The 576,716-nt window shown below is 35.4% G+C and overlaps 1 non-coding gene across 1 annotated transcript; it reads right to left on the bottom strand.

The window, feature by feature from the left end:
* Positions 1-457,796: 457,796 nt before the first annotated feature.
* Positions 457,797-457,903, bottom strand: LOC132347163 (U6 spliceosomal RNA). The gene has a single exon (XR_009497119.1). It is a non-coding gene; the product is annotated as a U6 spliceosomal RNA (small nuclear RNA).
* Between the last annotated feature and the right edge of the window lie 118,813 nt (positions 457,904-576,716).

Here is a 576,716-nt window from a genome sequence, read left to right as displayed (position 1 = left end):
CTGAAGAAGTTAACAGAAATTGGCCCTGACAGAGCCCAGACATTTACTAGACAAAGGCTTTAAATCAACTATCATTAATATATATGCTCAAAGAGTTAAAAGAAGCCAGGAGAACAATGTAAGAAGAAACAGAGAATATCAATAAAGAGTTAAAATTTATAAAGGAACCCAAACAGAAATACTGGAACTTCAAAGAATAATACCTGAAATGAAAAACTCACTCCATTTTAATAGATTTGAGCAGGCTAAAGAAAGAACCAGTGAACTTGAGTATAGAACCTATATTCAATTGAAATTATCTAATCTGAGGAGCAGAAAGAGAAAAGAATAAAGAAAAATGAGACTTGTGGGACACCATAAGCATACCAAAATATGCATTACAGTTATCCCAAGAGTGGAGAGAGAAAAAGGGCAGAAAGGATATTTTAAGAAATAATGGCCACAAAACTACCCAAAATTGACCAAAAAATTATGAACATACAAATTTAAGATATTCAATGAATTCCAAGAAGGACAAACTTAAAGACACCTACACACAAACATGTTATAATCAAATTGTTAAAAGCTAAAGACAAAGAGTGAATCTTGAAAGTAGCAAAAGAGAGCCGACTAATTATGTAAAAGTGGTCCTCAATAAAATTAACAGAGGTAGTGTTATTAGAAACCATGGGGGCCAGAAGGGAGAGAAATAGCATTTTTAAAGTGCTAGATGAAAAAACTGTCCACCAAGGAGTCCATACCTGGCAAAACTCTGCTGGCTTCAAAAATGAAGGATAAATTAAGACATTTCCAGATAAACAAATGCTTAGGAAGTTTGTCCCTAATAGACCTACCCTATGAGAAATGCTGAAGGGAGTCTTTCAAGCTGAGACAAAATGTCACTAGACAGTAATTGGAAGCCATGGAGAAAAAAGTACTCCCATAAAAATAACTATATAGGTAAATGTAAAAAGCAGTGTTATTGTATTTTTGACTTCTAACTTCTCTTTTATTTCCTATATGATAAAAGACAAGTACATAAAATGATAATTATATATCTATGTTAATTAACATACAATGTATAAAGATATAATTTGTGAAAATAAGCAACATAAAGGGATGGGTGATGGTAAGAACAGAGTTTTGCATGTTATTGACATTTAGGTGATATGAATTCAAACTAGATTTTTATAATTTAAGATGTTAATTGTAATCCTTATGATCATGACTAAGAACATATCTAAAAAATATACATTACGGGAATAAGAGAATCAAAATGGAACACGAAAAAGAATTAAACACCAAAGAATACATTAAAGAATACAGAAATAAGGAACAAAAAATATATAACACAGAAAAAGGGCAGAAGTAAATCATTCTTTGTAGAAAAATAATTTAAAAGTAAAAGAATTGGGGGCTTCCCTGGTGGCGCAGTGGTTGAGAATCTGCCTGCCAATGCAGGGCACACGGGTTTGAACCCTGGTCTGGGAAGATCCCACATGCCGCAGAGAGACTAGGCCCGTGAGCCACAATTACTGAACCTGCACGTCTGGAGCCTGTGCTCCACAACAAGAGAGGCCGCGATAGTGAGAGGCCCACGCACTGCGATGAAGAATGGCCCCTACTTGCCACAACTAGAGAAAGCCCTCGCACAGGAACGAAGACCCAACACAGCCATAAATAAATAAATAAATAAATAAAAATTTAAAAAAAGTAAAAGAATTAAACTCTTCAAACAAAAGGCAAAGTTTGGCGAATGAATTTAAAGACGTGATCCAACTATATGCTGTCTTTGTAGAGACTCACTTTGGATCCAAGAACAGAAGTAGGTTGAAAGTGAAAGGATGGAATATTATATTCCATGCAAATAGCAACCAAAAGAGAGCTGGAATGATTATATTAATATCAGTCAAAATAGACTTTAAGTCAAAAACTGTTACTAGAAACAAAAGAGGACTTCTGGTTTCTGGTCCAGCATGTAACATGCTTGGAAGTTGTCCCTCTATCTCAGTAAGAAAGTAAAAAGCTGAATAAATTGAAAAATCAACAATTCTTGTAAGATCCATCAAAGAAGTGAGTTCACAGGGCAAACCAATGTCTCCAAATTTGGAGAGACAGACAAGTGAATAGAGATTTTCACAGCTTACTGGAGCAGAAACCCCTGAGCAGAAACTTCTGCAAGAACCAGTACTGGGTAGTAAAACCTGAACTATAATTGATGAATTGTAAGAGGCACAGAGTGGACAAGTCTGAGAGGTAAAAATTCCAAGGTTACCCAGTCATAGGGGGACTCTTAAACTTTTGTGAGTTTTAACTCCAGGAGCTCAACAACATTCTCACAAAAAATATTATAAAAAAGCCTCTTGTGCTTCCAGCAGGACAAGGGGAAATGAGCCATTTTGAAATGTGCAGAATATTCTATCATTAACCAGGACGGCCCTCAAGAGAAAATTTATCAGAAACTAAATTAGTTGGGATTTATCCAAGCTTAACTGACTGGAGGAAGGGAAATACCCAAGTCCAGCTCACTCTAGCCTTCCATGTGGGGGAAGGGAAATATCAAACTCCAGCCCTTTCTAGCCATTCTACGCTACCTACAGAAGTTAAAAACTGAGAAGTGCTTGTGAAGTCCACAGTACAATGGCATAGGCTCTCTAAAAGACTGAGACCTAGTCGTAGGGCTATAGAATACTTCTCCTCCCCCACACCTTACAATCACATAACTAACATTACTAAATGCCTATTTCCTGTGTTCATTTTACCTCATACATTATGTCTGGCTATCAAGAAAAAAATTGCAAAGCATATTAAAAGGTAAAAAAACACAGTTTGAAGAGACAGAGCAGCTTTCAGAACTAGACTCAAATGTGGTAGGGATGTTGGAGTTATCAGACTGGAAATTTAAAACAACTATCATTAATATGCTAAGAGCTCTGATAAATGATAAGGGAGAAAGGAGGGCATTATATATTGATGAAAGGGTCAGTTCATCAAGAATATACAACAATTATAACATATGAGTAACAAACAAAAGGCCCCAAATATATGAAGCAAACATTGACAACATTAAAGAGAAGAACAGACAACTCTAAAATAATAGTTGAAACTTCCATACTCCACTTTCAGTAATGGATAGAAAATCTAAAGAGTAGATCAGTAAGGAAATATAGAACTTGAACAACACTATAAACTGACTAGACCTAACAGACGTATAGAATACTTGACTCAAAAGAGCAGAATACACATTATTCTCAAGTACACAAGGAATATTCTCCAGTATAAACCATATATTATACAACAAAATGTCTCAGTATGTTTAAAAAGATTGAAATCATACAAAGTATCTTTTCTGACCAAAATGGAATGAAGCTAAAAATCAATAACAGAAATAAATTCACTAATATGTAGAAATTAAATGATACATTCTTAAACAACCAATAGGCTAAAGAAGAAATCACAGTGAAATTTGAAATCTAACTTTGAAATAAATGAAAATGAAAACACAGCATACTAAAATTATGGAATACAGTGAAGGCAGTACTCAAAGGGAAATTTATAGATTAAATGCCTACATTAAAAAATAAGAAAGTTCTCAAATTAATAGCCTCACTTTATATTTAAGGAACTAGAAAAAAGAATAGTAAACTAAACCCAAAGCTAGCAAAAGGAGAGACAAATTTAGAAATTAATGAAATAGAAAAAAATTAGATTTAATGAAATCAAAGTTTGGTTTTTTGAAAATATCAACAAAATTTAAAAATCTTTAGCTAAAATGACTAAAAATGAGAGAAGACACAAATAAGAAAACAGAAATAAAAGTGGGGAGATTACTATTGGAAGTAAAAATGATTACAAGAGAATGCTACAGGTGATTGCAGACCAGCAAATTAGATAATCTAGATGAAATGAACAAATTCCTGGGAGCACAAATTACCTAAAATAGCTCAAGAAGAAATAGAAAATCTCACCAGGTCTATTTCAAGTAAAGAGATTAAATTAGCAATCAAAATCTCGCAACAGAGGAAAATCCAAGACCAGATGGCTTCAGTGGCAAATTCTATTAAAGTTTTAAAGGGGAATTAACATCAATCTATCTAAAGCCCTTCCAAAAAATCAGAGAGGAGGAAACAATTTATAACTCATTCTATGAGGCCAGAATCACCTTAATAACAAAGCCAGATATAGACTCCTCCACAATAAAAGAAAACTAAAGACCAATACCTTTATAAATATAGTTTTATTTTAGAAATGCAAGGGTGGTTCAACATAAGCAAATCAATCAGTGTAATACCCTGCCTCCATTTTAGAATGAAGAAAAAACTCACATGATCATCTCTATTGGCTCAGAAAAAAGCATATGACAAAATCCAACATCCTTCCATAGTTAAAGCACTCATTACAAAGGACTTTTATGAAAAGTCTACAGCCAACATTATAGTCAATTGTGAAAGTCTAAAATTTTTAAGATCAGGAACATGGCAAGGATGCACATATTTCACCAATGCAATTCAATGTTGTATCAGAAATACTAGACAGAACAATTAGGTAAGAAAAATAAATAAAACACATCCAAATTGGAAAGGAAAAAGCAAAAATCTATTTGAAGATGACATGATTCTATATATACAAATCCATAAGAATCCACAAGAAAACTGCTAGAGCTAATGAACAAATTCAGCAAAGTTGCAGTGTACATGATCAAGACACAAAAAGCAGTTGTGTTTCTATATATCAACAAGGAACAATCCTAAAAAGAAACTAAGAAAATAATTTCATTTAAAATAGCATTGAAAAAAATACTTAGTAGTAAATTTAACCATGAAGATAAAGTGCATATATACTGAAAACTATAAAATATTGCTGAAAGAAATTAAAGAAAACCTAAACAAATGGGAAAGTAGCCCATGCTCATGGATTGGAAGATTTAATATTGCTATTTATCAGTACTACTGAAAGTGATCTACAGACTTAATGTAACCCCTATCAAAATTCCAATGGCCCTTTTTGCAGAAATTGAAAAGCCAATCTTCCAATTCATAAGGCATTGCAAGGGACCCTGAATAGCCAAGACCATATTGAAAAATGAGAATAAACTTACACTTATTTTTAAACGTACTAAAAAGCTACTGCAATCAAAACAGTGTAGTACTGGGGTAAGGTAGACATACAGACTAATAGATTGAAAATGAGAGTCCATAAATAAAATCATACATCTATGTTTAACTGATGCTCAACAAGAGTGCCAAGACAAATCAGGGAAAGAATAGTCTCCTTAGCAAATCGTGCTGGAACAACTGCATGCCCATCTGCAAAATAATAAAGTTTTACTCTTACCTCACAACATATACAAATATAAAATCTAAATGGATTATGGACATAAATTTAAGGGCTAAAATCACAATTGCTTAAAAGAAAACATGGGAATAAATCTTCATGGCCTTGGATTTGGCAATGGATTTTTAGATATAACATCAAAAATTCTAGTAACAAAATAAAAATTAGATAAATTAGATTTTATCAAAATTAATTTTTTTTGCATCAGGGACATCATCAAGAAAAAAAAAAAGAGTATATACAGAACGGGAGAAAATATTTGCAAAGCATGTATCTGATAATGGTGTACCACAGAGCATATATAAAAGACACTTACAATTCAACAACAAAAAGACAAGCAGCTCAATTTAAAAATGATCAAAGGACTTGAATAGACATTTCTCTAAAAAAAGATATACAAATGGCCAATAACTGCATGAAAATATGCTCAACATTATTAGTCACCAGGGAAAAGCAAATTAAAACTACACTGAGATACCACTTCACAGACACTAGGATTGCTATAATAATCATGATTTTTAAAAGATGGAAAATAACAAGTATTGGTGAAGATGTCGCAAAATTGAAACCCTTCTATTACACTGTTGGCAAGAATGTAAAATGGTGTAGCCACTGTGGAAATATATTAGCAGTTCCTCAAAAAGTTAAATACAGAATTATCATGAGATGCAGTCATTCTACTCCGAGGTATATACCCCTCAAAATAAAAACAGGTACTCAAATAAACGCTTGTACCTGATTGTTCAAAGAAGCACTGTTCACAATAATCAAAAGATTAAAACAATGAAATGTTCATCAAGGGATGACTGGATGAAGAAATTATGTTATATACACACAATGCAATATTATTCAATCATTAAAAAAAGGAATGATATGCTGGTACATGCTATATCTTGTATAAACTTCAAGAATACTATGCTAAGTGAAAGAAATCAGATACAAAAGATCACATATTGCATGATTCCATTTGTATGAAATAGTCAGAACAGCTAAATCCCGAGAGGCAGAAAACAGATTGGTGCTTACCAGGGACTATGGAAATGGGGGGATGGGGAATAGCTACTTAATGTTATGAGGTTTTATTTCTGGGTGATGAAAATATTTTGGAACTACAGGTGGTGGTTTCATAATGTTGTGATACACTAAATACCACTGAATTGTTCACTTTCAAAGGATTGATTTTATGTTACAGTTATTTCACCTCAATAAAAAAATTAAAAAGGGATGTGGTAGATGAATTTAGTGGAACAACATATACCTATATAATAAAAAATATCCAAATTGAAGAAAAGTGAAAAGAAAATACTGTTATCGTGTTAATAATATGAGTTAATATCCCCTGAGCTAAAATATTCACTGCATGTCAGACAATATTAACTTACACATATCTTAGTTAAATTCTGGAATACAAAAAATAATGGTTAAATCATAAAATAACTAAATGCCAGAAGCGAGGAAGCAATGTGAAGAGTTTTTAAGAGTTGGCAGGTAAAGATTGTGACAAAAATTTTAGGTTCATTTAAGTAATCACTTATACATGAGGGCAAACTAATTTTTTTCTTTCTTTTTTTCTTGCTTGTTTCCTTTTCTTCTTTCCTTCTTTCCCTTCTCCCCTGCGTCCTTCCTTCCCCCCTTCTTTCCTTCCTTCCTTCCTTCCTTCCTTCCTCTCATTCTTCCTTCCTCCCTCCCACCCTTCCTTCCTCCCCTTCTTCTTTCCCAGTTTCTTTTCTTTTTTTCTTTCCTCTTTCTTTCTTTCTTTCTTTCTTTCTTTCTTTCTTTCTTTCTTTCTTTCTTTCCTTCCTTCTTTCCTTCCTTCCTTCTTTCTTTCTCTCTTTCGCTCTTCTCTCTTTCTCTCTTTCTCCCTTTCTTTCTTTCTTTCTTTCTTTCTTTCTTTCTTTCTTTCTTTCTTTCTTCCTTTCTTTCTTTCTTCCTCAGCAAATATCCACCTGTCTTTCCTAAGAGGTGGTATGCAGAGGGGAACATCCTTTTTGCCACATGACTCTTTGGGCTACAATAGCTGGTTCCCCAAAAAACAACCCTTCTTCTCACTCCTCATTCTCCTCCTTGTTGTTATCAAGTACAATGACCACTCATCTCAGGGCCTTTCCATTACTTTTCTCTTGTCTGGAAAGTTCTCCCCTTGTATTTTTATATGCTCACTCCTCTGTATCCTTCATGTCTCTGCTTGTTTCCCCTCATCATAGAACTTTGGCCTTTCTATCTAAAATAATATTCTCTTCCTTTTTCTCCCACCTCTTGCCTGATCCATTTTACTTATAGCCATCTGACACATTGTAAACCTGTTTTTAATTGTCTCTTTCCCCTGGGTATACATTCCTTAAAAAGAAGGACTTTGGTTCACTGTTGTATCCTTGTGCCAACACATAATCAATGTTAAATATATACCTTTTTAAAATTTTTATTTTATTGAAGTATAGTTGATTTACAATGTGGTGGTTGATTTACAATGTGGTGTTAATTTCTACTGTAATGCAAAGTGATTCAGTTATACATATATATAGTTAAATATACTGTTGAACCAATAATATATTCAATATATTATTGAACCAATGAATTCACAGAACACAGGAGTAAACCAACAAGTATTTCTTCAGTAATTCTCATGATCCAGACACTCAACTACCCATAGTCAAAAGTGTTCTAGATAAAGGAACAGTCTAAACAAAGAAACGAAATTATAATGTGGTTTTGGAGCTGATGAGTCTAACCTGGCTAGAGAGAAACTTTCATTTTGATACATCTTGTGAAATGAGATTTTAATCTGTTATGATTTAGCAAATTGTAAAATGTTTAATGCCAGACTAAGAAATACATTGTATCATGTCAGCATGAGGGAGTAGGGAGAAAACTGACTGAATAACCTGGTTAGGAATATTAAGGGCTAGAATTCCCCAGAAACCTATGTTTAGCACCAAAGTTTAGCACCAGGATACACAGGACTGGTCAGTAATGAAGACTGCAGGTAATATGGATGGAACTCTAGATTGCTGGTCAGAAATGAGGCTGAGACAGTTGATGGATCATTTCAAGCACAGTTATAACTAGACCAATGACACTCTTGAGTTCACAGATTGTGGAAGGTGAATGAGGAGTTGCATCAGAGAACTGAGCTAGGAAACGTCAGGGTGGAGGAAACAGGGCAGTGAAATAAATAGGCAAGTGTGTATCCACAAGACCAAAGTAACCTGAGATGAAACCCTATTTACTACCACAGAAAGCCTGATACCATCAGTGCAATCACTTTAAGGCAATGAAAGGAAATGTGGCTTAAAGAAGAAATAGGGAAATAAAAACCGAAAAAGATAACAACTGTTAGATTGAAAAACAGCCTGATTAGGCAGGCATTTGAGGTGCCATTCCCTGCAGCCTTTTAGAGTCAGCTAGAGAATATTTGGTGCTGGAGTCTAGCTTAAATTCTGCTCAAGGAGAGTGTTGGGTTGGATGTGACAGTCACTCCTACTTGATTGTGTCTGGAAATTAAAGGATGAACTCTGTTTAGACCTTGCAAAACTATTAATTATTTTTTATTGTATCAATCCTAAATACCTATGAAAACCTGTTTTTTTGTTTTGTTTTGTTTTGTTTTTAAGTTCAGTAATACATCAGGAAAATTGAGACTGAGTAGGAAAAATAAAGACAAACCTAATGGTGGGATTTTTACACTTTCATTTTTAAAACTCTAGGTAAAATATTTACTGAGGATATTTGTCTTCCAGGGAAGGAATAGATATAAAATGTTCTTTGAAAGAGGGATGCCTGCAGTGTTCCTGACCCCAAAATACTACTCCAAATCTCACATTTACACCAGAAGACAATCATTCTAGGTTCAGACTGGCTAAGGAGGTTCTAGTTAAAATTCAGTGCAGTAGTATTTTGAATTCAGTTTTAGTGGGAAAATATTGAACCATGAATTAATTTCTTGTCTCCTTGGATATGTGGAATCTGGCAAAACCAATATTTCCACATTCCTATGATTATTATAGAACTAGACTATAAGAGAACAGTCAGAAAATGAAAAGAAATGGTTGGAAAAAATGGTTGAGAAAAAGAAATTTACACATACAAAGATGTCATGATGTGGTCATTCCCTATTATATTACTCTGCTTTGATTCTCTGTCTAGTACTAACTACTGGCTTATATTTTTCTTAAAGATATAGTTTTTTATTTGTTCCTTGTATACCCCACTAGGTATCTTCTTTTTTGTTGTTGAATATATAAATTTATATGATCTTGGAGGATTTATGAAGCATAATATTTGGAGATTAATATAATGGAAATTGAATATGCTTAACAATATGACTTCTCTTCAAGGTCTCTGACCATGGCTCTGGTTTACTGAAATCAAGTTTCTGAAGGAATCAGCAGCCCCATGGAGTATGATTCTCTCCCCCTCCACTTTTTATTACCTCGCCTCACCCCACTGCCCAATTTTGGTGACATCCCTTTTCCCCTCATATTGTAAGGGGAATTCATGCATTATTCATGCATGAATTCATGCATCCATGCTGTCTGTCCACCATCCAATCACCATTCTTTGTGTGTGCATGTGCATGTGTATGCGTGTGTGTGTGTATGTGTGTGTGTGCGATTACCTTACCTCAGGTCACATAATTAAATTAGTTATAGTCTTTGGTTCATGACGCATTCTCACCATGCACATTTATTTATGTTTTTAATTAATTGGTTGTTATAACTCACCACTCAAAACAAAAGCTTACAACTTTATAAAAATCTATAAATATATAGCCTTGTGATGCTCCTTCAGCAGCTTATCCCCCAGGCCCCTCCCTATCTGAGAGAACAATCACCCCAAAGCCTATGTTCATCTTTCTCTTATATTTCTTTGTATCTAATATCATTTTTATGTACATAATTTCTAATTGCATACCTATGTGTCCCTAAAATTATTTATTTTTTACTTTAGTTCTTTTAACCTTACCAAGAGGATATTAGACTATATGTAATCTTTTGAGATTTACCTTTTTGTATCACATTGTTGAGATTTATCCATATTGTCATGTGTGTCTATGATTTGTTGTGAAAGTTGTATAATATTCCACTGTGTCAGTATAATACAGTTCATTTATCTATTCTTCTGTTGACGGGTATTTGGGAGGTTTCTCTGTTTTTTAAAAAGTTTGCTATTATGAACATTCTTGTGCATGCCATCGATAACACCTGCATTTATTTATTCATACTATGCATATTTTAGGTGCCTATTAAAATGCAGACTGCATCCAGGGTTCCGGTGAAAGTAAACAGAGAGGGGAATAAAGGTAAGCTTCTGGACTGTCATGGAACCTATAATACAGAGAGGGTTCTCTCTGATTATAAATGTTAGGTGAGCAAATAAGTTTATTCCCTTTAGAAAATGTAATCAAAACATTCTTTCTTCCCGTCTTGCACTTTAAAATGAAAAAAGAGTTGAGAATGGCAACATTTAACTTAAAGAACTGAACTACAATGCGTTGTCATAGGCAATTATTTTCAATTTTCTTTTGGTCATAGAGATTTTTGTGGATGAGTTCTCCTTATTAATCTCACAACACATGCATAAGCAGCCAAACTATGACCTTGTAGTGCTCATTGGTGTCTAAAGTTTATATTTTTTAAATGTATCCCCTTCAAGCCTGAAAATGATAAAGATATAATGTCGATATTTTTTCCCTTTCAAGACATGTGGTAGATTTTTAAATTTTTATTACAAGCTGTCAGCAAATCAATGGACAGTTAGGCACTCTGATCAGAAGTGATAACTGGAAGGAGTGTAGCTGTCCCTGTGAGATTTCTTGTAAGTAATAGGAATAACTTGCTGAGAACATGTACATCCTCAAGGACACACTAGGTTAGCTGAATCTGGGACTTACATTTTTTCCAACATATAAGAAGAGAGTTTCTTTGTAAACTTATTCCAAATGTTACCATCCAAAATCTCATCCAGTATTTGTTCTTTCCTTTTCCTATCTGGAGAGAAAGAGAACTGAATGGCATGAGGGTATATGGGAAGCTGCAGTCAGCCTTTTGAGGTCACCATTAGGTGACCCACAGCTGGTCCAAGTGTAAACTAAAAAAATATTCACAACCTAAAAGTTGAGAGTTATGTTTTATTTGGAGGACATACTGAGGACTTCAAGCCGAGGAGGCAGCATCTCAAGTGACCCTGAGAAAACTGCTCTGAGGAGGCAAGGAGAGAGTTAGGATATATAGGAGTTTTGCAACAAAGGATGGGTAGTAGGAGAAAAAATTACTATCAATAAAAGAAAACTAGATATCTCAAGTGAAGGAATTTAGCACTTTTCTATGTATGGGAAGATGCAAGAGTCTGGGCCCACTGAAATCATTTCTTTGATATGCACCTCCGCTATCTGGGGCCAGTATGCTGTGTTTTCACATCCTGAGTTTCCTCAGGGCCCACCATTGGGAATGTCTGTAGTCTGATGGCTGCTAGATGGCAGGTATTCTTTGTTTCCTTCCTGAGTTCCCTCAGGGCTCACCAGCTCACCTTAGGAGGTGGTTGCAATTGCTGATGACTATGACATCCTTTGTTTACTGATATAGCAGGCAATATTTTATTTCTCACAAGGAATGACTGACCCTTGGTGAATGTGTGTCTAATTTCTGTGGGCAGAGCCAATCAGTTATTCTTTTCTGCTTTCATATTGTTTGTCACATTTCTCTTATATTACATCATATAAATCTGTATAAATAATATTATAGCTACTGCATATCTTGTGTTTTCGTGTGTTAACCGTCCTGGTTGCTCTCAGAGCTTCCCAATGACAGAGTTCACCTTTGATCATATTTTTATTTGGCTTACTGTTTAGTACTCTTCAAACACCACACTTACTTCATGTCTGCCACTGAGCTAGATTTTGGTAGATTAAGCTTGTAGGCTTGACTTTGATGTAATCAAGTTGCATTTCTTATGGTTTTTTTTTTTATCATGAATTCCTTCCTCTTATAGATGGGCTCTCACTGCTTCATCTGATTAGGACTTTTCTTGATGACAGCACTTCCCAGACCAACGTTAAGGGAAAACAATTCCTGGGAGGAATAAAAGCCTTCCCTTGCCTATATACGATTATTCAAGCCTTAATAAAGATGACCATTTCAAAGAATGAAGACTATAAATCTCCATTGACTGAAACCTTGCAAACCACTATTCTAGAGAACATGACTGGGGAAACTGAAAAAGAAAAGGGAAAAAAAGAAAAAAATCTACCTCTCATGTTTATAGAACACTTCCATGTTTACAAACCATTTGTTGAGCCCCATGTTGTATAGTTCTTTGAGGCAAGGCGATGAGAACCTTTCCATTCCAGAGAAGAAAAACTCAGTTTCACAGTTGGCAAGCAGCCAACTCTTGGTTAGAAAACATGTCTTCTCATTTGAATTCCAAGACAGCTTCTAGGACACAACTTTGTCCTAGTGTTGGTGTCAGTTATGTCAAACTATTCCCTCCCCCAAGAGAATTTGCTCATTAAGAGTGAATTCTGCATGCTGGGAAAAACAGAGAGAACTGTGTTCTGATTTATGCAGCCTCCTTGATATCTGGGAAGAGAGTTTGGATTTAAGAACTGTCAAAATACTGAGCAGATAAAACATGTCCTGAGATCCAGGAAAAGATTCTGGCCAGGAGATTTCAAGTTATTCTGTGGCTCCCAGCAATTTCTTATATACTAAAATACTACCAAGATCATAGTTGATTGCCAAGGTTATATTTTAAAACAGCTGAAGGTAGAATGAGCTAGAGAAAGTCAAGTCAGAGTTAGCCCAGGAAAGTTCAACAGTTGGCTTATTTTCTTCTGCAGGAGATATACTTGGAGCCCTATTCTGCCTGTGCTTTTTCAAATATCATTGCCAGGTAACAGCTGAAAGTGGTTAGGGAGACCATTAAAGCCAAATCCTTTGGTTCAAAAAGTGAGATGCTAGGGCCCAAAGAGAATAGCTTTATGTATAGGGTCACTTAGTATAGTTGACCAAAAGGCCTTTTGTGCAAACGTAACTATCACACACACGTACATGGAAAACAGCCCTTAGAGGTAGATCACACATGCAGTATCCAACTGTGTCAAAATGCTTTTAAGTGGACTTCCAAGAATGGATTCCCTCTCAAACTACATTGCCCTGGATCGTTCTAGATGTTCAACAGTTAGATCATTTTGATGCTTCCAAGTTCTGATTACATCTAACAAAAGAATATGTGTTACTTGAGATTGGAAAAGTCTTCAACCAAATTGGGAAGAATGATAAATGGGGGCTTTATGCAAAATGTTACCAAAAAACAGCCAACCGTGGGATAATAAAGGTACAAAGTCTCCCCGAAGTCTATGGGACATCTCTTGGGAAAGCACTGGAATTACTTTGGTACAGTCCCATTCTTACCTTTTAACATGAAGATCAGAGATGACATATTATAATAAAGTTATTTTAACTTTTATTATTGTTTACCTAATTTTCAACCTGCAGAAACTTTTTATCAACTAGCTTTTATGGAAGCTCAATGTGTACAACAGACAAAAGTGGAGCTCCTTTGGTTAAATCTAGGGGTAGGCAAGGACCAAGTCCCACACACTTGGTCTCTTATAGATTCATGATAGTGCTTCATAAGCCTTCAGAAATATATTTTCAAGGAACCCATTTGCAGCCATTCTTGCATTTAGAAAAAATTTAGAGGAAAAATACCTTAATTACTAAATTGTTTAAAAATTTGTTATATATCACATTGAATGCTTTATAGTTATCATAACAGGTTGATATAAATCCGACATGGAAGGATATTCATAATATATTATTAAACCACAACAACTAAATCAAGTCCAAAGCTTTGACACATGGTATGAATATACTGATCACATTAAAAAAATTTTACACACATGCACATATATAAGATTCAAAGAAAGAGAAATAAAAATCATAATGTATGTAGATTTGTTCTGGACATTAGGAGAGTAAATTTTAATATTGCCCATTCTTCTTTCAGAGAAAAGTAGAAAGAGGGATTGTTGCATAAGATTTGACTATGTTTCATAAAATATTTCATGTTAAATAAGCTGAGAATGGTTAAAGCTTCTTGGGTGGAGGTCTTATTTGGATGGTCCTCTGTTTGCTAAAACACTCGGTGAATGATATTTTTTATTCTCTCACCATGTACAAAAGCCGCTCTGGGCAGAGTTGATAATCATTTCTCACTGGAGGAAATGGCAGGTGAATTTTTAGAGTAAATATGTTTATTAATCAATTTTAAGAGGTTGCTTCCGCTGCAGTCCTCCTTCGTGAAATGAAATCTTCATTGAAATTCTTATTTCTACAACTGGCTTATGTCAGTAGAACTTAGATAAAGAAGTCAGGATAAAGTCTATAGTGAACAAACCTAGAAAAAGAACAATAACAAGTAAGGCTGCTACAGTATATAATTCCAAGTGGTGCAATTTATTTTCAACCTGCCATATGCAGAACATATAACTACAATTCTAAGGTTGAAAATTCATTGGAAGAAGGAAAATGGAACAAGAGGTAACTAGAAGAGGCCTTCCCTGGTGGTGCAGGGGTTGAGAATCTGCCTGCCAATGCAGGGCACACGGGTTCAAGCCCTGGTCTGGGAAGATCTCACATGCTGGGGAGCAACTAGGCCCGTGAGCCACAATTACTGAGCCTGCGCGTCTGGAGCCTGTGCTCCGCAACAAGAGAGGCCGCGATAATGAGAGGCCCACGCACCGTGATGAGTGGTCCCCACTTGCCACAACTAGAGAAAGCCCTCGCACAGAAACGAAGACCCAACACAGCCATAAATAAATAAATAAATACTTAAAAAAAAAAAAAACATATAGAATAGCTACCTAGCTGGCTAATAATCTCTTAAAAAAAAAAGAGAGAGATAACTAGAAGAAATGTAAAAACTTTATGATTTTCATATGTATTAGGGGGAATACTTACATGCATACCACCCTGAGCATATATTACCTTAATAATTAAAAATAAGGAGAATTAAAAACTACATGATAAATATAAGGGTAAAATAGTACTCAAAATTTTCTATAATTTTTCACTCTTATGCCCTTGATGGTATGACACTAATTATATTCTCACACGAGGTAAACTAATGAGCCTTGCTCTATTGCTCAGCATGGAGAAGGGCCCTGATTAATGTACAGTCTAACCCCCCCACCCTTCTTCATTCTGAGTACCTGCTGGGGCAAAGCATCAAACCAAGCAGATCTGTGTCACTACAAATTCATTTTACTTGAACTTTGATCTGTAACATATAACTCCCATCTTTGAAAAAATACAAATTCATATTCCCTCCAGCTGCTTCCACAATTCTCTACTCTCCTGTACAAAAATACTCCTTGAGAGAATTGAGAAAACTCACTCTATGCACTTCTTCTCTTGCCTTTCTTGATCTATTTATTCCTACCACTCCTCAGAAATTAATCCTGTCCAGGACACCAATCATTTGCACAATGCCAAGTCAAGCATTGTTTATACTTTATATCACTTAGCCTCCCAGCATTAGGTTCTGTTGATTATTCTCTTTTTGAAACACTTGGCTTGGATTCCAGAACACTGAAAATTTCTGGTTTGATGTAGATTCTGCTGGATTTTCTATGTAGATGATTGCATTGTCTGAAAATATTGACAATTTTATTTTTCCTTCCTAAACCTCATCCTTTATATTTTCTCTTGAATTATCATAATATAAAGGAAATATGAACCCTATGGTGATAACAAAGCATCCCAAGCTTTATTTCTGATACACAGCAAATGCTCTATTCTTCATTGAACAGGTTTTTGTTTTTGTTGCATGGCATTTTTCTAGTTAAGGGATTTTTATTTTATTCATGGTTTTTGAGAGTTTGAAATCACAAAGGAACGCTGAACTTCAGATAATACATTTTCTGCATTGGTTAAGACTATCATACTTTTTTTTCCCTGAAACAGCTTGTATGAAATTGAGATTATATGTATTGTTGAGCTTTTGCTAGAATCTACTTGTAAAATCACCTGGGACAAGAGAAAGGTAAATAATGTATTACAATATTATTTTCTTTATTGCTTATGGTTTTTTCTCTTGAGCCAAATCTCTGTTCTCTTTACAGCAACATTTCTTGATATAATCGTCCCACATTGACCCAAGTCAGAGACAAAGAATTTACACGTCACTGTATTTTTGGTTTGTTTTGTTTTTATTCCATTCATTTGGATTTTCACTGAGACTGTAGCTTTTTTTTTTTTTTTTTTTCTTGGCGAGCCACGCTACTTGTGGGATCTTAGTTTCCTGACCAGGGATCGAACCTGTGTCCCCCAGTGGGGATTCCTAATCACTGGACTGCCAAGGAATTCCTGAGGCTGTAGTTTTTTGAGAGTTCCAACTCAATGCAGGGTTCTCATTTCCACCACCCTTTTTGTATTGGCTGTAAGACTTGTCTCCTGTCCCCTGTGGCAACCATAGTAAGTCTACACTGCTATCAGTAGCCCCGTAGTTCTGGCTTAAGTTATGCTTACTACTCTAGATTTCAGTTCCAGCTTTGTTTTAGGCCTCCATGAATCCTTCTTGACTTCTTTTGCAAGCTCAGCTACACGTGTAAAATAATGTTGTTGCATTTGCATTTCTAACTGTTCAGGAGCTTTTTGTTTCCAAAATATCTCATCTGTCATATTGCAAAATGTAGAAGTCCCATTTACTATGACTTTTCTTAAAATAGTTCTTTTAATAATTTCAAGCTATTATAAAGCAATGAGCTGCTTCTAAGATCCCATTCATTTTTATTTAAAATTTTTCTTTAAACTATGGAATACATTATAAGAGTATGTATATGAAGTGTAGCAGTACATTTTAAAGAAAAATAAGGTTAACACTTGTGTACCCATATACCTGGATCAATAAACATACATAATCTGTACCTCAGAAGTCCCTCCATGCCTCTCAATCATCATAGCCTCTTCCAAACCCTTCCCTCTATCAGGTGCTTGTTCTTCTAACTCTTAAATTAATAATTCCCTGCCTTTCCTTTATAGTTTTATCACTTGTGTGTGTATCTCTAAACAATGTATTGTTTAGTTTTGCTAATGTGTTATCTAACTGTGCTAGTTCTTGATTTTTTTTTTTTAACATTACCAAGATGTTTAATCTCATGTTGTTATGCACAGCTGTGATTTATAGCTGGGGTACCATATATCATTTTTATCAGTTTTTATTAAAGGAAGTTATGATTATATGTATTTTTCAATTATAAAAATGATGATATAAACATATCTTCTAAACATATCTTCTCATATAAGATTTGTTCTAGACACTGAGATAACCTTTGAATGGAATAGCTGGCTCTTAGGGCTTGTACATACTCAGTTTTCCTAGAAAGCCCAAAATATTTCCAAAAGAGTTTTACCAATTTATACTCCTGTCAGCAGTGAATGAGAGTCCCTAATTTGCTAAGTATCCCAGCCAATGTTTAATTTTATCAGTCATTTAATTTTATGTCAATCTGGTAAGTATAAAAAGAGTGTATTATTTTGAGTATAATTTGCATTTCCCTACTTACTAGTGAGATTGAACATCCTTTCATTTGTTTATCCACCATTCATGTTTTTCTCCTGTAATTGAATGCTCACTTTTTTCCCCCTTTTTTCCCCTTGAGTCATTACACATTTTGTTGATGATGATAGAACTTCTATATATGGTACTTATTAGTTGTGGGTGCTGCAAATATCTTTTTTCCAGAAGGTAGACTGCCTTTTCACTTTCACTATGGCATCTTTTAATTAACAGAATTTCTTAATTTTAATATAAGTGAGTTTATTTTCCATTATATTCTACATTCTTTTGGAGTTTGGTCATTTCATCTTTAACAATAGATTAACACTACTCTGTAATATCACTGGTGGTACTAGGTATTACATTCAATACAGTTTTTCAATACTTCTGTTAATAAACATGTTTGTAACTTTTGATATCTTTCGTTATCTTTTTTCTTAAAAATGTTACTCCCTTTGCTTAAGTGACAATATCTTGGTTTTCCTCCTTCTGTAGACCTTTGTTTCATATTTTACAAAATGTCTTTTAAATGTTGTTTTTGTCCATAGTCTGTCTTCATTCCACTGTTCTTCTCACTCCTTAGAGTATTTCTGAGTAACTTCACTCACTTCCATTATTTCATTTACCACCTCCCAACCAAGTCACCTCCTTTGGGCTCTTGGGCTCATATATCCAATTTCAATCAGATATTTCCACTTGGATATCACAAAGTAAACTCAAATCCCAACCTAAATTCTTTCTTAAATTAGATCTCCTGTGGTTAATCTATGAGTTGGTGGTCCTACTATTCACATGGTCACTTAGGCTAAAGATTCAGATGCCATCTTTAATGTCCTTTCCTACACTGTCACATATTATTCACTGAACCTTATTTTCCTTTCTAAGTGTTTCTCAACTCTACCTCTTCCTTGTTATGCACATGACTAAACCTCATGTCTCACCTGGATCTCTAAAAGAAGTTATTGATTTTTCTTGACAGACTTAGTACTTCTAAAACTCATTTTCTACTTAACTACCAATGATCCACCTAAAAGAAAAAAAATTATTGAAGTTTTTAATGTCAGTAAACTATTTTTTCCCTACCTGTGTTAGCACAAATTAGTTAGAGATAAAAATGTTAGTTTTATTATAAAAAAGCTGACTATAGAATGTGGTTTCATACCCAGAGTAAAAGGGCATGTTAACACTCTCCTCTAAATTAGGCAAGTAACTCCTCCAAGTCAGAGACACAGTGGGATAAATTGGTCTCTTCCATAGTGTCAAATCTTTTCCTTCTAAGTTAATCACTCAACAGAGGAGCAGGCCAGAAAACACCTTCTCAGTAGACAAGCATTCCTAAGAGATTACCTAGAAGAGGCAGATCAGTTTCCCTTAGACTCATCTGTTAGATAATTCCATTTATACCCAGTGGGAAGTAGTGAGTAAGGGATAAGGAGAGAGGCAAAGGATGCTTATTTAATGGAAGTCCTAGACTACAGAAAGTTACTTATCCTTTAACAAAATCCCCCAAATATTTCAATGATGATCCATCACCTACAGGTTATTACCTGGGTTCCTCATCATGGCATATCAGATATCACCTTCTTCTTCTGCCCACATCCTCTGGCCTCCACCACCTCCACCATCAAGTCTTGCCATATTCTCCCTTGCACTTCAGTCTAGCAGCACTTACCTGCCCATAATTTTCAGCATTCTTTGTTCTTGACTTTTATTCTTCGGGTATCCTAACTCTCCTTCCTGAAGTGTCCCCAAATCATCCCACAGATATCAATTATATATCTAACTCCTAAACATATTCTTAAGTCTCTGTTTGTGCCTTTTTTTTTTTTTCCAGAAAGCATTTTGTCTTCTCCATTTCAACTACCTTAAATTACCCTTTCTTTTGGGTCTATAATATTATTTTCCATTTTCTAAGATTAAATTTCCTTTGTTGTGTTATAATGATATATTTATATGTATATCTTGCCCACTAGGCTGTAAACTCTTCAGGGTAGGTATCCCAAGACAAAAAGAACACTGCAGACATTCAAAATGTTTGATAAGCCAATCTCACTTTTGCTTAAATTTTTGACTTGCTTGTCTAATCTCAGTTATGTTTCCCCTTTGGATTTGACAATAGGTTTGGCTTCTTAGCTTTGATCCCCTTCATATTTTTTTTTAAATATGAGTTTATCCTTAATCTTTCTTGACCTCAGCTAACTCCCACCTGATCAACCATAGCGTTCAGGGCCCCATCTCAAATATACCTGCACCTAACCTGCACTGGATAGATGACATATGAAACCTTCCTTCTGTCTTTCCTGTTCTATTTCCTCCAGAGCTTTCAGCATAGAGATCTATATAGGATATAAAAAATGAAAACTACCTCTGATGTCTATGTTATGGGGAAAAAAGGCATATTTCTTTTAGCAAACATTTATAAAATGTTACATTAAATGTTCTTTTCTGTTTTTTACACTGTGATCAGGTGATATGCCAGCCTAGCAACAGAAAACTGAACACAAGGAGCAGAGTTTAGAATTATAATCAAATAAAAATTTTCAAAATTAATCTGGCACATACTCATATTACATATAACAGTTATTGTGCATATGGTAATATGCTACTAATAGTAAATAGTTCTCACAAATAACTGTCAGCCATATTACTTGCTTATAGTGAAACCAAGTATTAATATGTTTCTTTATTTATTCTCCAGTATCTAGAAGAAGCAATAAATGTTGGCAATTTTCCCTGATAGCATGCACAGTTTAATTTTCATCTCTTGCACACAAGTACACCAATTTTTACCAAAATCTATGATCTAATTATTTTTTTCTCTAAATCCTAGGATTCTATGGTTTCTTAGGCTAATGATGTACTTATTATATGATAATTCTGTAGTGGAATAGACAGCTCCTCACTTCCTATTCAGACCCTGCAGAAGAAGACTCTGTGGATGACTAATTCATCAGATGACCAAGTGGGAATCACCAGATGAGACTGAGGAAATATCTTTTCAGCCAAAAATGGTGCATAAGGTGATTATGTCAAATGAAGGTCATTGATTGTAAGTGACAAACACTAACTTCATTCAAGGCTTAGTGTCTTTGACCTTACTCAGGCTTAGGAATTAGTTGAGTATTGTAACCAAAGTAGTTTTAGATGAATAAATTAAGTAAAACCTTTATGGGCTGTCTGTTAATATTCTTCCTCAGTTACCTATGATATGTTAACCACAAATAGAGATTTCCATGGATCAAACTATTTCCTAAAATATATTTATGTGATCATATCTGTACTTAAACACCATAGTTAAGTTCCATTATCAACTATGCCTATAATGCTGAAAAGATCCATTTTCTTTCTAGAGGTTTATTGCTTCCACCTCCATTTCACAATCTTCTCTCAGTTCTACTGAAAAGAGGTGTCCAATTTTAACTGCAAACCTTCCTACCAACATTTCTGGCCAACAGAAAATGGCTATAAATAATTTTTTAAATATTTTGGTGTTTTCTACATCAATTTATTCCTGATGATAAGGAAAATAGAAGTATTCTGAAAACTGTCAGATAACATAGTGAAAAAAAAGTGAAAGAAGGCAGGAAGCACACCATTCCTGTTTTTGCAAGCATTTAAATATCTTTGCCTACATTATGCCAATTTATCTCTGGCCTTATAAGTCACTTATGTTGGCTAACCATAAATTATGATCTAGCAAACTGTTAAAAAACAACCAAATGCCTCAACACCTTATGTAATGTAGAATCTCCTATAAGTGCAGATATATCAATAAATTGAGCCTGACTAAAAATTATGCCCTTTCTTCCTTGATTAATCATCCACTAAATCAATTATCCACTATTTTTAAATCATACAATTAGTGAATTACTTTATATTTTTCTAGATAGAGCTTTGATTCTGCTTTTCACTCTGCACACAATTTTGAATGCAAATTTTTGTTTCCAAGTGAAAAGAGGGTCATGACTTCCTCAAGCAAGGCAATTCTTTTGGAAAGAATTTTAGAAGTCCTCTGGGTCCTCCAAGAAATCCTGATTACAATTATTAGGTTATAACTTTAAAAAAAATTCAGGATCTTGATTTTCATATAAGAGATCTGACAATGTTGTGCATTCAACTGGAGTTGTAATTCATTAACCCACAGAACAACTTTGTGACCTTGGTTTTCAGGAATGTCAGCTTTGTAGTTGTAAGAAATAAGAAATTATTTAAGTAATGTCACATACTTGCTCAGTTTCAGTTCCCGACTTGAGGGAAGGATTTGAGGTTAAAGTTAGATTTCTCTTGTCCAGTTATCCAATGCCATTTAGAATCAGCCATTCCATCTTGAATTTCTATTTTTCTTTTTCTCCTCATTGTCCTTAAATTGGCAGTATGGGAGCACCCACCTTATCTCCTCAGTCTTAACCTCCAGTGATGACCTCATCTTAGGTTCACACAAGTAAGAGTCACTGATCATGGACTATCACTTTCTTATCCTTGCTATATAAATAAGATTCTTATTGCATTTCACCTATCTTTAAACTCCAACCTAAGAGAATATATTATATTGTCTCTGAGAATCTATTGAATGTATGACTTGTTTAGTAATAATTGTTAAATCAGCTAGAATTCTTAGGTTAAAAACAATAGAAACAAGCTCTTACCAGGTTAAAAGTAAAAAATGGGAATAGATATTATTCAAAAGATATTGTGGTATTTCCAATAAATGAAAGGAAGGTTAAATATGAAAAGATTGGTTAGAATTTAGACCAGGAAATTTCTGAGGATATCAAATTCAGGAGCTCATATATTGTTGTTCTAATGTAGTTCAGCTCCATTGGCTGTCTATTCCAATAATGACACAAAGAAGTAGGTCCTTTGATCAGTTCTTAATAGGTGAATTTGTATATAAATGAAGGACAGAAAAAATAGTTTCTACAGTGGAAGAGAAAATAATTTGAGTAAAGTTTAAATTTCAGCTTCTGGACATAATGACCCAGAACAAAGTGAGTAAGGTAAATTAATATATTTTTTATACTTGTTCAGTTTTAATTAATAGAACACTACACAAGTGGAAATGTCTATCAAGTAATTTAGAAAATTGGATATCAGAGTATATCTGAAAAGCAGGTGAATATTTAGAAATTATTTCATAGATAAGATATGTAAAGCATTGAGGTGTATGAGAACTCTTCAAAAAAGATATGTAGGGGGAAGGCCAAGAAAAGAATTAAGTAGATATCCATATTTAGTGAAGTAGAAGGAAGAGTGAGATAAAGAGTCAAATTTAGAAACATAAAAGCCATAGAAGACATAGTAATCATAGAAGGAGGAGAAGAACAGAATTGTAAAAGAAAAAACACACACAAAGAAAAGGTATTTTAAAGGTGAATATTCTATCCTATAGCCAATATCATACACTATAGTTAAAATTAAAATAATTATTATTAAAGTTAAATGAGGAAAATGCCATTTGCTATCATCATTTTTGTTATTAGACATTATTGCTCTAAAAGTGTGGCAGATGATGAAAAATAGCCACGAATTTATGTCATCCCTGTATGCAGGTCTCCTTGCAATGTGATTTTGTAGTTCCCTTCATTAAGATGTGGAGTGTAGAATTTATTTCTCCACCACTTGAACTTGGGCTTGGATATGTGCTTTTCTTTGGCAAAAACATTTTCAGAAGTATCATCAAATTGTTAACTTTTTGTAGATTCTTGGCATATTGTGCTCTATGGTATCAGCCAATGAAGATGAAGACTTTCCAGAGGGATCTATCATCTATTGGTACTAAAACTTCACTTGGATTAGACCCCATGTCTAGAATAAATAGGTAAGGAAGGTAAACGTTCAAAGGCAGAAAGCTTCCACATTAATCATGGAGAATGTGGACTAAAAATGTTCTAAGGCAAGAGAAAATGCAGGTTTCACCAAACTGTTCCAGTTGGAGCTGATAATATGAGTCCTTCCTCACCGCGGCCTATGAGCTGGCCCAACTGTTCCTCAGACATGATATCATGCCATCTCCCTTTAACCCTTGCTCATCATACTCCAGTTGAAATGGCCATTTAAAAATATATATGTTTAATATACCAAGCTCATTCCCAGCTTAGAGGTATTTTATCTGCTTGGTATTCTTTTTTCCATGTTCTTCATATGCCTCATCACTCTGGCGTCAGCTCAAATGGTACCTCTTTAAAGATGCTTTCCATTACCACTCTAATGTTTCTCTCTACAGACCCTAGACCAAACTATCATATTATATTATTTTATTTTCTTCATGTTCTTTTCTCTGTATTAATTACTCATTAATTTTATGTCTTCACTCCCATGACATAAATTCCACATGAGCAGCAAACATGTATATTTCATTCAATATGCCCAATACCCAAAGTTTTGTCTGACCACGAATAAAGTAACTCCCTAATATCCTAGATATAGTAAGGATTATTATGAATTCAAACACTAGCAATCAGATTCCGGAATTCTGGTGTAGCAATCTGGTAAAAAGTTCAATAGTGCTACAATGATGTCAAAAACTGCAAGTCAAAGACAGGTGAAATGATCTTCATTCCAGACTCACTTTCTTAAACAGAAAGCCCAGTAGCATTGCCCCAAATCACTTTTATACACTCTCTTACACAAATGATAGCTACTCTTTTGATTATCATCAAGAAAGGGGAAGATCCCATGTGGAAAAGAAAGCATGTGACATGGACAATGATTACAGCTGAAGCAGGTAAATGTGGATGGATTTGAAGAAGGTCATTTTGGTCAAATTTGATCTAAAGAATAAAAGTTTTGTCTGTGCAAGTATTCTGAAACTGTCCTCTACTCCTGTTTGTATAGCCTCTGGAAATACATCACCTCTCCAAGAGCTGTTTCTTTCTTGGTGATGTCAGTATCTCATGCCTGTGTGAAAAGTAAATGAATTGGCAGGATTAAATTGAGGTGTCACAAATTAGAAGGTGTGAGCAGCATCTGTGTGTAGAGGTGTTAAGGGGGAGTAGAGGAGAAAGTATGGGGTGCAAGTGAAACTGGGCCAGCACCTTTGGCTGCTTTGAAGTGTTTTTCTCTGACAGAAGTGTGAATCAGCAGGTGTACCACACACCTGCTTGACATTTGTGCCTGCAAAATTGTGAGTGTAAGGTGCTCAAAAGAAAATTGGCTACTGCTTTTATATGAAAAAAATATACTTTTGAGCTAAATTTGTCCCTCAGAGGTAGGGACTTAAGGAGAAAATGTCCACTTAGTCTCTTTACTATGCAGAAATAATTGATTTGAGTTAGTGCTTTGTGGGGGTGGGAGTGGAGGGTTTTTAAGATGGGTGGTCTTGACCTTAAGTAACATCATCCAGAACTTTGAGACACATCTGTAATGGGTCATTTTCCTTACAAAGAAATCCTGATTCTCATACATCATTGCTAGGTGTATAAATGGATAGCATTCGGAGTGCCATTTGGCAATAGTTATCAAATTGAAAGAGTCTCATCTCTTGACCAAGAATTCATCTGCTGGGGATTCGATCTGTGAATTACATTGACCTAAACACATGTATAGGCATAGCTATTACCACATTATTTTGTATGCGCAAAGAAAATGACAGTCAGACATTTTAAAAGTAATTCATGATACTTTTGTAAAATGTGAATATTTTGCAGCAATTGAGAATATTTTGCAGCATGTGCTAATGGGAAAAGATACTGGAGATGTTTGAAGGGAGAAAAGAAAGTTGATATGATCTGAATATAATAACCCAAATTTGTTATACAAACATGGATAGAACTTTAAAATTTTAAACTAGCTAACATGCATATAATTTGTTAAGAGAATTAACAATAGGTCAAAATGAACAGATCCCTGTTGTTACTTACATTCATGGTAGAGTTCTCTGTAACATAACAGTGAAGTAGAAATCTTATTTCATTTATATAAATTATTTGTGCAGCCCTCCACAAATCCTATAAGAATAAGGTTCAAGATTTCCCTTTTGAATGTCTTTGCTCTTCTCTATTCCTCCCCAACTTGAAGTCCTAAGAATACTTGAGCTGATTTAGTCTACACGGGTCAGACCGTGAAAACATGAGTTCATTTAGTTCGCTATTATCACACTTAAAGGCTGGACAAGCAGAATTCAACAAGCAAAGCTTGCCTATGGCATCTATGAGCACAAGCTTGTGTGGATACCTGCAGCAGCCCCAGGGGTCTTCACGAAATCCAATCCCTCTTCCTCAACAGTGATAAGCCGGACTTCCCCAAGTTGCGGTTGCTCTTTTCTTTTAAATTCACTACAAGTTCCTCAGGAATAAGCCAAACTCAGAGGGCTATGCTGACAAAGGATTTGGAGTTTGTCATCTCATGGACATAGAAAACCAGTCTTGTTTCATGACTACTAAGGTGATGGGGCATAAGAAGTCTTACTATACCCCACTTCCTTGGACAATGAGATGATTCACTGTGCATTTACCTATTGTTTGTGATTATAAGGTGATTATCTGTTTACACCGGTGTATTTCTCTTGCCAAATAAGAATAAAAATACCAAATTTAAATTTGGGCACGTGCTTCTTCTGGTAAGGCATCCTGCTATATGTGTAAAGGAAAGATTTATAAATATATGTATATATATATGTAAATATGTGCACTTGCTTTTGCAAAGAAAGTTATAAGGAGTATATGCAAGAAACAGTTTATAGTGGTTCTGTTGAGAGGTGGGAATGAGGAGGTTGAAGTACTTTTACTTTCCAGTTTTAGCTCTTGTACTGTTTTACTTTTTATTGCAATTATGTAATTTATATCATCATAATTAAATATACAGGATTTTATTTGTTTGCTTTCTTATTTTAACTAAAAAGAGGACAAAAAGAAAGAACTTCACTTGCAGAAATTCCCAGTCATTTGTACCTAATTCTTGGCAGGGTTGCTTCCTTTTTGAAAATCAGCTTGTTCAGAGATCTAAGGAGTTTCCCTTGGATTTGATTTTGTGTCAAAACCAGTCATAGTGAACCTTGCATTTATATGGCACTCTTAGTCACGTGAAATATGTTCAAAGATAGAGCACATGGGTACACACACACACACACACCCCTAAACAGTAGCATGCCATTCATTATTGGAAAGATAAGGAAATGGATGTAGAGAATTTAACACTATTGTCGGTAGGGTTTGAACATCCTTTTATCATGAAGATGAAGTGGTATGTGAATTGATCAAGTAATGAGAATAATAATTTAACAAATACACTATTACTGTCACCAAGGGCCATATAATCCAGGTGGTGTTGGCGAGACTCAAAATATTTGGAGAGCTGTCTGTATGGGGAATCACATTCAAAGACTGAGACAGTTTTTCAATGTGCTAAACTGAATTGAAACTCCAACTTTTTTTTTTTTTTCATGCATATACTTCTCATTAAAGCTCCATCTTTGGGCGTGGATTTGTTATTTGGCCGTAGTTGTCATTCTAGCCATGTCCATTGTATAAACTGGCCAATGACACTAAAACAAAAAATAATTTGAATATAAAATGCATGTGTTCATGAATGACCTATGTTCTTTGATAAACCTTCCACAATGATTCCGAAGTTCATGTGAGGGATTAAATGTTTCCAGCTTTAGGCTTCAGGTGTGATATGCTTCCAGGAGAATTCCAAGCTAATCTGGAATGCTTCTATTTAAGGAAGACTAGCTGAGTATCTCTTTCTTTAACACATATCGATGTGGGATTTTGGTGGGGGAGAGTCCTTTACTTTGATGCATAAATCAGGAAACTGCAAGAAATTTGCACTGCTAGAAACTTTCCAACCTGAAGTCAGAATCTTCATATCATTAAATTGATCCACTGATACTTGTTTTGATTAAAGCACCAGCTAACTCATAACAGCATCTGTACTCAGTGATATAACTCAAACAAGCATAATGAATGCCTATCTTTTAATTTTTTATGAAAAAGCTACATAATATATAATTAAGATTTTTTTTTTTTTACATATTCTACTGATGAACCATCTGCAGGTATGACATTTAGCATCTGTACTTAAAAGTAGCCACCTGTTACAGTCTGGTAATCCTGACTGTGAATCATTTCAGATAAATGGAATTTGGTACCATTTGGATTAAGGGCTCCTCATGAATCCATCATCTACTTGACATTTATTATTTTATTTCAGCCTACCTTTCATTTTTTTTTTTTTTTAAGTTGCATCCATTGAAAATTCTAACCACATTTGTTTTTAAGCAAGGAAACTCTTGGTAAATGTAAACCGAGAGAAAGAGCTTTTTGAGGCCCCAGATTTGCTCTTTCCTTCCCATTCCTTATTTGACAAAGCCAGATCATACCTACCTCCAGGTACTCATAGCTCTTCAACTCTTTTTTCTAGCATTAATTTCAAGACCACCACTCGGATTCTTCCTTCATATTTTGGTACAAATAACTATGACACTCAAGGTGATTTGCATCAGATTGGTAAAAATATCAAAGTTTTATACTAAATGGAAAAATCACTAATGTTAGAGGATTTTGAGAATGAACTGAGATTATACTTGTGGGAGTAGCTGAGTTCTCTTGGGGCTATAAATATCATTCCAGAAATTATAAACTGCAGGACATAGGCAGCCAGTTATTCTCCCTCTACCTACACGTAAACTCACTTCTCAATGAACAGGGCCAGAGATGAGTCTTGCAGAGTCTAACCACTCCACAAATACTGTGGTGTGGGAATAAAGTAATAACAATAAAAACAATTAAATTATTCTATTTTATAATAATAATTAACTTTTATATTAATATATTTTATTATATATTAACATATTAATTATATATTTTAATTAATTTATATTTATATAATTATAAATTTATATTTTAGCAATATTTAATAATGTAAATTTATATATAATTCATATTTGTATAATTATATTTGTATATAATTATTAATAATTATATTAATAAAATATTGCAAACTAAAGGTTGGCACTTGCCATCTGCCTTTACAAGGATTAAATCACAAGCTGCTGTGACCTCTGATCTTCAACACTCCCTGAAAGGAGTTCAGGGTGGAGATCAGGAATGTGGCACTCTGTGCTCTGGGAAAAACTGGCTGAACAGTCCTTCAGATAGTTAGATATTTACAAGAGAAAATTTTATAAGCCCAATTCTTGCCTCTCCTCATATCTAGAAAAGCACTAAAATCTTTCATGGTGATGTCTCCTCCTCATGACTAGCAGTAACCTTCATGAGACTAGCCCCAACCTTCTGCAAAAGTGTGTGCTTGATTGCATTTACATCCCATTCACCAAAATCACATATATACTGACCTTCCCCCCTGCCTCTTCAGAGCAGTTTCTCAGAGCTATCTGAAATGCTGTCTGCTGGACTAAAGTCCTCATTTTGCCCCAGATAGAACTGAACTCACAACTCTCAGGTTGTACCTCTTTTTTCAGTCAACAATATAATTATTATATTATATTATATAATTATTATTATTATTATCTGATAGTGTTGTTTATTTGCTGTCTACAAAGAAACTAGTTCAGCACATGACACATGGTAGCCTCTCAAACATTTTAAGTACAGGTTAAAATGTAAAACAAATTCAATTAACATATAAGTTGCATATTACACATGAGAAATAAAACAGCACAGAAGCTTATGTGCTAGACTCCTCCGTCATGGTATTTGCTGGTCAGCATGGCAAGAGTAAATCTCCCTATTGTCTGAACTTCAATAGAGCACTTTGACCACATTTTCAATTATGGCACATATTATCACTTTCCTTGTTATTTAAATGTTTTCTGTGCTGGTGTCTTACAACTAGAGAGGAAGTTTTGGGAATTCAGGGGCCTTGTGAGGAATGCATGTTTACACAAGTGTTGAAACATCTTACTTGAGAGTTAAGTTTCTAAAGTTGTCATATTAGGAGACAATAACATAGAGATATAATTAACCCTGAAAGAATTGCTTTGATTGAATACCAACTAAGGAAGCTGGCTTAGGTTTAGGGGCTATGACTTATGTGAAAATTGTAAAATGATATTCAGCAGGGTGAGTCGCTAACACTATAAAAGGCCCATGGGTACAGAGGACAGCTTAGGAAGAGCAGATTCATGTCTTCATCTCCATTATACTCTAAGCCAAATGATATGAATTGAATGTTGAATACAAAAATGTGTGAATTTACCTCTGTTTAAATCTTTGTCTCTCTCTTTCTGATTGTTATGTAAAATTTAAATGACAATGATGCAAATCCATCTATATTTATACGTGTGTACATGTGTACCTTTATCCTATTGATTCAATTATTTGTAGTAGTTTTAAGTAATTTTTCCATCATTTCAGACTATGTAGCCTAATGCATGGCACCTGGTAGATGCCCAAACTATATTTATTAAGTCATTAAATAATTTTTCAAATTATTTCTCTCACCTAAAATAAAACTTATTGAAAAATTGTACTTGTCTTCATAGTCATAGAAGCCATTCAGTGACCTAATCCATTAGGGAATATTAGTGTCTGAATGGCTCTGACAAAGTATGTATAGCAAAGCCTAAATAGTTATATATACATATAAATGGTTATATGATTATGTGATTTTACATACATTATTTAATTCAGTTTTGATTATGCATGCACACACATATATGCATATGCTTTTTGTAATGGGGTTCTCGAGATCACCCACTCATCCAGTGATTTTCTGCAAGGACTCACAGGACTCTCCCTGTAGTTGAACTCATAGATAAGATTTATTACATGAGTGAGGGAAACACAATAGGTCAATGAAGGAAAAAAACACAAGTGGAATCTGTAGAAATCTATGAACAGGGCTCTGATTTTGTCTCCCTTCAGTGATGGAATATATTACGTATGCTCTTTCTCCAGCAGAGAAAACACAAGATGTGTGTAATGTTTCTTCCCAGGAAACCTCATTAGAGACTCAGTACCCAAGGTTTTTATCAAGGACTGGTCACGTAGGCTTCTCTCCCCAACATGTACCAAAATTTCAGAATCATAGAAGTAAAACAGATATTAGCATAAACCATTTTGTTTGTACAAACAATCTAGGTACATTGAGCTACTCCTACTCTTATCAACAAGTGTGTGGTTTAAGTGCCAAGTTCCCAGATGCTAACAAGGACCAGTGTTGGCTCTTTTAATGATAACAGCCTCATGTCTACTATATTGACTCTTCTGAACTGTACACCCCCTTGTCCCTTGGCCAACATGTCTTTACAGTAAAATTATTATCAATAGAATCTCATGCACCAAGGTGAGACCACCATTCAGTAGTAACCTCAGTTATGCCCTTTGGAGTCCAGGATTTAGCCAGTTAAAACAAATTCCATTAACTGTAAAGAACTATCTTGAAAGCTAGGTGAATTTCTCCTTAAGTTTCTGCATTAAGCTTTTTACCTGGCTTGAGGCATCAACTCAGGCACAGCCCAACTCTGACCAGTAAGCGGACCTGAAGCATTCCACAAGAAGTGGAATTCCAGAGGGCACACATGACACCCCTAGAAAAAGTTGTTTACATCAAGCAGGACATACATAAGTCAGTCAGTAGAGAATAACTGGGCTTTCTATGTAACTTCCCACCCACCATGGAGCTTCCTGCTCTCATATTCCCAGTTCAGCATGAATAATTCTGTTTAATCCTTGGTTTCAGAACAACCACCTGAAGGCAGTTGGTTCAAAACTGTTCTGTTTGTCTATGACATCAGTTCAACTCCATCACAAGTGTGGATGAGATCTGGAGCAGTTCTACCTGGTGTTCTGGGTGGAAAGTACAGGAGTGGAGGCCACAGCCTCTGCTTTGTGATTAGAGATGTCAAGCATGAGAAGTTAAATTCTGCAGTCGGGTTAAATTCAAAGCACTCAAAACAACTTGGAAAAGTTTATAAAAACAGCACAGGGGGCTTCCCTGGTGGCGCAGTGGTTGAGAATCTGCCTGCTAATGCAGGGGACACAGGTTCGAGCCCTGGTCTGGGAAGATCCCACATGCCGCGGAGCAACTAGGCCCGTGAGCCACAACTACTGAGCCTGCGCGTCTGGAGCCTGTGCTCCGCAACAAAAGAGGCCACGATAGTGAGAGGCCCATGCACCGAGATGAAGAGTGGCCCCCGCTTGCCGCAACTAGAGAAAGCCCTCGCACAGAAACGAAGACCCAACACAGCCAAAAATAAAAATAAATAAATAAATTAATTAAAAACAAAAAACAAAAAACAGCACAGGGAGTTTTCTTTTATGAGGAGAGGGGAGTCTTTCAGTAGTTTTATCTTAGTCCTGAATAGATCTAATTATTGACATAAAATAACTTTTCTTCTTGGTTAAAGACATTGTATTAGGGGTTTTTTGTTGTTGTTGTTGTTATTGCTGCTGTAACAAATTACCATTAACTGAGTAGCTTGGACAATACAAATTTAATAACTTAAAGTTCTGGATCTGTGAGTTCTGACATAGGTCTCACTGGGCTAAAATCAAGGTGTTTGCAGGTCTGTATTCCTTTCTAGAGGTTCATGGGGAGATTCCATTTCCTTGCTTTTTTCAGCTTCTGGAGCCTGCCCACATTCTTTGGCTCATGGGACCTTCCTGTATTTTCAAAGCCAGAAACCTTGCATTTCTCTGACACTTCTCCTGCTATAACACCTCTCTCTGATTGATTATAGCAGGGAAAGGTCCTCTGCTTTGAAGTACTTGTGTGATTAGACTGAGCTCGTTTGCATAATCTAAGATCACATTTGTAAATTCCTTGTTGCCATGTAAGGTGACATATTCATCCACAGGCTCTGGAACAAGGATGTGAGCATCTTTGGAGGGCCATTATTCTGCCTACGAGGCCCTGCTTAAATAATATATTGATTTCAAAGCACTGTCCCAGATTCTCCAGTTCTTGCAGAGTCTCATCCTCAAATTTTACTTGAAGTTCCTAGAAGCCAATGCATACATGATCCTGAACACTTCTACTAGTGCCACAGGTCTGCTAGTCATGCCTCTTCTGCCAAACAGGAAGAACAATCTTCTCCATCTGCATATGAACAAATTTCTGTTAAGCTCATCAGAGCAAGTTTTCTGAAATGTTCAGATATGTCTGAATCCTAGTAGGGGAACAACTCTGCTCATGTTGAATCATCATGACAGAAGGTAATGATCACTGACTATTTTTTGTTTGTAGTGTATTTTTGGCTGTGTTGAGTTTTCTTTGTGGCACCCAGGCTTTCTCTAGTTGTGGGGAGCAGGGGCTACTCTTCCTTGTGGTGCTCGGGCTTCTCATTGTGGTGGCTTCTCTTGTGGAGCACGGGCTCTAGGTGCGTGGGCTTCAGTAGTTGTGGCCCACAGGCTTAGTTGTTCCACAGCATGTGAGATCTTCCCGGACAAGGGATCGAACCCGTGTCCCCTGCATTGGCAGGCAGACTCTTAACCACTGTGCCACCAGGGAAGTCTCATTACTGACTATTAAGTTGGCTACTAGGAAAGTGTTTACAGTTACCTGTTGTAGAAGCACATAAAGTAAGAAAGTAATTCATCTTGAAGTCAGAGAAAACATAGTAGGACTTTGAGCACAAATGCTAAAGTGTTGAAGCTTTATGGATCCAACATTTCTTCAGCAAGAACTATTTACAAATCTTACAAGTTTTTCATTAGAGCCAACCATATATGCCAGTGGAGGTAGTGACCTGCTCTGTAGTATCTCTGAAAGGGTACTTGAAAGGCCTATCAGACTTACACCAAACTATTTTTTTTTTCCTTTGTGTTTCACACCTGAGCCAGCCTGGAGCCTGTTGGAGAACTGACTGCTGGGAGGACCTCTATCTTTGGATGGCAGAATCAGAGCAGAAGCCAGTACCTGTCTCCACCCCCTATCTCATCTGGAGAAACCCAGACTTCTGTCCTGAGAGGGTAGATGGGGAATGAAGGCAAGGGAACGCTATGATCAGGAATATATATCTTTTAAAAGCCCCCAGTTCCTTGTGATATGCACCCCTGGTTAAGAACAAGTGAATTAGATACTAAGTTTCATTCAGAAATCAATGTCATGAGGAATTAGAATTCATCATTTGATGAGGGTAAAAAACATCACCCTTGGTGTATAACATGGGCTCTGTCAAGAGAGGCAAGCTCTGGGTGAGCACTAAGGAAGTAGAATCTGTGTAGGTCAGGAACTCTTTAACCACAGAGGACATGATACTAAAAACAATCTTGTCCTGTGGTCCCATGGACCAGGCAATAGACTGGAAGCAGGAACCTTGCTGTCCAACCTCTTGTGTCCTTGGCCAAGTTACATTACCTACCCAGGCTTCATTAGTAAAACAAGATATTGGAGCCACATGGTCACTGTGGTGGTCAATTTTATGTGTCAACATGACCGGACCACAGAGAGTCCAGATATTTGATTGAACAATATGTCTGTGTATGTCTGTGAGAGTGTTTCTGGATGAGATTAATATTTATATCGACAGGCTGAGTAAAATAAATTGTCCTCCCCAATGTAAGTGAGCTTCATCTAATCCACTGAAGGTCTGAATAAATAAGAGGCTGAGTAAGAAAAAAATTCTCTCTGCCTGATTGTCTTTGGACTAAGACATTGGTCTTCTACTGCTTTTGGATTTGGACTTGAACTAGAACTCACACCATTGGCTCTTCTTGTTTAGAGGGCTTTGGGCTCAGATTGGAACTACCCCCTCCACTGGCTCTCCTAGGTCTCCAGCCCGCAAATTGCAGATCTTGGGCTTTTCAGCCTCTATAATTGTGTGAGCCAGTTCTTTATGGTAAATCTCTCTCTCTCTCTCACTCTTTTTCTCTCTCCACACACCCCCCCTTTCTTTTATCCTATTTATTCCATTTCTCTGTGGAACACAGAATAATCTGATCATTAATTACTTTCCATCCCAAATATTCTGTTCTGCATATGAAGATTGGTCTGCTGGAGTATGAATTTGGTGCCCCTTTATGGGTACTAAAATATACCCTGTATTGTGGCATATTAGCCTAATTACCACACCATATTATAACTGCTTGTTAAAAGCTTGTTTCCCTCACTAAACTTTAGTTATTTGAAGGTTAGGAACCATGTTAATCATATTTATTGTTATATCTTTAGCATCTAGCACAAGCCAGAAAAACAGTAAACACTTATTGAGAACTTATTGAAAGAATGAATGTAACTGAAAGCTTAAAAAAGAACAACACATTTCTACTTCTAACTAAACAGGATGTCAAACATTCCTTACTGAAAAAACTTACTTAAAGTTTTACTTAAAGGGGACTTCTTGTCACCTCATTTGTACCTGACATTTCACCTTTCTAAGAAGAAGCCAGGGAACACAGAGGTAGGTTTTCAGGTTTCTGGGGGCCAAATTCATGTCAAAGCATTTTATAGTTGAGGAAACTTGGCAGAAGTGGATTTCAACAAAAAGTCATTTTTGCAAAAGCTATTATTTCTACATGGCAGGATATTTTCCATCTTTCTTTCCATTACTATCACTGGTTCATGGGGTCATTCTAGTTCCAACTCATGCATACAGACACACAGTAAACAGGAATTTTATAAATGTATCCTCCAGGGCACTCACTTTACAAATCTTTGATTTATTTGTGAAATATTAGAGCAAGTAAGACAAGCAAACTTTGCTGGGTTGCAAACTGATGCAGAATGCGTCATGATATGTATCATAAAATAGTAACAGAAGAAGAAATAGAGAATGTCTCCAAAGAAGAAGAGGTATTTAATGTTTTTTTAAATGATTTTCTACTAAGATATCATTACTAACATCCTTGACATGAAGCTATTGGAGATACAGGTACTAAGGGAAGGGTGTGGTATAAGATGAGCAAACATGCACTGCTAAAACTAGATAAGTCCCAGGCAAACCAGAACTAGTTGGTCACCGTAGGATGAGTCATTTCCAGAACATCTTGCCCAAAATTATATATGGAGATTGTGCTACCATATGATCCTGCAATTCCACTACTGGGCATATATCTGGGGAAAATCATAATTCTAAAAGATACATGCACCCTAATGCTCATTGCAGCACTATTCACAATAGCTAAGACATGGAAGCAACCTAAATGTCCATTGACAGATGAATGGTTAAAGAAGATGTGGTATATATACAGAATGGAATATTATTCAGCCATAAAAAAGAATGAAATAATGCCATTTGCAGCAACATGGGTGGACCTAGAGGTTATCATACTAAGTGAAGTAAATCAGGCAGAGAAAGACAAATGTCATATGATATCACTTATATGTGAAATCTAAAAAAAAATTATTGAAATGAACTTATTTACAAAACAGAAACAGATTCACAGACTTCGAAAACAAACTTATGAGTGCCAAAGGGGAAATGTTGTAGGGGAGGGATAAATTAGAGGAGTTTGGGATTAACATATACACACTATTATATATAAAATAGATAACCAACAAGGACCTACTGTATAGCACAGGGAACTATACTCAATATTTTTTAATAACTTATAAGGGAAAAGAATCTGAAAAAGAATATATATATTTTCAATTATATATGTATTATATATATATATTCAGTTATATATATATTATATATATATTCAGTTATATATATTATATATATAAATATTCAGTTATATATATATATATATGTAAAACTGAATCATTTGCTGTACACCTAAAACTAACACAACATTGTAAATCAACTATATGACAATAAAAAAATAAAATAAAATAAATATATATGGGGACTGTATTGAGGAAGAGGTCAGAACTGGCTAAGTCACTACAAATATAACTATCAAACAAGGGGTGAGGCACATGATAGGAGTTGAGTTTATCTACTAAAGCAAAACGTATCTGAGCATCAGGAAACCTAGAGGAAAGAGCAGTGGGAGTGCTCATGAATGCTGGGTGAGTTTTGTTTCTCAATTATACAAATAATATATGAGTAGATTCTCATTATACATAAGAGAACAAAGCATGAAGTTAAATGACCATTTCAGTCTTTCTCCTTCATCTGCAGCTAATTAATAGTTACAGTTTTCTGCATATCCTTCCTGACACTTCTCTATGCATTACATATATGTTATTTATGGAAAAATAGCTTTTTCACGTATCCTCTTCACACTACACATTTTATCTTGTGCCTTGATATTTTCACTTAAGAACTCATTGAAAAAAATTTCAGATATTAATCTGAGATGACCCTGTTGTTGGAATTATTAGAAACAAAATTTGAAGGCGGGTATTATAAATATGCTTCTTGAGATGAAGTACTCCTGTAATGAATAAAACTATAGGAAATTTTAGAAGAGAAATAGAAAATATTAAAAAGAAAATTGAAATTACTATAAATGAAAAATACAACATTTGAAATAAATATTTGTTAGATGGTCTTAGGAACAGAAAGCAGATTAGTAAGGGAAGGGGTAGTGAATTTGAAAATAAAAAAATAAAAAGTCATCAAATCTGAAGAAGAGAGAGAAAAGAGAGTTCACAAAAATTAAAAGGGAGAATATGTTTTATAATACATATATCTGACAAAGAATTGATATTCTGGGTATATACAAAACACGGCGTAATAAAAAGAAGACAGACCTTCAAGATGGCAGAGGAGTAGGATACGGAGATCACCTTCCTCCCCCAAAATACATCAGAAATACACCTACATGTGGAACAACTCCTACAGAACACCTAGTGAACACTGGCAGAAAACCTCAGACTTCCCAAAAGGCAAGAAACTCCCCAAGAACCTGAGTAGGGCAAAAGAAAAAATAAAAAACAGAGACAAAAAATAGGGATAGGACATGCACCTCTGGGAGGGATCTGTGAAGGAGGAAAAGTTTCCACACACTAGGAAGCCCCTTCAGTGGTGGAGACAGGGGATGGTGGTAGGGGGAAGTTTTGGAGCCACGGAGGAGAGCACAGCAAGGGGGATACAGAGGGCAAAGCAGAGAGACTCCCACAGAGAGGATCCATGCCAACCAGCACTCACCAGCCTGAGAGGCTTATCTGCTCACCCACCAGCCTGGATGGGTGGGGATTGGGAGTTCAGGCTCTGGCTTCTTCAGAGGTCAGATCCCAGGGAGAGGACTGGGGTTGGCTGCATGAACACAGCCTGAAGGGGGCCAAAACCAAAGCTGAACCACAGGAGCTATGCGAAAAAAGAAGAGAAAGGGAAATTTCTCCCAGCAGCCTCAAGAGCAGCAGATTAAATCTCCACAATCAACTTGATGTACTCTGCATTTCTGGATACCTGAATAGACAATGAATCATCCCAAAATTGAGGTGGTGGACTTTGGGAGCAACTGTAGACTTGAGGTTTGCTTTCTGCATCTAATCTGTTTCTGTTTTCATGTTTATCTTAGTTTAGTATTTAGAGTTTATTATCACTGGTAGATTTGTTTATTGAATTGGTTGCTCTTTTCCTTTTTTTTTGTATACAGATATATATATATATATATTTTTTTCCTTTTTCTCTTTTTGTGAGTGTGAATGTGTATGCTTCTTTGTATGATTTTGTCTGTATAGCTTTGTTTTTACCATTTGTCCTAAAGTTCTGTAGTTCCATTTTTTTTTTTAAAGTATAATTTTTAGTGCTTATTATCATTGATGAATTTGTTTATTGGTTTTGTTGCTCTCTTCTTTCTTTATTTTTTGACTCTTTAATTTATTTTTAATATTTTTTTAATTAAATAACTTCATTTTATTTTATCATTTTTTTCTTTCTTTCTTTCTTTTCTCCCTTTTGTTCTGAGCCATGTGGCTGACAGGGTGGTGGTGCTCTGGCCGGGTGTCAGGCCTTTGCCTCTGCTGTGGGAGAACTGAGTTCAGGACATTGGTCCACCAGAGACCTCCTGGCTCCACAGAATATCAAACAGCGAAAGCTCTCCCAGACACCTCCATCTCAACGCTAAGACCCAGCTCCACTCAACAACCAGAAAGCTACAGTTTTGGACACCCTATGCCAAACAACTAGTAAGACAGGAAAACAACCTCACCCATTAACAGAGAGGCTACCTAAAATCATAATAAGGACACAGACACCCAAAAAAAAACCATCGACATGGTCCTGCCCACCAGAAAGACAAGATCCAGTCTCTCTCATCCACCAGAACACAGGCACTAGTAACCTCCAACAGGAAGCCTACACAACCCACAGAACCAATGTTAGCCACTGGGGGCAGACACGAAAAAAAACGGGAACTACGAACCAACCGCCTGCAAAAAGGAGACCCCAAACACAGTAAGTTAAGCAAAATGAAAAGACAGAGAAACACACAGCAGAGGAAAGAGAAAGGTAAAAACCCACCAGACCAAACAAATGAAGAGGAAATAGCCAGTCTACCTGAAAAAGGATTCAGAGTAATGATAGTAAAGGTGATCCAAAATCTTGGAAAACGAATGGAGAAAATACAAGAAACTTTTAACAAGGACCTAGAAGAACCAAAGAGCAAACAAACAATGATGAACAACAGAATAAATGAAATTAAAATTTCTCTAGAAGGAATTAATAGCAGAATAACTGAGTCAGAAGGACAGATAAGGTACCTGGAAGACAAAAGAGTGGAAATAACTATCACAGAGCAGAATAAAGATAAAAGAATGAAAAGAATTGAGGAGAGTGTCAGAGACCTCTGGGACAACATTAAACACACCAACATTCAAAGTATAAGGGTCCCAGAAGAAGAAGAGAAAAAGAAAGGGACTGAGAAAATATTTGAAGAGATTATAGTTGAAAACTTCTTTAATATGGGAAAGGAAATAGTCAATCAAGTCCAGGAAGCACAGAGAGTCCCATACAGGATATATCTAAGGAGAAACACATCAAGACAAATATTAATCAAACTACCGAAAATTAAATATAAAGAAAAAATAGTAAAAGCAGCAAGGGAAAAACAACAAATAACATACAAGGGAATCCCCATGAGGTTAACAGCTATTGTTTAAGCAGAAACTCTGCAATCTAGAAGGGAGTGGCAGAACATATTTAAAGTGATGAAAGGGAAAAACGTACAACCAAGATTACTCTACCCAGCAAGGATCTCATTCAAATTTGTCAGAGAAATTAAAACCTTCAGAGACAAGCAAAAGCTAGGAGAATTCAGCACCACCAACCCAGCTTTACAACAAATGCTAAAGGAACTTCTCTAGGCAGGAAACACAGGAGAAGGAAAAGACCCACAGTAACAAACCAAATCAATTAAGACAATGGAAATAGGAACTCACATATCAATAACTACCTTAAATGTAAATGGATGAAATGTTCCAACCAAGAGACATAGACTGCCTGAATGGATACAAAAACAAGACCATATATATGCTGTCTATGAGAGACCCACTTCACACCTAGGGACACATAAAGACTGAAAGTCAGGGGATGGAAAAAAATATTCCAAGCAAATGGAAATCAAAAGAAAGCTGGAGTAGCAATTCTCATATCAGATAAATAGACTTTAAAATAATGACTATTACAAGAGACAAAGAAGGACACTACATAATGATCAAGGGATCAATCCAAGAAGAAGATATAACAATTGTAAATATTTATGAACGCAACATAGGAGCACCTCAATAAATAAGGCAAATGCTAACAGCCATAAAAGGGGAAATTGACACTAACACAATCATAGTAGGGGACTTAAACATCCCACATTCACCAATGGACAGAGCATCCAAAATGAAAATAAATACAGAAACACAAGCTTTAAATGATACATTAAACAAGATGGACCTAATTGATATTTATAGAACACTCCATCCAAAAACAACAGAATACACTTTCTTCTCAAGTGCTCATGGAACATTTTCCAGGATAGATCATACCTTGGGTCACAAATCAAACCTTGGTAAATTTAAGAAAATTGAAATCGTATCAAGTATCTTTTCCAACCACAATGCTATGAGCCTAGATATCAATTATGGGGGAAAAATTTTAAAAATACAAACACATGGAGGTTAAACAATACACTACTAAATAACCAAGAGATCACTGAAGTAATAAAGTGGAAATCAAAAAATTCCCAGAAACAAATGAAAATGAAAACACGATGACCCAAAACATACGGGATGTAGCAAAAGCAGTTCTAAGAGGGAAGATTATAGCAGTACAATTCTACGTCAAGAAACAAGAAACATCTCAAATAAACAACCTAACCTTAAACCTAAAGCAATTAGAGAAAGAAGAACAAAAAAAACCCAAAGTTAGCAGAATGAAGGAAATAACAAAGACCAGATCAGAAATAAATGAAAAAGAAATGAAGGAAACAATAACAAAGGTCAATAAAACTAAGAGCTGGTTCTTTGAGAAGATAAACAAAATTGATAAACCATTAGCCAGACTCATCAAGAAAAAAAGGGAGAAAACTCAAATCTATAGAATTAGAAATGAAAAAGGAGAAGTAACCACTGACACTGCAGAAATACAAAGGATCATGAGAGATTACTACAAGCAACTATATGTCTATAAAATGGACAACCTGGAAGAAATGGACAAATTCTAAGAAAAGCACAACCTTCCAAGACTGAACCAGGAAGAAATAGAAAATATAAACAGACCAATCACAAGCACGCAAATAGAGACTGTGATTAAAAATCTTCCAACAAACAACAGTCCAGGACCAGATGGCTTCACAGGCGAATTCTATCAGACATTTAACACCTATCCTTCTCAATCTCTTCCAAAATATAGCAGAGGGAAGAACACTCCCAAACTCATTCTATGAGGCCACTGTCACCCTGATACCAAAACCAGACTAAGATGTCACAAAGAAAGAAAAATACAGGCCAATATCACTGATGAACATAGCTGCAAAAATCCTCAACAAAATACTATCAAACAGAATCCAACAGCACAGTCAAAGGATCATACGCCATGATCAAGTGGGGTTTATCCCAGGAATGCAAGGATTCTTCAATATACGCAAGTCAATCAACGTGATATACCATATTAACAAATTGAAGGAGAAAAAACATATGATCATCTCAATAGATGCAGAGAAAGATTTCAACAAAATTCAACACCCATTTATGATAAAAGCCCTGCAGAAAGTAGGCATAGAGGGAACTTTCCTCAACATAATAAAGGCCATATATGACAAACCCACAGCCAACATCGTCCTCAATGGTGAAAAACTGAAACCATTTCCACTAAGATCAGGAACAAGACAAGGTTGCCCACTCTCACCACTATTATTCAACATAGTTTTGGAAGTGTTAGCCACAGCAATCAGAGAAGTAAAAGAAATAAAAGGAATCCAAATCAGAAAAGAAGAAGTAAAGCTGTCACTGTTTGCAGATGACATGATACTATACATAGAGAATCCTAAACATGATACCAGAAAACTCCTAGAGCTAATCAATGAATTTGGTAAAGTAGCAGAATACAAAATTACTGCACAGAAATCTCTTGCATTTCTATACACTAATGATGAAAAATCTGAAAGTGAAATTAAGAAAACACTCCCGTTTACCATTGCAACAAAAAGAATAAAATATCTAGGAATGAACCTACCTAAGGAGACAAAAGACCTGTATGCAGAAAATTATAAGACACTGATGAAAGAAATTAAAGATGATACAAATAGATGGCGAGATATACCATGTTCTTGGATTGGAAGAATCAACATTGTGAAAATGACTCTACTACCCAAAGCAATCTACAGATTCCATGCAATCCCTATCAAACTACCACTGGCATTTTTCACAGAACTAGAACAAAAATTTTCACAATTTGTATGGAAACACAAAAGACCCTGAATAGCCAAAGCAATCTTGAGACGGAAAAATGGAGCTGGAGGAATCAGGCTCCCTGATTTCAGACTATATTACAAAGCTACAGTGATCAAGACAGTTTGGTACTGGCACAAAAACAGAAATATAGATCAATGGAACAGGATAGAAAGCTCAGAGATAAACCCACACACATATGGTCACCTTATCTTTGGTAAAGGAGGCAAGCATACACAGTGGAGAAAAGACAGCCTCTTCAATAAGTGGTGCTGGGAAAATTGGACAGATACATGTAAAAGTATGAAATTAGAACACTCCCTGACACCATACACAAAAATAAACTCAAAATGGATTAAAGACCTAAGTGTAAGGCCAGACACCATCAAACTCTTAGAGGAAAACATATTCAGAACACTCTATGACATAAATCACAGCAAAATCCTTTTTGACCCACCTCCTAGAGAAATGGAAATAAAAACACAAATAAACAAATGAGACCTAATGAAACTTAAAAGCTCTTGCATGGCAAAGGAAAACATAAACAAGATGAAAAGACAACCCCCAGAATGGGAGAAAATAGTTGCAAACGAAGCAACTGAAAAAGGATTAATCTTCAAAATATACAAGCAGCTCATGCAGCTCAATATGACAAAAAACAAACAACCCAAAAGAAAAATGGGCAGAAGACCTAAATAGACATTTCTCCAAAGAAGATATACAGATTGCCAGAAAACACATGAATAAATGCTCAACATCATTAGAGAAATGTAAATCAAAACTACAATGAGATATCACCTCACACCAGTCAGAAAAGCCATTATCACAAAATCTACAAATAATAAATGCTGGCGAGGGTGTGGAGAAAAAGAAACCCTCTTGCACTGTAGGTGGGAATGTAAATAGATACAGCCATTATGGAGAACAGTACGGAGGTTCCTTAAAAAACTAATAATAGAACTACCATACAGCCCAGCAATCCCACTACTGGGCATATACCTTGAGAAAACCATAATTCAAAAAGAGTTATGCACCACAACGTTCTTTGCAGCTCTATTTACAATAACCAGAACACTGAAGCAACCTAAGTGTCCATCGACAGATGAATGGATAAAGAAGATGTGGCACATATATACAATGGAATGTTACTCAGCCATAAAAAGAAATGAAATTGAGTTACTTGTAGTGAGGTGGATGGACCTAGAGTCTGTCATACAGAGTGAAGTAAGTCAGAAAGAGAAAAACAATACCGTATGCTAACACATATATGAGGAATCTAAAAAAATGGTTCTGAAGAACCTAGGGGCAGGACAGGAATAAAGATGAAGACGTAGAGATTGGACTTGATGACACGGGGAGTGGGAAGCTGGCACAAAGTGAGAGAGTGGCATGGACATATATACACTACTTTATGTAAAATAGATAGCCAGTGGGAAGCAGTCACATAGCACAGGGAGATCAGCTCAGTGCTTTGTGACCAGCTAGAGGGGTGGGTATATGTATATGTATAGCTGATTCAATTTGTTATAAAGCAGAAACTTACACACCATTGTAAAGCAATTATACTCCAGTAAAAATATTAGGAAAATCAATAAATAAATAAAGTAAAAAGAAGACAAACAATTTTAATCGGAAAAATATTTGAATACACACTTCAAAATACAAGATACACACATGCCAATAAACATATGAATAGATATTTGACATCATTGGTCATCAAAGAGATATTATTTAAAACCATGATGAGACACTATTACCCACTTATTAGAACTGTTAAAATTAAAATAAAATGCTGAAAATTTTCAATTGTAGGACATCATTTGAAGTAAATGGAACTCCCACACACAGAGAGAAGAAAATAAAAATGCACTAATAATTTTGTAAACATTTGGTAGATTCTTATAAATTTAAACACATGCATACATATATAACCCCACACATACTTGTATAGAGTGATTTAACACCTAGGCATTTATTCAAGAGAAATGAAGGCATTTGTCCACACAGAAACTTTTACATAAATATTCATAGTGGCCTTATTCATATTAGTGATAAACAAGATAATCTGAATGTTTGCCAGTTGGTGAATGAATAAACACAATGTGATTTACCCTTACAGAGGAATACTATGTAGAAATAAAAAGTAATGAATTGATGATACATGCAGCAATATGAATGTATCTCAAAATCATTATCCTGAGAGAAAAAAAAGATACAAAAGCATATTTGCCAGTGGTTGCCAGGGACCAAGGGTTGAGGGAAGTGTGGCCTGCAAACGGGTATGAAGAATCTCTTGGGAATAATGGTGATGTTTTGTAATTTGATTGTGGTTGCAGTTTTAAGGTTGTATACAATTGTTAAAACACATCCAACAGTGCAGTTTAAATGAAAGAGCTTTGCCACTCCTTGATATGGTTGCTAAGAAAAATTAAAAACAAAGCAAAACTGGTCTATTTTCTCAAATATTTAATAAAGGAATATTATCAATTCTACACAAACTATCAGAAAATAAAAGAAATATAATCACTTATCAACAAAATTTATGAAGCCAGTATTACCCAATACTAAAACTTAGACAAAGACATTTCAAAAAAAGATTACTAAGAACAATATCCTTCCTGAACATAGATGCAAGAATCCTGTAAAAATGTTAGTAAATTGAATCCAGCAATATATAAAAAAGATAATAAAATTTAGTTTATCCCTGGAATCAAGGTTTATTTAACATTCAGTAATCAACAACATTATTCACTATATTAACATAAAAGTGTAAAAGTGATATGATTACCTCATTAGATGGAAAAAAGTATTTAACTAAATTCAGCCTCTATCCCGATAATTAAAAAAAAAGCTTCTCCATAAATTAGACACTGATGAGAACAGCTAAACTCACACTTAAGGGTTAATAAGTAAATGTTTTTTTGTTAAGGTCAAATTCAAGGCAAATTTGTTTCCAGTTTCCAGTCCTATTGACCATTATTCATGGGAGGCATAACAAGAGGCCAAAAAAAAAAAAAAAAAAAAAGAAAGAAAGAAAAACAAGCCAATTGGAAAGATGTCTTGGTTCACATTTGGCAAGATTATGTACATAGAAAATCCTAAGGAACCTATAAAAAGCTACTCGAATTAATAAGCAAATTAATGGCTCACAAAGTCATTATAAAATATAAACTGCATTTCTATATGGCAGTAACAAAAAACAAATGGAAATGAAATGTAAAAATTATCATATTCATTATGATTCAAAATATGAAATACCTAGGGACACATGTGCTTTGAAACTTTAAAAAGCCATTGATAGAAATTTTAAAATTTCATAAATGGAGAGCTATATCATGGTCACGGATCAGGATACATATTATTAAGATGGCAATTCTTCGTAGATTTAGTATGATCCCAATAAAAAGTCCAGGAGGCTTTTTTTGTTGAAATTAACAAATTAATTATAAATTGTACATGAAAATGAGAAAGGTCTACAAATATTCAAAACACTTTAAAAAACAAACAGCACTGCAGAACTTGCACTGACTAATTTCAAAATTTACTATAATGGTACAGTAGTTTAGACAGTGTGATATTAGCATAAGGATATAAATCAGTGGAACAGAATGAAGGTCAGAAATCAACTCAGGTTTGTACAGTCAATAATTATTGACAAAAGTTGAGAGGCCAATTGATAGCAAAAAAGTAATGTTTTTTACAGATAGTCTTAAAACCATTGGATATTTCCCTGGAAAAAATATTATCTCACAACATAAAAAAAATTAACTTGAAATCATATTTGGACTTAAATTCAAAAGCTAAAACTATGAATATCATATAATAAAACAATAAAAAATTTGTGCCCTAAGATAGAACACACAGTAATGAATCATAAAAGAAAATGTCATGTGTTGGACTTCATCCAAATTAATAACTTTCTCTTTTTGAAAGAAACCATTCATAAAATGTAAAAGCGAGTCACAGGATAGGAGAGAAAATATCAAATATGTGATTTTCATATATATAAGATATAAAAATATTATATGTGACATATACACATAACAAAGATGTAACGTTCAGAATATACAGAAAATATAAAGAACATTTATTAAGATATTTAACCTGATTTAAATATTTAAGAATAATAGGCAAAAGATTTTCACTGACACCTTGTAAAAGAAGATATACAAACATAGCCATCCTGTATCATGTATATCAAGTACATGAAAATGTGTGTAATATCATTATCAGAATTACAAATTAAATATGCCATAAGATACCACTGCACACACACTACAATAACTAAAAATAAGACTAGAGCAAATAAAACTCAAACATTGCCAGGGGGTATTTAAAAATGTACAAACACTTTGGAAAAATAAGTGAAAGTTTTTTTTATGGAGTTAAACACAAACTTACCATATGATCCAGAAATTCCACATCTGGCATATTCAAGAGAAAATAAAATATGTTTACACATAATGACTTGTACACAAATGTACATGGTGCCTTCATTCATAAAAGTTATTACCTGGAAGCAGCTTAAATGTCCATCAGTAGATGAATGGAGAAAAAAATTTGTGTATATCTATGCAATGGATTACCATTTAGTAATAAAAAGGAATAAAGTTAAGTATGGATGAATCTCAAAAACATGCTAAGTGACTAAAGGTAAGCACAAGAGTATACACTGTATGGTTCTGTTTCTATTTAATCCCAGAAAAGGTAAAACTTATTTATATGGTCAGGAAAACAAAACAGTAGTTGCCCAATATGTGGGTGGATGGCTGGTGGCATTTGACCTCAGAGGTTCATGACAGAATTTTTCTGTGACAAAAAAATATTCTATGACTTGATTATGGTGGTGTAGAGTTGTGTATGTTTGTCAAAACTCAAATGGATGCATCTTCTCAATAATCTTGATTAAATGATAAAATAAAGTGAGGAATTTGTAGCCAAGTGGTCAAACATATCATATACATACATAGATTTTCTCATATGTGTATATATATATATTATATATATATATATATATAATATATATATATACACATATGAGAAAATCTGCTTACTATAACTTCCACGTAGATATTCAAAGTGGATGTTAATTAAAATTCTGATAAGGCATATACTAAAAGAAATTAAAAAAAAAAAATGACAGCAAACCCAGATAACCAAATTTTATCCCAGTATCCAGAATTTACAAAAGTCATTTAATTAGGGCATCTTTCTTTCAGTAATATGTCATTTATAAACATCACTAAGAACTACAGATATGAGGAAATACTCTCTCTGGCAATTTTAGGAAAATATTCATAAATAATACACTATAGATTCTTTCTGAAACACAGAACATAAGCAAATATTGGAACAAAGACTTTATTATATAAATGAGAATAACTAATAGATTAATGGGAAATATGAATGCTTAGTTCAAAAGTATTCTGTTAGAATTAATAGTTCTTACACTTTTCTTGTTACATGGTAGTTACTCACTAATCACTGGTGGATGGATATAAAGAAGAAAGAACCTCAAATAATTTCTCTTTCTTTTTTACCTATCACAGAAAATCCATATCTTTCATTCACATATACAGTGTTCAGATATAATGCAGATATTTTTGAACAAGTACAACTTAAAAAACCCTGTCTTTAATCAATGCATCTTCAATTCAATCTATACTAATTTAGAAAGTAGTATAGATTACTACTTTCTAAATTTCCGTAACAGTCTTACATTTGAGTGGCTAATTTTAGCTTTGCTTTACACACACCTGGAAGCTCTGTAGAATGCAACATTCTTTCTCTTGCTCCCTAACCTGGAGAGATAGGTGAGAAACTCTTTGTGACCAGCTGTGTGAGAATATTAGTAGTGAACATGTGGTCCTCAATATGAACATATGTCAGCAAGAATTCTAATTAATTAGTTGAAAGGGTAGATCAGAGATGCAAGTTTACACAGCTGCTAATCATATTCTGTTACAATGCCATGAATCATAGATTTTTTGATACTTTGCATACTTCTCAAGTATATTGTGTTGTTTGCTTAAATAAATGCATTTTGTCTTTTTGCCCAATAACATCTGCAGATGCATTTTAAAGTATGTGCTAACACTAATTGCATGTGAACAAAGAGTGAATTTGATGTGTAGGTTCACCAAAGAAAATTGAGGAAACAGCAAGGAATTGGATTTCTAAGACTTTTTTCAAGCTGCATGGGCAAGTTGTATTCATTTAAAATCATAATACTTATTGCATAATTTTTATGTTAGAGGTAATGCAAATCCATTGCATAAAATAGATAATTTGCAAAATAGAAATCATATTTAAGAAAAAAGATATTCACAAAGTCATCACCTGGTTAGAATTACTGTTAATGCTATTTAACTTTCTAGATTATTAAAACCTTGACATCATAGGTTAAAGAGCCTTGCACTCCACTTATTTTCTTGGCTCCACATTTTGAGTTTTTGCCCATGTGGTTATATAGCCAGTGGATATGTGACTTTTAATGGTTGCATAATTATAGAATAATAATAATGTAATTATAATGTAAAAATTATATTACTACTTTGAATGATCACACCATAATTAATAGAACATTTCCTCTATAGCTGAGCAGGTATGATTTTTCTGATCAATTTTGCTCTTTTTGGAGATAATACAACCTAAACATACTATTCTATTTGGTGTTAAGGGAATAAAATTGGAAATATGGCAGTGATGTTTATTTAGGGCACTGTAATCATAGAAACTTTACACCAGTCATTTCATTTAGCCCTCAAACAATATGGGAAATAGGTAGCATTCATTTTATTACTATCAACATTTAGGAGAATGACAAAATCATTTCTCTTCATTTTTACACTTGTTAAATGGAAATTACCAAAGCTGAGAACATTAAGCAACTTGCTGAAGATAACTTGCTGAACAAGGAATAGATTCAAGATTTTAATGCAGATTATCCAACGCCAGGCTTGAACTCTTTACAACCAAAACGTATTGCCTTGGGAATATGGGGACTCTATGTGCCTACTCTGAAGTTGTTATCTTTGCTTGGGAAATGATCTACACACACAGACTGAGCAGTTAGGAACTATTTCAGGAAGAGTAAGTGGAAGAGCCAATACGAGTGGCCGTGAAGTTCAGTGCTATAGGAGCTTAAAGTAAAAGGGGTGGTAATCCATGTTCTTCTGAACTACTTGATTCAGTGTTTTCAAGTACATTTGTGCTGGAAAAAAAAAAAAAGGTAAAAAGGGTGGTTAGGTGACTGGAGTGATTATTCTTTCCTATAACCCCTTAACTTGCACTCCCCATTCCTCTAGTCAGTTTCTTTTTCATTACTTTTGCCCATCATTTGCCCTTTCTTATTCCTCTACCTAAAGGTCGTTTCTTATGTAAATCCCATGCTAGGTTTAGATAAAGTAACATCTTCTTGTTCCTGAGATCTCTACTGACAATTCCAGCCCTTTCAAGTATATTCTCCCAGCACCATTCTCTAAATTCCCCCAGCACCATTTATTCCTGCTTCTCAGTTGGACCTAGCTGATACTGCCTTAAAATGGTCATGAAGAACCTAGGGGCAGGATGGGAATAAAGACACAGTCCTACTAGAGAATGGACTTGAGGACACGGGGAGGGGGAAGGGTAAGCTGGGACAAAGTGAGAGAGTGGCATGGACATATATACACTACCAAATGTAAAACCTATAGCTAGTGGGAAGCAGCTGCATAGCACAGGGAGATCAGCTTGGTGGTTTGTGACCACCTAGAGGGGTGGGAGGGAGGAAGACGCAAGTGGGAAGAATATGGGGATATATGTGTATGTATAGCTGATTCACTTTGTTATAAAGCAGAAACTAACACACCATTGTAAAGCAATTATACACCAATAAAGATGTTAAATAAATAAATAAATAAAAAAGAAAGAAAAAATAAATAAATAAAATGCTTCTGTCTCTGTATTATTTATGCCCCTCTTTTCTGATCTTGATTTAAGCTCTTTGAAGCAGTTCTCACTTGCATATCATAAGCATCAATAATTCTTCAATAAAATTGATGAGGACACATTAGTATCCCAGAGCACACCTTGCCAAGTGCTAAATATGCAGCTGTCATTCAATTACTAGTTCTTGATTGATTAATCTCATGTATATCTTTACCTTGTGTCTCTGCTTTAATTAGATATGTATTTATTTTTGCTATTTGCAAACTCTGTAAGTATTTTTGGTTTTGTAATTCCACATCATCATTGGTGAATTGTAGCTCTCATTTCCTTCATGTCCTCCCTGATCCTCTCTGTCAAAAATCTCCTCTTTTAATCAATCCTATACCAAATCAGCTCCCCACTGAAGTCCAATTGGATTAAGCCTATAAAACTCCAGATGTTATACTTAAGACGAACCCCTTTAATTTTTGTGTATATGCCTGTGATGAATTAATTTACACATTTATTTGCATGATTTCAGTCCAAAATGTTTGTTTGTATCATTTTTTTAAGTAATTTTATTTTATTTATTTATTTATTTTTGGCTGCATTGGGTCTTCATTGCTGTGCACGGGCTTTCTCTAGTTGCGGCGAGTGGGGGCTATTCTTCGTTGCTGTGTGCGGGCTTCTCATTGTGGTGGCTTCTCTTGTTGCTGAGCACGGGCTCTAGGCACGTGGGCTTCAGTAGTTGTGGTGCATGGGCTCAGTAGTTGTGGCCTGCAGGCTCTGGAGTACAGGCTCAGTAGTTGTGGCACATGGGCTTAGTTGCTCCATGGCATGTGGGATCTTCCCAGACCAGGACTCGAACCCGTGTCCAATGCATTGGCAGGCAGATTCTTAACCACTAAGCCACCAGGGAAACCCAGTCCAAAATCTTTGATATGGCATTACATTCATTCATCTCTGACCTGAAATCAGCTTAATTCCTCCCCCGACACTTTTTTGCTCATGTCTTCTTATCTACACACCCCTTCCATTATATATCTGTTTTCCTGGTCAATTCAACTATCATGACATTTGTTTTCCCTGAAAGCTAACATTTTACTTCCCCCTCACCTAAAAATTATTTCATATAGCTGTTATTTAAATAAACTAAGTTTCTGGAGAAGAGTGACCTGATTTATCCTGTTTTGTATTATCGAAAGATACTTCATTCCAAAGTATTTGATTCATCTTTGTTGAATAAAGTATATCAGAAAATGGATCATACCATTTTTGCTGTTTTCCATGTCTTTTCTAACATATTAGAAGTTCTACAAAGGTGTGAGTTCCATAGCTTCTTTATCTATGCCTACACTGTGTCTCAGCCTTTTAAAAAATAAATATATTAATTGATGTATAGCATACATGCTGAAAAATTTAAAAATAAATCTTAAATATGCAGCTCCATGAATTATTGCAAATGGAGTACAGTTGTGTTTTCTATCCAAGAGAAGAAATGGGAAGTTATCATCATTTCAGAAGCTCACCTAAAAATCAAAACCAAAATCAAAACTTTGTTCTACCCCAAATTAGCAACCTTTGGGTAGTATCACTGTAGAGTAGATTTGTCTATTCATAGTCTTCATGTATATGAAATATTGCATGTTTTAGTTTCTGGTTTATTTTCCTCAGTATTATATTTGTGAGATTCAACCATGTTTTTCATGTAGCAGTTGTGAATTCATTTTCATTCCTATATATTATTTTATGAATATACCGCAATTTGCATAAACATTCATCTGTTGATAGTCATTTAGTTTTGTTCCAGTTTTGGCCACTGTGAAAAGTCATTGATAAGTATACTTGGATATGTGTTCTCATACATGTGTACATATTTTTTTTAAGTATATACCTAAACATGTAATTATTGGATTATTGAGTTATGTTGATGTTTAAATTTATAAAACTATGAGGTCTCCAAATTAGTTTTCCAAATTTATGCTTTCACCAATAGTATATGAGACTTCTAGTTGCTTTACATCCTTTTAGAGACTGGTATTGTCAGTCATCTTCATTTCTGGGGACTATGTAGTAATATCTCATTGTAATTTTTATTTACAATTCTCTCATGAATAAAGATTGAGTGTTTTGAGTTTTTTGTTTAGCTATTTTTCATTTGCTAATTGATTTCTAGAGATTCTAGATATATGTCAATTTTCACACATTTTCCAGATATCTTCCTTCAATCTGTCATTTGTTTTTTGTCAGTTAATGATACCTTTTGATATAGGAGATTTTCTAATTTTAAAATAGTTTAAAATATGAGTATTTCCATTTATAGTTAGTGATTTATGTGTCACACTGAAGGCAGTTTTACTTTTTCCAAGATCATGAATATTTTTTCTTATGTTTTCTTCTGGAAACTTCATTGTCTCTCGGTTCACATTTATATTCATAATTAACATGAATTTAATTTCTTTGTATAGTATGAAGTGTGGATAAATATCAATTAATGCAATACTATTTATTGAATAATGAGTATCAAAAATGAAACACAGAATATCACCATAGACCCTGAAGACAACAAAAAGATAATAAGAAAATACTATGAACAACTCAATTCAGATAAATTAGACAATTTTATTGATTTCTCAAAAAGAAAATTTATTTAGTAAAATATTTACTTGAAGAGTAACAATCTGAATTTTAAAACTTAGTTTAAAAATAAAACAATATGAATGGAGAGGGGCAAAAATGCCCATGAAATTTCTTGCTTTAAATAGACTAAATAAATGCATTTTATTCTTGACTGGCAATGAGAAAAATGTAGACTAAAGGAGGCTTTTAAGAATAGCAAATAGGTATTCCAAAATATTGGAAAAAATAAAAAAAATATGGTTTATAAAAAATAAAAAAAGATTAAGTAAATACTACAAAATAGCAATAAAATAAACTGACATGAATAAGACCAGATAGTTATATAAATATATATAAAATTATATATAAAAAGATAATAAATATAAATGCACTCAAAGATAAAATTAAAGTAAAATTTTAATTTGGCAAAATTTTGAGTAGGAAACAAAAAAATTCTGAATTTATGATTCAGAATTGTAAAATTCACTATTGTGGAGTCCCTGGCTGGGTCTAGTTTTAGTGGAGGCACTGATCATAACTTTTTAAAAATTAAACAATATAAATGAAATAGATCAGTTCCTCCAAAGGAAAAAACTGGCTCAGTCAACATGAAATAAATAAATATCCTTGTAACTACTAAAAAATTAGTCCATTAAAACAAAAACTCCTGAAAGAGATCTCCAGGCCCAGATGGTTTCAGAGAATTATACCAAATGTTTAAAGAAAAGTTACACCAATTCTAAAGAATTCCTTCCAGAAATTAGCAGAAGAGAGAACACTTCTCATACTACTCAAAGCATTTTATGAAGCCAGTATTACACTGATAGCAAAACCAGACAATGACAGAACAAAAAACAAAAGCCACTACAACAGAACAATATCAATTATAAATATAGACACCAAATCCTCAACAAAATGGAAGCAAATATTATCACCTATTTTCAAATATCATCATTAAAAATATTAGCAATATATTAAAAGAATTAAAAGCAATATATTAAAAGAATTATGCGCCATGATAAAATGGGGCTCATTTCAGAGATGCAAGGTTGGATCAGAAGTCAAAAATCAATCAGTGCAAAGTATCTTATTAACAGGATAAAGACAAAAAAAAAAAAAATCCCATGGTCTTTTCAATTGATGCAGAAAATATCATTTGGCAAAATTCAACACCCATTTATTCATGATAAAAACTGTCAGAAACTAGAAACAGAGGAGAACTTCCTCTACACAAAATCTACCACTATTATTATACTAAATGGTGAAAAACTGAATGCTGTAATCCTAAGGTCAGGAAGGTCAGGATATGTCTTCTCATCACTTCTAGTCAACATTGTACTGGGAGGCCTAGCCACCATAATAAGGCATTTGTAATTTTCAGCATACATGTCTTATTAGGTTTCTTAAATTTTTTTGAATGGTTATAAATATATTTTATTTTTAATTTTGGTTCCTAGTGTTCAGTGCTAGTATGTAGAAACACAATAGATTTTTGGATGATGATTTAGTATACACAAACTTGTTGAACATACTTATTTTTTCTAGGAGTTTTTAAGGATTCCTTGGGATTTTCTATGTAGACCATCATGCCATTGCAAATAAGGACTGTTTTATTTCTTTCTTTCTGATATGTATGCTTTAATTTCCTTTTCTTGTTTTATTATGTATTATAACTATTTATCCAGGAGAATGAAAGTTTATGCCCTACAGAGATATGCCCATGAATATTCATAGCAGCTTTATTTGTAATAGCCAAAATCTAGAAACAACTAAATGTCTACCAGCAATTTAATGTATAAACAATTGCAGTGCATTAATATATGCATAAATTTATAAACAAATGTGGAATGTTAAACTCATCAATAAAAAGAATTAACTACACTCAGTAGCAAGAATGAGTCTCAAAATAATTATGCTGAGTAAAGGCAGTCAGATGAAAAAGAAAACATACTATATGGTTCCATTTATATGAAACACTAGAGAATGCAAACTAATTTTTAGGAATGGAATGGTTGAGTCTTATGGTAGGTATGCATTTAACTTTCAGAGAATGTTCCACACTTTTGGTCTGCTTATACTATATTGTTTCTTTTACATTTGGTTATTTATTTTCTTCTGTTAAGTCTGGTTATTTTTATTAACTGCTGGAATTTTTTTTAAAAATTGTAAGTAAAATGCTATATGAGTTTATCCTCTGCTGAGAATTAAATGTTGCTTCTGGCAGACAGTTATTATAGGGCAGATTGTCTCTATCTTTCAAGACTTAAAATTATACAAAGATCTGCTCATTCTTGTCAGGATTGTTTATTTTGGTTTACCTTTTGTCCTGGAAGACAGCATGTTTGAATCTGACTGAAAACTTGACGTATTTTTCACGGTCCATCCTTAACTACAATTTAGTTTCTCTTTCCTGAGATTATTGAAAGTTACTTTAACATTTTAGTGTCTCAGTCCTCACTTTTATTTTTTATAATTGCCAATTACTCAGAACAAAAGAACCCCAAATTCCAAGGTTAACTCATTTGACTTCTCTATTCTTCTAGATCTTGATCCTACATTTTCCTACTACTTTCAAACATTTTTTTTTTTCCCTTAACTTTTCTGATTGTTCTTGGCATAAGAGTGTTTCTTGGTCCTCTACTGTTTGAAGTGGAACTTGCTTGATGGATTTTGTAGCCCCTTTGGAAATAGAATGTAAGAATATCTAGATTTTGCAGTCCCTTTGGAAATAGAATATAAGAATATCTATGACTAGATTAACATTACTCAGTGTTTACATTGCTCTCCCTCTGCTCTCATTGTTTTCCATTCGTCTTCACAACTAGATATTTCCCATTATCCCTTCATTTTGTTTCCTTTCTTTTTTTTTTTAAACATCTTTATTGGAGTATAATTGCTTTACAATGGTGTGTTAGTTTCTGCTTTATAACAAAGTGAATCAGCTATACATATACATATATCCCCATATCTCTTCCCTCTTGCATCTCCCTCCCTCCAACCCTCCTTATCCCACCCCTCTAGGTGGTCACAAAGCACCGAACTGATCCCCCTGTGCTATACGGCTGCTTCCCACTAGCTATAGGTTTTACATTTGGTAGTGTACATATGTCCATGCCACTCTCTCATTTTATCCTAGCTTACTCTTCCCCCTCCCCATGTCCTCAAGTCCATTCTCTTGTAGGACTGCGCCTTTATTCCCGCCCTGCCCCTAGGTTCTTCATGACCATTTCTTTTCTTTCTTTAGATTCCATACATATGTGTTAGCATATGGTATTTGTTTTCCTCCCTCTGACTTACTTCACTGTGTATGACAGACTCTAGGTCCATCCACCTCACTACAAGTAACTCAATTTCGTTTTTTTTATGGCTGAATAATACTCAATTGTATATATGTGCCACATCTTCTTTATCCATTCATCTGTTAGGTTGCTTCCATATCCTGGCTATTGTACATAGAGCTGCAATGAACATTGTGGTACATGACCACATGAATTACGTTTTTCTCAGGATATATGCCCAGTAGTGGGATTTCTGGGTCGTATGGTAGTTCTATTTTTAGTGTTTAAGGAGCCTCCATACTGTTCTCCACAGTGGCTGTATCAATTTACATTCCCACCGACATTGCAAGAGGGTTCTCTTTCTCCACACCCTCTCCAGCATTTATTGTTTGTAGATTTTTTGTTGATGGCCATTCTGACGGGTGTGAGATGATATCTCATTGTAGTTTTAATTTGCATTTCTCTAATGATTAATGATGATGAGCATTCTTTCATGTGTTTGTTGGCAATCTGTATATCTTCCTTGGAGAAATGGCTATTTAGGACTTCTGCCCATTTTTGGATTGGGTTGTTTGTTTTTGTCATATTGAGCTGCATAAGCTGATTGTAAATTTTGGAGATTAATCCTTTGTCAGTTGCTTCATTTACAAATATTTTCTCCCATTCTGAGGGTTGTCTTTTGGTCTTGTTTATGGTTTCCTTTGCTGTACAAAAGCTTTTAAGTTTCATTAGGTCCCATTTGCTTATTTTTGTTTTTATTTCCATTTCTCTAAGAGGTGGGTCAAAAAGGATCTTGCTGTGATTTATGTCATAGTGTGTTCTGCCTATGTTTTCCTCTAAGTTTTATAGTGCCTGGCCTTACATTTAGGTCTTTAATCCATTTTGAGTTTATTTTTGTGTATGGTGTTAGGGAATGTTCTAATTTCATTCTTTTACATGTAGCTGCCCAGTTTTCCAAGCACCACTTATTGAAGGGGCTGTCTTTTCTCCATTGTATATTCTTGCCTCCTTTATCAAAAATAAGGTGACCAGATGTGTGTGGGTTTATCTCCGGGCTTTCTATACTGTTCCATTGATGTATATTGCTGTTTTTGTGCCAGTACCAAAATGTCTTGGTTACTGTAGCTTTGTAGTATAGTCTGAAGTCTAGGAGCCTGATTCCTCCAGCTCCATTTTTCTTTCTCAAGATTGCTTTAGGTATTCGGGATCTTTTGTGTTTCCATACAAATTGTGAAGTTTTTTGTTCCAGTTCTGTGAAAAATGCCAGTGGTAGTTTGATAGGGATTGCATTGAATCTGTAGATTCTGTAGATTCTTTGAGTAGTATAGTCATTTTCACAATGTTGATTCTTCCAATCCAAGAACATGGTATATCTCTCCATATGTTTGTATCATCTTTAATTTATTTAGTCAGTGTCTTATAGTTTTCTGCATACAGGTTTTTTGTCTCCTTATGTAGGCTTATTCCTAAGTATTTTACTCTTTTTGTTGCAATGGTAAATGGAGTGTTTTCTTAATTTCTCTTTCAGATTTTTCAAACATTAGTGTATAGGAATGCAAGAGATTTCTGTGCATTCATTTTATATCCTGCTACTTTACCAAACTCATTGACTAGCTCTAGTAGTTTTCTAGTAGCATGTTTAGGATTCTCTATGTATAGCATCATGTCATCTGCAAACAGTGACAGCTTTACTTCTTCTTTTCTGATTTGGATTCCTTTTATTTCTTTTACTTCTCTGATTGCTGTGGCTAAAACTTCCAAAACTATGTTGAATAAACTGGTGAGAGTGGGCAACCTTTTCTTGTTCCTGATATTAGTGGAAATGGTTTCAGTTTTTCACCATTGAGAACAATGTTGGCTTTGTGTTTGTGATATATGGGCTTTATTATGTTGAGGTAAGTTCTCTCTATCCCTACTTTCTGGAGGATTTCTTTCATAAATGGGTGTAGAATTTTGACAAAATTTTTTTTTTCAGCATCTACTGAGATGATCATATGGTTTTTATCCTTCAATTTGTTAATATGGTATATCACATTGATTGATTTGCGTATATTGAATAATCCTTGCATTCCTGGAATAAACCCCACTTGATCATGGTGTATGATCCTTTTAATGTGCTGTTGGATTCTGTTTGCTAGTATTTTGTTGAGGATTTTTGCATCTATGTTCATCAGTGATACTAACCAGTAGTTTTCTATGATTGTGACATCTTTTTCTGTTTTTGGTATCAGGTTGATGGTGGCCTCATAGAATGAGTTGGGGAGTGTTCCTCCCTCTGCTATATTTTGGAGGAGTTTGAGAAGGATAGGTCTTAGTTCTTTTCTAAATGTTTGATGGAATTCACCTGTGAAGCCATCTGGTCCTGGGCTTTTGTTTGTTGGAAGATTTTTAAACACAGTTTCAATTTCAGTGCTTGTGATTGGTCTGTTCATATTTTCCTTTTCTTCCTTGTTCACTCTCAGAAGGTTGTGCTTTTCTAAGAGTTTGTCCATTTTTTCCAGGTTGTCCATTTTATTGGCATATAGTTGCTTGTAGTAATCACTGATGATCGTTTGTATTTCTGCAGTGTCAATTGTTACTTCTTTTTCATTTCCACTTCTATCGATTTGAGCCTTGTCCCTTTTTTTTAGATGAGTCTGGCTAATGGTCTATCAATTTTGTTTATCTTCTCAAAGAACCAGCTTTTAGTTTCATTGATCTTTGCTATTGTTTCCTTCATTTCTTTTCATTTATTTCTGATATGATTTTTATGATTTCTTTCCTTCTGCTAACTTTGGGGTTTTTTTCTTCTTCTTTCTCTAATTGCTTTAAGTGTAAGTTTAGGTTTTTTTTTTTTTTTTTTTTTGAGATGTTTCTTGTTTCTTGATGTAGGATTTTATTGCTATAAGCTTTCTTCTTAGAACTGCTTTTACTGCATCCCATAGGTTTTGGGTTGTCGGGTTTTCATTGTTATTTTTTTCTAGGTAGTTTTTGATGTTGACTTTGATTTCTTCAGTGATCTCTTGGTTATTTAGTAGTGTATTGTTTAGCCTCCATGTGTTTGTAATTTTTACAGATTTTTTCCTCTATTTGATATCTAGTCTCTTAGTGCTGTGGTTGGAAAAGATACTTGATACAATTTCAATTTTTTTTAAATTTACCAAGGCTTGATTTGTGACCCAAGATATCATCTATCCTGCAGAATGTTTCATGAGCACTTGAGAAGAAAGTGTATTCTGTTGTTTTTGGATGGAATGTCCTACAAATTTCAATCAATTACATCTTGTTTAATGTATCATTTAAAGCTTGTGTTTCCTTATTTATTTTCATTTTGGAAGCTCTGTCCATTGGTGAATGTGAGGTGTCTAAGTCCACTAGTATGATTGTGTTATTGTCAATTTCCTCTTTTATGGCTGTTAGCATTTGCCATATGTATTGAGGTGCTCCTATGTTGGGAGCATCAATATTTACAATTGTTACATCTTCTTGGATTGATCCCTTGATCATTAGGTAATGTCCTTCTTTGTCTCTTGTAACAATCTTTATTTTAAAGTCTATTTTATCTGATACAAGACTTGCTATGCCAGCTTTATTTTGATTTCCATTTGCATGGAATATCTTTTCCCATATCCTCACTTTCAGTCTGTATGTGTCCCTGGGTCTGAAGTGGGTCTCTTGTAGACAGCATATATAACAAGTGTGTCTTGTTTTTGAATCCATTCAGCCAGTCTATGTCTTTTGGTTGGAGCATTTAATCCATTTACATTTAAGGTAATTATCGATATGTATGTTCCTGTTACCATTTTCTTAATTGTATTGGGTTTGTTATTTTAGGTCTTTTCCTTCTCTTTTGTTCCCTGCCTAGAGAAGTTCCTTTAGCATTTGTTGTAAATCTGGTTTGATGGTGCTGAATTCTATTGGCTTTTGCTTGTCTTTAAAGGTCTTAATTTCTCCGTTAAATCTGAATGAGATCCTTGCTGGGTAGAACATCTTTGTTGTACATTTTTCCCTTTCAACACTTTAAATATGTCCTGCCACTCTCTTCTGGCTTGCAGAGTTTCTGCTGAAAGATCAGCTGTTAACCTTATGGGGATTACCTTGTATGTTATTTGTTGCTTTTCCCTTGCTGCTTTTAATATTTTTTCTTTGTATTTAATATTTGTTAGTTTGATTAATATTTGTCTTGACGTGTTTCTCTTTGGATTTATCCTGTATGGGACTCTCTGTGCTTCCTGGACTTGATTGACTCTTTCCTTTCCCATATTAGGGAAGTTTTCAGCTATAATCTCTTCAAATATTTTCTCAGTCGCTTTCTTTTTCTCTTCTTCTTGGACCCCTATAATTCGAATGTTGGTGCGTTTAATGACCCAGAGACCCAGAGGTCTCTGAGACTGTCATCAGTTCTTTTCATTCTTTTTCTTTATTCTGCTCTGCGGTAGTTATTTCCACTATTTTATCTTCCATGTCACTGATCTATTCTTCTGCCTTAGTTATTCTGCTATTGATTCCTTCTGGAGAATTTTTAATTTCATTCATTGTGTTGTCCATCATTGTTTGCTCCTTAGTTTTTCTAGGTCCTTGTTAAACATTTCTTGTATTTTCTCCATTCTATTTCCAAGATTTTGGATCATATTTACTATCATTACTCTGAATTCTTTTTCAGGTATACTGGCTATTTCCTCTTCATTTGTTTGGTCTGATGGGTTTTTACCTTGCTCCTTCATCTCCTGTGTGTTTCTCTGTCTTCTCATTTTGCTTAACTTAACTGTGTTTGTGGTCTCCTTTTCGCAGGCTGTACGTTCATAATTCCCGTTGTTTTTGGTGTCTGTTCCCAGTGGCTAAGGTTTGTTCTGTGGGTTGTGTATGCTTCCTGGTGGAGTGGACTGGTGCCCGTTTTCTGGTGGATGAGGCTGGATCTTGTCTTTCTGGTGGGCAGGACTGCATCCGGTGGTGTGTTTTGGGGTGTCTGTGACCTTATTATAATTTTAGACAGTGTCTCTGCTAATGGGTGGGTTTATGTTCCTGTCTTGCTTGTTGTTTGGCATAGAGTGTCCAACACTGTAGCTTACTGGTCGTTGAGTGTAGCTGGGCCATAGCGTTAAGATGGAGATCTGTGGGAGAGCTTTCTCCATTTGATATCACGTGAAACTGGGAGGTCTCTGGTAGACCAATGTCCTGAACTCGGGTCTCCCATGTCAGAGGAACAGGCTTGACACCCGGCCAGAGTGCCAAGACTCTGTCAGCTGCACAGCTCAGAAGAAAAGGGAGAAAAAAAGAAACAATTAAAATGGAATAAAATAAAGTTATTAAAATAAAAAATAAGAGATAATTTTAAAAATAAAAAGAATTAAAAAATAATAAAAACAGAAAAAAAAAAAAAAAAGAAGAGAGCAACCAAACCAAAAAAACAAATCCACCAATGATAACACGTGCTAAAAAGTATTCCAAAAAAAAAAAAAAAAAAGAAAAGAAAATAAACAGACAGAACCCCAGGACAAATGTAAAAGCAAAGCCATACAGACAAATCCACATAAAGAAGCATACAGATACTGACTCACAGAAAGAGAAAAAGGGAATATATATATATATATATATTTTTGCTTCCAAAGTCCACTGCCTCAATTTTGGGATGATTTGTTGTCTATTCAGGTATTCCACAGTTGCAGGTACATCAAGTTGATTGTAGAGATTTAATAACCTGCTTCTAATGTTGCTGGGAGAGATTTCCCTTTCTCTTCTTTGTTCTCACAGCTCCCGGGTGTCAGCTTTGGATTTGGCCCCACCTCTGTGTGCAGGTCACCTGAAGGCATCTGTTCCTACCCAGACAGGATGGGTTAAACTAGTAGCTGATTAGGGGGCTCTGGCTCACTCAGGTTGGGCGGAGGGAGGGGTATGGAATGTGGGGTGAGCCTGAAGTGGCAGAGGCCAGCGTGATGTTGCAACAGCTTGAGGAGCACCGTGTGTTCTCCCAGTGATCTGTGACCCTGGGACCCTGGCAATGGCTGGCTGCACAGACTTCCAGGAGAGGAGGTGTGGATAGTGACCTGTGCTTGCACACAGTCTTCTTTTTGGCTGCAGCAGCAGCCTTAGCATTTCATGCCCATCTCTGGTGTCCACACTGATAGCCACGGCTTGTGCCCGTCTCTGGAGCTCGTTTAGAAGGTGCTCTGAATCCCCTCTCCTTGCACACCCTGAAACAATGGTCTCTTCCCTCTTACGCAGGGCCAGAGTTTTTACTGGACTCCCTCCCAGCTACCTATGGTGCACTAACCCCCTTCAGGCTGTGTTCACATAGCCAACCCCAGTCCTCTCCCTGTGATCTGACCTCCGGAGCCTGAGCCTCAGCTCCCAGCCCCAACCCGACCTGACGGGTGAGCAGACAAGCCTCTCAAGCTGGTGAGTGCTGGTTGGCACTGATCCTCTGTACAGGAATCTCCCTACTTTGTCCTCCACACCGCTGTTGCTGCGCTCTCGTACGTGGCTCTGAGGCTTCCCCCCTGCCACCCCCTGTCTCCACCAGTGAAGGAGCTTCCTAGTGCATGGAAACTTTTCCTCCTTCACAGCTCCTTCCCAGGGGGGCAGGTCCCATCCCTATTCTTTTGTCTCTGTTTTTTCTTTTTTCTCTTGCCCTACCCCGCTATGTGGGGAGTTTCTTGCCTTTGGGAAGTCTGAGGTCTTCTGCCAGCGTTCAGTAGTTGATCTGTAGGAGTTGTTCCACATGTAGATGTATTTCTGACATATCTGTGGGGAGGAAGGTGATCTCCACGTCTTACTCCTCCGCCATCTTGCAGGTCTCTCCAGAATGATTTTTTTTTTTTATTGCATGAGGTCCACAAATCAATTTTAAAACATAATTCATGAGCTACTAACAGTGCACATCAACTGTCATTTTTATGTGTGGTTTCCTAAAACAGAAGTCCTATAGCTTTCACAAAACTCTCTTTGGGGACCATGGCCCTAAACATCTTAGGGATAAGATCAGATAGCATGCCTATTGAAGAAAATTACATGATAGACCTTCAAATAATTTATCAAGTAAGTACTGCTGGCGCCAGGTATAAGACCAGAGACATTTTTGGATAGTTTTTGTGTTTAGTTGGAACTATTAGAAAACATTTGCTGAGATGGAGTTGAGCGTGCAAGAGGTTTATTGGAGATTAATGCCTGGGATAGATAACAGAAGTGAGGAATCAGGATTGGGCAGAAGGGATGCAGGTCTGACAAAGTCTTGGCCAACTCAACCAGGACCTCCAGAAAAGAGATTGCCCATTAGAAAAATCTCAATGTAGATACAGAAAGAACCAAGATACATTACCCCACTATGTCACTCATTGTCTGAGAGTAGCCCCAGGAATACATGGCTATAATTCAAAAGCTTAGGTGGATCCTAAAGGCACTCTCAGCTAGAAGCTGTTGACTAACTACTGTTTTTACAGTTGAATAGTAAATTATTTCTTGAATGGAGAACCAAGTGTACACTTCCAGGACTGAAATTGTTGACACAGTCTGTGTATGTGCTGTCATGTTTGCTGTTAAGGAGCTTAGGATCATACTTATCATGCACATTCAATTATAATTAAGGCATCAAATCATAGGAGTAAAGTAAGTTTTCAACATGTGAAACAAAACCCTTGTTGCTCATTTGAACATAAAAATTGATTTCATGCAAACTTAGTTCAGATAAATAATACGAATGATGCAACCCAGACAAATGCTTCGACTTATGGATAGCCACAGTCTTCTGTAGGTTCTTTCTTTTACTACAGTACCTGAATAGATAGTCAATTATAAATTTTGGCTGCTTTTTATAATCAAGAAAAGGATTAAATATCCATGTTTTGAGCAAAAGTAGTATTTATAGATGGTAGATTTTTGTGTGAGCCCTGAGTCATGCTACTGACGTAAGTGAGCTCATGTTCGAATTAGAATGAAATATATGAAGATTAGCAGAAAATGGCTTAAGTACAAAAGAATGTAAAGGTTGGTGGAATTCAGGTGAAATTGTCACAAACGATGTGTTTTATTCATACTGGTTACTTTGTTCTCTGAGGGGAAATTGATCACACTGGCTCTCGCAATTGAGGACAAGTTTAGGTCAGTCAGAAGATTTATTACCTCTCTTCTTTAAGAATAAAAATGATAAATAAACACATATTAACCATATTGAAATTTCTGGTAGGTTATTTATTTTTTTGGAATCTTACCAGGGAGTGTATATCTAAAATAACTAATCATTCATGTGTTTTCCTTTCATTCTATCATAGCATCAGCTACATGTATTGGATGATCTACAAAGTGATATTAACAAAGCAGATGAGTTGAATATCTCTCTGCTCTTTCAGGAGGATACTAGTTAAGCACCCACACCTGTGCTTGATCTTCTTCTAACACATTAAAGTGAACCTGCCAACCTTAGGGTCTATGTATACTGAGCAGAGTGTACATGATACTTTACAGAAAATAATGCATTCCAGAGAATTTGGTTTCAGGTGGATTATTAAATATCCTAGATTGTCTGGTCAGTCCCAGTTTATTCCCTTTGTTCCCAAATTAAATGATTAATGGCTCATTTTTTCATTCTCAAAAGTGTCTTAGTCTGCATAATGCATTATACTGTCACTTTGATTTTAAGGGCAGCTATGCATTTCCTTTGCCTTTATTTGTAGGACTACTTGCTTTTCCATAGAGGAAGTATACTCCATGGCATGTTTAAAATCATCATATTAGATCTCAGAGGTCAGAAACTATATCTTGTTCATTTTCTGGTTTTTGTTGATGACTATAAGGCTTCACACCTGGTTGGTGCTCAATAAAGAGAAATGGATGGAAGATTATAGTAACAAAATTGAAAATAAACTTGAAGGAAAAATATGTTCCTATCAAAGCATTAAGAATATCAATAGGGTCTGGGGGAAGATGGCGGAAGAGTAAGACGCAGAGATCACCTTCCTTCCCACAGATACATTAGAAATACATCTACACAGGGAACTGCTCCTACAGAACACCCACTGAACGCTGGCAGAAGACGTCAGACCTCCCAAAAGGCAAGAAACTCCCCACGTACTTGGGTAGGGCAAAAGAAAAAAGAAATAACAGAGACAAAAGAATAGGGACGGGACCTGCACCAGCGGGAGGGAGCCATGAAGGAGGAAAAGTTTCCACACACTAGGAAGCCTCTTCGTGGGCGGAGACTGCGAGTGGCAGAGGGGGGAAGCTTCAGAGCCAAGGCAGAGAGCACAGCCACAGGGATGAGGAGGGCAAAGCGGAGAGATTCCCACACAGAGGCTCAGAGCCGAGCAGCACTCACCAGCCCGAGAGGCTTGTCTGCTCACCCGCCGGGGCGGGCGGGGGATAGGAGCTGAGGCTCGGGCTTTGGTCAGATTGCAGGGAGAGGACTGGGGTTGGCGGCATGAACACAGCCTGAGGGGTTAGCGCACCATAGTTAGCCAGGAGGGAGTCCGGGAAAAAGTCTGCAGCTGCCGAAGAGGCAAGAGACTTTTTCTTGCCTCTTTGTTTCGCGGCACGCAAGGAGAGAGGATTCAGAGCACCGCCTAAATGAACTCCAGAGATGGGCGCGAGCCGCGGCTATTAGCACGGACCCCAGAGACGGGCATGAGACGCTAAGGCTGCTGCTGCCGCCAGCAAAAACCCTGTGTGCGAGCACAGGTCACTCTCCACACCGCCCCTCCTGGGAGCCGGTGCAGCCCGCCACTGCCAGGGTCCCACGATCCAGGGACAACTTCCCTGGAATAACGCACGGCACGCCTCAGGCTGCTGCAACGTCATGCTGGCCTCTGCCGCTGCAGGCTCTCCCCGCATCCGTACCCCTCCCTCCCCCTGGCCTGAGTGAGCCAGAGCCCCCTAAACAGCTGCTCCTTTAACCCCAGTCTGTCTGGGCAGGGAACAGACGCCCTCAGGTGAACTACACGCAGAGACAGCTCCAAATCCAAAGCTGAATCCCGGAAGCTGTATGAACAAAGAAGAGAAAGGGAAATTTCTCCCAGCAGCCTCAGAAGCAGCGGATTAAAGCTCCACAAACAACTTGATGTACCTGCATCTGTTGAATACCTGAATAGACAACGAATCATCCCAAATTCAGGAGGTGGACTTTGGGAGCAGGATATATTATTTTTCCCCTTTTCCTTTTTTTGTGAGTTTATATGTGTATGCTTCTGGGTGAGATTTTGTCTGTATAGCTTTGCTTTATAAATAGCTTTATTTTATTTCATTTTATTTTATCCTCTTTCTTTCTTTCGTTCTATTTTTTCTCCCTTTTACTCTGAGCCATGTGGATGAAAGGCTCTTGGTGCTCCAGCCAGGCATCAGGGCCGTGCCTCTGAGGTGGGAGAGCCAACTTCAGGACACTGGTCCACAAGAGATCTCCCAGCTCCAGGTAATACCAAACGGTGAAAATCTCTCAGAGATCTCCATCTCAACATCAAGACCCAGCTTCACTCAACGACCAGCAAGCTACAGTGCTGGACACCCTATGCCAAACAACTAGCAAGACAGGAACACAGCCCCATCCATTAACAGACAGGCTGCCTAAAAGCATAATAAGGTCACAGACACCTCAAAACACACCACCAGACGTAGACATGCCCACCAGAAAGACAAGATCCAGCCTCATCCACCAGAAAGCAGGCACTAGTCCCCTCCACCAGGAAGCCTACACAACACACTGAACCAACCTTAGCCACTGGGGACAGACACCAAAAACAACGGGAACTACGAACCTGCAGCCTGTGAAAAGGAGACCCCAAACACCATAAGATAAGCAAAATGAGATGACAGAAAAACACACAGCAGATGAAGGAGCAGGGTCAAAACACACCAGACCTAACAAATGAAGAGGAAATAGGTAGTCTACCTGAAAAAGAATTCAGAATAATGATAGTAAGGATGATCCAAAATCTTGGAAATAGAATAGACAAAATGCAAGAAACATTTAACGAGGACGTAGAAGAACTAAAGAGGAACCAAGCAACAATGAAAAACACAATAAATGAAATTAAAAGTACTCTAGATGGGAACAATAGCCGAATAACTGAGGCAGAAGAACGGATAAGTGACCTGGAAGATAAAATGGTGGAAATAACTACTGCAGAGCAGAATAAAGAAAAAAGAATGAAAAGAACTGAGGACAGTCTCAGAGACCTCTGGGACAACATTAAACGCACCAACATTCGAATCATAGGGGTCCCAGAAGAAGAAGAGAAAAAGAAAGGGACTGAGAAAATATTTGAAGAGATTATAGTTGAAAACTTCCCTAATATGGGAAAGGAAATAGTTAATCAAGTCCTGTAAGCACAGAGAGTCCCATACAGGATAAACCCAAGGAGAAACACGCCATGACACGTATTAGTCAAACTATCAAAAATTAAATATAAAGAAAACATATTAAAAGCAGCAAGGGAAAAGCAACAAATGACACACAAGGGAATCCCCATAAGGTTAACAGCTGAACTTTCAGCAGAAACTCTGCAAGCCAGAAGGGAGTGGCAGGATATACTTAAAGTGATGAAGGAGAAAAACCTACAACCAAGATTAATCTACCCAGGAAGGATCTCATTCAGATGTGATGGAGAAATTAAAACCTTTACAGACAAGCAAAACCTGAGAGAGTTCAGCACCACCAAACCACCGTTACAACAAACGCTAAAGGAACTTCTCTAGGCAAGAAACACAAGAGAAGGAAAACACCTACAATAACAAACCCAAAACATTTAAGAAAATGGGAATAGGAACATACATATCGATAATTATCTTAAATGTAAATGGATTAAATGCTCCCACCAAAAGACACAGACTGGCTGAATGGATACAAAAACAAGACCCATATATATGATGTCTAAAAGAGACCCACTTCAGCCCTAGAGACACATAAAGACTGAAAGTGAGGGGATGGAAAAAGATATTCCATGCAAATAGAAATCAAAAGAAAGCTGGAGTAGCAATTCTCATATCAGACAAAATAGACTTTAAAATAAAGACTATTACAAGAGACAAAGAAGGCCACTATATAATGATCAAGGGATCGATCCAAGAGGAAGGTATAACAATTGTAAATATTTATGCACCCAACATAGGAGCACCTCAATACATAAGGCAAATACTAACAGCCATAAAAGGGGAAATCGACAGTAACACAATCATAGTAGGGGACTTTAACACCCCACTTTCACCAATGGACAGATCATCCAAAATGAAAATAAATAAGGAAACACAAGCTTTAAATGATACATTAAAGAAGATGGATTTAATTGATATTTATAGGACATTCCACCCAAAAACAACAGAATACACATTTTTCTCAAGTGCTCATGGAACATTCTCCAGGATAGATCATATCTTGGGTCACAAATCAAGCCTTGGTAAATTTAAGAAAATTGAAATTGTATCAAGTATCTTTTCCGACCACAACGCTATGAGACTAGAGATCAATTACAGGAAAATATCTGTAAAATATACAAACACATGGAGGCTACACAATACACTACTTAATAACGAAGTGATCATTGAAGAAATCAAAGGGGAAATCAAAAAATACCTAGAAACAAATGACAATGGAGACACGACGACCCAAAACCTATGGGATGCAGCAAAAGCAGGTCTAAGAGAGAAGTTTGTAGCAATACAAGCCTACATCAAGAAACAGGAAACATCTCGAATAAACAACCTAACCTTGCACCTAAAGCAATTAGAGAAAGAAGAACAAAAAAAAACTCAGAAGCTACCAGAAGGAAAGAAATCATAAAGATCAGATCAGAAATAAATGAAAAAGAAATGAAGGAGACAATAGCGAAGATCAATAAAACTAAAAGCTGGTTCTTTGAGAAGATAAACAAAATTGATAAACCATTAGCCAGAGTCATCAAGAGAAAAAGAGAGAAGACTCAATTCAATAGAATTACAAATGAAAAAGGAGAAGTAACCACTGACACTGCAGAAATACAAAGGATCATGAGAGATTACTACAAGCAAATCTATGCCAATAAAATGGACAACCTGGAAGAAATGGACAGATTCTTAGAAATGCACAACCTGCCGAGACTGAACCAGGAAGAAATATAAAATATGAACAGACCAATCACAAGCACTGAAATTGAAACTGTGATTAAAAATCTTCCAACAAACAAAAGCCTAGGACCAGATGGCTTCACAGGCGAATTCTATCAAACATTTAGAGAAGAGCTAACACCTATCCTTCTCAAACTCTTCCAAAATATTGCAGAGGGAGGAACACTCCCCAACTCATTCTACGAGGCCACCATCACCCTGATACCAAAACCAGACAAAGATGTCACAAAGAAAGAAAACTACAGGCCAATATCACTGATGAACATAGATGCAAAAATCCTCAACAAAATAATAGCAAACAGAATCCAACAGCACATTAAAAGGATTATACACCATGATCAAGTGGGGTTTATTCCAGGAATGCAAAGATTCTTCAATATACGCAAATCAATCAACATGATACCTCATATTAACAAATTGAAGGAGAAAAACCATATGATCATGTCTATAGATGCAGAGTAAGCTTTCGAAAAAATTCAACACCCATTTATGATAAAAGCCCTGCAGAAAGTAGGCATGAAGGGAACTTTCCTCAACATAATAAAGGCCATATATGACAAACCCACAGCCAACATTGTCCTCAATGGTGAAAAACTGAAACCATTTCCACTAAGATCAGGAACAAGACAAGGTTGCCCACTCTCACCACTATTATTCAACATAGTTTTGGAAGTGTTAGCCACAACAATCAGAGAAGAAAAAGGAATCCAAATCAGAAAAGAAGAAGTAAAGCTGTCACTGTTTGCAGATGACATGATACTATACATAGAGAATCCTAAAGATGCTACCAGAAAACTACTAGAGCTAATCAATGAATTTGGTAAAGTAGCAGGATGCAAAATCAATGCACAGAAATCTCTTGCATTTCTATACACTAATGACGAAAAAACTGAAAGTGAAATTAAGAAAACACTCCCGTTTACCATTGCAACAAAAAGAATAAAATATCTAAGAATAAAACTACCTAAGGAGACAAAAGACCTGTATGCAGAAAATTATAGGACACTGATGAAAGAAATTAAAGATGATACAAATAGATGGTGAGATATACCATGCTCTTGGATTGGAAGAATCAACATTGTGAAAATGACTCTACTACCCAAAGCAATCTACAGATTCAATGCAATCCCTATCAAACTACCACTGGCATTTTTCACAGAACTAGAACAAAAATTTTCACAATTTGTATGGAAACACAAAAGACCCCGAATAGCCAAAGCAATCTTGAGAAGGAAAAATGGAGCTGGAGGAATCAGGCTCCCTGATTTCAGACTATATTACAAAGCTACAGTAATCAAGACAGTTTGGTACTGGCACAAAAACAGAAATATAGATCAGTGGAACAGGATAGAAAGCCCAGAGATAAACCCACGCACATATGGTCACTTTATCTTTGATAAAGGAGGCAAGCATATACAGTGGAGAAAAGACAGCCTCTTCAATAAGTGGTGCTGGGAAAATTGGACAGGTACATGTAAAAGTATGAAATTAGAACACTCCCTGACACCATACACAAAAATAAACTCAAAATGGATTAAAGACATAAGTGTAAGGCCAGACAGTATCAAACTCTTAGAGGAAAACATAGGCAAAACACTCTATGACATAAATCACAGCAAGATCCTTTTTGACCCACTTCCCAGAGAAATGGAAATAAAAACACAAATAAACAAATGGGACCTAATGAAACTTAAAAGCTTTTGCACAGCAAAGGAAACCATAAACAAGATCAAGAGACAACCCTCAGAATGGGAGAAAATATTTGCAAATGAAGCAACTGACACAGGATTAATATCCAAGATTTACAAGCCGCTCATGCAGCTCAATAACAAAAAAAAAACAACCCAATCCAAAAATGGGCAGAAGACCTAAATAGACATTTCTCCAAAGAAGATATACAGATTGCCAACAGACAAATGAAGGAATGCTCAACATCATTAATCATGAGAGAAATGCAAATCAAAACTACAATGAGATATCATCTAACACCCGTCAGAATGGCCATCATCAAAAAATCTAGAAACAATAAATGCTGGAGAGGCTGTGGAGAAAAGGGAACACTCTTGCACTGTTGGTGGGAATGTAAATTGATACAGCCACTATGGAGAACAGAATGGAGGTTCCTTAAAAAACTAAAAATAGAACTACCATACAACCCAGCAATCCCACTACTGGGCATATACCCTGAGAAAACCATAATTCAAGAAGAGTCATGTACCAAAATGTTCATTGCAGCTCTATTTACAATAACCAGGACATGGAAGCAACCTAAGTGCCCATCATCAGATGAATGGATAAAGAAGATGTGGCACATATATACAATGGAATATTACTCAGCCATAAAAAGAAATGAAATGGAGGTATTTGTAGTGAGGTGGATGGAGTTAGAGTCTGTCATACAGAGTGAAGTAAGTCAGAAAGAGAAAAACAAATACAGTATGTTAACACATATATATGGAATCTAAGGGAAAATAAAGGTCATGAAGAACTTAGTGGCAAGACGGGAATAAAGACACAGACCTACTAGAGAATGGACTTGAGGATATGGGGAGGGGGAGGAGTAAGATGTGACAGGGTGAGAGAGTGGCATAGACATATATACACTACCAAAGGTAAAATAGCTAGCTAGTGGGAAACAACCACATAGCACAGGGAGATCAGCTCGGTGCTTTGTGTCCACCTAGAGGGGTGGGATAGGGAGGGTGGGAGGGAGGGAGATGCAAGAGGGAAGAGATATGGGAACATATGTATATGTATAACTGATTCATTTTGTTATAAAGCAGAAACTAACACACCATTGTAAAGCAATTATACTCCAATAAAGATGTTTAAAAAAAAAAAAAAAAGAAACTGGCATTGAGACCCAAATAAGATGTTTTTTTGGGGACCCTAGTCTGCCATCTTCTTGGTCTGCTGGATTTGCAAATAAAGTCGCTATTCCTTGCCTCAAAAAAAAAAAAATGAATATCAATAATAATGGGTCAAAGGGTAAATGGAATCTATTGAAACATGACATAGGTTGTCTGATAAGATTCTATGTTGGGTTATTGTTTGATCTTTTCCCTTGGTTCTGAGATTCCATCTCAATTCCAAATAAACACTCTTTTAAAAAGCCTTTTATCTCCTCCAAATGGCTAGATAAGCATCTAATCTCACTTTACTTGCTATAATATCTATTAATCATCACAATTAATGTTAATATGTTTGTTCATTTATTCTGTAAGCTCTCCTTGATAGTGTCTTATTATTTACTGAAGGATCAAGAAATATTATAATGTTTACTACTAGGATTTATAATTTTCAGTTTCAGATTTTGGGATTTATATGCTTGCAACTTCATGTAGGAAGTAGTGTACCTTTCCTCTTCAGATTTTCCAGCTCTGTATTTAAACGAATCTTAGGATGTAAAGATTTTAACCACTGAGAAGAACAAAAGGAATTAGCCTTCCAAAAAATTAATAAAGACGGTCTTGAATGTATCTACAACAGTCACCAATTCATTTGTACACCAAAGAAAGTGACAATAATATTCTAGTATCTGTGTTTAACATAGATGCAAAAAAAGATAAAAGATTGAAAATATAGCCAATCTTCATTGACTTGTTCCAAATTAATTTGTTCCCCATTTCAGAATCCCATAAGGCAGGCTATTACAATAGAGCACTTGTTTGTGTGGATATGAGCTATGGTGTCTCCTTTCTTCTAAGGAAAGACAGACAAGGCTTTCAAAGACCTCTGTGGATCATTGTGGTTTCTGTGGATTGCTTTGTCTACCTCTATGTAGTGGTGCCATGACCTCTGGAATAATTTGGATGTGGAGTGGAGATGTGTCCATTAGTTAAACATATTTCCTCAGATCTATTTTTAGTATTTTTATAAATGAGGTAACTGCCAGTTTGGATCTCCCAAAAGGTAGATGGCAAGACAATTAAAAGTTCAAGAGATGCGTTATGGAAAACACTTCTGAGTACAATGGAGAGAAGGAGCAGGAACAGGCATCAGAGCCTTTAGATCACAGTGCAGTCTGACCCTGGAAAAGAAGAGAGGAAAGGAAGGAAGATTGTGTATGGAGACAAAGACTTGGTCAGGCTGATGGGGAGCACCCGGAACAAAGTTTTCCATCATAGAAGACCTGTTCTGGGCAGGGATTGCCCACCTCTAGCTTTCCTACTGTGTGTGGTTATTAGTTGGGAGCAGTCATGGGTAGGGTACATTTATTGAAAATGCTCTGTTGGATCCTGAAAGTGTGGCAGCTACAGGATGTCAGGTAATAATTCTCCTCATATCAGATTGTCTCTTGATGGAAGATCTCAGTGATCCACAGTCATGGCTGTCACAGGTAAGTTTCAAAGCTTGTAATTTCTTTAACTCTAGTTCTTGGTTAAAATTCCAAGGAAATCCTGATCTGGATATCCTTATTTCCCTCTCTATCCATATACTCTCTTAGAAACAAGGGGAAAAGAACTGAAAGAAAATCTGTCCCCAGATTCAAAAATATTCTCAAGCTATTAAATTTTGAGAAATACTCTTTGTGAATTGTGAATGTTCCTTAAGGACCATACCTTCTCCACTGTGAACTTGAAAGCGCTTAGCCACCAATTACTGCCTCACTTCTTACTTAATCACAATTGTTTAATCAAATGCTGCTAAACTGTGACCCTAGTCTTACAGCCTCTATATCCTTCTGATATTTTCCCATAGCATCTGAGAATTCAAACAGGGAACAATTCTTAGGACAAACTGAACTTTGACTCTCCTCAATCTATTTTATAAAATCTTTAGTCTTCTTACTCTGCCAAATGCTCATCTCGGAACTGTACTCACATTACAACATGTGAACAAAGGCTCTGGCTTTCATTGATTTCTCTCCTCCCCTAATCCACTATTGTGCTAACTCTCTATGTCTTTGCTCATTCCTTCTTGTGTCCAGTTTCAAAATATTCCTTACTTCCCTGGTTGCATTGCTAGTGGATAAAATGTGCTGTCTTGAAAACTTCCTGGGATTTTATTGTTTAACAGTTTAGTCCCTATAGTGTGAAGGTTATAGTCTCACATTTTGGAATTCCCCTAAATTGCATAGATCATCAACTGGGACCTGGCTATGATTTGACATATAACCACACACACTAAGGCATCTTTTGTGACAACTCACTCCTCCAGGTTACTTAAAGCTAGTGGAACTGAGAACCACCTGTTGATTTCACAGCTAGGTGATTAATGGAGAAAGTGTTTGGCTGGTTTCTTCTAGAGGTGCTTTAAACACTTATAAACTTGTGGTTTCTATAAATTTAATTTTGTGTGAGAAAAATCAAGTACAAAAAATATAATGGCATAGTTTGGAGATGATGGAATAATTCAAAGAACATTCTCTTATGAAATAAATCTGTATGTTCCTGTTGTCCAATATTCATTTGAAGGAGAATATCTAAAATCCATAGCATTCTATGATACTTGTCATATATAAGTATGTGAGGAGGAAAATTAGACTTGATATTTTAGATAATTTTAACCACTGACTCAGAGCAGCTTGGAGGTAGGACCCCTGGGTTTTTGCATTAGCTTCATTAGTAGTGTTCTGGGCTTTCATATTTTATCACAGAACAGAGCTTGGACCAGTTACAGAATTTCATTTACCAAATGGAACACAAAGTACTGGGGGCAGGATTCCAGACCTTTGAAGGGTCTGGCAAGATCAATTCAGGGATGCAGCTGTTGCTGGGGTATTAGACAGGTTGTTGGATGAGGATTTAGAACACAGACCAAAATGAAATAGAAACCTGGTTATATGAGCTAGAAGCAGATGGAGAGAAATTCAGGTTCAACAACTGGTTTAGGAAATGCCAATGGAGGAGTCTTGAATTTTAACAAGAGCATTGCTTTTGGGGTGTTGTGAATGGAACAGAGGAGACTATATCGAAAAAAAGAAGAAAGAAAAAGAAAAAAAACAGAAGAAAGCCACAGTGACTTCATCCTTCTAGTTTATATAATACCTAACTTATATTGACAAGTTGTGTGTTAGGAGCTATGCTAAGAAATTTACATACTGATGTGAGGAGACATCTGTCACCCCATAGATTTGTCTGATCTCTCTGGCTAGGCAGGTGTCCCCTACCTCTCTCACTACTCCATGCAAGTCCCTCCTCAGTCTGGGTGCACAGTCAAAGAGGATGACCTCCTTCACAGAGGGGGACCTGTTCGAACGGTTAAGGTTATAGGAGTAATCATGCTCCCCTGAGCTTCCAGACAAGCTTTCAAACCCCATTTGTAAGAGAACATAGGAAAGTCTGTTTTTAAAATATACATTAAACTTTTTTAAACAACTTTACATACATTAGTGAGTTATGCTCTGGCATGTGGTGGTTCAAAACACAATATCTAGTGTTAGAATATCTGGGTTTAAATCCTGGTTCTCATTTCCTAGCCGTAGGTCTTGACCTAGTTAATTAACCTCTCATTGAATTGTTACAAAGATAAAATGAGTTAATATGTGTAAAGCGGCTAGAATAGTATGTACTGAGCTCTCAGTAAGTAGCAGTTATTATTGTATATGTGTGGCACTCAAGACAGAGCATTTAACTTAACCAAATTAATAAGTTTGAAATTTTCCTTACTCCCTACTTATTCTATGTCCTTTTAACCTGTGTCATGTTTCTTTTCAAGGCACTACGCAAGTCACAGGAATAGTCATAGTTAAAGACTGTTGGTCAGCACTGCAAGAGCTGTATGCTAACTCTATTCAGGGTTTGGAGTTTGGGTGTCTGAACTTTTTTTTTTTTTTCTCTTTTGAGTTTTTATTGAGATAGAATTGAGATACAGCAGTGTATAAGTTTAAGGTGTACAGCATAAAGATTTGATTTGCATACATTACAAAATGATTACCACAAGTTTAGTGAACATCTGTCATCTCATATAGATACAGCATTAAAGTAATAGAGGGCTTACCTGGTGGTGCAGTGGTTGAGAATCTGCCTGCCAATGCAGGGGACACGGGTTCGAGCCCTGGTCTGGGAAGATCCCACATGCCGCAGAGCAACTAGGCCCGTGAGCCACAATTACTAAACCTGCACGTCTGGAGCCTGTGCTCCGCAACAAGAGAGGCCACGATAATGAGAGGCCCGCGCACCGCGATGAAGAGTGGCCCCCACTTGCTGCAACTAGAGAAAGCCCTTGCACAGACACGAAGACCCAACACAGCCATAAATAAATAAATAAATAAATAAATAAATAAATAAACCCCAAAAAAAAGTTTAAAAAAAAGAGAAAGAAATAGAGAATATATACAATTCTTCCTTGTGATGGGGACTCTTAGGGTTTACTCTCTTAACAACTTTCATAGGTGATACACGGTGTCAACTTTAAAGAGGTGCTAAATAGGGTAGATGGACATGGTGCAGATGAGCTGCAAAAGTGTTAAATAGTGCCTGGCAGGCTCCATTTCACTTACGTTCTTGCTACCAGAGAAGCCCTGTCCGCCACCTGGCCCAGATCAATCCACTGTACTCTAGTGCTATTTGTTTTGTGAGAGTTGTGTATTAAATGTGTGTTGATGGCCATTAACAACTCTAGTTGTGATGATCCACCTTTTCTATAATTAGTCATTAATTTCCTTAAGTGGTTAGGCAAAGCACTCAGAAATACTTAGGGCAAAAAATTGCAACTTTAAATGCTTTCAGCAGTCAGGCAGATAACATAATTAGAAGTAGATAAAAGAAACAGAAGGCAGTAGATTGTGGTGGTCTCCAGAGCATACACCTTGGGTAAATGAACAAGCCACAGTTTGGCTCCAGATAACTTTTCCATTTGGAAATGAGAAGGTGGGATTCAGATATTCAAAATAATCTAGAAATCCTTACTTTTATCTGAAATTCCCTGATTTTATTAAATATTTCATCAAATTTAAAAATGCTCTGTAAGTCAATCAAAACATATCAAATTATTTGGGCTTCTAACTTTAAGTCTGGGGATCTTGTAGAAAATCTTAAAATGTAACATCTGTAATTACTAAATTTTCTTCCTCAGTTTTGATTGATTCTTTGAAAGAGACAGCTCTAATTTGACTCAATAATTGATAACCTAGTTGAATTTTTCAACAAATACATATTAAGTACCTAATTATGTATCAGTCACTCTTCAAGTTGCCACTTCAAGTTCACAACAGAGAACAGAACAAACTCCCTGCTTTCATGGAGGCAACATTCCATTAGGAGAAGACAGGAAAACAAGCAAATAAGTAATACAGTGATTTTTATTTCCTTGGAAAATAATGAAACAGAATCAGGAGATAGGAAATGCCAGAAATGGCTTTGATGGGCGCATTCTTATTTTATATACAATGGATACATAAGGCTTCAGGGATAAAATGAAATTTGAAGAGAGACCAGGAGAAAATAAGGAAGACATCAGTGGAGATTCTAGAGGAAGAGAACTCTAAACAAAGGGAGAGGTACAACAAAGGTTGAATTCTTATTCAAGGGGCAGCAAGACCAGTTTATTGGGTTCATGGTGTCCAATGATATAGAATGATAGTAATGGCTTGTGTTTTAATAGTGTCTTGTTTGTCCTTTGGCTCATAAAAGAAAGTAGGAAAGATTCTGAATTATTAATAGACTTTGACTCCACAGTGTCAAAATCCACACTGTGACCTTCATCAATCTTTTTACCGAGTTGTGTGAGATTTACACTATTTTTTTTTTAAAAGACAGTACATTATGGTTTATAGGTCACTTTCTTCCATTGAACCCTCCTTGAGTATAAAACATGATGGCATAGATCACCCACAAGTTGTACTTCAATAATACTATGTTTTCATGCTTCAAACCATTAACATACTCTAATAATATAATACTGATGATGATAACCATATTGTCTAAAAAAGAACATGCAGTTGACATATTTCCTATAAGCAAGGGTCTTCTGCAGTGTCAGTGGTTCATCAAGCCTCTCAAAGGCAATCTTTCCTACACCGACCTTGCACCATAAGTCATGAGGCAAAGGACCAGGCTGAGCAAGTCTACCCTCTGTCTGTGGATGTTCTTCTCATGTTCATCTAAGCATTGATCTTGTTGCACTTAACATTCCTCTAAGTCAAGATGAGCTAATCTTCCTTCCCCTAAGAAAATAATCCATTCTTTTTGTTATATGTAGCTTTTTACATACTTGAGAAGCACAAGTTGTTTATACATGGGTAACCAAGTCTGTGAATTTTAAGACCCTCAGAGTAGGATCTGATAATTCAAATCTGAAATTTATTATTACTTTTTTTAGTAAATGTAATTAATTGTTATCATTAAACATCCTTCTCCAGTTTTTTTTTTTTTTTTTTTTTTCCCTAACAGAGAGAAATGTTAACATCTTTATTGGAGTATAATTGCTTTACAATGGTGTGTTAGTTTCTGCTTTATAACAAGGTGAATCAGCTATACATATACATATATCCCCATATCTCCTCATTCATGAGTCTCGCTCCCACCCTCCCTATCCCACCCCTCTATGTGGTCACAAAGCACCGAGCTGATCTCCCTGTGATATGTGGCTACTTCCAACTACCTATCTATTTTACATTTGTTAGTGTATATATGCCCATGCCACTCAGTTCATCCTGGCTTATGCCTCCCCCTCTCCGTGTCCTCAAGTCCATTCTCTACATCTACATCTTTATTGCTGTCCTGCCCCTAGGTTCCTCAGAACCTTTGTTGTTGTTTTTTTCTTTAGATTCCATATATATGTGTTAACATATGGTATTGGTTTTTCTCTTTCTGACTTACTTCATTCTGTATGACAGACTCTATGTCCATCCACTTCCCTACACATAACTCAAATTCGTTTCTTTTTATGGCTGAGTAATATTACATTGTATATATGTGCCACATCTTCTTTATCCATTCATCTGTCGATGGACACTTAGGTTGTTTCCATGTCCTGGCTATTGTAAATAGAGCTGGAATGAACATTGTGGTACATGACTCTTTTTGAATTATGGTTTTCTCAGGGTATATGTCCAGTAGTGGGATTGCTGGGTCATATGGTAGTTCTATTTTTAATTTTTTAAGGAACTTCCATACTGTTCTCCATAGTGGCTGTATCAATTTACATTCCCACCAACAGTGCAAGAGTGTTCCCTTTTCTCCACACCCTCTCCAGCATTTATTATTTGTAGATTTTTTGATGATGGCTATTCTGACTGGTGTGAGGTGATACCTCATTGTAGTTTTGATTTACATTTCTCTAATGATTAGTGATGTTGAGCATTCATTCATGTGTTTTCTGGCAATCTGTATATCTTCTTTGGAGAAATGTCTATTTAGGTCTTCTGCCCATTTTTGGATTGAGTTGTGTGTTTATTTGATATTGAGCTGTATGAGATGCTTGTAAATTTTGGAGATTAATCCTTTGTCAGTTGCTTCATTTGCAAATATTTTCTCCCATTCTGAGGGTTGTCTCTTGGTCTTCTTTATGGTTTCCTTTGCTGTGCAAAAGGTTTTAAGTTTCACTAGGTCTCATTTGTTTATTTGTGTTTTTATTTCCATTTCTCTAGGAGCAGGGTCAAAAAGGATCCTGCTGTGATTTATGTCACAGAGCATTCTATCTATGTTTTCCTCTAAGAGTTTTATAGTGTCTGGCCTTACATTTAGGTCTTTAATCCATTTTGAGTTTATTTTTGTGTATGGTGTTAGGGAGTGTTCTAATTTCATTCTTTTCCATGTAGCTGTCCAGTTTTCCCAGCACCACTTATTGAAGAGGCTGTCTTTTCTCCATTGTATATCCTTGCCTCCTTTGTCATAGATTAGTTGACCATAGGTGCGTGGGTTTATCTCTGGGCTTTCTATCCTGTTCCATTGATCTATGTTTCTGTTTTTGTGCCAGTACTATATTGTCTTGATTACTGTAGCTTTGTAGTATAGTCTGAAGTCAGGGAGTCTGATTCCTCCAGCTCTGTTTTTTTCCCTCAAGACTGCTTTGGCTATTTGGGGTCTTTTGTGTCTCCATACAAATTGTAAGATCTTTTGTTCTAGTTCTGTAAAAAATGCTATTGATAATTTGATAGGGATTGCATTGAATCTGTAGATCGATTTGGGTAGTATAGTAATTTTCACAATATTGATTTTTCCAATCCAAGAACATGGTATATCTCTCTGTCTGCTTGTATCATCTTTAATTTCTTTCATCAGTGTCTTATAGTTTTCTGCATACAGGTCTTCTGTCTCCTTAAGTGGGTTTATTCCTAGGTATTTTATTCTTTTTGTTGCAGTGGTAAATGGAAGTGTTTCCTTAATTTCTCTTTCATATTTTTCATCATTAGTGTATAGGAATGCAAGAGATTTATGTGCATTCATTTTGTATCCTGCTACTTTACCAAATTCATTGATTACCTCTAGTAGTTTTCTGGTAGCACCTATAGGATTCTCTATGTATAGTATCATGTCATCTGCAAACAATGACAGCTTTACTTCTTCTTTTCTGATTTGGATTCCTTTTATTTCTTTTTCTTCTATGATTGCTCTGGCAAAAACTTCCAAAACTATTCAACTTTGAGACTTATTAGGGTTTAAATTGTTAAAACCATAAGGTCCCAAGATAGAAAGCAGACTTCAAGTATGTATAGTTCAAGCCTATATTGGATTCTTGTAAAGAAAAGGTTTATTTTTTAAACTGTATATTCGCTACAATGTGTGATGACTCTCTGACTTAAATGATGTATCAGCTGAAAATACAGTTACATAAAAGCTCAGTGAGTTGTATGGGATAGATAGTTGTGGATGGCTAGAAATTATGCTAAAACGCCCCAACAGCACCAGTTGCTCCTCCATAAACTCTTCAGAAATATATTTTGTAGGGAAAAGATAATCTAACCCTAGGGACAGGCAAAGGGAGATGAATCACAGTGTATTACCCCTGCTGGGCAAGGGTAATAATTTGATGAATTAGAGAAATGGCACTTTTTAGGCAATCCTTTCGGTGTTTGCACTCGTAAGGTCTTAACAAAATGATTTTCTTTTTGCTTCTATTATTATTTGATTCAAATTCTTTATTATATACTCAGGCTCAAGTGGCCTGGGGAATCATATGCCATAGGCATAAGTGAGAGTGAACGTTAGATGACGTTAGCTATAGTCAGCAGTAAGAGTACCTTGATAATTTGGAGACAACATTGTAGAAAAAACTGAGGTCATAACTTAAAAATCTTTTCATTCAGTCAATCTCTGATGTAGGTAACAGAAGTAGTTTGAGGAAAAAATTGCTTTTATAGAGCGAACAATACTTCAGTCACGTGGAGGAATCTCATGCCATGAAATTTATTGATATATTTTTTCATTAATCCAACAAGTTATTCAGTATTTTATAATTTAACTCATTCATTTATTATCCAAAATTCAGCGAGTGTCTATGGAATACATATTACTGCAATTTTGAGAGAAGGAGGCAAAACCATGTCAATGGGAAAGGAAATTCAACTTTGGTTAGAATGTAGGCAAAGTGTATGGAGTGTATATACACTGGTGGGAGGTGTGGAAGAAAATCTGCACTGGGCCCACTGGAAAGCTTAAGTCCTGGAAAAGAGAAAGGATTTAGTGAAGGGGGATGACATGTAGAATATTCTACAAATATTAAAATGTTAAAATTGTTGCCCAGAGATGTGAAATTACATGGCCTTGATCACACAGCTGGTAATGGCAGAGTTGGAAGACATATATCCATGATGAGGTTAGTGATTCTCTTCTGAGAGAGATTTTTGCCCTCAGGGGAAATTTGGAAACATCTGGAGATGGTTTTTGGTTGGTTGTCATAACTTTGGGATATGCATCTAGCTTCTAGTGGATAGAAGGCAGGAAAGATGTTAAACATAATAAACAGGATAGTCTCCCACAATGAACAATTATCTAGTTCTAATTATCAATAGTTCCAAAGTGGAGAAACCCTGGTGTAGAGAAAGAATATAGAAAGTGAGGGTGGAGACAGAATCAGAGCAAACAGAAAGAGTAGAGAGAATTGAAAGGAGGTTTGGACCACACAGTGACAATATGTTCTTTACTCACTACCCCTGATATAAAAGAGATCCTCCAAATACGCACATTTCATTCTGGGGCAGTATTTCCATGGAAAATGACCTTGTAAATAATGTTTTAATTCTAGTTTCCTAGTTCCATTCATGAAACCAAAAGCAAGTTATTTCTCCTCAAATTGAGTGTGTCCTTCCATTTAGAAGACAGGCTTGCCAGGATTGAGTAATATCAAAGTAAACTTCAGTGTTACCTCCTTTTCTCCTGGGAACAATGTCTAGCCCCGGGGAGATGGAGGTTAACAGCTATCCCATCAGCTGAGGCTGATGACAGGAGATTGGCATGATGGATGAGGGGAGCATCACTTCAGAAGCCTTGGTAATTCAGATAGCACCAGATCCACCTTGTCTGCACAGAAGAAGGACACCAGTTGTACCAGAAGTTTCCAGCATCAGCATGAACTGAATTGACCTTGTTATATTAGGTACCTCTGGAGGAGGAGTCACAGAGGCTGCTTTATGAAATAACTGGATACTCTTATCAAGACTTCCATGTAGGCATTCATGGGCATGACCTCCCACAAAAAAGTAAACCAATGATGCTTTCAAAACAGTACTAGAAGTTACACCGACTTATAATTCAAAGAGAATTTGCATATAAGTTTCAAAATGCCACCCTTTTACAAAGTTACCCCATCTTGTTTAGGCATGAGAGTCTTCTTATGAAGTGCCATTTCTTGGAGAGTTAAACCTACATAAAGAAATCTCTTAACAGGAATATCTACCAATACAACAATTTGTTATTCTTCACATTACAGGTCAAAATACCACCAAACCTGAGAGGCTGAAGGTGCTTGAAAATTCCTAAAAGACAGCAAGGTAGATGTAGTGAATATGGATATTTAAAAAAAAGACTAAAAAAAAAAAATTAAAAAATTAAAAAAAAAATTAAAAAATAAAAAAAAAAGACTATAACTTTAGTTTCAGGTAATTAAGCAAAAATGAGAAATTAACCCCATGTAAGGACAGGATTTAATCTTTTCTGAAAGTGGAGGAAAAGAGAGTCTTCTTTATCCTGGCTCTCTCCTCTCCCTTCCTTTGGCACCCAGGTTCTTCCCCACTGCCATGTGGCAGCCTTGGATAGGGAGAACTTTTACTGCTCTAAATTGTATTTACTTCTCTGAACTCCTGAGCCTTGATACTAGGTTCTCTGTGGGAGCTTGATAAATATTCATTGATGGGGATGGTAATGAATACTAGATTTTTTTGGCTCCCTGCTTTCTGACTTTAATCCAGCCATTTCCTTCTCTCTTCCCTGGGGGAACTGGCAATCTGTTTAAAGCATGTTTGCACTTTGGAATCAGGAGGAGAAGCCAGCATAATTATTAGCTCCCAGTGACTCCCAAACTGTCAGTTAAATCTCAGGTCTTGCCATTTTCTCTACTCTATACACAGACCTAAGGTTACATATAAGTGAATTAGGTGTCACCTTGAAAGATTTATTTCAGACATGAAAAGATGGTTAGAAATGTTTCTTTCTCTCTCAAAATACTGTGCTCCTAGACACACCAGTCTTCGGTTGCTAGGAATTTTTTTTTTTTTTATTATCCTCCCATTCTCGGGACTATAAACTGTCCCGCCTTTATTTATTTATTTATGGCTGTGTTGAGTCTTCGTTTCTGTGCGAGGGCTTTCTCTAGTTGTGGCAACAGGGGGCCACTCTTCATCGCGGTGCGCGGGCTTCTCACTATCGCGGCCTCTCTTGTTGCGGAGCACAGCTCTAGACGCGCAGGCTCAGTAATTGTGGCTCATGGGCCCAGTTGCTCCGCGGCATGTGGGATCTTCCCACACCAAGGCTCGAACCCGTGTCCCCTGCATTGTCAGGCAGATTCTCAACCACTGCGCCACCAGGGAAGCCCGCCCCGCCTTTAAAAAGCTAATTAAAAAGCAAATTCAAGAAGCCAATCTGAAAAGGTTACATAATGTATCATTCCAACTATAAAGCATTCAGGAAAGGGCAAAAATATGGAGACAGTGAAAAGATCAGTGGTTACTAGTGGTTGTATGTATGTCTGTGTGTGGAGGAGAGGGGTATGACTAGGCAGAGCACAGAAGATATTGAAGGTATTGAAAATACTCTGCATGATACCCTAATGATTGATACACCTCATTTTACATTTGTCCAAACCCATAGAATACACAGCACCAAGAGTGAATCCTAATGTGAACTATGGACTTTGGGTGATTATGTGTCAATATTCGCTCACCAATTGTAACAAATGTACCACTTTGGTGGGGGATGTTGATAATGCTATGTATGTGGGGGGGGGCAGGAGATATATGAGAACTCTTTTTATTTAATTAATGTATTTTTATAAACCTTCCCTTCAATTTGCTGTGAACCTAAAGCTGCTCTAAAAACATAAAGTCTTAAGTAAAAAAAGAAAAAAGCTAATTCATGTAACTTTGTGATAGGGAATCAGCATGGGAAAAGGACTTGGTTGTGGTCTTAGCTCTGCCAATAACTAGCTATGCAACTTCACAAAAGTCATTTAATCACTTTGGGACTTAGTTTACTTACCTGTAGGGTGATGGGGCTGGAAAAGTGTATGTCTAAGTTTTCTTTGATCTCAGGCTAATTGTCATGCACACAAAAAATGACTCCGATGTAGATAAAAAATGAACACGTGTTAAAGGTATTATTTAACTCATTACTTAAATGAGTGAGTAGGTAAGATGTTACAACCAATTTATAGAAGAATTAAAAAAAGAGAAATATTTATAGATCTGGAATAATGAAATAAATATAAAGATAGAGGTCAAACTAGGTGTTCCCACTTTAAGGATGTCAGTTGAACCTCTGCTGCAAAAATTAATGTCTGTGTGCAGAAGCTATTTTTCATCACTATAAGCTATCCACAACTCAGAAAGTTGGAAAATAGCTCCCATAAAATCAGAACCAGAAAACTAAAAAATGTGTTCTAGATAATGCATAGTTTTCCATCAAAGCACACATTTTTCCTTATATTACAAATCAAGTACCAAGTACAGTGCATGGTAAAAGTAGGTACTCAAGATTTGTTAGCCATTAATATTTCTTCCCAAATGATCATTTCTCCATGGCCTCACCATCCAGGTCCGTTGCCCAATGTTTGGGATACTTGGAAAGCAATTGGCTCTTTGTTCTCTAGCCTGATATCAACTGAATGATACCAAACATTTTATACATTAACTTTCTGTCAGATTGCATTTCTCTGATCCTGTGAGGACTAATCCTTTTGTGTATTTTTCCCCTCTCCTCCTTTGAAGTAGAATGTCAAGCTATTGAAAGACAACAAGGATACTTTATATAAGAGGACTTATCTTTATCTGGCATAAATGATAATCAGAATGTGGACCCACTCCTGTTTATGGCTAACTTTTCATGAGGGATATGCTCAGATACTGCAGGTTAAATTAATTATGTCTCTGTTCTTCAAAAACCTTTTTCTCCTGCTTGACAATTCACTTTGATGCACTTTTTTCTATGTTTACTATTTACTCAAATGAGTTTTCTTTTCTCTACCTCCCTTTCTTCCTTCCTGTTTAATTTCACTGATTCCAACAGAAAGTTAACCCTTGGAAACAGATTAAACTCTAAATCTGGGCTGTTCTTTTCATTATTTGTTAATACAAATTCTAAAGGAAACAGATATGAGTTTATGATAAAATTTTGCATGAGTTTGGCAAAATCAGGAGTGCATGTGGGGGTTGATAGTGCTCTGTTGGAAGGCATCTCCATAATTGGATGCTATCACTGCTTCCAATGATAATTTTCAAGAAATCAAAGATAAAATTGGCCTTTAGGTTGAAAGTGTTAACATTATATTTTAAACTCAGTGAATGAATGCTTCTAACAATTCTTGCTTGTATACATAGAAGGTCCTTATCAATATTTGCTTTCTAGACTCTAATTCATTTTAAGATCTTATTTTTCTATAGAAGTGAAAGTGAGGAATTTTCTTCTTCAAAGTTCATTTCTAATTTAGTTTTTCAGACGAGAGTTTGCTGGGATACTCATTCTTCATCATATGAGAGAACATTGGCAACCCAGTTGTGCTTCAAGCAGAATTTTACTGGACTGGAACCCAAAATCATTTAACCTGAATGGATAGCACATTGGCAAATCCTCACCTCTTGGGTGTATTTGTGTGTTTGGTCACAATATAACTTCAATAATTGGAGTTTCTTTCTGCAGTGAAGAGTCTATTAAATTATAGAAAATTGTCAAGGAAGGCTAATTTAGGTAAATTTGGACTCATGCAGACGTTGAATTCATTAGAACCTTAAATAACAAAATATTTTAAAAGAAAACAAATTTTATTGCATTAATATCAGCCATAACTCAGAATTTGGATGGTAATATATTTATTATAATCAATAGATTTTAAAAATGCCAGCTTATCAACAAGGTATTTTCAAGGTATCAAAAGTGTTTTAAAGCAGTCTATCCTCATAAGAAATTTGTACATTTTAAAGAAAATTATTTTGATATTACTAGTTGGTTAAGTATATCTGACTTTTTCATATTACATCAGGTCTCAGTGTAGGGCTGTACACATTGTGAATGTTTAACAACAGCAACCACAAAACCCATAATTTATTGATTAATTAATATGTGTCAAATATTTTTGTAAATGTTCTAAATTGAACCTTTACAAAAATATCTAAATCAATATATATGTTGATTTAATTGTCATAACACTCTATGCAGTAGATACTTTTATTATTCCTGTTTTACAGGTAAAGAAACTAAAGCACAGCGAAGGTTAAGTAATTTGAGCAAGGTCTAATGGTAAGCAAATATTTAAGCCATATTCAAATCCCAGCAGGCTGGCCCTATACCCACTTCTCTTGACCACTATGCAACTCTGCCTTTGAATAAGTAGTGATATATTTATTTGTTGATATCTTCAAAGGTAAACTTCAAGAGGAGAAATTTTGGTATTTGTGAGATATCTACTCACAAATAGACATCTATTTGTCCAAGGCACCCGGCTGGATGATCCATGTGACTCATCTTCACTCCATATCTGTGCCATAGATATTATTCTCCTTACTTTTCAGATGAAAAAAAATTATTTTGAAAAATCTTAATTAACAACATAGGTGGCCAAGCTGGGAAGCTGGGGAGTCAGTATTTACTCATGTCTGTGCATTCCCATGCCCTGGTTCTTTCTATTCCATTGCATTGTCTCTAAATGTTTCCTGAAATTTATTTGGCCAGAGGTCAGAAAAGAATAATTAAGCTTTCTTTTACCTGAAAATGCGGGGATAGAATACTTATTTAAAAAGAAAGCTTTTTTATCTAATAATCATGGTTATAAATAGCCTAGTTTTGATAAATTCATAGCAAATACAAGAGAAACAAAAATAATGGCAAAATGAGTTTGCTATCTGTTACTGAACTAAATATTATTTGGTTAAAAGAATACTGGGGCTTCCCTGGTGGCGCAGTGGTTGGGAGTCTGCCTGCTGATGCAGGGGACGCGGGTTCGAGCCCTGGTCTGGGAAGATCCCACATGCCGCGGAGCAACTCGGCCCGTGAGCCACAATAACTGAGCCTACGCGTCTGGAGCCTGTGCTCGGCAACGAGAGGCCGCGATAGTGAGAGGCCCGCACACCGCGATGAAGAGTGGCCCCCGCACCGCGATGAAGAGTGGCCCCCGCTTGCCACAACTAGAGAAAGCCCTCGCACAGAAACGAAGACCCAACAAAGCCATACATACATACATACATACATACATACATAAAAAGAATGTAAGCAGACAAGAATAGCATTAAAAAAATAGAAAATTAAAAAAAAAAAAAAGAATACTGAATGGTGTTCTAGGAAATTAAGTTTAAGTCCAAGTTGTAAAATTTACTTTCTATGTTTAAGCAAATTCTTCAGTTTTTTTGAACTTGTTTATCCATTAAAGAAAGAGGGTTGACCCATGGGGAGTTTTCATTGTTTTGTAGAATTCCCCCCCCCAACCATAAAATCATTTTATAAGGTTAAAGTTTATGCAGCTGACCTATATATAAACAAAAGTGAAAATGTATGAAATGGAAGAAATGGGCTTGACACTTGCCCAGCAGAAATTTAATTTTGCCTATTCTATGGCCTTTAAGTGACTACAAAAACACAGTTGAGAAAATAATATAAAATCAGTAACTAAATTGTGCAAGGTCTTTTCCACCTCTGGTATTCTACAACCAGTGACAGAACGCCTCCATATTTATTTTTATCATGACACACACAAGATGACAACCATATGTGCAATGTGGTCCAATGGATAGAGCCAGGTTGGCTCTTTGAAATAACTTTACTTTCACACCTTTCACCTCAACTCAATATTAGAAAGTAAGATGTAGAATTTCCTTTATATGGTAAACTTGAATCCACTTTAGTTTGCAAAATGTTACTCCATACATGAACTTATTCATTTAATAATAATTAGTAATAGATCACTTGAGATATACCTCAAAAAAAGACGTGCCTCAAGTGCCACAGACTTGCATTGAGAGACCATTGGTTTAAGAATTGACCTATGTCTTAAATGATGCTAATGGCTTGATGTTTTGTGAGGAAGATTAAGCATACGTAAATGATACTCTCTGCAAATAATGGAATTCTCAAACAAGTTTACAAATGCTCGAGAAAGAAGTTCTTCAAAGCCTAAGATAAGTTAACTGCATCATACAACTACATTAAGACATCTCTAAAAACAAGCTTAATGCAAGTGCATATGATGATGTTTTAGTCAAGATTTTGCCCTACTAACAATCTCAAAATAGTAGTGGCTTAAAACAGCAAAGATTGATTTCTTGCTTATGTAAACCATACTAAGGCTTCAGGCCATTTTCCAGGTTACCAGAGCTTCATATGAAGAATCAAGATTTTACTTCCTTATAAATATTTACTTCCTGGCTCATGGAAACAGGGAAAGAGAATGCTTATACCTGAACTTACACATTTCGCTTATTAAATTTTGTTTACCAAATTAAGTCATTTAGATAAGATCAACATCAAGAAGATGGGACATTGAAATTTCCATTTGTTCCTGTAAGGAAGACAACTGGAAATATTGGTGACCAAAAACAATACCTACCACAATTGTAAATCAGTAAAAATTTGAGCATATGTAAACTTCATGCTGCCTTGTTAGCCCAGCAAATTTCTACTTTGACCCATTTAATCCCTAGATATGTTACTCACCTTTCATTTGGATTCCATATATTTTAGGGACATTTGAATTTGCCACAACTGTTAGTGTCCGGCTATTAATAATCCTTTCCATTCTTACTGCCCTTAAATATTGTAAGAAAACTGATATGCTGTGTGATTCTGAGCATGAGCATCAGCTATCCATCCAATAGTCTCTTTTTTTTTTTTTTGTCTGTCAAAGAAGAGAACCAGAGGCTGAAGCACAACCCCTTAAGTTTGCCTGTTTATTTAGCTCCTGTATGTAGTGTCTCTCACCATTGTGCTTTATTCTTCCATTAATATGGTCTTCCTTTCCTTTATCTAATCAAATATTACAGCACATAACATTGTATAGCAGATAATTATTGAAGATTTAGGGGTAATGGGGGTGGGGGAATTGTGTAACAGTACACGATAAGGTAAACCCCCCAATTTAATAGTAGACCTCTCTCTTCATAAAAGTACTTCAGACATATTTACTCCCTAGGCCCAACCTCTCATAATATTATTAGATTCCCTCTATCCTCTTCCCTCAGGTGTTAAAGAGCTACATAACCTTGTTAACCTATTTAGTAGAACAGTTCTCTTTCTCTAGACAAGGCCATTATCTGCATACCTTGAAACTCATTGAGGTGCTTTACTAAATAAGAAATTAATCTATTCAAGTTCAGAATACTTAGACTTATAAAGAACCAATCAGCAAAGACATATAAATAAGAGATGTATTTTTCTTTAATACATTCTGGACTGTGGACGTGAAACTGCTAGGTGGCATTTCAGGGGGCTCCAAGGAACTCCAGTCCTTTATATCTCAGCACAGAAAGAATGTAGCAAGAGGCAAAGTAATAGATAAGAAGCGATTTATTAGAATAGGATGCTTGTGAGGCTTACAAGCAGGCAAGTGAGTGTTGTGCTGCCCCGAGTACTTAGTGGGTTACATTTTTATAATCAAAGGAAAAATGGGGAGGGGGAAAAGACCACCTTCTTCCTCATTCTGGAGTAGATGTCACACTTCCATCATCAGTTCCTCCTCCAGGTTGGGCAGGGGAGTTTTCTTGTCCCTACGTGGTAAAGCTGGGACCGTCATGGCACTGTGGAAAAATTATTTCAGGTCTCAGTACAATGAGGGTCTTTCACTTTGAAGTGTCATGTTTCCATAAATTATTGTTTTTTTATGCGTGCAGAGAACATGTCCTAGGGGGTCATTATCTTACTGAGCTCACTGGGCAGAATGTGGGTCTCATTCCACCATTGTTTTATTGTTTTGAGGCCTCCTCTTATGCTTCTGTTGCATGGTTTTGTTACTAAACAAGCCTGCTTGGTTTTGTGGTTAAGCAAACCTGCTTTCTTGAGTGATCACTAACTTCCTGTGGTCTCCCAAAGCCCCTTAAAGTTCCCTTTCTATCTACAATCCCCTAATGGGATTTCTGATCTAACTATTTGATAATCCTACTCTATCCCTATCATTTTATCCTACTCTATCCCTATCAGATGGAGCAACCTCCAGGGGTCATGGATATCAGATGGGGTTCTTCCTGTTACGTTTGTGACATATGTTGTATACAATGGGTTTTACAAGATCTCAAAATTATCCTAGGATTTTCACCTAATACTGGCCACAACCTTGTTCTTTTCTTACTGGGTAAATTTCAAAGGCCCAAAAGTTACATGTGAATCAAGAAAGCTCATGGAGTTCAGACAAACTTTGAACTCCAAGTGGCAGGGAACAGAATTGAAAATTTCACAAAAACACCTTTATTCTCAGGGTCAGCTCATCAGGGACCAGGCAGTATAGAACAGGTGAGAATGAATGCTAATCAACAAAGGAAATCATTTCAAACAACAACATCTATCACAAAAACCATGATTCACAATCAGGGCACTAGTAGGGTCGGCTTTTATTTTAACCAAAGCGTCCCTTTTGGTTTTCCTTGATGCACATATCCAGTTCAGAAGAATGTTCCACTACAGGCTTCTTTCTTATGTCTCACAAATAAATCAGCAAGATAAAAATAGCTGCTTCTCTCAAAGATAAATCAAAAAGAAAGTAAAGGTTTCAGCAGTCTTCCTCCACTCTTCTTTTCTGTTTTCTTGTAATAATATCTAGATAACTCTGAGGGCAAGAATTTTTCAAGGATATGTGCAGGCTGATTTTGAAAGAAAACATTTATAATGTTAACTATTATTTAAAATCTGGGATTGGTCAGTGTTTTATTGGAAATGTGACTCATTTTATCCTCCTTTTATAAAATTCACTTATTTTAGAAATATTTGAGGATATAATTGCACTATATCTCTTTTGCTAGACTAAAAACACTGCTTCAGTTAGAAGAAATTCTAAAACACCCAGGGTTATGAAAGTGAACCCCAAATAGCTTTTCTACTTGTGTCTGTAGATACAATAATCCCTGAAGTTTACGGGAACATTTTGTAAGGGAGAGCTGTAAATGAAAGCCCCCAAGTAGAGAAGATTCTAGGAAGTAAGTTCTATCTTTTATCTTTGTACATAACTTACACATATTTCATTTAATTTCAGGAATTTAGCTAGCAATTAGAGACAGCTTATTCTTCCAAAGCCCGCAAACCCTTTTTGATTTCCTCTTTCCCTGCTATTCAGAAAGACACTGGAAGAGCTTTATACACCTTGTATAGTGTAAGTTTCCTCTTCTGAGATTGTTTTAGAGCTTTGATATATGTAGCATTCACTTAATTAATGTGGTTGTTCTGGAATGATCTAAAGCATACTATTCCATATTCATTAAACTTCACATAACATTTCAGACACTAAGGGCTGAATTATCTTTATACTCATATTTAGTTACTTGTAATTCTAAATTTTGGCTAGAGTATACCTTTATATTTTAGAGCTACACATACCATTGTACAATTTACTTTAAAATGTCACTGTAACTTTCAACTTTGTCTTAGGATATGGAAGTTGGAAGGACCTTCACTCCCATCGTTAAAACAAAAACAAAAAGTTGGGTAATCTACAAAATCACAACCTTCTGGAACATATCAGAGAGCTGAATTTACAGAGAAATCAACTAACCCAAATATCCAAATGACACTCTTCCAAGAATAGTGTGAATATTAGTGCTTCCTTATGTGGACAAAGAATGCCACCTGGCATTTCAGTAAACAAAGGATGTCATGGTCATAAAGCCACCAGCCACTGTAGCAGCTCAGATGATAAACTCTGAGGGAAATTCAGGATGAAAAAAAAAAAAAAAGGGACACTGGTCCTAGATAGTTAAGGCACGTATCAAAAGAATGATTTCAATGAGCCCAGACTCTTGCATCTTCCCATATATAGAAAAGTGCTAAATTCATTACCTTGAGATGTCTGGGTTTTCCTTAATTAGCAGTAAGCTTTTGATGTCCAACTACCTGTTTTTGTTTTGTTTTGTTTTTTGTTTGTTTGTTTCTGAAAAAACTCCTATATATCCTGGCCCTCCCCTTACCTATTTGGAACAGCCCTTCAGAGCTATATGAGAGGCTGTATCCAGGCTTAAGTCCTCAGTAAGTCTGCCTAATAAAGCATAATTCTCAACTTTTAGGTGGTGCATTTTTTCAGTCGACAGTTTTCTAAGGAAGACACAAATCATCATACAAGTCATTAAGAATAATTTTTAATAAATGTAAACCAATAGCTGAAGGCTGACTGTGGGTTAGCATGAAAGTATAGAAATCCTGGAAACTCCAAGCTCAAGAGAAGTTCACTCCAACTCATATGCTCTTCTCCACTGACATCACTAGTTACTCATGAGAAATGTTGGGGGCAGGGCAAGAGACTACAAAGAGCATCTCTTATGGTGAAGACCTTAGGAAAGGGAACAGTGGCTGCTGTGGGGAAGGCTTGAAACCTTGCCTGGATACTTCTTCCCTGTATCTCTACAGAAGAAAAGTCTTAATCAGCTGGGAGAAGGACAGTGAAGTCTGTCACAGTCAGGGCACAGATAAATATCTATCAACACTGGTGAAAGGAAAACAGACAAACAAACAAAACTGCTTCTTTCCTTGGGGAAGGGGCAGATAAAACATCCTAGGGCCAGACGGCCAGATTGTTAAAGATCCCCTACCACTAGGGACAGGGCAGGATCACTGAGAAAGACCTACACATGCTACTTAGGGATATATCATCCACCTAAGACTGAGGCTGAACCAGAACAAGAGTGAAGACCCTCTCATTCAGGCCACCCTAAAAGCTAGCAAGTGTGAAAAGAACAAGTAAAAGCAATCCAAAATACTGTTTGGAAAGGACCAGGAGCTTAAAGTGATATCCTATTTGTGATAAAGGAGCAAAGAGAAAATTTAAATGGAGAATTGAAAAGACATTACAAATAATCCTCTAGCCCTTACCCTAAACAGAGGTAATGTTAGAAGAATTTGAAGAATGGTGATGCACTGAGTAAAACCATAATAACAAAAAAGCCCAAACTCAGCTCAACTCTTAACTAAATTTACTCAGTGCTCCATGCAGAGAATGTGAAGGAGAGGAAAGCCCATCTCCAAGAATAAATAAAATTTAACTCAGTCTCTACTGCCTTACAAAACTATATCTCTTTTAACCAAAAATTATGAAACATACAAATGAATAGGGAAAAATCAAAACACTGGCAAAGGACAAAATCAACAGAGTAAGATTCAAATATTACACTGATATTAAAACATTAAGATGGGAAATATAAATAATTATGATTAATATGTTAAAGGCACTAGTAGAAAAGTGTATAATATGAATGGACAGGTGGGGGATTTCAGAAGAAAGATAGAAACTATAATAAAAAATAATATATTAACGGTAGACATAAAAACACTGTAACTGAGATGAAGATACAAAGCAAGAGATCCAAAAATCTTACATAAGACTAAACAAAATAAATCTTCCCCTCATCCACCCAGACACATTCACACATACACACATAGTTATATATATCCTAAGAAAACTCTTGAAAACTAAAGATAAAAAATCTGGAAGGTAATCAGAGATAAAAGACACCTATATAGAGGAATGAAGATACGAATTACAAATAAAATTATTTGTAACATTTGTTAAAATTATTATGAAAATCAGAAGACAACAGAGTAATGTCTTTAAAGTCCAAAAAGGGTGAGGGAGGACCCTCTCCACCAGCAAATATACCTTTAACATATAAAAGATAAATACTATTTTTTCAGATAAACAAACAACAGAAAAAATTCATTGCCAGCATCCTTGCTCTCTAAGAAATGTTAAGAGGAAGTTCTCTAGGCAGAAAGACTATGACACCAAAGAGCAACTTTCATCTACACAAAGAAATGGAAGAGTGCTCTAAGTGACATAATTAAAGTAAATAAAATATTATTTTTTGTATTCTAATTGTTCAAAAGAATGATTGCTTAAAGTAAAAGATTATCAATAGCTAGTATGTTTATATAATATGTAAAAGGTAAAGTACATTGATATAATATTGGCAAAGAAGAGATGGAGGGGATTGGAGTCAAGTGTTAATAATGTCCTTATCCTATACATGAGGTGGTAATATTATTTGAAGGTGGACTGTGATTATTTAAGATGTATATTACAAACTCAATGGTAACCTATAAAAGTATTTTTAAAAGAGACATAAATAATAATTCAATATTGGAAATAAAATATATAAAACACTCAATCTGAAACTTCTGCTTTCAGGAAAATTGAGTGGATATATGTTTCCCATTTTCCTTAGTACAATTAAATCTATGGGCATTATATATAAACCCAACATAAGAAGACTCTGAAAAGTGAAAAGAAGGGAGACCTCCTAGGGAACTTGTAACCTGAGGAATGACATGGTGGTGAATTTCTTGATATTTCTTTTTGCCTCACTCATCCCAGACTTGGAGCAGAAGAAGCTAGCAACCCAGAAACACTAATGGGCAAAGGCCAAAAAGGAAAAAAAAAAAAGGAAAAAGAAAAGTCTGAACCCTCTAGTCGAGAACCAGGAAAATGGTAGCTCAGCAAGACAGAAAACACTTAGACCACATCTTCTCTACTCCAGCCAAGCATCACAGAAAAAAACTGTGCTCTTGTTACCTAACATAAGTTCCTGTGCCTGACATACAGTGAGGCCAAACAAACCAAAATGTCAGAGTTTGGAGCAGAGAAAGGTTTATTGCAGGGCCATGCAAGGAGACAGGTGCCTCATGCTCAAAAAACCCTGAACTCCTCCAAGGGTTTCAGCAAAGCACTTTTAAAGGCAAGGTGAAGAAGTTGCATGATGGTGTAGGAATCTTCTGTTCATGCAGCTGTCCACATAGGTCAGGCTATGATATCCCTATAAACCTCCAACAAGACAAATGTCACTTTTTGTTCTGCAAATTTTTATCTCCATATGAATGGACTTTCAAAGGTCAGAGCCTGAGAATAGGCTATCTGTATATTTCAGGCTATAGGCAACATTCTTTTACAAAATGTACAAGGCAGCATGACTAAGCACAGGAAACAGAGCCCAAAGTTTAAAGTAAAAGGAACAGATCTAATATGGAGTTAGATTTGTTCTTCCCTATTACAGTCTCACCTGCATCCATGACAACACAGATCACATGGGAAGCCCAAGTTTCTGCCCTTAGGAGACTCTAATAAAGTATACCAAAATCGCTCTGAGTGGGGTCAGAGTAGGAAGTCAGGACCTTCATTCCTGCTGGGCACTAACCACCTCACACACACTGAGGGTCAGTAGAAACCATATGGATGCTTAGACTTACACTCACATCAGTAACAAGGACCACATTCATTCCCAGTGGAGTGATGTCACAGGAGACCTAGTGGAGAGTGAGGACTTTCATCCTTGCCCAGCAATTATGAGGTCAACTTAACCACAGTGTCAGTGGAGACCACATGCAGCCAGAACTCTCACTCCCACTCAACAGTAATGAGGAATACCCTCCTCTTAAGTGTCCTCAGTATCCAACTGGAGAATCTGAGCTGCTATCTCCTCCTGTTAATAATGAGATGGCAATTTTCTTCATTGCCAGAGTGGTGTCAGAAAAAGTCAGCTAAAACAGAATGTAAAAAAGATCAAAAGTTTCATGACATAATGCAAAAATGATCAGGATTCAACTGAAAATCACTCCTCATTCTAAGAACCTGCTAGATCTCAAACTGGTTGGAAAAAAAATTAATAGATATAACACTGAAATGACAGAGGTCTTAGAATTATCTGAAAATATATTAAAGCACTATGGTAAAAATATCTCAATGAGAAATTACAAACATGCTTGCAGTAAATCAGAAAAAAAATGTCAGCCCAGAAATAGAAAATCAAAGAAATAGAAGATAAATAGAACTGAACAGATATTATAAAACTGAAAAATATAATAATCAAAATAGAAAATTCAGTAGATGAACACAACAGCAGAATAGAGAGGCAGAGAAAAATATATCAGTGAACTGGAGAAAAGAGTAATAGAAATTAAGAAATTAAAGAACAAAAGAAAGAGAGAAAATAGCATGAAAAATATTGATAGCACCTCAGGGACCTGTGGAACTATATTAAAAACTCTAACATGGATGTATCTTGGAATCAAAGAAGAAGATAGAGATTGGGGCTGAAAAGGTTCTTTAATAAATAATGTGAAACTCTCCAAATTTGACAACAGATATAAATGGACAAATTTCAGAAAATGAGCAAATGCAAACAGGATGTGCACAAAGAAATCCACACCAAAACACATTACAGTCAAAATTCGGAAAGCTAAAGAAAATAAAATTTTTCTAAAGCAATAAGAGAAAAATGACACCTTATCTACAAATAAAAAACATTTGTATGACAGTAGGTTTCTCATTAGAAACTATGGAAACCAGAAGGAAAGGCACAATATTTTTCAGGTGCTGAAAGAAAAGAATGGACACTCTGGAATCCTTTTTTTTTTTTTTTTTAACATCTTTATTGGAGTATAATTGGTTTACAGTGGTGTGTTAGTTTCTGTTTTATAACAAAGTGAATCAGTTATACATATACATATATCTCATATCACCTCCCTCTTGCGTTCCCTCCCATCTTCCCTATCCCACCCCTCTAGGTGGTCACAAAGCACCGAGCTGATCTCCCTGTGCTATGCGGCTGCTTCCCACTAGTTATCTATTTTACACTTGTTAGTATATATTAGTCCATGCCACTCTAGAAAATATCCATCAGGAATGAAGAAGAAATCAAGAAACTCTCAGATGAAGAACAATTAAGATTTGTCACCAACAGAATTACTTTAAAAGAATGGCTAAAGGCTATCTCTAAACAGAGAGGAAACAATAAAAAAAGGAGCCTTGGACATATCAAGAAGGAAGAAAGAACAAAAATATGGGTAAATATAGTAGATTTGACTTCTCTTGAGTTTTTAAAATTGTTTTTGATGCTTGATGCAAAAAAATTATAACATCATCTGATGTTGTTCTTAGTGTATGTTGAGAAAATATTTAAGAAACTATATTGTAAATGAGGAGAGTAAAGAAACATGAAGGAAGTAGGGTTTCTATACTTAAACTGGTAAGACGGTGACACCAGTAGACTGTGATATGGTATATATAAAATATAATACCTCTATTAAACACTGTAAGAGATAACCCTCAAAACAGTATAGGGAAATCTAAATGGAATCCAAAGAAATGTTTATGTAATTGAAAGGAAGGCATTAAAAAAGAAAACATTGAAAAAAAAAAAAGAGAGAGAACAAATAGAAAACAAAATTAAATGGAAGACTTGTGTCTCAATATATCAATAATCACATGAAATATAATCACTCTACTGAACAACACATTCTTTTCAAATGATAATAGAAAATATGCCAAGATAGATAATATTCAGGGCCATTAAAAACTTGAATAATTTTTTTAAAAAGTCATATAGAGTATGTTCCCATCAACAATGGAATCAAACTAGAAGCCGATAAAGATAACAGAAAAATTTGTAAATACTTGGAAACAAAACAAAAAAACACTTCTAAACAATCATGGCTCCAAAAGGAGCTCTAAATCAATATTCTAAAGTATATGGAACAGAAAAATGAAAATACAATGTGTCACAACCTGTGGTGCGCAGCTAAAGCAGAGCTGAAAAGAAAAGAAATAGTACTAGATGCATACCTTACAAAAGAGGAAAAGTTAGAATCAATAATCTAAGCTCCCATCTCAAGAACTTAGAAAAAGAAGGGAAAAAAGCAATCAGAAGAAAGAAAATAGTAAAAATTAGAAGGGGACCTTCAAGATGGTTGAGGAGTAAGATGTGGAGATCACCTTCCTCTCCACAAGTACATCAAAAATACATCTACATGTGGAACAATTACCGCTGAACACCTACTGAATGCTGGCAGAAGACCTCAGACCTCCCAAAAGGCAAAAAAATCCCCACATGCCTGGGTAGGGCAAAAGAAAAAAGAAAAGGCAGAGACAAAAGAATAGGGATGGGACCTGCACCTTTAGGAGGGAACTGTGAAGGAGGAAAAGTTTTCACACACTAGGAAGCTCCTTCATTGCTGGAGACAGAGTTTGGGCAGGGGGGAAGCTTTGGAGCCATGGAGGAGACCCCAGCAACAGGGGTGCAGAGGGCAAAGAAGAGAGATTCCTGCACAGAGGATCAGTGCTGACCAGCACTCACCAGCCTAAGAGGCTTGTCTGCTCATCCCCTGGGTGGGTGTGGGCTGGGAGGTGAGGCTCTTGTTTCAGAGTTCAGATCCCAGGGAGAGGACTGGAGTTGGCTGTGTGAAGACAGCCTGAAGGGATCTAGTGCCCCACAACTAGGTGGGAGGGAGTCAGGGAAAAAGTCTGGACCTGACAAAGAGGCAAGACACCATTGTTTCAGGGTGCATGAGGAGAGGGGATTCCTTCCTCGAGTGCCTACAGAAGGCAGAGCACCACCTAAGTGAGCTACAGAGACTGGCACTAGCCATGGCTATCAGCTTGGCCCCCAGATTTGGGCATGAAATGTAATACTGCTGCTACAGACACCAAGAATCCTGTGTGTAAACACAGGTTACTACCCACCCCCCGCCTCCCAGGAGCCTGTGCTGCATGCCACTGCCAGGGTTCCAAGATCCAGGGACAACTTCCCCAGGAGAACACATGGTGTGCCTCAGGCTGTTGCAGTGTCATACTGGACTTGGCTGCTGCAGGCTTGCCCCTCATTCCATTTATGACTACTGTACACCTCCCTCTCCCCAGCCTGATAAAGAAAGAGAGCCCTAATCAGCCACTGCTTTAACGCCACTCCTGTCTTGATGGGGAAGAGATGCCAGAGGGCGACCTACACTCAGGGGCAGGGCCAAAACCAAAGCTGAATACCAGGAGCTGTGCGAACAAACAATAGAAAGGGACATTTCATCGTGCAGCATCAGGAGGAGCGGATTAAATCCCCACAATTAACTTGATGAACCCTGCATCTGTGGAATACCTAAATAGACAACAAATGTTGTCAAAATTGAAGCGGTGGACTGTGGGAGCATATGTAGCCTTGAGGTTTGCTGTCTGGAACTGATTTGTTTCTGATATTTATGTTTATTTTATTTTAGTTTTTAGTGCTTGTTATCATTGATGGATTGCTTTATTGGTTTGATTGCTTTCTACTTTAATTTTTTTTTATTTTTAATATTTAAAAAATTTTATTATTTTTCTTTTTATTTACTTTATTTTATTTTTCTTGCTTTTTTTTCTTCCATTTCTTCTGAGCGTTGTGGCTGACAGGGTCTTGGTGCTCCAGCCAGGTGTCAGGCCTGAGCCTCTGAGGTGGGAGAGCTGAGTCCAGGACATTGGACCAACAGAGACTTCCCGGCCCCATGTAAATAAATCAGGGAGAGGTCTCCCAGAGATCTCTGTCTCAACACTAAGACCCAGCTCCACCCAACGTTGAGCAAATTCCAGTGCTGGACACCCCATGACAAACAATTAGCAAGACAGGAAAACAACCCCACCCATTAGCAGAGAGGCTGCCTAAAATCATACTAAGTTCATAGACACCCTAAAACACATGACTGGATGCAACACTGCCCACCAGAAATACAAGATCCAGCCCCACCCAACAGAACACAGGCACCAGTCTCTTCCACCAGGAGGCTTACACAAGCCACTGAACCAACCTCACCCACTGGGGGCAGACACCAAAAACAACAGGAACTACAAATCAGTAGCCTGCAAAAAGGAGACCACAAACACAATAAGTTAAACAAAATGAGAAGACAGAGAAATATGAAACAGATGAAGGAGCAAAGTAAAAACCTAACAGACCTAACAAATAAAGAGTAAATAGGCAGTTTACCTGAAAAAGGATTCAGAGTAATGATAGTAAATATGATCCAAAATCTTGGAAATAGAATGGAGAAAATACAAGAAACATTTAAGGACCTAGAAGAACTAAAGAGCAAACAAACAATTATGAAAAACACAATAAATGAAATTAAAAATTCTCTAGAATGAATCAATAGCAGAATATTGAGGCAAAAGAACAGATAAGTGACCTAGAATATAAAATAGTGGAAATAACTGTCACAGAGCAGAATAAAAAAAAATAATGAGAAGAATTGAGGACAGACTCACACACATCTGGGACAACATTAAACGCACCAACATTCGAATTATGGGGCCCCAGAAGAAGAAGAGAGAAAGAGAGAGACTGAGAAAATATTTGAAGAGATTGTAGTTGAAAACATCCTTAATATAGTAAAGGAAATAGACAATCAAGTCCAGGAAGTGCAGCGACTCCCATATAGGATAAATCCAAGGAGAAACATTCCAAGACACATATTAATAAAACTATCAAAAATTAAATACAAAAAATCTATTAACAGCAGCAAGGGAAAAACAGCTAATAACATACAAGGGAATCCCCATAAGGTTAACAACTGAACTTTCAGCAGAAATTCTACAAATCAGAAGGGAGTGCCAAGATATATTTAAAATGATGAAAAGGAAAAAACCTACAATCAAGATTACTCTACCCAGCAAAGATCTCATTCAGATTCAATGGAGAAATTAAAACCTTTACAGACAAGTAAAAGTTAAGAGTATTCAGCACCACAAAAACAAGCTTTACAAGGAATGATAAAGGAACTTCTCTAGGCAGGAAACAGGAGAGAAGGAAAAGACCTACAAAAACAAACCCCCCAAAATTAAGAAAATGGTAATAGGAACATACGCATTGACAACTACCTTAAATGTAAATGGATTAAATGTTCCAACCAAAAGACATATTGGTTGAATGGATACAAAAACAAGATCTGTACATACGCTATCTACAAGAAACCCACTTCAGACATAGGGACACATACAGACTGAAAGTGAAGAGATGGAAAAAGATATTCCATGCAAATGGTAATCAAAAGAAAGCTGGAGGAGCCATTCTCATTTCAGACAAAATAGACTTTAAAACAAAGACTATTACAAGAGACAAAGAAGGACACTACATAATGATCAAGGGATCAATCCAAGAAGAAGATATAACAATTGCAAATATTTATAAACCCAACTTAGGAGCACCTCAATACATAAGGCAAATTTAAACAGCCATAAAAGGAGAAATTGACAGTAACACAACCATAGTAGGGGACTTAAACACCCCACTTTCACCAATGGACGGAGCATCCAAAATGAAAATAAATACGAAAACACAAGCTTTAAATGATACATTAAACAAGATGGACTTAATTAATATTTATAGGACACTCCATCCAAAAACAACAGAATACACTTCTTCTCAAGAGCTCATGGAACATTTTCCAGGATAGATCATATCCTGGGTCACAAATCAAGCCTTGGTAAATTTAAGAAAATAGAAATCATATCAAGTATCTTTTCAGACAACAACACTATGAGACTAGATATAAATTACAGGGAAAAAAATGGTAAAAAATGCAAACACATGGAGGCGAAGCAGTATGCTACTAAATCACCAAGAGATCACTGAAGAAATCAAAGAGGAAATCAAAAAATAACTAGAAACAAATGCAAATGAAAACTATGGGTCCAGCAAAAGCAGTTTGGGATGCATCAAAAGCAGTTCAAAGAGGGAAGTTTATAGCAATGAACTCCTATCTAAGAAACAAGAAAAATCTCAAATAAACAAACTAAACTTACACCTAAAGCAATTAGAGAAAGAAGAACAAAAACACCTCAAAGTTAAAGAAGGAAAGAAATCATAAAGAGCAGATAAGAGATATATGAAAAAGAAATGAACGAAACAATAGCAGAGATCAATAAAACTAAAAGTTGGTTCTTTTAGAAGATAAAAATATTGTTAAACTATTAGCCAGAAGCATCAAGAAAAAAAGGTAAAAGACTCAAATCAACAGAATTAGAAATGAAAAAGGAGAAGTAACAACTGACACTGCAGAAGTACAAAGGATCATGACAGATTACTACAAACAACTATATGCCAATAAAATGGATAACCTGGAAGAAATTGACAAATGCTTAGAAAAGTACAACCTTCCAAGACTGAACCAGGAACAAATAGAAAATGTGAAGAGACCAATCACAAGCACTGAAATTGAAACTGTGATTAAAAACCTTCCAACAAAAAAAAGCCCAGGACCAGATGGCTTCACAGCTGAATTCTACCAAACATTTAAAGAAGAGCTAACATCTATCCTTCTCAAAAGCTTCCAAAATATAGCAGAGGGAGGAACACTCTCAAATTCATTCTACGAGGCCACCATCACCCTGATTCCAAAACCAGACAAAGATGTCACAAAAAAGAAAATTATAGGCCAATATCACTGATGAACATAGATGCAAAACTCCTCAACAAAATACTAGCAAACAGAATCCAACAACACATTAAAAGGATCATACACCATGATTAAGGGGGTTTATCACAGGAATGCAAGGATTCTTCACCATATGCAAATCAATCAACGTGATACACCATACTGCCAAATTGAAGGATGAAAACCATATGATAATCTCAATAGATGAGGAAAAAGTTTTTGACAAAATTCAACACCCATTTATGATAAAAATCCTCCAGAAAGTAGGCATAGAGGGAACCCACCTCAACATCATAAAGGCCATATATGACAAACCCACAGCCAATATTGTTCTCAATTGTGAAAAACTGAAACCATTTCCACAAAGATCAGGAACAGGACAAGTTTGTCCACTCTCACCACTATTATTCAACATAGTCTTGGAAGTTTTAGCCAGAGCAATCAGAGAAGAAAATAAATAAAATGTGTCCATATGAGAAAAGAAAAGTAAAACTGTCACTATTTGCAGATGACATGATACTCTACATAGAGAATCCTAAAGATGCTACCAGAAAACTACTAAAGCTAATCAGTAGATTTGGTAACGTAGCAGGATGCAAAATTAATGCACAGAAATCTCTTGCTTTCCTATACACTAATGATGAAAAATCTGGAAGAGAAATTAAGGAAACACTCACATTTACCATTGCTGCAAGAAGAATAAAATGCCTAGAAATAATCCTACCTAAGCAGACAAAAAGCCTGTATGCAGAAAACTATGAGACTGATGAAAGAAATTAAAGATGATACAAACAGATGGAGCGATATAACATATTGTTGGATTAGATGAATCAACATTGTGAAAACGACTATACTACCCAAAGCAATCTACAGATTCAATGCAATCCCAATCAAACTACCAATGGCATTTTTCACAGAACTAGAACAAAAAATTTCACAATTTGTATGGAAACACAAAGTACCCCGAATAGCCACAACAATCTTGAGTAAGGAAAACAGAACTGGAGGAATCAGGCTCCCTGACTTCAGACTATACTACAAACCTACAATAATCAAGACAGTATGGTACTGGCACAAAAACAGAAATATAGATCAAGGAAACAGGATAGAAAGCCCAGAGATAAACACACGCACATATGGTCACCTTACCTTTGATAAAGGAGGCGAGAATGTACAATGGAGAAAAGACAGCCTCTTCAATAAGTGGTGCTGGGAAAACTGGACAGCTACATGTAAAAGAATGAAATTAAAACACTCCCTAACTCCATACACAAAAATAACTTCAAAATGGATTAAAGACCTAAATGTAAAGCCAGACAGTATCAAACTCTTAGAGGAAAACATAGGCAGAACACTTTATGACATAAATCACAGAAAGATCCTTTTTGACCCACCTCCTAGAGAAGTGGAAATAAAAACAGAAATTAACAAATGGGACCAAATGAAACTTAAAAGCTTTTGCACAGCAAAGGAAACCATAAATAAGATGAAAAGACAACCCTCAGAATGGGAGAAAACATTTGCAAACAAAACAACAGAAAAAGGATTAATCTTCAAAATATACAAGCAGCTTATGCAGCTCAATATGAAAAAAAACAAACAACCCAAACGAAAAATGGGCAGAAGACCTAAATAGACGTTTCTCCAAAGAAGACATACAGATTGCCAACAAACACATGAAAGGATGTTCAACATCACTAATCATTAGAGAAATGTAAATCAAAACAACAATGAGGTATCACGTCACACCAGTCAGAGTGGCCATCATCAAAAAATCTACAAACAATAAATGCTGGAGAGGGTGTGGAGAAAAGGGAACCCTCTTTCACTCTTGGTGGGAATGTAAATTGATACAGCCACTATGGAGAACAGTATGGAGGTTCCTTAAAAAACTAAAAATAGAACTACCATATGACCCAGCAATCCCACTACTGGGCATATACCCTGAGAAAACCATAATTCAAGAAGAGTCATGTACCACAATGTTCATTCCAGCTCTATTTACAATAGCCAGGACATGGAAACAACCTAAGTGTCCATCGACAGATGAATGGATAAAGAAGATGTGGCACATATATACAATGGAACATTACTCAGCCATAAAAAGAAACGAATTTGAGTTATTTGTAGTGAGGTGGATGGACCTAGAGTCTGTCATACAGAGCAAAGTAAGTCAGAAAGAGAAAAACAAATACCCATATGCTAACAAATATTTATGGAATCTGAAAAAAATATATATATATATATGGTTCTGAAGAACCTAGGGCCAGGACAGGAATAAAGACACCGATGTAGAGAATGGACTTGAGGACACGGGGATGGGGAATGATCAGCTGGAACAAAGTGAGAGAGTGGCATGAACATATATACACTACCAAATGTAAAACCTATAGCTAGTGGGAAGCAGCTGCATAGCACAGGGAGATCAGCTCAGTGCTTTGTGACCACCTAGAGGGGTGGGATAGGGCCAGTGGGAGGAAGGGAAATGCAAGAGGGAAGAAGAGATATGGGGATATATGTATATGTATACCTGATTCACTTTGTTATAAAGCAGAAACACAGCATTGTAAAGCAATTGTACTCCAATAAAGATGTCAAAAAAAAAAAAAAAAAGAGTCATGTATCACAATGTTCATTGCTGCACTATATACAATAGCCAGGACATGGAAGCAACCTAAGTGTCCATCAACAGATGAATGGATTAAGAAGATGTGACACATATATACAATAGAATATTACTCATCCATAAAAAGAAATGAAATTGAATTATTTATAGAGAAGTAGATGGACCTAGAATCTCTCATAGACAGTGAAGAAAGTCAGCAAGAGAAAAACAAATACCATATGCTAACACATATATATGGAATCTTAAAAAAAAAAAAAAAAGGTTCTGATGAACCTAGGGGCAGGATAGGAATAAAGATGCAGATGTATACTGCAAATTATACTCACAAAATAATCAAATATTCTAGAGCTGAAAACTAATATAACCAAAATTTAAAATTAAAATAAATACATTGGACAGGGTTAGTGACTAAAAAATTACTAACTGTAGGATAGATTTGGGTAAAAAAATACCTGGAGAGTAGCAGAGTGAGACAGAAATAAAAAATAGAAGAGCAGAAGGAAAATTTTTGAGCCAAGAAATTTTTGAAGAATTAATGATTTACAATTGTGTTGCTCAGCTTGGGCTGCCGTAAGAAAATACTATTGATAGTATAGCTTAAAAAAACGGAAGTTTATTTCTCACAATTCCAAAGCTGGGACGTCCAAGCTTTAATGCACCAGCAAATTCGATTTCTGGTGAGAGCTCTCTTCCTGTCTTGTAGACAACTACTTTCTTGCTGTGTCCTTACATGGCAGAGAGAGATATAAAGAAAACATCTTTGGTGTCTTTTCATATAAAGATACTAATCTCATCATGAGTGCCTCACCCTCATGGCCTTGTCTAAGCCTAATTACCTCCCAAAGGCCTCATCTCCAAATATCATCACTTTGGGGGTTGGGATTTAACATAAGAATTTGGGGAGACATAATTCAGTTCAAAACAAAGATTTTCAAGAATTTATAAAAGACATCAACATCATGGATTCAGGAAGCCAAATTCCTAATCAAGAGAAATAAAAACAAATCCCCATCAAGATACATCATAGTTAATCAGTATAACATCAAAGTGAAAAATATCTTTAAAGCAGCCAGGGAGAAAAGAAAGACTACCTTACAAGGTCTAAAAATTGTACTGATAGCTATCTTCTCAATAAAAATAATAGAAACCAGATGACCAAGAATGATACTATCAATATATTAATATTCTTGTCAATCTAGAATTCTATATCTGACAAAACAGTTTTTTGGTAACAAGGACAAAGTAAAGATTTATTCAGACAAAAATACAATTTTCTACCAACGAGTAGAAAGTTTAAGATTATTGTTCAGACAGAAGGAAAGCAGTTCTAGGTGGAATATCTGAGAAGCATATACTAATGAAGAAAAAGAAAGTGGTGACCCTATGGATAAACCTCAACAAAATTTGAGTGTATAAGACAAAAGTATAATGTTCAGTTAAAAATGACAATGCAGATCTAAAATGGTAACGGTTCCATGTACTTCTAGTAATTATTAGTTGAAATGTTTCACAATTCTTGTAATATTTTTCAGATCATGAAAAATACGAAGATTAAATTGTGGGTATGATAAATTAAATGTGCACATCAAAATACTAAAATAGTAGAAATAAAGCATATAACCTTCAAACTAATGGAGAGAAATGTATGAAAACTTTTTAAAAAAGAAAAAAAAATGAAGAAAATTAAGATAAGAAAGGAGAGAAAATTTTTAAAAGGTGCAAATAGCACAAAAAAATGGTGATAAAGATAACCTAAATGTGATAGTTTAACTACAATAAATGTAAATGAGCCAAATGTTTCACTTAAAACAGAAAAATTGTCAGAATAGATAAATACTTTTAAATCTAGATACCTGTTGTAATGAAACATTGTGTCTTAATTATGCATAAACCTGAGAGAATGGAAAAATATATGCTATGGAAATTATAATCAAATTAAAGCTGGTATAACTATATTCATAATATATGAAAATTACAGAACTAGGAAAAGGAAACAAATCTATCATTATAGCAAGAGATTTAACACATTTCTATCACTGACAGACAAAATAAATGAAAAATCAGCAAACATATAGAAGAGATTAATGATAAATGTAAAAATAATGTTTAATCGGTTCTGCAATGGTGGATGAGGAGTAGGTGAACTTGCCCTCTGTATAAAACAAAAAAGTAAAAACAAAACAACTAAAATCAACCATTTTGGACATCTGGCAATTGAAAAAAAGCCATAGAATAAACTGAAAATTTTCTATCCTTGGAAAATTACTGAACCTAGGTAAAATAGCAGGGTCTGGGACATTTTAACTTAGGGCTAGTCCCACCCCTTCCAGTGTTACTGTTAGCAAAATCAGGCAGCACTTTGAACAACAGATATCTGACCACTTTTGGAGATCTGTTAAAAGCATCATCTCTAGGGCATAGTCAATATTTGTTCAAACTTGTAGCTCCCTGGTAAATTTCTATTCTCACACATAAGGTGGCAATTTGATTTGATTCCAAGCTCAGCTCATGAGGAGTTGAAGCCTACCCCTAGGGCATTTCCAAAACAATAGCAAACTGCTGGCAACATCTCAGTTGCCTGAGGTTGTGATTTCAGTTGAGGCAAACAGGAGCTCATCTGGGAATTGAAAAGGAAAGCCTAGAAAACATATGTGGTCATGTTGCCTGGCTTTTGCACATAGAATAAATTTTTTAATGGTTCTTTAAATCACTTTGGTATATTTGGCATATTTGTCAATTTTACTGAAGCATTTTCTTCTTTTTCCTTTACTCCTCAATATGGTGGGAGGAGGGGAGGAAAAGGAGAAGCAGAAGTCAGTGAAAACACTGACAAACAAACTTTGGTGTGAATCCATCTTTTTAAAAAAATTTTATTGGAGTATAGTTTATTTACAATGTTGTGTTAGTTTCAGGTGTACAGCAAAATGAATCAGTTATATATATACATATATCCACTCTTTTGTAGAATCTTTTCCCATATAGGCCATTACAGAGTCTTGAGTAGTGTTCCCTGTGCTATACAGGAGGTCCTTATTAGTTATCTATCTTATATATAGGACGTAGTGTGTATATGTCAATCCCAATCTTCCAATTTATCCCTCCCTCCCTTACACCTTGGTGACCATAAGTTTGTTCTCTACTTCTGTAACTCTATTTCTGTTTTGTAGATAAGTCTATTTGTATCCTTTTTTGTTTTTTAGATTCCACATGTAAACAATATCATATGATATTTCTCTTTCTCTGTCTGGCTTATTTCACTCAGTATGACAGTCTCTAGGTCCATCCATGTTGTTGCAAATGGCATTAATTCATTCTTTTTTAAGGCTGAGTACTATATCATTATATATATGTACCATATCTTCTTTATCCATTCCTCTGTTGCTGGAAATTTAGGTTGCTTCCATGTCTTAGCTATTGTAAATAGAGCTGCAATGAACATTGGGGTGCGTGTATCTTTTTGAATTATGGATTTTTATGGATATATGCTCAGAAGTGGGATTGCTGGATGATATGGTAGCTCTATTTTTAGTTTTTCAAGGAACCTCCATAGTGTTCTCCATAGTGGCTGTATCAATTTACCTTCCCACCAACAGTGCAAGAGGGTTCCCTTTTCTCCACACCCTCTCTGGCATTTATTTGTAGATCTTTTGATGATGGCCATTCTGACCAGTGTGAAGTGATACCTCATTGTAGTTTTGATTTTCATTTTTCTAATAATTAGTGATGTTGAGCATATTTTCATGTGTTTGTTGGTCATCTGTATGTCTTCTTTGGAGAAATGTCTATTTAGGTCTTCCACCCATTTTTTGATTGGGTTGTTTGTCTTTTTGATATTGAGCTTCATGATCTGTTTGTATATTTTGGAGATTAATCCCTTGTTGGTTGCTTTGTTTGCAAATATTTTCTCCCATTCTGATTGAAGAATATAAACCATATGATCATCTCAATAGATGCAGAAAAAGCTTTTGACAAAATTCAACACCGTTTTATGATAAAACTCTCGAGAAAGTGAGCACAGAATGAACCCACCTCCACATAGTAAAAGCCATATATGACAAACTCACAGCAAACATCATTCTCAATGATGAAAAACTAAAAGCATTTCCTCTAAGATCAGGAACAAGACAAGGATGTCCCCTTTCACCACTATTACTCAACATAGTTTTGGAATTCCTGACCATGGCAATCAGAGAAGAAAAAGAAATAAAAGGAATCCAAATTGGAAAAGAAGAAGTAAAACTGTCACTGTTTGCAAATGACATGATACTATACAAAGAAAACCCTAAAGTTAATACCAGAAAACTACTAGAATTCACCAATGAATTTGGTAAATTTGCAGTATTCAAAATTAATACACAGAAATCTCTTGCATATCTATACACTAACAATGAAAATCAGAAAGAGAAATCAAGAGAACAATCCCATTTACCATCTCATCAAAAAGAATAAAATAATAAAATATCCTAGGCAGAAATAAACCTACCTAAGGAGGCAAAAGACCTGTACTGAGAAAACTATAAGATACTGATGAAAAAAATCAATGATGACACAAACAGATGGAGAGATATACCATGTTCTTGGATTGGAAGAATCACTATTGTGAAAATGACTACACCACCCAAAGCAATCTACAGATTCATTGCAATCTCTATCAAATTACCAATGGCATTTTTCACAAAATTAGAACAAAAAAATTTACAATTTGTATGGAAACACAAAAGACCCTGAATAGCCAAAGCAATCTTGAGAAAGAAAAACAGAGCTGGAGGAATCAGGTGCCCTTACTTCAGACTATACTCCAAAGCTACAGTAATCAGAGAGTATGGTACTGGCACAAAAACAGAAATATAGATCAATGGAACAGGATAGAAAGTCCAGAGATAATCTCATACACCTATGATCACCTAATCTATAACAAAGGAGGGAAGAATATACAATGGAGAAAAGACAGTCACTTCAATAAGTGGTGCTAGGAAAATTGGACAGCTACATGGAAAAGAATGAAATTAGAACACTCCCTAACACCATGCACAAAAATAAAATGGATTAGAGACTAAATGTAAGGCCAGCCACTATAAAAATCTTAGAGGAAAACATAGGTTGAACACTCTTTGACATAAAATGCAGCAAGATCTTTTTCAATCCACCTCCTAGAGTAATGAAAATAAAAACAAAAATAAACAAATAGGGCCTAATTAAACTTAAAAGCTTTTGCACAGCAAAGGAAACCATAAACAAAATGAAAAGACAACCCTCAGAATGGGAGAAAATATTTGCAAATGAATCTATTTTTTAAATGAAAGAGAGAATACGGAGCCAGAGGAACAGAGAATAGAAGAGAGGAACAAGTCAGTGCAAAGGAAAATAATCCCAAAGTTAATAACAACAAAAATAATAGTGATATAAACAGTTACTCTGTTATATGTGTCACTAAATATCAGGCAGTCTACTAAGATTTGGTATGTATTACCATATTTTATTCTCTTAATGCTTACAGCAACCTGATTAGGTTATTTTACTATATTAATTCATAGATGAGAAAACACATGTTTAGAGATGTTAAAGTCCAACAGAAACTAGTTGAAGATTTCATTCTGAAACCTCTATTCTTCATTTCTGAATTGTTACCGAACTCAGGTCCAGCTGCTCACCGCTAGAAAATCAATATCTGAGAAGCAGTTGTTGGTGGAAAGGAAAGTTGCTTTTAATCAGAAAGCCAGCAATCTGGGGAGAAGGCGGACTCATGTTCTCCCAGAACCAACTCTGAAGATTCTGCTTGGCCATGAAAGTTGTAAAGGGAAAAGGGGAAGTAATCTCAGTTAATCATTGAGATAGGGGGTCAGAGTTGTAGCCATCCCCCACTGTGTGCAGGCTTGTCAACATCTTGTGATCTTTCTTTAGAGGCTATCTTGTTCACGCTGTTTGTTCACACAGTTTGTTTGCAGGATTACTGAAGGGGAAGCTAGAGAAGAGATCTGGTCATCTGTTAATTACTTACTCATTTCTACTCTTTGATCTATGGAAAGAACCAACAGGTTAGGCAAGGTAGTGTGTGACCAAAAGATTTGAAAAGTGTGCTTGCGCCAGAGATGAACAAAGCATGGGTGTGCCTAGTTTAAGTTTAGTTACAACATAGCTTTGCTAAAGTGACAAGGCAAAAGGAGTTTCCTGCTGAGGGCAGTTATAGTATCTGTAAAACAACTCAGAAATGTGCATCAGTCAGTGAGTCTGTGACTCAATTGTCCTAATCATTAACTACTTGAGCTTGTTCCTTTTTTTTTGACTTAGGGAAGTCTGGGAGATTTCAGCTTTTCTACAACAAAAAGGAAGGGGACATGGTGGAGCTTTTGTACTTGGGGGGTTCTGCAGGGTTCTGCTCAGTTCCAGCCTGACCAATAAAGAAGCATGTCAAAAGAGGACAGTTTCAGAAATGTTAATGAGAGTGAGGGTCAGAAAGTGCCATCAATTACCCCTATAACCCTATGGCCTCCTTGTCAGGACAGTTTAGTAAATGGTGAGGGCTGGAACACCAGAAAGTGAGAGTCTAACTTTGAATAGTGTAATCTAGTGTGTTGGTTTTCTATTCCTGTGTTTTAACCATGGGTGAGGTATGGTGAGACCAGACACAGATCAAGAGAGAGAAAACTGGAAAGTGATTTACAGTTTTATATTTTTTTAATTAATTTTTATTGGAGTATAGTTGCTTTACAATATTGTGTTAATTTCTACTGTACAGAAAAGTGAATCAGCTATACATATACATATATCTCCTATTTTTTGGATTTCCTTCCCATTTAGGTGACCACAGAGCATTGCGTAAAGTTCCCTGTGCTATACAGTATATTCTCGTCAGTTATTTATTTTATACATAGTATAAATAGTGTATATATGTCAATCCCAATCTCCCAATTCATCTCACCCAGCCTTTCCTCCCTTGGTGTCCATACACATTTGTTCTTTACATCTATGTCTCTATTTCTGTTTTGCCAATAAGATCATCTATACCATTTTTCTAGATTCCACATATATGCGTTATTAGACCATATTTGTTTTCTCTCTCTGACTTACTTCACTCTGTATGACAGTCTCTAGGTCCATCCGCATATCTACAAGTGACCCAATTTTGTTCCTTTCTATGGCTGAGTAATATTCCACTGTATATATGTAACACATTTTGTTTATCCATTCCTCTGTTGATGGACATTTATGTTGCTTCCATGTCCTGGCTATTGTAAAGAGTGCTGCAATGAACATTGGGGTGCATGTGGAATGTAAGGCCACACACTATAAAACTCTTAGCAGAAAACATAGGCAGAACACTCTCTGATGTAAATTGCAGCAAGATATTTTTTGACCCACCTCCTAGAGTAATGAAAGTAAAATCAAAGATAAACAAATGGGATCTAATTAAACTTAAAAGCTTTTGCACAGCAAAGGAAACTATAAACAAGATGAAAAGACAACCCTCAGAATGGGAGAAAATATTTGCAAATGAAGCAACTGACAAAGGATTAATCTCCAAAATATACAAACAACTCATGCAGCTCAATATCCAAAAAACAAACAACCCAATGAAAAAATGGGCAAAAGACCCAAATAGACATTTCTCCAAAGAAGACATACAGATGGCCAACAAAAACATGAAAAGACATTCAACATCACTAATTATTAGAGAAATGCAAATCAAAACTACAATGAGGTATCACCTCACACCAGTCAGAATGACCATCATCAGAAAATCTACAAACAACAAATGGTGGAGAGGGTGTGGAGAGAAGGGAACCTTCCTGCACTGTTGGTGGGAATGTAAATTGATACAGCCACTATGGAGAACAGTATGGAGGGTCCTTAAAAAACTAAAACTAGAACTACTGTATGACCCAGCAATCTTACTACCGGGCATATACCCAGAGAAAACCATAATCAAAAAGATACTCACAGTTGCCTGGGAAGAGCATAGCATACCACACAGTACCTCTCAGGGGAAGCACAGGGATTGGTGAGGTGGCAAAAGATACAGGGGAACTCTTGACAAGTACATTTGTTGTGGTTTCCTGGGGAAGAAATGGGTGAGGCAAGCAGGTTTAGGATAGGATCATTTGAATAATTACAGCAGGTAACACAGGATCTGCCCCTGGTTCTCTGGTACCTGACCCTGGGTATATTAGGGTGGATGTATGGTGGCCTGGAATGTGAGAGCCAGGTAAGGAAGGTGATTGAGGGAGTGTACTTTACTGCTTAAGAAGGGAAACTGACCTGTCTCTAGTAGAGTCCTCAGAACTGGGTTAAGACATTATTTAAAGATCTATATTGTGAGCTGTGTACCATATTAACATGATTCTAGCAGCTTAAAATGAAACTCATTTATATATCACAGTTCTGCAGATCAGAAGCCCAGTGGGTTCAGCTAATTCCTCTGCTTAGAAATCAAGGTGTTAGCCTGCATTTCTCACCAAAGACTCTGGGGAAAACCCTGTTTCCATGTTCACACAGGTTGTTGGCAAAATTCAGTTCTATGTGATTATAGAACTGAGGTCCCCATTTCCTTGCTGGCTGTTGGCCCAGGGAGGGTGGAGTGGGGGTCTTCAACCTCTAAGGATGTCTGCATTTCTTGGTTAGTAGATTCCTTCCTTCCCCCATCTTCAAAGGCAACAGTGGCACAAATACTTCTTATGCTTCAAAAGTCTTTGACTTCTTTTTCTGCCTCATCCCTCCACTTCCAGCCAGAGAAATTTCTATAATATTAATATCCAGGTCTGTGGCTAACATAAAGTCTGTCTGCCACACCTTCACTGATTCACTTCTTATCTAGCAAGTCAGGTGCATCACTCCAAAAAATATCAGAAGACACCTAGGATCAGTTAAGATTGACCAATGTGAGTATTCAGATTATAAACCCTTTTAGATATTTTTAGGTTGTTTAGCTGCTGGTTAAGAGAATAAATATTTGAGTATATAAATGCTTAAATAAGAGGTCTGTGTGTTTTCTGAATTTTCCTTCTGCATTATTTTAAATAACCCATTTTTTGGTTTGTTTTTGTAAAATTTTTGGCTGCAATCTGAGTAAAATTGAATTTGAAAGTAACATTACAAACACAAATGTAACAATTCATGATGAAGATTGTATATCACATGTGGGAAGCATTTGGAGAACTTAAAAACTGAACTGGCAAATTGAAAGCAATAATAGCTAACTGGATTTTACAATTTTCCTTGGTGAAATCCTGACTTGCTGCTACTGCTTGCCTCTATTTACTTGTGTCATTTTTTTTTTTTTTTTTAGACTATAAAGGAAGTTCATGGTTGAAGAAGACAGATAGGTCCTGATCATATTGGAACATGAAATACTCAAGGCTCAGAGATGAGCTTTTTTCTTGGGATGTGATGTAGTAGAAAAAGCCCTGGAGAAGGAGATTGGACATCTAATTCAAAACTCATTTCTGCCACCAATCATTCAGCATGCCAATCATTAGTTCTCTTGGCCTCAGTTTGTATATACTGCTACTTCTATTACTACCATTAAATAATATTTTTGAGTGCTCAAAAATGTTACAGAACATTGAAGTTAACACACATATTCCTTTATCTGTAATAACTCATTTAATACCACTCTATGAAGACAGGAATTATTATTATATTTTTCCTGGTTTAAAAAAATAAAAAAACTTGAGGAAACTAAGAATTAAGGAAGTTGAGTAACATCATCAAAGTCATGCAGCTGGAGTCAAGTCCAGGTCTGTTTGAATCCAAAGCAGTGAGTATTGTCTCTATTGTCACTTTATTATAATGTTGTTGATTAGGTTATTGTCTCTGTATATATCTGGCAAATGACAACAGAATGCAAGATAATTAATGGTTTATTATGTAGTTTCCTTGTCTCATAGCACATGGCAACACATATTTCCTGTTTCAGATCAGACTTCCAACCAAACACAATTTATCTAGCTTGATGTAGTTGTTCTCTTCATCTGAAAAAGAACATCTGGCTTTCTCTAATAGGACTCTTCACTCAATTCTTTTTTATGCTACATTTCCCACATATTTCATTTTCGTGGGCTCATATGACTTTTTTCCATTTCAATAGGCCATTTGTAAGTTCCCAAGTTTCTTAGTCCCCTTCAGTAACTCCTCAACTTCAGATTCTCTAAATGTAAAACTGCTTTCTTCAAGAAAGCTATACATGGTGTCGGAGCACATTTATTTATACAAAGATCATAAATTGAGGGGATGGAAAGGTTGAGCTCTAATTCACAAATGCTTTCTAAACTGAATTTTTTCTCATTCCAAATGAAGTCTTTGTACTATGATAATATTTTCCCCAAATAAAATAATCACCTAGTCAATCAGGTGATTGCATCAAGCAGCATCGTGTGATTTCCACTTCAAACATACTCTTCATGTCAAGCAGTCCCTGCAGAATAATAACAATTTGGCCTCCCCTAGCTGGACTCTTAAACAACCAAAGTGAGAGCATGCTTAATGATCATTCTTCTTTTATTGGCAGAAATTGTGGTCCTTAAAAGCTATTGCCAAGAGATTTGGAATTTTTATTGAGAATTCCAGGAAGCCAGAAATTTCTGGGTAATATGTTAAACACTGAGAAGAAATCTTCCCCTTTGGGACCACAGTCTGACTTCTAATTGCAAAAAAATGTTAATAAGTCATTAGAGTTCCATTTTCATATTTACATGATTTCTTTTTATATATATATTTTTTTAATTTTTAACATCTTTATGGGAGTGTAATTGCTTTACAATGGTGTGTTAGTTTCTGCTTTATTAAAAGGGGAATCAACTATACATATACATACATCCTCATATCTCTTCCCTCTTGCGTCTCCCTCCCTCCCACCCTCTCTATCTCAACCCTCTAGGTGGTCAAAAAGTGCCGCGCTGATCTCCCTGTGCTATGCGGCTGATTCCCACTAGCTATCGATTTTATATTTGGTAGTGTATAAATTTCCATGCCACTATCTCACTTTGACGCAGCTTACACTTCCCCCTCCCTGTGCCCTCAAGTCCATTCTCTAGTAGGTCAACGTCTTTATACCTGTCTTGCCCCTAGGTTCTTCATAATCATTTTTTTTTTTTTTTAGATTCTATATATATATATATGTGTTAGCATACGGTATTTGTTTTTCTCTTTCTGACTTACTTCACTCTGTATGACAGACTCTAGGTCCATCAACCTCATTACAAATAACCCAATTTCTTTTCTTTTTAAGGATGAGTAATGTTTCATTGTATATATGTGCCACATCTTCTTTATCCATTCATCTATCAATGGACACTTAGGTTGCTTCCATGTCCTGGCTATTGTAAACAGAGTTGCAATGAACATTGGGGTGCATGTATCTTTTTGAATTATGGTTTTCTCAGGGTATATGTCCAGTAGTGGGATGACAGGGCTGTACGGTATTTCTATTTTTAGTTTTTTAATGAACCTCCATACTGTTCTCCACAGTGGCTGTATCAATTTACATTCCCACCAAGAGTGAAAGAGGGTTCCCATTTCTCCACACCCTCTCCAGCATTTATTGTTTGTAGATTTTTTGATGATGGCCATTCTGACTGATGTGAGGAGATACCTCATTGTAGCTTTGATTTGCATTTCTCTAATGACTAATGATGATGAGCATTCTTTCATGTGTTTGTTGGCAATCTGTGTATCTTCTTTGGAGAAATGTCTATTTAGGTATTCTAGCCATTTTTGGATTGGGTTGTTTGTTTTTTGATACTGAGCTGCATGTGCTGCTTGTATATTTTTGAGATTAATCATTAGTCAGTTGCTTCATTTGCAAACGTTTTCTCCCATTCTGAGCGTTGTCTTTCATCTTGCTTATGGTTTCCTTTGTTGTGCAAAATCTTTTAAGTTTCATTAGGTCCCACTGTTTATTTTTGTTTTTATTTCCATTTCTCTAGTAGGTGGCTCAAAAAGGATTTTGCTGTGATTTTTGTCATGGAGTGTTCAGCCTACGTTTTGCTCTAAGAGTTTTATAGTGTCTAGCATTACATTTAGGTCTTTAATCCATTTTGAGTTTATTTTTGTGTATGGTGTTAGGGAGTGTTCTAATTTCATTCTTTTCCATGTAGCTGTCCAGTTTTCCCAGCACCACTTATTGAAGAGGCTGTCTTTTCTCCATTGTGTACTCCTGTCTCCTTTATCAAAGATAAGGACACCATATGTGCATGGGTTTATCTCTGGACTTTCTTTCTTGTTCCATTGATCTATATTTCTGTTTTTGTGCCAGTACCATACTGTCTTAATTACTGTAGCTTTGTAGTATCATCTGAAGTCCAGGAGCCTGATTCCTCCAGCTCCGCATTTCTTTCTCAAGATTCCTTTGGCTATTCGGGATCTTTTGTGTTTCCATACAAATTGTGAAATTTTTTGTTCTACTTCTGTGAAGAATGCCAGTGGTAGATTGATAGGGATTACATTGAATCTGTAGATTGCTTTGGATAGTATAGTCATTTTCACAATGCTGATTCTTCCAATCAAGGACATGGTTTATCTCTCCATCTGTTTGTATCATCTTTAATTACTTTCATCACTGTCTTATAGTTTTCTGCATACAGGTCTTTTGTCTCCTTAGGAAGGTTTATTCCTAGATATTTTATTCTTTTTGTTGCAATGGTAAATGGGAGTGTTTCCTTAATTTCTCTTTCAAATTTTTCATCATTATTGTATAAGAATGCAAGAGATTTCTGTGCATTAATTTTGTATCCTGCTACTTTACCAAATTCATTGATTAGCTCTAGTAGTTTTCTGGCAGCATTTGTAGGATTCTCTATGTATAGTATCATGTCATCTGCAAACAGTGACAGCTTTACTTTTTCTTTTCCGATTTGGATTCCTTTTATTTCTTTTTCTTCTCTGATTGCCATGAATAAAACTTCCAAAACTCTGTTGAATAATAGTGGTGAGAGTGGGCGACCTTGTCTTGTTCCTGATCTTAGTGGAAATGATTTCAGTTTTTCACCATTGAGAACCATGTTGGCTGTGGGTTTGTCATATACGGCCTCTGTTATGTTTAGGTAAGTTCCCTCTATGCCTACTTTCTGGAGGGCTTTTATCATAAATGGGTGTTGAATTTTGTCGAAAGCTTTTTCTGCATCTATTGAGATGATCATATGGTTTTTATTCTTCAGTTTGTTAATATGGCGTATCCCATTGATTGATTTGCATATACTGAAGAATCCTTGCATTCCTGGAATAAACCCCACTTGATCATGGTGTATGATCCTTTTAATGTGCTGTTGAATTTTGTTTGCTAGTATTTTGTTGAGGATTTTTGCATCTATGTTCATCAGTGATATTGGCCTCTAGTTTTCTTTCTTTGTGTCATCTTTGTCTGGTTTTGGTATCAGGGCGAAAGTGGCCTCGTAGAATGAGTTTTTGGGGTGTTCCTCTCTCTGCTATATTTTGGAAGAGTTTGAGAAGTATAGGGGTTAGCTCTTCTCTAAATGTTTGATAGAATTCACCTGTGAAGACATCTGGTCCTGGGCTTTTGTTTGTTGGAAGAGTTTTAATCACAGTTTCAGTTTCAGTGCTTGTGGTTGGTCTTTTTATATTTTGTATTTCTTCCTGGTTCAGTCTGAGAAGGTTGTGCTTGTCTAAGAATTTGTCCATTTCTTCCAGGTTGTCCATTTTATTGGCATATAGTTGCTTGTGGTAATCTCTCATGAGATTACTACTTTGTATTTCCTCTGTGTCAGTTGTTACTTCTCCTTTTTCATTTCTAATTCTATTGATTTGAGTCTTCTCCATTTTTTTCTTGATGAGTCTGGCTAATGGTTTATCAATTTTGTTTATCTTCTCAAAGAACCAGCTTTTAGTTTTATTGATCTTTGCTATTTCTTTACTTCATTTCTTTTTTCATTGATTTCTGATCTGATCTTTATGATTTCTTTCCTTCTGCTAACTTTGGGTTTTTTTTTTTTATTCTTCATTCTCTAATTGCTTCAGGTGTAAGGTTAGGTTGTTTATTTGAGATGTTTATTGTTTCTTGAGGTAGGTTTGTATTTCTATAAACTTCCCTCTTAGAACTGCTTTTGCTGCCTCCCATAGGTTTTGGGTCGTCATGTTTTCATTTTCATTTGTTTCTAGGTAGTTTTTGATTTTTCTCTTTTATTTCTTCAGTGATCTCTTGGTTATTAAGTAGTGTATGATTTAGCCTCCATGTGTTTGGTTTTTTTTACAGATTTATTCCTGTAATTGATGTCTAGTCGCATAGCATTGTGGTCAGAAAATATACTTGATACAGTTTCAATTTTCTTAAATTTACCAAGGCTTGATTTGTGACCCAGGATATGATCTATCCTGGAGAATGTTCCATGAGCACTTGAGAAGAAAGTGTATTCTGTTGTTTTTGGTTGGAATGTCCTATAAATATCAATTAAGTCCATGTTGTTTAATGTATCATTTAAAGCTTGGGTTTCCTTATTTATTTTCATTTTGGATGATCTGTCCATTGGTGAAAGTGGGTTGTTAAAGTCCCCTACTATGATTGTGTTACTGTTGATTTCCCATTTTATGGCTGTTAGCATTTGCCTTATGTTTTGAGTGCTCCTATGTTGAGTGCATAAATATTTACAATTGTTATAGCTTCTTCTTGAATTGGTCCCTTGATCATTATGTAGTGTCCTTCTTTGTGTCTTGTAATAGTCTTTGTTTTAAAGTCTGCTTTGTTTGATATGAGAATTGCTACTCCAGTTTTCTTTTGATTTCCATTTGCATGGAATATCTTTTTCCATCCCCTCACTTTCAGTGAGTATTTATCTCTGGGTCTGAAGTGGGTCTCTTATAGACAGCATATATATGGGTCTTGGTTTTGTATCCCTCAGCAAGTCTATGTCTTTTGGTTGGAGCATTTAATCCATTTACACTTATGGTAATTATTGCTATCTATGTTCCTGTTACCATTCTCTTAATTGTTTTGGGTTTGTTATTGTAGGTCTTTTCTTTCCCTTGTATTTCCTGCCTAGAGAAGTTCCTTTAGCATTTGTTGTAAAGCTGGTTGGTGGTGCTGAATTCTCTTAACTTTTGCTTGTCTTTAAAGTTTTAATTTCTCCATTGAATCTGAATGAGATCCTTGTTGGGTAGAATAATCTTGGTTGTAGGTTTTGCCATTTCATCACTTTAAATATGTCCTGCCACTCCCTTCTAGCTTGCAGTGTTTATGCTGAAAGTTTAGCTGTTAACCTTATGGGTGTTCCTTTGTATGTTATTTGTTGTTTTTCCCTTGCTGCTTTTATTATTTTTTCTTTGTATTTAGTTTTTGGTAGTTTGATTAATATGTGTCTTGGTGTGTTTCTCCTTGGATTTATCCTATATGGGACTCTCTGCGCTTCCTGGACATGAATAACTATTTCCTTTACCATATTAGGGAAGTTTTCAACTATAATCTCTTCAAATATTTTCTCAGTCCCTTTCTTTTTCTCTTCTTCCTCTGGGACCACTATAATTCGAATGTTGGCATGTTTAATGTTGTCCCAGAGGTATCTGTGACTGTCCTCAATTCTTTTCATTCTTTTTTCTTTATTCTGCTCTGCAGTAGTTTTTCCACTATTTTATTTTCCAGGTCAATTATCCTTTCTTCTGCCTCAGTTATTCTGCTATTGTTCCTTCTACAGTATTTTTAATTTCATTTATTGCATTGTTCATCATTGTTTGTTTGCTCTTTAGTTCTTCTAGGTCCTTATTAAACATTTCTTGTATTTTCTCCATTCTATTTCCAGGATTTTGGATCATCTTTACTATCATTACTCTGAATCCTTTTCCAGGTAGACTGCCTATTTCTTCTTCATTTGTTTGGTTGGTGGGTTTGTAACTTGCTCCTTCATCTGCTCTGTGTTTCTCTGTTTTTCATTTTGCTTAACTTATGGTGTTTGGGGTCTCCTTTTCACTGGCTGCAGGTTCGTAGTTCCCGTTGTTTTTGGTGTCTGGCCCCAGTGGCTAAGGTTGGTTCCGTGGGTTGTATAGGCTTCCTGGTGGAGGGGACTGGTGCCTGTGTTCGGGTGGGTGGGGCTGGATCTTGTCTTTCTGGTGTGCAGGACTGCATCTGGTGGTGTGTTTTGGGGTGTCTGTGAACTTATTATGATTTTAGGCAGCCTCTCTGCTAATGGGTGGGGTTGTGTTCCTATCTTGCTAGTTGTTTGGCATGGGGTGTCCACCATTGTAACTTGCTGGTCGTTGAGTGGAGCTTTGTCTTGACGTTCAGATGGAGATCTCTGGGAGAGCTTTCGCTGTTTGTTATTACATGAAGCCGAGAGGTCCCTTGTGGTTTAATGTCCTGAACTTGGCTCTCCCACCTCAGAATCTCAGGCCTGACACCTGGCCGGAGCACCAAGACCCTATCAGCCACATGGCTCAGAAGAAAAGGGAGAAAAAATAAATAAATAAAATAAAGTTATTAATATAAAAAATGAAAAAAAATTAATTATTAAAAATAAAAAAAACCTAAAAAGTAAGAAAAAAAAAAAAGGAAGAAAATAGAGAGCAACCAAACCAAACAACAAGTCCACCAATGATAACAAATGCTAAAAATAAACTATAAAAAACAAAAACAAATACAAAAACAGGCAGACTGAACCCTAGGACAAATGGTAAAATAAAGCTATACAGACATAATCACACACACAAGCATACACATACACCCTCACTAAAAGAGAAAAAGGAAAAAATATATATACACCTTTGCTCCCAAAGTCCACTGCCTCAATTTGGGATGATTCGTTGTCTATTCAGGTATTCCACAGATGCAGGGTACATCAAGTTGATTGTGGAGATTTAATCTGCTGCTCCTGAGGCTGCTGGGAGAGATTTCCCTTTCTCTTCTTTGTTCACACAGCTCCTGGGGTTCAGCTTTGGATTTGGCCCTCCCTTTGCGTGTAGGTCACCTGAGGGCATCTGTTGTTCACTCAGGCAGGATGGGGTTAAAGTAGCAGCTTATTCGGGGGCTCTGGCTCACTCAGGCCGGGGGGAGGGCGGGGTACGGAATGTGGTGCATGTCTGAGGCCACAGAGGCCAGCGTGACATTGCAACAGCCTGAGGCATGCCGTGTGTTCTCCCGGGGAAGTTGTCCCTAGATCATGGGACCCAGGCAGTGGCAGGCTGCACAGGTTCCCCGTAGGGGAGGTATGGATAGTGACACGTGATTGCACACAGGCTCTTGGTGGCTGCAGCAGCAGCCTTAGCATCTCATGCCCATCTCTGGGGTCCAGGCTGATAGCCGCAGCTCGCGCCCATCTCTGGAGCTCCTTTAGGCCACGTTCTTAATCCCCTCTCTTCAGGCACTGTGAAACAAAAAGGCCAGAGAAAGTTTCTTACCTCTTCGGCAGTTTCAGACTTTTCCCCAGACACTCTTAGCCAACTGTGGCACATTAGCTCCTTTCAGGCTGTGTTCACACAGCCAACCCCAGTCCTCTCCCTGAGATCAGACCTCCGAAGCCTGAGCCTCAGCTCCCAGTCTCCACCCGCCCCAGCCAGTGAGCAGGCAAGCCTCTCAGGCTGTTGAGTGCTGGTTGGCACCAACCCTCTTTGTGGGAATCTCTCTGCTTTGTCCTCTGAACCCCTGTTGCTGCACTCTCCTCCATGGTTCTGAAGCTTCCCCCAAACCACCTGCCGTCTCCACCAGTGACAGGGCTTCCTAGTGTGTGGAAACTTTTCCTCCTTCACAGCTCCCTCCCACTGGTGCAGGTCTCCCATCCCTATTCTTTTGTCTCTGCCTTTTCCTTTCTCTTTTGCCCTACCCAGGTACGTGTGGAGTTTCTTGCCTTTTAGGAGGTCTGAGGTCTTCTGCCAGCATTCAGTAGGTGTTCTGCAGGAGTTGTTCCACATGTAGATGTATTTCTGATGTATTTGTGGGAAGGAAGGTGATCTCCACGTCTTACTCTTCTGCCATCTTGAAGGTCTCTCCCTTGCCTGTTGATTCATAGACATGAGGAGCCGTTATGATCTCTTTTCTTGATGCAATATATGAAAATGAAGGAAATTCTAATATTGTTGAATGATCAGTGAGTTTCTTCCTCTTGTTTAAATATATTTAGGCAAATCACACAATATTCCTTGTTTTCTGGAGATAAATTCAGTTTCCTCAGAAAGTTTGTCTCTTGGGTCTCCCCAGGGAAGCTACCTGAGACCCTACAGAGCACGTTCCACATATTATGCATCAAAATCCATAAAGCCAGTAACGTATACAGCACAAATGTAAGGTGTGCTGGCATTTACATTACAAACAGTGTGAATCTTCTGTAAAGGAATGTTTGCTCAGAAATGAAGTCCTATGAACTTTAGAATAACCTTAAACAGTAATTGTCTCTGTATATCTTCTTGAGTTTCAAATTTAAAGACTGGGTTCCTTATCTTGGCATCCAGGACATTGCATAGTCTTGAAGCAAGGTAACTTGCTTCTGTTTCCCATTAGGGTGCAGACACATGAGTCCTACCCATGCCTCTAATTAGCCACAGCAATGCAACAAGATTTGGGGATCAGCTTTTATAGGGAGTTTTGCAGCCCACTTGGGCCTAGATTCTAAGGTTCCATCTCTTCATTAATCAATGTTTCTGACCTTCTGCCTTTATATTTTCCCAACTAGCCACTCCAAGAAATCTGTCTATTTTTATTGCATTGGCTTTCTGTGTATGAAAACATCAAGAAAAGCAATTACACTATTCATAAGCAGATTCATCATTTTAACTTTGCTCTATTTTAAAATATATCAGCTGTAGTTTTAGAAATCTTCAAAGGTATTTATAAAATTATTATTCTGTTGTTCCTCCTTCTTATGTCACATATTTGGGCTCAACCTTTTTTCAAAAGAGAGTGGAAAAACATGTATATATATATATGTAATGTATTTGAGTTCTTTGTATGTGAGAAGTGTATAGAGCATGCACTACTCTTAGACTGTATTAAGATATGTAACACTGTATATGTTTAGTAAGGGGTATCAAAAGGGCCTCTATCTATTAGAATAGTTCTTTTAATCAGGTACAGTTGTTGAAAGTCCCATCATCAGGAATGGGGTACTTTAAAGTGTATTTTCATGAGTCACCTACAAAAAACTCACAGTGTGAATTCCATAATGCCCTTAGGGCCTGCAAGTACAGTTTTGCCCCAGTTCCTCATTAGGTCTTTTGGAGAGGGGAGGGTATAGAAAATCCAGACCTTTATATTAAATAACACTAGGAATGCTAGCCATATGTATGTACATCTCTGTCCCCCTTCCTCTTACCACCCTCCTCCACTACCTTAGCTTGTTACGGAGACTGAAGCACGGCTAGCTAATACTTGATTTTTTTATAGTTGAGTAAATGTGAATAATTATTAATTGTCAACTTTTCGTGGCCACCCACCTGAAGGAAATTGCCATTCTTGCCTGTCAGCAGACATGACTCACTGTGGCAGTAAATCTTGAATGTGTCCTGAGGGAATCAGCGCCAACAGCGGGCACGGATGAGCAGTGGTGGTTGGGTAGGTCATGGATATTCCATAGAGTCAAAAATTTTCCTGTGAGTTTCTGATGATTCTCCACTTTCTTTCCAAATCCGTTGAAAATCACTATAGTTATTTCAAATGAAAGATTTTTAATGCTGTAAACAACTGGATGCTAAGAAGACGATGTCTTTTTTTTTTTTTTTTTTTCTTAGAATATTCCTCCTAATAGGAAGAATTCTGATTTCCAGGCTGGTGCATGTGTCTCTTTTTCAACTACTCTAGATAGGATTTTTCTTCCTCCTTTTCTCCCTCTTTCCTTCTTTCTTTCTTTCACCTCTCTTCCTTGGTTTTACAATACCACTGTGTTACTAGATAGCAAATTATATTTACTGTTCTTCCCTTCCATTAGCTTATGTTCCCCTTTAAGGCAGAGGTTATATCATTTTCATCTTTCAATCTCCAGCCTTTTTTTTAACATCTATATTGGAGTATAATTGCTTTACAATGTTGTGTTGGTTTCTGCTGTATAACGAAGTGATTCAGCTATATGTGTATATATATACCCATATCCCCTCCCTATTACGTCTCCCTCTCACCCTCCCTATCCAACCCCTCTAGGTGGTCACAAAGCACCAAGCTGATCTCCCTGTGCTATGCAGCTGCTTCCCCCTAGCTATATATTTTACATTTGGTAGTGTATATATGTTAGTGCTACTCTCTCACTTTGTCCCAGCTTACCCTTCCCCCTCCCCATGTCCTCAAGTCCATTCTCTATGTCTGCATCTTTATTCCTGTCCTGCCGCTAGGTTCATCAGAAGCTTTTTTTTTTTTTTTTTTAGATTCCATATATATGTGTTAGCATATGGTAGTTGTTTTTCCCTTTCTGACATACTTCACTCTGTATGACAGACCCTAGGTCCATCTGCCTCACTACAAATAACTCAAATTCGTTTCTTTTTATGGCTGAGTAATATTCCATTGTATATATGTGCCACATCTTCTTTATCCATTCATCTGTCAATGGACACTTTGGCTGCTTCCATGTCCTGGCTATTGTAAAGAGTGCAGCAATGAACATTGTGGTACATAACTATTTTTCAAATATGGTTTTCTCAGGGTATATGCCCAGTAGTGGGATTGTTGGGTCATATGGTAGTTCTATTTTTAGTCCTATAAGGAACCTGCATACTGTTCTCCATAGTGACTGTATCAACTTACATTCCCACCAACAGTGCAAGAGGGTTCCCTTTTCTCCACACCCTCTCCAGCATTTATTGTTTGTAGATTTTTTGATGATGACCATTCTGACTGGTGTGAGATGATATCTCATCGTAGTTTTGATTTGCATTTCTCTAATGATTAATGATGTTGAGCATTCTTTCATGTGTGTGTTGGCAATCTGTATGTCTTCTTTGGATAAATGTCTATTTAGGTCTTCTGCCCATTTTTGGATTGGGTTGTTTGTTTTTTTGATATTGAGCTGCCTAAGCTGCTTGTATATTTTGTAGATTAATCCTTTGTCAGTTCATTCATTAGCAAATATTTTCTCCCATTCTGAGGGTTGTCTTTTCATTTTGTTTATGGTTTCCTTTGCTGTGCAAAAGCTTTAAAGTTTCATTAGGTCCCATTTGTTAATTTTTGTTTTTATTTCCATTTCTCTGGGAAGTGGGTCACAAAGGATCTTGCTGTGATTTATGTCATAGAGTGTTCTGCCTATGTTTTCCTCTAAGAGTTTGATGGTGTCTGGCCTTACATTTAGGTCTTATATCCATTTGAAGTTTATTTTTGTGTATGGTGTTAGGAAGTATTATAATTTCATTATTTCCCATGTAGCTGTCCAGTTTTCCCAGCACCACTTATTGTAGAGTCTGTCTTTTCTCCATTGTATATTCTTGCCTCCTTTATCAAAGATAAGGTGACCATATGTGCATGGGTTTATCTCTGGGCTTTCTATCCTGCTTCATTGATCTATATTTCTGTTTTTGTGCCAGTACCATACTGTCTTGATTACTGTAGCTTTGTAGTATAGTCTGAAGTCAGGGAGCCTGATTCCTTCAGCTCTATTTTTCTTTCTCAAGATTGCTTTGGTTATTCGGGGTCTTTTGTGTTTCCATACAAATTGTGAAATTTTTTGTTCCAGTTCTGAGAAAAATGCCATTGGTAGTGTGATTGGGATTGCACTGAATCTGTAGATTGCTTCAGGTAGTAGAGTCATTTTCACAATGTTGATTCTTCCAGTCCAAGAACATGGTATATCTCTCCATCTGTTTGTATCATCTTTAATTTCTTTCATCAGTATCTTATAGTTTTCTGCCAACAGGTCTTTTTTCTGCTTAGGTAGGTTTATTCCTAGGTATTTTATTCTTTTAGTTGCAATGGTAAATGGGAGTGTTTCCTTCATTTTTCTTTCAGATTTTTCATCATTAGTTTATAGGAATGCAGGAGATTTCTGTGCCTTAATTTTGTATCCTGCTACTCTACCAAATTCATTGATTAGTCCAATATTTATTAAAGGTCAATTATATAATACATGATCCATAAATGTTGAGGCACGGAAAATATAGGGAACTTTGATGATGGAGACAGGAAAGGGAAAAGCTCAGTGAGGGCATTGTTGGCTGAGGTCAAGCTCCTGAAGAAAACCACAGAAGAGGTAGTGGGCAAAGTGGAAACTAGAAGAGAGCAGATGGTTAATGTAGCAAAGGAAAATTTTGGCCAACTTGGCAATTTTCCTAAGGGCTTGTTTACAAATAGGGATAGTTTTATGTGTTTGCAACCTGTGTAGTTGCCCAGGCCCATGTGCTTAAATGGTCCCTGCACTTGTCTTAATGTTTTGATGTTGGTGAGTTGAAATCCTTAGTAGATTTTGAAGGAGAGGTCCCTCATTTTAATTTTACACTAGGTCCTGCAAATCATGGAACACTCCGAATGAACTTTTTGGCCACTCCAATATATAGCGATTACCTCTTTTAGCTCCATACAGCTCTTCAGAGACTCACGTAATTGCTGCACCTCAAGGATTAAGATATTAACCATGACCTCAGTTAAAGTGATATAGAAAAGCATATGTCTCTAGTCCACCAGAGCTACCTACCAGCTTCTTCCATATATCTTGACAAAAATTGAAGCTGAAATTGGGGAGTGAGGGTGAGAATTGGTTTAAATGTTTACTCCAGGGTCTAAGAAAGCAGATTTATTTCTATGGCATTTGATATAAAACTCATTTTGGAAGACATTTTGTAAGGAATGAGTTAAACTTGTTTAAGGAAAAATTACACAGATAGTCAAGATGGGATTTTTAGATATCCTGCTCTGGAATTATCTGAATCGTTGCTTTTGGTCCTGCTGCAGTGATAGACAATCTGTTAAGCAGTTACAAACTACCAATGTTTAAATCCATTCCTGTCACTACCAGGTACCTGACTTTAGGTAGATTCTCTAATCTCTAAAGGATTAACGTCAATTTTCTTATGCATAAAATGGGGATAACAGATGCTGGACTCACAGGGTTGTTTTGCAGATTAAATGAGGATGAAACGAGTTAATACATAGAAAGTACTAATTGCAGTGCATTGTACATAGTAAACACTAAGTAAAATAATTGTTATTATTAATATGGCACAAGAGGTGGTTGAGTTCCTCAAAATTTTGGGGGAAAGGTTCAGAGTAAATTTTTAATAGGTAAGGAGGAGGAAGAGGAATCACAAGATAAACATCTTGTCACATAGAGGTGCAGTCTTAAGTACATTTCTAATATTATATATTTCATTAAGCATGTCTCTGATGCTCCAGCAATATGGCAAGGGTTTTGTGCTGCACGTGAACGGTGCTGGGAGACAGGTCACTGGAGCAATGTTATGATAAAACAATTTTTTTAAAAATTCATATTTCTTCTGATGTTTCCCCTTGACTCAGAGCTGGGAATAGGGTGAAATTTTAAAGGTTCACTGGGAACAAATGGAAGCTTAACTTCCATCTGTTGTTCCCCAGGGCATCTGGGAGGCTTTTCTCTGAAGGATGCATCATCTGAGCTCTCTCCATTCCTCCCTCTGTCTTCCACACACACTGGCTTGACACACTGGCACATACACACTTATGGTTAGACTTCAGCAAAATGGTGAATTTGGTGGAATTTGTCTTCTTCATTCTCCATCCCCCAGTTTTAATCCCTATTTCCTTCTCTGAAACTATTCTTTACTTTTTCACCCATTAATTGTTTTATTCAATAAATACGTGAAATACAGATTTGTGATGGGCACTCTGCTAATTTTTGAAGATACTGTAAGCAGGTCAGATGAGGTCTCTCCTCCTCCAGCTGGGGGAAATATACAGTAATAAGTCATTTTAAAAATACACCAGATTATTAATAATTCTGAAAGTTATATGAAGGAAATTAACAAGTTTATGACAAAGTAAAGAGTAAGGGGAAATCAAATTCAATGGGAACATTGAGGGTGCTTCTCTGAGGAGGTGGCATTTGAACTGATCTAAAGGATGAAATGAGCCCACTGTGCAAAGAACTGAAAAGAAACAAAAAGACGTGAATGCTCCTGGATTGTAGAGAGACAGAAGCAAAATAGAAATGAGGGGGAACAGGATAGTGATGAACACTCTGGGCCATGGTAAAAGTGTTGGATTTAAATTTAATAGAAAGTGGAAACCACTGAGGACCTTTGATCAGAGGAGAGAAATATACTGCTTAACATTTAAACAAAAATCACTCATTCTGCGAAATTGGCAAAAATGGTAGCAAAGAGATCAACAGTCATCCATGTAAGAGATAAGAATTTGCAAGGGTGGTGACAAGGGGATGAAGATAAAGATTCAAGAAAAATTTGGGAAGTGGAGCTCACCCAATTGGTGATAGAATGTTTGCGGGCATGAGGAAAATGAACAAAATCAAGGATAAGATCTCTATGTTTGACTTGAGCAAGTGAAAAGATGTTATCAATATACTATCAAAATCTGTTCTCAAAAAAGTATCAAAGTAAAATTGTTTTCCATTAATGAAATGTTTTTTGAGCTTCCTGCCACCATACCATCCGCAAATGCTAGACACACTTCTGTGAATATGACCAAGGGAACACAGTTCAAAGTGTTCTCTCAGGGAGCTTTGCATTTTAATAGGCAATGGGGACCTAAGACCTAAGCTAAAACAATAATATTCTACAAGCAGGACCTTTGACATTTGTGTACTTTTTCTGATTTATTTGCCCTGTATTCACATCACATGGGTTGCCATCTGTTCTATTCTCAGGTTCTATTCACCACTCCTTTTCCTGTCTCTGTTGATTAGTAGTGCTTAACAACTGACCCCAAACCCTAGAGCATGTCTGAAATACATGTCAGAGTATGAAGGATGGAATCCAGTTGGAAGGGGAGAGGGGCAGTGATATTGAATTTTCTCTTCCCAGAAGAAGGGTTTTGCTTGTTTTTGTTGGACAACATTTTTCACCAGCAGAGTCAAGATATAGCATGAAATTTCAAGATGCAGCTATGATCAAACCTTAATTTTGTAGAAAATTCAGAGAGTCCTATTGATTAAGCTGATTTTTGTCCCATGTTTTTCTGGTTTTCTATAGCTATTATTTTCTTTTGGAGTCATTTTAATAGATTTTAACCTCTTATTTCTCCTTAATTATGATGTTTTCTTATGTGCCATCCACAGTCACTTCACTTTTTACTCTAGATTTTCGCTAAGGACAATTCCATCTACTTTCTGGATTTTAACAATGAGCTATACACTGACCATTCACAAACCTCTATTTCAAAAGCTGACCTAGGCTACAAGTACAAGTCTAATAATTGGACCATTTATTTAGTGAAACCTCAAATAAAATACTTTTAAAATGAGCTTTATATAATTTTTCCTGCCCAATCTTTTGACTTGTTAGTAATTATCCAGAAACATTAAAGTCATCTTTAATTCCTCTTAGATCACTTTTAACCATTGTCATTTTAAAAAGTAAATATTCTTTTAAAGACTTTTGAAGCATATTTTAATTCATGACCTTACTCCATTAACATAAGATGCAATTATTTAAATAAATTATACTATCATTCAAAATGTTTACTGTTACTCTATTCAGGATACCAACCTACTCAAAGATTATCATCCTCCTAATATAAGACTTGGTCATCAAATTTGATATATGCCACTTACAAGACAAAGTTTTAAAAGTTATTCTGTGGCCATCCTCTCTTTACTCTCTGACATGAGACAGGGATACCCCAACTAGAGTATGTGCATATGGAGTAAGAAAGATATGGAGTTGAATCTTAGGTGAACTACTGTGGTCAAATATAGGAGCAAAAACCAAACCTTTGTTTTTGTAAGACACAGATTTTATTGTATTTGCTGCATAAGGCGTTCAATAGTTCCTTCTTAAAATCACATATTCCTTGGGAAAAATTAAAACAGTTCTTTCAGCTAGTTTGTCCATCAGTTAAAAGAAATTAGCCCCAACACTATATAATATTATTTGTGGTATTTAGGTATTTGTGATATTTGTAGGGAATGTTGCAAAGAAGTTAAGAAGAAAGGGAGAATTTAAAAAGCTGTGGGAATTTCATCAAAATATCTTTGTACCATGAGTTGCATGAAATGAAAGATGAAAATAATAACAATACCCTCCTAAAAGGTAATTGTGACAATTGAATAAAATTAATTATATATAGTGCTTGTCAGAATTCCTGACACCTGGTAAGTGTTTAGTACATTTTAGCTAAGGAAAGGAATCCTGAGCAATGGGAAGGTATGAAGTCAGTAACACATTTCTCATTCTTGCAATGGGAAAGGGAAGAGACTTATACCCACTCTCCATACCTTTGCCATGATAGCTCTAAAAATCATACATTTTTAAAATTAAAACATGAGCCATTAGAGTCTGAATCCTCATTGGAGTAAAAGTGTCTCATACTGCCTTGGAAGTATACCTGTATCTCTCTCATAGCCTCAGATGTTACCAGGGAGAACGAAGGCACTGGAGAGTCTCTGGATCATTCCTTTCTACTTTCACTGATGATTGATACATTTTACTAAAAATAAAATTTCTATTTAATTCACATATTTGAAACTTGCTTCAGTGAAAGCTCAGCCTCTCTAAGTCATTATAAATGTTAAAAGATTTCTTGCTATTCATTTAAGAGTAATATTTAGGTTAGTAATGAACATTATTGTTTTCATATTTTGGAACTTAGAATATCAGCGTATGAACTGATGGGCTTTTAGATAGTGGAAAATAGAGTTCCTTCTCACTTACTGCTACTGGCCACTCTGTTTTGAATTTTCTGGTCCAGTGCTTATTCTTCATTTGATTAATGGTATATTCTGGTGACAGTTCATAGAAAGGCAGCAGGGTCCATTAACATCTTGTCTTGCCACTGTGAGAGTGATTCTGCAACACCACAATTTCTCATGAAGTTTGGGTTTTTAATATGTATAGAGTGAGCCACTGTTTGATGGATCACAGCAATGGCTATTTCAATGAGAGAACAAGGCTATCCCAAAGCCAGACAGTCCCCTAAATGTGGCACTCCAGAATTCTGCTGTCAATACATTTTTACTTAAAATAAAAATCAACTGATAACCAGACCATGCTAGTGTGAAAAATGGAGTTATGCTCTCTGCTAAACTGTGTTGTTGGTGGAGATTCAACTTAAGAAAATTCCCCTTCTTTCTGCCCAATCCTAGTTGATGGAAAAAAGCAAATTTGTACTAAATATTAAATGACTGAGCCTAGTGAAATTTGTTCCTCTGTATCATTACACACACACACACAAAAACACACACACACTAAACTAGAATAGGTAGGAGTATCATAAAAAAAGGAATGTATCAGAGGGAGACCTTCAAGATGGTGAAAGAGTAAGATGTGAAGATCACTTCCTCCCCACAAATACATCAGAAATATATCTACATGTGGGACAACTCCTACAGAATACCTACTGAACGCTGGCAGAAACCTCAGACTTCCCAAAAGGCAAGAAACTCCCCACATACCTAGGTAGGGCAAAAGAAAAAAGAAAAAACAGGGACAAAAGAATAGGAATGGGACCTGCACCTCTGGGAGGGAGCTGAAAAGGAGGAAAAGTTTCCACACACAGGAAGTCCCTTCACTGGCAGAGATGGCAGGTGATGGGGGGAAGCTTCAGAGCCACAGAAGAGAGTGCAACAACATGGGTGCAGAGGGCAAAGCAGAGAGATTCCCACACAGAAGATCCGTGTCAACCAGCACTCACCAGCCTGAGAGTCTTGTCTGCTAACCATCTGGGGTGGGTGGGGCCTGGGAGCTGAGGCTCGGGCTTTGGAGGTAAGATCCCAGGGAAAGGACTGGGGTTGGCTGCGTGAACACAGCCTGAACGGGGCTAGTGCAACACATTTAGCTGGGAGGGAGTCCGGGAAAAAGTCTAGAACTGCCTAAGAGGCAAGAGACCATTGTTTCAGGGTGCACAAGGAGAGGGGATTCAGAGCACCACCTAAACGAGCTCCAGAGATAGGTGTAAGCCGCGGCTATCAGTGTGGACACCAGAGACCTGCATGAAATGCTAACACTGCTGATGCAACCACCAAGAAGCCTGTGTGCAAGCACAGGTCACTATCCACACCTCCCCTCCCAGGAGCCTGTGCAGCCTGCCACTGCCAGGGTCCCATGATCCAGGGACAACTCCTCAGGGAGGAAACACGGAGCACCTCAGGCTGTTGCAACATTACACCAGCCTCTGCCGCCACAGGCTTGCCCCACATTCCATACCCCTCCTACCCCAGGGCCTGGGTGAGCCAGAGTCCTCTAATCAGCAGCTACTTTAACCCCGTCCTGTCTGAGAGAAGAACAGATGCCCTCAGGTGACCTACAGGCAGAGACAGTGCCAAATCCAAAGCTGAACCCTGGGAGCTGTGCAAACAAAAAAGAGAAAGGGAAATTTCTCCCAGCAGCCTAAGGAGCAGCAGATTAAATCTCCACAATCAACTTGATGTACCCTGCATCCCTGGAATACCTGAATGGACAACGAATCATCACAAAATTGAGGCAGTGAACTTTGGGAGCAACTGTAGATTTGGGGTTTGCTTTCTGCATCTAATTTGTTTCTGGTTTTATGTTTATCTTAGTTTAGTATTTAGAGTTTATTATCATTGGTAGATTTGTTTATTGGTTTGGTTGCCCTCTACCTTTATATATATATATATATATATTTTTCCTTTTTCTTTTTCTCTTTTTGTGAGGGTGTAAGTGTACGTTTCTTTGTGTGATTTTGTCTGCATAACTTTGCTTTTACCATTTGTCCTAGGGTTGTGTCTGCCTGCTATTTTTTTTTTTTTTTTAGTTTAGTTTTTTGTGTTTGTTATCATTGGTGGATTTGTTGTTTGGTTTGGATGCACTCTTCTTCCTTTCTTTTTCTTTTTTTTTCTCTTTTTATTACTTTTTAGTTTTTTCTATTTTTAATAATAATTTTTTTATTTTAATAATTTTATTTAATTTTCTTCTCTTTCTTTCTTTCTTTCTTTCTTTCTTCCTTTCTTTCTTTCTTTTTATCTTTCTTCCTTTCTCTTTTTCTCCCTTTTCTTCAGAGCCGTGTGGCTGACAGGGTCTTGGTGCTCTGGCTGGGTGTCAGGCCTGAGACTCTGAGGTGGGAGACCCGAGTTCAAGACATTTCTCCACGAGACACCTCCGAGCTCCATGCAATATCAAATGGTGAAAGCACTCCCAGAGATCTGCATCTAAATGCTAATATGCAGCTCCACTCAATAACCAGCAACCTACAAGGCTGGACACCCTATGCCAAACCACTGGCAAGACAGGAACACAACCCTACCCATTAACAAAGAAGCTGCATAAAATCATAATAAGGTCACAGACACCCCAAAACACACCACCGGACACGGTCCTGCTCACCCAAAAGACAATATCCAGCCTCATCCACCAGAACACAGGCACCAGTTCCCTCCACCAGGAAGCCTATACAACCCACTGAACCAACCTTAGCCACTGGGGCCAGACACCAAAAACAATGGGAACTACGAACCTGCAGGATGCGAAAAGGAGACCTCAAACACAGTAAGTTAAGCAAAATGAGAAATAGAGAAACACAGAGCAGATGAAGGAGCTAGTTAAAAACCCACCAAACAAATAAATAAAGAGGAAATAGTCAGACTACTGGAAAAAGGATTCAGAGTAATGATAGTAAAGATGATCCAAAATCTTGGAAATAGAATGGAGAAAATACAAGAAATGTTTAACAAAGACTTAGAAGAACTAAAGCGCAAAAAAAAAAAAAAAAAAAAAAAAATGATGAACAACACAATAAATGAAATTAAAAATTCCCTAGAAGGAATCAAAAACAGAATAACTGAAGCAGAAAAACGGATAAGGGACCTGGAATATAAAATAATGTAAATAACTATTGCAGAGCAGAATAAAGAAAAAATAATTAAAAGAATTGGGGACAGTTTCAGAGACCACTGGGACAACTTTTAATGCAACTACATTCAAATTATAGAGGTCCCAGAAGAAGAAGAGAAAAAGAAAGGGGCTGAGAAAATATTTGAAGATATTATAGTTGAAAACTTCCCTAATATGGGAAAGGAAATAGTCAATCCACTCCAGGAAGTGCAGAGTCCCATACAGGATAAATCCAAGGAGAAACACACCAAGACACATATTAATCAAACTATCAAAAACTAAATACAAAGAAAAAATTTTAAAAGCAGCAAGGGAAAAGCAGCAAATGACATACAAGGGAATCCTCACAAGGTTAGCAGCTGATCTTTCAGCAGAAATTCTGCAAGTCAGAAGGGAGTGGCAGGACATATTTAAAGTGATGAAAGGGTAGAACCTACAACCAAGATACTCTATCCAGCAAAGATCTCATTCAGATTCAATGAGAAATTGAAAACCCTACAGGCAAGCAAAAGCTAAGAGAATTCAGCACCACCAAACCAGCTTTACAACAAATGCTAAAGGAACTTCACTAGGCAGGAAACACAAGAGAAGGAAAAGACCTACACTAACAAACTAAAACAATTAAGTAAATGGTAATAGGAACATAGGTATTGATAACTACATTAAATGTAAATGGATTAAATGCCCCAACCAAAAGACATAGACTGGCTGAATGGATACAAAAACAAGACCCGTATATATGCTGTCTACAACAGACCCACTTCAGACCCAGGGACACATACAGACTGAAAGTGAGTGGATGGAAAAAGATATTCCATGCAAATGGAAATCAAAAGAAAGCTAGAGTAGCAATTTGCATATCAGACAACATAGACTTTAATATAAAGGCTATTACAAGAGACAAAGAATGACACTACATAATGATCAAGAGACCAATCCAAGAATATATAACAATTGTAAATAGCTATGCACACAACATAGGAGAACCTCAATACATATGGCAAATGCTAACAGCCGTAAAAGGGGAAATCGACAGTAACACAATCATAGTAATGGACTTTAACACCCCACTTTCACCAATGGACAGATCATACAAAATGAAAATAAATAAGGAAACACAAGCTCTAAATGATACATTAAACAAGATTGATTTAATAGATATGTATAGGACATTCCATCTGAAAACAACAGAATATATTTTCTTCTCCAGTGCTCATGGAACATTCTCCATGATAGATCATATCTTGGGTCACAAATCAAGCCTTGGTAAATTTAAGAAAATTGAAATCACATCAAGTATCTTTTCCAACCACAATGCTATGAGACTAGATATGAATTACAGGAAAAAATCTGTAAAAATACAAACACATGGAGACTAAATAATACACTACTAAATAACAAAGAGATCACTGAAGAAATCAAGAAGAAATCAAAAAATAGCTAGAAAAAAATGACAATGAAAACACGATGACCCAAAACCTTGAGATGCTGCAAAAGAAGTTCTAAGAGGGAAGTTTATAGAAATACAAACCTACCTCAAGAAACAAGAAAAATCTCAAATAAACAACCTAACCTTACTCCTAAAGCAATTAGAGAAAGAAAAACAAAATACCGCCAAAGTTAGAAGAAGGAAAGAAATCATAAAGATCAGATCAGAAATAAATGAAAAAGAAATTATGGAAAGAAATAGCAAAGATCAATAATGCTAAAAGCTGGTTCATTGAAAAGATAAACAAAATTGATAAACCATTAGCTAGACTCATCACGAAAAAAAGGGAGAAGGCTCAAATCATTAGAATTAGAAATGAAAAAGGAGAAGTACCAACTGACACTGCAGAAATACAAAGGATCATGAGTTATTACTATAAGCAACCATATGCCAATAAAATGGACAACCTGGAAGAAATGGACAAATTCTTAGAACAGCACAACCTTCCGAGACTGAACCAGGAAGGAATAGAAAATATAGACAGGCAAATCACAAGCATTGAAATTTAGACTGTGATTAAAAATCTTCCAACAAACAGAAGCCCAGGACCAGATGGCTTCATGGGCGAATTCTATTAAACATTTAGAGAAGAGCTAACACTTACCCTTCTGAAACTCTTCAAAAATATAGCAGAGGGAGGAACACTCCGAAACTCTTTCTAAGAGACCACCATCACCCTGATACCAAAACCAGACAAAGATGGGACAAAAAAAGAAAACTACAGGCCAGTATCACTGATGAACATACATACAAAATCTTCAACAAAATACTAGCAAACAGAATCCAACAGCACATTAAAAGGATCACACACTATGATTAAGTGGGATTCATCCCAGTAATTGAAGGATTCTTCAACATACGCAAATCAATCAATGTGATAAACCATACTAACAAATTGAAGGAGAAAAACCATATGATCTTCTCAATAGATGCAGAAAAGGCTTTTGACAAAATTCAACACCAATTTGTGATAAAAATCTTCCAGAAAGTAGGCATAGAGGGAACTTACTTCAACATAATAAAGGCCATATATTACAAACCCATATTCAACATCATTCTCAATGGTGAAACACTGAAATCATTTCCTCTAAGATCAGGAACAAAACAAGGTTGTCCCCTCTCACCACTATTATTCAACATAGTTCTGGAAGTTTTAGCTACGTTAATCAGAAAAGAAAAAGAAATAAAAGGAATCCAAAACAGAAAAGTAGAAGTAAAGCTGTCACTGTCTGCAGATGACATGATACTATACATAGAGAATCCTAAAGACGCTACCAGTGAACATGTAAAACTAATCAATGAATTTGGTAAAATAGCAGGATACAAAATTAATGTACAGAAATCTGTTGCATTCCTATACTCTAATGATGAAAAATCTGAAAAAGAAATTAAAGAAACACTCCCATTTACCACTGCAAAAACAAAAACAAAAAACAAAAAAAAAGCCTAAACCTAGGTATAAACCTACCTAAGGAGACAAAAGTCCTATATGCAGAAACCTGTAAGACACTGATGAAAGTAATTAAAGATGATACAAACAGATGGAGAGATATACCATGTTCGTGGATTGGAAGAATCAATATTGTGAAAATTACTATACTACTCTAAGCAATCTACAGATTCAATGCAATCCCTATCAAACTACCAATGGCATTTTTCACATAAGTCAAACAAAAAAATTCACAATTTGTATGGAAACACAAAAGACCCCAAATAACGAAAGCAATCTTGAGAAAGAAAAACAGAGCTGGAGGAATCAGGCTTCCTGACTTCAGACTATACTAGAAAGTTACAGTAATCAACACAGTATGGTACTGGCACAAAAACAGAAATATCGATCAATGGAAGAGGATAGAAAGCCCAGAGATAAACCCACGCACATATGGTCACCTTATCTTTGGTAAAGGAGGCCAGAGTATACAATGGAGAGAAGACAGCCTCTTCAATAAGTAGTGCTGGGAAAACTGGACAGCTCCATGTAAAGGAATAGAAATTAGAACACTCTCTAACACCATACACAAAAATAAACTCTAAATGGATTAAAGACTAAATGTAAGGCCAGACACTATAAAATTCTTACAGGAAAATATAGGCAGAACACTCTATGACATAATTATCACAAGATCCTTTTTTTACCCGCCTAGATAAATGGAAATGAAAACAAAAATAAACAAATGGGACCTAGTGAAACTTAAAAGCTTTTGCACAGCAAAGGAAACCATAAACAAGATGAAATGAAAACCCTCAGAATAGGAGAAAATATTTGCAAATGAAGCAACTGACAAAGGATTATTCTCCAAAATTTGCAAGCAGCTCATGCAGCTCAAAATCAAAAAAAACAAACAACCCAATCCAAAAATGTGTAGAAGACCTATATAGACATTTCTCCAAATAAAATACACAGATTGCCAACAAGCATAGTGATGCTCAACATCACTAATCATTAGAGAAATACAAATCAAAACTACAATGAGGTATCACCTCACGTCAATCAGAATGGCCATCATCAAAAATCTACAAAGAATAAATGCTGGAGAGGGTGTGGAGAAAAAGGAACCCTCTTGCACTGTTGGTGGGAATATAAATTGATACAGCCACTATGGAGAACAGTATGGAGGTTCCTTAAAATCTAAAAATAGAATTACCATACGACCCAGCAATCCCACTATTGGGCATATACTCTGAGAAACCCATAATTCAAAAAGAGTCATGTACTACAATGTTCATGGCAGCTCTATTTACAGTAACCAAGACATGGATGCAACCTAAGTATCCATTGACAGAAGAATGGATAAAGAAGATGTGGTACATATATACAATGGAATATTACTCAACCATAAAATGAAATGAAATTGAGTTATTTGTAGTGAGGTGGGTGGACCTAGAGTCTGTCATACAGAGTGAAGTAAGTCAGAAAGAGAAAAACAAATATCATATGCTAACACATATATATGGATTCTAAAGAAAAAAAAAATGGTTCTGATAAACCTAGGGGCAGGACAGATATAAAGACACAGACATAGAGAATTGACTTGCAGCCACGGGGATGGGGAAGGGTAACCTGGGACAAAGTGAGAGAGTGGCATAGACATATAAACACTACCAAATGTAAAATAGATAGCTAGTGGGAAGCAGCCACATAGCACAGGGAGATCAGCTCGGTGCTTTGTGACCACCTAGAGGGGTGGGATAGGGAGGGTGGGAGACACAAGAGGGAAGAGATATGGGGATACATGTATATGTATAGCTGATTCACTTTGTTATAAAGCAGAAACTAACACACCATTGTAAAGTAACTATACTCTAATAAAAGTGTTAAAACAAAGCAAAGCAAACAAAAAAAAAACAGAAAAACAACCAAAAAAAGAATGCATCAGTCTCTAGCTGGGAGCTGGGAATGTTTATTTCTTGTTTTCTCACCTCAGTCGCAATGGGAATCAGTGTTTCTTACGTTTCTTTTCCAGAGATTAAAGCTTTTTTATAGAGAGAAGACAGGAGAGAAGGACGTGAATGATTTTCTTGCACCTCCCCAGGGGTTGATGTTCCACTTCCCTAGGTCTTAGGACTCCCTCCCGAAATTTTTGAGCCCTGTAATGCGTTGAATTGTGTCCTTTCAAAAGACATGTCGAAGTCCCATCCCCTGTACCTCAGAATGTGATCTCATTTGGAAATAAGATCATTGCAGATTTAATTAGTAAGGTAAGGTCATGCTGGAGTAGAGTGGGCACTTGATCCAATAGAACTAGTTTTGTTAAAGAAGAAAAGAGAGACAGAGTGAGCAGATGACCATGGGAAGACAGAGTCAGCGACTGATGTTATTCTTCCACAAACCACAGAATGTCTGAGGCTACCAGAGCTGGAAAAGGCAAGGAAGGATCACCCCTTAGAGGTTTCAGAGACAGCATCTTGAATTTGTAATTTTAGCCTCCAGAACTGTGAAAGAATAAGTTTCTATTTTTTTAAAGTCACCTAGCTTGTGGTACTTTGTTATGGAAGTCCTAGGAGAAGAACACAAGTTCCAATGTACAGATTTATCCAATTTCTTTAGCTACTCGAGGGCATCATACTCTCACCAGTGCACACTTTGTCTCCACCAATTTGCCAACCACTCCTAACTGAATTCTATCAGGTTACTATTCTTTCTGGTGTCTGCTTGTATGTACTTTAGATAAAACAATGCTCATGTCTCATTCCTTCCTGCAGGTGTCTGGCTCTCCTTAGATTTTGGACTCATTGTTTGCCCTGATACCTAAACTCTCTTATGGGTTCAAGAAATCTAATGACTTTGCAGTTTGTCTGGTGGTTTTTATTTTTGTCTGTTTTTTCAGTGTAAAAGCTTTACTCTTTTCAGATCTCTAAATCCTGAAACAGAAGCTAGAAGCAATGAATCTGATCTGTTTTCATTTTTGTTCAGTTCAACTTATTTCAATATATTTTCTCATTTTGTCTGCAATTTTTTTTGTCACATCGTTATTTAGATGTATATTTTAAAATTTCCATATATTTGGGGATTTTCAAAAATACAGATTTGTTTTATTGATATCTAGATTAATTCTGAAATACTCTATGATTTAATTTATTTAAATTTATTGAGATTTCTTTTACAATTTAGAATATGGTCTATCTTAGTGAGGGCTGTACGTGCACCCAAAGAAACTATTACGTTGTTGTTGACTGGAATGTTCTTAGATCTGTGAATTTACAGTTTTCATCAAATTTGGTGGTTTTCTTTTTTTTTTACTTTTTTTTTTTTAAACATCTTTATTGAAGTATAATTGCCTTACAATGGTGTGTTAGCTTCTGCTTTATAACAAAGTTAATCAGTTATACATATACAATATGTTCCCATATCTCTTCCCTCTTGCATCTCCCTCCCTCCCACCCTCCCCATCCCACCCCTCTAGGTGGTCACAAAGCATCGAGCTGATCTCCCTGTGCTATGCGGCTGCTTCCCACTAGCTATCTATTTTACATTTGGTAGTGTATATATGTCCATGACACTCTCTCACCCTGTCACATCTCACCCCACCCCCTCCCCATATCCTCAAGTCCATTCTCTAGTAGGTCTGTGTCTTTATTCCCGTCTTGCCACTAGGTTCTTCATGGCTTTTTTTCCCCTTAGATTCCATATATATGTGTTAGCATACTGTATTTGTTTTTCTCTTTCTGACTTACTTCACTCTGTATGACAGACTCTAACTCCATCCACCTCATTACAAATACCTCCATTTCATTTCTTTTTATGGCTGAGTAATATTCCATTGTATATATGTGCCACATCTTCTTTATCCATTCATCTGTCGATGGACATTTAGGTTGCTTCCATGTCCTGGCTACTGTAAATAGAGCTGCAATGAACATTTTGGTACATGACTCTTTTTGAACTATGGTTTTCTCAGGGTATATGCCCAGTAGTGGGATTGCTGGATCGTATGGTAGTTCTATTTGTAGTTTTTTAAGGAACCTCCATACTGTTCTCCATAGTGGCTGTATCAATTTACATTCCCACCAACAGTGCAAGAGAGTTCCCTTTCCTCCACACCCTCTCCAGCATTTATTGTTTCTAGATTTTTTGATGATGGCCATTCTGACCGGTGTGAGATGATATCTCATTGTAGTTTTGATTTGCATTTCTCTAATGATTAATGATGTTGAGCATTCTTTCATGTGTCTGTAGGCCATCTGTATATCTTCTTTGGAGAAATGTCTGTTTAGGTCTTCTACCCACTTTTGGATTGGTTTTTTTGTTTTTTTGGTATTGAGCTGCATGTGCTGCTTGTAAATTTTGGAGAATAATCCTTTGTCAGACAGTTGCTTCGTTTGCAAATATTTTCTCCCATTCTGAGGATTGTCTTTTCTTGTTGTTTATGGTTTCCTTTGCTGTGCAAAAGCTTTTAAGTTTCATTAGGTCCCATTTATTTATTTTTGTTTTTATTTCCATTTCTCTAGGAAGTGGGTCAAAAAGGATCTTGCTGTGATTTATGTCATAGAGTGTTCTGCCTATGTTTTCCTCTAAGAGTTTTATAGTGTCTGGCCTTACATTTAGGTCTTTAATCCATTTTGAGTTTATTTTTGTGCATGGTGTTAGGGAGGCATAGTTTTTAATTTTATTCATTGGTTTATCCAACAAATATTTAATAAAAATACATATAAACACATATACACATGCACATACACAGATATTCTGCATTCATTACATGTTCTAGGAAAATAATGATGGACAAGACTTACTCCTCAGGTGTTTATATCTCTAATAGTAAACAATAAAAAAAAAATCACAACACCATATCAGTGGTGCTGAACAAAAATAATTTTTTAATATGGGATAATAGAGAATGAGCACAAAATGCAATGTTTAACTAAGGCAGACACTATTAGTAAACATTTTCTAAGATAAACAAGCCATTGAAGTGACGCTTAAAGTAGACAAATGTGGAAGATACTCAATTCAGAAAGAACAGGACCAAAACACAAAGAATAGGAAGAAAATGATTAAGCTAGGGACATGGAAACATACTAATATGGCTAAAAATTAAGAAAATATAACAGGGAAGTGGTAAGGCTGCAAATGTATTCAGGGTTTAAGTTTGTATGTCATTCTTAAAGTTTCTTCTGAAGGTAATGGGTAACTCTTGAATACCATGGGATAGGAAGAACAATGTGGTTAGATTTGAATTTTAGTACAATAATTTCAGACCAATTGTGTAGGAAAAATAAGAAAGAAACCTTTGTGATATATTTTTACCCAGAAGGTCCATGTCTTTTAACCTCAATCAGGCCTAAATGATATTTAAGCCTTTTGCACAGCTGTCATGCTGGGACTTACTCTTTTACTTTTGTGGATTGGGTTTATTATTTTGTGGATCACATAATTTCCATGTGCTCAAGATTATATCCATTATTTTCTGGTATTTAGGGAGGCAGAAGAGAAGTCTAAATTATTCTGATTTTTGTTCCTGTACAAAAGGTAACTATTTTCCCCTTTTAACTCTGAATTCTTATTAGGTTTAATTTTTATGTCAATAGTACAGCGATTAATTTTATCACTATGTGTCTTTTTTCTTTATTCTATTACTCTATTAAAATTCTTGATCTATGAATTTAAACCTTTCTTTGACCAATAAATGGTTTCTTATAATTTAAATGTAGATATTGCTTCAAATTCTTTTATTTTCTTCTCAGTTTCTAAGACCAACTCTTCAAATGTTGTATCTTTGTTTTTCTGAATGAATTGTAGTCTTCATCAACATTTTTTGTATTGTGGTAAAAGGAAAAAGAACCCTCCATAACATAAAATAAACCCTCTTAAATTTTTAAGAGTACAGTACATTATTGTTAACTATATGTATGTTGTTTTACAACAGATCTATGAAATTTTCATCTTTCACGACTGAGACTCTATACTCATCAAATGGCAACTCCCCATTTTCCCCTCCCCCAACCCCTGATAACCACCATTTTATGTTCTGCTTCTATGAGTTTGACTACTTTAGATACCTCATATAATTGGAATTATGCATTATTTGTCCTTATATGACAGGTTTATTTCACTTAGCATAATGTCCTCAAGATTCATTCATGTTGTAGGGTATGACAGTATTTACTTCTTTTTCAAGATGAATAACATGTCTCTGTATGTATGTGCCACATTTTCTTTAACCATCCATCTGTTGTTGGACACTTAGGTTGTTTTCACCTCTTGACTATTGTGAATAATGCTACAATGAACATGACAGTACAAACATCTCTTCAAGATCCTATTTTCTAATCTTCTGGATATCCCAGAAGTGGGATTGCTGATTATATGGTAGTTCTATTTTTTAATTTTTTGAGGAAACTTCAAACTGTTTTCCTTAGTGGCAACACTATTTTATGTTTCCACCAATGGTAGTGCACAAGGGTTCCAATTTTTCTAAATTCTTGTCAAGACTTATTTTATGTGTTTTGATAAAGCTCATTCTAACAGATGTGTGGTTTAGAATGGCATTTACATGATGTCTTAGTCTGTTTGGAATGTTATCACAAAATACCACAGAATGAGTGGCTTATAAACAACAGAAATTTTTTTTCTCACAGTTGTAGATGCTGGAAGTTCAAAATTAGGGCATCAGCATGGTCTGGTTCTGGTGAAGGCCCTCTTTTGGGTGTAGACTACTGACTTTTTGCTGTGTCTCCATATTAGAAGAGGCAGCTAGCTCTCTGAGACCTCTTTTATAAGGGTACTAATTCCATTCTTGTGGGGTCCACTCTCATGACCTAGTCATCTACCAAAGGCCTCACCTCCTAATACGATCACATTGGGAGTTGAGATCTTAACAAAGGAATTTTAGGGGGACACCAATGTTCAGAACTTATTATATGATGATTAGCGATGTTGAACACATTTTCATATACTCATTGGCATTTGTATATGTGTCTATTCAAATTCTTTGTCAATTTTTAAAATCAATTTATTTATTTTGCTATTGAGTTGAACAATTTATTTACATAATTTGATATTAACCCTTTATCTAATATATGGTTTACAAATATTTTCTCCCATTCTTTAGATTGTCTTTTTGCTCTTTTGATTTTTTCCTTTGCTGCACAGAAGCTACTTAGTTTGCTGTAGTCTCACTTGTCTATTTTTGCTGTTGTTTCCTATGATTTTAGTGACATATCCAAGAAATCATTGTCAAGATTAACGTCATGAAGTTTTCCTCTATATTTTCTCCTAGGAGTTTTAAAGTTTCTTCTAGAAGTTTTAAAGTCTTTAATACATTTTAGGTTGATTTTTGTTTATGGCATTAAGTAAGAATTCAAGTTCATTCTTCTGCATATAGTTTTCCAGTTTTCCTAACACCATTGGTTAAGAAGATTATCCTTTTCCCAATTGCTTATTCTTGTCTCCCTTGCCAAAGACTACTTGACTGTATACTCATGGGTTTATTTCTGGGCTCTCTCCTGTTCCATTGGTCTTTATACCAGCATCATATTGTTTTGATCACTGTAGCTTAGTGATATGTTTTGAAGTCAGGAGTGTGGATTTATTCCTATGTCTCAAGATTGTTTTGGCTCTTCAAGACCTTTTGTTGTTTCCTATGAATTTTAGGATGTGTTTTCCTATTTCCACAAAAAATATCACTGAAATTTTGATAGGGATTGCCTTCAATCTGTAGATCTTTTGGAGTAGTATAGACATTTTAACAATATTAATCTTCTAATCAATGAACTAAGATGTCTTTCCATTTATTTGTGTCTTTAATTTTCTCATGTTTTGTAGTTTTTAGCCAAGTCTTTTACCTTCTTGGTTTATTCCTAAGTTTTTTCCTAAGTATTTTATTGCTTTTGATGCTATTATGAATGAGATTACAGTCTTCATTACTTTCAGATTGTTCATTGTTAATGTACAGAAACACAACTTATTTTAGATGCTGATTTGTATCCTGCAATTCTGCTGAATTTGTTTATTTGTTCTAATAAATTATTGTGTGTGTATATGTATAATCTTCAAGGATTTCTACATATAATATCATGTCATATGTAAATGGAAATCATTTTACTTCTTTCTTTTTGATTTAGATGACTTTTATTTCTTTCTCTTGATTAATTGCTCTAGCTCTGACTTCCAATACTATGTTGAATAGAAGTGTCTGGAGTGGGCATCCTTACCTTGTTACTGATATTAGAAGAAAAAAACTTTTAGTTTTTCACCACTGAGTACGTTAATTGTGTGCTTTCCATTTGACTTTTATAATGTTGAAATAATTTCTTTCTATTCCTGGTGTTTTTATCATGAACATGTATTAATTTTGTCAAATGCTTTTCTGCATCCATTTAGATGAGCATGTGATTTTTATCCTTTGTTTTGTTAATGTAGTTTATCACATTAATTTTAAAATGTTGTAACATCCTTGAATCCCAAGGATAAATCTCACTTGGTCATAGTGTATAATCCTACTTTTGCTGTTTAATTAAGTTTGCCATGTCTTCCAGGTAACTGACTCTTTTTATTGTTGTGCAATATACTACTTTGTCTCTTCTGACAGTTTTTGACTTAAAGTCTACCTTGTCTAACATAAACGACCACCCCTGCACTCTTTTGGTTACTATTAGCATGGAATATTTTATTTTCATTTGTTCACTTCAGCATATGTATGTTCTTTCATCTAAAGTGAGTCTCTTATAGAGAGTATATAGTATGATCTTGGTATTTTTTTTTCATCCATTCAGCCACTCTATATCTTTTTGTTAGGAAGTTTAATTCATTAAATTTAAAGTAATTACCAGTAAAGACAGCATTACTGCTGACTCTGTTAATGGCTTTCTGTCTGATCTTGTAGCTTTTTGACCCTCTCTTACTTTCTATCTTCCTTTGTGTTTTGCTGTTTTTGTAACTACATGTTTTTATTCCATATTCATTTTCTTTTCGGTATCTTCTGTAGGTATCTTGTGTGATTACCACGAGGCTTATGTAAAACATCTTATAATTATAACAATCTATTTTAAGCTGATAATAACTTCAATAGCATACAAAAACTCTATACTTTTAAGTTTCTTCCTATACACTTTATGTTTTTGATGTCACAAAATACATCTTTTTATATGGTTTATCCATTAATATATTTTATAGTTACATTAAAAGCCTTTTGTCTTTTAATATCATTACCAGAATTAAAGGATTTGTGCACTACCATTACAGTATATTACAGTATTCTGTATTTGTCTATATATTTTCCTTTCCCAGTTAGCTTTGTACTTTCACATATTTTCACAGGGCTATCTAGACTTCTTTTTTTTCAACTTGAAAAACTCCCTGTTTCATCTCTTGTGATGCAAGTCTATTGGTGATGAACTCTTTTAGTTTTTGTTAATTTATGAAAGGCTTTATTTCTCTTTCATTTTGAGGGATAATTTTGCTAGTTATATTACTCTTGGTTGGCAGCTTTTTTTTTTTTCCTTTTGGTGTTTTGTTTTAATTATCCCATTCCCTTCTGGCCTGTAAGGTTTCTTCTGAGAAATCCACTGATAGTCCATTGGGAGCTCTCTTATATGTGATTTTTCTTTTGCTTCTTTGAAAATTCCCTCTTCGTTTTTGACTTTTGACAATTTGATTGTAATGTGACTGTTTGGACTTCTTTGATTTTATATTAGTTAGGGTCCACCAGGCTCTTTGAATCTGAATGTACATTTCCTTCTTTCAGATTTGGAAAGTTTTTGGCAATTGCTTCTTCAAATAAGCTTTCTGCCTGTTTTTCTCTTCTTCTGAGATTATCATAATGTGCATAATATTGACCTATTTGATGGTGTCACTTAGGCTTCCTTAACTCTTTTTCTTTCTTTTTGCTGTTCTGACTGGATAATTTCAGGTGATCTGTTTTAAAATTTACTGATTCTGTCTTCTGCTTGATCTATTCTGTTGTTAAACTCCTCTAGTGAATTTATCAGTTCAGTTATTGTATTTTCTAGCACCAAAATTTCTGTTTCATTAATTTTTATGTTTTCTATTTCTTTTTTAATATTCCCATTTTGTTCACTGCTTTGCTGAGCATGTCAATCATCTTTGTGTTGGTTATTTTGAACCTTTTTTCTGGTAATTCATATACCTCCATTTCTTTAGGGCTGGTTTTAGAGAGTTATTCTGTTCCTTTGATTGGACCATGTTTCTATATTTCTTCATGTGTTTTGTAACTTTGTGTTAGAATCCACACATTTGAAAAAAATAGCTTCCACTCCCAGTCTTTATAGACTGGCCGCATTCAGGGAAAGACCTTCACCAATCAGCCCACCTAGAGATGCTGGGACCTCTCAAACATTTTCAGTGGATGAATCTTCTCTGGGCTTGTGTGGGTAAAATCACTATTAAAGAAGGTTGCCTGTTTCTTTGTTTAATGATCTCATAACCTCTTGCTTCCTCTAGTGTCAGTATGCAGTGCTGCAGGTTCTCTGGACTGCTGCAAACTGTCCAACTCCCTTTCCTCCTCAGCAGCCTCTCCAGTTTTACAATATGTGGGGCACTGTCAGTGCTCTAACTCAGGCAAGACAGAAAGACTGGTCCCTCAGGCAGGCCACCCGAAAAGCCTAAATATTGGACATGCACATCAGATCATTTTCTTTTCAGAGAGAATATATTAGTGTTTTTTCTCCCACTTGTTCCACACTGAGCTGGAGGAAGGGACTATTGCCTGCTGCTCCAAACCACCACCTTTGCTCTCAGTGGTCCCCATCCTAGTGACCTTTCCTCTCAGCATGAGATTCAGGCAGGGTAGAAAGCAATCCCTTGGGCAGCCCCTCAAAATGTATGAATCTTGGATGTATGTGTTAATCTTGTCTTTCCCTCCCCAGAAAGAAGCTGGAAACTGAGACATTTCTCCTGATCACAACACTGAGCTGGGGAAGGTAACTATAGTAGTGAGTGCCACAAATTTTCATACTTTTTAATGTGGCTGGTTTTGCACTCACCTTGGATATAAGATCCTCTTAACTGGTTTCTGGATTTCTCAGAAACAATATTAGTCCATGTATTGCTGTTTAGTTAATGTCTCTATGAGGGTTAAAAGGGTCTAGGACTTCCTATTCTGTCATCTTGCTGACATCCCATCAGGATTTTTTTATATGTTCTCAAATTTATCCCTAAATAAATTATTAAATGTCATTCATTTTTGTCTGCCTTTTATTATTTCTAATGTTATTTTTAATTTTGCTTTTGAAATATTATTTTTTAACATCTTTCTTATCTCATCCCACTTATTTTTTTCTTCTTGTTTACCAACCAGTTCCTTAAACACACACAAACATACTCACACATAGCTTTATTGAAGTAATATTGAAATACAATAAATTGCACACATTAAAATATACAATTTGATACATTTTGGCATACATATGCATTCACTAAGCAACACTGCAGTAAGAGAATGGAGATATTCATCAACCCCAAACTGTCCTGATGTCCCCTTCCTAATCTCATACTCTCCCAGAACTCCTTCCTTTCCTTCATTCATAGGCAATTATAAATCTAATTGTTCTCATTATAGACTAGCTTGCTTTTTCTAGAATTTTTTATATAAATGATTCATAAAACATGTATACTTTTCTGTTTTTTAAAGGGTTTCATTGGCTTATTTTTTTATTCAACATACTTATTCATTTGTGTTGTTGGATGGATTGATACCTCATTCTTTTTTATTATTATTATTGAGTAGTATCCTATTGTATGGATATACAATGATTAGTTTATCCAGTCACTCCTTAAAGTATATCTGGGTTGATTCCTGTATTTGGCTACTGTAAATAAAGCTGCTATAAATATTCATGTAGAATACTATGTAAACACATGCTTTATTTCTCTTGAGTAAATACCTAGGAGTGGACTAGCTGAGTTATAAGATTGGTGTTTTTTTAACATTTTCATAAACTGCCAATTGTTCTCCAACATGGTGGCATCATTTTGCATTCTTATCAGCAGTCTACGAAATTTTGAGTTGATCCACACACTTGACAATACTTGGAATAAGGGCTTCCCTGGTGGTGCAGTGGTTAAGAATCCACCTGCCAATGCAGGGGACACGGGTTCAAGCCCTGGTCTGGGAAGATCCCACATGCCGTGGAGTAACTAAGCCCATGAACCACAAGTACTGAGCCTGGGCTCTAGAGTGCCTGAGCCACAACTACTGAGACTGTGTGCAACATCTACTGAAGCCCATATGCCTAGAGCCCATGCTCCACAACAAGAGAAGCCACTGCAATGAGAAACCCATACACCACGATGAAGAGTAACCCCCCTTCACTACAACTAGAGAAAGCCCATGTGCAGCAACAGCCAAACACAGCCAAAAGTAAATAAATAAATAAGTAAATAAATTTATTTTAAAAACATGGATAAAAAAATACTTGGTATAAGTAAGTTTTCTATATTTTAAACATTCTAATAAATGTGTAGTGGTACTTCATTGTGATTTGTTTCCTTCCTTCTCTTGCTTGTTCTCTATTTTGCTTATTTCCTGTGTGATCTTTATTTATATTTCCTTTATTTTGATTTATTTGATTTTGGTTTTCTTTTACTTTAAGTCCCTTTATAGTTTAATAGTTTGTTTTCCTACTTTCTTAATGTGGAAGCTAAAGCTTTTGATTGAGATCATCTTCTTTTCTAATACAGAACTTAGTTCTATAAATTTCTCATTAAGTACTGTTCTAGCTGAATCTGTGACTTTTTAAATGTTGTACTTTCATTTTGTATCTCATTTCAAATACTTCTTAAATTTCACTTTTGATTTCATGTTTAACCAGTTGATTATTTAAAATTGTGTTACTTAGTTTCCAAATATTCAGGGATTCTCAGCATTTTTTTTATTGATTTTTACTTTGATTCCATTGTAATAAGGGAGCATACTTTGTATAGCTTGAATTCTTTAAATTTATTGAAAAAATTTTTACAACGCAAAATATGATCCATCTTTGTGAAGGCTCCATGTGCACTGGGAAAAGATGTATATTCTGCTGCTGTTCTTGTTTGGACTATTCTATAAATATGGATTGGTCAAAATTGGCTAATAGTGTTGTTCAAGTCTTCTATATCTTTATTTGGTTTTCTGTCTCTGCTTGTACTGTTTATTATGAGATAGAAATATTGAAATCCCTAAATATATTTGAGGATTTGTCTACTACATATTTTTCCCTGCAGTTCTATGCTTCAGGTACTTTAAAACTCTCCTATTCGGTGCATACACATGTTTGTTATACCATCTTTATAAATTACCTCTTTGTTATTATGAAATGATCCTCTTTATTCCTGATTAAAGACTTTGCTCTGAAGTCTCCTTAATCTAGTATGAATATATCTACTCCAGCTTTCTTTGTTTCCAGTGTTAGCATGGTACCTTTTTCAAACCTTTCACCTTTATTTGTGTCTATACTTAAATGACTTTTTCAGGCAGCATATATGGGTCTTGGGTTTTCTTTAATCCAACCTGATAATCTCATAGAGAATTTAATTAAGTACTGGCAAGTGCATGCATCTGAGGATAGGGGAAAGAACCACCCCAAAGTATTGGCTAGAACAGTGCCCAGAAATTAGAAAATGCCAAGAACAGCAGTTGTAATCACTACCCAGACTCAGACTATCATATTTCAGGGAGAATCATGTTGAGTAGAGAGGTCTTAACCTCACGAGCAGGAAAAAACATTAAACCTAGATTAATTAAGTTCTGGTTCCATCTAGCAAACCTAAAAGCAAGATCTGAAAGCATCAAATGGCTTCTACATAAATTTCTGTGTCAAAAAAATAAAGTTCTAAAGTATTTACAGGAATATAAAAATATCCAGCATCCAAAGAGATAAAATTAATTTCTGTCATAAAATCAGATATTACTAGAAATGCAAAGAATCAGGATAAGACAACTCGTAACAAGAAAAAAAATCAATAAATCAAAACTGACCCATAAATGATGTGATAGAATTAATAGAAAGAACATAAAAAGTTATGATTATATGTTCAGGAAGCTACAAGAGCTATGCAGATACATGTAACTCCCTCTTCATGTAGCTCTGTTGTTTCTGCTATTCTGTTCCGTGTACACTAGCCTCCATGGCTTCCCCAAACTTCAAGCTTCATCTCCTCAGCAGAGGGAGACAGTGGGCTCTGCATGTATTTCCAATAAAGCTGAGTCACTGTAGGGCTCAATTCATTTTTTCCTGTCTCAAGAGTCACTGTTCTTTATTGCTTGATGTCCAATATCTTTTTTTTTACTATTTGAAATGCATCCTCTTTATTTATTTATTTATTTATTTATTTATTTATTTATTTATGGCTGTGTTGGGTCTTCGTTTCTGTGCGAGGGCTTTCTCTAGTTGTGGCAAGCGGAGGCCACTCTTCATCTAGGTGCGTGGGCCTCTCACTGTCGCGGCCTCTCTTGTTGCGGAGCACAGGCTCCAGACGCGCAACCTCAGTAATTGTGGCTCATGGGCCTAGCCGCTCCGTGGCACGTGGGATCTTCCCAGACCAGGGCTCGAACCCGTGTGCCCTGCATTGGCAGGCAGATTCTCAACCACTGCACCACGAGGGAAGCCCTACAATATCTTGATTATCGTTATTTTATATATTTTGTTTAGTTTTATATTTAACTCTTTGTCTTATTTTTTAAAAATATCTTTTACTTCATAGAATCTATTTGAATTACGTGGAAACACAAAGTATGATTCCCAAAATATTCTTTTATTTGTATAGTAAATAATTTTAAATTATGCTTTTTCTTAGCATTTTAAATTGATGTTTTATCTTTCTTATTGATAAGTATTTTCATAAGCCATTTTTTTTTCTGATGTACTCTCCCTTTAAAAAAAGAATGCTGATAAAGATTGGTATCTGTACATATATGTATCTAGTTTATTTCCTCTTGATTTTATCATGGTATTCTTGATTGTTATTAGAATCATAATCTTGTGCATAGAACGACAGATTCTGACTATCTCAATCAGATGTTTCTCTGCACCATGTTTTCCTCTGTTAGGTGAGGCCCTTTACCAAGACAAACTGTATCTGTCTTGTATTTAAATCACCTTCGTGCCAGGGATATTCTATGAATAAACCCAGTCTATTTCTTAGTGCCATTGTTCACTGCTTCAAGTATACACCTGCACTTCCCTGATACGTTTAGATGTTATCAAGATAGAGTTACCAGGTAAAGTTCAATTAAGATTCTCTACATATCTCTATGAGTTTTTCTGTCCCACTTCTTTTAGGGGTTACTGCTGCCTCTCATGAGAGGCTATTTTGTGATGGCATGGGAGACTGTAGCTTTATATCTAGAAGAGATTTATGTTGTACTTTTCAGAGTCTTCAGAGCTGATAAAGGAATTTGTAAATTATCAGGATTTAAGTCTGAATTTTAAAGAGAGGGTTGGATATCTGAGTATGCATCCCCACATTTCCTAGCAAGTGTTTAAAGATTTAGATGGCTTATTATATCTGCAACTTCATGGGGAGATAGGTACAAATGTATCCTATTTTTTTTTTTTGGATTCTAGAACCTGGGTGTCCAGAAAAAAAAATAAATGTAGCATATTAAAAAAATCAAGTTTCAATAATAAAAAAGTTAGAGTTATTATGGAAAAATGATATTTTGAGAAAATACGGTAAGTAATTAAAAATATTAACCCCCAGGCAAATCAGACCTGAGAAGTCATTCTATTTTTATCCACACAAGACAAAAACTAACCTAGGCAGAAGCAGGATGATTGAAGAGATAAGTGAATGAAGAGCATGTTTGCTTGATCAAGAGGTGGTAGGTAAAGAATACTGAACAAAATATTACTCTTTGGTCAATGACGGTCTCAAAGGCATTATAGACAATGGATACTTTGCCCATTAATCTAAACAACCTCGCTTTATCAACTCCATAAAATACAGGGAGACAATAATTTTTTGTCCAAATAAGAAATCTCTTGACATTGAAATGTAGCACTACTACAAGTTACATCAGACATAAGTAAAAAACTAGCTATTTTGTGAACAAATTAGTGCATGGTCACTAGACTAAAATTCTACTTTGACTTGGATTTTTCCTACTCAGGGAAACAACATATCAAATAAATTGCAAACTCTTCTGCATGGTTTTCAGGGCTGTCCATAATCTGGGTCCATTTTACCTAAGTATTACTCCATTGCTGTCAGGCTTTCATGGGAAAGAAGAATTAACATGAGCTTTGCAGTGTGACTATCCTAGTAATGAATCTTGGCAATCTTCCACTTCAGCCAAGATCACAGTGACAGTGAGTGTCAGGTTATTATCTTTAATGAAAGGATAATGATAGATGACTTTCTAGGTTCCCATCAGCATATGATTTAGGATACTTTTCCTGTACCAAGCCAGAGGAATATAAAGGTGAAATCTTCTCATCCTGGTTTGAGACAATTGGTGTAATCTAGGCCTCATCTTGACAATGACTAAGAGAGAAACGTGTGGCTTATGGGAAATAGGGTTCAGCTCACTGCATTAGCAAGAGATCAGCAAAATGTCATGGGAACACCCATGGGCTCCAGTTGTTCTGGAAATGTGAGTTAGAGGTAGTGAAACTTAAATCTAAACACAGTCAATGGGTCTACAGTGTTTGTGTAATGGAGTAGATAAGAGCAGGCTATATGGGAAAGCTTTAGCAGGGACATTACAGGTGCTTTGGGATCACTCATTGGGGACAGGTTTACGATCATTGGGGCTGATTCTAATGATGAGCACACCTGAGGCTACTGACAACCACACTGTTCTCTTTGGCTTTGACTTTCAAACTAGAATAGATTTGGAACATGTAGGTTGCTTGAGGATAAGGGTGAATGTGTAGATTTGAGCAATTACTGAAGAGGAAACAAGACAGGAGTTAACAGCAACACAATTTTGAACAGATGGTAGATACTCAAAAGCTACTTACTGATGCATTAATACAATAATTTAGAAAGCTATTTGGACTTTTATTTGAGTACTTGCAAGTTCTATTGACAGTAAACATTTTAAACCTAGCTGCTGATTCATTGACCTATTATTATTGGCTCAGGTAGCACTTATTTGTGACAAAAGGCGTATAGATTTAGTCTCTCTTACCTTCTTGTCAGTTAACCTCAATGTTGGATCATCCTAACTCACAACTGGATTGTGAACATTGATTACTCTTACGTCCTGCACAGATCTGGGAAATTGGCTTGAATTTTTATTGACTGTGTGAAATAGGGGGTTAGGCTAATTAACATGACAAAAACTTGGACATTGTGGCTTCCTTTTTCTCTGTATTATAGATCACCTAAATTGATACTTCTGCAGTTTTCCAGTAGTGCAATTGTGTTTTATAGCATTCACTTACAGATCCATTAATATAAGAGGAAATGCATCTGCATTTATGAGGATGGATCTGTTATTCTCAATATATAGCCTGTAAACATTTTTAGTATAATTCTAATATTGACTGTGGTTTATAGTTTTGTTCTGTTTTTCTTTGTCCTCTATAATGAACATCTTCCAGACATTGCTTTAAATTTGAAGGATCCTGTCCATCATCACCTTAGGCTACCCAAACATTTACTCATACATCAGCTGGAAAGTTGTCATGATCATTTTGATTCAGGAAACTGAGGCAGAGTTGATAGAGTATTCATTGCACTAATAAAAATAGAATACTTAGACATTATTTTTTTGCAAAGTATTAGATAAGTAGAACACTGGACACCTGACAATAATGTCAGGGGAATTGGAGTTGGTGAAATTTGTTTTTATCTCTGGCCACTGGAAGGTGAATTTGTTTTTGAAATACTCTGTCTGGCACTAATGTTTTGCTTTATTATAGTCCAACATTTCCAGATAAGTTTCCAAATATTCCTTTTTGAATGCTCCTACTTGCCTGGTAGGTTCATGAATTACATCATGAACATTTCATTTATAGGCTAATCCTTATCTTTTTAATATTCTATTCTTTCCATGTGGAAACATTTCCAGTAATAATGACTATATATGTATATACATATGTATGTACTGTATATACATATAATTTATTTTATTGTCTACATTTCTATATAATACCTAGTTCAGTAGACAAACTGACATTGTAAGATTGGCAAGGCAATTAATATTTAATTTCTATTTTATCTCTGTTATATATAAATGAAGAATCAGAGATACTCAAAAAATTAATGATCTATTCATGTTCAAAGAGCTATTGTAAGATGGAGTCAGAACACAAACGCAGGGCATAAGAGGATCTTATAACTGCCCCCACTCATAATTCATTCATAAATGAATTGAAGAAATTTGAATATATGTTAGTGTGCTGTATTTGCAAGTTGATACCAAATAAGTTGAACATAACAAATAAAGAACAGTGCAATGGTCAGGACCATCCAGGTGGAGTAAGAAAGATCTACACATGAGTTCTTTGACAATTATAAGCTCAGTTATTAAGCCACTTTAAATATCACACATCTTTAAAATGAGCATGAATTCATTTGACCTCATAAAGTGATTATGAGAATTAAGGGAAATAGTACACATTAAGTGCTTAACATGAGAAGCTAACTTTAGTAAATAGTTAATAAAGTTTAGTTTTTATTAAAATTTGAATGTAATATAAATAGGTATGTTGTTATACATTGCTCTTGATTGTGGGTGCACTAAGATCTGCGTTTTTCCTTTTCTCTACTGAAATCTCCCTATCTTGGAGGGCTAACTTCCTTGTTCAGCAAACTTTCCAGCACTCTCTATTGATAGTCATTCTTTTGGTAGTTGCTATGAACTATGTGGTATCTTTTTGTATATTACTCTCTTGTTTCCTCTATTAAATTTTGCTCTCTGGGCCATGTCTAATTCTATTTCCTCCCATTGATTTTAGCGTAGGAGAGGAAGCTTGGCTCCCTGCTTCTATACTATCTTTTGAGAACAGTCTTATAGATGATGAACAAACAAGCAACCTTAGGCAACAAGCAGTACATGTTAAGCTATATGTGTGCGATGCCATGATCTCACTCTACATATCCCTGATTATACGCAGATGGTAAAAGTGCTAATTTGGCTCACTTTAAATCTTCAATGACTAAGCATTACTAGGAAAGCCTGGAAGTGACTGAATTTTTCTGCAATTTAATGGGTAAGAGTTTTGTCACTAGGCGAAATGGGAACTTCAGACAGATATATATTTTAGTAATGAAAAAATAAAGTTGTTTTTCCATACCCAGGATTTTTGGAATGTGTTCTCAACACACATAATGTGCATGTGTATTAAGTCATAACTCTGGTCATTATTTGTGCTATTTGCTAAATATCTGTGGCTCTCAGTTTTCTGGAAGCATGACAGGATTGTACTCCCTGGTGTCTTACGGCCGAGTGGGACTAAGAATTATAATTGGAAGTGACATGGGTCCCTTCTGAGCCAGAACCCTGAATTCCTTCTGTAAAAGTCACCTAAATCTCTTTTCTCCCTCTGGCATCACAGCCACCAACGTTGAGTGGTACCTTCCCCATTAGCCTGTTTTGGGTGTCCCAGTCCAGGATAATCTGGGCTACTCTGACTAACACAGAAACGTAGAGGATTTTAAATTAAATAGGATTTTAGAGCAAAGTGTTAATGTTGATAGTCAAGTGCATTCTACCTGCATCCCCTGACAATGGGCATAAAGACACAGAAAATGAATTCTTCCAAGATATGCATGGCTGACATATTCTTACCTGAGGAAAAGTGAAAGCAGAAGGAATATACCTGAATTAATGGGACTAAGATATACTACTGAGATGTGAAATTAATGATTTTTCTTCAAAAATTACAGGTGTTATCCCTGGTAAAGAAATAAGGAGACATACTGCCAGCATTTGAGGACCACCTTGTTCTGCTCTTCAAGTTTTTCCATCATTTTGTCTTTACCGCAAACTAACAAAGTATACCTTACTGTTGTCATATTACAAATCACAGCCCCCATCTCAAATTTTTTAAAAAATTTGCTCTTAATCAAATGGTTAGTAAAATGTTGAACCATAATTTCAACCCAGACCTGTCTGACTAAATTCAGTCAATACACTTTACATCAATCCATGTGGTTTCCCATAGAATGGAGATGCATCTGGAAAGAAGGTCTCCAAAATTAGATGATTCCTTAAAATATGAATCACGCTTTGGAGAAAAAGTGTTTCAAAAATTATTTATAGTCATCTCTAAGCAACAATCTCATCAGAAGACAAATTAACTTAATGGAAAAGGGGTGTGGTTAAAAAATCTAATACTGTGGTATATACATGAGTTCTACTCTAAGTCCTAGGGCTTATGATGTTTTCTTAAACATTAAAAAATGTTTTCTCAGATTTTTCATTTACTGAATCTAGTTTATTAAATTTTTCATTGTGCTGTGATAATATAATATAAGAGATGATATAAGGCTTTCTATTCTTAACTCAGGTGTTATATCAATCTGTTTCTGATTAGATAAATCATGGACATTTCTATTATTTTTGTTTACAGTTTCCAGCTAAGCTTATTCTATTGTTGGTGTGTGATTTTAATTTTGCTTATGGGTATATTTTATCTCTTTTAAAAGAATATGCATTCTTTAGAAACAGACCTTCTTTTATGTCTTCTTCTGAGCATCTAGTGCTCAGTAACTTCTTGACTTCCCAGGGCTTATAAATAAACTATGTTATAGTATTTGAGTAATTACATTTTATTTCTTGGAATTATCCAGATCAGTTAATCAAGTTTTCCATATTTATACTAATTCATGAAATCCAAAACTCCTAGGTGCTATAAATCATGATTTATGGAAAGTGAACTGACATTGGAAAAAAAATTAATGGGAAGTCAACGAAAGATTTTAAAAACTTAAATGGCTGATGCTTACATCTCAATATCCAGCCCTTAAAAATGAAAATGTCCACTTAGATGTTCCATAGCTCTCTCTGATTCAATTTTTTCAAACAGAACTTCATTATATTTCCATTTTCACTAAAGGCTACTCCTGTGTTCTGTGTATCTGAGAGTAAAATCGCCATATCCTAATTTAGTCCCTCTGCTTAATTTCCTTCTTATTCCTTCTTATCTAATCAATCACCAAGTTTTGTTTTTATTGTTTTTTTTTCCCTTATATTTGTTAAATTTACTCCTAACTTTTATTTCTTTAATTATATTCAGGGATAGTCCTTATGTCTTGCCATGGAGCTGCCTTCTAACTGGTCTTCCTATTTGTTTGTTTGTTTTTTAACTGCCTATAGTGCCAATTGAAATGCATTCATAAGCTGGATCCAAATGGATAGGATATTGAAACTCATGATTAATTTTGACTTTTGGTGTTTCTCTAAACCTAATGTGATAAACTGTCAGCTGTTTTGTAGATCATGGGTCTTTCTCTCCCTTGGAAGTAAAAGTAACCTAAATTTCCAAAGTCAAGTTCAGGTTTTTGGGAATTCACTTTTCCAACCCAATGAACTCCTTTTTTTAATTCACAAAACCCAAACAATGATAAGTTCAACTTCCCAGAACAGTTATAAATATCTCCTTGACTTGTTCCCAGAGGATTTTAATATGGACCGACAGAGGCTAAATTTATGTTATCTTGATATTATGTATTTTATATACATGATGTATATTTTATCCATGATCTCAAATTACCTTCAACTCAGTGTGCTCACCAGACAATAATAGGCAATAAGTATGAATTGATAGTATGGACTAGAAGAACAATCATGACTTCAGTGGCATTTCAAATGTTCTATTATGTAATTTCTTTTCCTGCAACAGTAAGCCTAGCAGTATTTCATTTAATGATCTACTTTCATTTCTCTCTGTGAAATTCCCACACTTTCATGAAGATTTAGCTATGTGTTTTAAAACTTTAACGTACTCCTTAAATGAATTTTGCTTCTTTTTGTTCCTTGACTACCTGGCATGGTTTACCAGATTGGTGTCCTTATCCTCCCACCCTCCTTTTTTCTCTTTCCTAGGTTTTTTATCTTATTTTAAAAGTCTAAGCCTGGTACCTACGTGTAAGTGTGTGCTGTATTAAATTTGATCCCATTCCACTTTGGAGAATGTCTGCTTCCTTGTTAATGTATGTCCAATAGGTTATTCATCACATAAAAATTCTGAGGGCCATCTTGCTCTCTCTGTGAGTCTACTAATTTTTAGTGTTAGAGCATTCCAGGTGCAGGAGATTTTTATTTTTCTCATGGTCCTGAAATTCATGTCTGTCCGGTTTTGTTTATTCATTTTTTTACTTACAAACCAAGAAGACAATTACATGGTTAGATTTCATATTTGGCACTGACACTTACTCAAAATATTGACAACTCAATTATTTAATTCATCTGTATTTCACTTTCTTTATCCGAAAAACAGAAGTAATATTATCTACTTACGTACTTTTGTGGGGGAGCAGATAATATAATCTCTTTTGTCTTCTAGGAGGCAAGAGAGGAGTACATGAAAGGAAGGATGAGGGAAGGAAAGGAGTACTTAAAAGCATATTCCAACAGAGGGCTGTCTTTCTCGTTTCCAGAATAAACTATCAGATTACAATGCTGGGTAAATTTTTAAGTGTTATGATTTCAACATCACATCCCTGTCTGTATATGTTTATATATTTATAAATTATATATGTATAAATATTTATAAATCATTCCCAAATAAATATTTTTATATATTAAATATAACTAGTTAAATGCCACCTTGACAGAAATGTGTTTTGTTTTTGCTAATAATAACCTTTTCCTATCTCATCTTAGATAACTACCTTTGACTTTAAGATTAAGTAAACTAACTCTTCATTATGTTCAGCTGATACTAAGACATTAGTATTTAATATACTTTATTATTTCAGAGTTATTTTCCCCCTTAACATGACATTCATGCAACAGTTTTTTGTAGTCTTAAAGAAGTAACCTTCCATTCTATCCATTACTGACACATTTGCAGTATCTGTTCTTTGTTCTTCAATTAGCTTTTGTGATGGAAAAATCATAACATTCAAGTAATTGACCCAATATTGAACCTAGTAACCCAGTGAACTTTGGTTTTAATAACATGACCTGTACCTGATTTTAAAAGAAACAAACAAAAAACCTCTCAATAAGGTGGGTATAGAGGAAACTACCTCAACATAAAAAAGGCAATATATGAAAAGCCCACAGGTATCATCATAATCAATGGTGAAAAGCTGAAAACTTTTCAATAGAAATCAGGAACAAGACCAGAATGCCCACGCTCACCATGATTATTCAACATAATATTGAAAGTCCTAGCCACAATTAGGCAAGTAAAAGAAATAAAAGGCATCCAAATTGGAAAGGAAGATGTAAAGCTGTCACTATCTGCAGATAACATGATATTATATGTAGAAAGTCTTAAAGACTCCATCAAAAAATGCTTAGACCTAATAAACAAATTCAGTAAAGTTGAAGGATACAAAATCAATACACAAAAATCTTTTGCATGCTATACACTAATAATAAGCTATCAGAAAGAGAAATTAATATTTATAATTGTATAAAAATAATTAGGAATAAGTTTAAACAAGGAGGTAAAAGACCTGTACACTGAAAACTACAAGGTATTGATGAAAAAAAATAGAAGACACAAATAAATGGAAAGATATTCTCTGCTCATGGATCAGAAGAATCAGTATTGTTAAAATGTCCATACTATCCAAAGCCATCTACAGATTCAATGCAATCCCTATAAAAATTTCAATGGCAGTTTTCAAAGAAATAGAGCAAATAATCCTAAAATTTGTATGAAACCACACAAAACAAAACAATTCAAACAAACCTAAACCAAATAGCCAAAGCAATCTTGAGAAAGAAGAACAGAACTAGAGGCATCATGCTCTCTGACTTCAAACTGTATTACAAAGCTACTGTAATTGAAAGAGTATGGTATTAGCATAAGAACAGATACTTGGATCAATGGAACAGAGTAGAGGACTCAGAAATCCATGCATATAGGGTCAATTAATTTACAACAAAACAGCCAAGGTACACAATGGGGAAAACAGTCTCTTCAACAAATGATGTTGGGAAAACTGGACAGCTACGTGCAAAATGATCAAACTGCACTACATTCTCACACCATGTAAAAAATAACCTCAAAATGAATTAAAAACTTGATTGTAAGATCTAAAACCATAAAACTCCTAGAAAAAAACAAAGATGGTAAGCCCCTTGACATAGGTCTTGGTAATGATTTTTATTAACCTGACACCAAAAGGAAAAGCAATAAAAGCAAAAACAAGTGAGACTACATCAAACTAGAAAGTTTCTGCACAGCAAAGGAAACCATCACCAGAATGAAAGGGTAACCAACTGGATGAGAGAATATATTTGCCAATCATATATCTGATAAGGAGCTAATATCTAAAATATATAAAGAACTCAAACAACTCAGTAGCATAAATCCAGCAATCCAATAAAAAATGGGCAGAAAATCTGAATAGACATTTTTCCAAAGAAGACATACAGATGTCCAACAGGTACATTAAAATATGCTCAACATTTTAATTATCATGGAAGTGCAAATCAAAGCCACATGTTAGTTTTGTGTAAGATAGCACCTCACACCTGTTAGAATGGTTATTATGAAAAAAAAGACAAGAAATAACAAATGTTGGCAAGGATGTAGAGGAAAGGGAACCCTTGTGTGCTGTTGGTGGGACTGTATATTGGTACTGCATAGCACAGGAAACTCTGCTTGATATTCTGTAATAACCTAAATGGAAAAATAATTTGAAAAAGAATGGAAAAATAAATAAACAGCAAGCCTGAAAATAAATAAACTCTGAAAAAAAATTTGGTGCAGCAACTATGGAAAATAGTTTGGAAGCTTCTCCAAAAACTAGAGATATAACTACCATGTTGTCCAGCAATTCCACTTTTGTGAATTCTGTGTGTTCAAAATTTAGAAAATGAAAACAATAACTTGGAAAGATATATGCACTTTCATGTTCATTAAAGCATTCTTTACAATAGCCAAGGTAAAGAAACAACCTAAGTGTCCATCAGTGGATGAATGAATGAAGAAATTGTGAGATATATACATATATATCATATATATTATGTATACATAATGGAATATTATTTGGCTATACATGGATGAACCTCAGGACATTATGCTAGGTAAAATAAGTCAGACAGAGAAAGTCAAATATCATATAATCTCTTTTATATGTGAAATCTAACAATAAAACAAAATAAAAAAATCAGAGAAAAACTTGGTGGTTTCCAGAGTTGAGAGAAATGGGTAAAGGGAGTCTAAAGATAAAAACAAAACAAAACAAAACAAAACAAAATTTTGCCTGTCAGATTCCCAAGTGTACTCTCAAAAAAATAAAAATAAAAAAATGTTGTTTTAATTTAAAAATTTTAAAAAAGAAAATCAGTTGATGAGACATAGGAAATTAAAAAAAGAGAGAGGTAAATATTTGGAAACCATGGTATGCTTAAAAAAACATAGTATCAGAGGGATGGTGGTGTCAAGATCACAAAAGCAATTTAGGAAATCACTCAGAACAACATTTAATATAAGCTAGGAAATTATTCTGAAATATGTATCAGGTGGCAACTATGTTGAGAACAAGCCTAAGCTTCACTGTGCAAAAACAATAATGTTTCATTTTTGTTTTTCTGTTTCTTTAATATATAATAAAAATTTAATCCATAAACACACTATGTGAATAGATTATGAATAATTTTATATAATTGTCTTTGTATAAGTGAAAAGGGAAGTGGCTCTTAGAATTACGTTCTAGTCCAAGTTTTATATCTAATTAGTTGAATCCTTGGAAAATGGTACAGTTGCAATTATTTTATATAGAAAGAAAACTACTACCTGTCTCACAGGATTGCAGGGTTATTAAAATGGTAGAAATGGAAATGCTATGTAAATTATTAAACTTAATTCTTCCCTATTAGAGAAACAGTATGAGTCTCTTTTGTTCCTAAGTTCAATTTTAATCATGTGGCTGAGTACAATTCTTAAAGGATTTAGATGCCAAACTTAGGGGAAAAACTACAAAACTTACTAAGCCTCTTTGATCAATCGTACATCCTGATTCCATGCATATACCAGGGAGTAAAGGAGTTGAATGTTGGATCTTTTGCCTGTTGAAGAGAGATCTGAATCAGGTTATAGTTCATAGTAGTCCAAAGGAAGACCTAGTATAGATCTGAATTAAAAGGTCATCTCTGCTATTTACAAGTCACATGAAAGTAACATAACATTTTACAATTTTTTTTCAGTTTCTTTATTAGAATATGGAGTAGTTTTGAGGAATAAATAGCAAAAAAATTATATAAAACACTTAAAGTATCTGAAATAAAGTATCTGAAATATAGTAGCTACCCATTAACTATTAGATGTCTCCACTGGTTTTTTTTGTTACTGATTTTTGAATAAATCAGTTCCTTCTTCTGCGTAATACTTCTTCTGGTAATAACCCTTTATATATTTAAAAACACCCAATTTTACCTTAAATCATTTCCAGGTTATTTGTCTCATTTTCTTCAACTGTGCTTTTTAACAGAAGACATTTATGCAATTTATATGATGATCTTCCCCAAATTTGTGTTTTTTGAGGCATTTGACTCTATTTAATTTTATTATGATGACTGAATGCAAGGAGAGTATTATTCGTCCCCAAACACATATACAATGCATTTCTCATACTTGTGCACTTACTGATCCTCTCTTCTTGAAATTTCATGCTTTACTTTGTCCCTTTCTGAAAGCTACAGAGTGTTCAGCTGTGTGTTTTCCTCAGCTGTTATTTTGAAATATGAATATCATCAACAAAACACTTATATGTTTCATAAAGGAGAAGATGAATATCATAGTTTTTTTACTCAAGCATTTTATTCCTTTATTCTCTTACCAGGGGGATATTTTCCATCCATTACTTTTTGTTACAATAAGAATTACTACATTCTGAATTGTACCTTACTCTACCTCTATTTTTAGCCCTTGTATTAAGAGAATCTCATTATTTAGTTGGATGCTATGGTCATTTTACATGAATTTGAGATCTATCACCATTCCAAATACACTACTCAAATCATATACCAATTTAGATACCAAATATGGAGTGTGTCATCTGTAAATTAGATAAACATGACATCTCTGTTGTTAACAACATGCTATAAAAGTAAATCAGGCAGAATAGTCTTTATGCACAGTCCTGAGGTAACCACTAGAAATCACCCAGCCAATTGACCCAAATCCCAGTCACATTCAGGCAAAATTGTTCAATTGATTTCTAATTCAATAAATTTCTGTTGCATCTCATCTTTATTTTCCCTTGCAGCTTCAAGCATCTCATAAGAAATGTTATCAAATGCGTTACTGATTCCTATGTCCACCACCTAGTTTTTCTAATATCTATTATATTTCCCAAGGAAATAAATGGGTTTGATGTGATAATACCTGTGCAAGTGAACCCAATCTTATGTTAATTGTCCTTGATTAGAGAAGTTTGCCCAGGATCAACGGTAAGTGAGCCAGGCCACAGTTTGTTTACTCCATTTTGAGTCTCCATTGTAAAAATCAATGTGATATTTGACAGTTTTACAGATGTTATCCTCCTATTCACAATAATGACTCAATGATCATCAAGGGCCATTCAGAGCTCTTGCTAAATAGTTCTTTCAGTCTAGTATCAAACTGGTCTGTTGGGGAACTTGAAATGATTTAAACAGCTAGCTGCTCACATAAAATATCTCGATCTGTCATGAACATCATCTTGGGAAACTGCCTCTGGTATTTGTGTTTGTGCTGCTATTTTAGTCCGGCATTTTATTTGGTCATTTTATTGACAGAGAAGAGAAAAGTTAAATATGAATTAAGATGTTCTGCTTTTCTATCTAATTCATCATTTAGCAGCTTCAAAACCTTTTTGGAAAAAGCTCAGATATAAACGAAAGAAGAAAATCATCACAGCTACATAATTGGCCCCAAAATGAGGAACTATCTTTTCCCTCTTCTTTTGTGCTGAAAATAACAATAAAATAGCATTTATGTATAATTTAGCAATTTTGCCTCCTCAGCTCATTTTGGAGCATTACCATTAATGTTATTATTATTTTTTATTGTACAATTCTTGGTTATATTTACCTTTGATTATCTTTCTACCTGTTTATATATCCTTTTGAAATATAAACACATGAGTGTGCAAAAGCTCCTTGAAGATTATACATCACATTAGGTCTGAAGAATAAATTCAAGTTTCATTTATACAAATTCATTGTTTGTTCCTGGAAAAGTTAGTGATTCTCTCAGGGCCTTAGTTTTACATTCTGTGAAATGACTATAATAAAAACACCTACCTCAACTTTTTATTTAAAGTGGCAGACAGGGCTTCCTTTCAAAGGCAGACAGAAACCATTAGGAATCCCCTTTCCCTAACTATTCTGAATAAAACATCATTTTTTGCATACGTGGCCAAACATGAAATCTAGAATGGCAAGTCTTCAACTACCTAAAATTAAGCTTCAAAACCATACAAGTGAGAGTTTTTTGGAGCCCTTAAAAATCACAATGTTACTGAAACTGGGTTTATAACTTAGAGAATTTGCTTTTGCATCAGTGAGGGAAGTGAAGGGAATAGAACAAATAATAATCCTTGCCTCATTCTTTATTAAACATGGAGAAATGATTGGGGAGAGTAGTTTATGAGCTTAAATATAACAGTTTTGCCTTATGTACTAGAAAGTATACATTTTTTCCTATATGCCACTTTGAAATTGACCCTTATCTTACACAATACACGTAAGTCAATTCAAAATGGATTAAAGAGTTAACTATAAGACCTGACATTATAAAAACCCTAAAGGAAAAATAAAGGAAAATGCTCCTTGATGTGAGTCTTGGTAATTTTTTATATGACTCCAAAAGCAAGGGAACAAAAGTAGAAATAAACAAATGGGACACATCAAATTAAAAAACTGCACAGCAAAGGAAAAAAAAATCAACAAAATGAAAAGTTAATCTACAGATGGGACATTCTAAATCATATATAGGATTAGGGGTTAATATCCAAAATATATAAGGAAGTCACATAACTCAGCAGCAAAAAAACCAGATAACCTGATTTTTAAAAATGAGCAAATTATAAAGCTATAGTAATCAAGATAGTGTAGTACTGATGAAGTATATACAAATAGGTCAATGGAGCAGAAAAGAGAACCCAGAAATAGACTGATGTAAATATAATCAACAGATCTTTGACAAGGAAAAAAGACAATACAGGAGAGCAAACTTAGTCTTTTCAGCAAAAGGTGCTGGAGCAAGTGGGCATCTACATGCAAAAAAATGAACCTAGACATAGACCTCACACCCTTGACAAAAGTTAACTCAAAATAGATCACCACCTAAGTGTGAAAAGCAAAACTATGAAATTCCTAGATGATAACATTGGAGAACATCCAGAAGAGCTTGGGTATAGTGATCACATTTTTAGTTTCAACATCAAAGGAACAATCTGTGAAAAAAATAGTTAATAATCTGGAATTCATGAAATGAGAGGACAAACCACCAACAGGAAGAAAATATTTGCAAAAGACACATCTGATAAAGGACTTTTGTCCAAAATATACAAACTGTCCTTAAAATTCACTAATAAGAAAATAGACAACCTAATTTAAAAATGGGCCAAAGACTTTGAGATAGCTCATCAAAGAAAACATACAGATAGAAAATAATCATGTGAAAAGATGTTCAAATTATATATCATCAGGGAAACGCAAATTAAAATATCAATGAGATACAACTATAAACCTATTAGAATGGCCAAATCCAGAACACTGACAACACCAAATGCTGGCAAGGATGTGGGACAACAGGAGCTCTCATTCATTTCTGGTGGAATTAAAAAGTGGTTCAATCACTTGGAAAGATAATTTGGCAGTTTTGAACAAAATTAAACATACTCTTAACATATCACCCTGTAATCACACTCCCTGGTAGGTATTTATTTATCCAAAGGAGTTGAAAATTTATGTCCACACAAAAACCTGCACACACATAAACATGTGTGTTGTAAACATAACAGCTTTATTCATCGTTGCCTAAACTTAATCAACTGAGATGTCTTTCAATAGATGAATAGATAAATAAAGTGTGGTACATCTAGACAATGGAATATTATTGAACACAAAAACAAAATGAGCTAATATCAGAACCCAGTGCACTCACCAACAGGCTGGCACCAGTCCCAGGACCTGCTGAGTTCCTGCCCCACTCAACTGTGGGCTGACACGAACTCCAGGATGCCCAGAGCCTTGTATCCAGAAACCGTGGGACCTGGCTGTTAGCACATCAGTGGGCTGGCAGTAACCCCAGGGCCCAGCCTCTCCCACTAGTGGGTTGGCACCAGCCCTGGGACCCTCTGGGCCCTGTCCTCTCCCACTAGCAGGCCAAAACCAGCCCTGGGACTACCATGGACCCACAGCTATCATTTCAAGGACTGGGCCCACTCACCTGTTGTCCAGCCCCAGGACCGGGACACCCCTGGTTGAACAGCCAGCCACAGCAGGACCTGGCCCCACCCACCAGTGGTTGGCAGCCTCTGCACAAAACAGGGTCTAGTAACCAAGTGGACTGGGGCCCAGCCATGCCTACCAGTGTGCCCACAGTCATAAACCCACCACAACAGAAGGACCCATGAAGCCCACAAAGAAGGCACTCCTAGAGCATATAACTCAGGTGACCAGAAGGAAGTGCACTCCTGGGCCTCATGCAATGTTTCCTATATAAGGCCACTTCTCCAAGATTGGGAAATGTAACCAACCTACCAAATACATGGAAATAAAAACAGCAAATTAGGTAAAATGAAGTGACAGAGAAATACTTTCCAAACAAAGGAACAAGATAAAACCCCAGAGGAAGAACTAAGTGAAGTGAAGATAAGCAACCTACCTAATAGAGTTTAAGGTAGTGATTGTAAAGATGCTCAAAGAATTTGGGATAAGGTTGGATGAACAGATTGAGAAGTTAGAAGTTATTAACAAAGAGTTAGAAAATATAAAGAAGAACCAATCAGAGACAAATAATACCATAACTGAAATAAAGCACACACCAGAAGAAATCAACAGGCTAGATGATGCAGAGGAGCAGATCAGCAAACTAGAAGAGAAAGTAGTGGAAATCACCCAAGCTGAACAGAAAAAAAAAAAAAAAAATTAAAAGATGAGGACATAGGAGGGAGATTAAGATGGCAGAATAGGAGGATGCTGAATACACCTCGCTCCATGAACACATCAAAAATACATCTACACGTGGAGCAACTCCTGCTGAAAACAACCTGAAGACTGACAGAAAGGCTGTAAAAAATGATCTACATGGAGTCAGGTAGGGAGCGAGGAGAAGCGATCAGGCCAGGACCCCTACCCTTAGCAGGGGACACAGAAAGAGGTGGGGACTATCATGGGCTTGGGGATCCTCCTTGGGGAGTAAGGGGTTTGAGCCACATATTGGGCACCCCAACCCCGGGTTCTGACATCAAGAAGATGAGTCCTCTTAGCTGGTTTGAAAACTAGTGGGACTTACCAGAGGGCTGTAACAAACTGAGACTACTTTTATGAAGAGCATGAGTACATGCTTGCTTACTCCAGGAAACAAGGCAGAGGAAGCAAACTGAAACTGAAAGGTGCCTGGGGCTCCAACCTGTTTTCCTCCACAGCCTTGGCATGCAAACCAGCCCACACCAGGTGCCTGTTCCAGCCCCTCTTGCTCCAGTGCTGCTCTCCACTAGAGCAAAGGCAACCATTGCCAAGGTGGTGGACAGTTAGAGCTGAGCCAGCAGGAACCCAACCCTGCCTCTGAACAGAGAAAAGGCAGCCATTACCAGCGAGCGTGTAGGGGGTCACATGTTGAAAACTGCCTGGGGCTCTAAACCATGGTTTCTCCTCATGTTGTCTCTTTTATCATGGAGTAAATCAGACCCAGAAGCTCCCAGCTACCTGCTTTCTATGTCCAGTGACTGCATACAGACTCCTTTTATTCACTGTCCAGGACTAGTTATGATTTATCATAAGACCACCTTATGAGCATCATGCTAAGGGTTACTGGAACAAAACCAAATTTTTTTTTTTTTTTTAACCAGTGAAAAAGAAGGAAATTTCTTTTGGGAAGAAAGTTAACAGTTTTTGTCATATGAAGTTTAATGTTTTTAAGTCAGTAATAGAAAAAAATAGCAAACATACTGAAAAGAGTGATTATTTAGGATATTTTTCTTCTTTCAGTTCATCTATAGAGTTATTTTTTAATTGGTTATCACTTTCTATATCTTTAAATTTCTATAAACTTATTTTTAAAGGCATTTGCTTCTAATTAGTAATATATTACAGTCTGATTTTTCTTCCATAATTATATTGTCAACATAAAACTGTTATTTCCAAATCACTTCATAGAAATTTTAGAAAAAAACCCCAATATCACAGAAAAGTGATGAATTCCTTAGAATGGCCTACATTGTAGAGATCATAATAAATAAAATATGTGTACACATTAATGAGACAATTTTCCACAAAGTAGAGTTCATCTGTATAATGATATTTTTTTTTTCCATCAAAACTAACATGTACAACTTACAGACTATTATGGTGATCTTATTATGCAAATCTCTCCTGGGAGATCCATTTAGAGATTGTCTTTAGATTCTATGTCACCTTTTGCTCCCCTGAATTATATTTTCCTTTCTTTTCTTTTTCTGGTAAGAGGAGAGGACATGAAATAGTTCTTGGTACCATTATTTAATTGATTCACATTGTTCAAAATAATTTCTATACCTAGTAGTTATTTATAGACTAATCTTATTACAAAGATTTAAGGGTAAAAAATAAGCTTCGATTTAAGAAAGTTTGTTTTCTAAACTACTCCAAAATTTAGCTTTATTAACGTAGTTCCAGTAAAAGTTTGAGCAATGGCATCATTACTGGAACAAATATATAGATTTATAGATTTTACAGTGAAAATATTTATTCAAATCTCTTTGTTTTGTTCTCACTGTTATTTTTAAGTCTGTCTAGTTTCTTTTATACATCTAACAATATATACATATTTTAAATGTCTCAAGTTATTTTGCATTGATATTTCAATAATTTGAATTCGAGGTTGATAAGTAATCCTCGAATATCTGTGGATCTTTTACATAACTATAACTTGCTTGACTATTGGAATCAATCGAGTATTGTCTTTCTGATGAGCCTGGCAATCCTAGGGTATGAAATATGTGACAGACAATTTCTCTGAATATCCTTGTTGGCTTCATAAAATAGGAATCTTGGAATGTGCTGAGCTTGTGAAACAGGTAACCAAAGTAGAAAATGGGTAAGATTTCTAACTTAAATTGGCCATTATATGAATTGAACAAAAGTAGTTTCCATTTCCTGAATAAGGAGTGATTTCTTCCTTTCTGTGGATTGGATGGCAATCGATACAACAGGAGGGAGAAAGAAACTAATAGCAACCCTTTGTCTTTGAAAAGCAGAACTTCCAAAATTGGTATGAGATATTGCAAGCTATGGAACCTGGGAAAGAAATGTTGCTTTTCTTGCATTATCAAAATTCTATCTCTACACAATTAAGGCTTGTATTCCCATGTTCTTAGGAGGTAACTTGTACATTGAGGTGAGGGCTACATTGTATAAACCAAAATGGAAAAAGCAGTTAAACAGAGAATTGGGGCATGGACAATTATATGGAATTCCTCTTTCCTACTTGATTTGTCTAATGTGTGTACTGTTGCAAAGTATGCAGATACATGCAGACCCACATACCCATATGCATACCCTTTCTTAAATTTGGTGTTCCCCACATGGTTTACCTGGTTTTAATTCCATCTCCTTCTGGCTATATCAATCATACCATTCCTTTAGCTGCTTTAATAACATCTTATCCTATGAACCCTGTATTTTTCTCTTTGTACTGCTACTCTCAATACCCATAATTAAAAGCTTAATTTCATCTTGTATTATACAGTTTCCTACCGTTTGTATAAAGATTATGCTCCTCTTCTGTATTATTCCATAAGCTTACTGTGTACAAGGAACACTTTTTTTTTTAAATTTATTTATTTATTTATTTATTTTTGGGTGTGTTGGGTCTTCGTTTCTGTGCGAGGGCTTTCTCTAGTTGCGGCAAGCGGGGGCCACTCTTCATCGCAGTGCGCGGGCCTCTCACTGTCGCGGCCTCTCTTGTTGCGGAGCACAGGCTCCAGACGCGCAGGCTCAGTAGTTGTGGCACACGGGCCCAGTTGCTCCGCGGCATGTGGGATTTTCCCAGACCAGGGCTCGAACCCATGTCCCCTGCATTGGCAGGCAGATTCTCAACCACTGCGCCACCAGGGAAGCCCAAGGAACACATTTTTTAATTTCTTAGAATTTTCCACATTGCTTGGCATACAGTGGGCACTCAAGAATAATTGTGAGTTGAATGAGTTAATGTATGTCCCTCAGTGCTGAGCACATTGAAAATGTGTAAATGATTATATCTTGACTGATCTATTGTCATCATAGACCAACCCATTTTCTCTAGGTTTATAAAAAATATATATTAAAAATATATATACAGTTATGCACACAGTGAAAGTGAAGGCACATTTTAAGAGTTTGGTTATACGATTGGTTTAAAGTTTTAAGTCATAGATACTCAATATTTCCCTTACAAGTCTTTAAACCAATCGAAAATACAAAGAAAAATTATTTTTATTATATCTCACTAAACAAAAAATTATTTCCATCTCTCCTTCTCTTTCTCTCTCTCCATATATATATGTATATGTAATATACATATACCACACACTCTCATACATGTGTCTTGGCATTTTAATCATTTTACATTTAAGATAACTAATACATTCCTAGAGAGAATGGGATTAAAATTATTGTTGGCAACTTTAAAACATTTAAAAATGCTTGTGATTACAGTTTACTTAATTCTGTGTTCATATTAAGCCTCAAACTCTGAATATGCATAAAATAGATTTTTTTCTTTATGAGCATTAAATGAGATCGTATGGTTGTAGCTCATCTGTGGATTTTATATATTCATTTATAGATTGCATGTTCAACATCCATTAACCCAGTGCTTCTTATGCATGGGTGGTATTCTAGACAATGGAAACAGAAAGGTAACACTGATCAAGGCAGACAAGGCCCCTCCTCCCGTAAAGCTTCATTATAATTGAAAGACAAAAAATAAACATACAAGTCAAACACATATCCAATAGTGTTAATGCTAAGAATAACATTCTCTGGGATGATGTTTAGACTGAGTGCTGCAGTGAGTCTGTATAAAGGTCCTAAGGCAGAAAACAGCCTGGGCTGTTGTCTGAGGAGGAAGCAAGCTATAGGTTGGCATTTGGGGAGTGAAGCAGAGAGTAGTTCTTGATACCATCAAAGATGTAGGCAGATCATCTCAGGCCCTATAAGACAAAACAGAGTTCGCATGTTATATAAAATTCTGACAGAAGCCATTGGGGTTTCCAATAGGGAAATGACATGATCTGATTTACATTTCAGCAAAGATTACTCAGGCAGGCTGCTATGTGGAAAATGTATTGCAGGGGGAGAAAAGTGGAATCAGGGCAATTAGTTAGGAAGCTCCTGAAGAATTTTAGTCAAGAGATGATCTGGAATAATATAACAAGTTGGAAGTGGAAATGGAGAGAAGCGGATAGATTCAGAATATATTTTAGGTACTAATTCTTTTTCTTAAATTAGTTACTTTATTTTATTATTTATTTTTGGCAGCATTGGGTCTTCGTTGCTGCACACGGGTTTTCTCTAGTTGCAGAGATCGGGGGATACTCTTCATTATGGTGTGTGGGCTTCTCATTGCAGTGGCTTCTCTTGTTGTGGAGCATGGGCTCTAGGCAAGCGGGCTTCGGTAGTTGTGGCAAGTGGGCTCAGTATTGTGGCTCACGGGCTCTAGAGCACAGGCCCAGTAGTTGTGGCGCACGGGCTTAGTTGCTCCGTGGCAAATGGGATCTTCCCAGACCAGGGCTCGAACCCGTGTCCCCTGCATTGGCAGGCAGATTCTTCACCACTGTGCCACCAGGGAAGTCTGGTATTAATTCTAAAGTGAGCAGGAGGGTTAAATGTGATAATTATAGTGTGAATATATAGTGTGTGTCATGTGCTTTGCTAATTATTCTTATAATCATTATATGCAAAAACACCAGAATGACTACAGCTTATCATATAGAGCTGTAGACAGATGGCCTGTATATTAAATTGTTTAAACCTTCTGTGATTCAGTTCTCATCTATGAAATGGGAAATAATAATATTACATAATACAAACAGATGATGGCAAGATTAATATATGCAAAGTGCTAACAACACTCCCCAGTTCTGGTAAAAATAATATCTATTTTTGAATGTCCGCTATGCAGCATCAATATAACTTAATGGAAAGATAGATGAGTTTGGAACTGAAGAGACCTATACTTGAACTCCTGCTCCACATGGCACCATTTCTTTTTGGCCTTGAATATGATGCTAAGTTTCTCTGAGACTCTTTCCTCACTTATAAAATGGAGACATTTAATCCCATATCACAAGAGTAATGTAAGGACTAAATGAGATATTTGTTAGTCATTTAACACTGTGATTAGCATTGTCAAGAAACTTAAATATTAGTTCCTATGGAAAGTTGATTGTTTCCAATTTTTCTTCCTTCCTTCTATAAAATTATTGTTGTTGACCTGGACTGTGTGACTTTCTTGGCAAAGATCATGTTGTCAACATGACTCAAGGACAGTCTTCATATGTGTAAGTTTTGGTTTACCCTCTTGTGTTCCTGTGATGTATTGTGAGAAGAATATGACCCAGTTAGCTACTGGTCCAAGGAAAATAAAGAAACAAATGGAGCAGATCTGAAGCAATCTGAAACCCAGAGCCAAGCTCAGTGAAGCCATAGCCTACCAAAAGACCTGTGAGCAAGAAAAGAAGCATTTATTATTGTAAGACCCTGGGATTTTGAAGATGTTGGTTATGCAGTTTTATTGCAACAAAAGTTGATTAGTACATTATTTTTCCCTTTCTTTCTTTTAAATCATGCCAATTCCCAATACTTTAAATTGCATCTGAAACGTAATTGTTCTGTGTGATTTAAAGAATTCGCTAGTTCTCTAGCACTTTGAACTGTAGTTAATATTGTCAGTAAACTAGGATTTGTTAAGAGTAACCATGTGGCTAGAATTGTGGAAGACTGTCTTGAAGGAAAAAAAAAAAAAAAAAAAAAAAAACACATGAAGCTTGAGGAACTTAGGATTTCTCACTAGAAACATTCTCGGAGTCCTTTTTGAGGTCCTGTTCCCCAGACATGCTCCATAACTCTAATTTGGAGGGACTGGGGTAGGTGGGAAAAGTTTCATAGACGATGCTGGTACTGAGTTCAACATGAAAGAGAGGTGTATTTCAACAATGCCCCTTGAATTCGGAATCACTTTAGCCCTCCAGATACTGGCTATGAAAAGCCGAGTCGTCATTATTCATCCCTAAAGTTTGTGTTCGTTTTTTCTGAGACCTAAGGAAAGGCAGTCCTCTCTCCCAGCCCCAGGGCCCAGGAGTCTCCTGACTGCACCCTCATCTTCCTGACTAATGGGACCTGTTTCCCTCAGAGGCTATTAGCAGGACAACCTTCAGGGTTTGATCAAATTTATCTTCTGACTATTGTCTTTGCCTTTAATGAACCAAGGTGTCACTTTCCACTGAAAGTTAAAAGAGGAGGAGGAAGCAGAACTCTATTGATTTACTGTTTTATTAGATTTCTGATTGGAAAGAGAGAGGAGTTGTGGCCTTACCTGTAAAATCACCCATCTTTCACCTCCAGAGCTTTCAGATTTGAACTGGTGGGTTATTTACCGTAACTCTGTCAGTCTCCATAATTGCAGATACAGAGACCCCAGAAGGAGATGGGAGGCAATTCTGAGTAGATGAAACCAAGGTATTGTCTTTCCCAACCTTTCAACTCTACCTCACCAGTGAAGGAAAGAAGGAAGGAATAAAGAGGAATGAAGAGAGGGAGGGAGGAAGATGGAGAGAAGAAAAGGGTAACAGCCATCTCTCCAGTAATTAGTCTAAGCCAAGCACATATTTAGATACTTCATGATAGATGAAGAATATGTAATTATCTACTTGGTTGATTGTACCTATTGTCCCTGAAAGCTATATATTAAAGATCCATTTTACAGATGATGAGTTTAAATAAATTGCTTAATATCGTGCAGCAAATAAGAAACTATTTAAAATAACAATGAAATTATTAAATAATAGAATGATTTCAAAAATAATAATCTCATTTAAATTTTATATCACCTGTCTGAAGATATTTCATTATTATCTAGTTTTAGAGGAAACAGGTTTATGAATGTTTAACAACATGCAAAACATCATACAGCTTATAAATGGCAGAGCCTGGCTCACACTTGGAGTTGCCTAACTACAAAGCTCCTGTGTTTCTACTTCTAATTAATGAATATATTTATATTTAATGAGATTATAAAGGCAAAATTCACTTGTTTCCCAAATATGTTTTGTAAGAGAAGTGCAGTGGGTGATTATGACAGACCTTGAACAGTGTAGTTTCTGTGCTGGTTCACACATCTTGCTTAATTTAAGTAATTTCTAAGCTTTTTTTTTGTTAATTGTTGCAAAGTAAAATCTCTCTTTCCCACATCTCAACTAACCACTAATTGCATTTCTTCTATTTAGCAGATATGCACTTCTGTCAACTAAACTAGTCCCCCCCCACCCTGCTAAGGAAGCACGTTTTCAGCAGCAATTAGGAATAATTGCTGTGATTTCTCCACCAACCTGACTCTGGCTTACAACAGCGCAACACAACCCATTAGCTTTTGAAGACAGGAAGGTTGAAAGAAAAATGTATCTTTTGAAAACCAAACACCATTGAATTTAGGATCCAGTAATCTTTATTAAGTCCCTCTCTGGGCAAAACAAAATAAATGAGGTGTAAAAACACAGAAAAAAAGTGGAATACAAGGTTGTTTTCTTCAGATGAGTGTCAAACTTTAGAGGAATTAAGTGAGGAGTGCAAGGTAGCAACTATAATTTCTGAAATGAGAAGTGAGCCCAAAGGATGCTTCAAGTTTTACCCAACTTAAAATTCCAAGATTGAATCATGCCTTTGGGTTATCAGTTCATGAAGAGTCTCTGTTGAAAACGAAAATTCTCTTGGAAGTGATGAAATGTAGAGCTGTGTGTGTGTGTGTATCTATGTGTGTGTGTTTGCCAGGGGGCTCTGTGTGTATTTGTGGTGGAGGGAGTGTAAAAGTCTTAAGATATTTAGTGTCTTTACAACTTTAATGTTTGTCTATGTGGAAGGCACAGAGCAGGGTTTTGGGGAGATGATTCAAAGAACTGAGGTGTAGGCAACCTGTCCGTTTGGATGGCTTTCACCTAAGTTCTTATCTCTGCTATCTAGTTGTAGAGAACTTCACTAGTTAGCTTGGGATTTATCTAAATTTGCTTATGTCTAACTGTAGTAGGGTTACAATGTAGTAGAGGGTAAAAAAAGTGTCATTCAAAAACTCAGGTTTGCAAGAACTTGTCCAGAACATATTAAAAAAAAAGCCATCTAGAAATAAGAACAAATATTTCATTTACTCTATCAAAATATCATGCTGATGCTATTTCAGTAGTCATCCATAAATGAAGAATTGTACAATCTGCTTGCTAAGATTTTATTTCAGCCTGCTTTTATATATATATATATATATATATATATATATATATACATTAACATTTAATCATTAGGCAAAATGAATAATTACCTCAATGGTTACCAAAAAGTCTTGTTCTAAAATATTTCCTTCCCTCCCTTCTTACATCCTCCACTATTCAAGACACCAGAACATTAGAAAAGACAAGGACTTTGTCTCCTGGTAAAATAACTCATTGTTGCAGCCCTCTCCAATTGGAGTTTGATCATGGCTTAGTTTAATTTGATCATTTCATGGCCTAGATCAAATTAAAAATAGTTAGGGAACTGGCTAGGACTTTGAACCTAGGCTTACTGACAGGAGACACTCAGAGGTGGTAGCGGCATGGCTCAAAATCAGATCCATGGGACCTACATTCCAAAATTTTATTTTTATTCAGATACCAAAAAGGGCTGTTGCCCTTTATGATATTAATTTCAAGTACTAGAAATGCCTCCCTCTTGAATTTAAGCTGGTGCAACCCCTGTGGAAAACAGTATGGGGATTCCTCAAAAACTTAAAAATAGAACTAACATATGACCCAGCAATTCCACTCCTATGCACATATCCAGACAAAACACTAATTCAATAAAATACAGGCACCCCTATATTCATAGCTGCACTATTCACAATAGCTAAGACATGGAAACAACTTAAATGCCCATCGACAGATGAATGGATGAAGATGTGGTACACATATACAATGGAATATTACTCGGCCATAAAAAAGAATAAAATAATGCCATTTGCAGCAACATGGATGGACCTTGAGATGATCATACTAAGTAAAGTAAGTCAGAAAGAGAAACACAAATACTATATGTTATCACTTATATGTGGAATCTAAAATATGACACAAATGAACTTTTATGAAACAGAAACAGACTCACAGACATAGAGAACAGACTTTTGGTTGCCAGTGGGGGTTGGGGTGGAAGAGAGATGAAGTGGGAGTTTGGGGTTAACGGATACAAACTATTACATATATAATGGATAAACAGCAAGGTCCTGCTGCATAGCACAGAGAAATATATTCAATATTCTGTGATAAACCATAATGGAAAAGAATATTTAAAAAATGTATATGTATACTGAATCACTTTGCTGTACAAAATAAATTAACACAACATTGTAAATAAAATATACTTCAATTAAAAAAATAAAGAGATGCTTCCTTATGCCCACCCCATTGTAATATCACTTAATAATGTAAAATGAATTTTTGGAATGTCAGCATAATTCCCCTACTGGAGTGAAGTCACTCCATATTGAATTCTCTCAAACTTCCATGGCAAACTTCCAGCCCAGTGTTCAGGGATTTGGTTTCTTGTCTCATCATCGTTGATATCCTTTTACTTCAATCATAACTTCAAATACAACATCACTTTCTCTTCTCCACATCACTAATCTTATCAGTTATCTTCATATAAAGCCTTCTAGTGCCCTGTGCTAATCATGTGGACATTTTATATATTTGGGTCTGCTTGGACCTCTTCTGTATATCCAGGTACTAGACATGACAACAGGTGATTTTTTAAAATAGATCTTTATTGGAGTATAATTGCTTCACAATACTGTGTTAGTTAGTTTCTGTTGCACGCCAAGTTGAATCAGCCATATGCATACGTACGTCCCCCTATCCCCTCCCTCTTGAGCCTCCCTCCCATCCTCCCTATCCCACTCCTCTAGGTCATTGCAAAGCACCGAGCTGATCTCCCTGTGCTATGCTGCTGCTTCCCACTAGCTATCTATTTTACATTCGGTAGTGTATATGTGTTGATGCTACTCTCACTTCGTCCCAGCTTTCCCCTCCCACCCCGTGTCCTCAAGGCCATTCTCTATGTCTACATCTTTATTCCTGCACTGTAACTAGGTTCATCAGTGCCATTTTTTTTTTTTTTTTAGATTCCATATATATGCATTAGCATACGGTATTTGTTTTTCTCTTTCTGACTTACTTCACCAAGGAAGCCATACAGACAACAGGTGATTTTGAGAGCAGCCTTCTGCAACCAGAGGGGAAACCCATTCATGTGAGATCAGGAAGGTCTTGCTGTTTTCATTCTGCCTTGGGCTGTTCTATTGGCTTATTCTCAAGCAGTGAAATCTATTGTTTGCCACCTGAGATTTGGGGCTGCTGGACTTGGGAAAAGAGAGAGATAGTATAGGGAATATAATCAAAATGAGTTTTAATTGAGGTGTGCTTTATTTTCCCCTTTCAATTACCTCAAAAACAGGTTCTTACCAATGGGTCCCCTAGTGCTTTCTCAGAGAACATAGCAACACAGATATTATGTGTGCAGGTGAAGAATCAACTTCCCAAGGCAGTCTCTCTTGTCCTAATTAAGAGAAAATGTTAGAACCGAGCAGGAAAACCCACACTTTCATAGCTGGATCTGGCTCCAGTGATCAAAGGCTTCCTCTTGGGGGAAATCCTAATCATTTTTAAGCCAATGGCTATTGGCTGATAAAACTAAAGCACAGTGATTTTTCAGGAAGAGCAGCTTGAATGGGGTAAACAGAAGCTTATGCCAGGATAAAAGAGGAAAAAAGGTTGTGTGGTCAAAGAGCGTACCGGTGTACAACATGCAATAATAAAAGAACTAGAAAACGACTTCAGAGGGTTGAGGGCCAGCCCTGATTCCTTTCTGTATCATTAGGGAGATCACAGTTCAATGGACTAGTGTCTATCCAACATATATGATAAATATCTAGTGTACTTGATGTCAGAGATAAAATATACTGTTTGTCAAACCTCCCTTATGGGGTGGTTGTTAGCCTCAGAATTTTATTTTCAAAAGTAACAAATTGTAGTAAAGGCCTGGTTATTAATTCTCTTACTAGATAGGCCTTAAGCATAGGTTTAGCACTTCTCTTAGAAAAGATTTTAAACATGCTATGCTAGCTATTCTCCACTTGTCTCACTGCTCCAATCCAGGTCCATCTTCCTGTATTCCCTGGGAGGTTTGCATCACATCACACTTATCCTCTTGTTTGATTTAGACAAGATCAATGGGAAGCACCAGCAATAGATTATGAGCCAGGATAAAAAGAGCTTGGAATACTTATTTTCTCCATTCATTTCCTACCTCAGCACTGTTGTTCTTCCGATAGCTGGGTTTGATGCCCTATTAGGTGGCCCTTCTTCTCTGGCAGCAAGACTGTATGTGATGAGGTTTCTCAGATTTCTGTCAATATCCCTTTTATTAAGCCCTCTTGTTTCAATCCTTTTGAGTGTGAATTTTTTTCCTGTTGCAACTATGACTTTTTTGGTTGTTCCCATTGAGATAGTAAGACCTGGTTGTTACAAGAAGATCTCAGAGAAGTCAAGGCAGAGGAAACTGTCAGCCACTGCATAGCCTTGTATGCATCAATCCTCATAGCTTTCCCCTTACAGCCCTGTTTCCAACCTTACATGAAATCTTCAACATTGATATATTTTCTTTGGGTTAACTTTCAAGGCCTCTGTTACACCACAACTCAAAAAAGTGCAGCAAATTATGCTTTTGGTTTGGCTTAATTTGTCAAAGTAGGTTCTGTGAATCATGAGGGAGCAGGGATTCTTCATTCATTCATTCATTCATTCATTCATTGTATTGCTCATAAATTCATTCAGTGAACTTCAGTGTATGCCTCTCTGCCAGTCTCCTGACTGGTAGGAAACAAAAGATACACTCGATTGATGCAGTGAAAAGAATTTAAGAAAAGCTATTATTACCACTAAGCCTGAAAGTACAAGAAGAAGAAACATTATAACCAGATCCTAAGGATCACTGGTGCTGTGGAATCAATCTATCAGGAAGGAGATGTAGAAAAAGAAGAATATAGCCACTGCCCGAATAATAGTACCCAGGTACAGAGAGAGTGGGAGAAACTGCTTCTACCTTTCCTTCTTTCCGCTCTCAAATTTTTAGAGTGCCTCCTTTGGATTAAACCAAATATTAAGACATAAGGCAAAGTAGTCTGGGTGATTCAGTTTATAAGGGTCAGGCTCTTGACTGACAAAGCGGGGGAAGGAAGAGTAGCTCTGGGTATGTGACAAATGGAAAATGACTTAGCCTCCAAATGATGTAGAACAGGAACATGAAAGTCCTGATGTAGAAGACAGTGATTTTTGCTCACAAGAAACTCAAAATATAAGGGCATTGATTCCAGAGGCAAGACCAGTAGTGGTATTTAATGATGTTGACTCTACTAGTCAGAATTATCTCCTCGGGAAAGCGTGATTCTCTTCTGTATCAATAAATCCTTGTTTAGACTCAATTGAAGAGATATGGTTCTTCCATGCTTGGTTTGGATAGATAAGAAGTCATTAAGTAGGGTCCTTTAGTTTTATCAAAAGAGTGCATGTCTATCCCTTGTCACCAGAGATAGGCGTCTTGTCACTTCCTTGAAATTATCTTGCACAAGGAATACAGAAACTAGATGTCCTCTCAGTGGACACTCCATGGTTGGTCAGATTAGCCAATAGTTGGATTTCTAGAGGACACTTTGCACTGGAGGTCTCTAAGACCACACGTGGGCTCACTGATTCACTAGAAGGACTCATAAGACACAAATGTCATTATGCTCACCATTATGGCTTATTGTACCAAAAGGATACAGAGAAATTCAACAAAGGGTAAAGTTTGGAGCAAACGAAGTGCAAGCTTCCAATGGTCCCCTCCCAGTGTGGTCACACAGAATGTACTTAATTCTCCCTCCGAAAATATATGTGACAACACATGGGAAGGGTTGCCAATAAGCGATACTTTTCTAAGCCTGGGTGTCCAGAATTTTTATCAGCTACCAGTCACCTAAGTGTATAGCACCTAGTGACTGGCCTCAGATACTCAAGCTCTAGGCCTCCAGAGGGGAAGCAGGTGTTCAGCACATATCACTTTGTTAGCATAAACTATATGGACAAACTGGGGGACTGTGGTTCAAGGCCTCAGGCATACACAAAGTATTTTCATCAGACAGAACATTTCAAAAGCTCAGTTCTCAGGGGCCAGCTAAAGGCCAGTGATGAAAACAAGCCTTTCTTAGGAATAGGCAGGGTTTCCACAACAAGGTCTGCTGAGTTAACCCTTTTTCACACACAGGTAAAAATGCCATGCTTGATTTTCTGAGTCTTCTCTCAATGGGAGCAGGATTTCTGAAAAAGTAAATATAAGTAGCTAACGTCTCTACCTTCTCTAATTTGAAGTTAGCAAAATCGTGAGGCTGATCAGTTTGACTCGTGTGTCCCTATCTTCTCCTCTGCATCTTTTCTCCAGCTTCAGGGCTCGCTTAGTCTCTCAGTACAAGTTCTCACCATCTTCTTATTCTCTCCTCTTCCCTCATCAAACCCCATTTCCAGAAAGGCTTGCAGATTGCCACTCATTGGTAACAGTGAGACGAAGTCTCTACTTTGCTTCTCTCATAGGGAGTTTACACCTCAAACTCCAGCTATTTCTAAGAAGAGATTTGACCCCTGATCAATATAGAAGGAAACCCCTGGAAAATTATCACACTGTGATGTTACTAATCCCAGCCCTCTGTTTTAGCTGTCTGATATTTCACCTTTGGAACCTTATTTTACACATTCCAGATATTTGCAATTTTAACTACAAAAGACTTGACCCCTGTTTATCAGCTCACTACTAAAGCTAAAACCAGCCTTTGTACCCTGACACTGAATTATATCTCAGAGACAGAGTTTCAGGTGAAGTAGAAAAGAATAACTTTATTGCTTTCCCAGGCAAAGGAGGCCACAGTGGGCTAATGTCCTCAAAACTGTGTGTCCCAACCTGGAGGATGTAGTGAGGAGTTGTATAGTAATGGTTCAAAGAGGGTGATCATCTCGTGGACATTCTTCTGATTGGTTGGTGGTGAGGTAAGTGGGAGTCAGCATCATCAACCTTCTGGTTCCAACTAGTCTGGGGTCTACATGCTTGTGGGCAGCACACCGTTAACTTCTCCCACCTGGAGGGGTTTCAGTATCTGCAAAACAGCTCAAAGATACTGTTATGTGCATCCCTTGTTGGGCGGACCAGGACCCTGCTCCAAGGCTTCACTATTGTTTCTTGACTGTTTTTCCCTTGTATCCACATCCCCTCACTTCTGTAATTAGCAACTATTTGAACCTGCTCCTTGGAACTCAGAGACAGTCATGGAGGCTGAAAGAAGCCTATTTACTGTAATCAAGAAATGGGGGACAGGGCTTCCCTGGTGGCACAGTGGTTGAGAATCTGCCTGCCAATGCAGGTGACACAGGTTCGAGCCCTGGTCTGGGAAGATCCCACATGCCGTGGAGCGACTGGGCCCATGAACCACAATTACTGAGCCTGCGCCTCTGGAGCCTGTGCTCCGCAACAAGAGAGGCCGCGATGGTGAGAAGCCCGCGCGCCGCGATGAAGAGTGGCCCCCGCTTGCCACAACTAGAGAAAGCCCTCGCACAGAAACGAAGACCCAACACAGCCATAAATAAATAAATAAATAAAAGCTTTAAAAAAAAAAAAAAGAAAGAAATGGGGGACACAGAAAGGCTTTTGTGAGCAGGAGCCCCACAGGGTCCTGTTCTGTTTCACTGCTATTCACATGATAATTAAACCAAGCAAAACAATTTACAATGATATTCCTGATCCATTTATTTGGTACAATATATCCCTTTCCTCTTCTCCGTTAAAAAATAGTTTTTTAGATCATAACTCGAACCAAGAATAGTGAGGCCCTCTATGTATCCATAAATAACGCAGTTTCTCAGATATTCACCTTTAATTGACAAATTGTCTTTTTGAAATAAAAAAAAACATCAGCAAGGGAACAGATTTCATGTATTTCACATTTTGCTCTTTCCTCTATCCCTGGCTTAAGTTCCACTAAGAAAAATCGTTGAGACCACAAGGTGACATGATTGGAAGCAGGATGGAAAGCTACACATGAAATTTTGATAGCTGGCTTCATATTATGTCTTCCCTTTCTCCCTCCAAAGTCTCTTAAAAAAGCACAAAACCACTTGTTATTTGGTGATAGGCAGCTGTGTTTGAAGCAATGTAATTACTAAAACACTCTCCAATCTAGGCAAAGAAATGTGCATGTGAATATTTGTATAAATGCATGTGTTAATTGGAATGGCTTTTGCGGTACATGTTTGTCGGTCTGCATATGCAAGTAAGGCTATTTAGTGCACAGTGTCATCTGTGTCAATACCAGTGGTCTCTTGTTTCTAAAAAGAATTTATAGAAAACAGGTGAGAATGAGGAATATAAACCTAGTTGTACAGGAATTCAACCTACAACCCAGAGGGCTGTAATACTACAGCACTCTTTGGAGCATTTATTTTTCAATGATCACATGAGAAAGGAGAGCAGGACTCCTTAAGACATTTCTAGCCCTGGATGTTTCATAGACATAGAGAAAGAGATATAGCAGAAGGTAGTGGATTTGCTGAAACCAGGTGGGTATTTACCTCATTTTGGTGACAGCCCAGAGCTTTTTTTTTCTTTTCCTGTACAAAACCAAAAGCATATCAGAAAGTTGCAGATTGAAGTCTATTGCTTCTGGCATATTTGTTAGGTAAACAATTAAAAGTAGAGATGTTTACTGTGTGTGTTTTTTGTAGCAAGATAAACAGGGCAGATATTTATAAGGAATAAAATAGAGTTTGAACAATTTCCCTGACCTTGGGGTATCATGGTATTAATTTAGAAAGATAGAAGAAAACTTGAGCTCCTCTTTCCAATTTCCAATTACTCTATTGCAACGTATACCCAGGATTTCCCCCCATCGAGTGTACTCTTTATGCAGTAGCCAGAGTTACATTTATAAAACACAAATTGATCATGCCAGCCCTGCTTAAAAATTTTCAGCAGCTTCCCATTGTGTTTAAAATCCAAAATCATACAATAGCCTTCAAAGCTGTAGGTGATCTCACCCTTAGGCTTAATTCTCACCCTCTTTCCCAGCTCCTATCCTTCTTGTTTGACATGTTCCAGGCTATTGGTATACCTTTCCTGTTGTTCCTAACACACCAATCACTTGCCTGCCTTTGGGCCTTTTGTAATCACTGCTCCCTCTGCCTGGAATGCTCTTTGCTTTTCTTGGCACAGCTGATTTCTTCTTCTTCTTCTTCTTTTTTTTAAGACAGAGACTGAAATATTACTGTGCAAAAGAAGACTTGCCTAAAAACCTTCATTTACTTTCCATCCTAGCACCTGGTTTGCTTTCCTGTAATTTTATGTAATGTTTAATTACACACACATGTACCTATACAACTTGTGTTCACTAATAGCCTTCCTCTCTTCTGTTCTATTGCATTTATTGTCAGAACCCTACTTGCTCATTCACCTACAGCCTCAGTCCCTCAATATTATAGTTGCTGTCCTTGTCCCTGGAATACTGTGATGAAAAGCATCATCTTTGTCCTCCAATAACTATTGCATTGCATTATTCTGGGTTTTAAAAATTTTATTAATTTCACACTATTCACTGAATCTAATATGCATTAAACTTGGTGCTAGGTCCTTGGGATGCATTTTTAAGTAAATCAGACAAATTCTGGCTTTTATGAAGGGTTTGTTCTCAAAAGAAAAAAAACAGACAAATAAATCACGTAAATTACTAATCAATTCCAATTTTGATAAATGCCTCAAAAAGTTCAGAGTACTAGGATTGTTTTTAAGCCTACCTTAGTCCTGAAGGATGAGAAAGACATAGCTAAGGAAGGGGGAGAGAGTGTTCTAGAACAGATGGTGAGAAAGATCTGAAATAGGTAAATGAATAGTGCATTCAGAGTAATGAAGAGGGTAGGGAACTACAGCATAAAGGGAAGAAGAGTGCAAAATGAGCTGGAAATAAAGCAAGTATTAGATACTGCAATCCTCAGGAGGCTGCCCCAAAGAACTGAATACATTAAAAGTAAGAGTAAAAAAAAAAAAAAAAAAAAAAAAAAGTAAGAGTAGGTCATAAAAGTAAGTGATGGAACTTTTGTTCCGAAAAGTTTATTATGTTTTTCTTTTTCTGTATTAGAATTAATCAAGTGAGGATTAAAATATCTAAAGTATCTGCATCTTGCTCAGTGCCTGACACGTAGCAGGGGCACAAAATATATGTGTTTAATAAATGTCTAAACAATGCAGGGAGAGAATATCGCTTCCCGTTAAGACTGTAAGATTCTTGAGGACAGGAAATGTGGGGCGTTTTGGTGTATTGAACTTCTCTCCTCTTAACTTCCAACAAAATATATGAGCCATAGCAGACTTACTATGTATTTGTGGATTATTTTGATTTTTAATCTCTTTCCATCTCTCAGTTGTACCAATATCTATCCGAACCTCTAGATCATAAAAGTAGCTCCCACTGTATATGTTGCTCCAATTCTTGCTGCTTTTGGAATTTGGAAATTAGTTGGTAATGCCAAAAAGAAAAGAAAATAATACTTCACTCCCAGCAGCCACACAAACATACAGGTAGATTCCTATGCAAAGCAGAAAAGGGAAGAACGAGAATGTTTTAGTGAACCTGTTCTATGCCTTTGGCCTGGTTTTGCTGATGCCTAACTTCATTTCCTGTAATCATTGGAATTGCACATTTGCTTAAGTGTGTGTGCGATGGCATATGAGGCGTGGATGAAAATTGGCAGTCTGGTCATTTCCACTTCAATCGATACTCCCTTCCACTCAATTAACACGAGTACTATGGTTTTAAGGCCTGCTTATTGGTTCTGCCATTTTGCTATAAAACTTAAGTGTTGCACTTTCAAGCTGCATCATAATCACTTTATTAGTGGTTGAAATAATTTGTAAAATCTTGATGGAATATGCTTGCCAAAATCCCTGGTGTGAGACTAATGAAACATTCCAATCCCTCTAAGACTTAAAGACCACGATGTCGTTTTTTTCACAGAGTCAAATCTTCTTTAACCAGAGACAACTGAATGTTGTAAAAAGTCAGAGTTTTTTGTCTCCTAGATTCAATTTTGCTTTTTTTGTTACTGAATATCTTCTGGTTTATTTTTTCCTCCCTGTTCTTCTTCCCCAATAATTCTTTTTATTTTTTTCATTTTCTGAAATAGAATATACCTTAGGATGTGCAATTTTTATTGAATAAAGGGTAACCTACTGTTTTCAAAGTGCCTCAACTAACTGGGTTTATGGTGATAGTACAATCATAATGTATAGGGAAGAAAAGGCACACAAGTTTAATATTTGAAGTCCTATGAGAAAAACTTAACTAAGTTTTCATGTCATTTAGATTGCCTTGGGATGGCATAAAATATTCCTCTTTATCTCCTGATGTTAATCTCTACTTGTTGATCAGATGCCTTAGCTTTGTGCCTCATATTTCCGTGGATCTATACTGACTTCCCTGTAATCTGGGGTTTTGAATTAGTGAGTAGTCCAGTCTTGTGGACCTGGTCATTCTTGTAGCCACCAATGCTGATTGCAAGTGGGGTTCTCATCTCAGTCGTACTACAAAATTTTAGTAGTCTATTAAAGGGAAGCCTTCTCATAATTTTTCTTTTTCTTAATATACATAATTTTATTACAAAATTTTAAAAAAATGAAACATTCTCATTTTAGAAAACCCAAAATTTACTATAGATATTAATGTCTATGAGTTTGCTGTGCTACCATACACAAGTCAAGAAATTAAAGAAACCATTAAATATTTAGAAACGTTCAACATCAGAAGGTTTAAAATCTAACTATATATAGAAGCCCCTCAAAAAGCTACAACCTGCATTTTTTAAAAAGGTATTTTCTCTACAAAGAATCTTATCAGCTATACAAAAATCTGTACAGTTTTTATATTGAGCTGCACTTGAATTCACATTCTTAGCCAAACACTTGCCGCAGCATACACGCACACTCCACACACATCATTACAGGATAGCCATTTATTCCTCATCTTCATCCTCTTCCTCCTCATCTTCTGGTTCATTCTTCTTGGAGCCTGTTGGCCTGCCAGGGCCCTTCTTTCCCACTTCATTCTTGTCCTTGGCACGGTGTGCGGCAATATCCTTTTCATATTTCTTCTTTAGCTTAGCTGCTTTCTGTTCATGTGATTGTTTATCTTTGGCTGACTGCTCAGACCACAGTTCACCCAATTTTTTTTGCAGTATCCCTGGTGGATAAGCCAGGGTGTTCACTTTTGTGCTCCTAAAAGGCCTCCATCTGCCTTCATCCTCTTTTGCTCTGAACATTGTCCAAAGATCATAATTTTTCTTATAATTATCTCTTTCAAAGAAATTGTTGTAACCTTCATAGATTGGGACAGAAAAAGTGACACCCAACCTCATTTTTTTTCTACTAGGAATCAGCTTCTAAGATTGAGGATAAATGAATTATCCCTTCCTACCTGAAGCATTTTCTGCAGAGTTGGGGCTGATGTTTTTCTGGAAGTGTCCATTGGGTAATTTTGCAGGCCACTTTGGAGTTCTCCTATTATTTATGCAAGATGACTTACTACTCAGCTTGGAAACTAAACCTCTAGAAGGATTTTCTGGTATGTCAGAAGTCAATGGACCACATATAGACAATAGCTTAAACTTCTGTGGGATTGTCATGGTAAAAGTCTCATGGTCTTTCTGTTAAATTAAAAGAAAAAAGAAGTAATTTTATCTGATTATATCTGCAATTACAAGACAAATATCACACTAATTATTTTTATTATATTTATTTTTTGACATTAAATTAATATTTGCATATTTGGAACTCTATGTACATAGAGTTCCAACTGTACATAGTTGGAACTTTCCCACAGAAAAAATAATCACCTTAAGATTGTGCAAAGAATCCAGTTCTTTTGCAGTTTAAATGCTTGGAGAAAATCAACCATACAAAAATTTAAACCAGAGAAGAATGATAATGTCTATAACTAAAATGAAATTGTACACTTATATAAACAGAATGAATTTAGTAGATTTTCAAAGATACTGTTCCCTCTTTTGAAAGAAAAGAACAACACATATGTGAATCTGTCTGTAAATGTGTGTTTAATTTTTCTCCACATATCCATTTTCATTCAGATTTTTTATACTAGCCTCACAAATCATACATTTTAATTGTAGATAGCATAGCCAAACACAAGGATTGTGTGTAATTCCAAGGATTACTTTGGCAAACCTGCTGATTAGACATTTTAAAATAAGACGGTAAGTAGGTAAGTATTTACAGTAAAATAGTTTTGTTCCAATTTATGGACTTCTTTATATCCACTCTGTCTTTTTCCACAAAGTAATAACACCGGATATAAACTAGAAGAAAAAAAAAAAGGTAAAAGCAAACAAAAAATAGGGAATACATCTTGGTTTCATGTGGGTCAAAACAACAATAAACTGGAAAAATATATTCAGCTAAGGTGCTATTTGGATTTTATTTATAAAGGTTACCATCTCCGGCCTAATGTTGATTAGCTTTGTCCTGTTGCCTAGTTACAGATTGATAATTTTTGTCTCTCTTGTTATTGATGGCTCTAATAGACAGAACAGCAACTGAGGGTCTGATGAAAACACTTTAAATCTCTATTCAGAGATGTTGTTAACATTTTTTGTATGTGTCTGGTGCTGTTGATTACAATGATCTGGGGAAGGAATAATATTAAAAAAATCAGTGAGAAGCAGTTCAGAGGTGGTCTGAGACAGTCTGTTCTGTTATTAAGGACATTGTTAAAAAGTATTTATTTTATAAACAGGATTTGCTTGTAAAAAATGGTATTGAAGTAGGTTAGTATTCTCCCCTAAATGTACCACAGGTATTTAAGGTGTGGTTGTTATATTTTTAAATGGTTCCTTACCAGAGGAATGTCAAGAATCACCTGCAGACTAAATAAATACAATTATAAAGTTGTATTGAAGTTAGTGAAACATTTAAAATCAAACTTGTGGTCCTGTAGTTGAACATTGATACTGACAATATCAGATGGAGGAATGCTCAGATCCTGAAAATCCTAATTTTAGAGGTTTAGGGTACACTGGTCTGGGGTGTCTTCAAGTTCTTGGTAGCACTCCACACTATATTAAAATTTCCATGTCTTGATGAACTTTACTTCTAGTGGAGTCAGAGGCATTAGATGACAATGAGAGGCAACCTCTAGATCACGGATTCTTTAAACATAGCCCCTAAACTAGCAGTGTCAATATCACCAGAACTTGTTAGAAATGCAGATTCTTTGGCTCCATCCTGGACTTACTAGGTCAAAAACTCTGAGGGGTAGAGCCCAGCAATCTGTGTTTTAATAAGCAGTCCAGGTGATATTGTTGCACTCTAACCTTTGAGAACTTCTGCTGTAGAAGAAAATTTCCTAACCTCAGCACTATGGACATTTTGGACTGAATAATTATCCTGTGGGGCTGTTGTCTACATGGGCATAGTAAGAGATGTAGAAACATCCCTGGACTCTACCTTTTAGATACCAGTAACACCCATCCCAGTTGTGAGTGCTGAAAATCTGACATGTGATATTGACAAATGACTCCTGAGGGGAAAAATCATCCCTGGCTTCAGAATCATGGTTCCAGATCAATAACCTTAAACTTCATTTTGAACTGTTAGGGGAAGGGGACCCCTGCCAGGGCCAGAGAGTGGGCTCTTGTCTAATACTTAGAAATGAATTGTCAGAGGAGACACACATGCAAGAGACTTGTCAGAGGAGACCAAGCAAGAGACTTTATTGGGAAGGGGAACCTGGGCGGAGAGCAGAAGGGTCAAGGAACTGCTCTGCCACATGACTCATAGTCTCAGGTTTTATGGTAATGCGGTTAGCTTTCTGGGTTGTCTCTGGCCAATTATCTTGCTTGTGCCCATATTTGGTCCTTCCTGGTGGCGCACACATCTCTCAGCCAAGATGGATTCTAGCATGAGCATATCTGGGAGGTTGGAAGAACATATTATGGGTTGGCATCTCCTCCCTCCTTTTGGCCCCTCACAAACTTCCCCGTTTAGTTTTCAGCAGCAGCGCTGTGTTCCTTGTCAGCACCTCCTGTTGTGAGACAACTCATGCAAGCAGTTTTTATCATTCTTGGCCAGGGCGGGCAGTTTTGGTCACTGGTTCCCTAATAGAACTTGTTAAAATGAAGATTTCTCTGCTCAAACTGCAGTCTAATTGGTAAGTATTTGGAAAGACCCTAAAATCGGGAACTTCAATAGGGATCATCAGCTTAGTTACCTATGAGCTATACTGTGAGAAACAGAACCTCTGAGTCAATGTTTCCCAAACTTTGCTGTTTAAAAAAAAAAATCTCTATGTGTGGATGATTTTGAGCAACTGCTCTAACTCAGTAGTTTTCTATCCTGAGTGAACATTAGAATCCCCTGGGGAACTTGTAAAAATCTTCATGCCCATACCCTGCCTCAGAACAGTTACCTAACAACCTCTGGGTGTGGGACTGTGGCATTAGAAAAGCAATTCTCGAATTTTGATGAACATTGGAATCATCTCAGGATCTTTAAAAAATACTGAAGCTCAGCTCCCATCCCCTTTCTGATATAATCAGTATGGGGTATGATCTTTTGGTGTTAGGAGATTTTAATATGTGAATAAGTTTGGGCACCATTGCATTAGAATGTCTCAGAAGCTTTTCAAATGTTTCTAATGGGCAAAAAGGGTTGAAAACTGCTGTGAGCTGATCCCAAGCCCAAGCTTAAGTGGCTAGTTTTAACTTGTTCTTTCTAATAGTGAAAGTAGAGTAAATGATCCCACTGAATGCTATGAATTGCTAATAGCTGAAGATGCCTGAATGAAGTTTGGAGCACCAAATGGGGGAAATCTTCATGTTTTGCCCTTCTGTCTTGACAAAGACTTGATAATAACAGAATTTGATGTTATTTACAAAAGAATGTCCTATATAGTGTATGAGTAACCAGTAGTGCTCAAATTGTACCCCATACAATTACATACAATTGGGGATGATTACTGGACATCGGTGATTCCCAAGTTATTCCAATGTGCAGCTGAGTTTGGGAAACACTGCTAAGGATTTTTAGTATTATTTGCTATTTACCATTTGTCAAAAATTTCTTATAGATCACAAATTCTATGAGAGCAAGAATCAGGTCTGTGACTTCTTTATGTATTCTATAATTTTTCAAAGAGTTTCTTATGCCCTTTCAACAGATACTTTTAATGAATTGATTAACTCAATTAGGCCATTGAGATTATTGCATACTCCACAACAGTTATATCATTTGCCTGTATATAACTCAGAATGTTTATAAAGTACTGAGGCTGATAAATTCCTTCAGGAGCAAGTAATCAAGAAGTAGATTTATTTATCTAGTCAGCATTTTATACTTTTTTTTTTTTTTTTTTTAATATTGTAATTGTGCATTTTCCTTTTGGGCTAGGCCTGTTTGTTTGTTTGTTTTTAAAGCACTTTTATTTATTTATTTATTTTTGGCTGTGTTGGGTCTTCGTTTCTGTGCGAGGGCTTTTCTCTAGTTGCGGCAAGTGGGGGCCACTCTTCATCGCGGTGCGCGGGCCTCTCACTATCGCGGCCTCTCTTGTTGCGGAGCACAGGCTCCAGACGCGCAGGCTCAGTAGTTGTGGCTCACGGGCCTAGTTGCTCCGCGGCATGTGGGATCTTCCCAGACCAGGGCTCGAACCCGTGTCCCCTGCATTGGCAGGCAGATTCTCAACCACTGCGCCACCAGGGAAGCCCAGCATTTTATACTTTAATACACATTTTGTGTGTTTATATATTTGTGTGTATATATATTTATATATACCTTCACTTATATACATACATACACACAAGCTTGCAACTTACTGTGCTCTACATTATTGGACTTGGAAGAAGGAATAATAGACCTCTTTCCTCTAAACAAGTTTACAGTTGAAAAAAAATAGATGGAAATCATCTCTTCTTCAATGAGCTCTTCCAATAATTCCATTATGTCCTACTAATAGATTAATAAAATATATCAAGTTTTCTTCTAAAGTTAAAAAAAAAGTCTTTGCCAAAGTGATACACTTTTAAGATCTCCTCTTTCCTCTTAGCCATTTAATCAAATGAAGACTGAAAGGTTATCTTTCTATTAGGCAAGGAGCAAATTATGTGGTTCAAGAACTTGTAGCAATGTAACTACTGAAATGGACCTCACTCTTCCTTCACTGAAAGCAAATTTTCTAGCATAAGTCCTTTATTTTATGGTCACAGTGGGATTTGTTGTTTTGTTGTTGTTTCCTGTCTCTTTTCTTTGGACTTGGTGTAACACTAGTAGTTCAGAAGCTCAGTTTCTGCCATCCTAGGACTCTGTCTAATCTTTTATATCAAGTTCCTCACTTGTGAAATAAACGGTTTGAGCTCAGTAGTCTCTTACTGTGTGTTTTAAATAAATGAAATCTTATTTTTAACAAAGTGTCACTAAAAGTTTTAATGTATGAAACATTTCAAAGAGGAGTTGCTCTGACTGTAGGCTACCCACAGCCTTCCTTACATAGATCCCTCTGCCCCTGGGGTGCCTTCCAGAATTCCTGGTTTCAGGAAAACACAATTTGAAGAGCATCAAACTAGATTTTTCTCTAGCCACTTTCAGCTCTAGCATTTTTGGTTAATTTTTGTTCATTAATATGAGTGATTGTAGACCTATAAAGGAATATCAAATAGAGGATTTATGTAGATCCCATTGAGGTACAATGTGGAGGTTGTAAATACTGAGAAACATCCATCCCATGTAGAGATTTCAATGCAGATCTCGTGTAGAGATATGAATTTTTCTGTATCTTCCAGAAATATAACAGGAGTTCCTATGTGCACTGAAAGAAATCATGCCCTTTCAAATATTAAATGTCATCTATAGAAATGCCAGGCACCATTAAATGTGGAGAGAGAAAGTTGGAAAAGTTTGCATAGTTTTATTCCCCTCTTTTTCGCAAGTCACTTGTACACACATCTTACTTTAAAAGAAAACCCTAAACCTCTGTAGAAGAGTTATTCCTCAAGTCCATTCTCTATGTCTGTGTCTTTATTCCTGTCCTGCCCCTAGGTTCATCAGAACCATTTTTGTTTGTTTGTTTTAGATTCCATATATGTGTGTTAGCATACGGTATTTGTTTTTCTCTTTCTGACTTACTTCACTCTGTATGACAGACTCTAGGTCCATACACTTCACTACAAATAACTCAATTTCATTTCCTTTTATGGCTGAGTAATATTCCATTGTATATATGTGCCACATCTTCTTTATCCATTCATCTGTCGATGGACACTTAACACTATAAAGCAATTATAGTCCAATAAAGATGTTAAAAAAATACTAAGTGGGAATAAAGCCAATATTATAAGAGTTTTCTTAAGTAAAAAGAAATAAAAAAGAACATAGAAAAGAAGACTTATTCCTTTTGCAGCTGTTGTTGAGATATGACAGGGTGGAATACAGTGTTGATTGAAGACTGGTATTTAGTGCTGTGAGATTTGTTTGTGCTTTGGACTGCATGCTTTGCAGCTTTATGGAAGGATGTATTACTTGTCTGAACATTGTCCAGCAAGCTGCAGCATGATGCATCTTAACAAAGTCTCTTTGGTGGGGAATAAATAGCATATTGGAACTTCCATTAGGGCCCGATGCAAAAACATTTTGTGATGAGATTCCCAATCACAGCATCTCTGAATGTACACATAAACAAGCAGATTAAGTTTTGTAAGTACCTTGTGGAATGAGCTAACAGCCTCCTGTGGAAGAAACAGGAGAGCTGAGGGTAGGTTCCCATTGTTTACTGCTGATAGTAAGAATTAATAATGGATACTCTGAGCATATATTATTTATCAGACATGATCCTGGACCACACAAATCTATTGAGGTCACCAAAGCTATCTTTTATTTAAAATCTGGAGCCCAGCCACTAGAAAAGAAAGAGGAACAAAGTAAGTTAAAAGGATACTAGATAGAAAAGATATAACTATAAAAGCTTCCTTTCTGGGATATAATTCTTCTCAACCGGAAGTATTAGCAAGTTTTCTTTCAGTGGGCAGGAGTGGGGGAAAACAAATTGCCTCTGGTTTAGGGAGGTAAAGATTTTAGATCAATAAGTGACTAAATGTTAGGTATGTGATGTCATCAAAAGGTGATATAAATTTCTAAATGAATTGTTACCTAGCTTTCAGGGCTTCTTTATATGAAGTATCAGTAAGTAATTTTACTTCAAAGAGAGAAAAATGGCTCCACTGCCAAAATTCCTGGGTCATTTGCTCCCTGATGTGGAAGATCTTTTAGCCTGAGAGAGCAGGGTTCAAATTAATTCCTTTCCTTACTCCCTTGTCCTTCTTCCCAAACATAATAATTGCTCTTTCCTCAGTGCTCCCTTTGTATTTCATTTATATCCCTTTAGCTATCACTAGATTGAGATGGACTTGAGAGCAGGTCCAGACCTTTTATTTCTCTAGGTACTCAACAAACATCCAATCATACAGTTTTCCATATAATTAATCCATGTTGAATAAGTGAAAAAATAACGAAGAAATAAAAATATGAACAAAGTGTTTGTCTAGTATGAGTACACATAGAATATTCTTATAAAAAGATATGTGACTCTAATGAAATCTATTTTGAAGGAAAGTCTTCATTCCCATATACCATAAAATCTCAGAATTTTAAAGGCTTCTGGGTGAAAAAACTCATTATATATATACCTATTATTTTAGGCCATTGGGTATGACCTGGGTGATACCATATTTCAGGCTTTTGTATATAGGGCATTGCTTACGTGGCCCAACAAGATAATTTTGAGGATGTCTTGCACCTGTGAACATTGTAGAGCTGATATTTTCTTGATAGTTATTGAAGATATTGAGGCTTAGAAAGTATGTGTCTTGCCCAAGGTCATCTGGATAGTGGTTTTTGTAACCAGAATTAAAACTCAGTTCTAGGGGAATTCCCTGCCAGTCCAGTGGTTAGGACTCCGCACTTTCACTGCTGGGGACACGGGTTCAATCCCTGATGGGGGAACTAATATCCTGCAAGCTGTGCAACATGACCAAAAAAATTAAAATAAAAAAAGTGTTCCAAAGAAGGAACAGTGTGTACAGGCCTGGAGGTGTGTGAGACAGCATGGTGTGATAAGAAAATGCAAACAATTAAAAAAAAAACAAAGAACTTAATTCTACTCATTTCCAAAGATCTTTTTATCATAAAAAGAGATCACTACATCTACCTGTAAGAGTTATTAACTGATGGTTAATACACCTATGTCATGAAAAAGACAGCTGATCAGAGGAAAAGACCAATAAATTATATAATCTCACAAAATAATGAAGGCTAAAAATAGCTCGCCTTTGTTTGTTATAGTGTATCTTACACCTTCTTGCTATTGCTTAATGAGAATCCAATGGTTTTCAAAATGGTAAAAATCAATGACAGGGCAAATTACAATAGATATAGCTCCCTTCCTCACATCACATACCCATTGATAACTAATTAATATTATGCATTAGTTCATACAGCATTCAATATGCTTAGATTATAGTGTCTTAAAAGTGATTTGTCTCCCTTAGATAAATTATACAGATTTTGGAAGTTTTGTCTCCTACCACTTTCATTGTAACCCGGACTATAATTACTGTTCTAATTGCCTCTCATGCACCTCTTAGGTGAAGCTTCACCTGGTTAGTGATGATAACTATTTTAAGCTACAATGGGATTAATTGACATACTTCCACATATTTGTTTAGCTCCTTGTCTCTATTGATGGAAATAATGCCGTATTCTAATGATGGCTTTCTTTCCAGATGTCAGGCACAGTGTTTCCAAGTGGGATGTTTGAAATAAGTTCTTTTTCTTGGTGGCAACTAGAAAAACACATTTTGGAAAGAACTGGGCCAAATAAATTTCACCTATCATTTATTCGTGCAATATCCAGCCACATTTATAATGGTATATACATAACCCCTAGAGCTCTGTTAATAGGAAGAAAGATAAAGAAAGGATAACATGTTCAGAAACAAAGTTTGGGCTAATAGAGTCTTTCCTGTAAAATAAGATAAATGTGCTGTTTACTTGGTCTTAGTTAAGGTATATTCAGCTAACTCTGCACAAGCACAGCCACTCTCTAGTTGATCCAATTTCTTAGACAGTTTATTCAGGGACAACTCTGGATAGAGATCCATGGGTTGTGTTGTTGTTATTGTTTACTTGTTTGTTCTGTTTAAAGTCCTTTCCCAGATCAAATATCTATTCCCCAGGTAGGTATTTGAGCCCTTATTAGTCACACTTTAGTGGGAGTCATTACTGTAAATTTCACTGGTGATATAAGAGGACAGATGCCATATTATGAGTGATTGAAGGTAAGGGAACCCAAGGCAGAGGAAGAAGAGCTAAGACAATGAGACTGATGAAACTGAGGATACGCTGTGTCACCTTCCCAAGTTGTTATGTATGAGGACTTATGCATGTTGGTGGAGGACCTGGCCTAGCAATGTGCACATTGTGTTCAGTAAACATGGGCAGATAGGGATGTAATTACAGAAGAACAAAGCCATGTATTTATATTCTACTGTATTCTCATGAACTTTAAAGGCAGCCCTAGAATGTAGAGAAAGAGATAAGTATGGCTTAACATAATGAAGACTAATATAACAGAGCTGCCCAATGATAGGATGTATTTCTGTGTGAAATATTGAGTTCTCACTCACAGAAAGTGTTCCAGCAAATGTTGGATGACTATGTCTCCATGACACGTGATATCACAGAGATGTTGCTGAAGGTATTCCTGCACAGGAGAGGAGCTAAGCTGGATGATCTCGGTGACCCCTTTCATTTCTCAGAGATGATCTTGAGCCCAGATGGCATAAAGAGATGCTTGAGAGAGACAGCCTTAGATTCTAGATGACACCCAGAGTAGCTCCACTATTCAGTAGTCATTATCCAAATCATATTTATCAATATAACATTGGTTTTGCTACAGGAAGTTATTAACTTTTTGTCAACATCATCAAAGTGTCCAATCTTTTGCTTGGTCAACATGAATTTTATTATTGTATGGTCCCCTTCCTTGTTCAAATTCAAAAAAAAGGATAAAAAAAATTATTATTGATGAAAATTATGCTTTCTGTTTGCTGATTACAAAGGCCCTATAAACTGAATGCAGAAATAAATTGCTTTTGAAATAAATGGTCTTAAGTTCATGCATTTACTCCATTTTTAATTTATATATTGGTATAAGGAATACATTACTTATAACAATTTTATCCTTGAAGAAATTTAGCACTCTCAATGTATTGCAGGAATAGGAGAGGGATTGCTTTACTTAAAACATTATTAAATAATAAAATTATTCAATAAACACTCATTTAAAATTTATTTTCTACATTGCATTCTGTTTTAGGTACTATGGTATAAAACAAGTATAAAACAGCATCCCTACTATCAGAAAACTTACAATCAAGATGTGACAACAAAAATAACACAAATAGAGTAATTAGAGAACAAATAGTGTGAAACCAATAAGCACATGACAACACATACTATTTATCTTTCCTGTCTCAGAGTATTTCTACTCTTTCTTCGTCCTGTAACTCTCTTACCCCAGGTGGTCACATTGCTTAGTACTGTCTGACTCTCCATCTATTCTTCATCCCTGCAGCCAAACTGCATTACTTTACATTGTTTTTCTTCATAGTGTTCATCATTATCTGAAATTATTTCATTTATTTACCTCTTTCCTGTCTTTATTGTCCAAAATGTAAGATTCACTGGGGAAAAAGCCTGTTTTCTCTCCCTTTACCAGCTTTACTTAGATATAATTGATATATAATGTGAAAGTATAAGTTGTACAATGTGATGATTTGATATATGTATATATTTGTGTGTGTGTGTAAAAACATTTAAGACCTACTCTTTTAGCAACTTTCAAGTATGTAACTATTAACCATAATCACAATGTTATACATTATATCTCTAGATCTTACTCATTTTACAACTGAAAGTTTGTCATGTGACCAATATCTTCCCATAACCCCCAGACCCCAGCCCCTGGCACCCACTATTCTACTCTGTTTCTACAAGTTCAGCTTTTTTAGATTCCACATAAAAATGAGATTATACAATACTTGTGTTTGTCTGATATTTCACATAGCATAATGCACTCAAGGTCCATCCATGTTGTCACAAATGGCAAGATTTCCTTCTTTTTTTAAGGTTGAGTAATATTCCATTATATATACCACATTTTTATTATTCATTCATCTGTTGACAAACACTTAGAATCCTTCCATGTCTTGACATTTGTGAATAATGCTGCAATGAATATGGGGGTATAGATATCTCTTTCAGATAGTGATTTCCTTTGGATGTGTTCCCATAAATGGGATTGCTGGATCATATGGTAGTTATAATCCTAATTTTTTGAGGACCTCCATATAATTATCCATAGTGGCTGTACAATGTACATTCCCACCAACAGTGCAAAAAGTTTTTCTCTTTTCTCCACATCCTCATAAACACTTGATATCTCTTATATTTTTGATAATATATACCCTAACAGATGTGAGGTGAAATTTCATTTTGGTATTGATTTGCATTTCCCTGATGATTAATAATGTTTTTTAGCTGTTCATCTACCTCTTGACCATTTGTATATATTCTTTGGAAAATTGTCTATTTAGGTCCTCTGTCCACTTTTTAATCAGATACTTTATTTTTGCTATTGACTTTTATGAGTTCTTTATATATTTTGGATATTAACCCCTTATCAAATATATGATTTGCAAATATTTTCTCCCTTTTCAGTTTATTGATTGTTTCTTTTGCTGTACAGGAATTTTTCAGTTTAATATAGCTCTACTTATTTACAGTTGCTTTTGTTGCCTATGCATTTTGTGTCATACCCAAAAAAAATATCATTGCCAAAACCAATGTCAAAGACGTTTCCCCTCTGTTTTCTTATGGAAGTTTTATGGTTTCAGGTCTTATATTTAAGTCTTTAATCCATTTAAATTTAAGTTTTGTGTGTGATGTAAGATGAGAATCCAATTTCACTCTTGCACATGGATATCCAGTTTTTTCAATACCTTGTATTGAAGAGAATATTCTCTTTCCCATTGAGCATTTTTGGCTCCCTTGTCAAATAATAGTTGACTGTAGATGCATGGGTTTGTGTCTGGGCTCTCTAATCTCTTCCATTGGTCTATGTGTTTATTTTTATGCCAGTATCATACTGTTTTGATTACTATAGCTTTGTAATATAGTTTGGAATCAGGACGTGTGATACTTCCCCATTTTTTCTTTCTTTAGATTGCTATGGCTATTCACAGTCATTTTTGGTACCAAACAAATTTTAGGATTGTTTTTTTCAATTTCTGTGAAAAATGCCATTGGAATTTTGATTTTATTGAATCTAAGCATGGCTTTGGGTGGTAATTTTAACATCATTAACTCTTTCAATCAAAGAACATAGGATATCTTCCATCTAATTATGTCTTCTTTCATCAGTGTTTTATAGTTTTCAGTGAACACATCTTCCATTTCCTTAGTTAAATTTATTCCAATGTACTTTATTACTTCTGATGCTATTATAAATATGATTCTTTTCTTACTCTCAGATCATTCATTATTAGTATATAGTAACACAAATGATTTTTGTATGTTGATTTTGAATCTTACAACTTTAATGAATTTATTCATAATATCTAACATTTTTAGGGTGAGGTCTTTAGTGTTTTCCATATATAAGATCAAACTATCTATAAAAGAATTTAACTTCTTCCTTTCCAGTTAGAAGACTTTTATCTATTTATCTTGCTTAATTTCTATGGCTAGAGCAAATACAGTAGTGTAATGAATAGGGTGGTGAACGTGGGCACCCTGGTCTTGTCCTTAACCTTGGAGCAAACATTTTAGATTTTCACCACTGAGTGTAGTGTTAGCTGTGTGTTTGCCATATATGGCCTTTATTATGTTAAGGAATGGTCCTTCTATACTTAATTTGTTGAGAGTTTTTAGCCATAAAGGATGTTGAAAAAGTTGAATGCTTTTTCTGCATAATCAAGATGATCATATGATTATTATCTTTCATTCTATTAATGTGATGTATATCACACTTCTTTATTTGTGGATGTTGAATCATCTTTGCATCCCTGGAATAAATCCTACTTGATCATGCTGTGTGATCCTTTTTATGTACTGTTGAATTCAGTTTGTACTATTTTGTTGAGAATTCATACATCTATATTCTTCAGGGATACTGGCCTATATTTTTCTTTTCTTGTAGTGTTATTATATATCTTGCTTTGGTATCAGAGTAACACTGGCTTTTTAAAATGAGTTGTTGAGTATTCCCTCTCTTTCAATTTTTTTGGAAGAGTTTGAGAAGAACTGGCATTAATTACTCTTTAAATGTTTGGTAAAATGTATCTATTAAATCAGCTGGTTCTGGGCTTTTCTTAGATTACTGATTCTACCTCCTTACTCATTATTGGTCTGTTAGTTTTTCTGTTTCTTCATGACTCAGTATTTGTAGTTAGTACGTTCCTATGAATTTATCCATTTATTCTGGGTTTTCCAATTTCTGGCATATAAATATCCTAAGATCCTTTGTATTTGTATGGTATCAGTTGTAATATCTTCTCTTCAATTCCTGATTTTATTCATTTGAATTTTCTTTTTTTCTTCATGGTCTGGCTAAAGTTTTTCTATTTTTCTGTACAAGGGTTCCCATTTTTCCTACATCATCACCAACACTTATCTCTGTCTTTTTGATAATAGCCATCCTAAAAGATATGAGGTGATATCTCATTTTAGTTTGCATTTGCCTGATGGTTAGTGATGTTGAACAACTGTTTATGTACCTCTTGTCCATGTCTATGTCTTTTATGGAAAAATGTTTATGCAGACCCTCTGCCTATTTTTAAATTGGATTATTTGAGCTTTATTTGCTATTGAGGTGCACGAGTTCCTTATATATTTTAGATATTAACTCCTTATCAGATATATTGTTTGCAAATATTTTCTCCCATTCCATAGATTGTCTTTTCATTTTGTTGATTGTTTTCTTTGCTGTACAGAAACTGAAAAAGCCTTTTTTCTTATTCCACATTCCATCCTGAGACTTAGTGTCTAGAACTGAGTAAATGCTCAGGAAATTTTATGTTTAATAACTACATAACTGGCATGGATGGTTATCAAAGGAACAGGTCATTGTAAGCTGGAACGCTTAAGAAACAGATTCAAGTAGAGTTTCGTTTTAATTTCGGTCTCAAAATATGTGTAAGAGTTGTGTTAGTTAGAAAAAGGAAGGAATGGCATTCTAAATTTGGAGAAAGGATATGGAAATATGTGCTTGGATAATGACACATAATGTGGGAGATGGTGAAAGCCTGGATTGTTTATATTTGTGATGGATCGATTTAATAGAGTGACACCTTACAGGAATCAATGTCTTACTTTTTAAGCATTAGGCTTAGTTACTAATTCTACAATTTTTTCCAAATGCCTAATTTATGTTGGCAAGTACTTTAGATATTAAGGAAATATAGTGGAAAAAAAGAGCCAAAGTTTCTGTCCCTGGAGACAAAAAATAAAACAGAACCAAATACAATAATTAGTGTATACTACATGCCATGAAGGAAATAAAGAGGGATATGTGATTGGCACTGAGGTTAAAAGGCTGAAGAAGACATATTCTGCTCAAAGAGAGTAGTTCAGGATTTATTGATTTAAGTGGAGAAGCAAAGCAAACAAAAGTAAAAAAAAAAAAAAGCAGAAGGTAATGAAGTAAGTGTTATGATAGGAGTCTATAAAAAGTGCAGTCTACATTAGGGGCCACTGCAGTCAAGAGCTTGGGTCTGAGGTCAGAGCACTAGCTGTGAGGTCTATGCCAGATATTGGGTAGGCCAAAAAGTGCCTTCGGTTTTTTAAGTAAAAATAAAAGGCACATTTTTCATTTTCACCAAGAACGTTATTGAACAATGTATTCACCCTTTTGTTCCACTACCTTCTGCCATTTTTCAGGCAACTTCATAATTCCATCTTCCCAAAATTTTTTATCTTTTTGAGCAAAGAACTGTTCTAGGTGCCTTTTACAGTCTTCCAGGAAATTGAAATGTTTTACATTAAGAGAATTTTGTAGACTAAAATAAATAGAAATTACAAGATGCAATGTCTGGTGAATATGGCAGATGAATCAGAACTTCCCAGCCAAGCTGTACCAGTTTTTGCCAGGTCATCAAAGAAACATGCGGTCTTGCATTATCCTGATGGAAGATTATGCATTTTCTATTGACTAATTCTGGATGCCTTTCATCGACTGCCACTTTCAGTGGTCTAATTAGGAGCAGTACTTGTTGGAATCAATTGTTTGCTTTTCCAAAAGGAGCTCATAATAGATGACTCCCTTCCAATCCCACCATATACACTACATCACCTTCTTTGGATGAAGACTGGTCTTTGGTGTGCTTGTTGGTGGTTCATTTCACTTGCCTCATGATCTCTTCCATTCCACATTGTTGTACAGCATACACTTTTCATCGTCCATCACACTTTGTTTTAAAAATGGAACGTTTTCATTACGTTTCAGTAGAGAATCACATGCGGAAATATGGTCAAGAAAGTTTTTTTCTCCTGACTTATGTGGAACCCAAACATCAAAGCAATTCACATAACCAAGTTGGTGCAAATGATTTTCAACACTTGATTTGGATATTTTGAGTTTGTCAGCTATCTCCCATATGGCATAACATTCATTATTCTCAAGTATTGTTACAATTTAACTGCTATCAACTTCAACTGGTCTACCCAATTGTGGAGCGTTGTCCAGCAAGAAATCTCCAGCACGAAACTTTGTAAACCACTTTTGACACATTTGATCAGTCACAGCACCTTCTCCATACACTGCACATTTTGTGTGTTGCAGTTGCATTTTAACCTTTCTTGAAATAATAAAACATAATATGCCAAAAATGATGCTTTTTTCCTTCCATCTTCAATGCTAAAATGGCTATGCAAAAATTCACCAATTTTGATAAGTATTTTTTTTAATGCATGCTGATATGACAACTGTCACATACAATCTAACAAAATTGTTTTGAATGAAGTTAAAGACAACTAAGTGCTACTAGAGCCATCTTACAGAAAAAAACGAACAAAACTTTTGGCCTACGCAATACTTCAACTCTCTAAATCTTGGTATTTTCATATGTGAAATGAGTATAATTGTAGTTGAATTTCATGAGGATCAAATAAAATAAGCCATGTAAAGTTCTTTCTTTCTGGTAAATAGTAGGTTCTAAAAAAAACAATTATCTCTTTTAATTAATGTAGATTTATTTACTTGATTTAATTATTTTTACACCCTAATTACCTTCCCCTTTATCAAATGTTTACAGTTCCCTATTGAGTTACATCTTCTTGCCACAATACAGAGCTGAAACTGCAAGAAATTATATACTTTGTGAAAGGTCACATGGCTGGTAGTAGGTAGCAATTCAGGTACTTGTGCACTTAACCGCTATATTATTCAGCTTTCTGAGCCCAGGATGAGAGGTAGTGTGAACTTGGCATTGAATGATGACCAGGATTTCACTAGGTAAAGATAGGAAGAGAAGTACTGATTTCGTTTTGGCAATGATAAAGAAACTTAAAAATACTCAGCATACTAGGAAAATAGAGAAGCTACTTTATGGCTAGAGTGTGTTTGTGCTAGGAAGGGAGAAAATGTTGGAGAGTGAAATTAACAAGTTAGAATAGAGCAGTGGTTCTTAACATTCTTAGCTAAAGGATACTTTAAAACTCTTAAGTCAATAAAGATTCACAAATATTTTTTATTTATGTTATATTTATTGATATTTACTGTGTTAGAAATTAAAGCCATAGTGTTTTAAAATTTTATTTTTTCATTTAAGAGTAAGAATAATGAATTCATTACATGTTAATATGAAAAATATATTTTTACAAATCTCTTTAATGTGTGGTGAATTAGTTTCATATGCAGCATAACAAATTACCACAAACTCAGATGATTAAAATGATAAACATCTGTTATTTCACAGTTGCTGTGGATGTGGTGTCCACAACTGGGTCCTCTGCTTAGGGTCTCACAGCACTGCAATCAAGGTTTTGCTGAGCTATGTTCCCAACTGGAGACTCAATTGGGAAAGATCACTTGGGTTGTTGGCAAAATTCATTTCCTTGCAGTTATAAGACTGAAGTCCTGTTTTCTTGTAGGCAGTTGGCTCTGGGCCACTCAGCTCTTAGAGCTCAATAGCAATTCCTTGCCATATGGTTCTTTTAAAATATGGCAGCTTATTTCATCAAAGCCATCAAGGGAGTCTCTCTCTTCCCAGTCTGCTAAGAAAAAGTTGTATATAATGAAATAGAATCATGGGAGTAATATCCTATCACCATTGCCATATTATATTGGCTAGAAGAAAGTTACAGATACCAAAAAGTAGGGGATTATATAGAGACATAAATACACATTAAGGTGTGTCGGACATATGTGGCTTAATTAAAAAAACAAAATTAAAATTTTAATATCTGCTTTTGTATTCAGCTTGTGACTGACTAAATATTTTAACAGACTTTTAGATAATTGTAAATATTCTTTAATATTACATGAAGATTCAAAAATGATAGTTTCTTAGAGATTATTTGCAAAATAGAAGTGAAACACTATAAATGAGCTTATCATACTTTTACATTAAAATTCATTGGTTTCTCCTGTATGCATTATTTTGACCTGACAGATTATCTGAAAGGTCTCAGAGATCTCTGGATCCCTTAAGCAATAGTTTAAGAACCACAGGGTAAGAGTCTTTTCTGTGTGTAGGAATTAACAAGGCCTTCTCTGCGAAGCCTTCTCTTTTTGTATACAGAAAGAACAACATAGAGATTAAGAGCATGGACTCTAGAGTCACCCTTCTTGTATTTGACTCCCTATGCTACCATTTATGAACTGGGTGAATTTCAGCAGATTAAATAAATGCTATGAGCTTCATTTCCTAATAGGTTAATTTGGAACTTTATTACAACTTATTTGATGGAATTGTTTTGAGAATTAAAAAGAGGATGCATGCAAGGATGTTGATGGCAGGTATTTTGGGAAGCTCATTGTAAAATGATAACGCCAGTGCTGGCAAGTGCCATTTTGGAATCCTCCCTCTATTGATTAGTGCTGGGAACCTATTCACCCAACAGTGAGCTAGCATATGGACAGATGTGTAGGGAATGGACTTATCCACCAGCAGGATAGCACAAGCCCCAAGCCCCCAAACGCTGTGAAGAGAGCCACACAAGGATTTGAACCCATCCTCCAGCATGCTGCCACTAGCCCTGAGCCTCCCTACAGCCCCACAGACAGGCATTTTCACCACCAGTGGGCCAGCAACATCCCTGTGTGATCTCAGGGAGAAGCCAACCATGAAGGAAACTTACCCAGCCCTCCAGAGCTTACTTTATCCAGCTTACTCACAGCCAGTGCTTAAGGCATGGCCTTGCAGCCAACTGGATGGGGGCCAGCCTTACCTACAAGGATCCCCACTGTAGTTGGCCCTTCCAAAACAGAAGGGTACATGCAGCACACATAGGGTGCACTCCTAGAGCATATACCTCTGATGACCAGAGGAGAGCATGCTACTGGAGCCCATAGGACTTCTCCTACATAAGCCTACTTCTCCAAGGTAGAAAAATAAAACTGAGCTACCTGGTAGTTAGAAATAAATATGGATAATTAGGCAAAATGAGGAGACATAGGAATATATTCCAAACATTGGAATAAGACAAAACGTCAGAAAAAGAACTAAACAAAGTGGACGGAAGCAATTTATCTATTAAAGATCTCAAGGTAATGATCATAAATGCTCACTTAACTCAGGAGAAGAATGGATGAAAATAGTGAGAATTTCAAAAAAAGAGTTAGAAAATATAAAGAAGAACAAAACAGAGCTAAAGAATACAAAAACTGAACTAAAAAATACACTAGAAGAAATAAGTAGTAGATTAGATGATACAGAGGAATGGACCAGTAATCTGAGAGATGAATAGTGAATCAATCCAGCTGAATAGAAAAAAGAAAAAATAATTTTAAAAAAATAAGGATAGTTTAGGGCACCTCTGGAAAAACATCAAGCGCACTACTGACATTTGCATTTTAGGGTTCCCAGAAGGAAGAGAGAAAGGGACAGAAAAATTATTTAAATAAATAATAGCTAAAAACTTCCCTAACACAGGAAAGGAAAGGAAAGAGACATCCAGGTTTAGAAAGGAGAGAGTCCCAAACAAGATGAAATTTAAAAAGTCCACACAAAGACACATTACAAGTAAAGTGGCAAAAATAGAGATTAAGAGAGAATCTTAAAAGAAACAAAAGAAAAACAACTAATTACATACATGGGAACTTGTGTATAACTGTCAACTAACTTTTCAGCAGAAAATTTGCAACACAGAAAAAAGTGACATGAAAGGAAAAACCTAAAACCAAAAATGTTTTACCTGTCAAGGTTACCATTCAAATTTGAAGGAGATATAAGGGTTTTGTGGACAAGAGCTAAAAGAATCCAGCAGTACTATACCAAATTTTCAAGAAATGTTGACTTCTCTAAAAAGAAAATAAAAGGACACAAGTGAAATATAAATATTATAAGGGGAAAAGTCTCATTGGTAAAGGCAAACATACAGTAAAAGTAGTAGATTAATCACTTATAAAGCTAGTAGGAAGATTAAAAGACAAAAGTAGTAAAATCATCTATAGCTATAATAAATAGTTAAGGGATACAAAAAACAAAAAGATGTAAAATATGGTGTCAGAAACACTAAACTGAGGGGAAGAAATAAAAATATAAGGTAGTTCAAAGTTAAGAGATCATCATATTAAAATGATCATATCCCTATCTATCTATCTATCTATCTATCTATCTATCTATCTATCTACCTATCTATCTAGTTATGTATAAACCTCATGGAACCCACAAACCAAACACCTATACTAGATACCCACAAAAAAGACAAAGGAATCCAAATATAACACTAAATATAGTCATCATATTACAAGGGAAGAGAGCAAAAAAATAAGAAAAGAATAACAAAGAACTACAGAAACAACTACAAAACAATTAGTAAGATGGCAATAAGCACATGCCTATAAATAATTACTTTAAATAGAAATAGAATTAATGCTCCAATCCAAAGCCATAGAATGGCTGAATGAAGGCAATACCCATATATATGCTTCCTATAAGAGATTCATTTCAGATAAACACATAGACTGAAAGTGAGGGGATGGAAAAAGGTATTCCATGCAAATAAAAAGGAAATAAAAGATTGGGTAGCACTACATATATCAGCCAAAATAGACTTTAAAACAAAGACTGTAACAAGATACGAAGAAGGACATTACATAATGATAAAGTCATCAATTCAACAAAAAGACATAAAATTGTAAATATATATGCATCCAACATAGGAGTACCTAAATACATGAAGAAAATATTAACAATATTAAAGGAAGTAATTGACAGTAATGCAATAATAATAGGGGACATTATCACCAAACTTACATCTAAAAACAGATCACCTAGACAGAAAATCAATAAGGAAACACAGGCCTTATGGATACATTATACCAGATGAACACAGTAGATATATATAGAACATTCCATACAAAAGCAGCAGAATCTTTTCCAATGCACTTGTAACATTCTTCAGGATAGATCACATGCTAGGTCACAACACAAGTTTCAATACATTTAAGAAGTCTAAAATCATATCAAGCATCTTTTCTGACCACAAAGGTAGGCGACTAGAAATCAACTAGAAAATAAAAAACAAAAACAAAAACAAAACCCCACAAAACCCACAAACTTTTGGCATCTAAACAGCTATACAACTAATGGGTCATTGATGAAATCAAAGAGGATATCAAAAAATGCCTGAAGACAAATGAAAATGGAAATACAACTATCCAAAACTTATAGGATGCAGCTAAAATAGTTCTAAGAGGGAAGTAGATAACAATACAAGCTTACCTCAGGAAACAAGAAAAAGCTCAAATAAACAATGTAACCTGACACTTAAATGACCTAGAAAAACGAGAACAAACAAAACCCAAAGTTAGTAGATGGAAAGAAATCATAAAGATCAGGGCAGAAACAAATAAAATAGAAACTCAAAAAACAATAGAAAATATCAATGAAACTAAGAGCTAGTTTTTTGAAAAGATAAACAAAATTGATAAACTTTTAGCCAGAATCATGAAAGAAAAAAGAGAGGTTCAAATCAATAAAATCAGAAATGCAAAAGGAGAAGTTATGACCAACACCACAGAAATATAAAAGGTTATAAGAGATTACTACAGACAACTATGCCAAGACTGAACCAGAGGGTAATAGAAAATATGAACAGGCCAATTAAGCATAATTGAATTGAAACAATAATAATAATGATAGTAATAAAAAACTCTCCCCAAACAAAAGTCCAGAACCAGATGGCTTCACAGTTGAATTCTATCAAATACTTAGAGTTAATATCTATCTTTCTCCAACTTTTTCAAAAATTGCAGAGGAAGGAATTTGCTTCCAAACTCATTCTGTGGGACAGAACCACTCTGATAAAAAATCAAGACAAAGATATAACACAAAAAGGAAATTATAGGCCAATAGCTCAATGTCACTGATGAACATAGATGCAAAAATCTTCAACAAATTATTAGCAAACTGAATCCAACAGTACATTAAAAGTATTATACACCATGACCAAGTGGGATTTATCCCAGAGATGCAAGAATGGTTCAATATCTGTAAATCAATCAATATGATACATGATATTAACAAACTGAAGAATAAAATAAATTATACAATCATCCCAATAGATGAAAAAAAAAAAAACAAACTTTTGACAGAATTTAACATCCACTTATGATAAAAACTATTCAGAAAGTGGACATAGAGAGAACATACCTCAAGGTGGTAAACACTATGTATGGTAAGACCACAGCTAACATTATACTCAACGGTAAAAGCTGAAAACATTTCCTGTAAGGTCAGGAACGAGACAAGGATGCCTACTCTTGTCACTTTTATTCAACACAGTATTGGAATTACTAGCCATAACAATTAGACAGGAAAGAGAAATAAAATGAATCCAAATTGGAAAGGAAGAAGTAAAGCTGTCACTACCTGTGACATGATAACATGATACAATACATAGAAAATCCTAAAGATGCCACCAGAAAACTACAACAACTCATCAATTAATTGGGTAAAACTGCAGAATACAAAAATAATATACAAAAATCTGTTGCATTTCTGTACACTAATAATGAATATCAGAAAGATAAATTAAAGAAACAATTCCATTTACATTCAAATCAGAAAGAATAAAATTGTTAGCAGCCTTGATAAAGAAGAACAAAACTTGAAGGATCACACTTTTTGATTTCAAACTATACTACAAAACTATAGTAATCACAACAGTATGGTAATGGCACAAAAGCAGACACATAGCTTAATAGAGCAGATTAGAGAACCCCCAAATGAACTCACATTTACATAGTCAATTAATCTACAACAAAGAAGGCAAGAATATACATTGGGAAAAGAAAGCCTCTTCATTAAATGGTGTTGTGAAAACTGGAGAGCTATGTGCACAATAATAAAGTTAGAACCTTTTCTCACCTGCAAAATTAACAATAAAGAAACACGAATTGGATTAAAGACTTAAATGTAAGACCCCAAACCATAAAACTCCTTGAAGAAAACAGAGGTAGTACGCTCTTTAACATTGGTCCTAGCAATATTTTTTGGATATGTCTCCTCAGGCAAGGGAAACAAAAACAAAAATAAACAAATGGGACTACATCAAACTAAAAACTTTTGCACAGTGAAGGAAACAATTAACAAAATGAAAAGGCAGCCTACTGAATGGGAGAAGATATTTGCAAATGATGTACCCAATAAGGAGTTAATATCCAAAATATACAAATACTCATATAACTCAACATCCAAAAAATAAACAACTTGATTAAAAATTGGCAGAGAAACTGAATAGATATCTTTCCAAATAAGACACACGGATGGATAACAGACACATGAAAAGAGCTCAACAACACTAATCATCAGGAAAATGCAAATAAAAAGCACAATTAAATATCACCTCACTTCTGTCAGTATGGCTATCATCAAAGAGACACCAAATAACTGTTGGTAGGATGTGGAGAAAAGGGAACACCTGTGCACAGTTGGTCAGACTGTAAACTTCTTCAGCCACTATTGAAATCATTATGGTGGTTTCTCAAAAAATTAAAAATGACCCAGCAATTTTACTTCTGAGTATTTACCCAAAGAAAATAAAAACACTAATTCTAAAAGATATATGCCCCTAATGTCTGTAGCAGCATTATTTACAATAGCCAAGATACAGAAAGAAATTGAGAGTTCCTCTACAGATGATGAATGGAAATCTTGCCATATGTAGAAATCTGGATAGATATAGAGGATATCATGCTAAGTGAAATAAGTCAGATGAGAGAGACAAATACCATATTATCTCCTTTATATGTGGAATCTTAAAAATAAAACAACAACAAAAAAATGAAAACGAAAAGGGAAAACACAGTCATAGATACAGAGTAGAAGAAGGTGATTGCCAGGAGGAGGGCTGTGGGAATATGTTAAGGGGGTTGAGAGGTACAAATGTTCAATTATAAAATAAATAAATCTCATGGAAGTAATGTACATCATAAGGAATATGGTTAATGATATTATAATAACTTTATATTGTGTACAGATGGTTACTAGACTTGTGATTACTTCATAATGTATGCAAATGTTATATCTATATATAGTACAACTGAAATTAAATAATATTGTATGCCAACTATATTTCAATAAAAGTAAAGTATAGATTAAGAATGAGACAGACAAACAAACAAACAAACAAATAAATAAAATGTATGTACAGTGCTAGGTCCAGTGCCCAATATATAGAGAGTGCTAAATATCTGTTAAGCAAATATACCAAAGTGCAGTAGAAGATATTTGCAAGTTTGGAGGCAGAAGAAGTGACCTACTTCACTGAAGTAATCTTGTGACTGATACAGTTTGTGAGTTGCACGTTTGCTCCAAGTGCATGCTCTTTCTTTATGAATGCAAAAATAACGTGTTCCACAAAATCTTGACCCAGTCTGCTAACTGGGTTTCATTATTTGCTTCTCCTCCTAACTAAACAAAAGACGTCTGTTTAGTTACTACTTAAGAGGACTGCTCCTTTTCATATGCATCTCTGACCTTCTGTACTAGTTCAGTTGTGTGAAAAGGTATTACAGGGGTGGGCATTTGAGCACCTACAACCTTGTCTATTTTGGAGGAGAAATGTGTGTTTTCCCCACTTGATTTGTCTCGTTTTCCCATCATCCTGAAACATGGCATATCCATCAACAAAGCTGTCTTCCAAAGATTATATGTTGTCAGGCTTACATTAATGCATAATTAGACTCTGTCCTCAGAAGGTTACTAGTTGTGGAAGGTCTAAATAGTTTTGTTGGTGTCACCTTTATGCAAACTGTGAGATCAACATAAACTTTAAAAAAATTGTTGAATCCTTTTAATATTTATGTCATCTGGATTCTTCAAATAAATGTTAAAATTTGTACAAAACTCAATTTCAGTGAAAAATGTCTAATAGTTCTTAGATTTCTCTGGGCACTGCCGACAGCTCATCTTGCATTTCTTTGGACAAACTACTTAGGTAACTGTGATAATAAAGCTAGAGGATTCATCTTGTTCCTTAACATGGTTGTACTCTTCCAGTAATTCAGATTCTGTTTATCTTACCTCTGTCTTTACGAAAAGTGAAACAACTCAGTTATCCCTCTATTGTGGGAGGCCATGGCTTGGGAAAATACTTGGTTAAATGACCTCCATCTCCATGTCAGCACTTCCAGAAAGCTGACCCCAGAAAAAGCTAACTACTTTGGAAACAGGATCTGCTGACCATTAGTGTTGCTTTTGGGACATGTTAATGAGGGCAATAGTACCCATGTGTAACACCTGAGACTGATGCCAAATTACACCCCACACCGGGTGAATTGTGGGACAATCTTAGAGTTGTTTGAGTGTGTCATAACTTAGATATCATAACCTAGAAAGTGAAAAAAGTGGGCAGGGTGTCTTCAGACAGCGAATCTAATTCTTAACTTCAACTAAGAGAAATTACCTGAAATAGGCAGTAGGCAGGCACTGACATGCTTAGACATTTTGAAGAAGCCAAGACTCAGGTTTATCAAAGCCACCCTCTATGACAATGAAGGCTGAGATGATCTGGTCTAAAGGATGGGCAATTGAACTATACTTAGGTTATGGATGTCCTCACTCAAGGCCATGATGCCTCTAACCATAGTCTAGGTTAAGTCCTTGAAAAGGGTCTCATGATGGTTCCATGATTGATATGGCATACTTCAGTATGTTGGCATCATGACAACTTTGTCCAAGGAAAGGACCACCTTAGGGATCCAAGGGAAAGTATTCACATAAGGTTTCTATTTTGACTTATGGCTATTTTACAATAAAGATAACAACCTTGTGGTGATAGAAGCGTTAAGATTTGCACAAGCCCTACCTTGCTCTAGCCACCATTATGTTTTACATTATGGTTTCTCAGTCCTGGCACTATTGAAATTTTAGATCAGATGACCGTTTGGGGTGTGTGTGGGTGTGTGGGTGTGGTCATGGATGTTTTGTGCATTGTAGGATGTTTATCATCATCCTTGACTTCCAGTCACAAGATGGCAATAGCACTCCTTCATCCCCAAATATGTGGCAACCAAAAATGTTTCCATTGTTAAATTGCCAAATATCCCCTGGGAGCATTTCAGAGGAAAAATCACTCCCAGTTGAGTTCCACTGCTCTATATCAATAGCATTATTTTCCCCTAAGGGCATGAATCTGTGGCCCTAAGTTTTCATCGCAGTTTTAAATGGAGCTATTCAATGTCTATTGTAAATATTCAACAAATTTGGTGTCCAAAACCCAAAATTAAATGGTCCCTGAAACATGCCATTCAGATGTTAGTTTTAAAACCTCTTCAACTTTGTACATGTGTACAGACTTTTATACCAACTACTAACAACGTGATTTGTCTACCTGCTTCACCATAGTTGATTTTGCCTAAAACAACTTATTACTTTCCTTTTGTCTGGAACAATCTATTTCAGAGCATCTATGGGTTCTAACCTTGATATTTTCTTACAATTCGCAGCATTACTAATAACTTCCAAGCAGGCTAGTACCTGGAGGAAGTATAGGTAACTCAGAGATACCTCAAAGATATCTTTTATCATACCATAGAGCAGTGTATGGACTATGTCTACCAGACCACAGAAATAAGCAGATGAATGAAAGCAAAGTTCTGATTCTATTGCAGACATATTCTTAGTACTAATCTATATATAAGTGTGTAGGACCCATTCTTTGGACACTTATTGTGACATTGATTATCAACACTTTGGCTCCCTGGCCTTAATTTCCCCCATCAATAAGAATTATTAACATCTCCCTCTGCCTCTGTTACAGATGATTAAAGCCTAGCTTTTCAATCTCTCTCTTATAGTATGTTGTGATATTAGAAGTCAAAAATAGATTATAGGTTATAGAGAAAGTGAGGGACTCCTGGTGGGGCTACTGCCTTTCCAAGTCCAAGGTGAAGGTGATGAACTGAAGGATAATTGCAAAAAAACATTTTCCACATCAGAAATGTTCCAGAGTACTTAGACCCACTTAGCTTTAGAGAGGAATGACTGGAGGGGTGGTATGCGTGTGATGGTATCTGCACAGTCAGCCTGCTGATTTGTTCCTGGTAGAAACTCACCAGAGGCTGGGGCTATTATAAAATTAACTACACCAAACTCAGAACCAAGTCTCAGATAATTTTTCCAGGTTCACATTCTTTTTAGTTATTGTGTATTTCTTTATTCATCCCCTCTCCTTGCTCTCTTAAAAGTATTTTTATGAAATATTTTAAACATACTGGAGAGAACAGGGAATAATACAACTCCTACACAGATAAATCTCAAAAACAAAACAGTGAGTGAATATAGTAAGTTGGAGAATAATATATTGTGCATGATATATAAAGCTTGAAACCTGCAAAACAATATGATGAATGTTTATCAGTATTGAATGTTAACATTTTGACTTATTAAATCAATATTTTTAAAAAAGAACTAAAATGTTACAGTACAGTTGAAACTTTCATGCTTCCTCCCTCTCCATTCAGAAAATAATTCTATCATGATTTTGGAGTTTATATTTCTATCATGTTTTTATTATAGATATCAAGATTTAGATATCAATATAAAATATATAATACAGTTCTCTATGTTTTCATATTATAAATTGACATCTTACAAGACATATTATGCATACCATCACTGTTTTTGACATTTTTATGTTAATACATGTAACTAATGTATTCATTTTATTGACTATCCTTTGATAATTATATTAAAATGCACCTGCTTATCTTTGTCCTATTGATAGACATCAAGATTTTTTTCCTCTAATATTTTGAAATTAGAAACACTACTGCAATTGGCATTCTTACTCATACCTCTTGGGCACCCCTATAAGAGCTTTAGACATTAGCCACACAATAGACTTAGCAATTCTGTAGGATAATATACCTCAGGTTTTGGTATTCAAACTCAGTACTTCAGATACTGTAGTCCTATTTTCAAATTAGGACTAAGGACAATGCTGCAGAGGTTTACAATATCCCCAGCGATGCCTTCACATCTGGTAAGGGAAGTCTGATACTCCTCTTCTTACTTTCTAAATAATGCTTATTTTCATGACTTCAAGCAATGTCTATATACTAACATCATCTAATTAGATAGTTCAAAGTCAAGATCCAGAGCCCTAGACAGCCCCTCCCTTCCTTCCCTCCCTCCCTCCTTCCTTCCTTCCTTCCTTGCTTCCCCCTTCTTTCCAACAGGAAATATTTATTAAATCTCTAATTAGAATAATCAAAATGAACATGTCTAAAACTGGATTAATCACCCTGCCTCTGCAAAATTTATTTTCCAAGTTTATTACTAAACTCCTCTATTACATACCCTTCAATAGCTCACTATTGTTTTCATGACCCAAAGATTAATGTAACAGGCACATTTCTCTCTTTAGCCACCATTACTCTGTAACTTCAATTTACAAATAAAACCACTAGTCCATCTCCCGTTTACAGATAAAACCACATTATCAACTACTTACAATTTGTTATGCATTATTTCATTACTTATATTTTCACTGCCTTGAATTCTTCTCTCCCCTTCTTCACCAGATTAATTCTTCCAGGCCCTTTAAAGTTGATCTTCCTTAAGAAGTCTTCTCTCATCTCTGAGTTAGGGTCCAGTGGCTTCATTTTTTCCCGGTTTTATTGAGATAATAATTGACATACAGCACTGTGTAAGTTTAAGATGTACAACATAATGATTTGACTTACGTCATTCATGAAATGATTACCAAAATAGGTTTAGAGAAAATTCATCACCTCATATAGATATGACATTAAAGAAATAGAAAAGAAAAAAAAAATGTCCTTGTGATAAGAACTCTTAGGGTTTACTCTCTTAACTTTCATATATAACATACAGCAGAGTTGATTATCTTTACCATGTTGTACATTATATCCCTAGTACTTATTTGTTTTATAACTGGAAGTCTGTACCTTTTGATCACCTTTATCTAACTTCCAATCCCCTTATCCTCCAGTGGCTTCATTTTGATTTCCTGTGGCATTTTTTGACCATTTCTTTCATATCACAGATAATACTGTGCTTAAATTGGAAGCTTGATTACTTGTCTCCCTCACTAACTCAGGGCTCCTTGAAGGCAGGATTAGCACCTTATATCACTAGCTCCCAGGCCCTTAAAATTGAGGTGATACTTATCAGACTTTAGTCAAACGATGGGACAAGCACATTGGAATTACTTCATCAAAATCATACAGTTAGACCTGGGCCTGGGATTCAAGTCTACTTATTTCCAGAGCAGGCCTTTCCCACCATCAGTCAAAGAGTGTCATTTTTCAAAAGTAATATAGAAATAGATCAGTGTCATATGATATTAGGGTTGCCAAGGAAACATTTCCGGGTACTGATTCTGAAAATTCCAACAGCAGAAATATAAAAAGAGTAAATATTTAAAATACAAATATTTTAAAAAGAAGGAATAGCAATTTACATTCACCCTGTAGTATACACATTTGTACTGAAATGAAAATGATGATATAAGAACTTTTCCCAGTAGCAGATAATGAGACAGACTAGAAGACCTAAGTATTAGGAACTTGAAGGAATAGGCAAAATTACCAGAGATTCTGATAGTGAACCCCATTTCCTCATCTTGGGCTGGTACTTTTTGGAATCACATTTACAGATGTGCTTCCTCAATTTTCCTACTGGTTCTTTGACATCCACACTCAAAGAAACTTACTAATACACTTGACCTTTTCCTTTAAGAACAGCTATGATATTCAAAACCCACTAAACATACCCCACATCTAGTATAGTAACAGAGATAGAGCTATAAAAACAATTTATGTAAATTAAATAATTACCATAAAATTCTGGATGGTGGATACATTTAGTGAGAAGATGATTGGGGCAGGGATGGAACATAGGAGTTGCCGTGGTGGCAGCGGAGGCTTTCCTTCTTCCTTTTCTTCATTTCAGTCTGGGGATTATGCATTTACAGTGTGTTGACCTTCACTTTTGTGTTTTGTGTACTTTTCTATATATGTGTTTTATTTCAAAATAAAAAATATTTATGGAAAAGAAAAAATAAATGTAAAAGGAAAGGAATATATATTTTCAAGGACAAAAAAAATAAGAGAAAATTTATCAGCCCAATATAAAGATTAGGAAACTGAGATGTAGAATGGGAAGGATTTATTTAAAAAAGTAATAAGGGGATGAGGTTGAAATTTTTTGAGCTCTACCTAAATAAGCGCTCTCTCTATCTCTCTCTCTCTCACACACACATTTTTTCTCCCGAGAGAGGGATTCTATTAAGCAGGTATTATCCCTTCAATACTCGTATTAAGCAACTATTATTCTTATAACCCTATTTTACATGAAGAAAACTGAAGATGAAATCGAGCAACTTGCCTGAAGTTGGAAGAAAGAAGTTCCTGACAGTTGGAGCCTGGTACTGTCAGCTGTGTTTTGCTGCTCACCTGTAGAATATAAACAATTTCAGTGAACATAACGCTAGACAAGGCTACTCTGTGATCAAAACCAGACTACGTTGTAATCAGGTCTGAACACACACACAAAGCGTGGACATTGTCCAAATCATAAAATGACCAAACACATCCCTTCTCTGGCATGATTGACTGCTACTTCTTTACCAATTATAATTTTAGCCTCAGCCTATTCTTTCTTCCTTCTAGATAAGAGTTATTATGATAAAATTGACCATAATTCATAACAGCGTACAAGCCAGAGCAAAGCCTTGCTTCCTTTAAATCTCTTCAAAACTAACTCACACAATCCCGAATCATGTCATTCTTTTCTAATACTCTCTTACTGAGAAGCCCTGTGGGATATGCTTTTTCTCATTACAGCACACTCAACTTATTCAACTACAGGTGTGTTCCTGGTTGTCTTTGGCTAAAGGGCATTGACTGAGTCATGTGTATATGCTTGCCTTGAGGATCATTTGCAATTAATACAGGATTTCTGTGTTATATTTAGAAGTGGAGAGGAGAGGATAACAGAGCAGATTTTGAGGTAGAGATGAAGAAACTTGAAAGTATGACAGACTTCCTAGACTGCCAAGTATCAAGACTTCCTGAATCTTCACCATCCTCTGTGATTTGCTTCCTTGTACTGAGACAGACATGTTATGTTTAATACCCATGGTACAGTTTTAATACCTCAAGAAAATCCTGTGACTCCTCTTTAATAGGGTTGGTAATGAGTTTAAAAATATTGCTTTAATGACATATTTTTGCTTTTGCTTAAGGTACTTTGGCAAGTTACAGAAGTCAAATGCGCTCACAGTGAATGTGATGCTGTCTGTAATTACATAGAAAGTGGCTTTCCTTTTTTTCTTTCCTCATTTCTTTGCTCTGAAAATCTCCTGAATATGAATTTGTAAGCTCTTGGTTACAGACACATGCCGTGTGCTTAAGACCTCCCATGGGTTCACTGATGCATTAGATCTTTGAGATAAGGAGGAGTAATGAGGATGAGCAAGATGAAATAAATGTAAGCCTGAAAATGATGAAAGAAGCATAGAGACTCAAAGGTATGATGGCCCTCAGTTAATGGTCTCTCATGCTTTAAACTCTCCTCATTTCACTGTGACTAGACAATTCTGATGCTAGAGCCAAGAAACAATTTGAGAAATGAATGAAAATGGATATTAAAAAAAGTCTCTAAAAGGTATAACTAAGTTAGTGTAAAGAAGAGAAATATGGAAAAGGAACCAAGATGATATACAGAAAAGAGAAGAAAGATAGGAATTGTTGACATTTTAAATTTTTTATAGTAATAGCCTACTCGAGCATGATGTGCTGGTCTTAAACCTTAACATTATTTAATATTCTTCCCTTGAAGAAGTGGATTCTATGTTCCCTCTCCTTGAACTTGGTCTTGTTTTTTGTGACTGTCCCAAAGTATAGATGCCAGTGAAAATGATGCCATGTGACATCTGAAGTCTGGTTAGAAAAGCCATGCAGCATCTGCTGATTTATCTCGGAATAGTCACTCTTGGAGCTTTCAACAAACACTTAAGAAGCCCAACTGTCCTGAGGAATCCATAGGGAAAGCCCACGGGGAAAGACGACAGAGAGACAGAGAGATACCTCGGCTGTTTGAGCCCCAGCTGTTTTAGACTGCCCAGCCTGGGCTCTACAGCATGGGAATAATAACCTCAGCCCCTGGTAACATCAGACTGCCAATGCTTGAGAGACTCAAAGTAGGAAATCCCTGCTGAGCTTAGTCAAATCCCAGATCTGTAAGGAAAATAAATGAGTCCTTGTTTTCCACCACTGTTCTAGACTGGTTTGTTGCACAGATATAGATAACTGAAACATCAGGTGTCCTGAGTACCAGTCCACAAGCCCATCTTTGGGCAATATGGGGGCCTTCCTTCTCTTTTCATTGGAAAAATTTTTTTCAAACGCAAGACCGTATATCCAAACACACAATTAATTTCCAATAATTAACATTTTCCAAATTATAAAATAGGCATGATAATACCTATTCTACATATCTAATATTGTTGAGGAGACTTGAATGATGTAAAATATTTGAATTTTTAATTTGTTCAACAAGGAAGCAATATGTAAACACATGATTATTATTATTAGCAGTAATAACTGCTAACATTTATTGAACACTGAATATGTTACAGAGACCCTTACAGGTGCTTTACTCATTATAGCAGTCAGCCTCAAAGATGACCCCTGGTGATCACCAACTACTGCTATTCATGCGTTTGTATGATACCTTTTCCTTTAGTGAGGGCTAGACTCACTGGCTTGACTTCTAAAGAATAGCATAACCATAATTAGGTTATAAAAGACTGACTTCAGTTTTACTTGTAGATTCTTTGATGAACAAACTGCTATGTGGGAGAGTCTCAAATGGCGAGGCATTGAGTTCAGCTTCCAACTAATAGCCAGAAAGGTACTGAGGATGTGAGTCCAAAAACCCACAAGGAATTTAATTCTGCAGCAACCATATAAATGAATTTGGAAGCAGATCCTGCCCCAGTTGAATCTTTATTACAGCATTGTGAGGTATTTTAAAGCTGAGGACCCAGTTAAATCATGCTCAGATTCTTGACCTATAGGAATGTGTGTTGTTTTAAGCCAGTAAGTTTTGGGGTAATTTTTAATGCAACGATAGATAACTAATATGCCTGCATTAAAGAAACTGTGACAGGGCTTCCCTGGTGGCGCAGTGGTTGAGAATCTGCCTGCCAATGCAGGGGACACGGGTTCGAGCCCTGGTCTGGGAAGATCCCACATGCCACGGAGCAACTGGGCCCGTGAGCCACAATTACTGAGCCTGCGCGTCTGGAGCCTGTGCTCCGCAACAAGAGAGGCCGCGATAGTGAGAGGCCTGCGCACCGCGATGAAGAGTGGCCCCCACTCGCTGCAACTGGAGAAAGCCCTCGCACAGAAACGAAGACCCAACACAACCATAAATAAATAAATAAAATTAAAAAAAAAAAAAAAAAAGAAACTGTGACACATAGATGATCACTAACTTAGTGTCTCACAATTAATGATCATATATATATATATATATATATATATATATATATATATTTAAATATATATGCTAGGTATTTTTTTTTTTAAATTTTATTTATTTATGGCTGTGTTGGGTCTTTGTTTCTGTGCTAGGGCTTTCTCTAGTTGCGGCAAGTAGGGGCCACTCCTCATCGCGGTGCGCAGGCCTCTCACTATCGCAGCCTCTCTTGTTGTGGAGCACAGGCTCCAGACGCGCAGGCTCAGTAATTGTGGCTCACTGGCCCATTTGCGCCGCGGCATGTGGGATCTTCCCAGCCCAGGGCTCGAACCCGTGTCCCCTGCATTGGCAGGCAGATTCTCAACCACTGCGCCACCAGGGAAGCCCCTAATGATCATATTTTTAGTGCTGGAGAAATCTTGTCATTAATCTAGATTATTTCTTTTTGCCCTGACATTGGGAGAGACTGAGGAAACAGTTAGATATAATGTTATTCAGCAGAAACTTTTGAGGGAAAAATTGCTGCCTCATAACACCTCAATAGTCTGAGTCAGAGAAATGAACAAAGAATAAAAATGTAAAATTTAAAGTCAAGTTAGAGTCAAAGGGAAATAAAATGTGTTGTGGAATTACTCTACACCAGGCACAAGGTTTGATATTTTACACATTCAGTTCCTGAATTAATGCCTTTGTAACCTGAATGTTCCTAGGTTACTCATTTCATGGATCATTTCTGGATGGCACAATCCTCCCTTTGCATCATTTCTGAAAATATCTGCAGTACAGGCACTTTTTAGCACAAAGTTGAATTAAAACATGTAATCAATAGTAAAATCCATAAACCATGGTCTAGATTTTAATTTTGTAGTTTGTTACAGATAATGAAAATTACTGAGTTACCATGATGTGAAAAACTTGCTCACATGAATGGCACCATGCACAATCTAATCCTTCCCCTCAAAGCTTGGAGTGTGTTTGCTCCTGGGTTCAACATACCAGGTCTGCTAGAATTTCATTGTAGGCAGCTGTACCTACACCTTCACAGCTCTACAGTGGATGTTGCTTCCTTGGGGTCATAACGGCTTTATTACTTCACAAAATCCAGTCCTTGGTCAAAACATGCATCTAATATAGTGCTGGTGCAGAAAATCTTCCCTGATTCATTCCAGCTAAATTTCTATCTTTATGTCTCCTCCTGGAAATCCACATGTTGTGTAGCCAATACTGCCTGGCTTCTTTTCTCCAGTTAACTTTGTATTGTGGAATGCAAGCCAATCCTGCCAGGGAAATGGGCCTCAGCGAACTGTGTTACAGTTACTTATATTTTGCCATTTTTAGCTCAGTACACTTGCAGGGAGCACTTCTGTTGAGTGCTATTAGCCTTGTATTGTCAAAATCTTAGAATGATCAACACTTATAAGAAGAAACTGAAGTGAACTTTTTTTATTATGAAGTTGACATTACCATGTGGATTTGAATAAATGAGCATCTTCATTTGGCTGGAATGAAGAACCAACAAATTATCTACTGCCCACCAGAAGCAGATCCTGAGCAACTATCCTTAGAAAAATGATTTCTCCAGGCTGAAAAAGAATGTCTGAAAGTAATCCAGGCAAGAGTTAAGAGATTGTTGTTCTTAGCAAAAAATTGTAGACTAAAAGGAATTTTAAGTTGGTCACTTAATTCCATGTGTTAAAGGAAGGATGTAATCTAGTGGATGGACACTAGGCAAGGTAGTTCTGGGTTTAATTTCTGCCTCAACTGCCTATTATCTACATGACCTAATAATAAATTTAAGCTTAGTTTCCTTTTCTGAAATAAGAGATTAAAATGTATATGAAAGTATAAGCCAACTTCAGGATTACTGTGAGGGTTATATGACAGTGGTGTAAAACATTTAGCACATTATTTATTACACCCAAGTGGTTAAAAATGGTATAGTTTTTTTTCCCCCAATCTCCCCAAGTGAGCTTTTTCTGTAAAGCTTTACCCTCTGTACACTGGAATGCCAGTGAAATATCCAATTAATTGTAGTCAATTGATATGACTCTAGAAATAAATTGTTTCTAAAATAACAAGCAAAGAGTTGATGACAGTCATTTGTGATAGTCCACAAATGAAGCAATAAAGAGTGGAGTAATGAACTCATGTTTACTCCCTTCCATCTAAAACCCAAGTCCTGCACTTTTGCAAACATACAGCTGTCCCATAGAGGTATAAGACTTAAACATATATCATATTTCCCATTAGCTGCACTATATGCTGAAGGACACCTTTATATAGCCTCTAAAATTCTGGGGAAAACTCATTTTGAACTTAGAATTCTGGATCCAGGCTAAAATATCAATCAAATGTGATAATATACAAATATGTTTCAAGAAAAAACTCAGGATATTGATCTTTCTTACAACCTTTCCTGGGAAGTTACTTGAAAAGTCGATGGAAGTCTTCTGAACAGAGGTATTGGAGGGGATAAGAGAACAGAGTGGGAACTGAAAGAAATTAGACTAGAGACATGATACGGTCTTTTGGAAATTGAAAAATCTTAAGGATGTTGTAAGAAAAATGTTAACAGCAGTCTTCTTACTCATTCCTTCTCAACAGGGTTAGGCAAAATGAGTGACCAAGACAACATTTTCTTGTAAACCTGCTAATGGGCTTGAGCTGTCATACTTGGAAAGATGTAAATGACATTACTAGAGCCAAGATACCTGGATACCCCTTTCCTGTAAAAGCTTTCTAGCAGGATACACCTTGCTTGACTGGAGTGCTTATTGTAGGTACATCTGGAATTTTAAAATTATGGAACATAGCTAAATAATTGATAGGGCATAAAAGGTAGGCGTATTGAAACAGAAATTGTTCTTTTATAGACAATGTTTCTGTCTATGTTGCTCAAGTTGTATCTGCTACTATAAAAACTAATCTTAATACAGGAGAAAGGGATATTTTTCAAAGCTTGCATATGATGGTTTAGGATTCTTATGGGAAAATAATGTTTTGATCATGACTGGCACTCATCTATAACCCTTTTATCATTACCAAAATATGGTGTTGGATAAGATCTGTGATTCATACAAACCCTTTTCATCAATTCAACCCTTCAAATTAACACAGTATTAAATACAAACAGGTAAAAAGGTAATTTAAAACTCCAGAAAAAGCAATGGATGTATAAGAAAGGTAATGCAATAATAATATAATATTTAACTACATAATAAATCTTGTAAGCATAGTCATAACAAAACAAATTTTTCATTGATTCTCATTGCTTAAAATAAACATATAGACAAAGCACAGAACACATAATTAATTATGAAATATAATGTAAATGCTATAAACTTTGGCATTAAAAATAAAAATAAAGGGAGTTTAGAAGTAGAAGAACAGAATTAAAGGAAATGATTGGCAGTTTGCTCATCTTATAAAGTGAGTAAATTAGACACAGTCTGGTTGCATACCAAAGTCTCTCATGAATATTATGGCACTAAAATATACCCCAGTAAATGATTAATTTTAGAAACACTGAGTAAACTGGGCATCTGGACTTGGTGAATTCTAAACAAATGAGCCACCTAGTGTTTATGTTTCTTTTTTATTTTTTTAATTTTTATTTTATATTGGAGTATAGTTGATTAACAATGTTGTGTTAGTTTCAGGTGTACACAAAATGATTCAGCTATACACATACATGTATCTATTCTTTTTCAAATTCTTTTCCCATTTAGGTTATTATAGAATATTGAGCAGAGTTCCCTGTGCTATACAGTAGGTCCCTGTTGGCTATCTACTTTAAATATAGCAGTGTGTACATGTAAATACCAAACTCCCAATTTATCACACCCCCGCCTTTCTCCTTTGATAACCATAAGTTTGTTCTCTAAGTCTGTGAGTCTGTTTCTGTTTTGTAAATAAGTTCATTTGTATCATTTTTTAATAGATTCTGCATATAAGTGATATCATATGATAATTGTCTTTCTCTGCCTGACTTACTTCACTTAGTATGATAATCTCTAAGTTCATCCATGTTGCTACAAATGGCATTATATCATCCTTTTTAATGGCTGAGCAATATTCCATTGTATATATGTATAACATTTTCTTTACCCATTCATCTGTCGATGGACATTTAGGTTGCTTCCATGTGTTTGCTATTGTATACAGCACTGCAATGAACATTGGGGTGCATGTATCCTTTCAAATCATGGTTTTACCTAGGCATATGCCCAGGAGTGAGATTGTTGGATCATATGGTAGGTCTATTTTTAGTTTTTTTAAGGAATCTCCATACGGTTCTCCATAGTGAGAATGTACCAATTTACATTCCCACCAACAGTGTAGGAGGGTTCCTATGTTTCTCATGGAGATGACCAAGATGAAGGATGTATGCTCAAAAGAGTAAGCACTTTTCAAGTCTCTGCTTATATCATATTTGCTAACATTCCATTGGCCAAAGTAAGTCACACAATCAAACCCAAAGTCAAGTAGTGGTGAAGAACATTTGACCATGGAGGTGGAAGGCACCGAAAGGTTATATGGCAAAGCTGTGAATAAGGAGAAGGTGAAAAATTCAGTCCAACTGAGGAATCTATTACATATCTTAAGGCTAAGGCTGTTTCTTTCATACAGGGATATCAATGAATATATGTTATTGATCTTTCTCATAATAGACTATCTTTCTATAAGTTTAAGATTTTTTTTGCCCATACGATCCCTCTTGATACAATATATACTAAACAGACAAATTGGAAAATGAGGATAAAATAGGAAGATGTATTTCATTTCTAATTCACTGATAAACAGGCAGCAAAAAGCTTACATTTGGGACATGCAAGTCAGCATTTGGCTCATGCTCACTTGGAAGTAATAACTCACCCAATCTGTATTTATGTAAAAAAGTAAATAAAATTTCTCATTTTAAATGGCATGTTTTTGTTTCATTAAGAAGGGAAGAAAGGTACCTGAATCAAGCCTATTTGGACTCTTCGAATGCATGTGGGAACTCTTGGGTGGTGTGGGATGTAGGTGAACAATTCCAGTGCTGTGAATAAGGTAGGGAGATAGGAATAGTTGAAACTGAGAGTATAAATGAAGTTGTTAAGTATAGAAGGAGGCAAGACCTCTTTTGTCTATTGAGAGAAAAAAAATGGTATGAACTACTTTTGAGGCATATAGAAATGAAACACTGGAAAATCTCAGTCCTGACAGACTGATTACCTTAGTCAAGTCAAATTTGGATAACATATGGAAATAATATTGATTGGGGGTAGAATTACTCCTGGACAAAATTTGCTATAATTATAAAAGAACACAGAAATTGCTCAAACACTTAATAAAATGGGGAATAACCAAGGAACAAAATAATCTAGTTTATGTTAAATAGCAAACATTTGGAATGAGACAAGACTGTTAACATTAGAGTGTTTGATCTGATAACCAAAAAAACCAGATACAATTTGGTTTGCTAATTACCTTAAAATGAAGTTTAAACATTGTCTTTTTAGATGTGTAAAAATGATTTACAGTCTTCTAAATATAACTCCTAGTGTCTCTGGATCTGGAAGCACATGCATTAAGGTTTGATCAAAAAGTAGGTGAGGTGGGCACAAGGTGGAGGAAGGATGATTGAGCCTAGGTTTTGTCACAAGTGATCTAAATCGTGGTTTAAAACTACTATTTAAATTGATTTAGTTTAAATCCACCCTAGATCCTCCTGCTTATGCCTGGAAACTTACATAAGAATTCTTGTATAACAGGTAGAAATATCAAGCATTAGCAGAGGTAACCAGGAAACAGTGCAGGGTGCAATAAATCAACCACCACACAGAGAAACAGAGCATATTTTCCCAGTGACTCTGGAAATGGATATGTTAATTGCAAATACAATAAAATAACAGTATGAATATTTGATATGTCTAAATGATGTCTTCACTCTAACCTCAGAAAACAATTGACCCAGCATATTCTCACAAACCTCAGCATGATTTGCAGGATGAGAGCCAGCACATTGTCTACTGTAATTTTTTAATATTACTTTAACAAATTTATGTTGAACAGTTACTTTAAAATATTACCCAGGGATACCCAGGTGAATAAATGAGTCTCGTGTCCTCACTGAAGAGAAGAGATACATGTGCAGATAATTACTGGTGCAAAGATAGGAGTATGTCCTGAGTGTTAGGGAAACACAGAGGAGTAGCGCATAGTGTGACCCTAGATAGCCCTGGGAAACTTTCCAGTGAAGCTGATCATTGAATTGAGTTTTTAAGGATACAAAAAATTTACACAGCCAGATAATCAGAGAACTGTGTTTTTGGCTGAAGGAAGATGATGAGCAATGGCACAAAGATAAGGAACAGCTTAATGTGCAGAAGCAATTATTTATTATTAAGGTAACATGACTGTTGTTGTGTGGTGGTCAAGGGATAAGGTGGTGAGGATTACATACAGCCTTGTAGAACACACTAAGGCTCTTTTTTTGGTAAATGGGGTCCAAACTTTTTAAAATTTGAAATATAGTTGATGTACAATATTATGTTAGTTTCAGGTGTACAACATAGTGATTCGACATTTAACCACATTGCAAAATGATCACTGCAATAAGTCTAGCAACCATCTGTCCCCACACAAAGTTATTACAACATGATAGATCATATTCCTTATTTTGTATATTACATCCATATGAAATTTATTTTATAACTGAAAGTTTGTACTTCTTAATCTCCCAACCACCACATCCACCCCTCTGGCAACTTCCCCTTTGTTCTCTGTATCTATGAGTCTGTTTTCATTTTGTTTGTTCATTTGTTTTTTTTTTTTTAGATTCCACATATAAGTGATATCATACAGTATTGACTGTCTCTGTCTGACTTGTTTCACTAAGCATGATACTTTCTAGATTCATCCATGTTGTCTCAAATGGCAAGATTTCATGTATTTTATGAACTGAGTAAAATTCAGTTGCATATAAATACCACAACTTCTTTATCCTTTCATCTGTGGATGAACACTTAGGTTGATTCCATATCTTGGCTATTGTACATTATGCTGCAATGAACATAGGGATGCATATATCTTTTTGATTAGTGTTTTTGTGTTCTTTGGGTAAATACACAAAAGTGAAATTGCTGGATCATTTAGTTGTTTTATCTTTAATTTTTGAGGAATCTCCATAATGTTTTCCATAGTGGCTGCACCAATTTACAATCCTACCAACAGTGCATGAGGGTTCCTTTTTCTCTACATCCTTACCAACCTTACCTTATTTGTTTTCTTTTTGATGATAGCCATTCCGACAGGTATGCGGTAACATGTCAGTGGTTTGATTTGCATTTCCCTGATGATTAGTGATGTTGAGCACAAACATTTTCATGTGCGTGTTGGCCCCCTGTTTGTCTTCTTTGGAAAAATGTGTATTCAGGTTCTCTGCCCAAATTTAATTGTGTTGTTTATTTCTTTGATGTTGAGTTGTATGAGTTCTTTGTACATTTTAGATATTATCTCCTTATCAGATATATCATTTGCAAAAGTTCTCTCCCATTCAGTAGGCTGTCTTTTTGCTTTGTTGATGGTTTCCTTCACTAAAAAAAAGATTTTTACTTTCATGTAGTCCCATGAGTTTATTTATGCTTTTGCTGTCCTTGCCTGAGGAGTCAGATCCCCCAAAATATTGCTAAGAACTATGTCAAAGAGCATATTGCCTATGTTTTCATCTAGAAATTTTAGGTTTCAGGTTTTAAATTTAAGTCTTTAACCAAATTTATGTTTATTCTTGTGTATGTTATGAGACAGTGTTACAGATTTATTCTTCTGCATGTAGCTGTCCAGTTTTCACAGCACCACTCATTGAAGATGCTGTCATTTCCCAGTTGTATATTCTTACCTCCTTTGTCATAGACTAACTTATATAAGTGCTTAGGTTTTTTCTGGTCTGTCTGTTCTGTTCCATTGACCTATGTGTCTGTTTTTTGTCAGCACCATACTGTTTTGATTACTGTAGGTTTGTATTATAGTTTGAAGTATAGTCAGATAGTGTGGTACTTCCAGCTCTGTTCTTTTTTCTCAAGATAGCTTTGTCTATTCAGGTTATTTTGTGGTTCCATACACATTTTAGCATTCTTTGTTCTAGATCTCTGAAGTATGCCATTGTTATTTTAATACAAATTGCATTAAATCTGTAGATTGCCTGGGTTGTATGGTCATTTAAGCTGTATTAATTCTTCCAATCCATGAGTACAGTATATCTTTCCGTTTGTTTGTGCCATCTTCAATTTCTTTCCTCAGTATCTTATAGTTTTCAGGTACAGGTTTTTCACCTCCTTGGTTAGATTTTTTTCCTTAGGTATTCTTTCTGATGAAATTTTAAAAGGGATTGTTTTCTTAATTTCTCCTTCCGAGTATTTTTTTAGTGTACAGAAAACACAACAGATTTCTTTATAGTAATTTTGTATCCTTCAACTTTATGGAATTAACCTATTAGGTCTAACAGTCTTGTTTTGTTTTTTTGTGGAAGTCTTTAGGGTTTTATATGTATATATATATATATATATATATATATATATATATATATATATATATATATATATATATAGTATCATGTCATCTGCAAACAGTGAGAGCTTTACTAGCTTTACTTCTTCCTTCCCAATTTAGATTTCTTTTATTTCTTTTTCTTGTCTGTTTTCTGTGGCTAGTACTGCCAATACTATGTTGAATATAAGTGGAGAGAATGGGCATCCTTGTCTTGTTCTTAATCGTAGGGGAAATTATTTCTGCTTTTTACCATTTAGTATGATGCTGGCTGTGATTTTATCATATATAGACTTTAATATTTTGAGGTATGTTCCTTCTATACCCATGCTGTTGAGAGTTTCTATCAAAAATGGATGTTGAATTTCATCAAATATTTTTTGTGTGTCTATTGAGATGATCATATGATTTTTATTCTTCACTTTGTTAATATGGTGTATCACATTGCTTGACTTGCAGATATTGAACCGTCCTTGCATTGCTGGCTTAAATCCCACTTGATCATGTTGTATGATTCTTTTAATGTACTGTTGAATTTGTTTTTCTAATATTTTTGAGGCTCTTTGTATGTTCAGCAATGTTTCCCTATAATTTTTTTGCTTGTGGTGTCTTTGTCTGGTTTGGTATCAGGGTGATGCTGACCTTGTAGAAGGAGTTTGGAAGTATTCCTTCTTCTTCAATATTTTGGAGTAGTTTGAGAATAATGGTTATTAACTCTCCTCTAAATGTTTGGTAGAATTCATCTGTGAAACCATTTGATTCTGGACTTTTGTTTGTTGGGAGTGTTTTGATTATTGATTTATTTTTATTACTGGTAATCAGTCTCTTCATATTTTCTATTTCTTCCTCATTTAGTCTTGGAAAATTGTTTGTATTTATTTAGCTATTTATTCATTTCTTCTAGGTTATCCATTTTATTGCCTATAATTGTTTGTAGAAATCACTTATAAATGTTTGCATTTCTGTGCCATCAGTTGTAAGTTCTCCTTTTTCTTTTCTTATTTTATTTATTTGGGCCCTCTGTCTTTATCTCTTGATGAGTCTGGTTAAAGGTTTATCAATATTGTTTATCTACTTATTTATATATTTTTTAATTTTCACTTTGATTTCTACACTAACCCATTTGTTGTTTAGTAGTATATTTTTCAGCTGCCACATTATTTTGCTTTTTGCAGTTTTATTTCCTTGTAATTGATTTCTAGTCTCGTACCATTGTGGAAAAAAAGATGTTTGATATGATATCAATCTTCTTAAATTTATTGAAACTTGTTTTGTGGTATAGCATGTTGTTTATCCTGGAGAATGTTCCATGTTCACTTGAAAAGACTGAGTATTCTGCTATTTTTGAATGGAGTGTTTTATATATATATATACATACATATATATATGTGTATATATATATATATATATATATATATATATACACACACACACATATATATATCTTTTAAAACATGTGTCCATCAAGGCCAATGTGTCCTTACTGATTTTTTTATTAATGATCTCTCCATTGTTATAAGTGGTGTGTTAATCCCCTACTATTAATGTATTACTGTCAATTTCTCCCTTTATGTTTGTTAACATTCGTTTTATGTATTTAGGTACCCCTATGTTGGATGCATATATATTTAGAACTTTTATATCTTCATGTTGGATTGATCACTTTATTATTGTGCAATGCCTTTCTTTTTCTCTTGTTACCATCTTTGTTTTAAAATCTATTTTGTCTGATATAAGTACTGCTACCCCAGTTTTCTTTCCCTTTACATCTTCATGGAATAATTTTTTTCCATGTTCTCACTTTGCTTGTGTGTGTTTTTAGACCTGAAGTGAGTCTCTTGTAATCACCATATATATGATTTTTTTTTTTTTTTTTTCTAATCCATTGAGCCCCTCAGTGTCTTTTGATTGGAGCATTTAGGTCCACTTACATTTAAAACAATTATTATTACATGCATACTTATTTCCATTTTGTTTTCTGGTTGTTTTTGTAGTTCTTCTCTGTTTCTGTCTTCTCTTGCTCTCTTCCCTTGTGATTTGATAACTTTTTTTTGTGTTATGTTTGGATTAATTTCTCTTCATTTTTTAAATTGTATATCTATTGTAGTTTTCTGGTTTATGGTACCATGAGGTTCATATATAACAATATAAATGTTTATTTTAGGTTGATTACCTCTTAAGTTTGAATGCATTCTAATAGCCCAACATTTTTAACCCTCTCACATACTGTTTATGTTTCTGACATCATATTTTACATCTTTTTATTTTGCATATTGCTTAACTACTTATTGTGGATATAGATTGTTCTACTACTTTCATCTTTTAACCCTCCTACTAACTTTATAATTGGTTGATTCACTACCTTTACTGTATGTTTGCCTTTGCCAGTGGGATTTTTTCTTTTATAATTTTCTGATTTATAATTATAGATTTTTTTTCTGCTTGGAGAAGTCCCTGTAACATATCTTGTAGGACCAATTTAGTTGTGACAAACTTTTAGCTTTTGCTTTTCTGTAAAACTCTTTATCTCTTCTTTAATTCAGAATGATAACCTAGCCAGATAGAGTATTCTTGATTATAGGTTTTGCTTTTTCATCATTTTAAGTATATTGTGCCACTCTTTTCTGGCCTACAAAGATTCTGCTGAAAAATCAGCTGATAGTCTTATAGGAGTTCCTTGTAAGTAACTTGTTTTTATTCTCTTGCTGCTTTTAAGACTCTCTCTTTATCTTTATTTTTTGTTATTTCATTTATAGTGTGTCTTGGTGTGGACCTCTTTGGTTTCATCATTTCATTTGGTTTGGGACTCTCTGTACTTTCTGCACCTGAATGTCTGTTTCCTTTCCCATATTATGAACGTTTTCAGCTATTATTTCTTCAAATTAGTTCTCCTCCTTTCTCTTTTCTTCTTCTGGGATGCTTATAATGAAAATGTTAGTATACTAGATATTAGTGTACTAGAGGCCTCTTAACTATTGTGACTTAAAATTTTTTTCTTTATTCTGTTTAGTTTGGGTGATTTCAACTACTCTGTCTTCCACATTGCTGATCCGTTTTTTTCTGTATCAATTAATTTACTTTTGATTACTTCTAGTGTATTTTTCATTTCTGTTACTGTATTCTTAGCTCTGATTAGTTCTTTTTTATATTTTCTAATTTGCTGAAACTCACCATTCATTCATTCTTCTCCTGAACTTGCTGAGCATCTTTATGATCATTATCCTGAACTCTTTATTGGGTAGGTTGCTTTTCTCTGTTTTGTTTAGTTCTTTTTCTGAGGTTTTGTCTTATTCTTTCATTTGGAACATATTCCTCTGTGCTCTTTTCATTTTGCTTAATTCTCTATTTGTATGTATTAGATGGGTTTGTTATGTCTCCCAATATTGGAGAAGTGGTGTCATATAGATGTCCTAGGGGGCCCAGCAGCATGCTCCCCTCTCAGCATCAGAGCTAAATGTTCAAAGGGTATCCCCTATGTGGATTGCATAAGCCCCTGTATTGTGTTGGGGCTAACTACTATGTGTTTACTGGTAGGTGGGGCTGTCCCCAGGCCCTGCTAGCTGAAAGGGCCTTCCTTGTGCAGTTGCTGAGAGTACACTGGTGGGTGGGGAATACCTCTGGCATAGGTAGTTGCAATGCTCAGGAGTGCACCACTGCTGTGGGCCCACTGGTGGGTAGAGAAAGTCCCAGGTGCTAATAGGCTACAGAAAGGATTCCAAAATGGTGCTTACCAGTGCCAGTGTCAACATGGCAAAATTAAATTTCATAAATGGCTGCTACTAGAATTTCCAACCCCAAGGAGAGACCCAAGCTGTCTCCTGCCTCTCTCGGAAGATCTCCAAGGTCATCACGTGGATCCGAAACAGGCATCTTTAAAATACTGCCTCTCTGCCAGAGCTTGGAGTGCATGCAACATTTAAGTTTAGGGTCTCTATTTCCTATAGCCCTCTAGCTCTCCTGAACATAAACTCTGCTGATTTTCAAAGCCAGGAATTCCAGGGATTCATTTTCCTGCTGCAGGACCCCCAGGTTGGGGGACACAATGTGGGGCTCAGAAACATCATTCCTCAGAAATGTGGTTATAATATTCCTCCTGTTTGTGGATCAACAACCCGGGGTGGGGGTGGGGGGGATCCTGACTAGACCACATTTCTGTCCCTCCTACCCATCTCACTGTGGATCCTTCTTTATATCTTTAATTTTGGAAAATTGTTTCTACTAGTCTTCAGATTATTCTCATAGATAGTTGCTCTATAAGTAGTTGTAGTTTTGATGTGCCCATAGGAGGAGGTGAATTCAGGGTCTTCCTACCCCACCATCTTAATTGCACTTTGAAATTCATATTAAAAATTTAAAACAGGTTTATTGAGATATAATTAACATACAGTAAACAGTACACATTTAAATTGTCTAATTTCACAATTTTTGATATATGTATAAGTCCCTTAAATACTAATCACAATGAAGAAAAGTGAACATACCCAATACCTATAAAATTTTCTTATGTCCTTTAGTTATCTCTCTTTTCCACCTGACCCCACTCCCCACCTCCAAGCAACCACTGATTTGATTTCTTTTCACTATATATTACATTTCCATTTTCTACAGTTTTATAGACATGGAATCATACAGTATGTACTATTTTTTGTCTGGCTTCTTTTACTCAATGTAATTATTCTGAGATTCACCTAGTTGTGGATATCAATAGCTCATTCCTTTTTATTGCTGAGAAGTATTTCATTAAATGTATAATAAGTGATTTACCCATTTACCTGATAATGGAAATTTGGGTTTCTCCAGATTTTGGCTATTCCAATTAAAGCTTCTATGAACATTCATGTAGAGGTTTTGTATGAACATGAATTATCTTTTCTCTAGAGTATATATCTAAGATGGAGATGGCTGGATTATATGGTGGGTTGTGTGTTTACATTCTTAAAAAACTACCAAACTGTTTCTAAATTTTGTTGTACCATTTTACATTCCCCCTAGCAATATATGAGAAACTTAGTTCCTCAACATCCTTACCAACACTTGGTGAGGTCAGTTATTTTAATCTTAGTCATTTGCATAGGTGTGTAGTAGTATCTTATTTTGTTTGTATATCTTTATCATTAAAAGTATTTTAACAACCCATTTTTAATATGAACATATTTCTTTATGAATGATATCTAAGTATTATTGTACCAATATATTAACAATACTATAAAACTTTCACACAAACAGAACTTTTTTTTAAAGGATGTGATAAATCATAAGTGGAAATTTTAATATTTTATTCTTTTACATCAGTAATTTACCAAGTTTATTTCTGGGAAAGAGAGTGATACACCCATTTTGGAAATCACTGTTCTAGGTGCTGGGAGTAATTGAAGGATTTTTAGCAGATAATTGGCTTGTTCACTCTAGCAGCAGAATAGAGGTTAGAGGCAAGAAAGCCAGTCTCAGAGAGGTATAAGAATAATTAGGAGAATGATCATAATAGTAATATTGGTAAAATGTAGAGTGAATAAATTTTCAGAAAGAAAAATTAGTTAGATGTATTAATTATTGTCTTTGTGTGACAACTCCTATATTTATAAAGGTGTTAATTAAATTATTAAGTTAGTTAAACCATTCAGGAAAAAGGCCAAATTTACGAAGTCGGTTCCTCCTTTTTCCAGATACTTGTTCTCTATCTGAATAACCATACAAAAATGTTAGTAACAAAATTGTTTCAATATGTTGTGGTTATTTAACAATTTACTCTACCAAAATAATATGCCCTATTTAAGGGCTTCTATTTAGTTTTTTTTAAATAAGTAGGAACTCAGTGGCTATTTAAGGCAGAGTGACAGAGTGGTGAAAGAGTAAAAATTGTGGTGACTTGTCTTCATGAAGTCTCTCAAAGTCACTAACTAGATATCTACATACACATGACAAGATATGAAGGCTGACCACAGAAATTTAACAGGGATGATTTTGGGACATTGGGATGTTTTAAAATCTCTTCCTTTCTTAATGGCTAATGAATTCTAGTGCTGAGACTGTAAGAAAAGTTCCCTGCAAAGGACAGTCTTCTTATCCCTATAATAATCTTCTGAAATTTTTATATTGTCTATGGCATTTGAAAGAGCCCAGACACCCAACCATGAAAGAATTTTTTCATCTAATAAGGTTTTTTTCTTTTCAGAAGATCAAAGCCCTTCATGAATGTTTGTTTCAACCTCACAATATCTCTGCAGCAGGAAATACATGTAGGTCAATTTCATTGGATGAGGAAAGTGGTAAAATGTAGAATATTAGAGTCGGACCTGGAAAACAGCTCAGTGATCAGTTTTGGTCTGGAACAGCTTCTGTTTGTTAAGCTTCTTCAAGGATAATTAAGGAGGTTCTTTTTATGATAGTAACAAGAATAATATTTTCTCACATTTTCATGAGAAAAGTGGTAAATTATGAAGAAAAGATGGAAATGGGATAGAATTAAAAGAGATCATGAGTACATAGCTGATCAAAATCTTAATTCTGAATTGACACAATAGAATCGACAGAAACGACTCAAGATTCAGTTTGTCCAGGTGGCCACGGGATCCGTAAGATATAGTTATTACCATTTACAGATGATAAAACTATAATTGAAAAAGGTTAGTACTGTGTCCTCAAATAGCAAGTTTGGTGATGGAACAAGAAATTAGGGCTCCTGCATTATACAATAAACCATGAGATAATTGGCAGGGACCATATTTGTATTACACAAATTAATTATATTGTCCATACTATTTGTCTAAATTTTTTATTCTGTTGAAAAAAATCTTTTGACTGAAATATAGGTGTACATATGTCTATGCATTTATATGGACACCTATGCATCTATCTAGAGCTTTAAAAGCCTTATTTTGTTCAAGAAAGAAGTGGATTTAAATTTTATTTGGATGGTATATTATGCCTATTTGTGTACAAAGTTACATAACATAATACCCTATGATATAGCTTTAAGTATATTTAGCTTTCTACTTCAATGTATAAATAATGAGAAGATATATTAGTATAGATTATTTCTAGAGTTTTTCTCACAGAAGACAACATTTTAAATTGTAGGAACAAAAATTGAGTGAAAAAAAAGGAGGTGAAATGTAGACTTCCTGTTCCTTTCAGGGTCTGAATCATCACCTTCAGAGATTAATGGACACTTGACAAATATTGTTGGGTAATGCATTGCCTTATTATAGATCTTCAAGGCTTAAAAGAAGAGGTTGACATTGGAAAAGATAAGTGGTCTGATTGAAAATCCTGGGCCAAGTGCATTTTTGGAGACAATGATTTTTGAAAACTATTTCTGAGGCTGAGCAATGTTTTGGATGGGAAAAACTATAGCTCTTTTGTCATATTTCAGTATATTGATATTCTTTTGGGTAGACTCTATAAAAAAGTAAATAAGAGTGAGCTTTAAAGGACTCTTTTCCTGTTTCAAGAGCCACTAAGTATATTACCAAAAATTTTTAATGGTGGAAATGTATTGTCAGTGTCATTGGAAATGAAACCTTTTATGGGGAACATTAGAGAAAAAGAATTTAAAAAAAAAAACTGTCAATTTTTCTGTCACCCATCATTCACTACAACAGGCTCATCATTTTTTGTCTGCTTCAAACATTTTAAAATTGAAAGTATATACATTCAACCTTTTAAAAAGTGTCATAGAAGAGAATAAGCTATTCCTTCATGGAGAGCATCAGATGGGAGAAGGTAAAAGTAAGATGAGAGAGTGAAAAGAATGAAGTATATTTTAGAATCTCTCTTAACAGTTGTAAATATATGGAGTTTTAAGACGTGTATTTAAAAATATGAGACAATTCCACCCAAGGAGAATTTTAAATAATAATATGTCATTAATGAAAAACATTGTAACCACAGCTTTTTAAAGAGTTACTTCTCTTTTTTCAGATGCATACAGGTATCTCTGATAAATTCATCACTAACTAAGAGCTATTTTTTATTATAATATATCTTTCTATGCATGTCATCTTTAGAAATGTGAACAAATGTCTATGCTTTTATTAACATTCAAAATGGAGTAAGCTATTCATTTTCTAAGAATTAAAAGGGGACACAATATACTTCATATTGTGTTTTTTACTCAGATACAAAATAAGACAACTTATTTTCTAAATGAAAAAATAATCTTTCAAGTTAGAGATGTACTAGTTGTAAAATTTTAAAAGTTGGGTTTAGTTTCAAAGACTGTCATTCTGCCATCAACATGCCTGGGTATTCAGTTACTTATCTGTAAATGGTGTTAATGGCATCTTTTTTGCAGGGTTGTTATACATATTTAAAAAGTAATTACTCTTGTAAAAATATTTTGAATATTATGTTATGAGTATAGATAGTACAATTATAATACAGGTCATAGGAATGTAATTTATCCATGTAAAGAACTTAGAGAATCAGAAGGTAATTTTGGAATGTGATAAATAAAAGAAAAATTAGTATATACCCAAGAGGTATATCCTTTCGTGCAATATATTCTCTTCATCTAGAATTCTATTCATCTTCAAGTTTCATAACAAAGCCCACCTTCTTCAAGAAGCCTTCCCATATTTCTCCATACTTTCTCTCTCTCTCTCCACTATACTTTTATAACTTTAAAATTGTAGTACACATGAAATAAGATGCTAAAGGACACTAATCATTAGGGAAATGCAAATCAAAACCACAATGAGCTATCACCTCACACCTGTTAAGATGGCTGGTATCAAAAGAAGAAATGACAAGTGTTGGCAAGGATATGGAAAAATTGAAACCTTTTTACACTGCTGGTTGGAATATAAATAAGAACACCCACTCTAGTAAACAGTATGGAGTTTTCTCAAAAAATAAAAATAGAAGTGCCTTGTGATCCAACATTTCCAATTCTGGATATTTATGCAAAATCATTTAAATCAGGACCTCCAAGAGCTATTAGCATTCCCATGTTCATTGCAATACTAGTCATGATAGCCAAGATATGGAAACAACTTGAATGTCCACTTATGGTTGAATGGATAGAAAGTGTCGTATATCCATAAAATGGAATGTTATTCAGCATTGAAAAAAGAAGGAAATTCTGCCATATGCGACAACATGAATGAACCTGGAGGACATTATATTAAGTGAAGTAATCCAGTCACAGAAGGACAAGTACTGCCAGAACTCACTTATATGAAGTATCTTAAAGAGTCAAACTCAGAATCATGGAGTGGAACAGCAGTTACCAGGGGCTGAGGGCAGAGAAGGAAATGAGGAGTAGTTAATCAACAGGTATAAAGGTTCAATTATGTAAGATGAATAAGTTCTATAGGTATTCTCTAAAAAACTGTGCCTATAGTCAGCAATAGTGTAGTGCACACTTAAAAATGTGTTAAGAGGGTTGATCTCATGTTAAGTGCTCTTCACAATAAAAATAATAATTTTTAAAAGTCAGTCTATCATATCTTAGAAGTATTAGTGAAATAGATTATTTCTACTCTTAGTGAGTCTTAAGGAGCTAGGGCCATGAATTCTTCAACTCCTCTTCACACCAATGCGTAGCACTGTCTTTATGTATTAAGTAGCCAATGAATATATACATATATATATATATATATATATATATATATATATACACACACACACATAAATTGAACAGAAAATAAAGAATAAACTTGTATTGACTTTCACATTCTAATGGGGCACAATTTACATTATTTGAAACTTTATAAAAGTTGGTAGTGACAATAATTTTATACTATAATTTATATTATAAATATAAATTTTAAATTACATATAATATATAATACATAATTATATTAATATATTAATATATTTTACTAATTATATTATGTGTATAATATACATATTGACAGTGACAATAATTTTAAATTCTAATTTATATTGGGTTGCCCAAAAAGTTTTTTGGGTTTCCCGAGTGAACTTTTTGGCCAACCTAATATCATAAACTGTATATATATACATATATATAAATATATATATATATATATATATACATATGTATAATATTTTAAAATATATAATACACATACTACCATAGTATATAATATTATACGTTATATATGATATAAATATATACTATATAATACATAATTTTATGATATATTATTTAAATATATGTTATTTTATATTAAAATATATGATTATATATTATATAATATATAATAAATGTAATATGTATGATATAAATATATAAAAAATTATATATAATAAAATAATATATAATTATATATAAATTAATGTTTTTATGATAAAATATTAATATATTATATAATTATATATAATATAGTATAATCTGATATATAATATTAATATGATATGATATATAACCTCCATATGATATTGAATTATTAATATTAATGCATTATAAAAATATATTACTTAAAATATAATATATATTATATTTATTACATGTATAAATGCTCAATTATTATATTTATCTTATATAATATATTTTATATATTTATAATGTATATGATCAATAATAAATTAATATTCATAAATATGATAAATATAATATATTATATATTACATGTAATATATTTATGTAATGTATTAATATTAATAATTAAATATAAATATATTATATGTATGTAATATAAACATAATATGATATATTTATATAAGAATATACTTATTAAATATATTGAAAATTTATTATATCTAATATAATATATTTATATGTAAATTTATATTTATAAAGAAATTCATTTAATAAATATACTTATACGTACATGCTTATAAATTATGTATTATATTATATATTAATATTTACCTATGATATTTACCTATTATATCCATATATGTTTATATATTTATATATGGATATAATAGGTAAATATCATAAGTAAATATTATATCTATATATTACAGCAATATATATTACTATGTTTATATATAAATGTATTATATGAATTATATTCATATAATAAAAATTCTATATTATATATATTATATGAATATAACACAGTATAATACAATACAATATAATATATAAATTTATTATATATAAATATTTATATTACATACATATATTACAAATATATATAAATATATAATATACATGAATATATTCAATAAATGCATAAATTTTTATGAATATATAAATAAATATATATAAATATGTGTAATAAATATATATTTATATACTATATATAAATATATATTAAATATAATCAATATTGGTAGATCATTATATATTATTATATTATATGTATTATATATAATTCTATACAGATATTATATATTCTATTAATTATATGTAATATTATAAATTACATAATATATTATTATATAATAATATATATTATTTATATTATATATAAATATAATTATTAAATTTATATTTATATATTACATACAAATATATAAATATTTATATATAAATAAATATATATAATATATAAATATCTATAATTTTATATATAATTATATATATAATTTTAAAATATATATCTATAATATTTATAAATATTTATTATATTTATATTATTTAAAAATTTATATAAATATTTTATTAATATATACACATTATAGAATATAAATATAATAAACATTTATAAATATAATAAATGTATATATTATATTATATGCAATATAATTTTATAGTACATTAATTTTATAATTGAATATTATATTATATATCATGGTAATATTATATATTATATTCTATATTATTATATGTTATATTAATATTATATTAATAATAAATGAATACTAAGTAGATGTAACAATTATATATAATACATAATATAAATAATAAATTTTTAAGTAATATATTTATATATATTTTATATATATACATATATTATATATATAGCTTCATACATATTACACTATTGGAGTTCAGCATACAGATGACCACTGAGGACTGAGTTATCTTTGAAAGTCTGAGACATAAACTAAGACTGGAAGAATTACTTGGATAAAGAAATAGAATACATTACAGACAAAAAGAACAACATATTATCTTTCTTTAGTGAAGTAAAGAGCACATGAGCTTGTTACATAAAACGAATACCTCCTGCTTCCATCCACAGCTGTTTCAGTTTTATTTTGGTTTCAGAATTACTATTTGAACAGTGCCTGTGTGGCACTGCCTGTGCCCTAGCAGATGATTGAGTAATACTGACACTCTGAAGTGTATTGTCTTTTTTTTTTTTTTTTAAACTATTACTCTTTTTTTTTTTTTAATAGCTACTTTATTTATTTATTTATTTATTTATTTTTCGCTGTGTTGGGTCTTCGGTTCGTGCGAGGGCTTTCTCTAGTTACGGCAAGTGGGGGCCACTATTCATCGCGGTGCGGGGACCACTCTTCATCGCGGTGCGTGGGCCTTTCACTATCGCGGCCCCTCCTGTTGCGGGGCACAGGCTCCAGACGCGCAGGCTCAGTAGTTGTGGCTCACTGGCCCAGCTGCTCCATGGCATGTGGGATCTTCCCAGACCAGGGCTCGAACCCATGTCCCCTGCATTAGCAGGCAGATTCTCAACCACTGCGCCACCAGGGAAGCCCCAGTGTATTGTCTTTTATCTGGGAAAAAAAAATCTACTCTTAGTCCTGGATTTGATCACCTTACAGCTTCTCCAAACTCAAGGAACTAATGTCTTTCCAATTCATTTTTGATTTTGTGTTTTCATGTTTCATATTTTCCCATCTCCTCTTCACCAACACTTATTTTCAGTACTTAAAAAATATTAATTACCTCCATCTTTTTCTCTTCTTGATATCTAACTTTAAAAAAAATATTTCTTCTTCTTGTTCTTGTTCATGTATCCTTTGGAAGATTAAAAAGATTGTGAAAAGGCCAGAGTCAGCCATCAAGAGTATCAATTAAGTGCAAGGACATTTATGTAAATGTCCTTTAATCCAGAGTCTATGCTCTTTCACAATAACTAAACTCTGGTCTCTTTGGCCAAAGTAAAGCTGAGAATGGAAGCCTTCACCCTGAGCAATTTTGGAAATAGCTTTCCTTTGTAGAGACATTTGGCTGTGGCACCTACCAGAAGAAAGTAGGAGAGAAATTCTGCCTTATGAATAGCAGTAGCCCTTCTGAGAAGCCCAATGCACAACTTCACAATTGAGGCATCTTTTGGTTTGGGGAAAGATTTTGGAGAGTGGTTCATAATCTTTCAAGCTGCAAAAAGCTTTTTGGAAGGGGCTCTTTATATGAAAGAAAAGAGAGTAGTTGAGATGAAGGGGAAGGAAAGGAATGGAGAGGCAGGGAGAAATTAGGAATGTTGTATTCAGAGCCCTTCTTCCCAGCCTGGAGTCCCTCAGTTTTCATGCTGCCAGGCAGTAGGTAGAAGAAAAGATCTTTGTTTTAGGCAGCTGTGGAATTTAGTTCCTGGTATAGGTTCTCTACATGACTTGCAGATGGCCATCATCTTGCTGTGTCCTCACAAGGCAAAGAGAGAGGTCATAGCAAGCTCTATGCTATCTCTTTTCAAAAGGGCACCAATCCCACCATGAAGGCCCCACCCTCATGACCTCATCTGAAGCTAATGACGTCCTGAGTTCTCCATTTCTAAATACTCTCTCATTGTGTTTATTGCCTCAACTTTTAAATTGGATTTGGGGAGTGGGTAATGGTACACAGTTCAGTTCACAGTAATCCTAGACTAAATAAAAAAGGTTGTGCATTTAGTGATGCTGCCACTGACACATCATTTGACTTCAAAAAGATCACCCTATCAGTCTGAAATTCTATTGGCTGCTCTGTGAAATGACAATGGAAATACATGATTGCCTGCTTGCTGCAGAATAGCTTGACTTTATCTGCAGGGGACAAAGTGGACACTTAAATAGCAATTAGAAGCTATAGGGAGTATACATTTCTTCTCAGATACTTACAAGTGATTGGTTTATTTAAAGAACTGTTTGAGTTTTCTCACTTTTTCTGTCATGGTGGTTAATTTAATGTCAAGCTGGGTGTAAATATGTCTGAAATCTGTTATCTAACTGTGAACATCTATTACCATCTCAAACCACAAGTTGATTTTCAATATTTTCAATGACACCAGCAGTTCTTGCCTTTGTGGCTGTCACAAAAATTTTATGGGAAAATAAGTCAGGCACCTCCTAGCTGATTCCTGGCATGGATGTTATTTAACATGTATCCAAGTCATATTCTTCTTCTAGGATTATGTCTACGTGTTTCCCCTGCCCCACCCCCTGCAGTTAGGGACTTATGCAGATAAGTCCTCAAATATCTGTGTAGGAAATAAGTTGGGAAGAGGAAGTCATGACAGAACTTCAAGTCCTTTACGGAAGAGACAATGCCCTCTTTCTTATGCCATTTCGTAGCATCTCACTCCTCTGAGATATAAAAGAGCTTCATATACACTTCTGCTGAATTTATTTTGAACAGAAATCTGTAGCTGTGATGGGGTAGGGAAACTCGTGTTAGATTTGAGATGGACTAAGGAAGAGGAAGTTTTATTGTATCTTGTCTTATGGAACTCCAAAGTAGGATTACTCTTTTCTAACTCCAGGTACAAGAATCATTACTATTCTCTACTTTAATACTTTGCTGTATTGATCCATGATCCATTGCTGTGAATATAATTCAGACCCAACAACTGAGTGTTTGTCAAAGAATGAAAATACACATGAAAAGAATTGTTTAAAGGTAAACAATTATCTTTCTATTCATAAATCTTTTTTTAATACTAAAAGTTTTACTCAGTACGTTGTTGTCATTTTATATTCCTGATGACACTATTTTGCACTGATTGACCATATCAGAACTCTTCCTACCTTAAGGTATGTTTGTATGATCATCATATAGCAATTTAATGTTATGTGATAACTCGGGCACTTGGCCCCTCGGCTGGGCTGGTTGTAGAAAACCATGGGGAAAAGCTTCGATAAACACAACAGGGAATGATGTGAGCAACCCACAGACCAGTCTCTCATGCATCCATACCACAGTTACTGCACAGAGTTCTTGGGAGGAAAAAATGCAAATTACATAATTTCTAACATCAAGTAATTTATTTCCAGGGATTTGCTTTACTTAGGCATCTAGTGGACTGATTTTGCTGAAGTTTCCTGCTGCATGCCCAACTGAGATTCAGGCACCTTCTCACTTGTCTATTCAGTGATGCATAGAAAAATGGGAAAAATAAAAATAGTGTCTGAGATACCTTTTTGACTCTTTCAATACCCTTCTTCCTAATTACAGGTACTTATCACCTACTTACTCCCCATGAATGCTTAACCTGAATCCAATTACCATGAAGCCTTGATATTAGCTAGTACTTATTCCATACCTTCCTGTCAAATAGTAGATTTTCATATACCACCTTAGACCAGTGTGGAAAGGATCTTACATGTTTCACTTATATTACTGTATTTTAATTACTTTTAATCTTAACAGTCTCCTTAAAGTTACTATAAACTGCAGGATTGCAGGACTAGCTTGTATGTCTGCTCCCTTGGGATACAGTGAATTATTGTTCCCTATTTACCAGCTTCCTATAGGAGTTATGCAAATGCTTACCCTCACATTTTGCCATGGTGTCTCTGTGATTTGGTACTTAGCCATATCACTTGCTTTGACCAACATAATGTTAGTGGACAAGAGTTGAGTAGACTCTTGAAATGTGCTTGTACGGTTGACCCTCTTCTCTTGTCTTTGATATCAGAAGAACTACCTTGCATTGCTCCTAATCCAAGGATGATGAGTGATACTTGGAACAGGGCTAGAATAGAATCAGAGCTTGGAGTCAAACCTTGTTAAGCCCGGCTTAGATCCATTGAACCTTAGACGATCTGCAGATATATGTGGTAAAAAATAAATGCTTATTTTTGTATATCACTGAGATTTTTCTAGTGGCTTATTTTATAGCATTATATATAACTATATATTTATTACAATGTTTAAAACATAGTAGGTACTTAAATGTTTGTTGAACATGAACACAATGACTTACTCAAATCAACTCATTAAACAAATAATCAAACACACATACACATACACACACACTTTGGGTAGATGCTACGGCACTCAATTATCATAACCAAATGTGGGAATTTTTAAGAAAACCAATAAATACAACATAATATGTCCCCATCACTTGACTGAGTACTGACTGAAATTGTCAAATAAAGAAGGTGATATATCTCCTACTTTGTGGGAAAAAAAAATCTAGTTGGAATGACAAACTGAAATCATGAAGCAAATGGAAGAGTTAAGCATGAATATGCTTATCAGATATTCAGTAAAATTCCAGAAAAGGTGGAGATCAGTATAGACCAGAGAAGGAATCATAGAAGGGTGGTTCTCAAACAGCACTTCTAAAAACTTACAGGATTTAGGTAGGAGGTGGGAGGAGTCATTCTAGTCAGAGGGAGGAACACACTGAAAGGGGTTCAGGCAGTAGAGAATGGCCTGTGTTGGTGGAAAAAAAACAGATATATTGGGAAGTAAAGCAAATAAAGAAAAATAAGATCAATGTGCATTCTTTGAGTAGGATCAGATACTGAGGGACACTGAAGACCAACTAAGAGTCTGAAAATGCTCTGTATGGAAACAGGAGAATACAGACCTATCTTGGGCAAAGAGAGTGATGTGGTAAAAGAAAAGTTGCTCTAGCAGGAGTGCTTAGAGTTGTTTGGAGAGAGAGAAAATGGCAGTCATAGAACCAGGGTGATAGGTGGTGGCCTCTGTAAAGCTTGGCCTCATAACCTGGGATTTCGTTTTGTACCACTGAATATATTGTGTGTGTTCTTCAAAGTTATCACTTTCTCTATTATGTAAATATTGAAGTAAGTTTAGAAAGTCAAGCAGGAGGACGCTAAATTATTAGGAGTGAACAATACTTTGGTACATCTTGACTTTCAGCCAGACACATTTCTCTGAAATATATTCATTATTTGAGTCACTGATTTTAAAGACCACATCACCCAACTGCTGTGCAAAGGAAAGAGTTCATTTAGCTGTTCTTCAAGGAAATTGGAAGAAAAGGTTATGTCATATTTAGGATTATTTTCTGTATGTGCATGGTTATAAATGCTATGCTAAACCCTTAGAATTTTTCAGAGGGACATTTTCCAACCTATTACCAATGTCTTTGCTTACATGTTCATTATATATCTGGTAAGTTACTTCTGTTGCTTTTAATTTAAAATCTACTTTTATAATATGAAAGTTTAGAGCTGGAGGGGACCTCAGAGGAACCGCATATCATCTTGCCATTTTCAGAAGTGGAAACAGTTGTCTTAGTAGAGACTACATGAGCTGGAGAGCTTATTTCAGTGTTTCTTCTTAACTGTACCACTGTTCACTTATCACTTGAAGGCTTAAAGGCTCACAGTCACCCCTGGCTTCTCCTTCTCTCTCATTCTCACTTGCTGTTGATTCTGAAACTGAAATACCTTTTGTTTCTGACTTGTCCTTTAAACTCTTTTTGAAACACTCTAATTTAAACATCCATTGCCTCTTTCCTGGACGATTTTAATAACCTTACATTTTCTGTGTCTATTTCCTCCTTTTTCATCCACCTTACACATTGACGTTTCCTGCAAGTCACCCCTTATACAACTCCTGATTTAAAATATAAACTCTAAATATAACTGTATGTCAAATAAAATTCAGTCTTTAACATTCATAACAGCATCCTTTGATATGACCCTAATCTACTTCTCCAAATTTAATGCCTAGTATATATGGATCTGGCTCATATTTGCCAACTTCTATAATAACTTACATCACTAGAACTAATATTTATAATGGTAATTCTAAACAAAATAGCCTAATTTATATATTTATATTTATATTTTATATTTTATTTTATACTATATTTTTATATGTACATACATGTGTATTTAAATGTGTGTGCAATCTGATTTTAAAATATTACCATCATAAATGGTTCCAACTAATAACATTTTGATATATTGAAAATTATTTTATATAGAATGTTTTAAAATTTTAAAAAGCGTAGTTATTGTTAAGTAGACCATCCAAAATATTGCTCTTTTTCTTCATTTACATTAAGAACTTATCTCCCTTTAGTACTAATTTTGATAGAGAATTAAAAAATTTTCTCAAATTTCAAATGATATTCATTTGCCTACATTATGTCACAATAATGTTTTTCCTTTGAGAAGCAAAATTATTTCCATAAACTAGTTAACATGTATCAAATGATCCCATAGAGTTGTTCCCCCTTAATGCTGAACTCTTGCTCAAAACGACAAGTATTTCATTGTCATAATTACCAACTTGGGCTCTGCAGGCAGATTGTCTGAGCTGTAAACGTTGTTCTTCCTCTTAGTAGTTTTATGACTTTAAGCAGACCGTGTAATTTCTGGATGCTTCAGTTTTCTCATATAAAAATAGGGCTACTAATACCCCATAAATTTTTTTGTGAAGATTAATTGAGACTATACATATATGGGTCTCCGAAGAGAATCTGACTTACAGCCATCACTCAATAAGTACAAACTGTTATTATTATTCACAACTACCTGACCCAAAACTTCACATTAACAGTCAAATATCCCCTTGAGCTATTTTATTGTCAAGTTCTATTTGAAAATCATAGCATTTACCAGAAAGTTTCTAAAGACCTTCTGCTTTATGTTTTAGTTAAATAGACTGGAATTTACCCAAGAAAATAATTCCATACTCTTTTAATAATATTAGGTCAAGTAGGTAATTGTTGTAAGAATAAAATGATTTCTTTGGACTCTTGAAAGTAGGTGTTAATGCCTTTAGGTACAGATTTCTTGACATTAGAGTCTGTTCAAGGATTTTTTCCTCCTAATCATCAAGGTTGTAGTGCTGCCTAATGAGGACTTTGAATGATTTCAAGAAGAAATCAGAGGCTTTGGAAAATAATTTGTCTGGATATTTTCTTTATATCTATCAGCTTTGCACTTGATATTGGAGATTAACCCTTTGAATTGTAGATACACTCTACCTAAGCTGCCCTTGTTGATAGAAAAAGGAAGATGCCTTTACAAACTCTACTTCAATGGCTATTAAATGTTGCTATATATCAGAATCACTGGAGGACTTTTAAAAATAATGAATGACTCTGGTTGAGTATTTTTTGAGTAAAGCTGGAGAATTTGCTGTTCTAACAAATGCATAGGTGATACTTATGCTGCTATCTGGAAACCACACTTTAAGAACAACTGCCCTATGTCATTCAAAGTTGTCTACTTACTTTCACACCATTGTCTTCTCTTACACCTGTTTATTGTTCTTTTCATAATGGCTAAGTTTTTATTGCTCCCTTTGCTTGGGAGAGAGCTTTGGCTTCCATTGTGTGCATTCTACAACTGGTATTAAAATTTCTTGAAATCTACCCTGCTTCAGACATTGAGGAATCAGATGCAGTTGAGAATAATACTTTTCTCGGGCAGGTTCATGTAGGGAACCAGCTGCAAGCTGACACAGTCCTTGCAACTTAAAGCATGGCAAAGTCCTGCTTAATTCTTGACAGGACCCGAAAGAGTTATTAGAGAAGATATGAGTCTTGGCCCGTGAGGTTGCTTGCGATTTCTCTAACTATAGTTTGTCCTTGGCATATTTCGGTAATCACAGTCTGTTCTCACGCATGTTTATATTCTGGTTCGCAGAATGTTTTGTACTATAACTTCAAAACTAAGGAAATACTGTCTGATGATTCTGTCTTGTGATTTTAACAAAAACATGTATTGCCTACTGCAATCTATAAAAAGAGTTTTGATGGGAAATAAAGTGTGTGTGCTTGTACACCACCCTCCTGACCCCGTCTCTTCTTAATCCCCTCACCTCCTCTCAGGACTTGTTCCTCAGTCTAACAGTGACTGACAGGTTCACTTTCCAACTATTCATTCTCTCCACTCCTTTGATTACATCTTATCTGGCTAGTTGATGATGTTTTGATTTCCTTCTTTTTTTTACCCCACAGCCTAGTACTTACTTGCTTATAGTCTGTTATTATTCACTATTATTTTCTCTGGGTTATTTTTGTCTGCATGAACTGATTATACATTTTTTGATAGTAGAGAACATTTTCATATATCTGCTGTTTCAGCACAGTCCTTAGAAAGTAAATTTTGCTATTTAATATGTGCTGAATTGTTTTCAGAATTCTTCTGATAGAGCTTTTTATGGTATCAACTAATGCACAGGCAAAATGTAAATAAGTATGAATGGGTCATGTGTAAGACTGCCAGATTTAGTAAATAAAAATACAGGACTGCAAGTTAAATTTGAAATTTAGATAAACAAAGAGTAATTTTGAGCATAAGTATATTCCATGCAATATTGGGAACATACTTTTAATAAAATATTTTGTTTTTCTGAAATTTAAATTCAATTGAGCATACTACACTTTATTTGGCAACCCTTTTCATAGATCTTCAGAGCTTTACTTTTTAAAACTTCATTAATAAGGCCATCTGAACATATCTTGCCTCCAGAAATAGCTCTTCTATAGTGTCTTAGCAGTGTAACTTTGTGCATGATACCTAATCTTACTGAGCTTTAGTTGGCTCATCTAATGAATACTGATAACGATTATAATTGCTCAAGTGTGTACATCATAATTTCTCTAGGGTTCTTTTTTTCAATATAAAAAGTTATTAGTGGAATTATACACATATGCTGACCATTACTATCCTTGTGAACTGGTCACCTAGAAAAGATCCAAAGTATTATATTTCAAATATATATATATAGCACATATTATCCTTCAGGTTCATGGTAGCTACTGTTAGGGCATGTTTCTGCCCTCAAGAAGCTTAATGAAGTGGCAAGTTCTGAATGTGTAAGACCTTATCTAAGAAATAGGTCGTTAATAATTTTAGAGGTCCTGGGCCCATAGCTTTTGGAGACAAATCAGCTGGTGAAGAAGGACAGTGAAAAGCCAGACCTTGGGTATTTTCTTGGCTCAGGTTGCACCTGACCAGATGGGTCTCATCATTATGTTTTTCATACTACTACCACTATGATCACACAACTGCAGCTACTGAAATTGAACTCTGGTGTCAATTGTCTAAGCTGATCTCATTGGCAGAGAACCAGGAATCTGACTACAAGGTGTGGCCTGAGAGTCTTATGTTAAAATAAGTAAGTAAGGTTCTGATGTATAAAAACTTAATGGTTAACAGGTATCTTGGAACAAGTCCTCATAAAATTGGAGTTTAGAAAACAGATTCCTGGAAGGAAACTAGGGACACCAGTAAAATTAATGCATTAGCATGAGACAAAATTTGTTATTCATCACTGATTTTTCAAGGCTGTTTCTCTCCCAGAATTATGGGCAATTGTTTGGTTAAATCCCAAGGAGAAGAGAAAAGAGAAAGTTTGCATCAACTCTAGCCTGTTGCATTTGACCTGAGGCCCATAGAGTAACCTAAGTTTGCTTTCAGTTTCTGAATTTCATACCTGCGTCTGCTAACATGAACTCTGTGATTCTGGTGTATTTGACCCCTTAAAAAAATGAATGGTTCTTTGTGTTTTACTTACCTTGAAAGGAGACCTGTGAATATTTAAAGGTCTGAGAAGTATCCTAGTTTCAAACTGTGATGTTTTAGTACATAAAAAATGAGGATTTCCTAACTATTAGCAATTATTTCTCAGGCTAGAGAAAAATTTCATCTTGTTTCTTAGAGTTTGCCAGTTTCTTCATACTGTTTAATTGTAAATTTATTCTCTGTTGCGAACTAAACATTACATTCTTCCTTTTTCTGTTCCTGATGTCACATGTGCTTCTCATTTGGGCTGTACTTGTCAACTCCCTTTCACATTACTACTGCGGATTCTTTCCAAATGTGTTCATTTGTTAATATAATATTATTTTCTCCCCAAATGTATACTGTTTTCTCTTTTCTCTCATCACATTTTTAAACCTTCTTATGTTGTAAAATTACAAGTCAAGCAATGGTTGTGTCTATGCCCTCTCACTTAAAAAATGGTTACAGGCAAGCACTTATCTTGTATAATTACATTTTGTGGCATGCATATTTGTTCACAGCAAAAACTTGGCTACAAACAGTTAAATCATTTCCCACCCATTCTTCAAATTGAACATAACTCCAAAATAGGTATTTTGGAAATAAAAGAAAGTAAAAACAAAAACAAAACAAAAGACTCTTGGACAGAAGATGGCGGAAGAGTAAGTAAGACGCGGAGATCACCTTCCTTCCCACAGATAGAGTAGAAATACATCTACACGTGGAACTGCTCATACAGAACACCCACTGAACGCTGGCAGAAAATGTCAGACCTCCCAAAAGGTAAGAAACTCCACACATACTTGGGTAGGGCAAAAGAAAAAAGAAATAACAGAGACAAAAGAATAGGGACGGGACCTGCACCAGTGGGAGGGAGCTGTGAAGGAGGAAAGGTTTCCACGCACTAGGAAGCCCCTTCGTGGGTGTAGACTGCGGGTGGCAGAGGGGGGAAGCTTCGGAGCCACGGAGGAGAGCACAGCCACAGGGGTGCGGAGGGCAAAGCAGACAGACTCCTGCACAGAGGCTCGGTGCCGAGCAGCACTCACCAGGCCGAGAGGCTTGTCTGCTCACCGGCCGGGGTGGGCGGGGCTGGGAGCTGAGGCTCGGGCTTCGGTCGGATCGCAGGGAGAGGACTGGGGTTGGCGGCGTGAACACAGCCTGAAGTGGTTAGCACACCACAGCTGGCTGCGAGGGAGACCGGGAAAAAGTCTGCAGCTGCCGAAGAGGCAAGAGACTTTTTCTTGCCTCTTTGTTTTGCGGCGCGCAAGGAGAGAGGATTCAGAGCGCCGCCTAAACGAACTCCAGAGATGGGCACGAGCCACGGCAATCAGCAAGGGCCCCAGAGACGGCTGTGAGACGCTCAGGCTGCTGCTGCCGCCACCAAAAAGCCTGTGTGCGAGCACAGGTCACTCTCCACACCGCCCCTCCTGGGAGCCGGTGCAGCCCGTCACTGCCAGGGTCCCGTGATCTGGGGACAACTTTCCCGGGAGAACGCACAGTGCGCCTCAGGCTGGTGCAACGTCACGCAGGCCTCTGCCACTGCAGGCTCGCCCCGCCTCCTCCGTACCCCTCCCTCCCCCCGGCCTGAGTGAGCCAGAGCTCCCGAAGCAGCTGCTACTTTAACCGCATTCTGTCTGGGCTGGGAACAGACGCACTCAGGCGACCTACAAGCAGAGGTGGGTCCAAATCCAAAGCTGAACCCCGGGAGCTGTGCGAACAAAGAAGAGAAAGGGAAATCTCTCCCAGCAGCCTCAGAAGCAGCGGATTAAAAATCCACAAACAACTTGATGTGCCTGCATCTGTTGAATACATGAATAGACAACAAATCATCCCAAATTCAGGAGGTGGACTTTGGGAACAGGATATATTAATTTTTCCCCTTTTCCTTTTTTTGTGAGTGTATATGTATATGCTTCTGGGTGAGATTTTGTCTGTATAGCTTTGCTTTATAATAGCTTTATTTTACTTCACTATATTATATCCTCTTTCTTTCTTTCTTTCTATTTTTTCTCCCTTTTACTCTGAGCCGTGTGGATGAAAGGTTCTTGGTGCTCCAGCCAGGCATCAGGGCCATGCCTCTGAGGTGGGAGAGACAATTTCAGGACACTGGTCCACAAGAGACCTCCCAGATCCACATAATACCAAACCGTGAAAATCTCTCAGAGATCTCCATCTCAACATCAAGACCCAGCTTCACTCAACGACCAGCAAGCTACAGTGCTGGACACCCTATGCCAAACAACTAGCAAGACAGGAACACAGCCCCATCCATTAGCAGAGAGGCTGCCTAAGATCATACTAAGGCCACAGACACCCCAAAATACACCACCAGACGTGGACGTGCCCACCAGAAAGACAAGATCCAGCCTCATCCACCAGAACTCAGGCACTAGTTCCCTCCACCAGGAAGCCTACACAACCCACTGAACCAACCTTAGCCACTGGGGACAGATACCAAAAACAACGGGAACTACGAACCTGCAGCCTGTGAAAAGGAGACCCCAAACACAGTAAGATAAGCAAAATGAGAAGACAGAAAAACACACAGCAGATGAAGGAGCAGGGTCAAAACACACCAGACCTAACAAATGAAGAGGAAATAGGTAGTCTACCTGAAAAAGAATTCAGAATAATGATAGTAAGGATGATCCAAAATCTTGGAAATAGAATAGACAAAATGCAAGAAACATTTAACAAGGACGTAGAAGAACTAAAGAGGAACCAAGCAATGATGAAAAACACAATAAAGGAAATTAAAAATACTCTAGATGGGATCAATAGCAGAATAACTGAGGCAGAAGAACGGATAAGTGACCTGGCAGATAAAATAGTGGAAATAACTACTGCAGAGCAGGATAAAGAAAAAAGAATGAAAAGAACTGAGGACAGTCTCAGAGACCTCTGGGACAACATTAAACACACCAACATTAGAATTATAGGGGTCCCAGAAGAAGAAGAGAAAAAGAAAGGGACTGAGAAAATATTTGAAGAGATTATAGTTGAAAACTTCCCTAATATGGGAAAGGAAATAGTTAATCAAGTCCTGGAAGCACAGAGAGTCCCATACAGGATAAATCCAAGGAGAAACATGCCAAGACACATATTAATCAAACTGTCAAAAATTAAATATAAAGAAAACATATTAAAAGCAGCAAGGGAAAAACAACAAATAACACACAAGGGAATCCCCATAAGGTTAACATCTGATCTTTCAGCAGAAACTCTGCAAGCCAGAATGGAGTGGCAGGATACACTTAAAGTAATGAAGGAGAAAAACCTACAACCAAGATTACTCTACCCAGCAAGGATCTCATTCAGATTTGATGGAGAAATTAAAAGCTTTACAGACAAGCAAAAGCTGAGAGAGTTCAGCACCACCAAACCAGCTTTACAGCAAATACTAAAGGAACTTCTCTAGGCAAGAAGCACAAGAGAAGGAAAACACCTACAATAACAAACCCAAAACATTTAAGAAAATGGGAATAGGAACATACATATCGATAATTACCTTGAATGTAAATGGATTAAATTCTCCCACCAAAAGACACAGACTGGCTGAATGGATACAAAAACAAGACCCATATATATGCTGTCTACAAGAGACTCACTTCAGACCTAGGGATACATACAGACTGAAAGTGAGGGGATGGAAAAAGATATTCCATGCAAATGGAAATCAAAAGAAAGCTGGAGTAGCAATTCTCATATCAGACAAAATAGACTTTAAAATAAAGTATATTACAAGAGACAAAGAAGGACACTACATAATGATCAAGGGCTCGATCCAAGAGGAAGGTATAACAATTGTAAATATTTATGCACCCAACATAGGAGCACCTCATTACACAAGGCCAATACTAACAGCCATAAAAGGGGAAATCGACAGCAACACAATCATAGTAGGGGACTTTAACACCCCACTTTCACCAATGGACAGATCATCCAAAATGAAAATAAATAAGGAAACACAAGCTTTAAATGATACATTAAACAACATGGACTTAATTGATATTTATAGGACATTCCACCCAAAAACAACAGAATACACATTTTTCTCAAGTGCTCATGGAACAGTCTTCAGGATAGATCATATCTTGGGTCACAAATCAAGCCTTAGTAAATTTAAGAAAATTGAAATCGTATCAAGTATCTTTTCCGACCGCAACGCTATGAGACTAGATATCAATTACAGGAAAAGATCTGTAAAAAATACAAACACATGGAGGCTACACAATACACTACTTAATAACGAAGTGATCACTGAAGAAATCAAAGGGGAAATCAAAAAATACCTAGAAACAAACGACAATGGAGACACGACGACCCAAAACCTATGGGATGCAGCAAAAGCAGTGCTAAGAGGGAAGTTTATAGCAATACAAGCCTACCTCAAGAAACAGGAAACATCTCGAATAAACAACCTAACCTTTCACCTGAAGCAATTAGAGAAAGAAGAACAAAAAAACCCCAAAGCTAGCAGAAGGAAAGAAATCATAAAGATCAGATCAGAAATAAATGAAAAAGAAATGAAGGAAACAATAGCAAAAATCAATGAAACTAAAAGCTGGTTCTATGAGAAGATAAACAAAATTGATAAACCATTAGCCAGACTCATCAAGAGAAAAAGGGAGAAGACTCAAATCAATAGAATTAGAAATGAAAAAGGAGAAGTAACCACTGACACTGCAGAAATACAAAAGATCATGAGAGATTACTACAAGCTATTGTATGCCAATAAAATGGACAACCTGGAAGAAATGGACAGATTCTTAGAAATGCACAACCTGCCGAGACTGAACCAGGAAGAAATAGAAAATATGAACAGACCAATCACAAGCACTGAAATTGAAACTCTGATTAAAAATCTTCCAACAAACAAAAGCCCAGGACCAGATGACTTCACAGGTGAATTCTATCAAACATTTAGAGAAGAGCTAACACCTATCCTTCTCAAACTCTTCCAAAATATTGCAGAGGGAGGAACACTCCCAAACTCATTCTACGAGGCCACCATCACCCTGATACCAAAACCAGACAAAGATGTCACAAAGAAAGAAAACTACAGGCCAATATCACTGATGAACATAGATACAAAAATCCTCAACAAAATACTAGCAAACAGAATCCAACAGCACATTAAAAGGATCATACACCATGATCAAGTGGGGTTTAACCCAGGAATGCAAGGATTCTTCAATATACGCAAATCAATCAACGTGATACACCATATTAAAAAATTGAAGGAGAAAAACCATATGATCATCTCAATAGATACAGAGAAAGCTTTTGAAAAAATTCAACACCCATTTATGATAAAAGCCCTGCAGAAAGTAGGCATAGAGGGAACTTTCCTCAACATAATAAAGGCCATATATGACAAACCCACAGCCAACATCGTCCTCAATGGTGAAAAACTGAAACCATTTCCACTGAGATCAGGAACAAGACAAGGTTGCCCACTCTCACCACTATTGTTCAACATAGTTTTGGAAGTGTTAGCCACAGCAATCAGAGAAGAAAAAGAAATAAAAGGAATCCAAATCGGAAAAGAAGAAGTAAAGCTGTCACTGTTTGCAGATGGCATGATACTATACATAGAGAATCCTAAAGATGCTACCAGAAAACTCCTAGAGCTAATCAATGAATTTGGTAAAGTAGCAGGATACAAAATTAATGCACAGAAATCTCTTGCATTTCTATACACTAATGACAAAAAATCTGAAAGTGAAATTAAGAAAACACTCCCGCTTACCATTGTAACAAAAAGAACAAAATATCTAGGAATAAACCTACCTAAGGAGACAAAAGACCTGTATGCAGAAAATTATAAGACACTGATGAAAGAAATTAAAGATGATACAAATAGATGGAGAGATATACCATGTTCTTGGATTGGAAGAATCAACATTGTGAAAATGACTCTACTACCCAAAGCAATCTACAGATTCAATGCAATCCCTATCAAACTACCATTGGCATTTTTCACAGAACTAGAACAAAAAATTTCACAATTTGTATGGAAACACAAAAGACCCCGAATAGCCAAAGCAATCTTGAGAACGAAAAATGGAGCTGGGGGAATCAGGCTCCCTGACTTCAGACTATATTACAAAGCTACAGTAATCAAGACAGTTTGGTACTGGCACAAAAACAGAAATATAGATCAATGGAACAGGATAGAAAGCCCAGAGATAAACCCACGCACATATGGTCACCTTATCTTTGATAAAGGAGGCAAACATATACAGTGGAGAATAGACAGCCTCTTCAATAAGTGGTGCTGGGAAAATTGGACAACTACATGTAAAAGTATGAAATTAGAACACTCCCTGACACCATGCACAAAAATAAACTCAAAATGGATTAAAGACCTAAGTGTAAGGCCAGACACTATCAAACTCTTAGAGGAAAACATAGGCAGAACACTCTATGACATACATCACAGCAAGATTCTTTTTGACCCAGCTCCTAGAGAAACGGAAATAAGAACACAAATAAACAAATGGGACCTAATGAAACTTAAAAGCTTTTGCACAGCAATGGAAACCATAAACAAGACCAAAAGACAACCCTCAGAATGGGAGAAAATATTTGCGAATGAAGCAACTGACAAAGGCCTAATCTCCAAGATTTACAAGCAGCTCATGCAGCTCAATAACAAAGAAACAAACAACCCAATCCAAAAATGGGCAGAAGACCTAAATAGACATTTCTCCAAAGAAGATATACAGTTGGGCAACAGACACATGAAAGAATGCTCAACATCATTAATAATTAGAGAAATGCATATCAAAACTACAATGAGATATCATCTCACACGGGTCAGAATGGCCATCATCAAAAAATCTACAAACAGTAAATGCTGGAGAGGGTGTGGAGGAAAAGGAACACTCTTGCACTGTTGGTGGGAATGTAAATGGATACAGCCACTATGGAGAACAGTATGGAGGTTCCTTAAAAAACTACAAATAGAACTACCATACGACCCAGCAATCCCACTACTGGGCATATACCCTGAGAAAGCCATAGTTCAAAAAGAGTCATGTACCAAAATGTTCATTGCAGCTCTATTTACAATAACCAGGACATGGAAGCAACCTAAGTGCCCATCATCAGATGAATGGATAAAGAAGATGTGGCACATATATACAATGGAATATTACTCAGCCATAAAAAGAAATGAAATGGAGGTATTTGTAGTGAGGTGGATGGAGTTAGAGTCTGTCATACAGAGTGAAGTAAGTCAGAAAGAGAAAAACAAATACAGTATGCTAACACATATATATGGAATCTAAGGAAAAAAAAAGGCCATGAAGAACGTAGTGGCAAGACGGGAATAAAGACACAGATCTACTAGAGAATGGACTTGAGGATATGGGGAGGGGGAGGGGTCAGATGTGACAGGGTGAGAGAGCGTCATGGACATATATACACTACCAAATGTAAAATAGATAGCTAGTGGGAAGCAGCCGCATAGCACAGGGAGATCAGCTCAGTGCTTTGTGACCACCTATAGGGGTGGGATGGGGAGGGGGGGAGGGAGGGAGATGCAAGAGGGAAGAGATATGGGAACATATGTATATGTGTAACTGACTCACTTTGTTATAAAGCAGAAACTAACACACCATTGTAAAGCAATTATACTTCAATAAAGATGTTAAAAAAAAAAAAGACTCTTATCTCTTGGCAATTAAGGAAATATGGAATAAAAGAGAATGTTTGTGGCCTTTTAGTTGAAATTATTAAGAATTTGTAGCTCAACTCCTCCCCTTTTGAGTGGAGCGTCACACCAACTGTAGCAGTATAACTATGAGTCTTTGACTTAAATATCTATAGAACTAAAGATTTTACCAATCTTCCTTATGATCCATCCTAATGGCAACAATCAAGGAAAAATAATAAGTACTGAAATCCAGAAATTAGTTATTTTAATAGTTTCCATCAGTTCTTATGTTAATACACAGTTTGAAGAATCTATATATTTCCATGTTTTGGATCAGCAGGATAGAAGTTTTGTCCTTATGTACAACTGGTTTTAATTTTGACAGAACAGTATACTCAAGTCAATACAGAGTTTGACTGATTTCATCTCTATCAAAACAACTGAACCATATCAAATGCATAATTGCCATCATCTCCTGATTACAAAACATTTGGGAACTTCCCTGGTTGTCCAATGGTTAAGACTTTACCTTCGAATGCAAGGTGTGCAGGTTTGCTTCCTGGTCAGGGAGCTAAGGTCCTACATGCCCCCTGGCCAAAAAACCAAAACATAAAACAGAAGCAGTATTGTAAAATATTCAAAAAAGCCTTTTTAAAAAATGGTCCACATAAAAAAAATATTTAAAAAATATTTGGATATGAAATAATTTTCAAAAAATATATATTCCTGGGATCTTAGACTTGGTGGAGTAAGAAAAACAGTGTTACTTTCATTATCTCAATTTCTCTTTAAAATTTTCAAAATCTTTTCTGAATATGGTGCTTCACACCCACACATTTATTCCTTAAAGTTTTACTAATTTCCACAGGTAAATAAGTAAATTGTATAACAATTTTGAAACCAAAGTAAGTAGGTTCCATAACTAGAAATCTGTGTGCCAGATATACTGCAGGCAAACCTAGTTTGAGAAGAGAAATGACCAATTAGTGAATAAACATATATGAGGGAAAAATAAATAAATAAATCAAGAAACAACTATAAGCAAATCCAACCGAAGATAGCTATCAACATCTTAGGTGGGAATTTAGGGCAAGATGCAACAGTAGGGTACTGATGGAGGGGTGAAGTTGAGGTTGTTGATCCTACAATTTCCTAAAATCTTCAAAAAGGACAGTTAATTTTAATCCATTCTAAGAAATTGTGCCTGTATTTGCTGGTTTACTAAGTACAGATGACATGCTAAGTATAGTGAAATAATTTTCACTAACTTGGGCAGTTGTTCAAAGAAAAGCTTCTTTTCATATGGTATATATTCCTTGGTAAATATCTTTTCAAATTGTTTGCCCATTTAAAAAATTGGGTTGTTTGTATAATTATAGTTGAAGAATTTTTTTCTAAAAATACATGTAGATATTAATTCTTTGAATAATATATATTTTGCAACTATTTTGTCCTATGGCTTGATTTTACATTTTTGTAACAGTTAAACAGTGTCTTTCAAACAGTGAAATATTTTTTTGTGTGCATTCTAAGAAACCTTTGCCAAAACTGATGTCACTATATTTTTCCTATATTTTCTTCTAAAAGTTTTATAGTTAGCCCTCTTATGTTTAAGTCTATGGATCATTTTAGGTTAATTTTTTGTATATCATGTGAGATAACACTTGAGGTTCATTTTCCCCCTGATATACATATTCAATTATTCCAGCAACATTTATTGAAAAGAGTATATTTTCTTTCTTGAATTACCTTGGTACTTTGCTTAAAATCAATTGTTCAATTTGTAGAGACGTAGATGGACCTAGAGACTGTCATACAGAGTGAAGTAAGTCAGAAAGGGATAAACAAGTATTGTGTATTAATGCATATATGTGGAATTTAGAAAAATGGTACAGATGAACTGGTTTGCAAGGCAGAAATAGAGATACAAACGTAGAGAACAAATATATGGACCCCAAGGGGGGAAAGTTGGGGGGAGGGTGATGTTGGGATGAATTGGGAGATTGGGATTGACAGATATATGCACTATTATGTATAAAATAGATAACTAATAAGAACCTGCTGTATAAAAAAGTAAATAAATGAATAAAATTTTAAAAATCAATTGTTCACACAATTGTGGGTATATTTCTGTTTCTCTGATTTTTCCTTATTTTTCCTTATGTCAATGCCACCCTGAATTGATTATTGTGATTTTATAGTAAACCTTGAAATCAGGGAGACAAAATTTGTTGTTTTTCAAAATTGACGTTGCTATTTGCACACACACACACACAAATATTTCACCTATACCAAAACCTAAAATCTATTTGCATTTTCATATACATTTGATATTTAGCTTCTCAATTTCTTCAAAATGCTACTGGAGTTTAAGATTACAGCATAATATATTATCAATTTGAGGAGAATTGCCATTTTAACATAGGTTGGGCTTTAATTTTTCTCAGCAAAGATTTGTTTTTTTGTATTTTTGTAATTTCTCTCCATGTATTTCATGGTTTTCATGAAAATGTGAAAGATACTTTGAAATTTTAGTTTATAATTTCCTTGCTAATATAAAGAAACATTATTATTACATATTGATCTTGAATCTTGCAATTATGCTAAGCTCTTATTAGTTCTGGTAGCTTTGTTATAAATGCTATAGGGTTTTCTATTTATTTTTCCAAAATAAAAAAGGTTTTACTTCCTGTTTATTTTGTACTGTTTTTATTCCTCTTCCAACCCCCCTCCCCACTCTCCCCTTTACCCCATTCCTCTCCTTCTCCTTCTTTTTCTGGCCTTATACACTGATTAAAACTCCTATACAATCTTGAATAGAAATGGTGAGAAGGAAACATCTTGCTTTGTTCCAGTAAGCTCTGTAGTAAAGTCTTCTATTTCATTCTCAATATCAATAATTTATGTTTCTTCATTTTTTGGAATTTTAATTTACCTAGAGATTTTTATACTTTCATTGAGCTTTTCAAACAACTGGCCATTGATTTCATAGATACTCCACGTTATTATTCTGTTCTCTATTTAATTGATTTCTACTTTTAATCTTCAATATATTCTTTCTGCTTCATTTGGGTTGAATTTATTTTTCTTTTTCTAGGTTTTAAGTTAAAATCTTAGATAATTGCTTTTATACTTTTATTATTTTCTTACATAAACATTTTAAATATATCTAAAATTTATAAATTTTCTCTAGGCATTGCTTTAGTTTCATTCTATAATTTTCATATATTTTGTTCTCATTTTGGTTTTTTTTACTTCAAATTATTTTCTGTTTTTTCTCATGAATTTGTCTTTGATTCATAGATTATGTATCAGTTTGTTGTTAATTTTTAAATATTGTGGATTTTTACCAGTATCTTTCTATTATTTATTTCTAGTTTAATCCATTGTAGTAAAGGAATATGCTCTTTTTAGTTAATACTTTTAAAATTATTGAGACAATCTTACAGCCTAGACTATGTTTTTCCATGTGCCCTAAAAAAAATAATGTGCATTGTGCTGTGATTATCTTTGAATGGCAATTAAGTAAGGTTGTATGTTAGTGTTGTTCAAGTCTTCTAGATACTAATTTCCTCTCTACTTGATCAATTACAAAAAGAGTAGTGTTTAAATTTTAAGCTGTACTTGTGGTTTGTTCATTTTATCCTATCTGCTATATTAGTTGATCACTTTGAAATTTATACTACTTGTAAATCATTAAGCTTCTAGGAGATGTAAGTCACTTTATCAAATTTGGGAAGTTTCAGTCAGGATTTCTTCAAATACTTCTTCTTTTTTCCCTTTATCGCTCTCATTTCCCTCTGGGGCTCCCATTATGATATGTTGATATGTTTGATGGTGCCCTACAGGTCTCTGAAACTCTAAACTCTGTTCCTTTTTTATTTCCCATCCATTTTGTTTTTGCTTCCTCAGACTGGATAATTTCAATTGACTCTTCTTTAATTTTGCTCATTCTTTTTTCTTCTGGCTCATATGTGCTGTCCAGGCTTCTAATACATTTTTAAATTTCAGTTATTATACTTCTTAACTCTAGAATTTCTATTAGGATCTTTGTATTATTTCTATTTCATTCTTTATGTTCCCTATTTTATGAGACATAATTCTCATACTTTCCTTTAATCTTTGGGAATGGTTTTCTTTATCTCTTTTAACATACTTAAAGTAGCTATTTTGTTTTTATTTTTTGTCCAGTAAATCCAGCATCTTGGCTTCTTAAGGGACACTGTTTACTGATTGCCTTTTTCCCGATTGTATGGGGCATACTTCATTGGTTTTTTGAATGTCTCATAATATGTTTTTGTTGTTGAAAACTGGACATTTTAAATAATATAGTATGGCAACTCTGGAGTTCAGATTATTCCCCCTCACCTGTGGCTTTGTTGTTGTTGTTGTTAATAGTTGTTTTTACTTGTTTGTTTAGTAACTCTTCTGAACTAATTATTTAAAATCTATGTTCTTTGTACTATGTGGCCACTGAAGTCTCTGCTTCACTACTTTTGGTGTTGTCCTCACTACTTCCACGGTCACCTTTCCAGGTTTCTGATGATTCACTTAGTCCCCAATCTTCTGTGAGGTATCAAAGTAAATTTTATTTATTATCAGTTTTAGTTTAGATATAGTTCAAAAATTTTTCCTTGGCTAAAATTGTTACAAATCTTAATAGTTCAATCCTTTCTGCTTTCACAGTTGTAGTCTTTTCCCCAGAGTTAAGATGAGCAGTGCAATACCAATTTATTTTTCATGGAAGAAGCCCTTATTATTCTTTCTGTTAAATAACCTCTGTCGGAATCACTCCAGTCCTTTAAATGTAATAGCGTTACATTTAAACCTCACAAGGAAGACTTTAGGGTTCTGAATCTAGCCTTCTTTAACAAAGAAGCTTCTCCTACATCTCAATGTATTGTTATTTTACATTACTAGATTATGGAGAGAAATTAGGTTGTTATTCCCAGAAGTACACAATGAATTAAAAGCCTCTGAGCCATCCCTAAATTCTGTTCAATATAGCATATTCACATAACACAATATTGTGAGGACATTAAGGTTGCTGTGAGGTCATAGTCATCCTAAATCCTAAAGAACATGATCATAGATGTGATAACTACTTTGAGAAGGTTTTAGGTTTTGGTATAGGTGAAAATTTTAGTTTTTTGTTTGTGTGCATGTTTTGTTTTATTTTATGAGATTGTTTTAGGTAAATAACCTTTCTTTCAATAAATTTATGTTACTCTTGCAGATAGTTTTAAAATTAAACATATATACACCTATAAATATATTCACCCTACTCTTCGTGGTGAACGTTTATTACAGTTATATACTCTGAATTTTGAATAGTGGAAGTGATGGTATGTGATTTGGGAAACTAGGGGATGTAAGTACCAGGCATTTCTGCTTTGTTCTTTTAGGATGTTCACTCTTGGAATCCAGCCACTATGCATAAAGAAGCTCAAGCAGCCCATGGAGAGGCCCACATAAAGAAGAACTAGTGATCTTGCTCATAGCTCTGGCTGAGCTTCCAGCTGACAGCCAGCACTAACATGCACAGCAAGTGAGGCAGCCATCTCAAAAGTGGATCTCCAGGCCCCAGTTAAATAGCAAAGTTTATTTTTGTAGAGTCCATGTCAAATTGATGATTTGTGAGTAATTATTGTTGTTATTTTAAGACACCTAGTTTTGGGATTGTTTGCTACACAAAAATAAACAGCCAAGAGATTTTGGTATCTGGAAGAAAGGCATTGCTGTGAGGAAAAAAAAAAAAAAAAAAAAAAAAGAGCCAAGATATGTAGCTTTATCTTGCAGATGAGGCGGGGGGAAGCTGGAAGGGCTTAGCGGACTTTGTTAGTTCTGGAGGCGTGTGCCAATGAGGGCTTAAGAGAAAGTAAGGAAAAAAGATTTTTGAAGCTGGAATAAGAGAGACCCTTGTTATAGTCATGAAAATTTGTCAAAACTGTTTCCTGCAATAATGTAAAAAATACAAAATGTATCCTTCAGACTAGATAATTAAGCTAAAAGGATTTTAAGTCAGAATATTGAAAATATCATCTGGCTTCTTTTTGCTGCTTGTACTGCCAATAACAAAAAACAGGACAGAACAACACAAAGGATACTCTGCTAAATATCTAAATCAAGACCTCCTGGATTTGAAAATAAATTATTTCTCATCCCTAACCTCTCCTGAACATTATTCTGAGATTAAGAAAGGGCCTCAGGTGAAAAGCATATCCATGGAGAAAATGTTCTATTCTATGTGTTACAGCCTTGGAATGACCTATGGTGTTGCCTCTTAGGACTGTTCAAATACAAAAAATGCCCTGTAAGGAGATTAAGGGCATGCCTTACAGAATTTCTTGATGAAATAATAGGATTTCTAAAAGTTTTAATGATATTGTTCCAAGGCAGTCTCACACAGAGTCTCAGAAAGAGAAGAGCTTATCGTGAAGATATTTATGGGTGTGGCAGTTGTGTAATTGAGTGGATTATAAATTATCATATTAGAAGACCATAATGTATTTTATAAAATTATATCACATGGACTTAAAGGATAGAAATTGTACAAAACAAAAAATACCTTTCAATCCTAAACTTATACAGGTAGGAAGCAGAGTGGAAAACTACTCAGTTATAAGCATGGGTCACTTTTTGTGGAAAAGGGAGATTGTCTTACAACTAAAATCCCAGAAGGTGGAGCCTATAGACATGGGAAACAACCTCTTGGGAGAACAGTTGAGGTCTAATCAAGTCACTGACAGCAGGGACCGGCTGGATTTCAGAATTGCTATGAAACCATAATTGTTCTCTTTCTCTTATTGTCTACATTTTTGAGTGACAGTGTCCATAGCAATTACCCTAGGCCTTTTTCACCACTGTATGTTGCATTTATGGGGAAGAGAACTTGTTTCATTATATCTTCAGATTGAGAGGAAACTGAACCTGATTTAGATAACTAGACGTAGACTTGGAGCTGATGTCATAATGGCATGAGACTTGAGAAAACTGATGTAGAGTTGAAAGTAGTTTGTATGTGGAAGAAATATAAATTGTTGCTAAAGGTTGGACAGTGGCAGACTGCCTTTTCCCAAGATTGGTCATCCATGTCTTTGGTGGATATTTTTGATGCTCATAACCTGCACAATATGGAGGAAGTGAGGCTACCTAAATTCTGAGGCTAGGTTATAAATATGCCATAAACTTTTGCCTTTTGCTTTGGGGATGCTCATTGTTGAAAACCAGCTACGATCGTACAAAGAAGCCCAAATAGCCCATGGGACAAATGTTCATTTACAATGTGGCAACACTCATAGGCCAAATACAGAAGTCTGTCCAACAACTCACCTTAGACCTCAGGTAACATCTAGCATCAACTGCCAGTCATATGAGTGAAGATATCTCCAGATGATTCCAATAAAGGCTGAGTCATCAACCAGCCTTTGAATTTTCCCAGATGAGCTCGCAGACGCTGAAACAGGAGCAGGCCATCTATACTGTTCTTCCTCTCCCAGTTTCTGGGAGTTTCATAGATTTCATGAATATCATAAAATGATTGTTTTACACTTTTTTTTGTTTGCTGTTTATTGTTATATATCAATAGTATCTTGAGCACCTTGCCTTATTTCTTTCTTTGCAATCATCAGTGCACACCCTTCCAAATGAAAAGAGATTTTATGTTTACAACAGAAGTAGTCCCTTGATAGCCAGCAACTTAAGAATGAAAATCAGTGGGAGCAATTTTAGACGACAAGAAGCAGAGGTTAAGAGAAGAAATAACAGGGTGACAAGAAACCAGCAAGAAAGGAAGAAGGAAGCTGGGGATTTAACTTCTAGAGGACTCTAGCTTCCTCAGAAATCTTGAAAATATTTTAAAAATTTTCAGTGTTCATTGGAATGGTATAAATAGCAATCCATTGTTTAACTTTATCTATTTATTTTAAAATACAATTTCTGTCCAGCTAAACTTTGTATGCACATATATATGCACACATATATATGGCACATATATATGCACACATATATATGGCACATATATATATATATATGCCATTCTCTCTGCTTTTTTACTCTATCATTCTGATGACTACCTCTATTACATACACTATATCCTACTCAAAAAAGGCAAAGATAAGCTATAGATTTCATATGGGATTGAGCACTCCCCCCAAATGCTAGCAATCTGGTTGAGAAACAAGTATAGTAGCACCGTGCTGGGGAGACAATTTCATACTAAAAATGGGGCGGGAAGAAAAGGGCAGGAGACTAAATTGGTGGAATTTAGAAATATTTTTGTAACAGAAGCTTAAAAAAGTCTCAGTAGAGATCTAGACTAGAAAATAAGAAACATGAAACATCTTGATCTAAGTGCAGATGGACATGTTTGAAACTCTGTGGGTCAACTCTCTCTTACACATCCTGGTAGACCCAGAGACTCACTGATCTATGAGGAACACAGTTGAAAACACAAACCACCGAGTTCAACAATCTGTACAGCCTTGTCTTGCTCCAATAATTACTTTATGGCTAATGGACAATTACTAACACACAGAGGAATATGTTGAAGCACACATGAGCTTGGGTGAAGTCTTGCAACTGAGCAGAATAATATTCAGTATGCTTCAAAAAAGCTACAAGAGAAGACTTCTCAGTTCCAAAATACGGGCCCATCTGCCCCATTACATCTGCCGGTGGTGCACGATAGTTAGAAATGACACAATTGAAATTAAACCCAGCAGGGATCACAAAGAACAAGTCATTTTTAACCAATCTCAATTTCTTCTCTGACAGACTTAACATACTGCTATGATCAAGATTCAATAGACAGAGCTGAATTCCAGTTAAGCAGTTGTCACAGTCCTTCGTGATAGTCTAGTCTATTACAGGGACTGAATGTTATTTAGGTAGAATAGAATCCAGTCCAATAATCACTCATAGTGTACTGGTTACCAGATCACTGTCAATCTGAGTAATGTTTCTGAACATTTGCCTCAGACCGGCAACATCCATACAGTCCTTTCCACATCAGTGACTTAGATGACCATATAGGATTGTGTCAAAAGAACAGCCAAATATGTTAGATGACAGAATGAGGATCCCCAAAGTTCCTGAAAGACTGAGTCAAGAGATAATTCCAATAATATGTAATTTAACAAAAATAAATTCATTTGACCTGCTAAAGCCAACTACTATAAAACTAGAGCAGATATAACTTAGCTGAGACACATATAAAAATCACTACAGATTTTTAGGAACAGTAAACTCAGTGTGAATTAGCACAGCGACATGACCATCCCAAAACCATTTAACCATTTTTGGTTCTCATGTCTAGTTTGGAAAAACTCTGCAGGATGCAGTAAAAAATAAATGGGTAATGGAGTTTTATAATAAAGTTGTATAATGGTATTTACATAACAGATAAATAGTATTTATAAAATGGAATCCCATTCTGCACTGAAAATGCATTAAATAAAGTTACATGCAACATTATTAATAAATATCAGGAATACAATATTTACTGAAAATGCAAATTATAGGAGAATAGAATATAATTCCATTTATACAAGTTCTTAAAATTTTCAGAACTGTAATATATTATTTAAAAATAAAAGTGTATATATATATATATATAGAGAGAGAGAGAGAGAGAGAGAGAGAGAATAAAAATCACATATTAAAGACCTGTAGCTGCTTCTGTGTGAGGATGGAGTGAACAGTATTACAGAAGGAAGCACACTCTAAACGTAAAAATGTATTTTTTAGACTATGTTTTGATAAATGTGTTTCATTGAAATTGTTCCTTTTATTTCTTGCAAATATTTAGTAAACATACATTTGTCAATTTTAATATTTTGTAAAGGCAATTATTAAAAATAATTGCTAAAATCTTAGGATATGTAGAAACCTTATTATACAAACAAGGATTAAGCACTCTTTTGAGGTAAGAATTTAGTTAGAATTATTTCACCTTAGTTAATGGGAACTTATTTTAAGAATACATGTGAATTACCAACAAATGTCTTAGCAGCCTCCAAAATCTGGGAGAAATGCAATGTGACTCAGGATGTTGTGCAGGTCTGGGGACCCAGTGAACTCAGCATCCCTTCAGTGTCCAGGATTGATTGTTCCTACTCTTGATTTCTTCTACTGCAAGCTCCAAACCGATCCCTGCCTCTGCTTACTCTTATACTACTACATACTTGGTTCTGCATGCCCTCACATATCCAGACACTCACAGAAAGAGCTTCTGATTGGTTGCACAGTCACTGTCCGTTACAGATTGTCCCTGAAAAAAGGCCATTTTCTGAACTTCTGTGAAACCAACAAGGCCTCGTTCATGTCAAGCCCTGTCCCTACTTACTTAAGTAAACACAATCATCTTTTGTTTCCCGCAAAAGGGGATTGCAAGTATGGCAGTCATTGTCATGTCCTGGTCATATGGAAATATATCACAGCTATGAAATTCTCTATATGGTCATTCTTTTAAACTTGAAATTTAATAACTATCACTTTTCCAAGGGTCATGCATTGTCATCCATCAATGTGTTATGATCCCTGTCATTGCATATAATATTTGTGAATATATGAATTTTGCTTGGTGAATGCAAAAATTAATAAATGAATATTAAACCAAAATATTTATGCATTTGAGGAAGGTGATTATGTCTGGAAAATAACAGGAATTAACATATCAGCCCCTTTGTTTTTAAAGAATGGTCCATCTTATTGTCACAAAGAACATTGTACATACAACTACCTGACAAACTCAGCTTTATTCCAAACTTACAGGCACACAATATCAGGTAGAGTCCAATAATTTTTTTTCCCCAAGAAATCAAGGAAGGAAAAATCAAATTCTGCAGGACAATCAGAAAAAGATAACTGATTCTGTTTCCCCTAGACATTTATTTATCCTGAACCAAGAAATTGTATTAATAGGAAATCTCATCCCATCTTCAGGGTAACTTCAGATATCATAGCTAAAACACTGTGTAGCTTGGGTACAGCAATAGAAGATTATAGTATAATCTTTTTAAAAAAATTTTTAATATGCATACATTTTATTGTGTTATATGTTTAACTATGTGTGTGTGTTTTCTGAGCCCTGGGATTTAAGTAATCTTGTACCACAGGGGATATGACCATATTTCTCTCTTCAGTCCAAACTTTAAAAAATATTGGGATGAATATTTTCCAATAACTAATGTATGGAACTCCTTCTCATTAGTCTCTGAGCCTTCAACTGTCAGAGCAATACCCCAGATTTCACATTATCAAGACTGACTTTGTTTTGCAAATCACAATTCTCCTCCACTGAAATCCAATTCCATTTAATAACTTTAGGATTCAGATGTTACACGAAAAGACAATCACTATCACATTGTTCTGATTTCTTGGAAAAAAATAATCCCAAATGCTCATACATTATGGTTTCAATGAGATGGCACAGTGTCTAATACAGAATAAGGGATTAAATTCATGGGAACTATACAGAAATTCAAATCCTATCATTAAGGTATTAGTGAGATACATATTCGTCTGATGGGTAAAATTAACTTAATTTCTCTTGACCATGGATAGATTTACGTGCATTGAGGCTGGATATACAGGTGGGGGTCATGATATTTCTGCTCTGGGGACAAGAGATGATCTGTTTGAAAAATAAGCAGAGTTTTAAAAGAATTTCTTAAAAATCTGAGTAAGCATATGAAGATATCTAAAGAAAAATAATTAACTCAGCTTATATTCAATAATTTTCAAAGTTATTGCTGTTACAATTACAGGAGTATTTTTTGGTGGAGTGTAAAATTCCATCCCTCTTTCCATCCTAATTCTATGTATGATTATGATAAATTGAAAAAAAGTCCATTGAGGCAAATTAAATATCGTAGAGATGTGATAGATGATAGATAGATTTATAGAGATTTTAATAATGTGATGAAGCCAATATGGAACCTCCTTCTACCTCCACAAGTCTAGATACTGGCATCCTTCTCTGAAGAGAATTTGTTTTGCAGATTTACCACATCAGTCATGTAAGGAATATAACTTATTTCATCATCTGGAGATCCCAGAGCCCCTGAGATTCTAGGTTTGTTTCTAGAAAGCATGCTTAACACCTGGAGAGAGAAAAGTGAAAGGGAGCCTTGGAAATATTAATAATCCATGTTGGAGAGAGAGAGAAAAAGAAATGTACATTGTGGGAGAGAAGATTTTCCTGCTACAGTGGTTCCCTTCATTAAATAAAATGGGCAGGGTCCCCAAAGGAAGGTTGGCAGGTACTCTACACTGCACAAGACAGGCCTACAATAATGAGGGAGAAGAGGTGAGGTCACCTTATCAGTTGATGTCATTTGTGGGTTTTTTTCTGTCTATTAATAAAATATATCCCAATGTTCAGAGCCTATGATGTTTCACCTATTCACTAAAGGCTTCTCAGTTATCTTGGACGCTGCAAATTTTGGTACAGGGACACTTTAATACTGAACTTAAACCATTATATTTATTAGATGTGACTGTATCTACTGTGAGTCTGATGTAAGAAGGACATGGCCAGAGACCCCTACTGAGTCTGATCAGCTTTCATGTCAACATTTTTTATTATGTTTACATTAAAAATGTAAACATCTACTGAACAAAAATTATGAAAATACCTTTAGCTGCAGAAAGGAAGAATAATTACATACTGGATCCTATGTGCAGGGGACAAGCCCCCTCTGTTGGTTGGAGGACTGCTGGGACAAATAGAATGGCTGTGGGAAGCCTGGACTCCACTCATGTGGAGTACATGTCCACTGGCTCTGAGTCAGGATAGAGAGAGGTATGCTTTAGTAGTTGCCAGTTTACCGGTGAGCACCTTGCCACACATCTCAACCTGAGCTGGGTAGACACTCTGGCCCTGCTCAGAAGCCATGCAGATCTATGATGGTGGTTGCACTGGAGCACATGCCAGAATGCTGAGTAGTCATTTGTCTGTGAAGAGGATGTTTGGGGACTGAATGAGGATATTTATGAGGATCAAACGAGATCATGTACATAGAAGTCCTTTGACAATATAGTGGCCTGTATAAGTACGCCATTATTCAGGAAGCTGACCCTCTTGTAGTGCCCATATATACATGAGCTTCTTGGAGCTTTGTGACTGTAAAGACATTTATAAATCTGAGGAATGATTTTTAAAGAGAGCAAAAATAGTCTGTGATAGTGCTTTGAAGTCAGCAAGCTAAGTACTATAAGTAGGCTTTGTCCTCTAGACTGAAATTCTCAAGGGCCAGACATGTATCAGAACCTCCAGTGAAGTAGAAGATGCAGTTTGAGAGAGTCTATTCTATGTTATTATTTATTTATTTATATTATTTATAAAGGTCATTTTATTATTATTTTAGAATAATTCCAATGTCAGTAAATATTATAATCTTTTTTAGGGTTTGATGAGCTCTTACAAACAGCATCACTGAGGTAAATATAACATACAATAACTGCATATATTTAAAGTGTACAGTTTTATGTTTTTACATATATATATATATATATATATATATATATATATATATACCCATAAAATCATCACTACAATAAGATACAGAGCATATTTACTACTTCTAAATGTTTCCTGGTGCCTCCTATAATCTCTTCCTCTCTTTGTCTCCCTTCGCCCCCAGACAGCCACTGACGTGTTTTCTTTCAATAGATATTAGTTTGCATTTTTCAGATTTTATATAGATGAAGTCATACAGTATGACTGCTTATCTTGTCTCATGTATTTCTCTCAGCATAATTATTTTGAGATTTATCTGTGTTGTTTTATGTATTAACAATTATTTATTTTATATTGCTGAGTAGTATTCCGTTGTATGACTATATCACAATCCCCCACCCCCAAGGAAGGGAAATACATTGCTTTCTTTCCTTTTATTAATTTAAGTATAATTGATTTACAATATTATATTAGTTTCAGGTGCACACCATACTGATTCAATATTTTTAGAGATTATACTCCATTTGACATTATTATAAAATATGGGCTATATTCCCTGTGCTGTGCATTACATCTTTGTATCTTATTTATTTTATATCTAGTAGTCTGTACCTCTTAATCCCTTTCCCCTATCTTGCCCATCCTCCCAGTCCTCTCTTTACTGAAAACCACTAGTTTGTTCTCTGTATCTGTGCATCTTTTTCAGTTTTGTTACAATCATTCATTTGTTTTATTTTCTGATTCCATATATAAGTGAAAGTATATAGTATTTGTCTTTCTCTGTCTGACTTACTTCATTATGCATAATACCCTCTGGGCCCATCCATGTTGTTGCAAAAGGAAAATTTTAATTATTTTTATGACTGAGTAATATTTCATGTATCACTCAGCCATAAAAGTAATTAAATTGATAAAGAAGATGTATATAGATCACAATTCATCTGTTGATGGACCCTTAGATTCCTTCCATATCTTGCCTATTGCTACTATGAACATTGGGGTGCACATATCTTTTCTAATTAGAGTTTTCATTTTCTTTGGATACACTGGACTATATGGTATACACTGGACTGGACTATATGATATGCTGGACCATATTGCTGGACAATATTGTTATTCTATTTTTAATATTTTTAGGGACATCCATACTGCTTTCCAATATGGCTGTACCAACTTACATTCCCACCAACAGTGTACTAGAGTTCCCTTTTATCCATATCCTTACAACATTTATTTTATTTGTTGTCTTTTTGACAGAGCCATTCTGATAGGTGTGTGATGATACCTCATTTTGTTTTGATTTGCATTTCACTGATAATTAGTGGTGATGAGCATCTTTTCATGTGCCTATTGAATATCTGTATGTTTGCTTTGAAAAATTCATGTCTTCTGTCCATTTTTAAAATTGGATTGTAGTTTTTTATTTTAATATTGATTTTATGAGCTCTCTATATATTTTGGATATTAACCCCTTATCAAACATAATATTTGCAAATATCTTACCTCATTCAATAAGTTGTCTTTTTGTTTTGTTGATGTTTTCCTTTGATGTGTAAAAGCTTTTAAGTTTGATTAGGTCCCATTTGTTCATTTTTGTTTCAGTTTCCTTTGAGCAGAAATATCGAAAAAAATATTGCTAAGTTTATGTCAAAGAGTATACTGCCTATTCTTCTAGGAGTTTTATGGTTTCTAGTCTCTCGTGATTTTTTTTTTTTTTGTGTGTGTGTGTGTGTCTCTTTGATATCAGCTGTAATTTCTCCTCTTACATTTCTCATTTTGCTTATTTGGGTACCCTCTCATTTTTTTCCAAGTGAGCCTTGCTAAAGGCTTATCAATTTTGTTTATCTTTTAAAAAACTAGCTCTTGGTTTCACTGATCTTTCCTATTGACATTTTGTTTTCTATTTTATTTATTTCCTCTCTAATTTTTATTATTTCCTTCCTTCTGCTAACTTTGGGCTTTATTTTTTCTTCTTTTTCTAATTCCTTTAGATGGTAAGTTAGATTGTTTATTTGAGATTTTTCTTGATTCTTGAAATAGGCCGGTATGACTATAAACTCCTTCTTAGAAACACACAATCTTCCAAGACAGAATCAAGAAGAAATAGACAATCTGAACAGACTTATTACTAGTATTAACACAGGGCTGTAATGGCTAATGTGTGGCTCGAACCCCTTGCTCCCCAGGGGGATCCTTGAGCCTGTGATATCCCCCTCCTCTTCTGTGTCCCCCACTAGGGGTGTGGGTCCTGACTGGATCACGATCACTTCTCCCTTCTTACCAGACCCTGTGTGTATCTTTCTTTACAGCCTTGGTTGTAGAAGAGTGTCCTGCTAGTCTTCAGGTCAATTTCAGTAATAGATAGTCTATATTTTGTTGTAGTTCTGATGTGTTTATGAGGGGAGGTGAGCTCAGCATCCTCCTACTCTGACATCTTGATCCTGCCTTTCTGACAATTTGTTTATCCATTTATCTGTTGATGGAGAATTTGAGTTGTTCTACAGTTTAGTTATTACAAATAAAGCTGCTCTATATATACAAGTTTTCTAGGGACATATACTTTCTTTTATCTTTGGTAACTATCTAGGAGTGGAAAGACTAGATCATACGGTAGGTATATGTTTAATTTTTTAAGACACTGACAAATTGTTTGCCAAATAATTGTACCATTTTACACTCCCCAACAGGAGTATGTAAGAGTTCTACCTCCTCACTAGCATTTATTATGGTCAGTTTTTAAAATTTTAGTCATTCTAATGGTCATGTAGTTATACCTCATTGTGGTTTTAGTTTTAAAAGTTTCATTTCCCTAATAATCAATAATAATAATCAATTTTCATGTGTGTATTTACCGTCCAAATATCTTCTTTGGTGAAGTGTCTGTTTAACTATTTTGTGCAGTTCTTTATTGGGTTAATTATTTCTTATTATTACATTTGGGATTTCTTTATATATGCTGGATTCAAATTCTTTCACTTCTATGTGATTTTCAAATGATTTCTCCAAGTCTATGGCTTTTATTTTCATTCTCTTAACAATATATTTTTAAGAGTAGATGTTTTAAAGTTTAACTCCAACTTATCAGTGTGTTCTTTTAGAATTCATGTACTTTGTGTCTACCTAAGAAATCTTTGTCTAACCTACATATATGAAGTTTTTCTTTATATTTTCCTCTCTAAATGTATACTTTTAAGTGTAACATTTAGGTCTATCATCTATTTTAATTTTATTTTTGTACATGGAGAAAAGGAAGAGTCAATGTTCTTTTTTGTATACAGATATACAATTTTCCCAGCTCCATTTGTTGATAATAATTTAATTTGAAATTTTAAGTAATGTTACAGGGGGCCATTGATTTTATTTTTGTTTATCAAAATGAGGATGGTGTAGAAAGTGTTGAAATACACTATTTTAGTTTATGGAAGAAATTTTTAATGACATGTCACTACTTACTAACATTCACAACTAAATGAAAAAGTGGTCACTGTTTTGTTTATTTGCATTATGTTAAATACTTATTCTTTTTCAGTCTGTAGCCTAGATGATCTGTTTTTTAATTGACTTTTCTAAAATTGCACACATATAATGTACTGTTCATTGTATAAATCTTACTTTTATTTCGGTTTGATAAACCTTCATAATAAGACTCTAATCATTCTGTTTGTTAGCTCCTTTCACTAATTCAAAACAAAACATCATTATATACCTAGTAGGCATCAGATTAGAGAGAGAGAGATTGTTTGAAAGAGCACAAGTGCTAGGAGTACAGGCAGTGGAGTTGAGAGATATGATTTGAGAATCACTCAACTTCTCTAGAAATTCAAGATGACACTGACCTCATAGAGTAGATATGAGATTTAAACAAGATAGTATATGCAGGGGTTAGTGAAGAGTCTGACATAGGGCTCAACCAGGGGGACATATTTATTTCAATTAATGATAATACCAAAGTTTTGTGTAATTTTTAATAGATTTCAAAAATATTTGCTACCTTAGCAAGGTCTCTGTAAGAAGCACAGTACAAGGTAAAAAATGACTCAGAACGTCATAGTAAATAAAATGTTTAAAGTGAACATTATTTTCCTGGCTATACACAATATCTTTAATGATGGGATCTTTAATTTGCCCAGGTAGTCAGCAGGTGTCCACACATATAACATGGATGATATGGACCCAGCCCATTGAAACACAACATAGATTGATATCTGAGTTTGATGAACTGAGTAGAAGATCATCGGAACCTCAATATTGCAAGGTAAAGAAAGGTAAATTATTTTAATAATTCCATTCTCAAAGTAGCATTTAAGGCATGGGAAAAGAGGGCCTCCTCAGTTTCCTTAGAACCCTAAGACACTTTGGAAAAGTTCAAAGCTGAGGAATGCACTCAATTTCAAAGAATTTCTACATTTTTAAAAGTTTGATTAGAAGTAATTTATATATGGATTGTAAAAATACATCTTTCTTGAACTAGTGTATGTATCAGACCTACTATTGTGAAGAACAGCAGAAGATCTACCTCTTATGCCCTTTTGTTTATTTTAAATTTTCCTAGTGTCATAAGCAATAATTTGTGGGCAAGAATTGTTATTGGTACTGGAAATCCCCTTTACAGGTAAAGTATTTCTGAGTTCCACATAATAGTAATAGTAATAATAATAACAATATAATAAATAGTTTTAAATGCATTTTTATTGTAACCTCACAATAACTCAATTATATAGGTATGTTTTTATCATATTCCATGAGAAGAAACCCCCAAATCAAGAATTTAATTAAGTTGATCAAAATCACAATGTAGCAGAATGAGTAATCAGACCCAGGAAGTGTGCTTACAGAACATTTATGTACAATCACCCTGCTAGCTAATGGATATCAGCAAAGGACTGTATCATTTGAGTAAATGTTAAATAGAAAAAAAAAAAAAATCAAAGCAGAGCTGAGGGGACATTCATATTAAACATGTTATGGTATGGTATGGTAGGGATATATCTCTGTTTGAAAATCCCTAATTTTTACTTTTTCTTAATTTAATTTAATTTTCTTCTGGTTTTATTGAGATATATTCAGCATAGCACTGTGTAAGTTTAAGGTGTACAGCATAATGATTTGACTTACATGCATCATGAAATGATAACCACAATAAGTTTAGTGAACATTTATCATGTGATAGAGATATAAAATAAAAGAAAAAGAAAAAAATATTTTTCCCTGTGATGAGAACTCTTATGATTTACCCTCTTAACAACTTTTATATATAACATAGAGCAGTGTTAATTATATTAATCATGTTTTACATTACATCTCTAGTACAAAACAGAAAGAGAATCATAGATACAGAGAACAAACAGGTGGTTGCCAGAGTGTAGGGTTGGGGGATAAGTGAAATAGGTGAGGGAGATTAAGAGGTACAAACTTCTAGTTACAAAATAATTGTCACGGGGATGTAATGCACAGAGTGGAGAATATAGTCAATAATAATATAATATCTTTGTTTGGTGACAAATGGTAACTAGAGTTATTGTGGTGATCAGTTTATAATGTATAGAAATATCAAATCACTATGCTGTGCACCAGGAGCTATCACAGTGTTGTAGGTCAATTATACTTCAAAAAACCACAAACAAACAAACAAACTCATAGAAAAAGAGATCAGATTTGTGATTACCAGAAGTGGGGTGGGGGAGGGGCAATTAGATGAAGGTGGTCAAAAGATGTAAACCTCCAGTTATGATAAAAAATTCCTAATTTTTAATACTTCCACAACAGGGTTTGTTGATCTCCATGATGTAAACTGAAAACTATTTGACATTATTATCATTCCGAGGCCTTGGATTTAGAAAAGTTATGAAGAGTCACGATAGTAACTTGTGACAATTGCTCTTTTCTCAGCTTTGACATTTTAAAAAATTGATGGGGAGGAATGAGAATTTCTTATCCCAGTAAGTCCCACAAAGTTTTTATCTTTCCACCAGTGCTTTCTCTCCCCCAAAATACACCATCCGATATTGTGGAGGCATTTGTTGGTGCACTCATATGTTAGCCAGCAACACACTGTGGCAGAGCCTGGCCATTCTGTAGGTTCTAGAAGTAAAACCAAAGTGTTCCAGCTTAAAAGTCAGTAGAGGCTCTTATGCACCCTTCAGATCAATTATTCCCATGATCTTCTTTAGGCTGCTGTTTAGACTGGTCTCTTCATTGTTCTGCAGCATTTACCTTTCAAGCTTCATTGTTGACAATTTCTCTGGCTCTATTCCAAACTGTAAATCCTCTATGATTTACATGATTACTTCACCTCTAATATCTCATTACTGAGATCTATATGGATTCTGTAACTTTGGCCTCTGGTGATACATGGGAAGAAGACTCACTTGCAAGCTTTGTAAATTACATTATATAAGAGCCTCATGTTGCCAACATTAATACATAGTACCTCAGTGTGATGGTGTGGTAGGGACCACTTTTTCCCAAAGCTCAAAAATAAACAAAAATTCATCCTTAGTGTTTGCAGTTCAAATAGCCTATTCACTACCATCTGGACAACACTCTATAATATTCTCTGAGGCAAAATATTCTTACAAAATATTTGTGCAAAATAGCACAACTCAGCTTTTCTATTATGTAAAGCCTGTCTTAGTAGTAATGTGTTTCTCCCAAAAAAAGTGAGTATAACTAGGTAAAAGTATTTTTGGTTTCTTCCTTTCTCATTTCATATTTATCTCTCTTTCCATTTTTTATCTTTGGAAAACATGAATGGCACCTCAAGGCACAACTGCCATGTTATAACCATACGGTGATGATATACACATTACTATTACTCTCAATGTTCAATTCCCTCTTGTCATGGGTACATGCAAAACTATACTCTTTGTCCCATGTGATTGAATATGGATGGGAATGACAGGTGTCATTTCCAGGCTGAGGAAGTGAAAAACCTCTGTGCTACTTTCTTGTCTCTTTCTTCATTGGGTCCCTCATGGTTGGGGACCATGGAAGCACCGTGCTGATATGGCTGAACCAACAGGTCAAGTGGCTTGGATTGTTTTGTCATTACCTGGAGGAGACCTGCCAAGGAAAATTCACTTGGATACACAGTGGGCTTTGCATGAGCAAAATACACTTTGATTGCGTTGAACCCCTGTGGCACAGGCATTTGTCAATATCACACCACCTTCTACTTTAGTCTAAGTAATAAAAATGGTAAGCATAAGGATGAAAGTTTATGCACTAAAGACGGTATAGTAAAACTATTAAAATAGCTCTGATTCCAAAGGCATTATTGAACTTCAGTAGCAGATTTGGATGTGGACTACCTTCTTCCAGATGTCTTATTGAGTGCAAAAAAAAAACCCCTAAATAACAAACAAACAAACAAACAAAAAATGATTAAATGACTTAGTTGTTTTTGTTTCAATTTGTTTTGTTTTCTATTTTGTAACTGAAAGCATTTCAAACTAATTTTATACATATAATATGTGTTACTAAATAAGACAATAAACATATAAATATTTATCTCACTATTTACTTGCTCCTGGACTCCTGACAGCTGTCTTCACACCAATGATGACCCAGACAAGTAATTTGAGTCTATATTGCCATTACAGGATACTTTGGACTAGATGACCCTGACCATGTCACTGAAATTCAAGAAGTCCTTCCTTACGTCACAGTGTAGTCTTTCTTGTTTTAAAATTGACTTGCTGTACTTTTTTCACTATGTTGAAAGCACGGAGAGCAAAATTGCACAACATCTGAAAACTCGGCACCTATTTGAATAATACTATTCTGCAATGTGGAAAAAATTATCCATATTCTACTCTCTTTTATACCGGACTGATGTGTGCTTTGTTATCTTCACTAGATAAATGTAACAGCTATCAAAGAACAAAGTTGCAAAACAAAATAAACTCCCATTCTTTGCCTGTCTCAGTTCCAACAGCTTTTCAGATTTAGTTTCCATTTATTAGAACCGATTGAAATTACTTATTGGAATTTCTTAGCATTCTTTTATATGCCCAATGAACATGTGTAATTGTGTTTGGTAGATCAATTCATCCACTGCACCCTGAAAATATGCCAGGATTATCAAATAACAGCAAATAACCTGGTTGTTTAATTATATCAAGTAAATTCATGCATTTTGATAGAAGTAATAAATTCAAAATGAAATAATAAATCTTACAAGTTGGACAATCTATCCAATTAGTTAGATTTTCTTTTCCTAAATTCACATTTCAAATTAAAGGGCATAAATTCACCACCTATACAACCTACTGATAGAATCTTATCAAGATAATGCATGTTAGCATCTACATTATTAAAATTCTACCAAAGTCTAAAATGGAGAGGACAGGCATGAATAATCATTTAACATTAATTCTAACGACAAAAGTTTCCATTGCAATAGGGAAATTTTCCTGTTATTTTATTTTCACTTCTACAGAGAAGAAATACCTTGAACTATTCTAATCAATCATGTGTGCATCAGTTCAATACTTCAAGATGTCTTCATTATTGAGATGCAAGAGTGTACATTTATCTTTCTCCTATCACCTTTTATAGTAAAAAGCACTACACAAAATGCAAAACATGCTAGTCAATTCAACAGATATATATTGAAAACCAATTAGTGACTGGTACTGGCATTTTTAGTGCTCCCCAGGTAATCTTGAATATTGTTATCACATATTCAGGTCCATTGAACTTTTCAATTTAATTAAATCAATTAAATCACTTTTATGAGAATATATTCTACTTCTTCACTACTGCTAGTCTGAACTTTACAAGAACAGTAATGTTTTCTTTATAGACATGATGTCTTATCAAGTTCCTTTTATGCAGTAGGAGTCTCAAAAGTATTTGTTGAAAGAATAATGAATTGATGTCCTTTTATGTTAATATCGAAATAATGAGGAGGAAATTTAAAAGAGGAAAGTGGGAAGTGACTAATGATCCCAACTGCATGGAATACTTCTTTACACTGAGGGAGTAAATATCAAGAGATACAAGTAAGGAAATATTTTTTAACATGATTCTTTAAGAATGCTATGGGTTTGGCATTAATACCTACCATTGCCTATTGTGTTGAGCAAACTCTCTAGCCAGGAATTTTTTAATATTCCTCCATGCAAACAACAAACTTTAAAACATGAGTTAATATTCATTCATTTTCACTAAGTAGAGATGAAAGTGTCATCAGACAAGGGGATCATATGTTCATATTGTTTATTAGGGTGAATTTTTGGTGGCATAAATAAAATTAAAGAAAAAAAAAACCTGAGTCCATGAATAGATGAATGGATAAAGAAAATGTGATATACATAAAATCAAATATTATTCAGCCATAAAAAAGAAGGAAACTCTGCCATTGCAACAACATGGGTAGAACATTGGGTAGGCATTATGCTAAGAGAAATGTCAGACAAAGAAAGAAAAATCCTCTGTGATCTCACTTGTATGTAGAATCTAAGAAAAAAACAAAAAACAAAAACAAAAACAAAAAAACTGAACTCATAAAAACACAGAGAAGAATGATGACTGCCAGGGGTTGAGAGGTGGCAGAAATAAAAGGAGATGTTTGTCTAACGGTACAAATTCCAGTTATAAAAAGAATAAGTTCTAGGCATATACAATGTGATGACTATAGTTAACAAAACTGTATTATATAACTGAAAATTGTTAAGAGTAGATTTTCAGTATTCCTCACCACAAAAAAACGCAAGCAGTAAGTATGTGAGGTATGATGTATGTGTTAACTAAACTTATTGTAGTGATCATTTCACAATACATATGTATAACAAATTAACACATTGTACACCTTAAGCTTACACAATCTTATGTGCCAATTAACTCTTTTTTTTTTTTTTTTTGGCTGTGTTGGGTCTTTGTTTCTGTGCAAGGGCTTTCTCTTGTTGCGGCAAGTGGGGGCCACTCTTCATCGCCGTGCGTGGGCCTCGCACTATCGCGGCCTCTCTTGTTGCGGAGCACAGGCTCCAGACGCGCAGGCTCAGTAATTGTGGCTCATGGGCCTAGTTGCTCTGCGGCATGTGGGATCTTCCCAGACCAAGGCTCGAACCCGTGTCCCCTGCATTGGCAGGCAGATTCTCAACCAGTGCGCCACCAGGGAAGCCCCAATTAACTCTTAATAAAGATGGAAAAAGAAAAACAAGGCATCACAAGGAAAGGACAAAAAAAAAAAAAAAAAAGCCAGAAATCATGATAATGCTAATCTTTGGAGAAAAAGAAGGGGACATGAAAAAGGTCTTTATTGTCTGGATAATACTTTATTTCTTGACATAGGTGGCATTTAATGGGTTGTTTACTTAATGATAATTTATCTGCACAGTCATTATTTGTGAACTTTTCTCTAATGAATTTAATATTTAAATTTTATTTTCAAAGAGGATATAGAGAAATATGCATTTTTCAGGTGAAAGATGATGAGTTCAGTTTTAAAAATGCTGAAGTTGAAATGCCATTCTTAAAGAATCCCAGTAAATAATTAGATATATATCCTTGTGGCTCAGGGAAATATACTGGTATCGAGATCAAGATTTTTAGAGTTATCAAGATGAAGTTCCATTAGAACTGATAAAATGGTTAAGAATTTATGATTAGGAAGCATGGCCAGAACAAAGCCTTGGAATGCAATCAGACATGCAATTAGTAAAAAAGAGTCTTTTGTTTGGAACTATCTGCCTTGCGTCTCCTAGAATCATGAGAAGGCAAGATGAGTAGTCAGGCACAAAATTCAGCCAGTTGAGAGTAACGTCTTAACATCAATTTTCAATGATTAATTTTTTTTTTTAGTTGAAGTGTAGTTGATTTACAATGCTGTTTTAGGTTCAGATGCACAGCAAAGTGATTCAGTTAAACATATACATGTATCCATTCTTTTTCAAATTCTTTTCCAATTTAGGTTGTTACAGAATATTGAATATACTTCCCTGTGTTATACAGTAGGTCCTTGTTGTTTATCTACTTATATATAGCATTGTGTTTATGTTATACCCAAATTCCTAATTTATCCCTCCCCCCCACATTTCCCCTTTGGTAACCATAAGTTTGTTTTCTATGTCTGTGAGTCTGTTTCTGTTTTTTAAGTAAGTTCATTTGTATCATTTTTTTAGATTCCACATATAAGTGATAGTATATGATATTTGTTTTCTCTGTCTGACTTACTTCACTTACTCTGATAATCTCTAGGTCCATCCATGTTGCTGCAAATGGCAGTATTTCATTCTTTTTTATGGCTAAGTATTCCACTGTATATACATATATATACCACATCTTTCTCTGTTCATCTGTCGATGGACAGTTAGGTTGCTTCCATGTCCACTCCTGGCAATATATCCTGAGAAAACCATAGTTCAAAAAGATACATGCACCTCAATGATTAACTCTTGTTGACAAGCCTTGTAATGTACTTGTAGAACATATAGAAAGAGAAATTTTGAGGAAGCTGGGATAGGTAAACATTGCTCTGTTGGATGCTGTGAGGTACTACCTAGATACCCTTCAAAAGTGAAGAACTTTCTTCTCTAGTAGCTGGCAGTGCTATAGGCAGACAGCCTTGAGATTTAACCCTCTACAAGGATTTCCCTAGTTAAAGAGAGCTGTCTGAACCAAGTTCACATCTCCTTCCAAACATTTGCATACATTGACTGATCAGTGTAAAGCTCCAGTCCTCATGCCCTAACTCAGGACAAGCCTGAAGAGTCATCTCGGCTTCAGAACTCCCCATAGGGCTGGCTCAGACCAGCTCAACTTTTCCTTCTGCCCAACCCTGCTTCCTTCTCCCAACAGATCCCCAAGAACCTTCTGCAAGCTAATCTACATCTCAGAGTCTATTTCCCAAGGAACCTAAAGTGTGACAATTGTCCAGTGCTGCAGATATATGGAATAAAATTATATTTTAAAATTTAGCCACAAAGTAGTCTTTAGTGAAGTTTTTGAGCACGGTTTCAGTGGTGTAATGGTATGTAAAGAGACCTCATTATACTGTACCAAAGAGGCAGAGAAAAGTGGAAAAAGCTGAATAATGGGATAGAGTATGATGATGGAATATTGTCTCTAAAGAGGCACAATATTATGGAATCCAGAGAATCGTGAAAGGGGATAAATTTAGACAGAATGGAAAAACTGTTATACTACATAAAGAAGAAATGGAGATAGATATAGCTACAGTTAAGTTTATACAAGGGGTAAGTAGTTTAGAAAGTCCTTATTGAATTGCTTTATTTTCCCTGTGGTAAAAAAAAAAGAAAAACAGTCAAAAGCTCCCTGAGGATACTTGGGAGTTGTGGAAGAGGATATGATTGGATGATTTTTTTTTTTTTTTTTTTTTTTTAGTTACCCAAATAAAAAATAGAATAAGGCAAATATTTATATTGGTCCAAGGGCAGGAAGGGCAATGGAATTGTAAGTGGGCAAGGAGATTGAAGTTGCTTGTAAATGTGAATTTAAAATTATGGACTAAGAATTCTATATGGAATAATGAAAGATATAAAGAAAAGAGGATTTGCTGGACTGAAAGCAAAGAAAGGAAGGGAGTTAGACCCTGTAAGTAAAGCAATTAGTGAGATAGGATAAAGGAAATAAGAAAATAGAAAGATACAGTCAGAAAATATGTTATTATGGGAAGCAAAGAATAAGAGAGCATGTGCTTGAAAGACTACAGTCAGAATGTGATATAGTAATTAGATATTACAGAAGCACAGTGATTCCAGATGATAACAAATCCAAGGTATGTTATAGAATAGTCAAAAAAAAATTCCACATGTTAAAGAACTGAGAGACTAGAATTTTGGATAGTTCACATCCAAAAGTATTGAAACCATTGCAGGATCAGGATGGAACTAGATATTTTACAAAATTGTGAGTTTGTTGTCAATATATTCAACAAATATATGGGGGAGAACAGAAGGCTGATAGATGGTAATGATGAAATGATGAGTAGTCATAGTCAGTCTTATAGTTGAATGGAAAAATTAACTTCCAGCATATACATATTTCTAGCATTTTGAAAGTAATAAACATGCTGACTAGTGTTCTAATCCAGTGGTACCAGAGGAATGGACAGTATTCTATTAAAATGATTGCTGTTGAAAGATAAAGAGACAACTTATAAACAGTTTGAAGATATATGGAAATTTATATGTTGTACAATAGAGGTCCAGACAACAACGGGAGCAGCAGACACTTGGGACATGGGGAAAGGAAACTCAGAACAGTCTAGGATTGAGTGTCCAGAGAAGACATAACTCTAAAACTTGAATTTGAGCAAAAACAAGGATGACAGAATGTGATACACAGTACGGTTAACTGGCTTCACAAACTCTGAATAGAGCCCTGGTATGATATTGGCATAATAGTTGGCATAAGTTGAGGTCCTTGTAGTATCAGAGTTATGGTGACACTAATAGACACTATACATCTAACTATTAGTTAAATTAAAAGTGTTGTAAAATGCTAATAACATGCTAATCTAATCATCACAGGGCTTGGCAATAGGATAAAAAGGGGTAAAATGTATCAATCACTGTAGTTGTATTGATAGATTCCTCTATGATTTATCTATATATTTAGCTAGTTATCTATCTACTTAAGGTGGTGCTGCTTTAAGAAGACCACGTTTATAGTTGAAATCAGTTAATTTGCCTTTAATCTAAATCCCGATATATTCAGGTTTAAATCTAATATCTTACTACTAATCTCTTACTTGATAATCTATTAAATCTATTACTAATATTGTTTTTGTATTTATCTCATGTTCTAATTCACAAATTTCTCTTTTCTTAACTTGTCTTAGGTATATTAATTATTAATGTGTTGTTCCATTTTCTCTCTCAATTAATTTACTATTTATACATCCTCATTTTTTTTCTTTTTTTTAACATCATTATTGGAGTATAATTGCTTTACAATGATGTGTTAGTTTCTGCTGTATAACAAAGTGAATCAGCTATATGTACACATATATCCCCATATCCTCTCTATCTTGTATCTCCCTCTCACCCTCCCTATCCCACCCTTCTAGGTGGTCACAAAGCATCGAGCTGATTTCCCTGTGCTATGAGACTGCTTCCCATTAGATATCTATTTTACATTTGGTAGTGTATATATGTAAATGCCACTCTCTTACTTCGTCCCAGATTACCCTTCACCCTCCCTGTGTCTGCAAGTCCATTCTCTTCATCTGCATATTTATTTCTGTACTGCCCTAGGTTCTTCAGAACCTTTTCTTTTCTTCTTTTTTTTTTTTTCAGATTCCATATATATGTGTTAGCATACAGTATTTGTTTTTCTCTTTCTGACTTACTTCACTCTCTATGACAGACTCCATGTCCATCTATTTCTCTACAAATAACTCAATTTTGTTTCTTTTTATGGCAGAGTGATATTCCATTATATATATGTGCCACAACTTCCTTATCCATTCATCTGTCAATGAACACTTAGGTTGCTTCCATGTCCTAGCTATTGTAAATAGAGCTGCAATGAACATTGTGGTACATGACTCTTTTTGAATTATGGTTTTCTCAGGGTATATGCCCAGGAGTAGGATTGCTGGATCATATGGTAGTTCTATTTTTAGTTTTTTAAAGAACCTCCATACTGTTCTCCATATTGGCTGTATCAATTTACATTCCCACCAACAGTGCAGGAGGGTTCCCTTTTCTCCACACCCTCTCCAGCATTTATTGTTTGTAGATTTTTTGATGATGGCCATTCCGAATGGTGTGAGGTGATACTTCATTGTGGTTTTGATTTGCATTTCTCTGATGATTAGTGATGTTCAGCATCCTTTCATGTGTTTGTTGGCAATCAGTATGTCTTCTTTGGAGAAACGTCTATTTAGGTCTTCTGCCCATTTTTCGATTGGGTTGTTTGTTTTTTCATATTGAGCTGCATGAGCTGCTTGTATATTTTGAAGATTAATCCCTTGTCTGTTGCTTCACTTGCAAATATTTTCTCCCATTCTGAGGGTTGTCTTTTCATATTGTTTATGGTTTCCTTTGTTGTGCAAAAGCTTTTAAGTTTCATTGGGTCCCATTTGTTTATTTTTGTTTTTATTTCCATTTCTCTAGGAGGTGTGTCAAAAAAGATCTTGCTGTGATTTGTGTCATAGAGTGTTCTGCCTATGTGTTCCTCTAAGATATTTATAGCATCGAGCCTTACATTTAGGTCTTTAACCCATTTGGAGTTTATTTTTGTGTATGGAGTTATGGAGTGTTCTAATTTCATTCTTTTACATGTAGATACCCAGTTTTCCCAACACCACTTATTGAAAAGGCTGTCCTTTCTCCATTGTATATTCTTGCCTATCTTTATCAAAGATAAGGTGACCATACGTGCATGGATTTATCTCTGGACTTTCTATCCTGTTCCATTGATCTATATTTCTGTTTTTGTGCCAGTAACATACTCTGTTGATTACTGTAGCTTTGTAGTATAGTCTGAAGTCAGGGTGCCTGATTCCTCCAGTTTCATTTTTCTTTCTCAAGATTGCTTTGGCTATTTGGGGCTTTTTGTATTTCCAAACAAATTGTGAAATTTTTTGTTCTAGTTCTGAGAAAAATGTCATTGGTAGTTTGATAGGGATTGCATTGAATCTGTAGATTGCTTTGCGTAGTGTAGTCAGTTTCACAGTTTTTATTCTTCCAATCGAAGAACATGGTATATTTCTCCATCTGTTTGTATCATCTTTAATTTCTTTCATCAGTGTCTTATAGTTTTCTGCATACAGGTCTTTTGTCTCCTTAGATAGGTTTATTCCAAGGTATCTTAGTCTTTTTGTTTCAGTGGTAAATGGGAGTGTTTCCTGAATTTCTCTTTCAGATTTTTCATCATTAGTGTATAGGGAAGCAAGAGTTTTCTGTGCATTAATTTTGTATCCTGCTACTTTACCAAATTCGTTGATTAGCTCTAGTAGTTTTCTGGTAGTATCTTTAGGATTCTCTATGTATAGTATCATGTCATCTGCAAACAGTGACAGCTTTACTTCTTCTTTTCCGATTTGGATTCCTTATATTTCTTTTTCTTCTCTGATTGCTGTGGCTAAAACTTCCAAATCTATGTTTAATAATAGTGGTCAGAATGGGCAACCTGATCTTGTTCCTGATCTTAGTGGAAATGGTTTCAGTTTTTCACAACTGAGAATTACGTTGGCCGTGGGTTTGTCATATATGGCCTTTATTATGTTGAAGTAAGTTCCCTCTATGCCTAAACTCTGGAGAGTTTTCAACAGAAATGTCTGCTGAATTTAGTCGAAAGCTTTTTCTGCATCTATTGAGATGATCATATGGTTTTTCTCCTTCAGTTGGTTAATATAGTGTGTCACATTGATTGAGTTGTGTATATTGAAGAATCCTTGCATTCCTGAGATAAACCCCACTTGATCATGGTGTATGATACTTTTAATGTGCTGTGTGTTCTGTTTGCTAGTATTTTGTTGAGGATTTTTCCATCTATGTTCATCAGTGATATTGGCCTGTTTTTTTTGTGTGTGTGTGACATCTTTGTGTGGTTTTGTTATCAAGGTGATGGTGACCTCATAGAATAAGTTTGGTAGTGTTCCTCCTTCCGCTATATTTTGGAAAATTCTGAGAATGATAGATGTTAGCTCTTCTCTAAATGTTTGATAGAATTCACCTGTGAATCCATCTAGTCCTGGGCTTTTGTTTTTTGGAATATTTTAAATCACAATTTCAATTTCAGTGCTTGTGATTGGTCTGTTTATATTTTCTATTTCTTCCTGGTTCAGTCTTGGATGGTTGTGCTTTTCTAAGTATTTGTCCAGGTCTTCCAGGTTGTCCATTTTATTGGCATATAGTTGCTTGCACTAATCTCTCATGATCCTTTGTATTTCTGCAGTGTCAGATGTTACTTCTCCTTTTTCATTTCTAATTATATTGATTTGAGTCTTCTCCCTTTTTTCCTTGATGAGTCTGGCTAGTTGTTTATCAATTTCGTTTATCTTCTCAAAGAACCAGCTTTGAGTTTTATTGAGCTCTGCTATTGTTTCCTTCATTTCTTTTTCATTTATTTCTGATCTGATTTTTATGATTTCTTTCCTTCCGCTAACTTTGATGTTTTTTTGTTCTCCTTTCTCTAATTGCTTTAGGTGTAAGGTTAGGTTGTTTATTTGAGATGTTTCTTGTTTCTTGAGATAGGATTGTATTGCTATAAACTTCCCTCTTAGAACTGCTTTTGCTGCATCCCATAGGTTTTGGGTCATCATGTTTTCATTGTCATTTGTTTCTAGATATTTGTTGATTTCCTCTTTGATTTCTTCAGTGATCTCTTGGTTATTAAGTAGTGTGTTGCTTAGCCTCCATGTGTTTGTATTTCTTACAGATTTTTTCCTGTAACTGATATCTAGGCTCATAATGTTGTGGTCGGAAAAGAAGCTTGATATGATTTCAATTTCTTAAATTTACCAAGGCTTGATTTGTGACCCAAGATATGATCTGTCCTGCAGAATGTTCATGAGCACTTGAGAAGAATATGTATTCTGTTGTTTTTAGGTGGAATGTCCTATAAATATCAAGTAAGTCCATCTTGTTTAATGTATCATTTAAAGCTTGTGTTTCCTTATTTATTTTCATTTTGGATGATCTGTCCATTGGTGAAAGTGGGGTGTTAAAGTCCCCTACTATGACTGTGTTACTGGTTTTGCTGAAATATCAGTCCTTAACCTTATGGGGATTCCCTTGTATGTTATTAGTTGCTTTTCCCCTGCTGCTTTTCATATTTTTTCTTTGTACTTAATTTTTGATAGTTTAATTAATATGTGCCTTGGTGTGTTTCTCCTTGGATTTATCCTGTATGGGACTCTCTGTGCTTCCTGGACTTGATTGACTATTTCCTTTCCCATATTAGGGAAGTTTTCAAGTATAATCTCTTCAAATATTTTCTCAGTCCCTTTTTTTTTCTCTTCTACTTCTGGGAATTATGCCGTGTTTAATGTTGTCCCAAGAGTCTCTGAGACTGTCCTCAGTTGTTTTCATTCTTTTTTCTTTATTCTGCTCTGTGATAGTTATTTCCACTATTTTATCTTCCAGGTCACTTATTCATTCTTCTGCCTCATCTATTCTGCTATTGATTCATTCTAGAGAATGTTCAATTTCATTTATTGTGTTGTTCATCATTGTTTGTGTCCTGTTTAATTCTTCTATGTCCTTGTTAAACGTTTCTTGTATTTTCTCCATTCTGTTTCTAAGATTTGGGTCATCTTTACTGTCATTACTCTCTGCATTTTTTTCAAGTAGATTGCCTATTTCCTGTTCATTTGTTTGGTCTGGTGGGTTTTTACTTTGCTCCTTCATCTGCTGTTTATTTCTCTGTCTTCTCATCTTACTTAACTTACTGTGTTTGGGGTCTCCTTTTCACACCCTGCACATTCGCAGTTCCTGTTGTTTTTGGTGTCTGCTCACGGTGGGTTAGGTTGGTTCAGTGGGTTGTGTAGCCTTCCTGGTGGAGGAGAATGGTGTCTGTGTTCTGGTGGATGAGGCTGGATCCTCTCTTTCTGGTGGGCAATACCACATCCAGTGGTGTGTTTTGGGGTGTCTGTTAACTTAGTATGATTTTAGGCAGCCTCTCTGCTAATGGGTGGGGTTGTGTTCCTGTCTTGGTAGTTGTTTAGCATGGGGAGTCCAGCACTGGAACTTCTGGTCGTTGAGTGGAGCTGAGTCTTAGTGTTGTGACAGTGATCTCTGGGAGATCTCTTGCTGATTGATATTATGTGAGGCCAGGAGGTCTCTGGTGGTCCAATGTCTTGTACTCGGCTCTCCCACTTCAGAAGCTCAGACCTGACACATGACCACAGCACTGAGACCCTGTGAGCCACATGGCTCAGAAGAGAAAGGAGAAAAAAAAGAAAGAAAAATAAAATAAAATAAAGTTAGTAATATAAAAATTTTTAAAAATATTATTAAAATAAAAATAATACAAAAATGAAGAGAGCAACCATCCAATAAACAAATCCACCAATGATAACAAACACAAAAACTCTATTAAGGTAAACATAAAAATTAGTAACTAGTCTGTCGCATACCACAAACCCCAAGTTTACAGTTGCTCCCATAGTCCACTGCCTCAATTTTGGGATGAATCATTGTCTATTCATGTATTCCACAGATGCAGGGTCCATCAAGTTGATTGTGGAGATTTAATCTGCTGCTTCTGAGGCTGCTCAGAGATATTTCCCTTTCTCTTCTTTGTTTGCACAGCTCCTGGGGTTCAGCTTTGGATTTGGCCCTGCCTCTGCATGTATGTTGCCCTCTGGCATCTTTTTTTCACCCAGAATGGAGGGGGTTAAAGAAGCAGCTGATTAGGTGGCTCTGGCTCACTCTGGCCAGGGGGAGGGAGTGGTACCGAAAGTGGCATGAGCCTTTGGTGGCAGAGGCCAGAGTGACATTGCAAAAGCCTGAGGCATGCTGTGTGTTCTCCTGGGGAAGTTGTCCGTGGATCATGGGACCCTGGCAGTGGGGTGCTGCATGGGCTCCCAGGAGGGAGGTGTGGATAGTGACCTGTGCTTGCACACAGGATTCTTGCTGGCTGCAGCAGCAGCCTTAGTGTTTCATGCCCATCTCTGGTGTCCACGCTGATAGCCGTGGCTTGACTCCATCTCCAAAGCTCATTTAGGGGGTGTTTGAAATCTCCTCTCCTCGAATATTATGAAACAATGGTCTCTTGACTCTTAGGCAGTTCCAGACTTTTTCCTGGGCTCCCTCCATGTTAGCTGTGGCGCACTTGCCCTCTTCAGGTTGTGTTCACGTAGCCAACCCCAGTCCTCTCCCTGGGATCTGACCTTCAAAACCCAAGTCTCAGCTCCCAGCCCCCACCAGCCCTGGCAGGTGAGCAGACAAGCCTCTCATGCTGGTGAGTGCTGGTGGGCACCGATCCTCTGTGCAGGATTCTCTCCACTTTTCCCTTTGCACCCTTGTTGCTGAGCTCTCCTCCATGGCTATTAAGCTTCCCCCCACCAACACCCCCGTTTCCACCAGTGAAGGGGCTTCCTAGTGTATGGAAAGTTTTCCTCCTTCACAGCTCCCTCCCAGAGGTGCAGATCCTGTCCCTATTCTTTTGTCTCTGTTTTTTTCTTTTTTCTTTTGCCTTACCCAGGTATGTGGGGATGTTCTTGTCTTTTGGGACATATGAGGTCTTCTGCCAGCGTTCAGTAGGTCTGTAGGAGTTGTTCCACATGTAGATGCATTTTTGATGTTTCTGTGGGGAGGAATATGATCTTTATATCTTACTCCTCTGCCATCTTGAAAGTCCTCCCTCATTTATTTTCTTGAAGCCTTTGCCCTAGCTATACACAATATATTCTTTATTCAAGGTTAACATAAATCAGTCTTTTATCCACTTTTCAAAAATATAAATTCTGAGAGAATTTTAAATTGTTTATTCCCCTTTTGCTCTATGCTCCATTATCACCATACATCTTGATTCTCTATATGTTTAGTACCCTATAATAAATAATTATTTTGTTTTATACTGTGAATATTATATTAGGTGTACCCACATCCATATACATTTCTCAACTCTTGTTTCCACCCTGTAATTTTAATTTTACTCTCAGGAGTCATATTCCTTCTGCTTGAAATACATTTTAGGTAGGTATGTGTGTGCATGTGTGTGTGTGTGTGTGCGTGTATGTGTACACCTCATCTTTAAAATTTCATAGGATTGTTTATCTGAAAAGCTTTTTATGTAATCCTCATATTAAAATGTTTTCTTTTCAGAATAAAAAATTTTCTAGTTTCCGTATTTGTGTTGAAAATTTAGCAGTGAATATTTGTGTTCTTTTGAAGATTATACTTTTCCTTATTTCAGCTACCTTTAAGATTTTGTGGTTTTCTTTATATTTATTATGTTTAAATATGTTACACTGCTTGAATCTGTGACTTGATGTATTTTTCTCTTTGGTGATATTTTCTTTCATTATTTATTGTAGTATGTAACTTGTGCTCACTCTCTTATTCTTCTGGGATTCCAGATATATATAGCATATATATATGGAATATACATATATATCTATATTTTTATACTCTTCTGTATTTTCCATTATTTTTTTATTGTCGTACTTCAGTCTGCAATTTTTCCATGTCATTCAATCCGCTAATTCTCTTTATTTTTAATCTGTTGTGAAACATCTATTGAGTTCATTTCTGTCACTTAGTTTTCTTGTAGTACTAGAATTTTTCAGTGATTTGTGTCATATCCAGCTCCTTCCAATAATTTTGCATTCTTTCCTTCCTTTAATATTTCACTCAGCATTTTAAAAAGTTGATATCAGTTACATGTGAGTCTTCTATCCTTTCATTCTTTTTTGGTCTGTTCTTATCCATTCTTAATCTTGGTTATTATTAAACGATTGGTGAATATTACAGAAAAATGTACAGATTAGTGAAGGCTCTGGATGATGGAGAGGATGGTATAATTTGGTTTTTTTCTCCTTGATTAAAGATGAATCTCCTTTATATAATTAAGGTTGAAATAATTCAAAATTGGGATTTAGGCCTTGTGTTGTCTGTTTTCAGTTCATATTTATTCCTAGGCTGCAGCTCTTTGGAGTATTTGTTGAATGCCTGAGGTTTTCATCAGAGAACTTCTCTGGTAGGTCCTGAATTCATTTCTTATTCATCAATATCCATAAGTCCACTGAGAGTTCAGCTTCATTTCTGTGATTCTCAGCTCTAGCTTTTCTTCCCTCATCTTCTTCATAGTTCAGCCACTGCTTTCCAGTAAAACAAGAGCAAATCAACACCAAGCAATTAATCTCATTCCTCAGAATTTTCTACTGTTTCTGATCTTAACACTGCAAATCCTAGTTTCCTTGATCACTTTGTGATACCTTTAAATATTAGATTTTCCATTTGTTCTCAGCAGGTGGATTGGTTCAAAATAACTATTCATTTTAAACCAACAGAAGCAGAGCGTCCTTCCTCTTTATTATTTCTCTCAATAAATGGCACAGCACTGACCTTATTTCCCCAAACCAGAATAATTAAGAATTATGTTTATATTTGCTTTGCCTTGCACTTTATCTTTCCAATAAATCAATAAATTCTTTTAAATTCATTACTTTGATATCTTTGAATTCCATCCACTGATCCTCACCCCTTGTTATCCTCATGGCCACTGGCTAGCTACCCTTAATTTCTCAACTGTATTAAAAATACAACCTTGTAAATGATAACCTTGTCTTGATTTTTGTTACTTCCTTTATTTTATTTTTACCCTGTCATTCAGAATGTTTGTCTTAAAGTTCAATTCTCATTGCATCATTCCGCTGCTTAAATTCTTTCAAACTATCCTCATAACATTCAAGACAAAATAAAAATCGTTTAGCATGATATTTAACATTCTTCCTGAACTGATATGTGTTTATCTCATCTATGTCCACTCTGTAGTTTCCATGCTTGCTGTGTATGTTTATGCCACATTTGACTAGTTTAAGTCCCTGAAAACAAGATGCCCTTGATTTTGTGCATACCCTTTCCCACTGTTTTTGAAGGACAACTTTTGGTACTGGCTTCTCAAGAATGAATTCTCTGATCAATACCCACCCTCTTTCTGACACTCAGGTATGTCTGGATGTGCTGTCTGGGCTCTTCCTCAAACTACTTAAAGGTCAAGGAGAATAATGTGTTCAAGAATGTATTTGTTCATAAATAGATACATGACACATGTAGCTGAGGTATAGTGAGTGATGGGGAGAGAGGTATAACAAACTTGGAGACGATAAAAATAAAAATATGGGTGGAAGATATTTGAAACAATTTTAGAGTTCCATGGAAATCTTTGGAAAGTGCATGCAGGACGTTGATGTAATCCCCCAATTTAGGCCTGTGTCTAGTATATAATACACTCCAATATATTTGAAATGCAGGAAGTATTTGACCAATTTATTATTGATTTGAGTACATGTTATATGCAAGTACTCCATCTGATACCGAAAAGCTCACAACAATGATTAAAGTACTGGCTTTGTCCTTAAGGCCCCTACATTCTACTAATGAGTACATAACCTAAACACAAATATATTTTATGTAAGTTCAAATGTGAAGTTGCTATACATTAAAAAGGCCATGGCTTTTAAAGAAAGAAACATTTTTATTCTAATGAGAGAGATTTAAACAAAGAACAGTTGTAAACTGGGTGTTTTAAAATATTTTATTTAGAAAAAAGTCTCCTATCTGCAAACATTTTTCAAAACAGTATAATGATCTCCTGAATATATTTCACCTAGGTTCACCATTTGTTAATATTTTGACATATTCTTTTTCTTCTTACAGTTCTTTTCATTTTGCTAAACTTTTGAGAGTAAGTTGTAGCCATCATAACCCTTCAACTTAAGTACTTGAGCCCATATCTACTAAAAACAGGACATACTCTTACATGAACACAGTACAGATATTAAATTCATAAAATTTAGCTTTAATTTAATACTATTATCTAATATATAGCTAGTTTTCAACCTTCACAAATTGTTCCCACTCTGCCTTTAATAGAACAGGATTAAATCAAGGACCCAATCAAGGACCATGCATTTCATTCAGTTCTTATGTCTTTATAGTCTCTTTTAATTTGGAACAATTCTCAAAATGTTTTTGGTCTTTAATAGATTGTCATTTTTTAAGAGTACAGACTTGTGTGTATGTGCACATCCCTGTGTGTTTATGTGTGTGAGTAGGACTATTTCATCATGATTATATTCAAGTTATACATTTTGGGCAAGATTATCACATTCTAGCAGGTGACATTTTTACAAGTTTTGAAAGATGGAAAACATTTATATCGAGAGATGAAGTGTAGCACAGAAGATACTTAGAACTAGGAATCGAAATGAAGATTGTTCTTAATCCTAATACAAGGCTCTTACCACTAACTATAGATTCTATGGATGACTTATTTATAGTCTGAGATTTTTTTGATCAATGTGAAATTATTACAAATTAGATGTATCAGATAGAAGGTTTGAACTATGCTTTTAAAAGATAGATTTAAGTATGATATAGCTAGAACTGGTTTCCTATACAAAATATTTAACACTAATCTCTAGTTAATTGCAGATATAGGGAAACTGTAACGTCTCAGAAATTCAGTTTTAATCTTTAATGTATTCATGGTTTTGACAGGTGAAACTGTAGAACTTTTATCTTTGGAACAGAGGCTATATTCAGTATTAAAGCAATAAGCTTTAATATAGCTTTAATATATTGAATATAGCTAATGCTCAATAAGCTAATAATCAACATCTGCCATTTAAAATGAGATGAACAAGGTATCTCTATTGGATATTGTAGAATCAGCGAGACATACAGTAGTTACTTTCTTGTAGACCACCCTCTTATTTAGTAGATAAAGTAAACCCTGAGAGAGGATGATTTGCCCAAGTTTACAGAGCTAGAAAGTGATTTATATTAATCTCTTATCTAGGATTCTCAATTCATTGTCTAACTGACAGATTCTTCGAATATGCTTGCAGAAATCACAGAATTTCTATTTCATGGATAACCTCTTGCCATGTCTGTCACTTTGGTAGATTAGGCCTTTCACAGTTGGTCACCGGTGTTCCAATGGTAGTTTAGTGACAGAATGGGGAATGCTGGAAAAGATTTGCAACTGCTTTATCAGACACACTTTGAGCCTCATTCATCTTGACCTTGAAGCATTTACTCACTAAAGTGGTCCACACCATGAAGCTTCTTTTCAGATCAAAGCCAAGTTTCAAGTGCTATATACCACAAGAGACATTATTTTCCACATGATTCTTCAAATATGAACTCAAAACACTTTTATCATCCATGTTTCTAATCCATTAGCAATATTGACTTTGCCGTGAAATGAGAGTAATTCAATTTCAGATTATATTATAAAGCTGAAATTTTTATAGGTTTGCCTGCTAGTTTTACAGTAGTTAAGGTTATGTCAGGGTCTTCATGCTGAAGCTTTATATTTAAAAGTTTTATAGTCAGGCATTAAAAAGAAAAAAAAGCCAAATGGCTTTTGAGACTGCATTGGCACCTGTGAGAAATCCATGTCAGGCTTTTTATTCAGAGAGATCCATATTGATATGGGCAAGTCTCTCTGCTTAGTAACTTTCATTATTAGATTGGCTCTGAATACCATTGACACATTTTCCTAATATTACAGAGGGGTCCATCCTTGGGTTTATTTGGCCTCAGCATCAGGTACAGAGCTCTATGTTGTACAGTAAACAGAAGGCAGAAGACATGGTACAAATCATCCAGTCCCTTACCACCTGTGTGACTATGGGCAGGTTACTCAATATTGTTGGGACTCAAGTTATTTAAAATTTTTAAAAAGGAGCATAATTTATCCTATATTCCTGAAAGAAGGGAACCCAACCTTTTGAAATCCATTCCAAGACTCATATCTGAGTTTATATTAAATGAGGAGTCAGCTAATATAAGGGATCCTTAGGAGTAGGAGAGAGATTGCTACCTCCACATTTCATTTGAGACCAGTTACAGAAAGCTCATTCTCCAAAATATCCAACATAAGGTAGGCACCTTACTTAAAGCATATTTACTTAAATTATCTGCCCAATAAATTTCAAATGAACACTGTTAGTTATTAAAGATTTGGCATGGGTATTCTGAAGACAGAGTTTTGTTAAATATAGCTGAGGATTCACATGTAGGAAACAGCCAGACATAAAATTACTGGTCACTGATGGAAAGCTCCCTGATGTCAGAAAGAGTAGTAAACTAAGAGTGGATGGTAGTAAGCTGAGATTTCCTGCATAATTCTGCTCATGATCACCAGTGTTCATTCATTTATATTTAGTTCTACTCCACACAAATTTAATCCTCTTATAGGCAAGGCAGTGTTTTGATATCATGCTAGGTTTAAATAAATAAGATGGCCTTCATGTATCCTGGAAATTTATGACAATGTTAAGGAAACTGTGTAAATTCTTAATAACAGCAATAGTTTGTATGTCTTCTGCATTTATTAAGTGGCTTACATGAAATTGTGTAATTAATAAACATCATCTAAATTAATAGTCATATCAATCCCACGAGGGTGTTATCTTCTTCATTTCACTGATAATGAAACAGAAACTAATAGAGGAGAAAAAACTTTATCAAAGTCATCTGTGAGTGGCAAATTCAGTACTAGGGTCCAGTTTTACCAAAACCTGTACTTTTAAACTCCCTGTTATACAATTTAGGTTGTATCTTTCCTAGGAGGACAGAGCAACAAACTAATCCATGAGTGAAGTTGAAAAAAACATTGTGGGAATGGAATCTCTAACACTCAACGTTCCATAAATGAGACCAACTGGCACAATCCAATCAGTTTCTAAATCCTGTAGTTTCTATTTCCAAATATCTGCCATCTACTCCTTTATCTCTACCTCTATAATCCCTACCTTTGTCCAGGTCATTCTCTTGTTTCACATGATTCACTGAACGGTCTCATGAAGAAGTTTTTCATGTTCCACAACCCCTGTAGGCAATACAGGTTCAGAGACCCTGATATTTGCACCTAATTATTCAGTAACATGAAACTAATTGGAAGCCTCCAGAACATCACAGTTGGCTGATTCCTAGTGTCTTTTAACTGATAATGCTAAATAAAAGGTGCATCTGCTCATAATAGGAGAATCCCTGGGGAAGTACTGAGCTAAATTTTCAGGGACATCACCAGTTACTCTCTATTAGCATCAGCCATTATTCCCTTCCTTAAATTCCTCAAACAGGTCATGCTTCTTCCTGCCTTAGGACCAAGAAACAAGTTCTCTGTTTTCATTGTTTTGTACCCTCGGCCCCCCCATGTAGCTAATTCTTACTCTCCCTTCAGACTTCTGATTAAATACTATTTTTCTTAGTAAGCCTTTCCTGACTTAATATAGTTAGTGAGATTTTCCTATTAGATTCTCACAGAGCATTTTACACTTTCACTCAGCAACAATCATCACATAATTATAACTGCAATTCATTCTTTCATTCACTCACAAAATATTTTTGAGTGCTTATTATGTACTGGGAACTATTCTAGAAGAAAACAGCAGAGGGAGGAGAGAAGATGGTGGAAGAGTAAGACGCGGAGATCACCTTCCTTCCCACAGATACAGTAGAAATACATCTACACGTGGAACTGCTCCTACAGAACACCCACTGAACGCTGGCAGAAAACGTCAGACCTCCCAAAAGGCAAGAAACTCCCCCCGTACTTGGGTAGGGCAAAAGAAAAAAGAAATAACAGAGACAAAAGAATAGGGACGGCACCTGCACCAGTGGGAGGGAGCTGTGAAGGAGGGAGGATTTCCACGCACTAGGAGCCCCTTCGCGGGCAGAGACTGCGGGTGGCAGAGGGGGGAAGCTTCGGAGCCACGGAGGAGAGCGCAGCCACAGGGGTGCGGAGGGCAAAGTGGAGAGATTCCCGCACAGAGGCTCGGCGCCAACCAGCACTCACCAGCCCGAGAGGCTTGTCTGCTCAGCCGCCGGGGCGGGCAGGGCTGGGAGCTGAGGCTCGGGCTGCGGTCGGATCGCAGGGAGAGGACTGGGATTGGCGGCGTGAACACAGCCTGAAGGGGTTAGTGCACCACAGCTAGCCGGGAGGGAGTCCTGGAAAAAGTCTGCAGCTGCCGAAGAGGCAAGAGACTTTTTCTTCCTGTTTCCTGGTGCGCGAGGAGAGGGGATTCAGAGCGCCGCCTAAACGAACTTCAGAGACGGGCGCGAGCCGCAGCTAACAGCGCGGATCCCATAGCAACAGGGGCGCAGAGGGAAAAACGGAGAGACTCCCGCACAGAGGCTCGGCGCCGAGCAGCGCTCACCAGCCCGAGAGGCTTGTCTGCTCCCCCGCCGGGGCGGGCGGGGCTGGGAGTGGAGGCTCGGGCTTTGGTCGGATCGCAGGGAGAGGACTGGGGTTGGCGGCGTGAACACAGCCTGAAGGGGTTAGCGCACCACAGCTGGCTGGGAGGGAGACCGGGAAAAAGTCTGCAGCTGCCGAAGAGGCAAGAGACTTTTTCTTGCCTCTTTGTTTCGCGGCGCTCAAGGAGAGGGGATTCAGAGCGCCGCCTAAATGAACTCCAGAAACTGGCACGAGCCGCGGCTATCAGTGCGGACCCCAGAGACGGGCGTGAGACGCTGGGACTGCTGCTGCCGCCTCCAAGAAGCCTGTGTGCGAGCACAGGTCACTCTCCACACCGCCCCTCCCGGGAGCCCGTGCAGCCCGCCACTGCCAGCGTCCCGTGATCCAGGGACAACATCCCCCGGGAGAACGCACTGCGCGCCTCAGGCTGCTGCAACGTCACGCCGGCCTCTGACGCCGCAGGCTCGCCCCGCCTCCTCTGTACCCCTCCCTCCCCGCGGCCTGGGTGAGCCAGAGTCCCCGAAGCAGCTGCTCCTTTAACCCCGTCCTGTCTGGGCGGGGAACAGACGCCCTCAGGCGACCTACACGCAGAGGCGGGTCCAAATCCAAAGCTGATCCCCAGGAGCTGTGCGAATAGAGAAGAGGAGGGGAAATCTCTCCCAGCAGCCTCAGAAGAAGCGGATTAAAACTCCACAAACAACTTGATGTGCCTGCATCTGTTGAATACCTGAATAGACAACGAATCATCCCAAATTCAGGAGGTGGACTTTGGGAGCAGGATATATTAATTTTTCCCCTTTTCCTTTTTTTTTTTGAGTGTATATGTATATGCTTCTGGGGTAGATTTTGTCTGTATAGCTTTGCTTTACAATAGCTTTATTTTACTTCACTATATTATAGCTTCTTTCTTTCTTTTCTTTCTTTCTTTCTTTCTTTCCTTCCTTCCTTCCTTCCTTCCTCCTTCCTTCCTTCCTTCCTTCCTTCCTTTCTTTCTTTCTTTCTTTCTATTTTTTCTCCCTTTTACTCTGAGCCGTGTGGACGAAAGGCTCTTGGTGCTTCAGCCAGGCATCAGGGCCGTACCTCGGAGGTGGGAGAGCCAACTTCAGGACACTGGTCCACAAGAGACCTACCAGCTCCACGTAATACCAAACGGCAAAAATCTCTCAGAGATCTCCATCTCAACATCAAGACCCAGCATCACTCAATGACCAGCAAGCTACAGTGCTGAACACCCTATGCCAAACAACTAGCAAGACAGGAACACAGCCTCATCCATTAGCAGAGAGGCTGCCTAAAATCATAATAAGGCCACAGACACCCCAAAATACACCACCAGACGTGGACGTGCCCACCAGAAAGACAAGATCCAGCCTCATCCACCAGAACACAGGCAATAGTCCCCTCCACCAGGAAGCCTACACAACCCACTGAACCAACCTTAGCTACTGGGGACAGATACCAAAAACAACGGGAACTACAAACCTGCAACCTGTGATAAGGAGACCCCAAACACAGTAAGATAAGCAAAATGAGACGACAGAAAAACACACAGCAGATGAAGGAGCAGGGTCAAAACACACTAGACTTAACAAATGAAGAGGAAATAGGTAGTCTACCTGAAAAAGAATTCAGAATAATGATAGTAAGGATGATCCAAAATCTTGGAAATAGAATAGACAAAATGCAAGAAGCATTTAACAAGGACGTAGAAGAACTAAAGAGGAATCAAGCAATGATGAAAAACACAATAAATGAAATTAAAAATACTCTGGATGGGATCAATAGCAGAATAACTGAGGCAGAAGAAAGGATAAGTGACCTGGAAGATAAAATGGTGGAAATAACTACTGCAGAGCAGGATAAAGAAAAAAGAATGAAAAGAACTGAGGACAATCTCAGAGACCTCTGGGACAGCATTAAACGCACCAACATTCGAATTATAGGGGTCCCAGAAGAAGAAGAGAAAAAGAAAGGGACTGAGAAAATATTTGAAGAGATTATAGTTGAAAACTTCCCTAATATGGGAAAGGAAATAGTTAATCAAGTCCTGGAAGCACAGAGAGTCCCATACAGGATAAACCCAAGGAGAAACACGCCAAGACACATATTAATCAAACTGTCAAAAATTAAATATAAGGAAAACATATTAAAGGCAGCAAGGGAAAAAAAACAAATAACACACAAGGGAATCCCCATAAGGTTAACATCTGATCTTTCAGCAGAAACTCTGCAAGCCAGAAGGGAGTGGCAGGATATACTTAAAGTGATGAAGGAGAAGAACCTACAACCAAGATTACTCTACCCAGCAAGGATCTCATTCAAATGTGATGGAGAAATTAAAACCTTTACAGACAAGCAAAAGCTGAGAGAGTTCAGCACTACCAAACCAGCTTTACAACAAATGCTAAAGGAACTTCTCTAGGCAAGAAACACAAGAGAAGGAAAACACCTACAATAACAAACCCAAAACATTTAAGAAAATGGGAATAGGAACATACATATCGATAATTACCTTGAATGTAAATGGATTAAATGCTCCCACCAAAAGACACAGGCTGGCTGAATGGATACAAAAACAAGACCCATATATATGCTGTCTACAAGAGACCCACTTCAGACCTAGAGACACATACAGACTGAAAGTGAGGGGATGGAAAAAGATATTCCATGCAAATGGAAATCAAAAGAAAGCTGGAGTAGCAATTCTCATATCAGACAAAATAGACTTTAAAATAAAGACTATTACAAGAGACAAAGAAGGACACTATATAATGATCAAGGGATCGATCCAAGAGGAAGGTATAACAATTGTAAATATTTATGCACCCAACATAGGAGCACCTCAATACATAAGGCAAGTACTAACAGCCATAAAAGGGGAAATCGACAGCAACACAATCATAGTAGGGGACTTTAACACCCCACTTTCACCAATGGACAGATCATCCAAAATGAAAATAAATAAGGAAACACAAGCTTTAAATGATACATTAAACAAGATGGACTTAATTGATATTTATAGGACATTCCACCCAAAAACAACAGAATACACATTTTTCTCAAGTGCTCATGGAACATTCTCCAGGATAGATCATATCTTGGGTCACAAATCAAACCTTGGTATATTTAAGAAAATTGAAATCGTATCAGGTATCTTTTCCGACCACAACGCTATGAGACTAGATATCAATTACAGGAAAAGATCTGTAAAATATACAAACACATGGAGGCTACACAATACATTACTTAATAATGAAGTGATTACTGAAGAAATCAAAGGGGAAATCAAAAAATACCTAGAAATAAATGACAATGGAGATACGACGACCCAAAACCTATGGGACGCAGCAAAAGCAGTGCTAAGAGGGAAGTTTATAGCAATACAAGCCTACCTCAAGAAACAGGAAACATCTCGAATAAACAACCTAACCTTGCACCTAAAGCAATTAGAGAAAGAAGAACAAAAAAACCCCAAAGCCAGCAGAAGGAAAGAAATTATAAAGATCAGGTCAGAAATAAATGAAAAAGAAATGAAGGAAACAATAGCAAAAATCAATAAAACTAAAAGCTGGTTCTTTGAGAAGATAAACAAAATTGATAAACCATTAGCCAGACTCATCAAGAGAAAAAGGGAGAAGACTCAGATCAATAGAATTAGAAATGAAAAAGGAGAAATAACCACTGACACTGCAGAAATACAAAAGATCATGAGAGATTACTACAAGCAACTCTATGCCAATAAAATGGACAACCTGGAAGAAATGGACAGATTCTTAGAAATGCACAAACTGCCGAGACTGAACCAGGAAGAAATAGAAAATATGAACAGACCAATCACAAGCACTGAAATTGAAACTGTGATTAAAAACCTTCCAACAAACAAAAGCCCAGGACCAGATGGCTTCACAGGTGAATTCTATCAAACATTTAGAGAAGAGCTAACACCTATCCTTCTCAAACTCTTCCAAAATATTGCAGAGGGAGGAACACTCCCAAACTCATTCTACGAGGCCACCATCACCCTGATACCAAAACCAGACAAAGATGTCACAAAGAAAGAAAACTACAGGCCAATATCACTGATGAACATAGATACAAAAATCCTCAACAAAATACTCGCAAACAGAATCCAACAGCACATTAAAAGGATCATACACCATGATCAAGTGGGGTTTATCCCAGGAATGCAAGGATTCTTCAATATACGCAAATCAATCAATGTGATACACCATATTAACAAATTGAAGGAGAAAAACCATATGATCATCTCAATAGATGCAGAGAAAGCTTTCGACAAAATTCAACACCCATTTATGATAAAAGCCCTGCAGAAAGTAGGCATAGAGGGAACTTTCCTCAACATAATAAAGACCATATATGACAAACCCACAGCCAACATTGTCCTCAATGGTGAAAAACTGAAACCATTTCCACTAAGATCAGGAACAAGACAAGGTTGCCCACTCTCACCACTATTATTCAACATAGTTTTGGAAGTCCTAGCCACAGCAATCAGAGAAGACAAAGAAATAAAAGGAATCCAAATCGGAAAAGAAGAAGTAAAGCTGTCACTATTTGCAGATGACATGATACTATACAAAGAGAATCCTAAAGAGGCTACCAGAAAACTCCTAGAGCTAATCAATGAATTTGGTAAAGTAGCAGAATACAAAATTAATGCACAGAAATCGCTTGCATTTCTATACACTAATGATGAAAAATCTGAAAGTGAAATTAAGAAAACACTCCCGTTTACCATTGCAACAAAAAGAATAAGATATCTAGGAATAAACCTACCTAAGGAGACAAAAGACCTGTATGCAGAAAATTATAAGACACTGATGAAAGAAATTAAAGATGATACAAATAGATGGAGAGATATACCATGTTCCTGGATTGGAAGAATCAACATTGTGAAAATGACTCTACTACCCAAAGCAATCTACAGATTCAATGCAATTCCTATCAAACTACCACTGGCATTTTTCACAGAACTAGAACAAAAAATTTCACAATTTGTATGGAAACACAAAAGACCCCGAATAGCCAAAGCAATCTTGAGAACGAAAAATGGAGCTGGGGGAATCAGGCTCCCTGACTTCAGACTATACTACAAAGCTACAGTAATCAAGACAGTTTGGTACTGGCACAAAAACAGAAATATAGACCAATGGAACAGGATAGAAAGCCCAGAGATAAACCCACACACATATGGTCACCTTATCTTTGATAAAGGAGGCAAGCATATACAGTGGAGAAAAGACAGCCTCTTCAATAAGTGGTGCTGGGAAAATTGGACAGGTACATGTAAAAGTATGAAATTAGAACACTCCCTGACACCATGCACAAAAATAAACTCCAAATGGATTAAAGACCTAAGTGTAAGGCCAGACACTATCAAACTCTTAGAGGAAAACATAGGCAGAACACTCTATGACATACATCACAGCAAGATTCTTTTTGACCCAGCTCCCAGAGAAATGGAAATAAGAACACAAATAAACAAATGGGACCTAATGAAACTTAAAAGCTTTTGCACAGCAAAGGAAACCATAAACAAGACCAAAAGACAACCCTTAGAATGGGAGAAAATATTTGCAAATGAAGCAACTGACAAAGGATTAATCTCCAAGATTTACAAGCAGCTCATGCAGCTCAATAACAAAAAAACGAACAACCCAATCCAAAAATGGGCAGAAGACCTAAATAGACATTTCTCCAAAGAAGATATACAGATGACCTACAGACACATGAAAGAATGCTCAACATCATTAATCATTAGAGAAATGCAAATCAAAACTACAATGAGATATCATCTCACACCAGTCAGAATGGCCATCATCAAAAAATCTAGAAACAATAAATGCTGGAGAGGATGTGGAGGAAAGGGAACACTCTTGCACTGTTGGTGGTAATGTAAATTGATACAGCCACTATGGAGAACAGTATGGAGGTTCCTTAAAAAACTACAAATAGAACTACCATACGACCCAGCAATCCCACTACTGGGCATATACCCTGAGAAAACCATAGGTCAAAAAGTGTCATGTACCACAATGTTCATTGCAGCTCTATTTACAATAGCCAGGACCTGGAAGCAACCTAAATGTCCATCGACAGATGAATGGATAAAGAAGATGTGGCACATATATACAATGGAATATTTCTCAGCCATAAAAAGAAATGAAATGGAGGTATTTGTAATGAGGTGGATGGAGTTAGAGTCTGTCATACAGAGTGAAGTAAGTCAGAAAGAGAAAAACAAATACAGTATGCTAACACATATATACGGAATCTAAGGAAAAAAAAAAAAAAAGGCCATGAAGAACCTAGTGGCAAGACGGGAATAAAGACACAGACCTACTAGAGAATGGACTTCAGGATATGGGGAGGGGGTGGGGTGAGATGTGACAGGGTAAGAGAGTGTCATGGACATATATACACTACCAAATGTAAAATAGATAGCTAGTGGGAAGCAGCCGCATAGCACAGGGAGATCAGCTCGGTGCTTTGTGACCACCTAGAGGGGTGGGATGGGGAGGGTGGGAGGGAGGGAGATGCAAGAGGGAAGAGAAATGGGAACATATTGTATATGTATAACTGATTCACTTTGTTATAAAGCAGAAGCTAACACACTATTGTAAGGCAATTATACTTCAATAAAGATGTTTAAAAAAAAAAAGAAAGAAAACAGCAAAATTATAAATTATACATATATATATATAACTATATATATGTATATAATAAATGTATTGAGATTAAAAAAGTACAGCGTGTTTTATATCAGTAATGCTGAGTTGGATAAAGTAACTTGGACCACAGGTTGTAGAGTTAAATAAAGTGGCAAGGGGTTTTAAAGTTAAGCCTCACTTAAAAAATGAGAATTTAGCTTAAAGGAGGTGAAAATATCACATACATATCTATAAAAAGAGCCATCAGGTAAAGAAGAAAATTTGAAAACTTGTTATAAGGTGTGGACATGATTACTATGTTTAAAGGACAGTAAGGAAGCCTTCAGGGCTGGAATGGAGTAAGCCATACACAGGATATATAACTTTGATTTACAATAGCAATCAAAGTTGTAATGCTGGACGAGATCAAATAAGGTCTTAAAGTACTTCTGTTTTTACTGAGTGAAAAAAGGTGCCATTGGTGGAGTTTAAAAAGAATATCTATGTAACCTTGTGTTTAAATGGATCTCTTTACTAGCTATTGGAATAGACCATCAGAAGTCAACGATAAGAACAGGGCAATGTATTTTGAGGCTATTGTACTAATCCAGATGAGAGACAATGATGGCCAAGACCATGGTGACTACAGTGGAGATGGGGGAAAAATGAACAGATACTGTATTAGAGACACAATCAGCTAGATTTTTTTGACAGTTCAGATTTGGATGCATTTAAAGGAGGATAGTTAAAAATTATCCCAGGTTTTAATCATCTGAGCAACTGGATGGATGGCAATCCCAATAAAATTGGAGAGGACTGTGGGTGCCAGGCAGGAGTAAGTTCAGGAGCTCATTGAAAACCATATTGCTAAATGACGTCTACAGTGGGAAATGGCTGTGTGGTTTTAAAAAAACACACAAATGCGGTATATGTGGCTAAAACACAGATGCAATCGCACCCTCGGGTAATGCTACCAAGCATGTCCCCCAACAACAGCAGCAAAGCTATTTTATGGTTCAACCATTTTATACTCACTAACCATGCAAAAGGTGCCATGGAGAATGGTAGGAGTGGAACATGTTTGATCAAGAAAGGAATTGATAAAACATATAAGGGAGGGAATAGTATTTTCCATTATGTGTTTTGCCATATACACATTTTAAAGAGTGGTCTAGGTATAATCCATGGTGATACATTTTTAACTGTAGAATTTATGATGTCAGAATAGATATGCTATAGGAACATATATCCTCTGCCTATAATTAAGATCATCAGCAAACTTCTGAAACAAGAGTAGTGGAAGAAAAGTTTTACTACATACCAAGAACAGTGCAAATATTTTCTGTTTGTTTTTATTTTTGTTGCTTTGGATTTGTTTTTATTTTTGTTGTTTTTTAGATTTGTTTTTAGATTATCTCTTTATCTCTTTTTAGCCTCCCATGTGGAAAATACTGATTTTCTTCAATTTCCAGACTGGGAAGCTGTGTGATAGGGAAATTAATAAAATCACTAGTTCACACAACTACAAATTGATAGAGCTATAATTTGTATGTAAATTTGAATCTGTGCTCTTGGCCACCAGGAAATAAGACATTTGACTGGAGACCTACAAAATATAATGCCAGCTTTGCAACTTCCGATTTTGGTAAGCTATCTGGTTGTAATCATACCCAATTCACTTCTGTTGAGAAACAGCTCTCTTAGCTGAAATATCTTTTCTCTCTCTTAAAACAACCTAAATTATGGCCAATTACAATACTCACTCCATGAATAAAGCCTGTCTGTCCTTTCTAGCTTTTGTATTTTTCCTCTCTGACCTCCTCTAATACTTACCATGTGAAGTAAACCATTTAGCTGTACGTTACTGACTGTTCTAGTATGTTACTAGTTTTAGATTATTTCTTTCACACATTGGCACTAATTCAGAGCTTAACAAATTGACTATTGATTGAATAACTCTGGAGTAAGCTAAAGTTTAGAAAAATGAGTATTTAAAATGTTAATAACTAGAGAATTTTCTTAATTCAAAATTCCCCTTTACCTACCACTTGTCCAAAGGTAAGCCTTCTCATAATTTTAATCAGAAAAGATTATAATGGTGGAAGGCTTGGTCTTAATATTCCATGGCAGGAAGCAATCACATGCAACATGTATGAGATTATATTGTGGGTCTTTTTCTAACTCGAGTTTACATTATCCCATACCCAGAAATTATACGACACCAGAAATCTCAATATTTTTCAACATTCTTTTAAATTTAGTTTTTCAGATGAAATCATTCACTGTAATTTTAATCTTTCAAAATTAAACAGATAGACTGAATAATCTTTAACAGGAAGAAAATCTGGATTAATTAATTAAGAATGAACCTGAATATTAACCCCAAATTTATTATTCCATTGACAGACTCATGCATGAAGACTTGTCCCCAACCATGAGAATAGGCAAATACAACTTTTCTTTTTAAATATAACTCTAGGGCCTCAGTCTCTGTCTTCTACTCACATCCTCTCCTATGGATACATGGTGATCTCTAAGTATGTAGCATCATTGAGGTCTGAATCTTGCACAGTGATTTTCCTATTTTATTGGAGTGTTCTCTCAAGTGCCAAAATTTCTACCATTTTAATAATTTTTATGAAATATATCATATTTGTGTATAAAATGAAATGCACATAATTAAGCAGGTCCTTTCAGTTTCAAGGGAAAAGCTATGACTTTATGTACAAATTTCATTTGATAAGTATGAATTGATGATTATTCAAAATAGAATTTATGGTGAGCAAATCTAGTGGCTTCTTTGTGTCATGAAACCCCTTTATGATATTCTTTCATTTGATGTTCAGAGTAAAAAATAATAATGATAATGCAAGAGTTTTAATGGACAGTAGCCTCATTATTTAAGAAAAAAACACTTTGAAGCTTTTCAGTCATCCAGTTGTTTAGCTCAAGAAGTGAAATTCCAAGATCATGGAACATAGGAGAGAAAGATCTGATGTTAGAGTGGACGAAGAATTTATAAAGAATGACCGTGTCTAAGTTTGGATGTGCATGGACTGGGATGGAGAGACGGGCCAGTAGAGCCAAAGGGCTCCTAGAGGTCACTGTGAGCATAAGGGGTTGGGAAATCTGACAAAAGCTGTAGGAAGACATCATATTTAAACATTCTGAGTTTTCAGTTATGTGGAGAGTTGGTCCTGTGTTTAGGGCTTTCTACATTCAAGTTTAGCCACTGTACTGTTTACCATTATGTAAGGGCTCCAGAAATAGTTATTTAAACTGTGGTCTTGCCCAAACCACAAAGTGGCAGCTCTAATTTACAGCAGCAACCTACAAATGCCTGCACCACATGCTACCATTCTGAAGATCTTCCAGATATAAGCAGGAATGCCAATTCTAGAGGAAGAGAGGGGCTAAATTATTAGGCAAATTGATCAGAATTAATATTAGCCTGATTAAGTCTGAACTTAATCTACTTTCGACATTCTCATTTTGGTTCTTTTCAAAATCCAATTAACTTATACAACTGATTAGCATTTGGTAGTTCTGATTTTACAGCCTGTAAATTTCTCTCACCATTGCCTTCTCTTTCATTTTCATGACTTTAATCCAAATATTAAAAAGAAGTCTGATGAAGTATATCCACATTAGTCAGTTTAGAGCCTGAAAATTGCATGTACAGCTATCATTAGTCATGTTTTCAGAAGCCAATGTCATGCTTAAAACAGACAAGCAGAAGGAGCCATGAAAGCAAACAGGGGTGCCAAGCCTAATGACATAAATTATATAGAAACAGTATGTTTACCACATCTAGATGCTTCCTTTTTTATTTTCTCATGATAAGTAAATAAACAACCAACACTACTGTATAATTATGCTTCTCCCTGGAGAGAACCAAGAAAGTACACCATGTATTAGGAAATTGACCTCATTTTTTGAAAACCTTTACAAGACTAAATCTCCTTTTTATCTGACACATCCAAAGTAATGCCCAGCTCATAGTATCTACAGTAAATGATGATGCCATGTACTTCCTATGAAGCTACTATGGGAATATGAGATGCTCTTTTAAAAATTACATTAAATGGTTTCTAGTTTAGAGTTAAATCCATGGCCTGAAATTTCTTTTTCTACTAGTTTGACAGATTGAAGACCCTGAACAAACTTCTAAGTGGAAACAACTAGACAAGTAAGGAAACTGCAGAGCTCCCAAACTTAGTGAAACTAGTAATTTTCAGAGGTAAGTGAAGGACAGTCACCTCTAAGCCTGTGAATTTCTCTGTATATCCTGAGTTTATGTTTTCTCAACTGCATGAGGCGTGAGGAACAAGAGATGCCTCCCACAGTTTGTCAAAGCGGAAACACAAAGGAAGACTCCAGAAAAAAACCCTAGGAACCTAAAGAATACACCCCTTTTCCAAGAAAGCATGCTTCTCTTGACTCTTGCAGGCAGTGGAAGGAAAAAATAATTTCTGCTGAGAATTTCTACTCACCAGACTGCCATCATGTGTGTTTTCAGTCCAAATCCTTGCTGCTTTGTTGCCTAAGAAACCTTGGTTATTTCAGGACTTTTCCCTGACACAAAGTACAAATTTGTACAATTCAAGAAGAAAAATAGCAGTTTATTCATAGTCATAGAGTTATAAGAGAACTGTGGTGAACCTGTTATTCCCTTGGTTTATGCTGCTCTGTGTGTATCAGTCCACATAGCCCCTGGACCTTAGATTGATTGACCAGGTCACACTTGATTGGACCAAGGCTAGACATCTGGGTCGGAACTGAGTCAAAGCTTATTTCTTTCCTGGGAATTTGTACTTAGAATACAAAGATTCTAGGTGGTTTCTATAGATATTTCAACTAGAAGATTATACAGAACTAGAACCAGAGATACTTGATAGAAGCCCAGCAGAAATGTGGAGGAATACACAAGGAGAGAAAGCATATGTGAGGAAAAAGAAGATGAGAGGAGCTATAGGTGAGTTTTCACTTCCTACTTTTAGTCCCTCATGAGAAACTTGCATCCTTCAAACAAATTCCCCTTTACTAATTAAATCAAGTTTGAATGGGTTTCTAACCCCTGAAGCTAAATGAACCCAATTGTAATAAGACCTTGATGTTAATTAAGCTCAGGCCTCTTATTTTATAAATGGAGAAACTGAGACCTAAGAGGGTAAAGGAAATCTTCCAGGGTAACACAATGACTTACCCTTAACTGAGTTCCAGGACCCCTAGTTCCCCAGATATTTTATCTACTGACTCTTTGTTTTTGTTATTTAACAGTTAAAGACAAGTCGCTGTTCCATTCTTATTCTATCACTGGTAAAGATATTAAGAGTCCAGTTCCTAATCAATATTGTATAAACTAACTACTCATCTATGCAATCATCAGAAGCTGCCTAAGGAATGCATTTTTCATAACAAATATGTGAAGAAAGCAAGAGATAGAATATTGAACACTTAGAAAGCACTATTAATAACACAGTGACTAAGAATGAATATGTCCCTAGTCAATGAACAATAACTCTCTGTTACAGCCAATGTATGGTTATGTGGATGTACCTCATTGAATTCACTCATTTCATTCGTCTTCACAATGAATAGAGCAGTGGGTTGTAACAACTGGCAAGAAATACAGAGTCTATCAGCTGTAGCCCATTTGTTTTCCAAGACAGGATATGGACAAAGAATCGTTGACCTCACTGGACCCAATTTCATAGAAAATGCAGTGATTCCTACTTCACACAAAGAAGTACCTACCTCAGGATTCTCAATTGGATGCTCTTATATATATATTTCATCAATTCAATGACCTTGAACGAACTGACTGTTACATAATGCATTTCTTTTCTGAATTGACAAAGTATTTACTGCAGTGATCAAATAATTATTAATATTTTTATCGTTAGATGGATATAAATAAATCTAGTGAATTATATCTACCCTCCTATGATGAGAGTTTGTTTTCTTTGGTAGATTTTTAGAATTGAGATCTTAGAGAGTACAAACAAAACCAAGAATCTACAAGACTTCAATAGCAAATGAAATTATATGATGCTTATCATGATTACCATTACTATTAATAATAAGAATCACTGGCAGGAAGAATCAGATGATTCATTTATTCATTCACCTAGAAAACATTGTCTCAACTTTCGCCCTACCCAAGAACTGGCAGACAGAACTTTATGTGTTTTTTCAGTCCATACACATTAATTGAGAACATATTCCATATCAGACAATGTTTGAGAGGCTTGGGAAATATCAGTAAACAAAGCAGATCCTTGTTCTCATGGAGCTTAAACTAAGAAGTTTAAGTCTTCCATTTGGTTAATGCCTGCCTTGGTTTCCCATCCTACCCAGGTGAAGTCCAAACTCCTTACCATGGTCTGTAAGGTCTGAGGTGATATGACCCTTGCCTGCATCTACTGTTTATTCACCCAAATCAGTGGCACCACCCTTGATCTTCCTGAGATGAGCTGAGCCTTCCTCCTTTCTTTTATACTTAACTTTCCTATGCCAGAACTCCTTGCTCACATCTTTGAAGGGTTGGCTCCTCCTGTTTTTACAGCTTAAATATCACTGCTTCAAAGATCACTTTTCTAATCACACCATTAAAAACAAAAACAAAAACAAAACACACATCCTCAAGTCTTTCTATCAAGAGATTTTTTTCCCCTTAATACAGCCAAAATTACCCTGTTTGTTAAATTATTTGGTTGTTTATCCCATCTCTTCTCCTTTCATAGATATAAGTTCTGTAAGAGCAAGTGTATACACTTTCTTTCTTATTCACTGTCTTACTTCCAGCCCTTAAAATAGAGCTTGGAATTTATTAAGCTGTCATAAAATATACTGTAGAATATAAATAAATAATAGTGAATTCATATTTATGTATCTTTTTCTTAGTGTAAATTATCAAACCAATTTTTTGCAAGAATTTAATTACTCATCCAACATTAATGCATTGCTAAAAGTAATACCAGATGGGAACAAACTTAATTTCTCTAATAGACTGATAAAAAGGTGAAAAATGAGGGAAAAGGTTCATTTCTGAGTGGCTTGAGGTCATCTAATCTTTTCCTTTTTTTGCTTATAAATTGCATGATTATTAGAATTATGCCAACACATACAATAGACATTTTTGCATGTGGGTATTTTCAGATATATTTAACTCAGGATTATAAATCACTTAGGGAAATGATTTATGTAAATTTAGAATTCATCAGCATGTATTACATTATTTTCCTTACAATTCAAGCAAATGGAAGAGGTCAAATGGATCAAGTTGGTAAGAAAACAAAAAAAGACAGAAAGAAAGAAAAGCAATTTGCTAATAATCTCATTACTGTGTTGATAAATAACCAGAAATGGATAAGTTCCAGGTACAGAAATCTTGCTACCTTCATTGTAATTCAAATTGAGTACAGGAGACCAGTCTTTCCTTGTTAGCAATAAATAGTTGATTTTATGCCTCAGCTTATAAGCATCTTTCTGATGACACTGGGCAAAATGTATTTGATCAACATAAAAACAAGTTTCATTAACTACTCTAAAAATCCTACTGCCATTTAATTATTCTAATTATTGGAAATGTCAAGTAACCTGTTGATAGAAATGAGGTGCAAGTTGGATAGTAAAGAGTCAAATTAGTTTCAAATCCTGATTCTGCCACTTAGTGGCTTTAAGAGACTGTCCAGTTTATCTAGACTCTTGGAAGGTTGGTTTTCTCATATATGAAATGGAATAAAGAATTTCCATATGACATGGTTGTAATGAAATTCAAGATAATGCATATATTTTTCATCTTTTCCATATATATGCCCAGGAGTGGGATTGCTGGATCATATGGTAGCTCTATTTTTAGTTTTTAAGGAACCTCCATACTGTTCTCCACAGTGGCTGCACCAATTTACATTCCCACCAACAGTGTAGGAGTGTTCCCTTTTCTTCACACCCTCTCCAGCATTTATTGTTTGTAGATTTTTTGATGATGGCCACTCTGACCAATGTGAGGTAATACTTCATTGTGGTTTTGATTTCCATTTCTCTAATAATTAACAATGTTGAGCATCTTTTCATGTGCCTGTTGGCCATCTGTATGTCTTCTTTGGAGGAATGTCTATTTAGGTCTTCTGCCCATTTTTTGATTGAGTTGTTTGTTTTTCTGATATTGAGTCATATGAGCTATTTGTACATTTTGGATATTAACCTCTTGTTGGTCGCATTGCTTGCAAATATTTTCTCCCTTTCCATAGGTTGCGTTTTTGTTTTGTTGATGGTTTCCTTTGCTGTGTTAAAAAACTAAACATAGAGCTACTATATGATCCAGCAATCCTATTTCTGGGCATATATTCAGGAAATATGCAAATTCTAATTCAAAAAGATTCATGCACCCCAATGTTAATAGCAGCACTATTTACAATAGCCAAGACATGGAAACAACTTAAGTTCCCATCAACAGATGACTGGCTTAAGAAGACGTGGTAATATAATGGAATATTACTCAGCCATAAAAGAGAAAGCAATACTGTCATTTGCAGCAACATGGATGGACCTAGATAATATTATATTAAGTGAAAAAAGTCAGGCAGAAAAGACAAATATTACATGATATCACTTATACGTGAAATCTAAAAATAATACAAAAGAATCTATATAAAAAATAGAAATAGGCTCACATCAAAAACAAACTTAATTGTTACCAAAGGGGAAAGGGAGGTGGGGAGAGACAAATAAGGAGTATGGGATTAACAGATTCAAACTACTATACATAAAATACATAAGAAATAAGGATTTACCATATAAATATATTCCATAACTTGTAATAACCTATAATGGAAAATAATATGAAAAATATGTATATATCTGAATCACTTTGCTGTTCACCTGAAACTAACACACCATTGTAAATCAACTATACTTCAATTTAAAAAAAAGGGTAATGCACATAGTATGTTTGATACATTATGAGCACTGAATATATATTATTTTTATTCCTTGTCCAAATCTCTCAACATTTTTGGGACAAAGTAGACCTTTAAACTTTATATAATCCAACTTCCTTACCTGCACTGAAATGTTTGTCCTAAAATGCATTTTTAATCTATTAATTCTGCTGGCCAAAGATCTACATTTTCTCCTTTGTGTATAGGATGAGCTCACATTCTTTACAATAATATTTGAGATTTTCATGTTGTGACCTCATCATTTATTTTCAGCCTCACACATCATTGTCAGGCTTAAATGTGAATGATTTCCCTTTTTCAAATATGACTGTCATTGGCACATCTGCTATTTTCTTTCAGTCTTGTTCATCTTCTACCCATTAGTTTCCAATAATGGATCAGAGATCAAAATTCTAAAGTTAGTGTTCAAATCTCTTTGGCTTAGAGACTTGGGGCCATTCAAAATCACTGTTTGATGCCACAGTCTTCTTCTTGTAATATCTCTGTGGGATAACGGAGGGACTTTTCTCTCTGTCACTGTTATTTGCCTCCTTTACACATTTACAAATTTCCTCTGAATGGTGGGTTTGTTCTCAATTTCTTTCCTCTGGTCAATAACTTTTAAAAATAATTTTCTGTAAGGTGGAGTAGAAAAGCATAAGAATTCGAATTGAAGTTAACAAATCTGAATTTGGATATAATAAAGTCTGCAATTTATACTGTATGTTGACTTGGGGAGGCTAGCATTTTTATGTTTCATAATTTACAAACTAAAATTAGTCTAACAAATAAACTGGAATGTATAATGCATAGAAAGCACCTGTCATTATATTTTCCAGTTAAACCAATATGTCATCCCTCTACTTTTATATATTGAAGATTAAATTTATTCTACTGTGTAATCATTCTTATATTTTTATAGCTGGCTTAAGTCTATATTACAAATATGTGTATATCAGATCATCCTTTCTTCTTCTTTTATTAACTTCAAGTTAATATGATACTGTTCTCTCTAAGTTATCATCAGATTTAAAAAAAATATTTTAAACTGTAGTATCATTGATTAAAAATGTTGTGTTAGTTTCAGGTGTAGAGCAAAGTGATTCAGTTATACATATACATATATCCATTCTTTTTCTAATTCTTTTCTTATTTAGGTTATTACAGAATATTGAGCAGAGTTCCCTGTGCTATATAGTAGGTCCTTGGAGGTTATCTACTTTAAATATATCAGTGTATACGTGTCAGTCTCAAACTACCAATCTATCCGTCCCTCCACCATTCTCCCCAGTAACCATAAGTTCATTTTCTAAGCTTGTGAGGCTGCTTTTGCTTTGTAAATAAGTTCATTTCTACCATTTTTTGTAGATTCTGCATATAAGTGATATCACATAATACCTGTCTCTCTGTGTGACTTACTTCACTGAGTATGATAACCTCCAGGTTCATCCATGTTGCTGCAAATGGATGCATTATTTCATTCTTTTTTTAATGGCTGAGTAATATTCCATTGTATATATTTTCCACATCTTCTTTATCCATTCATCTATAGATGGACATTTAGGTTGCTTCCATGTCTTGGCTATTGTAAACAGCACTGCACTGAACATTGGGGTGCATGCATCCTTTTGAACCATGTCCTTCTCCATATATTGCCAAGGAGTGGGATTGCTGGATCATATAGTAATTCTATATTTAGTATTCTGAGGAACCTCCATACTGTTTTCCATAGTGGCTGCACCAATGTACATTCTGACTAACAGTGCAAGAGGGTTCCCTTTTCTCCACAACCTCTCTGGCATTTATTGTTTGTAGACATTTTGATGATGGCCACTCTGACTGGTGTGAGGTGATATCTCATTGTAGCTTTGATTTACATTTCTCTAATAATTAGCAATGTTGGGAATATTTTCCTGTTCCTGTTGGCCACCTATGTACCTCCTTTGAAGAGATGTCTATTTATGGTCAATTAATCTATGACAAAGGAGGAAAGACTACACAATGGAGAAAAGACAGTCTATTCAATAGGTGGTGCTAGGAAAACTAGACAGCTACATGTAAAAGGATGAGTTTAGAACATTTCATCACACCATATACAAAAATAAACTGAAAATAGATTATAGACCTAAATGTAAGACCATAAATTTTAAAACTCCTGGAAGAGAACATAAGCAGAACACTCTCTAACATAAATCATAGCAATATTTTTTTCTGGATCTGTCTTCTAAGGCAAAAGAAAGAAAAATAAACTAGTGGAACTTAATTAAGCTTAAAAACTTTTGCACAGCAAAGGAAACCATTGATAAAACAAAAAGACAGCCTATGGAATTGGAGAAAATATTTGCAAATGATATGAATGACAAATGATTAATATCTAAAGTATATAAACAGCTCATACAACTCCATATCAAGAAAAAAAAAAAAGACCCAGACCAAAAATGGGCAGAAAAACTAAATAGACATTTTTCCAAAGAAGATATACAGATGGCGAACAGGCACATGAAAAATGCTCAACATCACTAATTATTACAGAAAAGCAAATCAAAACAACAATGAGATGTCACCTCAAACCTGCCACTATGACTACCATCAAAAGTCTACAAATAACAAGTGTTGGTGAGGATGTGGAAAAAAGGGAATCATAGAACACTAATAATGGGAATGTAAATTGGTGCAGCCACTATGAAAAACAATATGGAGGTTCCTCAAAAAACTAAAAAGAGAACTACCATATGATCTACCAACTCCACTCCTGGGTATATATCCCGAAAAAATGAAATCATGAAAATTGAAAACTTATCATCAGAAGATAAATTTCCTCTATGTTCTCATATAGAATGTTCTCAACAATTGCATATGTTGTCTTTAGTTTACTTAGTATTCTCTCACTGTAGAATACATTGAAAAGGAGGTTAAAATATACCAAATAAAAAATATCAAAATCACATGAAATCACACCTGAATTCTATGTAACTTTTAAAGAGAGAAAGAAGTGGAAAGTAATTTAATATTTTGTATCATTGAAAAAAATGAAAAGCCTTCTAATATATTCTATAAGAACAGTAGAAACTTAAATCTAACACTTGATTAAAACAATAATACCAAAATAAATATTTCTCCTATTCAAAAGTGAGGCCAAGTGCCTAAGCAGACAAATTAAAAGAATTAAGCTCTGAAAAGGCGTCTAATCTAATTTGAAATGTCCCCTTCAGGATAAATTCCACCATGGCCTTTCTTTCACTGACAAAGAAAGCAGTTGGGGAGGGTAGCACTTTGGAAATATCCTTGTGGAAAGAAAGCTAAAACATTCTCTTAGTAAGTAAATTGGAATCTAGTCTGTATAAAAGGCCTTAAAGTCATTTTGTTTAATCGTACTTTTTCACAACTTGTTCTAATAAAGTGTGTTCTAATAAAATGTATTAAATTATATGTCAACAAATAGATATTCATTTTTGTACAATGAGACTCTATCAGCTATCCAAATAACTGGAGTCTCCTTGCAAACAAGCAAAAGAACAAATAAAACATATACTTTTTCCTCTGTAAATTATCATCATCATCATCATCATCATCATCATCACCATCATTTTAAATCTAGAGTAATCATTGCTCTAATTTTCAATCTGGTATTTCTTTTTTAAACATACAAAATCAGTTGTATACCTTTCTCCTTTGATCATCACACAAATGGTTCCCATTAAGAGACCCTCAAATTGTGAATTGTGAACAGATTCTGGGCATAAGGAGATGGAATCAAAACAGTGTCAAGGAGAGACACTTTGAAAAGGTTCCAAGGAAATAATCTAATGTAAATTTGTCCTATTTGACATATTACTCTAACCAAGCTTTGAACATCAACGATCAATGCTTATCATTTCAATGGGTTTCTATGGTTTCTCAACATATAGAAAGATCACAATTAATTGATACTATCACTGCAACTTTGCAGATTTTACTCTTTTCAGCATTATGAATCTTATAGTGAGTTTCTGATCCTTTTTGTTAGAACCAGAAAGTGGGCAAATTTGTGAATACAATTACATACCTATGGTTTTTTGGTGTGTATTATCCAGTCTCAATTCTGAGAAAGTGTACCATTCTGAAAATATTCTCTACTGTCATTAGTGTTTTCAACATTTTATATATCTAAATAATATGACAGTTTCCTCTCTTTTTTAGTAATAATTCTGTAGGTGACATTTCACACATAAAGTTTAATGCTTTGTGTGGTCAAAATTCCTCTCCAGATGCTACTACTCAAAGCAAACAGAAAGCAACACTTTACATAGGTCATGGCACTCAGTCCTCCTTCCTATCAATAAGTGTAAAGAGGAAAAAGCTGACAAGTGTTATTACAGTGGAATGCTGCATAAGTATGAAAGTGAATGTTTATATGGTCATAGACTTCAACAGATGCCTAACCGCATAAGAGAGAATGGGAGAAAAAAAAATCTACTGAGGCAAATAATACCATAAGAACCTTTTTTTCTACAGCTTATCTCTTAACACTGCAGCATATTTTAAAAGATATGAAAGGCTGTGTTTTAGGATTGAAATTGAGAGTGTAGAAAACCAATACATTCTATAGTGTATGATTATATTTTTCCTACCTGTGTAGCCACAGATTGTAGCCAGCTGGAGAATAAATATGAATGGATTTACGTAGACCTTTTAGACTTGAGATGGAATAATGCAGAACTGAGTTACTGAGCAGTAATAAAAGAGTAGATTAGAATAAACTAGAGTCTAGAATACTGGGTGTATTGATATTATTCTAGTTGATTCAGCATTGTATGCATTCATGCATTTCCCATTGGGTGTAAAGAGAAATACATAATGAACTGAAGCACATTTTTACCTTATGATTGAACTTCACATTAACAGTATTTTTTAAATATCTAAGTGCATTTAATTCTGTTAGGTATCTTGATTATCCTCTGGGCCTTCAAGAGTGGCAATGGCATTGTGTCAAAAGGTAGAACATAGGAAAAAGAGATGACTGAGACATGAGGCCCATAAATAGAGAGATGAAGAGGCTGTGGTTGCTAGAGATACAAAGAAATTCAGGAGTCAAGAAACTAGAATGTCAGGAGGGAAGCTCTGAAAGGACAGACACTAGAAATGAAATATATGTCATATAGATCAGTTCATCAGCAATTTTTTGGAAGATAGTCACAATTTCAAGATGAATGGGTCTGTAATGTCAATATCCCAGTGTCAAGGGCCCAAACCATGAAAAATTCAGGCAGAGACATCATCCTAAGAATTGAGATTTGCTGTGTCTTAGTCACTTATTTATTACTTGTTACAACGGGAGAAAGTTGACATATATATATATATATATATATATATATATATATATATTGCTTTTTATTTATTTATTTTTTTAACATCTTTATTGGAGTATAATTGCTTTACAATGGTGTGTTAGTTTCTGCTTTATAACAAAATGAATCAGCTATACATATACATCTATCCCCATATCTCCTCCCTCTTGCATCTCCCTCCCACCCTCCTTATCCCACCCCTCTAGGTGGTCACAAACCACTGAGCTGATCTCCATGCGCTATGTGGCTGCTTCCCACTAGCTATCTATTTTACATTTGGTAGTATATATAAGTCCATGTCACTCTCTCACTTTGTCCCAGTTTACCCTTCCCCATCTCTTTGTCTTCAAGTCCATTCTCTATGTCTGTCTTTATTCCTTGTGCTATACAGCAGGTTCTTATTAGTTATTTATTTTATGTATAGTAGTATATATATTTTATATATAGTAGTATGTATATGTCAATTCCAATCTCCCAATTTATCACCCCCTCCTTTCCAACCCTGGTAACCATAAGTTTGTTTTTTACATCTGTGACTCTATTTCTCTTTTGTAAATAAGTTTATTTGTAGCAGTTTTTTAGATTCCACATATAAGCTATATCATATGATATTTGTATTTCTCTGACTGACTTACTTCACTCACCATATTTACTATTTATGAAACCACATTATACACCATGACTCTCCCAGGAAGTTTTGATTACATCTTAATTTAAATTCAGATAGATAATTTAAAAGTGTGGGGAGCAGATGGGGAAGGGATCGTGGAAGAACTTCAGCTAGGTTTTGGAAATGGCTAGGATCCAAATTGGCAAAGAAAAGAATACATAAATGTGTCTTGCCCCAGCCTACTAACTGGTAAGACCTATATTAGGAGAAAATGGAAAACTAGGTTTAACAGGTAGAGTAGCTCTCATAAACCTACATATGATTTTTTACTTTCTGGCAGTTTATTTGATGGCTCCATCCTCAGAAGTTGCCTGTATTTGATCTGCCTCAGATCTTAGTCTGTACAAACAGCATTCCTCACAGGGCATTTGTTGAAAATAATCAGTGGCAACTGTTAAACAGCTCAGCTGCTTGAGACAGCATAACTAATTATAGCTAACAAAAGTCTAACCAAAAACTAAAGAAAACAAAATGTGAAGAATGAGTTGTCCATAAGGGACTTTAAAAAGTTCTGACATATTCCTGGGAACCTAGAAAGCCACAATGCACAGTGCTGTGTTCATATTCAGGGTTTTGTGCCAATCCAGAAAGACAAGAAAAGGCCCTGAGCTATCATTTGGGCCAATATAGTAGGGTTCTACACAAGCCAAGTAAAACTACAGTAGACTTGAAAACTCCCTGTTACAGTATCAATACTTTATGTCCACAACTCATAGACAGAGCCCTTTGAGAAAGGCTGAGAAACTAATTGTTCCAAGGTATTTAATTTTTTGATTCAATCATTAGCTGAACACTACACTAAACAAGCAAACTTCAGTGGTTACAGATGACAAAGAATACAACCTTTATAGAATTAGTCTAAGAAAGGCACTAAACAAACAAAGAAAAAACAGGAAACAACAATAATAATGAATTCTGGAGGAGCATCTGATTTCCAAAATCATCACATTATGTTATTGCAATGCCTAGTTTCAACAACAACAAATATGAGACATTCAAAGAAATAGGACAGTATGACCCATGCACAGAACACAAACAAAGCAGTCAGTAGAAACTGTTCCTGAGGAATTTCAAATATTGGACTTACTAAACAAAGACTAAATCAGGTATTATACACATATGTTCCAAGAACAAAGTACAATGTGTCTAAAGAATTAAAGTATTAGGGCAATCTCTCAGCAAAAAAAAAAAAAAAAAAAAAAATGTCAATAGAGGGAAATTATTTTAAAAGTCCTAAACATAAGTTCAGTTGTTAAAAGGTATAATAAAAACAATGAACAAAAATTACTAGAAAGACTCAAAAGCAGGTTTGAACTGGGAAAAAGAAACAGTCTGTGAACTTGAATGTAGGTCAATGGAGATTACCTAGTCTAAGAGAAAAAAAGAAAAAAAAAAAGCAAAATTAACAAGAACTCAGATACATGTGGGACATGAAATGTACCAACATACACATAATAGAAGTCCCAGAAGGAGAGGAGAGAAAGGGGTAGAAAGGCTGTTTAAGGAAATAAACTTACCAGATTTGATGAAATACATTAATTAACACATCCTTTCTCACCTAAAGGGGAGGGGGTAGAAGAAAATCACTTGTGAATGTCACAGCCCTGGAACACATTCCCATTAAATGACTGAGATTTAATCAAGATTATTGAATGTTTCCATTTCCTCCACAACTTATCACTGCATCAACAAAACAATAATATAATAACAGTTGATAATAGTCAAAATAATTACAAGTTTCTGACTAAATAAGAGTTTTTAGAGAAATTTAAAGAAAAATGAGGAGACAAAAGCAGAACTTAGAGAATAGTAAAGCCTCTGACAGTCATACAGTGATGACAAATGTTAAAAATAGTCCAATTCGTAGCCAGATTAAAATAAAATTTCTCAGGAAAGATCTATTTGAATCAGTTCCTATTATCTGATACATCATGCCAGGTTTCAACATAAACTTACAAAGTACAATCTAAGGCAAGAAAAAACATAGTCTGAAGAGACAAAGCAAGCATCAGAACTAGATTAAGATACAACAGAGAAATACAAGAAATGTTAGAAGCCCTTCAGAGAGAATAAAAATGATATAGGTCACAAACTTGAATCTACCTAAAGAAGAATGTTAGAAAATGAAAAAAGATGAATAAAGTATCTTATTTTTCTAATGCTTAATTGATATAAATCATAACATTTTTTCAAAGAAATATAGGTAACAAATGTTGAATGAACATAGCTTATAAATAAGCAAAATGAATGACAGCAATATTATAAGGGAAAGGAAGGATGAATTAGAAATACACTGTTGTAAAGTACCTGTACTAGTAGTCTCTTATAATCCTTGGTATTTCTGCAGTGTCAGTTGTGATTTCTCCTTTTTCATCTCTATCTTTATTGATTTGTGTCCTCTCCCTTTTTTTCTTGATGAATCTGGTTAAAGTTTTATCAATTTTGTTTAACTTCTCATAGAACCAACTTTTAGTTTTATTGATCTTTGTTATTGTTTTCTTCATTTCTATTTCATTTATTTCTGCTCTGATCTTTATGATTTCTTTCTGTCTACTGACTTTGGGTTTTCTTTGTTCTTCTTTCTCTAGTTGCTTTAGGTGTAAGGTTAGATTTTTTATTATAGATTTTTCTTGTTTCTTGAGGTTAGAATGAATAGGTGTAAATTTCCCTTTTAGAGCTGCTTTTGCTGTGTCCCATAGGATTTGGGTCTTAGTGTTTTCATTGTCATTTTTTTCTATGTATTTTTTTATTTCCTCTTTGATTTCTTCAATGATCTCTTGGTTATTTAGTAGCACACTGTTTAACCTCCATGCATTTGTGTTTTTACAGGATTTTTTTTCCTGTAGTTGATTTCAAATCTCATAGCATTGTGGTCAGAAAAGGTGCTTGATATGATTTCAATTTTCTTAAATTTTCCAAGGTTTGATTTGTGACACAAGATGTGATCTATCCTGGAGAATATTCTGTGTGCACTTGAGAAGAAAGCATATTCTGCCAATTTTGGGTGCAATGTCCTATAAATATCAATTAAATCTATCTGCTCTATTGAGACTACTACAAACAACTATATGCCAATAAAATGGACAACCACAAAGAAATGGACAAATTCTTGGAAAGGCACAATTTTCCAAGACAGAACTAGGAAGAATTAGAAAATGTTAACAGACCTATCACAAGTAATGAAATTCAAACTGTAATTAAAAATCTTCCAACATGCAAATGTTCAAGACCAGATGGCTTCACAGGCGAATTCTACCAAACATTTAAAGAAGAGTTAACACCTATCCTTCTCAAACTCTTCCAAAAAATTGCAGAGGGAAGAACACTCTCAGATTCTTTCTATGAGGGCACAATCACTCTGATACCAAAACCAGAAAAAGATTTCACAAAATAAGAATATTACAGTCTAATATCACTGATAAACATAGATTCAAAAATCCTTAACAAAATACTAGGAAACAGAATCCAACAACACATTAAAAGGATCATGCACCATGATCAAGTGGGATTTATCCCAGGAATGCAAGGATTCTTCAATATATGCAAATCAATCAATGTGATCCACCACATTAACAAATTAAGGAATAAAAACAATATGATCATCTCAATAGATGCAGAAAAAGCTTTTGACAAAATTCAACACCGATTTATGATAAAAACTCTCCAGAAAGTGGGCATAGAGGGAACCTACCTCATGTAATAAATGTCATATATGACAAACCCACAGCAAACACCATTCTCAATGATGAAAAACTGAAAGCATTTCCACTAAGATAAGGAGCAAGACAAGGATGTCCAATCTCACCACTATTATTCAACATATTTTTGGAACCTTTAGCCAGAGCAATCAGAGCAGAAAAAGAAATAAAAGGAATCCAAATTGGAAAAAAATTAAACTGACACTGTTTACAGATGACATGATACTATAGATAGAAAATCCTAAAGATGCCACTAGAAAACTGCTAGAACTAATAAATGAATTTGGTAATGTTGCAGCATACAAAATTAATACTCAGAAATTTCTTGCATTCCTATACACTAACAACAAAAAATCAGAAAGAGAAATTAAGGAAACAATCAAATTTACCATCACAACAAAAAAGAATAAAACACCAGGAATAAAACTACATAAGGAGGCAAAGGATTTGTACACAGAAAACTATAAAACACTGATGAAAGAAATCAAAGATGACATAAACAGATGGAGAAATATATCATGTTCTTGGATTGGAAGAATCAGTATTGTGAAAATGACTATACAACCCAAAGCAATCTACAGATCCAATGCAATCCCTATCAAACTACCAATGGCTTTCTTCACAGAATTAGAACAAAAAATTTTACAATTTTTATGGAAACACAAAAGACCCTGAAAAGCCAAAGCAATCTTGAGAAAGAAAAACAGAGCTGGAGGAATCAGGCTCCCTGACTTCAAACTATACTACAAAGCTACAATCATCAAGACAGTATGCTACCAGCACAAAAACAGAAATATAGATCCATGGTACAAGATGGAAAGCCCAGAGATAAACCCATGAATATATGGTCACCTAATTTATGACAAAGGAAACAAGGGCATACAATGGAGAAAAGACAGCCTCTTCAATAAGTGGTGCTGGGAAACCTGGACAGCTGCATGTAAAATAATGAAAGTAAAATACTACCTAACACCATACACAAAAATAAACTCAAAATGGATTAAAGACCTAAATGTAAGACTGGACACTATAAAACTCTTAGAGGAAAACATAGGAAAAACACTATTTGACATAATAATTCACAGCAAGATCGATCTTTTGACCTACTTCCTCGAGTAATGAAATAAAAACAAAAATAAACAAATGGGACCTAATGAACTTTAAAGACTTTTGCACAGCAACAGAAACCATAAACAAAACAAAAAGACAACCCTCAGAATGGGAGAAAATATTTGCAAATGAAGCAACAGACAAAGGATTGATCTCCAAAATTTTCAAGGAGCTCATGAAACTCAGTATCATAAAAACAAACAACCTAATTAAAATTGGGTGGAAGACCTAAATAGATATTTCACCAAAGAAGGTATACAGATGGCCAAGAGGCACATGAAGAGATACTCAACATCACTAATTATTAGAGGAATATAAATCAAAACTACAATGAGGTATCACCTCACACCAGTCAGAATGGCCCTCATCAAAAAACCTACAAGCAATAAATGCTGGAGAGAATATGGAGAAAAGGGAAGCCTTTTGCACTGCTGGTGGGAATGTAAATTAATACAGACACTGTGAAGAACAGTATGGAGGTTCCTTAAAAAATTAAAGATAGAACTACCATATGACCCAGTAATCACACTATTGGCATATACCCTGAGAAAACCATATTCAAAAAGAGTCATGTACCCCATTGTTCATTGCAGAACTATTTACAATAGCGGGGACATGAAAACAACCTAAATGTCCAATGACAGATTAATGGATAAAGAAGATGTGGTACATATATAAAATGGAATATTACTCAGCCATAAAGAGGAATCAAACTGGGTAATTTTAAAGATGTGGATGGACCTAGAGTCTGTCATACAGAGTAAAATATGCCAGAAGGAGGAAAACAAATATCGTATATTAACACATATATGTGGAATCTAGAAAAATGGTACAGATGAACATATTTGTAGGGCAGGAATAGAGATGTAGACATAGAGAATGGACATGGGGGGGGGAAGGCAGTGGGATGAATTGGGAGATTAGGTTTGACATAAATACACTACCATGCATAAAATAGATAGCTAGTGGGAACCTGCTGTATAGCACAGGAAGCTCAGCTCAGTGTTCTGTGATTATCTAGATGGGTGGGATGAGGGGTGTAGGAAGGAGTCCAAGAGGCAGGGGATATAGGTATATACATATAGCTGATTCACTTCATTGTATGGCAGAAACTAACACAACATTGTAAAGCAATTATACTCCAATAAAATAAATAAATAAATAAAGTACCTGCACTATTCATGAAATGGTTTACTAGTACTTGAGAGTGTACTTAGAATAATTGTAATGTATATTGTATATTATGTAAATGTATATTGTATAAATAGACATTATATATATACTATATATATAATATATTTTGTAAATGTGTATTATATGCATATACAGTATGCTACATATAATTGTATGTTTTTATACAAATATACTTTGACAGACATTAAATATACATTTTATTTGTATCCATTGTAAATTCATATGGTATAGTTATAAACTGTAACTATACAGTTGTATATTGTTATACACTGTAGTTATAGTTTATAACTATAACTGCAGTTATAGTTATAAACTGTAACTATGCTGTTGTATATTGTATATTGCAAATTCTAGGGCAACCACTAAAATATTTTTAAAAGAAGTATAATTGATATGCTAAGAGAGGGAGAAAATTGAATCATATAAAATGCACAATTAAAACCAGAGAAGGCATATAAAAAGATGGATAAAAGGAAATAACTAGTACAATGGATAGAAAATTATTACAAAAAAATAGATATTAAACCAACTATGTCACCTTTACTTAAATGTGAATAGTATAAACACACCAATTAAATTACAGAGATTATCAGAGTGGATTTCTTTTTAAACACTCACATACATGTTGTTTATAAGAAAACCACTACAAAATAAAGATATAAGTATGTTAAAAGTAAACAGAGAGGAGAAATATACACCATCATAACACTCCTCAAAAGAAAGCTGGAGAAGTATATTAATAACAGAAAAAGGAGATTTCGAAAGAAGAAAAATATTAAGGGGTAAACAAGAGCATTACATAATGATAAAGAGTTAATTCTACAAGACTAGATAACAATCCTTAACATCTATGCTCCTAAAAAGAGACCATCAAAACATGTGAGGTAAAATCTCATAAAAATGAAAAGAAAAATAGATAATTCTGCCTTTACAGTTGGAGATTTCAACAGTCCTCTTTATACTATTGGCAGATGAAGGAGGGAGAAAATCAGTAAGGAGGTAGTTGCCTTGTACAGCATCATCAATCAACTTGTTCTATTGTATATTTATATAATATCTAATCCAATGACATCAGAATACACATTGTTCTCAAGTTTGTATACAACAGTCACCACGATAGAGCACATTCTGGGCCATAAAACACCCCTAAATAATTTCAAAAGAATATAAATTATGCAAAATATGTTCTTAATAATATGGTATTATACGAGAAATTAATAAAAAGAAAGTTGGTGGTTGTCTTTTCGTTTTGCTGATGGTTTCCTTTGCTGTGCAAAAGCTTTTAAGTTTAATTAGGTCCCATTTGTTTATTTTTCCTTTTTTTTCCTTTGTTTTAGGAAACAGATTTCTAAAACTATTGCTAAAATTTATGTCAAAGAGTGTTCTGCCAAAGTCTTCTTCTAGGAGTTTTATGCTTTCTAGTCTTACATTTAGGTCTTAAATCCACTTTGAGTTTATTTTTGTATATGGTGTTAGAGAATGTTCTAATTTCATCCTTTTACATGTAGCTGTCCAGTTTTCCCATCACCACTTATTTTGAAGAGACTGTCTTTTCTCCATTGTATATTCTTGCCTCCTTTGTCGTAAGTTAAATGATCGTAAGTACATGGGTTTATTTCTGGGATCTCTGTTTTGTCACTAAATTGTACACCTGTAACATATAATATTGTACATCAAGTATATTTTAATAAAGAAAAAAAGTAAAAAAATATAGGTGGTAAACTCAAAATATTTGCAAATTAAAAAACATTCTACTAAAAAATACATGGGTCAAAGGAGAAGTCTCAAGAGGAATTAAAAATATTTTAAAATAAATGAAAATTTAAAAAGTTGTTAGAGGCAGCAAAAACAGTGTTTTAGAGGGAAGTTTAGAGCATTAAATGTATTAAGCACAAGGAAGAAATTTCTAAATCGGTCTAAGCACATTAGGAAACCAGAAAAAGTGAGTGTCTAAACTTAAAGCTAGGAGAAGAGAAGAAGTAATAAAAATTAGAGTATAAGTCAATAAAACTGAAAATAGGAAACCAATGCAGAAAATCAACCAAACAAAAGTTTATTTTTTGAACAGGTAATTATAATTGACAAATCTATTTATGGGCTAAACAAGAAAAAAAAGAAAGAAGATAAAAATTATTACTATTAGAAATGAGAGGACATCACTACTGATCCCATGGTCCTTAAAAGGAGAATAAAGGTAGTATGAACAATTTATACCTACAAATTTCATTACTGAATTGAAATGCACCAGTTCGTTGAAAGACACAAACTCCTAAAACTCACACAAGGTGAAATCGGTCATCTGAATATAACTATATCTATTAAAGATACTGAATCAATAATTAATAACCTTTCAATAAAGATACTATTAAACACAAGTGACCTCACTGGCCAATTTTCTCAAGAATTTAAGGAGGAATATATGACACTCTGCACTAGTCAAAACCTATAGAATTTTATAGCACAATGAATGAAACCTTATGTATGCAAATTTTAAAAAATATATATTTAGGAGTTGGAAATCCCAGGAAGAAATGCAGACTGTGAGCAAAGCATCTAACTGTTATTACAAATGTGTGAAACAATCTTACTGAAAGGAAAAAGGGTGCTGACCTAATACTATTGGAAATGAGTGATCTCTGTAAGATGAAAGGCAAAAGGAAGTACATGAAAAAATTGTACTCTAGTTCATAAAGTTGCTTCCCAGGGAGTTATGGGTTACCAATTCTGATACTGCTACTCATGAGTACTGAAATAGAATAACTAAGTAAATGTATGGCAGAAGGTAGAAATCAGGTTTTACACTTTTGTAGTTAACATCTAAGGATAAGCAGGGGGAGGAAACTAGAACGATACATGGAAATAGATCAGAGTTGGACACATCAGTATGAACTTACGTTTAATTTATTATAGATGCAGATTGTTACATATAGGAATGCATATATATAAGCCTATATATGCACATATATTTTTGGTTACCTGAAAAAGCCTTTAATAAATGACCCCTCTGTAGCAATGAACATGATCAATGTACAGCTATTGGTTTCTAATACCATTCTTCAACAACAGAAACAAGGGCTCCTTGGAGAAATGGCTCATTCCAGGACTGGGGTAGGAAATATATAAGCTGAGCCTGGAGCACATGATAGCACCAGCATATAAGGAAGTGTTCTAAAAACCAAAACCCCAATTTGATGAGGGTATGTCAGAGGTACATCAGTGCCAAGTGAAAGAGATCCCAATGGCCAACTCTTTAAAAATATGACCAATAAAATAAAATAGTGTTGAATTACAACCAAAAGTATAAAATATTCTTGAGTCTATACTTATGTAAGTAAATTATTTTATAAATAGATAAATAAATAGGGAAGAGACAAATCTCCTGTGCAGAAGAATTCCAAATAATCTAGGGAGATACTCCATCCTCAAGGAGAGGGAACATACATCCTCACACCTTAGGTATGGACTGCACATAACGATTCCGTTACAAATTATACAATATGGAAAGGGGAGTGGGGAGAGATTAACTTTACTTTGGAAACATCTCAGCCAGGTGATCAAGACTCACATCAATAGTCATAAATCATATTGATAGTACATATACTTGATGAAGTTACACTTCTGTGATCTTCTTCCCAATAATCCATAACACCAGTCTTACCACGAGAAAAAAAGTCAGACAAATTCCAAAATGAGGCATCCTACAAAACACCTGACCAGTTTTCCTCAAAACTGTCAAAGCCATCAAAATTATGAAAGCCTGAGAAACTGCCACAGCCAAGAGGAACCAAAGATGACACAAGGACCAACTGTAATGTATTCTAGATACAAATGTATTCTAGATGGGACGCTGTAATAGAAAAAGGACATTAGATGAAAACAAAGACAAATTATACAAACTATGGATATTCTTTAATAATGTTATCAATATTTATTCATTAGTTGTAGCAAATATACTAACTTAAGATGTTAATTATAGGGGAAACTGGGTGGGGGTATGTGAGAACTCTCCTCCCAAATTTTTAGTAAATCTAAAACTTTTCTAAAAAATAAAAAATCTACTTAAAAGGAAAAAAAAGTGAAAAAACAAAACAAAAGAAGGAATGAAGTACTGATACATGTTACAACCCAGATGAACCTTGAAAAAGCACTGAACAAAACAAGTCAGTCACAAAAAGCCATTTATGATATGATTCCATTTATATGAAGTGTTAAGTATAGGCACACCCATGGAGACAGAAAATAGATTAGTAATTGCCAAGATTTGGGGATGGGGAGAATGCAGACTGCTGATGTGGGGCATTGCTAATTGGCATGGGGTTTATTTGTGGGGGATTTAAATGTTCTGGGATTAGATAATAATGATCAATGCACAAGTTTATAAATATTGTAAAAACCACTGGATTTTACACTTTAAAAAGATGAACCTTATATGTGAATTATACCTTGTGACAGCTGTTATTTAAAAAAATCACTGCAAAGGTTTGTGTCTCTAAAATTGGTTTGATGCTGTGTCCAGATTGCACTCTTGGTACTGCCAAAAATCTAATGACCAATAAAATTGCTTGAAAACTACAAGCCAGGAAAATATTTTTTCTATCATTAACTCTTATCAGACAATTAAATATATGAAAGCATGTGTATGTATATGAAGTTGTGTAACTCTATGCTATATTTTATTAACAAGAAAACTGAGGCCTGAAGAAGTAAAATAACTTGTCTAAGATCTTGAAACTAATAAGTAAGACCATCAAATCCAGACCACATGCCTTTTGAGTAATCCCCAATTTCTCCTTGACCATGGTATTCATCTCTCCTGATTTTGCTTCTTGTCCTTTTACATGAAGGAATCCTTTGACAAAACTGTCCCCTTGCTTGTGTGTGCTCTCTACTATGTGGTACAGGGTTGTTACACACTGGTTTGCCTTCTTTAAGGAACTAAGCTGCCTATATATGTTTGGCCAAATTCTCTGCTGATTTCACTTTAAAAGTCAAAGAAAGATTTCTGTAAAGTGAGTGTCTCCTATGGACATTAATTATATTATTAATTATCAATATATTATTTATGCTATAATAATGAATTAATGTCAAATAAAATACTGATAATAAAAATAGGAATCTTACTGATTATACGTGAAATGAAAATGAGAACTGACAATTACTTATCATGTTGGATTTGGCAAAGATATAGAGGTTCAGTGACTAAATGTACCTACTTCACAACTTTGCATAGTAATTACATATCCTGATGTGTTTTAATAGAGATAAGTAATGCAAATCATTCCACATTCTAAATTTTTCATTAAAAATGTTTTCTTGTTCATTTCTTGAAAAATTAATAATGATAACCATTACTTCAGTAATATGTCCTTAAAATTTGATTGCATACTGATAGATTAACCTATAGATACTATAATACAGTATGTGTGTGTGCTTGTGAGTGTATGAAATAAGAAAACAACTTTCTAATAAATCCAAAAATAAATTACTGAAATGTACAGATACTTTACTAGGAACTGAGTAATATATATTCAGTTAAATGATTCAGAAATTTAAAATAAGTGAAAAAATATTCAACAAAAAGGAAGCAAATTGTCTTAATGTATCTGAACCATTAAAATAGATTACACTGTATAAACCAGGTTAAAATTTAAATCCAGCATAAAACAACAAAAAATGAAGTCTTAAAAGGAGATACAGTAAAATCAATGTTGCTCCTTTGGAGTGGAAGTATTCTCTTGGAACTGACCAGTAAAGCCAGGTATCAGGACAAAAACTTTCAAGTAAAGCTTTCATAAATTTCCAGAGTTTAATTACTGATGAATTACTAGAATATGCTACTCTTAATTCTGAGATCTTCCCAACCAATTTGGGAAGTAGGTTAATGGAAAAAAATATCTCTATGTCAATGACTATTCAAAACATATACTTGTAACTCAGGCCACCAGGACAAAAAAAAAAAAAAAAAAAAAAAAAATGTGTACCTAAGCTATTTTCACCTGGAAACAATTGCAGCAGAGCAGGTTAGTCAGCCTAATGGAGGCTTGGTTCTTATTCACCATTCAGGCTAGTAGGACCCCATTGCCTTTTAGCCTTGTGTCAGTATAAGCAAAATTATTTTAATTAAAAGTAAAATAATAAGTGGATCAATTTGAGGAGATAGTTTTAAAAAGTATAGTTCGAGTTTTCTGAATCCACAGATGGAGGTTCAATGTATATCAGACTTATGAACGTGAGAGGTCACAGAATTAATTATCTTCTGGGTGCATCCTATCATAAAACATACAACATGGGTAAAGATCTAACTTTAAATTTTTATTTCTGTCTTAGAAAATGTTTTTCATGATGTCCATCTCTAACTAAACTTGTATTGGGTTGACCAAAAAATTCGCTCGGGTTTTTCCATAACATCTTAAGGAAAAATCCGAGCGAACTTTTTGGTCAATCCATAAATTGCTTTTGTAGCCAGATAAAATTATTAGGTTAACTAGAAGTCTCTGATCATTATTTATCCTTTATTTATTAAACAAGAAAATGCAGTCGTGAAAGTGGATGGATGGCTATCATGAGTAAACATTGGGAAGTGGTTATGCGTACAAACATTGTGTTTAAGTCCTGTCTTTACAAATTAGCAGCTATAGGACTGTGGGCTAGTCAACTTTTGTATGATTCACTGTCCTCCCCTGGAAAATGGGGATGATGGTGGTAATGATGAAGCACATAACAATTATAATAACTGTTATTAAGCTTGCTATGAAGATTAAATAATACTTCAAGCTGCTTATCAAAGTGACAAACTGAACAGGATAAATTTACCCCCTTCACCAGACTTATAGAAAGTATTAGTAAGGTATGTATTGTTGCAGGCTGCACTAGTTAACTGATAAGAATTTGTCCACAGGATGAAACACGCTAACAATTCATTTACTAGGATGTGTGGATACTTGAAAATGTCTATACACATCTTGCAAACTTTATGTGTAAAACTGAAATGATTTGTGATGGTATGATAGGAAACTATTCACTTTATTTCTAGGCAGTGATAACTAAAAAATTAGTTGCAAATGCTAAGAGGCATAGAGTGACAGGGACATCTTTATGAGTCCCTTTATAGCAACTCAGACTTCACGAAGGACATTTGTTTGAGGGTTATACTCACACCTCAAAACCTTTGAGGCTGACTCACATTTACCATTTGCCATGAGGGACCTCAGATTCATTTAATTCAGGCCCATAACCAATCCTTATAAGATGATTGGCTTTTGACCTCTGGCCAATATTTCAATGATATTTTGTTCAATTCTCTAGGGAAAAGAAATCTGCCTTTACATGTTCACTTCTCAGAATCATAACGTGGCTTCAAAAGAAGAAAGAATCAGAGTCTCAAAGACCTCAGACAAACCAGAAATAACAAAATAAACTTCTATATGGCATATTTTCAAAGATTTCAGGTAGACCACCATCTTCTCAATAATTCCTGGCATTGTGTTTTAGAAAAGAAAAAGGTTGGGGTCAGGGAAAAAAGGCCATAGAAGAATTTGGTTACATTACAACCTGCCCAATATATTTGGAGAATTTTTAATGTATGAAAATAAAAAAGTCGAATTGTTCCAGTCAAGAAACTTACAACCTTGGCCATTTAACTTCAAGACCACATATAGTGGTGAGTCCTAAGTCACTGCCACAGAATACAAGTTCCCTGATAAACCTGGGTCTAAGATTCTCTTTAGTTCTAACATTTGATATTTCCAAATTTTTGATTTGAAAAGAATCTTAGAGATCATCTAGCTCCATTTTAAGACATGTATTTTAATTAGAATGATTGGATTATCAGTGGTTTTTGAACCAATTGATCATCATATTCTCTTGGGAGCTTTTTAAATAAACAAATTGTGCAAACAACACTCTTCTTTTCATATAGTCAGCCTGGTTTTAGGAACCAGAAACTGAATGTTTTTAAACATATCAAGGGAGCCTAAAAATCACCAAAATGTGAGAAAAACAACAAAAAAAAGACAGCAAAAAAAAAACAAAACAAAACAGAAAACTCCCTTCATTGTCAGTATTAAAAGATACTAAAGCATAAATGACTGACTCTTTAAGAGAAAGTTATACAGAAACCAACTATAAAAAAGAAAAGGAGCATCTGTTGGCAGAAGGAGAAAGGAAAGGAGAAAATAAAATATGCAGAAAAATCAGATGGACTAAATCCTTTTCTACTTTTCACTCAATTGTTGCCATGGTATAGTGCAGTAAAGCCTAAAACTCCAATTATCATCTTTAGAAATTATGGGAAAATTTTGGCTCCACTGATTCTTTGTTTATAATTAAACAAATGATCTTTAACAATTAATCTCTTGAGTTTATCTCTAAGATGGGAACAATAATAGACTCACATGTTAGTGTTTTGTAAAATGTTAAACAGGAAATGGATATTTCTAAATAACTGGGAGAAAAAGACCTGGAATAAATTACTTAGGCTAAGTAATATTTTAGATTTAATCTACTTTTATTTTTGTTACTACAAAATGAGTTTTCCATATGGGAAAGCTGAAGCTTAGAGAAGTTCAATGAGTTGTCAGGGTCAATAAACTAAGAAATGGTAGTTAGAATTTGAACCCAGGTTTCTGTATTTCCCTAATGCAGGCTTTTATAATCTGTTGTGCTTTATAATTTAGCAGTGTTTTCAAGAATATACAAGAAATAGATTTTCCCCCCAACTTTATACAATTTGCATTCACTACTGTGGGTCAACAAATAGAATATCAATAAGCCCCCAAACCACTCTGAGAGTCTTCACAGAATATATTTATCTGGCTAAAATACTAACTCTGTCCACAGAAAGCTTATTAAACACTGGGAAAAGGGAAAATCATGCCCTTGATGTATTTATGATTTTGATTTCATGTTGTTTAATGTAACAATAGTGACAGAATCTCTATTCATGGTTTATATTTTCAAGTTTTGTGAGACTAACAACTGACCAGTTTTTTTTTTTTCCTTTTGAATATTTAAATGTGTATACTTTAAATACTTTGTCTTTGGTACACATTAGTCTCTAAGAGGTGGCATTAATTATAACACCTATATTATATAAGGTCACGACCATCAAACACTTTTTCCTTTATTTACCTATTATTGGGCCCTCCTTTCAGCTTTCATGAATCCCTCTGAATATCATGCATATTACCTGCGTAAAAAATTGGTGTGTCTTGGTATTTGATGTTCACATTATATATTACATGGGCTTTCAGGATCTTTCTCTGACTCTTCTCTACAAGACATATGATTAATAGGTAGACATAAATTTCTGGCTCTTTGTTTTTTGTTAAGTTTTCTGTACATTAACTTTTGCCTTCAAGACAAAAATATCTATACTGGCACATTTTTACACTCTAAATTTGAATAAATCTCTTTCACAATTGTATATAGCTTGTTTGCTAGATGTAGGTTTGAACAAAAATGTTCTCTGATTGAGTCTACAGATTTAAATTAGGAGATGATTCTAAAATTCTACAAATAGAGAGGAAAAGTAGCATTTCATTGCCATTTCTGGAACAAAGTATTCCTTTCATCTTTCTCTAATGGAAATATTTTATACTAAATTATTTAATTTTAATCTGATTGACCTGTAAATTTATGGAAAACATAAAATATCTAACTGATACTAGATGCCAACTGATTTTTATTACTTTATTTATTTTATATACATATTATATAAATATATATATTTAGAAACCTTATTGTTAGATGCATAAAATTTTATATTTATGTCTGTATGATGGTTTATTACTTTTATTTTCTTTTTTTTTTTTTTTTTTTTTTTTTTACTTTTATTTTCATGATGTGTCCTTTGTGCCTTAAATTATATATTGCTTTCTTAATATTTTTAACTATAACATTTTTCATTCATTTCAAATTTCCTGTTATTTTGTTTTTGGTATAGCTCTTTTAAGACCAAAAATGTGTACTTAATTTAAATCCAGTTTAAATTTTTGCTATGAGCTTAGTAAATTTAATTGTTTAATGTATTTTATACTAATACATTTTTAAGTTATAACTGTGATTTTATTTTGTGTTTTTTGTTAACCAAGTGCTTTTCCTTCCTATTATTTCATATATATTGTAAAGTTGACAAATAGTTTTCAACATTTCTTTTTTACAGCTTTATTCAGATATAATTGACATATAATATTGTATAACTTTAAGGTATTCAATGTGATGAAATATTATTCAACCATAAAAAAGAAGGAAATTTTGACATCTGTGTAAATATTTCTTTTCTCCTCTTTATTGGTTTGAAAGCTATAAATTATTTTATATCCTTTTTGTTACATTGAATTGATTTTAAAACATATAACTATTTCTAATCTAGTATAAAACTCTTAGTAAGTTTTAATTATCAATTCCACAGTCCTCTCAGCCCTTCTTCCTTGTAATTTTTCTCTAGAATATTAAAAACTATTTATAAAACACAACTTATTTGTGGTTATGTATGTATGTATGTATGTATTTAAAAAACTATTTGAAGGCATTTGATTCTAATCACACAGTTTCCCAGTCCCTGTGCTCACCACTCATTCATCCTCATTTACTCCTCTTTCTGCTGAAGTATTTACTTCAATACCTCTTTCAGGAGAGAGTGGGCCTCAACAGAAATTCTGTCATCTAATGTATCTTACCCATGCTATTTTACTCATTTAGATTATGAGTATACATAATATTTATATTATACACACACGCTTCCTTAGTTGTGTATTTCATTTATTCTAAGATACACTGTTCTTTTTTCACATTTTAACATTTCTTAAATTGAGATGGGTTTTACATTTGATGCAGTCTTATCATTGAGTCATAATTTAATAGGCGATATTTTAGTGGTAAGTTAAAATAATTGTGTTTCTGGTTTAAGTTCCACAAAATATGGTGTTAACATTTACCAAGGCCTTTCTTTATACCAGGCATTATTTTAAAGCTTTAAATAAAATCTCTTTGAATTAGTCCCAAATTCTAATAACTGATGAGTGAGCAATGTTGGGATTCAAAACTGGTCTGATTCCCAAGCCCACTATTTTAACAACCATAAAACAACAAGAGTTTGTGAGCCTCTTTTCAAATCTTATATAATAAAATACCTTACTCCTTAGTTTTCCAAACTCCCTGATGATTAACATCACCTGGAATAAATAATACCAATGCCAACTCTTGGCTTTGACGATTAGTGAATCAGAACATCCAGAAGAAGGACTATGTTTGCTGTGCTTTATCATATGTTTACAGGTGATTCATATATTCAGGCAAGTTAAGAAAACACTGCCTTGGCCTTGTTCTGGGCTACTTCCTTTTTAGTGTCTAAAGCTCCTCACCAACAAGCAAAGTCTCATTATACAAGTTACACTGGACAGTTGCTGTTTACCCTGGGAGGAAATAAAAGTTTTTAATATTAGTCAGTTGCCTCCCTGAGATCTAAGCCAGATACTACTTTGGGAGCTTGACCTTTACCATCAGGAAGGAACATTTCCATTTCAACATCTTTGGGGACATCAGAACATCTCAAACTTATTCTTCACTTGTATCCCTGGTGAGGACTACTGACTTACTAAAAAGGATCAAAGAATGCTTGCCTCTAATCCACTTGAGTTTTTAGTCTTTGTATTTGGAGATGATCTGTTTGTAAAAGTGTCATACAATTCTAAAAACTATCTGATAAATATTGATCTTCAAATATTCTCTCTCTCCCTCTCTCTCCCCCCGTCTCTCTCCTTCTCCCTCTGTCTCTTCTGTGTGTGTGTGTGTGTGTGTGTGTGTGTGTGTGTTTCTGTGTTATGATCCTGGGGCTAAGGGAGACAAAACAGATTTTATATTTTGTGAGTTATTTTCAGACCAAGCAATAATATTGATGGAAAGACTCTCAGGTCATTGAATTTTATTCTGTACAATGGAATATTTCTCATTTTAGTGTATTTCTTAAATAAATACATGATAGCTTCCCCATTCAATTCCATGCAGTATATTGGGCAAAATTAATGTGAAAGTCTCTATCAGGTGGAACTCAGCTGAACTTTTAGGTTCAAATCAAATCAATTTGAAAGAAATCAAGTTTAGAGTTTGATCTGACCTTGATGTCAAGCAAGATTCTCTCAATTTGGCTGGGGAATTGTACTTTCCAGAGCCAAATTCATTTTCAAGCTTTATTTTGTTTCCCTCTTTCAACTGTATTTCCCTGAAGTCAAAATGAATCAAACCTAGAAGTGTCTTTATTACTTTAATTGGGTAATTTCAACTGACAGATTGTATTTCAAAATTCTAGTTCTAATCTCTTATATTGGAAAAGTTAGAGAACTTCTTGGAGAAAGTGGTCTTATAGAAAAGATGATTATTCCTTGAGAATAGTGAAAAAGGTTTTGGAGAGGGTGCTACAGATTTGGCAGGATTAGAAATAAATAAATACAAATACAATAAAATAACTCACCTAGTAATTAAGTGTCAAGGTCACAAATGTACCCTGGTACTTCAAGAACTCTGATAAGCTATATGTAAAATTAACTCAGTAGTCAACATAATCTCCTCTTTAATAGACTTTAGAAAGAAAAGATTAGAAAAATGGGTCTTCAAATATAAAAGTAAATTAAAATATGTGCTTTTCACTCCTAATAATGACCATAATTGTTATATCAAACCGGGTTAATTACATTCTAAGTCTGTGGGAAATTTGAAGTCATGAGTTCCAGTTATTTATCAGGATAGCTGGTGATCTGGACCTGAATTATGATAATGAAGAAAAATTCAACTTTGTTATATCTCTAGTATGTTTACTTTGTTTCTCTCACTTCAAAATCTCAAATTATATTTTTATAATCTCTAGTAAAAGCATTAATATTCAATTTTCTTATAATTTTTCTAACTCAAAAATATGCAAAGTTACTTGCATCACATATTGGCTGAACTTTTCATGTACATTAAAAATAAACTTTGTACATGTCATTATGTTTGTGTTGTTTTCCTCTTGATTCAATACTATTTACCTACATTTACCTACATTATTATCATTTGCCTACATTTCACTTATAAATCAAAATAATGACAACTTTAAGACATGCAGAGATAAATTTGAGTCTTTATATAGTACATTGATACAAACAACCCCTAGTGAAGACAACTGATCATATCTTCACTTTTTAATACACATGTCTTACTTTTTTGTTTCTTTTTTAAGATTTTGACTATTTTGTATTTGAGTACATTACCTTTATCCATTTTAATTTTTATTAAATCTATTTGATTTTTAAACAGATCCCTGGTTATGACCCACTATTCTCCTGAATTTGATATTATGACTATTATTTCAGAGAATACCAAGCCTCATTTTTTGATAGCTATTATCTTCTGTGTTCACTGTTTAATCATGTCTGGGTATTATTTCCATGGATCTACTGATCTGCACTAATGTTCTTTTCAGTAATAGTGGCTCTGCTTTTATGGACACATTTTAGCAATTTTTTTAATGTGTTCATTTACCATGCTTGGTAACTGGGCTATATTTACAATTTCTTGGAGTCATAGATTGTTTATTCCTTTTTTAGAAATTTGTCAACTAACTCTAAAGTATTTTTCAATGGCACATTCACATGAGGATAGGCAAACTACGAAGTTAAAGGGCACCATGCTCCAAAGCACACTCTTTTTTTTTTTTTTAACATCTTTATTAGAGTATAATTGCTTTACAATCGTGTGTTCGTTTCTGTTTTATAACAAAGTGAATCAGCTATACATATACATATGTCCCCATATCTCTTCCCTCTTGAGTCTCCCTCCCTCCCACCCTCCCTATCCCACCCCTCTAAGTGGTCACAAAGCACCCAGCTGATCTCCCTGTGCTATGTGGCTGCTTCCCACTAGCTACCTATTTTAAGTTTGGTAGGGTATATATGTCCATGCCACTCTCTCACTTTGTCCCAGCACACTCATTTTTGACAACAACTGCAAGTTTTGGGGAAGAGGGAAGAAGAGGACCAAACCACTCTCAGGTTTGATCATTTGTTAGAATGACACACAGAACTCATTGAAAACAATTACATTCATAGTTATGATTTATCCAAGGGTAAGCCCACAGATTAAAATCAGGCAAGGGAAGAAGAGCATAGGTAGAGTCCAGGAGATCTACCAAATGCAGAGTTTCTATTGTCCTCTTCCATCATTCATGTATGACAATATGCATGGAATATCACCAACCAGGGAAGCTTACCTGAACCTTGGTATTCAGAGTTTTACTGGGACTTAATTATGTAGATATGATTGACTGTTCATATGGTTGACCTCAGTCTCCAGGTTGGCTGATACTATGTGATCCAATGCCCTGACCCTAAGTCATATTCTTGGTCTTTATGTCATAGAGAGCACCTACCCTAAGTCACAGTCTTATTATCTGGCTAGGCCAAGGACCCAAAGCAAACAAAAATTACCTCGTGGGAACTGAGAAAAAAGGCTAGATCTCTTTTGATGCAAGGTTAAATGTTTTAAAATCAGTATTATAATCCTACCAACAATGCTAGCATTAGACCAATACCAGTATGGCAATAGAAATAACCTGAAAGGCAAGAGTCAAAAGATATGTACATGTTAGAATCCCACTGAGTCATTAATAATTAGTCTAGTCCTTCATTATATTGTATGACTAAAGTATCTCCCAGAGTGGTGTTACTCACGTTTGCTGGCTTCCATTTTATTTTGCTAGGTCCCAAAAGTAGAAGTGGTCTCAGCAACATATGATTTTACCCTTTCAGGAATCTAGTATAATTGAGCTAACAGACAACATTAACTCTTGCTCTGAACCTCTTTTGGGGAATCACTGTAAAATTGGATTGCTCTCACTGCATAACCAATTTATTTGTTCCTTTAACCTCAGCTACACTTCCTCTTTCTCTCCATTTGTATCCAAAATTTTGTACCTTTGGAAGATACATTAGGTTCAGCCATTATGCTGGTCCAGAGTTCCAGGAGAAATACTAGTCTAGCAAGTGCCTAGTCTTCCATTCACTCTCATTCACATAGGTTAGTGTTACCTATAAGGTAGGGTTACTTAGATTTCCATAGTGAGCTATATCAATCACTGGATAACATGGCCACATTCACTATATACTACAACGTTGACAGATGGGATGAGGGAAAAACTTATTCTATCGGGCCCTTAGGAATTATGACATAAAAATTTTAAGGTATAGTTACAGTTTCTTGCATAAGAATTATCCACGCTTCTATCACCCACAGTTACAGCCTGGGATTTTGGACTACTGCCTCAAGTAGGAAAAATGAAAGTTGAGGTAATCTTGTGAAAACAGAAAAATAGTATAGTCATATCAGCATCCTAACTTACCTCTTCATCCCCAGTTCCCCCAGAGAAATGGAGGAATCTATCTAATAGGAACCATCCTTGGCCCCCATCTCATGTTGAGTGTGAGTATGCACTTGTGAAATTGTGTAAACCAGCCCTTCATGCCTTCATCTCCCTTGGTTTTAGACAACAAATGTTTTAATTGTTCATTCCAGTTCTCTCCAACCACTATGCAAAGGATGAAAGTGTGTTCCTGGCTCTGAGGAAATGTGACTCAGCTGTCCAAGTTGGTAAGGTATCTTCTGTTTCAGTCCTTTGATAGCATTCAGAGCATCTACCACGGGGTAAGGAAAGCACCATCCTAAGTGTCTATTCCTATCAGAACTCATTTGTAGCCTCCTAGGGCTACCAGTATGATTTCAACTAGCCAGCCATGTGTGGTACCTTCCCCTTTCCTCTAGGTTATCTGTCTCAAAAGTTATCTGCAGTCTCGGTCTCTCTTGTTGATTGACAGAACTGTTCTTATTGGCATTTAATGCCTCAGATGGTTGAAGAAGAATACGTCTAATTTCAGCCAATCTCTGCATTGTTGCATCCTCTTAATGTGCCTTTATTTCATGGATGCCGGTGGCCACCTCAAGTGAGCACACAACAATATCCACTCACCAGTTCAAATCATCTTCCAGTCCTAGAAGGGGTTCTTCATCAGCATGTTCTACCTTAATGCAGTCTTCAAAATTTCATGGTGATTTTCATAGGGTTGTGCCCCATATGAGTATCCCTTTGATAGGCCTGTTTTTTCATTGTCCTTCTGCCTCACCATATGGCCAGACCATCAGTCACTGCCCATGAGTCAGTAAAAACCCAAATATAAAGGTAAAACATATGAAATTCAGCCCACTGAACTGATCCATTTATACCTCCCCACTAACAAAGACAACTCATAGGAGAGTTTCTGCTATCATTTATACCTAAGTGTCAACATCAGTCACTAAACCTCATTTCCCAGGTGAGTTTCACACACACACACACACACGCACACGCACACACACACACATACACCCACCCCTAATTTCTAGAATGTTTAATAGATTTGATGTTTATGTAAAGGAGTTCATTCATTGTATTCATGTTTTCATAGCATTTAAATATCTTTATGTGCCATTCTCAATTTAAGCCTGTGAGTGGGCGTAGAGAATAGATCATTACATACACTTTGTAAAAAGGAAAATAATACTTAAAGAAGATAGTTGATGTGCTTACATTAGTTCGGCCAACAAATGTCATACAAGTCATTAAAACTTAAGCTCTTTTTAAAAAATGTATAATACAGCCATTTCTAAACCAAACCCTGCCTAAAAATAGGTTCCAGAATCTTCCTGAACCTTTATTCTGTGTATATTTCCACAACAGCATATTTCTTGATGATTACCAATATGCTACCTGGATAGAGAGACTAGGGAGGAGAGCTAAGACCCTAACACGACCCTTGTGAAGCTTGACACAAGCAAGTAATTATGATAATCCCTCAGATAATTTAAGTGGAAATGTATCCCCATCCTTAGAGCCAAATTATCAGAATAATATAAGAACATTTGAGTGCTTCTTATTGGGCATGTGGGGTGTGTATATTTGTAAGATTGTAAATTAATGAGTGCCAAAACAATATCTGTTGTCTGTTCCATATTATAGGATTAGAATGAGCTATAAAGATACTGTAAGAAAAAATCCAATATTTAAATAATGTTTTAAACTCAATATACTTCAAGAACTGCCAAATCAGAATAGACAATTGAACAAAAAATACCTATAATTTTTACCAGCAAATATTTATAAACACTTTTAGCCTTACTGGCATAGTATTTGATAAGTTATTGTATCATAAAGAAGTTTAAGAACCATCTGAAAGGAGCTAGTGATGCATTTTATTCTTTGGGTCATATAAAAAGATCAAAACATTGTGATGAGGTATCAGTATTGCAGGTAGGGAAACAGATACATATACATGAAATGCAAGATACATATATTTACATAACATATACCTAAATTTAACTATGGTCTGTAGAATATGTACAGTATACTACATAATAGATATGTCCTTTGTGTCAAATGACAAAAGAGTGAGATGTAAACTATATTCAGAATAGAGATCACATATTAGAACTCATCAGATCTGGCTCATAGGCAGATTTTATGTAACTGCACAGGGTAGTTGGGTATGGCATTTTAATATTTCAAAATCTGTTTTCAGCATTTAATTACCCAAAGAATTTCTTTAAAAATCCAAGTATCTAGATTCTAGAACTCCCTTACTTACACATATAAATGTAATGTACAAGATTTGTCCTCTCACCATAAATAATTATAACAGACTGTAAAAGACAATATCCTATATGAATTAAAATTTAATAGACAAATAATGAAGCTAGAAAATATAATCCATTAGCAGTCAAATAAGCAGTCCATAGCAACTGACCCTGAGAGAACAGGATGTCAGAATTTGTGTAGAATAACTTTAACACAGCTATTATAGACATTATCAAGGACTTAAAAGAAATATGATTTTAGCAAATAATAAGATGAAGAATTTAGAGAAATGGAAACTATAAGGGAAATTCAAATAGAAATTCCAGAAGTAAAAAGTAAATATTTAAAATTAAAAGTGTATTGGATGAGTTTAACAAAAGTATAGAAACAATAATCTGAAGAAAAATAAGAAAAATAACAAGTTTGGGAAAAATGAACAGAATCTCATTTCATTCAAAAAATTTTCATTCATAAAAATTTACATCATACATGTTATTCCTCCCAACAAGAAAAAGAGAAAGAATTGGGCAAAAAAATTGCTTGATAAAATGTTAAAATATTCTCACATTTTAAGGTAAAAACTAAAAAAAAATAATGGCTGTAATCAGTGGCATACTAGTGAACATTAACAGTCTTTGAGGAAAAAAAGCTTATATTGTAGCATTTTCCAATGTCCATGGTGTAAATATTCCCACCATGGCCAATTTCAACCTACAAATGTGATTTAGCAAAAGGGAAAAAAAATGTTTTACTAACATTTGTAATAGTAAAATATTAAATACTTTTCCCCAAATATATATATATATATATCTCTTGTATTAGAAGAACTAGCCAGTGACATAAGGCAAGAAGAATATTAAAAAAATAACAAATCTAGTAACTTGATAAAGAACACACTATCACCCTGTGATATTCCTGCCATAATCTATCAAACAAACCCAAGTTTATGTTCATTATAGAAAACAAAAAGACTGCATTCTTAAAGATTGTCAAAGTCCAGAAAAAGACAAGAAATTTAATGAATATTTCTGGATTAATGGAGTCTAAATTAACTAAATTTTATGACTAATATTAAATTGGATTTTAGAATAAAGAAAAAAATAAAAAATTATATGGAATATAATGATAACAGTTAATGAAACTGAAGTATGAATTTAGGATTTGATAATAGTACTGAATCATGTTAATCTTTTCATTTTGACTCTGTGTGTAATGTAATAATAATGTGTTCTTAGGAAATAAAAAAGTGAAAAATTTAAACATAAAGGAAATTGATATCTCCAACTTACTCTTAAATCATTCAGAAAAAAAAAAAAATCTATCATTCTACCAATATATGATAAAATAATATATTTAATAAATATTCAGATACATACATATATAGTCAAATATCATAAAGTGAAATTGAACATAGAATAAATGAATACACATACATATATGACAGATTCACAAATAAAGAAAAAATATAAACAATTGATGAATTTTGTTAAAAAGTAATGAGACTTCCTTGAACCACTTTTGTACTTTTTTCTCTACGTTTGAAATTATATCAAAACATAATGTTATAAATTTAAAAATAAACAAAAATATAACAACAAATGTGCCTATACATGGCCAGCATTTGCATGTACAATAATTATCTGGATTCCTGTAGAAGTGAATCTCTTCATATGAACAGAAATACTAATATCATCATCTATCATGTTTTATGAACTTTAAACTTGGTATTAGTTTTAACTACACTTGGCTTATTTCACTCATTTAATTTGTTTGCCTTATATCTAAAGGCAGAAGAGTTTGCAACACTTGGCCTAAAAGTGAAGATTTCTAAAAGGTTTCTAAAAGCACAGGAAGAATCAATAATATTCTGGTGAATGTTTAACAATCGGTTCTCTGTGGGAAAAAAGCCCTTGTATTTATAATATCTGCCAATGTCCATGGTGTAAATAACTCCCACCATGGCCAATTTTAAGTTACCAACATGAAATTGCAAAACAATGTTGGGAAGAGTTGCACAGTCAGCTCTTACGAGCTGATGCAAGCCAGCTCCAGCACATCACTAGCTGGACGTGCCAAACTATCCCAGATTTCCATGGTTCAGATGGACCTTAAGAAAGTGTGATTGGGGAAGATAGATTACATTGTCAGCACTTGGTGGAACAGTAGCTATAAAATTGTTATGGGAATTTCTAGGATATGCTCATGTTGGGTACACATAGTTTAAGGAAGAAAGCTTAGGACATCAATTTTAGAGGAATTAGGATTATAAGCCTTCTAGTTTCAAGTATACTTTGCCTTTCCTGAATTGTTATTCATTTGAATCATTGAATCATTTTTTTTCTCAACTCGCCATTTCAATACACTATTATCTGGGAAGCATTTTCCCTTTTGCTTTCTCATTTACAAAATTAGTCTAATTGCTATCAAATACTTAAGTGGGACTAAGGGGTAATCTGTTTTGTTTTTATTAATTCTCTCCAGTCTATTGAAAACAAACAAATTAGAGGACCTTCAAGATGGCAGAGGAGCAAGATGTGGAGATCAACTTCCTCCCTACAAATACATCAAAAATACATCTGCACGTGGAACAACTCTTACAGAACACCTACTGAAACCTGTCAGAAGACCTCAGATTTCCTAAAAGGCAAGAAACTCCCCACATACATGGTCGTGTGGCTGACAGGGTCTTGGTGCTCTGGCAGGGTGTCAGGCCTGAGCCTCTGAGGTAGGAGAATCAAGTTCAGGACATTGGACCACTAGAGACCTCCCAGGCCCATGTAAAATCAATCAGCAAGAGCTCTCCCAGAGATTTCCAACCCAACGTTAAGACACAGCTCCACTCAACGACCAGCAAGTTCCAGTGCTGGACACACCATGCCAAACAACTAGCAAGACTGGAACACAGCCACACTCATTAGCAGAGAGGCTGCCTAAAATCATAATAAGGCCACAGACACTCCAAAACACACCATTGGATGTAGTCCTGCCCACCAGAGAAACAAGATCCAGCCTCATCCACCAGAACACAGACGCAAGTCCCCTCCACCAGGAAGCCTACAAACCCACTGAACCAACCTTAGCCCATGGGGAAAGACACCAAAAACAACAGGAACTACGAATCAGCAGCTTGTGAAAAGGAGGCCCCAAACACAGTAAGTTAAGCAAAATGAGAATACAGAGAAATAGAAAACAGATGAAGGAACAAGGTAAAAACCCACTAGACCAAACAAATGAAGAGGAAATAGGCAGTCTACCTGAAAAAGAATTCAGGGTAATGATAGTAAAGATGATCCAAAATCTTGGAAATAGAATGGAGAAAATACAAGAAACATTTAACAAGGACCTAGAACAACTAAAGAGCAAACAAACAATGATGAACAACACAAAAAGTGAAATTAAAAATTCTCTAGAAGGAATCAATAGCAGAATAACTGCGGCAGAAGAACGGATAAGTGACCTGTAAGAGAAAATAATGGAAATAACTACCACAGAGCAGAATAAAGGAAAAAGAATGAAAATAATTGAGGACAGTCTCAGAGACATCTGGGACAATAGTAAACACACCAGTATTCAAATAGTAGGGGTCCCAGAAATAGAAGAGAAAAAGAAGGGCCTGAGAAAATATTTGAAGCGATTATAGTTGAAAACTTCCCTAATATGGGAAAGGAAATTTTCAAACAAGTCCAGGAAGCACAGAGAGTCCCATACAGGATAAACTCAAGGAGAAACATGTCAAGACACATTAATCAAACTATCAAAAATTAAATACAAAGAAAAAATATTAAAAACAACAAGGGAAAAGCAACAAAAATAGCATACAAGGGAATCCCCATAAGGTTAACAACTGAAATTTCAGCAGAAACTCTACAAGCCAGAAGGGAGTGGCAGGCCATATTTAAAGTGATGAAAGGGAAAAACCTACATCCAAGATTACTCTACCCAGCAAGGATCTCATTCAGATTTGATAGAGAAATTAAAACCTTTACAGATGAGCAAAAGGTAAGAGAATTCAGCACCACCAAATTAGCTTTACAACAAATGCTAAAGGAACTTCTCTAGGCAGGAAATACAAGAGAAGGAAAAGACCTACAATAACAAACCCAAAACAATTACGAAAATGGTAATAGGAATATACATATCGATAATTACTTTAATTGTATATGGATTAAATGCTCTAGCCAAAAGACATAGACTGGCTAAATGGATACAAAAACAACACCCGTATATATGCCATCTACAAGAGACCCACTTCAGACCTAGGGACACATACAGAAAGTGAAGATAGGGAAAATGATATTTCATGCCAATGGAAATCAAAAGAAAGCTGGAGTAGCAATTCCCATATCAGACAAAATAGACTTTAAAATAAAGACTATAACAAGAAACAAAGAAGGACACTACATAATGATCAAGGGGTCAATCCAAGAAGAAGAAATAACAATTGTAAGTATTTATGCACCCAACATAGGAGCACCTCATTACATAAGGCAAATGCTAACAGTCTTAAAGGGGAAATTGACAGTAACACGATCATAGTAAGGGACTTTAACACCCCGTTTTCACCGATGGACATATCAACCAAAATACCGAAACACAAGCTTTAAATGACACATTAGACAAGATGGACTTAATTGATATTTATAGAACATTCCATCCAAAAACAACAGAATACACTTTCTTCTCAAGTGCTCATGAACAGTCTCCACGATAGATCATATTTTGTGTCAAAAAGAAAACCTTGGTAAATTTAAGAAAATTGAAATCATATCAAGTATCTTTTCCTACCAGAACGCTATGAGACTAGATATCAATCACAGGAAAAAACTGTAAAAAATGCAAATGCATGCAGGCTAAACAATACACTACTAAACAATCAAGAGATCACTGAAGAAATCAAAGAGGAAATCAAAAAATACCTAGAAACAAATGACAATGAAAACACGATGACCCAAAACCTCTGGGATGCAGCAAAACAGTTCTAAGAGGGAAGTTTATAGTAATACACTCCTACCTCAAGAAACAAGAAAAATTTCAAATAAACAACCTAAACTTACACCTATAGCAATTAGAGAAAGAAGAACAAAAAAACACCAAAGTTAGCCAAACTAAAGAAATCATAAAGATAAGATCAGAAACAAATGAAAAAGAAATGATGGAAAAAATAGCAAAGATCAATAAAAGGAAAAGCTGGTTCTTTGAGAAGATTAATGTAATTGTTAAACAATTAGCCAGATTCATCAAGAAAAAAAGGGAGAGGACTCAAATCAACAGTATTAGAAATGAAAAAGGAGAAGTAACAACTGACACTGCAGAAATACAAAGGATCATGAGAGATTACTACAAGCAACTATATGCCAATAATATAACCTGGAAGAAATGGACAAATTTGTAGGAAAGCACAACCATCTGAGACTGAACCAGGAAGAAACAGAAAATATAAACAGACAGATCACAAGCACTGATATTGAAACTGTGATTAAAAATCTTCCAACAAACAAAAGTCAAGGATCGGATGGATTCACAGGTGAATTCTAGCAAACATTTAGAGAAGAGGTAACACCTATCCTTCTCAGTATTCCAAAATATAGCAGAGTGAGGAACACACCCAAACTCATTCTACGAGGGCACCATCACCCTGACACCAAAACCAGACAAAGATGTCACAAAGAAAGAAAACTACAGGCCAATATCCCTGATGAATACAGATGCAAAAATCCTCAACAAAATATAAGAAAACAGAATCTAGCAGCACCTTAAAAGGACCACACACCATGATCAAATGGGGTTTATCCCAGGAATGCAAGGATTCTTCAATAAACACAAATCAATCAGTGTGATACACCACTTTAAAAAAGTGAAGGATGAAAACCATATGATAATCTCAATAGAAGCAGTAAAAGCTTTCAACAAAATTCAACATGGATTTATCATAAAAGCTCTCCAGAAAGTAGGCATAGAGGTAACTTACCTCATCATAATAAAGGCTTTATATGACAAACCCACAGCCAACATCATTCTCAGTGGTGAAAAACTGAAGCCATTTCCACTAAGATCAGGAACAAGACAAGTTTGCCCACTCTTACCACTATTATTCAACATAGTTTTGGAAGTGTTAGCCACAGCAATCAGAGAAGAAAAAGAAATAAAAGGAATCCAAATAGGAAAAGAAGAAGTAAAGCTATCACTGTTTGCAGATGATATGATACTATACATAAAGAATCCTAAAGATGCTACCAGAAAACTAATAGAGCTAATCAATGCATTTGGTAAAGTAGCAGGATACAAAATTAGTGCACAGAAATCTCTTGCATTCCTATACACTAATGATGAAAAATCTGAAAGAGAAATTAAGGAAACACTCCCAGTTACCATTGCAACAAAAAGAATAAAACACCTAGGAATAAACCTACCTAAGGAGACAAAAGACCTGTATGCAGAGAACTATAAGACACTGATGAAAGAAATCAAAGATGATGCAAACAGATGGAGAGATATACCATGTTCTTGGTTTGGAAGAATCAACTTTGTGAAAATGATTGTACTACCCAAAGCAACCTACAGATTCAATGCAATCCCTATCAAACTACCAATGGCATTTTGCACAAAAATTGAACCAAAAAATTTCACAATTTGTATGGGAACAAAAAGACCCTGAATAGCCGAAGCAATCTTGAGAAAGAAAAGCGGAGCTGGCGGAATCAGGCTCCCAGACCTCAGACTATACTACAAAACTACAGTAACCAAGACAGTATGGTACTGGCACAAAAACAGAAAAATAGATCAATGGAAAAGTATAGAAAGCCCAGAGATAAACTCACGCACATATGGTCAACTTATCTTTGATAAAGAGGCAAGAATATATAATGGAGAAAATACAGCCTCTTCAATAAGTGGTGCTGGGAAAACTGGACAGCTACATGAAAATGAATGAAATTAGAACTCTCCCTAGCACCATACACAAAAATAAACTCAAAATAGATTAAAGACCTAAATATAAATATAAAATATATATATAAATTATAAAATATGTTAAATATAAAATATAAATATATTAAATATAAGGCCAGAGAGTATCAAACTCTTAGAGGAAAACATAGGCAGAACACTCTATGACATAAATCACAGCAAGATCCTTTTTGACTCACCTCCTAGAGAAATGGAAATAAAAACAAAAATAAACAAATTGGACCTAATGAAACTTAAAAGCTTTTGCACAGCAAAGGAAACCATGAACAAGAACAAAAGACAACGCTCAGAATGGGGGAAAATATTTGTAAATGAAGCAACTGAGAAAGGATTAATCTCCAAAATTTACAAGCAGTTCTTGCAGCTCAATATCAAAAAACCAAAACAAACAACCCGATCCAAAAATGGGCAGAAGACCTAAATGGACATTTCTCCAAAGAAGATATACAGATTACCAACAAGCACATGAAAGGATGCTCAACATCCCTGTTCATTAGAGAAACGCAATTCTAAAGTACAATGAGGTATCACCTCACACTAGTCAGAATGGCCATCATCAAAAAATCTACAAACAGTAAATGCTGGAGAGGGTGTGGAGCAAAGCAAACCCTCTTGCACTGTTGGTGGGAATGAAAATTGATACAGCCACTATAGAGAACAGTATGGAGGTTCCTTAAAAAACTAAAAATAGAACTACAGTATGACCCAGCAATGCCCCTACTGGGCATATACCCAGAGAAAACTATAATTCAAAAAGAGTCAGGTACCACTATGTTCATTGCAGCACTATTTACAATAGCTAGGACATGGAAGCAATGTAAGTGTCCATCAACAGAAGAATGGTTAAAGATGTGACACATATATACATTGGAATATTACTCAGCCATAAAAAGAAACAAAATTGAGCTATTTGTAGTTAGGTGGATGGACCTAGAGTCTGTCATACAGAATGCAGTAAGTCAGAAAGAGAAAAACAAATACCGTATGCTAACACATATATATGGAATCTAAAAAAAAAAAAAAAAAAAATTATTTCTGAAGAACCTAGGGACAGGACAGGAATAAAGACGCAGACGTAAAGAATGGACGTGAGGCCATGGGAAGGGAGAAGGGTAAGCTGGGACGAAATGAGAGAGTGGCATGGACATATATACACTACCAAATGTAAAATAGATAGTTAGTGGGAAGCAGCCACATAAGATAGGGAGATCAGCTCGTTGCTTTGTGACCACCTAGAGGGGTGCGTAGTGAGTGTGTGAGGGAGACGCAAGAGGGAGGGGATATGGAGATATATGTACGTATAGCTGATTCGCTTTGTTATACAGCAGAAACTAACACAAAAATGTAAAGCAATTATACTCCAATAAAGACGTGAAAATAAAATAAAAATTTTTAAAATAAATATATAAAAATAAAAATAAAAACAAATTACATACTAACCCTCATCTATTTGAATGTCAGGTTTTGGTTGAAGGAGCTTAAAGCAATCTAAAGACCTGAGCTTATTTTCTCGCTCAGTGGGACTATAACATTTTTTTCCTACGTTCAGGGATTAATGAGACACTCTCTAAAAAACGGAAAAAAAAAAAAAAAAAAAAAAAGCTTGTCAGAAAATATAGTGGGATTCAAAAAATGCTCTGAAAATAATTGATACATTCATGTAAATTTGTAGTTGTAATTACAAATTTTTATATATTGAGCTTCTTTGTGTTTACTTCCTCAACCAGATAATTTGTTTCACTGTTACTTAATATGGCATATCAGTCATGTGGCAGATAAATCTCTTAGCTTCCTTTTTTGGCCTAAATTACTTCCTTTTGTTTTATAAATTTTTGTTATGTTCTGCCTCAGAGTTTCTCATCTTATGTAATTTCAGAGTTAAAAAATTCTTTCACAGATTATAAATGATTTAAATCTTACCCTGTTTGCTAGAGAAGTAATTAACTTTCCACAATTTCATGGATGCTGGCAGAAGACATGAGACTTGTGGGTCAGAGGCAAGGAGACTTTATTACTCACAGCATACTATGCATCATGGGTTTCATATTTACATTGATACTTTCTGCTTCTAAGTCCCAGGAGGGTGACACTGTGGTGCAGGTAGAAGCTTCAAATGCAGTGGCTTTGCTTCATAACTGGGGAATCCAGAGGTTAAGCGTCCCTAATCTTTTGTAATTGGCTTTAAGCAAAATTTCCTAAACATTTCTTCAGAGGGAGATACTATATTTATCATATTAGACAGCAAAAATCCTCTCCCTCTTCTCTGGAAGGAGATATTGTATCTCCCAAAGTTGTTCACTATATAAGCTTTCTTGAAAAGGCAAATGGGAGCAAAAGTTATCAAAAGTCTCTGCTTACAAGCTCTATAGAAATGAGATACCCAGGGAATATTTTCTTTTGGCATCATATAGTACAAAAATTCCTACCCAGAAAGACTGTTATGAGGATTAAAAATCATGACTAATAATTTGAGATTTAAGGCATTTTGCCCTAGCAAATGTAAAATTTTCCCAATGAATTTAGTATATATATCAGTTATTCGTCTTTAATACTGATGTGCAAACATTTATTGGATACATCTACAGTTAAAATACAGTAAGGGATGGCTATGATGTGAAGGAACATTTATATCCAAAGTCAATATCACTACAGGATGGGTAAGCGCTCACTGGAAAGCAAGATTCACTTAGTCTTTGTGGGAATGGGAGGAAAGGGATGATTAAAAGTCAAAATTAAAGAAGGGTTTAAACAATTTTAGCCACACTCTTACCACTTTCACTTCAATATGTATAATTTCTATTTGTACCTGAGATGATGCATTGAGAGTAATAACCTTTTCTCTTCATAATAGATGTGCATCAATTTTTTCTTTCTGATTGAACTTTTCCTGGATATTCAGACAAATTTTGTCTCAATGTCTTTCCATTATCAAACCAATATTGTTATTTTTTTCTTAGTATACATTTTCAGATTCCATTTCTCTTTCCCTTTTGCTCTGTTTACCCTTTTCTTGCTAGCGTGCATGGAAATATGCATCTCTTAAATTTCTCTGCTGTATTGTTGTGTAGCAAATGACCATTAAGTTAGTGGCTTAAAATAACACTCACTTATTACTTCATAGTTCTGTAGGTCAGAACTCTGTGCATAGCAGAGCTGAGTTGCTGGGTTGTCATATCATTGTCTTCTAATGCTGAAATCAAGTTGTTGGCTGGGTTAAGTTCTCATCTGGATGCTCTGAGGAAGAATCTACTTCTATGTTGTTGGGAAAAGTCAGCTCTTTGCAACTTGCAAGGTTAAAATACCCATTTCCTTCCTGGCTATCAATTGCAGGTCACTCATATCTCTTGTGAGCCTTTCCTGAAGTATGTGCTCCCCTGCGCCCAAACCAAACCAGCATGGGCCAGTCCATGCCCAGCCATCACGTTTTGGACCACAGCACATGTCAACACATCTTGCCCTCAGCTTGCCGGTACCCTTACCCTATGTAGCCCCAAATTCCACCTAACCTTTGACTGAGGCTCCTTGAAAAGTAGACTGAGCCAGAACCCTTATCGCCCCTCTGGGTTTGGGGGGACAAGGGGCTTCCAGCAGGCAGGGCTTCTAGATGTGGCTTATTTATCTGAGGACTCTCCCTGTTTCTGCAAGGAGAGTTCCAAGTTCCCATGGGATTGAGCTTGTGCGCTGGGAAGTGTGGCTGGGGCTCAGCCTTGGCCTGCTTCCACAGTCCCCTGAGATCTCTCTTGCTTTTGCCACTACCTGCCCCCTCTTTCCTTGCTGCCCTACCAGCCAGATTGGGATCACTTTACAATTTAGATCCCTATCACAGGGATCATTTGGTTAGGCCAATCCACTTAGGATAATCTCCCTTTTAAAAGACCAGTTGTGCCAAATAAAATAACCTAATCAGAAATGTGATATCCCATCATATTCAAATATCACTTAAACTCACTAGGAAGGATCATACAAGTGTGTAGGTCATTTAGGTTCATATTAGAATTCTGCTACCATATCTATTGTATAAAGAATTTTAACTTCTCATCACAATCAAAGTTTCTCATGAAACACCTCAAATTTTACTTATTTTAAACTAAGAATTAAAAGAAAGTAAAGCTTTCTTTTATTATCAAGCTATTTCATCTTTAGCAGCTATTATATATGAAATGGCAATTTATTACAGAATCATGCAAATCCTCGTTATAATATAAAACTATCTAGCTCTTCTAGACTTCGTTACCAGTTAATAAGTAGAAGATATAACTGTACTTGTTAAAAATTTACATTGTTTTCTAACAGCAGATAAATTAATAGATCAGAATTAAACGTTGACATAAGAAAGCTTAATGCATCAATAAATGCCAGTAGATATATTAACTGAAAATTTAGTTGAAATAACAGTATATTCTAATGAAAGTATATTAACTATATATTGCTGAGTAACAATATTGCAATAAACTTAGAAGCTTAAAACAACACACATTTATTATCTCACAGTTTCTGCAAGTCAAGGCTTAACTAGGTCCTCCTAGTTTCTCAGTGTGCTGCAATCAAATAATTGTAGCTCTACAGTCTCAATTGGTACCTCCATCTGGGAAAAATCTACTTCCAAGCTCACTCTATTGTTGGCAGGATTCATTTCCTTGCAAGTATGGGACTGAAGGTTTGAGGCTGTCCTCAGCTCTTAGAGACTTCTGAAGTTCCATGCCATGTGGACTTTCCCAACATTAACCCTTACTTCAACTAACCAGCAAGGAGTCTGTAACATGAGCCTGCGAGCAAGACAGAGTCTTATTATGAAGTAATGTAATCACAAGAGGGACACCTCATCACCTCTGATATATTCTATTGGTTAGAAGCAAGTCATAAGTCCCACTCAAGGTTAAGGGCTTTAGACTATATAAAGGAATTAACACCAGGAAGTGGGGATCATGGTGTGTGTATTGGGGGGAGATTTTAGAGTGTTCATCACTGAAGGACAAAGCTGGAGAAATCACCATGGTATAAAGATTTTTCTGTAAGAAAGGATAATTATGGGTCTTGAATAATAGGTAATGATTTAAAAGATAGATTTGGAGGATGGAGAGATGAACAATACTTTAAGCCCTGCAGTAACAGGCAAGTCCAATGGTCTTTGCTATAAAAAATGGTACTGTAGCAACTACATCAAATGAATGACTGAGTAATTTGATGATTGGGAAAACCTGCAAAAAATCAAGATCAGAGTGGTTATGTACATGGGTAGGTGCACTAGAAATCTGTCCTGCTAATGATCCCAACTTCCTCTTCTCGTCCATTAAATCAGACAGGATTCAGAGATTGCAGAAACTAAACCCAAACCGGCTTAAACACAAAAGTTTATTAACATAACTAATGAAGTTGATACATAGTTTGAGTCCACCAGATTTCAGTGGTAAAACTGACAGTATTATAATATAATATCTTGTTTATCATTTAACAATTTCCTTTCCTTTTATAGCTCACCCTTAGATAATTTCATTACATAGAGTAACAGGGATTATTTGCATGTTCCTCAGCTCTCATCACATCAAAATCAAAAGAATAATTTCACTCTCCCAGAACCCCAAACCATCCCTGAAAAACTGCTGAGATTTCTTCTTCATAGGTTAAATACCCCTGTATACAAATAACTTATCTTGTGTAATGGAGAACTATGATTGGCTAGCCTGCATCATGTGCTCTCTGTGGCAGGATGACCTTGTCTTCTGATTATCAACTTCAAAAACTGAGAGAAAATGAGCAAACATAAAAAAAAAAAGGAAAAACAGCAACACCACCTCTAAAAATGTAATAGAGAAATATTACATTACAATAAAAGTAGTAATATTTGTACATATTTGCACTGAGTATTTTTACACATAAAACAAGTTAAATTTAAATCGTTGACTGATTAATAATAATCAGGAATACTCACCAGCACATGAAAATACTTTGCAAAGTATAAGGTAGCCTAAATATGTTTGCTATTTTTATTAGATTATATTTAAATTGGTATATTTAAGGGTTTGTATTCAACATAAGGAAGATGATACAGAGTTTTAATATGACTTTAGATATATTTCAATGCAATGACATGGATAACAGCAATGGATAGATTTCTACATCAAACACTCCTAACTGTCTTGAATTTCACATCATAACTGACCTTAGTTCTCATAAAAAGTTGAACCAGGAATGTCTAGTATAATCTCCATTGGAGTATATCTCCTGCACAATATTGTTGGTTTTATACTGGAATCCCAGAAGAAATTATGGGGAATTTCTTACTCCGGGATGATTAAACAACAAGTTAAAAATATGAGGCAGCTACTATAGTAAGCAACATGTTAAATAAACTAATAAATGAGATCTTATAGCAATAATGGCCTTCTAAGAAAATTACATACTTAATTTTTATTTCTAAGCACAGGTGAATATATTGGATGATGATCAAATAATTAGTATAAAATAATATTTTTTTCTCTCAATTTTTTGTTTTCTTTACAGCATTTACTAGAATATTTTTTACTTTTTTTCAATGTGACTTCATTATTTTCCTTGTCATAAATATTCTAATTAAATCCAGACCAATCAATATAAATTTATTCTATTGTATACAAGGTGTGATATTTAAGTCTATCCACATGGATATACACTGGGTAGGACCGCCATACTTCCCATTTTGCTAGAGACATACTAGGCTTATGCATGTTGTCCCAGAAAAATTCCTAAAAGCTCCTCCTTTCACTTTCAAAAATATTCTGTATTGGAGAACAAATTATATGGTCTCCCTAGCACTGCTAAACTTCCATGTGTTCTGAGAATACTATGCGATTATTATTTTTAAATCTCAAATGTTATATAATTCTATCTGTAATTATATTTCATAAGGACACTTAAAATAACAACCATACCAATAGCACAACAGAAAATAACAATAACCCTTTAATACCAATACATATCCAACCAGTGTTCAAATTATTCCAGATGTTTCATATTTTCACAGCTTGTTTGTTTGATTCAGGATCCAAATAGATTCTCTGCCTTGCAGTTTGTTTATATGTCCCTTAAATCATTTTAATCTCTCGTTTTCTACTCTCTTTTTTCTTACAGTTATGTTTGGAGAAATTTAATCATTTGTTTTCTAGAGTTTACCACATTCTGGATATTGTTGATTCTATGTACCTTCTGTATGCATATAAACTGTAATATATATCTATATTTTATTAGATTTACTTCTTTCTTCCCCTCTTTCCTTCCTTCCTTCCTTCCTTTCTCTTTTTTTCTTCCTTTCTTTCTATTTTCTTTTTTGTTTGTTTCTTTCTTCTTCCTTTCATTTGTATGAATATTGCATATATTGTGCAGCAGAAGGTGCATAATATCTGGCTGTGCTTTTTGTGACTGAGTAAATATAGGGTTAACCTTTGGCTGCTCAGCAGTAACCCTAATCTATATTTATCTCCAGGGATGTCTAGAGACATAATAATGACTATTGGTCAAGATAAGAAGGAAGTGCCCTAGCTAGTTGAAATGCCTTAGCTAGGTAAATAGTCAAACCATTTAATGCCCCAATACTCATCTTGAGGGGCTTTGTGCTAGTGTGCCAGTTTACCTACAGTGATATTTGGTAGTATGTAGATTGATGATCTGTGCATGTTTACCTGGTTACACAGCTCAGTTTTGGTTCTATGACCAAAGTGATATAAAAGTTTCCTCAGTAAACATGTGACTTAGCTTCCCTTAGACAAAAATATCTCACATATATCTTGGTGGTTTATAAGCTAAAGAAGTAAGTCTGGTGTAACTGAGAAATGACATTGAAACCTGCACCTGAAATGTATCTGAGCTTTCTTTCTCCAGCTGTTTTGAATCCCTTGTCTTTATTAAAGCATTAATTAGGTATATCCTGCAGGCTGTTGTGAGTTTTGCCATTTATTTGAGATAATGCCTAATTAATGCAGTATTAATAGCAACTATTGATGATTATTGCTTAACTCCATTACATAGTTATAATTAAAGAGGGTATTATTAAAAAATTTATATTCCTTATTCATTTACTGGATGATGTACATCTTCAATTAAGAGTCTCTTGATCTATTATTTAGTTACCTTGATGTACAATTGGTAATAAAAATAAATGTTTCACATTTTCCTTTTATTTATCAGTTCTCAAAATTATGAATTATTTCCCTATAATTGGCCAAAAATTACCAAGGATTCTGTATATGTTTATGTGCATATGTTTATGTCTGTTTATATTTTAAATATTTAAAAGTAGGTAGTCAGTTTCAAGAATTATTCATACTGCTACTTAAACTGTCTTACATTAAGTAGTGATATTACAGAGGCTCCATTGTAAGCCTCTTCAGGATGATAGTGTTTTAATAGTGACCTCAATGTTTGACATAGCAAGCCATTGCTCATTGATATAGTAAATTTCCATCACTGAATGGATTCCATCATATCACCAAAGAACCTGCTTCCTTCAGTGAAAAAACATGTTTGTTTTACAATTTTTGAAAGGGTACTTTAAAAATTAGAATCTACTTATAAGAAAAACTGTTTGTTTCAGACTAGTCTGGGTGACAAAAATAATAACATTAATACCATTGTTATAATTATTGGTAATAGTACATAATTCTGAGAATGCAGCCTTAAAACTGCCCTTACTCAGTATGAGATTAAAATTTACACTAAACCAGTGCCAATGGAACCAACCAAAGTGTTAAAGAGATCCCTTGTAGTTAATACCCTGTTGCTAACAGGAGAAAGCATTGGTATACAATCTCAATTTAGATTCTTAGGTTTCCTACATATTTTTTTTCAATACATTAGGACTCAGAATAATTTAAAAAATCTAAAAAATTCTATTGATGAGTTAGGAGGAAACAAACTGTCAGTTTATATGTCCAAATATTAGAATTATAAAATAAAGAATACCAAATAATCATTTATAAAACGTTTGAATAAATTAAAATATTTTAACAATTAAGGAAGAAATGATACCAATTCTCCAAAATATGTTTTAGAAATAGAAGCAGAAGGAAAACTTCATAACTTATTTTATGATGCCAGCATTATCCTAATACCCCAAAATATAAATACATAATAAGAAAACTACAGTTCAATAGCTTTCATGAATACTGATATAAGTATCCTCAACAGAATATTACAAATTGAACTAACAATGTATAACAATAATTCTATACCAAGACCAAGTGGCATTTATTCCAGGTATATAAGAATAGTTATACGTTCCATGTTCAATTTAATTTAAAATATCAGCAGTTAAAGGAGAAAAAGTTATAGAACTATATCCATTAATATAGAAAAAAAAATGTACCAAAATGTAAGAACAATTCATTATAAAAACTCTCAGCAAATTAGTAATTGTGGTGATCTTCCTCAACTTAATAAGGAAAATCTACAAAACCTTTAGCTAACATCACACTTAATGGTGAGAAACATCTAGATGCCTGAACACTAATATCAGGAACAAGGTATCACCTCTCATTCAACATTATACTGGAAATAATAGTTAATGCTATAAAACAAGAAAAGGAAATAAAAAGTATATAGGCTGGGAAGAAAGAAAGAAAACTATGCTTATAGAATACTTGTCTATGTAGAAACACCTAAAGAATCAACCAAGAAACTCCTGAAAATAACATGTGATTATATTAAGGTTTTAGAATATAAGGTTAATAACAAAAGTCAATTTCTTTTCTACATACTAATAAAAAACCATTAGAATTTGAAATTTAAAACACAATACTATTTACATTTTCACACCCAAAATGAAATACTTAAGTATAAATCTAACAAAATATGTAGAAAATTTATAAGGAAAACTCTTATAAAAGAAAATCTAAATAAATGGAGAAATATCCCATGTTCATCAGTAGGAAGATTCAATATTATTGACATCATTTTTTCCCAAATTGACCTATAGATTCAATGCAATCCTAAACAGAATCACAGAAAGTTACTCCGTGACTATCAACAAGCTGATTCTAAAGTTTATATGGCGGGGGGGGAGTCAAGTTGGCAGAATAGGAGGATGCAGAATTCACCTCTCCTCACAAGTACATCAAGAATACATCTACAAATGGAACAGTTCTCACAGAGCACCTGCTGAACAGTAGTGGAAGACCTCAGACTCCAAGAAGTACAGGAAAAGTCCCCATACAGCCAGTAGGATGAAAGAAAGGAAAAAAATGAAAAGAAGAAACAGGAAGGGATCAGCACCCCTGATAGGGAACTGTAGGTGAGGAGAGGTTCCTTCACGCAGAAAAGACCATTCACAGTGGGGAAATCAGCTGGGGAAAAAAGGAACCTTGGGGGATCAGAAGGGAATGCAGCAACCTGTCTGTGGAAGTAAGAACTTTGCACATGGTCTGTGCCACAGCCCTGAGCACCCCAGCCTGAGTCGTGTGTTTCCTGGTGTGGAGGGGGGCTGGGTGCTGGAAAGTGTGGTTTAGAGAGTGGACCCAGGGAGGGGACAGCTGTTGGCTGTGAAGAGACAGCCTAAAGTGAAAGGAGTAAGGAGCTCCACAACCAGGAATGTTTTTGGAAGAAGACTGGGCCACTATAGAAACAAAAACCCATTGTTGAGTGGTGTGCAAGGGGTGGGGCCACCATTGCAACCCCCTTCCCTACCTACTGGCTCCTGCCTCTGCAGGCACAGGGAGGAGCTCCCAACTGAGCAGGCTCACCCACCCTTAAAGCCAAGGTCTCCTTCGCCCTCTCAGGCTCCAGGGTCCTGAGCACAGCCACCACAAAATCCTCCTTTGACTGCACAGGTCCCAGTGGGCTTGTGTGCACCAACCATACCAAAGCCTCCTCCAGAATCAGCCCTGCCTGCCCCAGGCTGAGACAGAGAGCTGCAAATGTTGTGGAGGCTGAGTGCTAAAGCATTGGGTTAGGAGAGTGGATCTGGATCCAGGGAAATGACCGCTGTTGGCTGCGCAGAGACAACCTGAGGGGACAGGAGTGAGGGGCTACACAGCTGGGAATGCTCCTAGAGGAAGCATGGTCTGCCTTGGAAATGAGATGCCATTGTTGAGTGGTGTGGAAGGGGTGGGGGGCACCATTGTAACACCCTTTCCCACATGCCATCTCCTGCCTCCACAGGCACTGGGAGGGACTCCCACCAGAGCAAGCACATCCCAGTCTGTTACAACTTCATGCTGGTTTCTGATGCCGTAAGCACTTTGCACACACCTCAGTTGTGGCTACCTTATGGCTCCCCAGCCTGAACATTAGTGCCCCAATCAGCCGTTGCTTCCACTCCCTCTTGCTAGGGCAGGGAACAAATGCCTGAGGGTGGTCCACACACAGAGGTGGGGCCAAAACCAAAGCTGAGCCACAGGGGCTGTGTGACTAAGGAAGACTAATAGAAATCTCTTTCTGTAGCTGCACAAGCCACAGATTAAATCCCTGTGATCTGCTTGGTAAACCCTGCATCTGTGGAATATCTGAATGGATAATGAGTGGTCCCACAACTGACCCTGGTCTAGCTTTAGCAGATGTGGAATTTGGGGGCAAGTACATACAGGAGTTGGGCCAGATCACAGTCTGAGCTGACCCCACAGTGCCCACAGTGGATCTAGAGATCTACCTAGAAGTATTGGAGGACCTCCTGGAGAGGCAGGGGCTGGCTGTAGCTCACTGTGGGGGTGAGGACAGTGACAGTGGAGGACTCAGGAAAATATTATTATTATTATTATTATTTTGTTAGTTTTTTTGTTTCATTTTATTCTGTTGTTTTTTGTTTTTTAAATTATTTTTATTATTTATTTATTTTCTTTCTTTTTTAAAATTCTTTAATATATTTTTAATTTTTCTATTTTTACCTTAGTTTTTTGTTGTTTTGTGCTTTTTGTTTTTGTTCTTTGTTTTGCCTTTTGTTTTTCTTTTTTTGATCATTATTATGTGTTTGTTTTATGCTTTATTTGCTTTTGTTAGTTTGCTTTCTGTTTCTTGTTTAATTTTTGTTTTTCTTAGTTTTTTTCCTATTGTTTGTTTTTGTTTTGGGTTATTTGGTTGTACTCTTGTTTTTTGTTTCCCTTTTTTGTTTGTTTTATTTGGTTTTGCTTTTATCATTTTTTTTTTTTTTGGCCATACTATGCAGCTTTCAGGGTCTTAGTTCCCCACCCAGGGGTTGGGCCTGAGCTTCTGTGGTAAGGTCGCCAAATCCAAGATGCTGGACCACCAGAGAATTTCACACCCCAGTGAATAGTAACAGGCATGAGCTCCCCTGGAGGTCTCCATCTTGACACCAAGACCGGCTCCAACCACTGCCTGCAGATTCCAGTGCTGGACACCACACTCCAAACAACCAGCAAGACAGGAACACAGTTCCAACCATTAGCAGACAGGCTGCCGAAGGTTTTACTAAGCTCACAGACACCCCAAAACACACCACCTGATGTGGCCCTGCCCATCCTAGCGACAATACTCAGCTCTACCCACCAGGGCACAGGCACCTCTTCCTCCCAACAGAAAGCCTACACAAGACCCTGGACCAACCTCACACACCAGAGGGCAAAGACCAGAAGCAAGAGGAAGTACAGACCTTCAGCCTCTGGAAAGGAGACCATAAACACAGTAAGTTAGACAAGATGAGACAACAGAGAAATATGTTGCAGACAAACAGGCAAGGTAAACACCAACAAGAACAAATAAATGAAGAGGAAACAGGCAATGTAGCTGAAAAAGAATTCAGAGTAATGATAATAAAGATGATCCAAAATCTCAGAAATAGAATAGAGGCACAGTTTGAGAAAATACAAGAAATGATTAGCAAGGACCTAGAAGAACTAAAGAACAAAGAAACAGTGATGAACAATACAATAATTGAAATGAAAAATACACTAGAAGGAATCAGTAGGAGAATAACTGAGGCAGAAAGACAGATAAGTGAGCTGGAATATAGAATGTCTGAAATAACCACCATGGAGCAGAATAAAGAAAAAAGAAGGAAAAGAAATCAGGACACTTACAGGGATCTCTGGGACAACTTTAAACACACCAACATTCGAATAATAGGGGTCCCAAAAGAAGAAGACAAAGAGAAAAGCTCTGAGAAAATACTTGAAGAGATTATAGTCAAAAACTCCCCTAATGGGAAATGAAATAGTCACCGAAGTCCAGGAAGTGCAGAGAGTCCCATACAGGATAAACCCAAGGAGGAACATACCGAGACACATGTTAATCAAAATAACAAAAATTAAATACAAAGAAAAAAATATTAAAAGCAGCAAGGGAAAAGAAACAAATAACATATGAGGGAATTCCATAAGCTTATCAGCTGATTTCTCATCAGAAACTCCGCAGGTCAGGAGGGAGTGGCAAGATATATTTAAAGTGGTGAAAGGGAAAAACCTACAACCAAGATTACTCTACCCAGCAAGGATTTCATTCAGATTCAATGGAGAAATCAAAAGCTTTACAGATGAGCAAAAGTTAAGAGAATTCAGCACCATGAAACCAGCTTTACAGCAAATGCTAAAGAAACGTCTCTAGGTGGCAAACACAACAAAAGAAAAAGACCTAAAACAACAAAACCAAAACAATTAAGAAAATGGTAATAGAAAAAGAAAAGAAAGCATAAAGATCAGAACAGAAATAAATGAAATAGAAATGAAGAAAACAATAGCGAAAATCACTGAAACTAAAAGCTGGTTCTTTGAGAAGATAAACAAAATTGATAAGCCTTTAGCCAGACTCATCAAGAAAAAAGGGAGAGGACTCAAATCAAAAAAATTAGAAATGGAAAAGAAGTTACAAATGACACTGCAGAAATGCAAAGTATAATAAGAGACTAATACAAGTAACTATATTCCAAAAAAATGGACAACCTGGAAGAAATGGACAAATTCTTAGAATGGGACAACCACAAAAGACTGAACCAGGTTGAAATAGAAAACAAGAATAGACCAATCACAAGTAATGAAATTGAAACTGTGATTCAAAATCTTCCAACAGGGTGCCTGGAGCCCACTTAGATGAGGAAACTGAACAATGGAGAGATTAAACACAAGTAGCTGAAATTCAAACTCAGGTCACTTTAATCATAAAACACATGTTTTGGCACCTTCAAGATGGCAGAGGAGTAAGACGTGAAGATCACCTTCCTCCCCACAAATACATCAAAACTACATCTGCATGTGGAACAACTCCTACAGAACACCTACTGAACACTGGCAGAACACCTCAGACTTCCCAAAGGCAAGAATCTCCCCACGTACCTGGGTAGGGCAAAAGAAAAAAGAAAAAAACAGAGACAAAGAATATGGATGGGACCTGCAACCCAGGGAGGGAGCTGTGAAGGAGGAAAAGTTTCCAAGCACTAGGAAGCCTCTTCACTGGTGGAGACGGGGGTTAGGTGGGGGGGAAGATTTGAAGCCACAGAGGAGAATGCAGCAACAGGGGTGCAGAGAGCAAAGAGGAGAGATTCCTGCACAGGGGATCACTGCTGACCAACACTCACCAGCCTGAGAGGCTTGTCTGCTCACCCTCTGGGGAAGGTGGGAGCTGAGGTTCTGGCTTCTTCGGAGATCAGATCCCAGGGAGAGGACTGGGGTTGGCTGCATGAAGACAGCCTTAAGGGGGCTAGTGCACCACGGCTAGCTGGGAGGGAGTCCAGGAAAAAGTCTAGACCTGCCTAAGAGGCACGAGACCACTGTTTTGGGGTGCACAAGGAGAGGGGATTCAGAGCACCACCTAAGCGAGCTCCAGAGATGGGCGTGAATGCAGCTATCAGCACGCACCCCAGAGACAGGCATGAAACTCTAAGTCTGCTGCTACAGTCACCAAGAAGCTTGTGTGCAAGCACAAGTCACTATCTACACCTCCCATCCCAGGGAGCCTGTGCAGCCTGACACTGTCAGGGTCCCATGATCCAGGGACAACTTCCCTGGGAGAACACATGGCACACTTCAGGCTGGCTGTTGCAACATCATGCCAGCCTCTGCCGCCACAGGCCCACAGAGCATTCCATACCCCTCCCTCCCACCGGCCTGAGTGAGCCAGAGCCCCTAATCAGCCTCTCCTTTAACTCCATCCTGTCTGGGTGGGGAACAGACACCCTCAGGTGATCTACATGCAGAGACATGGCCAAATTCAAAGCTGAACACCAGGACCTGGACAAACAAAGAAGAGAAAGGGAAATTTCTCCCAGGAGCCTCAGGAGCAGCAGATTAATCCCCACAATCAAATTGAGGTACCCTTCATCTGTGGAATACCTGAATAAACAACAAATCATCCCAAAATTGAGGCTGTGGACTTTGGGAGCAAATGTAGACTTGGGGTTTGCTTTCTGCATCTAATTTGTTCTGTTTTTATGTTTATATTAGTTTAGTATTTAGAGCTTATTATCACTGGTAGATTTGTTTATTCATTTGGTTGCTCTCTTCCATATATATATATATATATATATATATATATATACATATATATACATATGTATATATGTTTTTTAGTTTTTCTCATTTTGTGAGTGTGTATGTGTATGCTTCTTTGTGTGATTTTCTCTGTATAGCTTTGCTTTTGACATTTGTCCTAGGGTTCTGACTATCTTTTTTTTTTTTTTTTTATAGTTTTTAGCACTTGTTATCATTGGTGGATTTCTTTTTTGGTTTGGTTGCTCTCTTCCTTTCTCTCTTTATTTATTTTTTATTACTTTTTTATTTTTAATTTTTAATATTTTTTTCTATTTTAATAACTTTATTTTATTTATTTATTTTTTCTTTTTTCTTTTTCTTTTTTTTTAATCCCTTTCTTCTGAGCCACGTGGCTGGCAGGGTCTTGGTGCTCTGGCCTGGTGTCAGGCCTGAGAGTCTGTGGTGGGAGAGCTGAGTTCAGGACATTGGATCACCAAAGACCTCCCAGCCACACATAATATAAAACAGCAAAATATCTCCCTGACATCTGCATCTCAATGCTAAGACCCAGATCCAATCAATGACCAGCAAACTACAGTGCTGGACACCCTATGCCAAACAATTAGCAGGACAGGAACACCACCCCACCCATTAACAGGGATGTTGCCTAAAATCAGAATAAGTTCACAGACACCCCAAAAAACACTATTGGACGTGGTCCTGCCCACAAGAAAGACAATACCCAGCCTCATCCACCACAACACAGGCATGAGTCCCCTCCACCAGGAAGCCTACACAACCCACTGAACCAACCTTAGCTACTGGGGACAGATACCAAAAACAATGGGAACTACGAACCTGCAGCCTGCGAAAAGGAGACCCCCAACACAGTAATTTAAGCAAAATGAGAATACAGAGAAATACACAACAGATGATGGAGCACGGTAAAAACCCATCAGACCAAACAAATGAAGAGGAAATAGGCAGTGTAACTGAAAAAGAATTCAGAGTAATGATAGTAAAGATGATACAAAGCCTTGAAAATAGAATGGAGAAAATACACGAAACAATTAGCAAGGACCTAGAAGAACTAAAGAGCAAACAAACAATGATGAAAAAGAAAATAAATGGAATTAAAAATTCTCTAGAAGGACTCAATAGCAGAAAAACTGAGGCAGAAGAACAGATAAGTGACCTGGAAGATAAAATAATGAAATAACTACAGCAGAGCAGAATAAAGAAAAAAGAATGAAAAGCACTGAGGACAATCTCAGAGACCTCTGGGACACTATTAAAAACACCAACAGTCGAATTATAGGGGCCCCAGAAGAAGAAGAGAAAAAAAAAAAAAAGGGACTGAGAAAATAATTGAAGAGATTATAGTTAAAAACTTCCTTAATATGGGTAATGAAATAGTCAATCAAGTCCAGGAAGCATAGAGAGTCCCATATAGGATAAATCCAAGGAGAAACAGGCCAAGACACATATTAATCAAACTATCAAAAATTAAATACAAAGGAAAAATATTAAAAACAAGAAGGGAAAAGCAACAATTAAAATATAATGATATCCCCATAAGGTGGACAGCTGATCTTTCAGCAGAAACTCTGCAAGCCAGAAAGGAGTGGCAGGACATATTTAAAGTGATGAAAGGGAAAAACCTACACCCAAGATTACTCTACCCAGCAAGGATCTCATTCAGATTCAATGGAGAATTAAAATCTTTACAGACAAGCAAAAGCTAAGGGAATTCAGCACCACCAAACTAGCTTTAAAACAAATGCTAAAGGAACGTCTCTAGGCAGGAAACACAAAAGAAGGAAAAGACCTACAATAACAAACCCAAAACAATTAAGAAAATGCTAATAAAAACATACAAATAGTTAATTACCTTAAATGTAAATGGATTAAATGCTCCAAGCAAAAGACATAGAGTGGCTGAATGGATACAAAAACAAGACCTGTATATATGCTGTCTACAAGAGACCCACTTCAGACCTAGGGACACATACAGATTGAAAGTGAGGGAATGCAAAAAGATATTCCATGCAAATGGAAATCAAAAGACAGCTGGAGTAGGAATCCTCATATCAGGCAAAAATATTTTAAAATTAAGACTATTACAAAAGACAAGGAAGGACATTACATAATGATCAGGAGATCAAAGAAGAAGATACAATTGTGAATATCTATGCACCCAACATTGGAGCACTTCAATACATAAGGCAAATGCTAACACCCTGAAAAGGGGAAATCGACAGTAACACAATTAAGTAGGGGACTTTAACACCCCACTTTCACCAATGGACAGATCATCCAAAATGAAAATAAATAAGGAAACACAAGCTTTAAATGATACATTAAACAAGATGGACTTAATTGATATTTATAGGACATTCCACCCAAAACCAGCAGATTACATTTTTTTCTCAAGTGCTCATAGAACATTCTCCATGATAGATCATATTTTGCTTCACAAATCAAGTCTTGGTAAATTTAAGAAAATTGAAATCATATCAAGTACTTTTCTAACCACAACGCTATGAGACTAGATATCAATCACAGGAAATAATCTGTAAAAAATACAAACAAATGAAGGCTAAACAATGTGCTACTAAATAACCAAGAGATCACTGAAGAAATCAAAGAGGAAATCAAAAAATACCTAGAAACAAATGACAATGAAAACACGATGACCCAAAAACTATGGGATGCGGCAAATGCATTTCTAAGAAGGGAGTTTAGAGCAATACAATCCTACCTCAAGAAACAAGAAACATCTCAAATAAAGAACCTAATTTTACACCTAAAGCAAATAGAGAAATAAGAACAAAAAACCCCTAAGTTAACAGAAGGAAAGAAATTATAAAGATCAGATCAGAAATAAATGAAAAAGAAATGAAGGAAACAATAGCAAAGATCAATTAAACTAAAAGCTGGTTTTTTGAGAAGATTAACAAAAATGATAAACCATTAGCCAGACTCATCAAGCAAAAAAGGGAGAATACTCAAATCAACAGAATTAATATGAAAATGGAGAAGTAACAACTGACACCTCAGAAATACAAAGGATCATGAGAGATTACTACAAGGAACTATACGCCAATAAAATGGACAACCTGGAAGAAATGGACAAATTCTCAGGAAAGCAAAACCTTCTGAGACTGAACCAGGAAGAAATAGAAAATATAAGCAGACGAATCACAAGCACTGAAATTGAGACTGTTTTAAAAAATCTTCCCAAAAACAAAAGCCCAGGACCAGATGGCTTCACGGGCAAATCCTATCAAACACTTAGAGAAGAGATAATACCTATCCTTCTCAAACTCTTCCAAAATATAGCAGAGGGAGGAACACTCCCAAACTCATTCTATGCGACCACCATCACCCTGATACCAAAAGCAGACAAAGATGTCACAAAGAAGGAAAACTACAGGCCAATATCACTGACGAACATAGATGCAAAAATCCTCAACAAAATACTAGCAAACAGAATCCAACAGCACAATTAAAGGATCATACACCATGATCAAGTGGTGTTTATCACAGAAGGCAAGGATTCTTCAATATATGCAAATCAATCAATGAGATACGCCATATTAACAAATTGTAGGATAAGAAGCATATGACCATCTCAATAGATGCAGAAAAAGCTTTTGACAAAATTCGACACCCATTTATGACAGAAACTCTCCAGAATATAGGCATAGAGGGAACTTACCTCAACATAATAAAGGCCATATATGACAAACCCACAGCCAACGTCGTTCTCAATGGTGAAAAACTGAAACCATTTCCACTAAGATCAGGAACAAGACAAGGTTGCCCCCTCAACACTATTATTCAACATAGTTTTGGAAGTCCTAGCCACAGGAATCAGAGAAGAAAAAGAAATAAAAGCAATCCAAATCGGAAAAGAAGAAGTAAAGCTGTCACTGTTTGCAGATGACATGATACTATTCATAGAGAATCCTAAAGATATTACCAGAAAACTAATAGAGATAATCAATGAATTTGGTAAACTTGCAGGATATAAAATTAATGCACAGAAATCTCTTGCATTCCTATACACTAATGATGAAAAATCTGAAAGAGAAATTAAGAAACACTCCCATTTACCATTGAAACAAAAAGAATACGATACCTAGGAATAAACCTACCTAAGGAGACAAAAGACCTGTATGCAAGACATTGAAAGAAATTAAAGACTCTAAAAATAGATGGAGAGATATACCATGTTCTTGGATTGGCAGAATTAACATTGTGAAAATGTCTATACTACCCAAATCAATCTACAGAATCAATGCAATTGCTATCAAATGAGCAATGGCATTTTTCACAGAACTAGAATAAAAAATTTCACAATTTGTATGGAAACACAAAAGACACTGACTAGCCAAAGCAATCTTGAGAAAGAAAAACGGAGCTGGAGGAGTCAGGCTTCCTGACTTCAAATTATACTATAAAGTTACAGTAATCAAGACAGGATGCTACTGGCAGAAAAACAGAAATATCGATCAGTGGAACAGGATAGAAAGCCCAGAAATGAACCCACCCACCTATGTTCACCTAATCTATGACAAAGGAGGCAAGAACATACAATGGAGAAAGACAGTCTCTTCAATAAGTGGTGCTGGGAAAACTGAAAGCTACATGTACAACAAATGAAATTAGAACATTTCCTAACACTGAACATGAAAATAAACTCAAAATGGATTAAACACCATACACAAAAATAAACTCAAAATGGATTAAAGACCTAAATGTAAGTCCAGACACTATAAAACTCTTAAAGCAAAACATAGGCAGAACACTCTTTGACACAAATCGCAGCAAGATTTTTTTGACCCACCTCCTAGAGTAATGAAAAGAAAAGCAAAAATAAACAATTGGGGCCTAATGAAACTTAAAGCTTTTGCACAGCAAAGGAAATCATCAACAAGACCAAAAAACAACCCTCAGAATGGTAGGAACAGCTCAATATAAGAAAAAGAAACAACCCAGTCAAAAAATGGGCAGAAAACCTAAATAGACATTTCTCCAAAGAAGACATACAGGTGAACAATGAACACATGAAAGATGCTCAAAGTCAGTAATTATTAGAGAAATGCAAATCAAAATTACAATGAAGTATCACGTCACAGCAGTCAGAATGGGCATCGTCAAATAATCTACAAACAGTTAATCCTAGAAAGTGCTGGAGAAAAGGGAACCCACTTGCACTGTTGGTGGGGATGTAAATTGATACAACCACTATGGAGAACAGTAGAGAGGTTCCTTAAAAACTAAAAATAGAACTACTTATGACCCAGCGATCCCCCTTCTGGGCATATACCTTGAGAAAACCATAATTTGAAATGATACATGCACCCCAATGTTCATTACAGCACCATTTACAATAGCTAGGACATGGAAGCAACCTAAATATCCATCAACACAAGAATGGGTAAAGAAGTTGTGGTACATATATACAATGGAATATTACTCAGCCATAAAATGAAACAAAATTGTGCCATTTGCAGAGACATGGATGGAGCTAGAGACTGTCATACAGAGTGAAGTAAGTCAGAAAGAGAAAAATAAATATCATATAATATTGCTTATATGTGGAATCTAGAAAAATGATACAGATGAATTTATCTGCAAAGCAGAAATATAGACACAGACATAGAGAACTGATGTATAGATACCAGGTGTGTGTGGGGGGGAAGGGGTGAGATGAATTGGGAGATTAGGATTGACATATATACACTACTATGTATAAAATAGATAAGTAATGTGAACTTGGTGTATAACACAGGGAACTCTACTCAATGCTCTGTGGCAACCTAAATGGGAAGGAAATCAGAAAAAGACGGTATATATATATATATATATATATGTTTAGCTGATTTATTTTGCTGTATAGCAGATACTAACAGAGCATTGTAAAGCAACTATACTGCAATAAATACTAATTTAAAAAATAAAGTTTATATGGAAAGACAACAGATCCTGAATAGCCAGCATGATATTGAAGGCAAAGAACAAATTCGGAGGACTGACACTACCCAGCTTCAAAACTTACCATAAGGCTACAGTAAATAGTGTGGTATTGGTGAATGAATAGACAAATCAATGGAACAAAATATAGTGCCCAGAAATAGATGCACACTACTACAGTTAAACAATGTTATACAAAATAACCCATGCAAGTTAAAGGATAGTCTCCTTGATAACTGATGCTGGAACAATAGGATATCTATAGTCACTAATAAAACAAAACAGAAAACAAAAACCTCAGGCATAAACTTTACAACATTCACAAAAACTAACTAAAAATAAGTAATACATGTAAATGTAAAATGCAAAATATAAAATTTCTAAAATAAAATATAGGTGAAATTCCATAACATGATCAATCTGTGGAAAAGTCTAGAAAAAACACAAAAAACACAATATATGAAACAGTTTGATAAATTAAAATTTGTTGTTAAATTTAAAATCTACTCTATTGAAAGATGCTGTTTAGAGAATGAAAAGGCTGGCCACAGACTGGAAGAATGTACATGCAAGATATACAGCTGGTAAAAATCTCGTATCTAAATATATATATATATATCTATATATATATATATATATATATATATATATATATCTTTAAACTCAATGATTAGAAAATAACAGCCCACTAAAAGATGGGCACAACATAAGCAGAAAAAATAAGTGTATGAAAAATTGTTCAATATCATTTACCATTAGAAAACTGCAAATTAGAAAAGCAATGAGATTACACTACAAATCTATTAGAATGTCTAAAATCCCAAAACCTAACACTCTCTTGCTGGTGAAGATGTGAACTACATGAAACCTCATTAATTGCTGGAGGGAATTATAAATGGTAGGAATACAATTTGGCAGTTTCTTAAAAGCTAAACATAATTTTCCATAAAATTAAGCAATTTTGATCTTAGATATTTACTAAACTCACTTAAAAACTTATGTCAAAGAAAAAACCTTGAACAAAAATGTTTATAAAGCTTTATTAATAATCTCTCAAAACTGGAGGCAACCAAGATGCTCTTTAATGGGTGAATGGATTAAAAAAATGTGATACATTCATATAACAGAATATTATTTAGTGGTAAAATAAATTTATCTAGCCATGAAAAAAAAAAAAAAAAGCCCGAAAGCACTAAAACATATTTTCTAATTAAAAGAAGCCTTTCTGAAAAATTTATTAAAATTTACTATATGAATCCAATTATAAGATATTCTAGAAAAGTCAAAACTATAAGGTTAATAAAAATGGTCAATCCCTGTTAGAGGTTCAGGGGAAGGATAGAAAGGTTGAATAAATGAAGTATAGGGGATATTTTAAGATAACAAAACTTCTGTATGCTACTGTGGGGGTGAATGTAGGATACTATTCATTTCTCAAAACCCATAGAACTTTAAGGCACAGAGAGTGAACTATAAATTATGCAAATAAAAATGAACATCATTAAGAGACAGGGGGATTCCAAGATAAAATGTGAAATGTGACAAAACAATCTAACTCTATTACAAACTCATAAAAAAATACCCTAACTGACAGAGTAAAGGAAAAATAATTAATTAACATAAGTAACATCGAAAATGACTAGTCATTGTAAAACTAAAGACAACAGGAACTGTATATAAGCAAGTATACACTAGTTTATAAAATTGTTTCCCACCGGGTTATGGGTTTAGCATTCCTGGTGATGCTATACTGGAACTGAACTATTAAGTAAAAGGATTGTGGATAGTGGGAACTAGTTTCCTCACTTTGGGAATGGGAGGTTACAGATAATCAAGAGAAGGATGCTAGAGTGATGCATATGGTAAAAGATTAGCATTGAAAACATCAGTATGAACTCATGTTTAGTTTGCTACACATGCAGATGGTTACATCTCAAGAAGGAAACAAAGAAAGAAACTAAGCAAATACAGTAACAGGGATATGTCAAGAGGACACAGGGATAAACTAAAAGGAATCCCAGTAGCCAAAGCTGGAACATTTTGACCTACAAAATAAATAAAACGTTATTGAATTAGAACCTAAATTTTAAAATAAATATATATGAGTTAAAACTGATATAAATTAATGATTGAATTAATCAACAGATGAGGGAAATTAGAAAAATCTCCCATTTCAAAGAAGAATTCAAAACAATTTCTATACTCTGCCCTGACCTCAAATAAGTGCAGTGTGATTTCAGTTTCCTTATATGTTGTCTGCGCATGGTGACTTCCTTCCCAAAAGTATAGTCTGCAAGGGGGAAGAAAAGAATAACTTTATAGTGTAGATAACTGAAAAACACTTCCTCAACAAGGTGGTCAAGGCTTACATCCACAATGAGAAGTCATGTCCACAGTATGTATTCTTGATATGAAGTAATTAAATGGTATTTACTTCTCTAGTCTTCCTCTTAAAAACACATTTCCTCAGTCTAGTTTGAGAAAAACATCAGGCAAATCTCAACTGATGGACATTCTACCAAATACTTTACCAGTACACCTTAACTTTCCAAGTCATCAAAAGGATTAGGAAAGACTGAGAAACTGTCACAGCCATGAGGAACCTAAAAACACATGACTACTAAATGAATCTAGGGATTGGTTCATTAATTACTACAAGAGTACCATACCAATATAAAATGTTAATAATAGGGGAAACTGGACACAGGTATATGGGAACTGTCTGTACTCTCTTCACATTTTTTTTTTTTTTGTAAATCTTAAACTATTCTAAAAAAGTTTATTTTAAATATATATTAGTAAGGAAAAGAATATTACCAAAATTAGCCAACAAAGTGAAAGAAACTAGTGGAAACTTTGGAACTGAAAATTTCACCTATTGAAATTTTAAAATTCCAGGAATGGCTTAAATACTTGTTAAGCTCTGGTGGAGAGAAAATTAATAATCAAGAAGATAGCTTTGAAAATTTTACAAACTTTTTGCAGAGGAGGAGAGATATGGAGAATGACTCAAAAAGAAAAAAAAGAACACTGGATATATACAGAAGATAAAATATCTATGCTGTGTTGGTTTTCTATTGATAGGTAACAAATTATCTTTAACTTTACTAACTACAAACAACACTCATTTATCATTTCACAGTTTCTGTGGGTAAGGAGTCTGAGCAAAACTTAACGGGGTCATAAGTTTCTTTTATAGGCTACCATCAACATGTCAACAAGGCTGTCCCAAGATTTGACCAGGACAGATCCACTTTCAAGCTCACTTGTTTGTTGACAGGGCTGTAGGTTTTTAGACCGAGGGCCTCAGCTCCTCACTGGACATTGGTCAGAGGCTTACTTTAGTTCCTTGCTATTGAGCTTCTCCAGTTAGGCAGCTTGTGTCATCAAAATATGTAAGTGAGAAAACAAGAGAGACAGTCTGCTAACAAGATGAAAGTCACAATCTTTTGTCACAGAAGCAACATCCCATCACCTTTACTGTATTCTATTAATTAGAAGCAACTTATTAGAATCAGACTATACTTAATTAGTATTACACAGGCTTAAATACCAGGAGATGGGTGTTATCCTAGAAGTCTACTTATCACATATGCATACACATATAAAAATTCAGAAAGAGTATTCTCTTTTTGAGTTGATGTTGAGAATGAGAATGAGAAGAGTTAATGTTCTCTTCTTTTTTTTGGGGGGGGGGGTGTATCAGGCCTTAGTTGCAGCATGTGGGATTTTCGTTGAGGCATGCAGGATCTATCGTTGCAGCACACGGGCTTCTCTCTAGTTGGGGCATGTGGGTTTTCTCTTCTCTAGTTGTGGCACTGAGGCTCCAGGGCCCGTGGGCTCTGGAGTTGTGGTGCAGGGGTTCCAGAGCACATGGGCTCTGTAGTTTGTGGCACGCAGTCTCTCTACTTGAGGTGCACGAGCTCAGTAGTTGTGGCACATGGGCTTAGTTGCCCTGCAGCATGTGGGATATTAGTTCCCCAGCCAGGGATCAAACCCACGTCCCCCCTGTATTGGAAGGCAGATTCTTTACTGCTTGACCACCAGGGAAGTCCCAGAGTTAAAGTTCTAAGAGTTTATGAATAAATATTTTTCAGAATAAATGAATTACATAAATCTTCATAGTCAGGAAAAGCAATCTAAAACAAATAAGGTAAATGCACTGAAAACCACACACCACAAAGAGAAACAATGTAATAAAACTATAAAACACCAAAGAAAAAGAGAAGATTTTTAAAAAGCTTAAAGATGGATCACCAATGAAGGATTAATATTTTTGCTGACAGCAGGTTTCACATCAGCAGGAATGGAAGCTAGAGAAAAGTAAAATAATACCTTCAAAGTTACAAGCAAAATTTCAACTTCTCCTGAGATCCATATATTATCTGGGAGAAGAGTTAAACACTGATCAACCTTAGACTTTGTTGCAAATATACAGTAAAAAAATATAGTAGCCATTAAAATAATGGAAATAGAAATAAAATTGGTATAAAAAAGAGAAGGCATTAAAATAGAAAAAAAAACAACAGGGAAAAATAAACTGCATGATATCAAATAATCATTATTTACAAGACAGTAAAGTGCATTTAATCTGTCAATTAAGAGAAGAGCTTTTCAGATTTCACGTAAAAATTCAGCTAAGTTGTTACAAAAGGAACATAAAAAACTAATAAATGGAAATGATAAAAATTAATAATAGAGAAAAAGATTTTCCATAAAAATATAACTATATTTCCAGGACAAAAAAGCAGAATGAAACTGATGTAGCTACAGTACTTTTCAAATTAGACTTAATATGAGAAGGATTATTAGGATTGAAGATTGTCATTCTGTAATGACAAATCAAGTCATTCAAACCCTAATCAGTAAGATATTACAGTTTTAAACTTGCAATTTCATAACAAAAACCTGCATATTAATAAATTAGAAATAGTTACAAATTAACTGAGAAAATGAAAATGCTGTTATCATCATAAGAAACATGTATCTTATTCATAAATTAAAAATATGAAAAATTAGAAAAATATGTACGTTAAAAATAAAAGTAATAAGCTTTACATAATGGACACATAGAAAATCCTGAACTGAGCAATTGGAAAATGCAGTCTTCCCAGACTTGTAGAGTTGATTTATATTAAGTGGTTTTGCACATTATTATAAAACAAGTACAGCATTTAATTAAATTTTTTTTTTATTATATAACTCACATCTCTGATGACAAGACAATGTATTACATTAAAAGAGAATAACATAATGATAGCTGAAAGCCCACCACCATGACAAACACTGATAAATTTCCACCAGTATCCATTTTCCTCTTCTATTTTAAATAATGAATTATATAAATTTAGAAAGGAAGATAGATGGAATGTCAAAGAATAGTATGGCCATATGATTAAGTTCTTATCAGGGAATTTTAAATGGAAATAATGTGTGCAACTTCTACATCTTTTCCTTAAAAAGGAATTGCTTACTTTCCTCTTCTACTCTTTCCTATTTTCCATGTGTGCTGGTGAACCAGCCAGTACTGATCATTCAATGTAGGAAAACATGCAAGTTATGAGAGTGCAACAATTGGACCCACAAAAAGACATAGGTGCTTAAATGACTAATGCAGCAAAATTCTCTACTGGCCCTAGACTTACTATTTATCTCTAAATCTTAGGTAATAAGAAGTAAACCTCTGCCTCATTTAAGCCACTGATTTGCAGGTTATCTTTATATATTATTAACATTGGCTAAATATTTTCTCAGACATAATGTATTAAATTAATTTCTCTTGGTTTGTAGCTTGTCTTTGTAGTTTTATGTTTTAGTTTGATAAACAGAAATTTGTAATTTGAAACTAGATGGACACATATTGTCTTCAATTTAGTGTTTTTGTGTCTTATTAATAAACTCATTTCTCTCCCAAGGTTATACACACACACACACACACACATACACACACACACACACACACACATATATATATATATATATAAAGTACCTTCCAAAAATTTAAGGTTGACTCACACTGTGTTTAATACACTTGACAGTTATTTTTATATACCAGGAATGACAATGATTCATCTCCATTTACTTTCAAATGGGTTATTGATACTTAGAAATACTTATTGAATATCTCATCATTTCACACTAATTTGAAATTGCATCTTTGTTACCTCTACTCATAGGAATCTAAATAGGAATCACAACTTTAGGAATTAACCATGCATCATTTTGTAATACTGATAACATGCATACTCTAGTATCCACAAACGTTCTTCTAACGTATGTTATCTATAGAATTTCCTGTAGAAGTGTAGTGTAAAATAAAAACAAAGTTCCTAACAACGCTGCTTATAATTACCAAAAATGGAAATTCCAAATGTTAATTAAGAGTAAATGTGAATTTATTCTTTTCCCATTTAAATATGAGGAAAATAAGGCAAGAGGTCAACATTAATAAGATATAATGTTATGTGACAAAAGTACAATATGAAACCATGTTTATTAAGCTTTAGAAATAATCAAAACTAAATAATTTATTGGTTTTATTGTTTAAGGTATACACATATGCTATAAAATTGGTATAAAGAAAATCAAGGGAGTGTTAAAAACAATTTTGAAGAGGGTGTGTATAGGAAGGAGAGAACGGAGCTTGACTCACAGAATTTATTTTCTTTTTCAGTAATTTTTACTTTGGTACAATTTTAAGCTCAGACAAAAGTGGCAAGAATAACATGTAAAATTCCTGTATAACATTTACCTGGATTCAAAAATTGCTAGCACTTTATGTAATTTGCTTTGATATTCTTTCTCTTTTTGTCTGTACACACCCGCCCCCGACACACACAAACAGATACACACAGACACACACAGTTTTTTATTTCTTTTAGATCTTTTGCATTTCCATATACATTTTACAATCAGCTTGTCAGATTCTACAATAGTTTATTGTGATTATGATAATTTGGAGAACATTGGATCTATAGATAAAGAAGTGGAGAATGGACTTCTTAATAATATTGAGGCATTCCAATTCTCAATATGATATATCTCTCTCCATTTATTTGTTTTGATTTAAAATTTGTCTCAGTGAGTTTTGTAGTATTTAGTGTAGAAATCTTATATTTTTTTATTTTAATATTTTACATATTTTACTTTTTTAATATTTTAAATTTTTTCATATGCATTGAGTGCTTTTTACTTTAAAAGGTAGTTTTAGTCATGTTATTTGCCAGTATTTGTTGCTATTATATAGAAATGATTTTTTATTTTATTTTTGACCATGTATCCTGCAATCTTGATAAATTAATTTCTTAATTCTTGTTGTTTGATTGTTAATTTCTTAAGGATTTCTTTGTAAGCAATCATATCTTCCATGAGTGAAAATAGTATTACTTCTTTCTTTCCAAACTTTAAGCATTTTATTTATTTTTATTGTCTGCTAGACTATTTAATGAAAGGTTACATAGAAATGGTGAGAATGAACACCCTAGTCTTGTTCCTGAACTTAGGGGAAGGATTTAATATTTTACCCTTAAGTATGGTATTAACCATAAGTGTTTTATAGATTTTTTTTATCATATTCAGAAGCTTCCTTCTATTCATAGTATACTGAGATTTTTAAATCAAGGATGAATGTTGGACTTTGCCAAATGAGTTTTGTGCATATGTTGAGATGATCCTATAATTTTTCTTTGTATTCAATTTCTAAATTACTCTAAGTGATTTTTAAATGTTAAACCAATCTTGCACACCTGGGACAAACATTACTTAGTGGTAAGTTATTTTATGTTGTATATACTGCTAGGTTTGTTTCACTATTTTTTTAGGAATTTTAAATCTTTGGTTATGATAGTTTATTTACTTATAATGTGTCAGTCTGGCTTTCATATCAGGGTTTGCTGGCTTCATAAAATGAGATAAGAATTGTCTTTCCTAGTTTTTGAGCAATATGATAAATGTGATATTTTATCTTCCATGAATGAGAAAACTCAACAGTGAAGCCATGTGGGTCTTGAGTTTTCCCTGAAGTAATGTTTCTGATAAAAAATATAATTTCTTTAATTGATATGACTATTCTTGTGTCAGGTGTGTTAAGCTGTATTTTTCAAGGAATTGTCACAGTTTAGTATAGAGTCATTTATGATATTCTTTTCTATACCTTTTCTTGTCTGTAGAATATTCAATATTGATACTTATTTCTTTATTTATGGAATTGGTAACTTTGCTCTGTTACTCTTTCTGTTTCTCTCAATATGCCCTGTAGTGTGGCTTTTCAAAGAATAAACTTGTTTTTTTTTTCTTTTTAATTACTGTTACATTTTCTTTTTCATGTTTTTCTGCTCTCATTTTTATTATTTACTTCTTTCCAATTATGTTGTATTTAAATTACTCAGCTTCTTTTTATTCTTTATGGTAGAAGATGTTTGCATTTTCATTTTCTAAAAGAAGTATTTATATTTATAAAGTTTCCTTTAATCACTGTTTTAGCTGGATTTCACAAATGTGTATATGTTGAGATTTTATTATCATTTGATTCAAAATATTCCATTATGACTTGTGATAATATTTGACACAGATTATTTTCTATTGTGTTTTAAACTTTTCAAATATATGGTGATTTTTAAATCCCTTGTTATAATTATTAATTTAAAGCCACTATTTTCAGAAAATATGCTTTGTAATATTTCTATTTTTAATATTATTGAAATTTATTTTATTTCCATGCATGTGGTCTGTTTTGGTTAATACTCCATGTGCACTTGAAAATAATGTATATTCTGGAATCATTGGGTGTAATATTTTATAAAATCAATTGAGTTAGGGTGATTGATAGTGTTGTTTAATACTGATATGTTCTTATCGCTTTTTTTGTCTATTTATTGATTCCCAAAAAGTGTTTTTTAAAAACCTTTGTCAATGTTTTTGGATTTACCTCAATTCCATTTTGTTGTGAGTTTTGTTTGATTTTTTTCTTTTTGAAAATTATGGTATTAGGTGAATTTACTAGGTACTTATAACTTTCTGATATTTGAAAATTTTATCATCGCTGAAAACATTAGTTGCTTAGATATGTAATTTTTTTTTGCTATTTTTATAATCATAGAGTTTTCTAGTATTGCACAGTACATCTCATTTTCCATCATTTTGCTTTAACCCTATCAGTGTTATAAATCCAAATATGACCCTGCAGACATCATACATGTTTCTAGCTTTTTTATCCATTCTATTCTGCTTTTTATTTTCAGTCTTTATAACATTGATAGTTTTAAAAAGTTAATATAAATTGTTGGATTGAGGTCCACAATTTTACTATTTGTTTTCTATTAGTCCAACCTCCCACTAACTAATCCTTCTTTCTTGTCTTTATTAGAGTTAATCTAGTGTTTTGTTTGGGTTTTTTTTTACTATTCTAGTGTATTTTTTTTTCTATTGAATTTATAGCCATGCCCCCTAACGTTTTTTTAGTTATTTCTCTAGGAATTAAGAAAGATGCATCCTTTATGCACCTCAGTGTTCATTGCAGCACTGTTTACAATAGCCAAGACATGGGAGCAACCTAAATGTCCATCGACAGAGGAATGAATAAAGAAGATGTGGCACATATATACAATGGAATATTACTAGGCCATTAAAAAGAATGAAATAATGCCATTTGCAGCAACATGGATGGACCTACAGATTGTCATACTGAGTGAAGTAAGTTAGACAGAGAAAGACAAATATCATATGATATCACTTATAAATGGAATCTAAAAAGAAATAATACAAATGAACTTACTTATAAAACAGAAACTGACTCACAGACTTAGAGAATGTACTTATGGTTACCAGGGGGGAAGGGGAGGGAAGGGATACTTAGGGAGTTTGGGATTGACATGTACATACTGCTATACTTAAAATGGATAACCAACAAGGGCCTACTATATAGCACATGGAACTCTGCTCAATATTATGTAACAACCTAAATGGGAAAATCATTTGAAAAAGAATAGATATATGTATATGTATAACTGAATCATTTTGCTGTATACCTGAAACTATCACAACATTGTTAATCAACTATACTCCAATATAAAATAAAAAGTTAGAAAATGCATCCTTAACCTATTGTATAAAATATAAAAACCTTGCCACAGATAGATCCAACTACTCCCATATTTTGTGGTATTGTTCTCATGTATAATACCTCTACTTATGTTACAAACCATAGAACACTGTGTTATATTTACATTTTGGGTGCTCCTCATTTCTTCCTATAACCCCATATTTGATCTGGTCTCATTTCTCTTTATTGTAAATAATCTAATTACTGTTATTTGTAGTGCAGCTCCACTAGTGGCACATTTACTCCTATTTTGTTTATCTATAGAAACCTTATTTTGCCCTCATATGAAAGGTAGTTTTGCTGGATTCAGAATTTTGAGTTAACAGGGTTTCTTTCTGTATTATTTTTCTTGTTTTCTCTGCTCTATAAAGATTTTTTTCTATTTTATTCTCTTTTACATTTTTTTCTGGAAAAACAATGCAGATGTCTTTCTTAATATTGTCTCCCTATATGTACTGTATTACTTCCTCTTTCTTGTTTTAATGATATTTTCTTTATCTTTGGATTTTCAAAATTTGACTCTATTGTGCTTAGGTGTCATTCTCATTGTATTTATACTAACTGGAGTTTCTTCAGCTTCTTGGATATAAACTTCTATGTCAGTCGACAAATTTAGAAGTTTTGGCACATTATTTCTTCAAATATTTTTTTCTACCTCATTTTCTCTCTTCCTCCTTCTTTGACTTCATTTGAACATACATGAAATGAGTTTATATATTCACACAGTTCACTGAGAAACTTTGTATTTAAAAAAATATGTGTTTCTCAATTATTAGGATTGGATAATTTCTGTTGGTCTATCTTCAGCTTAACTGACCCTTTCTTCTGACTTCAATCTGTAATTAAATTCTTACAATAAAGTTTTAATTTCATATTTTATCAAAATTAATTCTAGAATACCTCTTATTTTAAGATATATTTTCCATTTTGGCATGAGTATTCTACTTGTTTATTCATTATTATACAAATTTTCTTTAAGTTCAAACATATTTATGATAGCTACATTAAAGTCTTTGTCTACTAATTCTAACATCTGGGTCATTTCTGTGTCAGTTTCAATTGCTTGTCTTGTCTATTGATTGTAGGTCACCTGTTTTTTTTTTCTATTCATGTCTAATAAATTTTTATTGTGTACATGACATTGTGACTAATAAAGCATAGACATTTGGGATTCTGCTATCTTCCTGTGAAGTGTTGATTTTTATTCTACCAGATAGTGAACTTGGTAGGATTTAACTTTGAAATACTTCTCCCTTCCACTGTGTAACAGTTGTTCAGTATTTCTAGCCTTTCATCTTTTGCATTTCTCAGGAAGTTTCTGGCAACTTACCCATGCACGTATAGTTCAGAACTTAGCCAAAGTTTTTCAGTGAAGTGTCAACAAAGATTTAGGGATTTACTTTTCTGCATTTTCCTTCTTTCTGAGATTTACTTCTTTACTTTCCGTGTGTTCTGGAAGCTCTAACTCTATTCTTCAGTTCAGTTCAGCATGACCTCATGCCACCTTGAATCACACAGCTTGGGGAGAATCTTCTGAAGAAAAGTCACAAAACACAATTCTTAGTCATTACATTACCCCTCATTCAGCCATCCACTGCCTTCTAGTTTCTGCCTGCTTTTGTCAGCTTTCCAGTGCCTTCATGTGGTTGATTTTAGTGTTTTGTTCAGATTTATTACTTGTATTTGTAGAAGTATTAATCTAATATGATGTAGCATTACTTGAAGCAGAACTCTGCTATTGGTAATTTTTATTTAAATATAGGTACTGGATTCATAAGGTTTTTCCTTTTACTATTATAATTCTAATACCTATAAATATTTCTATATTTCACAATAAAACATAGATTTTTTAACTATGAGGAAACAAAGAGACTTCTGAAATGGCATTGATTTTACTTTATTTTTCATTTTTAAGATAACTGCTTATTTGTATCTATACTATTCTGTCCATGGAATCATGTTTTATTCTTTCAAGACACTCCCATGACAGGGAAATTTTATTGAATTTTTTTGGACCTGTGTCAAGTTTGAAGTTAAAAATATTTATTTCAGAGTGAAAGGCAGAGACCTCGTCTTTAGACTGGAGATGACCAAATTCTAGCATGGGTGTAGCTTTCTCTAGGAATCCAAAGCTCACTTGAGCAGTTCTAATTCTTTTTAAGACTTTTTTTCTTTAAATACTAGCCTGTATTTAATAATGTATGGTGTTATGATGCTGTGGTTCTCTTTTATTCCTCTTGGGAATAGGTGAGGAAATGGTGAAGGTAAGAGAAGAATATAGGGACTTGGACTGCTGGATTAATTCAATATTCAGCATTTCAACCAAACCCCTGTTACAGCTTCCATTCTCATGTTCTCCCTTTGTGCTATCATTTTTGCGATTCTGCTGGTCATCCAGAGAAGCTCTCCCCTCCACTGCAATTGTCACTTATATGTACTGGTGTCTGGATGATCTATTGTATCCATGAATAGGTAGAAATTTCTCATTCACAGATAATTTGTCTTCTCTCTCATTTTCTTTTATGTGTTTATTTTTATTGTCATTTTATACGATTTTCAGAGCAAAGAGAAACAGACTTGTAGTTTTGATTAGCCATCTTGAACTCATTACATTCGCATGCATCATTTTATTAGTTTAAACTGATATCACTGTCGATAAAATGTTAACATTTTGTATCAAAACTTTTTAAATAAATTTCTCTTTTTTCAATCCTGTATGGTTGCTTTTTACTATCCAAATCAAAATATTTTATATATAATTATGTTACATTTCATTTCAAGAATTTTAGACCCACTTGTTACCCCTTTAAAGTGTTTTGACTCTATTTTGTCATCGGAAATATCACAGCTCCCTCCTGCCAGCACACCATCTGTAATGACAGATGGTGTTTTAACGTCTACAACATGATTTGAAAAGGGTCACTGCATCATTGTCAGCCTGAATCCTACCTTAGGTAACTAACCTAAGGCTGCTTTCCAGGTGCAGAGGCAAATTTTTTGGTCATTTTGAATTATTCCCTTGATACAACTAAAGCTTTTTGTTCAAAAGGAAAGTAAATAACAAATAAATGCCAAGCATCTAAACTGCATTATCTTTATTAAATCTCAAAAATGTAAGGATATAATATTTTTCTAATAATATGGTTGGAGATACTGAGGCAGAAGTGGTTTATGTGATTTTCTTGGGGTTACCTAAACAGTAATTGTAAAGAATGAGACTTGACCACACAGTTTTTGTCTCCAAAATGCATGACGTTTCCACTGCTGCACTTTCATTTTAGTGTGATAAAATAGCAGAGCTCAGGAATTCCAATTCTTCCACTGATCCGAGGCTAGACTTTGCAAAGTGTATCTCATTCTGCTTTAGTTTGTTGTTTCAGAAATGACAATGTTTGCTACAATTAACAGCCAACAAGATTTCTGAAGGTTGGCAGTTGTTTAATTCATTTTCACAAAGATGTTAAATGCCTTTGCAATTCTCTTTATCATTCTTTCATGGACAAAAAAATCAATCTAAAACACCAGGCATTTCATCTGCACTCCAACCAGTGGGAAGGAGAATGCCAAACAACACAAAATATGTCATAGCTTACAATGCTTCCTTTTTAAATTTTTAATTGAAATATAATTGACTTACCATATTATTAATTTCACACATACAGCATAGTGATTTGACATTTTTATACATTATGAAATGATCACCACAATTAGGTATGTCTAGCAAGCATCTGTCACTACACAAAATTATTACAATGCTGTTGAGTATATTCCCCGTGCTGTACATAACATCCTTGTGACTTATTTATTTTATAACTGGAATTTTTTACCACTTAACCCCCTTCATCTATTTTGCCCATCCACCCAACCCCTTCCCCTCTGGTAAACACAAGCTTGTTCTGTATATCTATTTAAAATCTGGAGATTCAGGAAAACTGTTGTGTAATTCAGTCCAACTCTGAAGTCCTGAGAAACAGGATTGTCAACAGTGTAAATCCTGGTCTAAGGGCCAGAAAAGATAATTCCCAACTCAACCAGGCAGGCAGAAATCAAAAGTAATGAATTCCTTCTTCCTCTGCCTTTATGCCATTCAACAGATTGAATCATAGCCACTCACATCAAGGAAGACAACCTAGTTTACTGAGTCCACCAGTTCAAATGTTAATCTCATTGAGAAACATTCTCTTAGACACATCCAGAAAAAAATTTTAATCTGGGCACTCCATGACCAGTCAAGTTGACACATAAAACTAACTATCAAACTCTTTAAACTTTTCATTATTTTCCTCATATTTTCAATTTTCAGCTTTTGTTGACCTTTGCTTTTCACTAATATTCTTGCCTTTTCTTTTTGATTTGTAGAAGATCTTTAAATTTTCACATGCTATTCTCATGTCAAATTTAGAAATGGAAATGCAGGCATACCTCAAAGACATTGTGTGTTCAGTTCTAGACCACTGCAGAAAAGCTAATTTTGCCATAAAAAGAGTCACACAATTTTTTTTTGGTTTCCCAGTGCATATAAAAGTTATGTTTACACTATACTGTAGTTTACCAAGTGTGCAATGACATTATGTTTAAAAAACAATGTACATACCATAATTTAAAAATACTTTATTGCTAAAGGATGCTAACCATCATCTGAGCCTTCAGTGAGTCTTAATCTTTTTGCTAACTGAAGGTCTTACTTCAGTGTTGATGGCTGCTGACTGATCAGGATACTGGTTGCTAAAGGTTGGGGTGGCTGTGGCACTCTCTTTTAATAAGACATTCAGTGAAGTTTTTCACATCAATCGACTCTTCCTTTAATCAATGATATTTCCATAGCATGTAATGCTGTTCAATAACATTTTACCCACAGTAGAACTTCTTTCATAACTGGAGTCAGTTTTCTCAAAACCTGCCACTGCTTTATCAACTAAGTTTATGTAATATTCTAAATGCTTTGTTGTCATTTCCACAATCTTCCCAGCATCTTCGCCAATGATAGATTCCATCTCAAGAAACCACTTTCTTTGTTCATAAGAAGCAACTTTTCATCCTTCAATTTGTATCATCAGATCTTCATGCTCCAATTATAATTCTAGTTTTCTTGCTATTTTCACTACAACTGTAGCTACTTCCTCCACTGAAGTCTTGAATCATAGCAAGTCATGCGTGAGAATTGGAATCAAATTTTACCAAACTCTTGTTAATGTTGCTATTTTGACCCTTCCCGTGATCACAAATGTTATTAATGACATCTAGAATAGTGAATCCTATACAGAAAGTTTTCAATTGACTTTGACCAGATCCATCAGAAGAATCACTATCTATGGCAACTATACCTTTATGAAATATATATCTCTTAAAGAATAAGGCTTGACAATTTAAATCACTTCTTGATCCATGGGCTGTAAAATGGATGTCATGTTAGCAGGGATGAAAACCTTAATCTTATTGTACATCTTCAGCAGAGCTCTTGGATGCATTGTCAATGAGCAATAATATTTTAAAAACAATCTTTGTTTCTGAGTAGTAGGTCTCAACGTGGGCTTAAAATGTTCAGTAAACCATGTTTTAAACAGATGTGCTGTCATCTATTGTTTGTTGTTCCATTTATAGAGTAGAAGCAAAATATATTTAGCATAATTCTTAAGGGCCTTAGGATTTTCAGAATGGTAAATAAGCATTAGCTTCAAGTTAAAGTCACCAGCTGCATTAGCCCCTAACAGGAGAGTCAGCCTGTGTTTTGAAGCTTTGAAGCCAGGCATTGACTTCTCCTCTCTAGCTATGAAAGTCCTAGATGGTATCTCCTTCCAACAGAAACTTTTTAATTTACATTGACCATCTGTTGTCTAGTGTAGCCACTTTCATTAATTATCTTAGCCAAATATTCTGGATAATTTGCTGCAGCTTCTACATCAGCACCTGTTGCTTCTCCTTGCACTTTTATTCTAGAGAGTTGGATTCTTTCCTTAAATTTTATGAACCAACTTCTGCTAACTTCAAACTTTTTTTCTGCAGCTTCCTCACTCTCTCAACTTTCATAGAATTGAAGAGAGTTAGGATCTTCCTCTGGATTAGGCTTTGGCTTAAGAGATTGTTGTGGTTGGTTTGATCTATCTGAGCCACTAAAACGTTCTCCATATCAGCAATAAGGTTACTTTTCTTCCTCATCACTCATGTGTCCACTGGAGTAGCACTTTTAATTTCCTTCAGGAACTTTTCCTTTGCATTCACAACTTGGCCAACTGTTTAGCACAAGAAGCCTAGTTTTCAGCCGATCTCAGTTTTCGACATGCCTTCCTCACTAAGCTTAATCTTTTGATTTAAAATGAGAGATACATGACTCTTCCTTTCACTTAAACACTTAGAGGTTACTGAAGGGTTATTAATTGACCTAATGTCTTTATTGTTGTGTTTCAGGGAACAGGCAGACCCAAGGAGATGGAGATAGACGAGGGAAGAGCAAGTTGGTGGAGAAGTCAGAACACACACAATATTTATTGCTTGCCATCATATATGAGCGTGGTTTGTGGCACCCCAAAATAATTACAATAGTAACATCAAAAATCACTGATGGAGGAGCTTCAAGATGGTGGAAGAGTAAGACGCAGATATCACCTTTCTCCCCACAAATACATCAGAAATACATCTACATGTGGAACAACTCCTACAGAACACCTATTGAATGTTGGCAGAAAACCTCACACCTACCAAAAGGCAAGAGACTCCACACATACCTGGGTAGGGCAAAAGAAAAAAGAAAAAGCAGAGGCAAAGAATAGGGACGGGACCTACACCACTGGGAGGGAGCTGTGAAGGAGGAAAGGTTTCCACACAATAGGAAGCGACTTCGCAGGCGGAGACTGCTGGTGGTGGAGGAGGGGAGCTTTGGAGCCACGGAGGGGAGCAGAGCCACAGGGGTGTGGAAGGCAAAGCGGAGAGATTCCTGCACAGAGATCAGTGCCGACCAGCACTCACCAGCCCGAGAGGCTTCTCTGCTAACCCGCTGGGGTGGGTGGGAGCTGGCAGCTGAGGCTCCGGCTTCCAAGGTCGGATCCCAGGGAGAGGACTGGGGTTGGCGGCATGAACACAGCCTGAAGGGGGCTAGTGCGCCACAGCTAGCCGGCAGGTAGTCCAGGCAAAAGACTGGAGCTGCTGAAGGGACAAGAGACTTTTTCTTGCCTCTTTGTTTCCTGGTGCATGAGGAGAGAGGATTAAGAGCACCACATAAAGGAGCTCCAGAGAAGGGCGCGAGCCACGGCTATCAGTGCGGAACTCAGAGACGGGCATGAGACACTAAGGCTGCTGCTGCAGCAACCAAGAAGCCTGTGTGCAAGCACAGGGCACTATCCACACCTCCCCTCCCGGGAGCCTGTGCAGCCCACCACTGCCAGGGTCCCGTGATCCATGGACAACTTCCCCGGGAGAACGCACGGTGTGCCTCAGGCTGGTGCAACGTCATGCTGGCCTCTGACGCTGTAGGCTCGCCCCACATACGTAAGTCTCCCTACCCCCAGCCAGAGGGAGGCAGAACCACCGAATCAGCTACTCCTTTAACCCCGTCCTATCTGAGCAAAGAACAGGTGCCCTCAGGCGACCTACATGCAGAGGCGTGTCCAAATCCAAAGCTGAACACCAGGAACTGTGCGAACAAAGAAGAGAAAGAGAAATTTCTCCCAGCAACCTCTGGAGCAGTGGATTAAATCTCCACAATCAACTTGATGTCCCCTGAATCTGTGGAATACCTGAATAGACAACGAATCATCCCAAATTGAGGAGGTGGACTTTGGGAGCAACGATATATGTATTTTTTTCCCTTTTTCTCTTTTTGTGAGTGTGTATGTGTGTGCTTCTTTGTGTGATTTTGTCTGTATAGCTTTGCTTTTACCATTTGTCCTAGGGTTCTCTCTTTTCTTTTTTTTTAATTACTTAAAAAAATTGTTTTCTTAAAAATTATTTTAATAATTTTTATTTTATTTCACTTTATTTTATTTTATCTTCTTTCTTTCTTTTTTTTTTTTCCTTTTATTTGGAGCCGTGTGGAGGACAGGCTCTTGGTGATCCAGCCAGGTGTCAGGGCTGTGCCACTGAGGTGGGAAAGCAAAAATCAGTAAACTGGTCCAATAGATCTCCCAGCTCCACATTATATCAAATGGCAAAAATCTCCAGGAGATCTCCATTTCAATGCCAAGACCCAGCTCCACTCAATGACCAGCAAGCTACAGTGCTGGACACCCTATGCCAAACAACTAGCAAGACAGGAACACAACCACATCCATTAGCACAGAGGTTGCCTAAAATCATAATAAGGTCACACATCCCAAAACACACCACCAGACGTGGACCTGCCCACCAGAAAGACAAGATCCAGCCTCATCCACCAGAACACAGGCACTAGTCCCTTCCACCAGGAAGCCTACACAAACCACTGAACCAACCTTAGCCACTGGAGACAGACAACAAAAACAACGGAAACTAAGAACCTGTAGCCTATGAAAAGGAGACCCCAAACACAGTAAGTTAAGCACAATGAGAAGACAGAGAAACACACAGCAGATGAAGGAGCAAGGCAAAAACCCACCATACCTAACAAATGAAGAGGAAACAGGCAGTCTACCTGAAAAAGAATTCAGAATAATGATAGTAAAGAGGATCCAAAATCTTGTAAACAGAATGGAGAAAATAGAAGAAATGTTTAACAAGGACCTAGAAGAACTAAAGAGTGAACAAACAGAGATGGACAACACAATAAATGAAATTAAAAATTCTCTAGAAGGGATCAATAGCAGAATAACTGAGGCAGAAGAACGGATAAGTGACCTGGAAGATAAAATAGTGGAAATAACTACCACAGAGCAGAATAAAGAAAAAAGAATGAAAAGAATTGAGGACAGTCTCAGAGACTTCTGGGACAACATTAAATGCACCAACATCCGAATTATAGGGTTCCCAGAAGAAGAAGAGGAAAAGAAAGGTACTGAGAAAATATTTGAAGAGATTATAGTTGAAAACTTCCCTAATATGGGAAAGGAAATAGTTAATCAGGTTCAGGAAACACAGAGAGTCCCACACAGGATAAATCTAAGGAGAAACACGCCAAGACACTTATTAATCAAACTAAAAAAATTAAATACAAAGGACAAATATTAAAAGCAGCAAGGGAAAAACAACTAGTAACACAAAAGAGAATCCCCATAAGGTGGACAGCTGATCTTTCAGCAGAAACTCTGCAAGCCAGAAGGGAGTGGCAGGACATATTCAAAGAGATGAAAGAAAAAACCTGCAACCAAGATTACTCTACCCAGCAAGAATCTCATCCAGATTTGATGGAGAAATTAAAAGCTCTACAAACAAGCAAAAGCTAAGAGAATTCAGCACCTCCAAATCAGCTTTACAACAAATGCTAAAGGAACTTCTCTAGGCAGGAAACACAAGAAAAGGAAAAGACCTACAATAATAAATCCAAAACAATTAAGAAAATGGGAATAGGAACATACATATCGATAATTACCTTAAATGTAAATGGATTAAATGCTCCAACCAAAAGACATAGAGTGGCTGAATGGATACAAAAACAAGACCCGTATATATGCTGTCTACAAGAGACCCACTTCAGATCAAAGGACACATACAGACTGAAAGTGAGGGGATGGAAAAAGATATTCCATGCAAATGGAAATCAAAAGAAAGCTGGAGTAGCAATTCTCATAACAGAGAAAATAGACTTTAAAACAAAGACTATTACAAGAGACAAAAAAGGACACTACATAATGATCAAGGGATCAATCCAAGAAGAAGATATAACAATTGTAAATATTTATGCACCTAACATAGGAGCACCTCAATACATAAGGCATATACTAACAACCATAAAAAGGGAAATCACTGTAACACAATCATAGTAGGGGACTTTAACACCCCACTTTCACCAATGGACAGATCATCCAAAATGAAAATAAATAAGGAAACACAAGCTGTAATTGATACATTAAACAAGATGAACTTACTTGATATTTATAGAACATTCCATTAAAAAACAATAGAATACATATTCTTCTCAAGTGCTCATGAACATTCTGCAGGACAGATCATATCTTGGGTCACAAATCAAGCCTTGGTAAATTTAAGAAATTGAAATCATATCAAGCATCTTTTCCGACCACAACACTGTGAGCCTAGATATCAATTACAGGAAAAAATCTGTAAGAAATACAAACACATGGAGGCTAAACAACACACTACTTAATAACCAAGAGATCACTGAAGAAATCAAAGAGAAAATCAACAAATATCTAGACACAAATGACAATGAAAACACAATGACCCAACCTATGGAATGCAGAAAAATCAGTTCTAAGAGGGAAGTTTATACAAGCCTACCTTAAGAAAAAAGAAACATCTAAAATAAACAACCTAACCTTAAACCTAAACCAATTAGAGAAAGAAGAACAAAAAAAAAACCCCACAGTTAGCAGATGGAAAGAAATCATAAAGGTCAGATCATAAATAAATGAAAAAGAAATGAAGGAAATGATAGCAAAGATCAATAAAACTAAAAGCTGGTTCCTTGAGAAGATAAACAAAATTGATACACCATTAGCCAGACTTATCAACAAAAAAAGGGAGAAGACTCAAATCAATAGAATTAGAAATGAAAAAGGAGAAGTAAACATTGACACTGCAGAAATACAAAGGATCAGGAGACATTACTACAAGCAACTATATGCCAATAAAATGGAAAACCTGGAAGAAATGGACAAATTCTTAGAAATGCACAACCTTCTGAGACTGAATCAGGAAGAAATAGAAAATATGAACAGACCAATCACAAGCACTGAAATTGAAACAGTGATTAAAAATCTTCCAACAAACAAAAGTCCATGGCCAGATGGCTTCACAGGTGAATTCTATAAAATATTTAGAGAAGAGCTAACACCTAACCTTCTCAAACTCTTCCAAAATATAGCAGAGGGAGGAACACTTCCAAACTCATTCTACGAGGCCACCATCACTCTGATACCAAAACCAGACAAAGATGACACACAGAAAGAAAAGGACAGGCCAATATCACTGATGAACATAGATGCAAAAATTCTCAACAAAACACTAGCAAACAGAATCCAACAGCACATTAAAAGGATCATACATTATGATCAAGTGGGGTTTATCCCAAGAATGCAAGCATTCTTCAATATACACAAATCAATCAATGTGATACACCATATTAACTAACTGAAGGAGAAAAACCATATGATCATCTCAACAGATGCAGAGAAAGCTATAGGCAAAATTCAACACCCATTTATGAAAAAAAAAAAAAAAAAAACCCTCCAGAAAGTAGGCATAGAGGGAGCTTACCTCATCATAAGAAAGGCCATTTATGACAGCCAACATCGTCCTCAATGGTTAAAAATTGAAACCATTTCCACTAAAATCAGGAACAAAACAAGGTTCCCACTCTCACCATTATTATTCAACATAGTTTTGGAAATTTTAGCCACAGCAATCACAAAAGAAAAAGAAATAAAAGGAATCCAAATTGGAAAAGAAGAAGTAAAGCTGTCACTGTTTGCAGATGACATGATACTATACGTAGAGAATCCTAAAGATGATACCAGATTGCTACAAGAGCTAATCAATGAATTTGGTAAAGTAGCAGGATACAAAATTAATGCACAGAAATATCTTTCATTCCTATACACTAATGATGAAAAATCTGAAAATGAAATTAAGAAAACACTCCCATTTACCATTGCAACAGAAAGAATAAAATATCTAGGAATAACCTTACCTAAGGAGACAAAAGACCTGTATGCAGAAAATTATAAGACACAGATGAAGGAAATTAAAGATGATACAAATAGATGGAGCGATATACCATGTTTTTGGATTGGAAGAAAAAACACTGTGAAAATGACTACACTATGCAAAGCAATCTACAGATTCAATGTAATCCCTATCAAACTACCAATGACATTTTTCACAGAACTGCAACAAAAAATTTCAATTACACAATTTGTATGGAAACACAAAAGACCCCGAATAGCCAAAGCAATATTGAGAAAGAAAAACGGAGCTGGAGGAATCAGGCTCCCTGACTTCAGAGTATACTACAAAGCTACAGTAATCAAGACAGTATGGTACTGGCACAAAAATAGAAATATATATCAATGGAAGAAGATAGAAAGCCCAGAGATAAGCCCACACACATATAGTCACCTTATCTTTCATAAAGGAGGCAAGAATACACAGTGGAGAAAAGACAGCCTCTTCAATAAATGGTGCTGGGAAAACTGGATAGCTACATGTAAAAGAATGAAATTAGAGCACTCCCTAATACCATACACAAAAATAAACTCAAAATGGATTAAAGACCTAAATATAAGGTCAGACACCATCAAATTCTTAGAGGAAAACATAAGTGGAACACTCTATGACATAAACCACAGCAAGATCCTTTTTGACCCACCTCCTAGTGAAATGGAAACAAAAACATAAATAAACAAATGGGACCTAATGAAACTTAAAAGCTTTTGCCCAGCAAAGGAAACCATAAACAAGACAAAAAGACAACCCTCAGCATGGGAGAAAATATTTACAAATTAAGCAACTGACAAAGGATTAATCTCCAAAACATACAAGCAGCTCATGCAGCTCAATATCAAAAAAACAAACAACCCAATCCAAAAATGGGCAGAAGACCTTAATAGACATTTCTCTAAAGAAGATATACAGATTGGCAACAAACACATGAAAGGATGCTCAACGTCATTAATCCTTAGATAAATGCAAATCAAAACTACAATGAGATATCATCTCACACTGGTCAGAATGGCCATCATCAAAAAATCTACAAACAACAAATGCTGGAGAGGGTGTGGAGAAAAGGGAACCCTCTTGCATTGTTAGAGGGAATGTAAATTGATACAGCCACTATGGAGAACAGTATGGAGGTTCCTTTAAAAACTAAAATAGAACTACCATACGACCCAGCAATCCCACTACTGGGCATATACCCTGAGAAAACCGTAATTCAAAAAGAGTCATGTTCCAAAATGTTCATTGCAACTCTATTTACAATAACCAGGACATGGAAGCAACCTAAGTGTCCATCAATAGATGAATGGATAAAGAAGATGTGGCATATATATACAATGGAATATTACTCAGCCATAAAAAAGAACAAAACTGAGTTATTTGTAGTGAGTTGTATGGATCTAGAGACTGTCATACAGAGTGAAGTAAGTCTGAAAGAGAAAAATAAATAACGTATGCTAACACATATATATGGAATCTAAAAAAAAAATAAAAAATGGTCAGAAGAACCTAGGGGCACGATGGGAATAAAGATCCAGACCTACTAGGGAACTTGAGGATACGAGGAGGAGGAAGGGTAAGCTGGTACAAAGTGAGAGAGTGACATGGACGTCTATACACTACCAAAAGTAAAAGAGATAGGTAGTTGGAAACAGCCCCATAGCACAGGGAGATCAGCTCCGTGCTTTGTGACCACCTAGAGGGGTGGGATATGGAGGGTGGGAGGGAGGGACATGCAAGAGGGAAGAGATATGGGGACATATGTATATGTATAACTGATTCATTTTGTTATAAAGTAGAAACTGACACACCATCGTAAAGCAATTATACTCTAATAAAGATGTAAAAAAAAAGTCACTGATCACAAATCACCATAACAAATTAAATAATAATGAAAAAGATTGTAATATTGTGGAAATTACTAAAATGTGACACAGAGGCACGAAGTAAGCAAATGCTGTTGGACAAATTGGGCTGATAGACTTGTTTGAAGCAGGGTTGCCACAAACCTTCAATTTGTAAAAAAAATGTAGTACCTACAAAGTGCAATAGAGGACAATAAAACAAGATATGCTTGTATATTCTCCTGGAACTGTTTTTAACATGTTATCTTCATTGAATGAAGGTTTTTAATTTTAATACCACCAAACCATTGAATGAAAGTACTAAATGGTAATAACATCAAACATGTCCTTTTATTTTGCTTTACAAACTTTATTTTGTATTTTATTTAAGAAATCCTTGTCTACTTTTGCTTTTTTCAGTGTCTAGAATCTACCTCTGTTGCTTGTTCACTGCCCATTCCTCCTTCTACAAAGCACATTGATGCAATGTCTGTTTTCATTTACATATCTCTTTCTCTGAATTAGATTCCCTTGTACCCATTTTATAAGAAGTCCTGTGATTACAGTGGATTGACTTGGATAATCTAAAATAATCCCCCCCCCAAAAAAAATCCCCCAATTTCAAGATACTTACTTAATCAAATCTTTACCTTCACAATGTAAGGTATCATACTCCTAAGATCCAGATATTAGGACATGGATATCATCTGGGAACCATTATTCAGCTTACTACATAGTAAAAGATTGCAAAAAGATAAATCATAAAATGCCTAATCATAAGAAAACATAAGTTAATATTTTAATATTATACAGTGGACTACAGGAGAAGAAATATTACCAAGGAAAAAGATATTTCAATGATAATCAATGCATGAAAAATACATAGTCCAAATGAATATGCAACCAGTCATAGACCATTACCAAATACATGGAACATGTGCTGAGCAAACAGAAATTAGAGAGAAGCATATTACCAATTGTATTTGGAGATTTCAATATTTACTTCTCAGTAATTGATATTACAATTAAACATATTAACATTAATAAGATGATTTAAACATATGGTTAGTTTACATTTAAAATTAATTTAAAGTTTCATATTAATTTTAATTATAATTAAACTTAATTAAGAAAAGTAGACTTGAACAACAATGTTCATCAGCTCAACCTGATTGATATTTATAGAATATCCAATCCAAAATATCAAGATCAGGTGGAAAGTTCATATAAAGAAATTTTATACTTGGTAACATTACAAATAAATTTAAAAGTATATATAACTGAAACAGAGCAAAATATAATATTTGTATGCAATAAAACTAAGGCAATGATTAGAGGATAATTTATAAATTTAAATGCCTTTATTATGAAAAACATAAGGAATATAATGATTTATATTTCTACCTTCAGAAGCTAGAAAAAGAAAGTGAAATTAAAACCAAATTAAGGGGCTTCCCTCATGGCGCAGTGGTTGGGAGTCTGCCTGTTAATGCAGGGGACACGGGTTTGAGCCCTGATCTGGGAAGATCCCACATGCCGTAGAACAGCTGGGCCCGTGAGCCACAATTGCTGAGCCTGCGCATCTGGAGCCTGTGCTCCGCAACGAGAGAGGCCGCAATAGTCGGAGGCCCGCGCATCGCGATGAGGAGTGGCCCCCGCTTGCCGTGGCTGAAGGAAGCCCTCACACAGAGGCGAGGACCCAGCACAGCCATAAATAAATAAATAAATAAATAAATAAATAAATAAATAAATAAATAAATAAATAAATAAATAAATAAATAAATAAAACCAAATTAAGTATAATTAATTGAGAGGATAATGAAAATAAAAACAGAAATCAATTAAATTAGAAAACAAACTATAAAAAGAATCATTGGCTCAGAAGCTGGTTCTTTTATCAATAAAATTTAAAAGGCCTAGCCAAATTGAGGAAGAAAAAAGAGAGAAGACACACATCACCAAAATTAGGAAAGAAAGAAGACCTATCACTACCATTCTTATAATTCTACAATGATAATAAAGGAATAATAATAACTTTATGCTCTAAATTTTAATAAGCATGTATCAAATAGACAACTTCCTTGAAAAATACAACTTCAAAGCTTTTTAGGGAGAAATAGATGACTATCCTTATATGTATTAAATCAATTGTATTTGTAGTTAAAACACACACACACACACACACACACACACACAAAGAAAAATTCAGAATGAGGTGGTTTCAGTGGTGAATTCTACCAGTGTTTAAAAATTAATTAAAAAATAATCTTATCATAAATCATTCAGAAAATAGAGGAAGAAGAAAAATTCCAAACACATTTTATGAGGTCAGCATTTCCCTGAATCAAAAACCAAAGAAAATACAAGAAAAAAATATCAAGTAGGCCCATACAACAAACCAACAAAACTTCACAACAATACCTCCCATGAACATACATGTAAAATAAATGTTAAAACATTAAGAAATGCAATATAATCCAGAAATACAAGAAATAATAATACACCATGACCAAATGTACTTTATTCCAAGAATGAAAATTTATTCACAATGTATTACTGCTGCAATTCCAGTAGAATGATTAAAATGAAAGATTGACAATTTCAAATTCTGTTAAGGAAGGTATAATTACTTTGGAAAATATTTTCACATTCTGTTGTAAAATTAAACATCTCTTTTATTAAATATCATGATTCAGCAATTCTATTATGTATTTAAACAAGATAAATAACAGAGCAATTCGGTCACACAAAGATTTGGACATTAATAACCAAACCATAGAATATTTATTTTAAATTAATGTAAACTAAAAAAAATCAAATGCAAAATAGGTGAATGGATAAACAAATTTTAGTGTGTCTATACAACAGGAGAGTATTCAGCAAAAAAACAAAAAAAGAATTATTTGATAATTCTCAAAGCACATGGTTGAATACTCAAAGCACATGGGTGAATTTCAAAACCATTATTTTAAGGGAACAAAGATAGACATCGAGTGTAAGCCCTGTATATTTACATTTATATAAATGTAACTCTAGAGAAGACAATTCTAATATATAGTGACAAAAAAACATATGGAATGTTGACTTGGGCCATGAGTGTAGAGTAGTGACCACAAGGGAGATGTTTTTGAGCTGAGAGAAATGTTCAACACAACTGTTATCATGTTAGTAGGCACACAGGTGTATAATCTGCTAACACTCATCCATGTAAGATTAATGAATTTTATTTTTTTCTAAATTTTATCTCAAAGAAATTTTTTTAAAAGACAACTTCCATTTTTCCATTTATTTTATAGTGTTCTTTTTCTCATTCAAGTTTTTAACCTATTTAAGCTTTATTTTATTTTAAGCTTTATTTAAGTGTGTGTTTTGTTTAGGTCAGATTCAATTTTATTTTCCTCTGTACAATCAGTGCTCCTTATCCATGGGTTCTGCATTCATGAATTCAACCAACCGTGGATCATAAACATAGTATACCTTCAAGGCTGGCTAATTCCCTGGAAGTGGAAGCCAAGGATAAGGAGGGCTGACTATGAGACTTGAGCATCTGCAGATTTTGGTATTTGCGGCAGATCCTGGAGCCAATCTCCCATGAATACCAAAGGAATACTGTATAAAAACCACATTTTTGTAAATCTTCTATTATACATGAATTGTTTCATGGATTTTTCTCTAAACATTACTGTATATTAAATTCTTATATATGCATGGATCCCTTAATGGGCTTCTTGTTTCTTTCATTACACATATAATTGTATTCACACTAATATCACATTCATTTTGTATTAAAATGTACTAATATCTATATAACCAATAGCCACTATTTTACTCTCCAAAGTTAGCTCTTTCTGGACCATAATTATTTCACATATATTTTAGAGAAACTTTATTTAAATCCCAAAACAATCAAAACTAAACTATGCATTAGTAGTATGTAATATTTATAGTTTAATTTGTAGAAATTTGACATTTAAAAATATTTTCATGTTGTCCAATAACATCTCAATTTATTCAGACCACCTTTTCTGTCTTTCAATACATTAAAAAATATTTTTCCCACTGAGGTATATGCTTCTTTGAAATCTTTAAAAGATTTATATGCTTCTTTGAAATCTTTCCTAAATACTGTAATTATGTGTGGTTATTTGAATAATATCTCATTTTCTCTATATTTCCTGATTCTTTTGTATAAAAATAATTTAAGTAAATCTTGTTCAACAATCTTATTGAATTTGGAAAATCATGAAGTTTATTTGTATTAAAACATGTATTAGTTTCCTATTGCTGATATGAAAATCACCACAATCTTACTGCCTTAAAGCATGAATTCATTAACATAGTTCTAGATGTCATAAGCCCAAACTCAGTTTCACTGGACTAAAATAAAGGACTTAGTGGCCTGCATTCCTTCTGAAGACTCTGTTTCCTTGGCATTTCCGGGTTCTGAAAGCTGCTTTTATTTCTTGGCTACAGCTCCCTCTTCCATCTTCAAAGCCCAAAATGTAGCATCTTCTCTCCCTCTGACCTTTGCTTTCTTCTTTACATCACCTCTTTCTCTCTGAGTCAGATCATCCTGCCTCACTCTGATATGGACTCATTAAATTGGCATACTCAGGTAATCCAGGATAATCTCCACATCTCAATGTGGTTAATCTAATTCCATCCACAAAGTTCCTTTTACCATGTATGGTAGCATATTCATGGGCCCTAGGGATTAGAACTTGGACAACTTTATAGTGATATTCATCTCACCACATGTACATTGTACTTCTCAGTAAAAAATGATGTTCTTGTAAATTGGAAGAAAAGAATACTAGACGGTGATCAGCCAACTAACAGTCACTATTATTGGCCATGATCTTAAAGCAGTCTTTACTAAACACACTTTCACCCTGCCATACCATGTTGACACAGCTGAGTTTAGTAAATCCTTGTGGAACACAAATAAGATGTTCTGTGAGTCATAAAGGTGGTTACTTCTTTTTATCACCAATTCAAAAAATATTTTGAATTCATAAGTATTAATGTGACTATAGGGAAACCCTTCTATCTACTCTAATTCTTTTTTAAAATAATATTTGGAAACCTCAGTATTTTGTAATCAGTGAACAACTTGTGTCAAATATGACAACCACTTTCACATATTTTAGTTAAATGATATTGGAGTTGCTAAATGTGTCATCCTTACCTAGCCAGTTCTCCGTTTGCATCTTTTCCATGTTTGAGGCATCCAGAACTTATGTGCCATAGAAACAGAAATATGTCAGAAAACATTTAAACTAAAATTTGGAAGGGTTTGAAAACTAAATTGCTAATTTATAGCTTGTATTGGTGCAAAGTATGTAATAACCTGATTTTCAGTTTCTTCATTGTGAAATTAGGATAATGACATTTTATGCTTACATCTTAGCATATTTAAGAGGATCAATACGTGATAATTTACAAATTACAAAGTGCTCTACAAATGCAAATTACTACTGATATAAAAATTAGCGTTTAGGCACATTCATACCGTTGGGGAAACAGGAATATTGGTAAAAACATTCTGAAGGAATGTTTGATATTTTCTTCTTTGACCACATAAATGCAGTTATAAGAATTTACTGTAGGGACTTCCCTGGTGGTGCAGTGGATAAGACTCCAAGCTACCAATGCAGGGGGCCGGGGTTCAATCCCTGGTCAGGGAACTAGATCCCACATGCATGCCACAACTAAGACTTTGCATACTACAACTAAGGAGCCCTGAAGCTGCAACTAAGGAGCCTGTCTGCTGCAACTAACACCCCATGCAACTAAATTAAAAAATATATATATATATATGGTATAGATATCTCATGACAATGTTAAAAGATTTATGAAAACTATGCTTATCAGAGAAAAAAGACAATCATATAAAATAAATTATGGCATATCTATATGATAGAGAATTATACAGTCATTTAAAATCACAATTAACATAACTTTTACCATGACGCCTATGCTCACGTGATAAAATTAGGTGAGGCTACCATAAACAGTTGAATCCTAACTTAGTTGTACACATACACACACAAGCAAACATAATATATTGAACTGTTGAATACTCTTATGACTATGTTAGATATGAAAGTTTTAAAGTTTTCTGTATATATTTTTAGCATTTACCATTGTCTCTTCAATAAGTGGTGCTGGGAAAAATGGACAGCTACCTTTAAAAGAATGAAATTAGAACATTCTCTAACAAGGTATTCAAAAATAAACTCAAATGGATTAAGGAATGAAATGTAAGACCAGAAATCATAAGACTCTTAGAGGAAAGCATAGGCAGGACACTCTTTGAAATAAACTGTAGCAGTATTTTTTTGGATCTGTCTCCTAAAGCAAGGAAATAAAAGCAAAAATAAACAAATGGGACCTAATTAAAGCTTTTGCACAGAAAGGGAAACCATCAACCACAGAAAAGACAGTCTACTGAATGGAAGAAAAAATTTGCAAGTGATATGATTGATAAGGGGTTAATATCCAACATATATAAACAACTCATACAACTCAATATCAAAAAACAATAATCTGATTAATAAATGCTTGGAAGACATGAAGAGACATTTTTCCAAAGAAGATATACTGATAGCCAACAGGCACAGGAAAAGATGCTAAACATGGCTAATCATCAGAGATATGCAAATCAAAAACACAATGATATCACCTCACACTTGTCAGAATGGCCATCATCAAAAAGTCTGCAAACAAAAAACGTTGACAAGCATGTGGAAAAAAGGAAACCCTGCTACACTGTTGGTGGGAATGTACATTGCTGCAGCCACTATAGACAACAGTATGGAGATTCCTCAAAAAACTAAAAATAGAACTACCAATGATTCACCAATTCCACTCATGGTATATATACAAAGAAAATGAAAACACTAATTTGAAAAGATGCATGCACCCCGAAGTCTGTAGCAGCATTATTTACAATAGCCAAGATATGGAAGCAGCATTGTGTCCATCAACATTTGAATAAATAAAGTTGTGGTACATATATACATATAATTATGTATATGTATGTGTGTGTATATATATATATATATATATATATATATATATATATATATATATATAATGGAATTTTACTCAACCATAAAAAAGAATAAACTTCTTCCATTTGCAACAGCATGGATGGACCTGGATGGTATTATCTTATTCTTAGTGAAATAAGTCAGACAGGGAAAGACAAATACTATATGTTATCACTTATATGTGGAATCTAAAAAATAATACAAATGAATGAATATAGCACAATAGAATCAGACTCACAGGTGTGACTGGTGAAGAAAGAACAGATTGGTGGTAACCAGAGGAGAGAGGTAGTGGGGAGACATGTGATGGGAGTAGGGGATTGAGAGGTAAAACTACCAATTTGAAATGGATACGCTACAAGGAAATATAGCCATTATTTTGTGGTGACTTTAAATGGAGTGTAATTTATAAAAATGTTGAGTTGTTATGTAGTAAACCTGAAACTAATATGATGTTGTAAATCAACTACATTTTAATTAAATGTATGTATACATGCATACAAAAACTGTGGAAAAAATAAATGAAAAAATAGATTATCTAAATCTTAACATTTTCATATTATATGGCAAACTCAAGGTGCATTGTAAAATGGAAAAATTCCTGAACCATATTTGATGATTGTAAAGGTTTACTTTGGCTGATGTCTGCCTCAGTGATTTGGAACTTCCTAGGAATTTACAATTTTGTTTCAATGTGTTTGATACACCAGGAGTGCCCCCATAAAGTAAGCAGAATTCTAACTTTAGTTTTGCCCTGGTAGTTTAAAAATTTCAAGTATGAAGGTAATTAAAAGTGTAAGCTGGAATCAACCCCTTTTTATACTTTCTGATTTCAACAGCTATTGTGTGTTAAGGCAACAGTGGACAAACACTGGGCCTCAGTGTTTCTAGAGAAAACACCTCACTCTTAACAGGTTTGCTGTGAAGGATAAGAGCGTATAAAAGACTTGCTTATTTACTGGCACAGAGTGAGTATAGGATTCAGTTCTCTTCCAGATCCCCATCTCCATATACAAAATCAGGAAAATAATTGCTCTTTTTACTGTTGTAAAGATAAAGATGATATAATCTACATGAAATCACATTACTAGGTCTGAATGCATTTATAAACAATAGATCTCAACTGTTAATGACAACCAAATTCACATAGCTTAATAAATGAACCAATAATGCAGTAATGTAGGAGTGGGAGTCTGAAATGGCACTTATTGCTAAATTTTAGTGTTTGGGGAATGACATAAGACACAGACAAAACCTGAGCACTTATACTGATATTTATGACTTGAGGTGATTTTTATACATTTACTCCACATACACATTGTTGGTTTCTCACAAATTCATTTTATTGAATTTGTGGAGGGATTAGTAGAGCAAGAACTGTATCCTGATCATTTGTGTACTCTTTTTTCTTGATGGGCTTCCTCAGAGGTGCTTCAATCTTCCCTCAGATTCTCTGCTTGTGTCTTATTCTTCCACTCTCTGTAGTCATGCCCTAACTGCCATTTATGATCACTAACCCCCTTCAGTCAGTCTCTTAGGCACATAGACAACCTCCTCCAATCAATATGTGCCCCTGTCTTTCCTTATGCCAACTGCACCATCTTCAGCCAGTCAAAAGCTCCACAGACTACTCACTATAGTTGTCTGAATGAAAGTTATTAAGTCAGATCAATTCAGTGAGGTTTCTCTCACCTTCTTTCTCCAAAAGACTAGCGGGATGGGATAGGGGAAATATTCTTTGATCTTCAATTACCTACTGATTTTTTGTTTCCTCAATTGTTCAGTTTATGACTGAAGGGCAGGAATATCGTATGACATTGAGAAAGTTACTTAACCTCTCTGTGTCTCAGTTTTCTCATGTGTAAAATGAGAATAATAATAATAACATGTATGTCTTAGGGCCATTTTAAGTAATAAGTAAGTTTACACTTACAACATTTAAAATTATGCCTAGATTCTGGTAAGCACTATAGAAGTGTAAGTAATTATTTTTATGGTCCTCCTTAGCATACTTTCTAAGATGTCCTCTTCCCCAGTTGCAGCCATCTGTCTCTATACACTGTATGTGTGTGTGTGTGTGTGTGTGTGTGTGTGTGTGTGTGTGTGTGTGTAAAAACCTCTATATACAAATAGAGAAGACCCTCTATTCAATTATTTATTTGAGAATGGGCTCTTCAACCCTGGCCACATGAAGAAAGACATTGAAGGCTATTCAAAGTCAATGTGCATGTCAACACACTTAGACAAATGGCCAACCTGCCTTGTGATAAACACAAGGAACAAGTCAATGAAATCCATTAGAAGGTACTTAAGAATAATAAATTTTAAAGAGACAAATAATACTTCAGTAATGGTTTGTCCCTAAGACCCTGTATAACTTATGCCAAAATATAATATATAAATCATTTTTAAAGAATAAAAATTTCTCTATATGAACAAAGTGTCTTGGTCAGTTTGCATATAAGTATTCCTGCCTGTACATTCTCCTGAGCTTGCATCAGGAGCACTCTCCTCCCAGCCAGTGTGGTCTCCCTCTACCCCACCTCCTGTTTATAGTCATAAGGGAGAAAATATTGGGTCAGAAGACCTAAGCCAACATTACCACAGATGCATAAGCAATACAGGAAATTGTCCTGACCTACTGGTTGAGAAAAAGCTAATATTTCATTTTAGCATATGTGTTTACTCCTAGTTATTTTCCCATAGCCATTATTATTAATGTGCTTATAGTAAAAGATCTGCGTCTAGGGTCAGGACCAGCTACAACTTTAGTTAAGTGGAAAGGACCTCAATAGCCATTTATGCTTAACTTGTTAAAACCTCCAGGGGAAGTTCCATTTCAACAAGGGGTAAGACTTACATCACAGAAATGAATCTGTAATGGTACAAGTTGAGGCATCAGTTGAGTAAGTCAAAGAGGAATTAGGGCTATAGAAAGCCTGACCACTTTCCCTGAAATCACGTATTCTATTCAGGTATCACTTTTCTTCTCTCAATAAGGCTAGCGTCACCCTGGTTTTTTGATAAAAATGTTGTCAATCTGCACATAGTCTTCTGGAATTTTGTATCCAATTAAACCATCTGTTGGTGCCCTGGAGCATGCGCACCTACAAATTTCTCTGCTAATGAGTTGCTTGGTGGTTTCAGTAAGATTTCCTCCTCAAGGGCAATGTCTTATCCCATTAAAAAGTTTTCAAGAAACTGCTAGAGCAGAGAGAAGCACAAGAATATGTAGTTTCTATAGTGTAAAAAACTCAATGTCAGAACAAGTGTGAGAAAAGTAGATTTGTTCAGTTCAGCAACAGGGTGTCCTCTTCATGGCATTTTCAAGTTTACCACTCTTTAGAAAGAAATTAACATAGCCCTGAGACAGGATGATCTGTTTATCGTAGAAGCTGTCTTCTCTGACAGTCATGAAGAATATGTAATTCAAAATCATCCTCAACAGTGGCCAGGTGCTGCTTACTGATATAAATTTATTTATGATCCACAGGAAGCAAGTGTATGACAGAGGTGTGTATTCCTCAGGTTTTGTGTGTGTGAGGGTCCTGAAATAATTATTGATATATCACTTGGAGAAATGGTGAGAGAGACAGAGACAGACACAGAGAGAGAGACAGAGGGAGAGGGAGAGAAAGATGTGAAGAAAAAGAGAGAAGAGAGAAGGGAAGATAGAAATAAAAAGAGAAAGTAGAAGATACAGGGGAAAAAAGTTAGAAAAAAGAGTAACCCCTTTATCAAATTACTAATTTAAGCATTTGCTAACCTAAGGGTTTTGATATATTTGTTCAGAAAGCATTCATCTTATCTTTAGCCTTAAGTAATAGTGTGACTTAATAAATGTTTACAAGTATACTCTCTCAACACACAATCATAGGAAATTATCTCTTAGAGACAGCTTTGCTGTAAACCAATTATTTAGTTTTATCTGCTCTTTTTGCCAAAACTAATGATATCTGAGAATCAGTTCATAGGATTAATGATTCACTACTGCCATAGTTAGAGGAAAACTTTGTGACCAAAGAAAAATTTTGTGTATCATATAGAAGTTTACATAGATATTGATATAGACTCAGGTTTACAATTAAGTTTCATCTTATATGCCAAATCTCAATAATGGGTAGTAGCTGCCTGAGGGATTGAGTTGAGGAGACTGAGGTCAAGAACAGGCACAGAAGAAATGAATGACAAGTCTTACATAGGCACAAGATGGGGAATTTTACCGTATGTTCCAGGTATTTGTGACCTGTTCTAGCACTACACTATCTGAAAAAAGTAGCCATTAACCGTATGTGGCTATTGGGTACTTGAAATATGGCTGGTCTGAATTGAAATGAACTATATGAGTAAAATACTCACTGGATTTCAAAATAGTACCTAAAATTTGTGAAATATTTTGTTAACAATTTTTATATTGATTATAGGTTAAAATGGTTTTTAAAAATGTGACTACTAAAAAATCTAAAACTACATATATATCTCACATTGATTTACATTGGGCAGGGTTGGTCTAGAAAACCATCTCAAATGTCAGTCTTCCTAATCATATCGAAAATGTGTAAAGCCAATATCATTTCATTTTTTATACGAATCCCACACTATAATACACTTTACTGACTTCTTAATACTAAGAAAATCTGAGTACAAAATATAAAAAAATAATAATAGCTAACATTTATGATATCCCACAAAATATACACTATAATCCTATTTATAGATGAGGAAACTGCTTATTGTGTGTGCTTAAGTAACCCACCAAATTTGACAGGCTGGGAAGCAGTGAACATATGATTTAAATCCTGGCAATTTTACATAATTACTGTGCTATTCTTCCTGTCTTAGGCTCATAAAATGTGTAATGCATTCAGTATTATAATTGACTCTAGAGAATCTTAATTAAATATTGCAAAATGGCACAACTCAAGTAAATCATGATTCCCATCTTATGGTAGCTGATTTGTAAAGGATTTAAGATATCATGTAAATGACTTCTTCTTAAAGAACTGTGAGAAATAAATTTATATTTTTTGTATCACCCAGTTTATGGTACTTTGTTATAGTAGTCCAAACTGACTAAGATAATCACTAATGATTCTGGGTGAGTTTGGGCCTCTGTGTGTGTACCACTATATAAGAGGAAATATCATAGACACAGTTGGCATCGCATCTGTTCAAACTTATTGAGGATTAAATATAATATGTAATTTGTGATATAGCCTAAAGAAATAAAACTTTGTAACATTTTTTCCCTAAAACTCAACCTTAACTTTTCCCCTTAAAGCATGTGTCACTGATCATAATCTCTTGATAAGTAGGTTAAAACTTATAAGGATCATTTATTAAACTGCATTTGCATACAGGTAAGCCTTCAGTATAATTGAAATATACTAACATTATCACATTTGGGGGAGAGACAGTTTTTTGACTAAAGGCAATGAGATGGAGGTTCAGCAGAAAGAATGGACTACCTTTCTAGCTTCTCTCAGTGCAATAAATCACCCCTACATTTCTCTTTTCACCACACACACACCACACACACACACACACACACACACACACACACACACACACCCTGGTAGTAATTCAGTTTGAATATCCTTCTTCTTGTTCTGGCCTTGGACTTATTATGAGATGGTAGACATGTGCAGTCAAGCTGATGATTCAATTCTTTTTAGATATTAGTGCCTGTATGTCAAAGCTACAGTGGTTTAAAACCCGTAGTAAATTGTGTTACATTTACTCCATTCACTTTGATATAGTGATGTGGAAATCAACCAGATGTAATCTTTAAAATCACTTATGTATAGCAGATTTATTCACTACAACAAAATATTGTCCAATATAAAATCTATCTATCTCAAATAACATTTCTCTAACTAACCTATTAATTTGAGTTAGGGGAGGAAGGCCACAATACCTTAACCCCAATGTGGGTCACCATGATAGTCATGCAGACATGGATGGCCACTGTCTCCCAGGGAGTATTCTAGACCTTCACTGTAGAGTGGACCCCCTTCTGAGAAAGATCAGACTCTCCCTTCAGAACATTCAGAAAACTGATAGGATATCACTGCAGTAGGTGTAAATGTCATACAGCTGTAAAAATTCAGATTTTATACTTGGAAATCTTGAATATGTTTGCCTCAGATTGGTATTGACAAGGTACTTCAGCTGGAGTTGGGAGTTAGACTCAAGATTCATATACACAAATGCTCTAAAATGTCTAAAATTTTAGACCTGTCCTCCCTCCCCAAAAAAAGACCTGTCCTCTTCCCTCCTCTCTTTACATTTTGCCATCTCTGCTATCTTTTTCTCACCTTTTTCAATAGATCTCACTACATGCTTTGAACCCTTGCCCTCTTTAAAATCTATAATTTTTCTTGTAGCACCTTCCCTTCCTCTATATAATTGTCAATTAGGTTAAACCTAAAATATTGTAAAACAAACCAAAACAAAACATATAGTGAAGCCTAGTATTTCTATAATCCCAGTAGATTGTATAAAAGGAAATTACTTAAACATAATGAATGTCTGAAAATGTGGAGATGACTTATTACTTATTGATATCTATTTCCTTAATCTTTATTGCTAAAGACATTTTTGTGTACTTCTGATGTTACGGATACTTATGTATGACTACTTAAACTTCAATGTCCCCAGTAAATAAGTTGCTTGAGAGTTCCATTGTAGGAAAACTAATCTCACTCCCCATGGAACTAAGCTATAGCTGGATCCAGTGTGACTCTTTTGCAAAAGGAGTTTATCTTATCTGGAGTTAACCGTTGTCCATACTGGGTAGTTTAAGAAATACCAGAAAAGAATTATCTACCAAAAAGTGCCACATGTTTGTCATAATCTGTGGAATTACACCATCAGTGATTCCTAAACTTTGTAATATGTATTGCCTTCTCTGGACCCCAATTTTGAAGTGAAAAAAATAATCATTTATCAATTGGTGTGAGTTTGCTGTTTTATACAGAAAAATGAGATTCCGAAATGGATGAAGGTATTGTTGCATACCAGGAGAAGGAAAAATAGATTCAATTTATTTGAATCTGGAGACCAGAGGGTGTTCTAGGTATTAAATGCAATTTTCTCCATTTTACAGACAAAGCAAATAAGGATGAGTGAGGAGACAATTTGTCCTGCGTCATGTGTTTGTCATACTACATGCCCAGCATATGCTGCTTTCTTGGGCAAGTCTCTGTTCCTTTACCACTCCAAATCCTAAAATGACTGTCCAAGTTTGGAATTCTAGTATAAGGACATGGATGTCAACTTCACCACCAGAGCCAGTATTTCTAAAGATCTTTCTCAAATAGAAAATTACAACTAATTGAGAAACTTCACTTTATATTTTCTTCAGTAATTTCTGTTGATAGGTTGCTTCAACTCCCCTTTGAATGAACTGATTTATGCCTAAACTGTGACTACAACCATCTGCTATTTTTCTTTCATATGACATATTTTATCTTCAAAGCACCCATATATTATGTTTATCTCCTTGGTAAATATAAAACAACCATTGCCTGTTGGCTACAACCCTGCTACCTTATGCACTAGCACCTAAAGAACGGTTGTGTCTGTTTTCTTCAACTTTCATCTTTGCCGGAAATGAGAGAGTAGAAGGAGGGGAGACAAGACAATGTTTATACGTATTCCCCACTTCAAAACAGCTCTGATCATAAAAGAAGAGCCTTGCAAGTTGACTTTCTTTTCTTGCATACAATTAGCTTCAAATTAACTAATTTATTCCATAATTACTATGAAACCAGATGGCCTCTAAAGCTCAGGACACTCTTAACATGAATGGATTCAGTTCAAATTTCTTTCCACTCAAAAAGTCTTTTTTGCATTATACCAGAGATTGGATACTGTAGTGGGAAACAAGATGGCAAAAATTTAAAAATCCAGTGCCTCCTCTCAGATTTTACTGGCTATTCTGTGGCCCAAATATGCAAAATATTGGGCATACTCTATAGCACCTTGGAGGAGGAAAAAATGCATTTTAAAATTTTTATGGCTAGTATTCAGTGGGGCAAGTATTAAGAGGTAAGTATAAAAATGCAAAATTTTGCAAAGCCTAAATGTTTTTAAAATGTAATTGAGTATTCTGACCTGGACATTCCTCCTTGCCTGCAATTACTTACCCTCTTTACACAGGACTAATCTGACCATTCTACCACAGGTTAATTACCTTGACAAACTCACTTATGATCTACCAAGTAGCCGTTCAATTTCATTGAAAGTAAAATACAAATTGGTTATTTACATGAATTGACATTTTCTCCGCAGTACTGAGTGGCTTGTATGGTTCGTGAGAACACCTGTCCTTCCTTCAAAAAATGGATGGTAATCAAGGTATCTTGAGCTCATCACACTGAGTTCATATTATTTGTGAACTACACATTGAAATAAAAATTGGATTAAATTCATTTATAGGGCTTCCCTGGTGGCACAGTGGTTGAGAATCTGCCTGCCAATGCAGGGGATACGGGTTCGAGAGCTGGTCTGGGAAGATCCCACATGCCGCGGAGCAACTAGGCCCGTGAGCCACAACTACTGAGCCTGCCCATCTGGAGCCTGTGCTCCGCAACAAGAGAGGCCGTGATAATGAGAGGCCAGCGCACTGCGATGAAGAGTGGCCCCCGCTTGCCGCAACTAGAGAAAGCCCTTGCACAGACATGAAGACCCAACACAGCCAAAAAATAATTAATTAATTAATTAATTTTTAAAAAAATTAAAAAAAAATCATTTGTAGTGTGCTGGGTACACCATAAAGGGCTGATCTGGGTCTGCAAACAGGCTTTCACTTCCTGGTTGTGAGACACTACAAAGTGCATAAAAGGTAGTTGAGAAAGGTATCGAGAGAGACTGTATGCTATTTCAGAGTCTGTCTGACTCTGCACAAAGGCACAATCAAATTCTGTGTTCAATGCAGCCCACACAGAATGAAAACTCACTTGTGTGGAGGAGCAGAGAATCCAGTCTGTCTTTGACACAATTAGTTGGAGTAGAGGTTTGGGGGCATAGCAGCTCCCAGGATGTCTTAGTCTTCTAGGACTGCTAAGACAAAATACCATGAACTGGGTGGCTTAGAAAACAGACATAGTAGTTGGTATCTGCTAATCCCAAGCTCCTAATTTATCCCTCCTCCCCTCCCCCTTTGGTAACCATAAGTTTGTTTACTATGTCTGTGAGTCTGTTTCTGTTTTGTAAATAAGATAAACAACAAGGTCCTACTGTATCTCACAGGGAACTATATTCAATATCTTGTAATAAACCATAATAGAAAAGAATATGAGAAAGAATATTTATATATGTATAACTGAATCACTTTGCTATACACAAATATTGTAAATCAACTATACTTTAATAAAAAATTTAAAGACTCAAAAAAATTTTAAATAATATGTGACCAAATGAAAAAAAAAAAAGAAGAAAGAAAACAGATATTTATTTCCTACAATTCTGGAGGCAGGGAAACCCAAGATCAAAGTGCTGGGAGACTCGGGTCTTGATGAATGCCCTCTTCCAGACTTGCAGAAGGTCAACTTCTAACAGTATCCTCACATAGCAGAAAGAGAGAGAGAGAGAGTGCTTTTGTCTCTTTCTCTTCTTATAAAAATACAAACCCCATTGTGAGGGTCTCACGCTTATGACCTCATCTAAACCTAATATTTCCCAAAGCCTCCACCTCCAAATACTATCACACTGGGGCTTAGGGCTTCAACATATAATTTGGGGGTGACACAAACTTTCAGTCCATAACACAAGGGTCTACCTGCAACAATATAGGGCAATCTTTATGTTGCCACACCACAGTTACATATGGAAAACACACGTTTCTGCTGAGATTCAAAGGCAATTGGGATATTAAAAATGAAATTTAAGATGTATGCCTCTTAACTCCCTTATCTATAATGAGGTTGAGGGTATAAAATGAATGATTGAAAGCTGAAAATTTGGAGTGGAATTACCCTGCCCCCTCACTTGAAACTTAGGGAAAGTGAGTTTTAAGCAACTATTGTGTATAGAGATGCATTAGCCATTTCAAGGAAACTGCAGCAATATAAAGGAATATTTTTCTCAAGAATGTGTAAAAGCAACAGATGGAAGTGCTGTGAGGGGAACACCGATTTAAATGTCTGCAAAATCCAGGAAGAGCTCCAAATCAAGGTTAATAAAATCAATTTATTAAAAACTTTCTTAAGTAAGAATATTCCTGCTCCCTTGAAGAGGTCATAGCCAGAGTTAGCATGATGTAGAAGGAAGAATAGAGGTTCTAGGTGAGAAAATTAAGAAGCTAAGCACTTTACCACTTGCTGAGCTGAAGCTTTCTGTCTCCTGGTTTATTATCAAAGGATATTATAAAGGATATAAATGAACATCCAGATGGAAGAGAAGATTAGGACAAGGTAAGTGGGAAGAGGTGCAGAGCTTCCATGCCCTCTCTGGGTGCATTACACTCCTAACACCTCCATGTGTATGACAACCTGAAAGCTCCCTGAACACCACACTTTGGAGATTTTTATGGCGGGTTCATCACATAGGCATAATCAATCATTAACTCTATTTCTAAGCCCCTCTCCCCTCTCTAGAGGATGGGGATGGGGCTGAAAAGTTCAAGCTTCTACTCATGGCTTGGTCCTTCTGGTGACCAGTCCCCACTCAGGAGCACCCCAAGAGTCACCTCATTAGAACAAAAGACATTCTTATCACTTATGAAATCCAAGGAATTTAGAAGCTCCATGTCAGCAGTTAGGGTCAAAGACCAAGTATTAAAACAAAAGATGCTCCTAGAGCTCTTATCACTTAGGTAATTACCAGGGTTTTAGGAGCTCTGTGCCAGGATCCAGGAGCAGAAATCAATATATACATTCTTCTATTATGACACACATCTGATCAAATTTTCAGAGAGGTAATGAGAAAAATCTAGTACCACTGACTGTATTCAAATTCAGAGAAGGAAGTTATAACATATTCATTAAAGATTATATCATATGTGGAGCTGGTTATATGTAATGGCTACATGTTTATTACTGTATAACTAAGCCTAAAGCAGGCTAACCATAGCATGCCACAATTGGCACAAGTGACTTATTGAAGAGTTGCACCTCTTCACAGGTTTAAATGAGAAACCATTTTATTTTTCCGATAATTGCTCAGCAGTTCTATATAAACCCCCTTTGCACTTATCCCTTTATAATTTGTGACTAGATGCCTTAATGTCAGTCACTTCAGTTAATTCAAACTATCTCATTTCAGTTTCAAAATTTATTCCTACTTATTTTAAAAATCCACTTAAAATACTTTTCCTCCCTTCCCTATACTGTAGGCAACACCTATCTGTGGCTATAGCAGCTTGGAGTCTTGAGATAGGATTGAAGTTGGTAAAGTAATCTCTTCTTCACTTTCCTGACCTACTCTTTCTTCTATGCATCCTCTCTGCTATTAGACAAGGAGATAGGAGAGCAAAACACAGGTTTAAATAACTGGGCACAGTTCTTTCTCTGTCTAAAAAGAACTGGCTGAACATATTTTGTGTTTGACAGAGTACTTGTGAATTGTCTTGACGGCACTATAATTCCAGGTTTCTGACCTTGCACATCTAGTTCATTATCATCCTATTTCTGTTTTTCTTTGTCGCTTCTCTAAAGATAAATCCCATCCACAACACTGCAACCTGTATCAGTCAGATTCCCAGATAGAAGAGATAGACTCAGAAGGAGTGGTAAAAAAAAGTTTAATTAATATATTATTTACAGAGTTGTGCATTGGATTCAGTGAACCAAGAAAGGATAGTGATACACCCAGGGATTAGTAATATCTGGAAACTGTTACCACTTCTAGTTCTGAAGAGCAAAATAAAGAAACAGTTACTGAAGTGAGAGCTGGAGTTTTGCAGATGGAATCATCTGGCAGGGCTATAGTCTTAGGCACTGGGAGAGGTCCCCTAACAGAAGCTGTGACTTAGGGAGAATAACACAATCATTGCCAAACCAGGTATGGCAGGTATGGTGCTGGAATAAATAATCCTCCTTTTCTCTCCTTTGACTTTCTTATGCCCTTCAGATGCCTGTCATGAGATGAACCCACCTGGACACCAGAGGGCAAAAGACCCTGTATGATGCAGTATGCCATCTCAAAGAGCAAAGAAGAGTAAAAAGTGTATCTAGAGAGGTGAACAGAAAACACGCATCTCAATCCGTTTTTTGTTTGTTTGTTTCTTTGTTTGCTTGTCTCCTTCATTCAATGAGTAACCAATGAATAATTATCTTGGTAATTTAAAGGAAGATGGATCAAGTCCAACTATTCCAATATTGTCAAATGGACTCTGAGGGAAATCCATATTTAAGCCTCACCAAATATTAATTGCACTTTCCCTACTATATCCTTTTAGTTCCTCCATGTCTCAATACCTCAGGAGTCTTGGGAACTCTGAGGACCCAGGGGTCAATTACATTCAGAGTAGGACATTGTCAGTGTATATTATCACTATACATTGCATGTGATTCTGTCCTGTTATTGGAGAGGAAAAGCCCTGCCATTCTCTCTCCAAAAGGGGGTAAAATAAAGGGAATAACGTTCTCTGGAAATCTGCACACACACACATACACACAATATTTGCTTCTTTCTGAGAGCTGTCCTTGCATGAATTGAGGGATATGGTAGAACACATTTTTTTTCTAAATTGGGATCACTCAGTAAACATGGCAAAAATGCTCTCTATTGCTGGTAATTCTCTGCACTCACAATATAGGGAACAGTATCCTTGTTCTTCAGGTAAAATTTTTAGACATCAGGAAAAAAGAACATTCTGTAAGTTGTCACAGCTCTAGAGAGAAGCAAGAGCGATCTATAGGCTGGTAGATTCAAGGGAGGAAGGTAAGGAAAAGAGAAATAGGTGTGTGAACTTAGAGCTTTCAACATAAGCTAATCTTTTCTGCTGTATACTTTACTGCCCACTGTGCCTGAGTCCTGATACCACTGTTGTTGATACAATCATACAATGTTAGAGCTTGAGTTACCTTAAAGATACTCCAGTATAAACCATTTTTTAAGACAGAAAATTTTAGATGGAAGAGAGCTAAACATTTATGATTACATGGTTTCTCTCATTGATGCAGATTCCCACTCTTACAGTAAATACTTTTTGACTGTGATATATATATATATATATATATATATATATATATATATATATATATATATATATATATATCTCCAAGCATATTATGAAGTCCTTGAAGGGAGAACTTTCTTCCCTTTTTGTATTCTGTCAGCCTTAAACTCATTCTGCGGAGTATAATGAGTGCTCAATAAAAGCTGACTGATAATATGTAATAGGCAGTGAGTATATTATCATTATTCCAGTTTATAGGACATTAAAAATGTTTCCTAATTATCACATGTATCCTTATTACTAATGGCTCATCTTGCCATACCTGTTTCTAAAATATTTGCTCTTAACTTGGGGTCAGGGAACCTACTTATATTATATGTAGAAATTTACATATTTGTCTACTTTTGAGGGAAATAAATTTGTTTTGTTTTATAATGAAATTCCAAAGAAGCAGGTAACCCAAAATATATAACAACTAATTTTCTAGTGAATGAACATTTTAGAGAAAAAAAAAAAAAACTGTATTAAGAGTTGATAGATTGGAAGCTTAGGATTCTACACTGACACTGCAGCTAGTTAGCTGTCATTTTTGCAGATCTTTTATAAAATGATAGTATTTCTCTTGCTGACAATTTAAATCTCCCAATCTGTGTCCCATTCTCTCAAGCATCACTAACAAGTTTGCTGTGATGATTGTACACTCCTTGATAGTGAAGACATTACTGTTGTCAAACTTGTACACTCTAAAGTTACCCACTCACAGAATGGCTCAGACTAGGTACTCTGAACTGAAACTGTACAGAATCCATGGCATGGTAGAAGAACTAAAACTTCTACTCTAAGGCAAAAATAAGTTTATCAATATTGGCCTTCCTCAACATAACTCAAAGGAATCAGTACTGTAGAAGTTTCAGGTTCTAGGATGGGTTACTCTAGTAATGTGGGTTTTGTAGTCAGACACCTTCAACTCCCAGTTCTGCCTCAACAATGGTGGGAACATGTACAATGCTTTCAATGTATCTGTTTCAATTTACCTTTCTATAAAACTGAGATGATAATATTACTATTTAGCTTAGTTTTTGCAAGTTTTAAAGAAGGTAATACATGTGTTTTTGTTTGTATTATCAGACCTGTGATCTGGCTTGTACTAATTAATTCATTAATTAATCCATTCAGTTTTATTTATATATAATTGACAAATAAAAATTGTATGTATTTAAAGTATACGATGTGGAGTTTTGATATGCATATACATTGTGAATTGATTACCACAATCAAGCTAATTAACATATACATCAGCTCACTTTTTTTTTTTGTAGTGAGAATACTTAATATCTATTCTTTTAGCAAATTTCAAGTATAAAATAGAGTATTATTAACTATAGTCTTTATGCTATACATTAGATCTCCAGAATTTATTCATCCTGCATAAATGAAAGTTTGTACCCTTTGATACACATCTCCCCTTTCCTCCACCCTTTAGACCATGCCAACCACCATTCTACTCTCTGCTTCTACGAGTTTAGCTTTTTTAGGGAACACTTACACATTGTTGATGGGAATATAAACTGGTACAGCCATTTTAGAAAATAGTGTGGAAGTTCTTAAAAAAAAATAAAAGTAGAATTACCATATGATCTAACAGTTCAACTTCTGGATATAGAGTTAACCCTTGTTGCTGACCCTCTGCAAAGTCAAAAACCACCATTTAACTTATAGTCATCCCTCTTTATATGTGGTTCCTTAGTACCACCAGTTCCCCATCTGCAGTTCAACCAACCTCAAATTGTATAGTACTATAGTACTGGCTACTGAAAAAAAAAAGCTGCTTATAAGTGGATCTGCACAGTTCAAACCCAATTTGTTCAAGGGTCAACTGTATATCCAAAGGAAATGAAATCAGTATCTCAAAGAGATATCTACACTCCCATGTTGATTGAAACATTATTCACAGTAGCCAAGATGCAGAAACAACCTAAATGTCTGCCAATGGATGAATGTAAAAAGAAAATGTTATGTACATATATACAGTGGAATATTAGTCAGCCTTGAAAAAGGAAGATCCCATTCCCAAGAACATGGGTTAACCTGAAAGACATTATGCTAAGTGAAAGAAGCCAAAGACAAAAAGTGATGAACTCATTTATATATGAAATCTAAAAAGGTTGAGCCTTGTGAAATATTTTAAACAGTGCCTTCATTAAAAAAATGATTAAACTATTTAGTAATAATCAGCTATAAGCATTATAGCACAAGACTAATTTACAAGACTAATTTGAGGCATGCTAGGTTGCAGCAGTGCTAATGAGAAGAGGCACACTAGGAACTTCCCTGCTGGTCCAGTGATAAAGACTTCGCCTTCCAATGCACAGGGTGCAAGTTTGATCCTTGGTCGGGGAGCTAGGATCACACATGGCTTGTGGCCAAAAAAACAAAACATAAAACAGAAACAATATTGTAACAAATTCAGTAAAGACTTTGGAAATGGTCCACGTCAAGAAAATCTTAAAAAAAGAAAAAAAAAAGGAAGAGACACACTCTAGGAGTAGGTGTATAGGTTCCCATTTTAGAGCTTATCCTGAGTTGTTACATGACCTTGGCATTAGTCTCTAACGGCTAGACTTAGGCTTCTGTCCTGTAGAGATCTGCCTACTATACTTTTAATGGATGTCTATAATGAGTGGGTTTGATTTGGTGATATCTATATAGCAATTACTTTCCAGATTCATTTACAGTTCTAAGGTGCTTTTCTTTAATCTTGTCTCTAGAGTCAGAATCAGTGTCTCCTACATACCAGGCAGTGTGTCGGCTGCCTTCTCACCATCTGAGTATCTCACCATCTGACTAAAAGACATTTTTTAGGTCTTTTGAAGCTTCTCTTCTCTGAATGAATAGAGTGTTCTTTCTTTCCCTCCTTTCCTGTTTTCTTCCCTCCATTTTCTTTTCTCATGTCTTTCATAGGAAGACTGTGCAAAAGGAGCATATGCTTTGTCTGCTTAGGTTTCTTTTCTGACAAATGGAAATACAATACTACTTTGGTTCATGAGGTTGCTCCCCCTCAACTAGTGAAGTTGTTACACATAATATCACTTTGTCAATAAAATTCCAAAAGTTCCTGAACTTATTTACAGGCTTCTTGTTCCCAAATGCATTTCTAAGCAAAATTGCATTAAGCCCTCTCTTTGAAAGTACTTGAATCTCTATTTTTTTCTTCAATCTTTCATTATTTGTCAGATACCTGCATTTTTTCAGCTTTCTCAAGGCTGTTTTGGGGAAAAAACTTTTATGGCAGAGAATCATGCATAACCTTAAATGTAATTCTAGAGGCATAGAGGAAAATATGCACAATACTGGGTCAAGAGGCTTAACTTTATTCCCAGCTTGATCACAGGAAGGCTAGGTAATTTTGACCAACTACTTCCTCTCTTTGGATCAGTTTCCTGATCATCAGGAAAGAAATAGTAGAGAAGAAACTTTAGGGAAGAAACAAAAGAAAGGTGACATATCTCTTAAATAGACACCAGTTTATACTGCCCTCCATTTCTCATGCCTTGTGAATCATGCCATCAAGTTATTGTTCTGTCCAAATATAGGAAAATGTGGATAAGTTATGGGATAGGTTCTTGGTCCCAGTCCTTACCCCTTCTTTATATGTGAATATTCTGTAAAATCTCTTCCTTGCTTTAGGTCAGCTCATAGTTAGAATCACCTTGTATATATCACCCTTTCCTGCACCCTGCCCTCAAGACATAAAACTGAATAATATTATAACTTGGCAATTCAAACGTGAATAAGTGTGTGTACAAATTTTGTACACTTAAGGCATCTCTACTTGATATTCTAATTATCTGTATAGTTTTGTTTGATTAGGATGATCAGAATCATGGTCGAACACCCTGTAGCTTATCTTCTATACATTTAAGTTAATAAGCATTTCCTGACTATCAACCATGGATTATATTCTACTCAGTATCTATTGCCCTCTAATAAGTGACAGATCTATGTTCAGTACTTAAAGAATATTTGTTTAGGGTTAAAAGGTAAATATCATATATGGATATTGTTTTTAAGAGTTTTTCAAAATTTAACATTTTAAAGTTCTAATGAAAATCAAGTCAATTTAAATCAATAAAATTAATTATTAATTAAATTAATAAATTCTAGACTAAAAATAATAAAAGTAAAATATGCTTTATGTCACATGAGTCAAGTTTGCATGTTTTTTTCATCATGCATATCATATACAACATTCTAGCCATGTCACATTATATATAAACAGATAGAGAGATAAAGTGATAGAGATAGATAGATGACATGTATAATGACCCATAGAAATAATTTAAAATATATCAAACACAGAATGTTTAAAATGTTCAATTTTACTTTAGTTCTATAGAAGAAATAGAAAACATCTGAAGTATTTGTTGAACTTCAGATAAATATTTTCTTCCCAAGGCATATTATATTTTAAAATACATTCCTAAAATTAGGAAAATATTACAGAATACATTGAATATGTGTTTTAATTTTGAGTAGAACTGATTGACTCCTTGTGCCACAGGTAGAAGAGTGGTCCCCCAAATGGATCCATGTCCTAAATCCTGGAACCTGTGACTATGTTACCTTATTGGCAAAAAAAAGGTATTAAAGTAGTAGATGAAATGATGTTTGTTAATCATTTAACCTTAAAATAGGAAAATTATCTGGAATTACCCAGATGAATTCAATATAATGATAAGATGGTTAATAGTGGAAAAATGAGGCAGAAGAGAAAATGAGAGGGATGGCAGTGCGAGAAGAACCTATTCCAATGTTGCTGATTTTGAAGACAAGGATTTGTCTGATATTTTCCTCATGATTAAAATGGGTAATGTGTTTCTGGAAGGAAGACTACAGGTGTAAAGTGTCATTTGTATTACATCATACCAAAGATAGATACCATCAACAGTGACTTATTTTTAAAAACTTTATCACTTGCCAAGTTAACCAACTGAAGTAGTGTCGGTTAGATTTCACCCCTGTAAAGTTACTCTTTTCCTCCCTTTTCTGAACCATTCTCTTTGGAAGGAAATCACCCTATGCAGCCTTCACTTAAGGGGCTGAGAGTTATTGTACTTTCTTAAACTGTAGTATCTATATAAATTATTTAGAATACCACATGGAAGATTTGTTTATTGTTTACCATTTCCTCTTCATTCAATCATTTATTTATGTCAGTATGGATGCATGGATAACTGTTTTATACTTCGAGATTTAATACAATAATATTTATTTTGTTGCTGAAATATTTCTTTGGAGCTCTTTCAGTTGATTTCTTTGACATACCCCCATCATTGTGTGTTTTGTTTTGTTTTTTAGCACTCCCTCACTTTCTGGCACTGCAAGATATTATAGGTTCATTGGTATATTCTCTGACCCAGTCCTGGAATCATCCATTTCTCTAAGGAATCATGGTTCCTTTTATTGGAGAATGCTATTAAAAACCAAGACCTAGGTACTATGTGTGCTCATTCTCCTGAGAGGTCATTGATTATTTACCATTTCAAGTGACAGAGGAAAGAAATATATCTCTGTAAAGCAAACTGTGTGTTTACATATATGAACGAATTTCTAAAAGTGTACCTCTGTACATGTATAAAGTTAAAGCCGGCTTTACACTGATGTCTCCAACTCTAATCCAGGACCATATGGGTCATTGTAGCCCTCCTACCTTGCTTAACTGTAACCTCACACTCTAGCAATAAGGAACCTGGATCCAACTGTCCATCTACCATTTGCTTAATGCAAAATTCTATATAAATGTATAGTGGTTTTAAATTTTATTAAACTGTACCCTAGTGGGAAATACCTTTATCAACTAAAGTGCTTATGTATAATACCTTTTGCCATTAGTCTCATAGACTAAACTCATTTCCAAAATGGCTTAGGTGAGCAACTTTTTCCATAAGTGAGGTTATTTCATATATCTATCATACAGTTTGAATGCCATGGAGTGTCTGAGGTCAGTTGAAATCATATCACTCATGTGTTGCTTTCTTTTCATGCCACTGCTTAATACATACTCTCTCATCTTTTCAGATCATTATTTTAACCACGATATGTTTCACTGGTAAGCTAGGTATAATTTTTACCTGAGATTCCTCCAAAATTCAGATTACTTAACCTATTTATTTCAGGGAATTTTAATTTGACAATTATTGTGTAACATGTGCTACACATTTCATTTACCACAATGTATTAAACTTTAGTTATTAACTTAAGGTACTGAAATATTTAACATTTCATTTAAAGAACATTTCTTTTAATTGTGGCATTATTATATTAATTGCACATCTCTGATTTTTGTCCTCCTTCTCATGATTTTATTCTACTTCTCATGATTGCACATACATATTTATGTTGTTTTTTAACCACTCTCTGCACCAAAGTGTTAATCTTTTGGCATGATTACCTAATGGAAATGCCAGTCCTTTTCATTCAGCAGTGATTTAGTGAAAATTTGGACAATATTGGTTCCTGAATCCTTTGCATGTTTTCAATAAAATGACTTCTATGTTATGAGGCTCACATCTTTATACTTCTGCCAGTTCAAACTGAAAGCTTGTAAGCTCTAAGAATGAGGTCAATGCACTCACGCTTACCTCCCTAAACATTCGTTGCTGGTCTGTCATAACCTCATCTGTCATTCATTGTTCTTCTACAGAGTGACTACCATTGTTTAGAGGAATCTATTTAAGTTATGGATAAGATGATTTCTGTATCATTAAATGCAGTTGGAATGTTGTCCTAAGAAAAAAGTAGCTCACCTGGAATATCTCTTGTGGAGGTCTTACCTCAGCAGAATATCTGGGAATCCTGCCTACAAGGGTCAACAATCTGTGGACTGTCATCTTTCAGAGTATTTCAGGACTTACTTTCCTGTTTGCATACCACTTCTTATGCAGGCACCTTTGGTTTAGTTGGCTATGGAGCATTCTGACAAATTACCATAAAATTAGCACCTTAAATTACTACCGATTAGTATTCATATACATAGCACAATACAGTAATTGTCCAAGTATATCTTAGACAATTAGGCATTAATTTATATTCAACAAAACCAACATAAGTCATTCATTTTGAGATCTATGCTTAACATATGGTGAAGCATATGGATAGTTCAGGAAAAGGAAAATAAGATGAGTAAAATGAGAAAGAAGGAAGAGGTAAAGTATTTTGTAAAGGCAGGTAGAAAGACTAATTTGGCTGGACTAAAGAACTCATATAACAAGAAATAATAGAGAAGAAAGAGAATTCAAGATGGGGACATTGGCAGTATAAAAAAACAAACAAACAAATAAACAAAAACAACGAATACTAAACTTTCTTTGGGTTATTTGTATGGAAATATGTTAATATAAATGTTTCAGATATTACATGAAATTTCTAAAAATCTTACATGTTCTGGTATAATGTTATAAGTCATAATTCTAGTTATTACTTTAAAATGTACATCTCAGAAATAACTAAAAGAAAAAAAAAAGAAAAAGATGGGGACATTGAAAGATCTTGAACTCACCTCCTCCCATGGACAACAAAGCTACTACAACTACATATGGAATAATTCTCTCTGAAAGGGACCTGAAACCTGGATGAACAGAGTCTCCACAACAAAGGGTAAAAGAACAGCATTGAGATGGGTAGGAGAAACAGAGATACAGACCCACCAAGGAAAAAAACACGCCCCAGCCTGAGCAATCCACAATCAGGAAGGATCACAAAGTTATGGTTATTTTCACTGTAGAGCAAGAGATCCTGCACAGGAGAGACAAGTCCCCAAAACACCTGGCTCTGAAAACCAACAGGGAATATGTCTAAGGAACGTATAGAACTACAGGGAATGAAAAACCCACTCTTAAAGGGCTTGCGCAAAGACTCACTCCAGCCTAAAATCTGAGCAAAAACATGAGATTGAAGAGTACATGGACCATAGGTAAATGATACTCATTTACTAACCATGAAGCATCTGGTTGAGAGGCAGAAGCCAGTTGGGATGTTCCCCAGGCACTGAGACACTGGCAAGAGCCATTTTTGTGACTCAGTCTACCTTGCTAATACTGGTGGTAGTGAGTGCCATTTTAGAATTCTCCCTTTAAACTGATAATGTCAGTGCCCCCCCCCCCACTCCCTGCTGAAAGCTCTGCACATCCCTGTGCCTTAGATGGCCCTCATAGCCAACTGGGAAATAACTGCCCACCAGAACCTGGGTGAAGCTGTGGCTTTGCCCCACATACATTCTGGGGCCCGGTCCCACCAACCAGTGCCTGGAAGCAGCAGTAGCCAAAACCAGCATTCATTCCAGGGGTAGCCATAGCCCTACTACAGGAAGAGGGCACACTCAGCCCACATAGGAGACAACAAGTTCCTGGCTCTCGTGACCAGGAAGCATTGCACTTCTGAGCTCCAGGTTATCTCCTATATCAGTTACTCCTTTAAGACTAGGAGAAGTAGCTGATTTACCTTATACATAGAAATAAATACAGCAAATAAGGTAAAATGGAGACAGAGGAATATGTTTCAATCAGAAGAATAAGACAAAACCTCAGAAAAAGAACAAAGTGAAACAGAGATAAGCAATTTACCTAATAAAGAGTTAAAAAAATTGGATATAAATAGGCCCACTGGACTTAGGTGAAGAATGGAAAAAGCACAGTGAGATTTTCAACTAAGAGAAAATATAGGAAAATACTAAACAGAAGTTGTAATTGAACTGAAAAATACACCAGAGGTGTTAAATAGCAGATGGATGAAGGAGAAGAATGAATCAGTGAGCAGGGAGACAATGGAATAGAACTCATCCAGGGAGAGCAACAAAATGAAAAAATGAATTTTACAAAGCTATTTTAAGGGACCTCTGGGACAACATCAAGTGTATTAACATTTGCACTATAGGTGCCCCAGAAGCAGAAGAGAGAGAAGAACCAGAAAAATTATTTGAAGAAATAATGGCTGAGGGACAGATCCAAGATGATGTTGTAGGAAGACCCTGAACCTACTTCCTACCACAGACACAATGAATCTATACCTATATAGACAGCAATTCCTCCTTAAGGAGACCATAAGTCTGATTGAACAGCTTCTGCCCATAGAGAAACTACACATAGAAAGCAGTAGAAAAGACAGAGATATGGTATGCGTGGGAACCCCACCCCAAACATGATGACCTGCAGTAGGGAAAGATAACACTGAGGGACCTGAGTACAGACTTGTGTACCCTGGAACACTGCAAAAAAAAAAACAGTAGTTTGAAGGGCACCTACACTCTACAAGAAGGACCTCCAAGTACTAACCATAGAGCATCTGCCAAACAGGTGGGAAATTGCGGGAACTCTCTCTGGGGTCAAAGGTGCCAGGAAGAACATTGTTTGAGTCCAGGAACTCCCCACAGCATGCACTTACTATGGCTACAGCTGTCCTGCCTAGGTGGTCTCCATGAGGTGTGCCCTAGGACTGGTTCTGGCCCAAGACTTCTCCAGCTCCAGTTGTCCCACCAAGGTGGCCTTGGCACAGCCTGCCTTGAGACTCCTCCTGGCTGAGCTCACTCCAGTTCCAACCATCCTGCCATGGTGGCCCTGGTGAGGAGCACCCCAAGGAACAGAGGGTCTGTGCCCACTTTAGCTCCAGTCATTCCACCTAGGCAGCTATGGCAAGATGCCCCTTCTGACTCCCTTCAGCCCACACCCACACCAGCTCCAGCTGTCCACCAAAGCTGCACAAGTGCAGAGTGCTCCAAGAGACATTCCAGCTTGCTCCAGCTACAGCCTGCCTGCCTAAGCCTCCTGGTACACACAGTCTACACAGGGGATGCACCTGCACAACACCACTGCTTCAAGATTGGAAAAGGTACCTATTTTGCTTAATTAATAGAAATTAAAACAGAAAGTCAAACAAAATGATACAGAGGAATATGTTCCAAATGAAAAAACAAGAAACAAACAAACAAACAAAAACAGAAAAAACCCTAATAAAATGAAGATAATTGATTTAACTGATAAAGAATTCAAAGCAATGCTCACTGAACTCAGGAGAAGTATGGATGAACTCAGTGATAACTTCAAAAAACAATTTGAAAAAATAAGAAAGAACCAATCAGAGCTGAAGAATATCATAACAAAAATGAAAAATACACTAGAGGAAATCAAGAGCAGATTAGATCATACAGAAAAATGGATAAGCAAGCTGTAAAATAGAATAGTGGAAATCACTCAATCAGAGCAGTAAAAAGAAAAATAATTTTTTAAAATGAGGATAGTTTAAGGGATTTCTTGAACAACATCAGACATACTAACAATCAAATTATAAATGTCATCAAAGGAGAAGAAAGAGAGAAAGAAGTAGAAAATTTATGTAAAGAAATGAGGATGAAAACTTTCCTAACCTGCTAGAGGAAACAGACAATTAGGTCAAATAAGCAAATATGTATGAAACAAGATGGACCCAAAGAGGTTGAAAGATTATAATGAAAGACATTAAAATTAAAATGGCAAATGCTAAAGATAGAGAATCTTTAAAGCAGCAAGAAAAAAACAACTAATCACATACATGGAAATCTAATAAGACCTAAATTAAGGGCAGATACTATAAAACTCTTAGAGGAAAACATAGGCAGAACACTCTTTGACATAAATCACAGCAGTATCTTTTTTGATCTGTCACCCAGAGTAATGGAAATAAAAACAAAAATAAACAAATTGGACCCAATTAAACTCAAAAGCTTTTGCACAGCATAGGAAAACATAAACAAAACAAAAAGCCAACCCACATAATGGGAGAAAATATTTGCAAATCGTGCAACAGACAAGGGATTAGGCTCCAAAATTTACAAACATCTCATGCAGCTCAATATCAAAAAACCAAAGAGACATTTCTCCAAAGAAGACATACAGATGGCCAAGAAGCACATGAAAAGATGCTCAACATCACTTATTATTAGAAAAATGCAAATCAAAACTACAGTGAGGTATTGCCTCACACCAGTCAGAATGGCCATCATCAAAAATCTACAAACAATAAATGCTGGAGAGGGTGTGGAGAAAAGGGACCCCTTCTACAATGTTGATGAGAATGTAAATTGGTACAGCCACTATGGAAAACAGTATGGAGGTTCCTTAAAAAATTAAAAATAGAGCTATCATATGATCCAGCATCTAAATTGGAAAGGGAGAAATAAAACTATCACTATTTTCAGTTGATATAATATACTATATAGTAAACCATAAAGACTCGAGCAAGAACATTTAGAATTAATACATGATTCAGGAAAGTTGCAGGATACAAAATTAATTTACAGAAATATGTTGCATTTCTATATACACTGTAACAAATGATCAGAAATAGAAGATAAAAGTTCCTCTAACAACTGCATTAAAAATAATAAAGTGCCAGGAATAAATTCACTGAAGAGGTGAAAGATCTGTACTCAGTAACTTATAAGACATTGAGGAAAGAAATTGAAGATGACACAAATAAGTGGAAAGATATACCATGCTCAGGGATTGAAAGAGCAATATCAATAAATATCTATACTACCCAAAGTAATCTACAGATTCAATGCAGTCCCTATAAAATACCAAATGGCATTTTTTAAATAAAACTAGAAGAAATAATTCTAAAATTTTATGGAACTACAAAAGACCCCAAAGAGCCAAAACAAACTTAAGAAAGAAAAACAAACCTGGAGATGTCATGCTCCCAGGCTTGAATCTATATACAAAGCTATAGCAATCAAAACAATATAATACTGGAACTAAAACAGAAATATAGATCAACGGAAGAGAATAGACAGCCTAGAAATAAGCCTACGCTTAGATGCTTAATTAATCTATGAGAAAAGAGCAAAGAACATACAATGGAGAAAGGCCAGTCCCTTCAGCAATGGTTTTGGAAAACCTGGACAGCCACACACAAAAAAAGAAAAAAAAGAAATAAACTAGACCATTACCTTACACCATACACAGAAGTAAACCCAAAGTGGGTTAGTCTTTTTGTGTGTGTGCAAAACAGTTTTTTAAAATTTTTAAAGTTTTTATTAGGGTATAGTTTATATAAAACGTTGTGTTAGTTTCTGCTGTATAACAAAGTGAATCAGCTATTCTGAAGAACCTAGGGGCAGGACAGGAATAAAGATGCAGACATAGAGAATGGACTTGAGGACACGGGGAGACGGAAGGGTAAGCTGGGACGAAGTGAGAGAGTGGCATTGACATATACACACTAACAACTAGATAGATAGTGGGAAGCAGCCCCATAGCACAGGGAGATATTCACTATTATTTAGATTCTTTTCCCATATAGGTCATTACAGAATATTGAGTAGAGTTCCCTGTGCTATATTAGTTATTAGTTATTAGTTATCTGTTTTATATATAGTAGTGTGTATATGTCAACCTCAATCTCCCAATTTATCCCTCTCCCCCCTTTCCCCGCTGGTAACCATAAGTTTGTTTTCTACGTCTGTGACTCTATTTCTGTTTTGTATATAAGTTCATTTGTATCATTTTTTTTAGATTTGACATATAAGTCATATCATATGACATTTGTCTTCCTCTGCTGACTTACTTCACTCAGTATGACAATCTCTAGGTCTATCCATGTTGCTGCAAATGGCATTATTCATTCTTTTTGATGGCTGAGTAATATTTCATTGTATATAGGTATCACATCCTCTTTATCCATTCCTCTGTTGATGGTCATTTAGGTTGCTTCCATGCCCTGGTTACTGTAAATAGTGCTGCAATGAACATTGTGTTGCATGCATCTTTTCAAATTATGGTTTTCTCCAGAGAAAAGGGAACTCTCCTACACTGTTGGTGGGAATGCAAATTGGTACAACCATTACTGATAGCAGTATGTAGGTTCCTTAAAAAACTAAAAAATAGAGCTACCATATGATCCAGCAATCTGACTCATGGGTATATATCCAAAGTGGATTAGTCTTGAATGTAAGACCTGAAATCATAAAACTCCCAGAAGAGAACATAGACAGTAACCTCATTGCCTTCAGTCTTTGTGATGTTTTCCTGGATCTAACTCCAAAGGCAAAGGAAATAAAAACAAAAATAAATAAATGGGGTTACATCAAACTAAATTTAAAAAAAAAATGCATACTGAAGGAAATCATCATCCAAATGAAAAGGCAATGTACTGAATGGGAGAAGATATTTGCAAATAATGTGTCTGATAAGGGGTTGATATCCAATATATGTAAAAAACTCACACCACTCAACAATAAAAGAAACAAACAACCCGATAAAAAAATTGGGGAAAGAATGTGAACAGATATTTATCCAAAGAAGATGTAATGATGGCCAATAGAAAGATGAAAAATTGGTCAACATCACTAATTGTCAGAGAAATGAAATTCAAAACTACAATAAGATTAACCCCTGCTAGAATGGCTATTGTCAAAAGGACAGGGAATAACAAATGTTGGAGAGGATGTAGAGAATAAAGAACCCTTGTACTCTGTTGGTGGGACTGTAAATTGCTGCAGGCATCACTAAAAATATTATGGAGTTTCCTTTAATAATTAAGAATAGAAGTACCATTTGACCCAGCTATTGCACTTCTGGATATTTATCTGAAGAAAATGAAAACACTAATTTGAAAATATATATGCACCACTTTATTCATTGCAGCATGTATTTACAATAGCCAAGATATGGGGAAAAACTATGTGTTCATCAATAGATGAATGGATAAGATATGGTGTGTGTGTATATATATGTGTGTATGTATATACACATATTATAAATGTGTGTGTATATGTATATACACACACATATATAATGGAATACTAGTCAGCCATAAAAAGAATGAAATCCTGCCATTTTTTTACCAGGCTGGCAACCCGTTGAATAGGATTCTCAAGTAATTACTCCTCTTCTTTCACTACTTCCACCCCCCACCGCCCGCAAAAAATATTTTCATGACCACAATGCATAATCTTGGATGTTTTCTGGAATTTTCATTTTGTGTAAATTTGGTCCTATTGTCTATTGTTCTTGATATTTATGCTCATTCTTTCTCCTCAGCCAATTATGACATGGAATTAATTTTTCAGTATTACTGGAAAAACCCACCTCTCCTAAAAATAGTAGATTGCCATGCAAAACACTACTTTGTAATTAGTGAGCATTTCACATGTGCCAGGCATCTGTACTGAGTAGGTTTTATAACTACCTATCATGCCTTCCTGACTCCTATACCCTGCTTACTGGAATTCCACAATTTCTTTCTTATTAATTCAGTTTAGGGCAGTATCTGTAATAAATGGCAATACCTTTGGGAGAGTTAACCTATTAAACATGGCCAGTCATTTACACTTTCCCCTGACACTATCATAAAAACAGATGTAGATAAAAGGATAGAGAAGAGAGTAAGAATCTCCTAATCTACCTGAGTCATTCATGACCATTGTGCCCTCCAGCTTGTTAGAGGAAAGTCAGGGTGATTTTAATGTATGCTTGCTTAGAAATGCCAGCCTGCTCCTTCCTCTCCACAGCCTGTTCCAGCTGTAGCCCAATTAAATTCAACAGTTCACAGGTGTTCAGAGTAATGCTTTCAACATAAAACCTCAGTTGTCCTTAGGGCTCTTCATTCTTTTTAGTGCTCTTTAAATTTGAAATATTCTGCCATCAAAATAAATCACATTTACAAATGAAGAAAAAAATACAAGAATTGATAATGAGGATGTTAATAATTATAAGAATATTTTCAATCATCAAAATGAAAGATGCTTTTAGTACCAACTGGAATCTCAATACATTTCATCCAAAACTCCAAGAAAATAATATTTTCTTGATTGAAGAGGATGAAGGGTGAGAGTGGGATACAACTGTGCTATATGTACAATAAAAGCAAAAAAAAAAATACAAGAATTAATATTTCATAATTTTGGAGAATATTTAAAATATTAGCCCACCAAATCCCCTACAATTTCTACATTTAATCACATAGAATGTATCTCACACCACTCATACCCTGCTGAATCTAGCCAGTGAATGCACCAAATGTATCTCTGTCTAGGTAATCTCAACCTCAATCCTGAGAAAGAAAAATCTGGCAGCGAACAATTGTTCCTCCATTTAAAATTACAAGTACATTAAGGTATTCCTAAGGACTTTGGAATTATTACAGATAACTAAGGTCTGAAAAAATATGACACAAAACATGTGACTTTTACTCTATATAAATCTGATCCTTAAGTAACATATCCAATACATGAAGCAGTCCTTGGTAAGGTCTGAATTTGGAGGATCATTGTTGTATAGAAACTTAAGATATATGAATTTTGCAGGGTAAACCAATATTAAACCCATTCATTTAGTCATTCACTCAGCAAATATTTACTGAGTGCCTACCATGTGCCAGGCACTGTTCTAGAAGCTAGGGTATAGTAATGAACAAAACAAACTAAAGACCCTGCCCTAGAGAAACTTATGACAGATAATAAACATTAAACATATGAAATAACTGTTTCCAGTATGTTAAAAGGCAATATTTCCCATGCATATAGGAAAAAAAGAAAAAAAAGTCAAGCAGGGAAGGGGGAATCCGGAATTCAAAAGGAGGAGATAGGATAGGATGTATGGGAGGAAGCAAGAAGCAAATTTACCTATTTCATTTATCTCAGAAGTCTATTTGTTGAGTGAATCCCATATTGTATAAAGATTAAATTTATTTACTAAAATTGGAATTAGGAAACTCAAAGTGTCATTTGGTAATGATGATGGTAATAAAACTTTCTTGAGAACTTATTGTGACGAACACTGCTAAATTACACGAATTATTTTACATAATACTCACAGAAATATCTGAGACACTTAATGCTACTCCGTAAACTTTAAAGATCAGGAAAATATGGTTAAGAGAGGTGTAATAATTCACCCAGTTCCAGACATTGTCAGAGCTGAGATTTAATCTGTGTTTTTTTTTATCCCAAATCCATGCTATTATTCATTACTGTACCTCTCATATCTTTCTCGTCTATTTTTGGAATATATTCTGAACTCATGTTTATTAACTTTTCTATTTATACTTGCTTAACAATTAGAAAAATGTTTCTGGATGGTTCATGGATTTTTAGTGACTCCTTTTTATTAGCAAATATTAGATACATATTCTAGAAAATTTAGGAAAAATGCAAAGAAAAATATGTGGGATCCTATAGTCTCAAGATCATTTTGCATATTTTCTTTGATGATTAGCTTTTTTACCTATCTATATGTCATGAGCATTTCCTTATATCATTAAATATTTTCAAGGCCATATATAATAAGTATAAAGCAATTACCCACATGAAACTATCACAATTCATTTACCAATGAAATCGAGGTGGTTTTCCCATTTTTTTTATTTACCTAAACACAACATTAATTAGGTTTTCAGTGAAAAGTCATCATTTTCTAAAGACAACACCTAAATATGAAATGGCTACATGAAAAAAAATAGATAATCAGAGGTATTACATTTAGCTATATCACTACTCCCCCCCAGAAAATCTGAATCATCCCACAGGCAAAATGTCAGCTTGTTCACGTCCCAACATGCCAGTCAATACTGTGGATATATAAGTATATGTACAATACAACCTGTAATGTATTTATTGTTTTTTCAGTTTTTTTTTTCTACAAACAGCTTGCTTATACAAACATGTTGTATTTATTGAGCACGTATGATAGGTCAGGAATTTTTTAAGTGCTTCAGATATTTTAATTCATTTTAATTCTTGAAACTATTCTATAAATAATAAATATTTTCTAGAATTTTGTGGTAGGCTGAATAACAGCTCTCCACTGATATACATGTTCCCATCCCTGGAACCTGTAAATATGTTACTTTACATGGCAAAAGTGACTTTGCTTGTGTGATTAAGTTGAGGATCTTTATTACCTTGGATTTTCTGAGTGGTTTAATGTAATCATGAAGGTCCTTACAATAAGGTATAATAAGGAGGCAGCAGGGTCAGAGTCAGAGGAAACAATATGAAGCTAGAAGCAGAAAGTAAAGTAAAATGGACCATAAGCCAAAGAATTCTCACAGTCTCTAGAAGGTGAGGAAGGTGGGGAAATGAATCCTCTCCTAGAACTTCCATAAAGAAGGCAGCCTTCCCAACCCTTTTTGGACTTCTGACTTCCATAACTGTGTATAATAAATCTGTTTTGTTATAAGCCACTAATTTTGTGGCAATTTGTTACAACCACAATAGGAAATTAATATGTATTTTCATACCTCGAAGAAGAATGCTGCTGTAGCACATATCTAAAAATGTGAAAATGGCATTGGAATACAGTAATGGGTAGAGGCTGAGAGAATTTTGAGGAGCATGCTTGAAACTGCATGTTAACTGAAGGTTAGCAGAAATATGAATGTTAATGATTCTGCTAGTGACGATTCCAAAGAGTGAGGAACAAAGTAGAGAAAATCTATACTGTCCTAGAGAATACTTAAGTCATCACAAAGAGATTTCGTAGAAATACAGACCTTAAATGCATTGTTTGTGAGGATTCAGAAGGAAGTGAAGAATACGTTACTGAAAAATGGAGGAAAAGAGATACTTGTTATTTTAAGGCAGAAGCTTAGTGAAATTGTGTCCTACAGCTATATGGAAAACACAACTGGATATTTAGCTAAAGATATTCTCAAGCTAAGAGTTGAAGGCATAGCCTGCTTTCTGTGTCCTACTTATAGTAAAATGGGATAAATTGAGGGAATAACTATTAAGCAATAAGAATAAAGACTTGGTAATATGGGACATTATTGGCCTACCAATACAGATGTTGAAATTAAGAGATAACACTGGCAGGAAAGCATACTCTGGAGAGGAAACCAGAGACCAAGTACAAATTTTTCCAGTGCCTTGGATGGATCAAAAGCTTAGAATATTCGGTCACACAGAGGACTCTTTGAAGATATTAGGCATGTGGCTCATGGGTCCCCTCAGAAATCTCAAGAGAAAAAATGGAGATGTAATTATCTAGGAAAGACCTGTACAAGAATGTCATGTTCCTGGGCTGACACTGTGCATGATATTGCAAACAAAAATCAATCAATCACATAGCTAGTAGATTTGGGATACTTACATTTTATTTATTCCTGCATTAGGCACTTTGGAAAGTAGGGCAGAATAATAAGCTTGATGACTGGTTCCAGAAAAATTACAAATTATTTGAGGATTTAAACATTTTTAAAGCGTGAGAAAAATAGACAAAAATGAAGAATAATGAAATGATTCACTGTGTTATAACATTGTAGTAGGAGTTGAGCAAAGAGGGAAATATGTGGAGGATTTGAGTCTTCCAGGAAGGAGGTATAATTTAAACTGGACTTTTAAGGATAGGTGTTATTTTCATGTTGAGCAGAGTGGGAGACAAGCAATGAGAAAAAAATAACTTCTTGACATGTACACACTGCTATATTTAAAATAAATAACCAACAAGGAAAAAAAAATAACTTCAGGGTATAGGTATAGATTGGCTTAAAAGAGAAAGACTTAGTTTGAGCATTGGGGAGATTTTGCTAGATGGGTAAAATATGGTCAGAATATATAAAAGGTGAAGTTTAAATATTCCTCTTTTATTAGAGGAATAGTAGGATATCATTGATAGGAATAAATTACTGGAGGCTTGAATCAATCACACTTGTGTTTGTTTTGAGTTAAAAAGCTTACCTTTTTTTTAACAACACACCATGTTGAGGAAATAAATATGAGAATTATTAGATTGGCAAAAGTATAAACAGAAGAATGTAGTCTCTTTTACAATCAGAAACGCATTTATTTATTTTTATGTCTTGCATGCTTATATTTGTGTGCATTTGTACTTACACCCATAAAACATTAACTGTATAAGAATTCCAAGTCTATTTATGAAGGAGTGCAAATAATTATGCAGAAGTTCCTGTACAGTAAATCAAACATCAAGCCAGTGTTTACCTAAAGGTGGAATGTGAAATGTGTCACAATTACAGGTTTTATTTGCTCTTGTTAAGCTCCAATTAATTTTGTTTCTATTCTTTTCCTTTTTTTAAATTATTTCATCAAATTATATGTTTTCTAGAAGATTTTTCTTTGCCCAATTATTTTAAAATTACTCGGACTTTTTGTTAAAAAAATAACTATCTTAGATTCAGAGACATTTTGAAGTATTTGAAAGCCAACTTGCTAAAAAGAAGCAGATAATAGGATCATTAAGCTTTGTTTCCCATTTGGGATAAAAGCATTACTATTGATTTTAAATGTACTAATTAAGCTAGTTTCAAAACCTTAAGGAGTTGGAATCTGAATAATCTGATTTCATGGTCTTTGGTTTTCTGCCTTTTAGCCCACATCTACATAAAATGGAGCAAATCATGTCAAGCTTCATCTACTGCTTTTACCTAATACGATTACTCTACTACAACTTTAGTTTTGTTAGTCACACATTTATTACCATTCCTATTCCCACATGTATCCTTTGTTGATTTCACAGTTTCTGGATTAGCGTCTACTTCCTTTCTTCTACATCATGTTCTTCAACACAAACATATTCCTTAAAGTAACTTGTGAAACTACTCTCAGCTCTTTCTTTGTGCTTTTAAAATCCGTATATGGAAAATTATCAGGCATATTGGCAAATTTCTAAAGAGTGAGTTGTCTTGTATTTTTTATTTAGCCTAAAGTTCAAGATTCTTAGAAAGTTCCCTCAATCTGCATATATTATCTTCAAATAAAATGCTATGTAAACGAACATATATAAAAAGTAATCAATAAAATACAATGACATGAAACATTTTCATTTATTTATTATTTTTAAATTAATTTTTATTGGAGTATAGTTGATTTACAATGTTGTATTCCCAATTTACTAACCCCTCTTTCCCCCTTGGTAACCTTAAGTTTATTTTCTACATCTGTGACTCCATTTCTGTTTTGCAAATAGGTTCATTTGTACCATATTTTTTAGATTCCACATATAAGCAATATCTTATGATATTTGTCTTTCTCTGACTTACTTCACTCAGTATAACAATCCTTAGGTCCACATATGTTGCTGCAAATGGCATTATTTCATTTTTTTATGGCTGAGTAATATTCCCTTGTATATATGTACCACATCTTTATCCATTCCTCCATTGATGGACACTTAAGTTGCTTCCATGTTCTGGCTATTGTAAATAGTGCTGCAATGAACACTACGGTTTATGTATCTTTTCAAATTATGGTTTTCTCCAGTTATATGTCCAGGAGTCAGATTGCTGGATCATATGGTAGCTCTACTTTTAGATTTTTAAGGAACTTGCATACTGTTCTCCATAGCGGCTGTACCAATTTACCTTCCCACCAACAGTGTAGGAGGGTTCTCTTTTCTCCACACCCTCTCCAGCATTTATTGTTTGTAGATTTTTTGATGATGGTCATTCTGAGCAGTGTGAGATGATACCTCACTGTAGTTTTGATTTTCATTTCTCTAATAATTAATGATGTTGAGCATCTTATCATGTGCCTCTTGGCCATCTGTATGTCTTCTTTGGAGAAATGTCTATTTAGATGTTCTGTCCATTTTTTGATTGGGTTGTTTGTTTATTTGATATTGAATTGCATGGGCTGATTATATATTTTGGAGATTAATTCTTGTTGATCGCTTTTTTTGCAAATATTATCTTCCATTCTGTGAGTTATCTTTTCATTTTGTTGATGGTTTCCTTTGCGTGCAAAAGCTTTTAATTTTAATTAGGTTCCATTTGTTTATTTTTGGTTTATTTTTATTACTCTTGGATGTGGATCAAAAAAGATCTTGCTGTAATTTATGTCAGAGAGTGTTCTGCCTATGTTTTCCTCTAAGAGGTTTACAGTATCTGCTCTTACATTTAGGTGTTTAATCCATTTTCAGTTTATATTTGCATACAGTGTTAGACAATGTTCTAATTTTATTCTTTCACATGTAGCTGCCCAGGTTTCCCAGCACCACTTACTGAAGAGCCTGTCTTTTCTCCATTGTGTATTTTTGCCTCCTTTGTCATAGATTAGGTGGCCATAGGTGTGTGGTTTTATCTCTGGGCTTTCTATCCTGTTCCATTGATCTATATTTCTATTTTTGTGCCAGTACCATATTGTTTTGATTACTGTAGCTTTGTAGTATGTTCTGAAGTCAGGGTGCCTGATTCGTCCAGCTCCACTTTTCTTTTTCAACAGTCAGAGTCTTTTGTGTTTCCATAGAAATTGTAAAAATTTTTGTTCTAATTCTGTGAAAAATGTTATTGGCAATTTAGAAGGGATTTAATTGAATTTGTAGATTACTTTGGGTAGTATAGTCATTTTAACAATATTGATTCTTCCAATCCTAGAACATGGTATATCTCTCCATCTGTTTGTATCCATCTTTCTTGGTATTTTATTCTTTTTGATGTGATGGTAAATGGGATTATTTCCTTAATTTCTCTTTCTGATCTTTTGTTGTTAGTGTATAGGAATGCAAGAGATCTCTGTGTAATAGTTTTGTACACTGCAACTTTACCAAATTCATTCATGAGCTCTAGTAGTTTTCTGGTTGCATCTTTAGGATTTTCTACGTATAGTATCATGTCATCTGCAAACAGTTGCAGTTTACTTCTTCTTTTCCTATTTGGATTCCTTTTATTTCTTTTTCTTCTCTGATTGCCATGGCTAGGACTTCCAAAACTGTGTTGAATAAAAGTGGAGTGAGTGGACATCCTTGTCTTTTTCTTGATGTTAGAGGAAATGCTTTCAGTTTTTTTACCATTGAGAATGATGTTTGCTATAGGTTTGTCATATATGGCCTTTATTATGTTGAGGTAGTTCCCCTCTATGCCCACTCTCTGGAGAGTTTTTTTTTTTTTTTTTTATCATAAATGGGTGTTGAATTTTGTCAAAAGCTTTTTCTTCATCTATTGAGATGGTCATATGGTTTTTATTCTTCAGTTTGTTAAAGTGGTGTATCACATTGATTGATTTACATATGTTGAAGAATCCTTGGATCCCTGGGATAAATCTCATTTGATCATGGTGTATGATCCTTTTAATGTGTTGTTGGATTCGGCTTGCTAATATTTTGTTGAGGATTTTTGTGTCTCCGTTCATCAGTGATATTGGCCTGTAAATTTTTTTTGTGTGTGAGATATCTTTGTGTGGTTTTGGTATCAGAGTGATGGTGGCCTCATAGAATGAGCTTGAGAGCGTTCTTTTCTCTGTAAATTTTTGAAAGAGTTTCAGAAGTGTAGGTGTTAACTCTTCTCTAAGTGTTTGAGAGACTTCTTCTGTGAAGCCATCTGGTCCTGGACTTTTGCTGGTTGGAAGATTTTTAATCACAGTTTCAATTTCAGTACTTGTGATTGGTCTGCTCATATTTTCTATTTCTTTCTGGTTCAGTCTTAGAAGGTTGTGTTTTTCTAAGAATTTGTCCATTTTTTCTAGGTTTTCCATTTTATTGGCATGTAGTTGTTTGTAGTAGTCTCTTATGATCCTTTGTATTTCTGTGGTGTCAGTTGTAACTTCTCCTTTCTCATTTTTAATTTTATTGATTTGAGGCCTCTCCCTTTGTTTCTTGATGAGTCTTACTAAAAGTTTATCATTTTTGTTTATCTTCTCAATGAACCAAATTTTATTTTCCTTGATCTTCCCTACTGTTTTCTTCATCTCTATTTCATTTATTTCTGCTCTGTTCTTTATGATTTCTTTCCTTTTTCTAACCTTAGGTTTTGTTTGTTCTTCTTTCCCTTGTTGCTTTAGGTGTAAAGTTAGGTTGTTTATTTGAAATTTTTCTTGTTTCCTGAGGTAAGATTGTATTGCTATTAACTTCCTTCTTAGAACTGCTTTTGCTGCATCCCATAAGTTTTGGATTGTAATATTTTCATTATCATTTGTCTTTAAGTATTTTTTTGATTTCCTCTTTGATTTTGTCAGTGATCCATTGGTTGTTTAGTAACATATTGTTTAGCCTCCATTTTTTGGTGTTTTCTTACATTTTTTTTCCTGTAATTGATTTCTAATCTCATAGTGTTGTGGTCAGAAAAGATGCTTGATATGAATTCAATTTTCATAAATTTACCAAGGCTTGATTTGTGTCCCAAGATGCGTTCTATCCTGAAGAATGTTCCATGTGCACTTGAGAAGAAAGTGTATTCTGCTGCTTTCAGATGGAATGTCCTATAGATATCAGTTAAGTCTATTTGGTGTAATGTGTCATTGATTGCTTGTGTTTCCTTATTAATTTTCTGTCTGGATGATCTGTCCATTGGTGTAATTGGGGTGTTAAACTTCCCCACTGTTATTGTGTTACTTTTGATTTCTCCTTTTATAGCTTTTGGCCTTTGCCTTATATATTGAGGTGCACCTATGTTGGCTGCATAAATATTTATAATTGTTATATCTTCTCCTTGGATTGATCTCTTGATCTTTATGTAGTGTCCTTCACTGTCTTTTTTAATGGCCTTTGTTTTAAAGTCTATTTTGTCTGATATTAGAATTGCTACTCCAGCTTTCTTTTGATTTCTTTTGCATGGAATAACTTTTTCCATACCCTCATTTTCAGTCTGTAGGTATCCCTAGATTTGAAGTGTGTCCCTTGTAGACAGCATATATATGGGTCTTGTCTTTGTGTCCATTCAGCCTGTCTATGTCTTTTGGTTGGAGCATTTAATCCATTTACATTTAAGGTACTTATTGATATGTATGTTCTTATTGCCATTTTCTTAATTGTTTTGGGTTTGTTTTTGTAGCTCATTTTTCTTCCCTTCCTCTTTTGTTCTCTTCTCCTGTAGTTTGATGACAATCTTTAACTCTGTGTTTGGGTTGCTTTTTCTTTTTTGTGTGTGTATCTGTTGTAGTTTTTGGGTTTGCTGTTCCCATGAGTATTTGATATAACAGTCTATATATGTACAAGTTTGTTTTAAGTTGCAGATCTTTTTCCTGCCTATAGAAGTTTCTTTAGCATTTGTTGTAAAGGTGGTTTGGTGGTGCTGAATTCTTTAACTTTTCCCTTGTCTGTAAAACTTTTGATTTCTGTGTCAAATCTGACTGAGTGCCTTGTTGACTAGAATATTCTTGCTTGTAGGTTTTTCCCCTTCATCACTTTAAATATATCATTCCACTCCCTTCTGGCATGAGTTTCTGCTGAAAAATCAGCTGATAACATTATGGGGATTCCCTTGTATGTTATTTATTGCTTTCTCCTTGTTGCTTTAAATAATGTTTGTTTGTCTTTAATTTTTGTCAGCTTGATTAATATATGTCTCAGTGTGTTCCTCCTTGGGTTCGTCCTTTATAGGTTTCTCTGCATTTCCTGGACTTGAGTGAGTGCTTCCTTTCTCAAGTTATAATATAATATAATAATATCTTCAAATATTATCTATAATGTCTATAATATCTTCAAATATTTTCTCAGGCCCTTTCTCTTTCTCTTCTCCTTCTGGGACCCCTATAATGCAAATGTTGGTGTATCTAATGTTGTACCAGATTTCTCTGGGACAGTTCTCATTTCTTTTCTTTCTTTTTTCTTTATGCTGTTCTGTGGCAGTGATTTCCACCACTCTGTCTTCCACTTTGCTTATTTGTTCTTCTGACATGGTTATTCTGCTATTGTTTCCTTCTAGTGTATTTTTCATTTCAGTTATTGTATTGCTCATCTGTTCTTTAAATCTTCTAGCTCCTTGTTAAACATTTATTTTATCTTCTCAATCTGTGCATCCATTCTTTTTCTGAGATCTTGGATCATCTTTACTACCATTACTCTGAATTCTTTTTTAGGTAGATTGCCTATCTCCTTTTCATTTAGTTGGTCTTATGGGTTTTTATCTGGTTCCTTTGTTTGCAACATATTTCTCTGTCATCTCATTTTGTCTAACTTTCTGTGTTTGTGGTCCCTGTTCACAGGCTGCAGGGTCATAGTTCCTCTAGCTTCTTTTGTCTTCCCCCGGTGGTGAGGTTGGTCTAGGGGTTTGTGCAGGCTTCCTGTTGGGAGGGACTGGTGCCTGCCCTCTGGTGGGTGGAGCTGCATCTTGTCCCTCTGACAAGCAGGGACATGTCAAAGGGTGTATTTTGAGTTTGGTGTGAGCTCAGTACAATGTTAGGCAGTCTGTCTTCTGATGGGTGGGGCTGTGTTCTTATCTTGGTGGTTGCTTGACCTGATGCTTTCCAGCCCTGGACCCTGCAGTATGAGGGGTTGGGCCAGTCTTAAAGCCAAAATTTGGAACTCCAGAAGAGCTCACTCTGATCAATATTCCCTGGGGCTTCCACTACCCATGTCCTTGTCCTCACAGTGAGCTATAGTCTACCTTGCCTCCCCAGGAGACCCTCCAAGACCCCTTGGCAGGTGTAGCCCAGGTTCCTATGGAGGTACTGCTTAGTTCTCGGTCCCAGTGTGCGTGAGAACTTGTGTTCACCTTCCAAGAGTGGAGTCTCTGTTTCCCCCAGCCCTGTGGATCTTCTGCACTCAAGCGCTGCTGGACTTCAAGTCTAAATAGCTAGGGGTTCTTTCGCCCAATGCCAGACCCTCAGGCTGTCTTGGAGGGCAATTTTATATGGAAACCTCACTGTGTACCTGTGTGGGTTTAATTTTTTTTGGTGCAAGAATTTTTTCAATATAGATGTCTGCCACCACTTTCCTCTGTATATGCTGGCCATTATCTCCTTTATAGGAGGTGTGACTAATATTGTGGTGACCAGAGACTGCAATAGATATTGAGCAGTGCCTCTCCTTTACTCTTTAGCTGTCACTGCTGTTCAGAGGTAGGGTCTGCTCCCTAGCTGTTGGAGTAGTTGCCTCCAGATCTATTTCTTAGCTGTGTTTCTGCTCTTCAGTGTGAGGTAGGTGGGATTGGAGCACTCCCACTGCAGAGGAGGCCACTGAGTATTCCTCCTCTGGAGTTGTTCACCTGTGCATATGCTTAGTTGTGTCAAGTTTCACCCATTGTGCTAGCTCTCAGATTACTGTGCTGTTGACACTGTTCTTGGCCCCACCTTAACTGGGGGTATGCTGGCAATTGGCCCTGGTGTCTCTCAGGCATTGTTTTCACCAGGCCTCCAGCATAGATCCACTAATATCAGATCCCAGGGTTGTAGTAATCATGGATCTGGACTGCCATGGGCCCTATGGGGGTAGCCCAAACTCTGGCCTGGCCCAATCCCCATGTGTATGTGCCAAGAAAGTCTACAGCCACTAAAGTGAGGCCCATCTTGCCTGCAGGAGCACTTGCTGCCCATTCAGATGTTCTGTAGGCACTGAGCTTACAAAGCTTGTCATGGGGGTGTCAATTCATGGTTTGTGCAGCTGAGAGGAGAGATTTCAGCTTTTCTTCCTTAGTTGTATGGCCCCTTGGGCTCAGCTATGGTTTCAGCCCCATGTCTGCATGTGGGTCACCCACAAGGATCTTCTCCCGAGGCTGCCCTGGAGCACATTATTCCACCCTGGTGAGGAGTGGGCACAGAGATGGTGACAGCGGGGTCACAGGAACCCCAGTGGGGATGGGGCACATGGGATAGCTGGGAGTCATGGACACGAGAGAGCTGGCCCTGGTGGCGGCCCTTCCTAGAGCCCGGGAGACAGGGGCCAGTGCATGAGGAGAGAGGTTGCAATGGCTCCCTGGCCACTCATGTATCACTCAACAATGGTGCTTCACTTCTATGACGGTCTGGGTTTTGTCCACAAGCATTGCCAGTTTTAGATTTCCTCACTTCTGTCCCTTCAGACTGTCTCCCTGCAGCCAACAGCAGTCCTCTCCCTGGGTCTTCTCTCCAAACCCTATATCCCAATACCCAGCCCCCATTTGCAATGGACACACATCTTAGGCTGGGAAATGCAGGGCTGTGACAGGGGCCATCTGTGTAGGTCTCACACTGTCCTGCCTGCCACATACTAGTTGCTGCATTCTCCTCTGATAGCTCCCAAAGCTCCCATTCTGTCTCAACTGATCTCCCTGCTGGTGAGGCTTCCCTGAATTCAGGAAGCTCTCCTCTACTTCAGCTCCCCCACCCCCAGGGGCACAGGTCCTGTCCTGCTTCCTTTCCTTCCCCTTTTCCTTTTTTCTTTCTTTCATCCTACCTGGTCACGGGTTATCTCTCTTGTCCTAAAAGTTGTCTAGTTTCCTCTGCTAGTGTTCAGCTGGTGCTCTGTGAGAATTTTTCCATTTATATATGTATTCTTGACACATCTGTGAGATGAACTCCACATCTTCTTACTCCTCCGCCATCTTGACTCCTCTGAAACATTTTCAAATATAACAGTCAGTTCTAATTTGTATTCTCCTTCCCCCCACAACTACAATCCCATATAATACTGGATAAAAAAAAGACAATTTCATTTTTTAATTGATAAACTTCAAACAAATATAAGGAAATCTCTAAGTGTTAAAATAAAGAAGGAAATCAGAATGAAACAGGTAAACACACTGGTTCCTGGTGTGCTAAGTTATTAGGGCTTATAGACTCAGAGGATCTGGATATTTGGGGCAATGGGTATATTACTCAAATGAATAAAGAAATGATTTCCTGTCACTAGGGCAAAAGGAAAAATAGAACTGAGGCAACTATCATATATTTTGGCTCTACTATCACTCTGTCCACACTAAAAGGAAGTAAGAAAAAATTGCCTTCCCCATTACTAAAGAAAGATATGCTAATGGACATAACTATGAAAAAATATGTTGCAGGAGAAATCAAAACTGCAGTTAAAAACAACTGCTTGTGACCAACATGAGATAACAGAACTTAATTTTCTCCTGCCCCTAACAATTATAAAAACAAAAAAAAATCAAAATATATGAAAGAATGGATTTCAGAGAGTGAACATCAAGCAATAAGTGATAGTGAACACTGAAAAAGAGGAAATGAATGAGGTGGTCATATGATTGTGCCTGACTACTGACTGGAGAGAGCTTCTAGAGTGTAGTGCAAGAAGGTGAAAATGAAGTCTGGCAGTCTCCCTAAGTTGAGAAGACAGATTTGGAAGTCCCAATAGATCAAAGTAGTCAGAGCTCATAAGGCAGATTAAAGAAGAAGAAGAAACAATATAGAAAGAGTTGGGGCTTTTGATACTTGCCAATGTTCCTCTTAATGTTGAACCTGAGCATTGATCAGCATATGCATGTTAGGAAACTACCTAAGGTCTGGAAAAGACCTACCCCAAAGGAGCAGATAAAACAATTCCCAGGGATCACAAAGCACTGGAATTGTTTCATGTTCCCACCAGCTAAAGGAAATAACCCACTGGACATTGGGTTGAGTAATAATTAGAAGGGAAATTCCCCAGTAGTAGGACAAAGTCAGCCCTAGATTAAAGTAGCCTATAAAGTTTAAAAAAAAAAAAATCTTGGGAAAAAAATTAAGTTGTTTCTAAGTAACTGCATCACAAAACAAAGCTTAATAATTTTATAGGAATATGAAAATAAGACACAAAAAGATAAATTCACAATACCTGGCACCTTATCAAATATTACCAAGCCTGAAAAGAAGTGGGAAAATGTAATACCTAATGAGATAAATAAATCTTTATAAAATGGCGCAGGAATGCCACAGATTTTATAATTAGTACATAAGGACATTAAAGCAGTTATAACTCTTTTCCATATCTTCAGGGGGGTAGAGGAAAAATGTAAGCATATTAAGTGAGACATAGAAGAAATTTAAAATGAGGCTCAGATTGAATTTCTATATATTAAAATCACAGTGTCTGACATGAAAAATTCACTTGATCATATGAATGGCAGATTAGAAACTGCAGGAAAACAGGTGAGTGAGCATGAAAACACAGCAGTAAAACTAACCAAAACAAAACACATTGAGAAAATAAGACATTAAAAAGATGAAGGGGACGTCAGTGAAATTTTGAACAGTCTCAAGAAGCCTAATATATGTGTAATAAGAGTCACTGAAGTGGAGAAGAGGAAGGTGGGTCAGATAAAATATTTAAAGTAATAGTGAATAAAACTTGCCCCAAATTTGATTAACACTACAAACACACAGATTCAAGAAGTTCAAAGAATCCGAAGTTCATCCTTGAAGAAGAAAATTACAGAAAAGTCACATGATATTGAATTCCTTAAAACCAGAGAAAAAGCAAATATTTTAGAATCAGTTAGAGGGAACTAAAGAGATTTTACAAGCAGCAGAACAAATATTAGAATGACAACAGAGTTCAACTGGAAAAAATAAGAGCCAGGAGACACCGAAGCAGTATCTTTGAAGTATTAACGGAAAAAAGTCAACTTAGCAAAAATATATTTTATAGTTATATTTTCAAAAGCAAAATAAAGACTTTTCCAGATATAATAAAGCTAAAATAATTGTTACCAGCATAACTGTACCATGGAAATTTTAAAGCAATTCTTTCAGACAGAATGAAAGCAATGTCATATGGAAATCTATATCTAATCAAAGGAATTATGAGCACCACTCTCTCTAAAAAAACTAAATAGGCGGGTAAATAAGCCATGTTTTATTATAATTTTGAAATCTCTTTTAAGATATTGTTTAAAGTAAAAACAATAATGATACAATTTAAAGTTTATTAAAGTGCATTACAATAATATACCAAATGGCAGGAGGAGAAACTGGTTATATACGTACACCATAAACTATAAATCAATGTTAAAGAAAAGGGTTGTGGTGAATAAATCAACTAAGAAGGTCAAATAGAGTTACTAAAATATACACAACTAATACAACAGGTGGCAAAAGAGAAGAAAAGGGGAGAAAATGAAATTAATAGAAATAAATAGCAGTATAGTACATTTAAACTCAAGTATATTGATAGCAACATTAAATCAATATGGTTTAGACACTCCAATTAAATATCAGAAATATACTAAAGAAAAATCTACTCTAAATATAGCATTATAATTAGATAAAATTAAAAGACATAACATGCTAACACTAATTTAAAAAATGATGGAGTACTTATTTACATATCAAGTATAATTTCTTAGCAAAAAATATTACCAAGAATGAGGAGAAATATTTCTCACTGGTAATGGAATTGATTCATCAAAATGATAGCAATCTTAATGTTTATGCATCTTATAATAGCACTTATAAATACATGAAACAAAGTTTAATTGAATAAAAAATGTAATAAAGAAATATACAAATCTATAGTTTTATTTGAACATTGATATTTGAACATTGATGCAAGTAGATAGAAAATCAGTAAGGTATAAAAGACATAAACAACAGTGTCAATCATTAAAAAAATCCATAATAAATTCAAAGGAATTAAACCTATAAATAGAATCTTTTCTGATTACAATGGAATTAAACTAGAATATAATAATAGATCTTTTGAAAATGTCCAAATGTTTGGAAACTAAATAACATATTCCTGAATAACAACAAGAGGAGAAACAAATAGGGAAATTAAAATCCATTATGGACCAAATAAAAAATACCATGAGAACCTATAAAAAAATGTGAAAGCAGAGTAAAGAAATGTTTTGTGGGAAATTTGTAGCCATAATGAACTATGTTAGAATACATATGAGAAAAGTCACAAATTAATTACCTAAATTTCCACATTAAGAATTTAGATAAAAAGAACAAATTGACCGTTAGGCTGTCCAAACTGGCACTGGTGCCCCTCCAAAGTGGCTTCCTCTTTAGGGGGTAACCCTGCCCCACAGGTGGGTGGCCTTGGCCACCACCAGTGCACTTGAAAAGCTCTTGCTCCAGGGGGCCAGTCCTGCACACCATCATTTCCACAACACATGTGACCAGGCCTTGCAGGCACTCATACTTGGGACCAACCCCACTAATCAGCAGCAGCAGCAACAGTTATGGCCAGAACTCTCAAGATAAATATATACTAGTGTTGCTGAAGGAAAGCAGAGGTCTATATTTTAAGTGTCAGAGAAAAGATCACTGTTTAAGCTCCAAAACCCACAGGATATCCACAGTTCTTTATCCAACAGTGCAATTGGTTGAGAGCTCTAAGTACCTATTATTCCAAATATACCTCCTGAAAGAGAAAATGAAGATGACTGATTCAATCAAATTTTCAATCAGAAATGTTCTTTAACATGGTAGTCATATAAAGATTCATGCTTGTTTCTGTATTTTGAGTAAGTTAAACTATGCTTCAATTCCTCAACTCTAAATAGATTCAATTACTAGAATAGTATTAGATATCACAGACAGGGAGAGTGATCTCTTAACCTACTATCTATATGAAATGGAATTGTATTCCATCAGAATATAACAAGTACTTTGCATAACTGAGTTTGTTGTTGTTATATATTTTTTAACAGAATTAATCAGTCCTTTTGCTTTTGACTTAATTGTTGAAAAGCAGGCTAAATCGTCTTTGTTTACTCCTGTTGTCATAAATATGGACAAAAGATTTTAAAGGGCCTCTCATCCATTTCTTAAGGAGGTAGCATAAGGCAATAAACTTAGAATTAGGACCGAGGTCAATAGCTGTCTGTTCCTGTAACTTAATAGCCATTATTTAGCAAAATACTTATTCATTTAATTACTTATGTCCATTTTTCATTAAATTATAAAATGAGTGATTTCTGACCTATTTAATTTAAAACAATGGTCAAAATTAAAATGACACAGGCATATAAATATACTTTGTAACTTATAAAGTTCTATATAAGCATTCATCCATATTAATATGAAAAATATTTCTAACTTTACAGTGTGAACATAACCCAAAGTATGACCTGGGAGTTGCTGAGAATTTTCTACCTCTGATATTAACATTTTTTTTTTACTATTTTTGAATTCTTATGACTTAACCTATTTAAACTCTGAGGTTGCACTACACCTTGTTTTATTTGCACTAACTTGCAGTTCATTAGGCTGTATGAGACGCTGGTTGCTGTCCATATTTATATATGGTTAAAAAATAAAAGCAGCTATATCCCCTTAAAAAACTAATATAAGATTGTATGTCAAAAACAGAACAAATTAAACACAAAATGATCAAAACACATTAAAAATAAAGATAAGGGGGCTTCCCTGGTGGCGCAGTGGTTGAGAATCTGCCTGCCAATGCAGGGGAAACGGGTTTGAGCCCTGGTCTGGGAAGATCCCACATGCCGCGGAGCAACTAAGCCCGTGAGCCACAACTACTGAGCCTGCGTGTCTGGAGCCTGTGCTCCGTAACAAGGGAGGCCGCGATAGTGAGAGGCCCGTGCACCATGATGAAGAGTGGCCCCCGCTTGCCGCAACTAGAGAAAGCCCTCCCACAGAAATGAATACCCAACACTGCCAAAAATAAAAATAAATTAATTAATAAAAAATTTAAAAAATAAAGATAAGGTAATAAATTAATGAAATAAAAACATTAAATAATAAAGAAAATCAGATCAGTCAAATGTAATTTCTTCCAGAAGATCAGTTAGATTCTAGAAAGATTTATCGATTAACAGAGTGAGATTCAGAGAAATTACTAATATAAGGGGTGAGAGAGATGATAAGGGGATATTATGAAAAACGATGATAATAAATTTGACAGTTTAGTTGGAGAAATACCTAGAGAATTAACAAACTTACAAAGGTCACTCAATGAGAAATGAATAACCAGAACACTGTATATATATTCAATAAAATAATTTGTGGTTAAACAATTTTCAAGAAAGAAAATTTTAGACCCAGAAGTCTTCCTTTATTTCTTTCAAAAAATTAAAGAAGAAAAATACTAATATACTAAATACTAAAGTACTAATTGCTGGTATGCAAACCCAGGATCTTCCCAGGTAAAATCTGAAACAGGCCTCTGAACATGGAGGGCAAGGAGTGATGGAAGAAGGAGACAGAATGTTCTAGATTGGTAGGTGGCAGGTTTGATAAGCAAGGGAACTTATATATGAGACTTGTCTTGGGTGGTTGCAAGAAGAGTAGATTTCCGCATTCAACAGCCCCCAAGAGTTTATATAGAGACTGTAACTGCGTTCAGTCATATATACCATCCAGATAGTCTCAACACATTGCTCTCAAACCTTTCCTTGGCAATGGCTTCACATAGGGAGGTGAGCACAGCATACATTCCAAGGACAGAGGAAGGGTTTGGGAGCCTCTGATCACCCAAGTCCTGCTTGTGGGTCAATTGAGGGTCAAGCCTTCTTGATGACCTCCTCCACACTAATCCACTAAAATACAAATATAAAAGTACTAAACTTCAAAACTTTTGTGTTTGATGCTGCACAGAACATCCACTAATAGGCAAAATAAGTGTGGAAGACTTTAGCATATTAAATGATCTCCAATATTTATCAAATAGATAAATACTGTAATTGATAGTGATTATTTCACACATCAAAATGGGCACTATCATTGTTAAAATTTATTTATCTGTTTAATCAGTTTTATTTTCTTTCCAAAGAATCTCTTTTAAACATGCTTACAAATGGAAAGATTAAGCATATTTGTTAATAACTTAATCTACTTTAACTAAATTATTATCTGTATGAGCAAAGTACACATATTCATATAACTATACTCTACTGCGAGCTTAGTTGAAAGTTTTTAATGGATCTCTTTCCTCTAAGATAGATGGAAAATAAAAACCCACATACACTGGAGAGTTGGTATAAATTCCTAAAAAGACATCTATGTTGAAGAGTAAGATTTTATCATTGAAATCAAGGGAACTAGTCAAGAAAATGATTGTGAGTTGCACTTTTATTTCAAAAAGATTAAATGACCTGTTTACTCCAATCTTTATTTTCTCATAGAGTCTATGAGCACAGGACACCATGGTAATTATTACTACTGAACTGAAGAAATGACATTTCTTTGTGGCAAATTTAGTGATGACATTTAATTTATTCAAAAGATGTCATTTGAAATTAGACTGTCAGGACTTGAATTCTGATTTTGCCTAGTCTTTTGTCAAAGTAGACTATGTGTCCAAAATACTCTTTGGACAAAAATATTCACTTTTCTGAGTCTTTGTTATTTCATTAATAAAGTAGTGATAGAAAAAAAAAATAAAGTAGTGATAGAAATAGAGATTACCTCAAAAGTAGATTACAAGGATTGAAAATTGCATAAATAACTCAGAAGAGTCCTTGGTATATCTAACCACTTAATAACATTAGCTGTGATTGTTGTCATCGTGGTAGTAAAGTATATTTACATTTGTACCTTGATTCAAGCTTTGAGTCTATGCTTCTATCTTGCATAGACTAGTCTACTAGTCTTATCTAGTTAAATTAGTAATATCAAAGAATTAGACTCAAAGGCCAGCATTCCTTAACAAATTTTGGAAATGATCAATTCAAAAGGTAAGTATTCTTAAAATGTTTGAGGTAAATTCAAATATAGGCTTCATATGCATATTGATTATTAAAATCATATGGGGTTTCTCAAAGGTATCAGTACGCTTTTAGCTGAATCTCATGAAGATCAGAAGTTTATTATGATTCCAGCAAATGTGAATCCAACATAGGTGAAAATCAATTGAAACTCTTACTCAAGAGGTTTACAAGTTTATTTGATTCATAAACATCAAACAGTGCATCCTTTTTTTAATTAAGAAAATCTGGGTCAACAAACATATTTACACATATGATTTAATGTAACTTTATCTATTTGGGGATTATGCAGTATCCAAAATATACCTTTATTATTATCTAATCCTTTCTAATTACCTACAAATTCCTTTGGGGAGCTTTTGCTGCTTTATGTTTTCTATGCAATTGGGGATAGATATATAACTTGCATTAAATACTAAGTCAATTCTAAAAAGTCTGTCGGGCTTCTCTGGTGGTGCAGTGGTTGAGAATCTGCCTGCCAATGAAGGGGATACGGGTTCGAGCCCTGGTCTGGGAAGATCCCACATGCCTCGGGGCAACTGAGCCCGTGAGCCACAACTACTGAGCCTGCGCATCTGGAGCCTGTACTCTGCAACAAGAGAGGCCATGACAGTGAGAGCCCCCCACACGGCGATGAAGAGTGGCCCCTGCTCGCCGCAACTAGAGAAAGCCCTCAAACAGAAACGAAGACCCAACACAGCCAAAAATAAATAAATAAATTTATAAAAAGAAAAAAAAAATCTGTCTTTAGACTGCATTCTTTTTATGAAACAGGTATTTAATGATATTAGGTTATTTATTTAAAAAGCAATGAGCAGCCATGATGCAGTAAATGGTATTTGAATTGTCTTTCTATTCTAACCAATTTCAAAATATATGAAATGATTTTTTCAGACAATGTGTAACAGGCAGCATAGCCTGTGGGTCTTGAGACAAGACCAAAAATTAAGTGAGTCCTGTCATCACACTGGTTATGGGATTGACATTTCTTTCAAGACCATGGAGAACCAAGTATGAAGTCTTGCTGGGTTGAGTAGACAAATAATAGAGCTGAGAGAAATAGTGGGTAGAATTTACAGGGTAGATTATGAGGGCTTCTGAAATCTGCTTACAGTTCCTCTTGAGCCTTTGGTTAAATACTAATGTCTACATGTTTAGGGTCAACTACACAGGGCCAGGAAAATAGTAATTACTAGGGAAAGAACTACTGCTAGGGAGCTATAAACTGACCAATTTTCAGAGCTCACAAATATACATTTCCTCTTAGAGGATATAAGAGTTGTGTTGCTGCACATCTTTCTTTTTTTTTTTTTAATTTAATTTAATTTAATTTTTTAAACAGCATGTCCTTATTAGTCATCAATTTTATACACATCAGTGTATATATGTCAATCCCAATCGCCCAATTCAGCACACCCCCAACCCCACCCCCCTGCCGCCTTCCCCCCTTGGTCTCCATAAGTTTGTTCTCTACATTTGTGTCTCAATTTCTGCCCTGCAAACTGGTTCATCTGTACCATTTTTCTAGGTCCCACATATACGCGTTAATATACGATATTTGTTTTTCCCTTTCTGACTTACTCCACTCTGTATGACAGTCTCTAGATCCATCCACGTCTCTACAAATGACCCAGTTTCGTTCCTTTTTATGGCTGAGTAATAGTCCATTGTAGATATGTACCACATCTTCTTTATCCATTCATCTGTCGATGGGCATTTAGGTTGCTTCCATGACCTGGCTATTGCAAATAGTGCTGCAATGAACATTGGGGTGCATGTGTTTTTTTGAATTATGGTTTTCTCTGGGTATATGCCCAGTAGTGGGATTGCTGGGTCATATGGTAATTCTATTTTTAGTTTTTTAAGGAACCTCCATACTCTTCTCCATAGTGGCTGTATCAATTTACATTCCCACCAACAGTGCAAGAGGGTTCCCTTTTCTGCAGATCCTCTCCAGCATTTGTTGTTTGTAGATATTCTGATGATGCCCATTCTGACCGCTGTGAGGTGATACTTCATTGTAATTTTGATTTGCATTTCTCTAATAATTAGTGATGTTGAGCAGCTTTTCATGTGCTTCTTGGCCATCTGTATGTCTTCTTTGGAGAAATGTCTATTTAGGTCTTCTGTCCATTTTTGGACTGGGTTGTTTGTTTTTTTAATATTGAGCTGCATGAGCTGTTTATATATTTTGGAGATTAATCCTTTGTCTGTTGATTCATTTACAAATATTTTCTCCCATTCTGAGGGTTGTCTTTTTGTCTTGCTTATGGTTTCCTTTGCTGTGCAAAAGCTTTGAAGTTTCTTTAGGTCCCATTTGTTTATTTTTGTTTTTATTTCCATTACTATAGGAGGTGGATCAGAAAAGACCTTGCTGTGATTAATCCTAAAGAGTGTTCTTCCTATGCTTTCCTCTAAGAGTTTTATAGTGTCCAGTCTTACATTTAGGTTTCTAATCCATTTTGAGTTTATTTTTGTGTATGGTGTTAGGGACTATTCTAATTTCATTCTTTTACATGTAGCTGTCCAGTTTTCCCAGCACCACTTATTGAAGAGACTGTCTTTTCTCCATTGTATATCTTTGCCTCCTTTGTCATAGATTAGTTGACCATTAGTGCGTGGGCTTATCTCTGGGCTTTCTATCTTGTTCCATTGATCTATGTTTCTGTTTATGTGCCAATACCATATTGTCTTGATTACTGTAGCTTTGTAGTATAGTCTGAAGTCAGGGAAGCTGATTCCTCCAGCTCCGTATTTTCCCCTCAAGACTGCTTTGGCTATTCAGAGTCTTTTGTGTCTCCATACAAATTTTAAGGTTTTTTGTTCTAGTTCTGTAAGAAATGCCATTGGTAATTTGATAGGGATTGCATTGAATCTGTAGATTGCTTTGGGTAGTATAGTCATTTTCACAATATTGATTCTTCCAATCCAAGAACATGGTATATCTCTCCATCTGTTGGTATCATCTTTAATTTCTTTCATCAGTGTCTTATAGTTTTCTGCATACAGGTCTTTTGTCCCCCTAGGTAGGTTTATTCCTAGGTATTTTATTCTTTTTGTTGCAATGGTAAATGGGGGTGTTTCCTTAATTTCTCTTTCAGATTTTCATCATTAGTGTGTAGGAATGCAAGAGATTTCTGTGCATTAATTTTGTATCCTGCAACTTTACCAAATTCATTGATTAGCTCTAGTAGTTTTCTGGTAGCATCTTTAGGATTCTCTATGTATAGTATCATGTCATCTTCGAACAGTGACAGTGTTACTTCTTCTTTTCCAATTTGTATTCCTTTTATTTCTTTTTCTTCTCTGATTGCCGTGGCTAGGACTTCCAAAACTATGTTGAATAATAGTGGTGAGAGTGGACATCCTTGTCTCGTTCCTGATCTTAGAGGAAATGCTTTCAGTTTTTCACCATTGAGAATGATGTTTGCTGTGGGTTTGTCATATATGGCCTTTATTATGTTGAGGTAGGTTCCCTCTATGCCCACTTTCTGGAGTGTTTTTATCATAAATGGGTGTTGAATTTTGTCAAAAGCTTTTTCTGCATCTATTGAGATGATCATATGGTCTTTAGTCTTCAATTTGTTAATATGGTTCATCACATTGATTGATTTACGTATATTGAAGAATCCTTGCATCCCTGAGATAAATCCCACTTGATCATGGTGTACGATCCTTTTAATGTGTTTTTGGATTCTGTTTTCTAATATTTTGTTGAGGATTTTTGCATCTATATTCATCAGTGATATTGGTCTGTAATTTTTTTTTTTTTTTTGTAGTGTCTTTGTCTGGTTTTGGTATCAGGGTGATGGTGGCATCATAGAATGAGTTTGAGAGTGTTCCTTCCTCTGTAATTTTTTGGAAGAGTTTGAGAAGGATGGGTGTTAACTCTTCTCTAAATGTTTCATATAATTCACCTGTGAAGCCATCTGGTCCTGGACTTTTGTTTGTTGGAAGATTTTTAATCACAGTTTCAATTTCATAACTTGTGATTGGTCTTTTCATATTTTCTATTTCTTCCTGGTTCAGTCTTGGAAGGTTATGCCTTTCTAAGAATTTGTCCATTTCTTCCAGGTTGCCCATTTTATTGGCATAGCGTTGCTTAGTAGTCTCTTAGGAAGCTTTGTATTTCTGCAGTGTGTGTTGTAACTTCTCCTTTTTCATTTCAAATTTTATTGATTTGAGTCCTCTCCCTCTTTTTCTTGATGAGTCTGGCTAATGGTTTATCAATATTGTTTATCTTCTCAAAGAACCAGCTTTTAGTTTTATTGATCTTTGTTATTTTTTTCTTTGTTTCTATTTCATTTATTTCTGCTCTGATCTTTATGATTTCATTCCTTCTGTTAACTTTAGGTTTTGTTTTTTCTTCTTTCTCTAGTAAAACTATGGAATGTTCCATTAATTTGCATGTCTTCCTTGAACAGAGGCCATGCTAATCTTCTCTGTATCGTTCCAATTTTAGTATATGTGCTGCCGAAGTGAGCAATGCTGCACATGTTTGACAACATTTGTTATTTTGTTATTTTAAAACTTAAAAAGAAAGATGCTTGCCTGATGAGTGTGATATAGACACATTGCATGAGTGTGAAGATGCCATTAAACATCTGTGACATTCAGTAACATCTTCAGAAGAGCCATGCCTTAGATAGAATTAAAAAAAAAAAAAACTTAAAAATATATATTACAAATATATTCAAGGATTAAAGAAATATATCAACATAATATAGAAAGAAACTGAAATTATTAAGGGGAACCTAAAGGACCATCTAGATCTAAAAATAATGCAAAAACTAAAATAAAGCCAATTCACAGAATGGGTTTATCTGTAGATTTGACACAAAAATGAAGATTAGTACTCCTGAAGGCACAGGGGAAAAAAACAACACAAAAATGAAGTAAAAGAGGAAAAAAAGGTTGGTATGGGGGAAAATAAGGAACCAAACAACAACAATAAGTGGTCTAATATTCTTATACTTTGAATTCCAGTAGGAAAATAAAATAAGATGGAAAGGAAAAAAAATCATATTGAAAAAATTCACTCAGGTACACATACAGTTTTTCACAAAGTATAGTGTTTCATATTTAAATGCATTTTTATATAACAAAGAGGAAGGGAGTCAGCAATCATGTTCAAAACTACCAAAGAAATTAAGATGAAGACTCATATTAGGTTTTGGTTTAGAAATTTAGAGAACACTTGTGACCTTGAATATAATTTCAGTATTGATATGGGAACTAAACAGATTACAATAAAAAAGGTGGAGGATTTTAATTACTCTTTTAAATTAGGTATATATTGTAATTGTATTATATATAAATATGTGCAAATAATACAATATATATCTATATAGTTAATTTAATAAGCATTAAAATTTAATAGAACTCCTTAATATCCTTCATTGTTTGTATTTCCCCTTCCTTGGGTACTAGGTGAAATTTCTATAATAACTTAATTATTCCTGTGCTTTGGCTTATAATTTTTTGATGCATATAATTAAAAAAAAAAAAGAGTCTTTTATGCCTACTTTTAAACTGTGTGCAAAGTAAATATATCGTATTAATTCTTGCGGGTGTTTTTCAATTCAAATATATTCTATTCAAATGTATATGAAATGCACCAAAGCTGACATGTGTGTCTATAGTTTATTAATGTTACTAGTTACTGTATAAATCATATGATGGGGTTTACCAACTCTTTTTGTTGATTGATATTTTTGGTTTTTCTTATTTTTTAATATTCAGAAAGATGCTTATTGTAAATGTCAGTTTGTGCACAGGTAAGGCTATGTATTTGGATTATTGGGTCCTAAGATACACAAATTTTCACATTTGTTAGTGTTTGCTATGCATTTTCACATTTGCAATTTCTTCTCAATTGTAAACTTGTTTGATGGTACCACTTTATATTTCCTCTAGTAGAATATAACAGTTGTGTCATAGTACACCTTTGACAATTCTTGTTATTTTTATAACTAAAAAAATGTTTGATAAGTATGAAAAAATATCTTTTTATGTTTCCTATTTCACAACTTTCTGTTTGATAGTGAAGGTGATCATCTTTACCATTATTTATTGGTGATTCTGTTATCGTCTTTTGTAGATTGTCTGTTATTTTCTTCTGCATATATTTCTTAAACTGACTTCACATTACTGCTTTTAATTTTAATTCATATATAATATATGTTATAATTTATATTAACAAAAGTTGGTTAAATATATTGTAATTATCTTTTCTTGGAATATAGTTGTCTTTTAATTTTTCTAGTTGTAATTAAATACATTTAAAGAAATATAGTCAACTTGTCAATACTTTCAATATAATGTATTTTGTGTCAAGAAATCCTTTTCTTTCCAGAAGTTATCAATATATTATTGCATGTTTTATTCTAAAAGTTTCAAGTTTCATTGTCTTAGCTAATATTTAATTCACCTGTAATTGAATTGTCTACATGGTGTAAGGTAAGAATTCAGTCATATTTTATTATTACCCTAACAGCATTTATTGAACTGTTCATCATTCCCACAGTGGTCTGCAACATCAGACAAATGAACATTTGTCTCTTTTTCCGACATGCTGATTCTATTACTTCAGATCATTTGTTTAGCTGAGTATCACTTTTCTTTTGTGGGTCTTTCAAAGTTAATATTTGTCTGCAGGTATCAATGGCTACACAAAGAAGATATATGCATATCACAAATCTATGCTAGGGCAGATAAATGACTCAATTCTCAAATGACACCTTTTTGAACCCAAAACCCATTTCAAGGCAGTTAATGAATGTTATCTCCCTTTGACAATTCAGTGAGTTTTCCATCTAATCCTTTCACTGAGAATTTCACTGGATGGGTTCCAGTTTTATGTGGGTGCCACAATTCTCTTTGCAGTGGACCCATCCACGTCTCCCGTTGCCTGAACAAATACTAAAATATTCTCTTAGTTATCAGTGTTTGTATGGGCACCAGAGTAGCTTAAAATATACACTGACTTACTTCTTGTTTCTAGCTCCCATTTTTTATCTGACCACTGATATTTCTCTCACTTGCTTTCTTGAGCTGTAAAGAATGACTTAAAACAAACCAAACCAAAGAGGAACCAAATCTATCAACCAAACAAATAATGTTTGCTATAATACATTCACTATTCATGGGTGTTATGTAGTGGGGGTTTTTTTTCAAGACATCTTATACACTGCAGTACTAGAATTGAAAGGCCAGACAAGGATTTCTAGGAGTTTTGACATAAAGGATAGCAGAAAAGGAAGGGTCACTGGGCAGCATTTTCTTCATAGAATGTGTTTTTATTTTTTATAATGGAGCGTGAATTGCTTTAGATAAAGATGTGCTTTTCAGTTCTTTACAGTTCCACATTCTCCTCTTTCTTTTATGCCCTGCATGCCTCTCTATGTTATCTTTCTGGTGTCTATATGCATTAAACCTTGCAATATCTGATTTAAGGATTCAATTCTTTCTTTTCTACATTTATCTCACCCTTAAGTTTGAGGAACTTCTACTCGATGATGGAAATAGAAGACAAATTAGAGTAAGGTCGGCTCCTTTTTATAACTTCTATTAAAATAATAGCACCTGCCTCAAGCAGGTTGACCTCTCTTTCTCTTTTACCTTCCTCTGCAAACATTCCCAGAAGCCCCACTTTTCTTACATTCCACAGGCTCACAAGCCACATCTCATTTTGAGGACAGATCTTCCTGACACATCTTTTCCATGTTTTTGTCACACTTTTGTATTCTTTGGTTATGTGTATTTCTTCTAACCTCTTACAATTAAACAAGAAAGAAAAAAATAAGAAAGGAAGGAAGAAAAGAAGGAAGGAAGGATGGAAGTGAGGAAGGAAGAACATACAGAATCTTGCAAAAGGTCTTCAGGCTTGCTTACTGTGCATTTTAGATAGTTCTCATCTATTTTACTCTTTTATGTTATTCATGGATATCTGACAAAAATTTTATTTTTGAGGTGCCAATTCATTTTGAATCATAGTCTTATCCAAAGTTTTTGGTCATTGGATCATAGTTATACTTTATATGTAAAAAGTTTCTTTCCAGAAATTTGTGAGAACTCTCAAACTGTGCTGAGCATTCCTTTCCTTTATAACCAAAGCTCCAAAAGAGCCTAGTTATATCTACATCATAAATATGGCATTCTTGTTGATAATGATATTTTATTTTCCTCTTATGATTTCAAGTGATTAAATATATATCAGAAATTATATTAAATATATAAATTAATAAATATATCAGAAATCATTATATAAGCAAAACGATACTATCAAAAACTATCTGGATCAATGAAATTCTCCCAACTACCTTTTATTCTCTCAGTGATAGAACTTTTAGAAAATAGTAAATGCTTGATAAATATCATTAATATTGAGTTGAAACTAATCGAAATTGGGGGATTTGGTCAGAGATATTCTTGACCTACTAAGAATAATGTCGTAAAACCCTACTTGCTACATCTCCAACTATGTGTTAACATTAATTAATGTTCAGAATGATGACATCAAGAACTTGCAAGACCTGAATTTGACAAGTAATTTCACTGAAGAGGGAGCCATGAATCTGACCCCATGGCTTCAGACCTTTTTGGAAAATTTCCTATAATAAATCTCGATTTTTTTGGCAGTCATCTTTTGACTCCCCAGATAATCCATTCTCCTGGCTATCTGGATTTCCTAGGCATTTGAAAAAAGCATCATCTTATCATTATTATTATAGATGATAATGACATACATGTAAGCTTTAGGTTGTGCTAATATATTTATATATGCACACACACATGTATAATCTGTTTTGAGGTATGAAAGTCCAGGACAACTACAGAGCTTTCTCTATAAATTAAATTATTAAGGTAAATTATTTAACCTTTCACATTTTCTATTTATCTCTAGTAAAAGACATTTTAAAAACAGAACTTCATATGCAAACCTTCATATGCAAAGAATTTTAGTGGTAGCTTTTCTTTTTTTAAATTTGAGGTTGGAAGGCTCACTCTCACCTTTTTTTCCTACCTATTGAGTCTTTATGTCATTAGACTTTGATGCTCAGGATAAAAGTCACCAAGTGAGTGGTAGCAACTTGTTTATTTTTTTTAATGCCAAAGAGTGAGGCAGTTGAGTAGCTGAGTTAAATAAACCATGCTTTTCACTCAATAGTTTAGGAAAGCGGTCTAAAACAAAAGAAATTTTTTAAACTACATATGCTTAATAATATTCTAATTTAGTTGAAGTGATAGGAAACTCTTATTTGAAATAATATCTCTAGGGACTTCCCTGGTGCTGCAGTGGATAAGACTCCGTGCTTCCAATGCAGAGAACTAGATCCCACATTCATGACGCAACTAAAAGTTCACATGCCACAGTTAAGAGTTCACATGCCACAACTAAGGAGCCCGGGAGCTGCAACTAATGAGCTCACATGCTGCAACTAAGGAGCCGGGGAGCCACAACTAAGACCAGTGCAATCAAATAAATAAATAAAGATCTAAAAATAAAAATCTAGATCTGTGCTGTCCACTAAGAAATCCACTAGCCACACGTGGCTATTTAAAAAAATAATAATAATACCGCTAAAAACCCCTTATAAAGAAACATATTTCTTAACTTTTCTTGTTATAACATATTTCACTAAAAAATATATGAATAACATAACTAAATAAAGTGTGAAGTTAAACTATACTGACACTTCTCTTCCACTTTCCAATCAATTCTTGACTGGCAGTTTCAGCTTAGAGGTAATAGTTGCCCAGAGAATTGGATGAAGAGCCATGGGATAGCAACCCTGGGAAACAGCCATTACCTATATCTAAGATAGCACTTTGAAGCAGGAAAAAAACAGAACAATAAACCCAGTAATGTGCTTCTTCTAGCAGCTGCCAATGCTCCTTACTTGAAGTAGCCAGATTTCAGGGCTAGCATAGAGGCACAGCCAGCAGGAAGCCTACTCTCAATAATCCTTGCCTGCCTCAGAGTTTTACAACAATAGAACAATTAGGAATCCTTGCTTATTATATTTTCCACCATGCTGCACTTTCATTTTCAGGTCACTGTCTTCAGGGAGCTTTGTTTACTTGTGGAGTTATTTCAGACCAAGTGGATGGCTTTCTTGTAGAAAAGTTTGTAGAACACATTCAAACAAGGATTAGAGATTGACTAGGTAGTCTTTAAAGTTACAAGACATCCTTAGGTTTTATATCTTGATGAGTTTGGGTACCATTAGCCAGTTTTCCAATTGAAGCGTCAATGCCCATATAATTGAAAGTCTAAACTTGGGGTGCAGACTGTTATCAGTACTGGATGCTTCAGAACCATGTCAGATTTCTTAACCCAAAACCTCCTTACTGAGAAATGTAAATTGGCACAACATTGGCAACTAAATTAAAAACTTTATTGGATTTCACCCCTAAGTATTTTTTCCCTTGTGGTTCCAGGATCCAACAGAAAATAAAATATTGTTTTCAGTTATTATTTCTCCTTGTCTCTTCTAATCTCTGACATTTTCTCAATATTTTTTCATAAATTTGATATTTTTCAAGGTCATATTTTTATGTCTGTCAATTTGACTTTTTTTTTTTTTTTTCTGGTGTTTTCTCAAGCTTAGACTATGCTGATGGATTTTGAGGAAGAACACCATAGAGATGAGGTTTTCTTCTTCTGACCTCACATCAAGAAGTACTTGACAATGTGCTTTATTCCCAATGATGTTAGCTTTGATCACTTGGGTAAGGTAATGTTTGCCAGGTTTATCCTCTATAAAGTGACTATGTTTCCCTTTCAATCTTTTATTCTTTAGAAGCAAGTAACTAAGTCTTGATCATCAGCTCACTCTTAAGAGGATGGGAATTGCATATTTTGTCATTTGATTCCAGTACTGAATCTAAATAATTTGTATACACTCAGCATGTTATCAGGCACTAGCTGATTAATTTACGTGAAATAATAACTTGTTCTGACCATCAGCCTTTTCTCTCCAAAATTTGCCAATGTATATGTGGCAGTAGGGTCTAAAGTAAAAAGAAAACAAGGAAAAATAACCATGAAGCAAGTAAAGAAACAAACAAAAACCTTACCCTGGAGGCAGAAGTCACAAATTTTTAAAGTCCTATCCACTTATAAATTGCATATTTAGGTAAGTAATAGCCATTTTGAATTTTTGAAATATCATTATTGCCAAAGACAGATAACAAGACTACCGTATTGTATAGTTTTAAGAGCATCAATGCTGGAACCTGACTACCTAGATTCAAATTTACCAGCTGTGCAAGTTTGATCAGGTTTTTTACCCTTCTCTTACTCATTTTCCACCTGTCTGAAGTAAGGATCAAAGAGAACTTAATACATTCTATTATCTATTTCATAAATTATCTAGTTCATAAGATTATTTTAAGAACGAAATATACTAACAAATATAAAATCCTTAGAATAGCCCTTGGATCTGTAAATATTAGTTGTTGCTATCAGTTTTATTACTATTATTATTATTATTATTATTATTAGATATGCTCTAAGCATAGAACTTAGCAATTTATAGAAGTAAAAACTTAAAATTTTAAGAGTTATAGAAATATCCTACTAGTATGACAGAAAAATGCAATGTAATTTTTTGTCAAGAAAAATTCAATACTCAAACTAATTGCTTTCTTTGCAAATGTCAGAGTCCAAGTTATAAGCAGTCTAAAACAAGGGATATAAACATTAAGAAAAATGTTAATGTGACTTTTACATCATCTAAATTTTAAAGTTAAAAGAAATTTTCTGTTTATTACATATTGTTAAGTAACTAAAATAACATGCATATTGGTTTCTTATGATATATTGAGAGATTGGGAAAGTTGGTTATCTATTGGATATCAAGTGGGTGACCTGAAAGTAAATACAGTTGCTGATTAGGCAGCCTCAAGGGCATGGGGGTATGAAAGGTCTGCAAGGATTTTCCTCCCTTTTAGGGCACTTCATTCCAGCCCTATTGCATTTTAGTCTATATGTTAAGATCATTACTTACATATTCCTCTCACCTTAACTAATCAGTTGCCAATCCATCCCTGGCCATAGTACAAAAACTTTCTTTCCAATAGTATACTAGACATCACACCTGGATGTTACAAAATCATATAACATGTTAAAATTCAACATCTACAAATCCCACCTCCCAGGCATATTGGCTCTTGCTTTTTAAACTGTTTTCTCTCTCGTGGTTAATATTATAAATATTATAAAATATTTTTTAAAAGCTTCTATTATTCTTCTTGAGATGTGACTCATTCTCAGGATAGTGATATTTTAATAAAATATATCAAATGTACCATAGGAAGAGGGAGATTTCATTCTGAACATCTTATGAATTTCATATGTGAATTTGGAAATGGAAGCTAGGAGCAGAACTAAACTATTCCACATCAAAATAGAGAGTGAGAGTCAGCTCTACCCACCACCAGAGCCTCCCATCAAGCCTCTTAGATAGCCTCAACCACCAGAGGACAGACAGCAGAAGCAAGAAAAACTACAATCATGCAGCCTGTGGACCAAAACCCACAGTTACAGAAAGAGAGACAAGATGAAAAGGCAAAGGGCTATATATCAGATGAAGGAACAAGAAAAAAACCCAGAAAAACAACTAAATGAAGTGGAGATAGGCAACCTTCCAGAAAAAGAATTCAGAATAATGATAGTGAAGATGATCCAGGACCTTGGAATAAGAATGGAGGCAAAGATTGAGAAGATGCAAGAAATGATTAACAAAGACCTAGAAGAATTAAAGAACAAACAAACAGAGATGACCAATACAATAACTGAAATGAAAACTACACTAGAAGGAATCAATAGCAGAATAACTGAGGCAGAAGAACGGATAAGTGACCTGGAGACAGAATGGTGGAATTCACTGCTGTGGAACAGACTAAAGAAAAAAGAATGAAAAGAAATGAAGACAGCCTAAGAGACCTCTGGGACAACATTAAATGCAACAACATTCACATTATAGGGGTCCCAGAAGGAGAAGAGAGAGAGAAAGGACCAGAGAAAATATCTGAAGAGATTATAGTCGAAAACTTCCCTAACATGGGAAAGGAAATAGCCACCCAAGTCCAGGAAGCGCAGAGTCCCATACAGGAAAAACCCAAGGAGAAACACACCGAGACACATAGTAATCAAAATGGCAAAAATTAAAGACAAAGAAAAATTATTGAAAGCAGCAAGGGAAAAATGACAAATAACATACAAGGGAACTTCCATAAGGTTAACAGCTGATTTCTCAGCAGAAACTCTACAAGCCAGAAGGGAGTGGCATGATATACTTGAAGTGATGAAAGGGAAGAACCTACAACCAAGATTACTCTACCCGGCAAGGATCTCATTTAGATTTGATGGAGAAATCAAAAGCTTTACAGACAAGCAAAAGCTAAGAGAATTCAGCACCACCGAACCAGCTCTACAACAAATGCTAAAGGAACTTCTCTAAGTGGGAAACACAAGAGAAGAAAAGGACCTACAAAAACAAACCCAAAACAATTAAGAAAATGGTCATAGGAACATACATATCGATAATTACCTTAAACGTGAATGAATTAAATGCTCCAACCAAAAGACACAGGCTTGCTGAATGGATACAAAAACAAGACCCATATATATGCTGTCTACAAGAGACCCACTTCAGATATAGGGACACATACAGACTGAAAGTGAGGGGATGGAAAAAGATATTCCATGCAAATGGAAATCAAAAGAAAGCTGGAGTAGCTATACTCATATCAGATAAAATAGACTTTAAAGTAAAGAATGTTATAAGAGACAAAGAAGGACACTACATAATGATCAAGGGATCAATCCAAGAAGAAGATATAACAATTATAAATATATATGCACCCAACATAGGAGCACCTCAATATATAAGGCAACTGCTAACAGCCATAAAAGAGGAAATTGACAGTAACACAATAATAGTGGGGGACTTTAACACCTCACTTACACCAATGGACAGATCATCCAAAATGAAAATAAATAAGGAAACAGAAGCTTTAAATGACACAATAGACCAGTTAGATTTAATTGATATTTATAGGACATTCCATCCAAAAACAGCAGATTACACGTTCTTCTCAAGTGCGCACGGAACATTCTCCAGGATAGATCACATCTTGGGTCACAAATCAAGCCTCAGTAAATTTAAGAAAATTGAAATCATATCAAGCATCTTTTCTGACCACAATGCTATGAGATTAGAAATGAATTACAGGGAAAAAAACATAAAAAAGACAAACACATGGAGGCTAAACAATACGTTACTAAATAACCAAGAGATCACTGAAGAAATCAAAGAGGAAATCAAAAAATACCTAGAGACAAATGACAATGAAAACACGACGACCCAAAACCTATGGGATGCAGCAAAAGCAGTTCTAAGAGGGAAGTTTATAGCTATACAAGCCTACCTAAAGAAACAAGAAAAATCTCAAGTAAACAATCTAACTTTACACCTAAAGAAACTAGAGAAAGAAGAACAAACAAAATCCAAACTTAGCAGAAGGAAAGAAATCATAAAGATCAGAGCAGAAATAAATGAAATAGAAACAAAGAATAGCAAAGATCAATAAAACTAAAAGCTGGTTCTTTGAGAAGATAAATAAAAATTGATAAACCATTAGCCAGACTCATCAAGAAAAAGAGGGAGAAGACTCAAATCAATAAAATCAGAAATGAAAAAGGAGAAGTTACAACAGACACTGCAAAATTACAAAGCATCCTAAGAGACTACTACAAGCAACTTTATGCCAACAAAATGGACAACCTGGAAGAAATGGACAAATTCTTAGAAAGGTATAACCTTCCAAGACTGAACCAGGAAGAAATAGAAAATATGAACAGACCAATCACAAGCAATGAAATTGAAACTGTTATTAAAAATCTTCCAACAAACAAAAGTCCAGGACCAGATGGCTTCACAGGTGAATTCTATAAAACATTTAGAGAAGAGCTAACACCTATCCTTCTCAAACTCTTCCAAAATATAGCAGAGGGAGGAACACTCCCAAACTCATTCTATGCGGCCACCATCACCCTGATACCAAAACCAGACAAAGACACTACAAAGAAAGAAAATTACAGACCAATATCACTGATGAATATAGATGCAAAAATCCTCAACAAAATACTAGCAAAAAGAATCCAACAACACATTAAAAGGATCATACACTACGATCAAGTGAGATTTATCCCAGGGATGCAAGGATTCTTCAATATACGCAAATCAATCAATGTGATACACCATATTAACAAATTGAAGAAGAAAAACCATATGATCATCTCAATAGATGCAGAAAAAGCTTTTGACAAAATTCAACACCCATTTCTGATAAAAACGCTCCAGAAAGTGGGCATAGAGGGAACCTACCTCAACATAATAAAGGCCATATATGACAAACCCACAGCAAACATCATTCTCAATGGTGAAAAACTGAAAGCATTTCCTCTTAGATCAGGAATGAGACAAGGATGTCCACTCTCACCACTGTTATTCAACATAGTTCTGGAAGTCCTAGCCATGGCAATCAGAGAAGAAAAAGAAATAAAAGGAATACAAATTGGAAAAGAAGAAGTAAAACTGTCACTGTTTGCAGATGACATGATATTATACGTAGAGGATCCTAAAATTGCCACCAGAAAACTGCTAGAGCTAATTAATGAATATGGTAAAGTTGCAGGATACAAAATTAATGCACAGAAATCTCTTGCATTCCTATACACTAATGATGAAAAATCTGAAAGAGAAATTATGGAAACACTCCCATTTACCATTGCAACAAAAAGAATAAAATACCTAGGAATAAACCTACCTAGGGAGACAAAAGACCTGTATGCAGAAAACTATAAGACACTGATGAAAGAAATTAAAGATGATACCAACAGATGGAGAGATATACCATGTTCTTGGATTGGAAGAATTAACATTGTGAAAATGACTCTACTACCCAAAGCAATCTACAGATTCAATACAATCCCTATCAAATTACCAATGGCATTTTTTACGGAGCTAGAACAAATCATCTTAAAATTTGTATGGAGACACAAAAGACCCCGAATAGCCAAAGCAGTCTTGAGGGAAAAAACGGAGCTGAAGGAATCAGCTTCCCTGACTTCAGACTATACTACAAAGCTACAGTAATCAAGACAATATGGTATTGGCACAAAAACAGAAACATAGATCAATGGAACAAGATAGAAAGCCCAGTGATAAACCCACACACCTATGGTCAACTAATTTATGACAAAGGAGGCAAAGATATACAATGGAGAAAAGACAGTCTCTTCAATAAGTGGTGCTGGGAAAACTGGACAGCTCCATGTAAAAGAATGAAATTAGAATAGTCCTTAACACCATACACAAAAATAAACTCAAAATGGATTAGAGACCTAAATGTAAGACTGGACACTATAAAACTCTTACAGGAAAACATAGGAAGAACACTCTTTGACATAAATCACAGCAAGATCTTTTTTGATCCACCTCCTAGAATAATGGAAATAAAAAACAAAAATAAACAAATGGGACCTAATGAAACTTCAAAGCTTTTGCACAGCAAAGGAAACCATAAACAAGACAAAAAGACAACCCTCATAATGGGAGAAAATATTTGCAAACGAATCAATGGACAAAGGATTAATTTCCAAAATATATAAACAGCTCATTCAGCTCAACATTAAAGAAACAAACACCCCAATCCAAAAATGGGCAGAAGACCTAAATAGACATTTCTCCAAAGAAGACATACAGACGGCCACGAAGCACATGAAAAGATGCTCAACATCACTAATTATTAGAGAAATGCAAATCAAAACTACAATGAGGTATCACCTCACACCAGTTAGAATGGGCATCATCAGAAAATCTACAAACAACAAATGCTGGAGAGGGTGTGGAGAAAAGGGAACCCTCTTGCACTGTTTGTGGGAATGTAAATTGATACAGCCACTATGGAGAACAATATGGAGATTCCTTAAAAAACTAAAAATAGAATTACCATATGACCCAGCAATCCCACTACTGGGCATATACCCAGAGAAAACCGTAATTCAAAAAGACACATGCACCCGAACGTTCATTGCAGCACTATTTACAATAGCCAGGTCATGGAAGCAACCTAAATGCCCATCAACAGATGAATGGATAAAGAAGTTGTGGTACATATATACAATGGAATATTACTTAGCCATAAAAAGGAACGAAATTGAGTCATTTGTTGAGACGTGGATGGATCTAGAGACTGTCATACAGAGTGAAGTAAGTCAGAAAGAGAAAAACAAATATCGTATATTAACGCATGTATGTGGAACCTAGAAAAATGGTACAGATGAGCCGGTTTGCAGGGCAGAAGTTGAGACACAGATGTAGAGAACAGACATATGGACACCAAGGGGGGAAAACTGCAGTGGGGTGGGGATGGTTTTGTGCTGAATTGGGTGATTGGGATTGACATGTATACACTGATGTGTATAAAATTGATGCCTAATAAGAACCTGCAGTATAAAAAAACAAAACAAAACAAAAAAAAATAGAGAGTGATTAGAAATGTCTAGAGGAAATATGTAAAAAAGAAAAGCCACCAGCAAGACTGAGCATTTTGTGAGGGTAAGAATCACGGGCAAAATGAAATAAATTATGGTTCTTTCAAGTAGATACTTTTACAGAGTTTTGTTTTTTATTAGGAGTGTGTGACTTAATATCTCTCCTAGGTCTTCAGTAAATCCTACGTTTCTCAATAATGATTATGCATAAGTGTATCTTTTAAAGATAATTTTAAGAAATGCTGAACTATATATTCAAATAGGCGCTAGGAGAACTTGATCAAAAATAGTGAATAAAGGGATAGATAACTTCTCATTTACATAATATTAAACTTCACACAATCTAACATTCCAAAAGCCTGAGAATTGATTTCTTTTTGCCACTTCAACTTCCCTGTTCAATGAGATCATTCATTGATACATCACCATAAATGTTCAAATCTATTCTGCAGCCATAATCATGGTGTAGAATCTTATCATCACCTGGCTTATTGGGACATCTTATGGTGGCTCATTGTTATTGGGCATCAAGTGAGTTACTGCCATCAGCCATGGTAAGTAGTGGCACACAGGGGCTGTTATGTCACACCAAGGAGGGCCAATTTCCATCTTGAATTCCAAGTAGAAACAGGTTTCGGTCAGTGTGGTTTAAAGTTCTCCTCCACCCCACTGTTGCTAGAGTATATATAATGTTGTAGTAAATAGAACCTGAGGAACAGAAATAACCCAGTCATACAACATTGAAATTGTATTTATAGGAAAGAAAATTACAGGCATTTGTTAAGCAAAACAGGCCAATGGCATTTTGTTGATTATATGTAAAATTAAAACCATTCTTGAAATTAAACTTTAGAAAGTTTGTCCATAAGCATAAGACTTATAACAAGTATGCATCTATTTTTGTCACTCACTTTAGTTCAGGAGCTTAACATCTACTATTTCTCACAATTCTGGCAAGCCTTTGTGAAATCACTAACAGTATCCCTTCTACTTGCATAAAAAACAAGAAATTATGTAATTTGCCTAAGGTCTCAATCTTACCAGGCTATACATTTATGCTACACCACCTCTCATAAAGTGAGACAAGGGCCAAAACCTTCTAAATCAATACACTTTACAGAATTTTGCCTTACCAAGACTTATATTGAATGAATACGCTTCACTCATTGACTTTTTTCTCTCTTTGAAACATCCCACAATGTAGTGAGTCTTCTACAGTGTTACCTAAGTTGTCTTCAAATAGCAAATGCCATCACATCACTTTCCTTTTTGAAAACTTCCCATTAACTGTAGGATATCCACACTTCCTAGTTCGGCATTTACGATCTTTCATGATGTGGCTCCAACCTTTCTTCAAATTATTCCCTGCAGTTACTCCCGTATCACGATTGTTTAGCCACATTCAATTTCTCATACTTCCTCATCAGAGTGTCCTTTCATAACTCTGGGGCTCTGCACATAATGAAAAGCTTTTGTTTTTAAGACTTTATTTTTAGAGCAGTATTAGGTTTCCAATAGCCTTTTCAGATTGTCTTTTTCCACATAGTAATAGGCATTTAAGTTTCCTTCATGTTTTTTCATGGCTTGATAGCTCATTTCTTTGTAGTGCTGAATAATATTACATTGTCTGGATGTATCACACTTTATCTATTCCCCTACTGAAGGACATGATGGCTTCCAAATTTTAGGAACTATGGATAAAGCTGTTATAAACAACCATAAGCATGTTTTTTGGGTGGATATAAGTTTTTAACTCTTTTGGGTAAATATAAATAGGTATGACTGCTGAATTGTATGTAAGAGTATGTTTAGTTTTGTAAGAAATGCCGAAGTGTCTTCCAAAATGGTGCAGCATTTTGCATTCCCATCAACAATGCATGAGGGTTCCTGTTGCTCTACAACCTTGTCAGCACTGGGGGTTATCAATGTTCTAGATTTTGGACATTTCAATTGGTGTGTAACTCATTATTTTAATTTGCTTTTCCTTGATGGTATAAGAGTAGAACATCTTTTCATATGCTTATTTGTTATCTGTGTATTTTATTTGGTGAGATGTGTTAAGGTCCTTGGCCCATTCTTAAAATGAGTTGTTTGTTTCATTATTGGTGTGTTTTAAGAGTTCTTTGTGTAGTTTAGATAACCATATTCTATCAGATGTGTCCCTTGCAAATATATTCTCCCAAGATTTGGCTTGTCTCCTCATTCTTTTAGCATTATCTTTCACAGAGCAGAAATGTTTAATTTTAATAAAGTCCAGCTTATCAAATGTTTCTTTTATGGATTGTGCCTTTGGTGTGGATCTAAAATGACATCATCATGCCCAAAGTCATCTAGGTTTTCTCCTATGTCATCATCTAAGAGTTTTATAGTTTTGTATTTTATACTTAGGTCTGTGATTCATTTTGAGTTAATTTTTGTGAATGGCTTAAGGGCCATGTCTAGATTCATTTTTTTTCATGTGGATATCCAGTTGTCCTAGCACCATTTGTTGAAGAGAATATCTTTTCTCTATTGTATTGCTTTTGCTCCTTCATCTAAGAACAGTTATCAATAGGAAAGATGAGAAGCACTTAGGAGGTAGTATTAATAAGACTTGATAATAAATTATTTGTGGAAATAGGTGTTTGATGGTTGGATACTACAACTCATTTTCACACATTCTATAAATAATATTTAGATTTTCCTGAATCAGAATTCTGATGAAAGCAATTATGGATATTTTCTTATGCAATAAAGGTAATGTTTCTTTGAGATTCTGGGCCTCTTTTTTACAAGCATTTACTTTTGATGATGAAGTGTCAGGCAGAAATCTCCAAGGTGCTTTATTTTTCAGATGAATTGTGAAAAGATATGTCTGTTTATTTTCTGTACTTTTTTTCACTGAATTCATGACCCAGGTGCGTGATATTTTGCAAAGAAGTTTAATATGGCTTTGCAATTTCAGCATTCAGGAGCTATGGAAATATGGGGTTCACTTTCCTTTAATGCTTCTTTTCTATCCATTTCTAAGGTCACAAGCAATCTATAGAAAGTCTCTGTTGTCACTTCAGAAATTGCTCAATCTCTAAATCCTGTCTTCTATTTGTAAATATTTCTCATATCTGGCTCTTTGTCTTTAATCTATTGGCCTCATACCTAAAGTTTTCTTCAGTTTACTTTCTTTGTTTTGACAATTCCTTGCTTATGATTTAGAATCTCAGCAAGCATATTCTTTGGAGAACCCTTCTCAGAATTTTTTATAAATATGAGATGCTAAGATCTTACAATGAAGTTATATTTCTGGAATATATCATTTGGGTTTGGATCTCAATAATACTGGCTTATATTGTTTTCCCCTAAATGTACAGATTAGAAGTAGCAAGAGAAGATTAACAGTGAATTTGCCTTAGCATGTTGGTAAACAGTTGAGGAGTACAGTCTTGCTTGTTCAAGATTAGTTTTGAGCTATAGTGGAAAAGTAAAATTAACAAATATCCAGAGAACATTATGCTTAAATAATAGAGTGACAAAAATGATGAGACCTGTGTCCTGCAGATATTTCCTTTTTCTCTTCTCCTTTTTGCTCTTAAAAGATGGCACAAGGTGAAAAAACTTTAAGAATTTAGATTTTAGTAGGGCAGTAAGGTCTATATTTGAGTATGCACATTAAAAAACTAAATGAAGATACATATGGAGGCAAATGATATTAGCAAAGCGCACACACACACACACACACACACACACACACAAAACGTATTGCAAAAGGCCTTCAAGACCTTTGTGATTAAACTAGGGATTTTCAATATTTAAAAAATGTAGAGTATAATATTCTTCAAAATAAAAATGTAAAAATTCCTACAGAAAAAAGAAGAAAGAGTCTATGTTATGTTGAATAAAGTAAAATAAAGACGCTATTACCTTTAAAATATCATCTGACTTCTGGAACCTTCTAAAACACCCAAGAATACACAGAAAACAAAGGTGGTTTATACCTGTGACAACGTGGATTTGCTCAGCCACTACCTGAGGTTAAGCTCAAACTTGGTCTCACAAATGGACAGTAACAGTATCAGAGACTCTACGTAGCACTCCACCTATATGTTTTCTTCTCCCTAGGAGACCCAGGATCTCTTACAACCCAGAAGTTAACTAGTTCTCCGTATACCTCTGGGAGATGAGGTTGGACTTGATGCACTTACAACAACCCTCACCTTTTCAGTTTCTCAGTGAAAGCCTCTCAGGAAACAGTCAACCAGAAAAATAGAAGACCAGTAATGAAGATTTACATAGAGAAAGAAAAGAACTCACAATTCAATTCCTTCAAATAAAAACTGTGACAGGACAGACTCAATACTACCAGACCATACTGCAGTGTATCAGAAACCTCATCCTTTCAGAATATCAGTGAACTCATTAAGAGGAAGAGCTGGGGGACGTTTAATTTTAGCTTTTAAGCAAACTGCAGTGAAAAGAGCATAAAATAATCTGAAGCAGTCGAATATTTACAGAAAAGGGAGAAAAAGATTACAAGCAAAACAATGATAGTTTAAAATGGAATAATATTAAAGACAAATTTCTGAGGACTCAATTCACTAAATCTAGACTATAATAATAATAAATAGAGAAACCGTGATACTTTAAAAGCTAGAAATATATGCAACAACTCCCATTACACATGTTCCCCTTTTAACTTAGGGGTAAAAGGAGAAAGTAAAGCTCATATTGCAGAATAATTAGAAAACAAATTAATGAAAGCTCTAAAAAATCCTAACCTGGGGGAGAGGTCTAAAGATGTACTGAAAGCAACATTCATAACATTAAATAGCTGTATGATTATTAGGCAATAATTAACATAAGTAAGCAGTTAAACATAGCAGAAATTAATTTGTTCATGGGGAGTGATAAAACATTTGGAAAGTTCGTCCTCAATATATCTAGGTTTGCAATCAACACTCAAGAAATTGTACTTGTTGTTTTTCTTTGCACCAGATTTTTGGATCTGATAAGTAGGCAAGCACAAAGCCAGTATCTTCAGAGTGTTACACACTAAGGAAGGAGGATAATATAAAATTCTTTGTGAAGACGTAAAAGTCAAGCCTCTCAAGTCTGTTTTTTAGCAGTCAGCGTTCCTGAAATAACTATATGTTAGACAAGAACATTGGAAAAATAAAAAGATTTAAGAGAAACATAAAAGACTTATTGGGAAAAGTGTAGAGGAAGAGATATGCTGTTTACTGAAAATCATCTTTTCTCCACTGCACTGCAATGATATCATCATCCTACATCAAATGACTATGTTTGCGTTTGATTCTGTAGTTTCTATTTTGTTCCACTGCTCTATTTGTCTATCCTTGCACCAATATACTGTCCTATATCATGGAGCTTTAAAATGACCCTGGTATCCTGTAGATGTCTCCATCTTTATTGTTTGTCAGTTAGTCTTGGCTATTTTCCCTGTATGTTTCCATAGAAAGTTTCAAATAACCTTATCGATTCGCACCTCTACCCTCCCACCCCGACACAAACTTCTCAAGATTCTGAATAATTTTTATTGCTATTGCACTGAATTTATAGATTTAGGACTTACATCTTTACAACTTTCACTCTTTAGGTATCTATAAATGACGTAACCTTTTAGTTATTTTGATTTTCTTTAATATTTATCAGTAGCACCAATTAATGTTCTATAGAGATGTTGCACATCTTTTAAAAAATTTATTTTTCTGCATTGGATATGTTGTTATGCTATTATAAATAATATCATACAAGCTTCACATTCTATTTTTGTCACTAATCTATAGAAATGTATGGTTTTATATACAGGCCTTGAATCCAGAAACCTTGAATTACCAAATTATAACAGTTTTTAATATATTATTTTGGAGTTTCCATATGCACAATCATGTCATTTGTTTACAAATGGAATGTTTTTTCCTTCTTTTCTATCGTACATTCATTTAATTGTTTTTCCTTGCTTGTAGCACTGGCTAGAATTCCTGTGTCTCATTCCTATTCACAAGTAGAAAGATATTAATATGAACCACTAAATATGATCTTTGTAGATCTTTGAATGTACTCTTATTCAGATAAAGGAACTTTCCTTTTAATTTAGTTTTCTAAGCATTTTAACATGAATAACCATGGATTTCAGCTCCATCTCCTGGAGGGGGCAGTATTTATTTATATTACATTTAATTCTTCTTTAAGGAAGATTTGTCCCTTCTCCCCCATTTTTAATCCAGTATCACACTATTCATTTTATTGGTAAAATTGTTCCAGCTTTGACCATAAGTAGCTCCTCCAATTTGGCTTCTATATTATTTTGACATGCCCACCCCCTTAGCTTTTTGAGTACTTATTTGCTTTCTGGAACTAAAAGGTGCTCCAGCCTCATTTGGTACATTACCTGACCTGGCCTTACAGTCAGACATTTCTACAAACTTCCCATGTCCTTTTCATTGAATAATGACATTTAGAAACCAAAAACTAGGTGCTGGGTGTGCTCTTAGCTATTGGATTATTATTGCTTCTAGAATCTCTTAGCAAACTATCTAGAATATATATGCATGGATACTACTAATATAAAATAACACACATATCTATCATTATTTCTATATCTATCCATCTGTACCTATATTAAACTAAAGCTAAGTTCATACCAATGTCTCCTGTTCCAATTCAGTACCACATCATTCATTCTAGCCTTTCTCTCTTGCTTTTCTATATGTTTCCTGTCCAACAGTGAGAAACTTCACCCCACAACCCACTATCCACTTATATAATTGTTTAACCTGAATAGATTTATAAAGCAGATTCAGAATTGTTATACTGTACCTCAATACGGAGCACAATTACCAACCAGAGTACAGTGCTTATGCATGGTTACAGTTCTAACTTTACAGTTTTTGGTCTAAATGCTGTTTTTCAGTGTTAATTAAATCAACTTCTTTTTATCTCCATTCCCTGCAGTAAGGTTATGTCATGAATTTTTTACTCAGTTAGTTTCATCTCTCACAGTCTGCATTACATTCTGGGATGCCAGGTACTTACTTGATACATTTTTTTATTTGCATACTTTGCAGCTCATGCTTTGTGATGTGCAATTCTATGGGCTTTGATAAATGCATAAAACCATGTATCCACAACTCCAGTACCATTCAGAACAGTTCCATTACCTTAAAAATTCTCTTATGGATCCTTTCATAGTCAGCCATCATTTCCTCCATAACTGGCAAATATTTCTGTTTTCCATTCCTTAGTTTTGCCTTTTTAGAATGTTATATGACTGAAATAATATAGTATGTGGCCTTTTGAGTCTGGTTTCTTCCATTCATCATCCATGCATTCCAAAATTGGGTCAGAAAATATCCAAATTAGTCTGGGATAGCTTGTTTTCATGAAGAAAGAATTATTTCAAAAATGCCTGGGATAGCATTTAAAAACTATTAAGAGGTTTCCCTGAAGGAAAGACCAATAAATGAAAATTTGAATATTAAATAAAATAAATATTTATCAATAAGTTTATAAGGAAGCATAGGTCATGATGATATTTAAAATGAACAAATAATATAAAATATACTAGACACAAGTCATACTGGCTAATAAATAGAAGTCAAAGTATTCGTGCTTACTCCTTGCCAAAAAGTGAGTTAATTGAATTTAAGTGAAATACCTTAGTTTGTTTAATTCATATACCTCATATCCCCCAATAAATTGTTCAAATACTTGCTATAGTAATAGTAATTAATACTCATTTCTGTCATTTTGCCTGAAATATGTAGACCTACCCAGTTTATGCTCCAATTAAAATGAATCATAGCTAAAGAAAGTAACTACAGAATGGAATCCAAGTAACTTGGACCTGTTGGACAAGGCTATGCAGATATTTCTTTTTGATTCATCTAGTCTTAAAATAAATGTTGGGAACATTTCATAGAGTTAGTTTTTCCTTATGAGCTCAGAATCAAATAGTCATAACCTCAAGAATGATTATATTCAGAGGGTACTTTATTTTGAAAATAAAAAGAATACACCTTGAGCAAATGTCAGAAAGACTGGCACTGGTGTTAATCTCACCTCTGTTGGTGGTGTCAGCACCTGTGTGTCTCTGTGACAAGCTTTCTCATTCATAAGAAGCTTTTATTTCTGCTTAGGTTTTTGCTATGTAGTTTCTTCCTTTGGAGAATCATCTTTATAAGTCTCTACTTTGCCTACTATTAAAGTAACTTTACATCATTTTCACATTTTTTACCTTGTATTTATCTTTCTTCTTCTTTTTTTAATCTTTGCATTAATCCCACCAGAGATCATTTCTGGTTACCACTAAAACATTATTTTCAAGAAAAATAAAATACAACAAATATAAAAACAAGCAAAAAGGGATTTCCCTGGTGATGCAGTGGTTAAGAATCCACCTGACAATGCATGGGACACAGGTTCAATCCCTGGTCTGGGAAGATCTCACATGCCGTGGAACAACTAAGCCCGTGCACCACAACTACTGAGACTGCGTGCCACAACTACTGAAGCCCAACTGGCTAGAGCCCGTGCTCTGCAACAAGAGAAGCCACCACAATGAGAAGCCCATGCACCACAACGGAGAGTAGCCCCTGCTCTCTGCAACTAGAGAAAGCCTGTGCACAGCAACGAAGACCCAACACAGCCAAAAATAAATAAATATATTTTTTTAAAAAAGCAAAAAAAGGAAGTACCCAAGAAACACGAATAATATAGGAAAAAAATAAGAGGTAAATTGCTAATCTAGTGCAATAGCTGATACTTAAAAATCCAAAAAATTGGTCAACCACTAAGTAGTCAAATAAATAAATTAAAAAAAAAAAAAGAAAAACGTCAAGATACCTAACATTAAATTATCTGAAGATGCCAAGGACATAAAAATAATTTCCTTCATCAAGTCATTAATTATGTCTCAATAAGAGATAAAAAACCCAAATCTGTTAAATGTCCTTGAAGAATGTGAATTTTCTAAACACAATTTCTAAACACAAGAATCCTCCATGTGCAACAGACCCATATTGACTCACAGGTGAATTATTTTCAAGTATTAAGATACTAATAAATTCAATTTTATTTACCCCTAGAAAGAAGGAAATTTTTAATTTTTTAAACCAGCATAAAACATATAAAATGCATCACAATAATTGCAAAAAGAGGAATGTTTACATATATCATTTATTGAATATTAATATGAAATCTGAAAAAGATTGGTGATTGAAATCAAATACACATTAATTTACTGTGATGTTTATTTTGCCAAAACAAGAATAGAATTTGATGAAGCCTATTAATACGATTCAAAACTGAAAATAATATTTCCCTTCACATAAACTAAACTTGTAATATATAACAGCTATTCCTTTTTTCTAAAAATAAAATTAGTTTATGTCAATATAGGCAGATATTTCTTACAAGTAATTATAAAGTAATATCAAAATTAGGTTTAGTTGTGAACATGAGATGTAGAGTATAGAAGATTTTTATAAATAAGAAATCAAAACCAAAAATCCACAAAAGAAAATACTCATTACATACATTGATCCTAAAAATAACATTAAAAATAATACAACAAAGATTTTTTTAAATGAAAAATGCAATGTAAATATAAAACAAAGGGTTAAGTTATATAACATACAGAATTTTCACAACAAATATTCTAAGAGAAAATATTAACCTAGTAGAAAATGGAAGCTTATAGGAAATTATTTAAAATGACAAATAAGCAGAAGAAAATATATCAAAATTTTAAATAAAGAAATGGCACTTAAAGTAAGTGATATACCATCTTTTATGGATAACATTGAAAATGAGATTAACATTTTATAATACTCTGTTTAGAAACGATTGTGGAGAAACAGGTACTTGCATATCGTGGTGATAAGAAGGTAAATTGGCTAAATCTTTTTGATAGTGATTTGTCAATGGTTTTCAATATTTAAATACATATAGTCTTTAATTCTACAATTTCACTTATTAAATTTTATCTTAAAGATATATACACATAAGGGTAAAGATAAAGGATTTATATTATTTAACTAGAAACAACTGAAAATTACAATCATAAAATGACTATTTAAATATGGTATATCTTCACAATAAAATTCAATTCATTATCTTTCACTGTGAGAATGTATCATAATTAATTAATAATTCATTTTATTGAGTTCTTTTCAATTAAGAAAAGTTAACTGGCAAATAGTATGTGATTTAAGTATTATGAACACAATATTTTTATTGATACATAGAGAGAATTGGGAAGAAAATAAATATATGCATAGAACTTTAACAACTGTAGAAGGTAGAATTGGAGAGGTTGCAGAGTGGAATTTTCTTTATCTCTTTAGGAGTGATCAGATATGTACTTAAGGAAAATTAGTATGGGATATATTTATGGGACATATTGGAAAATGTGACAGTTCAGGTGGTGAAGATACCTGTGGAAGGCTGCTATACAAGGAAGGGAGAAGGCATGAAACATACAATTTTAATTCATATTTGTAACATCCTCAGTAGTCTACTTTAAAATTAAAAATTTTGGTTTATTTCAGGGCTCACATTTCATTTATTTTGACACATTTTTCAAAGTTCCCCCAAAATAATGAGCAAAAAAAGAAATAGATTTTTAAAATGCCTAGATCTTCAATTTTATTTGGGTTTGTAGACATCTATGCCAGGAAAAAAAAATACTAGCTTAGCTATTAACTTTTCTCCTTGGTTACAAAGCTCAGCAAAAGAATATCAAGTAAGTTTACATGAGCCACTATGTATATTTTTTCCATCTCTTTGGCATTCTGACCTAATTTTGACTTGTCCTTTTTACTCTCCCATTCTTCAGCTACTAAGTTCATTTTGATTATTTTCAGCTTTCTTTTTTAAAGTACAGCTCTTGCTGCTTTCTGCAAGCCTCTGTCAACCATATAACTCTTGAATGTGGTTTACAGCTGAATATGTATTTTTCATTTGTAAGTATCAGTAATAGTCCTGTACACCACTGGTACCATGAGAATCATAAAAACAAACAAAGAAAAGAAAGAACACTGAAAGATACTAATAAAGATACTAATAAATTCAATTTTATTTACCCCTAAAAAGAAGGAAATTTTTAATTTTTTAAACCAGCATAAACACTTTCTGAACACTTTCTTCCCACATGAAAATTAGCAACTAGTTCAGGCATATTTCAAAGTCATTTAGTTATTTCTCATGGTCCAAAGTCACAATGGTCACTCTTGTCTTTTGCTCATTCATTTAAATAAAACAAAAACAAACAAAAAAAACTAAATATGCCTCTCCCAAAACATTGATATAATAAATAAGTTTTGGATGATCATAAATAAGATGTTTAGAAAGTTTTATTAAGCCGTTAAAATAAGGCAATTTGTGGGGGGAAAAAAAACCACCTGGTTCTCATTCAGATGTCAACTCCATCTCTTCAACTTTGGCCTCAGGTGTTGGGGCATAAAGGATTGAAGAGTCCTCGGAGAGTTTTAAATGAGAGTGTGGGGAGGAGGAATTGATCAGATGTAAATTTTAGAAAGATTAGTGTAGGTTCAGATGAAGAAATCGTCCAAAATAAAAGACAGAAGAGAACAATAAGAAGAGTTTTTAGTGATTTGATTGAAAAGTGGTAACAGTCCCAATTAAGCATGATAGTGGGAAGGGTTAAGATGGGATGTTAGGGGGAAATATTAAGAAAGTAGTATGCCCCAGACTTAGTAAATGAGTGCAGGTATCATATGAGTGATAGTGAAATATTTAGGACCCTAAATTGGCTCTGTAATTAAACAGATATTGGTGCCTTTCACTGTATTAGGGAATAGAAAAGAGAAGTATGTTTGGGGTCAAGAAGATGTGTTGAATGTGTTATGTCTAAGACGCCTGAAAGTGACTTCTGTGAAGATGTCTACAAATGCAATTAAATACTAACAGAGATAATTCTGCCACTGTATACAGATTTAGAAATAATTAGTAATTGTGTTTTATCAAAATGGTGCTGTATATGAGGACACAACAGAAATTGTGTGCACAGGTCAGAGATAAAAAATTTAAAAGAAAACCCTTGGAGAAGAATCAGTAAGAAAGGGAGAAATGGTTATAAAGGTAAGAAGAGGACGAACAGAGTACAAACCATAAAAGTGGAATGAGCTAGCAATGACAATGTGACTGTTATCAGAAGTATATGTTAAAGATGCCCCCAAAATGGGGCAATTTAAAAGGTAACAACAAAGTGAATGTGAGCAGTTTATTAGAATAGAGAGAGAGAGAGAGAATCAGTTTGAAGAGGAAAGGAAGGGGAAAACATGTTGACTATTACTTTGGGATTTCATGACAAACTGTGAGTAATGATAAAGGAGATGTGTCAAAAGCTAGATGCAGATAAAGTAGTATGTGCAACACAGTAGCTAATAAATATGCACTAGCAGAAAGAGGTGGTGACTTTCAAGTTGGACATCAGAGATCAGCTGGTCTTGAGGAAGAAAGAGGCATCCAGAGGGCGATTATCAGAGAAAGACAAGGAAGTAGTGATGAGACTTCTGGGTTTGAAAGATAGTGACAGACATGCCTTGCGGACTGCCTCAGAGAGTAAGAGTTAATATGTACTTAAAGTTCAGAGGAAATGACTGTAGAAAACTTTAAAATCTCTATAATGGAGATTAGACAAAATGATGTGAAAAATTAGAATTCTGATGATGAAAAAATCTTTCATGTTATTTTTCTGAAAATATTGGTTTAAGAACTAAAATTACTCAAAAATATCACATTATACTAAAATGTTTACCAGTCCTTCTTTTACTACAACCATATGTTAAAAGTACTTTTGTTATTCACTTCACTGAGTTTTTAATGGATTAAATTGTTCAAAATATCACTATTATGCTTTTGGGCCTTTTAGTCATCACATAATTGCTATGTACTCTCTTCCAGCTGTACATTAACATAAACATGCAAGTATTATTTTCACAAATATTGCATGCCAAAACCAAAAATTTGGTTTGATAGGGAAAAAATGACAAAAAATGCTTTAGAGCTATGTACAGTTCACAGGATTTGATAGTTATTTGCACTTTTTCATTGAAGACCCCAATTTAAACCTGAATATTTAGCTGTGGTTTAAAACATTTGCTAACTAAAATATTTAAACCTAAGATTTAGATTAGATAAAATTGACATGAAAAATTGAACTATAGCTTGACCAGTTTACTTTAGTTATCATGGAATGCATCAGTTTTAGTACTTTTTTAGATCTTACAGACTCCCCATGGTAATGCATTTCTAGGGCTAGAAACAGACAAGTGTCCAATGGATTATCATCTGGACCTTCTTAAGATGCCACAACTAGTCACTTTCTCAATTCTACATAGGCTCCTAATATCTCTTTCTGTTTCACTCCAGTGCACATATAATCAGCTTGGTTTCTTCTCTTTTGGTAGACAGCATCTTATCTTCAGCCACTCTTCTGCCTCTGAAAAAACAAATTACAGTAGCACAGTTAAAAGTAAACTTAGTTACTACTCTTCTTAATCCCCAAGGGCAAATACATTGACAGTACTACTTTACGAACTTTAAATCTAAGTCCCTAGGGAAAAGCCAAGAGAGGGGGAGTAAACAAATTATAGATAATAAGCAACAATTATTGGACCCTTTTTTGTGTGCCAGTCATTTCACATGCTCATGCAAACTTCACCACCATCTGTGAGGCAGGTCATTTTTAAATTCTAATTTCACAATAAATCATAAGCAAGATAAATAAAAAGAAAAACTTGGACATATCATGCTGCAATTGAATAACTAGGTCAAGGGGAACAAAAAAGACCTAAGATAAATTAAAAAATACCTTGTATTCATGTATTGGAAGCTTCAATATTGTAAAAATGCAAAATCCTCCATAAATTGATCTATAGATTTAATTCAAGCCCAATCAAAATTCAAACAGTTTTTTTGGCAGGACATGACAGACTGATTGAAATTCAAAGGGCCAAGAATAATGGAAGTAATCTTGGAGAAGAACAAAGTTGAAGTATTTATACTGCTAACTATAAAGGCTTATTTTAAAGCTACTAATTAAGAGTGTATGGTTTTAATATGAGGAGAGACTAAATTCCAGTGAATACAATAGAATCTACAGATCCACACACATAGTTATGATGTATTTATGATCCACACTTGATTAATGACAAAAGTGCCACTGAAAAATAGTGGAAGAAAGTAATATCTTTTCATTTAATACTGCTAGTTACTTGGACAACATTTTGGAAAAGTATGAATCTTGACTATCATTTCACAGCACATACACACACCCACACACACACCCACACACACACATTCCAGATGGCTTGTAGTCTTTAATGTGAAAAGGCAAACACTAAAGCTTCTAGGAGATCATGTAGGAGAATATCCTAATGACATAAGATACAAAAAACATAAGCCAAAAAGGAAGATTGACAGATTGGACTTCATTAAAATAAATAAATCACATTCATCAAAAGATAGATATGGATGGAAGACCTTCAACATGGCGGAGGAGTAAGATGTGGAGATCACCTTCCTCCCCACAAATACATCAAAAATACTTCTACATGTGGAACAACTCTGACAGAACACCTACTGAATGCTGGCAGAAGACCTCAGATCTCCCAAAAGGCAAGAAACTCCCCACATACTTGGGTAGGGCAAAAGAAAAAAGAAAAAAAAAAAAAAAACAGAGACAAAAGAAGAGGGATGGGACCTGCACCTCTGGGAAGGAGCTGTGAAGGAGGAAAAGTTTCCACACACTAGGAAGCCACTTCACTGGCGGAGATCGAGTGTGGGCTGGGGGGAAGCTTTGGAGCCACGGAGGAGAGTGCAGCAACAGTGGTGCAGAGAGCAAAGAGGAGAGAATCCTGCACAGAGGATCAGTGCTAACCAGCACTCACCAGCCTGAAAAGCTTGTCTGCTCACCTGCTGGGGCAGGTGGGGGCTGGGAGATGAGGCTCGGGCTTCGGAGGTCAGATCCCAGGGAGAGGACTGGGGTTGCCTGCGTGAACACAGCCTGAAGAGGGCTAGTGCACCACAGCTAACTGGGAGGGAGTCTGGGAAAATGTTTGGAACTGCCTCAGAGTCAAGAGACCATTGTTTTGGGATGTGTAAGGAAAAGAGATTCAGAGCACCACCTAAATGAGCTTCAGAGACAGGCAGGAGCCGTGGCTATCAGAGCGAACACCAGAGACAGGCATGAAATGCTAAGGCTGCTGCTGCAGCCAACAAGAATCCTGTGTGCAAGCACAGGTCACTTCGACACCTCCCCTCCCAGGAGCCTGTGCAGCCCCCCAGTGCCAGGGTCCTGTGATCCAGGGACAACTTCCCCTGGAGAACACATGGCATGCCTCAGGCTGTTGCAACTTCAGGCCAACCTCTGCCACCGCAGGCTCACCTGCTTTCTGCACTGCTCCTTTCCCCTGACCTGAGTGAGCCAGAGACCCCAGTCAGCTGCTCCTTTAACCCCCTCCTGTCTGGGCAGGGAACAGATACCCTCAGGAAACCTTCACGCAGAAGTGGGACCAAATCCAAAACTGAACTACTGGAGATGTGGGAACGAAGAAGAGAAAGGGAAATTTCTCCATGCAGGCTCAGGAGCAGCAGATTAAATCTCCACAAACAACTTAATGTAACCTGTACCTGTGGAATACCTGAAGAGACAATGAATCATCCCAAAATTGAGGCCGTGGACTTTGGGAGCAACTGTAGACATGGGGTTTGCTGTAAGTGACAGACTAGTTCCTGATTTTTATGTTTCTCTTAGTAGATTTTTTTAGCGTTTCTTATCATTGGTGGATTTGTTTTTTGGTTTGGTTGCTCTATTCTTTATTTCTTACTAATTTTTTTATTTTTTTACTTCAATACTATATTTTTAATAGCTTTATTTTATTTTTTTTTCTTTCCTTATTTTCTCCCTTTTCTTCTGAGCCGTGTGGCTGACAGGGTCTTTTTGCTGCATCCAGGAGTTAGGCCTAAGACTTGGTGGTGGGTGAGCCGAGGTCAGGATATTGGACCACAAGAGACCTACCAGCCCCATGTAATATCAGTTGGTGAGAGCTCTTCCAGAGCTCTCCATCTCAATGAAAAGACCCAGCTCCGCTCAACGACCAGCAAGCTCCAGTGCTGAATACCCTATGACAAACAACTAGCAAGACAGGAACACAAAACCATGCATTAGCAGAGAGGATGCCTAAAATCATAACAAGTTCACAGACACCCCAAAATACACCACCGGACATGTTCTGGCCCACCAGAAAGACTGGATCCAGCCTCATCCACAGAACACACTCACCAGTCCCCTCCACCAGGAAGCCTACACAATCCACTGAACAAAACTTACTCACTGTGGGCAGACACCAAAAACAATGGGGATGAAGAGCCTGCAGCCTGCAAAAAGGAGACCCCAAACACAGTAAGTTAAGAAAAATGAGAAAACAGAGAAACACACAGCAGGTGACAGAGCAAAGTAAAAACCCACCAGACCAAATAAATGAAGAGGAAATAGGCAGTCTACCTGAAAAAGAATTCAGAATAATGATAGTAAACATGAGCCAAAACTTGGAAATAGAATGGAGAATATACAAGAAACGATTAACAAGGACCTAGAAAAACTAAAGAGCAAACAAACAATGATGAACAACACAATAAATGAAATTCAAAATTCTCTAGAAGGGATCAATAGCAGAATAACTGAGGCAGAAGAACGGAAAAGTGACCTGGAAGATAAAATAGTGGAAATAACTAATGCAGAGCAGAATAAAGAAAAAACAATGAAAAGACTTGAGGAGAGTTGCAGAGACCTCTGGGACAACATTAATGACACCAACATTCGAATTATAGGGGTCCCAGAAGAAGAAGAGAAAAAGAAAGGGACTGAGAAAATATTTGAAGAAATTATAGTTGAAAGTTTCCCTAATATTGGAAAGGAAATAGTCAATCAAGTTCAGGAAGTGCAGAGAGGCCTATAAAGGATAAATGCAAGGAGAAACACACCAAGTCACATATTAATCACACTATCAAAAATTAAATACAAAGAAAAAATATTAAAAGCAGTAATAGAAAAGCAACAAATAACATACAAGGGAATATCCATAAGGTTAACAGATGATCTTTCAGCAGAAACTCTGCAAGCTAGATGGAAGGGGCAGGACATATTTAAAGTGATGAAAGGGAAAGCACTACAACCAAGATTACTCTACCCAGCAAGGATCTCATTCAGATTCGACGGAGAAATTAAAACCTTCACAGACAAGCAAAAGCTAAGAGAATTCAGCACCACCAAACCTGCCTTACAACAAAGGCTAAAGGAACTTCTCTAAGTGGGAAACACAAGAGAAGAAAAGGACCTACAAAAACAAACCCAAAACAATTAAGAAAATGGTCATAGGAACATACATATCGATAATTACCTCAAATGTAAATGTATAAAATGTTCCAACCAAAAGATATAGACTGCCTGAAAGGATACAAAAACAAGACCTGTATATATGCTGTCTACAAGAGACTCACTTTGGACCTAGGAACACATACTGACTGAAAATGAGGGGATGGAAAAAGATATTTCATGAAAATGGAAATCAAAAGAAAGCTGGAGTAAGAATTCTCATATCAGCAAAATACTCTTTAAATAAAAGACTATTACAATAGATAAAGAAGGACACTATATAATGATCAAGGGATCAACCCAAGAAGTAGATATAACAATTGTAAATGTGCCCCCAATATAGGAGCAACTCAATACATAAGGCAAATGCTAACAGCCATAAAAGGGGAAATCGACAGTAACACAATAATACTAGGGGACTTTAACATCCCACTTTCACGAATGGAAAGATCATCCAAAATGAAAATAAATAAGGAAACACAAACTTTAAGTGACACATTAAACAAGATGGACTTAATGGATATTTATAGGACGTTTCATCCAAAAACAACAGAATATACTTTCTTCTCAAGTGCTCAAGGAACATTCTCTAGGATAGACCATATCTTGGGTCACAAATCAAGCCTTGGTAAATTTAAGAAAATTGAATTCGTATCAACTATCTTTTCTGACCACAATGTTATGAGAGTAGATATCAATTACAGGAAAAAAAAACTGTAAAAAATACAAACATATGGAGGATAAATAATAAGCTACTAAATAACCAAGAGATCAGTGAAGGAATCAAAGAGGAAATCAAAAACTACCTAGAAACAAATGACAATGAAACACAATGACCCAAAACCTATGGGATGCAACAAAAGCAATTTTAAGAGGGAAGTTTATAGCAATACAATCCTACCTCAAGAAACAAGAAAAATCTGAAATAAACAACTTAACATTAGGCCTAAACCAATTAGGAAAGAAGAACAAAAAACCTTAAAGTTAGCAAAAGGAAATAAATCATAAAGATCAGATCAGAAATAAATGAAAAAGAAATGAAGGACACAGGAGAAAAGATCAATAAAACTAAAAGCTGGTTCTTTGAGAAGACAAAAGAAATTGATAAACTATTAGCCAGACTCATCACAAAATAAAAAGACTCAAATCAACAGAATTAGAAATGAAAAATGAGAAGTAACAACTGACAATGCAGGAATGCAAAGGATAATGAAAGATTACTACAACCAACTATAAGCCAATAAAATGGACAACCTGGAAGAAATGGACAAATTCTTAGAAAAACACAACCTTCTGAGACTGAACCAAGAAGAAATACAAAATATAAACAGACCAAACACAAGCACTGAGATTAAAACTGTGATTATAAATCTTCCAACAAACAAATGCCCAGGACCAGATGGATTCACAGGTGAATTCTATTAAACATTTAGAGAAGAGTTAACACCTAATCTTCTCAAACTCTTTCAAAATATAGCAGAGGGAGGAACACTCCCAAATGCATTCTACGAGGCCCCCATCACCCAGATATGAAAACCACACAAAGATGTCATAAAAAAGAAACTTACAGGCCAATATCACTAATGAACATAGATGCTAAAATCCTCAACAAAATATTAGCAAAGAGAATCCAACAGCACATTAAAAGGATCATACACCGTGATCAAGTGGGATTTATTTCAGGAATGCAAGGATTCTTCAATATCTGTAAATCAAACAACGTGATGTACCATATTAACAAATTGAAGAATAAAACCATATGATCACCTCAATAAATGCAGAAGAACTTTCAACAAAATCAACACGCATTTATGATAAAAACTGTCCAGAAAGTAGGCATAGAGGTAACTTAACTCAACATAATAAAGGCCATATATGACAAATACACAGCCAATATCATACTCAATGGTGAAAAACAGAAACCATTTCAAATAAGATCATGAACAAGATAAAGTTGCCCACTCTCCCCACTATTATTCAACATAGATTTGGAAGTTTTAGCCTCAGCAATCAGAGAAGAAAAAGAAATAAAAGGAATCCAAATTGGCAAAGAAGAAGTATATCTGTCACTGTTTGCAGAGGACATGATAATATACATAGAGAATCCTAAAGATGCTACCAGAAAACTACTAGAGGTAATCAATGATTTTGGTAAATTAGCAGGATTCAAAATTAAGGCAAAGAAATCTCTTGCATTCCTATACACTAATGATGAAAAATCTGAAAGAAAATTAAGGAAGCACTCCCATTAATCATTGCAACAAAAAGAATAAAATACCTAGGAATAAACTTACCTAAGGAGACAAAAGACCTGTATGCAGAAAAGTATAAGACACTGATGAAAGAAATTAAAGTGATACAAACAAATGGAGAGATATACCATGTTCTTGGATTAGAAGAATCAACAATGTGAAAATGACTATATTATGCAAAGCAATCTACAGATTCAATGCAATCCCTATCAAAGTACCAATGGTAATTTTCACAGAACTAGAACAAAAAATTTCACAATTTGTATGGAAACACAAAAGACTCTCAAGAGCAAAAGCAATCTTGAGAAAGAAAAATGGAGCTGGAGGAATCAGGAACCCTGACTTCAGACTATACTACAAAGCTACAGCAATCAACACAGTATAGTACTGGCCCAAAAACAGAAATATAGATCAGTGGAACAGGATAGAAAGTCCAGAGAAAAACCCACACACATATGGTCACCTTATCTTTGATAAATGAGGCAAGAATATACAGTGGAGAAAAGACAGCCTCTTCAATAAGTGGTGCTAGGAAAACTGGTCAGCTACATATAAAAGAATGAAAATAGAACACTCCCTAACACCATACACAAAAATAAACTCAAAATGGATTAAAGTCCTAAATGTAAGGCCAGAGACTATAAAACTCTTAGAGGAAAACTTAGGCAGAACACTCTATGACATAAATCACAGCAAGATCCTATTTGACCCACCTGCTGGAGAAATTGAAATAAAAACAAAAATAAACAAATGGAACCTAAGACGACCCTCAGAATGGGAGAAATTATGTGCAAATGAAGCAACTGACAAATGATTAATCTCCAAAATATAGAGGCAGCTCATGCAGTTCAATATCAAAAAACAAACAACCCAATCCAAAAATGGGAAGAAGACCTAAATAGACATTTCTTCAAAGAACATATATAGATTGCCAAGCAACAGATGAAAGAAAGCTCAACATCACTAATCATTAGAGAAATGCAAATCGAAACTACTTTGGGTTATCACCTCACACCGGTCAGAATGGCCATCATTAGAAATCTACAAACAATAAATGTTGGAGAGGGTGTGGAAAAAAGGGAACTCTCCTTCACTGTTGGTGGGAAAGTAAATTGATACAGCCACTCTGGAGAACAGTATGGTGGTTCTTTAAAAAACTAAAAATAGAAAAATAGCATATGACCCAGCAATCCCACTACTGGGCATATACCCTGAGAAAACCATAATTCAAAAAGAGTCATGTACCACAGTGTTCATTGCAGCACTATTTACAATAGCCAGGGCATGGAAGCAGCCTAGCAGTCCATCGACATATGAATGGATAAAGTAGATGTGGTACATATATACAATGGAATATTACTCAGCCATAAACAGAAAGGAAATTTAGTTTTTTGTAGTGAGTTGGATGGACCTAGAGCTGATCATATAGAGTGAAGTAAGTCAGAAAGAGAAAAACAAATACTGTCTGCTAACACATATATATGGAATCTAAAAGAAAAGAAAATTGTTCTGAAGAACCTAAGGGCAGGACAGGAATAAAGATGCAGACAAAGAGAAAGGACTTGAGGACACGGGGAGGGAGAAGGGTAAGCTGGGGCGAAGTGAGAGAGTGACATTGACATATCTACACTACCAAATGTAAAATAGATAGCTAGTGGGAAGCAGCCACATAGCATAGGGAGATCAGCTCTGTGCTTTGTGACCACCTAGATGGGTGAGATAGGGAGGGTGGGAGGGAGATGCAGGTGGGAGGGAGATGCAAGAGGGAGGTGATATGAGTATATATGTATACGTACCGCTGATTTACTTTGTTATACAGCAGAAACTAACACAATATTTTAAAGCAATTATACTCCAATAAATTTGTTAAAAAATGATAGGCATGTACATAAAGACTATACACTTACAGTATATATACTGTTCTGTATATGTGTAATATTTTATAATAAAAGCTAAAATTAAGTTTAAAATAAATAAATAAAGTCTCATTTTTCAACTGAGAAAATTGAGTTTTGGGCAAGACACTTGCTCAAAGCTAGAGAGAAGTTGTCGAACTGTGATTTCAACCTATGATATCTGATTTCAAAGCCTCAAATATTAACTTTGGGATCATTAGACATCAATAAAAATTACACGTTTAAAAAAATCTTACCTAGCTCTTACAGAAATGCCTTATAACTACCTCTGAGGTGGTAACAATAAATCCATGGCATGAAACCTACCATCCCTTTGATTATTCCCTTAGATTATATAAAATCCTAAAGATGAAAATGAATTACCGTGTGCCTTGAAGATTTCAAATTGTAATAACTTATTCCTTAGTCTCTCTAACTTTTACTTTCAGGGTAAAGTTGCCCATATTTTTGCACAGAGGCAATTTCATCCTCATTCCACTAAACCAAGAATAGTCAGTAAAATTCAGAGGACACCATTGGATACTGACTCTCATTATTTTCTTAGTCACCATAAAGCAGATGAAATATATTGTTACTATTATTATATGTGGGTCATAAATTTGCTTAAGCCCCTTGATATTAAAGTATCTTAATAGCAGAGAATTGGCTGTAACTTTTTTTCCCATAATTGAGAAAGATTTGCTTAAATCAATTTTACATCATGTACATGCCAGTGACCATTTTTAACCAAATAAGTTTTGTTTAAAAATTAATTATTTTTATTTCAGTAAGTTATTAGAGACACTCCCTTGTGCTCTCTATAATAGATGTCAACTCCTATAGTCTTTGTAACAATGAAATATTCATAACTACTGTATCAGTCAGTAAAGCTGGGTTATGATGTATTAATAAAACATTCAAAATTCTTATGCATGATTTATACTCAGGAATGCATTCTTTTTAGGCACAGCAGGAGGAAGACTAATCTTAAATGGTTATGGGTGGAGGAAAGTAAACTGTAAAATAAACAATCAAAATGGAGAGAAATCATAGAGACCCAGAAAAAAATATCATTGAATCAAAAATTAACACATATTTGTTTGCATTTAAAATTTCAATTTGGGGGAATTTTAGCCATGGGAGTTTGGGAAAGGGAATATAAGAAAAGCAAAAATAGGAGGTTTGACCACCTTTCTAAGAAGTTTAGTTGTCAATGAAATGAAATTAAACAGGAAATTCAAAATAAGCAGAAAAATCTCAAACACTCAGAGACATGGGAGTGAGCCAATGTAAGGAAGGAGACTGACAATGGGGAAGGCTAAGGAGGTAATAGTAGCTCAATACATTTTGCCTGGTATCAAAGAGCTCCCCTAAGAAATGGAGATAAATGTAGTTAAAGATTACAACTGGAGAACGAGAATTGTTTAATCCCACTAAAATAACTCTGTGAAACAAGCAATCATTGTGGGATTGGAAAGGGATGATGGTGAATGACTTCCTATTAGAGGGAAGAATTCAAAAGAAATTTAAATAAGGTAAAATTTTAAAACAATTAATTGAAAACAGAAAAAGTACTAGAGGAGAGTTCACAACATGAATGAAGGCTGGGAGCCTTTGTGGAATATGCTACCCATAGGTAAGTATGAAAGTAAACTAAATTGAGAAAATGGTTTCTCACTTTCTCCAGCCTTTGCTGGCTAGGAGTATCACTTTCAATTAGTCACTTTATTTCTTTTTATCTAATATGAAAATCAAATTTTTAAATTCTTAATTTTTAAAACTCTACAATAGAATGTTTTTGTATTTTGTATCCCTAGGATCTCACATTTCTTCTTAGCAAGTTGCTCCTCATATCTAGATTGCTATAGTCAGATGGCATCCAAAAAATCTAAATGCAGAGATGCAAAATTGGTTATCTAGCTGTTTCTAAACACGTATAAGTGACATTTATTACACATTTATTTTCCCCTTTTTTTGAGAATTGTGTTCTTATATAGATATGTGTCCAAACCTAGAGAAGACAACAAATATGGATAACTTAAAGCAGAATTTCATGTTCTTTGATGAGAACCACCTCCAAGACTTACCCTGGTTAACCACTGATAGTTCTAGAGTAGACTAAGTGGCAGATTTCAGAGATTATGATAACCTCCAGCTCTGTTCTTTTTCTCAGGTTTGCTTTGGCTATTTGAGGTCATTTGTGTGTTCTTATAAATTTTATAACTTTTTGTTCTATTTCTGTGAAAAATGTCCTGAGGATTTTGAAAGGGATTGCATTGAATTTGTTAATTGCTTTAGGTAACATGGACATTTTAACATAGCTAATTCTTCCAATCCATGATCACAAAATATCTTTCCATTTATTTGTGTCCTCTTCAATTTCTTTCAACAATGTCTTATAGCTTTCAGTGTATAGGTCTTTCACCTGCTTGATTTAATTTTATTCCTAAGTATTTTATTCCATTTTTTGCAATTAAAAATGGGATTGTTTTCTTACTTTTCTCTTTCTGCTAGCTCATTGTTAGCATATAGAAACACAACAGATTTTTGTATGTTGATTTTGTACCCTGGTACTTTATTCATTTATTATTTCTAACAGATTTTTGATGAAGTCTTTAAGGTTTTCTAAACATAATATCATGCCATCTGCAAATAGTTACACTTTTACTTCTTCCTTTCCATTTTGGATGACTTTCATTTATTTTTCTAATTGCTCTGGCTAGGGGTTCCAATACTATGGTGAACAACAGTGGCAAGAGTGAGCATTCTTGTCTTTTTCGAGATTTTTAGAGGGATAGCTTTAAGTTTTTCAACACTGAGTATGATATTACCTGTGGGTTTCTCATATATGGCTTTTTTATCTTTAGATATGTTCCTTCTAAATTTATTTTATTGAGAGTTACTATCATAAATGATTGATGAATCTTGTCAAATGATTTTTCTCTGTGTATTGAGAAAATCATAGTTTTTATGCTTCATTTTGTTAATCTGGTGTAGCACGTTGATTTGCAGATGTTGAACTATCCTTGTATCCCTGGAATAAATCCCACTTGATCATGGTATATGATGATTTTGATGTATCATTGTATTGAATAACAAAAAACATTTTGCTAATATTTTGTTTAAGAGTTTTGCGTATGTTCATCAGAAATATTAGCCTGTAAATTTCTATTTTGTGTTGTTTTTTTCTGGTTTTGGTATTAGAGTAATTTTGGTCTCATAGAATGAGTTAGAAAACATTCAAAGCATCCTTCTCTTCAAAATTTTGAAAGAGTTCGAGAAGGGTAAGTATTAACTCTTCTATGAAAGTTTGGTAGAATACATCAATGAAGCCAACTGGTCCTAGAATTTTGTTTATTGGAAGTTTTTGATTACTGTTTCCGTATTTTTACTAGGGATCAGTCTATTAATATTTTCTATTTCTTCATGATTCAGTCTTGGAAATTTATATGATTCTAAGAATTTGTCCAATTTGTTAGCATATAGCATTCATCATATTCTCTTCTAATCCTATGTATAATATTACTCTGGTATCCATTGTTGTTTCTCCACTTTTGTTTCTGAGTTTATTTATCACAGCCTTCTCTCTTTTCTCTTAGTGTGTCTAGATGAATGTTTGTCAATTTTGCTCATTTTTTTCAAAGAACTAGATTTTAGTTTCATTAATCTATCTTTTTATTCTCAATGTCATTTATTCCCACACTGATCTTTATTATTTATTTTCTTCTGCTGACTTTGTAAATTTTATTTACAAATTTTTTTAACATCTTTTTTGGAGTATAATTGTTTTACAATGTTGTGTTAGTTTCTGCTATATAACAAAGTAAATCAGCTATACATATATCCTCATATCCCAGCCCCCTTCCATCTCCCTCCCACCCTCCCTATCCCACCCCTCTAGGTGGTCACAAAGCACTGAGGTGATCTCCCTGTGCTATGTGGCTGTTTCCCACTAGCTACCTATTTTACATTTGGTAGTGTATATATGTCAATGCCACTCTCTCACTTTGTCTCAGCTAACCCTTCCCCCTCCCCATGTCCTTAAGTCCATTCTCTTCATCTCTGTTTTTATTCCTGTCCTGCCCATAGGTTCTTCAGAACCTTTTTTTTTTCATATTGGATATATATGTGTTAGCATACGGTATTTGTTTTTCCTTTCTGACTTACTGCACTCTATATGAGAGACTATAGGTCCATCCACCTCACTACAAACAACTGAGTTTCACTTCTTTTTATGGCTGAATAATATTCCATTGTATATAAGTGCCACATCTTCTTTATCCATTCATATGTCATTGGACACCTAGGTTGCTTCCATGTCCTGGCTCTTCTAAATAGTGCTGCAATGAACATTGTGGTACAAGACTCTTTTTTTTTTTTTTTTTTTTGAAGACTCTTTTTGAATTATGGTTTAATCAGGGTATATGCCTAGGAATGGGATTGCTGGATCATATGGTAGCTCTATTTTTAGTTTTTAAAAGAACATTCATACTGTTCTCCATAGTGGCTGTATCAATTTACATTCCCCCCAACAGTGAAGGAGAGTTCCCTTTTCTCCACACCTTCTCCAGCATTTATTGTTTGTACATTTTTTGATGATGGCCATTCTGAATAGTGTGAGGTGATACCTCATTGTGGTTTTGATTTGCATTTCTCTAATGATTAGTGATGTGGAGCATCCTTTCATGTGTTTCTTGGCAATTTGTATATTTTTTTTGAAGAAATGTCTATTTGTGACCTCTCCCCATTTTTGGATTGGGCTGTTTGTTTTTTGATATTGAGCTGCATGAGCTGTTTGTATATTTTGTAGATTAATCCTTTGTCAGTTGCTTCATTTGCAATTATTTTCTCCCATTCTGAGGGTTCTCTCTTTGTCTTATTTGTGGTTTCTTTTGCTGTGCAAAAGCTTTTAAGTTTCATTAGATTCCATTTGTTTATTTTTGTTTTTATTTCCATTTCTCTAGGAAGTGGGTCAAAAAGGATCTTTCCGTGATTTATGTCATAGAGTGTTCTGCCTAAATTTTCCTCTAAGAGTTTTATGGTCTCTGGCCTTACATTTAGGTCTTTAATCCATTTTGAGTTTATTTTTGTGTATGGTGTTAGGAAGTGTTCACATTTCATTCTTTTACATTTAGCTGTCCAGTTTTCCCAGCACCACTTGATGAAGAAGCTCTCTTTTCTCCATTGTATATTCTTGCCTCCTTTATCAAAAATAAGGTGACCATATGTGCATGGATTTGTCTCTGGGCTTTCTATCCTGTTCCATTGATCTATATTTCTGTTTTTGTGCCAGTAGGATATTGTCTTGATTACTGTAGCTTTGTAGTATAGTCTGAAGTTTGGGGGTCTGATTCCTGCAGCTCCGTTTTTCTTTCTCAAGAGTGCTTTGGCTATTTGGGGTCTTTTGTGTTTCCATACAAATTGTGAAATTTTTTGTTCTAGTTCTGTGAAAAATGCCATTGGTACTTTGATAGGGATTTCACTGAATCTGTAGATTGCTTTGAGTAGTATAATCATTTTCACATTGTTGATTCCTCCAATCCAAGAACATGGTATATCTCTCCATCTGTTTGTAACATTTTAATTTCTTTTACCAGTGTCTTATACCTTTCTGCATACAGGATTTTTGTCTCCTTAGGTAGGTTTATTGCTAGGTATTTTACTCTTTTTTGTTGAAATGGTAAATGGGATTGTTTCCTTGATTTCACTTTCAGACTTTTCATTAGTGTATAGGAATACAAGAGATTTCTGTACATTAATTTTGAATCCTGCTACTTTACCAAAATCATTGATTAGCTCTAGTAGTTTTCTGGTAACACCTGTAGGATTCTCTATGTATATTATCATGTCATGTGCAAGCAGTGACAGCTTTACTTCTTTTCCGATTTCTATTCCTTTTGTATCCTTTTCATCTCTGATTGCTGTGGTTAAACTTCCAAAACTAGGTTGAATAATAGTGGTGAGAGGGGGCAATCTTGTCTGGTTCCTGACCTTATTGGAAATGGTTTCCATTTTTTACCATTGAAAACGATGTTGACTGTGGGTTTGTCATGTATGACCTTTATTATGTTGAGTTATATTCCTTCTATGCCTACATTCTGGAGTGTTTTTATCATAAATGGGTGTTGAATTTTGTCAAAAGCTTTTTCTGCATCTATTTAGATTATCATATGGTTTTTATCCTTTCACTTGTTAATATGGTGTATCACATTGTTTGATTTACAGATATTGAAGAATCCTTGCATTCCTGGGATAACCCCACTTGATCATGGTGTATGATCCTTTTAATGTGTTGTTGGATTCTGTTTGTTAGTACTCTGTTGAGGATTTTTGCATCTATGTTCATTAGTGATATTGGCCTGTCATTTTTTTTTTTTTTTTTATGACATCTTTGGGTGGTTTTCATATCATGGTGATAGTGTCCTCGTAGAATGAGTTTGGGAGTGTTCCTTCCTCTGCTACATTTTAGAAGAGTTTGAGAAGGATAGGTATTAGTTCTTCTCTAAATATTTGCTAGAATTCACCTGTGAAACGATCTGGTCCTGGGCTTTTCTTTGCTGGAAAATTTTAATCACAGTTCCAATTTCAGTACTTGTGATTGGACTATTTATATTTTCTATTTCTTCCTGGTTCTCTCTTGGAAGGTTGTGCTTTTCTAAGAATTTGTCCATTTCTTCCAGGTTGTCCATTTTATTGGCATATAGTTGCTTATAGTAATATCTCATGATCCCTTGTATTTCTGCAGTGTCAGTTGTTACTTTTCATTTCTAATTCCATTGATTTGAGTCTTTTCCCTTTATTTCTTGATGAGTCTGGCTAATGGTTTATCAATTTTTTTTGTCTTCTCAAAGAACCAGCTTTTCGTTTAATTGATCTTTGCTACTGTGTCCTTCATTTCATTTTTATTTAATTCTGATCTGATTTTTATGATTTCTTTCCTTCTGCTAACTTTGAGGTGTTTTTGTTCTTCTTTCTCTAATTGCTTTAGGTGTAAGGTTAGATTCTTTATTTTTCTTGTTTCTTCAGGTAGGATTGTAATGCTATAACTTCCCTCTTAGAACTGCTTTGGCTGCATCCCATAGGTTTTGTTTCTTTGTGTTTTCATTGTCATTTGTTTCTAGGTAGTTTTTGATTTCTTCTTTGATTTCTTCAGTGATCTCTTGGTTATCTTGTAGTGTGTTATTTAGCCTGCATGTGTTTGTATTTTTTACAGTGTTTTTTTTTTCCTGTAATTGATATCTAGTTTCATAATATTGTGGTCAGAAAAGATACTTGATATGATTTCAATTTTCTTAAATTTACCAAGGCTTGATTTGTGACCCAAGATATGATCTATCCTAGAGAATGTTCCATGAGCACTTGAGAAAAAGTGTATTCTGTTGTTTTTGGATGGAATGTCCTATAAATATCAACTAAGTCCATCTCGTTTAATGTGTCATTTAAAGCTTGTGTTTCCTTATTTATTTTCACTTAGGCTGATCTGTCCATTGGCCAAAGTGAGGTGTTAATGTCCCCTACTAATTTGGTGTTACTGTCAATTTTCCCTTTTATGGCTGTTAGTATTTGCCTTATGCATTGTGGTGCTCCGATGTTGGGTGCATAAATATTTACAATTGTTATATCTTCTTCTTTGATTGATCCTTTGATCATTATGTAGTGTCCTTCTTTGTCTCTTGTAATAGTCTTTATTTTAAAGTATATTTTGTTGATATGAGAATTGTTACTCCAGCTTTCTTTTGATTTCCATTTGCATGCAGTATCTTTTTCCATCCCCTCACATTCAGTCTGTATGTGTCTCTACGTCTGAAGTGGGTCTGTTATAGACAGCATATATACAGGTTTTGTTTTTGTATCCATTCAACCAGTCTATATCTTTTGGTTGGAGCATTTAACCATTTACATTTAAGGTAGTTATCAATATGTATGTTCCTATTATCATTTTCTTAATTGTTTTGGGTTTGCTTTTGTAGGTCTTTTCCTTCTCTTTTGTTTCCTGCCTAGAGAAGTTCCTGTAGCATTTGTTGTAAAACTGGTTTGGTGGTGCTGAATTCTCTTAGCTTTTGCTTGTCTGTGAAGGTTTTAATTTCTCTGTTTAATCTGAATGCGATCCTTGCTGGGTAGAGTAATCATGATTGTAGTTTTTTCTCTTTCATCAATTTAAATATGTCCTACCACTCCCTTCTGGCTTGCAGAGTTTCTGCTGAAAGATCAGCTGTTAACTTATGGGGATTCCCTTGTATGTTATTTGTTGCTTTTCCCTTGCTGCTTTTAACATTTTTTCTTTGTATTTAATTTTTGATAGTTTGATTAATATGTGTCTTGCAATGTTTCTCCTTAGATTTATCCTGTATGGGACTCTCTGCGCTTCCTGTACTTGAATGACTATTTCCTTTCCCATATTAGAGAAGTTTTCAACTGTAATCTGTTCAAATATTTTCTCGGTCCCTTTCTTTTTCTCTTCTTCTTCTGCGACGCCTATAATTCGAATGTTGGTGCATTTAATGTTGTCCCAGAAGTCTCTGAGACTGTCCTCAATTCTTTTCATTCTTTTCTCTTTATCCTGCTCTGCATTAGGTACTTCCACTATTTTATCTTCCAGGTCACTTCTCCATTCTTCTGCATCAGTTATTCTGTTATTGAATCCTTCTAGAGAATTTTTAATTTCATTTATTGTGTTGTTCATCATTGTTTGTTTGCTCTTTACTTCTTCTAGTCTTTGTTTAACATTTCTTGTATGTTCTCCATTCTATTTCCAAGCTTTTGTATCATCTTTACTATCATTATTCTGAATTCTTTTTCAGGTAGACTGCCTATTTCCTCTTCATTTGTTTGGTCTGGTGGGTTTTTACTTTGCTCCTTCATCTGCTGTGTATTTCTGTGTCTTCTCATTTTGCTTAATTTACTGTCTTTGGGGTCTCTTTTTTGCAGGCTACAGGTTCGAAATTTCCATTGTTTTTGGTGTCTCTCCCCAGTGGCTAAAGTTTGTTCAGTGGGTTGTGTAGGCTTCCTGGTGGAGGGCACTGGTACCTGTGTTCAGGTGGATGAGGCTGGATATTGTCTTTCTTGTTGGCTGGACAGCATCCAGTGCTGTTTTTTGGGGTGTCTGTGAACTTATTATGATTTTAGGCAACCTCTCTTCTAATGGGTCAGGCTGTGTTCCTGTCTTGCTAGTTGTTTTGCATAGGTTGTCCGTCACTGGAGCTTGCTGGTCGTGGTGTAAAGCTGGGTCTTTGCATTGAGATGGAGATCTCTTGGAGAGCTCTTGCTGATTTATATTACATGGGGCTGGGAGGTCTCTGGTGGTTCAATGTCTTGAACTTGCCTCTCCCACCTCAGAGGCTCAGGCCTGACACCCGACCAGAGCACCAAAATGATTTTAGCCACACGCCTTTTGGGAAATCTGAGGTCTTCTGCCAGGAGTCAGTAGGTGTTCTGTAGGTGTTGTTCCACATGTAGATGCATTTTTGATGAATTTGTGGGGAGGAAGGTGATCACGTCTTACTCCTCCACCATTTTGAAGGTCTTTCTCACGATATTTTAGACATGCACATCTTTTGGGGCTGCCAACATAGGTGAAAGTAAAGGTGGAGTCTGAGAATCTGAAATTGGGCTGGGGCGCAGTCATGGTGGGACCAGTGTTGCTCCTCTTCTATTGACTTTGGACTTCATTTGTTTTCTTCTTCTAGTTCTATGTGTGGAAGTTTTGGTTGTTTATTTAAGATTTTTCTTGTTTCTTGAGGGATACCTGTATTGCTATCAACTTCTTAGTACTGCTTTTGCTATATTTCATATATTTGGTATGTCATATTTTTATTCTCATTTGTCTTCAGGTATTCTAAAAAATGCTCTTTTGAGTTCTTCATTGGCCCAATATTTGTTCAGTAGCATGCTATTGTCTCCACATAGCTGTGATTTTTCCAGTTTTCTTCTTGTAGTTGATTTCTAGTTTCATACCACTGTGATCAGAAAAGTTGCTTGATATGATTTCAATCTTCTTAAATTTCTTGAGACTTGTTTGTGTACCAACATATGGTGCATACTTGAAAAAGTTCCATGTGTCCTTGAAAAGAATGTATATTCTGCTGCATTTGGATGGAATGTTCTGTACAAAACTATCCAATCCATCAAGTCTAATGTTTCCTTTAAAGCCTCTATCCCTGTTGACTTTCTGTTCATATGATATATCCATTGAGCTAACTGGGTAGTTAAAGTCCCCCATTACTATTGTGTTGCTGTCAATTTCTTCCATTAGGTCTATTAATAATTGCTTTTTATATTTTGTTGCTCCTATCTTAGGTGCATATATATTAATAAATGTTATATCTTCTTGATTAATGTCTATAAGTATTCTTGAGGTTTGTTTTAGGGTGTTCTTAAGTTATTTGGAAAATGATTAATTCAATTGGGTCTAACATTTAATTTATGTTAGGTGACAACAGAGCTGTATAGCAACTGAGGCAAAAGCCTTTTATTTTCTTTTTATTTAACATCTTTATTGGAGTATAATTGCTTTACAATATTGTGTTAGTTTCTACTCTAAAACAAAGTGCAACAGCTACATGTATACATATATCCCCATATACCCTCCCTCTTGCATCTCCCTCCCATGCTCTGCAGCCCACCTTTCTGGGTGGTCACAAAGCACCGAGCTGCTCTCCCTGTGCTATGCAGCTACTTCCCAGTAGCTATCTATTTTACATTTGATAGTGCATATATGTCAATGTTATTCTCTCACATCGTCCCAGCTAACCCTTCCCCCTCCCAATGTCTTCAAGTCTATACTCTTCATCTGTGTCTTTATTCCTGTCCTGCCCCTCTGTTAATCAGAACCATTATTTTTATTCCATATATATGTGTTAGCATACAGTATTTTTTTTCTATTTCTGACTTATTTCACTCTGTATGAGAGACTCTAGTCCTATACACCTCACTACAAATAACTCAATTTCGTTTCCTTTTATGGTTGAGTAATATTCCATTGCATACATGTGCCACATTTTCTTTATCCAGTCATCTGTCGATGGACACTTAGGTTGCTTCCATTCCCTGACTCTTGTAAATAATGCTGCAAAGAATATTGTGTACTTGACTCTTTTGGAATTATGGTTTTCTCAGGGTATATGTCCAGTAGTGGGATTTCTGTGTCATATGGTAGTTCTATTTTTAGTTTTTTAAGGAACCTCCATACTGTTCTCCATAATGGCTGTATCAATTTACATTCCCACCAAGAGTGCAAGAGTGTTCCCTTTTCTCCACACCCTCTCCAGCATTTATTTTTCATAGATTTTTTGATGATGGCCATTCTGAGCTGTGTGAGGTAATACCTCATTGATGTTTTGATTTGCACTGGGTTGTTTGTTTTTTTGATATTGAGCTGCATGAACTGCCTGTATATTTTGGAGATTAATCCTTTGTCTGTTGCTTCATTTGCAAATATTTTCTCCCATTCTGAGGTTTGTCTTTTCATCTTGTTTATGGTTTCCTTTGCTGTGCAAAAGCTTTTAAGTTTCATTAGGTCCCATTTGTTTTTATTTCCATTTCTCTAGGAGGTGGGTCAAAAAGGATCTTGCTGTGATGTATGTCATAGAGTATTCTGCCTATGTTTACCTCTAAGAGTTTGATAGTGTCTGACTTTACATTTAGGTCTTTAAGCCATTTTGAGTTTATTTTTGTGTATGGTGTTAGGGAGTGTTCTAATTTCATTCTTGTCCATGTAGCTGTACAGTTTTTCCAGCACCACTTATTGAGGAAGCTGTCTTTTCTCCATTGTATATTCTTGCCCCCTTTATCAACGATGAGGTGACCATGCATGCGTGGTTTTATCTCTGATCTTTCTATCCTGTTCCATTGATCTATATTTCTGTTTTTGTGCCAGTACCATACTGTCTTGATTACTGTAGCTTTGTACTATAGTCTGAAGTCAGAGAGCCTGATTCCTCTAGCTTTGCTTTTATTTCTCAAAATTGCTTTGGCTAATCTGGGTCTTTTGTGTTTCCATACAAATTGTGAAAATCTCTGTTCTAGTTCTGTGAAAAATGCCATTGGTAGTTTGATAAATGTTGCATTGAATCTGTAGATTGCTTTGGGTAGTATAGTCATTTTCACAATGTTGATTCTTCCAACCCAAGAACATGGTATATCTCTCCATTGACTTGTTTCATCTTTAATTTCTTTCATCAGTGTCTTATTGTTTTCTGCATACAGGTCTTTTTTCTCCTTAAGTAGGTTTGTTCCCAGATATTTTATTCTTTTTGTTGCAATGGTAAATGGGAGTGTTTTCTTAATTTCACTTTCAGATTTTTCATCATTAGTGTATAAGAATGCAAGAGATTTCTGTGCATTAATTTTGTATCCTGGTACTTTACCAAATTAATTGATTAGCTCTAGTAGTTTTCTGGTAGCATCTTTAGGATTCTCTATGTAGAGTATCATGTCACCTGCAAACAGTGACAGCTTTACTTTTTCTTTTCTGCTTGGATTCCTTTTATTTATTTTTCTTCTCTAACTGCTGTGGCTAAAACTTCCAAAATTATGTTGAATAATAGTGGTGAGAGTGGGAAACCTTGTCTTATTCCTGATCTTAGTGGAAATGTTTCCAGTTTTTCACCATTGAGGACGAAGTTGGCTGTGTATTTGTCATATATGGCCTTTATTTTGTTGAGGAAAGTTCCCTCTATGCCTACTTTCTGCAGAGTTTTTATCATAAATGGGTGTTGAATTCTGTCGAAAGCTTTCTCTGCATCGATTGAGATGATCATATGGTTTTTCTTCTTCAATTTGTTAATATGGTGCATCACATTGATTGATTTGCATATATTGAAGAATTCTTGCATTCCTGGGATAACTCCACTTGATCATGTTGTATGATCTTTTTAATGTGCTGTTTGATTCTCTTTGTTAGTATTTTGTTGAGGATTTTTGCATCTATGTTCATCAGTGGTGTTGACCTGTAGTTTTCTTTTTTTGTGACATCTTCCTCTGGTTTTGGTATCAGAGTGATGGGGGTCTTGTAGAATGGGTTTGGGAGTGTTCCTCCCTCTGTTATATTTTGGAATAGTTTGAGTAGGATAGCCGTTAGCTCTTCTGTAAATATTTGATAGAATTCACCTGTGAAGCTATTTGGTCCTGGGCTTTTGTTTGTTGGAATATTTTTCATTACAGATTCACTTTCAGTGCTTGTGATTGGTCTGTTTATATTTTCTGTTTCCTCTTGTTTCAGACTTTGAAGGTTGTGCTTTAAGAATGTGTCCATTTCTTCGAGGTTGTCCATTTTATTGGCCTATAGCTGCTTCTAGTAATGTCTCTTGATCCTTTGTATTTCTGCAGTGTCAGTTGTTACTTTTCATTTCTAATTCTGTTGATTTGAGTCTTCTCCCTTTTTTTCTTGGTGAGTCTGTCTAATGGTTTATCAACTTTGTTTATCTTCTCAAAGAACCAGCTTTTAGTTTTATTGTTCTTTGCAATTGTTTCCTTCATTTCTTTTTCATTTATTTCTGATGAGATCTTTATGATTTCTTTCCATCTGATAACCTTGGGTTTTTTTTGTTGTTGTTCTTCTGTTTCTAATTGCTTTAGGTGTATGGTTAAGTTGTATATTTCAGATTTTTCTTGTTTTTTGAGATAGGATTGTATTGCTATAAACTTCCCTCTTAGAAGTGCTTTTGCTGCATCCCATAGGTTTTGGGTCATCATGTTTTCATTGTTATTTGTTTCTAGGTTGTTTTCGATTTCCTCTTTGATATCTTCAGTGACCTCTTTGTTATTTATTAGCATATTATTTAGTCTCCAAGTGTTTGTATTTTATACAGTTTTTTTTTTCGTGTAATTGATATCTAGTCTCATAATATTGTGGTCAGAAAAGATACTTGATATGATTTCAATTTTCTTAAATTTACCAAGGCTTCATTTGTGACCCAAGATATGATCTATCCTGGAGAATGTTCCAGCAGTACTTGAGAAGAAAGTGTATTCTCTTGTTTTTGGATGGAATGTCCTATAAAGAGCAGTTAAGTCCATCATGTTTAATATGTCCTCTAAAGCTTGTGTTTCCTTATTTTTTTTCATTTTGGATGATCTCTCCATTGGTGAAAGTTGGGTTTTGAAGTCCCCTAGTATTATTGTGTTACTGTCGATTTCCCCTTTTATGGCTGTTAGCATTTGCCTTATGTATTGAGGTTCTCCTATGTTGGGTGCATAAATATTTACCACTGTTTTATGTTTTTCTTTGATTGATCCCTTTACCATTATGTAGTGTGCTTCTTTGTCTCTTGTAATAGTCTTTATTTTAAAGTCTATTTTGTCTGATATGAGAATTGCTACTCCAGCTTTCTTTTGATTTCCATTTGCAAGGGATATCTTTTTCCATTCCCTCACTTTCAGTCTGTATGTGTCTCTAGGTCTGAAGTGAGTCTCTTGTAGACAGCATATATATGGGTCTTCTTTTTGTGTCTATTTAGCCAGTCTATATCTTTTGGTTGAAGCATTTAATACATTTATGTTTAAGGTACTTATTTATACGTTTGTTATTATTGCCATTTTCTTAATTGTTTTGGGTTTGCTTTTGTAGGTCTTTTCCTTCTCTTCTCTTTCCTGCCTAGAGAAGTTCCTGTAGCATTTGTTGTAAGGTGGGTTTGTAGTGCTGAATTCTCTTAGTTTTTGCTTGTCTGTAAAGATTTTAATTTCTCTGTCAAATCTGAATGTGATCCTTGATGAGTAGAGAAATCTTAGCTGTAGTTTTTTTCCATTTCATCATTTTAAATATGTCCTGCCACTCCCTCTGGCTTGCAGAGTTTCTGCTGAAAGGTCAGCTGTTAACCTTATGGGGATTCCCTTGTGTGTTATTTGTTGCTTTTCCCTTGCTGCTTTTAATTTGTATTTATTTATTTATTTATGGCTGTGTTGGGTCTTTGTTTCTGTGTGAGGGCTTTCTTCTAGTTGTGGCAAGCAGGGGCCACTCTTCATCGCAGTGCGCAGGCCTCTCACTATTGCTGCCTCTCTTGTTGCAGAGCAAAGGCTCCAGACGCACAGGCTCAGTAATTGTGGCTCACAGGCTTAGCTGCTCCGTGGCCTGTGGGATCTTCCCAGACCAGGGCTCGAACCCGTGTCCCCTGCATTGGCAGGCAGATTCTCAACCACTGCGCCACCAGGGAAGCCCTCCCTTGCTGCTTTTAACATTTTTTCTTTGTATTTAATTTTTGATAGTTTGATTAATATGTGTCTTATCGTGTTTCTCCTTGGATTTATCCTGTATGGGACTCTCTGCTGTTCCTGGACTTGATGGACTACTTCCTTTCACATGTTTAGGAACTTTTCAACTATAATCTGTTCAAATATTTTCTCAGTCCCTTTCTTTTTCTCTTCTTCTTCTGGGACCCCTATAATTCGAATGCTGGTGCTTTTAATGTTGTCCCAGAGTTCTTGGAGACTGTCCTCAATTCTTTTCATTCTTTTTTCTTTATTCTGCTCTGCAGTAGTTATTGCCACTATTTTATTTTCCTGGTCACTTATCCGTTCTTCTGCCTCAGTTATTCTGCTATTGATTCCTTCTAGAAAATGTTTAATTTCATTTATTGTGTTGTTCATCATTGTTTGTCTTTTATTTTGTTCTTCTAGGTCCTTGGTAAAAGTTTCTTGTATTTTCTCCATTCTATTTCCAAGCTTTTGTATCATCTTTACTCTCATTACTCTGAATTCTTTTTCAGCTAGACTGCCTATTTCCTCTTCATTTGTTTGGTCTGGTGGGTTTTTGCCTTGCTCCTTCAACTGCTGCATATTTCTCTGACTTCTCATTTTGCTTAACTTATTGTGTTTGGGGTCTCCTTTTCAGACGCTCTCAGTTCATAGTTCTCATTGTTTTTGTGTCTGCCCCCAGTTGCTGAGGTTAAGTCAGTGGCTTGTGTAGGCTTCCTGGTGGAGGGGACTGGTGCCTGTGCTCTGATGGCTGGGGCTGGATCTTGTCTTTCTGGTGGGCAGTACTGTGTCTGCTGGTGTGTTTTGGGGTGTCTATCAACTTAATATGATTTTAAGCAGCCTCTCTTGTAATTGGTGGTGTTGTGTTCCTGTCTTGCTTGTTTTTTGGCATGGGGCGTCCAGCACTGGAACCTCCTGGCTTTTGGGTGGAGCTGGGTCTTAGCATCGAGACAGAGATCTCTGGGATAGCTCTCACCAATTAATATTAAATGGGGCCAGGATGTCTCTGGTCATCCAATGTCCTGAACTCTGCTCTCCTACCTCAGAGACTCAGGCCTGACACCAGACTAGGGCATCAAGACCCTGTCAGCCACACAACTCAGAAGAAAAGGGAGAAAAAGGAAAGAAAATATAAATAAATTAAAAAATACATAAAATTTTTAAAATAAAATTATTTTTAATTATTAAAATAAAAAAGTAATAATAATAAAAAAGAGAGTAACAAAACCAATAATAAATCCACCAACGATAAAAAGTGCTAAAAACTATACTAAGATAAACATAAAAATCAGAAACAAGTCAGTTACAGACAGCAAACCCCAAGTCTACAGTTGCTCTCAAAGTACACTGCCTCAATTTTGGGATGATGCTTTGTCTATTCAGTTATTTCACTGATGCATGGTACATCAAGTTGATTGTGTGGATTTAATCCACTGCTCCTGAGGCTGCACAGAGAAATTTCCCTTTCTCTTCTTTGTTCGCACAGCTCCTGGGGTTCTGCTTTGGTTTTGGCCCCACCTCTGCATGTAGGTCACCATCAGGCATCTTTTCCTTGCACAGACAGGAGGGGGTTAAAAGAACAACTGATTAGGGGGCACCTGCTCACTCATGCTGTGGGGAAGGAGGAGTACAGTAGTTATAAGTGGAATGCAGTGCAAGCCTGTGGCAGCTGAGGCTGGTGTGACATTGCAACAGCCTGAGGTGCACCAAGTGTTTTCCCAGGGAAGTTGTCCCTGGATCATGGGACCCTGGCAGTGGCGTTCTGCACAGGCTCCTGGGCCAGGCGATGTGGATAGTGACCTGTGCTTGGGCACTGGATTCTTGTTGGCTGCAGCAGCAGCATTAGTGTTTCATGCCCGTCTCTGTGGTCCAAGCTGATAGCCATGGCTCATGTTCATCTCGGGCTCATTTAAGCAGTGTTCTGCTTCCTGTGGTCAGACAGAGAAGGAATCCCCTCTCCTCGCACACCCCAAAACAATGGTCTCTTGTCTCCTAGGCAGGTCCAGACTTTTTCCTGGACTCCCTCCCACCTAACTGTGGTGCACTAACCCCCTTCAGGCTGTGTTCAGGCAACCACCCCAGTCCTCTCCTGGGGATCTGACCTCCAAAGCCCAAGCCTCAGCTCCCAGACCCCACCCACCCTGGAGGGTGAGCAGACAAACCTCTCAGGCTGATGAGTGCTGGTCAGCACCGATCCTCTGTGTGGGAATTTCTCTGCTGTGCTCTCTGCACCCCTGTTGCTGTGCTCTCCTCCATGGCTCTGAAGTTCCCCCCTCCACCCAGCCCCTTTCTCTGCCAGTGAAGGGGCTTCCTAGTGTGTGGAAACCTTTCCTCCTTCACAGCTCCCTCCCAGAGGCGCAGGTCCCATCCCTATTCTTTTGTCTCTGTTTTTTTATTTTTTCTTTTACCCTACCCAGGTAGTGGGGATTTTCTTGCCTTTTGGGAAGTCTGAGGTCTTCTGCCAGCATTCAGTAGGTGTTCTGTAGGAGCTGTTCCACAATTAGATGTATTTTTGATGTATTTGTGGGTAGGAAGGTGATTTCCACGTCTTAATCATCCGATATCTTGAAGGTCCCTTCCAAAACCTTCTGATTAGACTACTCTGCGCCCCATGGATTATAAGGCTTACAATCTGAGTAATGGAGATAGGCAATTTTCCCCCTCTATGTTAACATTTGACACTGTTTCCTTTATCCTTTCAAGAAGCTCTTTCCTCCATTTCAGATAGCTTTCTCATATACATGTGGTGACCATTACTCTGCTGATTATTGAAGGAGAATCTTCTGCAGATCTCTGGAGTTATTCCTCTGCAGATCTCCAGAATTAGCTCTCTATGCTGCTCTTTATTTCCTCTTGCACTGTTCATCCAAGTCTATCCTCCTAGGTCTACCTGGTTTTGCAATTCCATTTTCATTTTTATTGGATTCCATTTTCTTGTCCTGTACTTTCAAAGCAGTAAACTTGGACAATCTCAGGGCTCTCCTTGTTTTTCTCCTGTATCTCAGGGAATACTGCCCTTTTGTTTCTTGATATCTATTGTTTTGAAGATAGTTGTTTCATATAAATTTTCTCATTTTGTCTGTGCTTCCTGCAGTAGTCCCATTACAGCATCTTGCCTAAAATCCTCCCTTTTTAAAAAAAATTTATTTACTTTTTAATTTATTTATTTTTTGGCTGCATTGGGTCTTTGTTGCTGTGCACAGGCTTTCTCTAGTTGTGGTGAGCAGGGGCTACTCTTCGTTGTGGTGCGTGGGCTTCTCATTGCAGTGGCTTCTCTTGTTGCAGAGCACGAGCTCTAGGTGCCCAGGCTTCAGGAGTTGTGGCTCGTGGGCTCTGGAGCACATGCTCAGTAGTTGTGGCTCACAGGATTAGTTGCTCCGTGGCATGTGGGATCTTCCTGGACCAAGGCTTGAACCTGTGTCCCCTGTGTCAGGCGGATTCTTAACCACTGCACCACCAGGGAAACCCCTGCTTTATGTTTTAAAGATGAAAATAATTTCTACCATTCTCTCTGGGATAAGATGTTGTTTCTGGCTTACTATTTAATTGGCTTTGAAGAGAGGTAGTTATAGAGGCTTCCACTTCTTCAATATCTCTTATACAGACCATGTAGCCAATTTTAGAGTTCTGCTAATGCTCTTATATATTCATTTCAAATAAACCTTTGGGGACATGGAAAATAATTACTAGCTTGATCTGTGGGAATAGCAGACACACTGAAACCCCAACACGTGTCAAAACTTCGTTTATTTTCTGGCCTCCCGTATGTTTCTACTAGTGTCATGACTCTTTTGGTCACTGGATAGAAATATCAGGTTGATTTCTCTGTCCAGAAATCTTCATAATGTTATGTATTCCTCTTTTCCAGCATGTAGTTACCTGAGTAAATGATCATAGATATATTTGGGGAATGACTCTGAGAACCATTACATTATACATTACCTATGGCATTGTAATGTCTTTCCTCCAGGAAACCCAATGTTTCTTACAGTCAAAAGGTTCTGGATATGGAAAAATGGCCTTAACCTGGAAATTAATCCAGGATTTATGACATATTTGGGAATGACTGCCCACAACCTCTTCATGAGCCACCTTTGATTTATTTTCATTCTGTTTTCTTTATACCTACAGCAGGGTTTCTCGACCTCTGAATTATGGACATTTTATGTGGTCTAGCATTTAACAGGGAGTAGTGGACCTCTTATATGGGCTCTAAGTCTTCAGAAGTGTTTGAGTGTTTAATATTTTGGAGTGAATTTACCCAGATAACCCAATCACATACATCTGAATCCCGCTCCTTACTAATTAGGAACCTGATCTTAGTAAGGAACATATTCCAAGTTTGAGAATTGAATCTCCTCTAAACTTTCCTCCTATATACTTACATCTTAAGCTTGCTCCTAAACTACTTTTTTTATGTTTCCCAGTTGTTGAAAAAGAGAATTTCAGTATATATGTTACCAAGGAAGCCTTCTAGCTTTCACTCTTAGTTTTCATTTGGTGATTAATCAGACTCTGCCTTGTATTTTCTTTACCTAATACATCAAAGTCCCTAGTAAGAACCATTCAGTTCCACTATCTTGATGATTAATATTTACACATAATTTCTTAAACACCTGAGATATGCCCCTACTAGCGCACATGGCCTTTTTTGGTTTACCAGGGCTAAGGTCTCAACAATTGTGTTGCTAGTACAGACAAGGCACTAACAATGTTCCACATTCTACCAATGATGGAATTCTCATTGCCTTTGGCTGGTGGCTGATCCTGCTCCAAATATCCACCTTAAAGTCGTCTTCCTCAGGCATTATTGGCACCTTCTTAGGTCAGGTTTCCTAAGAAAGATTCTGAAGCTTAGATTTGTGGGCAAAATGTAACTGAGGAGTACCTCTGGGATCAACAACAGGAGAGTGAAAGAAGTAGGGCAAGGCAGAGGGAGATGTAGTCACCACAGAGCCTTCATCTGGTTCCATGAAGAATTCTGGAGTTGGAGTAATCTTAGAGTTTTTGCTTAAAGCCAAGAAGCCAAGCCCTTATACCCCTGCATTGACCCATCATTGGAAGTAGGCTGCTCCTCATCAAGGAGGCATAACCTTGGGCAAGTCAGTGGTCTTCTGAGGAGTGCAATTTCCAGAGAGAGACTCAGCTGAAATTTCATAATGCCAACTTTTCAGAAACTGGGAGAATGAGTGTCTCAGTTCTGAAGTGGGAAGTGGCATCTCTGTGGTACCCCCACAGCATCCAGTATGCCCCTTAAAACAAAAAATGGTTCACAGGCTTTAGTGAGCTAGATGGAAGAGATATTTTTGGCAGGGGATGGATAGTTTCTTGGTATCTAGAAATATGCCTTTTTTAAAATGTCTCAGCCTCAACCCTGTTTAAAGACAATTTCCAGATGTGTACAATTCTGGAATAGTGCTAGTGAGACCATTGGCTGCCCCCTCACCCTCCCTCATTAATTTTGTTGTTTACCACATTCCAGAGAGTGCAATTAATCTGTGATGTTTCTTTCGGCAGCTGGTATGAATACTGACTTTCCTAAATAACAACTCAGAAACTTTTCTCTCTGAAGTGACCCAAAAGACAATAATTGGAGCTTGAGAAATATATTCTGTATTGTTGTGTCCATGAGCGTTTGCTGCCATAAATGATATATGATAATATCTTCCACATTGTCTGTAAATTATTAAGTGGAGTGTGATACTTCTTAATGTAAATAGTACTGCTAACTAGCTGCAATAAACTCTGCATACATGCATGCCCATGTGCATTGCATACACACACGCATACACTTCCCTGATAACAGGTAATCTCTGCAGTAGAAAACAATGTAATAGTAATAGACAAATTAACATTAAGATATTTAAAATGAGACTTTTAATTAAGATTTTTTAAATGTTTTATTTAATTATATTAAGAGAAACACTTTTCTAAAGTGAAAGTTCATTTAAATGGCACATGTTATCATTTGTAATTTTATTGACACTTCTTTTCTGTACAATGCAAATGAATGCCTATTTTCATTTTCTTTTAAGACACTTATATTTTCAACCAGACTTGGAAACAGGCATTAAGTTTCATGCCAATATTTAATATTAGTTCTACCTTAGTGGGCCAGGTCATGCCTAATTACAAATTTTGTTGTTGTTTCCGATCTCATACTTTCTATTCTGTTGAGCCCGATTTTCTCTCACTCCTGTCTCTTCATTCTCCCTTTTCACAATACTTCTCCTGTTTGTCCATTTGCCCTAATGGATTGAATGACAGATGAAAATATGCAACACATTTGTATCACTGTGGTTATATTATTTATTGTGTATAACATATTTTTGTCAATACAAATATTTTATCTACTTCTTCGGTTATGCTGACCAATCACATACTGAGCACAAATTCTTTGAAATTCTAAAAAGTGAACAACTTAATATGCAATAGCTGCTTTTTTTTCACTTCTACATAATTGTTAAATTTAGATAAAAGTTTATTGTACCATAATTTTGAAGCACTCTAGAATATTTTCTCACCTGAGAGATGTTTGTGTCTTCTATAGCTTCCACCCAATGAAGCAACAAGAAGTAGGTCATACAGGTTCTCTGATAAAATGTCATCACCATACAGTGGTATCCCAGTTTCATATTTTTCACTTGATTCCTCCAAATTCCTGTACTCCTTCCTGGAAAATTGTACAAATTATTATTTTATACATATACCATGCCCAGGAGAGTTTCACAACTTACTCATCTGTATTTACTTAAATTTCCTTCCTCCTCCTTTCTTCCTAAAGAAAAGTTAATTAGTCTAAGAGAATAATAGATGTCAACTCTTGCAAGCTCGAGACCTAATTGTCCCTTTATCTGTGCTTCTACAGCCATGTCTTATGTTCCCCCATCATAGCAGTTATTAGGTTTTTTCTTTTATTATCTTTGTTTCTTTATGTGTCTGGTTTGAGCACAAGGAATGTGTCCTTTCATCATCACATTTGTCATAGTATTTAGTGGAAACTATTGACAAATGGAGTTTTGGCTTTAAATCAGGGATGACTGGTAGATAGAAATGGGAAACCTCACTGAAATGATGCTTTTATCTTGAGAGATGCATGCCATACAAGAAGAGTCTGGAGTGGTGGAACAAATGGGAAAAGCTCTGGACCTGGGATTAGTAGAAGTTGGTTAGAGTGTTTTTTCCAATGCCCTCATAGTGCATAATGCTGGTTTTGTTGTTTGAATACTCTGAGCTTCATTTTCTTTACCTGCTCATCATAAATAGGAATCCAAATCTTATCTTTCTGCTTCATGGACTCAGAGTAGAAATTATAAAGTTATAACCACAAGTAAAGTTCATGAAAGAAACCTAGCTCAGAAGCTCAGAGTACAGGCTTCAGAGACACGCCTGGGTTTATACCCATTCTCTGTGACCTGCCTTGGGCAATAACCTTGGGCAGTTTTATTAATTTCATTGAATTCTAGTTTCCTTAAAGTAGGGATAATATGCTTTTCATTTTTATATTGTTTTCATATTGTTCTAAGAATTGAATGAGAACATTCATGCAAAACACTTATGGAAGTGCTAGCACAGAGTAAGTGCTCAATAAATAATACTGGGGTTGAAGTTGTACGAGGGAAATGCTGTTTCAGGTGACATTTGGCTTCAGGTAGACAATATAGAGACACCAATTAATGACAGCAGCCCCCTATTTATATAGTATCATGTACAAAGTATACACATTTCATTTATAATCATGGTTATGAAAAAAACCTTTTTGCTTTTAGTTTTAATTAACTATAGAATTTTATTAAATCAGGGGGTGCATGCTAAAGATAATAGCCATAAAACGTATTAAAAACAAAGTTTAAAAATAATAATTAGGTACATTTCACAAATCTTGAAACATGATCAAACTTTCTCAACTTGTTTTAATTCAAAGAGTGAAACCACTGGCTCTCCACACTCATTATTTTCCTTCTTATAAACACCCTGAGGTTTCATTTCTGAAGTGTTCTTCACAAATGACGCCTCTCCACTCTCAGAGATTGATCTCAAAGCAGGGAAACAGGAGAGTGGTATAAAATTACAGTGCTTGTTTGATAGGACCACCTGTTAGTTGCTCTTAATTGTCCTGTGATTTGCCCTAACATCAAAAACTAAATAGGATGTATTTTATTTGAATATGATTTTGCATCAGCCTCAAAAAACCTTGTTTTCTCTTTACCCAATGAGAAGAAAATATTACATGAGGGAGACATATCAGGTTGGTGAAAGTCTTTGGAGAAAGTAAGTCACTTTATAAGTTAGAGCCAAGGATCTATAAAAACTCTTCTCAACTTACTGTTTTACTTAATAGATGAACTAGGAACCAATGTTGATACTAATGGTGTTTTATAACTGTCACCAATGTTCACAACCAGAGAGTGAAGTAAAACTGAAAATAAGGTCATTATACCTTATGCACTAAGGAATATCTACTTATGGATTCCCATTCAGATTATGAAAAGGGGAGAGGCCAGTGGATGGATACAGGGCAATTTAAGGCATAATACCAACCTAGTGGAGAAGGTAATTTGGGGTGAAATTTGTCTTTCAAAATCCTTAGTTAGATGCTGTGTAGGTAATAAGCATTTCTACATAAATTGTCATCATGTGCAAAAATGTGAAAAGCCCATCATCCCTTTCTTATCTGAATAATCTTAATTTAAACGTGTGTGAGTCAAGGATAATTATATCCTGGTCCATGTGAATTATCTCCAGTTTCTAGCTAGGCTTGTATATAATTTTTAGACATGTTCATCTCCAAAGGAGAAGAAAAACAATATGAGTTTGATTGTGGGATAAACGTTGTGCTTTAGGTGGTAGAATATTTTTTGTGGCCCTTGATATATTTACATGACTATGTGGGAGTCCCATTTATATTTTATTTCCCAGATGTCCTTAAATTTCAACATTCCTTAGATTTCCTAAGGAAGAATCATAGCAATTTACCCATTACTTCCTAATTTGTGTCCCCTTTAGACACATTCACTAGGCAGAATTTTATATTTATCTATGTTTCCATAATTATATATTTAAAAAAATAAAGTTGAGTGTTTTCTACTGGACCATGCATTTTAATATTAACTGAAGTAACAGAAGGAAATCTGAGTTGGCATTAAAATGCATGGTGCCATTAGTAGGTTGGAATGAAAAGAAAGTGTTTAAAAGTAATGACATATTTGCTAGATTGTTTTTTAACTGCATCTTCTGCCATTGACTTAGGTGTCATAAATACAGCATCCATAGAAGCTAAAATAATGCTTTATATCTCTTATAACTCTCTCATGATTCAAGAATGGACACAAAAAGGACAGGCTATACTAGGTATTCACCAACTGTCTTGCATTGTTGTTTCAATAAAATAGCAAATGGATTTTGCTAAATCATTTTCCATTTAATTTGTAAAGTGGAGGCAGTTACTTGGGATTATTTTCACTTACTTTTTTTATAGTATTGGGTTCTTATTCCCTACTGCTTACTTTGCTTCTAAAGTAATTTGTGAGTAGACTGGACCTTTTCTGTTTTCTCTTTACAATTTATTCTACCTTTCAATTTGCACAGATGATCGCACAGGTAGATTTTAAAATATGAGTACCCAGGAAAGGGTTAACTCTGCAGGCCTGGCTTGGTCAAACCTTATACATTCCTAGGAAATGTCTGTTTTCAGGCTGGCAGTTAGCTGGTTCCTGGGAACCAAGCTCCAGAAATATTCCATTCAATAAGAGTGTTTTTGTACGCCTGAGGCCTGGGGCAACACTGCACTAGTTTTTCCAGATAGTTTATACTAAGAGTATGATTTATAGTGAACAGTCTGGAGCTTGAGTAACTGAGGTCAGTCACACAAGTGCTGCATACCTATATAACTGACCCCCACCCCTCCCCAGTAAAATATCTGGACATGTAGATTAGCATGAGGTTTCCTGGTTGGCAACATTTTGTGTGTATTGTCACACATCATTACTGTAGGGATTAAATGCATTCCACGTGATTCCACTTGGAAGTTTGCAACTGGTTTCCTCCAGAGTTGGCCTCATGCATCTTTTCCCTTTTTTGATTTTAATCTATATTCTCTTGCTCTAATAAAGAGTGAACATGAGTATAACAACTTCTGAGTCTTTCCAGAAAATCATCTAACTTGAGTGTTGTTTGAGGGACCCCTGACACAGTGGGCTACTCCCCAGTTAAGCTGTAGCAGTGAGAATACAATATGGGCATCACAGACTGTCAGTTTCTGTTTTCTAGTCTTCTTTTATGCCACCTATTCCCTTTCTTGACCTCTTATCTTCAATCAAATAAACCTCTTCCCAGCCCCTTATGTTTTCATTATTCTGTTCTGTTCTAGAGAGAGAGAAATCAATTAAGACTACAGAAAATAATTTTGAGAGGAAAAAGACTGTAATCAGTGGAATACCTACCTTGGTCATTGTTAATAATCTCCACGTTTTTCTCTCAGTTCATCCTTGCCATCCTCTCTACTGGCTCTCTATTTCCACCAAATCAAATTGAAACCTTTTTGCCTGGCTCTCAAGATCACAAAAATCTGGTTTTCTTTCACACAACCTATCTTTTTCAAAACTACTCTCCAATTATGACTTTTTCCCTCGAGTAAGCTTGGCTTGTCCACTTTTCCATTCCCAGACTACATTAATTCTTTAGGTCAGTTAAACAGTCAACTAGTCTCTTAATGAAAATCCATTTATTAAGTAACAGCTATGTGCCATAAACATTGCTAGACATTGTAGATACATAAATGAAAAGACAGATATATTTTCTGCTTTCATGGAATTTGCAGACATTTACGGGAATTCTTTAACAAGAAGCACAACTTTGCTTAAACCTCTTTATCTTATATAAGTATTATATACTTATATGTATATTTTTTCTTACAATTCAACATCCTCCCACCTATGCCCATGGAATTACTAGCTATTGATAGATGTGATATTTGAAATTATTCTAAGAAATGCCGGAAAATTCGGACACTTTTCTGGGCAGTGTAATTTAGAGTGAGCTCTCATACATTTGCCAAAGTGGCAAATAAAGTAAAGGTCTTATAAAGAGGCACAGATATCTTTTAGGACATCTTCTTCACTGTGGGATAACTCCTCTCAATTTTCTCCCACATCACATTTAGCAACAGTCTGGAAAACGCTCCTACCCAATGACCCTCTTAGAAATAGTATATAGTATGAACCCCAATGTCTTGCTCCATGTATATTACCTAAAGCAATTAAAAATTTCTTTTATGATTTATTACCACATATTTTGAAACAAAGTGCCATTTTTATTGTTTTACTGCTTGTGTTTTACTGTTTTGTGCTTATATTTAATAACATCTACTTTTGATATGAGATCAAAATTATTAAATATGTATGATTCTGCAATTCAAATTCTGCTACACACACACACACACAAACACACAAATATAAGCTGGTTAAACAATTCTTCCTTGTCCATTTATAAGAGAGCCAATACAATTGTTACATCACATGCCTCATTTGCTCTCCAAATTTGTTATATTTTGAGTATTCCAGGAATTAGAAGTTGGCTACTCTTTGATATTTGGCAAGCTCTCTGTGTAGTTTAAGTTTATGTATAACACAAAGATCAGGATAAAGTAGGATAAATTTAAAATTCAGATTAGGACCCATGATCCTAATATATGAATACTAAAGAGAACCTCAAACATTGTTTAAATACAATACCCAAAACAACAGTAAAATGACAACAGTAAAGAGAAGAGGCTCATTACAGTTTATACATCTATTTTAGAAGTTCACTTTGCAGTGTGAATAGGGTGCTGGTATCAGATGAATAAATTTTATACATTCTACAGATGAGGAAACTGGCCCCCTACTCAGTGACAGTGACCCTTATGCCCAGGTCAGATTTAAAGGAATTAGATCAAAGCCCTTAACTCCAGCATCAATGCTTTTTGCATTGCAAACTACTGCTTTTTGGGGGCTCCCTTCTTTTTCATTGACACAATTCCATCTTTTTATTTCTTACACTACTTTATCTGTATTGATGTACATAACTCTTTAACTCTGCTGTAGGAGTATTGACTAAAGAAACAGTTATCAATTTCTTACAGATTTTCTCAATGCATTGGACAATTGTATCAGTAAATATTTATGGGTTGACTATTTAATTTCTTATTTGTATTATTTCTTCATAAATAATTTGAGATGGCTTAAAGAAACACAGACAACAACATGAGGAGACAGGAATAAAAGAGTAATTTATGAATTACTAATAGATAAAAGAAAATCTGCTTATAAGTTTCCTAGCTATTAAAGTAAGAAGATGTAATAAATTGATTCTCTTTAAACAGGTATAATGTTCATTCATGTGCTTACAGTACAGTTGTTAAGGATTTGGGTTTGGAGTCAGAGAATTTGTATTCAAAGTAGAATATCAATCACTCCTTAGTTCAGAGAAATTAGAAAGTCACTAAACATATGTAACCTTCCGTGAGGTACCCAAAACAGAGAAAAATAATAATATATTGTGAGAATAAAATGAGATGATGGATGTAAACAACTCAGTTTATTACCTAAAACATAGTAAGAACTAAATAAAGATTAAGTACTTAAAAAAATCATATAGAATCAAACTTAATAAGAGTGTTTACTATGCAAAAACCCTTTAAATGCATTTTCTCTTCAATCCTCCAAAACCATACTATAAAAGGATTTAATATTAGGGATTCAAAATCACCTATGAAAGACCTGTGGAGTAATACTTGCCAGGGCTGGTTATTGAACACAGGCTTCAAATAATATTCTTAACTCCTTTGCTCAATCTATCATTCATACATGGGCAATAAAATAATAAATCCATAAATTGCTAGCTTGTATTAGTGCCCATTTGGAGACATATAAATTTTTATTTGCCATGCTATACTTATATTAGTGATCATTTCTGGCTAAATTAACTGCCACAAAACTAATGTTAACAGTAGTTTGGTAACAGTCTACTACATGTTTTATGAAGGTTTCTAATCACTTTCTGAAGGGCTAGTGAGGAAGGAAACCTACCTGCAAATGGTGGAAGTTGGTGAGAGATTCTGCTGAATTCTCTAAGGCAGAACTCTTGTCATCAAAACAAGGCCTGAGATTTGTTGCTTTGACATGATGAAGCCAAGAGTGCCCATGGTGGGCCAAGGTCAGGTTTTAGGATCAGCTGGACAATTACTATTGATTGACTGGATCCTCTGCTATTGTATTTCTCAGAGACAGAAACTGGCCTTTTCAGATCACCAAGTCTCAGTTTTGGACAAGCTAAATACACTGTCACTTTACAAACTCATTTCAGAAAAAAAAAAAAAAAAAAGATTGAAAAATAAAAGATGTAATCTGGTAATATCTGCCCTTGTGATGAGCAAAATATAATGAGACACAATAGAAAACTATTTTAAGAAAAATTTTTGGATTCTTTGTATTACATAAAATCAAGAAAACAAGTTTTACTTTACTTTATATATATATATATATATATATATATATATATATATATGATATATATATTCAATTTACTGGTGGTATCGAAAATCTTACATTAAACTTTGTGCATCTGGATATAAATTAGGCAAGATTCAAAACTCAAGGGGCTGGTAGTCTTGTAAGAGATAAATAAACAATAACAACACCAGTATAATAAGTCCAATGGTAAGGTACTCATAATATATTCTGTATAGGAAGTGTTAGAGATATATCTTGTAATCATGTAAATACAGCAAAAGATGATTATTAAATTTTGGTGAAAATGATAGAGGTAGTAGAGGTATTATCACAAAGAAGGACATTCAGTCCAAAGGAGAGGTTTAAGGAATGAAAGTACTTCAAAAAATGGTAAGGAGTTCTGCCTGGCTGAGAGAGAAATATTCAAACTCTTGGCAGTGTCACTGCAAACATTTATATTGTTGTTCCAATGTATTTTATGTTTTCAATGATCCTATTCAAAGTGGGTCCAATTCCTGATGAGCTCAAACTCCCTATTTTCTTTCTCATTCTAATTAGGGTATCTCAATGCAAGTGTGTAATGTATATCCTACCCTGCTTCAATTTAATATAACTAATGTACTCACTAGCAAAAGATGCTTGAACTATTACTGGCAATAAATCGTTTAAGCCTCCCCCACAACCATTTAGCACATCCGGTTACTAAGGCCACGGATGATGCTACCATACAGAGAGCACAGGAATCGAAGACAGAGGTAGACATGGGAAGTGGCATATTTGCGTTTTTTTCTGAACTTAAAGCCTGCACACACTCTAAATGGCTTTTGTCTTTAATGTAGTGTCTAATTCAATTTGCAAGTTGTCTTGTACATCTATGAATTGTTTTTCTCTGCCATGCTCACTAATATAATGCTTTACATGAATATTTGTGGAAACATGCAATTCTCAGGTGCACTGATATCCCCCTATGCTGGGTCTTACAAAGGAAGAGCATATAATTACTCCTATTCTGTTGTAAATTTTAAAACGATACACAGTAAGAGACTAGACCTGATGAACTCCCCTGCAGAGATCCACTCCTCAGAGTACTCATTAGCTTTGCAGACTTCTGCACTGCTTTAGCTCCTTCTCTTTCTAAATAGCACCTCCTGTAGGGTTCAACTAATATGTTTTTTCACTCTTAAATTGCTTTAACAACAAGACTTGTAGATGATAACTACTGAGAGTCCAGCCCATCCTAGCAAGTAGAGGCTGACAATGTTAACTTACCTGTTTTCCAAGACTAGGGCATGATGTGTACTGTTGTAACTAAGGTACTGCAAATTTCCTCCCTGGACTTATTCTTATCCTTTGGAGAAACTGTTTTTTCTATCCATCTCACTCATTCACTTATTGTTTTTCTTATCCTGATTTCTCTCAACAATAGGTATCTACTATATGCTACTTTTATAGTGTTAGTCATATTAATAAATAGAATGTTTTAAATGATCCACTTTCCTGTATTTTGATCTCATATTTATTGGAGTTTATGCCAATACTTCTAGGTATGTAACGATTGTATATTACAGAGAACATATGCATGTTAAATCTAATATTAAAGGTGATGCTGATGACAATAGAGCATGGCTTTATTACAAATCTAATGAAAGATGAAATGTGAGTTACAAACCTTCTGTTCTTTAGAATAAATAAGAAATATTTTAAAAATCCTTTACATTTTAGGGGGATGGAAAGCACCAAATATACAAATCTTGATCCTGGCCTTTCAATGGTTAAGTTAAGTTGTATCTTCTGGAGATTCAAAAATAAATAAAATACAAAAAAAAAAAAAAAACCCAGAAACAAACGTACTCAAATAAGAGGAGGTAATGAGTTGAAAATCAATGTCTTCATCTACTAAAAGCCCCAAGAGTGGCCTATGTATGTATTTGGCCACCTTAGAGATCATTTTGGGAAGACAAGGTCTTGGATTTGAGGAGGACACTTAACGTGTGTTACTAGTATTTCTTAACTGGTCATGGGAAAACTGACTGTACCATCACGAAGTACCTTCAGAATACTTAGAAGATCTTTCAGTAGTTGAGTGACTATAACATAGAAGCCAAAAACTACAACAAAAAAGTGATAACATGGATTGACCAGAAACATAACGTTGAATCAGAATGTTTCATAGGAAGCCTGCTCTAGAAAATCTTAGGAAAAACAATCACTTAAATATAGTGAGGATATTACTGCAATCTATACCATTTTATAATTACATATGTTTATATACACACACATATAGATATACATACAGCAACTTTCAATGCCAGATCTTACACTTCCCTAATGTTTTAGCTTATATATGTATTATCACACAGAATTATAACAGTTGAACTTCACAAGTTCTGCAGGACAGAGCAAATTATTATTATTTCAATTTTACAGATGAAGAAATTGAGACTTGGAAGACAAAAATTATTTGCTAGCAGTGAAGACAGTTCCATGGAATGAGTGGTAGCCATTCAAATCCTTTTATATGTAAGTATCTTTACAACTATAGTTCAGTCATTTACTTCTATCCATACTACTAATGGCTCTTCAAATGTCATTGTATCTAAAGGACACATGGTACGTGTATGAGTGTGCTGGGGGGGGCACTTCCTCAGAGAGACCATGATTTAAACACCTTTTGAAACACTACATAAATCAATATAGCCATCTATTCTAGTATGCTTTTTAACATTTTATTTTTAACACCTTATTGGATTATAATTACTTTACATTGTTGTGTTAGTTTCTGCTGTATAACAAAGTGAATCAGCTGTATGTATACATATATCCCCATAGCCCATCACTTTTGCATCTCCTTCTTACCGTCCCTATCCCACCCCTCTAGGTGGTCACAGAGCACCCAGCTGATCTCCCTGTGCTATGCAGTTGCTTCCCACTAGCTACCTATTTTACATGTGGTAGTGTATATATGTCAATGCCACTCTCTCAGTTCTTCCCAACTTGCCCTTTCACCCTCCCCATGTCCTCAAGTTCATTATCTATGTCTACATCTTTATTCCTGTCTGGGTGCTAGGTTCTTCAGAACCTTTTTTTTTTTTTTTTTTTTTTAAGATTTGATATATACATGTTAGCATACAGTATTTGTTTTTCTCTATCTGACTTACTTCACTCTGTATGACAGACTCTAGGCCTATCCACCTCACTACCAAAACTCAATTTTGTTACTTTTTATGGCTCAGTAATATTCCAATGTATATATGTGCCACATCTTCTTTATCCATTCATATGTCGATGGACACTTAGGTTGCTTCCATGTCCCGGCTATTGTAAATAGTGCTGCAGTGAACATTGTGGTACATGACTCTTTTTGAATTATGGTTTTCTCAGGGTATAGCCCAGTAGTGGGATTGCTGGGTCGTATGGTAGTTTTATTTTTAGTATTTTAAGGAACCTCCATTCTCTTCTCCATAGTGACTGTATCAATTTACATTCTCACCAACAGTGCAAGAGGGTTCCCTTTTCTCCACACCCTCTCCAGGATTTATTGTTTGTAGATTTTTTGATGCTGGCCATTCTGACTGGTGTGACGTGATACCACATTGTAGTTTTGATTTGCATTTCTCTAACGATTAGTGATGTTGAGCATCATTTCATGTGCTTGTTGGCAATTTGTATGTTTTCCTTGGAGAAATGTCTATTTAAGTCCTCTGCTCATTTATGGATTGGGTTGTGGGTTTTTTTTTTTTTTTTTTTTTTTTGATATTGAGCTGCATGAGCTCCTTGTATATTTTGGAGATTAATCCTTTGTCATTTGCTTCATTTGCAAATATTTTCCCCATTCTGAGGATTGCCTTTTCGTCTTCTTTATGCTTTCATTTGCTGTGCAAAAGCTTTCAAGTTTCATTAGATCCCATTTGTTTTTATTTCCATTGCTCTAGGAGGTGGGTAAAAATGAACTTGCTGTGATTTATGTCAAAGAGTGTTCTTCCTATGCGTCCCTCTAAGAGTTTTATAGTGTCGGGCCTTACATTTAGGTCTTTAATCCATTTTGAGTTTATTTTTGTGTATGGTGTTAGAAAGTGTTCTATTTTCATTCCTTTCCATGATCTGCCCAGTTTTCCCAGCACCATTTATCAAAGAGGCTGTCTTTTCTCCATTGTACATTCTTGCCTCCTTTATCAAAGATAAGGTGACCATATGTGCATGGGTTTATCTCTGGGCTTTCTATCCTGTTCCATTGACCTATATTTCTTTTTTTTTTTTTTGCCAATACCATACTGTCTTGATTACTATAGCTTTGTAGTAGTCTTAAGTCTGAGACCGTGATTCTTCCAGCTCCATTTTTCTTTCTCATGATTGCTGTGGCTATTCAGGGTTTTTGTGTTTCCATACAAATTGTGAATTTTTTTGTTCTAGTTCTGTGAAAAATGCCAGGAGTAGTTTGATAGGGATTGCGTTGAATCTGTAGATTGCTTTGAGTAGTATAGTCATTTTCACAATGTTGATTCTTCCAATCCAAGAACATGGTATATCTCCCCAACTGTTTGTATCATCTTTAATTTCTTTCATCAGTGTCTTATAGTTTTCTGCATGCAGGCCTTTTTGCTCCTTAGGTAGGTTTATTCCTAGGTATTTTATTCTTTTTGTCGCAATGGTAAATGGGAGTGTTTCCTTAATTTCTCTTTCATATTTTTCATCATTAGAGTATAGAAATGCAAGAGATTTCTGTGCATTAACTTTGTATCCTGCTACTTTACGAAATTCATTGATTAGTCTAGTATTTTTCTGGTAGCATCTTTAGGATTCTCTATGTATATTATCATGTCATCTGCAAACAGTGACAGCTTTACTTCTTCTTTTCTGATTTAGATTCTTTTTATTTCTTTTTTGTCTCTGATTGTTGTGGCTAAAACTTCCAAAACAATGTTTAATAATAGTGGTGAGAGTGGGCATCCTTGTCTTGATCCTGATCTTAGTGGAAGTGGTTTCAGTTTTTCACCATTGAGAGCAATGTTGTCTGTGGGTTTGTCATATATGACCTTAATTATGTTGAGGTATTTTCCCTCTATGACTACTTTCTGGAGAGTTTTTATCATAAATGGGTATTGACTTTTGTCGAAAGCTTTTTCTGCATCTATTGAGATTATCATATGGTTTTTATCTTTCAGTTTGGTATTATGGTGTACCACATTGATTGATTTGCGTTTATTGAAGAATCCTTGTGCTCCTGGGATAATGCCACTTGATCATGGTGTATGATCATTTTAATGTGTTGTTGGATTCTGTTTGCTAATATTTTCTTGAGGATTTTTGCATCTATGTTCATCAGTGTTATTGGCCTGTAGTTCTTTTTTTGTGACATCTTTGTCTTGTTTTGGTATCCGGGTGATGGTGGCCTCATAGAATGAGTTTGGGAGTGTTCCTCCCTCTGCTATATTTTTGAAGAGTTTGAGAAGGATAGGTGTTAGCTCTTCTCTAAATGTTTGATAGAATTCGACTGTGAAGCCATCAGGTCCTGAGCTTTTGTTTGTTGGAAGATTTTTAATCACAGTTTCACTTTCAGTGCTAGTGATTGGTCTGTTATATTTTCCATTTCTTCCTGGTTCAGTCTCGGAAGGTTGTGCTTTTCTAAGAATTTGTGCCTTTCTTCCAGGTTGTCCATTTTATTGGCATATAGTTGCTTGTAGTAAACTCTAATGATGCTTTGTATTTCTGCAGTGTCACTTGTTACTTCCTTTTCGTTTCTAATTCTGTTGATATGAGTCTTTTCTCGTTTTTTCTTGATGAGTCTGGCTAATGGTTTATCAATTTTTTATCTTCTCAAAGAACCCGCTTTTAGTTTTATTGATCTTTGCTATCATTTCCTTCATTTCTTTTTCATTTATTTCTGATCTGATCTGTATGATATCTTTCCTTCTGCTAACTTTGGGGTTTTTTTATTCTTCTTTCTCTAATTGCTTTAGGTCTAAGTTTAGGTTTTTTATTTCACATGTTTTTTGTTTCTTGATGTAGGATTGTATTGCTCTATACTTCCCTCTTAGAACTGCTTTGGCTGCATCCCATAGGTTTGGGGCTGTCGTGTTTTCATTGTCATTTGTTTCTAGGTATATTTTGATTTCCTCTTTGATTTCTTCAGTTATCTCTTGGTTATTTAGTAGTGTATTGCTTAGCCTCCATGTGTTTGTATATTTTACTGTTTTTTCCCCTGTAATTGATATTTAGTCTCATAGTCTTGTGGTTGGGAAAGTTACTTGATATGATTTCAATTTTCTTAAATTTACCAGGACTTGATTTGTGACCCAAGATATGATCTATCCTGGAGAATATTCCATAAGCACTTGAGAAGAAAGGGTATTTTGTTGTTTTTGGATGGAATATCCTATAAATATCAAGTCCATATTCTTTAGTGTGTCATTTAAAGCTTGTGTTTCCTTATTTATTTTCATTTTGATTGATCCATCCATTGTTGAAAGTGGGTGTTAAAGTCCCCTACTATGAGTGTGTTACTGTCAATTTCCCCTTTTCTGACTGTTAGCATTTGCTTTATGTATTGAGGTGCTCCTATATTGGGTTCATAAATATTTACAGTTGTTATATCTTCTTGTTGGCTTGATCCCTTGATCATTATATAGTGCCTTTCTTTGTCTCTTGTAATAGTCTTTATTTTAAAGTCTATTTTGTCTGATATGAGAATTGCTACTCTAGTTTTCTTTTGATTTCCATTTGCATGGAATATCTTTTTCCATCCCTTCACTTTCAATCTGTATGTGTTCCTAGGTCTGAAGTCGGTCTCTTGTAGACAGCATATATATGGGTCTTGTTTTTGTATTAATTTAGCCAGTCTATGTCTTTTGGTTGGAGCATTTAATCCAATTACATTTAAGGTAATTATCGATATGTATGTTCCTATTACCATTTTCTTAACTGTTTTGGATTTGTTTTTGTAGGTCTTTTCCTTCTCTTGTGTCTCCTGCCTAAAGAAGTTCCTTTAGCAATTGTTGCAAAGCTAGTTTGGTGGTGCTGAATTCTCTTAGCCTTTGCTTGTCTGTAAAGTTTTTAATTTCTCCGTCTAATCTGAATGAGATCCTTGCTGGAGAGAGTAATCTTGGTTGTAGTTTTTTCCCTTTCATCACTTTAATATGTCCTGCCACTCCTTTCTTGCTTGCAGTGTTTCTGCTGAAAGATCAGCTGTTAACTTTATGGGAATTCCCCTGTATGTTATTTGTTGCTTTTCCCTTGCTGCTTTTAATAGTTTTTTCTTTTTATTTAATTTTTGATAGTTTGATCAATATGTGTCTTGGCGTGTTTCTCCTTGGCTTTATCCTATATGGGTCTCTCTGCACTTCCTGGACTTGATTATTTCCTTTACCATAGTAGGGAAGTTTTCTACTATAATCTCTTCAAATATTTTCTCAGTCCCTTTCTTTTTCTCTTCTTCTTCTGGGACCCCTATAATTCAAATGTTGGTGTTTTTAATGTTTTCCCAGTGGTCTCGGAGACTGTCCTCAATTCTTTTCAATCTTTTTTCTTTATTTTGCTCTACAGTAGTTATTTCTACTCTTTTATCTTCCAGGTCACTTATCAGTTCTTCTGCCACAGTTATTCTGCTATTGATTCCTTGTAAAGAATTTTTAATATCATTTATTTTGTTGTTCCTTCTGTATTCAAGTTTTTGGATCATCTTTACTATCATTACCATAAATTCTTTTTCTGGTAGACTGCCTGTTTCCTCTTCATTTGTTTGGTCTGGTGGGTTTTTACCTTGCTCTTTCATCTGCTGCATATTTCTCTGTCTTCTCATTTTGCTTAACTTACTGTTTTTGGGATCACCTTTTTTCAGGCTGCAGGTTTGTAGTTCCCCTTGTTTTGGGGGTTTGCCCTCAGTGGGAAATGTTGGTTCAGTGGGTTGTGTGGCTTCCTGGTGGAGGGGACTAGTGCCTGTGTTCTGGTGGATGAGGCTGGATCTTGTCTTTCTGGTGGGCAGGGCCACGTCTGATGGTTTGTTTTGGGGTGTGTGTAAATATATTATGATTTTAAGCAGCCTCTCTGCTAATGGTGGTCTTGTGTTCCTGTCTTGCTAGTTGTTTGGCATGGGGTGTCCAGCACTGTAGCTTGCTGTTCATCGAGTCGAGCTGAGTCTTAGCTTTGAGATGGAGATTCCTCATTTATTACATGGTTTCAGGAAGTCTCTGGTGGTCCAAAGTCTGAACTCGGCTCTCCCACCTCTGATGCTCAGGCCTGACACCTGACCGGAGCACCAAGAACCTGTCAGACACACAGCTTAGAAGAAAAGTGGGATAAAAAAAGAAAGAAACTGAGAAAACCATAATTCAAAATGAGCCATGTACCAAAATATTAATTGCTCCTCTATTTACAATAGCCAGGACATGAAAGCAACCTAAGTGTCCATCAACAGATGAATGGTTAAAGAAGATGTGACACATATATACAATGGAATATTACTCAGCCATAAAAAGAAACGAAATTGAGTTATTTGTAGTGAGGTGGATGGACCTACAGTCTGTCTTACAGAGTGAAGTAAGTCAGAAAGAGAAAAACAGATACCATATGCTAACACATATATATGAAATCTAAGAAAAAAAATCGTCATGAAGAACCTAGGGGCAAATGGGAATGAAGACACAGACCTACTAGAGAATGGACTTGAGGATATGGGAAAGGGGAAGGGTAAGCTGTGACAAAGTGAGAGAGTGGCGTGGACATATATACACTACCAAACATAAAATAGATAGCTTGTGGGAAGCAGCTGCATAGAACAGCGAGATCAGCTCGTGCTTTGTGACCACCTAGAGGGGTGGCATAGGGAGGGTGGGAGGGAGGGAGTTGCAAGAGGGAAGAGATATGGGAACATATGTATATGTATAACTGATTCACTTTTTTATAAAGCAGAAACTAACATACCATTGTAAAGCAATTATACACTAATAAAGATGTTAAAAAAAAGAAGAAAAATAAAATAAAATAAAGTTAAAAATATAAAAAAATTTAAAAATATTATTAAAATATAAAATAAAAATGTAATAGAAATAAAAGAAGAGAGCGACCAAACCAATAAACCTATCCACCAAGTATAACAAGCACTAAAAATTAAACTAAGATAAACATATAAATCGGCAACTAGTCAGTCACATAAAGCAAACCCCAAGTCTACAGTAGCTCCCAAAGTCCACCACCTCAATTTTGGGATGATTTGTTGTCTATTCTGGTATTCCACAGATGCAGGGTACATCAGGTTGATTGTGAACATTTAATCTGCTGCTCCTGAGGCTGCACAGAGAAATTCCCATTTCTCTTTTTTGTTTGCACAGCTCCTGGTGTTCAGCTTTGGATTTGGCCCTGCCTCCTCATATAGGTTGCCCTCTGCCATTTGTTCTTTGCCCAGACAGGACGGGGTTAAAGGAGTGGGTGAGTAGGTGGCTTTGGCTCTTTCAGGTTGGGGGGAGGGAATGGTACGGTATGCGGGGCAAGCCTGTGGCGTCAGAATCCGGCGTGACGTTGCAACAGCCTGAGGTGCACCATGTGTTCTCCCAGAGAAGTTGTCCCTGGATCGTGGGACCCTGGCAGTGACGGGCTTCACAGGCTCCCGGGGAGGTGTGGATATTGACCTATTCTTGCACACAGGGTTCTTGGTGGCTGCAGCAGCAGCCTTAGCGTTTCACACCCGTCTCTGGTGTCTGAGCTGATATCTGCAGCTCGTGCAGATCTCTGAAGCTCGTTTAGGGGGTGCTCTGAACCTCCTCTCTTCACGCACCCTGAAACAATGGTCTCTTGCCTCTTAGGCAGGTCTAGATCTTTTCCCAGACTCCCTGCCAGCTAATTGTGATGCACTAGCCCCCTTCAGGCTGTGTTCACACAGCCAACCCCAGTCCTCTCCCTGGGATCTGACCTCCTAAGGCAAAGCCTCAGATCCCAGCCGCCACCTGCCCCAGTGAGTGAGCAGACAAGCCTCTCAGGCTGGTGAATGCTGGTTGGCACCAATCCTCTGTACAGGAATCTCTCTGCTTTGCCCTCTGCACCTCTGTTGTGGTGCTCTCCTCCGTGGCTCTGAAGCTTCCTCCCCCACCCACCCCCTTTCTCTGCCAGTGAAGGTGCTTCCTTGTGTGTGGAAACTTTTCCTCCTTCACAGCTCCTTCCCAGAGGTGCTGGTCCCATCCCTATTGTTTTGTCTCTGTTTTTTCTTTTTCCTTTCGCCCTACTCAGGTACGTGGGGAGTTTCTTGCCTTTTGGGAAGTCTGAGGTCTCCTGCCAGCGTTCAGTAGGTGTTCTCTAGGAATCATTCCATGTGTAGATGTATTTTTGATGTATTTGTGGAGAGGAAGGTGAACTCCATGTCTTACTCCTCTGGCATCTTGAAGGTCCTCCTCTCTAATACACTTTTTATAATTTTATGACTTTTAATCATTTTTATGCTTAACTATATAAGGGAAAATTATCCATTAACTAATCTCTGAATGGACTTATGGTCCTCATAATATAAATTTCTTTCAAATTATTAGACCCTCGGTTGGAGCTAATGGAATTACACCCATCTGCAACTGAATGACAGTTCAATCAAAAAAGACAGCCAGAAGAAGAAAAAGCTGTAAAATACTATGCATTTGATTCCATGATATAGATCCGTTTTATAAGCAAAGAGCAAGTAGTTCACCTTTATTTTTCTTGATGTGTAACATATTACTGAAGTACACATAAGTAAATGCATTGTACTCTTCTGTCTAAAAGGAACATTAGGAGGGTCAAAACTTATTCTATCACTTTTACCTAAAAAAAAAAAAAAAAAAAGAGTAATTTACTGGGCTCCTTACCCTACTGTCAAGGCAAGGAAGTTACATTTATTACAAAAGTTATACACAGAGATGGGGATAAACCATTGTGGAAACTCTTTGGGATAAATTTCAAGAGCCTAGACCTACTGCTATTATAAGGAAAGTCCAATTTTCCTTGCTCAGAGTTGAATGCAAAACTCCTTAATAATAGTTGTCATGTGCAAGAAAGAGAGAAAAAAATGTTCATGAAAAGATAAAATTTGTGCAAAGGAGAATAAATTAAAGTTGCAGAGGAGGCTGATAGTGAAGGGACAATAGGAGAAAACATTGAAGTAAAGATTGATATAAGGAAATTACTTGAAACCATCATGAAGGCAGGATTACCATTAATTTCTCATGTTCTGTGTCATCCATGCACCACCAACCCTGGAAGGTAAGACATATAAGTCTTCTGCTGTGATTTTTTAAAATATATCTCTCAACTTTCTCTTGGTTGTCTCTGTCAGGATAAACATGATTAGTGGGGATGGTTATTAAAGGGACACTGAAATCAGGTGGAGTTGGGAATATACAACCAGCACCTCTACCTGAGAGTGTGAAGACAGCTTTGATCCTCTCAGTAGATAACATGGATGTGGAAAGTTATAATCAATGTAAGAAGTGTTTTGAATGTGGTTCTAAGATCAGTGTGACTTTAACATTTTGACTTTACTGAAGGAATAAACATAAAAGAAATCCTGTTACCAGGAAACTCAGAGAAATAAAGGACTACTCAAGGTGCACTGGGACTGATGATAAATCCTGCCCATAGTACTATGAGATAGAAAACAATTGTTATATCCATATATATTTGTTAAACACATTTTTGTGCCAAGTTGTGTGGGGAAAAACAAGAATGAAGGTGAGATATTTTGTGTGTTTTGGGTTTTTGTTTTTCTTTTTTTTCCCTTTCTTTCTTTCTTTTTCTTTTTTTTTTTTACTTCAGCTTTGGAAAAGTTGCTTTTATCTGGGGAATTCCTTGTATCCCAAGTTGAATCTCTTCAGGGTGCTTTTGCCAGGAGCCCCAGGAGTATCAACAATTTAGGAAAGATATTCTTGTTAGCATTTCTGATTATGATTTTATGCTCAAGGCATCAGAATAAATTTAAATCCCCATTTTGCATGATATGTGGGGCTCTAAATTCCCAGAGAAAATCAAAACCAACTGCGGTTCTTAAACTTGGCTGCACTTCGGAATTGCCCATGGAGCTTTAAATAAATATGAATGCCCACAGATGTTCTGATTTAATTAGCCCCCATGATCTAGCCTTGACATCCTTTTTTTTTGTTCTTTTGTTGTGTGTTTGTTTTTCCACCCCACCAGGTGATGCTAGTGTGAAGCCAAGTCTAGAATCACTGCCTTGGAGAGAGTGCTTGGTTGACTGTCTCTGAAAGGTCAGAGACCTTTCACTGAAGGTGCAGCCCTTTTCTATGGGATGCTGGTTTTATGGAGGTCTCTGTTTCCACTCCCATGACCTTATCTAGTATCCAGAGGAGATTTCAAACCCCAAGACTCTAGACTACAAAAAGCAATAACCTCCAGGGTCAATATAGCCCAGCTGCAGTGTTAGCACATGCATTTACTAATCTAGTTGTCAGTTTCCTTTCCTTTTTAAAAGCTAGGAAGTTCCTTTCCTCTTTTTTTTTTTTTTCCTCTTGTAAGCATAGTTATTCTATTAAAACTATCTTGTTCTGTTTTATCCAGAAATTCAAAGTGTTTATTGCTGGCGGGTTTTCTACTGATTGTATCCCATTACTTCTTTTTATATCTCAAACTCAATTCTAATGTTACCTCTTTGGGGAAGCATTTCCTCTTAGTCAGATGTAAATGCCTTTCTCTGTATTCCTGTAACACCCCGTACTTTCCTGTATCAAGCAACACATGAGTGTCATAGGATCTTTAATAAGCATTCCTGTTGTTTTTAGTAGGCAATGCACTACCTGAGGACCGTGGACCATGTCTTAAATAACATACTACATCAAGTCATAATCACAGCCCCTGGCACATAGAGATACTAAACAACAGTAAGAAGATAAACTGGGGAAACTAAGAACCTAAGTGTTTCTTGTTTTTTTTTTTTTTAAACTATGGTTGAGAAGACACTACACAACAGTTGCTTCATAATTGCATATATTATCAAGATTTTTAAGAGGTAAAGGCTAGAATCTGTGCTGTCCAACACAGTAGCCACTGACCACATGTGGCTATTTCAATTTAATTATTTAACATTAAAAAATTAGTTTCTTACTCCCACTAGCCACATTTCAAGGACTTACTAGCTATAGGTGTTAGTGGCAACTGTATTGCACAGAAAGGATATAGAATATCTATTCAGCAATATAGAAAGTTCTATGGCACAACAGTGAGATAGAATATCTTTCTGAGGCAGTCAGCTCCACTATACTGTAAAAATTATGCCAAAAGACCTTGCTATTCATTCTCAACAGTAAGTTTTGAACTAAATTTTAATTAAATTAATTGAAACACAAGTGTTAGCTCATTTCCCTGGTCACAGAACAGTTACACAGGATTTTACCTGTGTTTCAGCTTTAAATAGCATCATGGTGAAGTTTCTCAGTTTACAGCTAAGCAACCTAAGATTCAGGAAGGTTTAGCAGCTTTGTCAAAACCACACAGATAGTCCAAATAAAAAAGAATAAATTACAATGTGGAGAAACTAACCCAGAGAGGTACTCTGCTCCACAGAGGACTAAGGCATAGATGAATTTACTAAGAAGATGTGCCAATGCAGTTGCAAAGCATCTAACATCACCTGCTGCTATGGACATGGAGGGGCTGCCTTTGTGCCTCTACAACCCCAGCATAATATTCAGTTATGTGTGGATGAAGGAATTATAGAAAACAAAGTGGCATCAAACATTCTGTCTACACTTGCGGTTAGAGTACAATCCTCAGGAGTGTCTGCCTTAGATTAGCTCTGTATTTCCTGAGCTGGATTACAGACACCTAGGTATACTATTTAGCATTACAATAAATCAGTGCTCCCTTTCTGTTTCATCAGCCCTCCATGGCCTCTAAGGCCCAAAGCTGCCCAAGATGTTTATAATCCATTCTAACTGTATATGCTTTTACATAGCTCATGGTTATGAGAATGTCTTTGGATATTCATAAGGCTATCTGTCAAGTAAGAGGAGACCAATTCTGTTTGGTAATTATTATCATACAAATTCAAGTAAATGCCAGAATAGAGTTTTTAAAATAAATTCCTTGGGAATACTATCCCTTCAATTATCTGAGTCTTATGCAAAACCATTTCTTTTGGAACTCACATTTTTATTAACCTAGCTGCTTTAGTGGTTTGTTTGAAAAAGCTCACCTCAGAGACATTTAATTTAATAGGTATACCATACACAGATGTAGTCACCCCCCCCCCACATATACACACACTTATGCATATATATTTCTCCCTCAAGACAGAAAATAGACTAATAGTATCTATTAATAGGAAAATATTTAGAACTTAAAAAAAAAAAGGCTCACCAAATTTGGTGATTGATTTTCCAAACTTTACTTCAAAGAGTGGGCAGCCATAAGTCCATTGACTAAATCCTTTCTGTATTTTCTTCTTCTTTTTTTTTTTTTTTTTGATTTGGTTTTGAGTGTGAGAGAGCCTGTCTTATCTAGCTCAGAAATTTCTTTGGTTCTATGAGCCCCAGAATTAGTTTAAGAAACATACTTTCTCTAAGGGATGATGCAGAGTTAGGACAATAGTGACATCAATGGTTTTCTCCATCACCTTTTAGAAGAGAAGATGGGGACTTTGATATAGACTAAAGTGAAAATGATTTGAAGACAACATGTCACAACTGTCACATTAACCCACCTTTACTAATAACATTCTCAGAATATACAGGGAAGAAAGAATTATTTGAAATCTGTGTTTTAACCACTCCTATGTGAGGGAGAAAAGTCCCAGAGTTGTGGTAGAAGCAAGGAGATACATGGGGAGGCAAGTGAATTCCAAAAATAAAGAGGGAAGGCAAGACAGCAGCAGGAAGCCAGGGAGGGAGGAAGGAAGGAAAGGAGGGAGGAAGGAGATCGGGGGGGAGAAGAGAGAGAATGAGGGGGGTAGAAAGAAGAAGGAGGAGAAGGAGAAGGAGGAGGAGGAGAGGAAGAAAGAAATGTAGAAAAAGAGAAAGAAAAAAGAAAGAAAGAAAGGAAGAAAGAAAGAGAGAAAGAAGAGAGGGAGGAAAGGAAGGAAATAAGTTAATTATAGGCAAAGATAACAGAAGAAACTGACCATAATTTAACCACGTATTGAGAGGTAAAAGCAAAAATTGGGGAAGGCTGAATTTGCAGGTCACCTTCCTTTAAAAAAACAAATTCATGGACCATTTTAGCTTGCATGTGTCAACACTTACTCCCTTACTATGATATGTTAGAATCAGAGGGCTTGAACAAAATGAAGTCCTGCAAAGCAAGCAAGAAGAATAATTACAGAAGAAAACTTGGGGAACACTGAGTTTGCCAGCAAAGCCAGAGAAGAATGGGGGTCTTGAAAAGTGAATCAGGGTCTGATGGGAAGGTATTCTTGATTATACCACCAATATTGACAATATTCATTGATCTTTAGCATCTAAAATTCTGCACTACTCAATTGTCTGCATAGTTCAAAAGAAGCTAGTTTTCCTGATCTTACTTATTTGTCAGATTCCTACTTCATAAAAGCCAGAGTAATAGCAGATCATGATGAGCTAGAAAAGATATGGAGAAAGTGAAATGTAAGCATTTACAAACATTTTAATCCAAGTTCCTGTCTTTCGTCATATAAATTCTAACCTTTCCTTAAAGGTAGATACGAGTTCCCACTTCACCCATAATACATTCAACCATTTTGGCTTACTGTGTCTCTCTCTATTATCTAACTTTATAATTTTTAATGTATGAACAACACACTTTGGTATTTAGCTCTATGGTATCTTGCATTTATATTTTAAATTTATTTTTATAGGATCCCCAAAAAGACAGATACTAGGTTTTCATTTCTTTTAACTTTTACATAATACCTCACACAGTGCCCTGCATATAAAGGTACTCACCTCACACTTCCTGATTTCAAAATTTACTATAAATCTATAATAACAAAAACAGTGTGGTAGTGGCAGAAGGTAGAATACAGATCTATGGAATAGAATTCAGAATCCAGAAACTAATCCCTACATCTCTGGCCAATTTAATTTTGTCAAGAGTGCCATTTATTCAATGAGGAAAGAATAGTCTCTTCAACTGCTGGAAAGCTACATATCCATATGCAAAAGGATGAAGTTGGACCTCTACCTGGTACCATATACAAAATTAAACAAAGATGGATAAAGGACCTAAATATAAGATCTAAAACCATAAAACTCTTGTAAAGACACATAGGGGTAAATGGCCATGTCGTTGGGCTTGGTGATGGATTCTTCGATATGATACCTAAAGCATGAGCAATGAAAGGAAAAAATAGATGAATTGGGCTTCATCAAAGTAAAAACATATATTTATTAAAGGATGTTATAAAGAAAGTGAATAGACAACCTACATAACAGCAGAACATATTTGCAAATTATATATCTGATAAATGTATAATATCCAGAATATATAAAGAACACTTAAAAACTCAAGAACAAAAAGACAAAGTTAAAAATGAACAAAGGACTTGAATAAACATTTCTCTAAAGAAGATATACAAATGGTCAGCAAGCACATGAAAAGCTGTTCAACATCATTAGTCATTAGAAAAATACAAATCAAAGATAATGAGGTATATCCACCAGGATGGGTACCGTCAAAATAACAGAAAATTAAAAGTGTTAGCAAGGATGTGGAAAATTGGAACCCTCAAAATTTGCTGGTGGAAATGAATGGTTTTGCCTCTGTAGAAAAGTTTGGCAGTTTCTCAGAAAGTTAAATATAAGTTTATCATATGACTAAATAACTTCACACCTTAGTATATAACCAAAAAAATCAAAAACAAGTTCTCAAAAATACATGTACACACATGTTCATAGCAGAGTGATTCACAATAGCCAAAAAGTGTAAGCAGCCCAATTTTCTATCAATGGATGAATGGATAACTAGTGGTATATCCATAAAGTATAATATTATTCAGGTATAGTAAAGAATGATATACTGATATATGTGACAATGTAAATAAACCTAAAAAACATGGTAACAAATAAGCCATAGGGAGAAGATCACATATTGTATGATTCCATTAATATGAAATATCCAGAATATGCACATTGATGTTGCCTGGGTCTGGTGGAGGGGGAAGAGGACATGGGGAGTAACTTTTTAACTGAGTATGTTCTGCTTTGGGGATGATAAATGTTTTGAAACTAGATAAAGTAATGATGGCCTAATATTGTTAATTTACTATATACTACTAAATTTTTCACTTTTTTAAATGGTTAACTTTTGTTATGTGAATTTCATTTCAATAATGAAAAAAGTACTCAACAATTATGTTTCATTATTTCAGTTATTCAATAGTTGCTTCAATAACTCATTAATTGTAGATTTATAATTTAAAAGGATAATTTGTATGCACGTTTGATATTTGAAAAGTATCTGCATCAGTTTATTCTTAAACTTGCAGTGTTTTCTTGGTTTGGATGTCAGTGGAATAATTCTGTCATAAGCCCATTGAAAGTATGAGAATTGTGCGTAGATAGGGAAGGTGATGTAGTGGAATGGCTGGTGATTACTGACATGGGTGGGTAAGGAAACAAATGCCAGCAGCTGACTATTCCTTAAATTTGTACTGACTTTAACCTTTCCTGTCAATGGAGGACCAATTATGCACAAGCAGTTTTTCAACCTCAGCGCTGTTGTCCTTTTAGGCTCAATAATTCTTTGGTTAAGGGGACTGTTCTATGCAATGTAGTAAATTTAGCAGAAGCTCTGGTGTCTACCCTGTTAGAGGTAGATGTCAATAGCAACCACTCCCCTCTTCCCTTGTCAAATTTCACTGGAAGGGGGAAATACAAAATTGCCCCTGACTGAGAATTACTAATGTAGAGTGAGTTCTTCAGAAATTTCAAAACGGTTTCTAAACAGTTATGGTGTCTAAATTGTCACTCGTCTGTGGCAAGAATATGAGGGAAAAAAATGAGGAAATGGTTGGAAGAAGTTTTTGTTGTGATCATTGTTAAGAATCCCTGTTTTTAAATTCAGAGGACTGCTCATTTTTTAATGAAAGGTGTTTAGACCCTTTTATATAATTATGGTAATTGCATATGGCATTTTAATTAGTTTTTGTTTTGTTTTAATGTTCTTGACATTGACAAGTCCTCAAAATTTATTGTGAAAAGCTTTGCATTGTTAAAAAAAAAGAAAACCTAAAACTCAGGACTCCCTCTTTAGACTAGAGCAAGTATATCTTTTCTCCTTCAGTCAGCTTGTAAAGGTATCATCCTGGGTTCTCTACATACCTATTGCTATGTATACCTAACTCAAATTAGGTAGCCACTTGCAAGAGCCAAGATGAGACAAAAATAAAGCAAGACTGTTTTATTTTCTTAACACAGAGGTTAAGAACTGGTAGCCTACAGTCCTTACTTGGCCCAGAGGCGTACTTTGTATAATAGCATAGTAGTTTTAAAGCTGTGCTTTAATTGCCATTATTTTTAAATGTAAGATTTTACATTTAAACCAGTATTGTGGGCTTATTTTTAATAATGGTAGACCCACATTTTGACATGGAAAAAGCAGCTGGAACTTAGAAACTCCATCCAATTCAGGATGCATTCTATTCACCATTGGACCCATTTATCTCCATTCTTGATCATCTCCTAAATTTGTCCCTCTTTACTCACTTGTGTTATTCAAATTGTTAACAATAACAAATTGTTTCTGTGTTATTCTTTGTTTTCATACCAGACAGAATGAGATGGTTTGTGCATAATTTAATATAAAGTATCTTCATTTCATTCTTTTTAAAACTCTTTAAGCTAGTCTTACAAATACATTGATAGTGAAAAATATTCAATTAAAAAAAAAGAAATCAAACTAAGTATTTTGAAGTTTTATAATTTTGTTTGTTTTTCATTTGTTTGTTAGTTTTTATGTTGAATTCAGAAAAAAAAAAGCTTCAACTCTAACTTTATAATTCATCTAGGTTTTAAGTACTTTTTTCCTTCCCTTATATACCTAAAGGCCTTGTCTAATTCCATAGGTAACAGTAGATCATCAGGGAAGTAAGAGCCACTGACAAGGGGAGGGGCGAATAGGGAGGAAGCTCTCAGGATTTGTCAGAGGAGAGATGCTATATAAATTATAAAAAAAAAAAAATAATAATAATCCCAGCAGGTAATTCTAAGAAACTGTTCCTCCAATACCCGAAATTACTCCCATCGAGAGTTATTTATTTTGAAACTTTCTAAATTTGTCTGTAAAAGCTTGGAAGTCCCTCCTGATTCTTTAAAAATACATGAATGGCTGCATATAGGGAATGGCTAATAAAAAGCCATATTACTAAGCTCTGATAAATGAAGAATTAAATTAGCCTTAGAAATAGAATCAAGAGTCACAATAAAAAAAAAAAAAAGTCTTTCTTTCTTTCCCTTCATCTCTCCTTGAGGATTTTGTTTGCATTCCATTTCTTTTAGCTTAGAAACAAACAAGAAATAGAATGATAAACTAAAACAAAACAAAACAAGACAAACCAACCAAGCAAAAACACCCTTAATAGATTATTTCACATAACTCTGAATAAAATATTTCATATCCAACGCCATCACCTCTTTTAGGTCTTGTCTGCTTACAATGGGCGTCATTTCCTTTCTTATTTCTTGCTTTCTTTTATGCCTATGAACTCTTCTCTCATTTCAATTCTCCCTTTTCATATTCTCTCTCTTATTACGCTACATATCATCACTTTCATGAAAAAAAAAAAATGGCCTTGAAAATAAATAGGCCAATCACACATTCCCTCCAACCCAGCTCAATATTTTGGCATATCATCCAAACATAACTTCTTATCCCATTGTCCCCCAACCCAATTTATTTTTTCTTTCTCATCTATGGTCTGAATTCAAAAAGACTTTTTTCCTACCACCAATTCTGCCTTTGTATCAGCTGGATCTTATCTCTGAGCCTCAGTTTCCTCATCTGTAATCCCTAAGTTTCATTCCATTACTGGCATTCTGTGCCTCTCTTGAATCACACACCTCAGATTCAGATGCCTCCCTTACACCCATAATACTCTGCCTTAGAGGCCTAGGGCAGGAGCCCCTTGGCCTAAGCAGGATGAGGGCATATATTGTGCTTTGCCAAAGGTATTGTGGAGGATGGCCAGAGGCCACTTTAAATATATATGGTGTTATATGGTGTTTAATCTATGCTCTTCCTATCTTTCCCTTTGTGTCATTCATCCTTTCATTTATCATTTCATCCTTTAAGCATCCAATGTTTAAGTATCCAGCAAATGAATGGACAAATGAATGCAATGTCTGTTAGAAAATTCATTTGATTTTGCTGAACCAATTGGCTTCCCAGATGGGAAGGGAATGTAAATCAAATGTGTTGTTTACTTTATAGACTAGTTGATAAATAAATCAATCCCTTTTTTGTGATTTTGTATTGAAGATAGGAATTATATTAGTTTTATGGAGAATGATCCCCACTATAAACTCAGGAGAAAAATACTTCCTCCTGTTGTACTGGGATTGGTAGATACTGAGTGACAGATGCTCAAACAGAAAATTCTTCTGTTTTATATATATTTTTTAATTGTGGTAAGAACACTTAACATGAGATCTACCCTCTTAACAAAATTTTCAAGTGTACAATACAGTATCACTAACTATGGGTACAGTGTTGTATGGTGGATCTCTCGAATTTATTCATCTCCTTTAGCTTAATTGAACTAAAATGATTCCTTGCTTCACATAGGTGATGCTTAGGGCTTAGATTTTCACAACAATATCAGTCTTCCTTTCACAATCCTTTGGATACTTGTTTATTTTTAGCTGGCAGGTTACTAATCTCACAAATCATCTACAGAGAATGAAAAATATGGTTGCTGCTATGGGAACAAAATCCCTTTGCGTTCCTGACTTTTAAACTGGAACCAGCTTAGTGTTGCATTAATGCAAAGGAGTGTTTGTATTTTACAGTACGTAGAGCTCCTTCAGCTGTCGCTTAGCAAGATATAAACATTTTACACAACATGATTTTAGAAAACTTTTGACCTTTTTAGATTTTATTTTATTTTATTTTTTAAATTTTTGTTCCAAATGTCAGGAACCATCAAGGAACTTGTCTTAAAGGAAAAGGTCACCCTAAAGAAGAAAGTTAGTCCTGGGTTGAGTGACAGTGTTTCTCTGTTGTCTAATGCAGGGTGTCAAGTGCTAATTGTAGAGTGCCTGGATGATAGCTTACTTTTTGTATTGGTCCTAGGTGTACAAGAATGTTTTAGGAGATTCTGCAGCTAGTTCCAACGCAGATCTGGTGAAATGTGACAATTAATCCAAATCCAACTGTCATGGTAAATGTAAGTCAGTATCTTGAATTGCACAGCTTTTGTGAAAGCCAGTTATATATACTCTAAATAGAGGCAGTATTTATTTGAAAGTGATTAATCACTAGCCTAGGTTATCACTATAGAGGGACCACTGTGAACTAATTGCCATGTAGGACTATGGTTTTTGCTTACAACAAAGTATCCTTGATTGAATATCAGTCTTACTTGCAATTATAAAATAGAATAAGTACATAACAGCACAAGTTTGTTCCAGTGAAATAGAATCACATTCAAGACTTTTCTTAAAAACTGATTCTAAAAGTAAATGAGGCCATACCAAGTGAATATTATGAAATCACTATAGGTGTTGGTAAAATGCTATAATTGTGTTGGAACTTTCCATCTATTGTTAAAGAGTTGTTTTGTTTTGCAGAACAGAACACTGAGACCAAATGAAGCTGCAGTTAGTCACATTGCCCAGGGAATACAGCTCATTACTGAAACACTTGGGGCTAGAATCTTGTCTCAAAATCTCTTCTCCAGAGCAGTCTGTGCCCATGCTATTTGTGCTGGCTAGAATGCACGGATAAACCAGACTTGGAACTTTGCCATTTGTATAAATTTTAACGATTGACTGGCTTCAGAAAATGTCTGTCAAGCCAAAGTTTTAGTCCAGGCATTGTGGTTTTACAAGAGTTATATAACCCAAGAAATTGAGACCCTAAGACAACAAAGTTTACGATCTAGCTCTTGAGCTTGAGATAAGCAATCTATGATTTGTAATCTCAGAATATGTACTATCTTACTCTATCCATGATGTTAGATGATTTAGAAAGTATTTCAAGTGTCTAAGATAGATGTAATTTGGGGCAATAAAAAATACCAGTCAGGATTGTAAATCTCAAAAAAATTGTACATGCTTATATTCAACACAGATTTTGAAAGGGTTTAGATAAGTTATTAGATGTATTTTTAAGGGAAACTTTTTTGGAAATATACATTCTGAAACTGTGAGATCCATAACGAAGGACTAACCACCACCTTCTCTCAAGAATCAAATAATGATTCGGCGGTGAAGAAGGCTGGCGCTGTTAATGTTGGGAAGTGAAGGAACATCAACCGTAAGTGTGACTCAGGATTCTAGGACAGGAAACGTCCCCAAGTTTTATCTCTAGTTCATTCATCTACAAGTACGTAGATGAATTAAGCTGAGCTGGTGGAGAGAAACTTTTTAAATTGGAAACATAGTTGCAAATTAGAAAGAGTCCTAGTCATGTACAAGTTATTTGTCACCAAAAGTCTTGAAAACAAATGAATAGTAATAATTTATTATTTATGTCACCAGGATCACAATGAGCTTTAAACACTAGTAAAATCAAGCTTATTTGATACTATTTTATGTGTATATAGCTGCCTTTCATTGGTATTAAGATATAAGTAAGGAGACTCCATTAATATGTTATTTGCAATAGACTCTACAGTCAAATGTATGACAAAAAATCTGGAAGATCAAGAAATGGTAGATACACTAGAATGTATGGATGACTCTGCTCATGTACAGGAATTAAGGAAATGCTGGACCTGCATAGAACACCCAGCAGTGAGCTTACCTGCCTGAAGCATCAAATTGAGTGAAAATAGGAAATCACTGGTAAAATCTTGAAGCTTCCCTCCATCAAAGTGCACACACCTGCCTTCCACCAATGTTCCCATGCTTATTCTCAGTGGGCCAGACACCTGGCTGCCACTGTAGGAGCAGTAATGAATTTTCTTCTTTCAAGGCTTATGCAAGAACCTCTCACTGGTACAATATAAACCAGTGCCCTGCAGAGAAAGGGAGTCTGGGAAATGTTTTCCAGGTTGCTAGCCTCTGCAGTACTGAGAAGATGGCTAAAGCAAGGGGAGATAACGTTGAGGTGCTAACAGGAAATATAGCACGTTTTGTGTCATAGAGAAAATGCAGCTCAAGGCAAGTATTGGTATTCTTTATGACCTTTGCCCCTCTATTTTGAGAATGTTTCTGTTACATAAATAGAATTCAGTCTTATACTGTCAGAAGTTGATTTGGTTGATTTCTTTAAAAGAGATCTCCATCTTGGCCTCATTACTTTCTCTTTTGGGCCTGGGGTATGAGCACGAGCAAAGACAGGTAATTGCAACTGGTTATTGGAATCAATTTATTTCTTATTTGTGAAGACAATGGTCCAGGATTGAATAATTTTTAACTTCTAAAGTATTCTAGCTAAGAGATTTGTGTGCTGTGAGTTTATATTCTAAAATGCAGACTGGTCTGTGCAGCTGGACAAATAGAGTCTTCTTTGGAAATGTAACTTTCAGTTGGACCCAGGAGTGGTATATGTCTATTTTATAGCGACAACAGTGACCCTGTAGCAGTTGTCCTTCAAGTGATGTTCCAAGAGCAGTAGCATCAGTATCACATGAGAATATGTTACAAATACAAATTCTCAGGCCTTATCCCATAACTAGTGAACTAAGTCTGTGGGTTTGGTCCCAAATGTCTGTAGTTTTAAAAGCTCTCAAATAATTCTAAAGCCAATTTGACAACTACAGATGTATATTTTGAAGAATTGGGAGAATTACTTCAAGATCTGCATTTGATCCAGGAAAACTTAATGTAGTGGAGGTGACTATGCTTAGGGTGTTATAATGAATCATCACAGAAGATCTGAAACAATATGATCAAAATAAAGAGACTCCACTAATCTCCATTCTCCCTCATTGTTTCTCTTTTCTTTGTTGATCCTCTCTCAAACTACAGATGCTACCACTTAAGTTGAGGTGGTTTTTGTGATTAATATTCTCCAACAAGCTTCCTTTGATGTACTTCTCAACCTGCATTTCTTGGGCATAAAGATAGAGTTTTAATCTTTTTTATTTTATTCTCTAACAGCTACCTTCGATCTCTTCTCTGAGGGATTTCCTTGCATCCCAACATGGCTGTAAAGTATAAAACTTATCTTCATACCCACCTTTCCTCAGTGTTTATTCCTATTTCTTTGCTAATGCTGAAGGTCATCAAGCAGGGTATTCTTATTTAATGAATTCATATCTAACTACTGGTGGTTGGTGGAGCAGAGGGTTTAGGAGTTATAACATAGGATATGTGAACAGGATATAAAGCTAATGTCCATTCTTTTCAGCCTGTGTCTCATGGCACTCTTTTAGCTATGTTGCTCGAAAAAAAAAAATACTTTTTAATTTTTCTGTTTCCTTTCTCTCTCATTTTCTCCTTCTCTTTCTTTCTCTCTTTTCTGCCCCTAACACAACACATATGTACCACCCTGAGGTTATGTGCTATCTTTCTTTGTCATCATTGGTAATTTGGTGAAAAAATTTGAGAAGCACTGCAGTGAACACTCAAAAAACACTAAATACAATTGAAGGCTGCTTATTTGTTTGCTGTTAGTCTTGTATTTCCAATGGATTGTAAATTTATTAAGAGCAGTGTTCACTTCTCATATACTATTGCTCCCGTTACTTTACTATTGGTTCTCATTCATGTCAGTTCTAGCACAGTGCTGCCACATAAGATTTGTTCCTAAATACAAGATATGTTTCTGAATACCTTTCTGTCATAATGGCTTCCATCTTTCATTTCTGACCACCTGAGTTCTAGTGGAACTAGTTCTCCCACTGTGTAGCTCTGTCCCTTAGTTGAGATACAGTGTTTAAAAATAGAATATTGTTATTTGCATTTCACCACTGGAGGAAATTGTCAACTGAAAAAAAAATTCACAACCTAAAAGATGAGAATGATGTTTTATTTGGCGGACAAAACTGAGAACTTAAGCCCATGACGCAGCCTCTCAGATAGCTCTCAGAGACTGCTCCAAGGAGGTAAGGGAGGAACCAGGATATGTAGGAGTTTTTGCAACAAACACCAAATAGTTGGAACTTTAAAAGATTACTGTTAATTAAAGAAAACCAGACAACTCAAGTTAAAAAGACTTAGCACTTTTTTATATATGGGAAGATGCAAGAGTCTGGGCTCACTGAAATCATTCCTTCGACATGCACCTCAGCTATCTGAGGCCAGTATCCTGTGCTTTTTCATCCTGAGTCTCCTCAGGGTGCACTGCTGAAGGATGGCTGCAGTGACTGACTGCTGGATGGCAAGCATCCTGTTTCCATCCTGAGTTTACTCAGGGCCACCATCGGGAGGTGGCTGTAATGTGATGACTTGATGGCTGCAACATCCTTTATTTACCAACATGGCAGGCAACATTTTTTCACTGACAAAATAATCACATATTTTAATTTTTACATAGATAGCAAACTGAGCCAGAAATAATCATGAAAATAACCATTGTGTGTGTGTGCATGTGTTGTAAAAAATTAATAGAAAGAAATCTCAATTAAATAAATTTGGGAGAACTGAAAGGGGAGCTCTCATGTCCTAAGGTGATAGCAGAGCCCAAGAGGAAGAGGAAAGACTTTCTCTTCGTTCCTGGTAAGAGCTCTGCCAGAGACTGTCAGGACTCAGCCAATGAAAAGTCACAGACTCTGTATACCATCATCCTCTCAAATTCCTTTTGCCCAACAGAAGAGTTCTTTTCTATATTTTTCTGGGGACTTGCACGTGGCTCATCATGGTTGCAGACCCCAAATGCAATTCTTTGCTGATCCCCCAAAATCCCATTTTTACTGGAGAAATAACTAACAGTCTATTTGTTTTAGATCAACAGTGTGTATAATATATTGTTATAATTAACAATTTTATGCTTCTCAACAATTTTGAGAATTTGCTTGTTGAGCATTTTCATTTAAAAAAAAATATTCATTCAATCATTTTAGTCATTTAATAAACCGGTCTTGATACTATTTTTAACTATTCAGTAGTATGCAGAAAATGCTGCCAGAAGAGTTTACTACAATAATTCTCTGTGCTTATAATGAATGACTTATTTGACCTGTTTATTTGTATTGTACAATACATGTTTGAGCACCATCCAATTATTTTTATGAACAACATGTATCTTAAATAGGTATGTGTGTGTATATGCTGTGTATGTATGTGTTTGTATGTGTGCTGTACATTATATATACAGAGAAATATCTTGAATAAAACTGAGGGCATAAAATAAAAATTACACAATGTGAAAATAGAAAGAAATATAATACACTTTTAACCTTTGAATAATTAGCAGTTTTGATGATTACACAATTTGGCATATCAGATATGTTTCTTTAGTGTTCTACCATAGAACCCCATTATAATATATTATTTATGTCTATCTTCACACTATTCATGTATTCCTGAGGTACAGAAACCTCCTTGCTTTTCTGTGTCCTCTACAACTTGCTCAGTGCCTGGCACATAATAGGCACTCTAGAAATATTTATTGAATGCTTGATTTCATGTCATTCAAGGAACATTTCCATATAGTCCCTTAATCAATGATATTTTGTTTATCTAGATCATTGAACAAACATTTTTAATGCCTTCTATATCCTATACACTGGTGGTTACAAGATGATGAGTTTTCAAGGAACTTATAAGATCATTACATACCCACTAAATTCAAATATGTGAATAAAACAAGTGATTTGAGATTTTGCAGTGTCTTAAAGAACAATTAGGATGACAGGTGGAAAATAAAATATTGGGAAAGGACTCAATGAACTTAAAGACATTAAACAATTAAAGTGCATTGTTGTTTTCAATGCATAGTAAGATTACTTCACTATCGTTTGAAAATTAACTCCATATGTATAACAATAGAGCTGTAAACCCTTGTCATGAACTACAAAATGTAATCATATCTTGAGATGTAGATGAAAATGAACTCACCACTAGAGCAACACTGGTAAGAAGTAGGAGACCAGAAGAGAAGTGTGGGGAATATCAATCTTCAGAGAAGTGGCCAGAGAATTGAGGAGAAGGTGAGAGGGGCAATGAAAGATGCAAAGATGTGAAAAGCAAGGGAAAAAAAGATTGATTTTTCAGAAAGAAGACAAAAGGGGAAAAAAAAGAGAATTTCATTTGCAAATTTCATTATCATCAGTGTACTGTGAGAAACAGTTTGAATATAGACAATGGGGATAAAGCTAAATTTCAAAGATTCTACAAATTGGCCTCAAGTAGATGCAAGTAGAGGCAGTTGGTTGAGGAACGCCATAGAGGAAGTTCTCTCTCAGAAGCAGGAAACCTTGGATGTATGTTAAATATGATGAGAAAAGTAAGCCATGAGGGGGAAATGGAAGATCATATGGAAAGAATAATGGATGGCACAAGTTTTCAGATATACTGAGAAAGAGATAGGGTAAATGAAATGTTCAGGTAATGGATTTTTCAAACAGAAGTGAAGCTGATTATTCTGAGACAAGAAAAAAAGTCAATATGATGACTATTTTGAGAAATGCTGAGATAGAAAGAAGGGAAGGTGGTTTTTAAGGAGGATGTTACAAGTGGTTTTAAATAGGATACTATTAAAGAGTTCCCAATTTTTTAAGTTCTGAAGAGGAAACTTGGCCTACTGGCAAGAGCTGTGAACTTAGAATCCACAAGCCCTTTTGTGATTTCTGGATCTACCACTTGCAAAGAGATCTTACACACATTAACTTCTTTTAATATCTCTTATATTTTAAAAAGGAGGTTATAATGAACATAGAAATATGCTGTCCAGATTCTCCTTCAAAGAAAGACTTGTTGCCCTGGGTGATGATAGTGGTATCTGCAGACAGCCTTCAGCTGGCCACCTCTTCATAGATTGCCTCAGCTGTCACTTAACTAAGGCCAGGTCCTTCTGGGGACAGCTCACATGAGTAACTGATAGAAACAGGCCTGGCCATTTCAGACCAGTATGAGATAACTCTGACGGGACATTGTAGCTTCAGAGCTACCGTGGGGTTGGTCTAAGTGGTTGTTTGGACCTCTATGCAGCTGGGCTTCTCTTTTTCCCAATCTTGCTGCCTCCTCTCCTCTGAGATGTATTTATCGTATTAACTTCTATTAACCTCTGCTTCAGAGTTGCTTTTGGAAAACCTGACTTGTCACTGAGGTTGTTGTGAAGATTCAAGGAGGAAGTGAATGTAAAAGTGTTTTAAACTGGGTAGGTGTTCCTAGATACTATAGATCATATCTTATTTCACAAAGAACAGGATATATTCTTCTGAATATTCTAAAATAACGCATCTGAAGTTAACTCAATATCTGCTTTGTAATATGGTCCTGGTCTTTTAGGGTCCTTTCTGCGAATGTGAACGAGTAGTGTTGGAGGGATTCCTAAACATTCACTATTTGACCACAGTTTTCAAATATGTGAGCATGTTGCCAAACTCAGGTCTGCCTGCTGGCTACTTGAAAAAACAATACTTGAGAAGCAAGTGTTGGTAGAAACAGGAAAAATTGCTTTTAATCGGAAAACCAGCAATCTGGTGAGAAGGCAGACTTGTGTCCCCAAACCAAGCAAAGATTCTGCTCAGCCATGAAAGTTTTTAAAGGGAAAAAGGGAAGTAATCTCAGTTAATCACTGAGATAGGGAGTCAGACTCATCGACAGCTCCCACTGTGTGCAGGCTTGTGTGCAGGCTTGCCGACTCCTCATGATCTTTCTTTAGATGCTATCTTGTTCACACCGTTTATTCGCGATATTACTGAAGGGGATGCTAGGGAAGAGATCTGGTCATCAGTTAACTAATTATTATTCATTTCTACTTCTTAGATCTATGGAAAGAACCAACAGGTTAAGCAAGGTATTGTGTGATCAAAAGATTTGAAAGGTGTGCCTGGGCCAGAGATGAGTAGAGCATGGTGATGCCTGGTTTAAGGTTAGTTACAATATTGCTTTGTTAAAGTGACAAGACAAAAGGGGTCTCCTGCAGAGAGCTCTTGGTGGCGCAGTGGTTGAGAGTCCACCTGCCAATGCAGGGACAACGGGTTCGAGCCCTGGTCCGGGAAATACCCACATGCCACAGAGCAACGAAGCCCGTGCGCCACAACTACTGAGTCTGTGCTCTAGAGCCCGGGAGCCACAACTACGGAAGCCCACGTGCCTAGAACCCATGCTCTTCAACAAGAGAAGCCACCACAGTGAGAAATCCACGCACCGCAACGAAGAGTAACCCCCGTTCGCCACAACTAGAGAAAACCTTCGTGCAGCAATGAAGACCCACCACAGCCAAAAATAAATAAATAAAATTAATAAATAAATAATAATAAAAAAAGAGCTCTTCCTGCAAAGAGCTCTTTCTGCCAAAAGCTGCTTACAAATCCCCACTTGTCAGAACATCATTCCATTTCTATGGGATTATAGGTCACTATTTGTCTTCTGTAAATTCTTCAAGCTAACATAGGGCACGGTATTTTTAGGGTGGAAGATGCCAACATGGGTCTGTAGCATCTCTATGTTGATAATTTTAGTTGCCTGATTACATACATGGGCAGAGAAAGCTACGGTTATTTTGATGTCTGCAAAGATATAGATTACTATGAGCAATAGTGTTAATCCTATTCTCTTAAGGCCAGTTCTTGGAATTGTGCTAGCCATAGATTCAGTATTGCTCAAGATGGAGCAGCTTATATCATGGCTGCAGTCTGGTCATCATGTAGTTAGATTTTTTCCTCTGGTGCAGTTATAGTATCTGTAAAATGACTCAGGAATGTGCATCAAACATTGAGTCTGTGACTCTATTGTCCTAGTCATTAACTACTTGAACTTGCTCTTTTGTGACTTAGGGAGGCATGGGAGATTTCAGCTTTTCTACGAACAAGAGGCAGGGAACACGGAGGAGGCTTTTTATTTAGGTGGGGAGGCATAAGGTTCTGCTTGGTTTCAAGAGGGCATTACCAACTTGCCTGTGACCATGTTTTATGTTTAGTCGGTAATTAGAGGTCAGGCTTTGACAAGAGTTAGAAATCACATTGTATCTGGGATTTGGAGCTGCTCTGAGACATAAGGAATCCGTTTATAGCTAGATTCATGGGGGAAGCCTATACCAAAGGAGAAATGTGAAGAATAAAAGAAAGTTTCACCCAAGAAGTATCATTGACTTTATTCTTTCTGGAAGGGAGTGGTAAGGAGCCCAACCACTCAGCCTTGTATACTGATTGCAATGTCATACTTGGATTAAGCTGCAGGTATTATGACTAGGAGAGTTTTCTTACTTTCTTTTACTCCTATTGCTAAAGATTTGTTGTCAATAGCAATCCATTCATGTGCAGTGCCTAGTTCTTCAAGAACTACAGCTTCCCTGAAGTGAATGGAGATTCATAGCTGAGAGCAAACCATTGTAGAGAATGAGTTCACACCAGCAAAGCTATAACTCTATTCAAAAGACCAGCAGTTCAGTCTGATAGTGTCCTCTTGAGAAGAATATGTTCCCATTTAAGCACCACGATGTGATGAAAGGGTAGAAAATGGTTGCTTTGTCAATGTTTCTCAATGGATTTACTTTGGATAGCTATGACCTACCTCTGCTTTATAAATCATCTCAAAAGTTAACTTTTTTTTTCATGGGTATTTACTTTATTCTTTAGGTTATACATGTAGTACTATCACTATTTCTTTTTTTAACATCTTTATTGGAGTATAATTGCTTTACAATAGTGTGCTAGTTTCTGCTCTATAACAAGGTTAATCAGCTATACATATACATATATCCCCATATCTCCTCCCTCTTGTGTCTCCCTCCCACCCTCCCTATCCCACCCCTCTATGTGGTCACAAAGAACCGAGCTGATCTCTCGGTGCTATGTGGCTGCTTCCCACTAGCTATCTATTTACATTTGGTAGTGTATATATGTCCATGCCACTCTCTCACTTCATCCCAGCTTACACTTCCCCCTCCCTGTGTCCTCAAGTCCATTCTCTACATCTGCGTCTTTATTCCTGTCCTGGCCCTAGGTTTGTCAGAACCATTTTTTTTTCTAGATTCCATATATATGTGTTTGCTAGCATACCCTGAGAAATCATAATTCAAAAAGAGTCATATACCACAATATTCATTGCAGCTCTATTTACAATAGCCAGGACATGGAAGCAACCTAAGTGTCCATCAACAGATGAATGGATAAAGAAGATGTGGCACATATATACAATGGAATATTATTCAGCCATAAAAAGAAACAAAATTGAGTTATTTGTATTGAGGTGGATGGACCTGGAGTCTGTCACACAGAGTGAACTAAGTCAGAAAGAGAAAAGTTAACTTTTGAGTTCATGCTGAAATATGCCTCTGCTGGGAAAAATCTGCCACTGATAGAAGAGTTAATGCAAAGCATTTTTTTACATCTTTGGCAGGATAATCTTGCTTCTTTTTGACATTTCCCACTATCTTATTTGGTTTAATTTCACCAAGTGGAACAAGAACTTGAGAAAAGCAAGAGCTTAGGTAATGAATGTCATGGAGAAAAAAAATCATCATTTAGGTTTGTGTGACTTATCCATGAAAGGTGTCTCTACAGATTAAATGAACCAGTGGCTTTGCTTTATTATTCCTAGAGATGAAAGCTTGAACTCTATGTATGTGACGATAGAACAGTTTGTCAAATGAGTGAATTTAGTTAATTTACAGAGGGAAAAGTCAGCAAAACAGATCTATTTGGTCTGTTTAGGAAGTCCAGTGGTCCTGTTAAAAACTAAACCTAAAGGCATCTAAAATTCTTGGTAATGGATGTAAATCTTTGGGTGATTCTGCTCAAAAAATAATCTGAAAACTTATCTATTCATTTGATACTTTCTTTTTTTTCTATTTTCAACATAATTTGACTGAATATATCACAACTACTAAATGTTTAATTATGCACATATTTATATGGAATAAAACTAACAAATTAAAAAAAGTACACTGTGAAAATTGTGAAAATTAAATCTTCCTCCCACTCCCGGCCTTGGCCACATAGTATTCTCATCAAAGGTAACTGTTCTGAGTTATTTTTTTAATATACAAATTAACACATGCACACATACGCAGACACATATTTTGTTTCTCTTTATATAAATAATAGTACACTATAGTTCCTATTCTGAACCTTGATTTTTTTCTTTTTGTATTTAACAAAATATCTTTGATCACAAAATTGAAAAAAAAAAAAAATGATGCTATGTTGTCCAGAAATGTATTAAAATCATCGTGGAACCTATCAATTTTCAACTATATTACCCACCCAAAATAAAGAAGTTTGTGATAAATAGAATAATTTCTTGGGTAGATAAAAGTTTAACTGTAGCTGTACTTACATAGACTTGATCTGCAGTTTTGGTAAGCTACTTTGTTTGAAAAATTCACTGTTAAAAGAGGGCTTTGCAAACTTTTTCTCCACTTAATTCTTTCCTTTCATCTTTCTATTATTCCATATGTTTACTAGCTGTTGGAATCATACTAACCATGTATCAGACATTTAATTAAGTAAGTACTGGTTTGGTAGAGTTAGTTCAAACAGCAGGAGGAAGAAGGGGACTAGATTAAAAAGTAACATCAACATACGATCCACAGTGACACATATCATAAAGTATGCATAAGACACATGAATTGGACAAAGGGAAGAGTGTTTATTTTCCCTAAGTCAGAAAAATCTTGTCAATAAAAGCAACAGTTGAGCAGAGTTTTGGAGAAAGACGTCTTTTAACAAAAATAAACATGGAATAGACTTCCTAGTGGATGAAGCCACATTCAAAGAGCACACAGTTAAACGGAGGAAGAGGAGACCAAGGAATATGAGATAAAATAAGAAAAGAAAAATAAAAAGTTAGTATGTTGTCTTTGGAAAGTAATATGTATTTAGATGTGGCTCAAGGTTAAAACTCAAAGATAGAAAGAAGCTTTGGAAAAACAGATAGAGAGTTGAAGAAGACATTTTTTTAGATAATGGAAAGTGTGCACAGACTCTATTTAGTAGTGAAATATCCCATTCAAGTACTTTAAGTTTTGGAGAAAGGGATTTGATTTGTGTTTAATTAAATTAACTCATACAGTTCAGTGGAGAACAGAATGAAAGAGGAAAAAACTCAAGGCAGAAAAAAATTTACGGGATATTTTCTAGTGGGTCCATGTGATGAAGATCAGAATAAAAGTGAAAGAAGTAGGAACAGAGTGAAAAAGTTATCAGGAGCAATATTTAATAAAAACCACTGGATCTGGTGACTACTCTTAATAGGAATGTGTAAGGAGAAAGAAGAAACAGAACTTAACCCCGAGGTTTCTGGCATAGGACCCCTGGTGGATGGTGATAGCAAAAATCTTCCAATTTGGAGATGATGAATTGTTATACATTCCATTGTTAGCATCATGGCTACACCACATTTTGAAAAGGGTGTCTTGTAGAAAATAAATAATATTAACTATGTACTTAAGTATATGAGAATTACTTTTATGTGCAAGAAATTATCATTAATAATTTGCCAAATATCTACCTTACAAACAGAAAATATATCTTCTTTGAGTCAGAACAAAAAACAGTATATCTTATTTCATTTACTTATTTTAGAATAATAAGAAATTAAAAGAGAGATATCATACATGCCTTAGAGTTCCTATTAAATAAATGTATCCAATTACTTATAGTCTTACAGCTATTATTCTTCCTATTATGCAAAATGCATCAATGTAAACATATGTTAGTTTATTAGATGGTTTCCACAATTTTAATCTAGCTCTGCCATTGGTTAATAGTGTTATATTTGAGAAGATCTCTACAAATCCATCTAGGTTTCTATTTCCTCCTCCTTTAAATAATACAAACTACCCAACCTACATCAGAGTTATGCAAAAGAGAATAATTGTGATAACACCAGGATAGAAACAAAATATTTGAAAAATCATTATTTATGAATGGGAAGTCATGCTTTTCAGCCTCTAGGTCTGCTAACTATGGATCAAACCTGAAAATTACATAAGCCAGGTGTTCAGTTAACAAACTACTGACTACAGTATAATTTACCTTCAGCACCCAAAGTATCTAAACATGTACTGGCAGGAGCTCCAGAGTAGGAAAACATTTTGACTTCAGAAAAACAGCAAAATCAAATATTTAAGTTGAAGAAAGAACTTACTGTCTGGAAGGGATTTAGGTAAAATGCAGACATCAAAAATTTGACACCTCACAACACTCAGAATGTCCATCATTAAAAATTCTACAAATAATAAATGTTGGAGAGGGTGTGGAGAAAAGGAAACCCTCCTACACTGTTGGTGGGATTGTAAATTGGTGCAGCCACTATGGAAAATAGTAAGGAAGGTCCACAAAAAACTAAAAATAGCATTACCATCTGATCCAGCAATCCCACTCCTGGGCACATACCCAGACAAAACTACAATTCAAAAAGATACATGCACCCCTATATTCATAGCAGCACTATTTACAATAGCCAAGACATGGAAACAACCTAAATGTCCATCAACAGATGAATGGATAAGGAAGATGTGGTATATATATACAATGGAATACTACTCAGTCATAAAAAGGAATGAAATAATGTCATTTGCAACAACATGGATAGACCTAGAGATTATCATACTAAGCAAGATTAGTCAGAAAGTGAAAGACAAATACCATATGATATCATTTATATATGGAATATAAAATATGACAAAAATGAATATATCTACAAAACAGAAACAGACTCACAGACATAGAGAACAGACTTGCGGTTGCCAAGGGAGAGAGGGGTGGGGAGGGAAAAATTGGGAGGTTGGGATTAGCAGATGCAAACTAGTATATATAGGATGGATAAACCATAACGTCCCACTGCATAGCACAGGGAACTATGTTCAATATCCTGTGATAAACCATAATGGAAAATAATATGAAAAAGAATATATATATGTATAACTGAGTCACTTTGCTGTACAGCAGAAATTAAGACAACATTGTAAATCAACTATGCTTCAGTAAAATATATATAAAAAAATAATCTGACATTGGGATTAGGGTTACACAGCTGGGTAGACTCAGATTAGGGGTCAGATTCTAATCTCTGAAAGTATTTAGAATGAAAGCACTCCAGGTAATATGTATATTAAACAGATTGTGTGTATACTCAAAGAGAGTTCTGTGAAGACGTTGTAAGTCAATGTTTAAGTAACTATTAGTCAACATTTATATTCAGCTTCTTGTAATAGAAACTGCAAACATCATAGACTTAAACAAGATAAAAGTGTTGTCATCTTATACTCAGATAACAAAATATTTGGTAAGTAAATAGCACAGAACTGGTATATTGGCTCAAGTGTATAAGTGCTGAGATGACTGCAATTCTCATGAGACTTCTTTTGATGACTATTCAAGAGATGCGGCAAAAACACACATGGTATTCAATATTCACAACTACAAGTATGGCATGGCCATAGAACTAATAAGAATAGATACCTGGCCAGTCAAAATGGTTTCTGGGCATAAACAACCAGCACAGCTGAACCAGGATACGGCAGCTGAATATGAGCTCTGGCTGCAATTCAAATTTTATACCAATGCTTCTGGCAGAAAGGAAGAGGAAGAGAAAAGGAAAATAACAAAAGGGTATGTGTTAACTGAATCAACACTCATTCTAAATTTTTTTTCACAAAACCTACTTTGTGACTTCTGTATGTATCTCATATGTCAAATTTTGTTACATCACAAAATCCAGCTGCAAGAGAGTGTATGAAATATAGGATTGTTTTTTGTTTGTTTTTAATTCTTTGTTTGTTTGTCTGTTTATTTTAAATTGGGCACATTGCTGCCCCCAACAAACTCAGAGTTCTCTTAATAAAGGAGAAATAGAAGAACGGATATAAACACTTTTGTAATCTAGTCCTTTCTTCTTTCTGTGATGAGTAAAGCAGGAACGACCATCTTGATACAATAGAAAAAAGTCCAAGAAACTCTCAGACTTCAGCCCTGTTTCCCTCAGGTCACTGAATCAATGTCAGCAACCACTTGTATGAAGGCTTTGAGTAATATAAAAATAAAACAAATCTCAATTAATCACTATTATTTGATTTATCTATGATATGAAGCAGAGCACAATCTGTAAGTAATAAATATACTATCCAAGGGCTTTATCCATCCCAGACAGTCTGCTGTAACTGGGCTCCAGTATGTAAAATATTACCTGACTCCACTGACCAGTGGAAGGAAATGTCTCAGTATAATGCTAGGCTTGGTTTCCAATGTCTCAGGACAATGGGCTGAGCCTTAGAGACCAGGCTTTCATTGTTGGCCACTGGGTGAAGTTTGAACAGGCAGAGGCTGAAAAGAAAGTGCAGAACTTGGAGTTAAGGCATATCCTAAAATCAGAGACTTGAAATTAAAAGCAAAAAGCTTCTACTGCTTTGAGGAAAAGGAGTACATGCTAAAATAATTGAAGTCAAATATTAACTTCCCAAGTTACAAATCAATAAATCATCAAAAATACAAATGTATTGCTATATTTGAGGTAACAGTCTAGCCAAGAAAAGTTGGTACTTATCCAGTAAAAAAGAACATTTAAAAGTGAGAGAGAAATTGATGTTGGAAACCTAGTCACAGGGAAACTGAGATTCAGTGGAAGAAAACCAGCCATTGAGAGAGTTTAGCTTACAGGTTAGAAGCAAAAATGGCAGAGTGTAAGGCAGCAGTTCTCTCTATGGGAGAGGCCCACAGAACAAATGTACTATAAAAATTGGGGATTATGACAATACTCAGTCAGTGTGGACTGAGATACTATGTTACAAGACTTAATAATAAACTCTTAAGCTTAAACCATACAACTCTTTAGAACCCTTCTTGAGTACCAGCGCTGGCTCAGGAATTTGAGACAGAACAGAAATAAACCTTCCAATAGAGGTTAAGTGGCTTAGTAATGTGCATATGAGCAACTGGGCATGCAAAGTCCAAGTAAGTCATTACACCTTGGGCATCACTTTATGAATTTTAAGATATCCAGATACAGAATAACCAAACATTGTATAATGCCTGTAACAAGTTTGATTTTAAGTTAGCATAGGAAGCAGTTGCATGTAAATTGAAAGATGCAGAAGTTCATATTAGTATGAGAAACCTTAATGAGAAAAGTGTTATATTGTATTATTATCACTGAATTTCAATTTAATTTGATTTTAATACCATTTTAGCAGTATTCATTAAGGCAAATAAAACAATAGAAATTGAACATGTAAAAGAGTAATCAGAATTGATAACAGCAATACATATAGGTCAAAAAAGGATTTGTCACAGACTCCATTTTTATGCCTTTGTTTTACAGCAGTAATGGGAATTATTGGCAATCAAGAAGGGTAGAAAGACATAGAAATTTTAGTATGATTAGAAAGAGACTGATGGAAACAAATATGAGATAGAATTAATATGCAACAAGTCAGTGACCTCCTACGTTTATAGTTTTAGGCTTTGCTATCTTTAAGCATTTTTTTTTTTTTAATGAACATAACCTTGACAGTTTCACACTTAAAATTATCATCCACTAAGAGAAAAATGTGAAAAAGTACATCAATTCAATTCAGCAAGCATATATTTAACACTATTAGGTTAACCAGATATAGGATCCCACCCAAGGCCTTCATGGTAGGCTGACTTCTAAGATGTCCCCCAATGATACCATCTGGTATTTAATCTTGTCCCATTCCATGTGGGCTGGAACAAGTGATTCAGTTTTAACTAACAGAAAGTGTCAAAGTGTCATGCATTGTCACTTCCATGATTAGGTTAAGAAGGATAGTGACTCTTACTAGCACTCTTTCTCTACTGTCTTGGTTTATACACTTTGATAAGCAAACTGACATGTTGGAGAGGCCCACATGGTCCAAGTAGAGCTGTGGGCCACCTCTAGTCCAACAGCTCTTTATGGGCTAAATTATGCTAATAACTATGTGCTCCTGGAAGCAGATACTTTGAGATGACTCATCCCCAACATTTGGATTGTAACCTTGTGAGAAAAAATGAATATATATATGTATATGTATATGTGTGTGTATATATATATATAATTTGGTGCCTTTTGAAAACACCAAAAAGTGAGAATAGGCAAAATGAAGAAAACATTTTTGATAAGGTTTTATCAAGCATATTTAGATTTGTTCTAGAGAGAATGATTATGAGCATATCAAATGAATGGAAATGCACATGCTGGAAGACAGAGAAAGCATTTCTGGCCACAGTGTGGGGCATATGGAGGGACGAGAGATTTGGATTTGAATGTAGGATAGAGAAATTCCTTAGGTAAAGATGATAGAAAACCTTTAATGCAAAGCTGAATTTTTTGGGCTATACTTCTTAAGTGAAGATTGCATTCCTTTTGCTTGCTGTGTGCAGTCTGATCAAAAGAAGAGGGGTAAATAAATAATAGGCATTATCTAAACTTGACAAAACTCATGCATATCAGAATTTGAAATGAAAGGCTCTTGTTGGAACTGCGAAACTGGAAATTGGCATAAAGGGAGGACACAGGTACCAAAAGATAAATATATCTTAAGGGGGAAGAAATTTGAAATCCATAAGAAAATAGTTCAGTAGAGACAAAGTGAAAGAAATAGGACACTCCTTCTCATCAAGATTTTCAGCTTTTTCATCTGCCTTTGAAAAATAGCTACCCATAAATAGGACTACAGTCAAACACAAAGAGAATGAGAATTTGCCTTGTGGCACATCCTCCCCAGCTCACCTTCCTCATGGAGTTGCCATACTTTTAGGGAAACACTGAAAACAAGGCCATCAAAATGATGAACAAACTCAAAACTATGCTATAAGAAAAATGGGTGAAATAACAGGAGATGTAAGGATCGAAAAACAAATGATTAATTACGGGCTGCATTCTAAGTGTCTTATGTATATCAAAAATTGTCATGTGGAAAAAGGATTAGAGTTGTTTTTGAGGACCCAGTGGGCAATGTAAGATCTAATAACATGGATGGTGCAATTCAATTCACAAACAGTTAAAAAAATCTGTGGCATATCATACACTCTGATACATACTGGAAATATAAATGTGAATGAGACAAAGTCCTTGGCCTTAAGGAATTTACAGTTTAGCTGAAAAGACAGAAAAATGGCTAATGAGAATATGTGATGAATGGGAAGAAGAGATCAGAAGTTTACTAAAAGAAGGGAACAGGGTTGGAGTTAGAGGACAAACTCACACATTCAGAAGAAGAAGATATGCAGGTGTTAGAAGCAGATTTTCTGCTTTGTTAGGCAAAGAAACCTGAAGCAGTAGTAGTAATCATGATCTAATCATTTTCCATAACTGTATGCTGACTCTTCCTTGGAGCAGACGCTGTGAGGTAAATTGAGGGAAGTGTAGGAGGAACCCAGAGATCCCTCTCTTCCAGTGGGCATCAGAAATCCAGGACAGGATTGGGCTACTAAGGCTGTGGTACCCAGAAAAGAGATTGAACACCTATAAAGACCTCAGCAATGGCAAGAATGGAGTTTGATACATCGCTTTGTACATTTCTCAAAGAGGCAGCTAATATTAGGAATTTACCCAATCACCACTTTTTATCTCAGAATATTTGGGTATGTTGATAGAACTATATAGATTTGGTATGATATGCTGAGGCCATGTATTAAGTCAGCCTTTTTCCAAATCTCTTTTCCCTAAAGTGAACAACACTTAGTATTAATAAAATGATATGTTTTGCTTGGTATTCCTCTATTTTACCCCAGAATGAGTGATGGTTGTCTGCCAAGGACTAAAGCATGTTTTTTGGCTCCTGGACCTGTGCCCTGTCCCCACTATCTGCCTGCCTGCCTCCCAGAGGCCTTCATTTCTGCCAGAGGAACAAAGAGCACACTGGCCTTCACAATCAGACCTAGACTGATGTTAGTCTTCGCTTTCCATTTTAAAAGTTGTGCCATTTTAAGCAAACCACGTAAATTCTAAATCTCCATTTCCTCCTGGGGAGATGTTAAAAATAAACGTGTGCAAAGTGTCTAGTGCACAGTAGGCACTTTTAAAATGTGGCTTATTTTCCTTCCTCATTTCCCCAATCTTATATAAACCGTTCTGAAGGAAATGCTCAACTGTGAGGGAGGGGAAAAAAAAAGTTAACACTACAGAATTTCTGAAGAGAACTCACAATTCTAAAAAAATTATCTGTCAGAAAAAAGAATTGTATGCACCACATTCTTTCATTCTAAGAAGTGGTTGCACTCTAGGAGATGTGGTGATGAAAGGAACATACCTTCTTATTCACTTGCACAGTACAGCATGCTGCTGTCTAGTGAATGTTTCCATAGAAACAGGAGAATGGCTGCTGGGGCAGGGGTACATGAGATTCTCTTTATGGAGCCTCTTTCTTCCCTTTAGCAATCAGCAGCAGTCCTGGGTTTGATTGGGCCTTTAAGTAGGCAAACATTGATTTGAAGCTGCATGAATTTCAGAGGAACCAAACTCAAAGCAAACCTTCAACATGGAGTCTTCTAAGTTCAGGCAGGAAGAAGGGCTCTCTGAACATATGTTGTGCTGACAACAAATCAATGAAAATGTCAATCACCCATTATTCAGTTAAACGTGTACTTGAAGCTTGTAAAACCAGCAGAAATGCCATGCATTTGTAGTCAAGTTATTGACTTACATTTTTTGTAATATAAGACACTTAGGTCTATCAACCTGTGAAAGATTCACCACTACATTCTTACTAATACATGGTCATGTGGACTTCACCATTTCTAGGATTGGAGACCTCTCTATTGGTATAAACAGTCCATTCTACTGTTGGGCAGCTTTAGCTATATTTCTCAATTTCATGGAGACTTGTTTCCTTCTATTTTCCATGAAGAAGAATAACAGTAAATATGGTACCCTTGACAATGATGGATTGGAAGGTGAGTATAAATGTGGCATAGAGAGCCTGTTAAAATTGAATAGATGTTGCTCATAAATTTTCTTGGTTTATGAGCATGAAACAATTTTGGGCTTTTGTTTTTGTTTTTGTTTTTTCATTTTCAGAAATATTTAGGCTCCTCTATGTCCCATAATTATCTTCAGTTTGATGTAGCTCATTTCTTAAACAGCATACTGGAACATGTCCTGGGTTCTATCCAATTTTTGACAGTTTCCTATTTTTCACCACTACCCCCGCTTTTTGAAGCAGAGAGCTATAATACAAAAATGTTTTTTGTAGAGTTGTAGATCAAGTGATTTGAAGTTTGAAAGCCTTATTTGAGTAACCAAAGATAATTTCATTTTGATAGGAAAAGATTTCAATCAAGTTCATACATACCCCTTTTCTATAACAAACACCAAATCCTTAAGTTTTGTTTGTCTAAGGCTGTGTATAGAAAACAAGTGTGTATGTGTGTGTGTGTGAGAGAGAGAGAGAGAAAGAGAGAGAGGGATAAGAGGGAAACACATCACAGAATAAACACTTTAGTTATTCAGGAAAATTATAGACTTCAAATAATCACATTGACTTTCCTTTATATTGTTACTTTAGTCACTGAAAAGGTCTATTAATCCAAGGATGGACTGGTAAATATAAGCTATGGCTATTTTGTTAAGTTAATCTTAGCAAGGAGAATATAGATAATATGTCAAAAATATTCAATAATTGCTAAGAAAAAAATAAGGAAATTCATATGACCTCTTCTTTGGGAAAATTTGCAGACTATCTGGAGAGGCAAAAAGGAATAAAAAGATGAAATAACATAAAAAGCAATCACAGAATAAATTTATATTTTATTTCTTATACAATTTATTTTCAATGTAGTTTTCTTTCTTTCATATGTTTTTATAGTATTTAAGACTGCAACTTCAGTTACAGAGTTCAGATCTTTTTGATTATTCATTATTCCCTGAAATCTCAGCCACATAATGACCTGCACACACCCTATCTCTTCAGCTGATCCCACTACACCCTTCCCTCCCAATTCTACCTCTATGCTGGCTTGTGTTTATACAAGCTCCCTAGTATTCTCAGATATTTTTTCTGGAACATTTCCCCAATTATCTTGTCTTAACTAAAATCTGACTCTCTTCTGATGTGTCATCAAATCCCTGCTCCAGAGGATACTTTGCATCCTCTCACACCCAAAGTATCTCATGGTGGAGAGTGGGAATGTCTTCATTTTCATCCCCTTAGTGTCTCTTCTAGGACATAAACGTCTTCATTTTCTAAGATTCTCAGCTGTTTTCAAGTTTATTCATAACCTATAACCTACTCTTCCCTATCTGATTGCTGAAATCTACATTCTTCATTTAAATTTTCATCTTTGCTTAGTTACTAACAACCTTATCTCCAAAGACCTTTTCATCATCTCTATCTCAGCCACACAGTCCCAGGGACATTTTTTGTTGTTAACAAACACTTCAAATTACCAACACAATGAATTCAAATATTCTATAGCTTTCTATATTTCCAGCTTATCTAATTTACTTTGGCATTGAAAGCAACCTTTGGCCTCTGCAACCTAGAAAGCATTTGTCAAATATCCCATACAACAAACTCCCTTAGAACAATTCAGTTCATGGTTAATCCTGGTTAAATTATTGACAGTAAAGACAGGATGTGCATCTTCTACTCCTTACTTATTCTACTTAAATGACTTTGGAAGACCTGTATTGAGATGATAGCACCACTAAATGGAGAGACTCTAAACCAATCAGTTGCTAGATGGAATAAAGTCCTCACTAGTACATTTCAAAACTTTCTTGCCAGAGAAACTACATTTTGTTGTGTTGTCAATGAGAATCTGAGGGTTTGTTTGTTGTGGCAACCAGTGTTAATTATCCCAACTAATACAATATGCTGTCATTTATAATCAATTGACCCCTTAACATTCTATGTAGTATTTAACACACTTTTTCTACCTCTACTTTCCTTTTCATCCAGCTGGTACTTTATGACCCATACTTATATTTAGCATTTTATTAATTCACACATCTCTACTTGTCTTTTCTACTTCTGTCAAAACCTTTACCTGAGATGCAATAAACCAACTGTATTCTCTGTTCTTCACCAAACCCCCTGAATGTTATTGTCTCTATAATGTCACAATTACCTCCTTGAAAGAGTATGAGGCAGTGCAAGATGGTTGATTATATTTCTCTAGTTCATTGACTCTAAAAAATACCTATTGCATACCTGAGTCAAAATACTAAAAAGAGTATCTCCCTCTGCTTTCATTTTCAGCTAATTAATATGCCTTAATGCTGCACTGAGAAAATGGAAACAATTAAGATAGGAAATCCTCCATTCTTCCACCACCAAACATTTTTTTTTCACACACACACACTGTATTTTATTTTTACAAGAGATAAATAGACTGACACTAACCACTGTAAATGGATGACCACAACAAAAGCAACAATGATTGCAATTACCAAACACGAAACACACTCATACTATGTCATAATATTGACATTCAGTCCAGTAATCCTCCACTGTAACAGCTCCTTTACTTTGCAGTGAAAATTGATTTGTATATTCTTTGCCTCTGAGTCCTTGTAGGATTTTTTTTTTTTTAATTCAAACAGAAAGTCACAAAAATTATAATCATCCTCATCAGTTCACTCAGTCCCATGTAATTAATTATTTCTTTCATCTTGATCTTTTGTTAGCACTTTTATGAGTTCATCAGTTTTTCATTAGAGTTCTGAAAATGCTTATTCATTCGGTTCAGCAGTACAGTCAGTTACCAGAAACCTGTACTTATCAGAGTCTTTTCCATGAATTCCTTGAAGATGAAACCCTTTTATAGGAACATATTTGCAAAAGCATCACAGTACACCCAGAACTATCTGTAAATGACAAAAGACTTAAAAATGACCACGGTTAAAGATTTGATGAAAGTTCATAATAATGCAATTGACAAGGAAATTTAGTTATTTCTGAGATATACATTTTAAAGTAATAACTAGAATTATGACTTATAACATTATATCAGAATATATAAGATTCCACCACCAAACATTTTTTAAAGTATTCTTTTCTATGTCATTCATTGTCCTCTCCTTCCATTCACTTCCTTTTACCTCATTACCGTGAAGGAAGTGTTCTTCTTTTTATGAAATGCAAAAATTTTCACCTGTGTTCCAGATTCCATCACATCTCATTTTCTCAAGGAACACAGTATTCTCAAATCTCTAACAGTAATTCTATTTGAAAACATTCCACATTTATTTCATATATCCTCCCAGCTACTGTCTTATTTCTTCTTCCACATCACACTCAAGCTTTCTGAAAGAAACATTTCAACATCTGCTGTATCAGCTCTCTCACCTTCCATTCACTCTTCAGTGCACGATTCCTGTGCAGACTATTATGGGAAAGCTGCTCTTAAAACATGAAAATGAACACTATATTTGTGCCTCCAAAAGAGCATTTTCTGTTCTCATCTTTTTGGAACTCACAGCAGCATATAATAGAGTTGAGCATTTCCCCCTCTTGAAACACTTTTCCATGTACCCAGATTATCAATCTCTCTTTATTTTCCCTACTAACTCCTACTATGCTATCTAAATGCTTCAGTTCTTCCTGGTTCCATCTTTTTGCTTTGTAATCTCTCTTTCTAGGTGACTTCATTCATTTCCATGTCTGTGACTATCATCTACAATGTCTTAACTACCAAATTTTATTTCTTATTTTGACCTTTCTTCTGAGCATACTCAATGACTGCTTGATAACTTTACTTACATGACTCAAAACTTTGCAAACTTAACATATCCAAAAAAAAAATTCTGGATGTTTTCCTCCCAACTTTCTCCTATAGTTCTATATATCTCTGTAAATTTTCTCCTACCAGAATGCTAGAAATCTGTGTCATTATTCATTCTACCTCAACCCAACATTTAATCGATAACAAAGTTTTTCCATTTTATATCCAAAATGTATTTCAAATTCATGTACTTCCATCCAAATCTTCTCAGCTACCACCATCTTTATCTTGTACTATTACAGGAACTTCATTTGTGTTGCCCTTGTTTTAATCCTTACATCCTTGTCCTCCCTACTTCCAATTACAATCCATTCTTCACTACTGCTAGAATTTTATTATTTTAAATCATAAATGAATCATATCACACACCAGATTTAGATTGTCCAATTGCTTCCCATTGCACTGAGAAGAAATTCCAAACACCTTTTGATGGACTGCAAAGCCCTGTGTGACCTGACCCTTACCTAAATTTCCATGTTCCCAATTTCTTTCTTTCAGTTTTTTAAAAATAAACTCTAGTTTTTAGAACAGTTTTACATTTATGTAAAAACTGAGAGAAGTATGAGCATTCCCATAAACCCCATAGCCAGTTTTCACTAATGCTAACATCTTATATTAATATGGTATATTTGTTATAATTACTGACCTAATCTTGATATATTATTAATAACTAAAGTTCATGCCTTGTTAGTATTTCCTTAGTTTTTACTAAATGACCTTTTTTCTGCTGCAGGATTCCATCCAGGATACTACATTAAAATTAGTCATCATGTAAATAAGTTCATTTGTACCCCCCCTTTTTTTTAGATTCCACATATAAGCGATATCATCTGATATTTATCTTTCTGTATCTGACTTAATTCACTCACTATGACAATCTCTGGTCCCTCCATGTTGCTGCAAATGGCATTATTTTGTTATCTTAAGAAAAGGAAAGAGTGGATATATATATACGTATAACTGCTTCATCTTTCTGTACACTTGAAACCAACACAACATTGTAAATCAACTATACTCCAGTAAAAATTTTTAAAAAAAGAAAAAAATTAGTCATCATGTTTTCATAGGCTCCTCATAGCTGTGACAGTTTCTCAGACTTACCTTATTTATGATGATAACCTTGAAGACTCTGAGGAATACTGGTTGGGGATTTTGTAAAATGGGCCTCTATTGGGATTTGTCTGATTTTCTTTTTTCATGATCACACTTGAGATTAGGATTTTGGGGAGAAAGACCACAGAGAGAAAATGTTCTTCTGATTGCATTATATCAAGCATATCTACTTTCAACAAGACTCATCACTGTTGATGTTGACCTTGATAACCTGGCTAAGGTAGTGTTTGTCAGGGTTCTCCACCATAAATTTACTCTTCTTTTTCACTTTTTTAAATTCTCCTCCTTGGAAGGAAGTTACTCCGCACAACCCACACTTAAAGAGTGAGGAGTTGTGTTCCACTTCCTTCAGGGCAGAGTATATACAAACATTATTTGGAATTCTTCTGAATGAGAGTTTTGTCTCTTTCCCCCCCAGTTATCAACTTATGTAATGTATTTAGGTATGTATGGCATGTATTTGTGTCAATACACACTCTGGATATTTAGTTTATATTTTGAGTTTTAATCCAGTGCTACTTTATTTTGTTGGTCAAATTCCTCCAGCTTTGGCTATTAGTAGCTTTTTTGTTGTTGGCTCCTGTTTCCTTTTGACATGTTCCCGTTATTGAGGGATTTTGCTTTTGATTTGTTTTTCTGTGCATTTCCTTACTTCTTTGCATTACAAGATGCTCCAAGTTGATCTCATTTATTTATTGCCCCTGTCCTAGAACGAGCAATTTCTCCAAGAACCTCTGGTTCCATTTATTACAGAATGCTATTAGAAACCAAAACCTGGTGCCAGGTGTGCTCATTACTACTGGGATATCATTACTTCTAGACTCTGTCAGCTGACGGAGCATGGAAATACCTGTGTATATGCTCACACTTATATCCATACGTATTTCTGTAATAGCAATATGCATCTATATTAAGCTAAAAATGAGTTTGTACTGATATCTCCAATTCTAATCTATCACCACTTTGATTTTTACAACCTCCTCCACTTGCTTATCTGTACACTTCCACTACAACAGTGAAAAACTTACCTATCACAATTGCCATCCATTTACTTAATTTTTCATTTCCAGTATACATGAATAAAAGCATCTGAATTGTTAATTCATATCCCCTTGAGACATAAGTTTATCAACTGGAGTACAGTGTTTGTAAAAAGTATCTTTTGCCTTTAGTTTTATAGATTCCACTTTCCAAAGTCACTTAGGTCAGCAGCTTTTTCCCCATTCAAAGAGGCTGTTTCACACGTTAATAATACAGCCAGATTATTTTTTCACATTCTTAATTACATGTTGAGTTTTCCACTGAACTCCTGAATATTTTTTAATTTGCATATATTAAGGTTCACTCTTTTTGTAGATAAAGTTCAATGGGTTTTGACAAATACATAATGTAATATAGTCACAATTATAGTATCATACAGTGTAGTTCACCACCCTAAACAATCCTCTGTGATTTAGTGAGCCAACCCTAAACCCTCTGGAAACCACTGATATTTTTTATTGTTTCTATAGTTTTGTCTTTTCCAGAATGTCATATAATTGGGATTATATTGTATATGTCGTTTCAGACTGGCTTCTGCAACTTAGCAATATACATTTAAGATTTAAACATGTCTTTCTGTGGTTTGATAGCTCATTTCTTTTTATCAATGCATCATATAGATGTACTACAGTTAGCTTACCCAGTCACCTATTGAAGAAGAATATTTATTTTGACTTTAAAGGTTTTTTTTTTCTCACCTTAATTACCATCTGGCCTGCCTCAGATATGTTACCTCTCATTTTTTGCCTGGTAGTCTCTTAATATTGTTCAGGTCTCAGCTTACATATCATTTCCTTATAGAAGCTTTTCTTCTTCCTTACAGTATATACCATTTAATTCTCATACTTTCTTTTTTGGAATCTTAGCAGTGCCTGCCACTATTTGCATGACATATTAAAGTATTTCTCCCCTATATGCCTGTAACCTCATTCTGATTGATTCAGCTCTGCATCTCAGGCACCTACTAATGGTTTAGCATGTAGTAGGTTCACAATATATGTTTGTTGAACAAATTTGTTAGTAAACCATCTCAGTAAATTTGTATAAAAACTGTGACATAGATACTTACATTTTATGTTGAGAAACTGAGACTAGGCAAAGTTAACAGATTTGCTCAAATTTATATAGATAATAACACAGGTGAGATTTAAACTAAGATATCCTAATTTGAAAGTGGGTTGTTCCTTCCCCTTAAAGGTGTTGCAAGTAAAGATACTACACAGATGAAGATAGGTATTATCGTGTCAGAAGAGAGCTATCTTAGAAACCTACTGCCTTGAGGACATGGAGGTGAAAATGATCTAATCAAAATCTTAAAGAACTTAAAAAACTCTTCTAAGGGTTACATTACATTTAATTATTAATGAACTTTGGTTAAGAGAATAGGATTAATTTGAGTGTAAAATGTATTGTCATGTTTAAAGCTACTTTTCAGATTATCTGTGCCTGGAGAATAATCATGTCCTTGCCCCTGTATATTTTTCTACTGGCAACTACAGTAAAAATTCATGAGCGTCTACCCACTGGAGGCTGAGGGTAGAGTCTCAACGGCTTTCAAGTTTTTTTTCTTTTTTTTTTGTCCTATGGATAAAATTGAGTCTTTTGTCATTGAAGTTGAGTCTGGGCCTTAAGATCTATTTTCTTAGCTCCTCTTTTCTGCATAGAATAGTTTGAAAGCCTTTGCTATAGGCCTTTAAATCTATTTTAAACATGGAAAAAACACACACATCAAATACATCCTAAGTCTACAAAAATGTACTACCACCATCATCTGCATAGTAATTCTAATCTTTCAACAATTTGCATTTAATAGAACCATCCAAAATCACTGAAAATGAGGGATTGTGCAATTAAAATATTACCCATGAATCGATTCAGTTGCTAAATTAATTTTCAGTCATGTTCAGAATGGTTAAGCCCCAAAGGCCTACATGGGCTATTTTTCCTACTAGAATTAAGAAGATTAAGAAGAGCAATAAAGAACCATTAGTTCACTGAGTGCATTTATCTCAATTGCAGAGCAATCTTTGGTAATAGAGTTCTATTTACATTTTTTTGTGTGTGTTTTCTGTCATCCTTATAGTTAGCATTTTTTAAAACCACATACTTGAAAAGTGATTCCATTGCAGAATACAGTGCACTTCATGTTTACATTTATTTATTTATTTATTTATTTTTTAACCCATGGATTTCTATATCAAGAAATTACCTGGAATAAAGAAAAGACATAATTACCCTTCTCCTGCTCTGACATCCCCTTCTCCCTCCTCACCATCCTTATCCTCACTGGAATAAATGGGAATAATTCTGTATGTGACACATGAATGAGGGGAAAAGATATATAAGCAAAATGACATAACTTTATATATCATAATCACCTGAACTTTGTTCCACTGTGCTTACTGGTTTACACTCTTGAATAAAGTCATCTTTTTTACCACAAAGAATCAATAAAAAATAGGCTGCTTAGGTTTAAATGTGCAGTCTCTAGCCTAACTTAGAGACCACCTGTAGATGACTCAGTTAATATGTGTAAGAATGTTATATTGTGATGAAAATAGTACATGCTCATTTAAGGAAAAAGATTAAATGAATTAAACAAACAGTCTAATTATATATAAGCATGTACTCACACTGCCTGAATATAATACTATCAATATTTTGATAGATATCCAATGTGACATGTTTGTATGATTATATTCTGTAAAATTTAAATGATTGCCTCACAAATGGGATGATATACATATTTTCCATATAGATGACCAATGTTATGTCTAAAATTTTATCTATGCAAATGCTAACCCATGTTTTATTTAATATCTATAAGTAACTACTTAGATTTTGTCTCATTTTTCACAACTTTGAAAAACACAGTGATATACATCTTTATACATGTATTATTCTCCATTATATTTTCTTCAGGACAATTTACTATGAGTGGAATTTTTGAATCAACACTTGTGCATATTTTTTTTACATCCAATATTTCTATTAAATATTCTGGAAGGAAGTATTTTACTACCTGCAGTGCATGAGTGTCCCCATCAATTATAATTTTAAAAAACCTTGACCAATCTAAAAAGCAAAGCATTTTTACATCCCTTATTTTTTAAAACAGCTTTTTTTTTTTTTAATAGCTACTTTATTTATTTATTTATTTATTTATGGCTGTGTTGGGTCCTCGGTTCGTGCGAGGGCTTTCTCCAGTTGCGGCAAGCGGGGGCCACTCTTCATCGCGGTGCGGGGACCGCTCTTCATCGCAGTGCGCGGGCCTCTCACTATCGCGGCCCCTCCCGTTGCGGGGCACAGGCTCCAGACGCGCAGGCTCAGTAGTCGTGGCTCACGGGCCCAGCCACTCCGTGGCATGTGGGATCTTCCCAGACCAGGGCTCGAACCCGCGTCCCCTGCATTAGCAGGCAGATTCTCAACCACTGCGTCACCAGGGAAGCCCCACATCCCTTATTTTTGAGTTCTATTTCCGGAGATGTTGATTTTTTTAATATTAATTGAACATCTTTATTTCTTCTACACACAAAGTCTGAAGATTCAGACATACTGAAAGGAAGACGTGACTTACATATTACCTACAATTTGTCACAAATCATCTCCCTATATTAGGAAGAAAGCTAGTACAAGCACATTACTAAGTATGCAGTGAACCCGTTCCAAGGCATAAAGTAAATCTCATCTCAGACCCGACTGCCTTTATGGATGCTGCCTACAACATGCATTTGAGCTATTTTTTTTTCAATTTATTTATTTTTATTTATTCTTTTTTTTTTGGCTGTGTTGGGTCTTCGTTGCTGCATGCGGGCTTTCTCTAGTTGAGGCGAGCAGGAGCTACGCTTTGTTGGAGCGCGTGGGCTTCTCATTGCGGTGTCTTCTCTTGTTGCGGAGCATAGGCTCTCGGCACATGGGCTTCAGTAGTTGTGACATGCAGGCTCAGTAGTTGTGGCGCACGGGCTTTGTTGCTCCGTGGCATGTGGGATCTTCCCAGACCAGGGCTCGAACCCATGTCCCCTGAATTGGCAGGCAGATTCTTAACCACTGTGCCACCAGGGAAGCTGCATTTGAGCTATTTTGAACTGATTTACTACCAAATATATCTCTTGCATTGCTCAGGCACTGTGCAGATAGTTTCATGATTTCTTTTAACTATATTATAAATAATATATTAGATAAGAAAGTTCTCAAAATAATGGAAGCAGCGACCTTTATTATGCTGCTTAGACTATAACACCAATGATGCTGGCCAAAGAGAAGTCCATTTTTATGGTAGATCTTTAATCAGGAATTATTCTTTCTGAGAAAAGAAACATATTTAACATTACTGTTTGATTGATGAGTAATTTTTGAGTTCATGCAGCAGAGAAGCATGTAATTTACTTTCCAGCTATGCTCCTTCCCAGTAATACAGCTGAATAATTAAGTCCTACACAAAATACCCAACTTATATTGTGTTTCTTCATTGTGTAGGTTAACACTGCCCAAATATTTAAAATCAATGATAAGTCTTTCATAACACAGTGATGTTTTTTAGACATACAAATTCATACCAGTAAAGAGGATGGTCTTGCATCCAATAAATATTCTTTCAGACGTTCCTCAACTCAATGCAACTGGTCACAGTCTGATGAGTTTCAGGTCATTGACAATGTCATAAATTTAAGAGTCACTAGTAATACCACTTAAATGTCTTTAGTATGATTGATTTGCTACAATATTGTAGATTCAGACCTTTTTTCATTTCCTAAAATGCCACCAATTTAAGGAATATTTTCTTGATTTGAGTATAGAATATCACACACTCACACTACTGTTGTGTCATGTAGGAGAGGCTAGATTATACTACAGTAATAAAAATCCCCAAGTAACCAATGGTAGATGTTTCTAACTAGTGCTACATGCCCAGCATCTGTTGGTCAGGATCTTGGACTGACAAAAGTTCTGTCTCAAAATGTGTTTCTACCATCATTCTCACAAAGGAAAGGGATTTGGCCAATGGATTCTGGCACTGAAAGCTCCTACCAGAAAGTGGCTGTGATGGTTAATTTTACATCTCACAGTAGTTAGACTATGGTGCCCAGTTGTTCAATCAACAATGAAGTTTTCTAAAGGAGAAGGATTCTGCCTCCAGATTATAACACAGAAATCCTGCCTGAGTTTCTAGCCTGCTGCCACACAGAATGTGGACTCAAAATTGAAATATCAACTCTTGCTTAAATTTCTAGCCTGTCCATGTGCTGGCTTGCCATACAAAACTGAGACTTCCCAGCCCCCACAATTGCATAATTCCCTGTTTAACTTTTTGAGGAAGCATCAAAATATTTCCCATAATGACTATACCATTTTACATTTCCAATGGCAGTGTATAAGGATTCCAATTTTTCTAAATGTTCACCAAGACACTTGCCATTTTCTTTTCTTTTCTTTTCTTTGTTTAAAATTATAGCCTTCCTAGTGGGGATAAAGTAATAGAAGTTTATTTTAAAATCAAACCAATTTGATACTTTTGTTATTTATTTCTTGTCCATTTTTATGTTTTCTGTTTTAAACACTTGGATCACATAGTTATTTACAGTCTATGTCTAATAATTGTATGTCCATGTTTGTTTGCTTTGATTTGGCTTACACTTTCATATGGTGAATTTTCTTCTTTTTGAACTCATATTTTCTAAGGCTTTCGTGAGAATTATGAAAGGTCTGGGTTGAGCATTTATCCCTTCAAAAAGGATTTCCTGGAGAGTGACCAAGATGGCAGAGTAGGAAGACTCTGACTCCAACTCCTCTCACAGGCACACCAAAAATTACAACTGTTTACAGGCCAACTGTTGATGAGAAATACTGGAATCCAGCAAAAAAGATCTACAACCAAAGATATAAAAAAGGAACCACACGAGATGGGTAGGAGCGTGGACTTGCAGTAGAATAGAGACAAATACCCCTTGGTGAGTAACCCACAAACACTAAGATAATTATAATTGCAGAGGTTCTCCCCAAGGAGCATTGGGTCTGAGCCCCACATTGGGCTCCCCAGTCCTGGGTTTCTGCACTGGGAAGATGAACCCCAAGAAAGTTTGTTTTTGAAGGCCATCAAGGCTTGCTTTCAGGAAGCACAGAAGGCTGTGGGAAATAAAGACTCCACTTTTAAAGGACACACACAAAATCTCAGATGTTTTGGGACCCAGAGAAGAAGCAGTAATTTGAAAGAAGTCTGGGTCAGACCCACCTGCTGATTTTGGAGAGTCTCCCAAAGAGGCAGGAGGCAAGTGGAGCTCACCCTGGAGACATAGACACTGGTGGCAACCATTTTCAGGAGCTCACTCTACAACATGGATACTGGTATAGGCGAGTGATATTTTTTTAATTCTCCCTGTAAATTATTAGTACTGGATACTGCCCCACCTACCAGTAAGCAGGATGCTTTAAGACTCCCTTATTCCATAGCCTCTCTGGGACATGGCCTTATCCACCAAAAGACCCAGGAGCAGACCCCACCCTCCAGTGAGCAGGCACTAAACCCAGGACCACCAGGACCCTGCAGCCAGAGGCCCCAGGAACCACCTCTGCCCACCAGTGAGGCAGCTCTAGCCTTGGGATCAGCCTCACCCACCAGTGGGTAAGCACCTGCCCTAGGACCTAACTGGGCCCCAGCCCTGACCACCAGTGGGATGACACACCAACCATGGGACCTCTAGGGTCCTGCAGCCAGAGACCATGGGACCCCACTCTGCCTACCAGTGAGTTGGTACCAGCCCCAAGACCCAATGGACCCAAGTCTTGCACAGCACCAGGCTGACAATAAACTCAGGGACCCCCAGGGCACTGCAAGCAGAGACACTAGGACCTGGTTCTGCCCACCAGAGAGATAGAACTAGCCCTGGGACCAACCTCACACATTAGTGGGCAGGCACCAGCTCCAGGACACCAAGGGCACTGGCAATGCCCACTGTGGGTGGACACCAGGCCCAGGCTACTGTAGCCCCTCAGCCTGCTGTGGCAAAACCCAGTACTCCCACCAGCAGGCCAGCACCAGCCTTGGATCCCCTGGTCCCTGGCCTGGCCCACTAGCAGGCCAAAACAAACTCTGAGACACATTGGGCCCCTCAGCCAACTTCCCTGGAATCCAGTTCCACCAAGAAGTGAGCACACAAAAGCTTCAGGACACCCTGGACCCTGTATCCAGCTGTGTCAGGAACCGGCCTCACCTATCAGGATTCGACTCTGCCCACCACTGGGCCCCAAGACACAGCTAGCCCCAGACATAGCTTCATACACCTATGGATGGGCACCAGCCCCCAGATCCTGCCCCATCCACCACTGGGCTGAAACTAGCTTCAGGACCCCAGGGTCCTGCAGCCAGAGACCCTAGGATCCAGCTCTGCCTGTCAGTGAGCTAACATTAGCCCCAGGACTCCCTGGGCCATGGCTTTGCCCACTAGGAGGCTGACTCTAGATCCAGAAACTCCGGCCCCACAACCACACATGCCAGAAGCTGGCTCTGCCCACCATTGAGCTGACACCAGCCCCAAGACCCCCTGGGGTTCTGCAGCCAACCACCTCATGACCTGAATCCACCAAATAGTGGCAGGGCCTGGCAACCAATTGGGCAGGGAGTCAGCCATGCCCACCAGACTGCCCACAGCCACCACAATAGAAGGACCCATGGAGTCCACATAGGGGGCACTCCTAGAGCATGCAGCTCTAGCGACCATAGGGAGTGTGCTGCTGGGAAGCATAGGGAGTCTCCTAAAAGAGGCCACTTCTTTAAGGTCAGGAAATGTAACCAGCCTACCAGCTACATAGGAATAAAGACAGCAAATAAGGCAAAATGAGGTGGCAGAGGAACATATTCCAGACAAAGGAACAAGATAAAACCCCAGAAGAACTAAGTGAATTGGAGATAGGCAATCTACCCGATAAAGTATTCAAGGTAATGATCATAAAGATGATCAAAGAATTTGAGAGAAGAATGGATGAGCAGAGCGAGAAGTTAGACATTTTCAATAAAGAGAAAATATAAAGAAGAACCAAAGAGAGATCAAGAATGCAATAACTGAAACAAAAAATACACTAGAAAGAATCAACAGTGGATGATACAGAGGAACAGGTCAGCTAGCTAGAAAAGTAGTGGAACTCACTGATGTTGAACAAAGAAAAAGAAAAAAAGAATAAAAAGAAATGAGGACAGTTTCAGAGACATCTGGAATAACATCAAGCATACTAGTATTAGTATTATAGATGTGCAAGAAGGAGGAGAGAGAGAGAGAGAAAGGGGTAGAGAGCATATTTGATGACATAATAGCTAAAGACTTCCCTAATCTGGGAAAGGAAACAGATATCTATGTCCAGGAATTACAGAGAGTCGCACACATGATCAACCCAAAGAGGACCACACCAAGACACTTTATAATTAAAATGGCAAAAATTAGAGATAAAGAGAAAATATTAAAAGCAGCAAGGAAAAGTAACAA

Source organism: Balaenoptera ricei, chromosome 13 (assembly GCF_028023285.1).
Source record: "Balaenoptera ricei isolate mBalRic1 chromosome 13, mBalRic1.hap2, whole genome shotgun sequence".
Classification (NCBI taxonomy): Eukaryota; Metazoa; Chordata; class Mammalia; order Artiodactyla; family Balaenopteridae; genus Balaenoptera; species Balaenoptera ricei.
This window is presented reverse-complemented; position numbering and strand designations above follow the sequence as displayed.